This window comes from Nylanderia fulva, unplaced genomic scaffold (genome assembly GCF_048542155.1).
Source record: "Nylanderia fulva isolate GAGA-0341 unplaced genomic scaffold, ASM4854215v1 Scaffold17, whole genome shotgun sequence".
NCBI classification, from domain to species: Eukaryota; Metazoa; Arthropoda; class Insecta; order Hymenoptera; family Formicidae; genus Nylanderia; species Nylanderia fulva.
The window spans coordinates 1-501,688 of record NW_028189945.1 but is presented as its reverse complement, the minus strand read 5'-3'; the positions used below and the strand labels follow the sequence as shown (position 1 = coordinate 501,688).

At 33.9% G+C, this 501,688-nt stretch overlaps 31 protein-coding genes, 1 long non-coding RNA gene, 1 other non-coding gene and 1 pseudogene across 79 annotated transcripts; 12 read left to right on the top strand and 22 right to left on the bottom strand.

The window, feature by feature from the left end:
• Positions 1-13,594: 13,594 nt before the first annotated feature.
• LOC114938276 (uncharacterized) lies at positions 13,595-15,160 on the bottom strand. The gene is made up of 3 exons (XM_029312144.2): positions 15,095-15,160; positions 14,661-14,693; positions 13,595-14,233 (listed from the first exon to the last, which is right to left on the bottom strand). The coding sequence occupies exons 1-3, from the start codon at positions 15,143-15,145 to the stop codon at positions 13,736-13,738; spliced, it is 582 nt and encodes a 193-aa protein (XP_029167977.2). The 5' UTR covers positions 15,146-15,160; the 3' UTR covers positions 13,595-13,735.
• A 5,026-nt stretch (positions 15,161-20,186) lies between these two features.
• On the bottom strand, positions 20,187-22,438 carry LOC114938278 (calaxin). The gene is made up of 4 exons (XM_085481263.1): positions 22,137-22,438; positions 21,497-21,617; positions 21,104-21,357; positions 20,187-20,878 (listed from the first exon to the last, which is right to left on the bottom strand). The coding sequence occupies exons 1-4, from the start codon at positions 22,436-22,438 to the stop codon at positions 20,656-20,658; spliced, it is 900 nt and encodes a 299-aa protein (XP_085337389.1). The 3' UTR covers positions 20,187-20,655.
• A 5,486-nt stretch (positions 22,439-27,924) lies between these two features.
• Positions 27,925-29,888, bottom strand: LOC114938275 (uncharacterized). Of its 2 annotated transcripts, none has more exons than XM_029312142.2 (6): positions 29,778-29,888; positions 29,506-29,557; positions 29,204-29,328; positions 28,730-29,083; positions 28,436-28,568; positions 27,925-28,353 (listed from the first exon to the last, which is right to left on the bottom strand). In XM_029312142.2, the coding sequence occupies exons 1-5, from the start codon at positions 29,823-29,825 to the stop codon at positions 28,494-28,496; spliced, it is 654 nt and encodes a 217-aa protein (XP_029167975.2). In that variant the 5' UTR covers positions 29,826-29,888; the 3' UTR covers positions 27,925-28,353; positions 28,436-28,493. The 2 variants fall into 2 exon arrangements, with proteins under 2 accessions (XP_029167975.2, XP_085337387.1); XM_085481261.1 differs by having other exon boundaries at positions 28,436-28,553; positions 29,778-29,887.
• A 561-nt stretch (positions 29,889-30,449) lies between these two features.
• Positions 30,450-33,313, bottom strand: LOC114938277 (uncharacterized). Its single transcript, XM_029312145.2, has 3 exons — positions 33,162-33,313; positions 31,063-31,327; positions 30,450-30,608 (listed from the first exon to the last, which is right to left on the bottom strand). The coding sequence occupies exons 1-3, from the start codon at positions 33,247-33,249 to the stop codon at positions 30,581-30,583; spliced, it is 381 nt and encodes a 126-aa protein (XP_029167978.1). The 5' UTR covers positions 33,250-33,313; the 3' UTR covers positions 30,450-30,580.
• A 3,483-nt stretch (positions 33,314-36,796) lies between these two features.
• LOC114938274 (uncharacterized) lies at positions 36,797-38,889 on the bottom strand. The gene is made up of 4 exons (XM_029312141.2): positions 38,601-38,889; positions 37,901-38,316; positions 37,230-37,633; positions 36,797-36,967 (listed from the first exon to the last, which is right to left on the bottom strand). The coding sequence occupies exons 1-4, from the start codon at positions 38,689-38,691 to the stop codon at positions 36,934-36,936; spliced, it is 945 nt and encodes a 314-aa protein (XP_029167974.1). The 5' UTR covers positions 38,692-38,889; the 3' UTR covers positions 36,797-36,933.
• An 8,065-nt stretch (positions 38,890-46,954) lies between these two features.
• Positions 46,955-49,536, bottom strand: LOC114938271 (uncharacterized). 2 transcript variants are annotated; one of them, XM_029312138.2, is made up of 4 exons: positions 49,454-49,536; positions 48,207-48,336; positions 47,664-47,892; positions 46,955-47,133 (listed from the first exon to the last, which is right to left on the bottom strand). In XM_029312138.2, the coding sequence occupies exons 2-4, from the start codon at positions 48,286-48,288 to the stop codon at positions 47,082-47,084; spliced, it is 363 nt and encodes a 120-aa protein (XP_029167971.1). In that variant the 5' UTR covers positions 48,289-48,336; positions 49,454-49,536; the 3' UTR covers positions 46,955-47,081. The 2 variants fall into 2 exon arrangements, with proteins under 2 accessions (XP_029167971.1, XP_029167972.1); XM_029312139.2 differs by lacking the exon at positions 49,454-49,536 and adding an exon at positions 48,624-48,700.
• Positions 49,537-51,688: 2,152 nt separating this feature from the next.
• On the bottom strand, positions 51,689-57,881 carry LOC114938348 (uncharacterized). The gene is made up of 4 exons (XM_029312259.2): positions 57,723-57,881; positions 57,280-57,448; positions 56,566-56,773; positions 51,689-52,447 (listed from the first exon to the last, which is right to left on the bottom strand). Exons 1-3 carry the CDS (start codon positions 57,859-57,861, stop codon positions 56,578-56,580), a joined length of 504 nt encoding a protein of 167 aa, XP_029168092.1. The 5' UTR covers positions 57,862-57,881; the 3' UTR covers positions 51,689-52,447; positions 56,566-56,577.
• Positions 57,882-60,658: 2,777 nt separating this feature from the next.
• LOC114938186 (uncharacterized) lies at positions 60,659-67,740 on the bottom strand. 3 transcript variants are annotated; one of them, XM_029311997.2, is made up of 5 exons: positions 67,541-67,740; positions 66,694-66,978; positions 65,923-66,501; positions 63,286-65,082; positions 60,659-62,556 (listed from the first exon to the last, which is right to left on the bottom strand). In XM_029311997.2, exons 1-5 carry the CDS (start codon positions 67,608-67,610, stop codon positions 62,285-62,287), a joined length of 3,003 nt encoding a protein of 1,000 aa, XP_029167830.2. In that variant the 5' UTR covers positions 67,611-67,740; the 3' UTR covers positions 60,659-62,284. The 3 variants fall into 3 exon arrangements, with proteins under 3 accessions (XP_029167830.2, XP_029167838.2, XP_029167836.2); XM_029312003.2 differs by lacking the exon at positions 60,659-62,556 and adding an exon at positions 62,563-62,653; XM_029312005.2 differs by lacking the exon at positions 65,923-66,501 and having other exon boundaries at positions 67,541-67,739.
• Positions 67,741-72,845: 5,105 nt separating this feature from the next.
• Positions 72,846-84,827, bottom strand: GLS (glutaminase). Of its 4 annotated transcripts, XM_029312134.2 has the most exons (12): positions 84,331-84,826; positions 82,856-82,953; positions 80,820-80,855; positions 80,241-80,340; positions 80,002-80,141; positions 79,255-79,628; positions 78,801-79,081; positions 78,224-78,400; positions 77,771-77,931; positions 77,314-77,439; positions 76,773-76,913; positions 72,847-75,563 (listed from the first exon to the last, which is right to left on the bottom strand). In XM_029312134.2, the coding sequence occupies exons 1-12, from the start codon at positions 84,403-84,405 to the stop codon at positions 75,389-75,391; spliced, it is 1,884 nt and encodes a 627-aa protein (XP_029167967.1). In that variant the 5' UTR covers positions 84,406-84,826; the 3' UTR covers positions 72,847-75,388. The 4 variants fall into 4 exon arrangements, with proteins under 4 accessions (XP_029167966.2, XP_029167967.1, XP_029167968.2 ...); XM_029312135.2 differs by lacking the exon at positions 80,820-80,855 and having other exon boundaries at positions 84,331-84,827; XM_029312133.2 differs by lacking the exons at positions 80,820-80,855; positions 82,856-82,953; positions 84,331-84,826 and adding an exon at positions 80,916-81,844 and having other exon boundaries at positions 72,846-75,563.
• On the top strand, positions 75,457-77,631 carry LOC114938268 (uncharacterized). The gene is made up of 3 exons (XR_003821041.1): positions 75,457-75,576; positions 76,705-76,934; positions 77,292-77,631. It is a non-coding gene; the product is annotated as an uncharacterized LOC114938268 (long non-coding RNA).
• Positions 84,828-85,207: 380 nt separating the features above from the next.
• On the bottom strand, positions 85,208-96,591 carry NKAIN (sodium/potassium-transporting ATPase subunit beta-1-interacting protein). 3 transcript variants are annotated; one of them, XM_029312178.2, is made up of 7 exons: positions 96,174-96,591; positions 94,910-95,047; positions 94,635-94,715; positions 94,304-94,495; positions 94,114-94,174; positions 87,676-88,514; positions 85,208-87,207 (listed from the first exon to the last, which is right to left on the bottom strand). In XM_029312178.2, exons 1-7 carry the CDS (start codon positions 96,225-96,227, stop codon positions 87,196-87,198), a joined length of 1,377 nt encoding a protein of 458 aa, XP_029168011.1. In that variant the 5' UTR covers positions 96,228-96,591; the 3' UTR covers positions 85,208-87,195. The 3 variants fall into 3 exon arrangements, with proteins under 3 accessions (XP_029168011.1, XP_029168012.1, XP_085337217.1); XM_029312179.2 differs by having other exon boundaries at positions 85,208-88,514; XM_085481091.1 differs by lacking the exons at positions 85,208-87,207; positions 87,676-88,514 and adding an exon at positions 88,843-92,765 and having other exon boundaries at positions 96,174-96,590.
• Positions 96,344-100,008, top strand: LOC114938307 (uncharacterized; the record flags this gene model as incomplete). The annotated part of the gene is made up of 3 exons (XM_085481092.1): positions 96,344-96,692; positions 98,455-98,588; positions 98,830-100,008. Coding segments are annotated over 3 exons (825 nt in total), but the record flags the coding sequence as incomplete, so codon positions are not given.
• On the bottom strand, positions 99,341-109,457 carry LOC114938304 (short-chain dehydrogenase/reductase family 16C member 6). Of its 4 annotated transcripts, XM_029312186.2 has the most exons (8): positions 109,029-109,457; positions 108,856-108,909; positions 102,451-102,643; positions 101,786-102,145; positions 100,874-100,988; positions 100,671-100,755; positions 100,474-100,584; positions 99,341-99,923 (listed from the first exon to the last, which is right to left on the bottom strand). In XM_029312186.2, exons 3-8 carry the CDS (start codon positions 102,637-102,639, stop codon positions 99,851-99,853), a joined length of 933 nt encoding a protein of 310 aa, XP_029168019.2. In that variant the 5' UTR covers positions 102,640-102,643; positions 108,856-108,909; positions 109,029-109,457; the 3' UTR covers positions 99,341-99,850. The 4 variants fall into 4 exon arrangements, with proteins under 4 accessions (XP_029168019.2, XP_029168020.2, XP_029168018.2 ...); XM_029312187.2 differs by lacking the exon at positions 108,856-108,909 and having other exon boundaries at positions 109,224-109,457; XM_029312185.2 differs by lacking the exon at positions 108,856-108,909 and having other exon boundaries at positions 109,029-109,456.
• A 2,398-nt stretch (positions 109,458-111,855) lies between these two features.
• Positions 111,856-114,492, bottom strand: firl (firelighter). Its single transcript, XM_029312189.2, has 7 exons — positions 114,313-114,492; positions 114,065-114,202; positions 113,718-113,912; positions 113,356-113,485; positions 113,168-113,285; positions 112,220-112,345; positions 111,856-112,040 (listed from the first exon to the last, which is right to left on the bottom strand). Exons 1-7 carry the CDS (start codon positions 114,469-114,471, stop codon positions 111,950-111,952), a joined length of 957 nt encoding a protein of 318 aa, XP_029168022.1. The 5' UTR covers positions 114,472-114,492; the 3' UTR covers positions 111,856-111,949.
• A 9,291-nt stretch (positions 114,493-123,783) lies between these two features.
• On the top strand, positions 123,784-124,870 carry LOC146723748 (uncharacterized; annotated as a pseudogene).
• Positions 124,871-125,295: 425 nt separating this feature from the next.
• On the top strand, positions 125,296-127,404 carry LOC146723747 (phospholipid-transporting ATPase ABCA3-like). Its single transcript, XM_085481256.1, has 7 exons — positions 125,296-125,530; positions 125,647-125,750; positions 125,845-125,988; positions 126,254-126,401; positions 126,485-126,695; positions 126,751-126,967; positions 127,171-127,404. The coding sequence occupies exons 1-7, from the start codon at positions 125,311-125,313 to the stop codon at positions 127,402-127,404; spliced, it is 1,278 nt and encodes a 425-aa protein (XP_085337382.1). The 5' UTR covers positions 125,296-125,310.
• Positions 127,405-129,662: 2,258 nt separating this feature from the next.
• On the bottom strand, positions 129,663-130,525 carry LOC114938306 (uncharacterized). 2 transcript variants are annotated; one of them, XM_029312190.2, is made up of 2 exons: positions 130,419-130,525; positions 129,663-130,097 (listed from the first exon to the last, which is right to left on the bottom strand). In XM_029312190.2, exons 1-2 carry the CDS (start codon positions 130,450-130,452, stop codon positions 129,718-129,720), a joined length of 414 nt encoding a protein of 137 aa, XP_029168023.2. In that variant the 5' UTR covers positions 130,453-130,525; the 3' UTR covers positions 129,663-129,717. The 2 variants fall into 2 exon arrangements, with proteins under 2 accessions (XP_029168023.2, XP_029168024.1); XM_029312191.2 differs by having other exon boundaries at positions 129,663-129,974.
• A 22,556-nt stretch (positions 130,526-153,081) lies between these two features.
• Positions 153,082-177,483, top strand: LOC114938302 (uncharacterized). Of its 2 annotated transcripts, XM_029312177.2 has the most exons (4): positions 153,082-153,577; positions 171,409-171,756; positions 174,999-175,142; positions 175,245-177,483. In XM_029312177.2, the coding sequence occupies exons 2-4, from the start codon at positions 171,410-171,412 to the stop codon at positions 176,494-176,496; spliced, it is 1,743 nt and encodes a 580-aa protein (XP_029168010.2). In that variant the 5' UTR covers positions 153,082-153,577; position 171,409; the 3' UTR covers positions 176,497-177,483. The 2 variants fall into 2 exon arrangements, with proteins under 2 accessions (XP_029168010.2, XP_029168009.2); XM_029312176.2 differs by lacking the exon at positions 153,082-153,577 and having other exon boundaries at positions 169,865-171,756.
• An 11,948-nt stretch (positions 177,484-189,431) lies between these two features.
• On the top strand, positions 189,432-191,043 carry Atg5 (autophagy protein 5). The gene is made up of 4 exons (XM_029312353.2): positions 189,432-189,700; positions 189,809-190,014; positions 190,084-190,406; positions 190,576-191,043. Exons 1-4 carry the CDS (start codon positions 189,545-189,547, stop codon positions 190,686-190,688), a joined length of 798 nt encoding a protein of 265 aa, XP_029168186.1. The 5' UTR covers positions 189,432-189,544; the 3' UTR covers positions 190,689-191,043.
• On the bottom strand, positions 191,030-210,570 carry LOC114938389 (uncharacterized). 6 transcript variants are annotated; one of them, XM_085481086.1, is made up of 4 exons: positions 210,309-210,570; positions 191,836-192,263; positions 191,431-191,606; positions 191,030-191,349 (listed from the first exon to the last, which is right to left on the bottom strand). In XM_085481086.1, exons 3-4 carry the CDS (start codon positions 191,524-191,526, stop codon positions 191,155-191,157), a joined length of 291 nt encoding a protein of 96 aa, XP_085337212.1. In that variant the 5' UTR covers positions 191,527-191,606; positions 191,836-192,263; positions 210,309-210,570; the 3' UTR covers positions 191,030-191,154. The 6 variants fall into 6 exon arrangements, with proteins under 6 accessions (XP_085337212.1, XP_085337215.1, XP_085337211.1 ...); XM_085481089.1 differs by lacking the exon at positions 210,309-210,570 and adding an exon at positions 192,933-193,805; XM_085481085.1 differs by lacking the exon at positions 191,836-192,263.
• On the bottom strand, positions 196,712-210,299 carry LOC114938387 (uncharacterized). The gene has a single exon (XM_029312351.2). It carries the CDS (start codon positions 204,508-204,510, stop codon positions 201,853-201,855), a length of 2,658 nt encoding a protein of 885 aa, XP_029168184.2. The 5' UTR covers positions 204,511-210,299; the 3' UTR covers positions 196,712-201,852.
• Positions 210,571-211,659: 1,089 nt separating the features above from the next.
• Positions 211,660-414,176, bottom strand: tyn (trynity). 4 transcript variants are annotated; one of them, XM_029312334.2, is made up of 16 exons: positions 413,838-414,176; positions 412,926-413,070; positions 385,838-386,135; positions 385,650-385,692; positions 315,286-315,359; positions 221,193-221,280; positions 219,969-220,238; positions 216,098-216,364; positions 215,668-216,006; positions 215,460-215,579; positions 215,196-215,371; positions 214,291-214,579; positions 214,025-214,106; positions 213,795-213,939; positions 213,530-213,719; positions 211,660-213,440 (listed from the first exon to the last, which is right to left on the bottom strand). In XM_029312334.2, exons 6-16 carry the CDS (start codon positions 221,278-221,280, stop codon positions 213,289-213,291), a joined length of 2,118 nt encoding a protein of 705 aa, XP_029168167.2. In that variant the 5' UTR covers positions 315,286-315,359; positions 385,650-385,692; positions 385,838-386,135; positions 412,926-413,070; positions 413,838-414,176; the 3' UTR covers positions 211,660-213,288. The 4 variants fall into 4 exon arrangements, with proteins under 4 accessions (XP_029168167.2, XP_029168166.2, XP_029168170.2 ...); XM_029312333.2 differs by lacking the exon at positions 413,838-414,176 and adding an exon at positions 413,352-413,609; XM_029312337.2 differs by lacking the exon at positions 413,838-414,176 and adding an exon at positions 413,352-413,609 and having other exon boundaries at positions 214,291-214,564.
• LOC146723746 (uncharacterized) lies at positions 242,146-244,663 on the bottom strand. The gene is made up of 2 exons (XM_085481260.1): positions 243,382-244,663; positions 242,146-243,278 (listed from the first exon to the last, which is right to left on the bottom strand). Exons 1-2 carry the CDS (start codon positions 244,451-244,453, stop codon positions 242,785-242,787), a joined length of 1,566 nt encoding a protein of 521 aa, XP_085337386.1. The 5' UTR covers positions 244,454-244,663; the 3' UTR covers positions 242,146-242,784.
• LOC114938375 (glutamate receptor ionotropic, kainate 2) lies at positions 322,518-331,184 on the top strand. 5 transcript variants are annotated; one of them, XM_085481079.1, is made up of 18 exons: positions 322,518-322,693; positions 323,410-323,447; positions 323,547-323,650; positions 324,466-324,615; positions 324,727-324,938; positions 325,201-325,502; positions 325,826-325,922; positions 326,359-326,532; positions 326,966-327,181; positions 327,688-327,900; positions 328,253-328,337; positions 328,498-328,636; positions 328,808-328,945; positions 329,320-329,518; positions 329,669-329,753; positions 329,977-330,123; positions 330,263-330,528; positions 330,816-331,184. In XM_085481079.1, the coding sequence occupies exons 3-18, from the start codon at positions 323,560-323,562 to the stop codon at positions 331,044-331,046; spliced, it is 2,745 nt and encodes a 914-aa protein (XP_085337205.1). In that variant the 5' UTR covers positions 322,518-322,693; positions 323,410-323,447; positions 323,547-323,559; the 3' UTR covers positions 331,047-331,184. The 5 variants fall into 5 exon arrangements, with proteins under 5 accessions (XP_085337205.1, XP_085337203.1, XP_085337204.1 ...); XM_085481077.1 differs by lacking the exon at positions 323,410-323,447; XM_085481078.1 differs by having other exon boundaries at positions 323,410-323,650.
• On the top strand, positions 333,163-340,635 carry LOC114938380 (glutamate receptor ionotropic, kainate 2-like). Its single transcript, XM_029312340.2, is given in 17 exon segments — positions 333,163-333,263; positions 334,077-334,226; positions 334,338-334,549; positions 334,810-335,105; positions 335,432-335,531; positions 335,937-336,110; positions 336,525-336,746; positions 337,248-337,460; positions 337,812-337,896; positions 338,049-338,187; positions 338,361-338,498; positions 338,913-339,111; positions 339,209-339,293; positions 339,517-339,663; positions 339,802-340,067; positions 340,355-340,458; positions 340,460-340,635. Coding segments are annotated over 17 exon segments (2,742 nt in total). The 5' UTR covers positions 333,163-333,172; the 3' UTR covers positions 340,581-340,635.
• Positions 341,312-341,395, bottom strand: TRNAL-CAG (transfer RNA leucine (anticodon CAG)). The gene has a single exon. It is a non-coding gene; the product is annotated as a tRNA-Leu (tRNA).
• On the top strand, positions 346,540-374,633 carry LOC114938381 (nose resistant to fluoxetine protein 6). Of its 2 annotated transcripts, none has more exons than XM_085481076.1 (13): positions 346,540-347,878; positions 352,397-352,596; positions 356,226-356,434; positions 368,131-368,384; positions 368,476-368,646; positions 368,944-369,037; positions 369,110-369,229; positions 369,375-369,540; positions 370,118-370,293; positions 371,644-371,773; positions 372,115-372,432; positions 373,164-373,337; positions 373,574-374,633. In XM_085481076.1, exons 1-12 carry the CDS (start codon positions 347,446-347,448, stop codon positions 373,287-373,289), a joined length of 2,397 nt encoding a protein of 798 aa, XP_085337202.1. In that variant the 5' UTR covers positions 346,540-347,445; the 3' UTR covers positions 373,290-373,337; positions 373,574-374,633. The 2 variants fall into 2 exon arrangements, with proteins under 2 accessions (XP_085337202.1, XP_085337201.1); XM_085481075.1 differs by having other exon boundaries at positions 372,115-372,438.
• LOC114938379 (uncharacterized) lies at positions 379,358-415,494 on the top strand. The gene is made up of 5 exons (XM_029312339.1): positions 379,358-380,470; positions 404,721-404,822; positions 407,206-407,391; positions 412,949-413,117; positions 414,903-415,494. The coding sequence occupies exons 2-4, from the start codon at positions 404,738-404,740 to the stop codon at positions 413,092-413,094; spliced, it is 417 nt and encodes a 138-aa protein (XP_029168172.1). The 5' UTR covers positions 379,358-380,470; positions 404,721-404,737; the 3' UTR covers positions 413,095-413,117; positions 414,903-415,494.
• Surf6 (Surfeit locus protein 6) lies at positions 415,221-417,551 on the bottom strand. Of its 2 annotated transcripts, XM_029312338.2 has the most exons (4): positions 417,354-417,551; positions 417,212-417,259; positions 416,458-416,957; positions 415,221-416,079 (listed from the first exon to the last, which is right to left on the bottom strand). In XM_029312338.2, exons 1-4 carry the CDS (start codon positions 417,469-417,471, stop codon positions 415,864-415,866), a joined length of 882 nt encoding a protein of 293 aa, XP_029168171.2. In that variant the 5' UTR covers positions 417,472-417,551; the 3' UTR covers positions 415,221-415,863. The 2 variants fall into 2 exon arrangements, with proteins under 2 accessions (XP_029168171.2, XP_085337209.1); XM_085481083.1 differs by lacking the exon at positions 417,212-417,259.
• Positions 417,552-417,816: 265 nt separating this feature from the next.
• On the bottom strand, positions 417,817-420,494 carry LOC114938175 (uncharacterized). The gene is made up of 4 exons (XM_029311975.2): positions 420,416-420,494; positions 420,215-420,301; positions 420,025-420,128; positions 417,817-419,937 (listed from the first exon to the last, which is right to left on the bottom strand). The coding sequence occupies exon 4, from the start codon at positions 419,766-419,768 to the stop codon at positions 418,107-418,109; it is 1,662 nt and encodes a 553-aa protein (XP_029167808.2). The 5' UTR covers positions 419,769-419,937; positions 420,025-420,128; positions 420,215-420,301; positions 420,416-420,494; the 3' UTR covers positions 417,817-418,106.
• An 863-nt stretch (positions 420,495-421,357) lies between these two features.
• Positions 421,358-478,359, top strand: exd (PBX homeobox extradenticle). Of its 9 annotated transcripts, XR_014924365.1 has the most exons (10): positions 421,358-423,410; positions 425,396-425,469; positions 456,992-457,245; positions 462,872-463,062; positions 463,223-463,358; positions 463,607-463,703; positions 464,119-464,163; positions 465,368-465,555; positions 465,724-465,880; positions 465,992-466,110. XR_014924365.1 is itself a non-coding variant. In XM_029312223.2 (9 exons), the coding sequence occupies exons 1-9, from the start codon at positions 423,178-423,180 to the stop codon at positions 472,807-472,809; spliced, it is 1,341 nt and encodes a 446-aa protein (XP_029168056.1). In that variant the 5' UTR covers positions 421,358-423,177; the 3' UTR covers positions 472,810-478,359. The 9 variants fall into 9 exon arrangements, 8 of the variants coding, with proteins under 8 accessions (XP_029168056.1, XP_029168055.1, XP_029168057.1 ...); XM_029312223.2 differs by lacking the exons at positions 465,724-465,880; positions 465,992-466,110 and adding an exon at positions 472,675-478,359 and having other exon boundaries at positions 465,380-465,555; XM_029312222.2 differs by lacking the exons at positions 465,724-465,880; positions 465,992-466,110 and adding an exon at positions 472,675-478,359.
• Sec16 (endoplasmic reticulum export factor secretory 16) lies at positions 475,107-496,420 on the bottom strand. Of its 9 annotated transcripts, none has more exons than XM_085481066.1 (19): positions 496,131-496,420; positions 495,575-495,766; positions 495,425-495,479; positions 491,767-495,323; positions 491,485-491,570; positions 491,180-491,408; positions 490,450-490,553; positions 490,220-490,370; positions 490,000-490,138; positions 489,651-489,915; positions 489,388-489,557; positions 488,610-489,194; positions 488,084-488,536; positions 487,740-487,772; positions 485,342-485,584; positions 484,603-484,984; positions 483,662-483,747; positions 482,200-482,286; positions 475,107-481,521 (listed from the first exon to the last, which is right to left on the bottom strand). In XM_085481066.1, the coding sequence occupies exons 3-19, from the start codon at positions 495,431-495,433 to the stop codon at positions 481,441-481,443; spliced, it is 6,660 nt and encodes a 2,219-aa protein (XP_085337192.1). In that variant the 5' UTR covers positions 495,434-495,479; positions 495,575-495,766; positions 496,131-496,420; the 3' UTR covers positions 475,107-481,440. The 9 variants fall into 9 exon arrangements, 8 of the variants coding, with proteins under 8 accessions (XP_085337192.1, XP_085337193.1, XP_029168088.2 ...); XM_085481067.1 differs by having other exon boundaries at positions 495,590-495,766; XM_029312255.2 differs by lacking the exon at positions 495,575-495,766.
• Sec22 (vesicle-trafficking protein SEC22) lies at positions 495,807-499,306 on the top strand. 3 transcript variants are annotated; one of them, XM_029312257.2, is made up of 6 exons: positions 495,807-495,895; positions 497,002-497,301; positions 497,549-497,658; positions 497,737-497,897; positions 497,964-498,110; positions 498,220-499,306. In XM_029312257.2, exons 2-6 carry the CDS (start codon positions 497,227-497,229, stop codon positions 498,366-498,368), a joined length of 642 nt encoding a protein of 213 aa, XP_029168090.1. In that variant the 5' UTR covers positions 495,807-495,895; positions 497,002-497,226; the 3' UTR covers positions 498,369-499,306. The 3 variants fall into 3 exon arrangements, with proteins under 3 accessions (XP_029168090.1, XP_029168089.1, XP_029168091.1); XM_029312256.2 differs by having other exon boundaries at positions 495,807-496,116; XM_029312258.2 differs by lacking the exon at positions 497,002-497,301 and having other exon boundaries at positions 495,808-496,116.
• Positions 499,301-500,980, bottom strand: LOC114929541 (box C/D snoRNA protein 1). Its single transcript, XM_085481073.1, has 7 exons — positions 500,858-500,980; positions 500,602-500,783; positions 500,412-500,503; positions 500,149-500,327; positions 499,868-500,065; positions 499,614-499,738; positions 499,301-499,535 (listed from the first exon to the last, which is right to left on the bottom strand). The coding sequence occupies exons 1-7, from the start codon at positions 500,881-500,883 to the stop codon at positions 499,342-499,344; spliced, it is 996 nt and encodes a 331-aa protein (XP_085337199.1). The 5' UTR covers positions 500,884-500,980; the 3' UTR covers positions 499,301-499,341.
• Between the last annotated feature and the right edge of the window lie 708 nt (positions 500,981-501,688).

Sequence of the window (501,688 nt, the reverse complement as noted above, 5' to 3'; positions counted from 1 at the left end):
GAGAATCTTAGGATTAATTTATTATTTTTAAATAGATAAAAAACTTCCAAATAGATAATTTTTGTTTATTAAGAATGTATTAGATGTAATATGTAAAATATAGCTTTAAAAAATTTTTTCAAAATTATTTTCTAATAAGAACGCAAATATAAATTTTCGAAAAATTTATAACATCTATATAAAATTTAAATAGGTAAAATTTAAATAATAAATAATTAAAAAACTAAAGGACTATATGAGATGTATGGAAACGTGATCAAAATAAACAAAATTGCAAAGATCGGAGATTTGCAAAAATATATATCGACCGTGATGCGGTTATATATGAATAAAATTATAAAATATTTAGAGAGAAAGATAATAAATATCTTAAATATAAGAAAGATAATAAATATCTGAAATAATTTCTTAAATATAATAAATTGGGAGGACTCTCTCTTAAAATCTTTTTATATATAACTAAATGTAAAATATTAGGATTAATAAGAATCTATATGTGTGTGTAAGACGCAAGCTACAGAATGAGTATTAATTATTCATACAAAGCCATAGAAAAAGAAACAGATTGCACGTTTCTGCAATAAACATATTATTTTTTTTTTTTAACAAAGAATTGTTTAATTGTCAGAAAACTTGTCATTTCAAGTGAAACAGATAAGTACGCTGGTCTGTTTCGTGTTTCCTTTTCGGATGTAATATATTGCTCGATAATTTGTATTACATTGGTGCGCATTACATTAGTTGCGATCTCTATAAGAACGTATGAAAAGAAAGAAAAGACGAAGAGAAAATATTGATCATTCTACTTAATCAATCGATAGGGAATATACTTTGTTTCTCGCAACCAATGAAGCAGGCAAAGTATGTAAATTATATATATATATATATATATATATATATATATGTGTGTGTGAAAAAAAGGTGAAATGCACAGGTATAAAAAATCGTCGATTCTGATCAATCGGTCCTCGACCGTTCACGAACGAACATCTGCGCTTCGGCTGCATGCCCGTGTGCATTTCTGCATTTAATCCTTGCGTGTTTTTCCCTGTCGATGTTCGGGAAAGATTGAGAGATGAAAATTATTCGCCGGAAATTATAAGAGCATTACACAAACGAAGCGCCGCGAACGATATAGATCTAAACTGTAATGAGAGAAAATCCTAAAAGCAGAAGGAGAGAGAAAGAGTCTAAAGTATAGAAAATTTGTATAATTGTACATTATAAATTTGTTCTTAATTCGAAAAAACCAGAGCCGAAGAAAATATAGTTTATATCATCACTTTACTCTGCGATACTACAATCGTGATAGTAATTGATAACTATTGGATAAATGTATCGTTGTATTTATAAATTTGCCTCTTTTATGTGAGGGCAAAATATGTCTTACTTAGATCTATATTACTAGCTGCGCTTTGAATACAAACGTTGTGCTTACCTAAGAAATGATGATCAATGGATGAGTAACAGCTAAATAAATGAAAGAGCGTGTTGCATAAGTGTATGCATCATTATTATTGAAAAATCAGAAATGTAAAAATAGTAAAGTAATATGCGTTAATATGTCAAGGATTAATGCAGCAGCGACTACCTCCCGACATACATCTCGTTATTGTTAAAACAAGTTCATTATCGATATATTTTGATTTGACATTTTTGCAAGATAATGAAAGAGTTGATTGTTAAATTGGATGCCGACGATTGTTTTAACAATGATGACGCGACGTACGAACGAGATTATATCCTCTATATGAAAAAATTAGCGATGTATTTTTATGTACGAAACTTACTCGTATACTTAACACGAGATTTACGCGTAGACGTTCGTGTTGAGCGGCTCGAGATATTTTCTTGTATATGGTTGGTTCTCGATTTATATCATAAGCGTGTTTATATCAATGACATTTTATGATTTACATCAATGACAGTTTTATGAATTAAAAACAATTTTATATTTTTCCAAATTTTGTACAGGATTTATACAGGATTAAACTTACTTTATGTTTATCTTTATACATTATTAATTAAGATAGATATAAAAATATATAAAAATTATGATTTAAATCTCAATAAATTCTATTAATTCTCAATTTTTTTATATATTTTATAAATTGTCATATTACGTAAAAATATATAAATTTAATTAGAATATAATCACAAAAATTTTATAGACTTTAATTATATATCTAATGAATTATACTTTTAATTATGCTATTAATTAGGAATTTGAATTATGCGATTTGAAATTCGTCGAATTATTCTTAAAAATGGATTTAATAACGCAAATCGAGATGTATACATATGTATAAAAATAATGTTTATTTCGCTCTGCTTCTAAGTGTCCGATACTCAAATACACACACACACACACACACACATTGTTGTCATTCGGAACTCTTCTCGGATCTCGAGTGACCTCTTACATAGGTCACTACCCCGTCCGTGTGTTTTACTCTTACATAGAGTATACTACAATCGTAAACAATACATAAATATCTATAATAATTATTTGTAATCTGGAAAATGATGACTATGGCGAAAGTGACGTGGAACGAAAGAAAACAAGAAAAAAAGGAGAATAAAAAGAGATTGAGGGAAACGAAAGCGATTATACAATATTTGTTGTATGCATTTATCCGCTTTCGATCTCATCTAAATCATTGAAATCAACTAAATGATTTGAAAAGAGTAAACAGAAAAGAAAGATAAAACAAAAAGTAATACTAATTATTATTACTTTCATTATTGCGCTGATAGTTGAAACAGCTGGAGGATGCGATTACATACATACACATTGCACACATACAAAGAAGCGAATGAAGAGTTATTAAACAAAAAAAAAAACTGTATTTTAATATGATACACTTTACACATCGTTATGGAACACGCTCGTAGATGTCTGATCGTTTGTCCGAGTGTTATTTTAGTGTTTGGCGCGTTTTCTGCAGCAAACGGAAGTGGACGTTTCATATTAATGTAATAAGATATGTACGTCCGTTTTCCGTGTCCATGTAGAGGATTGACTGTAGTCAGCGTATATAAAAAAGAGAGCGACAAAAGAAAACAGATATGAACGCGCATCAAGTGAGAAAAATATTTGTGTGCAATGACTTTTATTTATAATTCAGAAAATATTCTTTGCATGAAAAAGAGAGAACGTATTTGAACATATTGATAATCGAAACTAAATAATCGATAAAAATTGCTTGCACAATATCCAAAAATAAAGAGAATTATTTAAATGTTGGATTTCCTTTAAATTATCGAAAATTAAATAATTTTTTAATATCTGAGAGAAAAAATATATATAATTATAATTTGTTTTAATATAATTATATATATATATATATATATATATATATATACACGCATAATTTAAATTTTGAACGATTATTTATTTGCGCTATACAATTGTTAATTTAAATATATTCTCTCTTTTTTACATACGGTCGACTTTCCGGTTTGATCGATCTTGTCGATGGTTATTAACCCTTAAACACAGACGTGATTAAAAGTTGCACCATTGTTTATTTTACAGATTACTTGACTTTTGAAATTTATTACTCTTCCACATGTGTGTACGTGTATGTAAACTTTATATTAATATTATATACATATTATATATATTAATATTATATTAATATTATATTAATATTAATATTATATACATACATCTTTTATTACAATTTTTACTTTCTTTTTTTTTTTTAATACGACATATACAATATATTTTAATTGCATTTAAAACATTTTTTATTCGTAAGAGTTGTTTGTATCTAAGGGTTAACTCACTTGGACGGTTTAGCGTGATAAACGGGAAATATATTTTTGGAGAGTTTTATGTTTAGGCAGTTATGTGTGCATTTTTCCATTGATCCCGAGAACCGGAATGTCGTCATACGAGGCATGAAAATAGGCCTTGGATACACTATTTGACGTAAAAATAAAGATAGTCGAGAAAGCCAAGAATCAACATACATACATATACATACATATGTGTATATATATATATATATATATACATATATATATATATATATATATATACAATTATTATTATTATTATTATTATATAATATTATTTTACTACTTATATTAATCTCTATTTACTAATAATCTCGATTATAATGAAACGAAATTATAATTCTAATTATATTAGAAATTCGAATTATATAAGGTGAACGAATGTCTCTCTTCGCGCATTTATCGTGCAATCTCTTTTTAAAAGCGCGAAAAGAGACGTAATTTTATTAGCCGGTAAGCGAGCAGTGAGACTGCTTTTTTTATAATTATAGCAATGCATAACGAGCAATGCATGAATTAATTAAAATAATTGACTCGTGGAAATCAGAATAATTAATGTCGTTTTACGATTAAAAGAAACACGTCGCATGTATGTAAAATAATGCAAATTTTATCTTGAAAAGATTCAAAATGCATTCTTATAAACTTAAACGGATTTTGGAGTTTTTCAAATTGGACTTCTTATATAAAAATGATGGGAAACCAATCTTTTTAATTTCGCACCGTCGAATGACATTGATTATTCTCGATTTATATACCACAGATCGATGAAATCGATACTACTGCACTGAATAAATCATTTGTCAAGTGCGTGGTCGTATCTCGTACGACTTTTGTGCAATTGTCTGCTCTGATCGCAACCGAGAATCGTGTATTTTTGTATATCCGCGGAAAAAATCACATAATCTATATATTTTAAACGAAAAAAAAAAAAAACGCAGCACGATGTGTGCAATATAAGGGTTAAGGGAGGGACTATATCTGATTATATAATCAGGGATATATGTGTGCATGTGTAAATTTAAATTACACAAGGAGTGCTTATCAAACTAGTACTTTTGAATCGAGTATCTGTGAATTATAAGCGCTTTTTTAAAATAGCCCGTATTCGAAGCTTCTCGATGATCAAAATCAAGCTCTTGAGAGAGAAACGTCAAGAGATTACGCTAATTAATAACCCATATAGTTGATTATCGTTCTCTATATATACCTATATATATATATATATATATATATATATATATATATATATATATAATATATGTCGTGTAGACTACATATATATTGTAATTCGACGCCGTTCGATCGATCGGAAATATTTTTTAAATCACATCGATTGTAGAAGGTACAATCTTCGCCGCGATAGCGTGTACAAATATAATGTGAATGCAGTTTCCTTCCCTTCTTCTCCCTCTCTTTCCTCCGTCGATCGATTTCTTTCAATTACGATAACGAATTCCGTTTGCCGTTCGTCGATGACGGCCTCTGCTCACCTGTGACGATTTTTCTCGATTTAGTGGAAACGCAGAAAACCGAGATGCAAAGTAGTAAGTAGATATTTCTATCGATTTTATCGAGAATTTTATCTGGAATTTTTTATTTGAAATATTGAGGTGAAAGAAGCTCGATTATAGGGAAGAAATTAATTCATGAGTCTTAACTACAAAATTATTAATTATAAAAAATTGGTTACTTTTTCTTAAATACTCTGTGATCACTTTATTTTCTAGAAAAACAAATTTTTTCAGAAAAATTATGTCCATTTCAATATTTAACACCGTTTTCATCTTCACTTTTAGTTTCTTTTGCATTGCTTTTATATTTCATATTTTTTAATTTATACTATATTAATTTTTTATTTTTATTTTTACTTTTTACTGTTTTAATATTATTGAATAATTTATTAATAATTATTGACTATTAATTTTTAATAACACGCAAAAGACGTACACAATACGCAAGCAAACATATTCATGTGCTTTGCCTCTCGGTGTTTCGCGAGCGTATGTATGATATACTTGTAAATACAGACAAGTACAATAATTGCCAAAATAACTCGAATCTCGAGATCGAGTCTTTTTATCTTCATTTTTCTCGAGCGGCGCCGATGCCGATCCAATCGGCGGCAAATAATTCGCGACGATTTCTCATTCATCTTGATTTTCGTCTGCATACGAAAGCTCCTTTGTTGCAAACGAATTTTCATTATATTTAATTCAATGTGATAAAATTGATAGCTCTTATCGCGACTTATTTGTCGACCGCCAGCCCGTTAATTATGCGACGTAAAACCACGACGATATGCGAAAATCGAAAGACTGTCTCGAAAAACCAGAAATTGCCGACAGATTATCAGATGATAATCATTGTCGTTCTCGAAAATGTACTCTAACCGGAAATGCCTATACTTATACTGACACTGCCCGACGAAACTTGCTGTTCTTCACTGCCACGTGATGATTTTATATTCTTGTATTCTACTCCACATTTATAACCATTTTTTATCCGTCATTGAGGAGAGAGAAAAGTAACGATGATATAATTAGTTTTATTATTATAAAAAAATATATATGATATAATAGAGATTACTATTTTACAATCGATCTCTCAATATAATTATAATTAAGAAATTCTATCTTTATCGTGACATGATGTTCGACTTATTAATTATCATTGAAAAAAGAGATATAATTTTCTATTGTCGTTTCCTCTTTCCACAGATTGCATTTTTGCTGCATTTAAGAAACCTCCATACAAACACTATATATATCCGTACATAATATAATTAATATAAATAATTAATATAATTTCGCATTCGTCGTGGTTCTACGAGCTTACTTCGATAGTGATTTGTTTTTTTTTTTGTGTTGCCAGATGCTCTAATCTAAAAGGAAGAGATCATTGGCGAATATACACACGCGATACCATAATACTATATTTTAGTAAAAGAATTTATCGATATAATGTGTATATCTGTAGAGATGCGTAACCGCCGGCGACTCTATCGCGATTTTACCTAATTAACCGATGTAGAATTCTTTGTGAGAACTATAATTACTAGTCTTTAATTCTATGACGTGCGCGCATATATTATCGTCCTGCCGTCGACGCGAATGTATTCGCGCATATCAGGATAAGTACAGGAAGCGAGTTGACAGAGTTACTCGGAAAACGGAGTATTGTATACAATGAAGTAATGAGATATAAATTGCCATTTTTTATGTATACAAAACATTGTAATTACAATTACACTAATAATAGCTATTATTTTATTATTATTATTATTATTATTATTATTATTATTATTATTATTATGTTGATATCGTTATTGCTATTGTAAACTAATAATTATTAGATATTTTTGAAGTTATTATATATATAATAATAATGATTATTATTAATTTTATATTGCTAACTTTTATTATTATTACAAAATAGCAAATTTTTATTGTAATAATTGCGGCTTTGATTTTTATACATAATATTTTATACATACATGTATATTGTAAGAAAACAAGGAGGAAAAACGATCGACTACTCTTTAGACGTAAGTGTATTTTGATATAGAGCATATATATGATTATATATGCGAAATTATTCTTTATAAATTGGCACGGATAATTCTATTACATCCGGTATGCACGAGAAAACCGGAAAATCGCAAAAAAAAAAAAAAGAAATGAATTTTAATCTTTACGCAAACAGTCTCGTTGAGTCGTTTGTTTCTCCTCTCGCGTTTATTTTTCGGCTAACGAAACATTGTACAGGAACACGACTAGAACGAATTGTGTATTTTTTTATGGGAATTACTTTCGACAGAGCAAAAGTATTAATTGTATACTGAAGGAAATCGAAGAATTTTCGTGAAACCCGATCTGTATGGCTCTGCTCGAAAATAATTTACGAGATAATCTGTCACAAAATCTCAGCGAATTAACAACTTACTGCTCCCTCATAAGCTGATGAATATTTTCAACGGGCCAGTAACGAGAGCTTTCGTGTAATTGTAAATCGTACTCTCGTGGCAATTGTTTTTTTTTCTTTCGACGAAAAATTTTGCAATTAACCTGATGATGCTCGAACTGACATGCGACAATTAATAATTATTCCGAATATTCCATTTATGTATTTTTCGATGCACAACTCGATCCCTTTTTTTCGGGACGTTTCGTGTTACATCCACGATTAAGGCTGTAAATAGGAAGTAAATCGAGCTTTCGATAAGCCACGTTCTTAAGGTTCCCAGTAACTTCCGACATTTAAGTGCCTAAGGACTCAGAGACACATCTATTCTCTTCGTTGTCTAGTTTCTACGGTTGGATAAGGCATTGCTTGTTGAAGTGACAACGACAGAAACTAGCGCTTGTCCGCTGTGTTAAATAAATTTTTTCGTTTACGCGTATGATTTGCCGTTGCGATGCGACAGGACATTTCGCAAAAAGAAATAAAACAGATGAATTGATTGACATCTTTTGATTTTCCTAATAGAGTAGAATATATATGTATATATAAACGAGAATAATTGTCTATATTGCAGCCTCTTGCAATATCTACAACGTACCTGTGTGTATGAAAATATCGCAATAGTGTTAAAAAATTTTAAAAAGAAGACTGCACCACATTTTACCAGCTTTTTAAATATTTTTTTCTTACATTTGTTCTCTTCTTTTAATCGTGTAAATTATAAGTTGCTAAATGGAAATGTATACAGCACGTAGAACAATGTACAAACTATTAAGCCCTCTGATACTTTTTGATAGTCAAAATAATTAAACACGCGATGTAGATTATTCTCTTGTTAGTCTCATTTAAAGATATACATAAATATATAAGAGAAGTCGTTTTCTTCACTCTATATTTACTATATTGTCCGCCACAAATAATCAAAATCCCAATAATGAATTCAATGATTCATCAGAGGGTTGAATAAATAAACAATATGATGCGCCGAACGTTGCAAAAAAGAAAAGAATGCAATAAATAATGACGAGCAGAATAGAAAAGTCTACGCTATGTACGTTCTCTATATAAGTAAGTTTCTCTGTAGAGATGAAGCTTAGAAAAAGAATACACGCTAAGAGAATTATGGCAGCGCATTATTCTACACTTCACTAGTTTTATGTCGCAAAGAACGAAGAGATATTGTACGTGTACAACAACCTCAATAGATCTCAGCACTCCGATGAAACGAACGAAGGAACATTTATTTTTTAATTCAAACTCGCGGAAGGGCCAGCTCGTTTCCGTGGAGTGCGCCTAACACACAAATAAAGAAAGAACAGATAATTATTACATTATAAAATAAATGAATGAATATTAAAACGAAGAAGAATGGATAAATATATATAAAAATATATATATCTATATCTACAGATGCGTGCGTGTACATATACATATATACATATAAAATCTAAGTGTGCGGGAACCTTGAGACGCGCGTGGATCAACGAAAGTGAGAATAAATAATCCTCGAAAGTAGAAACGCTCGAACGTCATCAGTTGCGATACTTTTGTTTCTAAGGGGATGCAAGAGTGTCAATTTTTTCGATTACGCGAACGAAACCCCTGCATCACACTGTAACATACCTCCGTAGCACATCTCATAGTTTAATTAGCCCTCGGGTTATCGGTCGTTAAAATTTTCTCAGATACAAATAAAAGGAAAGAAACAAATCGTACCTTCGAATATATTTATTTTTCTGACTAGAAAATCGAGGGATCGAGAAAGAAATGAGAAAGAGAAGAAAAATGACGATGGAAAGCTGATGTACGAAACTTGGTAATCCGAGGGTTAAGACTGATTCTACAAACGCGTTATAAAAATACTAGACCGACCATATTTTATAATTATACTGTCATTATTATTGTTTGTAATTATACGATTACTATCGAATTTGTTTTTAATAAACGGCAGGTGCCATGATTACATATATTGGCTAAGAAGCACGATTAATATTATATACCACTGATCCCAAGACTCTATCTATCCTTTTCATCAGATTAGTACACCCCACACATCCGACACGGTGCGCGTCTCGCGCGCGACTGATTCTCGTTCGAGGTACTGCGACTGCGAGACTGATGGTTACATGATCAGTCGCGCGCAAATTGTACAGCACGACGGACGTGCGGAGGCACGCGAGTCTAATAAGAGTGTAGGTATTTTGATCAAAAAATTTTTGTAGAAAATTCCAGGGTTGGGAAAGTTATAAAAGTAACTCGTTACCGTTACTCGTTACTGATTTTAAAAAGTAACTCATTACCGTTACCGTTATTTAAAAAGTAACGAGTCGTTACAATTAATCGTTATTTTTTTCCATTATTTTAAACTTCAATATTACCTTACAAAGAAATTGATTTCACTGATCGATGGATCACACACACACACGGAGACGTTACGACAGTCTTAGGCATCCCTACGCTAGAATTCGATCGTGCGCTTTAGTGACAAAAGCTCCATTATTTTGCAAAACTGTCAAAATAATTAAAAAATAAATTATCAAAATTTTGCGCCCTACGCTGGAGCATATATTTCGCACCCTTTTGTAACGCCTCCAATCGCTATGCTTGTAATTTTCGTAACTAGATGTCAAAATGACCACAAAGAGTTTTGTGCGCGTACGTCATTTTGACGTTAGCTTGCTACGCGTAAAAAGTTATATTTTTCTGAATTATAAAATGGAACATAATTGTTGGGAAATAATTACAATTTAAGACCTGTTCATAGTAATTTTTATTAATTAATGCTATTAAATTATGCAATAGAATAAATAATAGTATTAATAACTGAAGTAAAATGGATCCCCAAACATTCGAAGAATTGATTAAGAATTAATTGATTTACAATAATAAACAAATATAACTAAATATGATAAAAATAAATTAACTAGGTTTATTTAATAGAGTATAAAACAAGATTGTGCTAAAAAGAGAAATTAAATAAATCAATTTATTTATTTAAAAATAAAACACAAAATTATATTGATATAAATTATAATTAATGTTATTAATGTATAAGATAACTTTAATTTTTCATTTTAGTTTGTAATACAAAGATTGTTTGAATATTTTCATTATATCATTTTATTATTGTAATTGATAATTTTACAGAAATTACAATCAAATGCAACTCATATTCGAACATATTTATCGTGAATCATCTTGAGTTTCTTCTTTGTATTTAATTTTCATCTTCGCTTAAGTCTAAATCTAAATCACTGTTCTTGTTTAGATTAGTGTTTACATTATAATTTACATTTCGATTGTGATCTTTATTTAATTGATGCGACATGCCAACGTCAAGAGCACGTCTAAACATTTTATTTGTGTTGGTATTTGTGTTTATATTAGTGTTCTCATTACGGTTCTTATTTTTATTTCTTAGTTTGTGGAATCTTGTTGCGATTTCTTCACTATCTTCGTCATCGATGTCCAGTGATCTTCGAAGAATGAGAATATTTTCGGGGCTTAAGGGAGCCCAATGTTTTCGTCCAGGATGTGCCTATAGTGCAAATAATTTTAATTAAGCCCATCTAATTCTTAAATAATTAGATTAACACAAATCTGTATAAACTGTATGAATAAAATTTAAACTTTATATTTTATATAACTTTATGTTCTATCTATTAAAAAATTTGTAGAAAAAAAAGAAAGGGAAGAGAAAAAGTATATTTTTGTTTTACAATAAAAATTATATTTGTAAAATTATATATGTATATAATTATTTATGTGAATAAAAAAACATTTCATTTTTGCCGAAAGTAAGGTTTAATTATTTATATTTGCCTATTATTTTTAGTATTTTTTATGTTACTTTTAATACTTATATATAATATAATATATACATACCTCATTGCTTTCATTATTAGAAGATTTTGAGAGTTCCGAAATAATGCAATTCAATGTGTGTTGTTCGGCTTGTTTTACGAGCAGATTTTCGATGCGTTGTAACGAATTTAGAATAGATTCCACATGATGAGATTTTAGTGCGTCACCATATTGCGACAATACGATCAGGAACTTGTAAAATTAAAAAAGATTAAAACTAAATTAAATTGCATAAGTATGCACACCGTATCTTGTTATAGTAAACACTTCCGGAATAAATTGAATGAAAGAGAAAAAAGAAAATGTACGAAAATTAAATGTAAAAATAAAATTGAGAGTATAATATTTAAATATATAAACAGAATGTAACAATTTTATTTCTTCGGCAAATATTATAAAGAATAATAATTCACTTACTAAGCAGCCGAGTATTCGATGCGAAATCATCGTGAGATATATGATGATCGATCGAGGTTTGTTTCGACTTCTGAGTTGATCATACGGCACATGTTATATAGAGCGATGACTTGTTACGTAGAATATTATCTGACCTTTCACGGTTATTAATTTAAAAGTCATTTATGAATTTGCATTCGATGTACTAGAAAATTGCCGATTTTATCATGTGATTTTATCGAACGAACACTCAGGACATTATCGTGCGCCTGAGTGAACATGAAATTCAATTTATTTTCTGCGATACTATTAATTGGCATGCAAAACAGTACAGTCGTAATGTCTTTCATCTTCCATCAAGTTAGGTACATTGCGTATAGAATGAGATATATGTAGAATAAAATTATTTATATTTTAATTAAAAATCACGCAAAAGTGAAGACTTCATTTTTTAAATGATCATTAAAATTTTCTATTTTAAGCAAAAGTAAATATAAAATTAAATATAAAATTGTGAAAAAGATTAATTAAATGCGATTTAATATCATGTCATGCTGCAATTCTTATAAGTTTGAATATATTATTTAAACACACTTTAAATGAAAAATGTTTTGTAGATTGTATGCTAGTGTGCGTTTAATTATGACTTTGAATTTACATCTTAATTAACAAATATTTTAAAATAGATTCATTGTTAAATGTTTAATATCTTATTAGAATGCGAATAAAGCTATTTAAAAAAAGCTATTTTCTGTGCAAAACTTATTTTTTCAAAATAAAATAAGTAAAAAAGTAAATATACATGTAAGATATATGTTCTATATTAATAAATTTAAATTAACAATAACTTAACTGTGAAAAAATGAAATCATTATATTCTAAATTTTTCCATCAAATTTACTTGGTCTAATTGACAAAACTGAAATGTTATTCAAATAATAATAAGAGTAATTTAATTTAGAAATAAAATATTCTGAATAAGAAATTCTCTTTTTTCAAAAATTATTTACACTTTATTATTTGTATTTGCCTGTATAATACATAAAATGATATGTGATATGATATATATTTAGATAAGCAAGACAAAATATCGCAAGAAATGTCTGTAAAATAAAAAAAATGTTTAAAAAATTTGATTGTTTTTTCTTTTAATTAATCAGTTCTAATTTCTAATGTTTTTCATTTTAACGTATAATACAACTTTATATTTTTATCTCTAGTTATATATAAAATATTATTCTTGAAATTATAAGAAACAATTAAACAGTCTCATAAGATTATAGAAAACAATGCTATGTGATTTTAAAATTATTTCTAAACTTGTCCGACAAAATTTGGCGTTACATCTTATTTGATCAAATAAAAAAGCCTAACAAAGGACCAATGAAATTATTATGCAATTTGATTATAAAGTAATACATGATTTAAACGCTACTGTTAAATACATATTTAAGTAAGAACATTATGGGAAACTCTTGGATTTAAAAACTGAAAATTTTTTTGTTAGACTAATGCTAAGTTTATTTACAAAAAGCAGAAAAATCGAATATATCAGACATATGTATCTTTCTACCAAAATTTGATATTAACAAATTGTATTAATTCGATCTAATCAATTAATGATTAATTATTTCGATATAATTGATTTTTACAAATATTTTTCGGCCAAATAGTTTTTCCTTTTGAAAAGTAAGATGTGACGTTGAAATTAATGAATCGCGTCGACAATATCTTTTCTACGAATCTTAATTCTGACATTCACGTAATTGTCTTCGTCATCTTCGTCGATCTTCGCAGGACTGTGTATTGATCTTCTGTTGGACACACCCGCCTCGTCGAGTTTCAACTGGACTGTTTGCGAGATGATTATCTTCAGGGAAGTCATCATGTCCGCCACGATGTCTCTCGTCATTATTTCCTCGTCCAGCCCATTCATGCTCGGCTTATCTCTGGTGAGCGCTCTTCGTGCGATCTTATCAAATTGGCTTGCCACTTGGAAAGCAGATGGTGTTCCCACCCTCCTGGTGGGTGATATGAGGGGTTGCACAGTTTTTTCAAGCTCTTTGATAGCATTTTTTGAACTGGAGATATTGCTAGTACGATTGGTCAAACGTGTTTCTATCACCTTCCATAATTCCTTAGCAACTTCCTGTGGATCCAGATTCACGATGATGTTCACGTTCTTGTTTTGAATGAACGTACCTACCTAGAAATTAATTCAGTATACGAATATCATTACGAATATCTTATTAGAATTTTAATAATTTTTTTATCTTTAGTAGAAATATTGATTATCAATAATGTTAAATAAAATTATTTTACTTTGAAATAAATCTTTAAATTTTTTGAATGCCTTTATTGCATTGTTATATTTTTATAATTTTTATAAATTTTTGTTTTTTAAATACACGACTAAAAAGATTTTCAGGTATCACACAGAACTTGAGAGGTACGTATAGAACTTGATATTGCTTGAAATGAATCATGCTTGATTAGAATAACAAGAATATTGTACGCAATATGCTTTTTTCAAGATTATTTGTAAATTTATTTGTAAAATTTAATATAATATTCTCCAATAATTCCACGGAGAAAATTAATTCTATTTTTATTTATTACTTTAAATTTCTTACCTCTTCTCGCGAAGTTCTCTCCTGCGAATATACCTAAAAAGATGCATATAAAATACTTTATATAATTTAATTATTAAATAAATTAAATAATTTGCAAACACTTTGCCTCATTCTCGAAACATTCACTGACTCTATCCACACTTCAAAATTTAGGAAAATATATGACAGATCGTTAATTAAGATTCACAATAATTACGAAGAATTGATATAAATGTAACTATTAATTGCAATTTCTAATAACATTTTTACATTTATTTTAAATACACAGTATTTAATTATACTTGTATAAAAGAACATACATACTTTATGGAATTTTTTTTTATGGCACATATAAACGCATATATGTATAATGCAAAAGTATTTAATGTGCTCTAGCAATCTCATTAATCTCATTATCTACCTAGCTGCTTTTTACTCGCTTTTCTTATCCTTACTTGGCCAATGGTCACCGCTAGGGTGGTGCACAATATCAGCAAGTACGTCATAACGTAATCGTTGGCACAGTGCCAGAACGGCGAATGCATTTAACCGAGATACATGCTGCATATGCATTAAACCAACTTTTTTTATATATGCGATAACCCAGCGGAGCTCGCGCGATATCGAGGCATGCGGAAATTAAAAGGCCGCGCTCGCCGTAGCGGCGGCTTAATTCACGATAGTCCGTGACCGTCTCGCGATAAGTCCCGGAGCGCGTTTCGCATATAGGTAATCTCAGTCGGCAGGTGTACGCGTTCCAGATCGACACAGCGCGATGTTCGCGGACCGCGAATCTCACTCGCGAATCGCGCGAGCGCGAATCAAGTATCCCGTATTCGCGCGACTATTATTTTCTCCGTATTTTTATACTGTCACGGTCGCTCATACCGCGACGAAATGTCGAATTGACACCCAGGTTATTTAATTCGCCTCGATTGCGCCTGTTATCTTTATATTCTGGTGTACACCTGCATTGTTCTTTCATTAATTAACGCGTTATGAACGCAAAGCAGCTGTTTTCTCATGATTTTCTCACCATTTTATTCTTGCACATCATTACTTTATAGCTGTCGTTTCAACACGTAACATTTCATAACAGTATTATTGTTATATATTGTAGAAATTTTTCTATTATCTGTAGATATTAATAGTTGTATTTTTTGATCGGTATTTATAATAATGAAGCAAATTTTTAATAATTTATCTTTTCATATTACTATTTTTTTCTCAAATAAAATATGTATAAAATCTTTAATATAATGACTCATCAAAAGTCATCATCAATCGATAAATATATTCTTCGTACATAATATTTTCATTTATTTTTTATTTTAGTTAATTTTATTTTGTACATTCAAAATAACGCAATTTTTACCCCAATTGTTAGTGTTTCATTTTTTCACTATAATCTTATTGATGCGTAAACTTGTGTGTGCTTGTTTGAATTTGTGAAATAAATTTATTTTGCTTAATTTTTCTAAATATATTTTATATACATTTTACACTTATATATTCTTTATTACATACTTTTATTAGGAATTACCAGTATGACGTTATTTCGATTGGTCTTATATTATCAAACATCCTATCGTTAATCTCATGATTATAATTTTGATCCCTTTGAAAGTATGAAATTTAGTTCTCAAACTAAGCGTGATTTTTCTATAAAAAATATTTTTATTACAAATAAATATAATTATTAACATCATAGTAATCAATAAGTATATTAATTTACTAACATATAAAATAAAATTTTAGATTTTTAAGCTGCAATATATAAATGTTTTAATGTCTATTTTATATGTATCTACGTGTCAAAAGAAAAAAAAATTAAAAATTTTAATTAAGAGATGTTAAACATAGCAAAGTTTTTTACTGTTTGCAATTACATATAAAATTCAATCAAGCATTTAAAATTAATCAAAGCATGAAAACCAATATGTTTTCGTTTATAATTCACGGTCAATTGATTATTTTCACGCACAAAAGTTATAAAGTAAAATTTTATAATAAATATGTATTTTCTCGATACATGTATTCATCGAAACTACAAATTTTACATATAGAATATTTATATAATTGCTGTTACATATCACATATAATTATTCTAATTTTCAATACAGTTTATTACATGTATATATTTCTTATATATGTATATTTTAGATACTTACTCTGTAATTTTAATTTAATTTAGAATTAGAAATTGTATTTGATGATGGCAAATTTTTGTTCCGCTGTCTATTAATCATGTTGTAATTATAATGATCAGTCATGTGACTTTCGCTATTGCGTATTTTTTCCTTTTTAGTCAATAGTGAAGCGTCGATTAATCGATCATTGATATCCACTTTCGTTTTAAATAATTGCCTAAGCAAGTTCGGATCTTTTAAATTATCGACAAAACGAGAATAATTATTCAATTTTAATACATCATTGTCAATACGAATATTTCGATTTCCAATCGATCGACTTATTCTGACATTAGTGGATAGATTATCTTGAGGTTTCTTTGGTTTTTCCACATTAAATTTGTTTACTTTTTCAGAATCTTGTGCGCGGTTCGAATTCTTGCCTTGATATTCCGTGATTGATGATTCATTTGTTTCATTTATTTGAAATAAATTCTCCGAAATCGAATTTAATTGTTCATTTGTATGATTCGTTTTCACCTTATCCACCTTCTCAAATACTTCGGGCTTTATTACGTCGTTAATATGATTTATGTCGCGATTATTTTCTACTGAAGGTCTCTCATTGATAAAAGCAGATTGATTATCGCTATTCTCTGCTTTCGAATTATCCGTATTTATTGATAAATTGTTATTTTCGGTATTTTTATTATTTCCTTTGGATGCATCAGTTGGCTCATTAACGTTGTTTCGTGAATTGTTATTAAAATTTTGATGATTACGCATTACATTATCAGAATCATTTCCTACTTGTTCAACATTTCTAATTTGGTGATGTTGAATATAATTAAAATTCGCAGGATCACTTGCGATTATTTTTGCGTTGACATTCTGAGAATGTGAAATGATATGATTCAGAAAGTTATTTCCGCTTTCCGCATTTTTCGCTTCCGGTAGAGCTTTAATTATTGATTCTACAAAATTTTTCGCATTTAACAAAATTTGATTCACTATAGGTAGATTATTCACGATCTGTGGATTTAAAAAATGTTCAAAATTTTGAATCGTAGTTGTTGGATCACGATACTTTAAACTTTTGCTGTCTGCATCATTTCTATTTGACTGCTCTTGTGTATTTTGTGATCGCCGGGTATTAAATCGATTCACATTCTCGTATGAATCGTTCACAATTTTTGTATCTGGGACATTTTTTGCTAGATCGATGTCGATCAATCGTTGACTCACTTCAGGCGTTGATTCCTGCACATTTTGCGATTTTGGAAGAAACTTATGCACAGTTTCAGTTAAATTATTCATAATTGTTGCATTTGAAATGTTTTTCATTAAATCAATTGAATTAAATAATCTTGCACTAATACCGTCTATTGTTGAATTCTGAGAATTTTGTACATCAAAACTAAATTCATTCGCATTTGACACATTATTTGTTGTATTTAAATTTTTTATTTTTTGCAAAGTATCAGGATTACGTCTAAGAACGTCAGATAACGTTTGATTTTGCACAAGTGTCGAAATTAAATTGCTGGTCTTTGAATCGCGTGCAACGTTAATGGCTTCTTGAAAATTGCTTGAATTATCGAACAATTCCTGTGATTGCGTAGAATAGAGAAGAGTCATTTGATCTTGGTTCAAATTTTCCAGTAAGTCTTGGTTATTATTTATTTCGGAATCATTGATGAATAAGCGATTCTGAATTCTGTCTTGACTCTTGTCAGGTCGTTCGAGATTCGTTTTTAATAGCGATTGCGTTATAGGAGTTTCAGTTATCAAATGTACTGGATTATCATTGCGTCCCTTACAATCATAGTCTCTATCAGTTTCGTTTCTTAAATTGATCAAACGATTTGCCGTATGCATCGCCAACTGTAGAAAGATCTTCAGAATATTCTCATTTTGGGCAACCGAATCTGGATCATACTGCAAATTACTCCAATCGATATTTGGCGGCAAAGAGTAAACCTAATTAAAAAAAAAAAAAATTAATTATTGCTAAAAAGTTATATAAAAATATGCATCTAAAAAATTACTACATATTATAAATTGTTGTCGTAATAACATTGCTAAAATAATCTTCTAAAAATATATTTTTTTAACTGAATTGAATAAAGGTTGAGATTAAGCAAATGGAAAGTATGCAATCAAAAATAGCAGAACTAAACGAAGAAGACACATATTATACTTGTTCGCAAAACAGGAAATCTCTGCGTCTTTACCTTTGCCTGGTTTCTATCATAATTATCGCAAAAAATTATTTCACTACTTCTTGTTAATTATTATTTTGAATTAAAATAAAAAGATTCAGAGACTTAACGTAAAGAAATATTATAATTTAATGATACAATTTTTATTTATTAAAATAAGAATACATTTATTTATAGCAAAATATTAACTTTAACAAAGCTATAAAGAACTTTAGAAATTCCTTATATGTATAAGTTTATATTACCAAGGAACCCAACGTATGAATGATCAAAACAGATTTGCCTGGCCACATTTTACCATTTACTCTAACGAAAACTAAACGCAACCGTCTTAAATATGATCGTAAAATTAATATCGAGCATTTCGATCTCATCCGATTTTAATGACTGATGTCACGATTATCATATCGGGTTTTCATGCATATCGGAATTCGTTGTTACCATTTGAACTCTTTACAAACGTCTTTTTTATCTATTCGTGTACAATTTATTAATACAAATTGATAATTAAAATGACATCCATCGACAAGCAATACTTTACTACACAGAAATAATTTCGTGCCATAATTCCTTAGATAACTATTGAGCAAAGTTATAGCAATGCAGAGTAATGTGTCGTTTATAACAAATAATAGTTAAAAATAATCTTACAATAACTGATCAAACTTGTTTTAAGCGTATATTTATTTTGTAATATTTACGTTGCAGATATGCTTTGCATTTACATTTCATAAAGTAAAAATAATAAGAACAATTATATGTATATCTGTGCGATACATTAAACAAAACATTTATTACAAAAATCTAACTTGTATTATTTAACAAGAATGATTTAAATAAAATTGAAACTTTAGCGCATCTTCACCGTTAATTTCAAATGAAAGAAAAAAAGAGAGAAAATAATCATTTATTGTGAAAAAATTATTTAAAAAATTATTAATATTAATTTTAACTGAAAGAGTTAATATATCTTTTAGTACATAGTCATTTGAATTATATGGTTTCACTTTTGATAAGCTATCATAATTGGTAAACGTCTTGCGATCTATACTTCATTCGATCATTAATTACGAAAACAAGTTCCCGAGATATGAACGGCGAGAATAATAAGCATTTCAACATTACGTTATGGCAATTGTATATTATTTACACATTTTCTGCTCAATTACACATACAAGTATTAAATTGGACTGATTTGCTTTTGTGTGTACGGCCACAATATTCTTACATACAAAAGTTTTACTATTCTATGAGTTTAAGTGCCCTTTCTTTTGATTGAATATACAGACTGATAAATCCTTTTGCACAATTAAAGTATTAATATTAACAAACGGGGGGAGGTCATTTTGACGTTTAATGACGTCACGATCATCATATCGGGTCTTCATGCATCGGAATTTATTGTTACCATTTAAATTCTTTACAAGCGTCTTTTTTATCTATCTGTGTACAATTTATTAATACAAATTGATAATTAAAATGACATTCATCGACCAGCAATAAGGCATTCCCAGATAGCAAACGGATGTCAAATTGACGTCATTTTGACGTCGATTGACGTCAGCTTGCTACCTGGAAATTCCTTATTTTTTTATTAAAACGTATATATATATATATATATATATACAATTAGGGTACATTTATTTGAGTGCGCATATCTTGTCTTCAAGATTGGAGCGTCGCTAAAAAGGCTGCACAGCTTTCTTCCGTAGGCAAACATTGTCCGAATGCTTCTAACAATAACGGTTCTTCCTTGATCGCCATTTCATAATCACGAAATGATATTTTGCCATCGTGGTCGACGTCGAGTTTTTTTAAAGCCAGTTCCGTTAAATCTTTCACTCCTTCATCTGGATCCTCTTCACCAGGCTGCTTTATCAGACAGTTTCTATAAATATACGAATAAAACTATAAATATATGAATAAATACAAGAATGCTTATTGCTTATAATTTGTAATAAACGTATTAAATTAATTAAAAAATTATAATATTTAATGTTATGATATTCTCTTTAAAAACAAATCTGCGCGACTACAGTGATATTATAAACGTGTATGCATAATAGACAAAATAAGACTGCAATGTGTGAGATAGGGATTTGAATATTTGTACTTAAGTAATTGAAAGATTTCGTCCTTTGTGATATATCCATCGCTGTTCAGATCGTATACATGGAAACAAAAAGTGATCCTGTCACGCAGACTGCCTCGCAAAAACACGTCGAGTCCCATGATCCATTGCTCCAATCGAATAGCGCCCTCGACCTCTCGATCCCAAGAGCAGAATAGACGCTCGATCAAAGTGTCCTCCGTGATCACGTGAAATGTATTGTGGAGAAGTTCTCGAAAAATACTTCTGTCGATTCCCTGAGATGAAAATGAAAATGAGATATTTTGGTATAATTGCAAATATAATTTGAGTATTTATATATAGTAATAATTTCTTATTTTTAATAAAAAAATATTTATAATGTGATTTACTTTCAATTGTAAATGGCATAATTACCTCGACAACTGGTCTCGATTGTTTTTTACCAATGGATATCGTTTGTTCAACTTGTGGTTGGTTTTGGGAAGAATTACTAGTTAACTTCTTATAAAGCTTGCAGAGATTATCCAACTCTATCCTAACGAATCAAGCATATGTTGAAAGATAAATTAATAGTTATAATAAATATCAATATTATTTAATAATGTTTATATGTATTTTCAATTTTTATATAAATTACTATTAAATATACTATTAAATCGATAATTTACAACAGAATTTAATTCTTAATTTTAGAAACTTATTTGCGTAAATCCGATTTTCCATTCTATTCATTGTTTTATAAATTTCTACATGTATTTTTTCATACATTTTCCAGATTTTATTAATTATCTTTCTAAATTTAATTTTCACTTTTTGTAAATTGTTAAATTTTTCTTTTACTTTAATAAATACACATTTGTGATTACACTTATCATGAGTACAAAAAAGAAATAAGTGCGATTTCAAAATTATTGAAATAAATAAAAATAAAAATAAAAATTACCGATTAAAAAAAATTTTAATTAAAATAAGAATTAATCGCGCGATTTAAATGCGAGAATTATCTTGTTATAATCAAATGACTCATAATCAACGCATTTTTTATTCAACTCGCCTGGAGAATCTCGTCTTTTTTTTAAGGGTCTCGATCACTTTGATGATGTACGCGGAGTTTCTCCCGCCTTCCGGCATCTTTTTGCGACGTCTCCTTCGAGGTGGCTCGCCTTTGCCGGACGCGGAACAACTCTGCCGTTTTGAGTTGACGGATGCCTTGCGACCACTCGTTAGGAATAGGGAGACGCTCTTCATAAGGGTTGCGCCGGCACGAACGCTTATACTGTTGGTTGGACGCTCGGCGCCGACGCCGACACCCGACTGTTCACCCTCTGTCGACGTGGCGCTCCGTCGTTCGGACATGCCGGCTCAATAGCTAAAAGTTTCAAACTAATTGGTACTTTAATTCAGATATTAATATTTTAATTTGTACGCACTATCCGAGATTTATAATAATGGATTTTCGAGATTTTTTTATCTCAAAAAATATTTATGCATGTGATATTTTTTAAATATATACACATATAATGTATAATTATAATACGGAAAAGTAATATGTTACTAATAGTGTTTGGTCAAATGGTCAAAATGATCAAAATATTATAATTAAAATTATTAAGATATAATAAAGCAATCAAAATGAATAAAAAATAATAACACTCAAAATGATCAAAGTGAATAAGACGAAAATAATAAAAATAATAAAAATAGCCAAAACGATCAAAATATATATTATAATAATATAATGTACAAAATTTATTATATTGAATTAAATAATGTTTTGGGCTAAAAATGTAATAATAATCATGTATATGGGACTGATATGATTCTTTTTCTGCTGCTTGAAAGTTGTAATTTAAATTGGGCAATCATCGCGATTGTAATAAAAATGCAAATTTATTTAATAGAATTAAAAAAAAGTATGAAAATAGAAACTATTATCATGAATCGCTGTAGGCATTCCAATCGATTAATCAATAAGCAATAAATTATAAAAATAGCCTTTTTTATTAACGATAATCGAAAATTGCAAATAATCAATCAAAGCTGACTTAACTCATCAAAAGTTTGTCTCTTTTTCTCTTTCTCTTATGTATAATCAATTTATTATTATGCATGACCACATTTGCATAATTCTTTTGTTAGTCGATTTTGTCGGTAAAACTCGTATGCATTTTCGTTAGTACATAATACATTCCAATAAACTTAAATCGTGCATTTAACATATGCATAACTTGAACTGCATGCATAAAGACAAAAAATAAAATTTGCAATGTAATTTACATATTGTATAAGTAAATGTAATTTAAATTATATCAAAAATAAGAGATATTATAAATATTTAAAAAGATATGATACCAAATTTCATGATTGGTGATAATATCGGCTTTATAATATGATTTCTCTACTAAACAGAACCGTGCAATTAGTGTTTATCTAATTTTTTTATCATTATATAAAAATTTGTAATACATATTATGAGAATATAAGTATTTGAACATATATGATACCAAATTTTATGCTTAGTGATAATGTCGGCTTTATAATATGGTTTCTCTACTTAACAGGACTCTGTAATGAGAGTTTATCTATTTTTTTTTATTATTATGTAAAAATTTATAATATATATTATGAGAATATAAATATTTGAACATATATGATACCAAATGCTTGATGATAATGTCGGCTTTATAATATGGTTTCTCTACTTAACAGAACCCTGCAATCAGGATTTATTTAATTTTTTAACATTATATATAAATTTGTAATACATATTATGAGAATATAAATATTTGAACATATATGATACTAAATTTCATGATTGGTGATAATGTCGGCTTTATAATATGGTTTCTCTACTTAACCGGGCTCTGTACTGAGTTTATCTAATTTTTTTTATTATTATGTAAAAATTTATAATACATATTATGATAATATAAATATTTGAACATATATGATAACAGATTTCATGCTTGGTGATAATGTCAACTTTATAATATGGTTTCTCTACTTAACAGAACCCTGTAATCAGGATTTATTTAATTTTTTATCATTATATAAAAATTTATAATACATATTATAAGAATATAAATATTTGAATATATATAATACCAAATTTTATACTTGATGATACTGTTATATATATCTAAAATATTATATTAATCAGAGAGGGAGAGAATATATTTTATATATTAAAAACACTATTGTAAAAAGTTCATGCCTTATAGTCGTTTTGCGAGATAAAACCTTAAAACTTTTCTCATTAGATAATGAATATAACTCACTTTAGGAATTGTATCCGAAACTCGTACATTATTTCGGATTTGTTTCAGTCTAACACGCAGTACCAGGTAGAACTGGGAAAGCCGAAAAACTTTGGAATACCTAAACACACTTTCTTTTTCAATTACCACAATTTATGTATAATTAAAATTATGTATAAAATTATTTTGACAGTTTTACATTGATTTTTAATTTAAATTAATATTTTATTTAAATTTAATTTATACTATTTTTAAATTAAATGTATTTAGTTTGAAAGTGGTGCAACTTTGAAACTTTAATGGCAAGTCTTTATATAGATATTTTTAACATTTAATATATCTTTTATACTAAAAATTATTTACTTTTAAACATAAGACTTACATATTAATGTGAGCAGAGTAATAAAATGCTTGAAACATGAGATGCAATTCCTTAAAAGCGCTTTATTTTGAATAATGCATGTTTCATTTTCGAGCAATCATTTCTAACAATGTGCATGCATCAACAATCACTCCTGCAAACGCAAGAAGACAATTTATAATACATGAAATTGCAATTTTAAAAGCATAAATAATCTTAATCTTGAATAGAATCCCTATATATTCCTCTACGTATTATTTCTATTATGTATTATTCATTTCTACCTATTACATTATTTTTACACAAACATACAGTTATGCGTTTTATTTTTTCAAAATATTTTGCCAAAGACAATTATAATATGAATTTTTTTTAAATTCTTACTTAAAATTTAAAATCTATTTTATTTCTCTCTTATATTAATTATATGTAAATATAACTTTCACAGAAAAGATAATAACTTTACGAATAAATGAAATCTTATTTTAGGATGTGGGCTTACATAGAACGAAACCTATGATAGTACACACGAAATTAGATCGTGCTACGATAATGATCGACACTTCTATTCCTATGGCTATGGATTCTCTCAATTTAACTTCTTCAATTTCTAACAACGAGATTGCATGTAGCATGCATGTGAATTTTGTTTTAATCTATAAATGAATCAAAAATATAACCACCTGGTAATTTCCGATATGACAATCAATTTTTCAGATTTTACAAGATTTCATATTAAACAAATTTTGTTTTATTATTGAAGAAACGTAAAAATTGTCGGAAAATGCAAATCATATAAAATAAAAATTATATAAAATACAAATGATATAAAATTAATTATTATATGTACATATACATATACATATACGTTAATAAAAAAATATACATCTATTCCAGAGGAATATTATATTACCTAATATATATATATATATATTTTATTATTTTTATTTATAGATTTACATTAACTACGAATGCAAAATTATATATAACTTTTATTAATCAAAATATCTAATTCTACGTTAAAAAATGTAATATACAGTAGTATGTATAAATAATCGTTAAGTAATCACACATTTAATTACTCAAAAGTATATCACTAATAATTTATCGTTGAAGCAAAGACACGTACAATACTCTTTCTGTCTTTATTATCTGCCACATCATGCGTAAACAGTTCGAGGTCTTAGACTCTGGCTAAACATTACTAAAACCAATTTACTATCTCTCTTGTTTAGTGTGATCGACACATTCGATTAAAATAGAAAAAACTTACCAATTAGTGACAAAGAACTGTTTCGTCGCGATGAGGACTTCGTCGTTAGAGGCGACTATGTTTTATCGATCAAACGTATCAAATGGCGAGGTTGAAAAACATTTAAATGCGATAGCAAGAGATTGGATGAACAAATACATAAATTTTTATTGTCTAACGTGGCAAGATACAAAAATAGTGTTACAATATAACTAGAAATTAACAAATTTTTGATAACATAAAATTTTTATTCAGGATTTTATTAAAATTATTTATTGAGTTTGCTTACATTAATCGATGGAAATTATATATAATACTCAACTAACGAAAGCGCGCGCAATTGTCTAATTTCATGTAATAATTTTATTTAATTTTATTTTGAATAACTGTCAAACTATTAACTTTCGCGATGACAGTCGCTCAATACTACGAATATAACGCGAATATATCAATAAATCAATTTAATATTCCACGTACATATATTGATGCAGAGTTGGCAAAATATCAATTAAATTTTTTAAAATTGAACAAATAATATGAACAGATTTAATTAAAATATTTTGAATTGACGATTAATTTTAGAAAGATTAATTAGAGATCGTTACAATGACGATTGATATAAGCTAGATTAATCGAAGATCGCTTAATTAACGATTAATATAATCGAAGTCAATTAAAGGTTATTTAATTGAGAATTGATATAAACGAAATTAATCGGAGAGCGATCGATTAAACGATTAATACAAGCTAATTTAATTGAAAGTTTTTCAATTAAACGATTAACATGAATTAATTTTAATTAGAAGTACTTTAATGGACGATTGAAAAAAACAGCTTCAATCGAAGACAATTCAATTGACAATTGATTTGAGCAGAAACAATTAAAAAGTATATAATTGACGATTAAATATAGCAAATTTAATGCGAATCTTTTCCATTAAATATTGACTTAAGAAAATCAATATAATTTCTCTATTTCCATTAATTAACTATGTGTAACAATTAATAAAATTTAAATAAATTTAATCGAAAATGTTTGATTAATGATATTATAACATGACTAAATTTATTTAAATTTTACAAGCATAGCGATATGTCCTGGGACCTCTTATATGATATAAAAAAAGATATAAAAAAAGATATAAAAAAAATTTACAAAATTACAAAAAGTACGAGTAGGGTTACATGCTCTTAGATTATATTTATGACAGAAAAAAATTATTTCGTTACTAAACAAAGCCGGAAAAGTTTCGCTTAAGTAGATATTTACATATACGCGCACATACACGCTTAAATACTCATTTAACAACTTATTACGATCATCCCTGTGCTTGATCCCAAAAAGTACGAGTAAGGTTACATACTCTTACATTATTTCTGACAGAAAAAAATTTATTCGTTAATAAACAAAATCCGGAAAAGTTTCCCTTATGTAGATATGTAAATATACACACACATACACGCTTAAATACTCATTTAACAATTTATTACGGTCGACTCTGTGCTCTGTGATTACATAAATATAATCCATACTTAGAAATTTTAATTTAATTTAACATATATTATATGTATTTATATCTATATGTTTTACATTTAAAATATTTTGGCAACAAATTGTGAATAACATATGGTAATCAAACTTGGTATCGGCAATAAAAGCAGGTTATTGTTAAGTATGTATGTACATTTTACATGCTCAATAAAATAATTGTTTGAAAAATTTTTTAATTATTTCCATTATCACTCTTTGGAAGAGCATTGTACAGGGTATATAAAAATTATTAGTTGGTCTTTGTTAGCTAATTCTCCTGTTCATGTTCGGCAAAGATCATCCCCAACATGGGCCCGCAAAATTTGTCAAAATGTTTTATTGCGCGAAAAAAATCTACTCATTGAGAGGATCAAAAGTCTCAAAGGAATTATAGGTTGCAAATGTGTCCTTATATGTGAAAAAATATCATAAAGTTGAAAATAATTAAGATATGTAATTTTATTACGAATATTTATAAGAGAAGCTCAATGAATTGAACATCACAAAGTAATCCCTAATTTTTCTAACATTTCTTTAACTTGTTAATTTAACGTTCTGGGTTACCTTGTGTAGCATAAGTAATATAACATGTGTGTCGAAATTAATATATTTAAATATATTTAATGGTATACAAATACATTGTAATTAAGATCTTTTGTCATTTTTTATATGAGAAAATGTCTAATAAATTTTAACTACTGTTATTTTAAAATATTTTGTAGTATATTATAGAACTTTAATACAATGATATACGTAGTTTTTTTTCAGTGTATTCATTCTACATAATCGATTCTTTGTTCAGCTGACTAATAGAGAAAGTATCATCAAATATTTTTCTGAGATAATTGTCGACGTCTCAAATGATGTTTCCTGAAATAAATTAAAATTAACTATTAATTATATTAATTAATTATACATTCTTTACAATTATTTCTGTAACAAATAATCTTACTTGCATAGCTTGTCTAAATAATGTTTGATATCGATTAGAATATTAGTAATTCGTTCTTCTATTGTGGCATAGGACGTGGCAAAACACGTGGCAGTTTCTTCGAATTCACATACACGTTCTGTGTTAAAAAGTTCTGTGTTAAAGTTTTATGATACATATTAACTATCTTTTATTATTATACAATATTTACATCTAAATCTATCATCTCTTGCAGTTTTTTATTTAATATAATTAATTAATTAACTAATAAAATTTTTTACATGTGAAAACATAAAGACATTTCCAGATACTTACTGATCCGTGTGAGTTCATCAGTATGACTATTACAGACTCCTGTCTCCCATCCTCCTGATTGAGGATATCTTTTATCTGAGTAAGTAGTTCTTTTAAGTCATTCGCAGCCCTTGTCGATTTATTATTCGGTGTTTGCCAGATGGAATCGTTATCAAAAGTGTACATATTTATCGCTTCTCTTCGATTTGAAATAGTTTCATCTGGGATTGTTTGCTTTGGAATTATTTGGTCTGGGCTTGATTGGTCTGGAATTGTTTGTTCTGAGACAATTTGTTGTGAAATTCTTGATCCTGGGATTGATTGTTCCGAGTCCAATTGTGTCATGAGCGAGCTTAGTTGATTCAAAAATTGTATCTGGAATAAAAAGTGTCGGTTAGTTTAAATAGGATAAATAAATCTACTTATAGCTAATCCATCGATATTCTGCATGTAATTTATTTATTTAAGCATGTTCTATAAAATATGTATACAGACCCCCTGTTCATTATTATCCTTATCTTCGTTTATTTTTACGGAAACGTTGAGGAGCTTTCCAAAGTTTTTCTCATACGATGTCATTAGTTCTTTCAGTTGCTCTGGCATATTTGTAGCAACTTGCCCTATTATTAAATTCAAAAAATTATACGTTTTTGTAAATCGTATGTAAGCGACAGTCTATTTTTCTAATTAAGAAATGGATACGTAGAAATTGCTCGCGTAATCACTCGTATCATTAAGTGCGGTAATACTTAATTTTTAACATAATAAATGTGATAAAATATATGTAATTTTCCTACCTTCGCCTCCTACAAGTCCTATGTCCGAAAGATCGATCGAACGACATTGCGCCTGAAGATTTTTGTTAAGATAAAATTGAAATTCCCAGGTAACAAGCTGACGTCAAAATGATGTCATTTTGACGTTTAATGACGTCAGCTTGCTACCTGGATTGTGATATATACATATTATATTATTTATAATTAATATGAGAAGAGCGAAGGAATTTGAGTAATGAAATAAATAGGTGACGCACATGGTACGGAAAGGGATATTAATTTGTGAAACTTACTCCAATTATGACGGCAGCAAATAGGATCACAAGAAACTTCATTTCCATTTTTCGATCACGCCTCAAAGTCACTTTTGGTATGCAAGTGAAACTCTAACAGGTTGCTCTCGGATAAACGCAGCCGTTTTATAGGCATCGCATGTATGAACAATGATACTTGCATTTACAACGTTTTCCAAAACATTTGACGGAAACATCCGGCTAAGAATAAACAAACATATCGCTATAAATCGAAAGCGAGATTACGCGAGTGCGATTATTCTACACAAATAGACATGTATAACTGCATTTTAAATTATGTCGAGAGTAATATACTTTTATTATTGTTTTAATTATTGATTAGTAATTAATAATAAATATTAATTATTTTTAATTTTTATTTTATTTTAAAATTTGCATGAGATAATAATCTAAAATTGCGATTCGCAATAAAGGATAAATAAAAGATTGAGTAAAGACAATCAATAGTCTGAATATTATTCTCATTAATATATTAAACACTGATCAAATAGATATAGAAGAAAATATTAGCGTTTAATAACGTATCGAATTTAAAACTTCAGAGGCACGATGAGACGTATTAAATTATTAATATTAATTGCAGTTTGTGAAATTAATAAATAACGATAACTGTCTCAATATATTAAACAGGTTGAGGAATAAATCAGGAGCTGAATTTTTTTTCTACAATATATTTATTATAATTACACGAAGAAAACACTTATACACATAAATTGTACAAGTAATTTATTGTCACATAAGTTCACTTTCAATTATGATTAACCATGTCTTTAAATCCAGTTTCATCGTCCATATCCATAACCGCGGGACCTGCAATCGAAACATGATTGTAAAATATATGCTAACACTATTATTACATAACAATATAATTAATAATAATAATAATAATAATAATAATATATATATATATATATATATATATATATATGTTGCTTGATGAACAACATAATCGATAAAATGAGTACAACAGGTAATTTAAATCATATCTAAAATATTTACAGTGAGAGATATTTGATGCTTTTTGTACACTGTAAAAAAATATGTAATATATTACACAAAAATATGTAAAATTACATAAATAATAAGTGTAAAATTACACGATAAATAATAAAAATGATTACCTTTTCATTATTTATCATGTAATTTTACATTTATTATTTATGTAATTTTACATATTTTTAATGTAATTTTACAAAATTTTTTTACAGTGTATCTTCAACGAGTTTAAAAATTCTCGACTTGCATCACTTTGTCCGATATTTACCCAGCATTAGCGAAAGAGGATGAGAAGGAACCACTGCCGAATGGTGTGCTAATTGAACCAGCATTGGCTCCGCTATTGGCGAAGGAACCACCACCGCCGAATCCAGGATATCCTCCTCCGCCGCATCTTCTGCATCCTCCTCCGTATCCTCGACGGCCATATCCACCATAGCCACCGTATCCACCACGGCCATATCCACCATATCCACCGTAACGTTTAAGACGAACGAGCTCAACTGGAGCCGCCCTGACTATTCTTATGAGACCTGAAAGAAGAGACAGACTTTAATCTGAAAATAAAATTATTTTATTTTGTGAAGCAAATTTTAAAATGTCATTAATGATAAACATATGATTAACTGAATCATGATACAATGATTTCTCTCTTATGTTTGACAAAGGTGTTTATAATTCCGGTGGAAATCTAAAAAATGGAGGATTGTTCCGTGTTAATTATATTACATCGTAACCTTTACTTGTAACGGAACCAAATCCTGATGGTCGAAACGTTGTAAGAAATAAACGAATTTGTAGCTAATATTGATCGAATTACACAAAAATACCTTGATTTAATAATTTACTAGCAACAATAAAATTATTAACATTTTTAATTAAAAATTTCAATTTTTAAAATAAATAATCATTAATGACATTGTAAAATTTACTCCTCAAAATAAAATAATTTTATTTTGAGATCAAAATCTCTCTCTTCATTCAGGTCTCTAAGAATAATCAGGGCGGCTTCACTAGAACTTGTTTGTCTTAAACGTGGTTACGGTGGATATGGTGGATATGGCCGTGGTGGATACGGCGACGGTTTTCACAGTGGCTATGACCTTCGAGGGTATGGAGGGCACGAAGAAAGATGCAGAAGATGCGGTGGAAGATAATCCTGGATACGGCGGCTGGTTCCTTCGCCAATAGCGGAGCCAATGCTGGTTCGATAATCACGCCATTCGGCAGTGGTTCCTTTTCATCCGCTTTCGCTAATTCTGGGTAAATATTGGACAAAGGACAAAGTGATGCAAGTCGAGAACTTTCAAACTCGTTGAAAATATATTACAAAAAGCATTAAATATCCCTCAACCTAAGCATTTTAGATAGAATTTAAATTTCCTGTTATACTTATTTTATCGATTATTTTAGCAATATATATATATATATATAGATATATTGTTTGATGAACAACATAATGAATAATCGATAACATTATAGTATAACAAGTAATTTAACCTGTATCCTCCACCGCATCTTCTACATCCTCCCCCATGCCCTAGATGGCCATAGCCACCGTGACCGTAATGACCGCCACGGCCATATCCACCATATCCACCATATCCACCATATCCACCATATCCACCGTAACCACGTTTAAGACGAACGAGCTCTAGCGGAGCCGCTCTGACTACTCTTATGAGACCTGAATGAAGTGAGATACTTTAATCTCCAAATAAAATTATTTCATTTCGAGAAGTAAATTTTAAAATGTCATTAATGATTATTTATTTTAAAAATTGAAATTTTTAATAAAAAATGTTAAATTAATTATATGAACATTGAATTAAATTAATTTAATATATATATATTAAGTGAATTTAATACAATCATTATATTAAAGATTTTGCACTTGATAATACATATATATTTTTTTCAACAAACATATAATGTATTTACAGAATAAATCATAAAATATTTGAAATGTCAACAACGTCATGTAAAGTAGATAGACTGACTTGTGTTTACTGATTACGCAGCATGCATGACGCATATGTTGTTCAACAAAATCGGCATTTCGAATCAAGAACGTAGACAAAATTAATAATGTAATTCCGTCTTTTGGAATTAAATCTGCACATGCGCTTCACACATACACATTCCAATTTTATACGTATGTAAGTATAAAATGAGTCAAACGTGAAATTTAAATTGTTCTGAAAAATATTAATAAAATATTTCTTATTTTTCAATCTCGATAAGAATTCAATTAAATAACAATCATAATCGCATTATACATAATTCGATATTCAACACGTATCACCACTTTCACAAGTAATTCCTCCGTTAAATTCTGTCGTTTTCTTTTCTCTATCGCGTGTTTACCTTGAGATTGCGAAGGCGACGTCGGTAATGCAACTGCAACTGCGACGAGCAGCGCAACGAGAAGCGCAAGGATTGCTATCCTTGACATTCTGGCCGATCGTGATGATGCGAGTATCCAGTGCTAAATGACGATGAGAAAATCGGTCAAGCAGTCTTTATATATGGCAACCCATACGCGCGTTCCGGGATATCCCGGCGTGTTTTTACGCAGGTACGAAACGCAGGCACTTTCGGACCGCATCGAATCAGCCGTATATCATTAACGCGAACAAAACGAGTCTCTTCTTTGCCAGTGTTAAATGTTGATGATGCGCCGTCGTCGGTTTCTCGCTGTCCCTGAGACGATTTCCCACTCGCAAGGTCGAACATTATTTTGTGACAAGCAGTAGGAACAACATGATCGAGCAATCCTCGGTATCTTTTGATAAGTCGTCTTAATTGTAGTAAAAAAATTAAAAAGAAGAAAAAAGTGCGAAAACCACGAAGACCGCAAGGTCGGGTAAATTGCTAACAAGATATTTATAAAAGCCTTTATATTAGGCTTTCTTAGTACTTTAATTAATTTTAAAGTTCAGAATTTCTTTGCGGATAATTGATTATTTATTTATAAAAGAATTACTAATTAATTAAATTTGACTAACACTTTTAAATTAATAATTATTATCATTACAATACTTTGATGTAGTTGTTTTGAACTACTATTAAATTAATTATTAATTAAAATTTAAATTAACATTAATTTAAAACTGCATTATTTTATTAATGTTATGATATATGATATATTGAATTATTATAATAGTTGTGGCAAAAATTATGTATAATAATAAATAATATTTCCCTAAAATAGAAAATCTTAAGCAGAGAAAGAGAAAAATTTAATAATTATTTATTTACAAAAATATATAAGCTTTTTCTTTTTGTGGATATAAAAGTGAAATGGAAAATATATAGTTATAAATATTTTACATATAACATTGAAATAACATATTTCTTTTACAAAAAAAATAAATTTTTGCCATTTTTATTAAGTTATAATGAGAAAAATCTCTAAAGAAAATATTCAATTTTTAACCCTTTTAACCTTTAAAGTTTTTATTCATACAGATTATTGCATAACTTGATATTTAAAATACCATTTGTCAAACTGTCATCATACGTATGTAGTAGCCTTCGAATGATATTTATCATCCAACATTGCCTACTACTTAAATTCCCGGAACAGCCAGCACGCTTTAAAAACCGTATAATTTTACTTGCTAGGGAGATACATTAACGGTCAACAAGTAGCCTTGATTTTTCTCGGGGCTTCACAGTCTTAGGTCGTTGAACGAATACATGGGGATTCCCGGTGTTATTAATCTTATTACTATTAACTTGATTGAAAGCTTGTAAAATGAATTACGTCGATTAATCGAGATTTTTGTAACTTTTAAATGTTTATGTTCTAATTAGATCATTGATTACTTTTAAGTTAAAATTTGATCAATGAAAAAAGATATGTATGTCTTGCATATTAATTAAAGAGAATGTGAATATATACATAATTTATGCAAATTATTATTTTGAATACGAGAAACCTTGGAATGATAATTAAATATTCAATTTACAATTATTAAATATCAAATATTATATACAATGGATTATAGAAAGTTTAGAAGAATTGTAATTAAAATTATTGAGAAAATATGTATTATATAGATCGAGAAACTTACAATAATATTAAAAATAGAATAAAGAAAAAATACAAGAGAATTATATGTATAAATCAAATTAGAAGATGATATATAGATATCGTACATAGTTTTGTTTTGCTTCGAGCAATTAGCAAGTACTTTAATGGAAATCTCCGTTATTAGTCATCAATTAATGTGGAAGGAATTCATTAGCATGGTATTACTCATAATATGAATTTCTCGTTAATGCTTACGCGTATTTATATACGTTACGAAATATATTTACGCATTGCAAAAATATGCTTTAAAGTTTCACTAATTTATTGAAAGATTAGAAAGATAAAATTAAATTCGCACGTATTTTGCATTCAAGATCCAAACAGACAGAATCGTTTTAAAAATTACGTAAGAACGTTTAAATTTGGAACTGCCTAAGGGGAATCGCGTGAATATTATATATACAGTTATATATTATTATTTCTTCCCAAGACGATGATTAAAAACCTTGCAAGACGCGCAAGGTGACTCGACAATTTGATAGAGATTCTTGTCATCTTTCCGAAACTTGCAATATAACTTTTCTGAATATATGAATAGTTTTTTACGCACAATAATTTCCTATTCTCGTAAAAAAACACTTCTTCAATATGCATATATTAAAGATGTATATATTGAATCTCATCTATATCTACTCTTTCTTGTCTATAAAAAAATACGAAATAGTTTCGTCATCTTACTCAAACTGCGTAAACATACTATGTAAAATTGTGTCAATTTGACAAATGATTGTTTGTCTTAATTAATCGGAGCCGGATATATTTTATCGCAAAATATAGCTCCGTATCATATATTGTATTAATTCGATCGACCTTTTAATAAGCCATAAATTTAACTATAAATTTGCGAATTATAGAGTCGAAAATGTCAAAGCGCGTATAGTTTAACCATATTTTTATCTTCGCCATAATTTGTTCGTTATACGTGACACTTAATTGTCAGTTGTTTTCTTAATTTACTACGGACGATTAAAAATACTGTTTTGAATGAAATTTAAGATGCAGCATGGCTAATCATAGACCCGGCTTTTAAATTGTATTTTAATGGTAAAATGTGTCGACTTTGGATTATGTAATATTTGTTGTAACTTTTCTCTATCTGCGTAGTTCGCATTCTTCTTGCTTAGAGCCTCACGTAAACAAAACATACGGACAGACAAAATAAACAAGACTTCAAAAATTACGAAAGAAACTAAAAGATTTTTTATTACAATATTTTTTATTATATAATATTAAAATTATTTCACTATATAAAATATTTGCATAGACTGCTGAATATGTGGAAGAATCAATTTTATTTAAGAAAAATAATCGCAATATTGTATATAAGCTAACAAATTTTACTACCAAATTTTGAATTTTTCTCTTTTGACTTTTTAGATTTTTAAAAAATTTTAATTAAAAAAAAAATACATTAATTGCGCACAGATATTTAATAATAAATAAGCTTGTAGTCTATGTAAAAATATTAACTTTTTTAATAGCAAATTACGCCATTAATTTTTATTAGTATTAATTCATTACATGGTAATTATAAATTACGACAATATTGTGCATCCCACGAAGAGAATACTATATATATATAATTTTTTAAAAAACAAATTTGTATATTTTCTAAATTAGTACATAAACAAATTGAAATAATAATTGCAGAGTTAAACAATAATCTGTTCAAAATTTATTATAAAGCAGTACAATAATAATTTAAAGCTCGGTGTAATTTAAATATGAAGATATACTGCGCAAATTTATGTTATTTAGTCTACTTAATTTAATAATGTATCTTACCTAATAAATTGTACAATCTTCAACAAGTTAAAAATTGTTCTTAAATTTCAGTTTTGTTCTTTCACAAAAAATATATACTTTTATGTATTAATTGAATGGTTATCCTCTCTCTATAAGTTTTACAAAGAAGATAAAAAGAAAGTAACAGCGTAAAAAAAACAAAAAAATCAAGCAGAGATTTTGAAGACCCTAATAATTTTCAGAACGAACTCAGCTTTTTAACTTGCCGATAAGATTGATCAATTTAGGAGTTAATTATTTCTCGTATGGCTGCTGGCGTCGTTTCTTTCTAATAAAAATAAACACACACGAAAAATTGATATTAGTTTTTATATACATATATGTATTTATGTTGTTATCGTATATATACAAAATTAATTATGCAAAATTATATAAATAATTTGAGTAAAAAGATAAAATTGAAATAATTAAGAATTAAAATTATTTGTAACACGATTAAAGTAAAAACACATTTCTTAGTGTGTGAAGAAGAAGATAATACTTTTTTTATAAGAAAAAAAATGACATTAATAAAAAAAAATATAATTTACCCAGCAGAAGATCCGCCGTATGCAGTAGCTACTGAACTGGCGACTCCACCCTTTCCGGTGGAATAACTATTCGCGATGGCTGTGATGGTACCAGGAACGGAACCGGAGGATCCAGCACGAGTGGCCAATCTCGGAAAGCTGAAGATCATGGGAAAGAAGTTATTCAGATGAGGGATTTTTTGGCGACGCCGGTTGCCCTTGAAAGGTACAAACGGTACGGGCGGCTGGTCGTCATCCTCGTCTTCCTCGTCTTCATCTTCATCCTCATCGTCGACAGGCGTCTTGTGCGGCTTCTTTGTATGATGCCATTTTGGTCGAGTAACGGACACTTCCGTGGTGGTGATCGGTTCTTCCGGTGTTTGCGCAATCTCGGTAGTTGGAATCTCTTCCTGCTCGTGATGTTCCTGTATAAATAACACAAGTACACGTAGTATTTTACAATTGTACTGCAAGATGAATGCTTGTGATTATTGTTTAAGTTTCTAAAGAATTTAAAAAGAAATTAGAAATTAATTAAAATATATATTTTTCTATAAATTTAAAATTTTACTTAAACAAATATTATTTTCTTAACATAAATCATACTATACAAATTAGAGTCTCATTATATTTCTGCTTTAGATTTTTTAATAATAATTGTCGCATATTTCCAAATTTCACAAGTATCATACCTGAGAGGTAGAAGAGTCCTGGTGATGATGGTGATGTTTCTCGTCTTCGTGATGGTGGTGTTCGTGATATTGATCCTCCTCGTGACGATGCACTTCGTTCTGATGATGATAATTGTGATGACGCTCCTCGTCGGCTGTCGGCGCCGCGTGCGCGTGAGCGCTGGACACTTCCGGTTCCTCGATCGGTTCCGGACCATCCTTGAGATGCGGTGCGTGCATCCCGCCGAAGAAGGCTTCCCCACTTACGGCATTTCCTTGCGCGAAGAGGCCCGTTGCCTGGCCGCTGTTCCCCGTGCGACGTATCGGCCTGTAATATCCGGTGAACATCATCGCCCTGTGCGGATACGGGCGCGCGACCGTTCTCTTTTCCCTCAGAAATATGATAGGGCTGCCGTTAGGGTCCAGCATGACGGAAGCTGCGAACAACGCAGGTATTTAATTCAAGAATAAAATATACTATTTATTAAATCAGTATTATATTTTATATATTTATTGTTTATTATTTTTTACACATATTGTAAAAGTTGCTAAATATATTACGTTCAAAACAATTTGGAGATTTCATATTCTCTAAATACGCATATAAAATATTGTATATAAAATATTAAACATTAAATATCTAAAATATAAAACAATTCTATAATTTTTAAAATTTTCCAAAAAATAATTTTTAAAATAAAAGTTGATTTTTAACGCTTACTCGGCTTATTGTTAGTTGGAACCACCCTAGATTCTGCTATCGCAATCATCGATGCGATAGCAACTAGAATGAAACTAATCCAGCCAGCCATCCTTATTAGAGTTTTAATCTTTCTTCAAGTTCCACGCAACAATTTCTTTGTCTTCTTCTGTCCAGTCACTCCAGTTTTTCTTCAAAGGTCCTTTGAGAAGTATCTCCACCGTTTTTTTTTGTATCGTCTTTGACAAAAAATCGCGATAACCCAGCGATTCACTTCCACCGATCTTGCCCCGATCTACTTGACGCACCAACTTTTTGCACGATGCTGCTAATCTTGGTTGTCACAATTGCTTTTATACCATGAGATACACGGACATGGGGATACGGGATGAACCCATTGGTGGACACAGGGGATGTGGAAACGAGCGGATTCCCCACTCCAGGTTTCCTCAAATGGTTGCTCGTATACGGCCGGAGAATTTCCGTAAAGCAAATATACACGGCATCGTGATCAACGCTACGTGATCGTCGTCACTGATGGGGCACATGCTTGATCTGATGCATTAATTGTGATCCGCACCGATCGCAATCTGAATTCGCGGGATCGAGTCGATATGGAGATAGACATGCTCGATCGAGCTATACGCAAATAAATAATAATAATGTGGGATTATTGATCAAGATGCGTATTATCATCTCTTTGTCGAAGAAAAAATTATTACAAGATGATAATATATTTTGATGTCCGTCATGAATACACTCACTCCAAAAAAGCGGTATACTTGAAATTTGGAAAAATCATCGAATTTCAAATGACGATAACTTTGTAAAGAATAAAGATAGAAAGGTTTCTAAAAAACAAAAATAAAACTTAGAATCTCTACTTTAAGAATCTATTTATTTCAATGTTGCGAGATAAATTTATTAAAAATGGCGGATGACAAAACGAGAATGTACGGAATTGAAAAATAATGGTAGAGTTTGCCAAGGCACATGGCGTGAGTCAAATGTCGCAACTTAATGGGATAAAAAGCATATAATAGTACAGAGTTTCCTCTTTAAAATGCTTTTTTATTCATCTCGATACGATAATTTTTCGCAGAGTTATTTGCATTTACAGTAAAAAGCTGATTTTTTATTTAAGTACGAATATCTCGGCGAAAAATCATTGTATCGAGATGAATAAAAAAGCATTTTAAAGGGGAGACTCTGTACTATTATATGCTTTTTATCCCATTAAGTTGCGACATTTGACTCACGCCATGTACCTTGGCAAATTGTACCATTATTTTTCAATTCTGCATTTTTTTGTTTTATTATCCGCCATTTTTAATAAATTTATCTCGCAACAATAAAATAAATAGATACTTAAAGTATAGATTCCACGCTTTATTTTCATTTTTTAGAAACTTTTCTATTTTTATTATTTACGAAATTATCGTCATTTGAAATTTTTTCCAAATTTTAAGTGTATCGCTTTTTTTTGAAGTGAGTGTATATATTAAATCGCTCCGCTAAATTAAAAAAAGAGACAATATCAATTTTAAACTGAGCTTTAAAGTATTATGTAATCTGTAAAATACAATAAAATATTTTTAGAAAATATTTTTATAAAAAATTTTTAATTATTTTTCTGATCTATGTGTCGGTTTGATTAATTTAGAAAAACGAGAAAGAGAGAATATCGAGCGCCTAGTGAATTTTAAGATCAGAAAAACTCCAGTTGACTTTTGGCTCTGAAACAAGGTGTTTATAATGAATTCACTTGAGAAACAACGAGAATGTGAATGAACAATGTCGCAGTTGATGAATGTCGCGAAGGGCCGATGACCAGTCGCTTTTCCTCTTTCATGACGCGAATTACTGAGTCATCTCGATCGAGACATGCGATAAAGATATCTAACGTCCCAGACAAGCAGACTCGTGGCAAAGGTTCATACATTTTCAATTGTTCTAAAAATATACGAGACTCGAAGGATTTTCCATTCACTCGCTATTATTTGTTTCAAGTGGTATCTTTTTGGAAAGTTTTTAGAATGTCAATTCTATATCGCTGTTTGATTTCTTTTATGTAATTTTTTTAAATATTAGATAGAGATTATAAAAAGAAATATCTGGAGATCAAATATAATTCAAAATTAATAATAATGTTTTTTGAAGAAATATTCCGGCTTGCGTTTATACGAATATGATTAATATGCTTTTCAAATTATGAAAAAGCGATCAATCTTATCGTAAGTTAAAGAACCGAGTTTGTTCTGAAAACTGTTAGATTTTCAAAATCTCTCTTAATCCTTTTCTTTGACGCTATTATTTCCTTTTTGACTTCTTTGTAGAATTTTAAATATTTAAAGAGAAAAAAATTCAAAGTTTCTAAATTTGATAGTAAAATTTGTTAACTATATACAATGTTGCAATGTATTTTTTTCAAAATAAAATTGATTTCTTTCGCATATTCAACAATCAATGTATTTTATGTAATTAATTTTAATATAATAAAAGAAATTAAAATAGAAGATATTTTAATCTCTTCCATAATTTCTAAAGACTTGCTTATTTCATCTATTCGCGCATGTAAAATAAGAATAAATTAATTAAATTAAAAAAAAAGTTTGTAACATAATCGCAATAAAAAATCTGAAACGTTACATATAACATATCGCAAAAAATGTAAAATTCGGAATATTTAAATTCAAACCGGAATAACGACGACTATGCATGATGAAGCGCAACTGCGAGCAAGTCTCCCTGATGCATCCCTAGAAAGAGTTACGACTGCAAAACGCATTCGTCACAAACATAAAGTATGAATAGAGGCAGAGAGAGATGCACGTCGGTAGTCCGTAGAGATAATTCTGCTCCTCATCGCTACCTTTGAAGATGATGGAACGTGGAAGGTACTCTGACACATCAATCAGAGGATCCGACTAGACACCGGGATTTTACGATTCCGGCCACGACCATCAGACTTTTACGGATTCCTTACCGGTCGTTCCCTAAGAATTATCGTCGCCTGTGACCAGTCACACCCGTGGATGCTCAAACATGTATAACTGACATAATAATAATATTAGAGATCACATTGCGCAGGAAGTTACATCAAACGTGCGTCATTATCTCATATATGATTGAACCATGAATACCAGATCACCCACCAGAAACCACTTGTCCAGTTGCAGCTAAGAATAGTCCATGAGATGAAAGTAAAAGACTTATATCTATACCGCAAACAGAATTCCAATGGAAGGCATATAATATTTAAAAAAAAAATATATATATATCTTTAATTTTACTCTTTTCTTGTAAAAAAATTAATTTTTTTATTTAAGAAATTTTCTATGAGATACATGTATTGTCATTAATGACAATATTCGAAATTTTAATTTTCAAACTGGACCACAAGATTTTTACAATAGAAAATATTTCTAAACATTCATTATATCGATAACAAATCTAAATTAAATTTTCAACAAGCGTTCTGTGTTTTTGTAAAATTAAAATTCACCAAATGACATGTGGTCTAACAAGGGTCAAGGATTAATGACCCTTTTTCTGAATTCGCGAATTAATTCGGCAACTTTGAAGTAGAAAATCGTAGAATCTCGTAATATCTAACTACACGAATTCGAAGATTGATTTCCGAGAAGAGGCGGCGGCGCATAAAAATATTCCGGACAGAGAGGTGATGTACGAATTTTGCGATATCAACCGCGATGCCTATCGTGCCTTCTTCCATCAGACACGATGCTTTTTGATCTATCTGGTCACGCTCAGAAATACAATATGCGTGACTTGGAAAACGGTGCGTTTCGGAGTTGATTCATAAAATAGCGCGGAGTCACGACGTACAAAACGTTCGCAATATAGCGGTATACAACAGGGCGCGATAATCGATAAACTACTTAACTTGACAACAAATAGTATACTTTAACCCCATTAATTTTATTGGAATATTCAATTTTCAACGCGCATATAAATTACATATCTGCTGAATCATTTTAACATGATAGGTATATAAATTGAAAATTTTTTGTCTGACAGCTTTAAAAATTGAATTGATATCTAACGAATCAGCTATATTTGATGCAGAAAATATTTTATGGAAAAACATGTGTCTTTTTTTATATAGATATTTATAAATAATTTAGAGAAAATATAGTTTCTTTCTCACGCTGATAATTCAATCTAATTTGGATTTTTAATTGGAGACTCATTCAGGCATTTAATTTCGATAAATCACACCGACAAGTCAATTTTAATAAATATTTGTATTTCTTATAATATACAATTTTCTTCTTTGCTGTAACACGTGGTTCAGAATCGAGATTGTTTTGAATGTAAGAGTGACTTTTCAAAAATATTTATTTATATTTCCTGTCCGAATAATAAATTCATATCTCGTATACGAAGCCGGCGCGGAGTCCTATTCGTCGCGGAATTAAATGCCGAGAAATTCCAGAGTTCCCAGGATTTCGCGTGTAACGCGACTCCCGCTTTTGTGAATGTCTACGTCAACGGGTTTTGCCGACGGAATCTCATTTGGTGCCATCGCGTAGGCTGAATGAAGATTAGCCGATGTCGAATTACACGTGCTGCGCGCAATCGTCGATCGACTCACGTGCGACAAGCGCGGTCCGGAACGTGTGACAGGCTGAGATCGTACTACGACATACATCCAGTAGGATAGTCTGGCCTACCCTGAGATCTCGTCGTGCGATCGTCTGGCAAATGATGTTGATTAATTCGTGACGCATGTCAAATCGACTGGGCGATACGTGTGAATTTGTCGTGCGTCAATTCCGAGGTAAAAGGATTAAGAATATCTTCACGATCGACACAAGAAGGTCTCTCGGATCCATATCTTCGATTTAATAATAATCTCGGCACTTTCTAAGAATTTTTTTATTCCGTTTTGCATAAAATAGCATTTGAATTCGTATAAAATACAGATATAACTTTATATTAATAAAACATTATATAATTATGATTATACATATTTCTTTTATTTATAAAATGTGTTATTCTCTTTACAATTATACCTATTATTTAACTTATTATTGTAACTGTAACAAGACATTTTTGATAACAATTTTTTATAAAATTTTTAAATGTGTGTAATTCTGTTTGTAATATCGTGTTTTTTTATTGAAAGATTTTTGCAAGCTAAATTGAACATTAATGCTCATAATGAAGATTCCTCATTTTTCACAAAACCTCTCGAGGCACATCCTGTACGTATGTAGGCAACTAGCAAAACCCACGATCTTATTTGGAAGCAAATCACGGAGTGTAATCCGGTAAGTCCAGTAAGCACAACGGGTTGAAAGACCGCGTAACATTTCGCCTGCGGATTGCGTTCATTTTGCAAATTTTCAAAATGAAACAACAAGGAGATTCGCGTGCTTGTATCACAGTAGAGTGCGTATTGCTTTAGACATACATCCTGTTCAGTAGCGTAGACAGAATGAGAGAAACGTATCGTGGGAATTGGAAAATTCGGCAAAAATAACGAATATTTACCGTAATTTTTATTAAATATTTAAAAATTATTTATAATTATTTTACACAAAAAAAAGTTATAATATTCTATATAATATTTCATTACATCTGTGTAAGGTTTCAGAAATCTCGCGCTGCTACAGACTTAAATAGTATTAATTTCTTAAATTAAAATAAAACACAATTATCATTTAATTAGAAAAAAAAAATTATAATGTTTGCTTAATAATGCTATTACATTTTAATACTTAAGATTTTTACAATTACGTAAAATCTGATATAAATGTACGATCAGCCTTCTAGCTGCGCCACTGATATCACTAATCAGCAGTCAACGGATCGACGGCGGATTACCGGCTTTGGATTTAGCATCCAACTTTTCCAGGGAAGACATAAAATAGTCGCAGGTGCACCGGGACATAAATGTGTACATGTACGTGCCAGAGTATATACACTTACACGAGAGACGGGCACTACGAATCCTGCATCACGATAGAGATCCGATGCAAATGCGAGATCAGGCACCGAAGACGAAACACCTGCGCCGGTCCATTCTCTTTTCTGCCTGAGGAAATTGATCGGCTGGATTTGTATTCATCTCGTGTGGATACTACTTCCGACCTGGATCGATGCGTGAGATTGAGATCACTTTAATTTTAATCCAAGAATGTTTAATACAAGAATTAAACATAAGAAATTATTTACACTACGTTGCCTGTAAATATATATATATATATATATATACAACACGTATGTAATTCTGTTAATATTTTGTACGCTTTTTTAATTATTATATAAAATAAATATATGTACGTTAAAACATTTATATCATTAAAATATGATGCATAAGAAATATGACATAATTATGTAAATAAAGATAAATAATAAATTGAAAAACAAAATTAATTACATGCATTTTTATCTAATATTAAAAAAAAAATATTCTATTCAATAGGAATTGAATTTTTTGTCGAATAGCTTTAGTGACATGTTTTTTATCTTCTTAAATAATTCATATTTGTTGTCGATCTAAATATAAAGACATATATATTTAATATTTACTATATAAATTTTTTTAGGAGGAGAAAGAACACGCGTTCTTGATTCTGTAGTTTTAAATCAATATCACATTTCATATTTTTTGCTTGCGTGTCGTAACGTCAAATCAAAAGTGATGAACAAACGCACGAATGCGTCACAGTATCTGACAATCATCATAAGATATATGGTACCGGATTTAATGTTCGAAGATTTCCCAGTTTTTCAGACATAAAAATAAACGATCGATCCTTTACATTTACAACTTAGCCGTAAATCAAAATTAAAGATCCTTTGACACGCAATTGATTCGAAGAAAATCGTGATTTTTTTTTCGCATTATATATGCGGAGGAAATTGTGAGTACAAAATATCACAATTTCATTTATCAAAGATGATAAACGCATACGGTCGCTCATTTTGAATCATTACTGTTCATGCTTATTAAAGGTATAATGTGAAAATTGCGTTCGACTAATGACATGGAATAAAGAATATAAAGTCATTATAATACACGTGTCTGTCAAGGGAAAAATTATAAAGTGTATAAAAAAGCACTTAAATAAGAAAATCAAATATTTGCGAGAAATATTTGAATATAAAATCCATAAAATGAAGAATTTAAGAATCAAGAATCTGTAAAATAATAGCTAATAAGTGTCATTATAATGTCTTCACATTTCTATCTTTAATTCTATCAGCGTTAATATCGAACACAAACAACTTATTATTAATTTTAGTCAATCGAAAAAAAGATTAATGATGAGCTTGAAAATGAGAAGCTAAGCAGGTAAAAGTAACTTTGTTTTGGGTGTGCGTATCACGTGCTGTGGATGCATCGCGTAGTGTAATGCACACAATGTATCGCTGCATAACAATCGTGATGGCGGCTGCCTTTTGAGTTTTCAGGTTGCCATATTTCAGGCAACTAAACTTTTTTTCGACTCACATACGAACGCGGAATGCCTAACAATCGGTCGGCCATTGTGGTGGTCGCGTTATTGTGGGATTGTGATGACGTACCGTCATGTAAAAGCTTTTCACATCGTATTTCGTTTGTATTTCGCATAAATTTATCGTCTTATTGTTTGTACCCCGTCAATAATAATGCCATGTAAAAAGCTGTATCATTTTGACTCTTACAAGAGCAATCAAGTTATTAATCTTTTTTTAGATCTAGTTTTATAATAATAATATAAAAAACGAACTTATTATTATATTAAGATGTGTTATAACTATTTATAGATTTTCTTTAGATTATTAAAATATTGTATATTAAAGACTATTATAATTTTAAAATATTATTTAAATTTATCAAATTGCACCTTGTTTTATATAAAATATAAAAAAGATAATAAATAAAAACAAGATTTTTGGCTAAAAATATAATGTAAATTATATATTTTTTGAGTTGCTGAATATATATAATGATAGCATTTTTATCTTATTAATATCTTTATTAATTTTTATCTGTCATTGATTTTGTCATGTTAGATTTAATAAAATATTTAATTTAAAGTTATTTCCTTAATTTTTCATAAAAAAATTATAAAAATAAATTATAAATAATTAAATAAGTGGAATAAAACACTAATTGTATGTAAAACAAACTTATTTTGATAGCTTTAAAACTTGGTCTGCTTTTTTACCGTTTTAGACAAATGAAAATATCATCAGCAACTCAATAAAAAACATAAAATTATATTTATGATATACACTTTTTAAATAAATATAGATCCTTTTACCTTTCTTTTTATCGAAAAATTTCAAAAAAGGAATTTAGAGTTTTCAGGAAAAATGTGAAATACAATATCAGCTAAAAGAGAGGATGCTGGAAGTGTTATGACACAGAAAAATTTTATTATTCTTTTTGTTACATGAACCGTGGCCTAAAAATTCGTCGAAAGAGGTGTGATCACAGATGAGGGTGTAGAGGGTCGTGCGGTTGTCCTCAGATTAAAATTTTCACCGTTTCCTGGATTTCAGCAAGTATCCCGCGACGCCCAAATCCAAATACCTGAAATATTACACATAAATAAAAAGAGAATTCATTTTTATATAAAAGTAATATTAAAAACGCAATTATAAAAAATTAAAAATATAAACGTATTTAAAAATATAAATTTTAATTAATTATTTATGCACATAATTGTTTTTTAAAATGTTTTTCCCCAATCTTGGTATATGTATGTACATCAAATTTTATTTAAAAAATTTTGCATTAATATATAGTAATATTGTTTTTGTTACGTCATCAGACAAGAATTATACTAATTTTATTTCCACAATAACTATCAGTAATCAGATTTGTGCTGAGCACTTAGCGATATCAAAAATGTTATCAATAGCTGATGTTAAGTTTTTTGAGTTTTACTTTAAAAGTTTTAATTATGTATGTAATATAATTTAAATTATAATTTAGCTACTCTCTTACAAATACTTTAATATTTTGTTACACTAGATATATATACTATTATTATTTAATTAATTCAAATCAAATTCAATAAATTGATTTTTCAAGAAAAATATTTTTTTGTATTAATTTACCTCCTTCGCGCTGTTACAATGCCACGTTTCTCTCTTTTTTCCAGCGTTATACGGCTTCCATCGGTAGAAACGAGTCTGGATGCAATTGCGGTCGGTTTTTCCGGTCGACCAGTGGTTCCTGACGGCACGTTTGACAATAATCTTTTGCCTTGACGATTTTCTTTTGATTTTCTTCTGACGTTTAAGTCGGATGATACGACAATTTCATCAAACGTCTGGCCGAAATGTGCTGCATTATTATGAAGAAAGTTAAAAGAAAAATAAAAACTATATAAAAGAATATAATTTAATATATTTTAGTCAAAAAATTTTCAAATAAATCTTTTCTTTTATAAAAAAAAAGATAAGTTAATAAAATTGAAATAATTATATAAAGTTTTTTTTCAAAGACAAAAGAAATTTTAAGATATTTACATATATTTGACAGATCAATTAATTTTATTTACAGTTTATATAATTTATATATATAACTGTATAAAAATATATTTAACAAAAACTTTTATAAACTTGTAAAGGTAATACATTTTTATTTTATGTACTTACTTTTTTCATTAGGTACCGTTTCCTGAGCATTGATTATGACACAGATTGAACTGAGTATCAAGAGGGCTAAAATTTTTATCATTTTGCAACGGAAATTTTAATGTGTCCAAAGGTCGAAATTTTTGTTATCCTGCAAAGTAAAGAAACAAAAATAATGAGACAAAAAATAAAGATAAAATGTGTGTTTGTTCTAATACAATCTATTCCAGCATTTTTTTTATTATGAATTTCTTCACATAATTAATGATGCATATTAAATTATTATTAATATTTTAATATTTTATTTAATATTTTTATTACTAACACATATTAATAATAATTATTAATATATGTTAATAATAATTAAACAATAATATTAAACCAAAATTATCGTCGATTATTAGTGCAATTCTTCGTGTATGACTACTTTATGCCTACATAATGAGAAATTCTCGGCATCCATGGGCTTTAAACAGAATCATTAAAAGACCTTGGACGGTTCCGTAATCACTGTCCGCAAGAAAACAAGTTCGAAGAATAACTAACTAAATAGCTAATTGAATCACTTTCTAGAGCGGTCAATAGTGTTGGTCAGAATCTTACGTAAAAGCCACAAGACTGCGCAATTCGACGGTATTCTCGCAACCAAACAGTGACGTTCACAAGTTACATAGCAAATAATCTCGTACATGGATGATATTAAAATATCCTAGAAATCAGTATTTCTCGAAAAATATCTGAATTTTTTAGCAAAAAGATTTAAACAATTAAATATAAAATTTAAAAAAGTAATAAAAAGTGTATATCTAAAATAATAAATTAAATAATATGGCATACGCTATATTTATTTTGTACTTGTTTTTTTCTTTTCTTCCTATCAATTGAAATAACGTTATTTTAAGAATTTGATTTATTTTGAAACCTTTGTATATTACTTTGGACCCCTTAAAAACTGCAGAGAGCGAGCTCAATTACAACAATTAACCGCATCAATTTGTTTCTGATTTAATTTTTACACGCGAAGGTATAGATTCAAGAAGAACGAATAAAGAGATATCTACCGAGTCTCATGTCGAACGCGGAGAAAAAAATTCAGCACTACGATTTTTAATTCTTATCACTGTTTGTTTATCGCGCGACGTCCTCGCTTCGTGAAACGACAGAATAAGGGTTCTCTTATAATCGACGGGGTTCACTTATTCGTGTTCGAAGGACTTCGGGGAGACTTAACACTTAGTACTTAGCAATATGTACATATCTCGACTTACCGGCGATAAGTTGAGGAACTTTCCGAGTCGACAACCGCACGAGAAATGCGAGCACAATGACGCGGGAGCCTTCAAGAAAACATCGCGGGTTTGCTATAGTGAGTGGAGAACAGGAACATGGGGTACCACCACCAAAGAGGAGGCGCTTTAAAGGCGTCGTGTACGTCCTGTAGTTTGTTGCACCGGCCGGACCACTTTCTATTTCATTTTTTTCCTCTCCGATCCTCTCAACCTCTCTCTCGCACTTTCTCCCTTTGATTTTCTCTCACTTTACTCGAGCAATTCTTGTACTCTTTCTCTTTTTGCACAGACGGAGGGACTGGTTTACCGGCTGGCAGGGCCGTAGGTGCCCAGGAGCGGCTAAATAATGGTTAACGACAGGACGGACCTTTAACGAGCCTCTTTGACGCATCTCGAGTGTCGTGGATGTTATTTCTTTAGAGGAGACGTGATATGATATGGAATTGTTGAGGATCGTTCGTTGAAAATCATTCTTTTTGCGCGAAGTGATATAAATAATTTATGGGAGTTTGAAATGAGGTGTCTTTTTATATTGTTGGTCTTGTGTCATCTTCAATAACTTTTTCAAAAAAACGTGGTTAAAATTGTCAAGAAGGACGATGTCAACGTATACGGAACGTTTTAATTTCTCGCATATTAACGATGAAACTTTTCGAGATTTGATTAAAATCAAAGATCGTATCGAGGCGAACATTTGTTGGACATGACGGATTGAAACACGCTTTAATTGCTTGTAAATTCTCGATTCTTGAAGAACTAACATTAATTTTCGATATTATGTGAATTTTTGTATGATTTTGTATTTTTTAATAATTATACTGAGGAAGACTGCGTGCGGTTGAAACGTTTATTTTATTATTTTATAATAATTGTAATTTTTGTTTAAGTTTTAGTATTGAATGTTTGTAGCTTTCACATAATGTTTTATGTTTAATAGTTTATACATGGAATAAATTTTATTTGACAGAACAACTCTAATAATTGCTCGATAAGTTGGCCTTTTTATTTATCACTTTTTGTATTTAAATAATTTATATTATATAATGATGATGATGAAATTAAGCTGTAGATATATATTGATTTGGAATTTTGTATGATCCTATCTTTAGACACAATTTAATTCTTTTATCATTTATAAAATAAGTATTTTCAATAAGTATTATTAACTTGAATAATTAACAAACAAATATGATCGTAAAATTAACAGTTATGCAAACTTGCGGCACGTTCAAAACGCAACTGCAATGATGCATTTAGTTTCAGATAAATCAACTTACATACTTAATACGTTCGGTAAAATTATAATTGTTACATTGTATTTTACACAAATAGGTCTAAGAAAAAAATGTAGGAAATTTTAATTAATTACAAAAGGCATAATAATATCAGTCAATCATATTTCATTTTTTTCTTCCTCTTTTTTCTCGAACTACTTGTTTATATTTAAAATAATGATTTTTGACGATTAAGAATGAATAATTTTAATTTCATAATTAATAAAATAAAATAAAAATTAATAATTGAAAATCATCATTTTGAAAAAATTATCATAATAATATCAGTCAATTTCATTTTTTCTCTTTCTTCCTCTTTTTTCTCGAACCACTTGTTTATATTTAAAATAATGATTTTTGACGAATAAGAATGAATAATTTTAATTTTATAATTAATAAAATAAAATAAAAATTGATAATTAAAAATAATCATTTTGAAAAAATTATCATAATAATATCAGTCAGTTTCATTTTTTTCTCTTTCTTCCTCTTTTTTCTCGAACCACTTGTTTACATTTAAAATAATGATTTTTGACAAATAAGAATGAATAATTTTAATTTCATAATTAATAAAATAAAATAAAAATTGATAATTAAAATAATCATTTTGAAAAAATTATCATAATAATATCAGTCAATTTCATTTTTTTCTCTTTCTTCCTCTTTTTCTCGAACCACTTGTTTATATTTAAAATAATGATTTTTGACAAATAAGAATGAATAATTTTAATTTCATAATTAATAAAATAAAATAAAAATTAATAATTGAAAATAATCATTTCGAAAAAATTATCATAATAATATCAGTCAATTTCATTTTTTTCTCTTTCTTCCTCTTTTTTCTCAAACCACTTGTTTACATTTAAAGTAATGAATTTTAACAAATAAGAATGAATAATGATAATTTCATAATTATTAAAGTAAAATAAAAATTAACGATTGAAAAAAATAATCATTTTGAAATTTAAAAACTAACAATCGTCGAAGTCACAAGACTGTTGATTCCTCCTGTCCGCAAATAATAAAATTTTTGCTAAACAACAAACAAATAATCTCAGCGTTTCGCCGAAAAGTTGCGACGCTTCTCGTCGTCCTGCGCAGTCGTTCTCGATAGGGCGTCGCTCCCTCTGGCTGCCCTGAGAAAGAAGAGTGAAGAAAAGAAGAAGATAACGAGAGGGTAGAGAGTATCCTGAAGCGGAGGACGCTGCACCGGCCTGGCGAAGGATCGTCGTGTGTGCAGCTCGCCCGGTCATTGCACGGGACTTTTCGGATCTCGATTTCAGGTCCTCGCTCTTTTAACCGGGCCTCCTTCCTTTGGCTTTCCTATATCCTTTTGTGCCGTTTATCCAGCGACCCTTCGTCTCGCGCGACCCGGCGTCTCCTCCCTTTCGCCTCTCTCGCACAGGGTTTGTCCTGTACGGTCTCGCTTGTTGGTGCGCGAATCGCGGCGCTACGTCGCGCTATTTTTGTCGGTTTTATTTTGGAGAACATCTGGTGGTTGATGGCACGCGGACAAAGGAAACTTGCTCTCTCAGGAAATCTCAGGAGGCAAAAGGGGGTGGCTCGCGCCCGCGGTTAGGCTTATTTACTTGTACCTAGTGACGCAGAATGTTTGTAAACAATGGACCCACAACGATGACGGATAAACGGCGGTGAAATAAATTAGGGGTGATTCGGGATCGACATCAGTTCCTAGTATCTGCAAAAGACAGAAAATGTCGAAAATCAAATACTTGAAATATACGTATCATATCATTTGCTTCAATTCCACTGTAGTATATATGTTTATATCAACTTTTTGGGAGCAAATTTATTGTTTAAAAATGATAAACATAAAAAAAATATAATATATAAAATACATGATATAATGAATAATTTAAAATTATATTATAATGTACATATAATATAATAAATAATTTTGAATAAACAAAATGAAAAATTTGGGGACAAATATATTGTTTAAAAATAATAAACATAAAAAAATATAATATATAAAATACATGATATAATGAATAATTTAAAATTATATTATAATGTACATATAATATAATAAATAATTTTGAATAAACAGAATGAAAAATTTGGGGGCAAATATATTGTTTAAAAATAATAAACATAAAAAAATATAATATATAAAATACATGATATAATGAATAATTTAAAATTATATTATAATGTACATATAATATAATAAATAATTTTGAATAAACAGAATAAAAAATTTGGAGGCAAATATATTGTTTAAAAATAATAAACATAAAAAAAATATAATATATAAAATACATGATATAATGAATAATTTAAAATTATATTATAATGTACATATAATATAATAAATAATTTTGAATAAACAGAATGAAAAATTTGGGGGCAAATATATTGTTTAAAAATAATAAACATAAAAAAAATATAATATATAAAATACATGATATAATGAATAATTTAAAATTATATTATAATGTACATATAATATAATAAATAATTTTGAATAAACAGAATGAAAAATTTGGGGGCAAATATATTGTTTAAAAATAATAAACATAAAAAAAATATAATATATAAAATACATGATATAATGAATAATTTAAAATTATATTATAATGTACATATAATATAATAAATAATTTTGAATAAACAGAATAAAAAATTTGGGGGCAAATATATTGTTTAAAAATAATAAACATAAAAAAATATATATAAAATACATGATATAATGAATAATTTAAAATTATATTATAATGTACATATAATATAATAAATAATTTTGAATAAACAGAATGAAAAATTTGGGGGCAAATATATTGTTTAAAAATAATAAACATAAAAAAAATATAATATATAAAATACATGATATAATGAATAATTTAAAATTATATTATAATGTACATATAATATAATAAATAATTTTGAATAAACAGAATAAAAAATTTGGGGGCAAATATATTGTTTAAAAATAATAAACATAAAAAAATATATATAAAATACATGATATAATGAATAATTTAAAATTATATTATAATGTACATATAATATAATAAATAATTTTGAATAAACAGAATGAAAAATTTGGGGGCAAATATATTGTTTAAAAATAATAAACATAAAAAAATATAATATATAAAATACATAATATAATGAATAATTTAAAATTATATTATAATGGGCATATAATATAATAAATAATTTTGAATAAACAGAATGAAAAATTTCTGCTGGTGAAAAACGATAAAATAAATTTTAAAGCTATAGGGCTAGGCATATTTCTTAAAGATGCATCATGCAGAAGAAGCAGATTTTATTTTTATTCAGCAGATTCGAAGTAGCTGAATCATCTTTAATGAAAAGAAGTGTAAGCCTCTGGCAATCCGTTAACTGCATTTAATGATTGCGTAGAGAAGGTTGCGTCGACACACAACCTGGGATTACATATGTTTAAAATCGAATTACGAAACTGGCGGATGCATCATTGTCTCTCGATTATATGATGCACCGTAATTAAACGTTTACAACGTTATGCGAATAAAATATTAAATATTACACAAATAATATATTACAAACATAAGATTGAATCTAGAATGTATAAAAAACATTTAAATTTAAATAATAAAATTTTTTTTCAAACAAAATAAATTTAATGCTCAAAGTTTCTTCATCGGCCAAAATTTAAAATTCAAAATCGGGATCGCTCTCGCCATGATTATTATTTTCTACGTCGGCAATCCGAGACGACCTGATTTAAACTCGCTCCCGGGGCTATCTGACTCCCCTCGAAGGAACAATGGCCATTTACTGCATGTCCGAGCGTCGCAAGTGTGTGCATAATCGACGCTCCGATTCGCGTGTAGGTGCGCGCATCTCTCTAGAGAAAAAGAGAGAGAGATGAAAACGCGGGACCGGTTCGGCGGCCGAACGCCGGGAGGTGATTCTCCTGAACCTACGGGCCCCAAAACAACAATATGGCGTCTGGCCGTCTCTTTAAAACGAGTTAATCCGTCTGTCTGGCCGTCTGCCGATCGCCTGAGAACCAAGAAGATTCATTTCCCCTTTGTTCATTCTTTTTCACACGTACCCCGAAAGGGCCTTGCTTCAATGGCACAATGCGCAAAACGCGGGGCCTTTCCGGGCAGGTCCCACACACACATACGCGTACACAAGCGCATATACTCGCTCGCGTATATAATCGTCGCTCGTACGACGCACACACTTTCCGAAAGTGAAATACGCCCGACCGGAGAGGATTGTTGCGTTTCTCGGCGGGCCCTCGCCGGACAGATGTTTCATCCGCGATCGGTCAGCGACGCGGGTTGTCAGGGGCGAGATCGCGGGGCAATATAATGCGAATCGCGGATTCCGAACCGCCGCGTCGTGCCCTCGCGAAGGTTCATTGACCTCTCACGCCCGGGACGCGCAATTTCGTAGGCGGCCGCAACCTCGCAACCTTGCAAATATTATATGTACGAGCGGCAGCATCCTTGGACTTTTTTAATCCCGGGAAACGAAGGATGCAATGTTCAAATCATATTTTCGATTTTCTATCTGCAATACAGAATCGTGTAATAGACTGTCATGTTATACAGAACAAAATATTAATATACGGTTCTCGTAATAATAAAGATATTATTTTAAAGGGATGAAGAGATTGTTGTGATATATGATATAAAATTTGATTTTTGCAATTGTAGTAAAAGATTTTTTGTAAGAAAATAATTAGGAATTTTTCACAAAGGCTTTTCTATCTTTTAAAAATATAGAAAATATACAATAATTTAATTCTTCTCTTATGGATTTTCTATCTGCAATACAGAATCGTGTAATAGACTGTCATGTTATACGGAATCACAGAACAAAATATTAATATATCTCGTAATAATAAATATAGCATTTTAAAGGGATGAAAAGATTGTTGTGATATATGATATATAAAATTTGATTTTTGCAATTGTAGTGAAAGATTTTTTGTAAGAAAATAATTGGGAATTTTTCACAAAGGCTTTTCTATCTTTTAAAAATATAGAAAATGTACAATAATTTAATTCTTTTCTTATGGATACATGTGATACATTAATATGCTGGGAAGATGAATTGACTGATCGTGGATGAAGCAAGATTAGGAATTTTTCACAAATATTATATGTACGAGCGGCAGCATCCTTGAACTTTTTTAATCCCGGAAAACGAAGGATGCAATGTTCAAATCATATTTTCGATTTTCTATCTGCAATACAGAATCGTGTAATAGACTGTCATGTTATACGGAATCACAGAACAAAATATTAATATACGGTTCTCGTAATAATAAATATAGCATTTTAAAGGGATGAAAAGATTGTTGTGATATATGATATATAAAATTTGATTTTTTGATTTGAATTGTAGTGAAAGATTTTTTGTAAGAAAATAATTAGGAATTTTTCACAAAAGCTTTTCTATCTTTTAAAAATATAGAAAATGTACAATAATTTAATTCTTCTCTCATGGATACATGTGATACATTAATATGCTGGGAAGATGAATTGACTGATCGTGGATGAAGCAAGATTAGGAATTTTTCACAAAGGCTTTTTTATCGTTTAAAAATATAGAAAATATACAATAATTTAATTCTTCTCTTATGGATACATGTAATACATTAATATGCTGGGAATATTAATCACAAGATGATTAATGTATTTAATTTTCTCGATTTAAAGGTCTGAGTAGACCTTTAATTAATTTCGCTAGATTTATAATATAATGAAATACACATAATGCTGGTTTACAGGGATATTAAGATGAGAATGAAGAGATCTCTCTTTGTGGTCAGAGAGACATACTCACGCTTTCAAAGATTCAAAATCCCGAGGACGAGGACTGAGCTGCGCTGAACGAAGCTGAGAAAGGCCCGATGTTGAAACTCGCACTCTGTGCATTGGCCGCGCTCTGTCCTCCTCCATAAGGACCACCTCCGTTTATAGATCCTGCTGATGCTGAGGCGAAAGATGCTCCCTGTCCTGTATGATGATAGTTCCCGTAGTCCGGTTGCCATCTGCGTGAAACAGAAAGTAGGATGCGAACGATTATATTTTTCTTGCATTCTTCAAGATGTAAACATTCGCGAAGAACCGGAAAGATGTGAATTTTTTTCATATCGTATATTTCACGAATTTATTATTGTTTATTTCGACAACTCGATGTACATATTTTATATTATATAAATCAAATATGTATATTGTTTTCAAAAGTAATATTTATAACAGAGAATTTTATTTTAAAAAATATTGTGTGTGGTATTAGCGAGTCTTAACAGATTATTAAAAATGTTTAAATATTAAATATTTAAATATATATATATATATATATATATATATATATATATAGGGACGTAACTTTCTAAGATACAAAAACAAACAATTTAAAATGGAAATATGTATATGGGAATTATTTTCATTGGTATATTGTAATTATTTTTTGTAAAGATTATTGGCAAAAAACAAAATTATTATAAGTACGATTTATTATATGAGATTTCAATTGTTACAATATTTTACATACCCTCCACCTCCACCGCAGCCATAACGGCGACATCCATATCCTCCAGGCCTATGATACGGTTTATGATGAAACTTTCGTCTGCTTCTGAAGAAATTGTCATCGTAATCAGAATAATCGCCGTAACTGCCTAACAAACCGAATTGCGGCGATCTTTGTTCTCTCGTAGCAACTAGATAACATATAATAATATAATTAGTCCGTTTAATTAATTTTATTATTAATAATATAATTCATTCTTTTATATATTTTTATTATTATAATTTGTGTCATAATAAATTTATAATTACTGTATAAAATCTCTAAATTATATATATTGATAAAGTTATTTAATTTGTAGTACTAATCTATTATATTTTCCGGCAAATTAATTATATTGATACAAGCTGCTTATAGAATTATAGAAAATCTTGAGTAGTGTTGTCAATTTAATTTTAATCACTAACCAATTTCAGATTTATCGTTCACAGTTAATGCAATTGGATCTAACACATCAGAACTCGCCACTATTTTTGTTGGTTTGCTGAGGGATTCTCTTAGAAAAAGCACACCAAGCACCATGATTAAAAGTAAGCTTCTTTTCATCGTGAAACGAAAGTTTTCACTGTTACTTGTTGAATGTCTTAAAAACGATTCAAAGATATTCTTTCCTTCCATGTGCTTTTATATGGGAAACCCCTTCACTGTAGAAATTCAAGGAAGTCACCATAATTTCACAATGCCGCTAACTTCGAGTGTTAAGAGATGGTCATTGGTCTTCGGAAAGTGGACGACCTTCCGTTGCCAGGGACGACCGGAAGTAGACCTGAGACTAACACGCGTATGCAGAGACAGAATTTTTATACCAACGAATGTGAGTTTGACTTTGATAAAACATGAAAGTATTATATTGCAGTTTTATTCTCTTATATGCTTCTCATAATATAGCCAAGCAAAGAAAAATAATCTCTCTTTTTGAATTAATAATTTAAATATTATAAGTTTCTAATAATTTAATAATAATAATATACATATATATTTACTTTTTAACATTTAGTAAGTATGAATTAAATATGCATTAATTTAATAATAATGCATGACTTGACATAAATTTGACATAAAGTATTTATTGAATATTCAAAAAAATATATATGTTATATTTATATTTCTAATTATATAAATTATATTAAACACATAAGAGAAAATATATATATATATATATATATTATATATATTTTATCGAAAGTGAACAACTCCTACTTTCAAGGACGACCGGAACTAAATCGGAAATAATATTATGTATGTATATATGTACACATGAATTTTTCATTAAATAATACATTTCTATAAATAAGTTATATAGATAAGTCCAAAAAATAGTTTGCATACTCATCTAAATTTATGTTGCATCCCAAGTAGCAAACTGACGTCATTAAACGTAAAAATGACGATATTCGGCGTCAAAATGACGTTATTTTGACGTTTAATTACGTCAGTCTGCTATCTGTAATGTGTGATATAAGTTTTTGTTTTGTGAACTTTCACAAAGAAAAATTAAATTAAAATGTCACAAGACTTTTTGTTTGTATGGTAAAATTATAAAATCAAATGTTTTTGTTATTACAATTATAATTAATAATATCCATGAATTAAGAAAGATTCAACAATTCAAAGAGATTCACTTTTGTAAGCAAAGAGCATAATAAAATAGTTATTATCTTTTTCAACGATTCAAGGTGCGCAAGTAATAATACATACATATATGTATATTTTGCTTAAAGATAAACTATTTATAGCTAAGCGCCAATTGTGAACAATTAAGAAAAATAATAAACAGATTGCTTTCGCATTATTTTTCTTATCTCCAATAAGTATAACTTGGAAGAGAATAATTATTTACATAATCTCTTATAAATTATTATTTATATAATAATGTCCATTTATTTTTTCTATTATGGTTAATTAATTAACGTTATTCATGTTAATTCAAATTAGTTATATCTCTTCTGAATCTTCAAATATAATCACACATGTTAATTAATTGATGATCAAAATTGTTATACATTAATAATAATATGTATCGATGAGCTATTTTTTAAATGTTAATATTATAAATTATGAGTTTGTGAAACGGTTGTTTTCTATATTTAATTTAATTTTAAGTATTCTGGATTAAATATATATTTAAAAAAGGTCTTGTGTATATTTCGCGGTTTAAAAATATTACTATATATAATAATAAATAAATTTATTAAATATTAATTTTATATCATCGTTTCTTTATATTAATAAGTCTTATACTAAGGGAGATTGCGCTTGTTTGAGAATAATGCGGATTCAGTTCCCTTGCTAAAAAGGGATCGGCGGACGAACGTCTGAACGAAGGGTGTAAAAATCGACTCTCTGGTCGTTCAGGTCGTTGACCTCTAGCTGTAGACTTCGTTCGATTCACAGGTCACTTTCTTACAATGTCTGTAAGAGATACCTGCAAGTTGTTCATTGTTTCCGCGTCTGGTTGTGGCAGTACAAAGGCATATTCAATTTCCTAAATGAAAGTTAACGAACGATCAAATTCATGTTTCAAAAACCAGTCGTAAATAAGCGTATCGTAATTTTAATAAGGATATTCAGGTATTAATAATGTTGTATTCAATGTAAGAATTCACAATTTTGACGTTATTATTCTTCCTCTGCTCGCATTATGTTCTTTTTAATCCTCTGGTCAATTTCAATGTTTACTTCCGTTACTTTCAACAGCTATAAAAATAAAATATTTATGATAATTTGTCACTTTAACAATTATTCTTATCATCCATATTTTTCATAAAATGTTAATAGATGATACGATTTTCATTATACAAATATAAAAAGTGAGCTTAATTGAGGAAATATTTTATTATTTGCTTCATCATATCGATCTATTGTATGCATTGCATCCGAATCTATTATACGCATTGCATATACACGCGATAACACGTGATAATAAATGATATATAATTGCGAGAAAACATCGAATAAATAACACGCATGCAACGTAAAATCAATTATTGATAATTACGTATTAATTGCTAGAATCTCATAAGAGTTGGCGCGGGATTGGACAAACAGACGTCAGAATCGACTCTCTTTGAATATACATACTACTCTTTTTCTCTCTTTCCTTCCTCAGCATCTTTGCGATTCTCTTTTCCGTTTTCATACTCGCGCGCAAAACAAGTCCGACGAGTTCTTATCCCCGTTGTTTCCGAGAGACGCCTGCCATCGTGAGAATAAAGACAAAGAGAAATGTTGCCGATGGTATTGTTACTTTGATTATATATTTTAATTTACTAAATTAATTTCTGCTTATTTGTTATTTTTTATTAACACATAATATATAATACTTATTGTTTAATAGCAGATATAAATTATCATCTTTTTTTATTTCTTATTTCCTATATATTTACACATTTGTTACATTGTAAAGATTTGTTTTGAGAAAAATTTAAGCAATACGACAAAGGCTAATTTGCACAATAGTTTTTGTGCGCAGAAAAAAAATACTCCAAGTTATACAATTTATTCTGCGTCAAATTGAAAAAATATCGAAGAATCTTTGCTTGCTAAAGACGAGCGAAGAATTGAAATTTAAACATAGAAATGACGTTCTTATAAAGAAACAGTACTATAAATAAATATTAACTAAACATCATGAGACGTTGAGGAAAAGCATAAGAAAATCTAGCTTAACAATTTTTATAATACCAAACTAAAAAATGTTATAAAATCACATCTTTCTCATAAAATAAAATTAAAAAATGAAAAAAATAATGAAGATTATTCAGTAAGTGATGTGTTGGTTCGAATAATTAATGTTTCTGGATAAATTATATACTAATAAAATTGTACGACACAGAACACAAAGTATATTGTTAATCTACCATTTCGAAAAATTGCACGAAAATGCAAATATATTTAACTTAATCGAAGATCTTTTATTAGGAAATTATTTTTTACGAATTATATATAATTGAAGTCGCATTTATTCCTCGGGATCTGAAGCAGTAGTTAACATGAATTTTTTTATATGTAAACGAATTGTACAAAGCAAAGAGCAAAAAATAAAAACTGCAGCAATAAAAGCACAATTACTTAAAAATCGGGATTTAAACTTTACGCAACATTTGAGTACATTATACATTTTTTCTTATATTCTTATTATAATTATAGTAATGTTTCAGTATTTTGGCACGTTCCATATAAATCACAGATCCAGTTAAAAAGAGGATAGCTATATAATTTAAGTAAACTTAAAGTAAAAGAGAGTATTGAATTAAAGTCATTTTAAATGCTTTAAGTATTATCTTATACATTTCTATTATCGCAAGACGGACAAGTATAAAAGTGATTTAGTCTGAGACAGATACGTCATGATTAATCAATTACTTTAAACATCAATTTCGTCTATAGCTCATTTCTTTTGCTTGTAAGGATTGTTAATTCCTTTTATCGTAATTTTAATTTTGTAGTTAAATAATCGTCGTCATATATATTGAGCAAAATAATGTTTGATCTGCCTCTGACGAAATTCACGGACGTATAAATACAAGTATTAAGTTAAGGTCTTTTTAAGTGCTCTAAATATCGTACTAAAAATATTAAAACCATCTCGATCATCTTACTCTTATCGCAATCTCTAATAAATGCTCAAGAAATGTTTACAAATGAAAATGTCTATTCTCAAAATTGCATTAATTCCAATTTCGAGAATAGTTTGAATCTCGACGATCATATGATTCTCAAGCGTACAATGCGTACAAATTTATAACTCATAATTATAAATTTGAACCCATTATTTACATAATGTCATGATATATCTTTCTAACCCTATAACATTTTGTCATAAAAAAAACTAGGCACTATATAACTACGTCATATTCGTATAGGTCACGTTTACTCGTGGAGTAGCAAAACTTGAATAACGAGTATTATGTCGCTCTTGTAGTTGAGGGAGGTTTTCCCGTCTGTACGTTTCGTTGTATCACAATGTTTAATTGAAGATCAGCATGTCCCTGGTGTTGGCCGAGGCTGACGCTTGGCTCGAGGCCGAACTCTTCGGTCCAATATTACCGTAGGTCCCAGAAGATGCGTTGCTGGAAGCGTCGGCATTCGCCGATCCCGATCCGCTTGTAAAGGCTGAGGATTTGCTGGAGCTGTTCGCCGATCCGCCGTTGGAATTTGCTACAGCGTCAGAGGTAGCTTTGGATGAGCCACCACCTGACGCGATCGCGTTAGAAGACGCCTCTGCGTTGGCGTTCGAGCCTGCGGGATGGAATAGCGAATCATTTAATTACGATCAGTCCGGATGCCACAGCCTCCGCCATGGACGACGCTGACGCCTCGGCCTCGGGGCTTAGGCCTGTGGAAAAGCGAACACGAAAAGCTCTATTACGAATGACAATTGATGTGGGAACACAAACACAAATGGTTAAAAAGCTTCCAAACAGGTCCTCCACCTGCAGTGTTGAGTGGTCACAATGTTTAAGATCGTGCGTGATCGACGAAGTTGCTGAAAATTCACGGCGATGACGTGATGATCAGGCAACGTGCAACTTTGAAGGCTGATTTGTGGTGGTGACGTTAGAGGACGGTTCGTTTTCGAGAGCTTGGTCATTAATCGATGATAATAGCTTAAGATAATTTTTTATCTCTTGTATAATTATATGCGGGATAAATTATGCGCTGGAGATTTTAAGAAGAGGCGCACTGTTTGATCGATGGTCATTTGAATGATGGATATTTTACATATAATAAGATGTTATGTGACTGACAATGTCAACAAGGTGTTACATAATATAATAATAATTATTGAGAAATGTCGTGTCTAATAATAATGAAATAATGATCATTTAGCTGTCAATTTTGAAAATTACATACTTATGACTTGAACAATTTGGATTTACTTGCATGCATAAGTTTTGAAAAATGATTATTTCTCGCAGACAATTACACAATACGCAATACAAATTTATATGTAAAATATAAATATACCTCCTCCGCCGTATCCACCTTGACCACCAAATCCTCCATGTCCAGAGCCTAGTCCTTTAACGGCATCTCCGTATCCACCAAGAACATTACTTGAACTTCCAGCATTGGCGTTAGCATTGGCATTAGCATTAGCGCCAGAAGAGCCACCTTGTCCATATCCACCGCTGCCTTGGTTACCGAATCCTTCGTGACCTCCGTGACCTCCGAGGACATTTCCCTGGCCACCAGATCCCCCGAGAACAATTCCGCCATTTCCGCCAGTGGTACCAGCATTAGCATTGGCATTAGCATTAGCACCAGAAGAGCCGTCTTGTCCATATCCACCGCTACCTTGGCTACCTCCGTATCCTCCGTGACCTCCAGATCCTCCGAGAACAGTTCCGTGACTACCAGATCCTCCGAGAACGGTTCCATGACCGCCGGATCCTCCGAGAACAGTTCCAGAAGAGCCGCCTTGTCCATATCCACCGCTGCCTTGGCTACCTCCGTATCCTCCGTGACCTCCAGATCCTCCGAGAACAATTCCGCCATTTCCGCCAGTGGTACCAGCATTAGCATTGGCATTAGCATTAGCATCAGAAGAGCCGCCTTGTCCATATCCACCGCTACCTTGGCTACCTCCGTATCCTCCGTGACCTCCAGATCCTCCGAGAACAGTTCCGTGACTACCAGATCCTCCGAGAACGGTTCCATGACCGCCGGATCCTCCGAGAACGGTTCCAGAAGAGCCGCCTTGTCCATATCCACCGCTGCCTTGGCTACCTCCGTACCCTCCGTGACCTCCAAGGACATTTCCCTGGCCGCCAGATCCTCCGAGAACAATTCCGCCATTTCCGCCAGTGCTTCCAGCATTAGCATTGGCATTAGCATTAGCATCAGAAGAACCACTTCCATATCCACCAGGGTTCAATCCAGGAGAGCCTCCTTGTCCATATCCACCGCTGCCTTGGCTACCTCCGTATCCTCCGTGACCTCCAGATCCTCCGAGAACGGTTCCATGACCATTGGATCCTCCGAGAACGGTTCCATGACCGTTGGATCCTCCGAGAACAATTCCGTTGTTTCCGCCAGTGGCTCCTTGACCTTCGTAACCACCAAGAATGGTTGAACCAGAAGATCCGCCATAACCGCCTGATCCAGATACCTGTCCAGTTTTGATCGGTACACCATGTCCTCCTCCAATATTACCGGCATTGGCGTTAGCGTTAGCGTTAGCTCCTGCTGAACCCGGTTGTCCGGATGGAAATTGACCGGGATATGTTGTGGGAATGCCCTTAGGCTTCTCTCCCAAAACAATTCCACCTGAACCCGGTTGTCCGGATGGAAATTGACCGGGATATGTCGTAGGGATGCCCTTAGGCTTCTCGCCCAAAACAATTCCACCTGAACCACCTGGTTGATAATTTCCTCCTGCTCCTCCCGCGTTACCGTGAGATCCGCCGCCATTAAGGAACGGATTATTTGTACCCACTTCGTGTCCGGTAGCACCAGCATTTGCATTTGCATTGGCATGAGCGTTAGCAGTGGCATCACCACCGGAATGTCCACCATTTAAAAACGGATTGTGCCCGCCAATTGGACCTGACGGAACTGACGGGTAATTGCTACCTTGCTGATATCCTCCGTAATTTCCATGTCCGCCGTTACCGCCTGCACCTGCTTGAGCATTGGCGTTGGCGTTAGCGTTAGCGTTGGCATTCGAGCCGCCTGATAAGAAGGGATTGCCACCATGGCCGCCATAAGAGCCTTGTTGTCCAGGATATGTTCCTTGAACGCCACCATTTCCGTAACCATCAGCTGTAAGAAAAAGAAGTATTTCAATTTTTTCTATTGTTTTACAATTATAATTAGTATTATTATATATATTTATATATAATATTATATCTACAATTTATTAAATGTAATATTATATATAATTCTTATTAAATGTAACATTATATATGTATAAATAAAGATATGCTAACAATAAAACATACATATGTACATATATGAAAATTAATTTAGTATGTAGCACGAAATTCACGAAATTCATGCTCTCAGTCTTGGTCACGTATAACGTCAAATAATATTATACATAAATGAAGATATGCTATATAACACATACACACACAAAAATTAATTTAACATGTTACATGCGAAAGTCACAAAATTCATGCTCTCAGTCTTAGTCGTTAAAAAGTCTCATTTGTAAAATAAAATAAAGTTTCAATCTTCGATTAGATCACAATACAAATGCAAAGGAAATATCTGTTGATTTGCATAATGATTCCTTGATTTCTGTCCGTTGTAAAACTTGTTCGTATTTCGACAAGAAGAAAAATACATAGAACGATTAAACACGTGCATTACACAAAAAATTGCAGAGGAACAGAGCATTCAGAAATCCTGGTGCAGTGTGATCCAAAGTTCTAGTTGTCATCCGGCGTTATTTGTACAGATATCAGCTGACAGATATATATATACATAAAGATCACGACACAACGAGTCAATTAGACATAATTATGAGCCTCTTCGTCATCGGGAAGAATTACATAAAGACAGTGTAGAAAATTTGCAGCGCTGCCACCGATTAATGCATAATCCCAGTCGATGATCACATGACGACTTTCGATCATGTGCTTGAACATGAAGTATCACCTTGGCTAGGCGCTGATTCCTCGACGATGATAATCTCCACGGGTTGCTGCTTTGGTTTACCCCCGTAATGCGGCCGACGATGATGATGATGATGAGGTGGAGGACCCGGACGTTGATACGGCGGGTACTGCACTCCTGGTGATTCCTCGACAACAACGATCGGGATCACGGTGTCTCCTTTGTGAGAAATTGGCCGGAGAGGCTGATGGGGCGTTGGATATACCGGAGAAGTTGATTGAGAGATCGGTAACGTGTTGACCGGAATTACTTCTATCTCGTCTATCCCAGGATAATTTCCCGCGTTTACGCCACCAGCGGCATTCGCGTGTGCATTAGCATTAGCGTTTCCGATGACCTTAGGTCTGGAAGATGTTGGATAGTAAGAGCCACCCGGAAACGCGCCGCCACCATTGGCGACAACGTTGGCATTCGCATTAGCGTTAGCGTTAGCATTAGACTGAGAGCCACCGTAACTTCCGTAATTCGGTCGATTCACTTGAATGGGAACCTGACTGACTCCAGGACGGTAATGACCGTCATTCACGCCATTATAACCCCCCGGAATTCCCGAATAACCACCTAATTAAAAGCGTATCGCTTATTAACATATTGATAATAATAAAACAATAATAAAAGATGAAAATCAAAATATATTTAAATATCTGAAAAAATAATAAGTAATAAAAAAGATTGTCTTAGAGAATAAAATAATACGATAATTATTAATTATTATTTAAAGTAATGAAATAATTATAACGACATATAACTTACCTTGTGCGTTGGCATTAGCGGAAGCTTCTGCATTGGAACTTCCGTATCCTCCGTATCCGTGAGCTTGAGCATCCGCTTTTGCTGAAGCCGAACCACCGCCGCCGTTCGCCGACGCCGATGCGGAAGACGAGGAAAATCCACCTCCGATTCCGATCGGTCCGATATTTAAACCTCCTCCTAACGATTGGGCGTTAGCTGTAGCCTGGCTATTTGCCTTGGGTTTGAAAATTCCCAACGGGTCCAGCAAAGAGCCAACATTACCGCCAACCAAATCTCGTAACACACCTTTACACAAATAAATAAATTATTATATGGTATATATTGAATAACAAAAAATATATGATCTAAATATATATAATATAGATATATTAAATATCTATATTGAATAACAATGTATAATATAAAAAGATACAATATAAATATAATAATAAATATATAATATAAAAATATACAATATAAATATATAAATAAATATATAATATAAAACTATACAATATAAATATATAAATAAATATATAATATAAAAATATAAATATATTAAATATTTTATTGAATAATAATATGTGATATATAAAAATTGTCTCAAGTTGTTCCATAATTTTTTTAATATATAAACTCTTCGATAAATGTGTTGTTTGCTAAACGAATTTAGAAGTATTTACGAAGGAATGGTTGACTTGACCTTTTTGGCGCAAGCAAACATTATTTTGATATGACACGATAATCTCGAATTGTATTAAAGCTAGCATTGTGCAAATATTTGGGCAGAAGCCTGACAATAACATCCATGTTCTTTGCAAAGCTTTAAGAAAAAGGGATTTCTTTTTACAATTAGTGAAAAACTTACCAGGTCTTGCGGAGGAATTCTTTACTAATAGCAGCACCACCACGGGCACTAAACACTGATGAAATCTCATGACGATTCACACTTTCGCAATATTATAAACTGATTATTTGCCTATCACGCACAATATCTCGTCTTGTTTTGCCTGTTTCGCCGATATCTCGATGGTCGAAGAGTCAAGAGCGACTGAAGCTCTCTCACGAAGACAACATCTTATATACGATACACGCGTGGATTTTACGTCGGACAATAATTGTCCCTCTTCCTCTCTCATTGCGTTCGCTGTCTCTATGCGCGTCTGCGTTTAGTATATTTTACAATTATTTTTTTTCCGCAATGTTCCCAAAAGTGCGATCGCCTTGGAAATGTCATATTTCTTGTTTTGCATGAAAAATTTTAATCTATAATTTTCACATTAAATAATTATTTACACCAACGAGCTCGTATGACAAAAGTTTTGCCGTTCAAATAATCGCGCATGGAATCGACTATCAAGGTCCGCTTATATTTCGACGAAGCATTTATACATTTTCGAATGCTAAGATATTCCTTGTCATTCTATTGGAAAATGATTTGTGGTTTAATTAACTATTTTATTATGCGGAATCTTCATTTAATTTTTTATAGAAAACGATCCAGCAAAAACTGATTTTTATCAATTTTTTTATGAATTATCTTATATTAGAAAAAAGCTGTAAATGAGAATTCTTTTAAAAATTTGAAGGAAAAAAAGTCATAGAAATATACAGAATAATTACGAGAGAACATTTTTGTTTTTTCTAGTTAAAACTATCTAAAGGATCTCGATTAATTATGTTTTATCTATTAAAATAATAATTATTATAATATTATTAGCACGTTTGTCATTATAATCATTAACATTTTTATTACAATTGTTGTACGTACAATAATATATGTATATATATTGTACAGCCGTATTATTTAATAAATCATGAAATAAAGATTTTATAGAATTGTCGGGATTCATGTATATTTTATGTAAAAAATAACATTTATCCGGCAGAAATTTACATTAACCGGGAATATTATTTCTGGTATATTATTCTCAATTCTTGCATAAGCACAATAAATTTAATGCAAGAAAAATATTAATTCCCAAATATTCTTCGCAACGTTGTAACATCATTTGCAATTTAAGCAGTCAAGATGACAAATTCTATATGCATACATATGGAATTTCACTGAATTCTGTCTCCTTTTTATATAGTGATAATTAATCGTAGACAGGTAACTAAAGATCTTATTACAAATTTAAGCGATATTTGAAATCACGTGGAAAAAATATTCAAGTTTTTATATATTATTTTATAGAAATGATCATTGTCTCGATTAATTATGCAAAAAATTAATAAAAATTATTCTAGTATAAGTAATTTAGTCAAAAGTTTTGTGTACAATAAATATTTTTAATTTACAAACGTTTTAATTATAATGTACTTTACTTTAAATTATTTTAATTAGATACGCCTCTTGTGCACGAATCGTCACGTTTAATTAATTGTTATACAACGAATATTTCAAAATTGCAATATAAGAGAATTATAGAAAGGTTTTTAAATACAAACATGCAATCACCAAACATTACGAGAAAAAAATAATTCTTTTTCTCTGCCATAAAATTAGCATAAATGACCACAGCCAATTGACGTAGATCCGTATCTATATAAGCGCTATTTTTTACATTTTTTTATACGCGCGTGCATCTTAAAAGAAATTGTAACTAGTATGCAGAAGATGTAGATATATAGGAAGTGCAATCTTGATTTTGGCCATGTTTTATTTTATGTGTCTTTTTTATATTATTGGTTAAATGCGCATGAAAAAGTTTATATAATAAATTTTATTATAAATTTATAGCTTAATAAATTATTCGATTAATTTTACGAGAGACCCAAGCATACAAATCAATCAGCATACCTATATGGGGAAAACCAATGAACACATGAAAGTGGCGAACGAACAAGAGAAATAAAAGTTAAACCAGCATCAGTTTCTCGAAGTACTCTTTCTTTTTTGCTGTGACATGCGAGTCTTGTTTGAGGATCTATATATTAGGGTCATGGTAAGATTCAATGACATAATAAAATATCGTCAAGAGAAGAATAATTTTTGCTCGAGATTTTTCTCGAAGTTATTATCTTAATTTCTATATAATTAAAACACATCTGATTAAAGTTTATCTAAATTCGATTAAAAATAAATATTTTGCCTTAATTAAATATATCTAAATATATCAGAATTTTTATTATTATAATTGCATTTTAATTATTCTTTTCTTCGCTTTTAAATTCGGCTACTATATTTTTCATAACAGCTTATTCCAAGAAATTATAAAAGCACTTTATGAAAGACGTTTGTGGGCATTTTATGGACTATAAAGTTTTATTGTTACTGTATCGTTTACATTCAGCCGATATCAGCCTAGTTGAAGTGAATTAAGTGAGTTAAATGAATAATGTTTAACAGTTGATCAAGCAACACTAACCAATAATCAATTTAACTAAAGACAAGGCTATTTTCTAGATACCATTCTCAATCTTCTTGCGAAACCTGTATCGTTCCGGTTTTTCAAGGTCAGGTTCAATGACTGGTCTCCAGCTCGACTTTAACTATCTATAGAAGTCTGGTAATACACAAAATTCATAAAATTTATAAAAGTTTATGACTTGCACATCATGTAACCATTATATCCGGTTACGATTTTGTGTGTATTAATACTACTCACATATATACATTCTTCATACATATTACATACATATAAGTATATATATACATAACATGTACTTTTATTATATACTATATTACATTTATATTTATTATTATATATTTATATATCAATATTTTAATATATGCAATAAAACATATCTATTATCTATAATAAAAAACTTTGATCAATAAAATTTTAAACGCTGAAATAAACACAGAACGCAATAAGTTATAATGTAGTCTTTTTTTAATGTACTAAATTTATTATTAATCATTTTATTATTAGATAATTTAATTTTGGATTTTCCTCTTAGATATGTGCGGAATCCCCTAATTAAGAAATCAGAGTAATTACTTTGAAGTAATTGAACAATCGAGTCTGATTTCGCGTTCCGAGTACGTAAGTAAATGTTCGGAAAATAAACAATTATCTTCGACGAATAATATAGTCGGCCTTGTTACTAAACATAACGTGCACAGATATTCATATGTACGATGTCAGATTTCTGCTTCGCGATAGTAGTACGTTATTTCCGTTCGTGCGTCATCATAAAAAACGAATGATAAACGCGAACGCGCTACTTATTTAATTTTTCTTGATCGAATTTATCATTAAATAATGATTTTCTAATCATCAATTCGAGTTGTACGATGTTATGTCGACTGGTCCACGAGGGATTCCTCGCGCATTTCAACAATTCGGGAATCCCTCATGACGTGGCCAAAGCAAGCAAATCTTGTAACTTTTAATTTTAACTCCATTTCTTTGACCTATTGGCATTATTATTATTATATAAGAAAATATTTTTAAATCAAACATTGCATATTATAGATTTGCATATTTATAAATAATTATATGTATATTTACAAAAAATGTATCAGAATTATATGCAAATTATTTGACAATATTTGAATTGTTGAAGAATTAATTTTTACAATAATACTTTTTTTTATATATAATTCTAGATTTTGAACTATCAAACACTAATTTTTACAAAGATAAATATCGATTAATTAAATTCTTATTTTATATAATAATTTCTTTTATCTTTTCTCTATCGCAATTTATCTCTCTATAAACATAATTTCATAAAATACTAACTTATTTAATAACAGATCTTTTTATATGAATTACAATTCTGATAAAGAAATCAGAGACAATTTCTAAGAGAGATCAGATAAAATTAAAAATTAAAAAGCTTTTAACTAGTTTGCTTTCAAAATACTTCTTAAATAATACCTTGATCTTAAGAAAGATATGTGTAATACAAAGGAAATAATTTGTTCGCGAATGAATCAGATCGGATCAAGTTTGATCGATCAAGATAAAATATCATTGATGTAATGGAATAGAATTGTATGATGAATGCAAATGCAAAACCCACGGGAAACCTTCCAGCGTTTCTAATGACTCACCTTCCGCGATATAATTCAACGAGGCGACAAAATTTGGCATCGGTCAGGAAAACCCAACTGTTTGACTTGCGTGCTTTAACTGCGATATCACCGATGTGTAGTTTTTACTTACATGTGACGATGACGTAATCCGTGTATGTACATTCCGTGGGCAGTGAAGGCCTATTAATCATTCATTATTTAGAATTGTATTGTTACTAGCGTTGCTTGCATTATATGACCTAAATACTTTTGATTAGAACATATTATAATTAATTTATAAATTTATATATTTACATTAGAACTATAAATTATAATGTATTGCTATGCTACAATTCTTTAATTTATCATTATATTAAATTTAATTATTTATATATAATATTTAACATTATATATTATATATAACTTACCCTTATTAAATAGTCTTATTAAATTTATTATTATAAATGTATATCAATTTTCCACTACAATTAATTTATATTTTTTCTCTCTGATACGTTCAAGAATAATTAAATAAAGTGATAATCACGTGTAAGAAAATTTAATTTAATCTTTGTAATTTGTGTAAATTTTCTTCTTCATTATTACAAACAAACGCATATTGTCGTCGAGGACACAACGTTAACAATGACCATTAGCTAATACCAGTTATGATATAATTTTACTTTTTTAATTAATAATGCTGTCATACAACAACCTCTCGTTTAGCGTGTCTTACTGTGTTCATTTTCAGTGTACTAACATTTTAATGTGACTCGTTTAAATCGTAAGAATTAATTTGCCTTTACTTCGCATCGATTAAAACACATATACAGCATGTTTGACTAATATATGAAATCACTGATGTAGTAAGCAACGTTGAGGTCGAAGGCAATCTTCATTTTTTGATATTATTGTTTATTACTTCCTTCTAGTCTTCTTGTTTTTACGTTCTCCATGATATTACGTCATGAAAGTACGAAGCTCGTTTAATACTTATTTGATGATTTGATCATCCGCTATCTCTACAATATTATCATATACATGCATTATTCCGCATATTTTACAATCATCTGATTGACGTATTCGACATTGATTGATGAAAACGCTGAAATTTAATTTTAACTAGTATACCTTGGTAATAAAAATATTCACGCCAAATAATCAATATATTATACGAATGATTAATAAATCCGGATTATTTTTTTCAAATATTTTATTTTTAGATTGAACAAGTATACACATAGACGTATCATCGAAATTCGGTCTCGATTAAAAAACATTATATCAACTATTTAAACAAGTAAAATATTCTATAGCAAATTCGAGACTATTGACTTTTATATCAACTTTTCATTGCACAATTAAAGATCAACGTAAAATCATATAATATAATCATTAAATCAAAAGTTATACAAAAATATGCAAGAATCTATCATCAATTAAACTTATCGCACATCTATTAATACTAAAACTAATTCTTTTGCGAATAAATTGTGTATAAAAAAACATACATCTCTCAAAAAATTAATAAATGTATAAATCTAATTTATGCATTTATAACATAAATTCATAAATGTTTCTCATTGACGGAAAAATGATGGAATCACATATTCACATCCCACATCAAGCTCTTATATACGATAATAATATTGTTTTATAATATTATTATTGTATTAAGTATAACATTATTATTGTCATTTTTTGTTTATTTGAAAATATAATATCTAGTAGAGTATTCTTCTACGTAAAGCGATTCTATCATTCGAAAATAGTTGCCTAATATACATCGAATATACAGATAATCGCTACGTTAGCGTAATCGCAATCCTTGATTAACACATTGCGAAAAATTGACTCTTGCAGCCTTTGCAGCCTGTCGACACATTTAAACAGCACGATGTCGATAACAGTCGATAAAAAATAATCACTCATGTACTGAGAAGTAATTATACACATTCGAATTGACGTTATATGTCAATTATTTAAACTCTGTGTGTGGTGTATGTGTCTGTGTGTGTGAGAACAACGTATATATATTTCTATATCGTAGCGAACAATATTACAGGAGACATATCCTAAAAGCATTATACATTCTTTTTCACGCCAATGCCCGTTTCTTCATCATCCATCGATGCGCGCGAGATACTTTTAATAAAAAATTTTTTTTTTTAATATAAATGTAAATTTACTAAACTTTTAAAATATAAAATCTTTTTAGAAATTAAAGAACAAGGAAATTTGTTTAGGAGATAATATATATATATATATATATATAATATTTATATACATTGTATGTGACATATGTATTAATACTTTAATTGATTTTTCTCGCATAATGGACGCTTGCGAAATAGAAAATATTTCTAAGACGGATATAGTATTTTATATCTGCGAGGAATCTCTAAAACGCGTCGAGAAACATATTTAGAAAGATATGTTTAACGCACGATTCACGCGCGCGACTTATTACGAAGAATAATCCATGAGATAACATCTGTATTTCCCGATTCAATCGTTATCCGCGTGTATTTTATGCGCCATTGTAAAATTGTTATTAAATTATTATCGTACGATTAAATGGAAGAATAACAAGCGCCGCTATATCGAGATGATATCGATTGTCAACATCTGACGAGAATCATTGATTTTACATTATTTAAAGTAATTATTAACTTTAATGTAAAATTGTTAATCTTCCAGAAAATGGGAAAATATGGAAATATTAAAAAAAGAATTTTCTTCTAATAAAGTCAATTTCATATAACTTGTGTTTTAAAGTACAAGTAGTATCTTTTTTTCGATTTTAAATGTACTTTGTTATCTCGTAGTGTAATATGTATCATTATTGAACAAGTCGATTCGTAAATTTATTCCCAAAATAGTTATACCCTCTTTGTTTTTAAGGCAGACCTTGTATTAAAAGACAAGAGAATTTATTCTCATCTGTGTGTGTATGTGTGTGTTACATGTATTTCCTAATATTGTGAACAACATAATTGGAAAACTTATTTAAAAAATTTATTTGCGATATAAAATTTCCTATTTTGTCTAATTTATTTTAGAAACAATTGTGCAAAGAATATTTTATCAAATTTAAAAACCGGATACTTAATTTTCTTTATAATTTGATATGTTAAATCGGATTTTTTAAATTATATTTACAAACAGAATAATAAAATAAAGACTATTTTTAAAAAATAATAGACTTCTCTAGGCAATAGAATGTAACGAGATAAATAAAAAATATAGAAATTAATAAAACGATGAAGCAAACACTTCATTATTAGGAACTCTTAATGCTAAAATAATTAAATAAAAAAGCACATGCGTAACATAATATCAATCACAGTTTCTACTAATCTGAGTGTGCTATCGAGATTATATCGAATATAATAAGTAAAACAAAGTCATGTTATATGTATTTTCTAATACTCTAACACATCTTGAAAATAATAGATAAAAATTATTGCTCCCTTATTATGATTCCTTTAAAGATAATGTAAATTTTCATATAAAAATTTCCTATTAAACTTTGCACACATTGAATAAGAAAATGCGTGCAATTGGCAAATAATTCTTATACGAATAAATGACATGGCAAATCTATGTTATATGTTGTTTAAATATAACAAAAAAAATTAAAATAAAAATATATTCATACTATTTAAAAATGTATTTTCTCGATAGCTTTTACACAATCCTTTGTTCCATCCTTAAGTTTCGCGTAAATTCGTCGCTCATTATTGTTTACGGTAATGGCGATTGCACCGCTGTGTCTTGCGTTTTAGACTCGTTCTCGTCATCAGTCTCGTTCTGTTTGTTCTCTAGCTCGGTTTTGTGAGCGAGAGCATAGTTATTCAAATATTCTACTACTTGCATATGCCCGAAAGTTTCCGCTTCGTCGACTGGTCGTTTGCCCCATCTAAAAATATGATGTATGTATATTTTTCTAAATTCAGATTTTGGATTTAAGAAATGAAAGCTTTGCCATAGCGAGAGTCGTGCACTTTTATTAGATGCTGCAGTCATTCATTTAAAAATATATACATACGCATACAATTAAAAAGATATTTAAAATTCATATAAGACATGTGTATATATAAAATATATAAATATGTAAATTTACAATATGTAAGAAATATAAAAAATATATAAATATACACTTCTCAAAATAATTAAGAGATAAAAAAGAATTGTCCAAAAAAAATTAGCGAATTTTAAATAGCTGTAACTTTGTTTCGAAAAATGATAATTTAAATTTTAAAAAAGGCTTTTAAAGCTTGAAATCTCTATTTTTAAAAGGTCATAACTTTTTTCATTTTCTTCAATTCTGATATTTTCACATACAGAAAATAACGAACATAACGAAATGGAAAAATTTCTTCTTACTTTGTAGACATGTCGCATCTACAAGATTTGAAAAAATTTTTTGACATTTTCACGTTAAAGCCTGAAGTTTTCCCTGCAAAATTGTTTTTTTTTTTAAATTTAAATTTCGATCTTTCCTTATCAAGTTATCACAAATTAAAGAGAAAATATCATTTTTACTTTAATCGTTCATAACTCCGTTAAAAATCATCGTTTGTAAAAAGTTCACGAGTTAAAAAAAATTCAGTCTCTATATCATACTATAGAGCAAAGATTCAGCTTTAAGAATCCATTCTTAAAGTTGCTGTACGATGATTTTTAACAGAGTTATGAACGATTAAAGTGAAAATGATATTTAAAATTTGCTGATTTTTGACATTTTTTAAATCCCTTAATTATTTTGAAAAAAGTGTATATAAATTAATTTTCTGAGTGAAATAAAAAACAATGTCGTATTTAAAAAATTTTGAGCAGTAAAAAAGAAGCACATATAAGATTAAAATTCTAATTTGGAAAATATTAAGTTGGGATATATTTAATAATTCATAAATGAAAAGGTAGCGATAAATACTCAGATACTGAGAAGCATAATTTTATAATATACGATAGTAAAAATAAAAAGTATTATGTGGTTGAAAATGATCGCGCTAGACCCAATCATCATCGTAATCGTGAAGTTATGTTATCTATATCAGTGCACAAAATTGTGAAAACAACCGTTGTGGCAGACACTTGATCTTGAAGCACGTCGCATGACGCTTACCTGTCCTTGGGATTATGTAGGACTCCGCACTGCTCGATCAGAAACTCGACGCAATCCAGATGACCTTCGCTGGCGGCCAAGTGCAACGCGGTTCTGCCGTCGTAGTCCGACAAAGTCATGTCCATCCCGCTTAGTCGATGTCTGAAATTACGAGGATTCGATGTAATAAATATATTTATAATATATACATATAGTAATTATAATTTTTTTTTCAAAGTAACTCTTTTCAAAGCAAGTCTTTCTCTCGCAAGATGTTTTCGCATGATTTTAGTAGATGTAAATCAAAAGCAAGTATAATAAATTTTTATATTAAATATAAATAAATAAAATAATTTTTTTTTAATTCTGTTATAAGCAATACTGTTAACAAAAGTACGAAGACACATAATATTGTCTCGACATGTTTCTTATTGCAGCTTCTACACACAAATTCTGTCAAATGTAGAAGCATTGTGTGACGGAAAAAAATAAAATAATCACACATTTCCGCGCGCGCGTGCATTTGTCTTTGTTAAACAGGTTCCTTAAAAGAATATGTCACCTTCTCATCGCTGTGACATCACCACTGGCAGCGCTGAACAGAAGATTAACGATCGAAAGGCCTTTCGTCTCATACTTGTGCCGTCTAGGATCCTTTTTGTTCGTCGCATGCTTCAAGTTATCATATCTATGATCACATAATAAACAAATAGATAATAATTGATATGAGAAAGATCGATGACGAAGAATAGCCAGAGTTCAAATTTTGATCATGCATCGTCTACGATTCATGATGCAGACTAAATAAAACTGACAATGAGACAAATATTCAAGGGATATCCCATAATTAATCAAAATATCAAGAACACATTCTTAAAAAATTGTATCAAGTATTTAACAAAACATTAATTATTTTAGTTTTTTAAAGTTTGAAATATTTTTTTTTAATTCCTCTTCATCTTCTTATATTGTTTTTCCGTGTCAGATTTAATTTTTAATTGATTAAATTTTAACGATACCTGTGAAAATTAAATTCGCGCACGAGCTCTTCGCAGAATTGCACACCGCGACAGGAATTGCCAAGCGGATCCAAGGGTGGAGACCACATGCATATTCCCATAACATTTGGAATTACCACCAGAAGGCTTCCTGACACACCAGATTTCGCTGGTATACCAACCTAGAATAAATTATATTCTTTATTAATATAACGTATGTTTTTATTGAATAATTAATACATCTATAAAGCAGATACGCAAAGCAAGTATACATACACTAAACAATAATACATTTTTATATATTAAATAAATAAAATAAAAACCAAATTAAAAATAAATAAAATAAATTAATATATATATGAGGATATAAAATAATCGCTAATAAAACGTTTATACGAATCTTTTAATTTGTAAAAATGCTTTCGATCATTGTGACGTAAGTGGTATACCGGACGTAGTTTTATGTGAACTTACTTTGAATGCGAATTGCCCGCTATAGTCGTACATGCCGCAGCTGTGCATAAGACTTAATACGTCACGAACGCTGTCCGGTTTTAAGACTTTTTCTTCGGTGGTCGGACATATGCCGCCGTTTGCTAGTGTGGCTGCCATCACTGCCATCGTCTCGCAATTTGCTTCCATGGCGCAGCACTTGATAATAAAAATAAATTTGTTATATAAAAAAAATAAAATTTATTAATACATCTATAAAAGATAGACTGATATTATCAACGCCATGTACGTACATTATTCTTATCGAAAAGAAATAAAAGAAGAAATTCACTCCGATTCAATATTGCAGATAAATGAAATTAAAGTAAATATTGTTAAGTGTGTGCATTTTAAATATACACTAAAATATCACTATAAAAATTTAAAGAAAACTTGCATTTATTTTGTAAAAAGAGATTTCGATAATTTCAATGTTTTATTAAATAAATATACAATACAAAAAATTTATAATTTTTTATTTTTAATAATCGAAGAAATATTTAATAGTAATATACTTTACTTGTTTTTGCGATTTTATAAAAAAAAAAGACATATTTACCTGGAAATAGAAGTCCATAATTTCGCGCAAATTTGATTTGTCTGGGTAACAACTGTGTTCCCTCATATAAAATCCTAAAGCATAATTTCTGTCAGCCGCTTCTCGCTCCGATAAGAAAACAGCGTTGTTGAAGCCAAGACTTTCTTCGCCGGCCAATCTTTTGAAGTAGTTCATCGTGAAGTCGAATTTTTCTGCCAGGCCCATTTCCGGCTTGACTAATGTTTTCAAAAGCGAGCAAATCAGTATCGCACCGGCGTTTATCATAGGGTTGTGTGGCTTCTCTGAAAAAGATATTCATTAACAGAAATTAATCATAATTGAAATTCATAAAAATATTAGTATTTAAAGTATTTTTTATATTTTATATTTTTATATTTTCTATATTTTAATTGACCAATCAAACATGTTTGTGTACTAATTAATTAATTTATAGATAGTATCAAGCAATACTCACTGTTATAATCGAGCACAAGCTCGTTAAAATTTCTACCGGACGGTTCTTGGCCAACGTATTGATGTACCACTTCCGGACCCAATCTGTCCAAGGCTATCGCATAGGTCAAAGGTTTGCTGCAACTTTGAAGGGTGAACGGAATTGAGGTGTCGCCGATACTGAACCGCTGGCCATCAATGGTGCACACAGATACGCCCCAATATTCCGGATTCATTCTGGCTAACTGCGGTATATAGGAAGCGACCTTGCCTTCGGTGTTTGTCTTGCACTTCCAATAAAAATCCTCGATGTGCTTCGTGAAACCCAGCCAGTCGGGAATTATGAACTGGTGCCTGAACGCTCGTGAGATCAGAACGATATTGGGATTTATAATTCTGGGAACAGAGAGGAACAACGTATTAAAAATATTTCTCATCATAAATCAGACCTAAAAAAATATTATATTATTTTTTATTAAGAAAAATATGTATAAAAATATTCAACCCTTGTAGAAATTTATCACTAGTAACCGCCAATTAATCACTTACTTCGAGTACTTAAAATACTGATATACAGTAATTTAAGTACTCGAAATAAGTGATTAAGCACTCGAAATAAGAGATAAATTGGTATTACTAGTGATAAATATCTATAAAAGAAGAATAAATTATATATCGAGATTTAAAAAATTATAATTCTCTATAAAGTTTTTGTTATATTTTGCTGACTTAAAATGTATGTCATCTGTTTGAGATTGTGTAAACTCACCTTCTAAATTGTTCTCTATTTAGCTTTTGCGTTTCGTGTGATATACCTTCTTGACCTGTCTTTGCATGTTCCTTTTTCAAATTATCCGTAAGTTCTTGCAGACGAGGATCATTTTTCCGCAAGCCGGTTATCCTTAAAGCCTTGAATGCAACGTAAAAGACGTCAATTTCTCTTCTTTTTAAATTGTTTTGCAAACATATTAGAAAAACATGTATGTATATGAATTTGATTATACATACAGCTAGAAATTTTCCCACCGTTACGAGGCCAGTTTCTTCATTTTTAAACATGTCGAATAAAGCATCTTCAGCGTTCGTTGCTTGATCTTGATCTCGAGTACTATAAAATATTAATATAATTATTAGTCGTTGTTATTACAGAATAACAATATGACTAATATTTTTCACAACTGTGTATTTTTCTATATACTTTGAGCATAAATAATGAGTGCTAAAATACATTATTGTTAAATATTCCAAATAAAAAATAATCGTTAAATATTCCAAATAAAAAATTATTTTACGATTAAACAGTCAATAAAATTAATATTAATATTTCATTTATCATTTACAAGTCATTGTTTGTTAAACGTAAAATTCTCATCATGCATTGTTCGAAGCAAATATATTATAGGCAAAGTGATAAATTAGATTACTTCAAGAAGCAATGAGTAGAGAACAGTTAAATGTGACTTTGATGTAATTATCAATGATGTATTTATGATGTTATCAGTGAAATAGCATTAAGTGCTATGCCGTTAATTATCAATGAGCAATTTAAATCCAACTCCATGCATTAATGTAGCGCATAGTACTCACTACATATAGTGGCTGTCATGAATGAAGCTGTATTCGCTGTAACGAGAAGCAAGACAAACGATTTCGCATTAGTAATAATAATTGTTAATGTTATACCTAAGGAAGCGCGCTAACATCTTCGAAGACGGATCATTTTTCTTCTCTAACCAAATCGAGCACGCAACTTTCGATTTTATCACATAATCATCGGAACAGAATTTAATCAATTGGAGATTAGGTTGTGGTTTGAAATCGCGATTAGGTTTCATTTTGGAATCGCGATTAGGTTTCGTTTCGGAATCGCAATCTTCTATTGCCTCGATGTAAGGCATATTGGTTGTTTTGCTTTGCACTTCGTTAAGAGAGAATCAACACAATAATATTTGTAAGCCTTACAAGTATTAATTGAGGCTATTATATTAATTGTATATATTATGTTAAATAAAGTGTTTGATTTATATTTTAATATACGATATTGCTTTTTTATTTTGTTATAAATTTATTATATTTATAATAAAATATTTTAGAATTATAACACACTTTGATCACAAGATATGATTAGCAATCACTACAAAATCCAGAAAATTCTCAAAATATAATATATAATTAATGTGTAAAAAAAATGTAGAGACCGTCTAACACGTCTTGCAGATTGCTGGCAAAATCGTGATTTATCAGTTGCAGGAATATTCCGGGATTCTTATATCATCCGAAAACTTTTTCTTTTTTGCCCCCCCACGATGATGACAAAATACATATCTTAAAATAGTATTGCCATTTATATTTGATTAGTGCATGTGACATCTTGCGAGCGAAGAGCAACGTGTGATTTGCGTTCGATGACGAATAATCGTAACAAACAGAAACCAGTCACAAATAATTGCTTGATATATTAGAGTCAATTAGAGCTAGAATATAGAAGCTCCATGTGGGGAAAAAAGGAATGGGACAAAGGTCAGCTGATCGATAAGAAAAGTATTCATATACATGTTTGGACTTTATACACGTTTAACTAAAACTGTGCAATAAATAACACACAAATTTATATAATAAAAAATATATAATAAAAGAATAATAATAAAATTGTAATTATAAAAAAATAGATAAATTGAGAAAATGTTGAATATTTATTTCTGTAAAATCAAAAATTTATAACTTGCAGAATTACAAATTATTTAAAAGACATTTCTTGCTTTTTCTATTTTCCTTTTTAGCAGAAATACTTAATATAATTATTTAATAAAAATTAATATTTTATGTCCGTTTAATAAATATTGTCTATCAAACTCTTATATATAATTGAATTGTTCCTAGAGTAAAAATAAAATAACAATATTATAGAAGTTCTTAAAAATAAATTTATCTTACCGAAAACATCTTAGCGGAAGTTCTTTGAAATCACTGATTGTGTTAACGTAGTAATTACTGAATTCGAACTCCATTACTTTGGTTTTACAAATTTCAAATAAAAGGAAATAGACACGGATCACACAATCACTATAAAAAACCTAATATTTTGACGTTCAATCTTATATGTATATATAATATATTTTATGTATAATCTTAAGTAGAACTTGCGAGATCTCTCAACTTCAGTATAATGACAGATAAAGTCGCGATGTAAGAGATCGCGCATTGCTAAATGCACTTAAATAATAGCCAATAATAACGCTTGATCTAACAATTGTCATGGGTCAATAGATTAAAATGATTCTATATTGTATTGATAAATTTATTGCATGATGATCACTATATGCCTCCCTTACATAAAATGAATTCTACGTGTATATTGCTTGTAACTTGTAATACATCAATTACGTTTTTATTCATATTTTAATTACATTCTAGTATTACATTATATTTTTCTTTTTACAGACGATCACAATAAAATGCATATCAAAATGAATACTTGCGCGAATTACGTGTATCAAATATTTGATATATAATTCGTAAAAAGATTCATATTACTTCTTGATAAAATTTTTTAAATATATTTTTGTTTAATTCCTTATGTGAAAATTAAATTAACGATGCGAATAAGAATTATTTCCTCTTACCGTGTCTGAGAATGTTTTTCTTCCACTGCAGTTCCGAGAGCGGCGTCCAAATATTTTACATTTCCAAATCTCGTGGATGCTGGCACAGCATCATGTCTCTGCGAAATCGCGAAAATCGTTTGATGACAATTAAAAAGGGAAACTATAAAAACTGTTTCCAATTGCATAAATTAAAGAGTTATTGATTGAATAAAATTAGCCGCACGATTGACATCGTACTATTCATTTATTTCTTTAAGAAGCGAGATTATAATTATTTGTATGTTAAAATATAAGCGTGATTTTGAGCTAACTTTTCTTTTTTGTTATATAAAAAAAAAATCCGACATGCTACAGCTGAGGAAAGCATTATTTTTTTTATGCTTGTACAGAGAGAGACCGCGCCGGTTGCCAGGCAGCTGTGTATTGATCTTTTGATGAATCAACGTCTAATATTCTAAACGGAAGCCTGCCACGTGCACTTTAATTCAGATCACTGAGATTATGTACGCACACAAGAGCGTAATGAAAATTGAAAGCTCCTGCAATAAGAGGATGAGATTTGTGAAAAATTACTCTCGCTTGTGCCTTGTTATATAACTGTCGTTATTTGAACGACCAGAAATAATACTGTTTTGTAAAAGTAAAAATATTTCATGGCAAAATCCCCACATGAAGTGTTCGAACATTTTTTAAAATAATTTTGATAAATCAATAAAATAAATTGTCGGTTTAAGAGGAGACATAAATAAATAAGAAAAAATCTCTCTTGCTTTGTAACAATATTACAATATTTATAACAAGAATATATATATATATATATATATATATATACATGTGCAGAAAATAGAGAATTATATTTTACATTACATATTCATGAATAATGACGTATATAATAAAAGTCATACAAAAAGTATGATTATACGTCTCTAAAATATGTATATTTTTTAAAAATATATATCAAATATAATAAGTATATTATGTGTATTAATATATATTTTTCTCGAAGTGTGATGGTAAAATAAACATTATTGTAATATATGTACGAATTATGTTACTCCCGATAATTATTGGACTTATACATCGTACACAAACTATTAACTGCAGTAGTCTAATTTAAGCCTCTCGTTGGCACAACACTTGAACAGACGCAATATGAGGTACGACGTATTTCTGTCACCTATATAGGCCATTGTCACCCACGTGGTTTAAATCGACAAGACTAATCTTTTAAATGATTTTCTTTCCAAGATGTACATATACATTAATTTAAATAATAATTTAATAAATCAGTTATATATTGTGAATACATTAATATCGAATTTTGAAAATGAATACATATCCTTAATATTACGCAATAGAATTGGAAACGCCATATTTAACATCTCCTTTGCTAGGCAAATATATTTATGAATGCCATTAATCCTCTTAAATTTTCATTTTATTTAATAATTCACTCTTTAATTTTTTCCCTTTTTTCTACAATATGTTTCTACCTTGCTGGAAGAATGAAATCCTCTGAATCCATTGACCCCGACTCTCATGATCCTCAGCATCCTCGCTCCTTGCATCACTACCCTTTAATAGTAAAGCCTCTTTCTCCCTGATCACTTTGTATAAAATTATGCCACGCAAAAAAATTATCAAAAAAAACGGAGTTCGAATAATTCGTAAAGTCGTAAATAAGTCGTAAAAAAAATCCTTAAACTCTTCTCTCCGTTGACCCAAATTTTCTGATCGATGTAGCACTACATGAACGCGCCATAAATGTCGCTGTGTTTCGCACTTTGAACCGTGAAATATTCACTCGCATTAATTCAACGTTTCGAACATACCAAATTTTCGAATCCGGTTTTTGAAATCTCTTAATGAAATCTTATGTCGAATTTATCGGTCGTGCAATTTTTTAATGTGTCAACGACTATGACGACGCGAAAGACGACCCTTGGCGTCCCGGCGATCAGCGTCTACTGCATCGAGGGTCGTGCGGACGTCTGTGGGGAAGGTAGGTAAAACCGGCCGGTGAGACATGCGCACAGTTTAGGGATGGTACGGAATATTCTCTAGCTGATCTTGAATATGTCACGGGTTCATCGCGAATCGACGTAATCCGCGTGGATTATACCGCGAAACCGCAGTAAATGTGTCGCACGTGTTATTTATTTATATTTATTTACGAGAATATGTTATAAAATAAAAATAAAAAATATGTAAAATATAATATGTGAACATTTAATATAAAATTAAAAAAAAATAAATACACAATGCGTGTTTGTCCGTATGTACGCAGGTGTATATGTTGCGTATAAAAACTAAATATAATATAGAATAAAGGATAAATTATAAGGTTATTAGAGAATCGATAAATAGTAATTAATATTTACCATTTATTGTCTTACAATCGTTATACGATAATACACTGTAGAATAAAGTCTAAACTTCGAATAATGTAATTGTTGAATAATTGTATTCTCTATTTCGCTGTAATTAAACAATTATTATTAACAAATTATCATCATAAATTCTTGTCATTTAAAACTTTAAGATACGTAATGTGTACTGCAAAATGTGAAAAGTCATTTTAATAAAATGACCGAGTGCATCGATATTTATTCGCTCTGCAATTGATGAAATAGCAGCTGTTCTGCGTGTAAAACTATTCTACGACATTCTATAAGTACATAATATTTTATATATATATATGTATGTATGTATATATGTATATATAAAATTCGAGATTAAAAAACATTATATACAACTAGAAAACTATTTGAGATTCTTCTAACATAAGTAATCAGATCGAAGTAATTTATTTCATTACATATTTCATTCGATCTACATCATACAAGTTTTAGAATTAATACTAGCTTGTACAATGATCAAAACAGGTGAGGCAGTTTTAAAGTTAACACGTGTTTCTTATGTGTATGTTGATATTTAATACTTTGGTTTCCATTTTCGCTCTTATTCGAAATTCACGACGCGCTTACAAACACGAATCCTTCTCTTTCATCCTAGCGTAAAATATATAAACAATGAAAAAAATTTTAATTAATATGCCTATGTGTAAGAAAAAAAAAATTTATATATACAATTTATTTTCTCTATTAATTGAATTGTAACTTGCTTAAAAAAAAAATAATTTTTATTTATATTTTTTATAACATATAAAGTTACAAGAATGAGTTAAAAATTTATTAAAAAATGTTATCCCAAAAGAGATTAAAACTTGATAAAAATTCTAAAACTAAATGTATAGATTCAATAAGAAGATTTCAAATATGTCGCAAATTTTTTTATAATTACATAAAATCGTCATTATAATTTCGCAGTTTTAAATTTCTTATTGCAAAATATTATCCAGAACATTATTGCACACGGCATTTTATATATGATTATTATCATTATTCTGTAAATTATTATTTGTCACTAATACGCACAAAAGTGTATTGCATCAATTTTTATCTGCTAATATCCAGATGAGATATGTATGCAAATGGAAGACTGTAGTATTATTATATAAGCTCAATACTATAAATTCTAATATATATTCATAAAAATTGTATATATGTAAATTGTATAGAAATTTTAAAAAATTGCGATTAATAAATATCGTAACTCTAAAAAAAGTAGGCATTGTCTAATATCAAGCCAAAAATAGCATAAACCGCTGATGATACTTACTTAGAAAAAATGATAAATGAAATTGATTGTCTTCTATGTTGTTATGTTGTCGAAAATATGTTTTGATGAATGATTATAAATCTATATGTACAGATGTATGTGCGATGATTTTTTTGATTTTACACGATAAAATAAGAAAATCATTAATTCTATAATATAAATAGGATGAGAATGGAAAGAGTTTTTATGAAAGTTGAACAATGAAAAAAAATATGAAAAAAACGCGTAAAATTTTAAGGCTATTAGAACTCTGTGTGATCTGTGCGTGAGATATTCAGATCTTAATTACATTAATTTCACATATACGTCAGTCAGGTAAATTTATCCTAAAAGTGAAGGGACATCCTTCATGCGAATCATATATTTTATCAAATGGCATAAATATTTAATTTATGTTGCAGAATTTCTGTAAACATCGAATCAACAACTCTTTTTAACAATTACGTCGTTTTGAAAATGGTTTCATCATGTCACATAGAATTTATGGTCGACATAATTAAATATAATATTGCAAAATAATTTAAATGAGAGAGAAAGAAAGAGACAGAAAGAAAGAAAGAAAGAGCGCAAATTGTGGCTCGTCAAGACTTAAATAAAGTTGACGTCTCTTGTAGACGTCATTTTTTGCAGTGTAACGCGATGCAACGTTAGTAGAGATCTGTCGCATCGATCCTGCATCAAGTAAAGCTCTGAAACAGGCAAAATTACAATGTTTGCCCATTTTTATTATAATAATCTTTTATAATAAAGTAAAACCGTCCGCAATTTTTTCACGGATCAACTACGATTATCAAAATAATATATAGTTAATACGAATGAAATTATTACATCCTGAAGACTCCAACAAAAAGATTAAAGTAACGCACATTGTATAAAAATTGCAGCTTCTTTGAATTTTATATTTATAATATTTTTTTGCTGAATCGAACTCGTCGCATGCGCGACTAGCACTATCAAAAATAGTACTTTTTCTCATTAAGATGTCCCTATCTGAGGTGACATTATCACTCATTTTATCTCTAAGATCTACGACATTACTTACCGATTAAATAAAATTGGTTAAATAGCAAATGGTTCTATAAGGCCCAACCTATCATTTGGTCTCCAATAAGACCCATAGATTGCTATGCTATATCATAACTACATCATCAGATTACCGTGTCCTGATAAGCAGGTGGTCCGCTGAGGACGAACTGTCGCTGACTCTGCCTGACAATGTCGGTGCGATTCGGCACTTGCGGCGTCGCCCTGACACCGTGGTAGTTACTGTAGCTGGACCTAGCACTGGCTGGCCGATTGCTGTAGAGGTCCTCCATATCCTCGCCGTTCAGACTCTGCGTGCTGGTCTGCTGGAACGTGGGATTACTCTGTCCTTGCCACTGCATGGCACTGAGTTCACCGGAAGTGGTCTGCCAATTGTCGGTGAGGTTCCGAGTGGAGCTGGTGGTCGCCTGCTGCTGGTCCCAAGCACTGGCTGGTGGACTCTGGCCAGGCGGGAAACCGGACGACGCGTTCGAGAAGTTGATGGAGGAGTCCTGGTTCGACGGTGGCGGCGGCGGTGGCCACAGATTCGGCGACGACACCGCCATGTTGACCGCTTCCGGCTGCCAGTTCCGGTCAACGGGGTTGTTCCGTTCCCGGTCCCAGCCGCCGATGGTGATCCGGTCGTAGTTGAGCGGACGATCACCCTGCGACAGCGTGCTCACGTTCTGATTCGTCAGGGTGCCGATGCCGATGCCGGTATTGGCGTACAGGTTCTCCTGGTGGTCCATGATGCGGTTCACCGGGTTCTTGCGACGTGACTGACGTACCGAGCTGCGTCGCGTGCCGGAACGTCGAGTGCCGTCCCGCGAAATCACGGAACGTCGCTTCACCCGACGAGGTGTCATCGGCTTCGGCGACACGCTGCTGTCGTCCTGGGGCTCCGGCGGCTCCGGCTGCGAGTATTCGATGCTGTACAGCGGCCGCGGTTGCTTCTTCTTCCGCTTAGTTCGTACTGTCGGAGAAACAGAGAGAAAGAGAGAGAGGCGGTCAGAGAGAGAGAGAAAGGTTCTGCAACGCGATTGCCTTTATTATTCCCGTCCATTCACGATTGCTATAATCAAATGATTATGTTAAGAATTATTAAAGCGAACATCAATTATGCGATATAATTTTTGGTAAGTACTGTTAAAACAATGAGAATTGTTATATAAATTAAAAACTTGTCTTTTTAGCGCGTAAAAATATTTATATCGGTATTAAATATGTGAATATCTTGTTTATTTTGTCTTGAAATTTTATTTTTAAAAATGATAACTTTTAGTTATTATTTTCATTAATGTATTTGTATTTTAAAAAATCCTGCACTTTATTATATTAATATTCTTTTAGATTGAAATAAGTTAAATGGGTAGTCTCTGTGTGAGAAAATAATTAATTTTTCTTGCAAGTTATATTTTTATTATATTTATATTGTAAAATATATCATCAGAAATTCCAGAAGACATTAGACGTTCAATTGAAACTACAGATTTAATGATGACTAAGAAATGTAGAGAAAAAGATTCCCCATAAACCGCACAGTAGGAAATTGTTAGAACAGGAAGAGAAAAAAGAGAGTGAAGGGTTAATAAATAAAAAAGCAAGCAAATAGTAGCATTGCATATTTATTGTTCCCAATTAACTGCACCAAAGTAAATAAATGTGATACAGTAGTAAAATACAAAATTAATAATAACGATCTTAAAAAAAAGAAAAAGATAAATATGCATTACAAACTCGAGATGCTCAATAGAGACTTTATTTGATCAAAAATATAAATCTGAAGTGACAAAGAAATCTTGTGTCATTTTTTTACTTTGTTTAAAGAAGAAGTCTTTTATCTAAAGTGTCATCATAGAGAAAAATAAGCATATTTCATATTCAATAAATAAATTTTTCTATCATCTCTAATACATTTTTATATAAGTAACTATGTAAAAACAAATATATACAACGTTTTGCACGTTTAATATAATTTTCATCTCTACTTATGCTCTATAAATAAGATTGTGTATAATATGTAACTATTTCTCTCTTTCTCAAAAATAAGAATCATATTACATATATATTGCGTCAAAATATTTAATTCGTAAAAATATAATTACTATTTCTTTTTTTTAATGTGTAAATATAAAATTTAAGAGAAAGAGAGTTGTAAACTATATCTATATATTTCTCTTATAGAGCAGTCTTCTATGTAAGCGACATAATAACTAATTATTAACATGCTAACTACTTCCTGATTTACGCGAAACACTAATGTATGTAATTATAAACACTAATGTATGTAATTTAATGAATATATATTTTTTCTGCTGTCACTTCAGATTTCGTATCAAATTATTATATAACATAACGCAAAAATCAGTCACTTATATGAGAAACGTCAAAGTGAATAGGAAATTGTTTTAAATTGTTTGCCAAAAGAGATGTCTTGAAATTTGACATTCCTTAGTCTTAGAACGAAAAATTCCGTCTTAAAAATATTCCCATATATAGTGAATAATTTGCCTAATAATTACCGTGACTTAATCTATACATTTAGATACACTGCGTATTCGTTCTACAAAGACGACTACGACGAAAACTTTAAGGGATACGAAAATATATATTTGACACTCTGCTAAATTGAAAAATACAAAAAAAACTACCACAACTACCATGCACTACTAACAAAAGGGAGATCGTTAGAACGATTCATCAATTTTTTTCATCTTTTGCGAGGACGAGATAATTGCAGCGAACTGTGCAGTTAACTGTGTAATCGAAATCAAAACACGACGCGAATGACATATGTATATTTAAATTTTATCGAGCATGATTGTCATCATTAAATATTGTAGCTCAGCATATCAGCTTTCATAATTAAATTAAAAATTAATTATTTGAGACGAACCGTGTTATATATTTCTTTCTGATATTTTCTTTTCAACAATATATTTTTATCAAAAATCATATTTTTGATAAATGATTTCTTGTAAAATATGAATTTATTGTTAATTAGAAGTTAATTGTTATTATAACAAAAAATAACAGATTTATATAAAATTTAAACAAAGAACTTGTTTTTATAATTGTGTACATTCAAAATAAATATATAATAATTATAAGTACGTTGTATAAACTTTTATTTAGACTTGCAAAAAAGAAAAAAATCGACAAGTCGCATATTATGCTCTCATTTAAATCTATTTTACTATTCTACAATAAAAAGTGTTCATAGCACCGGGTCAAACTGAAAACTGAACTCTAAAATAAGCTAATTAAAAAGCAGTCTAATCATTTCATAGAGTATCAGCTTAAAGTCCTTATCCATTTATGTGTATATGTATATCTGGCGTACAACAAAATTCTATAGAAATGAATTATTTTTGACACACATAGAGAAAATTTGGAAAGAATATTAGTGCAAAACAATGTAGTTTTCGTCAATTTCTCGTACAAACTTAAAAACTGGTATTAGATAAAGCTGATGAAACTTCATATTTAAATAAGACGTTCTAGTCATGCTTTTACTATAAATACGTTTTTCTACGTACAGTGAATGATCTTTCTCGATGCATACAAATTCCAATTTCAATTTCTAATCAATTTATTTTTATATATTATTATAGAGAGATAAAATATTCTATATTCTATGTGTGATATTAAACAACTTCTACATATATATATATATATAATATATCACAGTACATACATCAAGGCGTACTCGTTGATCTATGTTAGGAGAGCACAATACGTGTGTAAACCATTTATAAAATAAATAATTCACAATTATCATCTAAGTATATACTCTCTTCTGTAATTTTTCTGTACAAACAAACGTCTTCTAGCCTCTCCCAAACAACTAATCTTATCATTATCATTAAGATGGTGGCCATGATAAAATTAATAAATTTTATCGTATGTGTCATCACAGCATTGATACCTTAATTATTCATTTGTGTACATATATCAAATTTGTGTAAAAGGAGTAAATGTTTTATGTGTACGTGTATGTGTGTGTGTGATGTAAATTACCCTATGTATATAAATAAGCAACATTTACAAATTAGTAGATAAGTCACACTGATTGTATGAATAAATGATCAAAAATGCTACTGAACACACCTAGTTCGACAGTCAGTCGGTTATTTCGATGCAAGATACGATGAAAGAATACCGTTAATGAGTTACACAATAATACGCGGAAAAGTACTCGGGATTTTTTTTTCTAGACCGACAAAGATCAGGGGATACATCTACACTACTACAGGACTAACTAATACAACTAATTGTTCCATCTATTTGGCAAGTATAGGAATTATAATGTTACACGTACCGCACATGGATGTTGTATACACGGCAATATAGAAGTTCGTATAAGCTATACAATTTTCGTAACTCTTCTCGCTATAATAAGAGAGCTGAAGACCGGTAGGGACCTTCAGAGACAATTGTTTTATCTGTCGATTGCGTTCGAAAAAAAGCGTCATCACACAAGTTGTTTCCAGAGAAACGAGTGATCAAGTGCAAAAAAAACACCGCCGAAGAGGTCTCGTTTTTCAGAAGTTACTCGCGTACAGAGACACGGGTCTGCTGTCTCGTTTCGACCGAGACGACGATTTGTCGAGCTCGCTCGACGCTCGATCCTGATCAACGGCCAATCTCGGATCGGAGTAAAAGGATCTCAGAGGTTGATCGCGCACGTGATCGATGAAGACCCGTCGTGATTTGACGACCGGATTTCTGGCTTGCTTCGTCGCGATCGGACGAGACGACCTGATACGCGCGACCGGACTGTACTTGACGGACTGAGGATAGTAGAGCTTATTTTTCTGATATCGCAGCTTAGCGGCGCTGTCCAGGGTCTCGTCGTACTCGTCGTACACGGGGGACACGGGCCGCTGCAGGTGGTCCAACGGATTCGAATAATCTACCGAGAAATCCGGGTTCTGAAAATCGCGACTTGACGAGCGACTGCTGTTGCTGCGAACCGTGTCGTTCCTGACGAAGCTGCTTTTGCCGCGCGCGGAGGAACCCAGCAGCTTCTCGCCGCCGTGTTTCGGGAAGCTCGATTCGCGATAGGCGGAGTGTTGAGAGCTAGTTGTGCCGGTCGAGTAATGATTTTGTGCGGAATTTTTGTGGGAATATGCGGGTGGTGGAAGAGCCGAGTAGCTAACGTACATAGGATGCAACGGCGTGTGGCCTGCCAGCCCAAAGTCATCGCCTCCGACAAAGTCAACTGAAATATCATCCAAGAATCCATCGTATTAGGTCGAGGTCGACTGACGACAGGCGGGGGATATAAGTTAATCATCGGTCGAAGAAATATTTTACGAAGAAGAAATATCGCATCTCTCGCGAAGTTCATAGATGTAACATTCGGTCCTGTTACATGGCACAGTCTGCTTAATATATAATATATATTTTGCCTTCAATTATAAAATTCTTAAATATCTTTTTTTGCTGCATAGAAATACCACATATATAACATTTAAGACATGTCATTTCTAGATATTAAAATATATTATCGTTCATGCTAAGATAAAGAAAATGCTACTTGAACAATATAATATACTAATGATAAAATGCCAATAATATAATAGATATAAATCACAAATCGCAAGATGCAAAAAGTTTTATAACGCTACGTGTTAAAACATAATAGTACACTCTGTAGCGTCATAATCGTACGTATTAAACATTATTTATTCGTGCCATAAGATATAGACAAATATATATGTTGCGTGCAATTAACATGATTAAGCGGACTTACCAAAATGGAGGATCAAATCCACCAATGAAATCAACTGTAACCGATAACCCTCTTTTCAAGCAATAATAAATAATCGCGTGTACTTACACATAATTAGTGATCAAAGATAATTTATCAAGTCATTTTATATTACTAAGTAAATTTAAAAGGATATGCTCTTACTAGAAACAAAATACTAAATTTTTTCATAATTTCAATGCAAAGTATATGTGCTATTATGCAATTAAAAATTTATCCACTCTCTGTATGTTCATATACTCAACAATATTTAATATACACTAACAAAAGTAAATGCATAAATTAATAAAAACCTAACACTTATGAGTAACAACTTAACTTATACACAAAATAATAATGTAGCTTTTTTAAAGTGCAATTATAAAATAAAATTTATAAAAAAATGTAATTAAAAAAATAGAATAATCTTATTCACATCCTTTATAATTTTTCGCCACAATATGGAATATTTCAATTCCCAATATAATCATAAATCATCAAATAAAATAAATATCACGATTAAATATTGCCATTTTTGACTTCTCTAAAGATGGAATTAATGCCTATACTTTTTCTGTTATCAAAAATAATCTGCTCAAATATAATAACCACATCCTTTTCTCAGTTGCTTATCGTAAACCACAAGTAAAGTATGACATAATGTCTAACATAAAAGAAAAAATTCACTTGTCCTCATTGAACTTTTAAATATAAATCTTTCAAATATGCTTGATGGTATTTTGATATAATTAGAAACAGAAACCATAAACTGTCTCTAAACTAACTTAAAATATATCTGTTAAATATATATACTTACAGCTATCATCTTCTTCAAGGAACACTTTACTGAGACAGATTCCACCAACAATCGCCATAAACTAAAACATATAAAACATCTAAAGTTTTGTATTAATGAAAAACAATAAACAATAATAATATACCATAATCTATATAGCTGTTATGACATTATAACAAAACATTGCATTATATGACAATTTTTCACTTACACCTAAAATACATTGTGTTGCAGCATGTAAAATTTCTATCACTTCATAGTCCAGCACGCAATCTGTTACATTAGTGGGACGTGCAGGTCTAAAGAGCTCTGGTTCTGTAACATCGTAAACAGCTTTGCATCCTGGCCCATTTACATGCCACCAAGAGAAACTCCCAGTGCCTAGGTTGAGAATGTCGCTATTCTGAAAGATAATATTGCAATATTATATTCATTATGTTTACATAACAATTTATAGTGCTGTATAAAGATTCATAATATTTGATGCAAACATTCAGATGCAATATATTGAGATGCTATGTGTAATTGCATTTTCTACTTACTTTGTCCAATATCCCTACACTGAGGTAGAAGCATATTATAAATACATTCCATCCTAGCCATAATGCATTCCATATACAATACTGAAACAAAATTAAGATAATTTAAAAATATATATGTGTATAATTAATAATATGAATATAAAAAGTATACAACTCTTTACTTGTTTTTATATACATAAATTTTTATATAAAAAAAACACAATTTATTCAATTCTTTTCTACAATATTTGCTAAAATTATTTATATATATTAAAAATAATTAATGTTATACATACCGATATAATATATTTAGGTCTATATTGAAAGGCCCCAAAAAATCCTAGAATTACAAATATAATGTTGAAGAAGTTGACCAGTATCGGGGCCCACATAAACCCCAGAAAGTCGAAGACTTGACGTTCTATGGTGGTAATCTATAAATAAAAATATAAAATGATAGATTAACTCTCTGCAGAACGTATATTAATAAGCATCCAACATAGAATGTAATATAAATGTAATATAATCAAATGACAGCAAACATCTCAATTTCTGTTGATTCCTGTCTGTGCGTTCTTAATTTACGTCAATTGCCTTATGTTCTAAATACTCAGTTAATTATTCTGAGTCATAGCACTTGTGATAGCAGAACTTAACCATGTACGTACATGTTACATATATGAAAAACTGTCTGAAGCTAATTCATAAATTCTTAATATATATATGTATGAAAAAGTTTATTTAAATTCATTGTAATAAAGAATAAATGTAATGCACTAATTTATATTAAAAAAAAAATAAAATATATATAAAAAATACAGATATATAATACAAATATATATGTCCATATTACTCTTTCTATATATTTTTATTTTATAAAATAAATTAAAACTGAAACCTTTTATTAAAAGTCTTTAATAAATTTATTTCATAGTTATTTTATTTATTTCGTAAATATTGAGATAAATTACATTATGCATTATTGTAATCATTTAATTATTAAAAAAATAAGTGATTATTTTTTTCAATTAAGAAAAACTTAATTATTATTCCTAATATTCCAGCAGTAATTTGAGAAGTTTTGCTATTCTTATCATATATTTATTTTCCTACATTTCTGACATAAAAATCGCGTGTACATTAAAATAAAAAATACAAATTACATACGCTCCGGTTTCACACAGCGGTGTTTATCGAGTAATACAATAAAATCGCGATACAAACACGATACTTTTTTAATACAAAAATACTTCGAGATAAACCGTACGACCCGGGTTGATAAAACCGTACGATAATTCACAAAAAATTCAAATAAGTGCGATAAGAAATAAGGAACGTGGTAACGGCATTCTACGATTTTTTTTTTCAACACGACGCTCGTAGTACATTGTGATGAACGAAGAGTATCATATCGCACTTGCGGAAATCGCGAGAAAAGTTAAAGAAAAATGAGTATGCCACTGCGTCATACTATATTTATATATATACATGTGTAAATTAACCAGGAATATATAGCAACCGAGCTGGCATTTCCGCGTATTATCCGGATTAATCACTCACCAGTTGCAGGCTGCATATCGTCAATAGAAAGTGCCTTCTGCTGCAAATTCCCATATCATTTGGCCGAGCTCCGCTCAACGAGCGAGACGATCGGAGGTAATCGCGATCAGGACGACGACGGTGACGAGGTACGAGGTCAACGACGACGACGACGATGAAGATACTCGCGCATCACCACCTTAGCACTTTCCGATGCGCTGCCGCCATCTTTCGCTTTGCTCCGTGTCGCTCACGCGGACACTTGTTCTCTTATCCCTTACCACGCGGATACCACCGTCCGTCTGCTCTGCAAACTGCAACTGCTGCTCACTAGTCACCTGCATGCACCGTGCATTCACCAGGCATCCGCAACGCGCGCACACACAGACGTTCCACGTCACGGTCGGCGAACGACTGCCACCACCACCGCGCACGTAGCCGCGCATCTCACAGCTGTGAGAAGTCACGTGACGCGGCACCTGACCGCTAGCTGTCAGTTGCTGTCACCTAGGCGTTCGATTCAAAATAATAAATATATATGTACGTGCGTGTGAAACACATTTTTTTTATCGCAGAAATGTAGAATATAATACTCTTGGTATACTGCAATTGTGTTGAATATATATGTATATTAAAAAATGGATTAGAATTATAAATTTGCGTAAGCGTAGAGTACTGAAATATTTTGATACGTTCCTGCGAACGCGTCATCGGCTGCGGTTCGAATTTTCTCGCTCATTCAGAGAGAAATGCGCGTTTTTATATAAAAATTATTTTTCCGTTGAAAGAATTTCATTAGAGTTTTATTAAGAGATAAATACTGCAATGAAAGTCTTGAGCAGTTTCTTGATAGCAAACGTTCTTATGGCAAAATAATTCTATCAATAATTTCAAATGTTGGGATGTTTCCCAGCAAACACAAATGTTACAGTAACATAACATAGATGTAATAGTTATGTTACAATATAACATTTACATTTATGTTATGTTACTGTAACATTTGTGTTTGCTGGGTTCTTAACTAAACTAAATAAAATGTCCTTTATTTAAAAAAGAAATCAAATAAATATCTTTAAGGAAGAACTAAAATTAAAGCTTTCTTATTAAAAAAAAATACATTTACATTAAATTAAGTAAACAGATATTTTTGATATTATATCATATATATATATATCTGATCTGATATAACATTCGATATTATAATCATATCACAAATTGCTACATTCATATATCATAAATTCCCAAATAAAAATATTGTGTATGCATATGGCATTTCATCTCTTTAATTAATTTATTATAAAAGTATTTAAATATTATTTTTACTGTAATGATATAGAAATTGCTGTATGCAATTTACAATGCAAGAATAATAATTAATAATAGTGACATCTTTTAATCTTTGAAGATAAATTAAGCTTCTAGCAGCAAGACTGTCAAAACTGTTGCAAATTCTTTGTCTGCCGTGCTTTTATTTATGCACATGTATCTTCGAAGACGGTAAAAGCTTACTTAAAAAAATATATTATCTGTTTAATATCAAATAATACAAGAATTTCAAAAATTAATAAAATATAGTTTGTTTTATGTTATATTACAAAAATCACTTCTAACAATTTTGATGCATTGATTAAAAAGATGAATCTTGCATTTTGCTTTTGTCAAGTCAGATTATTGGCAATATTTTGACATATTTAATTAGAGGATTACAATAAAAGGTTATATGTGATTTTTAGAAAATTGCGATCATCATCGCACATTACTCGAGAATGAAAAAAAACATAAACTCAAAGAAACAAAACGTTTATTGGATCGAGGAGACTCCAAAATCGTCAACAGCTTTTCGAAAGCTCAGACAAGCAAAAACGATTCTGCATGGCAAACATGCTGGGTTTCTAGCACACAAAGTTTTTCAACAAGAATTAATCAAGCAAGGTGCACTTGCAGAAAGCGTAGAAGCAGACGTTCTCAGATTTCCAGAGAAGGTCAATTATTAGATATCACGAGTGCTTAATTAATTTTAATTCGTCAAATTAAAATTAATTTTAATTACAAAGAATATTGATTTTAATTCATTTTAATTTTGATTTACTAAATTAAAATTAATTTAAATTGATTTATCCAACAAACTATTATTTAATCAATTTCGCACGTTTTTATTTTCATTTAATGTCACAAATATAGCTATTCGTATTCGATTCTGATTTTTATATCATGTATAAAGCATTATAATGAAAAATATCGTCATACATGCATATCTCGCGTTTAATATGCGGTTAACTTGATGCATACACATTTTTTGCAGGTACGGCTCTATTAAGGTGTAACGAGGGCACGTTCCGCGTGCGCAAGATATACGGAGATGGCAATTGCACGTTTAGGGCAATCAGTTACATTTTGTGGAGGAACGAGGAAGAGCACCAATCGCTCCGAGCTATGGTCAGTTTAATGGTTAAATATAAGCGTTATCTAATCCTGTATAATATCATCAGACAAATATTGCGTCACGAAATCAAAAATAGAAGCGACGAGATACGCAGTTTAATCATCGAAGAGATGTCATATGTATCGTTTAAGCGCTCTTTAAATATCATCTGTTACACGAGCGTTGACAGTTCGACTTACGCGGTAATTGATTTACGACGGTGCATGTAAGACATATGTGTGGGTCGTTTGACAGGTTGTGCGACACATTAGGGACAATTGGCGGGACTACGGCCCGTTCGTGATAGCCGAGTGGAACATTTCGGATCGCCAAGAGTATTACGATTACATGAATCCGGTGGGAACGTTCGCCAGCGAGCTGGAATGCACCGTGGCCACAAAGCTCTATCGCATGAATCTCTCGATCTATCGCGAGCTCGCTGGCAGATACGAACTCGAACTGATTTTCCACAACCGTGTCAATATCAACTACGAGACCGCGAGGCTTCTGTTCACTGGATGCTCCGAAAATGGTCATTACGACGTGCTTTTACCCGACTCGATGTCGAGCTTTTATGTTAGTCGATACACCAATTAGCGAAAATAGACAAAAAAAATTGAGATTTTTCATTTTCAATTAAAAAGATCGAATAGACGAAAATTTATATTAAAATTTACTTCACCTTCTTTTTTCGGTAACTTTTGTTATATTGTGCATTTTGGAATATTTTATATAATTTATATGGAAAATATATAAGGAAAGTATATACGATAGTTTGAATTTTTATTGGGATTATTAAAATTTATATTTTTGTGAACATAGAATTCTACAATTTAATTGGTTCAGTTTGCTATCTCTTTATTAAATAATTTAAACAAGTATATAGAGAAATGAGATCCATGCACATAACATTGTACAATAGATAGTAAAAGATGAGTGATTGCTGCGTGTATGTAAAAATATATTAAAAAGTGTGAAAGCAATATCTTCTTATAAACAGAAAATTTTTACATAAAAATTGCACAAGTTTTTAAAATGTAATTCTAATTTTTAATGCTATGATTAGAATTTATATGAATAATTAACTGAGATATCGGAATAAATTTACACAAGTCGTGAGAAAGTATGATATTATTTGCTACTCGTCTTTCGAACGACTATTAAACTTTTTTTGTTATCCATCTCGAGCGAATTCGCTGACAGAAAACACAAATTCCCACACTCATGTCGGTGGTCGGCACTGGAATGCTTCACGCTCCATGAGCAAGAACAGAATTTAAAAGGAATAATCGCATCCCTGCGTGTGAAGCCATTGTGTGACCGTCGTTATTGCACTATGGATCGTGCAGCTGAAATACAGGATCGCACAAAGTCAATTAAAAATTATTTAGAGTATTGAAAATTACATCAACCTAATAATCGTAATAATAGATTACGATTGTCTTCAATTTGTAATTTATAGATTTATTTGACAACTCACAATTATCGGTATATTAGCGAAGCAAAAACATAAAAATACGAATAATATACAATTCTCTATTTTAAATATTGATATTTTAATACTGAAATTAATATTTAATATATCAGATGGCAACAATTGAACTTAAATACACGCTGTTTATTAATTACTAACTTTAATCGCATAATTATTGTAATAAAAATCCATTTTGCCTTTATACATATATATAAAATATTAAATAACATAATTATAAAATATAAATATAATTATATAATATAAATTATATCTATCGATTGTATATTTGTCTGTATTTTTGCCTGCAAAAATATAAATGTTCTTAAAAACTATTATTAATTTTTTGAAATTTATAATTGTGTCAGATACTTAATATAATATTGGTGAATTCAAACTTCAATCTTATTATTTAGATCTTCATTTACCTTATTCTATATAGAATTTTTGAGTACCAACTAATACGAATAATGCATTGATCCCTGCTGATCGCCTGCACAACTTCTTTGGCCACTTGTTGCTCTTTTTCTCTCGTACAACTACAATACAGTAAATTAACATTAATAAGTCATCGAGAAACAGCAGTAAATTCTCTTTTCCAGTTTTTTTTCGCGAGAAAGCTCACCCATGTTCTGCGGCCGGTGAAATTGCTAAGAAGGTGAGGTGACTACTGTGATCGCTCAATTCATGACCCAAGCTTTCCATCAGGCCTACATGAAAATAATAAATATATTATACGTAAATAAATCGCTATTAACTAATACGGCGTTTATTATTTAATGCGCAATTTTAACGAGCTGATGACGGCTCTTATGACAGGCTACCAACCGGCGATCGCTGCTCTCGAGCCCAAGTATGCATCCTGAGTGGATGCAACCGGCGTGACTCCGACAACATACGCTCTATCGCGCCGTAGCATCGAAGGTAAAAATGCTAGCATCATCTGCAATGATTAAAAAAAATAAGAAACTTATATATTGTTAAATAAATTGCTATTTAAAAAAACGAATTTTAAGACAAAAAATATATTTTATATACTTAATTTCCTTATAATTTAGAGTCAAATATATCGTTATGTGTTTTTTAAATATTTTTATTGTCAGAGGACCATTTTATTAATAATTTCCTATATTTTTAAACACACTTTTATTTTTTTAAATAGTTTAAATCAATAACTATGTGAAAATTAATTTCTTCATAATTTCACATCTTTTTGCATATATTTTATTATCGAATGGTGCGTGTTATTAATAATGTATTTCTATATTTTTAAACAAGCTCTTTCATTTTTTAAAGAGTTTTAATCATTAACAATAATTAATTTTTTCATAATTGTATGGTCGCTCTACGTTATAAAATTAATTTATTAATATTACATATATATTACATATATATATATATATATATATATATATATATATGTATGTAATATTAATAAATTAATTTTATAACGTAGAGCGACCATACAATTATGAAAAAATTAATTATATATATATATATATATATATATATATATATATATATACACACACACATATATACATATACATATATGCATAGATAAAAAATTATCTCATTATCTACAATTAATTAAAAATACAATTAAAAAAAAATAAAAAACTGATTTTACTCTCGAATATTAAGTATTGTTTAAAAAAGCGAAAATTAGCTTCAAAATTATCTTAAAAAATAAACACTGCATATATATTTATATATATATACATATATGTCAACATTTACCCAATAGTGGCTCATAAGAGTCGTGCTAGCCATGTCGAAGATATCTTGATTAGGCCGACCAACACATGTGACAAGGACATCGACGCCGCCGACCTCGTCTTCGACCTTCCTGGCGATCTCACGAATGGCATTACGGTCCAGTAGGTCGCACTCGTACGCTATCATTGTAGGCTTCTCGTTTTCCAACTCGTGTTTTCTGTAATTTGGCCCGATTCCCTCCACTCTGCAGCACCGCGACCTCAACCGGGCGATTATCTCTTCAACGTATCTGAGATCCTTATCCACGCAGATCACAGAACATCCGCCCTTCGCGAATTCCTCGGCGAGGGATTCGCCGAGTGTCGACGAGACACCGGCAATCTATTGTGCAGGAAACACTTGTCCATTAAGAAAATACAACACGTATTTTTTGAGGCTATTCAATTTTCAAGTAAATCATATTTTATTGCTATTTAAACCATATTTGATTAAATCATAAAGATATAATTAAAATATGAATCTATTTTTATATGCGTAAAATTAATTCCTTCTGATCTTCTAATTGCTAAATAATTGAACACATATTTATATTTTTTATAGATGTTATATTTTAAATATTAATCGAAAATACATATTTAAAACAAATATTGAGTGCAACTTAAGATATAGATAAGAAGTGTACGTACTAAGACTACATCTCCGGTTAGATCCCTTGGTGGTTTTGGCAGCAGCGATTTTACGGCATTAAGAATGGTTGAAAAACCAGAAATTATAGCGCCAATTAAAAATTCGATGCTAAGATAAAGCCAGATATTGGTCCAAGAGTTTGTTCTCGAATTTGCAATTATTGCTTCGTCCCTAATTGGTAGCATCATCCAACTGCATATAAAATGATATAATTTATTTTATTATAATGTATAATAAAAAAAACCAGTTTGATGAGAGAGAGGGAGAGCCATGCTTGATTTTAAACATAAAATTACTTTGATAATCGCTGAAATGTGTAACGGGATCATTATTATGATCTTGCATTGATAATTGCGGAATTTTAATTCGTTCCATTGCAATGCATATATCGTAAATAATTTCTCTCAATATAATTATTGATCAATACATTTTCTAATTTTTCTTCTTTACTGTACTTACAAAGAAATCGTTTTTGCAAAAGATTTTTATAAAAGAATTATTTTCTTAATTACTAGGAAATATGATAAATTATGTTTGCACTCTATGTTGAAATCGATGCCTTTTCCTGAGAAAGTGTTAACACTATATGAGCAAGTGATTATGCAATATGTAAAGTTCTGTATGTCTATCACACTATAACATAAGATATAGTGCTTTGAGGAACAAGCAAGTACCCGATGAAAAAGATTTATGACTACTTATCGCATCGAGACATGAAAGCAAATTAATCGAATAGAGATTGGTCGTCTTAGAAATCGTTGCAAGTATATTTTTTAATTGCTAGAAAGATGATTTAAATTGATCATATATCTCATCATATTGTCTCTCTAATTTTGATATATTGTGAAAAAGTTGCAACAATTTTATTGCAGTCAATCGTTCAGCATTGCAAAACATACTGAACCGATTAGATTATTAAATATACATTTTACAGCAGCATATATCTTCTATTAATATTTTTGTGACATTTTTACGACAAATATTAATATACTTTTTTTTTTAATGTACTCTGTGAAAGTTTAAAGATATTAACAAGAGTTATGTTTTTTTGAGATGCAAATTGCTAATAATCTAGGTGAAAGAGTTGTTAAAATAGACATAGATTTAAATCATGTCTAATTTATATAAGTTGTATTACACGCATATATGCATAGTTTTATATATGTACCTATGTCCGATTTACCAATTTAATAGGTTTTTTATTTTAAATTTATATAATTATTTTACAGTGTAGTAAAATTATTCTCCTTGAATTTAATTTGCAATCATTGTTAGCATTTCAAGAAAATTATGTAGTCAATCGAGCAAATTAATTAAAGTCATTTTCGACATTTCGAAATTAATTTGTGTTAAAATTCAATATTAATAATTTAAACTTTATTTTCAATTAAAATAAAAACCAATAAAACATTAATTTATTACTTTATTGATATTATCTGTACGAAAAAATAGTATGGTTAACGGTTGTGTTGGAAGATAAAAAAGAAATAAAATTACAAATGCACATACTAAGTAATTAAAATAGAATATAATGTGATATGTATTTAGGACATATTAAATATATTTACAATCAGTCAATATATCAATATATACACACATACTCTATATCTAGATAATTATTAGAGTGCGAATTGCCTATTTTAGCCATTTAATGAATTAACTTCAAATGAGAAAAAATTGCATCTCTTCTTAAACACATCATAATCATAATTATAAATATAATATAAATAAAATTTAATAATATAATAATATAATATAATAATTTAATAATATAATATAATATAAACTAAATTTAATAAATTACAAATTAGTTCATCAATTCTATCTTAAAAATCATTTATAATTAAATTCAAGTTTAATTACCACTAAATAATATACATTATTTTATAAATATTGTAATTGCATTTTTTATACTCAAAGTATTTATAATGTAAATCAATTTTAATCGATGATTAGATTTAATAAGCATTTTTTTATTTGATAAACTGAACAGAATCTATCATGGGATTGCCAGCAATATGCATACATATGAGTAGAAAAGAAAGAAAATTCAAAGTGTTGCAACTCTGCGGTTTAACAAGCCGTAAAGTCTTGCTTTTTTTCTGTTTAAATAATATAAAACGCGATTGGTTGAGTTAAATCTCGACATAATCTTGACATCACTGAGGAGAACAAATAATAACATTGCTTTCGAAATGTCTGAACTAACAGTCACCATAGTTTTGTGATTGATTAACACAAAGTAGATATGACCTAATTAGATTTGTGAATTTTACTGTCTTTTAGTAGCAATTTATGTTAAATTATTTATAGAATGTTATGACCTGTCACTAATGTTAATGAAGTTTACCGAATTTTAGGAGGCTCTTTTAACAATAATTTATGTAAATTTATCTTATGTGCAACTTCGTCGCAAAGAATTTCATAAAAGATCATTTTGTTTATATATTATATATCTCGATTAATTCGATCAATTTGTTTCAATTGTCAACATGAATACGGCCGGAAAACTTGTTTGACAGGATACGGTTCAATGCATTCCAATTCCGACATCAACGTTACATAACAGTGTATAAAATAATCGAGATAAACTTGCTCAGGTGTTAATAGTAAACTCTTAGTCATCATATATTTTTATTTTAAAAAGTGAATTTGTCATTGACACAAATATATATGCAAATTATATAAACATTTATTTCTTACAAGAGAGTCAGATATTATTAATATTAAAATAAAATATAAAAATGCCTGATTGTGCGATCGAAAAGTAAAACTTTAATGATTCAGAATACAGTAAAAATATTAAAAAATATGAAACAAACACAATCAAAAGATTTGAAATATGAGTTTATACAGTTAAAAATGCCAATTTGAGCTATTGTTTTGTACTATACGCACCTGTCTATGTATAGCAAATTTTAAAAAAGATTGAATACATCCAGTGACTGGAATGTTATGCAACATATAAATGCGAAAATGCGAGCTAATGTAACACAATAGTACAATGCACATGTAAATGCAATGTGTTAGATGTAAGTAAAATGAGAAATGGTGTGTTTGTAGATCACATGTTATTTTTCCTATTGCATAACGCGTGCATTCCTTGAACGCATTGCTTTTTCCATTGAAAGAATAAATGTGGCAAAAAGTAGTCGAGTTGTACTCGCATTATCCTTACCGCAATCAGATCCCTATTATAAGATCTAATATGGGCATAAGGGAAATTAGAAACTACTGTTTGAGAAATAAATAAAATTCTCTGAAATTACATACTCTGCGTAAAATGATCGGCGCGAAATTCTACGCAATAAATAAATAAGTTCAATCAAATATCTTGTTCACCTTGCAATTAATAATGATAATAATACGATTAGAGGAAATAAGGAGTTGAATTAAAACCCATGACTTTCGATATTAACGCGAGATGTCGATATAATCCGTATCGCAAAGGACAATACTGATAGAAAAGCGAGATAAAAGTAGAAAGAGCATTTTAATTCTCCTTAGAGAAATTACGATATTCGATTTTATTGATAGAGATTGAAGCAAAGGAAATTTGATTTCTGCACAATGATTGACAGACGATCATATCTTGTGATGCATTAAAGTATAATTGTGCAAGACAGCATTAAGCTGCGATCTCTTACATCAGCTTTAATGTTACATTATATACATACGTACAATCACAATCTATAATCTGATCTATAATCTCAATAGATAATCTAAGACAGAAAATGAAAAAAATAAAAAACTGAGATCTACATCGGATTTTGACCCACGCAATCTCTATAATTTCCGATGAACGTTAATGAACTTGTTTTTAAGGGGCAACTCAAGGTGAACTTCTATATTTTCTGATGAAGTATATTTCTTAGCACCGGGATTTTCTTGTATCCTTGAGACAAGATCATAAAGACCGACTATAAATCATATAAATCTTATAAATTATATAAACAGCATAATACAAATTATATAATACAGTTATATATTATAATTATTGTATAATTGTATTATTGTCAAATTATTAGTGTATATCTGTAAATATATATATATATATATATATATATATATATATATAAAATATATTTATAATATATATATAAAATATATTTATAATATAAATATCAAATTATACTAATTATAATTATAATTATTATAATTATAACTTATAAATTCTTAACAATTATAGTGCTTAAGATAAATCTAAAATGATAAAAAAATGCAAATACGTATGTATTGCGTCAATCGCATATGACGTATTAAGCTCGAGGAGAGCTATTTAAGTTAAAAAAAAAGTTAAAAAAAAAAGTAACATTCTGACAATTAATCTGTTACTACTAGACTTTTTTATAAGGATATGTCAAGGTTATTTATATTTAAATCGCTGTTGACGACAAAAATATGAAGTAAAGAATGCATAACGCTTATGCTTCAGTGAAATACTAATTGTAAGAAATATTAGTATGCTTTCTTAATTCTCGAATATATAAATATTTATAAAGTAGATTTTTTGAACATTTAATAGATTAAATAAGTCAGAGTAGAATGTTATGATTATAATTTTGTATGTTTGAGCGCTTCAAATAGCTACAAGTCGAAACTATAAATCGTCATATTTTTTTCGCATTTAGTAAAAAATGTTTGGGATAAATTGAATAAAACTAAAATCTTTTATAGAATTTCTTTCATAGAATCCAAAAATATATTTTGTATAGGATGTCTCATTACAAATTTTATAGTTAACTGCCTCCTTACCCACGCAACCGAGATTTGAAAATTAATATCCATTCGAAGGTTCTTCAGATCCATAAAATTCAAGACCTAAATTTTTAATATATATATATATATATATATATATATATACATATATAAATATATTGAAAAATTTTGCGACATGTATTTATGGTTTTTCTCAATTTTTTATTATTTTATATTTTTTATTTTTGAAATATGCTAAATTGTTGCTAATTTATAATTCGTAGGTAAAATAAAGAGGTGTACGAATTAAAATAACGAAGTTGTGAATTTATAATTTATTAAAATACCGGTTTTCAATGTCACGTAAGATATAGAAAGTATACATCTTCTATGATAAAAACATCAAGGAGTTACATACATCTAGAAGACCGAAAAATTAACCCAACTTTGACATTTTATTCTAGCTAAATGAATAGTGGGAATCAAATAAGACTTTTTATGATTATAAGTTTATATTTTGACAATATAAAAAAAAAATAAATATAATTAAAAAATTGCAACAGAAACAAAATATGGTTGCTGGCGTTGGAAAAAGCCTTTTTTGCGGTAGGACACTTCCCGCCTAAACAATCCATCTGAAACAAAAAAACCATATGGTGTTTTTAAGTTAACAGTAGTGGTTGGTCGTTGACGTTCGCCGAATTTCTATTTTGTTGTTTGTTATAAAATGACGACGTGTTGAAAGACGAAAATTTTTCAGCAATTTTTGAAATTTTTATTTCAACGACCAACCACTACTGTTAACTTAAAAACACCATATGGTTTTTTTGTTTCAGATGGATCGTTTAGGCGGGAGAGTGTCCACCGCAAAAAAAAGGCTTTTTCCAACGCCAGGAACCATATTTTGTTTCTGTTGCAATTTTTTAATTATATTTATTTTTTTTATATTGTCAAAATATAAACTTATAATCATAAAAAGTCTTATTTGATTCCCCCTATTCATTTAGCCGGAATAAAATGTCAAAGTTGGGTTAATTTTTCGGTCCTCTAGGTGTATGTAACCCCTTAAAGACAGAACAGACTATTTCAAAATAATTTAAATAATAGACATCTTGATTAAAGAAGAATCTGTACTAATTAACCTTAACTTTTTTCTTACAATTAGTAAGACCAATATTTATTTTAATTCACACTTTTTTCAATTTTCTTTGTATTTCAGCAATTAAAGAAGCAGAGAGATCTAGAAAAAATATTTGAAAAAAAATTATAATTGAAAAAACCGTAATTTAATAAGCTCCAATATTTTATTTTAATCCAGTCGAAACTAAAATTACAACAATCATTAAATGTATTTTTCTTCAATAAACTGTAATTTTATTTTGTTGTGTCAGCAGGAATGTAATCGTATCAGCAGTGAACATGAAAAAATCATCAAAAGTATCGAATGTGTTTTTTTCACAAATAACACAAAATTTTTCAATAATCTCCAGATCTTCAAATTACCTATATTGTTTTCGATAAATTTTATATGTAAAAAAAATTTACATTAAAAAATGTTAAGGCTCTCAATATTAATAAAAGGCTCTGTAATATAAGTAAAACAATATTTTACTTTAATGTTATAATATTACACAATAAATGTGATAATGCGTACAATTTAAATACATTGCGATATTGAATTTCCAAGTCTTAAGCTTGTATCTTACCTTCATGAAATTTTAATATTAAAAACACTGGCAAACAAATGTATTTAATGAGTGCTAAAAATTTGAAACAAAAAAATGATACATAAGATCTGAAAATGATTCACAAAAAAATATGTATATACTTCAAAACTTGAGGAAGAAATAAAATAAAATACAAGACATTTCAAACATACTTCCTTTTATAACATAAATCAAATTTTAAATTGCACGGTGAATTTCACTGCAGCTTAATTATCTTGACGCACTTGAAATTTTGAACAAACGTCAAAATTTTCTTCACATTATGCACCAAAAAATACACCTGTATATACAAATATATACAACGCAACGCGTTGATAAGTGGAGTAACTCTTGAAGTGAAACGTTACCCTGCCGAACGCGTAGATCACTGGATCACGTCGGATCTCCAGGTTCCTCGACGGTTTCGCGAAGAAGTAGGGAACGCGTGGGAGCAACGATTCTCCACCTCGTGATCGCGCACGACGATGACGATGATGTTGACGGAGGCAGAAAAAAAACGGTTGGAACTCTCGACTCGCTTGAACTTGACTGAACATCACAACAGAACAACGTTCCGGCATTAGTCGAGGCACGTATAAGCAAGGTTGTTGTCTTCTTCGTCAGCTGCTTCTTCCTTTTTCTTGTTCCTCGTTTGAATGTATACGATTGGGCAAACCTGAACTTGTGGCACCACTCGATGACGCATGCATTAATCATGTGAAGCTACAACATGGTCTCCCACTTTTTTAATTCCGACCGCGATCAGATCACTTTGATTAGGATATTCTTGACTGAATAAAAACTTTATTGTTATATTTTATTATTATATTTAATTTATATAAATTTTATTTTGTTCTTATAAAATTATAGCGGTGTGTATATTATAGCTGTGAATTTTCCACTTCTATCGCCCAGATAATTATTTTTTGTAAATGCATCCATATATATAATCTATCATAGTTGAATTGCTCGCAACAAAAAACATTACGTAAGATTTTCGTAGAAGGTAGTGTTGCTTTAGCAGTTTCTATTTCTTTAATTATATGTCAAAATATCAAGGCAAATAAAAATATAGTTACACAATATTATGGCAATATAAATCACACGTTTTCTCTTATATTAATTGTATTATAATTAACGAATGACTGCATTATGAAATGAGCTCTAATTAAATAACTTCAAGAAAGATTATAAGTTTACTGCTCGGTCTATAGTAGAAAACCAACAAAGGTTTTTTAAAACTCTAACTCTGTAGATTTTTAATCCGGTCTCTTCTACCATGTAAAGTCAAGGTCACTTTCGAGTCGCGCATACAAAACGAATAAAATATAGCTCTCATGCCTTTTGTCTTTTATAAAATCAATTTAATATATTTAACTTTTTCAATAATATGCATTTAATCTTTTTCTTAAAATAACTTAGAGAGTACTTATGTATTTATTTTAAGTTTAAGACAGAATAATACATAAATATATGTATACATTTATATTTATTTTATTTTTAATTTTTAATGCAATAATAAATCCTACCTTTTATCAAAAACTGATCTATACATTTCGCAATATTTTGTTAGAAACGCGGTGAGGTAATAAAATATAAAATTACAATAGAAATATCATTTCAAGGCTGGTCTCTGTATTTCTTAGATATCGCCTTGTATCTGTTATTAATTCGCACATGAAGAACTTTTTATTCGCATTGAAGCGAAAATGTTAGGAAAAGATTGATTTGTTTTTGTTTGAAAGATGTCAAATTCCTAGGATTGTTAGCAAGCTACTCAAATCTCGTCTTTTCCTCGTTAAAGTGAACTCATTTTGCGATAAATTACGATGATTATGGTGAAACTGCGAACTCCACGAAATGTTACATAATGTATAAATTTTATGTATTATGTATTAGTATTAATTTTAGTCTATTTCACTTATATGTTTTTATAAAAGTAATTTTATAGAAAATAAACATATTTTATAGAAAATAAAATTTATTTCATAATATATAACAATAGAATTATAATAATAAAGAAGAGAATTATGCAAATTCAATATTTTACACGTGTGAAAAAATCATATAAAATCTTAAGAAAAGCATAATGTTAGTTCATTATTATTATTCACACATATATGTCTTTGTTATTTCTCACATATATTATTTAATATTAATACCACACTTCTGTATCATCTATTTTAATTGCCAATTAAAAAATGCAACATTAGAACAAAAAAAATCGTGATCATGCTTTATTTATCCAAGTCATATTATCACCTTGAATTATAAGAAATGAATTCGAATTTAAGTATCCGTATAAAAAAAAACGCGTAAACAACACGATTAATATAATTATTTTATCTTATACATTTCAAGAGACGGTAATCGAATAAAAATCTAAAGTTAAAATATGATAATAAGGAAGTAAAACAGAGAATAACTCGGCAATGAACGATTTATCACACGATAAGCGCAATCCTGTTGAAAATCGGTATAAAAGTCTTGGTAAATCGTACATTGGCGAGTACTAGTCGAACTGGTTATTATTAATTATATAATCCAGCTAGAGCCGACGATAATGACGTATCTCTGACCGAGCATTTGATACGTCTAGTTTACTTTCTAGAGACCGCTATTCCTTGTGATATGTTCCAGGTTTTCAGGTCAATCGTTGGTCTTTTTATTTCTGTGTAACACTGCATTTATATTACATAATATGAAAAGGTAAAAAACTGTCCATTATCGAAAATTACTAGCTTTAACCCTATTTTTGATATAAGATATATTAATAGATAATAATCTATGCTACTATTTTTAATCGATTTTATATTATAATAATTATTTATAATTTAGAAGATAATTTATTTAGGATATAAATCACATTAAACGATCTGGAGATTAAAGTCAAGATAAGCTTATATAAATATAACAATAAAAATTGAGAATTAATTTTATTACAAATATTTATTAATTTAAAGGTAAATTATACTCTAAAAAAAATTCATCTCGGTTTAATAATTAAAATGTAAAATTTATATCTAATAAATAAATGTAAGTATCTCTTTACTGTGCGTATGATTCTGTTATGCTAAGCTTATTCTACATCTAATTACAAATTCATTACATCCTTTTCTCTCCGTTTTCGATTGATATCCGCCAAGAAATCTAGTATCAATCGCATTACGTTCTCCGGAACCATTCTGAAGGAGAAACATTATCATAAAAAAATTTCCATCATAAGTAATTATGTATAAATTAATTGCAAGGCTGTACAAAAAATATTATTACTGCGTAATTGCAGGAAAAGTGATGCGTATATCAAGAAGAAGAGTTATTCTTTTAATATTTAAAGTAACTTTTTATATATTTATTAATATACCTGTTGATCGCATTCAAAGAAAGAAGACACCGCGGTATTGAATATTCTGTATAATTTCTTTGAATCGCTTTAATTATCTCTCGGGCAGCGTATTCTGGCGTCACAACACCGAAAATGTAAGGAAATCTGCAATTAATTTTAAGTTAACATTTATTTCTAATTCCTTTATTATCACAAACAAAAGTAAAATTTATTTCTAATTCTGCTATTATCGAAAACAAAAGTAATTCAACAAAGTGGACAAATATATGTTACTATAATAGAAAAAATATATCATATATTGCGCAAATATTTATTAAGAAGATCACTCTCTCTTTGTCTCTCTATATTAATTTTCTTGTGAACTTTACGCTCGAAGTAATCAAGTGACTAGATGTAATCAGTATCACATTACATAACCGCTTGATATGTAATAAAACTTAAATTTATACAAGTATTTTTGTTTTGCGTGAGTTCTTTTTTTTCTGTGAGACTACAAGAAATGTAATAAGTAACATCAAATATTTTTTTAATTTCAATCTCATGATTCAAAATAAAAAATTGAAAGTTAAAAATCATATAGAATTTAGTAAAGTATACAGAAGCAGTGTATAATTCTTTTAATTCTTTGTTTTATTAATTTATTGACGAGTCGGTTTTCTTTAATACTAATTAATTATATCTCGCGTAATCATGCTATTTTAAGACGGAAAGCGATTCGGTTCTAAAATACAAGACGTAAATTATCTTGTGCCGGAAGCATCGACACGAAAACAGATACTGTCTGCGTCCGTTAGAAAGTCTTCCGACCAATTAATAACACGATGAGTGCAACTGTGTGTTGCAATTAATGAAATATCGCAATACGTCATATCGTATCTCTTCTACGCACATCTTCCGCTAAATCATCTTACAAAACGTTAACGATTTATTATTGCTTGTAAGACTCAAAGTATGTATTTTTTTCACCTATATTTGGGATCCTTCGCTAATCCGGTGTCTACGTAAAACGGATATATCGTCGTGAAATGAATGTTGGATTTTCTTTCGTCTAATCGCACTTCCTCGTGCAGGGCCTCCATAAGGCCTGGATAAAATAATAAAATAAAATTCGTGGAAAATATATGTCGCGAATAAATTATTAAATATTGTTATACCTCTCACGGCAAATTTCGAGGAGCAATATGCAACTTTTTGTGACACCCCGTAGATTCCGCACATGCTACTTATTGCTACTATGTGACCGCTACCTTTTTGGAGCATCAGAGGTAAAAATGCCTCTATTGTCTATTTAAAATAAAAATCATTGCAATCTTACGCGTCGTGATAAAAGAGAGGTATTTTATTAATCTTGAAAAAAAAATATGTTCTTCTTTAATAATTAAAAAATACTAACATAAGCTACGAATAATTTACTAATAATTATTAAAAAATACAAAAGAATTGTTTTGATTGATTAAACTTGAAGAAAAAGTGTAAATAAATTCGTTATACAAGTTATTAAAAAATAAATGCATACCCAGAAGTTTGAAAACACATTAACGTTGAACGTTTTCTCCACGTCATCCGGATCAAAACTCAGATATGGCTTATGATATAACACTGCCGCATTATTAATGAGTATTGTCACATCCGGCACACCGATTTTTCTCATCAGTCTTACCGTCTCTCGCACTTCCAATCTCTTTGAGACGTCAACCACGAAACCATAAACCTTTAAGACTCTCGTAGCTTAGCATATCGTTAGAAATACTCATAATACATTGTTTTTTTCATAAAAAAGTGTTACAATATCAAGTTAATTATTTATGCAATATAGTATTTATATATCGGTTGATTAATTAAAATGTAAACTTAAGTATATACTTCTCCGCCATTTTTCGACACTTCTCTCATCGTTAATCGATTATTGTCGACATCATTGTCCCAACAAACAATTATACAACCCATCGAGGATAATTGAACAGCTAATTCGCGACCGATACCGTGACCAGCTCCAGTGATCTAATTTTAGAATGTTAGAAAAATATAATTTCCGGATATATACTATAGTGCATGTTTAAATTTTAAAGCGATTGCAATCTTTTCTGCTCGTTTCGAAAAGCGAAACTTACGAGAACGGTTTCTCCTAGTAAACGTTTCATGGAACGTGGTACAATCATTCTGAAAGTTGCGATTATCATCGCCAGGCTTATCTTCGCTGACAAAAGAGACAGATCCAGAAACAGTCGGTGCAATTTGATGTCTTTAAAGATACGCTGAATGCACTTCATCTTCAAATATATAGTTAGAAATATAACCTGTCGTAAGCGTGATAATAAATAAAAATTAGGTTCTCATTACATTTATATATTATATATATATATATATATATATATATATATATTAAAATATAAAATTATATATTAATATAATATATATAATTTTATATTAATATATAATAATTAATATGTGTGTGTGTGTAAGCAATAATACATAATAAAATTATATATAAAAAGTAATATATTAATATAAAATATATTAATATTTAAAAAATTCTTCAATATTTTATTCTATTATAGAATATCCAAACATGGCACCTTTTCCAACTGTAGCTGTTTAATCACACTATTATAATGATCATCATTATAATTTTATCACATTAATCTAATTTCACATATAATTATCTAGCAGTTGATACAGAGGTAAAAAGAAAATTATCTCGCAAATAATAAAGTTTAGATTGAGATAATTGCGATCTCTTATAGTACACATTAGAAAGTATAAAATATTATAACATCTAAGCGAAATAGAAATGGGAGAAAATGAAAGAAAATAATCCGCACGTAAATATTCCCGTGAACGCTCTGCGATTTCGTGATGTAAGCCTCAGCAGACCGTAATATTCACCGATCACTTTCCTTCCTACTAGCAAAATATTGTCAGTGTAGCAACCAAATTAATTTATGGTTCCGGAAATCTATCAAAAGCAATTTTAAATAATATATCATTCGACGTTTGACAGTTCGTAGCCATGACATTTATAAAATTGATAATACTACTGATCGTAGATATCTGGGAATCTGTCGTTTTTCTTTTTTTTCCCCTAAATAACTTTGAGCAATATTAAATTATAAAAAATAAAATTATTTACATATCGCCACTTTTTTCTTAAAAAAATTATCTGCTTGAATATATTTGATTTAGGTATTTAAAAAATAAAATTAATGTAAAAATAGACGACATTTCTCTCTCGTTAAAAATTTGTCAATGACATAAAACAGTGTCTGCTCTGCTGGCATCCTTTGTTTTATTTTGCAGAAAACCTATCTAATTCTTTCGAAAGAGCAGTTGTCAAGAAACGTTTAATCATACCTATTCATTTTCCAATTATGCGAAAAATGTGTCTGCTTTCTCTATCTCCGTACTAAATAGACCGTGAAATTAAACCTCTCCTCTCGCAAGCATTTATAAGTCGAGTAAACATTTGATCTGCAAAATAGAATCAAGATGCAAAGAGTGAGAAAAATTATCGAGCATCCGAAATTGAAAAGATTCTGGACGAAATGGAAGATTCTTATGTGGAAAGCCGTCCTTATGCGGCTACATAGCCCGATAACTACTGCACTAGAGATTATTATAGCTATTATCTTTTCGCTACAAATACGTCTGATATTTCAACCGCACGCTATTCATTCGCAGGTAGTTCAATTAGCGTTTACAAAATCGTATTATCACAAACTTAATTTATTACACAACTCTATTCTATGACTAACAATTTAATTATTTTCGATAATATTTACATCTAATATTATGCTTTTTCATATTTTATTTCTACTGTTTCAATTAATATAAATATTGTACAAAAGTTTACAAAACATTAATTTTAATTAGATAAAATTGCATAAATAACATAAATAATAATAAAATCTTTAAATTAAAAAAGCCGACTTAATATTCTTATTATTGTTATAAATATCAATATTAGTTATAAATAAAATTTAAAAAAATATATATGAAATTAAAGAGTAATATTTATCATATATATTTATTAACTATGTAAAAATTACAAGCAAAGTTGCTTTTTAATTATATTATATACGTATGTATAATTACCTCATTTATAAATTATCGTAGTTTTTATATACATATAATATTTCCTACATTTATTTATAAAGGACTTAGATCGATACACTCGAAATGATATTTTGGCGAAATTGCCGAATGACGTGAAATGCTGGTATGCACCGAGGAATGCATTTATAGACGAATTGATGTCGAAAACCGCAAACATGCTTCGTACGAATGGTAAAACAATCTCAAAGACGTTTGTAAAACGAAAATAAAAACTACATTTTGCATATCAGTTCAAGCAGCCGATAGTGAAATCGATCTTGTGCAATCGCGTTATACGAAAAATGACACTTCCAAAGTACTATGGGCGATCTTTGACATCGAACAACTTGCAACTGGTAAACCAAAAGTTCTAGAATATAAAATACGCTCGTCGGAAATAGGAGAGAGTCGAATAATCATGATGCACGAGGATGAACTTGCTCATAAAGGTGTGTAACAAATGTGTCTTTAATAAATAGACATTAGACTTTAGCTTAGTATTTAAAATTTCAAAATAATTTCAAGAATTTATTCTTAAAATTAATATTATACCCAAAATATCTCGCGTTTAAAAGACATTTTTTCACAATCGTGTGAATTATATATTTCTTAACTCTTAATTATTACGCAATTAAAGTCGTAGCGTAATAGATTCTTAGATATATAAAGTATTAAGTTCAATTTTAAAAATGTGTCGCAATAAAGTGCGGCAAAATTATATATGTCAATGTTTAACGATCGAAGATCCGTACATGTTAAGTGGTTTTATGGCTCTGCAAATCGCAATTGAGAAATCTTTCGTAGAAATGTGGACGAATCTGACACTACCAAAAATCGCTGACGATGTAAGTTCTTACAGCGATATCATAAACATTATTATGAGCAGTAAAAATATAATAAAATTAAACGATTGACACAAAATAAACATTTTCCATAGCTGACTATCGGCCGATTTCCATTTTATAAAGTGGATTTTTTAATCCTGCCATCTGTTATTCGACCTAACATAAGTATAATCTATTATATGATGATGATCGCCTTCTTGCCGCTATCAACAGCGACATTAAGAAAATCGCTCCATGATAAAGAAACTGGATTCAGAGTAAAGATATTATATTTGTCTCATAATATATATATATATATGTTTTATTATATTATGATATATTATATGTATAATATAAATTATGAGATAATAATTTCTTTATAATGCCGCAATATTTTTTTATGAATAAACATATACATATTTTAGAGTCTAATGAGATTGACAAATATGTCTTTCGCGATGCTGTACGTTGGATGGCTCAATTATCTTATAATCACCGTGTTACCTGCGACAATCGCATGCACGATTCTACTGCATCCCGTGTTTTCGGCTACAAATGCATTGGTCACTATTATCTTTCTCATGATGTACAACATCCTTTCGGCACTATTCATGTTCACAATTGGTACATTTTTTAATCACTGTAAGTTACTCAAATATATATATGTAAAAAATATATATATTATTAACTTTTAACGTAAATGTTTTTATAAGGAAACACAGTTCAACTGCCTATTTGATGTGATGTATTTTGTATGCTTGCAAAATGTTTATTTTTGTTTGTTATATAATTAATATTATATCACAATTATAAATTGCATTACAATTTGTAGATAATAATTATATTTCCTGCGATGTGCATATGTGATATTACAGATGCTTCTCAAGATTTTCTTATATCTGATTGCATATTATTTTATCATAGCTACAAAGGCATTGCTCACGTCAATTGTGTTTTGGATTTTTCTGACACATTTTACCATCGTTCTGGATCAGTACTTGATAAAAGCAACTACTTTATGGAAGATTAGTTCGCTAATATTACCGCATAGTGGTTTGCTATACGGAATTGTAGCCTTCACGACCCGAGCAAAATTTGGTGAGCAAACGTACACACGAGATATAATATTAAATTAGATGAGTTTGTCATAAAATACTCAAATCGGTAGATTATAAGTCAATTATAATATCTTTTCTACAACTATTTCACGTGTTAGATCATTGCTATGCAATCGATACTTCAGAAAGATATATATATATATTTTCTCGTTTCATTTAATTTAATATAATACAATTTAATCTTAATATAATATAATTACGAATATAATTACGCATGTAAAGCAAAGTTATATTATTCTTTGATAATAAAATCTTAAAAATTGCATGCATAAAAATTATTATTATAATCAATGCATAAAAATATATAAATTAATTATAGAATGCATAAAAATTAAATATTTAAATCTTTAACAGAAAATGTAAACAAAAAAATAGAATTTTCTACAAGCATCTTTTGTGCATGATCAAAATACCTTTCATTAGACACGCACATCTCCATACGTTCACCGCGCTGCACGGTTCGCGCGCGACTAATCATGTGACCATAATCTCGCAATCGCAATACCTCGCACGAGAATCAGTCTCGCGCGAGACGCGCTACGTATCGGACGTATGGGATGTACTAATTTGATGAAAAGGATGGCAACACCGTCGCATAATCTTGCGGTCGGTGGTAGGGATCAGTCTTATGCGAGACGTGCAGTATGGTGGACGTATGGGACGCACGTGTCTAACAGCGTCTAATGGAAAGAGAGAGATGTTTTTGCAGGGTTCGAGATGTCCCGTTCATTCTTGACTATGAAGTTAGGTTTCGCCGTTAGATGGCGACACCAGTGCTATTCAGAGACTTAAGTCTTGCGTCTTCCACGACTTACATGTCTTGCAGTTAGTCTCGTGCGACATACACGTGTACAGACGTGAGAATCTAATAGAAATGCAGATATTTTGATCGAAAAATTCTTGTAGAAAATTATATATTTTTGTTTTATATTAAAAATTTAAATATTGAATTTTTATATGCATTACAGTAATAATTTTTATGCATACGTCTTTGTGATTTTATTATCAAAGAATAATATAATTTCGCTTTGCGCGTAATTTTATTCGGTTAAATTAAACGAAATGAGAAAATAAATAAATATATACACATATGCTATTTGTATTTTTTATATATAAATACAATTATAAATTATAATTATTTTAATAAAAAGTTTAATATTTTTTATATTTTATCTAAAAGAAAGCTATGAGATGATCAATAGAATATTATATCCGGTACTAACCAATAAATAATCTCATAAATACACGAATTAATCATATTATAAAATCAGAATTATCAGATTTTAAAGATAAAAGTAGGATTAGATAATTTTGCGAAACATTCTGTATAAGTAATATAAATAATATGTACGTAATTTTATAAAATATATGTATTATAATTTTTTTTCTTAGTAGACAATTATGAAACTGAAGATTTGAAAAATATTTGGCAAAAGGTGAAATCGCATAATTACATTAATCCCACTTCGTATTTATGGCCGCAATGGCTTTCCGAATTAATTGCACTACGAGATATCCACGATATTATTCATGCCAAGGAGACTATCTCTATTGGCATGATCCTTTTCACATGGTGCTTGCATATCATTTTCTGGTACTTATTAGCAGTATACTTGGACAATATTAACCCGGGTAAATTTGGCAGCGCGAAACCTTGGTACTATTTATGTAAGGTAAATAAAAAAATCTATAATTTTTTAATATCTATAATTTTAATATAGTCAAAATTATTATTCGTCTTTAAATTATGTTATATGTCATATTAATATTGTCTAAGATAACATTTATGATAATTTAAGAGATTATATTTCTTTACATTGCCTCCTTCCAAACAATTAAATATTTAAACGTAAAAGATGTAGATTTTTTGAATAACGTTTAAACGATGCTTTAACAGCCGTGTATAAATAATATTTCTTTCGATGTTTAAAAGCATTTCTACGTTTTTAATATATCGTATGAAAACGTGATATAAGAGTTATTTTTATACAAAAATACACTTTATGAATTATCTAGAAGCCTGTTTATGATAATGATGATTTAACGATCCGAGGATCCACTAATTGGTCAGCAGTTGAGCATACACCGTCATATATAAAGGTGTATATATAATTATATAATTAAGTAAAAGAGAGAGGTAGAGAGATTTTATATTTAGATTTATATCCTCATGTATTTATATTCTTTCATTACATAATGTCCATTTAGTGCAGCTTAAATGCATTATAAAATTGATAATCGAATGATATTAACTTTGCATCAATCTATTACTAAAGCATTTTGGTATTTTATTAATTTAATATCAAAATTAAATTTTTTTTAAGAATTAATATACTAAAATAATTTCAATAATGCAGTGTAAAAACAGCTAGTAAATTTGAATTATTTTAAGTAGATAATTAATACAATGTGTTATTTATTACTTGAATTTCCAAGGAAAAAAACTTCTTTTTACGAAACATTAATCAGCTATAAAACTCAACGTAACTAGCTTGTATATAATTGATTTATTGTATATGCATACAAATTATAGCCGACTATTCGAGTAAGATGTGTTCGTAAGGAATTCGGCCGAATTGGCGAACGCTTTATAGTTATGGACGATGTAACGATTGACTTTTATCATCAAGAATTCAGCGTTATTCTTGGGCATAATGGCGCCGGCAAAAGCTGTTTGTTAAAAACAATTATAGGTAAGAAGACTTTTTATATGTAGATATGATGAGCATCCTATAGTTTTATTTTCAAATTTTAACGAAAAATAAATATATGTAACAGGAATGTACAAACCGACTCATGGACACGTTTATATAGAAGGGAGAGAAAACGAAGACGAAAGTACTATGGATCCAATTGGTTATTGTCCGCAGGAAAATATATTGGTGAATTATTTGACAATGATAGAGCACCTCTATATATTTGGCATGGTAAAAAATGATTTAAACAACATAGCAATTTTTCATATAATAATATTTTCAATCTAAAATAAATATTGATTGTAATCAAAACGAATTATCTCATATGTAGATAATAATAATCAATTATAATTATATCTCTATAATAAATTATTTTAGATGAAGGGGATGACTTACGAGAATGCTTATAGGGAATCGCTAAAATTGTTGAAGCAACTCGATTTGGAATTTGTAAAGAATGCGAAAGTGAAAGCTTGTTCTTTCGATATACAGAGAAGGATTTGTCTAGCAATGGCGCTTATCGGCAACAATAAGGTATTATTTTATTTATAATATTATAATTTTAATTAATATTATATAGATTTAAGGATTATAAATGTCTACATTTGTAAAATATTGGTAATAGATATCTAAATTAAATAGATTAGATAATTAAAATATAGATTTTCTCAGATTCTAATTCTCGATGAACCTACATACGGAATCGATCCTTGGCATAGAAGACAAGTGTGGGATTTACTTTTGGTAAATAGTCTTTTTTAAACAGCTAATTTTATATTAAAAGTATCTACAGAAAATTCTAAAAACGGCGCGCATTAACGACTTGCAGGATATAAAAAGGGAGAGGACGATATTAATGGCAACAAATTCTATGGAAGCAGCGGATCTTCTCGCCGATAGAATCGCCATTATCGCGAATGGAAAGATCGAATGTTACGGTTCGAAAATGTATCTAAATCGTCGATATGGTAAAAGTCTGAAGCTCAAGATATAATTAATCTCTTTGTTGACATTAAGAAAAAAATTCAAGACACATAAAATTAATGTGTTATCAATTAATTAATTAAATCTTTCTAAAATTAATTGGGATCAGGAATCGGTTATGTGTTAAGTCTGTTGATTCAAGAGAATTGCGATGTGGAACGAGTTCGCACGGAGGTACAAGAATTCTCGGCAGATCCAATTACTCTGCGAGGCATGATGGGTTTGGTAATAAGATTTGACGTGCCAAGAAACAGTCGATTTACTAAATTGCTCCAACATTTAGAGTCCAATAAAGAAGAGTTGGGAATTGTATCGGTTGCACTGAGCGCTGCAAGTATCGGGGGTCAATTTCTCAGGTATCAAATTTTTACTCGTACGCTGCATTAAGTTTCTCAAAACTTATTAACAAATTTGTATTTTTATTAAAACACCAAACCAATAATAAAAACAGTAAAACAAATTTAACTTATATATAACGTTTATTATTACGAAAACGATAATTTCAATTTTTCACACGTTTTAATATATAAAAATAAATGTCAACAATTAAAAAATTGCTCCCGAAATCAACGCTAATTATATTGTATATACAGAATAGGTTTAGAAAGTCAATTCAAGGAACGATGCGTACAATTACCTAGCGACAAATACGAACTCATCGTGCAACAGAGACGACGTCACTTGTTACAAACAGGTAAAACTTAGACGTTATTTCAAAAGAGTTGTAAAATAATGAATAATAATAAATGTATTGTATCAAAAATTAGAATATTTATTTTTTTTTTAATATTCTTACCATTAATATATCTTATATAAATAAGTGATATATGACACATTGTCACAAGTATTTTCAATCAATCTCTTTCTCTCTCTAATAATTAAATTTATTTATAATTTAATTATCAGCTAAACCATGGACGCGATTAACCGGCAAAGTTTTACGGCGACAACAAATTCTTGCGATGTTCTACAAGAAATTATTGCACATTATTTCCTCCTGGAAAATGTATATGTTTTCGGTAAGATTATCTTTTTGTCAAAAAATATAGTCTATATGGTAAAGTATTTCGATTAATATACTCAGAATTATTTTAGATAACTTTAGCAATTGTTACGATCATTTTGACAACTATGATCAGCGAGTTGAGCGTTTTCACACTTTTTGATACTATGTAAGTAATCTTGCTTGTTATAAATCGGCATAAAAAGAGATAACAATTTCTTTTGCATGTAAAAACTCTTGTAGCTATTATTTACCGCGTGTCCATCACATTATTTTATCTTTATTGAAATTACACCACCAACTTTAATTAATTTAATAATATCAATAATCAACATCATGTAATATGCACATATCATACAAAAAAAAGTTATGCAAACAATCCTGGGATTAAATTGTCATGAATTAAAAAGTTTTTTTAGTTTCTCGTCAAACTAATTTTTCAGTAAAAATTATTTGTAAGGAATACTGTATCGATTCATTTTTTCATAATGCATAAAATATTATATCTATTAAGTACATAATAGAGATGTTTTATAAGAAAAACTTTTTATTTGCGTAAAAATAGTGTTGAAAAAAATTAATAAATGCAATTATTTAATTATTTAACTTCTTTGTAATTATAGAGAAAAGATTATGAATTTGACGAATTATGCGGACAACAATCTTCATGTGTTATATTACGCGGCCAATGACAAAGTTGCAAAGGACTTTCTTGTAACATTGTACAGTACTAACCAAGCATACAGTGAAAGGCATAATTATCATATCTCCAAAAACATTCCAGCTACAGACCTTATGACTCATCCTGATTTACATTCGATAGAGGTAATAAAATTATGAATATGTATCCGCGCAAACTTGACATTCGAATTTCATAATAGTTTAGGGATTGTTATGTGATGTCTATCGACATGTATACAAATGAACGTGTACAACTCATGTACTCATCCTCCGCAATTCATAGCGGACCAATTGCATTAAATTTATTACATAACGCGTTGCTGCGTTATCATTGCGGTTCAGATGATTGTTGGATCAAGTTAACGAGTCGACCACTAGTACACCCGAGCCAGGTAATATCTTTAACACTTCGTTCTTTCATTATATAATAAAATAAAATAAAGTAATTAAATAAAATAAAATTACAATATAATAATAAATTATTAAATAATAAAATTAAAGTAATAAAATAATACAATAAAGTAAAATAAAATTATTAAATAATAAATGTAATATAAAATAATAAAGTTATGACAATAAAATGAAATAAATGACGTTTGCAGTGGCAGCATTTGCTGGTCCATTCACGCAGCATTCGAAATTGGGAAAACTGCCGCTATAATAATGACTTTGTTTCTTCTTTTCCCATCTATCGATATGGGAATACGAGAGCGGAATACACTCTCAAAGATGCTGCAGACCAATGCGGTCGGTGTGTCTACGCGAATCTATTGGATCTCGATGTATATCATCGATTTCTTATTATATACGTTTTCCATAATATTCCTTGGAATTGCAATTTTACTCGCCTATCATCCTACTGTACAATTTTCAAATTTAGAGATTGGTGAGAATCGGAAGAAATATTTTCGCGTGTGCGTTCTATATAATTTTTTCTTTTCTTTTATTTTAATATTAATTGACAGTTAAAATTTTAACTGTTGACTTAACCGATAATTAGAAATGAAATGGAAATTAGAGCAAAAATGCTACTCATTTATGTGTTATACATATAAATATGATACATAAATTAGATGATACATAAATTAGTTTAAATTAAAAAAAAAATATGCATACGATAAATCATTAATATTTTAGTTCAGGTTCTAATAATATTTTTATGTTACGGAGGATGTGCCATTCCATTAAATTATTGCATACAATTATTTACGAGAAAACCGGAAAACGTCTATCTGGCTGTGATACTGATTAATATCATAGTCGGTCAGTAATTTAATAACTTGATTCTTCATTATACATTGTTATTAAACTTTACTATCAAAGCACGATATAATTCAGTTGCATATAACAATATCCTCATTTAAGTAAAGAATGCATTTTACAGTATTATTGGTGAATGGGTCTATCATATTTCCTTTGATATTTCGCGTACTTAGCAACACTGGAAGGTACATGTTCGAGGTTCTTGCACATATATTTCCGCCATTTGTTCTAGCTTGCGCTTTAAGCAATTATATTATGTTAAATTTATATAACAGACAGTGCAGCTATACAAATGTGTGCGATACGGAATTTTACATTGAAGATCCGTGTTGTCGTAAGTTTACCTCTATCAAAATTATATTTTTTGTGATTTATAATTGTTTACTAAATCAAAATTAAAATTTCAGAAAATTGTAATGATAAATTTTGTTACAAGGAGTTGAATGTAATGTTGATCAAACAATCTGGCGCTGAATATTATCACTCGGTCACAAATGATATACTTTTAATGATATCCCAAATGTTTGCCCTTTATATGTTGCTAGAGATTTTTGAAGAAAAAAATCGGAGAAAGTGGTATAGTTATTCTAAGCCTTCAGTAAAAAACGATAATATCGTCGAGTCTGAAGTTATGGAGGAAAAGAAGAGAGTTGATGTATATATAAAATGTAAAAAATAAATAAGAAGAAATAAAAAACTCATCTATATAATATTTATACATACATATATATTTATATATACATATATATATATATATATATATTATTTTCCTCTTTTTAACTAGATTATGAGGAAACAAAATTATTTCCACCACAAGTTGCTCTGGTTGTACAAGATTTAACAAAAAAGTACGATGGAAAAGTGGTAGTTCAAGGAGTGAATTTTAACGTAAATAAATTCTAATTAAAATTTTTTTCATGTATTTTCATGTACCTTTTTTCTATGTATGTTAAGTAGTGTTAAATAAATTTTGCTCGTTTAGATATATAAGCAGGAGTGCTTTGGCTTGTTGGGATTTAACGGAGCAGGAAAATCAACAATATACAAAATGCTAACGGGACAAACCAAAATATCTGCGGGAAAAGCAGTGATATATGGATATAAATTTACAAGAAATCAAGAAATAGTAAATTGTCAAATACATCATGTATCTTTCTCTCGTTATATAATCGAAAATAATAAAATAATTAAGACACAAAATATTCCTAAATATATTAAGTTTTAAGAAGAAATATTCAAATTTTTATATATATTTAATGAGAAACTTTTATTATATGTTTCATTTTTTATTGTAATTTTTTTGTCTTTTTAAAATTTTATATTGTATCTTGCAAATTACTTTATACGATTATTAGTTTCTTATATCTTCTTATATAAAAAATATTTTCAAGTTTATAGGTATGATAGGATACTGTCCGCAATTTAATGGATTAAGCGATTTTATGACGGGAAGGCAATATTTGCAACTGCATGCGGCACTTCGTGGTGTTCCATATGAATGCATCAACGACGAAGTAAACAAGTGGCTAGATATATTAGGTACTAAATAAAAAAAAATAAAACAAAATTCTACGAGATTATGTAGGTACTTTTAATTAAATAACACCATGAAATATCCTTAGATATGTTAGACTTCGAGAATCTAAAGATCGCCCACTGTCCCTGGGGAGTTCAAAGAAAACTTTGCATATTGCAGAGTTTAATTGGCGATCTGCCAATGGTATTTATGGACGAACCCTCTGCTGGAATCGACTTAATGACTAAACACGCTATCTGCGAAATTTTGCGTCAAATACGAGAAATGGGGAGATCTATATTAATTACTACGCACAGGTTAGATCAATGAAAAAAATACACAGGACTAGTATGAATTTTATGGATTTTTTAGTATGTCGGAAGCAGAAGCAATGTGTTTGCGAGTGGGAATCTTGGTTAATGGCCAGTTTACTGCAATTGGGTCTTGTGAGCATCTAAAGGCGAAACATGGCCGCAATTTTATGTTAAATATCAAAATAGTGCCTGGATATCAGCTTGCACACCTCGAGAAGATAAAAAACATTATTGACGAGACTTTTCCAGCAATAAAGTTCAAAGATAGTTATTTAGTGAGTAAAATACAATTTTATTTCTCGATATTTTTCGATATCCTTATTGCAAAGACACGTTGTTACAATATAATATTTTATGCATACACATGTATTAGAAAAATTAAATAATTTAAATAAATTAAATGCGATCAACATTCATTATATTGATAAGATCTAAGCTAAAAAAAGAAATTTATAAAAAGATAAATATTCTTCAACAGGGTATTCTTAAATATGAATTAGAGAGTGGTATTTCGTACAGTTATGTATTTGATAAACTTGAAAAGTTACGACAAAGATATGTGTGGATCACGGACTTTTCTGTTACTCAACCATCCATGGATGAAGTACTTCTAACTTTAGCGAAAGAGCAGAAGAAACCTCGCATAAAATTAACATTTTACGAATGTTTATATTTTTGGATTGCTCGTAATATACGTCGAATATATAAATGAAAATTATCATATGTTAACTTTCCGTAATATGATTTTTATTATCACATGCATATGTGAATATAATATTTTTTCATATACTTGTTATTTCACAAGTATATCTCTTTTTTTTGTATATTACTAGTAGCTAATTATAAAAAAAACATGTCAAGTTAATCTGGCAGGAATTATAACAAACATATGTATTATAAAATTATAAAATTTTGATTTAATAATATTATATTAATATTATTAAATCAAAATTATATAAATCAAAATATATTAATATTAGTTATACATATAATAATATAATAATTGTTTAAGCAAATAAAATATATAATATTATCAAATTTTTTCACATTTTTATATCAATAATACATTTGTGTTACAAAACAACCGTTTGTCCTTAAAATGTCATATTTCTGACTCAATTCTAAGACGATTTTTTCCAAGCCAAAATTTTATTCGAAGTTTAGTTTTCAAGATATTAAAAGAAATAGCGAATTTTTTACGGCACGCGTACGGGCGGTAAACAGGAGCGATGCAACAACCATCCGACACGGGTGATTACGTAAGGCGCCCACTGCAATTATTTGTATGTCGCGATATAATTTTAATTCATCGAATTATTATTATCACGCCACATAATAAAAATTCGATTAATTAAAATTATGTCGAGACATAATAAAAATTGGGAATTATTTTTATACTCAGATATAATTTTAATTTAATTTTAATGAGTTATATATAAATATTTCATATAAATCTACTACAAATAAATATTTTATTAAATATAATATATTTACGAAATATAATATATATTTGTTTGTTTAACTTTTTCTTTAATAACAGAAAGTATAGCAAGATCGTACTTATGTCATCACAACACATATGCTGGACATAAATTACAATATCGAAAATATCATTACAATGTAAATTTTGTTAAATTTATAAGACTAAAATACACAATACATGTCGATGCGTGCAATAATAAATCATATTAAACTTTTATATAATTATCTATGCTTAATAAAAATTAATCTTATTGTATTTATTTTCTGCTCTTTTTCGTAAAAAAACACATACAAAAGAAAGCATTGCATTTTATTTATATTTATATTTTTTTAAATAAGAAAATACTTTATTATAGATATTCCAACGAGAGATTTGACATGGAAGAATTTTTGGTAAAGTTATTATACAATCTAATATTTATAAATGCTTTTTTATTGAATTATTATAACCTCGATGTTATACCAGAGCATTAACCTCAAGTTGGAACCATATTTTGAAAAAGAAGGGGAAAGTTTTAAATTTTTCGGAAGATACGACGTCTACGTCAAGATTACTTATCCAACATGGCGCATAAATTTGCACGCAAAAAAACCGCAGATAGAAATACAAAATACTATACTGTCACCAATACAGAATTTTAAAGTTCATCATTAAAAGTTTATAAGCCGACAAGTATTATGTACAATAATAAAACTCATATTCTTATTTTTTACTTCAATTATATATTATCAAAAGAACATTATTTATTAAACATGAGCTTTATCGGACTCTCAGATAATTATGGAAACGTTTTCTTCAGAACTTACACACATTTTAATAAAGATAAAAGGTGAGTAAATGTTGAAAATATTGTAAAATACCTGTAATGAAATATGAGATATTATTCTTTAAGCACGATTCATCATTATAACTTTTAATGTCACCAACTTTTAATGTTGATTAACCATTTCTTGTTCGATAAAATATTCTATTAAAATATGATAGGTGGTTTGTCGCAACACAACTCGGGACAATTGGGGCGCGACAATTGTTTCCATGCTGGGACGAGCCTGCATTTAAGGCTACGTTTAATATTTGTGTTAAACATCATATGATGTATTCTGTTTGGTCAACTATGCCGATACGAGAAGAAACTGTCGATAAAAATGACATGGTGTGGACTCACTTCAAAATCACTCGTTCAATGCCTACTTATTTCATATTGCTCCTACTATATGATACGCATTAAAGCAAATATTTTAATAAATTACGAGTAAGAGATTTACAAAAGAAATTGACAAAGCAGTTCGTATTTATGTACTTGTCATTCGAGAAAAGTTATATTTAAAAAAATGTAAATCCATGAGAGAATGGTTTTTTAATCAAAATTATTGAGCTTAAGACTTATTTAAAATTGACTAAATATTTATTTTTGTTTATGTAAAAATTAATTTTTAATATCTAAAAATTTTTTACAGTGGAATATTTATATATCTTACTTTTATATAAGAAAAAAGTGTATCTCTTAAAATATCTTTCGAAACAAGTTGATTTAATCGACAATTAAAACGATATAGGTAACACCCACTTTCCTAATTTTCCACAACCATTCTCATTTATGAGTATCTCTACTGCGTACATATCGTTCTCCGTGAGATTCTGCTCGGTGCTACAGATTTCAAAAACGAGTCTCGAATCTTCGTTGAATTCCCGGCATCTTAATCCCACGAATTGATAAAGCTCATAGCATAATTCCGTTTGCACATCCGGTATATAAAATTTTGCGCCTTTATTGTCGTGCATCGATGTCAATAGCTCTTCTGAAAATTTTAATTGGCCGAATTTGAGTGTTTCAATTATGCTTTCTAGTTGAGAGATATTCGCTTGCAACATTGAGATCTCGTTAAGCAACTTCTCTTTTTTCTCATGGTCCTTAGACAATTCTAAATGATGAAAAATATTTTGATGAAATTTCTTATTCGCATATGACGATTAATCCCATATATTGCAATTATTTCATAATATATTTCATGTATTATTTTAATACATGAAAATGTTTATTAAAATTATATAAAATTTTGATAGTATAAAATTCCACGATATCGATATAATAAAAATTTTGCATTTAAAAATCGAATTCAATATTTGATTATATAATTAATAAAGTGTATAAATACGTTATCGTAAATACGTTATTTAATTATTAATTTCAAACAAAATTTATTTTAAAATTACTTTACGTAAGAATAAAAAAGAGCAAATACCTGAATTGATGGAATTATCATTATCCACTTCCATATTCAACAAACATATGATTTCTTTTACTTTTGTCTTTTAATAAAGATATATACAGAAGTAATAATATATGGTATTTAAGTGTCTCTCATATACTTATAAATAACAAATGTTAAAATAAAAATTCGACAATATAACATGTATTTACATAATTGTCATTCGAGAAAGGTGATCTTCCAGTACATGTAAAGTTGAAATACAATGGCAAGGTTTATTAACATATTTATTTTTTTATAAATCTCTCACAGATTATCTATTTACTGTAACATTGTAAACTTAATCATCGACGATCGTTTATGTTGGTATTCTGTAATTATTCTTCAAGAATATCAGATTTATAGACATAAATATTTACTTATAATTATTTAAAAGTATAAATTTAAGCAATATTAAATCTTATTTATAGATAAATTTTTTTCATTTATTATATGAGAATTAAATTATATTAAAAATATTCACTTGTCTGAATAATGTAAAATGTAAGGTAACTTACCAGTTATCGATAAGTTACAATCCATTGTAACTCAAATATATTTCTGTAGAAGCCTTCTTTAGACAATTTAATTCACGATAAAATTCAAGACAGAATTTTTTTTATAATTTTATTTTCACATATTTTAATGTATACTTAATAATTGCGTTGATCTAATCTGTATTTTTGTATAATTAATTTTTTTAATGTTCTTATTAATAATTTTTTTATTTTTTAAACTTATATTTGTAGCATATACAAATTTTTAAATTCTTTTTTATGTACTTGGCGTTCAATTTTATCTTTTTTAAAAAATTTTTTAAATAGAATTTTGCTTTGAACTATACATAGATCATTTAAAAAAGCCTTTAAGCGCAATATATAATATGTATATTTACGCGAATCTCGAATTTAAATCATTATTTTATAATAAAGTTTATAATATGCATTTTTTTAAATATATGAAAAATATAAAAATATTTCTTCACACATTTATAAATTATTTAGTTAAAATTTTCCATATAAATATATATATATATATATATATATATAATTAATGAAGTATGTGTAAAAAATTTAACAAAAAATGAATCATACAAATATACAGAAGATAGTGTAAATTATCTGTAATAATTATTTATCTGTGATAAATTATTTAAAACAGAGAGCTCTATTGTGCGTGATTCGCCTCTTTAAAAATGGATGATAAATTAAAGAGAAAAAAGCGCAGCGTGCACATCTCGTTGAGCTTTCATTCTAAACACCATTAGCACTCGTATTATATAAAACACGACTATAAATATATATATCGATCATGTCTGTATCGAGTGGCGTTGAGTTCTCTTCATTTTCTTCTTTTCTATAAGAAATGAAAGTACGATAGCACGCGAAAGTGCATGTACACGAGCGCCAAGACACGCGCCCGATTTCGAATATAAATAAACGAGACACATTGTTATCTCATTAACTAAAGATGTCAGCTGAGAGTGTTATCGAGCCGAACCTTTGAACCGCGAAGAGAGAAATTCCCGGCGAAAAATCACCCTCGCCTCTTTCCTGCCGCGATAAAACCCACCCCACCGTCGTTCCGACCACTTAGACACCCGTGCCGTGCACCGTGACGTCAATTATACCGATCATTAAATCCCGATACTAGAAACCGCATTGATTGGATCCGGCCGACACACCTGACGTGTCCGCTAATCGAAGGAAGATGATCGCGGAAGGAAGAGCGACCCGATTACGAGCTACAATACAATATACAATGACAATGAGATCTAAATATAGCAGCATCGATAAGATTTGATTTATATCTTTATCAAACGAGGGAGCATTTATAAGTCTTATATTTCTCCCACAAGTGCCGTATATACGCATACAAATAAATCTCTATAATAAAATTGAATTTATTCGTGGCGAGCATCGCACTCCAGGCTATAGCGATCGGTATAATTTTTCACAGCGATATATGGTATATGAAATCGTCTTAATAATATTCTTTGACAAAGAGCTCGTTTGTAAAACTCACTTTCTCGGAAACAATATCAATAATTATTAATAATGTTTAATCATTATTTTATTCGACCAATTCGTCGTTTATGTAAGGAACTCTCTTTTATCGATTTATCACGTTATTTATTAACGCATCGACCTCTTTCTTCTTCGTCGGTACCTATATTGCATTATCCGCTAATTATCGGTGTCGCGCACCATTATTGGATAAATAAGTCGTACGAGCAGATACGCCATTAATTTTCATTCGCACAGCTGCGTGTGTTCGATGTCGCCGACATCGCAATGATACTTCATCGCACTCTCTTCCCTTCGGCCGCGGAAGAGAAGCCGAGAGGAGCTGACCCGACGACTGTCTACGTCCGATATCGACGAGAATGATAAATCCGAATTGTAAACACATGGCATGTGCAACTCCCGCCGAGACGAGGAACAGCGTAAGTCAGAGATGTAACTTTCGACAATCCTGAAGAAACGATCCGCAGATCGTTATATGATATATCGATATGTATATATATATATAGATATTTATTTATTGATGATTCAACAAATTAATCGCAATAAATAAATAATCGATAAGATGCTGATCCCGTTAGATAAGGGAAAAAAGGATACGAGCATTTTATCACGATGAGGAACGCAGTATCTTTCGGGAGCAACGAGCTAATCTTTTCTTGTGCAACAAAAATCGAGCTATGCCTGCGGCGAGGTTAATTAGCAAAAATCATGAGGAGGAAGATAAGATGGTTTCCTTCTCTATCTTTTTCTCATTCTCTCTCATTCTGTCTTTCTTTCGCTGGAACCCCTCGATCTTCTTTCTGTCTTGAGTCGTCTCGTTCTTCTCGCTCTCTCCCTCCCAACGTTTTCGTTAAATCGAAGACAGAAGGGGAACTCCTATCGAATGAATAAAAGACTTTTCGTCTGCGGCGGCGACTGCAAGAAAAGCTTAATTTATAAGGCGATCTTCGACCTCTCGCCTTCGTAAATAGTTCGTTGATATCTTTACGTAAGCGTAGACGAGTACGATGTTGAAAACAGTCGTACGGGGAGAAGAAAGGTAAAACGCGCCGATAAAATAATTACCATTTTAATAAAAAATTATTAATTAACTAATTAGTGCAGTATAAATTTCTAACTTAATTTTCAAGCACGATATTGTATGAAGAAGAAATCTCAAAGCCGAGATAGATCTCTTCTAAATTGATATCTCTATTTTTCAATGATTAAATGTTATATTTAATAAAGGTAATATAAATTTATTTAATTTACTTGTTGGAATAATTTGTAATCGCGTTGTTTATTTACGTGCTAAATCCACTTAAGATTTTTTGAAGTGCGAAAGTATTTTTTATTATAAATTTTATTATGTGTATTTTTGTTTTCAATTCTTTTTCAATTTTCTTGAATGTCAGTTTTAGAAATTCATTTTTCAGGTTTCAATAAAAATTATCTAAATTAAAAAAAAGATCATTAAAAATTTATAAAATATTATTTTAAAAAACTTAATATAATTGTATCTGATAAGAAACAGAGTCTCTAAATATCCTCAAGTGTAAATTTATTTTAAATTTCTCTAGAGTCCGAAAACGAAATGGTAGATTGAATTTACTATTTTCTCTCTATTCAGGAGAAAGAATGCGCTACCTAACCGAAAGTGAAATGGCAGGAAACCATTAGAGGTTTCACCTGTTTTCGGAATAACACGCACGATCGTAATTTCGGATTTTTGTTTCCAAGTGGAAAGTCGGCGTGAACCTTTAATTCCGATGTTTTTGGAGTCATCGGCCGCGCCCAGGGCTCCGAGAGAATGTGAATGTCGTTGATTGAGGGGGGAAGGGGAAGGGAAACGAGCTTCCGGTTCCATCGCCGAGCCAAAATTCGAATATGCAATCCCTTATATTTGTCACAAAAATTATGTTATATAACGCAGGCATAAATATTATATATATTATCAATAAAAATTCAGCGAATTGTATTAATGCAACCATTAAAAGAGAGAGAGATATAATTTTTCACAATAATTATATTACTCTTCCCACAGTAATTCTCACATAACTTTATGGGAAAATTGATATATCAATTGATAGTGCCATTTTTTAATTATTAATAAAATCATGATCCCTTATATTTGTCACAAAAATTATGTTATATAACGCAGGCATAAATATTATATATATTATCAATAAAAATTCAGCGAATTGTATTAATGCGACCATTAAAAGAGAAGGATATAATTTTTCACAATAATTATATTACTCTTCCCACAGTAATTCTCACATAACTTTATGGGAAAATTGATATATCAATTGATAGTGCCATTTTTAATTATTAATAAAATCATGATCCCTTATATTTGTTACAAAAATTATGTTATATAACGCAGGCATAAATATTATATATATTATCAATAAAAATTCAGCGAATTGTATTAATGCAACCATTAAAAGAGAGAGGGATATAATTTTTCACAATAATTATATTACTCTTTCCACAGTAATTCTCACATAACTTTATGGGAAAATTGATATATCAATTGATAGTGCCATTTTTTAATTATTAATAAAATCATGATCCCTTATATTTGTCACAAAAATTATGTTATATAACGCAGGCATAAATATTATATATATTATCAATAAAAATTCAGCGAATTGTATTAATGCAACCATTAAAAGAGAGAGAGATATAATTTTTCACAATAATTATATTACTCTTCCCACAGTAATTCTCACATAACTTTATGGGAAAATTGATATATCAATTGATAGTGCCATTTTTTAATTATTAATAAAATCATGATCCCTTATATTTGTCACAAAAATTATGTTATATAACGCAGGCATAAATATTATATATATTATCAATAAAAATTCAGCAAATTGTATTAATGCGTCCATTAAAAGAGAGAGAGATATAATTTTTCACAATAATTATATTACTCTTCCCACAGTAATTCTCACATAACTTTATGGGAAAATTGATATATCAATTGATAGTGCCATTTTTTAATTATTAATAAAATCATGATCCTTTATATTTGTCACAAAAATTATGTTATATAACACAGGCATAAATATTATATATATTATCAATAAAAATTCAGCGAATTGTATTAATGCGACCATTAAAAGAGAGGGATATAATTTTTCACAATAATTATATTACTCTTCCCACAGTAATTCTCACATAACTTTATGGGAAAATTGATATATCAATTGATAGTGCAATTTTTTAATTATTAATAAAATCATGAATAATTTAAAAGACAGAGAAATTAGGAAGAACATTTCGTGCGTATCTTTTAATTTCTAACCATGTACTTTTAAAATTACTTTTTAAAGTGTTTTCAGTGTAATTAGAGAAATATATAATTTGTGGTGTTAATATTTGAGAAAAAAATGGCAAAATTGCCTGGCAAAATTATGAACGTCATCGAGCGGTATGAGCCGGTACTTCCGGTCCACGGGGACCGGAACTGCTCGCATAGTCGGCTCGCGGATGCCCCTTATATTTAGTTACAGCGAGAACTCGCCCAAAGCCATTTCACGCCCAGCAGAGCGCGGAAACGAGCGTTTACTCGAGATTTCGTTCATAAATCAGGATCTGCCTGAGAGTGTCCTATCGCGCTACTCCTTCCTTCCCCCTTTCCACCCCCTTTGCACCCCCGCGTTGCGGTCCGTCACGCGGGGGTTCCGCTAGTATTTACAATGGAATGCGATTACGCGAGATTGCTGCGGAAATCAGGGCTTTCAACGTTCAGAGAGACGAAATATCACGACTAAAATTATACCATGGGAACAAAAAGGGATAGGCATTAACTCTGAAACATATTTCTTATTTTTAGATCAAGGATGCGAGAATTGAAAAATTAGTATTTCGACAAAAATTCATCACCCGTAATTATCTATATAATTCTCTTTTCGAGAAAATATATTAATTTATAATATATAAATTATTTATAATTTAAAATTATAATATAAATTACTTCATTATAATTCCCTCATAATAATTTCAAAAAAGATTAATATTATCGATAAATATTCTACGTACTAAATAAAAATATATCGCGAGTGAAGCCAAAACGACGTCTACGAGAAGAAAAACAGGAAACAGCTTTCCATCAATATGATAATGACGAAGACATGAGAGACTCTATATCTTGCGATCGCGACTTCCGCTGCCGCGATATTTATATTTCCTCGGAAAAACACAATCGAGAGAGATAGATAGAGAAAGGGGAACGTCGAGGAAATGTGGTGATCGTGATATTATTTTGATTTCGTAGGAAATCAACAGGTGACCGCCGACAGCCGGGTAGCGAGTGCCTGGAGGTTTTAGAGGACCCAGTTTGCTCTCTTTCTCTCTCTCTCTCTCTTCTCTTTCTCCCTTTTCTATCTCTCCCTCTCGTACCTGTGTTTCGGATCATTTTCGATATTATCCTTATAACATATGCCCGATACAGAAGCAGATGGCTGAAAGTGTTAAGTTAGCCTACACCGGACCGTTGTGCGACACCGGACGATTTAAAGGCTCCTCTAAGCGTTCGCCTCTATATAATAATTGTCTAATCATAGCGAACGAATTTGTATAGCTCTGCGACGTCGGGCAAAAAATCGTCTCGTTAGCATCGCCGAATTATCATTTCCGTAGGAAACACGAAGTTCTCTATCGTTGCCACTCCGAATTATCTATGCATGTGTATAGGTAGCAATCGGAATAATTATAGAATCTGCGCTCGTGTCGCTAAGGAGCGGACATAAAAAAAAAAAAAAAGAAAACGCGACAAAGGCAGAAGCTTGCGCAAGAAGAGGAAGAGAAAAAGGTGGAGGAGCGGGTGTCTCGTGTGATCGTGCATTTCGCACCTGTACGTACCAGCACCAGCACGGTAGGAGAGATATACGTCGGTTGGTCCCTTATGTACGCCACAGCTGCCAGAATGTCGACTGTATTCCGGCGGCAAAGAGAGAGAGAAAGGTACCTACAGGTGCGATCATTAACTCAATTGAATTTCGATAAGTAAAAAAATGTGCAAACACAACTCTCCGTTTCGAAATATATATGAAACAGTCTCTATCGTGTTTTTTCTGTCTCTCGACGAGATCTCGATAATCTCTTATCTCGTGACTTTTAGCTATCTATGATTTACAGGTAGCAGAGGCCGATAAAATATGGAGAAACTGATCGAGACATACAACTTTTTCGCGAGGTGGAATTATAAAACTTATTCGTTCGTTTTTTCTTCAAGGGAACTTAGAAGTGCCACGTGTGGCCTGATGGCAACGGAAGGACCTCAAGGAAGATAAAAGGTGTTCGCGTGTATGAGTGTATACGTGCCTGTCCATGCTCGCGTGTAACAACGTGTCATTAAATCGAAAAGGCACTTGTGCCGCCTGCACTTGCCGTCCAGGAAGAAGCACCTGACGGTTCCACCACGACAGGGTGGGTTTTTAACGGTCGAGAATATACCATATACCGCCGAATAGTGATTCCGAAGGGTAGACACAGGAATATAGAGGGAACGGATCGATAGATGATCGATAATAAGACGCAGGTGCTTCCTCTCGTATTGTTCCCGCTCGTTTCCATTCTCTTCTTCTTCCTCTTCTTCTACTTCATTGTCTTCTTCTTCTACTTCATTGTCTTCTTTTTCTTCCTCTTTTTTTTCGCCCTTTACGTTCTTGTTCCGCATCTCTTACTCGCTTCAACTTTTTTTTATTCATTTTTCTTGTTTCCTTGGATCGCCTTCATTGCATTGTAACACTCTTCTACTCGTGATCTCATTCAACTTCTCCTTCTACTTCTTCTTCTTCTTCTTTTTCTTCTTCTTATGTGCATTCTTTTTAATTTTTTTTTCTCTTATTGATTCTCATATATATTTTCATCACTGTCTCCTCGTTTATCACCTCAGGCTTGTTAACTATTTTTCTTTCCCGTGTATTCCTTCTTCGTGAGACAATCGATTTATTTTAATGTAATTTTTCAATTTTATTACAGCTTCTTAATATTCTTTTATATTTCGAGAGAACTTATTAGCTAGCTTTTTAGTTAATTTTAATTTTAATTTAACCGAAGTCGAACTTTATAGTATACAGGGTGTCCGGTAACTAACGGACCAACGATTACAAGTGGATTCTTTGGTTAAGTTGGGAACGATTTTTCCTCAGCAAAAATGTCGAAAAAAGTCATCATTTTTTACAACTTTCCAATATTTGTCATTATGTATCTTTATAACTAAACCTCAAATTAAAATTTTATTATAGTAAACTCTACCTAAAATTAACTGAAGAATGTAATTATGTTGGACTTTTAACTCCAAAACGTTTAGTTTTCAAAAAACTCATTTTTTTCAATCGCTTATAACTCGAAAATTATTGACTTCTCAATATTTTTGCTAAGGAAAAATCGTCTCCAAATTGGCCAGAGAATCCGCTCTTAATCATTGGTCCGTTAGTTGCCGGACACCCTGTATGTGTCACGTTATCCATATATGATTGAAAAAGAAATTTTTCCAATAACGTCTCTTCTGCTGAAGATCGAGAGGTCGAGTCGATTTGCCTGAAGAATCGGTCGTGCATGCGTGCATCGTGCATCGTTGTTTCGTAAGTGCAACACCTTCCAGTGGGGTGGGAACGCCGGAGGGTGGTGGCGCTCCGCCGAAAACGACGGTTGAAAGTCGCGCCGGCTTCTCGCATGGGACCTTCAGGTAGACGTGAAACTTTTTAGCTATCCGCAGCGAGCTCCTCAAGGTGTGCACCTGCTATACACCTGTTGGCCGTTGGTTGCTACTCCTGCTGTCCGTCGCGAACGAGTGCGACTGCGCTGGGAACGTCTTCGAGACCGTTAGAAGGAAAAGCAAATTGATGCGATCTCCTTAGGAGACGAGGAGTAGTAACAGGAAGTAATAAGGGAACAAGAAAGAAGAAATATGCCGGAGCGCTAGAAAATAAAGCTGCGGATGGGAATCGAATCGAGAAGTAATCATCAAACTTCTGACGTATGCACATGTTTAATCTTAAGTCTTTCTAATTTTAAGCATTAGATTAATTAACGTATATTTAGTAACGTCAATTGTCAATTTTCAGTTATCAATTTTTAATTTTAAATTAAATTCATTTGATTTCTTTTATTCAATTTATTCGACTTATTTAATTATTTATTTGAAACTTTATTGCTATTTATAATTCTAACTTTATACAAAGCACAGTATAGAAACCATCCAAAGCCATTAGAAATGGATTAAGAAATAAATAAAAAAGTACTAGTATATATCTAAAAAGGAACACGTTTCAAAAGTTTTATACATTCAAAGTGTTAACTTTTTACAAAAAAAATTTTTTTTTTTCACATTAAGGGAGAGAATCTTTCTTCCTCAGAAACATTCTTTCGTGCGCAAATTTCAATCGGCGTATTCTGCGTAAACTCCATCACGCTTTTGTGAAGGACGTTCTCAAACGAGAATGTTCTGCCGTCAAAGTCATTCAAAAAGACGATGCAGCGAAATTGTTTCTTTCAGCAGGCAAAAGCATGGCAATCATACGCTATTAGCCTCCTCCACAGCCTGATCCAGCACGCGCTCAGGCAATGTCGGTTGCGAAGGCAATTTTCAAACGAGCCAATGGCCATCTCGCAGCGGCAACATATTGAAGTGAACGAAGAAAAGGGTGATCAAAGAAGCACGCGTCACTTAGACCTACACACTTCCACATTATATGCCCATTGAAAGTTCTTAATGCTTCGAGTGATGCTCCGCGTTTTTACAATAATTCCTTGCACTCTGTTTACAGCTGCAGGATTTTTTCTCAGGATTTAATTTGTTTTAGAAAGAAACATTGACATTATATTACACAAGATATGTCATCGATATTTATGTAACAATTACTTCTTCACTTTTTATATGAATTTGCTACTTTATTAATTTTGTATTATACGTGCAGGCAATGTGGCACTTTCGGTGTAGGTTTTCTGTGCCGAAAGCGGCCGATTTCCCCCGCCGCCATCTAGCGGCGACGCGGTGAGTGAATAAGCCGGTTTCAAAGCCATTATTTACGGCTGAGCCGCGTTAAAAGTCATTGTATACGGCTCAAGCCGTAGGAAATGTATTGAAACCGGCTATTCCCCCACCGTGCCGCGGCAAGATGGCGGCGTGCGATCGGCCGCCTCGCGCACAGAAAACGCGCCGAAACAGCCACTTTGCCTGCACTTGCAATACAAAATAGTATGTGTATCAAGTGCGGAAAGTTGACAATTGTTCACTCGTCTCGCCTTCGGCTCGTGCGTCCATCCCCCGCACTAGTGACCAATTGTCAACTTTCCGCACTTGATACACAATATACTATTATATACTTTTATCTGCATATTAAAATTAGAATGCACATAATTATGTATATTTGATGGCTGAAAAATGTCTTCGGGACGGTCGCTAACGGCTGACAATTTGCAACAAGACACAAAAGCGCGCGTTTCGCAGCCGAATCGTTTCCACCAAAGGCGAAAGAGACGAGAGACGACGGTTGAAGGGCAATTATCGTGCAAAGGGCCATCAGGCATTCCGTGTGGCGTGTGGAGGAGTGTATACATTGTATACGTATATATAGAGGCGGAGGAGGACGCGGTGGAGCAACGATGAGAACGCGGGAGAAGGAAAGGGGAAAGAGAGCGCCTGATACACTTTTAATACGGGACCGGAGGAGCCCCCTGCACAGCAGGTGCACCGCAGGTGATTCTCCTCGTCCTTCTCGCTCGCAGGCTTCCTCTCACGACTACTCACGACGGCCGGCTCTCTGCACCCTGCGTACGCGATCTCCCACAGTGGTGGATTACTCTTTTTTTTTTCTCTTCTTCTACCTCTTCTTCTTCTTCTTCTTCTTCTTCTTTTACGCGGACGGAAACAGAAGTGGAGGCTCTTCCTCGACGGCCGGAAAGAAAAGATCGATCGGCAATGGTTGCGCCAAATGCGCCCGCTTGCCTAATGATTCTAATGGTTATCGATATATCTTCAGCTCTCTCTGAATTTTCAATCAAGACCTAGATCTGTCTGTTTTAGTACAAAACTGCAGTTAAGGATAAAAGTGATAATGTAATTAGTTGCAAATGGAATATAAGAAATAAAGTGAGAAAAAAATTCGACAACCTATCTTGTTCAAGAAGACTCGATATACTGATACCAACTGATTTCTGTTCGCGTTACTCGTATTCTGACGAGCTGTTTGGTCTCATAAATTCACGAGGGTCTTCTCGATCCTAAACTAATGCCGCTTGTGGTCCGTGCACGTAATCGAGATTCTCACTGACGCGTGGGAAAGAAATGGGGCGCCAACCCTTTTTCCGAGACACCGAGCAAGACGTTGGGGGTGGAAACGTAACCGATACGCTCCGCAGGACCCTGTTTGAATTTCATTAAGCGACCTGACGCCACGTCGGGATTCGTTCTACTTGACTTGGCGTGTCCATCGAAGCGACCGAGGAATGCCAAACTGGATTTCTTGCGTGCATTCCACGAACGGAGGCTTTAAATATCGAGAATAAGGATAAGCGCATTTTAAAGATGCGTGACACATTAAATATCTCGAATCGATTTTCAAAAATTGTATTTTTATTTTTACTTTGTTTCATTAAAAAATATTGATATTTAATTTTAAAAAATTGATGGGTATAGGGAAAAAGATATTAGCTGCCTCAATTAAATTTTATTATACCTGAAATTTAATTACTACGCCTAAATTTTAGCTATACTTAATAAGGAATTTCTCCGTTAAATTATAGCTAAAAATATGAATTATCATAGAGAGAACTAAAATTTAAATATTTTTCTCCCGTGTAAATGACATTATGCGATACTTATGCTGCTTTAATAAGCGAGAATTTCATCAAGCTCAAATCTGATAAATTCTGATTTAATGAAATTGCTATGGCTAATAAATATTCACGAGCATATGTCAAATGATTTGGGAGAGACTATTTTAAACGGGATTAATGATGGTTATATGAAGCGAGTCGGACGCGAAGTCGCCCTTTATCGGGCGCGTGTGTTACAAAGTAAATTTACGGCCTGAAAGAAAGTAATGTGTATCCCGCGCGTAATATTATCTAAATTACGCGAAACACGCACATTTGCGCGCGCGCATATAAGAGGCGCGCAGATGAATAATAATCCCCTCTGAAACTTGGAGGCCCGAAGATCATCGGTTCTCGCCTCACCTGCTGCATAACGAATATAAATTTTGTCAAAATATTTTCTCGTCCGCCTGACGCGTTGACATTACGTAACGCAATTTGCGCCCGATATCCATTGAGAGAGAAAAAAAAACGAAGCGCTAATATTCGCGAATTGACACTGGTACTTTCTCCCGATAACGCAGTGTCCACTCGCGACGCCAAGGAATTGCAGCACGAGAGGCATAAAACAAACATAAAAAGCGTGAATGAATGGGAAAATTCAGTGGGTATGTACCATAATGTCGGTTGTTCGGAATATATAACCACCTGTTGCGGAGACGGGGTGATAAATTGACGGTAATCGAGCGGCCGATTACGCTACGTAAATACAATATAATAAAACCTCGTTATACACGTATACCTAGGGTAGATGCATACTCTAAAGTGATTAATTACAAGCCAAGGCCAGCCCCACCGAGTACACGCACACTCGTCTCTCGGAAATGGAATATGCGTGTCACAAGTGCGCAAGCTGCGTGTCTCGGCGCTCCGGGAGTAAGCGAGCGAATGGACCCCCATAAAAGATCGGCGCAGCTGGATTTTTTCGAAAAAATCCTGAGCGTGTGTGCGCAAGCATGCGGTTGCCCCGAGGAGACAGCCACGAAGTAGAAGAAGAAGAAGAAGAAGGAGCCCAAGCGCTGGCGAGATAAAGGCCGCGAAGACGAAGAGTAGAAGCAGATGAGAGGGAAGACGGCCTCGCGATAAAGAACGAAGAGAAGGAGAATCGGAGGATATGGCAGAAGAAGGATAAGAAGATTCGAAGGAAGAGAGTCCGTCTGCGGCGGTGGAGTTGAGACAAGGACAGTGAGGTGGGCAAGGTGCTGCCAAGGTGGCGGTTAGGGCAGCTGATCTTCGAATAGCAGCAGGTGAATGTGAAGAAGCTCACGTGGATGGAGCGAGGAGGAAGGTGGCGGTTGTGGTGGCGGGTCGTGGAGGAGGAAAAGGTGGAATCCACGCGTGCATAAAAGGTGTTTCGTTATTGTTACCAGGCGAGCGGCAGCCCTTCGGATTTATTAATCTTGTTCTGCCGGCAACATGGTCTCGCCGCGTCGCTGATAGATCGAAAAAAAAAGAAGAAGAAAAAAGATGATGCCTTTCGTTCACCGCGAGATATGAATTCTTTTGCATGTTTAAATTTTTTTCAGTAGACTTCATCCGCAAATTACTATCAACTATGGCCGAGAATACTTGTATCTTTAATAATAACCCCGAGCAAAACTATAGTGTCAATATCTTATCACCTCGTATTATTTGAGACGATAAGTCGATTTATATAGGTCGACTTTTATTATATAAACATGAGTCTTATAATCACGAGAAATGTAAACTGGACTGGAGAACATCAACTTTCTTGATAGGTTTTAATTTATCGAAAATGCGACGTCTTGGTACAACGATAACAAAAAATGAATATTCATAATGAATATTTTCGCGGTTGTAATATATATTGTAACAGAAGATATGCGGTCAACAAATCAGTTCACACTGGTATATAAAAGTCAATTAACACTGCTTTTATTATACTCGGATTTAAAAATAGATCAGAAGCCACGTTTCGTAAATATTTCGTAAATCTGCAACGTAACACTTGAATAAATTAAAATAGATCGCTTTATTATACAAGAGTTATTATACGCGTTTCATACAAGAGAGACACAACTAATTATCTTAATCTTTTCTCAATGAAACCATTAACTAATCTCTGACTAAAAAAGAGGAAATTCCCTCGATGCGACTATGATGTACGAAAAAATATTAATTATCATAGCTAAATTTTAAACATAATAACTAAACAGGTGTAATGTGAGGATACTTAAAAAAACTATGCGGTACAGCTAATATTTTTTTCCGTATAAATGTCGCAGAAATTTATGATTAATTTCTCGCCCCAACGAAAAATATTCCTGCGTCCATCATCGCTATACATACTCGATCGACGACATTCTTTCCCATATTGAGTGCTGGATGAAAAAACCGTGAGATCAGAAAACACAAACAAGCTCGCCAGTCTGTGTATTCTCTTCGTCACAATTGTGCATACACTTTCGACGTTTTTGCATTTGTTTTGATTATATTAGATCGCTGCCTTTCTTACAAATTAGATCATATTTCATAAAAAGAAAAATTTATTTAAAAAAAAAAACAGGATACACCAAAAGCATTATATCGAATTTAAATTAATAAAGTTCTACATTATAAGTTGAACATTAGTTTGTAAAAATTGTTTTCACAGAAAAAATTCAAAAAAATTTGAATATATTCTCCCAAGATATACGCAGGGCGTTTCTTGTTCGTTTCTATCATTGTTACGCAATTCTTAATCACGCGATCGTTCGAGTACATCGACGATAAGGACTCACGCCTCCGCGTCCACTTTGCGGACAGAAAGTAAAGGGGGACGTGCATCGTAGGACCTATCGACTTCCTTGCGAGGGTCCGTTCCCATGTCCTCTCCTGGTTCTCGCTTTATGGGTCTTTCCGTTGTCGCCGCTTCCCATGGACTTCCTAAACATTGACTTCCTTAAAGAAGGCAGGGAAGAGCAGATGGTCTATTAATTCGATGGCCGCGAAGGAACCGCCGCCACCACCACCACCACTGATGCCAGACAGACACCTTGCGACGTATATATGAACGAAAAGAAACCTCGCGAGACACCCTTCCCATGCAGCAGTGCACGCACTTGTCACGCCCGTTTTCAACCGTTAAATTTGTCGAATTCCCCAGTGACCTTACAACGGTAACGATGTAATGGGAAAGCGAGGGATGCAAGCTTGCGTTCTGCGTTTCGCTTCAAAAATTTTAATCGCCAACTAATTGCCAATATTACGCTCTAAGAATCAAATATTTAATAATAACATTTAAATTTATATTATTTATATTATTTAATAATATATTAATATTAATTATAATATTTAATAATATATTAATATTAATTATAATATTTAATAATATATTAATATTAATTATAATATGTAAATTAATATTTTTTAGTGTTAATATTAATATTTAAAATAATTACGCACAAATTGATGATTATTATTGTAATCACGGTAAATGGTCAACGACGATCACAAGATCCCGACAATTGCAAGTTCAGTGTTGTGCATCATTACAACTGTAAAAGGCTCATAATGAGCGAGCTTATCGGAATAAGCAATTTGCATGCCGTTAATGGAGCGTCTCGCCAAAGGGGGGCAAAAATTTTGAGTGTCCCTTAAGAATCCAATCAGCAACGGATAATCACTGAATCATGCGGTCTTTCTTTCGAAAGACAGAATAAGCGATATGTATCGGCGAATCGAGAGTCCGTTTTATCTCGTATCTCGGCCGATCGATCGACAATAATAAAAGATCTGACGTTGCACTTTGCTCCTTGTAATTTGTCCGTATATGAAAAGTAATATTAATAATAGCGATCAGACAGAGGCGACAATTTCTGACGAATGATAACATAAATATCGCTCATGGGAATCTAAATTAAAAATGATAAAGACAATTTTCTACTTGCGTTGTTTAAAGATAAAATATCACATTGTTGCATCATATAATTGCAATAAATATTCGCGAGATTATATACAATTTATCTGACTATTCCGTGAATATTTGTCACGTTCGCCTTTTATCAATCAAGAGATATAATGCCAGTATTTTGGGCAACTAATTATCTTTTAAATATCTTAAATAAATAAAATTATTATCATACTAATTAAGACTTATATTTCGCATTTAAGAACCGTATTATAATAGTATTCGCGATTCGTTTGTAAACGTGACAAATTTCTGGCATTCTTCCCTCAAATGAATCGACCGGAAAATTAAAACAAAATTGCAGTATAATATTTTTAAAGACTAACAAATTTTCTTCATTAATTCATGCGTGGAATTTGCGTGAAAATTATGCGTGAGGAAAAAAACATCACAACATTTATCTTTGTATCAAACTTTGGTGAAATCGACGGACTTGTCACGCTCACTTATGCAAGGGACTTTCATCCAATTGAATATTATGCAATTAATTTCCACAGAGATCTATATGCAAATAAGTCTACGCACAATAATGATGCAATGATGAACACTGAAGTCCGCAGTTCAACTTCCACTCGAATTGCGCATCCATTTATTCGAGTGCACTTCGAATTGTTGCGCTTTGATCGCGAATATCTCTTCACTCTCTTATATTATTCGCCTCTCTTGTGTGACTATTTATTAACGAATATTATACAATTATACATACACAAAACTGATCACTTATGCCATTTTAAATTGCGTGTACAAAATAATGAGCATATCCGATAATATGTTATTAATTGTGACAGCAAAAAAAAGAATTTTAAGATATTAAATATTTCACGCTCGTAAAGTGTATGTTCTGCAACAATATCGTTCTGCAACAGTATCGAGATAAAATCTGCACGTAACAGGTTATCTTTGTTTGTACACTTTTCAATTGCTAAAAAAGTTTCTACATTTCTTATCTCTGAAACGTCATCGCAAGATAAATTAGATAAGTAAATTAATGCATTAATTTGCATCCACTTGTAAGCGTCGATAAATAAAAATGTTTCTGTTTGTTTAAACTTTCTTGACGTGAATGTGTACGATTTATCGTATCGCAAATGTACGATATTTGCGGGAGGTAAGAGATAGATAATATTTTTTCGACCAATTTATTTCCATTTTAAGACAAAACGATGAGCTGCGTGAACTTTTTGGGCTCGGAGTCTCCGTAATAATGGGTGAAAGGACTCTTTCGAAATCGAAGGGTCCTTGATCTAAGAACGAAACGAATCCGTCCGTGATGTCGAACGAGATAAATGCGGTCAAACGAAATGAAGAGTGTAGAAAGAGAATGACGAATGGACGGGAGAGAAGAGCTACCGAGATAAATAGGAAGGAAAGGGGAAGATAAGGAGAGAAGGACCCGTGCGAGATACGATCTACGATGGCTCCCGTCTTCAGCATGACTCGTAAAGGGCCCGGGATTTTGGGAGAGGACCCTTTGATATTGCCGAACGCGGTTCAAAGTATCCGCAGATATTCTCAAAGGTGTTGTTTTGACGTTCAATTATCCTCCCTCGGATTAAAGTCCAGGCCGTTAACTCTACTTTGAAGTAAAAACGATTTTGCAAGGGGTATCTCTGACGCGCATTAATTATGGAATATAGAAAATGAATAAATAAATAAATATATAAATAAATAAATAAAATAATATTTATTTATTTATATTAATAAATATAATATTATATAAATATAATATATGAATATAATATATTAATAAATAAAATAATATTTATTTATTTATTTATTTTATCTTATTTTATTTATAAATGGGAAAAACAACAGTTTCCTTTTTTAAATATTTTAATATCTTCTCCTTTAGTGCAATCTGTGATCACTTGTGCAATAGAATTTATTGGAAATGTATCTGAGGACAGAATTATTTAACGCTTATTTAACAAGATTAATAGTAATAATAATAATTGCTTAACAGTAATAGTGAATATCGTAAAGACTGCTCGAAAAAAGCAAGATATCGCGGATGAAGTCGATTAAGAAACCGGAGCATAGTCGAATTATCGCGCAACGGTGACTCCGGAATCTCAGGTTATCACCGTTTTTTTTTCTTTTTTGACGATAGCGATATTGGCAAATTAGAGTTAAACGTTCGGTCACAAATAAATTTAGATTCCACGAGGAAACGCTTGAAAGTACAAATATCTTTCCTCGACTCGTTCCATTAAATAAGCGAAGCAATTTCTCTCTCTTAAATTTATTCTTCAAAAACAGCTGTTCTTTATTCCTTTCTCGCGTGTATCCCCTACGAGAGGGAGAGAGAGATAAAAGTACAAATTGAAAATTGGAAAGAAAATCGCGAACAAATAAAGAGAAAAGTCGAAAAGGGAAGCTATAACCATCCGTACAATCCGTACAATAATGGTCGCGTATTTGAGTGCACATGCGCTCGATGTGTTCCACGTGGGCTTGCCTTCTCTTTCTTTCCCCATTCGCAGTTTGTGCCAGCTCGGTGGAAAGAGCGTGAAAAAGAGCCTCGGGAAGAAAACTGGTTGGTCCTCACAATGGCGGGCGGGATTACGTAGGTGCCCTTGGGATCCCCTATTCAGGATCGGTCTCCTTGAATAGAATCTCGGAAAGGATAAGTGCCTATAGGGTCTGTGCGCGAACGCGTATATTCATCATCCCTCACGCATATACGGATCTCGGGAAAAGTGTCCGAGGGAAAAGAAAAGAGGAGAGAAAGACAGAGAGATTCCGTGTAATAACAAACGAGAATATTTTTCCCTTCCCATTTGTGTACATTATTCGCACGATGTGCGAGTATCGATATATCGATACTTGCGGATCCCGACTTACGACGCGGCGAATTAACGACACGCAGATTAGAGGACCCGCGTGAGTAACAATAATTAAGATAAAGTAGCCGGTCTTTATCTTTCGCAGTAAAAAAAAAAGCGGACGGCGCGTTGCACATATACGTACACACACACACACTCATACATTAGGCCTCCGTATTATTCGAGGCGCGTATGCACGCATCCACCTGTTGCCCCTTCTCAGCATCGCACGCATTAAAGCGCACGCACACATGTATTTTAGACGCACACGCCCGCGTGTATGTGGGACAGCCGTTTCCTGGAGGCACGATGAGTCCTAGCCCAAGTGGATGACGAAGGAAGAGTGGAAGGAAGAGAGAAGAGAGGAGAACGCGCAGATGAGGAACCTCATATAAGAAGAAAGAACCACCAAGAAAGGAGGGATGAGACGAACAAAAAAGATTGACGAAGATATAGATGCCGAGAGGAGCAAAGAAAGAGAGAGAGAGAGAGAAGGATAAAAAAAAGGATAGCATCTCTCGAGCCGCCCCCAGCAGAGAACTCTCAGCCTCCGTAGCCTCATCCTGTCCCACGTCAGGACACGGTTTGCTCCGTTAAAGTTCTTAAGACGACTTCTTACAGATAGTTTCTCTCCTTCTGAAGAACTGGTTAGAAATAAAAAAATATATCGTATATATCTGCAAACTATATAATTTCGTGTAATATCGACGAGATTACTTATTGCTGTACATTGAGATTACTTCAGGAAAGACTTTGCGTCGTAACATTAAAAAAGAAGATCGATCTTTGAAGAGTATCTGAAAAAAAAAAAAACAATAAATAGCGATCAAGTTTCTGATCGCTTTTTTTCAATTTTATAATATGGCGTTTGATTATATCCGTACTTAAATAAAAAAATCCAACGGAGAGTTCACAGCCCACGTGTTTCTTTTTCTCCCACGTTAAAATGTATAATCTACTCAATGAAAGTTCCATTAACCGAACTTTTTTGAAATAAAATTGATATAAAATGTATAAATAATTATGAACATTACATTAACGATGAATGGAACATATATGGAAATATATTTTTTTCATGTAACACATTTCTTACGAGAATTTTTTAATGTACGCTTTTTACGTAACATTGAAATTAAAAAAAATTATTAATGATAAATAATAATCGATAAAATTTGCATTAAGATATAAACGTGTAAAGATATATTTGAATGTGCGTATAAATAGCGGGGGTCATGTTTGAGTTCAGTATCAGTACAGTTTTATCGAAATTCGTATCTATTGAAGTGTAGGAAAATTTCAGAGTCTGAAGTATGTGAACAAATGCTTAATCACTGTGTAATTACGAATAAGAGATATTCCTTTCAATTAAATTGTATAAAGGTATTTTATTAATCCTATTGAAATTTCTATTTAAATAGTTAACTATTTAAAGTTTCTATTTACTTAAACTTATAATTGCTCAATATTTAATTAAATTCACTTTAATATATACATCCCAGATAACAAGCTAACGCCAAACTGTCGTCATTTTGACGTCAGCTTGTTATCTGGGATGTTAGATATCATAGAAAATTTAATTAGATATAATGAGCAATCATATATATATATAAATTTAAATAAGCAAAAAATTATATATATATAATAAATATATCATAAATATGTATATTAATAAATAAATAAATCTGTGATTGAAACATTAGGATTTTGTAAAGTCTTAATGAAATATCACAGATTATATATATAGATTTATGATGTATATATCTTTCTTAATGCAAAAAATATCTTTTATAGCTAATAATAAATTGATATCTCTAATAATAAATAAATAACTCACATCCTGTATTTATAAATTTCGATGATTTACGAAGCATCGATGCGAGATTTACAATGATAACTAATCGAATGCATCTTTATGTCGGCGTCAAATTGATACTATATCAAAAGAGTTCGAACATTTCAAAGTTCAAATCTATAAGAGCCGAAACGAATTTTTTATCAGCGGAAAATTCCACAGAAACGATTTAGATGACAATTTCCGATAATATCAGAAAGAAATATTTTTATCGGCTCTCAATATTAAGAATATAAACATAATGTTTTTTTTTAAATCGGCCAACAGAGCCAAAGCACGAAAAATTAATTATTCGGAAAATTATTCAGTCGCTGAGGCGACTTTTCGGACCTATATTTTTCGCGCCTATTTCTCCATATGTAAGTTTCGAGATTAATTCATATATGGAACTTAGCGATCTCAAAGAGAGACAGTTCCGAATAATTAATTTTTCGTGCTTTGGCTCTGTTGGCCGATTTAAAAAAAACATCATATTTATATTCCGATAATATCTTCGCCTCTACGATTCAAATCGTAAAATTAATTACAAACGGCCTATTATCTTTTTTTAATGCGATCTCCGGAAGATCCTTGTAAGAAGCAATCGACCCGTAACTCGTTCACATAACTGACGAGAAATCTAGCTGTCGGACTGAGAGATTGTCACCGATCGTCAGCTGGTTCATCACAAGTCTCAAAGGACAGTAATACGAGCTCTTTTTCGTCATCCCCGAGTGACCTAATTGGGACCACCATGATCGTGGTCGTTCATTGACCAATCGCAGCATGCCACCGCCCGCGTAATCAACCAGATTTACTGCGGTAGGTCCTTTGATATTTTGGCAGCCGTATTATACACTCGAGCTATTGTTTAGCTTTGTCAAAACTGTTTGTCCCCGGAAAAGCTTCAGCTTCGAGTCGTAAATTTTAGATTTCTCAAGAGGTCAAAGAAAACTTGTATAAATTTTGTCACGCTTAGAAAACGTCACGTTTCGAATGTTGAAACAATTCTCAAAGGGGGCAATTTATTAATTTTAACCCGCGCAACAAATCTCTCTTTCGGACTACCTTAAATCTTCGCCTCACGGATCTCACGGCGAATGAATGCATCGTGAATGCACGCGCCCAGCAGCGGGCGCATTACACGCACCGCAAGTGAAACGTATTCGAGGCAGGGGGCAGGTCTGCTTATGTCCTCTCGTGGTATATTAGGATGATTCTTCTTGGTTGCACGATGCGTGCATATGTGTGTTGTATTTTACGTATACGGGAAGCCGGCGTTCTTTCAAGAATATGTGTGTGTATGTACATGTGAATGCGTGAATCTGCGTGTATACGTGTGGGTCGCCCTGTGGGAGTCTGCAGCCTTCTTATTCCTTCCGTGCCCATCATCCGCCGAGAGACCGGTTGCGTATATATGTATAATAATAATACATGCATGCGTGTCGCACAAATGACGTTTTTGATCCAAGAATGAAATAAGTGTGTATATGAGAGTTTAATATATTTTTTTAAAAATATTACCTATTATTTATTTTGATATCCTCATATTCGCTGCTGAGATAAATTTGTAGCAGTCTTGAAATATTTTAACTATCTTGTATAAATAGTGCCATATTCTTAATTTGACCAGAAACGAAATCTATTTATGACCAAACGACTGCTCCAATGCTTTGTACTCGTTCACCTTGTACTCATTTCATATCTTCATCATCGATTTTGATTCAAAGAGTAATTATCGCTAGATGATAAGCATTTAACTGTATCGCGCCAGACATGATATTAATTAAACATTAAGTATCTGGTTTTAGATACTGCAACTTCACACAAAGCACGTGGCCTGTCACGTCTATCTACCACCGGCAAACACCTTCGTTCCTTCGTTGGGATCCGCGGGATAGAGGTAGAGGTTGAGAGCAACACGTGGTGGGAGATGTTTCAGCCAGGTTGAGTTAGGCTAGAGTCCCCTCTCCAAGCGATGGGACGACCGCTTCTCGGGGGCCCGGGGGCCCACAAACATCGGCCCTGACGAAGGAATGAGAGAGACGATTAACTACGAAGGATGAGAGCGAACGAGCGAGAAAGTGAACGGAGACCGACAGGGTGTAGCAAGACAGAGAGAGAGAGAGAGACTAAGGTGCAGGATAGTAGGGAGAGAGAGAACCGATCGTAAGAGAGAAGAAGAGAAAGAAAGAGAGAGAGAGAGAGAGAACGTGGATGGGGAGGAAAAAAAAGAAAAAAACGAACCGAAAACCCACACCCGACCGGGGACTCGCGAGGGACCTCTTCGTGCTCTCAGTTTGAGTCGAGCATCCTTGGAAACCAGCGGTTCGATTCCAAACTTTCGACTTTACCGTCGTGACTTATACTTTACATTCTCTCCTCTTTCCCTTCTTCTTCATCCTCCTCTTCTTCTTTTCCTCTTACGTTTTGTTTCACCTTCACGTCTTTTTCTCCTACCTCTCTCGGTGCTCGCACGTGTCTTCGAGAAAAGCGTAAAAATTGCAACCGCGAAATATCCATCGAGGAAGTTTAATTAATTACCACGTGACATAAATATTTCATTATTAGTTGTGTCGCAAAACTGATCTCTCTGCAATCGGACACTGATACATAGTGATCAAATCATCGATTTTTCTCATCCCTTGTGAGGTGAGGACACTGTGTCCCTGTGAGGGATTTTTGCAGATCTTGGATTTCGATGAGCGAAAAGAGGATCCGAAGAACCGACTAATTCGTTATTGGTGAGTTACAAATTATTTTGCAAATATATTCTCTCTCCGACGAAAATCGATGTGACTTCTTCTAAATTTTATTTGACCACCTTTTTTTGAAACTCACAATTTCTTTCCTCGTGATAATAATTTAATATAAATTTTTGCATTATTAATATGATTGAAAGAAATTTAATATTGTATGTTAAAGCTCGAAATATATATATTACACGTTAATTTAGATGGTTTTACACCGATATGTAAAAACCGCATATTTACCTCGGATTCCTTTCGCGGTTTTGTTTTGCTTTTTTTGTTTTTCTCTAAATCAGATGTTTTCATTGTTTCGATTGCTCATCCAACACAAATATTCTTTCTTATTTTGTTTCAATTCTTTTCAATATTATATTATAACGATAATTTATAATTGTAACATAAATGTTTTTTTAATCTATACATCAAAAGCTAGGATTTAACAATTTGACATTTAATCTGTCAAAATTAAGTAATTTAAATTTAATATTCAAATTAAACTCCAAATTCTTATACATATATAAATACACTAAAAATATTATTTCTCTATAGTTTATAAGTAATATAGCATAAAGTAAACCATAAAGATAAAAATTTGTAATCAGTTATAGAGAATTTTAATGATAAAAATGATTTTATATAAAAAGACTGCAAATGAAAGAAATATAAGATAAAGCTTACAAAAACCTCAATCGAAAAGATTACGGATCAGATCTACAAAATCCTCCAAAATTCATTTCATGTTATGAAGAAGACACATCTCTTTCAAAAGAGGAACTGGTTGAACGAGGTTTTCGAGGCTGTCATCTCGCGCCAACTATAAGAGAGATTGTTTTGCTTTTTTTTTTCATTTTTTTTACTTTTCGTTCGATGTTCCAAAAACGATCTACGATATATCGTGATCAAATTTTCGAGGAGAGCTATCGATCTCTCCAAGATTCTACGAAACGTTTGCACCGGAAGACCTTTCAAACCAGTTTCCTAAACTTGCGGACGTGAGAAAGGTTACGAAAGACAAATCGCCTTTACAATTTTGCGAAAACTAACCAAAGACTTGCAGATTATAATACTCGTTTACCTTCCGATGTTATTCGTATTACCAGTTGTTTTGTAACGTCTCCGTTAAGAGCATAACACGTCATTAAATTCAACAAGCATTGCCGACATGGCAAGTGACAGTGTGCAAAATCCGTGCTCGACATTCGCAATTTTCCTTTAAAATATTACCTTATTTGACACACCAAGCGTATTTTGCTGATATTTTTTATATTTTTAATTTTTAATTTTTTTCAATATTTCTCCGCAACAAAGAATTGATTTTAAATCGCACGATCTTTCGGAACAATTTAAAGAAAAGCGTAGAACTTTCCCCGCTTCGTGTGACAAAAATAGGGGGTGACAAACGTCGTCGCTGTCACGAGATTCGCTATAGCTTGACAGCCCGAGGGGAAAAACGATAGATAAAAGGTAAAAGTAAAGCGAGGATGGGGTACCTTCTCGAACAGGACCCCTGTAGCACCAGGCATTTTCGAATCTGCGGGAGAGAGGCAAAAGGGGGAGGGCACGGTGTGTACCAGATCCCCTGGGATAAAGCGCACATGGTACCAGGATGGGATTATCTCAGGTCAGGTATGAGAAGAGGTTCCGGAATCGAGATCCAGCACATCGTACCTCGGCAACAATGCTCCCGCTGTGGATCACTGTTGATCCACAGCGCGTTCAATGAGATTGCGTAAAAATCTGTGTGCGGTTCATTCAGAGTGTGGGAGTCCGCGCAGAGGAATCCTCTTACTGCTATACGAAAATATCAAAAGGTCTCGATCTGAAAAACCAGGGGTTGCACCAACGTACTTTTTCCTTGTCCCGTAACTCTCGCCGAAAACCTGTTTAACTAATTATCATTTAATTTTCATTTAATACTTCAGAATCTTCTGCAAAAGTTTACTTCGACAAAAACCAGAGTGCTGATATATGTATATTAAATAATTCATATATCCAATATGTCAAAATGAAAAGAGACCGATTCTCAATCGGCATCGTATGTTAACGTTTCTTTACTATTCAGACATAGTCGCATCTCGTTAAAGAGAGCAATACACGGTCGTTGGTCGAGTGAGTCGTTAAAAAAATGCCGAGTCCCGTCGTAACGAATCATCCGACGTGCTCCGTAGAAAGAGAGATCCCCGGGTCCAGTCCCTAGAAATCTCCGCCTCGCGCGGCCGTTGACCGTGGTTCGTTCGAAAAGAATCCAGAAAGACGATCACCTATGAACCCACCGGCGACCGTTACACGGCTTTCCAGCTTCGACCGAGTCATTTTTCGAATTCGCCTAATCTCGGCTAGACAATGGTGCGGCTGATGCGCGCGGCTGGAAGCAGGACGAAACGTCCCGCTTCAGGATGCGCGCGTTGGAACCGGTATCCTGTCGCAGGATACCGTTGGCTCGGGACATCTCGCGGGTCTCCCGGGGAGAAAGAGGGATAACGGGGGCATATATATATATATATAAGGGAGGGAGTCGAAGAAAAGTTGGTAGGATCTATGAGAGAGGGTGCATATGTATGCGCACGTAGGGACACATACGCGACGCCTTTGTGTCTCGCGCGAGGAGATTGTTCTATTGTTACGCGGAGAAGACAGGTTTCATTTATGGTCACGTATGGTAATGACTCCGCGGAGAAGAACGAGAGAGAGAGAAAGAGTGACAGGCTCCCATAGGTCTTCGGGCCCTCGGGCGCAAGTGGGTAAACCGGGCAGTCAAGGCGGCCCGGCAGGATGAGGAATCGCGCGGATACGCATATAAATTTGCATATTTTCGGCCCGCATCCTTCGACGCCCGGCCCACGTGGGAATCTCCACGGGCTTCTGGGCAACCGGTGCGTCGCTAAGTCGTCCCGAGGATGACGGACTCTTTTAACGGTCTCTTTTGTCGTTCTGAAATTGAAGATTCTTCGCTTCCGGCATTCGCTGACAATGAGTCAAAAATTAATTAGAAATTAAGCTAGAATTGTGCACATTGTACGCTAATTTTTAAGCGGATCGTCTATGTCGAGCGCAAAAATAATCTATTTTCGGGAATTAACGTAGTAATCGATGCAGGCTTTTTTACATTTTACTCGTTATATATTTAAGTATATGTATAAAATTATTGTTTTTATGGCTATAATTTTGCACTATAAGTCAATTTAATCTGAAAATAAAAAAATATTTTCTTGTAAAGAAATGATAACATTTCTTTGTAAACTATAAAGTTACAAATTATTGAAAAGAATTTTTCAATTTATAATAATTTGTGAAATAAAGTTATATGTATAATTTTGCCTCAAAATTTGTTTCACTTTTTTGTTAAAAAAAATTAAAAATCGGAGAAAGCTTTCAACAATTCATAACTGTAACATTTCTTTACAAAAAAATACTTTTATTTTTCAAAACGTACTAAACTGCAGTACAAAATGCAGACACCTTAACTGATAAAAAAGTTATGTTTTTTTATAAAATTTATAATAATTTTTTTTATAAATACACTCAAATATATAACAAATAAAGTAAAGAAAAAATGCTGCATTAATTTACTATGATATTTATTGAGAAACAAATTCCTGAAAATAAGCCTTTTTTGTGTGCAATAAAAGTGTATGTGACCCCTTAACGATAGAATTTTAATACGAAATTGTGAATGGAATACGCGGATGAGAAGAACGACGCGCATTGCGGAAAAACAGTATCACTACACTGTATTTAATTCCCTCGATTATATATCCTTAGTGTATCGGAACGAACGCGGGACGCTCGGATAATTTTTTTTCCATTTTTTTTTCGTTCTCTGACGTTCCGAGTCGCGGCGCATTAATGATGCCACAACCGCCGGAATCGCCCTATTTCGACCAAATACATTTGATAGGAAATCCCGATTGCGCCCATTGCATCCGCCAGTTTTTGCAAACTGTCGGCACCTCGTTTCGATACGGCCCTCGCGTGTACACAACGGTAAACAAACTGCTTTTCGTAAACTGACCGAACATAAATCGTGAAGGATGCGGAAAATAATAAATATCATAAATGGAAATATTTGGGTTCGCAGACGTTTCTTATCTTTTCCAAAAACCGAACCCGTAAAAATAGTCTCCGGTGGTCGACGAAAACGAAGAAAATTCTATTGTGAAACATTCTTCGAATCACACCTAACTTTCGCTCTTAAGTAGCTAAAGATTTGGTCTAAAAGACAATGTCTAGTTTTAGAATGTAAAGAGAACAATAGACTAGTCGGGCAGTAACATTTATAAATGCGCAATTAACAACAATGCGGGAAGACCCCCCGTCAGGGGTCTTCGAGTGCTGTCGGACGATTCTTCTCTAGCCCGCATGAATCTTATATAGTAGCTACTCTGTCATGTGTCCTTTGTCATTCTGGGTTGTGCGAACAGCCCGCACAATTTTTCCCTCATCCAACGACTTTGGGCAAATATTCTACACAACACTAAATAATAAAAAAAAAAATAATTAACCCAAAATACTTAATGCCTCCAAGAAGCCATGAAATAATAAGACCTTCAAGTATCCACTCGATTTCTCCGGAACCGTCAATTCGATAATCGAGGCTACTGCCCTTATTAATTTCAAAGCCGTAATTACGACTCCGGTAATACACGATTCCGTGACTTTCCGTGTCGTTCCGTAACAAGGGCGGCATCGCGGGACCAAGTGTTTTTTAAAGGCTCCTCTTTTCGTGCGTGGTTAATGGCATGATGCTTAAGCGAGTCTCGGTTTTCTTTCTCGCGTCCTTCCACCAAGAACGCTGCGCTCTTTTTATTTTTCTGGGGAACAAGGAAGGACTCGCGGAGGCAAGTGGCGAGGAGAAGGAGAAGAAAAAGGACGGGCGAGATCCTTCGTGTGTGGTCCTGCCGGAGTCCTCGGTCAACTCGTATGGCCGAGGTGTCGCGTTGTGTGTGGTATGCCACGGTGTCTTATGTCGCGATGAGACATGCCATGCGAACCGCCATAGTTAAGAAGGAACCCTTGGAGAACTCTGTGTGTACATATGTAGGAAACAATGTGCGAAACGACGATTTTATACGCGCACGTTTTACGCGATTTATTCTCCTAGAGAGATTTTGGAAATTTTGTCTTCCGAACTGTGTTTTTCGTCCCTTCTAACTCATCTTTGGAATAGCTATAGACTTCTGTCACTTCTAACATCTGGAATTTGATATGCTTCGTCAGTTGTAGTCTAAACGAGTGTCGTAAATATAAATATAGACCTGTCTCAAATTTCAATGGATCTCTTTGTAACGTGTTCTCAGTTCTCACATTTATCGAGGCAAGCAACGTCATGCTGATAATCTAAATCTTTCTAGGGATATCAAGAATTTTTCGAATTTTTTAAATTCTCTACGTGTAGTCGATTCCACAAATTCCTCTACCCAGTAAAGTTAAGGATTCAAGTGAAATTTTTGTCTATAATGATTACATAAATATTTTTTTTTTTTATTCTTATTGATAATTAGAAAGCAAATATATTCGTTTTTACGAATCTTTATATCAGACATAAATGATGTAAGAATCTCAATATGCAATGTAAAATTAATTATTCCAGAAATTAATTAATATTTTACATTTTCTTAATGCATTTTTATAATTTATATATATATATATATATAAATGTATTAACGCAATCATTATTAACGTTGCAAACTTCCAGCTTTCACAATATTGCTATAAAAATATCGAGAAATATCGATTTTTTCATGTCAAAATATCTTTATCGTATATACACATAATCTTGCTCAACCTTTCATATTAAACCTTTTAATTCGTCGATTAATCGCTTTTGTGAATCTATTTGCTTTCTAACAGGTGACACTTCTATTACATGTTGCTCAACTATGAGCATAATGCGGGCGCTGTATTTGCGCTATTATTAGAATAGAAGGGCGATAACTCGTTGAAAGATACTAGAGATATTATGCAATAAAAGGTTACATCTGAAATGAATTTTTCCTTTACTCCTGTTATATTTTATCATTTATAAATGTTGAGATTGTTTTTAAATGCAACAAATTTTTATAAATGTATAGTTAAAATGAAAGAACAAGTGCGCACACAATTATATTGTATTTAGCTGAGTAAATGAGTAATTAATTTATTAAAATTTCGTCATAAATACATTCCTACTTCGTATTAAATAAATCAAATAAATTCATTGTTCCCTAATTATTAATTGTAAATCATAAATATAATTCATTTAAATATAAGTGCGTATTCAATTGCAATGCAAGAATAATAATTTAAATCCGATGCTGTAAAAAGTTTGAAAATATTTCTCCGAGACTTTAAGTAATTAATCGAATAGCTTTATTTTTATCGCCATATTAATATTTATATTCAATTAGTATATTAGTATTTATGTATTATATATCCTTGTATATAATTTTTATATATTTTTATTTAATTTTCATATATATTTATAATTTTAATGTATTATATTAATTTTTATTTAAATAAGAAATACTCTTTGCAGTAACCACCAGTATTTGTACAAGTGTGCATTAGCTTGCGTAATACGATACTGTACAGAAGTTATGCGTATTTCTCGCAAAAGAAAAATATCTCATGCCGATTCATTGAAACTTGAAACAGCAGATTCGATGACTTGTTAATAATAGTATAGTTATATAACGACAAAAATAAGTAAATGAAATTACATACATGAATACTGATCGATCAATCGCAAAAGTCAAAGGAAATAATGATGGAAATAAAATTCGCGGGAGAGAGATCCGCGTTTATTTTTAATCTCGCAGATCGTATCCTCCCGGCACAGCCTTAACCTTGGAAACGGTAGAAAATGTAAGAAAAAAAAAACGAAGAAAAAAAAGAGATAGAGATAGGACGGCAGCGTTTATACGATGTGGGAGGTCCTTCCCTCGACGGTTTCCTCGACACGAAATGTTCGAATCATTTGTCAATGCGGTCCAGTTTAGCGATTCGTCTCACCAACAGAAGAAATTCCATAGTGGCGATGCCATAGGGGTGTTGGCATAGTCAATACAGATACTCCCCTCTCTTTTTCCTCTGTTCCTGATTTCTTTTACTCTGCTCTGCAGTCAAAGTAGGGTGAGATTTTTCCGCGTCCCTTCCGGAGCCCGCTTTCTTTCTTGCGGTCTACCGAAGGTGTGAAATTCGTGATTAATTATCGATTTTTCGTAGTCGAGTTGAGAGAACCGTGATTCCGTAAACGCTGATCCTACACTATTATTTACCCATATGTCGCGCGATAAAATAATAAAATTTATACGACAAATAGTTATATTATTTTATCATTATTAATATTAGGAATTTTACCGGAATACTGTATTAAAAATATTAACTAAATATATACCGGTTTTTCTTCGAAGCTAATGCATTCTCCGAAGAAGAATGCGCGACTTTAGACCTGGATGTGCGTTCATGTTTGCGAAAATATTCCTCCAACTTCCCGTAGCCACCGCGTCGAGACATTCCTTGTACGTCGTACAAACAGAGGGAAGTGTGGGGTTGGCAAATATTTTCCTTCCTGTGTTACCGCGCGCTCTTTTCAGAAACTGAGAAACGCGGAAAGGTGAGATTTCCGATCGCATGCTCCGATGGTCGAGCACTTACAACGTATAGGGACGCTTTTGTAAGTATGTATATCCAAGAATCCGTGCGCTATTCTATTTATTTTTGACCTTGTAAACTCTCCATGGGACTTTACCTTAAATTGGAGATCTTTGGTTAAAGTATATAAGGGTGGAAAGATTACAGTGAATTATTGAACGATCTCCTGTAAATCATTCGAACGTATGCTTCGTTTTGCACAAAAGTATCTTCTACGAAAAAAGGGATTCTTAAACATGCTTTCCTAAATTCTTTTCTAAATACATACTATTAAGAATACTAAAAAAATAAAAAAAGGTTTCACTTTGGCGACAAAAATTGCCGATTTAAAAACAAATATCTACATGACTGTCCTTTAGTTGTGACATTTTATTACCGACGTTTCTTTTCTTTTAGCTCTTTCAAGAGAATTATTTTATTATTTTATAACTCACCATATATCCTATCATAATTCTGTTACTAGAAATCGTAAAATTAATCTAATCAAAGTACATACATATATATATATAAGTAGTTGTAATATGTATAATATTCTTGTATAAAATAATATACATATTGCAATAATATTACTGCACAAAAAATAAAGTTATATAAATTTGATATCTCTTTCTTAAAACGGGTTTCGTTGACAGACTGTATAATCAACATATCTTAAGAGACGTATCTCAGGATTATACCACAAGATTATATTCTATTTTCAATTTATAGTTTGTATCGTGGAAATCTTATCGGGACGTTAAAATCTTCGCGGATCCCGATGCCACTGTACTCTGTACACGTTAGCAAGACCGGTATCGCTGCAATAATGACACCGGCGACGTAAGATCGTCGTAAGATAGCGACGTAATGGCAGAATTATTTAATTGGCGTCTCGTTCTCCCGGCGATGCAGAAGAAGCGAGCATTGTATATCGTAAACGTACGCACACGAGATCCTCTTCGCGTAGAGAATACAGGAAGAAACGAGAGACCCCACGGCGGGAGGATTTAATCTTCAATTCCGAAAATCAACGTAATGTATTCCACCCCGAGGGAGAGGGTCCCTCTTACCCGGCTTAGAAGTGGACGAGTAGAGCAAAAGAGGATGGAGGGGTTGGCTGCCTCGCAACCTGTAATTTCAACGCGAACGGACTAAGTCGTCGGTAATATGGGAGCCCGGAGCTGGTATAACGGCTCATTTCCATAATTCGTTCTTTAAGCATCATTTTTAATAGGCTCCTGGCGCCGTGCGGCGCTTCGCCGCCGTCCGTGGAGGCTCTTCGTGGACCCCTTACGGAGGATTTCTCTGTGATGTTTACACGACATCGGTCAGACTTCTCTGTCGTCCTTCGCGTCGCGCTAATGTCTTCATACATTCCCACAATGGAAAAAAAATTTTGTTGGATTAACAAAAATTCTGTTTGAAAATGGACGAAACGGAATTACTGGTTGAATCTACCAGAATTCCTTTTAATGCAACAAGCATCTTGTTTGTACAACAAATCAGTTTATTGATGCAAACAAGATATTTCTTGTATTAAAAGGAATTCTGGTAGATTCAGCCAGAATTCCGTTTCGTCTATTTTTGAACAGAATTTTTGTTAATCCAACAAAATTTTTTTTTCAGTGCACGAGTACGAATTTTCGGAAGAGAAATTCAACAATTTTCCGGAACAGTCTAATCATCCCCCTTAACGCGATTCGTTCAAAAATAACATTTTATTGAGAAATTATTATATAAAAAAAAAAGATGAAAGAAATTTTTTCTAAAAATTCTTTCTAAAAAGAGAGAATCGCATTCTCTTCTTCATCATCTATATTTTATATATCGCATCGACAGATGCACAGATGCTGTCCTATTGTTTCTATTCATACATAGTAGGTATATAACCGCGTTGGGCACAAATTGCTCTGCATCGACGACCGGCATATTGCGCCAGTAGAATTTGGTATTCCTATACAAAAAAAAAAAAAAAAAAAAAAACGGAAGTACGGTACAACTCGAGGCGCGGCGAACAAGTGGTTCACCGTCTGCCGCCGGCCGGCCTTATATAAACCGGTCACGTGACCGTGAGCAGGATCGACGAATCAACGTGTGGTAGCGCCACGAGGGATCGTCGGAAGATTACCAAGGGAAACAGCGGGAGGAAGCGAGGGAGAGACAGGCCGAAGGATAATACACGTGTTACAGGAAAGAGAGAGAGAAGAGAAAGAAATACACAGAGGGGATGTTGAAGACGGAGCGAGATGAAAAGAAAGAGAGAGAGTCCGCTTCTCTTCTTCGGTAGCGAGGTTTCCAGTCGGCGAGGAGGTAGAGGACCCCCGTTGCGCTCTCCCGCTGCGACCGGTAGCCATCCTCCTGTCCCGTACGTAATACGCATTACGTGTGTGCGCGCGTGACACGACTCCTGCGTCCGTGGGGTGTACAGCGGCGCACGCCATTGCGATATTAATATTCCGTCTTTAGGCGCGGTAAATCAACGGAGGAACACGCACGTTCATCCTCGACGTCGATCTTTGGTCCGTAGTCTTTCGATTACTTCGGGAGGGAGAATGGGGATTTTAAAGGTTCTCTCTCGCGAGAGAGGGAATTAATAAATCGAGGGTGATTTTCGCACGATGGATGAAGAGGTATACGTGAAGTACTAAGGGAAAAAAATGAAGGATTAAAAAAATAACTCTCTACAAAGGAGAAGCGGAGTCTAGCTATCGGCTGGTTTCGATGGGATTTCGAAAGAGTGGAATAAAAAGTATGACGGGAAGCATCGGGCACGACGCGACGATGGACCGCGGGAATTTCAACCCCCGCTGCGAGCCACGACGAAGGGGGCTGCTGCCTGAACGCGCAGAGGGAGATCGAGCACCTCTTTCTCCCTCTCTTTCATTCTTCTCTCCCGACGTATTTTTGTGAGACGCGAACCACACGCAAAGCGCCACGCGATCTATATATTCGGTTTCCCACCTCGTCGCGGGCTGAAAGTGGTCTCTCGCTGGGGCGATCCAATTTTCTTCTCAAGGTTTCCCTCGAAACCGGGCTTCCCGCAGGGAAGCTTCCTCTCCCCATCGGGAACGGAAAGCTCCAAGGTTAATGAATGTTTGACAGAGGAATTGTACTCCGGTTCGCCAGCAAATCATTCCGTCCATTCAACGTTCCATTAAACTCGATAGAGTAAGAAAAAGAAGGGGAAGCGCAGAGTAGGGATGGGCGATGTTAATTTTATTCTTTAAAGGAATAGCTATTATTGGCTAATATATTCACGACTTTTGAATGTAAAAAAATTTACACTATTACCGCGAAGAGTGCGTTCCGAGAGACGCTATTAGCCCAAAGGCTATAAGTAAATCGACCAATTACGTGCGTAGTAAGGTGAGTTACGATTGGTCGATTTGCTCATGACCTTACGATTACTATGGGTTTGTTCTTTATTGCTGCACTGATGAACTAGTACACACTAGTGGCAATAAGTTAGAGTGAAACAAAATATACTTATCTCACTTTAACTTATTACACCAGTGTGCATAGTTCATCAGTGCAGCAATAAAGAACAAACCCTATGTCTTCCGAAATGCGCTAAAATGTACTGACAGCACTGAAAATATATAGTTTATGTCACGTACACTATAGATTTTCATTACTGGCAATGAATATCGAAATATGGGGTATAAACTTATTTACATGCAAAACTTTAGTAAAATCTAGTTATACATCTAGAAACATCGAAGGAAAAAACTATCAAGTTAGTAATTAATCGATAATCGAATGATTTTTGCCCATCCCTAGTGCAGAGAGGAAGAGGGAAGTTACATATATTTCTCTTTTTAATTTTTATTAATTAAAGACTCGCTTGAGAAGAGAAGATATCCTCTTAAGAGAGTTCGGTACTAAATAACGTCGCGTTCCCTCGCGACCAAAATTTTACTACCGCGCAGTCCGGCAGAAAACCTCAACGTAACTTTAATTAAGAAGATATTTCGGAATGTCGAAAGCAAATTATTAGTCGCGGCGGCGTTAAGCACAGACGAAACCGCCGTCGAGTAAGTCCCTCGCTCGTGTCCCCCCACAAGAGGCGATTCAATTTTTCACAATCATCGTAAACAGGCCCCAAAGGACGCAACAGCTACCGAAATGGTCGCCCCGATGGTTTTGGGGAGCCCATCGAAAGATTCCCGGGGCCCCGATGGTATCCCCTAAGGGAAAGCACGGGAATCAAATCTAAATGAAAGATCTGCTAAAGGGAGGACGAGAAGAAAAGGGAAAGAACGTGAAAGAGAGAGAAATAAAATCTCTTTCGGCGTTCCACGGACACATCATAAGCAGCAGGTAGTGGGAGGCAGAGGAATGAGAGAAGAAAGAGAGAAGAGGCAGAGTATAGAACTATCTCTCTCCCGGATCTCAATCTAAAGACTCCAAACATATTTTCTCGAGTTTAGCGTCGGGCTCCTTCCATTGGTCGTGGAATCTCTCCGTCTCTGCAGCTTGATCTTCCTTCTTCCATCTCTTTCAGCCTCATGTAGGCACACATACATATATACTGTCTCCTCTTCCTATCTCTCTTGCTCTACCCGTCCTCTTCTCGATTTCTTCTACCTGTTCGCCGCGTTCTCCGAGATCAAAGCACGCCGACGCCAGCAGCCCGGTCCGTGGGGTGTCATCCGAGATGAAGGGTGGGAACCGGCGGTTGCAGGAAAGGTCGGGGGAAGAGGGAGGAAAAAGGCGAGATAGGGCAGGAAAGGTGGCCATACAATATTCATTAATGTAAAGGTATGGTCGCTGGGGGTACTTTTCTCGAAGGATGAATTGAGCATCGGTCTGGCGCGTATCGGTATAAATCATAGAGCGTCTGTGTGAGACCTTCGATCGAGGCCCCGGTTGCCCGACCGTGTATAATGACTTTACATGTTAAAAAAAAAAAGCTAAGTGCTTCTCGGGAAATAAGAGACAGATTTTTGTACGAACAGTTTTATGTACGAAGGTCAAATAATGAATTTTTTTTAATGTTTAAAAAAGTGTATAATATATATTTCTTATATCAGATCTCCTTTTCTTCTTGTTTTAACGACGACTGAGACTGGTGAACGACACACCATAAAATTCGTAAAACGCATACGAGATGAACAGATACGATACGATCGCTTAGGACGACACAAAGACTCTACGGTGAAAATTATTTTCCAAGTTAAGATCGCGCGGGAAAACGAAGAAACGTTCGTGTTTTTTTTTTTTCAGTCGACCCTACATTAAACAAAAAATCCGCTATCAATTTCCCGGCATCTGACTTGCTGTCAGAAAAGATTATACGACTCGATCCTTCATTCTTTATCTTGTCACGCGAATTATCCAATTATTTACAATATACTAATTTAACGACAAGTTCTTTGAAGTTTGTTAAAAATAATCTTTTTATATTCATATCAATTCTCGTAATTTTTCTTACATTATTTCATCGTATCTATCTTTTGCGAAATATCGCGAGGTGTTAAGTGATAAAAGAATATTTCTGCAAGGTATGATGGAGCAGTAATAAAAAAATAACGCGATATTAAGCCTCAATATTAAAGTAATGGGTGGACCTCATTAAATTCGTGTTTATTTGCTTATCAAGCAATTAAATGGAAAAGGACCCCCTCAACTGTGTTATCGAGAAGCCAGTACCGATATAATGATGATAATGCACGTTTTTTCACGTATCTCCTCGCACTTTTAAGAATTCATTATTTCCATTTTCTTTTTTTTTTTTTTTAAAGGAAGACGCTAATCAGTTCGCCTCCATTATGAACCAATGTATCATAACATTCATAACACATATAGTTTAATGGAAAATGCAAGCAATTGTGAAATATATATCTTTCTAATAATCTCCTCTTTAATTGTATTACGGTAAAACGCGATCGTTTTTCCATGAGATTGAGAACCGTTCGTGTGGATAGCAACAGGTGGATCTTGATACTGATAAGTGAATAAGTGTGAACTTGTTTACTTCAAACCAGCCAGACATGCGGATTCCAAGTCGCGACGAGATTAGATTGTCGTTCAATCAACACCCCGAAGATGAAACGTTGTTATTACAGACGATATTTCATTCTCGAGATATTTCTCAGATAACTTACGAAATTACCCTTACTTGAATTTTATATGAAAATTTGATAAAAAAAATTTTAAAAAATGTGTAATTATTGGGACGATTATTATTCCGCCATATTATCATCATATTATTAATCAGAGAACCGATGGTCGAAAAGAGCCGCGGCTTAAGGGAGATCATTCTCATAGATCATTAGATCCATCTTCCCTTTGTGATGTCGAAGGAAGTCGACGGGTTTCCCTGATTTTTGTTCGCGAAGCGTCAGCCGCGATCTTCTATGAAAAAAACGGAACAAAGCTCGCATCTGACTTTTTATCTGTGAAGATGATGAACCATTATCTCTCATGTGGGGCATTCGTTTGTCTGTTGTGTCTACGAGAAATATACTTTCTTCTCGGAACAAAGTGGTCTTTATAAATCGCTTTTGGCATTACGATTTATAACCAGGAATTAAATACCTTAATTAATGACGTCGTTAATAACTGCATACGTATTTATGACCTCGGATGATATAACGCAGTAAATAAGTGAAATGGCAAGAATAATTAGACAATTTTTCTCGTTTTCTAAATATAAATCTCTAGTGTATAAACTAATATATAATATAAAGAGATAAATGAATAAACAAATTTTCAGATTATGTGTATCTATTGCTTTTCTTTAATATTTAATTTCATATTTTTTATTGCTGGAAATATTATTTTTTTCGAAATATCTTTAATGAGTTTTTCTTAATACATTAAATTTTTATATAGTACTTAATATATTTATTTTTTTAATATATTTAATTGTTTAATATATTTTATAAATATAATTAGTGTAGATACATGTAAGAAGAAATAGTCTTCTCGAATTATTCTGCTCGAATAATAGGATATTCAAATAAAGGAACATTCTCTCGAAGATTTGAATAGCATAGTGTACTTTGGATAACAATAATTCCAACATGTCATCAAGAATGAAAATAAAGTCGCCTTGACCGGCTGTTTCAGTGACTGATGACGATGTGTGGCTTCGAAAGATTTAGTGTCGGCCAAAGTCGTTCTCGAGATTAGCGTGTTAACCCCAAGTATTTAGATAAGGTCTGAAAACTTGATTCATGTTTATGAAAGTGTGACCACCTATCGCGTTTGTACGAGATTACTCAAGTGCAAGCGTAGTCGCTGCAAATAAATGATTTACAAATCGAATATTATATAATAATGGAATTTTTCTTTCTCCATCATCGCGAATCGATGATAGAGTATGTTAATCCCTCCATTTTTTTTCTTTCGCGTCTACATTCGTGGACTCCGTTCGATACGTCAAGAAGAACGCAGATAATCGAGAATATCGCTCATGTGGCATATACCATATATCTGTATCGTCAGAAATATCATATATCTCGCGTTGTCTAATAATCCCGCCGATCTCTGTGCGGTCACGTGACCCACTCGAACGAGATCATCATTGTCGACGCGTGCTCGACCAATTTATAAAACTCGCGTCTTCAGGGTCACGCATTTGTTGTTCTTCATCCGTCCAGATATCGCCGATCAGCGATGCTTCTTTTTAATTGTCGTTTCTTTTAAGTGCCAGCGAGCAATCGCGCCTCCTCTCGTCATCTTATTAATTGCGTCATCGCGCCAGGAACGTGCTCGAGACCATGTGACAGTGACCTTCACCGGAGATCGTCGTCGGTCTTTCGAAACGGCGACAAGCCGGTCGCTTCCTGATGACGACGAGGACCCCCACTCACGGACGCCGACGACCGTCGTCCAGGGACGCTGTCGTCATTTTCGCGAGAGAGCGCGTGATCTTGCCGCCGGGAAGAAGAAATTACCAGGCCACCACGTCGGGCCGGTCTTGTTGATTCAGCTTGCAGCCTGCCAATTCGCACCGACGTGCTAATATACGCCAGATAACGCGTCGCCCAGTTGTGAAAGGGAGATATGTGCGTGGACTTTGTTCCCACCCGCGCATCTTTTACTGATCAGCTGCGGGCGAGCTGTGGGACGAAATTAACGAATTTAGGGGGGGTCACGATTCAAAGAAATGGATGGAAGGGGAAGATTATGATTACACTCCGGGAGGTGGCCGATCTCTTTGATATTTTCCTCTTCTGCGGTAGACCTATCCTTCTTTTTCTTGTAGGTCAGCAGAGGTCAATCTTCATCTCGTCAACAGAATTTCTGCAGAATGAATCACGATTTCCCGCTTGGAATAAAATTTCAATTCTTAAATTTTATCCTATTCTGCTGATATAATTTTCCTAACAACTCTCAAATTATTTCTAATAATTATCTAATCCAGAGTCATTGAGCTATTGAAATTGAAAATTACTTCGATAATTTTAAAATAATTTCTAAAGCGCAGGACTGATTTTGAAAAATACGTGCATTCTAGACTATTTCATAACTATATTTGCTGTTCGATTAATTATCAAATCGTCTTGATATTAGCTGTCGTTTGCTAAGACATTTGTGTAACGAAGAGAAGGCCACCGACGAATACCGCGACAAGCTGTTATCACTCTTCTTCTCTGTGTTGGTGAAACTCATGGAGGGGCGCAATAAAGATGATAGCGCGACTATATATAAGCCTGCGCATCCGTCATCGCCATCAGTTCGATATTCCTCATGTTTCGTTTTGTTAGTAGCGTTCTTACAATATTTCAAGCAGACTCCTTATCTTGACTCCGTTCGAGAAGATTATTTTGAAAAAAAGTGCAATAAATAAACAACTGATACGTAGCTTCCAACGTGTTATAAAGAGGGCAATCAAGCCAACTACAACTCAATCGGCAAAAGTTCATCGAGCTCTGACTGCTGTTCTTTTCTTCTTCGTCTTCTTCTTCATCTACGACACGTCATCTTCTAGAGAGAGATCGTTGCTGTTGAGTAAACGGCAAGCGATCAGGAAAAATGGGATTCTCTTAGCATCCATCGAATCGTTTGTGGTCCACTAAATAAAACGAGCTTCTGATCTCCTCTTCAGCTACTGTCGAGCCTTATTAAACGTGTCAAAATAAAACGTGCGGGAACTGTCTACGGAAGCGCGACGGCAGTGTTTTATGATTCATTCGTTACGGTTGTCCAGCCCAGTTATGTTCTCGATCAAGTACAGCAAGCAATTTCTGAGCTATCGTATACTCAAGTCCAACCGGTTCAAGTATATCTGACGATACGGACTCGGACTACGTAGAAAGTGCGTGCAAGGTGGTGTGTGTGTATTATACCGCGGACGGCTTGTCGTACCTACGGTGCTCAGAAAGATAGGGAAAGAAAGGGTCGTGTCCCTCGGCAAGACCTGGAAAGTCTTGTATCCAAGTCCGATGGCCGGATCGCTTTTTGCAGCGACGCGAGCTTGAGGAAGTGTGACGGTGACAACGACGTGGCAGACCCGGTGTCTTCGAAACTCGCTAGTGGAGCGAATCTTTCGAGGGCAAAGGGTGATTTTTTGGAAGAAAAAAAATTGAATTGCTAACGATGTATGTGATTTCATTGCCGAGGAGATTTTGATCGGGAAGTAGAGTATTAAAATTTGGAAAACACAGACGTGTGCGAGAGAAAAAAACACAAGAGCAGAAAAAATCAAAAATTGATAAAAAAATTTTGAAGAAGATAATTAAAATTATAATCGAGATTAAAATTTTGTCAGACCGGCTTATGAGAAAAGGGTGAACGTGGTAGCTAATGATTTTCTTGTTAAGATAATTTTTGAACGGGAAATTAATAAGTCAATAAAGATAACGGAGAGAATAGTCATTAGCGGTGCACATTGTGAGTATATACGAGAAAATTGCGAAGAGGCTCGGACAGCGAATTTATCTAGAGTAACGACATTGCTCGATGCTCTTATACATCAGCTCGTGAAAGATCATTAGAACTGAGGATCGAGCGGCAGGATCAGAGTAAGAGCGGAAAGCACTCGGAAATTCCTTCGAGAGAGCATAGACACTGATTTTTCACGACAGTTACGTTCTTATGTAAAATACGCACGCAGAACATCGGGCCTGCATAAAACGCGAATTAAAGGGAATCGCTAATTAAAAGCGAGCGAAATCTGCAAGTCTTTGGCGAATCGGCGAAAATAAAATCGCGGGGAGTAAAAAAAAAATGATTAAAAAAATGATCGTTTATGTCCCGGGCAGAATGCCAACTCACGTTGGTCCCTACGGCGCCGCTCGTTACCCGGGCACCCTGCTAGGAGCTGCCCCGGGTTTTTACAGCTCGGTTTCCGGCTACACCACCAGCCCGGGCCCGAGCTACTACGGGAGCTTCAGCGTCCAGCATCAACCAGCGTCGCTGGATCTTCCGATTTGGCCGCGAAAAATGCCGGCCGAGGAGGAATTGGGAACCTCACCGGCCGTCGGGGTGTCTCCGGGCACCCTTGGCAACGGTGGTCCTCCGAGTCCCGCGCACAGCGACTCGGACGCGTCCAGCTCGAGCTTGGAACTCGGCACGATCAGGACCGGCGAGAACGCCCAATTAAAGTGCAGGTAAGAAAAAGAATAGAGGAAAGAACATTATACAGGCCGTATCTAAATAAGTGCGACAAATTTTAGGAGATAATTCTTTGTCGACGAGTTAAGAGGAGTTTCTTCTATGTATAAACATATTATATTCTTGTGTATATCCCTCCGTCAGGAGATACACTTTTCCAAAGAGGGAGGTAAAACAATTTTTTTTATGTTTTTTAAATATTAATGAATATCCTTTCTGTCTGAAATTTGAGAGAAAAAAATAAAAACTCAGAAAGGGATATAAAAGTATATGTATATGTTTATATGTTATATAAGGAACTGTCCTTAATTTTCGACAAAGAATCATCTCTTAAAATTTTTCGCACTTATTTATACATTCTGTACATATTAAATTCTTGTCACACTTGTTTCATTAGATTCATTCTAATTATAAATGACGCAGGATCTTGTGCAATAACAAAATAGCATAAAAAATTGAGATGTAGTAATTGAGAATTGGATGAATTATTTAAAATACCTCCAAGACAAAAATCTCACTGGATTAATTCGAGCATAATTTTTCATGAGTATTCTGGATTATATATTATTGCTAAAAGATTGACTAATTAAGATAAGACCCTGAAAGATAAGAAGCGTATGGAGAATCGTGTTATTTTGGAGAAATTCATTATCGTCGTTATATCATCGTAAAAATAGTCGATATACACACACACATTGAATTACTTTAATTGTATTAATCAAGTATTAGTTTAGAATGTGAAGATTAATTCAAAATAGATATTTTCACTTCCGAGATATAACTGACGAAATCGCGTTATCTCAATATAACACAAATTCCTTGTGTCAATATATTTATGTATATTAAGTCTTAATTGACGTCGTCTTTTTTTATCTCGTAATGAGATCAATGTAATTCTGCATCTTTCCCTCTTTGTCCCTTTTATATATATATATATATATATATATTTGTGAAAATTATTTTTCTTGCCTTAAATATCAATTTATATATTTCTCCTTTTTTCTTACTATGTAATTTTAATATCCTTTTATGTCCTTTCTTCTAAAACAATAAGATTATAATTTTTATCTTAAATATAAATTAAAGAATTAAGAGTCATCTTCTTAATTGAATACAATTTATTAATTGTATATTTCGGTCCTGAATTTGAAATATAGATATATTATCTTTAAAAATAATATATCTATGTATTATCTTTAAAGATAATATATCATTTTCTTTATCTTTAAATATATCTATTTTCTTTAAAGATAATATATCTATTTTCTTCATCTTTAAAGATAATATGTTTGTTTTCAATATTTGCCTAAAATATTTCCAATTCCGACCAAAAATAACAATTTTCATATTAATAAATATTCAATGAAAAAGGAAACATTTATATCTTTAAAGATAACATATATCTGTTTTCTTTATTTCAATATTTGTTAGAGTTCAAATTCTTTGAACTAGTTCAAATGCAGGATCGAAGCATACGATTTTCATATTATTAAACTACATTCAATGAAGAAGAAATTGTTTTCGCATCATTTATCGTCAAGCTCTTAATTAGTCTTTTATTTTATATTCGAATGTTTTTTGTATATATATTTTTTCTATATATATGTTAAAAAAATAAATCTATATAAATAATTTTAAATAATATATCTTATATTGCGTTGTAAATTGCAGTAATGTGTTTCGCGCGTCTTATCTCTACACGGAATTATCGCATAAACCTATACTTCAAAGACAATCAAATGCGTCGTTCCGCCTCAGTTTGCAGTTTGCTATGTTGTTGCAGACGTTCGTCGTTCTCTTCTCGTTAAATAAACGCTAATCTATCTCTCGTCAATGTAGATACGCGTATCTCGCGCGCGCATACCGGTTACAACTAGTTTTCTCTATATCTGATGGTCGAAAGACTCTGCTCATTTGTATATAACCGAGAGAACTCTGAAATCCATCTTTCGAGATGTCTATTCTTTTTATTTTAGAATTGTCTTATTGCGAGATTAAGAGCTCGTTTTCTCCCTCACACGTTTTCGCGGAATTCAGATTCCCTCGATGTAATTTACTCTCGCGGGAGGATGCGCTGTATCTCTAATGATAAACAGGTTTACAGCCGGCTTGGTTTATTATATCTAAGGTCTCTATGCATCTTCAAGAAAATTTTGATTCGATATAAAATAAATTGATAGCGATTGCTTTTAAATAATAAACAAAAAAAAATAATAAAATTTTGCTGAAATTCCTGAATAGTATATTTAAATATTTTTAATAAAAAAATTCGACTTTTTATCCATCAAATAATATGTATGAAATATGAAGTTCCAATTCTCATCTATATATGCTTTTATCACAAAAAAGAAACAACTATTATCAGAGTGTCTCGGAGAACTCGATTATCGTAAAGACATTTTTTCACGCGCTAAACGCGTGAATGTCGTAGCTTATCACTGAACACCATATTATAAATTTCATTCTTTAAAGTCATCAATGTTCAATCATTTATGTTAAATTTTATTCGCAGTTGTCCCTCAAAGATTTATTTTTACAAATTTTTTCAGAATATTTTGCATTCTGCCCATTTTTTAAAATTATTTCTATTCTTTTTTTTTATAAATTTGTATTACAAAATTTGTATCTAACATATTTTTTTCCTTATGTAACATTTATTAATAATATATACGAGTGTTAAAGAAAAGCTAGATGTTCTACATATGTATGACATGCATTATTTTAAAATCATATTAGATAAAATACGAGGTTAATTTATAACAATCATTATAATGCATAGATGGTATATTGTAACCGCTCGTATAATTCCGGTTGCTCACGAGTAAAAAAAAAAGAAATAAAAGAGTCGCTCCGGCCAATGAAATCTCTCTCGAAATTGCCTTGATCCACGACCTCCCGTGGACATATCCGTGCCACTTAATTGGCGGAATTCGTTGTCGTTGACTGGAATAGTACCGAACCATCGTGGGTCTCTCTTACGATAAACTGGTGTCAAACGGCGGCAATTGCAAAATGGCCGCAATTGGTATCAATTGGTCGAGTCAGCAAACGCATTCGTGACGCAAATCATATTTCGATATTTCAAGCAGTCAAAAGGCTGAAGTATATTATTCGCCGCATCACTTTCGATTAGTCACGATTCGTAATTTCACGAAGATTAATTCGCGATTAAATATAAAAAAAAATTATATACCTTTCAAAGGACCAAAGCTATAATATTTTTTTCTCATTTTTGCAGATGGCACGATTGTGGCCGATGGTTCACGTCCCTGGAACAACTTGCGGGACACGTTGCAAGGTTGCACGCTGCACCTGGTCCAAGGGGTCTGTTTTACTGCGGATGGGAAGGATGCGCGAGAGGCGAGCGTGAGTTTAACGCGAGGTAAAATTCCTTCAAATATATAATATTAATATTCATATATGAAAAAAGGGATATTTTTACATTTTTTATAGAAACATAAAATTCATATCTACTCTTTTCTAGGTACAAAATGCTGGTCCACGTACGCACACATACAAACGAGAAGCCGCACCACTGTTTCCAGTGTGATAAGAGCTTCAGCAGAGCAGAGAACCTGAAGATTCACGCGCGTTCTCATACCGGCGAGCGTCCCTACGTCTGCCCTGTCGAGGGTTGCAACAAAGCTTATTCGAATTCTTCGGACAGATTTAAGCACACCAGGACTCATGCGGTGGACAAACCATATTGCTGCAAAGTACCCGGTTGTTCGAAAAGGTACACCGATCCGTCGTCTTTAAGAAAACACGTGAAAACTTATCGCCATTACGTGAACAACAACGACAAGGTTCAGGAGAAGAGTTTCGACGACAGTAACGTTCAAGAAAAAACAAGGTTCGACATTAACTCGCCCGATAAACAGAGCAGTAGTACCTATTCCGAGTCAGACAAGAAGAATTCGAGCATTGAGAGCAGCATATCGGGTTCTAGTCCCAAGACCAGTAACAGCTTCGAGGAGCAGAGGAACTTCGTCGAGTGGAATAACATGTACAATCTTCAGGAACAGCGGAAGGAACCGGAACAGGTCACTCCGCCGAAGCCGTACGAGCAGGACGTGAAGATCTATCCAAGGATGTACGATGACAGTTACATTATACCGGATAGGATCCAAGTGAATCCCATGTACGCTTCTGGTAGCACCATCATCAAGGATTGCTCCGCGATGTCGTCGCCTCACACGAGTCCCGGTCGAGTGTCGGATTCCATCCCTCGCATCGGAATGCAATCGACGCCCATCAAGACCGAAGAACCCATGGAGTGCAGCGTCACCAAGACCTCTACGGTCGACTACAGGAACATCGAGTCGATCGTCAACAGTACACCTTGCAAGAAGGAAAATACGATCAACTGCGACCCAGTGAGACACTCGGTGATCAAACGGGCGGAAGATCTGAAGATGGAAATTGAACAGACCCCGAAGGAGAAGCTCAAGGACATGAGTGGCGGTGACTGCGGTTGTTGTCGGCACAAATGTTGCATGCACAGCAATGACAGCATCCTACGAAAGACGAAGATCCTCTCGGATCTTATTCTCAAGTCCCACAGCCCGGTCTTTCGACATCTGTTGGATTCGATGGATTTGCGATACGGATTGGAGAACGTGTGGGGCAACATTGTGGATACCGCCAACACGTGCGGCCAAGATCTCCGAGTGAAGAACGAAAACGTCACCGAGATGGAGCAAGATCTGCCTCTGGACCTGACGATCAACAAATAATAAACGATAGGTTTTGACAACATACCAAAAAGTCTCATAGTCCCTCTCTCTTGTCAGTACGAATTATTTTTATTATGTACGACAAAATACGAATTAATTGAAACGTTGCAAATTTCAGCCGCGCAACGAATCGATATCGTAATACGTAATTCACACACAATCAGTAAAGGAACGAGATTAATCTATATTGAAATTGAATTCGATCAGACTGCGAAACCAAATATGATTTTGTAATACTTCGTGTTTAATACTTGTGTTTAATAATTAATATTTAGTACTCTGTAATGAGAGTTGACAAGATAAAAGCAGTTGAAGATTGAACAAAAATTTGCTCAAGCCGTTTAAGCAGATGTTCATCAACAAAATGTTAATCAGGCATAATCAAATAACTTAACAATTTTTATTACATATTATATATTATATATAATATAATATATAATATATAATAGGATATATAATATTATATAATATATAATATGTATATTAAAATATATAATATTATATAATATATAATATAATATATTACATTATATAATTTTATATTATATAATTGATTAATCAGTTTTTTAATAAATTTAATCAACATTTTAAAGGTGATGTTCCTAGTTTATCGGAATCGGTAGTCTAATAAAATCGCATAATTGATACAATAATAAAGATAAGCTGGGAACTCGTTATATGGCTGTAAATATATTTGAAATAATTTGTTTCCATTCAATCATTCGTTTGTTAAGATTGAAGTCTAAAACTTATATTTTTCTTACCTGATAAAGCGCTTATATAAAACAAATCATATTTCAACACTTTATGTAAACAAAATGTATGTGTATCATATGTATATAGAAATTTATATATATGTGTATGGAGAGTCACACACACACAATTAAAAAGCGAAGTGAATTGAGAGGAAAAAGTGCTTTCCTTCCTCTCCTATAAATAGTACATGTTTTATGATGTGAATTATTTCAATAAAAAAAGTACATTATTTATATGTCTATACATGTGTATCCGCACTGTCTTCCCATGAGGTTAACTATTTACGTAATCAATTATTTTTCTTATTAATGTTATTATAATACATACATACATACATATATATATATATATATATATATTTTGAATTATATTTTATTTTTTATTAAGATTAACAAAATTTTTTTAATTAGTTTACTGAGACTAATAAAATATGTTTGTAAAGAAGAGATTCTATCGATAAAACAATATTATTTTGATTATTTTTATAAAATTGAGATAAAAATTTATAAAATTAAGAAATAGACCTGCTCAACAGATAATAGAGCTTTTCTATATATAGATATAATTTCATTCTGCACAGAAAAAAATTTATAATACTCTTTTAAAACTATAATTTATAATTTCATAATATAATATATCGTGTAATATAAAACACGTTGAATATGTTATTCATATTTTATCAGAGTTATATACCGATAGCTTTGTTCAACAATATATTCATACAATTTCAGAACAAAATATCAATTAATAACTTTAAAATAATGTTTTATATCAAAACATCCAGTTCGACATTCAATGAAAATATCGTGCTAATAAGTATCTATAATCAAAATGATAGAATTAAAAAATTCTATAAGAATTCTATACAACAGCATAGATTCTGACAAAAGTTTCAATTAAAAAAATTCACTACAATACTTAGTGAAATTGTACCAATTTTTATCAGTTCTAATCATTATCACACTCACACAAATCTATATATTAAATTTTTAAAATTATACATTACATTTTTGAGACAGGATTTGCGCGTGTTATTTACATATTTTTTATATTTATGTGCTTTCTGTTCTTCATCAAACACTATAAAATAATCAAATATACTAAATACAATTTTACGAAAAATAAATAAAATATGTTTATTCTAGTAAAAGACTACTTTCATATTTCTATGCGTTTTCAATATGTCTTTTCGTGAAAATTGAAGAATATTATAAGATATATACAGAAGATAACTATATTACTGCTACGAAAAAATTTAAATACAATACATTTTCAGACAGGCTTTATGCACGTGCTCTTTTATATGTTTACGTGCTTCCCGTCCTTAATCAGACACTACAAGAAAAATCAAATAAACTAAATAATATTTTACTAAAATACAATTTTACGAAAAAAAAATAAAATATGTTTATCTTAATAAAAGACTACTTTAATGGTTCTATGCGTCTTCAGTCTGTATTTTCGTGAAACGTCAAGAAAATTATAAGATTTAGAAGATAACTATACTACTGCTACGAAAAAAATTAAATAGAATACATTTCTAGACAGGACTTGCACGTGCTCTTTTATATATTTACGTGCTTCCCGTCTATCATCAAACACTACAGAAAAAAATAAAATATGCTAAATACTATTTTACTAAAATACAATTATACGAAAAATGAATTAAATATGTTTATCTTAATAAAAGACTACTTTAATGGTTCTATGCGTTTTCAGTCTGTCTTTTCGTGAAACGTCAAGAATATTATAAGATACAAAAGATATAACTATACTACTGCTACAAAAAAAATAAAATAGCATACATTTCTAGACAGGACTTGCACGTGCTCTTTTATATATTTACGTGCTTCCCGTCTATCATCAAACACTACAGAAAAAATCAGATATGCTGGATACAATTTTACTAAAATACACTTTTACAAAAATAAATAAAATATGTTTATCTTAATAAAAGACAACTTTAATGGTTTTATGGGTTTTCAGTCTGTCTTTTCGTGAAACGTCAAGAATATTATAAGATACAGAAGATATAACCATACTACTGCTACTAAAAAAATAAAATAGAATACATTTCTAGACAGGACTTGCACGTGCTCTTTTATATATTTACGTGCTTCCCGTCTATCATCAAACACTACAGAAAAAAATAAAATATGCTAAATACTATTTTACTAAAATACAATTATACGAAAAATAAATTAAATATGTTTATCTTAATAAAAGACTACTTTAATGGTTCTATGCGTCTTCAGTCTGTATTTTCGTGAAACGTCAAGAATATTATAAGATACAGAAGATATAACTATACTACTGCTACGAAAAAAATAAATAGAATACATTTCTAGACAGGACTTGCACGTGCTCTTTTATATATTTACGTGCTTCCCGTCTATCATCAAACACTACAGAAAAAAATAAAATATGCTAAATACTATTTTACTAAAATACAATTATACGAAAAATAAATTAAATATGTTTATCTTAATAAAAGACTACTTTAATGGTTCTATGCGTTTTCAGTCTGTCTTTTCGTGAAACGTCAATAATATTATAAGATACAGAAGATATAACTATACTACTGCTACGAAAAAAATAAATAGAATACATTTCTAGACAGGACTTGCACGTGCTCTTTTATATATTTACGTGCTTCCCGTCTATCATCAAACACTACAGAAAAAAATAAAATATACTAAATACTATTTTACTAAAATACAATTATACGAAAAATAAATTAAATATGTTTATCTTAATAACAGACTACTTTAATGGTTCTATGCGTTTTCAGTCTGTCTTTTCGTGAAACGTCAATAATATTATAAGATACAGAAGATATAACTATACTACTGCTACGAAAAAAATAAAATAGAATACATTTCTAGACAGGACTTGCACGTGCTCTTTTATATATTTACGTGCTTCCCGTCTATCATCAAACACTACAGAAAAAAATTAAAATATGCTACATACTATTTTACTAAAATACAATTTTACCAAAAATAAATAAAATATGTTTATCTTAATAAAAGACTACTTTAATGGTTCTATGCGTCTTCAGTCTGTATTTTCGTGAAACGTCAAGAAAATTATAAGATTTAGAAGATAACTATACTACTGCTACGAAAAAAATAAAATAGAATACATTTCTAGACAGGACTTGCACGTGCTCTTTTATATATTTACGTGCTTCCCGTCTATCATCAAACACTACAGAAAACAATAAAATATGCTAAATACTATTTTACTAAAATACAATTATACGAAAAATAAATAAAATATGTTTATCTTAATAAAAGACTACTTTAATGGTTCTATGCGTCTTCAGTCTGTCTTTTCGTGAAACGTCAATAATATTATAAGATACAGAAGATATAACTATACTACTGCTACGAAAAAAATTAAATAGAATACATTTCTAGACAGGACTTGCACGTGCTCTTTTATATATTTACGTGCTTCCCGTCTATCATCAAACACTACAGAAAAAAATAAAATATGCTAAATACTATTTTACTAAAATACAATTTTACGAAAAATAAATAAAATATGTTTATCTTAATGAAAGACTACTTTAATGGTTCTATGCGTTTTCAGTCTGTCTTTTCGTGAAACGTCAAGAATATTATAAGATACAGAAGATATAACTATACTACTGCTACGAAAAAAATAATATAGAATACATTTCTAGACAGGACTTGCACGTGCTCTTTTATATATTTACGTGCTTCCCGTCTATCATCAAACACTACAGAAAAAAATAAAATATGCTAAATACTATTTAACTAAAATACAATTTTACGAAAAATAAATAAAATATGTTTATCTTAATAAAAGACTACTTTAATGGTTCTATGCGTCTTCAGTCTGTATTTTCGTGAAACGTCAAGAATATTATAAGATACATAAGATATAACTATACTACTGCTACGAAAAAAATAAAATAGAATACATTTCTAGACAGGACTTGCACGTGCTCTTTTATATATTTACGTGCTTCCCGTCTATCATCAAACAATACAGAAAAAAATAAAATATACTAAATACTATTTTAGTAAAATACAATTATACGAAAAATAAATTAAATATGTTTATCTTAATAAAAGACTACTTTAATGGTTCTATGCGTCTTCAGTCTGTATTTTCGTGAAACGTCAAGAAAATTATAAGATTTAGAAGATAACTATACTACTGCTACGAAAAAAATAAAATAGAATACATTTCTAGACAGGACTTGCACGTGCTCTTTTATATATTTACGTGCTTCCCGTCTATCATCAAACACTACAGAAAAAAATAAAATATGCTAAATACTATTTTACTAAAATACAATTATACGAAAAATAAATTAAATATGTTTATCTTAATAAAAGACTACTTTAATGGTTCTATGCGTCTTCAGTCTGTCTTTTCGTGAAACGTCAATAATATTATAAGATACAGAAGATATAACTATACTACTGCTACGAAAAAAATAATATAGAATACATTTCTAGACAGGACTTGCACGTGCTCTTTTATATATTTACGTGCTTCCCGTCTATCATCAAACACTACAGAAAAAAATAAAATATGCTAAATACTATTTTATTAAAATACAATTTTACGAAAAATAAATAAAATATGTTTATCTTAATAAAAGACTACTTTAATGGTTCTATGCGTCTTCAGTCTGTCTTTTCGTGAAACGTCAAGAATATTATAAGATACAGAAGATATAACTATACTACTGCTACGAAAAAAATAAAATAGAATACATTTCTAGACAGGACTTGCACGTGCTCTTTTATATATTTACGTGCTTCCCGTCTATCATCAAACACTACAGAAAACAATAAAATATGCTAAATACTATTTTAGTAAAATACAATTATACGAAAAATAAATTAAATATGTTTATCTTAATAAAAGACTACTTTAATGGTTCTATGCGTCTTGAGTCTGTCTTTTCGTGAAATGTCAAGAATATTATAAGATACAGAAGATATAACTATACTACTGCTACGAAAAAAATAATATAGAATACATTTCTAGACAGGACTTGCACGTGCTCTTTTATATATTTACGTGCTTCCCGTCTATCATCAAACACTACAGAAAAAATCAGATATGCTGGATACAATTTTACTAAAATAAAATTTTACGAAAAATAAATAAAATATGTTTATCTTAATGAAAGACTACTTTAATGGTTCTATGCGTTTTCAGTCTGTCTTTTCGTGAAACGTCAAGAATATTATAAGATACAGAAGATATAACTATACTACTGCTACGAAAAAAATAATATAGAATACATTTCTAGACAGGACTTGCACGTGCTCTTTTATATATTTACGTGCTTCCCGTCTATCATCAAACACTACAGAAAAAAATAAAATATGCTAAATACTATTTAACTAAAATACAATTACACGAAAAATAAATTAAATATGTTTATCTTAATGAAAGACTTAATGGTTCTACGCGTCTTCAGTCTGTCTTTTCGTGAAACGTTAAGAATATTATATAAGATACAGAAGATAACTATACTACTGCTATGAAAGAAATAAAATACAATACATTTTCAGACAGGACTTGCACGTGCTCTTTTATATGTTTACGTGCTTCCCGTCCTTCATCAAACACTACAGAAAAAATCAAATATACTAAATACTATTTTACTAAAATACACTTTTACAAAAATAAATAAAATATGTTTATCTTAATAACAGACTACTTTAATGGTTCTATGCGTCTTCAGTCTGTCTTTTCGTGAAACGTCAAGAATATTATAAGATACAGATGATAACTATACTACTGCTATGAAAAAAATAAAATAGAATACATTTCTAAACAGAACTTGCACGTGCTCTTTTTTATATTTACGTACTTCCCGTCTATCATCAAACACTACAGAAAAAATAAAATATGCTAAATACAAGTTTATTAAAATACAATTATACGAAAAATAAATAAAATATGTTTATTCTAATAAAAAGAGACTACTTTTATGTTTTTATGCGTTTTCAGTATATCCTTTCGTGAAACGTGAAGAATATAAGTTACAAAAAATAACTATATTACTACTACTATAGAAAAATAATATATAATACATTTTTATAAGACAGGACTTGTGACATGACTTACAATTAGAGTGAAACACCAGAATATTATAATAGTACAGAATGCAATATTGCTATTAATAAAACAAGTATTAGAAATTAATCAATTTTTTTATTGGACGTAGACGTGTTTTTTTATTTTATTTACGTGTTTTCTGTCTTTTATCAAGCACTATAAAAATAATCAAAATGTGCAGAATAGTTAATTAAGTTAATTAATGATGTACTAACAAGTAAAGGTCAAGCTGGTCGTGGATATTAATTATATCGATTAAAAATTATTAATTGATAAAATATCATTCTGATATAAAATTATATATTGGAAACTTTTGTCAAATATTGTTTTATTATATTAACGCATTTTATTATAAATAAATAAATATATATATATATATATATATATATATATATACATGTATGTGTATTTGTATATGTACATATTTATATATATTCATTCGCATTTTAGCACTTTAGAAGGTGTTTAATTTGCGAAGTGAGCACATCTTTTTATTTTCAATTTTTTAATATTAAAAATGCAGATCTGTTTAAGTTTCTATTAAGATTTGGAGAGATGTGAAAATGCTATTAGAGCTCTTAATATTTCTTTTTTAATTTGAACAATGTCGTGCCAACTTTACAATCACGATCATGGGCACGAAGATGTTCCTTTTATATAAATCTTACATTATGTAATTGAATTTTATGCACATCAATATATAAAAAATATGAGATTCCTTTTTAGAAAGTGCGTAGAAAAACAAGATATTTTAGGAAAAATATTATTTTTTTCAGTATATATTTAATTTACGATATGGTGTAAATTAACATGTCATACAAATAAGTGAACAAATTATTTTTATGTATTGTATAGATTTTATCCCGTCGAATGTTTAATATTTAATGTTTTTATTAAATTTTAAATATTAAATATGAAATAATAATAAAAAATAATATTAAATAATAAATATATGTATATACTATATAAAGTATATATTTAATATTATAAATTCACGTAATAGTACTACATTATATATACACTGAATTAAATAATATCTTACATAAGATATCTTTTTTCTTATGTAATTTCTCAAAAAATAATCTTTGTATTCTTTGTATTGATATGCATAAAATAATATTTAATTATATTATCATTTTATATTAATGCAAGCTTATGTAAATGATATACCTAGATTTATACCAATAATTTTTCCCCACGAGCTAAGCTCAAAAATAATCATGCGTCTAATATTTTTATATAATAGGCACGTTGATTTGCGTCGTGCAACAAAGGATATGCACGCAAATTAATAAAGAGATAAATATATATATGGATAAAAACGCAATTTCTGGTCGAATAGATGAATTGGTAAACTTTACGATGATGTTTCTCATCATCATATATTTCTTATAGTCTTTAATATTTTTTGGCAAAATAATCTAATCTACTTAGATAATTTATTTGAAGTAACGGATCTACAATTTACGATCTACAATCTACAGTCTACAATCTACACTCTACAATCTAAATCTACATATCTATAATCTAATTTCTACAAAATCTAATAATAAAATAATAGTTTATTCACCAATCGATGCGCAACAGCAGAATTAATTTCATCTATACGAAGATATCTGTAACATAAAAATAGAATTCAAATTATAACAAAGGGAGAGAAAGAGAGAGAGAGAGAGAGCTAAAATAATTAATATTTCTAAAAATAATAATTGTATCTATTAAATTTTACATTCAACGTTTACAATAAATAATTAATTAATTTTAAAATTTTTTGAAGACTATTTTTTAGTATAAACTTTTATATAAGACTTTTTATATAAACTTATATATGTAAAAATATTGTTTCTACTTCTTTCTTGTTTAAACCATTCAAATACTTATAGGAATCAAATTAACGTATATGTAATTTATAACAAAACGTATTATATCAATATATAATTAATATTTACCGCAAGGTTGCTTGGCTGGCGCCTGATGCCCCATCCCAGGCCTGTTCCTCCTCTCAGATCAGGATTATTTCTTGTCGAAATCTTCGACTTTCACGCGCGATACTTTAAAACGACACTCCCGCACTAAAACGCCCGATACTTTAGACGACACTCCCGCATCAAAACGCGCGATACTTTTGGACGATACTCCCGCACTTAATTAAGCGCGCGATACTTTTATACGACACTCCCGTACTTAAGCGCGTCACATTTTGCATTTCGAATGTCTTAGGGGTTTACAGGATGCCTATTTAAATTTTGTAAATAAAATTTCCTAAGAATTCCCTAATTTTAAAAATTCCAAGTAAATTAAGAAACTGCAGATATTTAATATAAAAGTTTCTTTATTGTATGCGCTTTCCAATATTTTATATATATATGATTGCAAAAGTTAAGAGTGCAGTTTTCTTAGTATTTAATATCAATTTATTAATATTGATTTATTAACATTGATTTATTAACATTGATTTATTAATTATAAAATTAATTTGGACAAAACTATTATTTGAACAATAATTATAAAATTAACTTGGACAATAATAAAATTTAAAAAAAGAATAAAATACATCTTGATCTTATAAGCTTGTGTCTCAATTTTAATCAATTTGTATAATAAGCAACATTTTGTGTCGATCATTAGACCGTGTCAGATATGTGCTTATAATTATTATCTTCTTGAGATATGTGGATATAATATCTACAATCTAGTCTACAATCTACAGTCTACAATCTACACAAATCTATATCTACATTTTCTACACTCTAATCTCAAAACCGTTACCTCGTAAAAATTAATAGTTTATCGCTCACCAAGCAGTTGACTGGCATGAACTGCAAGCTACTTGTTGACCTGTAACACATAAATAGTATAAAAATTGTAGTAGTTGCTCGATATTTAATTTTTTAAATAATTATTATTTTATTATAGATTTCATTTTCCATGCGTGCAGTAATAAGAAAATAATTAAATAATTTTATAAATTTTAATTTACTACAATTAATAAATTTTGATTTAATACAACTAATACATAAATGATAACTACTCACTTTAAGATTTCTTTGCCGGCACCCGATGCCTTCCTAGGCCTCCTCCTCCTCTCCTCCTCTCTCAATTTTGTTGGTGGTCAATAATTGTTGATTTGATACGTTGATCTGTAACATATAAAATATAAATAAAATAAAAATTGTAGTGCTCAAGATAATTAATTTTTCAAACAATAATTATTTTATTAGATTTCATTTTATTGTTAAATTTTATTTTATTAAATATATAGATTTTATTTAAATTTTAATTTAATATAACCAATAAATAATAAATACTCACTGTAGGATTATTTTATAAATGATGTTTGTCCTAGATCTCCTTCCGTTTCGATTTGTCATATATTATGAGGTGATCTATAATATATAAATAAAATAAAAATTGTAATAGTGCCCAAGATAATTAATATTCTAAACTATTATTATATATTATTATTATTATGTATTATTAAGATTTTATTAGATTTTATTTTATGTGCACAATAATTAAATAATTTAATAACATTTAATTTAATACAACTAACAAATTTTTATTTTATATAAATAATAAATACCTTAAGGTTCTTTTGTCGCCCAATGTCTTTCTTAAACCTTCTTCTCTCTCAATTTTTGGGTATTGTTGATCTGATACCCTAATCTGTAACATATAAATAAAAACTATAATAGAGCCCAAGATAATTAATTTTTCGAACAATTATTATTATATTATTATTACATATATTATTAGATTTTATTAGATTTTATTTTATATGTGTATAATAATTAAATAATTTTATAAAATTTGATTTATTAAAATCAATACATTTTTATTTAATGTAATTGTAATAAATAATAATTAATGTAATTAATAATCATCACTTTAGAGTGTGCATGATACTCGATGCCTTTTCCAGCCCTCCTTTCCCTCTCAATTTGTTGGTGTCGTCAATTACGATCTGTAACATGCAAATTAATAATTAATTTAATATTTCAGAAGAACATAATAATTTAATATTTCAGAAAATTATTATTGTTCACTTTTGAATATAAAATTCAATGCATATATACAATAACTAAATAGATAAATAATTAATTAAGTAATTTTATAAATTTTAGAAAAATTATATTGTTTTTGGTTGAAATCTGTATAAAATTTTTATGTTAAATATATTTTGTCCAATATCACTTGTTTAAATCATTTGAATAAACAAGCAAAATTATTGCGCGTATTAAAATATATTTTTTATTGAATTTGTCACAAATATATAATAATAAATAAAAATAATATAAATTATTAACCTGTTATTTTTTATGCCGCCTCGCTCGCTCGGATGATACCGTCTTCTCCTCTCTTATTTCATTACTGTTGCTGCCTCTTCATGGTTCTCCCTAGCGAAAACAATTCATTTTACTTAAGCGCGCAAAAACAATTGACTACGATTACGCGCGTCCATACTAATTATATATTCAAACACAATTAATAAGTGCACGACACTTTCAGCGCGGCATTCCCGAATTTAATATGGCTGACCGACGCGCGCATCAATAGCGGGAAAACGCGGGAAGGCGCGCGAAACGCGAGAAAGCGCGCGAAGCGATGTCCCTTGGAACTAACTGCGCATGTGCGCCAACTGCAAAGATTAACAGCAAATTATCGATGATCAAGCAACCACTGTATGTGTATATACACATATATGACTTTGATTGAAAATAATTAAAATATGATCTCAATGCATGACAAATCATGATTATCGTAAATATATATCGCTAGAAACGATGATTTATACACAAATTCATCTCGATACTTAATATTACTCATACTCAGATACATAAAATTAGATGCTCAAAATATTTTTTCTTCGACAATAATTGTCGATGTGATACATATATATTTAATTGTTTAATGGATTTAATGAATATTTACGTGGATTGATACTCGCCAATCGACTGTACACTATGTGATTGTGATATTTTTACCGATCGAGTCTCGAAAACTGACGAGACGCCGTATTCTTGTGTTACATGCACATATACATATATATGTACATATACATACTCGATCGCTAGGCGAATGATAATGAACAATTTAATGAGACTGCGTGCAAACAACGATATGCCGTAAGTCGCTCGACGTCGTATTTATGCTAGCAATCGAGAATTATTGAAATGTGACAATAATTATGGCTTACCTCTCACTTTTTTACCCAAATTCATCGCGATTCCACCCGGATCCGTCTCGCCGGCCGCTCGCGATCTTGCGATGTGAAGTAAGCAACGGGTTGCCTTAAGATATATTTTCTTGCTACTTCACGCGCGAAATTTAATTCAAGCGAAAAAATTGTCACCTTGATACACTTATGACTTATGAGTTATTTAATTGTAAAAGTTAAATAATTGTACGAAATGATAGACAAAAGAATAATTCTGTAATGTTTTTAATAATCCTTTAATAACATATATAAATATTATTTAATTATAAAACAATAAATAATAAATTAATAAAAAATAATAATAAAATTATAATAAAATAAAATAAAATAATAAATTTTATTTATTATTCTAAATAATTGTCATCAACTGTTTTTAAAAATTAAGAACTTTTGTAATTAAAATTTTAGGCTAATTGTAAGAATTAACAAAATATTAAATATAAAAAAATTATTTTAATGTAAATTATTATTTAGATTAATATAACAACTTTTTTTACTAGTTTTATAATATTTATCATTCAATATTATTAATTTTTTAAATAAATAGAGTAATTATATGAACTAAATAAAAAATGCCCAACTAAATTGTGTTCGGAAATATATTCACTTCAGGGTGAAGCGGAAAATTGACCAATCAGGACGAAGCAAGTTTGGACAAAATTGTAGAAAACGAAATTCTCATTTAATAATTCTCGTTTATTTTGAAAATTTTAATCTATAATTTTTAAAACAACAAAGGCTTTATAAATATCTTTTTATTCCTTTTTATAATATATGTATATTTAATAATTTTTTATAATATTAAAAAATCAATGAGTTGCCGATCTTTCTCATCCGACAATTTCATGGCAGAAGGCAGAAGTATAATCAACTGCAACATAACCCAACTTCTCGACTGCTATCGAATTGTTTTGAACGTAACTAACGTGTTAGAGTAAATAAATCCATATTAATTCGATGGCAAACGACAGAGAGGTGCTTCGTGAAATTTGGGATGGAAAAATTCCAGTCTGTTTCACTCTCAACTCTGAGGAAATATGCGATTTACAAGGGCCGGATCCGTTTTATCTAATGGTACCTAGGTTAAGTTACTTTCCATTATGTACAGAGAAGGTAAGAAATAAAATATTTGCAATATTTCTTATTCGAACTTGTTATTTTACAACTTTATTATATCCGAACATAGATTCATATATACATATTGTTCTTTTTCTGCCTTAGGTACGAAAACACTTTATACGACATGTACAAAGTGATAGTAAACAAGAGCATGAGATGTGGTTGGAATTCAATGGAATGCCATTAAAGTGGCATTATCCAATTGGAGTTTTACTGGACATTTATTTCAATGACATTCAATTACCTTGGAATATTGTTGTCCACTTTGATAAATTTCCAGAAAATGTTCTAATGCACTGTCAAAACAAGTATGTAATATATTTTACATTCAACGGTATATTTTATCGACAAACAGTATAAATCTTTTGCATTTTTAGGGAAGTTGTAGAAGCCCATTTTCTGTCTTGCATAAAAGAAGCTGATGTTCTAAAGCATAGAGGCCAAATTGTCTCCAGCATGCAAAAAAAGGATCATACACAGTTATGGAATGGTATTATGAACGATAAATTTGATCAATTCTGGTCTGTGAATGGTAGACTTATGGAAACCAATACTGAAGAGGGATTTAAATATATACCATTCCGATGCTATACAAATGAAGATAAATATATACAGAAACTTGTAAAACCAATGAATGAAGAAGGTCAAAGAAAGACTTTGAAGCATTTGTTAAATGAAGTGTTCCCAGATCAAGAAAATGGTTTGTAATGTTATATATTTGTAATATACACATTATTCATAATATGTTTAAAATTAATAATTTTTTTCATATTTCATATAAACTTCATGTAGAAAAGGAACAAATATATACACATTTTTATTTATTTAGAAAAATTAAAATTATTTTTATTAATTATGAATTTGTACAGTTGTAGTGCGCACCCATGGCATTGTACCACCCTCAGAGACGCCGATTCAGTGGATGTCGGAGCACTTAAGTTACCCAGATAATTTTCTGCATTTAATTGTAGTTACATCGTAACGTATATTGAGAAACGATTTCATCATTAATTGTAAGTAAAAGAACTATTTTATAATTTTTGCAGAACATTATGTACTTTGCCTAAGTTGTTTTATATTGTGATGTATTTATTTTATGATAAGTAATAGAAGTTTGCAAGTATCCAAAATTTTTCATCATTTAGTTGAAATTCTCTAAGCCAAGTTTTACGAGCATATTTGGACTCGACTCGACTTGAATTTTAAGAGTACTTGCAATCTTAACTGAGATGTATTATATTATACTTGTTTTTGTTACAAAGTATATTTTATAAATAATTACGAAGAATGGTCTTATGTGATAATGAATGCATTAAAAAAATGTTTAAATCTTATAATGGTATATTATAATTCAGGTACATATAAGGATTTCCTCAAAATTGATACTATAATGTTAATACAAGTGTAGCTAAGTTTATTGTACAAATTATTATAACATTTTCTAATTATTAAGTTATCGCGCATTTTTTGATTGGCTTATGATATTCTCTTGATATCTGCAAGGATAAATAAGTGTTCTCCATAATTGTAGAACTGGTAGGTTTTCGTATAATAACGGGGTGATTTCCATTATTGCTATATTCTATTGTTCTGCGACTGCTTCCAAAACTGAGATAACTGATTTTCTTCTTTCTACTTTGCTCCTGTAATTTAAAAATTTCATGATTAGAAATTTTTTCACAAATTATTTAATTTAATTCGATTTCTCTTTCATATTTTCTTACATTAAATATAACTTTTGCAGTATCCTCGTATCTTTTGTGAATCTCCTCCTTGCTTAAGATAATTTTTACTTCAGGAGATTCATAATGTGTAGACATTTATGTATTTGTATATTTTTGTATATAATTTTATTAAGATTTAGCATATATTTTTTCTACAATTCTCATCTCTTTTAAATCTGTAATTATAATATTAATCTATCAGAACAATTCTATACACGAATCTATGTATTTAGAATGCTTCTAAGTCTAGGTAATTTTAATAGAAAAATGGAAAGAAATCAAGTTAATTAAAAAAAAATAATTCCAGTGTTTAATATCGCAATAATATAAAAGCGATAGTAATGAAAACAAAACAAAATAGAGAAAGAAAATGAGAAGACATTTTGCTGAGATAAAAATATATACATTAAGAAGCCTTTCGTAGACGGTGATTTTCTTGCTATTATTTTTTTTCGCCTGTTTTCTCTCTTTTATTTCTTTTCTTTTTTCTTCTTCCTGTGACATTAAGAACACGTGTACCAAAGAGACAGGCTTTTGGACTGCGAATGTCCGTTTTATAATTAGCAACCATCGCGAAAATGAGCATCTCTCCTGCTCGAATGTTATGCGCCCGAGGGTCTCTCACAGACCGAAATTATCATTTAAATGTAACGTGTTCTCTTAACGTCACGTTATAAATTATATTCCCGTGTCTCCGATACTCCCATCATCGCGTTCTCGATTTATATATCTTCACCCGCAATCAATTTGCAATTACTCGTACTCGATCTCGATCATCATATATAAGTCAGTCATAGTTCAGTTTGATTAACGTAATCACGGTAGCATCAATTCTGACCTCAAAAAAAATGATATTACGTTTATATCGACGAGATGCAATGCAAATTTCTTTGGTACTATATTATTAATTTTTAAGAATTTGTCTTCTGGAAAATATTTCTGCATAACACAGCTTATTAACTAATATAACACATCTTATTTATGTACTTGAAATATGTTGAAACATCAGTTATCTAGACATTTATTTGAAATATATATATAAAAATCTATTTCATATCGGTTGTCAACAAACTACAGAGGAAATATATCTACAATATAATAAAAGTAAAGGAAAGTTCTAATATAATCTCGCTCATCTCACACACACACACACACAAACACAAATTTTATCTTTAATCTATAATATCTTATATCTGAAAGGGAAGGAGAACACACGTTTTATGTGGGACATGGAAACTTCACGGATTATAGGGTATCGCGCGATTGATGAAAATTTATGAGTAATAATAGTATTTGGCAAATAGCGCGTTATTTACCAAGCTCGGGCTGCTCTTCAGCATATGTTATTCCACGGGGATATGGCGATTTCACGTTTCGCGACACACTTCCCTGATGTGTGTTCGCCGATTTCTTACACGCCACGAGAAACGCGACTTTTACGAATATAAAATCAACAAAAAACGAAGAGCCGAGCACTCCGAAAGAATAATCGTCGAAATTACCTTAGACTTTTGTCTGTCCGCTGTTCTGTTTGCACATTCGACAAACAGAATCGGTCGCTCAACAGTTGGAGCAACGCCAGTCTTTCAGTCTTTTCGGTACACTATTGTATTTCCGGTCGGAGAATAGATCAAGAGAGAGGTATTTCGGACGTGACTTTTTTTTTAAGTACTTAGAGGTATCGGTCCAATTCGTATTCCCAACGAAACACACGTGATGCGATCGAATTTAATTAATTTAAATATATTAATCGCTTTAACTCGGTTCGAATGCGACTGTCAACAGGATCAGCTGATCGTCGCGATTAATATTCCTTAAATTGTAATATTATGAGTTGCATTCTGTCAGAGCCACCAAGTTTTTTTTCGATCGTGCCACTGCACCTAATTGCATTGCCGATGACATTTATTGACGTTGATTCAGTTGATTGACGCGTTGCAACAGTTTCATGTTTCAATTCAAGGTCTGCTACGCATACGGTGGCCTTAATAAAAACGGCAGGTTGTTATTATATCACAATTTATCACGGCGAGGTTTCGATATCGCCCAACGATTTACATTCCTTTCTGAGGAATGCACCATCAACCTCTTTCTTTAAACATACTTTTTTTCTTATAAAATCTAATTCGAAGAATTTAGTTTACAGATCCAAAACTGACATTTCTATATGAATTCACAAAAAAATTGTTTATGAAAAATATGATAAATTCTCTATTTTATTGTACGACGAAAAATTCAATAAAATAGCGATTTTTCATACATATTATTTTATTTAAGAATGTTATATTTGAAGCTAAATCTATGTTAATCGGCGAAAAGTTAATTGAATTGTTCTGCTGTTATTAAAATTATAATCTGTAGCTTATATATTGCAAAAAATTGTGTTTAATGCAATATAGCCACATACATACACACAACATACAGAAAAAATCACGTGTATATTTTATTTATTTTAATTTTTTATGTATAACTGAGGAGCGAATGCACAGATGAAAATTGAAACTGAATTTCATCTTTTGTAAGTTTAACTGCCGCATGAGATAACGATTGCTCAATCTGCTCAGGTGCATTGGCAATCATTTCACTTACATTGCAACACGAACACGCAGGCATGTATAAGCTGAATACGTATATAAGACAGGATTTCCAACTGATAAACAAAAAATTTGAAATAAAACAGTTTTATTCTGAAGACTTAGGAGCGAAGTTAATAAAATTCATACACTGAAAAAAATTATTAAATTAATAAATAAATATTTATTGCAATACTGCCTTATAAATATATAAATAATTTATTTGAAAAAATAAATAAATAATAAATATTTGTTTTGAAAAAAATTTTCTTATAACATAAATATGTTTTCATATCAATATTATAGTTTCAAATAAATGATTTAGAAGGCAGTATTGAAATATTCAAATTCATTAATTTTTTTTTAGTATAAATAATTAATTTAATGCGTAACAAGGTATAAAGGAAATTTTATGTTTATTATTATATCCTTCAACCATGATATAAATTCGCTTATTCATTTTGCATACCAATATTTCTCATTAAAATAATTAAATAAATATGCACGAGTGAAAGTATTTTGTCAGTAATTAAAAAAATATAATATCACTAATATTGTATTACTGTATTCTTAAATTTCCGGCTTTTCCCAATGCGCCTCTACAATGACATTTACTAATTAATTTTTATCATCAGCATCAGCGTACAGAACTATAAAAACGCGTGACTCTCATTTTCATAATCTCCTTTCCTTTTAATGGCGAGCATTTTATTCCCTGTTACCGGACTTGTGCAACGATAAACATCGGCAATAAATCATGCATTTGCATAGCAGGAATTTACCCGTGCATTCTACATCGTTGCTCGTGAAAGATTTGAAATTTTATGATAGTGCGCAATGTATGCGAATCATAAACTATATATATACATATAAGTACATACATGCAAAAATGAGAAATCCGTATTTTTTTATATTCCTAGTATTAAAAAAGAAATCTGTCAAGATTGACAGAAGATAGTGCATCTTTTACAAAAAAAAATCAGAATTTAGCACAAACAAGGCAAACATTCGCTGCACAAGCGATCATTTGTGCATTTGTTATCTACATGTATACGTATGTTGCTTCTGCGTTACGCGGACTTTTGAATAGGTATGCGTATGCATGCCTGGAGAACTTTACGCGTGCGGCTGCGGCTGCAGCGAGTTGCCAATCAGGCGCGATAACGGAAACAATGCATCGGTGATATCGCTGCACGAAGAGAAGGGTGAGGAAAAGAGAGAAGGGAAAGGTAGACGACGTGCGTGAATCTCTATGACTTGGTTCGCGCGCTTATCTTCATCGCGCCTCTTGTAATCTCGATGCGGTGGAGGCGAGCGAGATATCGGAAGCCTCTCTTCGAGAGACCGCGGGCCGCAACTCGCGACTACGTTGTTGTTGTATTGTACGTATATATGCGCGAAATATTACGTAAATCGTTAATTGCGAGAGGAGATTACCGTTTCTTAATAGACTCACTTCCTCATTAATTCCAAGAACTGTCGTAGCCTTCGCGAGAAAAAAATAAAATTTATGAAGCTGTAATAAAAATAGAAATTGATTTAAAAAATGAATACACAAAATAGATATCTTCGTAAAATTTATTTTTTCATTGACTCTAAGAGCTGTCACAAGTCTCTGTGAGAAAAAAAGTGAAATTTATGAAGCTATAATAAAAATGCAATAGACATTTCTAAATATAATGTATATATATATATCTTTTAATTTTGAAGTTTAACTACATGAAGACAAAGATCACATGACGTCATTTTACTATAAATAATTATTCCGACAGTTGATGAGGAAAATATTATAAGTAGATTACGAGATATTTAAAATTGTTCTCCACTAGAGAGATCACAAAGACCTTGAGACCGCAAGATAGAAATTGACGTAATGTTTATTGATATTAGATAATAAAAATAATTTCGAGTGCAAAAGGTTGAATAACGCGATAACGGTAAAATTTAATTCGTAATATTACGAAATTTACGACCTCACCACAGCTTGTTGTTCCATAATTCAAGCGGAAATGCTTGAATCGATGTAACCGGAGAATAGAACTTTTTCTCTCCCATACTGTGTCGCGTAACTGCTGAAATACTCAGCAAGAAGATAAGTGCTTGTAGAATCGCGTGAGAGAGACTTTATGAATCATATCGGTAGAAGAAAGACCTCTATTGCGTCAAATGTGTTAATGCAATACACTTTCTTCAAGCCATTCGATGCCTTTTGAGATAATAAATACATATATACATATGTATATATGATTTTCTTAAAGTTTCTTGGAAAATATATTAATGAAATATTCTAGAAATATATGTTCTAGAATAATTTCATACAAGATGTAATAGCTTATGATTATTGCGAAAATGAGGAAAAAAAATGTATAAAAATATATATTTATTTTTCCAGTGTTAATTAATATTATTACTTGCACGTTTATTCAAAAATATTCTTTCGAAAATAAATTTATGATTTATCTTTTCAGGTGAAATTTAGAAACGTATCTTATCTTTCGTAAACATTACTTTTCAACTGCTTTAAATTATAAAAAAATATTCGAATTATCAAAGTAATAATATTATTTCAGTTTATATCTACGACAGACAGCATTTTTGTACAAGTTTCGTAATCGATCACAAGAATAATGAGAGAATGCGTAAGCGATATTAAAAAATAAATAATAAATTCGATAGGCATTAGAAAGAATGACAAAACACAGGATGGATTCTTTTAAAATAATCTCTTATATTTTCTCTCAAATTCGGTTAGGTTCTATGTCATATGAAGCGTGTCATGACATTTGCGAATGCCAAAACGGGCATTATTGTGTTATTTGGCACGCTTCATACATATAATCTATATACGCGCGTGTATATGATACAATATTTAATACAATATAATTTTTGCGTCTCTGCAACGTACAAAAGAAGGATTTATATATATCTCGATGCCTTTCTCTTGCATTCTCCGAACATTAAAATATATTATACATTTTTATTTTCGTTCTTTAACACCTTATGAGCGATACGAAGAATTAATGATATTATCGTTAGGAGTCACAATTGTTTGCAAGATGAAAAAATGTTGACTCGACTATTTTTAATAAGATATTAAGTTCTTGAGCTCTGCTTCGCATTTTTTTTAACAATGTTTTTCAATCACACACATACCAATAACAGCAAGAAAAAAAATTAGTATATATTTGCACACAGCATGATTAACAGAAATTCAATATTTTTACAAAGTATGCAATTGAAGAGGCATAGAGATGACGTCACACACGAGATTAACAAGTTATTTTGCGGGACTTTGGAGGATCTTTATATGCAAAACAATAAATAAAGAATAATTAAAATACTGATATTATATGCGCGTGAGGAGGGCACTGGTATATATATCTCTGTACATACTATTTTACTTTCTATTTTGCATCCGCAATTTCATCGAAGATACGATACGATAAATATTATATCAGTATATTATATCAGATAAGTATTATCAGAACGAAGGACTTGCAAAGTCTCTATGGGGTTCTTGATTCCTCCTCGCGCGAGAAACTGTAAGGCACGAGCAATTTTATTAAAGGCACCGGGCGATTTCAGAGGCGCGTTCGTTCGTGTAAGTGGATCGTATCAAAATATAACTTTCGGTATATGTATACGTATATATATGTATATATAGATAAATTTTTATGTACTTTCTTTGATATTTTCGCGTTCTAGCTCTTTATCGGTTTTTTATATTTATATACATACATGCATACATACATACATACATACTTTTTTTGTACATGTACAATACGAGCATTATGCTTATATATATTTATTTGTGTGTTGTACGGACAATAGAACGGGTTTTTTTTTTATCCAAGGGGAACTCTCCCTTTTTATGTACTTAGAAATATTGCTTATATGTACGCCTTTCGTTAACAGACTCTTGTGGGCTGTGACTACATATACAAATACAGGCGAACGCACGCTTTCATACAGACACATTCAAGGCACTTCGGCGAATTTTTAGCGTGATCGAGAATTTTTTCGTCAGTCATACAGCCTTCCTTTACGTAAAATGTATTATGGCATTATGTAATTTATTATGGCTTATAATTACGCGCGAGCGTTTTTTATTGTACATTATTACGCCTTGACCATTATTAACAATTATGGGCAAAGCGCTAACTTATTTTTCTTGTTCGATCTGTCGATCCTCGGACTTGATTGGCGAATCGTGATTTTGCGATAAAAAGATACGTATTCCTTTGGTATACAAAAATAATTATTTAATAACAATTAAATAATTAATTTAAAATATATTCACATATATATATATTTTTAAAACAGATTGAAATTCTAATAAAAATATTTCATTTTGGGGAAAAAAAAAAAAAAAAAAATTGAATATATATTCTGAGACTCGCCATAAAATAATTATAATGATCATATCTTGAATTTATTATTCGTGAGATGATAAATTAGAGCTCGGTACGAGACGATCGCACAGACAATCATGTTGAATAATGCCGCATCATGAATGAGCTCGATTAAGCGTGAATATTGAAACATTAACGTAACTACCCTGTCTGCAGCAGTGATTTACAGAATTGCCTTTCTTGCTTATCGCTTGGCAACCGCTTGATTGTTTAGAAATCCGCTATGAATATCAATTTTTCGATTCGATAAAAATTAAAATTTTGTATTAAAATATTAATGAGAAATATTCTCTATAAACTACATTATATACTGCTTGATACTTTTGCTTTAATTAAATATGAAATTTAGCTCAGCTACGACGTGATTATATTTCATAGTATTTGTGTTTACTTCAGAGAATTTGAGCAGCTGATAGACTGAGGAAGTTGAAAACAACGCACGTTGATCAGTATCGCGCAATATGTTTTTCCGACCCGAGCAATCTCTCACAATCTAATATGACTTTCCTTAGCATCAAGTAACAATGATTCACAAAAGGTTTTCCCCTGATAATTCGCCAGCAAAGTCAGATGCGAAAGAAATCGCTTATCTCTTCGAGGATCGTAATGCATCTCGACGATCGCGCCTATCTGAGTTGCAGTGAGAACGAGAATACATTCATACTTTGAAAAATATTTATTTATAGAATTGTTATGCCTTCAATCATCCCTGTTCGTTAGAAACAAAGAATGAATTCAGAATTAGAAATTATTTATGCATTTTTGAATTTAACAAGTTCAAAAATGTATTTAAGAAAATTGTGTAAAAAAACGCACACATTCGTATAAATAAATTAATTTATTCATATAAATTAATCATATTAGAAATAAAGATTTCTGCTTTTCTGAATTACTGTTTGATTTCTTTTTTAAACTAAAATGTTTTAGGAACCATTTAAAAATGAATGAAACTCAAGGAAATTATTATAATTATATAAATTTAAAAAGCTCAACATTCATAAATAATTCCTAATTCTTAATTGTTTTTAATTTTTTTGATCCTTCTTTCCTATAAAGATGATTCTAATTAAATAGGAGCATTATTGTTGATTGTCAGAATGTAGATGCTTGAATATTTCAAAAATAAGACATTAACATGCTCATTATTTAAATTTAAATATATTATTTCTTATGTTGTTCACAATAATTAACGACGAAACTTGGTTCAATGTCGATGCGTAAACTTTCTCTAGTTAAAATTATTCACGAATCGATAACGAAGGCAAAAAATAAACTTTTATAATTTAAACGTGGAATCGTATATATATATATATAGAAAATGTAGCGTAATTATATCACTTTTAAGTTGATCTATCTTATATAAATACTAATTAAAATCTAGACATTATTTACTATAATAACTAATATTATACAATTTATATGTCCCTGTGATTTGTTTGGTCTCGCACTAACTAAGCCTCGTGCGAGTGAAATACAACTTTAATATGAATATATTACATAAGGCACATGTGATTTTCTTTCAGAGTTGCTCTTATATGTCTTTTTTAATTCTTTCTGCTTATCTTGTCCAACTTTCGATTTTTCTATCAGTCAGCGAACTAATTACACTTCATATACGCAACAACACTCCGCATAGTTATCTCTATCGCTTTAAATATTTTAACGACAGACTAATTGATCACGGAATATCTCTTTTAGTTATCATTCAGTAAATTAATTCATCAAAAGCGAAGTGCATAACAAACTTATTTACTTTCTATATATATATATCGAGAATCTATTATTTTCTAAAAATATTAATATATATATTTTTTACAAGCGCATCTATGCGTCTTTTATGCATTATAAACATTTTTATATTTTATGTCTTATATAGACAAAAAAGGCACAAGAAGTGGTCTCTGCGGAAGTGGTTTATTTTGTCTCGAATTTCCGTCTCTTCCTTTATGTTTTTTTTATTTTCTTTTTAATTTAATTTTTTTCAGATACGCGGGATCGTATAAAAATATCTTATTTCTCCCGAATGGAGACGTCGATTAATTAAACATTCTTTTTTAAAAACAACACTATGATATATCTGCCAAGTGTACATCCTTGCAGAAATCTGATGCGACGGAAATACGATCATGTGTCACGTTTCTTCCCGGTTTTCTCGATATTTACATATTTACATATTTACATTATCGTTTAACAGAAAACAATAAAACGCGAGAACGAGAAATAGACAACAATTGCCAAACAATGAGAAAAGGGGGATAGAAGAGCAATGACAAAGAGTTTTACTATTGTAATACTAACGTGGTATGCGCATGTATGACGCATATGCGCGCATGGAAGAAATTGTTTGAGCAATTAAATGATTTTCGCAGCTCGACTGTGTGTATTCGCGATCAGTGATGTATGCGATCGCGCGAGCAGTTCGCAGAAAACCATGGATGACATGTCATCTGTTACCGAGAAATCGTGTGATCTACCCGCCAACGCGGGTGGTTTCCTGTGTAATACATAGGGAAAAAATGTAATCTGAAAACCTCGTTTTTTTTTTATCTGATGCAATGCATTCGTCGAGCATAATATGTAATAACATAAATATAAAAAAAGTGAATTTATTTAGCCAAATGTACTGCAAAAAGTTACCAAAATATCTTGCAAGGAGAAACGTAAATAAATGTTTTTAAAACCCGAGATATATATTATAAAAATAATTTTAAAAAAATGTTAATAAATCCGTGTAGAATATATAATGCCAAGTATCCAGTTATTACATAACGTGCTGCAACGAGAGAATGCTTCGGTCGAGGCATTTCTTTCCGCGAATTTTCCTTCGATGCGTTGCAATAATGGCTGCGCTGACATAATTCTATAATTATAGCGAACGAGCGTTCGACCTCTAAACGGCCTAGCCGCGCGATAACCACCAGGTTCTAATCTCGACGATAAAGCGGTGAGAAAAAGATTCGTCAGGATATCTTTACGATTTTTTGTGGAACAGAGGTGGGACGAGAGGTCTGGAGGGGAAGAGGGTCTCGGAGCAAGTCTGATGAAGTTGGAAGAAGACGCCAAGCCGAGGACGCGACCATGTATAATCTCCTTCCACGCCTCAGCTCGTCCAATGGCCGATTAAAACTTTATCGCGATGTATAACGCGGCACCGACGATCCGCGAAAACGATAAATGCTTACGTGGCCTGCTACGTGTACCAGATCACGTACCGATCAATTTTTTTTCATCGACAAATTTTCACCTACGAGGAACCCGTGAATTGGATCTAATTTAACTATATATGTATAATCAAGATATTTTTTTTCAATTTTTAAAACAAGATGGAAGAAAAGAAATGCAGACATGACCATTGATCGTTATACGAGCTTGCTGGTTTCCGTTCTCTGCGTTTGATTAGAATAGAAGGATGGGGGAGTTCGGAAAGAGACAGGAAGTTACATGTAGAGCGGAGAAGATACGCTGACGAACGCACTCCTTTGCGGAAACCCATACAAACCTACGTCAGGTCTCCAGGAAACCGGTACTCGCAGATTAAGCTCGAAATCATAGTTGCGATTTTGACTCTCGTCGAAGTTACAGATTATTTGGCAATTGTTGTAACTATTATTATTATTGTTGTTGATATTGTGGCTGCTGACGGGAGATAGATTCCGCTGGTCCAGACACTTTCTCGCAGGTTTGCTCACGGGGTTGTCCAAGTAAGGCTTGAATGTGATAGCGTCCGGATTATTCGAGGTCGACACGGTACTCGGTTTCAGAATCAGCTCCGTCCGGGAAGGAGATGATTCCCGAGTCGATCTCCGTTTCACCAGACAAAGAGGCGTATCCTGAGGAGGTGCATCGTAACAGTCGTCCGTATCCGAAACAAGCCTTTCGCAGAATCTTTTTGGCGACGGCAATGCATCGACAAGGCAGCAAGGATGCGGGCAATGGTGCCTCTTCAGCGGCAATGCCCGCGGCAAAATTAGTTGCTCGCATCCTTCAGAAAGATTAGATACCATGGAATTTGCGCTGGGTGAATAACAGTGCGCTTTAGCTGAAGATTCCATATAACAGAATTCCTTCCAAGACTCTTGAGAAGAGGATGTCGTCGAAGTCGTAGTACGGCTGTCCACGGAGCAAGAAATATTGCAAGGCCCTACTGGTTCTACTTCAGAGGACGATTCCATTCCGGTAAAGTGGTGATAGTACAAAGGATGTTGAGGAGAACCGATATCGCAGCGATAAACATGCGGTGGCGTTCGTTCGTGTTCCATCTCAAACCGATCACGTAGCAGCGAAACGCAGTTGGAGTAATTTGTCGTCAGATCCAACGGTGAGTCACCGGAAGGGACATCCTGGACAGGACCTAATCGTTGACGTGAATCGCCTCGAAGGGCGATTTCGTCTCTGAGTTCCGCCTCTTGTTCCAGCCACTTCTGTACCTGACGACGATTTATACCAAATTTTCTCGCGGTGGCTCGTTGATTCTCCTTCACTTCCTTATCTCGATGGAAGGCATCGAGAACTTCGAGTTTAAAGCGCAAGGGGAAAGATCGTCTGCGAGTAAAATTGCCGGATGAATTCAAACTGCCGGCCGAAACGAGGGGATCCATCTCGCTATCGGAGCAGCTACTTCTGTACCTTCCGACGCTAACAACAGAATCACGAGGACTCGACGGCAACGAGTAACCGTTGCGATCATACATAGGAGGACTCACCGGTCCTGAACTATCTACTAATAATTCGCCAGTAGATGGTCGTCGATAATCAATGCACGAGGTTGCGGTGACTTCCTCTCCATCGTATACTTCCTCTTCGTCCAAGTGTACCTCTTCTTTGACTATCGTTGTACAGTGATCCGTTTTTTCCAGCACCTCTTCCTCTTTCTTCTCCTCGATATGCGTCGTCTCCTCCGACTCTCTCTCCTGCTGGTGCAGAAGCGACGGGATCGGCTTCTCGGAATTCAGCGGTGAACATGGGTGTGCGTGCTCATGCACGTGCACGTGCAAGTACGGGCTCGCGGGGGCTCGTGAGGAATCAACAAAGTGAACGGACGAGGAGGAACCGCCGCTATCGGCTGCTCGATGGGATACAGGCGAGAGTGGGGCCTGCGGGCCACCAGGGGAGTCCGTCGATTCGTACGGCCCTGACTGTGTCGCCGCTGTGTCTGGGCTCGCTGGCTCCGTCTTTATCATCGACGGCGCTCGTAGCAAGCCGTATGATCTTCCGTCAAATGAATCAACGTTCCCATAACTTTGTTCTCGCTGCTGTGGATGATGATTCGGCGAATGATTATGCACGCTACTATTAATATCATTCACGCCGTATCGATGCTCCTGAGATGGCGAATGGTAACTTGTTAAAGTTTGATATACCTTCACCTCGTTCCTACCGCCGAATATCGAAGCAACCTCCGCATCTCGCTGTCCATCTCCATTTAATACGTAGTAATTACGATCTTGATCCACTTGCGGAGCTGGATATCCGTGAATCTCTGGCATATGCACTCTGTCCTCGAGTTCTAAATGAAGACGTTGTTGTTCCGACGAATATTCTTGATAACCTACGGACGCGACACATAGGGGCAAAGTCGTGCCGATGGTAGTAGTCTGACGGCTATATTGGGGCGAGGAGGGTGCACTGCCATGCGGAGGATGCAGAGGTGGGGGCCCTTGCTGTGCAGTCAGCTCGTCGCCGTGCTGTCTGGCGAGGTTGAGGTTCAAGGCCGGCGTTGCTGGAGTCACGGTATTCCCTGTAGCTTCCGTCACAGTACCGTCAGATTGAGAACCCGTGGAAGAAATGGTCGAGGCGATACCAGTGCTTCCATTTTCAACGCTACTTCTGAGCTGTTCCTCGCATTGTAGCCATTTTTGTATTTGACGACGATGAATACCGTATTTTCTCGCAGTGGCACGTTGATTCTGACGGCAATCCTTGTCGTGTCTGTAGGAATCCAGAACCTTGATTTTAAAAGCTGTCGTGAATATACGTCTGGTGCCCATAACGCCCACAGATTTTCGCATATTCTGGTGTTGGTGCTGCTGATGCGCCGATTGCTGATGCTTCGAATGAATCATTTTCACTGATTGTGAGCTATCCTCACTGAGCATCTCACTCACGTCATATATATAAATAGGTCATGTATCCTTATTTAAAATATTACACATACGTAAAACTTCTTTCGCACCCTGTAAATAGTCGTCACACGTCAACCATGAAACCGAGTCCGATAGTAACGCAGATAACAACTAGCACAAAGTTTCAGACCGGCACTGTCAACGATACACGAGGATACCTTAACGCTTAACATTGCACGATGCGATCTGGCGGCGCCGGAGTTCCTTTTAGGTCTTGGATGCCGTAACTAATTTTCATCCCCACCAAGCGAACTGCCGCTGCTTCCCACTGGTCTTTCCCTTCTCCGCTCTAACGCCGTCTCTCGCTCTCTCGTTCCCTTGAGGCCTCTCTGCTCGCACTGTCGACCACACTCTTCCATATATCTGCCCCACTCGGCGCTCAGTCAGTTCGCTTCTATCCGTGTTCAACTTATCGCCTTTGTGGCCATTCTCTCTCTTTCTACCCAATATCCCCTCGAACTCCCCGTTGCCCCCATTCGTACAGCACGGGGCGCTAGTTTACCGCCGAAGGCGGCTACTAGTCATTCTTCTTTCTCTGTGCCACCGACCCAACCGCCTCTCTTTCTATAGATCTCTTGTCATCCTACCTCTCGCTTGCCTGTAACTGCCCGCAGGCATACATACACCACCCTCCCTGTCTCCTCTCCTTTCTCCTCTTCCCTTTCACACCTCGGCTTGGTAAAACTCCGCCATTTTGTGGCCTCACTTCCGTTAATGACGCGCGCGGGAAACGTCACGCCGGCGTGACGACGACGCTCACGGCGCCATGTTGTCTGCTGTGAATGTCTGACTGCGTGCCTGCCTTCCTTGCCCGCGCCGCTTAACAGCTCGTTGTAGCAGCCAGCTTGGAGCCTCGATTTTTGCTCGCCTTTCTCCTCCACAGCCAATCGCGCCTCCGTTGGACTTCTCCATATACACGAGATCAAGAATACGCATGGAATGCGTAGCATTCTCAACTTTTCTACAATTCCTTATATAGAAGGATATAGCATCTTTGTGAAATATCACAAAGAACTGAAACGGATCGCGATCAATCATGAAAGGCTTATTCTACGAAAGAGTAGGCGCGCACAATTTAGATTAGGTCGTAGACGTATGCCCTACGAGATACAAGCATACTAAATACAATACACGCATAACTAACTCAACTGTAGCATAGGAAATTGTATAATCAAAGGCAAAGAGATGGCTAATGCATGGAGGAAGTTTTATCTTCCAGGAAAAGCGCTTATAACCGCGCTTATAGCTAATGCCGCAAACTTATTGGATTTAAAAATCAGTATTATAATTAAAGCGAACGATATTATTTCGCTGGTTGAAATTAGTAATCCATTAAAAGTTTCCGTTACCACGCGTTTAATATTTATATATTATCGCATCCTCTCATCTTCTTTTGCCTCGTCTCACGCCGTTAAAGTTTTGAATGAGATTTTGAGGTATACGATAACCTCTTGCATATATATGCGCCATGGAATGAGATCATGTTGTTTTTGTGGCGTGAGCCGACAGTTAATATGTTTAGCTTCACGCGCCGTTGCCATGTCTCTTCTTAGCTACACGTAGGCCGCAACGCATACACGAACAGAGAGAGAGACCCGCGAGGCAATGACGCAAGCCGCACAAGCTCGCATATACTTCGATGAACGAACGCGCGAACAAGATAGACCGATAAAAAGAAACGGACGGAGGCCTCGTAAATTTCCACGATTCGCGCCACCGGCAGAAACCAAGGATGCCTTCTCGACGAATCTCCTCTCCTCTCTCGCAAAGTTCTCTGAAGAGGCACCCTATTCTATTTCCAAGAATCACGACTGCTATGCCGCATAAATAAGTTTAGATTATAAGCTGCAGATTGCGATTTCAACGAGTGGCGCTCTTTATTCTTACGATAGAAGATGAGCGTTCGTCGTGTGTATATAGTTATTTTCTTCAAGTATCATGGTCGCTTATCACTTCCTCCAACATGTCATAGTTCATAAAAATTTTTCCGCAATCAATTCGCTATTATCGAGCGATTACGTATGCTTCTACGCCGAATCACGCTGCTTTGATTCGAAACGCAAATATTTATAAAACTATAAATACCATGGAATAATGTGCGGAAAATCATATCTGACGAAAACATGATACCAGGTGCCAAATATCAATTGCTAAATTAGAAACGCAGCTTGTCTAATGTACTATCTATTTATACAGCCTTAACAAATAATACAGACAGTTGAAAAATTAACAAAATAAGAAATTAATAACGCGATTAAAAGTAAAAGTTGATTTCGAGAGTAACAAAACTTAGATATACGAAACACAAGTTTTGGCAAATTGTCGAAATACGAAACATGAAATTGCAAAATAATGTGAATTTTTGAACGACTGCCAATCTTCACCAAAATTTAAGATGATTCTGAGACCAGATTCAATCGTCCTCACCAAGCAAGCGTTTTGTAGGTGACCGCTTGTCTCGTCTTTGCCAAGACATCTGAGCGACTCTTCTATGAGTCGAAGACGAAAAGATTGAACAATTCTCTATAATGTATTTTTCTGCACCGCGTACCAATCCCCCTACATTTCTTCCTCTTTGATGCTCGCAACTACTTTTTAATAGCAGAATTTTCATAGTTCGTATATCATGAATAAGAATAGTTAGGCAAAGGTCACAAGTATCGAGTTGAAAACAAGGTGTCGTAAGTCGAGTCTTCGGTAAATAGACTTGGCGTCTGTCTTTTTTCCTTGTCGCTGCGTTTTATCATTCCTATAGAACCTCTTTTTTCTGCCAGTCATGTCTGTGCATAAGTACGTGGAAGAAAGCGCGGAAAGCGAAGGCTACGAACGGTCGCGAGCGAATGAGCGAAAGAGCAAAGGACGAAGAGAGACAGCGGATGGTCGATGTACATCATTTGGGCGCCGAGAAGTCTGGCGCGACCAAGCCAGGCCAGAGGCGCGTCTCTGGTTACGCGACTATTTGGGGCGCCAAGCTAGTGGCTGCGACGGTGCAGCGGGTGAACGGGGATCATGAAAGGACGGCGGGGTAGGGCAAGGAAAGGAAAGGAAACGAAACGAAAGGAGGAGAGGAAGAGGAGGGTGTAGGTAGGCGTCCGAGCAATGTCCACCGTACGCTCAACAGAGGTTTGCAGAGCCGGAGAACGGAGAGGAAAAGAGGGAGGTTGAACTACCAAAGGGGCCTCCAACAGGCCACATTCCAGAAGAATGCGAGTTTTCAAACATGTGCCTGGTCTGCGTGAATATAGGTCCATGACCGATCCCTGCAATACGCACACTACGATCTCTCTCGACGAGCTGCTAGCTACGAGCTGCATTTTGTCTCCCCCTCGTCTCGTCTCTTCTAACGTCCACCGCTCCAACAATTCCCCCTATGGTGCGTCCCTTCTCCTATTGCTGCTCTAGCTCGCGCACACAGATGCGTATACATATATAAACCTTCTCTCTTCCCTCTTCTCCGTCGCACTCTCCCTTTCCTCGTCCCTCGCGCTAACCCGGACGACCAGGCCGACCGAGCTGGCGACACCCTGTCTGGCAAGACCGGCCGGCGGACAAAAGAGGGGGCGCCGAGCACAACGTTGCCGCTTCGTCTTCGTGTTTGCGCTTACCTTCAGCCCCAAGGACAAATCCGACAAGCCGTGCCAGGCCAGCCGTTGTGCACTAGGCGACTGCCGGTCTGCCTCGATGTTTTCCTTACTCGATGCTCGCTGCCGATATTATTTTCAGCGAATACTATCGTTTACTCACGAGAGAATATGCGATATAGAGATTGAGAATAGATACATGCGAGAAAAGATAGAGAAAAATACCAAAAAAACTAAAGTCGTGTAATTGATACATGACTAAATATACCCTAAACAAATAGTAACTGAACATATTATATGAGCTTAGAAAAACGACTCGTAATTGCTCGATAAAAATGTTAACGTGTTCTATTAACGCGGGAAACTGACAGGAAGACATTCTGTTTCAAGGACACATAGGTGGAATACCTGAACAATGAATCGTGCCTGCCTATGTAACTACGCGAAGGCCGAGCCACGCAGGTGCCTTCTTGCTGCACGATGGACGTGTTTGAAAAAGAGAACCTCATCGTGATCAGTAAACGCGAGAATAGCGATATGTTGCGAATGGAAGAGGCGATAAGCGACCATGATACTCGGAGAATAACTATACATATGTGAACACTCATCTTCTATCCAGAGTAAAGAGCGCCACTCGTTGAAATCGCAATCTACAGCTTATAATCTAAACTTATTTATGCGCATGCTTTTAACTGGAAGAACGCTACACGTGCACCGTACAAATACATTTACGTTCAACACGTATACATACATACAGCGCGTATATTTACGTGCATAGCATCGAATCTAATCATACATACAAACAGGGACGGATCAATCTCATGTGCGCTAAATGTGTGCTTATGTACAAATTTTTAATATTATCCTATTGGATAATTTATATTTCGATTATCTGAATTGAGAAAGTGCAGTTCGTGCAATATTCTTATCTTTATTTAATAATTAACATACTCTGGTTAATCTCTTATTATACACATATTATATTTCTTTAAACATTACCGCAAACTAGTAGTAGTTGACATAATGAACTCTGAATATTTTTATGAAATGTTATTTTAAGATAAAAATATCTCGAGTTAATTATGTCACAACAATTTGCATCAATATTAAATTAAAGAGTAATGTCAAATTAAAATTTCCTGAAATGTCATTTCAGCATAAACATATCTTGAGTTAATTATGCCAACTACAGTTTGCAATAATATTCAGTGTTGTTTCAGAAAAATAAAAATGCCTCGAGTTAATTATGTCAATTAGTTTGCAGTAATATTAAACAGTATCATCAAAGAAAAATATCTTGAAATGTGACTTCCGGATAAAAATATATTCCCAGTTAATTATATCAACTACAGTTTGCAATAACATTTAAAGAAATGGAATGTTAATAAGAAATTAACAAAGAATATTCCAGTTAATTATTCGATAACTCAATCAGCTTTTGTGCGCTATATTTGCAATGAGTCAAAGGATCGACAAACCTCGCAAAGCTTTTTATATTCTGATAACGATAATGCTTACAAAGTAATCTTATTTGTGTTCCAACATATAATTGAAAGTGATTCGCTCATCCCTCGGCTAACAGAAGAGACCGAGAAAGTAAATCTACGATCCTATGATTATAATTTCCTCTTCAAATGATCGAAACATGAATTATCCAACTTACACAGGAATTACGTGTATATTACATTAGACTAAAGGTTCGATCGAGATTTGGTGGTGGTACCAACAAAATTAAAGGTGAAATGTACCTTCTCCGAAGGCGGTCATGCGCGATGGCGCCTACTCGCTCTCACATACCTACCTACCTGCGGTACCCCAAGATAGGTTGAACCTCGCAGGCGTAGCCGTTGCAAAGGCTTCTCGAAACTTTCGTTTCAGCGAGATTCCTCCGACCATGCGTCACGGGAGAAAGAGATATACCGATATCATGCTCGCTCTCTTACTGTTTATCGCTCGCTGTTATCGCGAAGCGAATATTAGAGAAAGGAACGGAACGCACGGACGGTCTGTCAGATGTCAGATGATCGGTGGATGATGCGGCTGTGCGGAAAAAAACTCGCAGGCATAGTGATATATGTGTTGAGTAGGTACGTATGTGAGAGAGAGAGACAGAAGCGTTATCGTGCGAGAGTCGACATCGCCCACAGTTGGTTTCCACGCAAAGTCTCACGCACGCATACATGCGCTAACCTTTATCTTATCATGGGCGAAGACGTATCGAGGTTGGTTGCCGCAGTGTTCGCCTTTGGCACCAGGAGACTCGACGACGACGACGACTCCAATACATATATACGTTATGTATATATTGATCAACTCACGCTCTATACATTTCGTCTCTTGTCATCTTCTCCTTCTTGGAAAGGAGAGGGTTTCTCGAGGACGATGAGGCTCCAGACGTGGTGCACAGCGCGACGTAGATGGTCTCCTCTGGAGTTCGCTTTATCGACGGAGCAATTATGAAAGAACAATAGACGTCATAAAAGACGCTGTTTTATCCGTGGAACTTGGCGTTATCTTGGAAGCGAGGAACTGGTCGATCGATACTTTATATAAAGATGATGTTTCAGGTTGCCCTCGATGATAGGAATAGAGGAAATGCAATGCAAAATTTTGCTTGCACGTTTTCACCTAAATATCTTCTAAAACATATGCTTTTGTTGCCTTAATCAGTAGGATTCTGTTAACATAAATTAATTTTGTATTAATACGAAAAATATTAATATTCATCAATGTATGAAAATAAATATCAAAGATATAATATTAAGATTTTTAATATTATTATTGTTTTTAATATTATTTTTAATAATAATATTAAAAAGTCGAAAGAATTATACATATACAGTTTGAAATTTTATTAAAGATAATTCCATCATATAAATTAAGCATTAATGCTTAAGTTGATTAGAGTTTGATCAAAGTCGTCAAGCGATGTGTGCTTATATGATTATTCAATGTAATAATAAACTTTGACACGTTCAACGTTGACATATGTTTCTACAAATCGATTAGTCACAAGTTTGACGTAATGCTTTGTTAATGTTTGACCAAGTCAATAATTTATTGCACGAGAGAAATTATATAATATACTGCAATTACTCTTGATCGACGATTAGATTCTTTAAAATGCTTCATGAAACAAGCAATGTTTAAATTGATTTTTTTATAGTTTCAAAATTGTTATATAAACAATACTTTGTATCCCAATTCTCTTTTACATAGAGCAATATGTCTTATTTTTTATTCATTATAAAGTATAAATTAACTGTAAAAGTTATAGATTACTTTCGTATGCAATAAATAGTTCTAAAAAAGAAAGATTCTATCAAAGCTGATCTGAGTTTACTGAAATATTCGTATATAAAAATAGAACACAAATATATCTAATTGATGAGTATTAATGCATGTGGTCACATTCCTGAATAAGTTAATTTCAACATTAATTATTCCTTATATATACATAAGATTAATATGATTATTGGAATATGGATAAATGGAATTTGTGTATCATATACTCATGTAAATAAAGAGGCTCCCCCTACTGTTTATTTTTTCCTCTATGAAAAATTTATTCATAATAGGTAACGAACAAAATACGAATCGCTTCGAGAATCCGCTAAATCAGAGAAAATATCTTCTCATCCATTCTCTTTTCCTTCTTTTGTCTATGCTTACATGCTTAATTGCTATCTTAATGCTACTTGTATCATTAAAGACGTTAGTGAAGCGTGAACCTTTAAATACCGCTAGTCTTGATGCGGGTTACAAATCGATCTCCATTGACTGAAAAACAGTCAATTAGAGCCACATCTCTCAACTCTTCAGAAAGTATCAGAGAAATTTTGCGCTTCGAGCAATACGAAAAAAATAAATTCGTCCGCTCGTTTCTGTTCTCTTTGCAACCCGATCAGAAGTAGCTACTAGAGAACAGTTAGCTTGTTTCTAAGAATATTCTTAAATAAGATTTACTTATTGCATTTTCAAGATGATCGTAGTCGCGAGTAAACTTCGCGAAATATGCTCGGTATATGTGTACGTACGTATGCATGTATGTATGTATGTATATGTATCTATGTGTGCAAAAGAGTCGAGTCGGTCGCCAACTTTACACAAACAAATTTCCGACATGCGCAAACCATCGTTCAAATTTCAATCACAGTCGCTCATGTAGCAACGCTCTTTTTCTTATGCTTACGTTAAAGATAAATCGTGTCAGCAAAATTCAATCCCGATTGCTTTGTCAATGATATCCCGGTACAATCTGACGAGTCAGAATATATAAAGTTGTTAAGTACACGCGGCCACAAAGTGGTTGTATATATTAAAGTCTTGCAGACATCTCTAATATGTTTAGCATTCAATGAAAATGTAAATGTTGCTTTGTTATAATTGACGCGTATTAGTTATATAATCTGTGACCATCGTAAAAAAGACGCAAATCTTAATGAAAATTGCGATATTCATGAGCTGTTCGTTGCTAAATATTACTTCGGTCAAGAAATGTCGAGTCATTCTCCTCGTTATAGACCTCAAATATGTGTAGGTGTTTCCTTTCAACATATATATGGTACAAGAGATCCGTGTAATCTTCGTCGCATTCAGTCACAGTAGTTTTAATGTGTATGTAAACTTATTTTCGCACATGAAACACGATTTATGTATAGTATTATTAATGTCTGTCGAATAGCTGTCTCGAAAATATCGATCTATATTAACGAGCATAGAACTATTCTTTTAAATATTATGCATCAGTACAATAATAATCGATGTCGCGTAATTAATTGCATTGCGCAATTAATTCCTGCGATCGTCATTAATGATACATTGCATAAAATGTTAAATGGATCATACGTATAATTCAGATGCGCATGATATACGAGATTGTGCCCCCTTTGAATAATAAAAATAAAAATCTTTTATCTCTTATTATATACGCATGCTCTTTACCCGTTGCGAATATAATGAAAATGAACATATATATATATATAATATAGGAATGAGAGGGCGAATAAATGAGAGTATTGCTAAGTATGAATTGTTTGATAACTTACGATATGAATATGCCTGTGTATACGTGTGAATGTATGTGTGAACTCTCGCACTCTGTTCATTATCGTTCTCTTCGTCTATTTTTGCGAATGCGCTCTGCGGAGATGAACCCTCTTTCAATCCTTTAAGGCATCATTTTACGAGGTGTCAGCCACTTCTTCATGTAGTAACAGAAGATCGTGGAGATATAGATGAGCACCAGAAGAGCACACGTTACCCCGAGTGCCAGCACCGAGGTTTTTGTTGGACATGGCTCCACGATGGTTACCGTTTTGTCTGGAAAGAAATATTCCAGGTACAATTAGCATCGTGAAGGTTTCTATTCTCGCTTATAAATACATCCTTTTCTTCCTTTTCGATCTTACCTGCTCCATTGAAGTCTATGCTGGCATCGCTCTTAAGAAAATCGGATTGCTTTTCATCGCCAAAATCAAGCACTAAGATCTCTTGGGATAGAGTCATATCTTCACCTTTCTCCTCTGTCGAATTCGCAAGACTTCTTCTACGTCTCTTGCCCCACGATTCTACAGATTCGCGTCCCCACTCGCAAACAGCCTAATAAAATATAAAAAATCTTTGATATTATGTGTTTTCTTTTATAATTAATTAATGATAAAATTAATTTATTACCGGTTCGCAGGGTCCCAGACAATATTTTACGTTACATTGGAAAATCACGCCGTACGATTCGGTGAATCTGAAAGCTTCGTATATAGATTGCAAAGCGTTACCGTCGGGAGTGAAACTGGGGAAGATGGAAGGATCGACCGGACACCTAAAAATTTAGACATTCATGCTGTAAGTTTCGTACGCCAAGTTTAACATGTCGCAAATATTTAATTAAAGCAAAATCAACTCACCCTTCATCGTCGATAATTTGGAACGTGCTTTTCGAATCTTTCGCCATAGCTACACAACTTCGAGCGAAAATACCGTATGGTGCTATATGTAAAATATTAATATTAATAGTATTGTCAAAAATGTCAATATTATATCATTATTCAAGTATAATGTATAATATATATAATATCCATAATATAAATAATATGAATATATATTATAAATTATATATATAATTCTCCTCAGCTATAAAGAGAAATAAATGTCCAAGAAAACACAAACTTACTGTCTTCCGGGATTTCGATTCTAAATGTCAATTTGTCGCCAATGCGTACAGTTTCAACTTCCCGCGATCGACTATCAAGAATGCGAATTCTCGGTGGAGGTGCTTCCGGTGCGCTAGTGATACTGATCATTTCCGGATCTCTGATCGGCATCATGCCGAATGTTATATTCTTCGAGGACATGTCGTATGTGCATTTAACTTTGTAGATCTTGTCAGCTTTTGTCATTACCACGGAATGATGTTGCAGTACAACCGTGTTTGAATAAATCCCAGTCTGAAAACCGTCACGCTGCCATGGTGAAAAGAAAGTTCGAACAGAGATTAAGTACTCAGAGAGAGAGGGTTGTGCATTATTTATCATAAACTCTTTATCGACTTTATGAAAAATATAGAGATGTGTAACAAAAATGTACTTTTAAAATTATGCGTTATATATTACAAAAGTGCAGTGTATGTGCTGGTCAATCAAATAAATGTGATACATTAGTATTGAGACGTAATAATGTTAGACACACATACAACATCGATAAAGTGTTTGTGTAACTTAAGTGCTATTTATTTAATCTAACTATTTCTAAGCACATGCGTATTTCAATAAGACAAATACTAATGAAAAACATTGTAAAACTATATTTTTTTTAGAAAAAAGGAAGAAAATATATGTTTGTGATAATTTTTGAGATATTTTATGCAAAATTATAGAATTCGATGAAAACTTTATACATTACAAATTACATGCCGCATGTATCACATAACAAGTATATTGAAAAATACAAATAGTATTAAAAATCTGTAATTGTAATTATAAATTACATAAAGATAATTACAATATTTTTCAAATTTTTAATCATTCCTAAAAATGATTAAATTTAAAGCGTTACCATCACCATCTTATATATACTTACCACGCTCTGAGTATTGCAGTCTTGCCCACTCATTGTGAGATCCAACCTAAAGAGATCGCTATTGATAACATCAATATTGCAAGTTTCGGATCGTCCAAGGGCGTAAATACGTCCGTTGAAGGGTTTATTCGTACGAACTTGGACGGCGATACGAGTGTCTTTACAGTCAACCGATACTGCAACATATATCGATTACATTAAGAGACATATATTTTATATAGAAACTACATATGTATATTATTTAAATATAAAAAAAATCTGTACCATCGTAACAAGTGCCGGTCTTATCACAATTAATATCGTTTCTAGTGAGATTGTTTAGCGTAGGATCTTCTGTGGTCTCGAAAACTACCGGTAGCGGATCTGCTAATGGTCCAGTGCCCTCTGAAATGAGTATAATAATATATATAATTAATGTATCATACATGTACACCTAAATTATTTAATCTTCGACTTTTTTCAATTCGCTTACTTTCGCAGAAATTTTCAAAGTAAGTGCCAACTCGTTCCCCATTATCGATCAAGGGTCTTTCTGCATTAAGATACGTAGAAGGTCCATCCGGAAGAGTCCAATGATCCAGATGAAAGAGTTGACAGTTATAAGCCGACCCTTGAGGAGCGCCACGATAGAGAAAGGATCTACAAAGAAACTCGTTTTCGATTTCGCAGGCTAATCTGCATGCGGATTCGCTCTGAACCTGCAGCTCCTTGTCGGTGTAATAATGTAGACCTGCGTATTGTGCAACTTTGTCATCCGCTACGCCGATTCTTGGCATTTGGAAAATCCTTTGATATTTGCAAGCCTCTTTTCCTGTAAATAACCAAATGTTTTTTTTTTAATACATTTTTTATTCCTCTAAAACTGGTATTTGAACAATATTTTTTTCTTGGAAAAAAATTACCTTTCAGACATAAATTCTCAAAGTAATCTACTCCTTGGGCGTCTACGAATTGAACGTATTGACCTGTCGTTCGACGATCCGAATCGCTCAAATGACACTGAAGCGTCACGTAATTATATTCTACGGAACGACAGGTGAAGCGATGCTCGTTTAAGCAAGCAGCGAGACAAGCCTCCTTCGTGGACGTGTAAATTAATGCGTTGTCCAATCCGCGAATCATTTTATTTGGAATGCGTTCGAAGGCCCATGGTCGCAAACAAACGTTTTCTGAAATTATATAATAAAATAAATAATAAAAGATTATTTAATAAAATTTTAATAAAATTAATGTATTACAAAATTGCATATTTTAATTATCTGTTCTTGAAATATATGCATACATTTTCTTAGTACTTATGATCATATGACAAAGATTGCAGATCTTAATACTGTGATTTTCCGTACATGTTTGTTGAAAACTATTAATTTTGAAATTCTAAACTCTTGACGAAAACCGAAAAAAATGAAAAGAAGAATCACATTTTCGAATCAACTTATGATTTTAGTCTTTTAAACTGAGACATCAGATAAAAAGACTGAAACAGGAAGTAGTTTTTAATAACTCGGTCTTTCTCTCCTCTTTCTGTTTTAAAGTGATGAGAACCTTTAAGAAGCTTGGGTCGAATTATGTCATAATTTTTGCTGTCAAAATTTTTTCGTCGTTTCAAAAGATTTTTCGTGCCGAAACATCACACGTTGTGACTTGGCATGTGACTTGGCATCGTATAGATGTCTAGGATGACGCACTTAGCTGCAGCACCTTTTGGCACATGTGTCCGGAATATATTTCGGACGAGCCCGTTCGGTTCGACGGTCCAATTTTTTTTGTTTCACCCTCGAAACCGGCGCTAAAGTTGTGGCGAACCGACGTCGAAAGTCGATGCCAACGAACCGAATACGAGACTCTTTTACGCGTGAATCATCAACAAACCGTGCGAATTCCCGCAGAGATCGCTCGTCCTGAACGAAGCATTGCTAGGCCAATACTGTGATAATTATTTTCCGATCGACAACGTGAAGTTTAACGGATCCTCTGTAATCGTGTATTGCTGGCACTACAATTAAGTACTTCGATTGCAATTCACAGATGGTGAATAAAGTATCTAATTATAATTTGAAATTTTTTCGTGGTACATATTTTATGATTTCAAGCAAGCGACGATTTGATCCAAAAATTAATTTTTTTAGGCTCACACGATATCAAAATTATATATAATATGTATATATATATATATAAATTATTATAAAAATTATTTTAATCAAATCACTTGCTTCTTGAACTGAAAATACTCTACGAAAAAATATGTATATATTTTATTTTAAATAATGTAAAATATAAATAATATAATATAATATATATAATTTTTTTTAATAGAATCATATAATTTTTTTTCAATAAAAGCTGTAATTATTTATGTTGCATTTAAAATGTCGCTCGTCCTTTGATGTCAAGTTCAAGAATTTCTGAAATGTACTAATATTGTTGATACGGTTGACTTTATAGCCGTTAAAGTAAGATTCTGCGCAGTTCTAACAAGGTGTACCCTAATCTGATAGAATGAATTTATCCTTTTCAAGTTTCTCTTTTCAATTGTTCTCTTCATTCTTAGGTCACACAAACTGTACAGAAAGAAATATTTCTGCGGATAATCTACCTGCGTAAATTTATGACAGGCAACTAAGAGGTGCATCGTGATGCGAAACATCCTGCTCAAAAAATCGGCTTATTTGTTAAATAAATACAACACAATAAAAAATAAACAATGCACGATTTTGTGAAGCGCATGAAACTTGTCGCGAAAATTCTGACTGTATAAAAAATTTATAAAGATGTGCGAAGAGGCTTGAATAAAATTTCGTATTGTCAACTTTTCTATATAGACTATATATGCAAGAAAAAATTGGTAAAAAAATGAAATTATTTCTTTTTAAAAATTGACATTTCTTGATTGCATTTATTCTTGATACAGTTTTTTTTTAATTTTGAATGGAAACGAAAGAAATCTCTTTTGTTTCTTCTTCTTTCTCACGATCGTCAAAATACGAAAAAAATCTCGAAATTGCGACATGCAAACTCAGGTAAAAACTGATCCTTCCGGAAAACCGTTTATTTTCCTCAAGAACCTACTTCCTTTCTTTTATATTTATATTCCTTTCAAGTACCTAGTTCCTTTCATTTGTATTTTGAAACACGACTACGCAATGATTAGCTGAGAAAGATTTTATTGACAGATGTAAAGATCTATCATCTGAGACATTGAGCAGATCGTTAGAACGAATTTTAAATCTTTTTTAGAATACTGAGGCTTTTCAACATAGTTCTTTTCAACTTATTGTTAGTAGAATACTACAGGTAGCTATGTTTAATGACGGTCCTCTTTCAATAACATTCCGCATAATCCCGGAGGTATAGCAATTATTTGTCCAACGGTTATTGAAAAATCAGATTTTCTTTTGGGGAAAAGTAAAAGCAATTTTACTGGATTCCGGTAAAAATGACAAAAGTGACTATAGACCTGACCAAGAAATAAGTACGGAGTGTCCGTTTTATATTTCTTTGGCGAACATAAAATGAAAGAAGAAATCGCCTAAATCAATATATACACCGGATTTTATATAACTTTTACTGTAATGATTATCTTTCAAAATAAAATTAATTTTAAATTGTTATTTTTTTCATATTTTTTAACTTACAATTAATCAATTTTATGAATTATTATTGATGATTGATATATTATTCTCTATCATTATATAATATTAATATTATTTATTAATATTACCCATTTAGTATATTATTTATTAATTAATATATTAAATATTTTGCTTGTAAATTAATATTATAATATTACTATACATATTCTTAATTATTGTAAATAATAAGAAATCCCGCAATTTAATTGACTCACGTCTCGTTTTAAAATATTACGCATTACGTGACTTTCGATTCTCTCTATAATACATGTTAAATATGTTTAACTTCGATCATATACAGGGTGTCCGGTAACTAACGGACCAATGATTAAGGGCGGATTCTCTGGCCAATTTGGAGACGATTTTTCCTTAGCAAAAATGTTGAGAAGTCAATAATTTTCGAGTTATAAGCGATTGAAAAAAATGGGTTTTTTGAAAACTAAACGTTTTGGAGTTAAAAGTCTAACATAATTACATTCTTCAGTTAATTTCAGGTAGAGTTTACTATAATAAAATGTTAATTTGAGGCTTAGTTATAAAGATACATAATGACAAATATTGGAAAGTTGTAAAAAATGATGACCTTTGTCGACATTTTTGCTGAGGAAAAATCGTTCCCAAATTGACCAAAGAATCCACTTGTAATCGTTGGTCCGTTAGTTACCAAACACCCTGTACATGGGAAAGAGCTCTACCGCACTTCCGTGTAAATCGAATCGTACATTATTAAGGTCTCGTATTGTCCGCACAGAAGTTAGTATTGTTTCCTGTGAACCTTTGGAACCCTCCATTCAACAAAATCCGGTCAGTCAACCATTTCTTTTTGAAGTTTTGCCGGTACCACGCACTTTTGCTTCTGGACCTCCAAAGGACGTCCTGATCTTCTGAACAGATAGTTCTGAACAGGTAGTTGTGCTATTACACTTTAAATTTAAAGTTCATTATCATATTTCCCAGGTTCCTTTTTCGTTGCGCACAAAAACCCTGCAATTTTTCTCACGGTAAAACATTTATTTTATATTTTCCCTGTGCCTTTCAGGTATCAGTAAAATTATCTAATATTAGCAAAATCGAGGGTCTTCCTAATTCAGAGAGTGCAGATCGAAACAATGTTTCGCGTAAAGTGTACCGGATAACTTACCGGATCTTATCTGCAGTTTCGTCATGTAATACATGTTGGCGGCTCTTTGGGGCTGCGCGGCCGGATTCGTGGCGGCCGTTTCATTTTGCAGTTGGCAAAGAGTGTCCTGCATCGGCGCCAACGGATTCACGACGAACGAGAACGCGGCTGCTTGACACTCGGCCTCTTCCCTGCACCATCCCTGGCACTCGTACAACGAGAGATTCCTCACGCTGTAATAGGTGGTGCCGCGATAATCGTAATCGGTGAGTTTTTCGAACGCCGTCCTGGCTGAAATGTCAAAGCAAAAGGGTGCATTTAAGGGATATTCCTGTCGGATCTTTTACTTCCAAACTTTTCCAATATCCACGTGTGTCCAGTGTAAAGATATAAAAAAAAACTATTTTTCTAATAAAAAAAATATATAAAAATTGTTTTATCATTAACTTTTGAAATAATATGATTTTTCTTTATTTTTTTCGAAAGTAATTTTCATGAATTAAATAGAACTTGTGTGATAAATACACTCCTCAAAATAATTAAGGGATCAAAATTGTCCAAAAATAGACCAATTTTAAATAGCTATAACTTTGTTCCGAAAAACAGGAATTTAAATTTTAAAAAAGGATTTTAAAGTTTGAAATCTCTACTTTCGAAAGAGAGAGGTCATAGCTTTTTTTATTTTCTTCAATTCTGATATTTTTTTTACATACAAAAAATGACGAACATAAAATGAAAAAATTTTGTGACATTTTCACGTTAAAGCCTGAAGTTTTCCTTGCAAAATAGTTTTTAAAATTTAAATTTCGATGTTCGTCGTTTTTTGTATGTAAAAAATATCAGAACTGACGAAAATGAAAAAAGCTTTCGAAAATAGAGATGTCAAGCTTTAAAACCCTTTTTTAAAATTCATATTCCCATTTTTCGAAACAAGTTACAACTATTTTAAATTTTTCTATTTTATGGACAATTTTTTATCCTATAATTATTTTAAAGAGTGTATTAAACTCGACATGATTTAGGTAATTTTCAATTAGATGCACAACAAAAAATTTTTATTATGCCTCAAATTGAAGATTATTCGCATTAGCATCTAAAAAATTAAAATAATAAAAAATCAACATATAGAGATATTAAATACCTGAAAAAATTGAAAAAAAGACTTGTTTTTTCCATAAAAATTTGTTTCCATTTACATTTCTAGTTTGGTGACACTTTGATCAATCTTATATAGAAAAGACATACCCAACGCAGTATCGCCGCTTGCCAACAGCACCGTGAATATCAGGCTCGCTGTTGTAATCGCTACCGTTCCGATCCCAAACGAGCCCATCTGTAATGAGAATAAGGAATCTCAGTTACAAAACCCGTAATTAGAATCGGTCTGGTATTGTTTCTGGAGCTGACGCGAGGTTGACTCCCACGCACGCGAGATATAATCATTTCCGCGTATATGTGCTAAATAACTTATTTTAAATAATAATTAATGTGAAGGAAATGAAGTTATGCAAGTCAGTATTCGAGTAATGCATATATGACTGCAGGCAGAGATTTTTCTTTTAAGCGATTAGACATGCGTTAACCCACTTGTCAATGTATAATTTTTCATCTTACGGATTCCAATAATGCGTCTTTTCGACACATTTTAAAAGGTTTTTAAATACAAAGATCCTTTGTACCCATTTTATTTCAAGCGGGAAAAATTCCGGCATGTTTTGAATATTTTAAGTTGCTTTCATAAGTACTCGTTCCACTGACACAAGGCTCAAAATTATATATATCTAATTATTAGATAAATCTAATCATTATGTATAACTTTAGATTTCCCATCCAGCATATGAGATTCCCGATAAGATCTGGGTAGAGCTAATTGACTAACAGAAAAGACGTCTAATCAACACGAAGAATTTATTATCGCGCACGATGGGTATCTCTTAAATTGATTTGACATTTATAAAAGATCGAGAAGACGAGATATTCGGGAGCATGCGAGATTTCCCGCGTGTTTCGCGAAACCGTTTCCTAGATGCTTCCTTACGTCGTCATTTTCATCTCATTTTCTCCGCCACAGCTGGCTATCCTGTTTCTCGATGACCCCACCTGTCGGGGATCGAGGGTTTCGCAAGATCATTTCTCGTTCTTCTTCGTGTATTTCTCTCTTAATACGTTTATCTATCATCTCTCGCGGTAATAGCAGTGTGTCGCGTATAAGAGTCGAGATTCAGAACCCCGAGATTGTGAGCGTCGAAAATAGACCGCGTGCATCTTCCCGTTACTTTGCAATTAATCTTCTTCTCGCACGTGTAAATAATAACGTTTGCGCGCTAATATCGATAATTTCTCAAATCGTTGTGATTATCCTTAATTTCTCCGAGCAATAATAATAATTTACGTTCGCTAATTATATTTCTACGTTTCGCGAGGTATCAAGAGACGCGGCTAATAAACAGAGCCTTATATAATTACTATTATAAGCATCTGGCTGTTTAACAATTTTATTTTTTTTTTATATATTTTTTATATATTATTTATATATTTTTATTTTTATATATGACTTCACTTTCTAACATAATTTGAATTTTTATATTTACTGCTCTTAACAGCCTTTTATCAAATTTATTTTTTTTTTTTCATAGTAAAATTTAGATCGCTCTTTTTTTCGACGCGAAATTTATTTCCCCGGCGGACACCAAAAATCCGCGAGCCATCATTACATTCTTATATAAATCCGGCGATTATCCATCGTCGTAACAAATTTATTTTTTTTATATATTTTTTATATATTTATTTTTTATATATTATTTATATATTTTTATTTTTATATATGACTTCACTTTCTAACATAATTTGAATTTTTATATTTACTGCTCTTAACAGCCTTTTATCAAATTTATTTTTATTTTTTTTCATAGTAAAATTTAGATCGCTCTTTTTTTCGACGCGAAATTTATTTCCCCGGCGGACACCAAAAATCCGCGAGCCATCATTATATACATTCTTATATAAATCCGGCGATTATCCATCGTCGGATTTCACAACGGGTTGTTGGCTTTGTTGACCAACTTACTTCCCTCAAGTGCATGCTCGATCGGCCAATCAGCGCATTACGATAACAAGGATACAGATATCATCATACCAGAAGACCGGCCACGTAGAGAGTCTCGCGGAGTTCGAGGTCACCAAGTATAATGGCGCTCTATTGAAGATTGCCGGGGGGAAGGAGAGCCACGTCGTGGCCTGTACCGAGGCCAAAGGTTCATCCTTCCCTCTCTGTCCGTGGCCTCTCCTTCGCGACCCAGCACCCACGAGTTGCACGTCGTGGCAAAGTCGCGCGCTAACAATGAGGAATGCGCTTAGGCGCGCTCGCGGTAGGCAGGTTGATGCACTGTTACGAAGATTAATGCACCTAGTGAGGTGAAAGAAACACGCGCGCGAAGGAAGCGCGGATTTCTTCTTTGAGGTCACGAGTTACCTGAGAAACTCGGATTTCCGGGGTTTAACGGCACCTTTACACACTCTGCGAGTATAAAGGAGAGATTTCGCAGTTCCAGATTCGCAACAAAATAGCAAAATCGCTTTAATGAGATGTCTTGAAATCGCTAATTAAGATACTCGATTTATATACAATTGTTCAAAAGAAAATACAAGATTATTAAGGATATGTCTACTTAAATCTTGTCAAAGTTCCCGAGGAGTTTCTTGATTTTTCAGATATTTTCGTTTCAAATTCCAGGTCCAAAGAAATATAATATTTTAAATGTACTTTTTCTATTCTAAAAAATAAAATAATATATACGATTGCAAACTCGATCAGCGGATTGTCGACCGCTTGCAATATATTAAATTATTAAAGACACAATTTTTAAACAAATTCTGAGCCTTAATAAAATGAGAATTCTCGGATTTTTTAGGCAAAAAGAAATTCTCTGACAATTACTGATTTTTCCAGAGAATATAGACATTCTGTTTCTTTTTATTGTTGTCACAATTCTTTCTCTCTGTCTTATATGGTACTTTGGATATGCTTCAAAATTTATAAAGTAGAAAGTAAATATATTAAAATATATAAAAATTCACAGAATTTCGTATAATGTATATTATACAAATATAACAATATCTATTAAAAGATGAGAAATATTGAAACGAATTAACGCGGCGATAAAATTAGAAACCAAACAAAGATTTGTCAATAATCTACAATAATCCGCGTAATAACATTTGAATAAAATTGTTTAGCGCAAAATAAAATACTAATCCGGATTATGACAGTTGGAGCACAGAGTAGCTTAAAACAGCTGATCAACTACACAACAAGACATTAATAATTAAACAGAAACGAATTAACGCGGCGATAAAATTAGAAACCAAACAAAGATTTGTCAATAATCTACAATAATCCGCGTAATAACATTTGAATAAAATTGTTTAGCGCAAAATAAAATACTAATCCGGATTATGACAGTTGGAGCACAGAGTAGCTTAAAACAGCTGATCAACTACACAACAAGACATTAATAATTAAACAGAAACGAATTGACGCGGCGATAAAATTAGAAATTAAACAAAGATTTGTCAATAATCTACAATAATCCGCGTAATAACATTTGAATAAAATTGTTTAGCGCAAAATAAAATACTAATCGGGATTATGACAGTTGGAGCACAGAGTAGCTTAAAACAGCTGATCAACTACACAACAAGAGATAATTAAACAGAAACGAATTAACGCGACGATAAAATTAGAAATCAAACAAAGATTTGTCAATAATCTACAATAATCCGCGTAATAACATTTGAATAAAATTGTTTAGCGCAAAATAAAATACTAATCCGGATTATGACAGTTGGAGCACAGAGTAGCTTAAAACAGCTGATCAACTACACAACAAGAGATAATTAAACAGAAACGAATTAACGCGGCGATAAAATTAGAAACCAAACAAAGATTTGTCAATAATCTACAATAATCCGCGTAATAACATTTGAATAAAATTGTTTAGCGCAAAATAAAATACTAATCCGGATTATGACAGTTGGAGCACATAGAGCAGCTTAAAACAGCTGATCAACTCGTCGTTACCTCTATCTGCGGAACGTATCTCCATCGTGTCTCGATTCATATATTAATGGCGGCGATCGAGATATGCAACATACGGTAGCCTGGCAGAACGACCTTAACGATCTCGCACACGTGTACGTACAGCAGTTCACGACGTCGGTTCCCCGGCCGATGCACGCGCGGGAAAAGTCATCCCGCGTACGCGCGAGAGAGTCCCTGACCTTTACGTCACAACCGGTCTCGTCTCCACTCGACGATAGATACCGCCGAAGAAGAAAACCTGGCGGACGGGTTCGCAGGCGATGTTTCGCGGGCGCCCCAAGGCGCGTTCGCCACGCGAGAATCGACACTTCCGGTAATCCTCTACGAGCCTGTGCGAACCGCGTCTCTACCGGATTTCAGTCGCCTTTTTGCCAGAAATGTGTTCCTCGCGAGGCGAAGGCCCTGATTACACTTCCCGCCACATCGTCGATGGAAGTCGTTATATATGATACGGGCTGCAATTATGCGAATTACAGAAGATTGTTAAGATAATCTAGCGAAGAAAGGAAATGCTCCTTTTTTTCTTTTATGGGTTGGATCGTGTATCCTATACGGTCGCGTGGCACTTTTCATTTCGCACTCTTCGTGTCGCAGGATGGCGTGTTTTAGACATTTCAATGGAAGAATAAAAAGAGGGAGAAGACGTTGCTGAAAAAATTATCCAGACATTTGTACGTATAATGACAATTGAGTAAATTTATATGCCGATGATTATTACAATTAAACGCACGTTTGCTAAGAATCCGGCAAATTCTCGTGAACGGTTAATTAACCGACTCATGATCGTCATCTTCGGATAATGCAGCGTCATGGAAGTCTCATGACGGCCCACAGCTACGTAATTATGGTAGGCTCTCGAGAGCCCATGAAGATTCAATTACGGCGTCACGAGTTAAGCGATCCTTTCGAGAACGAATCGGGCGTTTATGGGGTCGTTTACGGTTCTCGCAGATCCGTTCCATGTGCATCATCTGTTGCAGAGAAATATATTACCATGACGAACTGCACACGTGGAAATGCACCTATGTTATTTTATTATCCTTCTCGAATAACTCGAGAGTTCCCCCCAACATAGATATTCTCCGTATTCTCACCAACGACTCTACGCCTACAAAACCGTCTAGTAACCGATTGATAACGCGAGATCAACTGCTTGGAAGTACGTTCGCGATCGTAATCGTACAGTATTGTTGCGTATGCATCAAGGGGAAGGTTGTCGAGCTCGGCTAGCGAAGACATGTACATTTATTCTCCTCGCGAGTCGATGCCATTCGAATTAATGGCCTCTGCAGAGAGAATTTAATGCTACAAACTTGTTTCCTATATTTTCGTAAAGGATATACACAGAGAGAGTTTTCTCTTAACATTTACCTTGAAAATCATGTAACCGTAGGACAATATAGTATTTAAAAAAATTTATAAGTTTCTCTACTAATTAATATTTACCAAAATAAAAAATACCTATTAACAACTACCACAATAAGATATAAAATATGTTCGATTAATTCTTCTATGTACATACTAAAATTTTTTATTCTCATGATAAATTTTCAGGGTAAATTCTAAGAGAAAATTCTCTCCGTGTATAGAGATGAGCATTCGCTGGATGGTAAACGTCCAGTTTATATATGCACGTATAATTTCCCAGACTTTGTTCACGAATCAAAGTACGATGATAATTGCTCCGGTAAACATTGCTCGAACCGAGCACAATTATCTCGATGAACATATCAACCCGGGGTTGCATCGATTTTGCAACGTTCGGAGTCCATAGTTACCTAGGTGGAACTGATTAGACGGTGAAGAGAAAATTGTTCCTCGCTGTTGCATCCCCGGCGTCAGCGAAAGGGAAAGGAGAAAAGTTTAAAGGAAAGACGAGGGAGATTGTTATTTCTGCTAAGCGCACGCTATCGCGCGCGATTTCGTTCTCTATTCCTTCCTCCTTCTCTCTCTCTCTTTCGTTCTCTCCGAAAGAATGATGCTGCGATAGGAAGAGCCCGACGTGGCGTTTCGCGAGGAGAGGAATCATCATTCCTTCGTCTAGGGTCGCTTCACACCCTCTCATCGAGGAAGAGAGAAGCGAAGCGCTTCCCGTCACGATACTACATCCGCTTTTCGTGATGAATCCGACTCTGCTCGCGGTTGGAATTTACATGAAAGCGAAAAGCAGACCTTCGTGTGCGTGTCTAATACATGAGAAATGTTGATGCTCATCTCTGGTGAATAGTGATGAAGTAAGAAGGGATTGCGATACACGGCGCCTATAATTAAATAAATAACCCGTCCGCATAAAATATTAACCATTTGACTTCACCGAGATGATAAAAATCGAAGAAAAAACTTCTTGAGGGAATATTAAGTCTCCACGGCATTAATCAAATATCATTTTTATTCGTTTCTTTTTTTACTAATTATTTATTATTATTATATAGCAGAGATGGTTTAAATGTTGATTTAATATTTAAAATTAATATTACATTTTTTCTTTCAAAATAGAAGAGGATTGATGAATCGACGACTCTTGAAAGCTCGTAATTTTCTGGGAATGAATCTTTGGAATTTTCATGTTGAATATTTTTGCGCAATACCGGATTATTACGATGTGAACTCGATAAACTACGATGACTATCCTCACGACCTCAGACCAGTAGCGTCAGCGTTGATTCATAAACAATGAGTTGCAGGAACGCGAGGATAAGGAAAAAGAACGAAGCGAGACGAAAGCGTACAGCAACGAATTTATAAATAATCAAGATACGTAAATCGTATTAAAGCTGCTCACTACAGAAGTCTTGAAGAACATTTTCACGGCCATTGAGGCATTCATTTCTTTCTCGATAGATATTTCATTCGCGTACCAAAGTACGTAAAAAAGTAATTTGTGAAATTGACCGCGGAATTTGCTCGGTTCTTTCATTTAAAAAAAAAAAAAAAAAAAAGATGAAATTCACGTTTCAAACATTATAGCGTTAAAATTTCCTAAAACAAGTATTTTATTATAATATTATTAAAAGATTACGTACACGGAAAAAAAAATTATTACTATTACAGGTAAATTTTAAACGTCTCTATATATTACATCTGAAAAAGCGCTTTGGTAACAAATATTTTTAGCTATAATTTAACGAAAAATTTTCTATTAAACTATAGCCAGTTAAAATTAAACGTAGGATTGGTAAATAAATTTCAGGTGTAATATACGGATACCTAAAAATTTAGCTCTATTGTAATTAAATAATTAATTAATATCTTTCCATGTATTTATTTTAAAATAAAGGAGAAGAGTCTAGCCTCGCTATGATATCCTGTGAGAATCGAGATGAGAAAAATCTTGGGTTCGTTGCCTCTCAGCGATGAAGACGAGTGATAACTACTTAGGATCGATCGAAAGATCTATCGATCGATCGATCGATCGATCTGGCGGAACGTGCATCAGGACGCGCGCATCGGGTGATCTCGATAAATCTCTCGAATAATTAACAGCTAGATCGGTGTATTATACAGAAAACGCGAAGGGGCGGTCAAACAGAGCCGAGAACAGAGAGAACGAGCCAAGTAGAAAAAAAGAAAAAAAAATACAATCGCGCTCGTACGTTCTCCTCTCTGGCGGAAGACTTCGTCCTGGTGCAACGACCTGGCGTAGGAGCCCTTCCCTTCTTCGCGCTATCACAGCGCGGGAATAATAATCAGGCAAGCGAGAGGGAAGGACGACCTTTCGGCTCTCATCTCCATCCATCCAGGATATTATCCAGGTAGATGCCGTAAACGTACTATTCCAGCGACGCGAGAGAGACTTGTCCCACAACGGCGAATATTAAAATGATGTATCGTCGTTGTAACGAGTTCTATAAATCAGTGGCCCGGAATGGCCTCTTGCCGAAGTCGTTTTTCTCGGTTCTCTACACACTTAGCTTAGAAAATACTTTGCAAAAAAAATCGCTTCTTACTTAAACGCGTATTCGCATGATCGTGCCACGAACGGTGAAGTATTACGCCTCTTCGATTCTTGAAATTGTGTGAGAAGAGATCATCCCGGGCTGATACTTCTTGGGAGGGAAAGATAGAGGGACTGTTTTTTTTTTTTTTTACAGCAGGAATATTCCCGTATAGAGAAACGTACAGTTATCGCGTTAGAAAACTTTCGACGCTCGATGATGGGAAGGCTGAAACGTTCGAGCGAAGTTGAAGACCGAAGATAGACGCGTACAGAAATCTACGGGGCTCCCTCGCAACTTTATGGTTTCGTATCAGGCAAGCGGTAATCACACGAGGCTCATATAAACGATCTTTCAACTCGCATCTTCATCTTCGTCTTCTCATTCTTCATCGTGGATTATTTCAGTTTTAAAGCGAGCGATCGGCGAAATTTTATCTCTGAAAGACACTGGTAAATTCTCGCTCCTCTCTCACGTATTCTTGCGCATTAATAAGCGGTCTGTCTTAATAACAGTTTCTCTTCATCTCGGCTAATATCGCGACACGCGTATCATCAAGAAGCAATCCCGCGCGGAGTTTATTAGAATAAAAAAAAAAATAATAAAAATTAAAAATAAAAATAAAACTTCAACATCTTTCAGACTCGAGAGCTCAGAATGCAGTCGTTAACTTTGCTTCAGAGTTCTTTATAGAGCGAATAAGAAATGGAGAAGCGAGATACGATGACCCTGAAGTCATGAGCCACCTGTAGCTCTCCAATTGACGCTTCTTGCTTCTCCACCGACATTTCATGTACATATTACGGAGACCAGATGATTGACGATCTCGCATATTACACGAACGAGGAGGTTGCTGCTCGCTCTCTCCGGCGTTCAAATCGATTAATGCCGCTCGTTACTACGTTTTAAGCTCGGATTAATTACCGAAGAATACACGCGGCAGGAGGAAAGTGTTACGGAAAGGATATCTACGGTTTATCTCCGATCTCGAGGATTTCGCGCGGCTCCGAAGAAGCCGAAGAGAGCGGACGACTTCATCATCTCGTGCCAGGCGCGGCCCCCAGATTTCTTCATCGTCGAACGGAAATTATCCTCGCGATGAATTACAGATGGCTCGGACAAAGAGAGATGAAACACGGAAGTGTATGTATATGCCGCGTTCCGATACGTGGCAGCTCGTAGATAGGTAAAATGGAATAAATAAACGTCGAGATAGCGATACGGGATAACATTCGCGGCGCAATTTAATTGGAGAGACACGAGAGAAATTATCTTTTCCGCACTCACGAATTGGATTACGCGTAAATCCACTTCGAGAGTGAACGACTGTCTGCTGTAAATAATCGAGTAATCAAGGGAATACAAGAAGCTGAGATGAAAAAGGAGATATTTATATGTTAAATAAACCAATGGTAAATAAATGTGGAAATATTGCAAAAATATAAATCGAAATAAAGAATAAGCGGCTTGACGTCAACAAAATTAAAGGATATTAAAATAAGATGTGCAATACAAGATTGTAATACGATAACTGGAAATTCGTAATAAAGTTATCTTTCTTTCATGATCGTATTTATAGTAAGATTGAAAATATCTTGAGCGAAGAATCGATAAGAGCTTATTAAATATCTTGTCGACAAGGCATAGAATATTAAATCTATGACGAGATCTCTGATATAATGGAAATAAAATCAAAGTGAATAATTTAAGAAACATCTATGTATCAATTTCAGTTAATGTCAGCTCGATATCGGATATGTACGAGTTATCATATTGTCGATAACTGTATTTAAGTTTGCGAGAAAAGAAAAATAAAGCAGAAAAGAGAATTATATGAAAAAAAAAACTGACAGGGAAGGATAAAAAAAAACGAGGAATCCATCCGCAGCGAAGCCGCACTTATCTTCTTCGCATAAAACAGTAGTATAAAATGACCCGCGGCTACTCCTCGCTCCATTTGCACGAGATAATCTTAATATCTGCAGAGAAAAGGAAGCAGCTACACCGCGATGATGGAACGATATAACGTAACTCGAAGACATTGAAAACCAGATTTTGTCTGGGAAGAAAAAATGCAAGCTTCCAGGCTCCGGTTGGACTTTCCTCATTTCCTCTCCTTTCGTCGGAAGAAAAGTGAGGAAGAATGATCTCTGGTTAATAGAGAAACTCGCAATCGGCGTCGAGCCGCAAGGATAATTAAGCATTCGGTTAATTAACTATAGTTGCATCTTCCGTTACGTCGTTTTTCATGTTACGAGGGAAGAGAATATGTTCTTCGGGAGAACTTGTCTTGCAAGTTGCGCGGAAGCGACCTTGGATAATATCTAAATGTGTATAGAAAGCAGAAGCCCCCGATGAGGAAATTCTCACATCTGGAGACTGGACTGATGATAATTAGACGCTCATTGGCCGAGCGCCACCGTTATTTCCATCTCGGTTCTAAAGTCGACAAAAAAAAATCGCGTAATAAGCTGCTTTATGACGGTTTCGAGAAAAACGACCTTGAGGCGACTACCGCTTCCGGGTGCAGAAATCGACAATCTTAACGTTGACACCCGAGTTAACGAGCCCGCTAATATTCATGAAGACACGAACCGGTTACATCGATCAGTATTAAATATAAGTTTAGAGATTATAAACTTAACGGCGGATGAGAATAGATCGACATATTATTTAAGCATGTTTTATAGATACATTTTTTTTTCGAGCAACTAATAATACAGGATTTTATATATTTTAAGAGAGAGTAATTTTCTCGATAAAATCCGTCCTAGCGTTTAACTATCTATATCCTCATTTTTATTTTACATTATTTTCATATGAAAGAAACCAATTTAGTCAAATCTGAGAGGTAGCAATAAAAGTTAACAAATTGTGTTTAATGATTAAAAAAATTTTTTTTCAGAAACACACACAAGATGTCTAATTAATTATCTCTCTGTGCCGTTACTCCGTATTATAATAAGACGAGGTGTAAACTTGAGGACAGAACTGAAGAATGCTAGAAACGCTACGTCCCCGTGTTTACAGTTAAGTCGCTACAGATCGTTTATCCTACTGCTTTCGTGTAATGTGTTCATTTCAAGGAATCGCAAGAAATTTATCCCGCGGAGAGAGAAAGGGAAACAATCCAGGATACGAGCAGAAGGCGCCGATCCGTTACATCAACGATGTACGCCAGCGATGTAACGTAACTTGCGAACGTGAGTCGCATCTCGAGACTGTCTTGAGATCATTCGCTGATGAGCGAGAGTGGGTGCAGCATCACGCGCATGAGAGAAAAAAAAAAAGACATTCTCGAGAAAAGCGACTCGAAGAATTTCAATGCATATATCTAGCTCGGGACATGTGTTTAAACAACTTTATTTAAATTATTCAATTTTTTTCCCCTTTCAAAGAATTTATTAATGTCGATGAGATGAGGAAGATCGGCGTTCGCGCAATAAAAAAATTTCAATGAACTTCTAACCCACTTTAGAATTCAAATGCATATATTTAACTCGGGATACGTATTTAAACAACTTAATTTAAATTATTAATTTTTTTCTCTTCTAAAGGATCTCTTGATTAATATCGATGAGATGAGAAAAATTAGCGTTCGCGTAATTGAAAAAATTCAATAAACTTCTAACCCACTTTAGCGCAGGCCTGATACCTCGGGGTATCAATTGAAAATAAATAAACAGAATTTTAATTAAACTGAACACCAACCGGTTTGGAAACACGACGAACGACACGGGCTACCGAGACGTCACGTGACATGGCCGAGGACATCAGCAACGCGGTCGTGATCATGCAGAGTCGTAGCTCTACGAGGACACTTTGTCTCCCGATCGTTCCAGCCGGCGTGTTCCGCGATTTTTCCAACCAAGACTCTAAGCCGGATCCTACCTCGTCCTGTACCTTTCTTCTCTTCTCTCTCGTTCACGCTCATCCGGCTCCTCTGGCCGGCTCCGATGCAAATGGAATAGAAGCTCGGAGCGAGATCAGCGAGGCAGGACGGCGAGACAAAACGATTTCCAGGAGGAACCCGCTGTACCGTTCAAGGACACGATGCAACTCGAAAGCAGGCTCCGTGACATGAGGTGGAGAAGAAGCGAAGGTAGAAAAGAAGGACGAAGAAGAAGAAGAAGAAGAAGTCTGCGACTAGGGGGGCCGAGGAAGGGAATATTCACGGATGTGCGTCCATGGTTACAAGATACTGCCTTGTTGGTAGAATTTTTCTCGATTAGTCGCAGCCACCGGAGAAACTCCGGAGGTCTATCGGATCCTATACCTAAGACAGGACGACACGACCCGACCGACCGAAGCCGCGAACGGCTCCGAGAAGTGAGGAGAAAGGATTCATCTCTTCTCTATCGTCCTCTGGGATCGCGGCTTGGACGTTATAAATTAATGCTCTCTCTCTCTCTCTCTCTATCTCTCTCTCGAGGGCGGCTTCGCCGACGGGAGCACTTAAGATAATTTCCATCCCGTGTCCTTCCAGTCAGCTCGAGTACACTCGCCGTGATATGTTTGCGATTTTGAAACGCTAGCTTACGGAAGCATAATGAATGTCTACGCAATCGTATCCGAGAATCGGCGATTTCGCTTAATTCGCGTTAATCGCCTCGGAAGGAACATCTGCTCCGTAGCATCGCTCAGTTATTAATCCGCGCTTCCATCCGTTCAAGAGACTTTTCCAAGGATTTTCTGTCTCGACATTGTTCAGTGTCTACTCAAATCTTGTAAATAAAGTATTTTTATTTAAAATTCCAGATAAATTTTTAGATGCAACTCTAAAGTAAGTTTATTTATTGTAATGCGCTCTTCCTAATATTTTTTATTCATATGATTATAAAAAAAGTTATCAAGCATACAGAATGTTTTTCTTTTATGCTGATTTATTAATCGGAAAATTAATTTGGACAAACAAAGTGCAATATATCCAAACGCGCTAAAGGATATCGTATATACAAAAATATAAAATAAAAAATAATTAAACGTTTTAAAAAGTGTTAATTTAAGTATTAAAAAATTCAAGAAAATAATAAATAGCATAATATATATGCTTACAATAAAAAAGTAAAATTATTAAAAACAAACACATTAGGTAAAAAAAAAATCTCAGATTTTTCCAGGGAAAGTAGACACCCTGATTATTACTCGCAACCGAATTTTTCTTTCTTACACAACAGTATCCTTCAACAGCTCGTGGTGCGAGGGATGAGCTCTGCTCCTTGTAGATGCACCGCTTTCATTATAACTCGGGGTTCACTGAACCGGTCGATAAATTGCGCGTCTACGATTTCTCCCCGCGAGAGTCTTTCATACCTGGTAATTACGGATTCGCCGGCTAATGGCTATTTAGAACGGACCAGGCGTGATTTAACGTCTTGCCCTACCCGCGGCGCGGCGTATATACATACACACTTTTCGTAGCTAGCGCAGCAGATCGCGCAGATTTGCATCGCGGCAAAAGCTCTATCGCTAACAGGCTCCGCAAAGTTAATAGACTCGTGCCTGGCGAGGGGGCAAAATCACCGGGATCCAACGGTGCACGCACGATCGTCTGGTTAAGGCATTTTTCTATCATGGCCCGCCGGCGGCCCAAGTGCGCTAAGTAATATATTATCCGAGGATTATGCGATGAATCTAATTATGAGAAGTGCAATTGCGACTGCGATTTACGCTGGACGACTGCAGACCACGACTCGACTCGCGTACACGTAATTTGCATGTTAATGGAACGAATAATAATCACGTGTGTGCTCCAAGCGAGTGCACTGATACTAGTGCCTTCCTATTCGAGGCTCTCTCTCTCTCTCTCTTTATATAATATATATGTAGCTCGCAATTAAGATCCGAAGAAGCAACGAGGAAGAAAAAATCATATATCTAATTGCGACAGGTCGCGTGATAAAGCGTCCCACGGTCGTCTGAAATTGGGGTCAGTGTCGCGAGGGATGGAAGGAAACTTTCACTAAGCTCCTCGAGTTCGAGGTAATCTTGATTATCCCGCTTACACAACTCCGCGACAATCACGAGAACAATGACGTTTGTATATATATATATATATATATATATATATATATATATATTCAGTGCGCGAATCTCGTCACGAAATTACACGCATAAGAGTTCAACTGAGACAACACCATGTCTATGTCTTTAAGACGTCTTTTGGATATAATATCATAAGACGTCTTAAAGACTACTTCAAGATGTCTTATGCGCCACTTTTAGACACGGTGTTATCTGGGAAGACGAGTCAAACGAGTTGACGAGGACCACGATCTCACAAAGTGCGGTTACTCTAGGAAAAGAAAATGAAGAAAAGCCGCGGGTGTAATCGGAAAGTCGATTACACGAACTGTTCGCTAACGAGAAACGATCTCGAGTTAATGAGCTCCTCGGTTGACGAGAGGCCCCTGGTTAGGTTAACAAACGCAACACAACAAAAGCACGCACCCGTAATCACTGAGGTGCGAATGCACAGATGCCGACGACTGACTTTGTCATTCCAGGGAGTGGGAGTGAACACCTGCGTGCCAGGTATCATGGGATGAGGGAGAAGAGCACAAACACTAGAGTGAAACGCAGGGACACCCGACCTTGAACTCTCGAGGAGTCGATTGCACACGGGAGTTGCTGAAGAGGTTTCGGCTGATTCGCTATCGCTACCGGCGTGACAGCTGCGTTTTTATTTTGGCGCGACCTTCCGTGAAATCTCCAGGGAGTCCTATCCTGGGATAATTGGATGTGCGATCTTTTCTATACCTTGTCTTATTAATAATTCTTTCTCGCGAGAAGTTGTTGTGTGAATGAAGGCACCGTCGCGGAACGTGTTTATGTTCGTTTCGTTCTCGAGTAGATGCAATAAACCTACGGAATGCCTCTTCCGAGTAATTCACTCTCTCTCTCTCTTCTTTGCTAAATTAAGATATAAGTAAAAGATTAGGATGTAAATTAAAGTACGATACATATATTTACATATTTTTTAAATATATGTATATATGTATATATATATATATGTATATATTGTTTTTCTTCAACTTCCTAGTGATACGTAGCTGTGTTTTCTAATGTTATTAAATTATCGTAATTACGGACAGATGCGTTTTGTTTCGCATCTTCCTCTCAGTATTGATATATCGAAATAATCGTGATATACAATCAAGTGCAATCAATGCAATTCAATTTACGATAAAAAGCATAGAGCGGGCGTCTTTCATGGCTATGTAGCGATAAGATAATGATACAAAATGAATCCGGGGGAGTTAGGGAGATTACACGGTCGATCAACACACATCGAGGAAACCTTTCGTCGGCGAATCAGCTGTAGTATCGCATTCATCAATAATGCAGGAGATACATTGCGTAACTTCGAATCAATCTGACGTGGATAGTGGCGCGTTGATTTTTTTCAGTTATTTTAACCCTTGATTTTTACGGCCGACGCTTTAACACCTCGCCTAAGCATTCGTATTATCTTATCAGCGGTAAAAAAAAAAAAAATTACAGACGATCCACGGAAAGCAGTATTGGAGAAGTTTCCGATTTCAAATAAATAATTCGATTTCCTTCGCACGATTTGCCTTGTAGCAGTTGCAGAGCTGTACGTCGTGTAATCAATCCATAGGCGCTCGCTGGAAGCAATTTTGACGCAACTTGTCAAAACATCGATAAAAATTATAGGAAATAAAATTAAATTAACCATGAACAATTTTAAAATGAAATTCCAAGCTATCTAAGATCCCTTCCTTTTCCTCGCGGGGACATGATTTCCTGGATACGAGCGGTATTTAACGACGGGAAGACGTGATGAGGAAAAGGATGGACTTCTTGTAAGAGCGACCAGCGGCAGGTACAACTGTAATTATTTCATTGTCCGTGTTTCGGGCTAAGAATTTACAAGGTTGTAAAGTAGACAGGAAAAAAAAAGGTAATGCACACATCCGGCATCTGTCACATCCTCGGGCGACAACAAGCTCTCTTTCTCTCTCTCTCTTCCTCGTGTGTAATAATTATTTTAACAAAATTCTTCTCTCGCTCCATCAATTCTCTTACGTGTCGTAGTTTCTCGATTTCAAATTATCATTACTATATCACTTCAATTATGCAATTATGCAATTATATTATGAGGCTATTCTAATTATTTTAATGGGCGACCGCCTTGTCGGAGCTAATAACTACCTACGATGGATTAAAGTAGGCGAGAGAGAGAGAAAGAAGATTCTTGTACACTCGCGTGAGAACGGCGCCTGCTACATACTACCTTCTATCCATGGCAGCTCTATATGAGCCGGATGCTCTTACGGTACGTACATGCATCTCGCACACAGTGTATATAAACATCAACATCACAAGAGGCAGCGCACGTAGACCGAGGAAGAGAGAAAAAATCCGCGGATTATAATAAAAGAAACCCTTTAAGGAAGGAGCTATAAATTTCCCAAGACAGATATACACTCGCAACAGCGTGCAATCAATTTGCGAGATGTCGGCGGGCTTCTGAAGCCTCAAGTACTAGTAATGACACGCCTATAACGCTTTCCTAGTTAGCGGGTTCATCATAATGCATTTCATCGAGAGCGATGCACCTATTTTTCTGCCGCATTATGACGCTCGCTAATTGATTTAACGCCACTTACGTTCCTCGGCAAATAATCACCTACGAATAATGGCCGATTGTGCACGGCCGTTCGTAATACGAATGATTCGTATATATGAACATTATGAACTGCCGCCTCTTTCTCACAGAGGTTGAATGAAGATCATGCGCGAGATATCAACCACGTCTCTTATATTCGTGAGCCTTGAAACAACAAGAAGATCGAGGCGTCCCAGCGCGAGATCATAACGGTGTTCATCGTATATACATACACACGATTCGGCGAGTCTATTAGCTCTCTTGTAAAGCAACGAGGCACGATTGGGTGTTCGAGCAATTAACGAGCAATTAATCACCGATTTCCAAAGTACGGTTCCGCAACCGTGAGTTTTTGAACGTTAGATTTCGAGCTCGCCGCAGCTCTTCGGATCAAGGTACCGTTACACAAAAGAGACGAAAAGGAGAAGGAAAAACGGTAGACCTTCGCGTCTCTATCTCTTCTCTGGTCTCTCGATTTCTTTAATCTCTATTTAGCTCTCTCCTTCTCCTCCTACGCCTTATCTACCCACTTGGCGGTTACGGAAAACGGTTTCATCGCGATGGGACTCCTCGCAATCGCGACATTCTGCGGCTTTTCACGTGGAGAGAAAAAGTCCCGATCCCGCAATCGTCATCCGGATACATCTTTTTTCTACTCGCGGCGCGAATCGTCAGATTTTATAGGTGCCATTGCTATAAATAAATCGCCGCGATGTTTGTTTTCGTATATAAGAATGAGTTAAATAATTATTGAAATTTATTAAAATTAAATATCGCAACAATAATGTGTGATGCTGGAGTGTTTCTATTACATAAAACGTGCAGCTCTTAAGTCAGAAAATAACAGATTGTACATTCTGAATTATTCATATATTTGCGGGAGATTAAAATATCCAAATTGCGCTTGGTTTATTCTTAAGTACATGCATTAATAACTAATATTTTCCTCATTAATGCCGGTAATGTAAATAATTTTCCGAAATAATCGGCCTCTAACCGTAAAATACCTGTTGTGCATAAATAGTCGGTTAACGAGTCGGCATTAAAAATTCTCCGCAGTAAAAGCCCGAATGCCGACCTTATAATCAATATTCTGTGGAATCCGTCAAAGGTGCCGAGAACATCTGCGAGAAACGATCGTCGGCGCTTCTCTCTCTCTCGATTTCGCCTGAATGGGAAATAATCCGCGCAGTTAATGAATCGTTCGGCGACGAGAATTCCGATGTGGCTGACGCGCCGTCACGAGCGAGTATATATCGTGACTCGTGAAGGTAGCTATTACGTCGCTATGCTTATTTAATCGCGGACGTGCTTGGTGGTACGAGAGTAGACGAATAGAATCGGGGTCCGATCTTTCGTGTCCTCAATCAATTCTTTTCAAAGAAACTCGCGTGTTTTGTATGCGCTAAATTTAATTTAACCTCATCTCGAATTTACAAAAAAAATTATTCAAAAATGTCGTATTAAGGGATGACAAGTTAAATATTTTATATTTGTTGCGATATGAGATTTAGAACGTAAAAATAAATTTTAGTTTTCACGTAAAAATTTCTTTTATCCTCTGTAGAATTCTCGAATTAAAAAAAAAAATTATTCAAAAATGTCGTATTAAGGGATGACAAGTTAAATATTTTATATTTGTTGCGATATGAGATTTAGAACGTAAAAATAAATTTTAGTTTTCACGTAAAAATTTTTTTTATCCTCTGTAGAATTCTACGGTTAAATCAATCCTTTTCAAAGAAACTCGCGTGTTTCGTGTACACGAAATTAAATTTTTTACCCCATCTCGAATTTTAAGATACAAAAAAATTATTCAGAAATAAATTAAATATTTTCTATTTGTTGCGATATGAGATTTAGAACGTAAAAATAAATTTTTGTTTTCACGCAAAAATTTCTTTTATCCTCTGTATAATTGAAGGAAAAGAAAGAGAACGCGAGAAACGAGGGCACGTGCTTTCTGTTTAGATTTAACGGGATTATATGATTTTTGTAGGCTACCGCATATACATATACAGTTCACCTTTAGTGTTTACGATCGTTTCGTGCATCGCGCTATCGACGCTTTTATGGTCAACGCTTGTTATGGAATTCATGCGTGAACTCGATAACATGCAATGGTGGAATATAACGAATGAAACCATCGAGGAAGTCTCTGTTGGATTGAAATTATCATTACCTCGGGTGCAATTGAAGAGTTGAATGTAACAGTTGATTGAATCAACTCATTCTTTCCGAGAAACACTTAGAAACTCTATACTAAAGACGAAGTTCACCGGTGATATACATATATTTCATATTTGATTCACAGTTGTAAGAAAAATAATGTATCTTGTTACATATTCGATTTATTTCGAAAACTGTTTATTCGTAGGACACACATTTTCTTATTCCTTAATTAATAGTTACATCTTTAAATATTGAATTGAATTGAATTATTATTAAGTAAAAGAGATTAACTGTAAATAAAGTATTCAAGTAGATGAATATTTAAGCAAAATATGAAAATGCTTGCAGCTTATTTAATACTTAACAATAATAATTATACGTAATTAAGATGTAATTCTCGCGCGTTAATTATACTCCATATTTATTGATATTTCTAAGTAAAATTTAATTTTAAAAAATGATGTTGCTAAAAACACACATCTCTCCCTCTTCTCTCTCTCTCTCTCTCTCTTGTTCTATGAACAACAGTTAAGAATAATTTAACGATGAACGCACGAGAAGCTTTGTAAAACACGCAACGGTCTATGTTCTACAAATTCAATCGTCCTTAAATTATACCCTTCGATGTCGGGGGTCCGTTGTTCTTCGTAGCTTAATGAAAATAAGAATTATAAGTAATGAGGTAGAAAATAAAGCAGAAAACCGGACTGTACAAGCATACAGACGAAAAAAAAAAAAAATCTAAACCTTCGTGAGACGAGCCCTCGGTGAGGCCTCGTAAGGAGGCCTCTCAATATATGTCGGCCAATAATAATAAGATAAATTACAGAGAAGAAACTTGTGCGCGAGGTCTTAAAGATGATGAATTCGCGGTAATATACGTTCGAGTACAGTTATAATTTTTGAGAATTATGAACGAATAATTAGACAATATCCCCCTCTTTTATCACCTCTCTCATTAAATGCGTCATCATCCGATACGGAGAGTTGCCGGAGAACAATGAATCCTCGAGCGCGATTCTCGCCCAGGAAACCTCAACCGCTGTTTATTAACGGGGCGTCGTCGTTAAAGTCGCGTTAAAGTTAGCACCGATTGTTCGCTTTCCACAGTTACGACTTACAGTTACCTACAAATACGTTGCGCGGAATCCAGATCCTTGATTCTCACCTGGCCCGCCTGCTGATCGCCGATCTCGGGTGTAAAACTCATCGCGGAAATGACGATAACGGTCTCGCACAAACGTGAATTACGAAATGCTTCTGGCATTGACCTCAAATTGAGTGATATTGATTCCTGAAACGTTTCTGCATCTCGGCAATGCACTTTGTATTTGCTTCTCACCATTATCTGGCAACTGTGTAGTATAGCGGGAATTTATTGGATACATACAACATACGTACATGATCGAATATCTATTTATGATGACCTAACAACTGTGAATTTACAATAATTCTAGATGAAATGATTACGTAAAAATATTAATTTTATCTTATGTTACATTTAATATTCTGAATAGAATACTAAGAAAAAAATTCAGATCTATTTATTATTCGGTGTTTTAAATATCTCGAAATAAATTAAATACCCATGATTATAATTAAACTTAAAAAAAAACAAACTGAGAATGTACTTGTCAAATTATTATAATAAGTTATTGTAGAAAGCATAGTATGTTAATTTTAACAACAAAATTTTATTTTACTAAAATTTTTTACGATATGAACATGTAACTAGTCGAAGCATTTGTCGAGTTAATTAATTGAATAAAAGCTAGAAACAAGCGTGTTAATTGTAACAAAAGAATTTTCCATATTTTCCTAGATCTTTTCTAGAAATAACATGTAACTAATCGAAGCATTTGTCGAGTAGAACCGAATTATATGCACGTATTCGACCATAAATAAGGGATGTAATGAGAATCGCGCGGAATTAGTGCCGGTTAATTAATTTAATAAGAGCTTGGTCGTCTATGGAAACCAACGTGCTCGCTCACGCGTAACCCAAGAACACGTTTAGCTTCGTGCTAATCTGCCCGCTCGCTGGTAATTTCACGTCGAATTATCACGTATCAAGAGGAAAAGCTTGCGAGATACCGCGCCCATTTTATTTATATTTCCACGTTCCATCGCGCTGGAATCCAGACCAGGAAGTTTTCGCGAAACGTCTAGGAAGCCGGCAGCGCCTCGAGAGAATCGCCGTTAAAAGCAGACATAAACTCTGGGCGGGCAAGTCGATGCTGCAAAATGACAGAATGTTTCCCCGGCGTCATTGGACGTCATCAGAACCGGTCGTATCGATATAATTTCGATCGTCGTTTCGATCGCACAAATATCCTTTAATCTCGCCAATCACTCACAAGGGACATGTCACAACTGTCCGGAACCGATTTGATTCTCCTTGAAATATGTTGTTAAATACACAAATCTAAAAGACACGTATTTTTTTATACGTGCGCAATTTGAGTTTTAAGGGGTGAAACACCCCTTTAAAGAATAACGGTATTTTTCTTTAGGATCAAATATCTGCTAAACTATAAGAGATATAAAGAAAAAACGTACAACAAATTTTAATGGCTTGAAGAGTACTTTAAAGTTATATGAACAAAAATTTTTTTTTTTTTTTTTTTTTTTAAAAAACCCTCACCACCTAATTTTTTTTTTCAAAATTAAAAATTTTGTTTTACCTAATTTAAAGCTTATTTTTTTCCAAATTCAACCATGTGTAATAAAGTTATGTTACGAAATATCATTTTCGAAAATTAATTATAAACGCTCCCGTATATACGCTCATCCGTGCTATGTGCGTAAGTAATTACCGTCGAACAATAAAATATATAAAAAATGTTTTTGTATAATTCTTATTTATGTTTTCTATGTATTTATAACTGTGTATTGTGTATATTTAGATTTTTTTAAAAATGTATTTGCATTTTATATTATTCACTCATTATACACATTACAATAATGATATTCGACAAAAAAATGTTTCAAACATAATTACTTCTTGCACCAAGAACATCTTACTACAGCTATATTATTGCAACCTTCGATATCACATTTTGTTAAAGTTTCGTCTAAACTAAAGTGTACTGGATTTTCGAATTCGTCTGGTCTTTCATTCGTATAACCACTTTTAAACCACGAATATTTAAATAAGTTTTGATATCGTGGGGATGACAATTGATTATGTATCAAAGATTGCAATTTTATTATATTATTTTGTTCATGTAAGTTTATATTACTTTCCAACAGTAAAACCGCATCTGAAAATCTTTTAGCAAAATTTTTCCAAATTCTGAATCCATAAACATCTAATGGTTGTATTTTCCCTGTAGTTCCTTTCGGTATTATCATAGTAGTAATATGTGTTCCAGGAGGTGTTAAATCCGAAATCATATTGGGGCAATGTCCAGTCCATGAATCGATAAGAAGAACGCTATTAGGACCAATGTTTGCGAAATAAGCTTCTTCTAACCACATTTTAAAATGATCTGTACAAAATATAAATGTTAATTTAATAGTTTTTTTATGACTCTTATTAAATTGTTAAATAAAATAAGGTTGTTAAAAAAAGTAATTATAAAAGGAAAATACCTGATGTCATTTTACCAGATTTCGATGCTTTTACAATAACATTTTCTGCTTTAAATAAATTTTCTTGTACTCTTGGTCCAAATTTACCATTAGCTTCTTTTAATACAATAAATAAAGGGGACAACAAATTGCCATTACAGGATATTATTGGTTGTATCGTATATGAATGGGTTGTTGATGATATGGATTGCACGACACGTTCTACTTTCTTTTCTCCCTGGTTAGACAATGATCTTCCAGAGTGAAGTTCCAATTGGAAACCACTTTGATCTGAATTGTAAATATTTTCAGATCCAAACTGTTCAATAAGAGGTTTTACTGTTTCCAGAAAATCATCAGCTGATTTTTGCAAATCAGCAGAATCTTCTAATGTTCTTCTAGTGACAAACTTCGTAACTTTTCTTGAAACAATTCGGTGAGACTTCTTAAATCTTGCTATCCAACTGTGAGATGCTTTAAATATAGGATTTAAATTTCCTATTTCTTCTTGAGCTTGTAAAGCCCATCTTTTTAAATCAATATCATGAACCATGAATCCTGATTCGACAGCTGCAGTAAATTTATCATGTGTAAATTTGGAGATGTAAGATAATTTTTCTGTACGACTTCCACCTGATTGTATTTGTTCTTCCCATCGCCTTAACTGACGTTCAGATGAAACTCTTCTAAATTTATTTTGTACTACTCTTAGAGGACGATTCCTTTTTCTGTCATTACTGTTTTCATCAGTGTCCCGAAATCGCCAATACTCAACAGCTCGTCTTTTATAAGAACTATCAAAATTTGTATCATCATTTGAACAATGAGGATGAGAATTTAAACTATCTTCATGCCATGCTTCTTCGTCATCTTCAATTATTTCAAAACTATGTAATTTATAAGGTTCTTCATAATCGAGATATATTTCTTCCGTTACTTCCACCCCATTATAATGAAAAACGCTATCCAGTAATATTTTTTTAATGTTTTCCTTTAATTCCACTTCTGCTTCAGTTACTGGCGTTTCTGTTAAATATATTGAATTTATTGACACCAATAAAAGTCTAACAACGTTAAGCGGATTGATAATCATATTCAAAGATGTTATATTTTGCTTTCTATTGCAATAAAAGAACAGTTTACACAGATATTATTACAACGAAAAGACTACACCGACTGTGAGAATTATGCTGCTACATGAACAATTTATATTAACTTATCAGAAATACGTCATCACATAATCTTATTTTATTATTTATTTTAACGTATTAAAGATTTTATTGTAAAAATTATAACTTATCTGGAACACGTACACATAATCTTATCTTATGATTCATTTAACGTAAGATATAAAATTTGTTTATGCCAAATATTGCGACATTGGTATTCGCAAGATTCAATTAAAAAATAATTTTATTATAAAATATAATTGTTTTTAATTTTTATAGAAGAAATTAAATATTAAAGAAATAATAAGAAAGCAGGGGGTATATTTAAAAAATTCTTATTAATTATATTTAAAAATTTTTTTTTAAATCTAAATATACACAATACGCAGTTATAAATACATAGAAAACATAAATAAGAATTATACAAAAACATTTTTTATATATTTTATTGTTCGACGGTAATTACTTACGCACATAGCACGGATGAGCGTATATACGGGAGCGTTTATAATTAATTTTCGAAAATGATATTTCGTAACATAACTTTATTACACATGGTTGAATTTGGAAAAAAATAAGCTTTAAATTAGGTAAAACAAAATTTTTAATTTTGAAAAAAAAAATTAGGTGGTGAGGGTTTTTTAAAAAAAAAAAAAAAAAAAAAAATTTTTGTTCATATAACTTTAAAGTACTCTTCAAGCCATTAAAATTTGTTGTACGTTTTTTCTTTATATCTCTTATAGTTTAGCAGATATTTGATCCTAAAGAAAAATACCGTTATTCTTTAAAGGGGTGTTTCACCCCTTAAAACTCAAATTGCGCACGTATAAAAAAATACGTGTCTTTTAGATTTGTGTATTTAACAACATATTTCAAGGAGAATCAAATCGGTTCCGGACAGTTGTGACATGTCCCTTGTCAGTTACCCACGATTTAAATTAATCGCTTAATGATGCCATCCGTGCATTATGTAAATAGCTCTGACCTAGCTATGAACGACGATATAAGCAGAGTCCTATGTCGTTTTTTTTTCTTTGTGATAATAACTAGGCGCATCGATTAAGGATGATTAATCGATCCAAATTTCGCGTTAGAATTATCACAAAGAACGGTTTATTAATATTACGATGACTATATAAAATAATCAACAGGAAGAGATAAACAGCAGACGTATATAATTATGTAAAATTGTAAGACGAAATTGCAATTAAAGTGGTGCTATAATATTTAACAATGATAAAAAATTATGTAAATATAAAATATACATGTCTAAATTTTTTTATTAATTTCAAATCGAACGGTAATTTTTTATTTAATCGACATTTTTTTGTCAAGAGTTCCGTTTCAGCGAGAAGTCTAAAATGCAAGTTGTGAAACGATTTTCCTGAACACGAGAAACAAGGTCGTACCCGAAGGCAACTCGGTGGTGGAATCGCAGCATGCGAGCAGGAAGCCGTGGCTACTAAACGTATCTTTTAAAAGATAATCGCAAACATCACCGCCAAACATGTTCGACGATTCACGGCGGATCCAGGAAGCGGTAAGGATCCAACATCCAACGCCATTCTCACGCTCATTATCGCGCGATGATGCGCGTTGATCGCTATTAACCGTAATCAATATTCGATTTAAAGGCGAATCAAATCCTTGTACCGATATATCGGGATCGTGGAAACCCATTCTCGTCCCGATACGTGAGATAAACGCTTCGGATTGCGAGGGTTCTCATTCGTCGCGGATTTCGACGTCACTCTGCGATCTCGTTAAGTTGACCTCTGACAATAAGTCGATGATATCGAGAGAATGCTCGCGTACGGACTCTCCTAGAAGCCCTCATGCGGTGATTGTACAGGAATAACGAGACTCGCGGACATTACCATTAAAATCGTGACTAGCGATTTCTGCCTCTTTGACGAGGTGGTTCTAAAATGGGCGCCGCAATCGTATCGATGATGCTGCTAATTGGAGTGTATTGAAGCGGACAGCTTTTAAGCCGTGGGGCAAAATCCTGATATTCAGGCAGCAACCTTTCTTCCCGCGACCGTAAAATAACCGGAAAAAAAAAAACGAGCCAATTCGACTGAATTACTTCGCGAAAATGCTTTTTGCGCCCCGATTCTGGGGAATGTGTTTTTTTTTCTTCATCGAGCGATTCGATTGAAAGTACTGCGATCGTTTGGGGAATATTATTCAGCAACCTGGATTGTCTGTCGGTCTCTCTCTCGTCATTCGTCAGCTGTCGGTTTAATAAATAACGAGCACTTGAGCGAATACGGAATTACACTAATTCGCGACGGAGAAAGAGATTGCAAAATAGACTATAACGGTTTTCTTACAATAAGAAAGAGAGAATCCGCGATATTATAACCCGACGATTTTAATTCCCAACCATCATACGCATTAAGAGCAGATAAGGGATTAGGAGCAAACGGTTATCGCGATTGAGACACGTGGGGGTCTCCCTCAATCGGAGGCCGCGAAACCTGTTCGAGACATTAGACGGGCTCGTTAAAGACGCGACATCCCGTTAATCGCGATGTTCGTTACACGAGTACATTCCGTATATTACTCGACGTTCTGTCCTGTTGTTAATCCGACAGCAACATTTCCGACAAAGGGAACTGAGGGAGATCCGAACTCAGGGAGCAACAATGGGACGAGTAGCGCGCTTTTACGATTTGCCGTTCGCTTGGTTAAAGTAAAGCGCGGCATTGGGATCGGGAGATACACGGTGGACCTCCAACGGCGATGACTGACTGGAGAGGAGTGTAACGGTCTCTCTCTCTTCGGAACACGCCGGCCTGGCCAGGAGAATCGAAGAAGAGCGCGGTTACCGTTGTCCGGACCACAAACTCCCGGGGATCTAACAGATATCATCTCCTTATGCACTCGCCAAAGCGAAACGAGGGAGAGAGAGAGCCGCTGTCGTGTGCCGCTGTTTGCTTTCCATCGCTTTCGTCGTTTATTCTCGTTCCTTTGTCTATTTTCTACGCATCGGTTACATGTATTAGTTCAGGGTGCCTGACGATCTGAATATGGCTCGTGCGCCGCGAGATCCTCATCACACACGGGGAAATACAGTATAAAGCATCATTCGTTGGAATAATGGAGGCATGGCAGGGTCACGTAACTGAATTTCCATTATAGGAGACCGTGCATAACTCGAGATGTATGATGTATGCGCTTGTTAATTAGGTTAACGGGTTAACTCGACCATAAAAGCACGAAAAAAAAGAAGAGCCTCTCTTCAATCAAGTTGAAATAAAAATTAAAATGTAAATTCAACGTATGTATGTATGTATGTATGTATGTTTGAGGAAAAATATCAAGATCGACGTATCATTTTTAAACTTCAACTGGAAGTGTGAAAGAAAAATTTATACATATTTACTAGAATTAGCTTTCTCTATCATGATTTTATAATAATCTTTTAAGCTTATTTTAATTACAGAAATTGATATATCCTTAAAATTTATATATCTATACACAAAGAAAATTTTCTCTTAGAATTTATCCTGAAAACATATTAATATGTACATACACAGTAAATTTTACTTTTTATCGAACATATTTTATATCTTATTGTGGTAGATATTAATATTTTTTTAAATCAAAATTTTCCCACGATGATTTTTAAGATAAATTCTAAGAGAAAATCCTCTCTGCGTATATTAAAACCTATACAGAAATATGACAAAAATTATTTAAAAAAAAATGTAGAATAGCCAAATAAGCTTCTATTAAATAAATTGAGATTTGATTTACCGAGATATAAAGGTGATGAGAAAATGCGGTTTCCACGTTCGAGATCTGTGTCAATTTTGGCATTTATCTACCACATGGTAGTTGCATTCGTTAAAATATAGTGACCGTTTCACGAGCAATAAACTCTAAGATATGCACGCACGTGACGCGTTTCGTTCACGCTTACGTTGCCTCGGTATCGCTCTTCCGTGCCGTAGTGTTTCATTATGTATGCCGAATCGCGCGAATTTGTCTGGATTCAACGGCCGATACGCGCGTATATAACTGGTTGCTTGCTCGGTTGCGAGATAGAAGGTGCAAACCGAACCCGCCTTTAACTTCGATTCGAACATTCTCTCTTTCTTTTCTCGTAGAGACGTCGGCGGATACCGTTGGCCGCGCCACAAATACCAGGAAAACGATATTTCTTCGGCCAACCACAGCCGATGCAACGTGTTATCTCGCGCATGACATCGACACTTACAGCTGCCCGATGCCGATTGAGAAGCGAGAGGTAAAGTGAAATATGCAAATTAAAATCCCCAAGTTTGTCTTAAAGTCGAATTTCGAATTCAACAATCTAAGATCTTCCCTCCTATTAGTATCCGATAAAGCTGCCCGATGCCGATCGAAGCGAGAGATAAAATATGAAATATGTAAACTAAAATCCCGAGTTTGTCTTAAATTCGAATTTCGCAATGTAAGATCCTTCCTCCTCTTGTAGTATCTGAAATATCAATCGTACGCGGATATCGATTAAAATCGCGAATCACGTCGCTGTCATCGACGAGGATCGCACAAAGTACTCGTCTCATAGTCGCAGATGCCTGACGCGAATCGATGTTTTAAATTAAGCTGCTCGCCGAGCTCGGAGTTACAAAATGAAACGACGATGAGTCACTATTCCGGTGAAATGATAGACGTACGACGGGAATGTATACATGTTTGACGAGGGATTTATTAAACGTCACCTCTATACGCGCCAACTTCCGCGTGAATTTTTATGTAACGTCAAGTATCCGAAATATTTTATGATTCCCCCAGAATCTCAAACCTAATTATATCACATTTATACGCTATTATACGAAACGTTAGCGAGTTTGCCAACATAAATACACGCGAATATCGCTGGTCTCATCTGCATTTTGCACGATACGTATGCAAAATAAGCGAGCGTCGCTTGCTCCACTTGCGAAACCTCTTTCGGTTGAAGCAAAAACGCTTCCGCAAAGTTGCCCGAATACCGGCGGGATGCCAGGACATACCTGGACCTCGATATTTGTGGTCGATCCGAGATCGTGCAACGTTCGCCGGCGAATGTCCGCGAACTGTCATTGTCACCGACCAACTCGACCATAATTTATTCACAAGCCAGCTGCCCTTTCTCCGTCTCTTCCGCATTCGTCATCCTCGTCCGGGGAGAGAAATGGCGGAGACGCTTGGAGATATCAATAAGACGCGGTGAAATTCCTCCGACAGGACGCGACTAGTTCCGTCGTGCAAACGATTCGAGATGGAAAAAAAAAAAAGAAAAGATTCTGCGGTCGACGAGGACCGCTAAGCACAAGCGGGTGAATGTGTCGGGACGAATACGGTCGTTCGGTCGGAGAAACACGGTACTCTCTTCAAAGAGAGAGATTGTCGTCCATATAACCAGGTCAAAGGCGTGTAATAAATAAATAATGCGCCGATTCCCGCGTGTGTAATATCACCGACCGGCAAGCGGGTCATTCCACTTTTCCAGTTACCCCTATCTCTCATGCGCCGACCTGTAATTTACCTTATGCAACGCGATTCGCAAATGTCCACAGTAGCTGGAATCGATTACGTATCAGATATATGAGAATTCGCGACCGAACACAAGTTTGCGCTTATAATTTATTCCCACAGTTGCGCGGATCGATATTTAACTCTTCTGTTAATACATATTTTTTCTCCTTGGAATATTCATTCCAAATATATTTTAGATGTTTTTTCCTAATACCTTTATTCGCTCCGGTTCACTGACAGAAGGGTTAATAACATTCCCGGACCGCGTCTTATTTCCCCGAACAACGTCGACTAATCGATTTCATTCAAAGCGTGATTCGTGATTCCGATAGCCTCGAAAATCGCTCAACCCGAACGACCTATTTAGGAGGAAAGAAAACATAAAAGCCCTATTCCTGTCGCACGATCTCGCGCGTCGTGTTGCACGTCTCTCTTTCTCTCGATCATATATCTCCAGCGACGTCGATGACCCCCTTTCACGCCGCGTCTCGTTCCTCTCGTACCGTTAATCGATCAATTTGCAAAGCGCACGCTTCGATCGCGCCGTGTAGCCGGGCACGTTGCCGGTTTCCAAGATTGCACGACCCGATCCCGCGTACGGGGCCCAACACACTGATTATTACGTGTCCGCCTAATAGCTCCGAGCGAGCTAGGGCTTCGATATTGATGACCCACTAGCACGGTTTATTATCCGCTACAAAGTGAAGCTGCGATTAGATCCTTCGGCCAAATGACGTTTCCACCGGTTGTATGCGGTACGCCATATGCATCTCTAGTTGTGCATGTGTATCTGTGTGCATATATATTCGTATGTACGAGACGAATGTTTCGCAGACCGACGATGAAGCACCGTAACACACCGGAGATATGGACAATGGACACGAAGGAGTTTAAAGATACTCAAATAATTCATTCGATAATGGAATAGGAAAGACAACAAAGTCGATATACCGTATAGTAATAAAACAAGATTTTTGTTATAAAAAAAAAAAAAATGTTCAAACTCGAGAAACTCTCAATTCGGTATATAAATGAGCAAATAACCGATCGAAAAATATCTAAAACTAAATAGATAAATTAAATAGATAATAATTAGCATCCAATGGTTGGAAAAGTTTTAAAGACGGTGACTCGAAGCAAAAAACCAATATTAGCCGACGCTCTCGTAGAACACACTACTTCCGTTTTCCGACGTTTAAGCACCGACATTAAACGCACGCGGGTACGAACAGCGGAGCAGCGGTGCGTTATTTTTAAACGTACGAAAGCAATTAGCGCTTAAGCGCAAAAGCGCATCAGTGGAGGAATGCCCGCGAGATAAAACGAAATCATTACGTTCCGACTTAATTCAACGAGATACGTAGATGCGTATTCGCGCGCGATGCGATGCGATGCGTTGCGTTACGTTGCGTCGCGATGCATGGAAGTGCGACCGAAGAGAGAAGTCAGGAAGTGACTTTAAAACGTGCTGAGCGTTTAGAGTAATGAACGTCGGTCACTGTCTTCGTGTCGCCGTTCTCCTCGGGAGAACATTCCTTCGCCCTTTACACATATCTTTTACGCACTACTACCTTACGAGAGCCTCGACCAGTCTGTTTTTTGTCTCGAATAAAGCGTTCGCGTGTCAGATCACGAGACCACTATAGCTAGTTAAGCATAGGGATGCATTTACGAATTTATTTACAAGCGCATCGATCGTCCAGATTTCTGAGAAAATTTCGGCTCGTCGCATATATTGTTATTATATATAAATATATAATCATTAATTAAATATTGTATTTATAATTACAATTATATATATATATATATAATTTATGTAATTATATTTATACTTACATAAATATAAAAATATTAACATAAATTGTATATATAAATATATAAATAAAAATGTAACATTTATAATATCGTCGCTTGACTTTTACTTGGATTATATTATATAAAATCGAAACATATTGACATAACGGTTTTATACCGGTTTCCATTCCCGATATAATCCGAGGATAATACACTGTTGATGCTGTCGTTGCGGAAAATCGAGCACTCGCATCGAGATGAAAGTACCCATACAGATTTTATCGCGGATTGAAAATTCAGTCACCAATTTTCGCATACTTGTGCGATATTATACGCGTCCGGAGACACGCGACTAATCTAAATCTCCGATATTTCATTATTCCCGATACGTTTCGCGTGCCACTGCGGAGAGTTAATTTCAAACTACGTTCTGTGATACTTCCTGCGGAGACCAGATGGACGAGCACCTGCATAGAAACGAGTAGTCAACCGAGATACAACCTGTTCGAGCACGCCGTAACTTCTGGACGATTCTTTCCACGGTTATTGGTCCCATTCCTCTACCTGCACTATAAGAACAACTGAAATGACACAGAGGAGAAGGAGGAGGAGTGGCCACATGTGTGTGAGAGCGATCCTCTCTATGCGTTTGAAAAATGCAAATGCATCGTCTTTCGGAATCTCGAAATTTCGCCACGAAAGAATGCAGAGAAACAAGCGAAACCTATAATTTTCTTAATAAGACAGGATATCGTCTTCTCTCGAGACCTAACAAGACGTGTATAAAAGAAGAAGGAAAACAGCGATTTCCTTCCTTGCAGATATCCGGTATATTAGTTCTCATTCTTTTAAAAAAGCGAAATTGATAAATCACCTGGATCACGCTATACCCAATAAGTTGGGGCGCATAATTTGACTTCCACTCTCCCGGGAAGGATTGAAAAAAATTCGAATTCGCATATGGCGATCTCGCATGCGAGTATACGGAGTATATCCAGTCGGTATCTGTCTACACACGATACGAGAGCGGATGGATGGAGATATGTGGAAGGAGCGTGTGCGCGCGAGAGAGTTAAACGGAGTCTTGGTCAGGGCCGTTGGCAGCTCGGGGTCAATGGCCAGGCGGCGCCTCTGCCTGCGAGATTCTCCATCGGTCGAACGCGAGATAGTGGGGCAGGTCGCGAGGCTTGCAACGACATCGAAGAAAAAGGAAAACGAAGGTAAAGAGGAATGAAAAATGCGCGCGCGCGAAAAAGAAGGCTTAACGCTGCTGCTGCTGTCCCTTCACGTGTTAGACCTCTACCTATCGCACAATAAAAGGGTACAGCTAACAGGAACAGGATATAGAAACGTGTATGGCCCAATATATAGGAATAGGAAATAGATTATTATATAATAGATATTGTTGTAAAATTAATTTTATATAATATATTTTATAATAGAGGGAAATATACAAGGTGTATCTAAGTACGAAACATTTTTGGAGACTATTCTTTGGCCAAAATTAAGGGAGATTTTTTATATAAACATTTTTTTTCTCAAACTTCAGACAAATTTAAAAAATGAAACTTGGGTATTTTCCCATAATAAAAAGGATATTTATTAATATTAAAAAAAAATAATAAAAACTGAATTATTACCTCCCTCTTTAGAAAAGTGTAACTCCTTAGAGAGGGAAAAGAGGAAATTATGTTTATATAAGAAATCCCCCCCTTAATTTTGAACAAAGAATCATATCCTAAAATTTTCGCACTTACTTAGATATACTCTGTATATAAAATCTATATGTTATAATCCATATTATACATATAAATTTCTATATTATATGTATAGAAGTTTATAATCACATATAAATATTTATATTTAATATGCAAAAGTTTATCCATATACTATGTATAGAAATTTCAGCAATTCCCCCCTCATGAAAAATACTTCTCGACGCGAGAATAAGCGTACGTGATTTGCGAGCAAAGTTTAATCACACACGACAGCCACGTAAATCCCTTAAATTAATCCCGCATGTGCCTGAAATTAATCGCGCGTAAATGTATTCTCGGACTTGTAGCTGTGCAAATGCATCATTAATGATGCACGTCTCGGAACATCTGCATCCTCTAATGCGAGGAGCTTTCTGAATTATTATTGTCCCATTTGTCCCACATCTTCTCCTAAGATACCTACACCCTACGCATAAAATGCTAAAATGAACAAAGTTTGCGCGAGCAACATTCCGGAGAAGTTCGCTAGATTAATCTCCTCCATTTCTCTTAATAAAATTGCTCTTGGTTTTAAAGGGCAAAATAATATTTCTTCTAACGCGCGCGATATCGATATTATGAAGATGCAGCTTCGTTAAAGGTATAATATATATACATGGCTCACTCATGTTAATGTGCAAAATATATTAGATCGTTATCAAGACGCGAAAAAATAGCCGCGTTTATTAAAGCCATCTCTCTCTTTCTCGAGTTTTTATTACCTTAGCAGAAATATCGGGTACGATCAAGCAAAAACTGATCTCTCGATCGGCAAAGATCGGACTGGCGACGACGACAATCATGATGATGATGAAGAAGAGAAGCGAGCTGGTCACGCCGCAGTGACTTTGCACCTGAGAAATAAAGTACTACGACCTAGGGCCCTCCCTTTCCTCGTTCAAATTGTCTATTGTCGCGATCTCGCGTACGCTAATGGGATTTTGATATCGGGCTCTCTACGCCCGATTCCGAGAAATCAGGATACCTTGTGCCAATAATGAACGCGAGTCGAGGTGCATCGCTTGAGTACAACACGCTATACTCGAGAAGGTCGCTCATGATGATGGAATTGCATGGAATCATTCGGGGCACTCGGCCAATAAAACCGAGCGCCATCCGGCGCGATTCGTGAGCAAATGAAGTTTTCTGCAGACGTTATACGAGACTGTTGTCGGGGCAAATGTAATAACCGGAGTAAATTGAGGTGTACTAATAAGCGTACGCGGTAGTGAGAAGGCACGGTGGCGAGAAAAGTTGCTTTATGATAAAGAACGCGAAAGATGGTCGTGCTATAAATACCACGAGGGAAACTGGCGGATTATATTGCAAAAGGAAGCAGTTATAGTTAGATGAAATATGAAGCGCATGGTAATAAAAAAACACGCAATTCATGTACAATATAATATATATATATGCTATTATAATAAAGACGTTTTTTTTTTTTTCCCAGAAAAGTTTGATGATGAACATTTAGACGGCACATCGATGAACGGAAAGAAAAATCGGATATAATTGGAAATTATTAATTTGAAATTACTCGTGCTTTTATCATTTCGAATGTGTGTGATAATCCTCCTATTCAGTGAGTAGACGAGCATCGCTGAATTTTACGCTCGGAAGAGTCGCTAGAGAGTAAATTATATAAGAAAAGCACGCGTTGCAAGAAGATACTCATTAGAGTAGACCAGTAATTATCAACGTAATAGTAATTTTAAATCAGTAATTTACTCGATATTTGGCGATATGTTAACGCGGCGGTAAAATGTGGGAAGACAATGTAGCACACAATTGAAATTATTATGCATAATGGGAATCGTCGGAAAATCTGTCTACATAGCAGCAATTTTCATCTCCTCATTGAGGATTAATCAAGATCGTGTTATCTGTTACACGTAGATAATTAAAACGCATCTTATAAGTAATTAAAACACATTTCACAAGTAGTTGCGGGATTACTTAAAAAGCCGCCTAATAAGAAATGCAAATTCATAATTATACATCGTTTAAAAGTTCATTTGGTGATAACAATAATTTTAAAATATTTCAATTGAACTTTATTTCTTCTCTCCTTTGCATATCTTACTCATTATACTTCAATTAACTAATGTAATAATGAAATAAAGATGAATGTGTGTGCAAGCCTCGCAAGATCTTATTAACTGCTATTAACTGAAGCTTATTAAACAACAATTTTACGGTTTCTTTCTTTGCACGGAATGTCTATCCAAATGGTGTAAATGTAGCAAAATTTTACCATATTCTCGTCACGTCGCTTGCACACGTGTAACATAAACGTTTGCATAATTCATCGAATTCCCATTCTTTAAATAGACGTACAATATTTTGAATAAACATTTTAATTCTTTTAAAAGTGTTAAGTCACAAACCATTGTGACAAATCTCATCCGTTCGCATTTCTTTTCAAAAGAATATAGAACAATAAAAAAGTAAAACTAAAAAAAAAATATCAATATATTCTCATAATTATGTAGAAAATGGTTTATTAAAAAAATAATTTATAAATATCACAGAAAAGTTTCTTCGCAATGCGAAGGATGTCGGAAGAGACGTTACGCTTCTCTGGCATTGAACTCTCTGAATCAAGTCAACTAACTTCGACATGGAAGTATTGTACAACTGGCAATGAAATTCTTGTGGCACAATTGCTCAGCAAATAGTATAGATAAATAGATTTAATTTATTATAAAATAAATATAATTTAAAAAATATGTTTATATATTTAATATATATATATAAATCTGTATATTTCATTCAAACAATTCATTTATATTTTTATTGATCGTAGTATATAATATAATCGAGCCTTTGAGAATTTATTTTTCTTCCTCTGTGAACTAGATATATTTCCCTTTAGCGTCATTTTCGAATTCTCATGTTCTCTTCTAAAAAAAAATGTAACCATTGCTCATTTCGCAAACGAATCCTAATTACACTGTTTCTTGACTCATAGGCAGAAGGTCGATGGACGAATGAACAGAGGTACCAGCATAATTATTCGGGACACGTAGGTCGAATATACACGAAATTGAAGGCTTATCTCGAACGCGCGCGTTTCTTATTTAAGGAACAACTACATGAATGCTCTTTTCTATAATTTTCTTCCTTAAATGATACATAAAATTTGCACAACTGTCGACAGATCTATTAAATGAAAATTACAGGAAAAGCTCGACATACACAAATCAGTTGTACCGCGACGTTCGAGTCTCCGAGCATTAATTTTCTCGCGTTCAACTAAGAATAATCTCTTCGTCCTTGAAGGGCTGTTTCATTCGTTGCATCGAGGCTCTCTCTTTCTCTCGCTCTTTCATTCGTTACGCGAGCGCAAGGTTAATCCATGAACGCGAAGCGAATCAACGCCGTGAACGAGACCGTGAATCGAGCTGTGCGTATGCGTCACACACCGCTTAAGAGAGATGAGTTTCGTTTTCGCGCCCTCAGCTATACAGCGCACCCGTCTCGCATTTTAAAGAAATCGCAAGGCTCACGATATGCAACAATAATCCTTTAAAGCGCCATGCTTTTACACAACCGCATTTTGTATGTCTATGGGGGATACTAACGAAGGGCTCAACACTCGCACAATGTAAGTTTCTTCCTTTTTTTCTAAATATAAATATATACAATTGAAGAGAAGAGACACGACGCGTCGTTAAACGTTAAGGATTTCAACACTGCGCCAGGTCGCGATGTGTAAGAGTATTAACGGGTACCGGTGCAAGTACAAGAGTATTAATCATCTCATTCTTAAGAGACGCGCGCGCGAGAGATCTTTCTCTCTCTCTTTCGTTCGAGAAAAGAGGGGCGCAGTTCTTGTGCGCTTTTGTAACATCCGCGTGCGATTACCGCGGTTGTTCAACAGCTACGGCCCTGACTTTGAACCGAGCTCTCACCGTGGGAATGGCGGCCGCGAGAAGTGTCGGCGTGAAACTTTATATTTTACACGATCGAACGCGATTCTCCACCGTTATCGTTATTAATTAGATACGCGAATTTATTTGAAAGGATAAAAAAATATAATTCTCTAATTCTCCGCAAATTATATCGGTTTATTCCATCCGTCTTTCGGAGCACTATATGACATAACAGCCTCTCACTGCTACGAAATACATCGCCGTTCAAGCAACGAGGCCGATCGAACCTTTTCCCCACCTAAGGCACCGCCGAGGAGGACCTTCGCCGTGAACTTTCGCACGTTCTCCAAGTGTTATCACTTCTCGACATCTCGCGACCCGATGCGGGAGGGATCGTTGAACGATCCACATCCGCAGGCTTCTCTCACTCAACGAACCATTTGGCCGTTGACACTTTTTTTTTCTTTTTATCACGTCGAGGTACCTCGCCGGCCGTGCCTTCCTTCTCGTAAAACACTTTTCGCACTAGAAAAAGGATTAGCAGCACGAAAATTCCACGTACCTTGGCCGGCTATTCACCACAGATTCACCGCGCGATCCCAAGTTCACCCTTCGTTTCCCTCTAATCACTTGATAGTTCCAATCACTTGGTACCGAAACCTTGTCGAACCCGCAAAGTCTCTCTCTTTCTGTCTCTCGTTGGCAGAGATATCGATAAAGGATCTCTCCACCAAAATTACCGGGCCAAGCTCACACGCGACTTAAAACACTCGACGTCCGATCCGCCTTTGATGTAAGAATGAAAAAAAAAAGGACGCTCCTGTTGACTGGACTGTCGGCACGGCTCTGTCTTCGAAGCAGCGCATCCGCCTGACTTTATAAACCAAGCTGGTTGAGTGGTGGTCGCGGCTGCTTGCCGCTTATAACTGGAGAACGATTGGAGAACGCCGGTTAAAGGCGTCAGCGGATTGGCCCGCGGATCTAGCGGTACCCTGGCTCGATCCTGGGGGATCGGCTGCCTCCGCGGAGCCGCGATGTTTCAATGCGCCTCTCTTCCTACAGCCCGGCTAGTTACTCGCCGTAATTAGGGAACAGTGACATTTTACCGTTTTTCCCTCTCTTTCTGTCGCGCCTCTGTTCTCCTCTTCGATCGCGCCCGACCGACGATATATGTGACCGATGATGACGATGATGATGATGATGATGATGATCGCGGCGAGAGAAAAATCTGACCTTGCTTATATACGCGTCAGGTATACATATTGTATATATACGGATTAAGGTATAATGACGGTAGAAATGTGACGGGTATATGCGAGGAGGAATCAATTCCAAATCATAATATTTCCATAACTGTTCTTTCGACTCAATTCAATATTTCTTCAAGATAGTAGGAAGAAGGTTCGGCGCGCACGACCGAGACATAGGCCTCCTTAAACTAACATTTCCTAACCACTATTTCTCGACGAGTGGCGTTTTATCAAAGTTAAACATGATTTAAATAACAAAAATATATGACAGAATATCTTTATTATATTGACGATAATAGTATGTTATTCTACACAAGTTTATAAATGTACTTACTTTTTGTTTTTTCTCTTCTATATTATAATTTTCATCGTGTTTCTACAGTCATTAAATATATCAATTTGAGAAACAAAATTCTCAATTTAAAAAAAAAACTATAAAAATATTTTCCTAATATAAAAGAAGATCATTAAAAGAATTAAAAATAATGTACTTAATAATGAATTTCGTGCCTTTTATATTAAATTAAAGAGGATAGAGATGGTGATTGAAAAAAAATTTTCACGCTGCAATGATTATATTAGACAAGCGTGAGAGGCAATTTTCGGCAGACTTTGACGGTATCGTGAAAGCCGCGAGCGACATATATATATACGGTATTTAGCGTATATATATATGCATTTACGCTAATAATATTCATCGTTCGTTAACGAGCGACGTTTATAATGCGAGCAATAGCCATTACACCGTGCAATATTATTCCCGATCGCAGCATGCACGAGGAGATCGGTATATAATATATGTACGGAATTCAGATAATTCACATTGAAATATAATAAATCGAACGCCGAAATAAAGGTAATAAACGTCACCTCGACAGGTTGTACTCTGCCGAACGTATAATTTCTAGGCGAGCTATAAAAGCGCGGAGTTCACGGTGGCGATTTTTTTCGAGACGTCGCTCGCGCGCGAGAGGAAGAAACTCGTAACTTCGGCAGCATCTATGCAGCAAACCGTAAACGTAAATGGCAGTCGCGGATCGTCAGTCTGTCGGTCTGCGAGGCTGTTATCCACGAACTTGAGGGAGTCGATGGGATTCGCCGCGGTGGAATGCCAACCGAAATAACTATCCTCTTTATTCCCTTTGCGAGTCTTGGAGTAGAATCGTGATTCTCTAGCTAAATTAAATAATTTTTTTTTTTTCAAATTATGTGACAAATTATGTTCAGATTTATATCAAAAATTATGTTCATAAACTTATATATAATTATATATTATACACTCGTTCCAAAGAAAGCGGTACCTACACTTAAAATTTGGAAAAAAATCACCAATTTTAAATGACGATAACTTTGTAAATAATAAAGATAGAAAGGTTTCTAAAAAATTAAAATAAATCTTAGAACCTCTACTTTAAGAATCTATTTATTACAATGTCGCGAAATAAATTTATTAAAAATGGTGGATGACAAAACGAGAAAATGCAAAATTGAAAAATAATAAATCGAGTTTACTAAAGCACATGACGTGAAACAAATGTCGCAACTCAATGGGATAAAAAGTATATGATAGTACAGAACTTCCCCTTTAAAATGCTATTTTATTCATCTCGATACGATGATTTTTGACCGAGATATTTGCATTTAAATAAAAAGGCAGCTTTTTACTTTAAATGCGAATAACTCTGCGAAAAATTATTGTATCGAGACGAATAAAAAAGCATTTTAAAGGGGAAACTCTGTACTATCATATGCTTTTTATCCCATTGAGTTGCAATATTTGATTCACGCAATGTATCTTGGCAAACTCGGACATTATTTTTTAATTTTGCATTTTCTCGTTTTGTCATCCGCCATTTGTAATAAATTTATCTCGCAACATTAAAATGAATAGATTCTTAAAGTAGAGATTCCAAGTTTTATTTTCATTTTTTAGAAACCTATCTATCTTTATTATTTACGAAATTATCGTCATTTGAAATTGGTGATTTTTCCGAAATTTTAAGTGTACCACTTTTTTTAAGTGAGTGTATTTATAATTTTTGTACATGTTATAATTTTCGTGTTCTTTTTATAGACATAAAACATATTTTATCAATGTCTCAGATGCTTTAGATTACACTTTTTTAATACAAAATGTTATATATATTTTATATTTTTTACAACTAAAATCTTTATCCTCTCTTCGATAAAATACAAAACACAAACTTTATTTATAAGCATATCATGTTCAACTCCTTTAATCATCTTATGTATATTAGAAAAAATTTTTCTCTTTTTGATGAAAATTGAGATCTGAGAATTTTGTTTCTCAAATTGATATATTTATTGACTATAGAAACATGATGAAAATTATAATATAGAAAATAAAAATTAAATAAATTTAAATATATATACATGCAATATTATCGAAAAGATAATATAGATATATTATCATATTTTGTAAGCTACGACATATTTTCTTCAGCAGATTAAATACGCGGTTTTGTGAAAAATAATCTTCAGATGTCTCCCAAAAGTTTTATATATAAAATTAATGTATAATTTTTTTATACATGTATGTGATAATTCTTGTTTTTTAATATAGACCTAAGAAATATTTCATCAATGCTTAAGGTTATAATTTCTAAGACAAGACATTATATATACTCATAGCAGATGCCATAACTTATTTTTTGGAGGGTCGTGTTATGCGTCGAGAAACTCAGACGCATCCTTCGCGTTGCCTCGCTTACGCCAGAGGGTCGATTAATTGCAGGACGATCTGTATTTACGAGCCAACGTTGAACCAGCATATCTGGTCCACCAAAACGCACACGACCTTTTAAGCATACGATCCTTAACCGGACAATATTTATATCATTATGCAATCACGAGGATTGCGAATGAATTATAAGCCATATTAATGACGAGAAATCGGCTTTTACAAATAAAAGGAAACATTTTGTCACGGTTATTCAAACGGATTTCTTAAAAGCGTCAATTTCATGCTCGAAATAACTGTTAAGACTGGTACCAATCGAGGAAGCACTCTCCGTCGATATGGTCATCATAAATTTATGCTATCTGTTATTGCTTAATCTTGCGATTAAGATTAGACCTGGGGAAATTTAATTGAATTAAAAGAAACTCGTCGGTTTTCTTAACGACTGTGCAATCGGCGGACGCGAGAGTGCAGGTTGAAGTAAAGATGCGATGACTTTTTTAAAGCTTCCGCAATGAAATTGCAAAGAGGCGAAAACACACCTTGCGTTTTAACGAAAGTAACGGCACATGCATATATATTAGATATAATTTTTATTTTTCTTCATATTCATGTTTTTATTGGACGTACGATTAAGTCATAACGCGCGAGTTTGGTGAAACTCCGAGTTTACGATTACATTTATTATTATTATACAATATTATATCTCATGCATATAGCTGTATGTTGCGGAAAACGGTGTATTATGAGAAATGTTGTTAAAAGCTGCAGGGAGCAAAGAAACCCTGTGAACAATATTGCCGACTCGTTACCCCGTTGCAAGAGTGTGCTTTTTCCTAAGAAAATCCCGAGGAGCAAATTGAAGATCCTCGGCTTTAATGCCAGTCGTTATACACACGCGAGCATCGTTACCGACTCGCACGGGAATTGTCAAAGGAAAACCGAGGGAAACTAACGCGCGAGTTCATCTACGTTTCCACGGGAGGTCGGCCACGTTCGCTGAAATATCATTCTAATTGTTTAAGTAGAACAGAAGATTGACGAAAGATAGATAGATAGATAGAACGATATATAGATTTAAAATAAGATAGTAATTATACGTAATTGTATAAAAGAGGACAAATAATGACAAGTCACACTTTTATCTCTTGCGAGATATTATATATAATATCGCGGATCCACGGTGTGAAAGCAATGATGAAGCTTCCTCCGTGGATTCATATTAAGTTGGTCATTCAGAGGAAGAGAGATAAACATCCCGGAAAAAAAGCGAATAAGGTTACAACGGAATGGTGAAGAACATTTAACTAAGTTGTAATTTATTGTTAGTAGAACTTACGGTTAAATTTTGGCTGACTACCGTTGATTATTCAACGGATTTTTGTACTTTGCATCGTCATTCAGTTTCTTTCTTTCCAGCTTAAAATTTTTATCTTCTTCTTTTATGCTATATCTTTTCTCTTTTGGCTTATCTATCGATGTATCTTCTATGAAAGCAATCATGTTGTGCTGACTGTGTAATCATTAAAGGCAAGATATAACAGCTGATCTCTTCTTTAACGATGAGTCTTCGCAGCGATTCGACGCAAAGATCATATATATTCGAGACATACTTTGATAAATTTAACAAACATATTTGACGGGTTGACGCGCTTCAACGGAGACTTTAATTAAAAAAAAATTAACTAGGAAGTTTCGAATAACGCACAGGGATAACGGGGCTCGATAAAAATTAGCGATCCTATTTTGGAAATGTATATAAATTGTGGCGGCACAACTAAAGAATCGCGCGATCTACGACGAGTTACACGGTCACCAACGTGGGCATCGACCATGAAGAGAACCGTATAGCACGAGGACAACCGAAATCAGCGACGTTGGTCGGTTTAAGTGCCTAACTGTAGCGTTTTGTGCTCGGAAATCTGATGCGCAATGCCCATATGCTACTTATGTAAATGGACATTCCTAGCAGATCGAGCGAAGTTAGGTGTCTAAATGTAGAGTTTTATAATTTTGCTGGTCCCGCTCTAAGATGCACGTTTTTTGTGTTTCGGCAAGAGCGAGCGAGCGAGAGAAAAGCGTTTTCATTAAAATAACGAGAAAATATTGATGCAATGTCGTGCTACCATTTATTCAAGCCTTTTAATTGTGATAATAAAGGGGATCGTATAACCGACTTAACTATAAATTTTGACGCGCTTTGGTTACGATGCGAGTATTTACGCAAAGACAGATCCCCGTCTTCGGCTATAATTTTCGCGGGGCGCATCATAAAACTTTCATGTGGTTTTAGCACCTCGTACGGTCAAACAATGCTAAAGAAGACCAGTAGAATCGCGACGAAGCTACTGAATGCAATAAACCACGGCTACCATTTTCGCGAGCTTACGCCATAAATATTGCAACGGTGTAAGAAAGATGTATAATTGTTGTTAACGATATAATAAATGCCTAGTTTGAGCGCGCGTTTGACTTGAATGGGCAAAAAAACAAAAATCATTAAAGTAAAGCTCAAATGATATTTTTACAAAATCTAAAAAAATTTGCGACTTCTGAATTTGCAGTTTACTGTAGAAAAAATGAGATACGAAAATTGATATATCATATATATCTAAAAATATTTACTAGGAAACGATACTCTTAATTATAGATTGCATCACAAAATGTTTTAATAATATATTAATATATTATTTTTTAAATAATAATATATTTCAAATTATATTCAGCAAATATTTATCTTCAAATCTAAACAAGACTAAAATCTTAAAAATTGGTGATAAATTGAGACATTCATTATAAACTGCAGAATATATATATATTATAATCAATATTAAAATTAGAGATGGAAGATTATATTGTAAATTATATAATTTATCAAAGTTACAGGAAAAAAGAGAAGTTTTTCCAGCCAATTTAAAACCATAATTGGAGACATTAAAAGACTTTCTATAAAATTAATGAAATCAAGTTTACATCAGTGTATTGCTGAGGAATAAAATATGTGTTAATAACTTTTCTTTCATTTACATATAATCGAGATCCGTAAACAGCATCAAACGTTAATTCTCCAAGAGAAAAATGCAGCGAGTTTTCTTTCATGGTCATGAAAATTACCATGGCAGACTTTTCTCTCTCGTATATAGAAAACTCGAAACAATATCGTTCTCTGACACCTGGGTAAAGCAAAAGCAAAATAAAGGCTTCCTCGTCCGTCCATAATAAATATATATTAATAGCTCATTGTGTAAATGCATCCTTACACAGCGGCCACTGCATCGGGAGATGCAGACGCGTTTATCCGCACGCGATCATTATCCCGTGCGAAAGTGTTACGCGCATTTACTTCGGCGAAAGGGATCAGGCGGCCGTGTTACGTCTTTCTCAGCCCGTCGTATTCCGCCGATGATCGTGCGAAGTTATTCCAACGATGATCGGCAGTCTAACTGTGGCATTTGGTGCTTTACAAGCTTGTTGCGCGCGATTGTGTGTTGCGCTGTGTGTTTGTGTATGTGTGTGTGGGCGTGGAAAACGCGCCTGGCCACAGGTCAGGAAACAGCGGCGTGTGTGGCAACGGGGTCACCACGGGGTTAACTGCCTAACTGTGGTGCCCTTCGGGATTTTACGACCGTCGGCCCTATGGCTGCGTATCGCGTAGCGAATTATGCGATAGTATTTTAAATGAATTGAAAGAGGAAAAGGGAAAACGAGAGGCAATCTCGAAAAATTAGATATTGCTGCAAGAATATAAATTCCGGTTTGTAAAGGGCTAATAAAAGCCAGGTCCAGAGATATTAAGTGCGACAAAATTATTTTTAATTTTCTCTTTATTTATTTTGAATGGTTTCGGTCTTGTCTCTGAATCCTCGGCGTATCAATTGGAAAAAAGTATACAAAATTTTCATGCACAATAATTATATATTTAATATATTATATATAATATATTAAAAAAATATTTTAAGTATATAAACATAAAGTTTATTAAAATAAAATTTTATTTAAAAATTATTAAGATATATTAATATATATCTTAGTAAGCCTTTGCAGAGATGGAGAATAAGAGTATTTACTAATTAAGATTCTTTTTACTAATTGATATACTGAGAAAGGACTGAAACAGTCCTTCAAAGAATAAAAAAAATTTGTCAAATTTTTTTGATGCACCTATCTTACTAACCCTTTTCATGCCTGAATTTGTAGTTATAAGTCAGACCCATTGATTATTTTACTGCAAGAAATAGGTCGTATCTCCTTTACTCGTGCATCCGCCTTGAAACAAAACGCTTGTTTACGCGTTGTTAGCTTCAGATATTATAAGCATACCCTCTCTCTCTCCTCTGCTTACCGCGGCGCGAGTCGTTAGGCGTTACAGGCAAAAACTGTAATACTCGCGAAGCGTCACCTTGAACAGGCGCAGTGAGTGCAACAGCCGATCCCGCCACGCTCGTTAGGATCGGACATTACGCCATTGTTGTTGAACTCCGGGTTCACATTTGATTCGCTCGATCGTTCGCCGCGAGACATGCGCGTTGAGGAAGCGAGTGCCAGAAGAAAAGGCGAGATCCTTCAGTCACGGTTCTATGATCCACGAGACGCGTTAATCCTCGAATACTCACGCGATCAGGAATGTTTCGAGTCGAGGATGAGTATGATGATCCCGAGTTATTATATTCATAATGTCTATTTATCCGCTTTTCATCATCGCCCACTCACATTTACATTGTTACCTCTATGCGCAGTATTTGTGTAACTTAACGATTGTAACTGATGTCAAATTAATGGAGTTCTGAGTTAGAGATCGATAAGAAAGAAAATTACGCTATAAAAATTTGCCAGCTGAATAATAGCAAGATTTAGACGTCCCAAAATAATAATGCTGTAATGGAGTTGTCAGACGTGTAATTAGTAAGATTCGAAACGAGCTTCTTGACGTTCACCTTTTAGCACCCATCAGCGGTAACAAGAGATTAAACTAATTGAATTTATTAAAGTTTGCCGAGAAAAAAAAAAGACAATCCAATCTAACGAGACGTCAGCTTCTACCTTGATAAAGTATCCGTCGAACGCCCTTCCTTAGCATTCCCTCTACGCTTTCCTGGGCGTTTGTAATAGAATAAATGAGCATATGTTCTAATCATTAGGGGAGTTATAGCTGATTAACAGCGGTGCTTCGCGATGCAATAAACTCGCCCTGCCCTGGAATGAGTCTAACTAATACGATTTATCGCGCATCGAATCCGTGTTTGAAATTACCAGGGAACATCCCTAGAACATATATCGTTGTCATCAACAACGCCACGTTGTTGTTGCCGAGAGAGCTCGAGCACGGAAACACGGTGGATAATTGAATTTACAACGTCGCGTTTTTTTTATTTTATCTGCGTAGCATCAGCAGAGGTTGCTTAATTCGTGCAAAAAAAAATCCGAGAATTCTCAGGGAATTTTATTAAAATTCGAAGAATTTTTTTCAAAAATTGTATCTTTCATAATTTTATTCGCATATCGCAAGTGATCGATAATCCGCTGATTGATCAAGTTGTAATCGTATATGTTATTTAGCTATTATTTTCTTCAATTTTTTTAAAAATTAATATCAATAAATTTTTAATGTCTCCTTAAGACATTCATACTAAATTACTTTTCATTTTATATTTTATACCTTTAGTGTTTACATATATATTGTATTTTATATTATCATCCAAATTAATTTCGACTAGGTACTAAATTAATATTAAATAATGTAAAATTGCATTCTTGATCACTCTTTTCTTTAATCGCATAAATATAAAATATTAGAAAGCGCGTGTACAATAAAGAAATTTATTTAAAAAAATTACATCTATAAAATCTAAAATTTTAATGAAAATACCAGGAAGATCAGGAAATTTTTTTAAAAAAGATTTGAGAGTAGACACCTTGAATCGCGTTCGTTGCCTCTATCTCGTGTGCCGCTTTAACTATGATCCAGAACGAGCCAATTATTTCCAGGATTCCGCGAGGATAACGTTGCGATTCTCGTCACGTGTGCGTCTCGTCGAATGTCAAACCAAGGAGCGTGCAGTTTCAATTTAGAGACAGGAAAAGCTGTACGGAAAAGAGAAGATCGAGCCGATCGATTCGCCTTCGTCGGGAGAAGAATAGAAGAGACGCAGCGAGAACGCAAAAATTAGCGATATCGAAAGACGAACGACGGAGAAACGTCGCAAAATTAGATTCGCGAGCGAACCGCGTTTTTTTCTGCCTTTGAATATTTTTTTTCCTCTGTGAGACACTCTCGACGATATTGAACAAAATTTACGAGAGTCTGTCGCGTATTCTTCCCGGGTAAACTTGCGTACGTTTTTGTTACTCGCTCTTTTATTCTCTTTTCACCCTCTCGACGATCCATATACGGATATACCTGACACTTTATCGCGACAACAGGAGTTATTATTTATTTATTCATGACATCACGGAATATAAATTTATCCTGTTTCGTTGTAGCATTCTGCGCAAAATTATTGTGCTCGTTCTACTGGTTTCCAGCTGAGATTGACGGCTGTCAATGGGAAAAGTGAGACGAGAATAGTTAACAATTTAAAATGAACACGAGACAGGATTGATAGGATAGTGATTGTCAGACGAATGTCTTCGTTAGTTCGACATTTTCTTTTTCATTCCCTTCAAGTTGCTTCAGTGTGCTGGAATAAGTATGTACGGAAGAAGCGGAATTAACGATTCTAGGAGAGATGACAATATGATAGTTGCGATAATTGAATAAGACTTTCGCTTAAGATTTCACCGATCGAGACTGATTTATCAAATCAGAAATCAATATATCCAGAAATGAAAGATCCTTAAAATTAATAGTTAAAATTAATAACAAAGAGAAAGTGCAAATCTCAGACAGCAAAATGGAACAAATTAACTTCCGGAGCGAGGAAAATTCTTTTGCTAAATAATTATCGTGCCGTTCTTTAAATCGTAGCTGAATTCTTCAGGTTGTACCGTATGCTTCTTGAAGATACCCGGTGAATTAAGTCTCATCAGTCATCATTAGAAACAGTCATTACAACTTTCTTCGCAAGAAACAATTACACAGCTGATATCGCCGCGTGTCCACGAAGATTTATGAATATCGCCTGTGCTTACGTTCCCCTACTTTTCTCTTCATTACAGGAAGTAATGAAGGGAGAATGTACTTGAAGAACAAATCTTCTAGGAGAATCCCAGGAATGAAGATAAAATGTATCGCTTTCTACGTAAAGAACAATTGTAACATAAGCACTGCGTCGGGATAAATAATTCGATAAACTTAATATTTGCTAATCAATAACCATCAGGTTATTAAAAAGTTATCGTTAAGCAATATGAATGCAAAAAATAAAAAAAAATAAAGATGAACGTGAAGAAGAGAAGAAGCGACTAGCAATTTAGACGAGTTTATGCTACGCTGATCGGTTTCATTATAACTGAAGTAGTAGGTATATGAGCAAGCTCATCTCTAACCCTCGTTAAGAGCACTCGAATGAACTAGAAATTCATTGCGCACTATACCGAGTCCGCTAATTAAATTACAACTTTACCACAGCCATTCTATTACCGACACACGCACAGAAATATAATTTACTTTTTTTTTCTAAGGCGAAAGTTTCTCAACATCGTAATAAATATCGCGCTTGATATTCTTCGCGACGCGATTAAGGATTTACTTCGCACGATATATCACCTTTCCGATTTTCCATAATACTGTTCTCAGCCCCGCGACTTATGAATCATTTTAATCTCACCCTTTTACGATCTCTCGTTTACTCGTTTACAAACGAGCCGTAATTCTTCATCAAGTTTATTTCAATCTTTACGACGTCAATTTTTGCGATCGTAAACGCTAAAAATTTCCGTATATAGCTTATCGAAGTGCTTATAAAAAAAAAAAAAAAGAAATTTAGAGATTCTCCCTCGACGTTTCTTACGCAAATCGGAAGAAAAATGCCAGGGCGAAGTAAAGTAAAGCGCGTCGGTGGCGAACGGAGGAGGAATAAGGAACGTGTATAACATATATACAGCTATCTACTGCCGTTTTCTACAATGTCTTATTATTACAAGAGCAGTCTTTATAAAACCATGCCCATCGTAGACGCGTGTCATCGCCCGGGAATCGATTAGGCGGATTTCGTGCGCAGAGGAGAAACAGTGGTCTGCGGTCTACCATGACAGGAGAGTTGCAACCAGCTGTGTCAGACGTGACTGGAATTCAATGTGACGGCTGCGACTTAATGTTAAAGGCTCGAGAAAATTATCGGATCCCGCTGCTCTCGGTGGGGGAGGAAAGGAAGGATCGTTAAGTCTCGGGGATAGTTAGCGGATGAAATCGACGGAACCGTGAAATTCAAAACGACGGCGAGCGCGAAGCGAAATAATATATCCGAGATATCGCAAATAGCCAATAATCCATATAATCTTCATTTAATACTCTCTCTCTCTCTGTGTGTTATAGTATTATATATAATTTTTTTTTTAATTATTTTAAATATATAATTTAAAAAAAAACACAAATATATAGACCAATCGGAGAATCTCTGTTGAGTTCAATTAAACATCATTATTTTGTCATGAAATTCAAAACGACGGCGAGCGCGAAGCGAAATAATATATCCGAGATATCGCAAATAGCCAATAATCCATATAATCTTCATTTAATACTCTCTCTCTCTCTCTCTGTGTTATAGTATTATATATAATTTTTTTAAAATTGTTTTAAATATATAATTTAAAAAAAAAACACAAATATATAAACCAATCAGAGAATCTCCGTTGAGTTCAATTAAACATCATTATTTTGTCATAAGAACCAAGTCGAAGATATTATTAAACGATTAAGCAACCGATGTGTAAGGTGTAAGTGATTCGTTCAGCAGATGGATATCTCGCGCGCGAAGTTAATCCGCGAACGGAAGGCGCCGTCAGAAATAAAGCAATCACACATATAAGAGATTGCGATTCCACCCGGTTACACTAATAGCGTCTGATCGCGATCGCTGCGCGTAATAATTACGCGCAATCGGCGTAAACATCGCGAGCAAATTACATAACATTAAATTACGTAACATTAGCATGTATATAAATAAAATATGCGCGATGCAAAATACGGAGAAGCGAATTTTTGCGCAAAGTGACGCGCGCGAGAATCGCGCACTTGTCATTAATCAAACCGCGCGTAATTTGCAAGCCCATAATCCGCTATGGGGCGGTCATCGGAAAGAAAGATAGATAGAGAGAAAGAGGAAGGAAGAGCAGAAACAGATAGCTAAACTTTTTTTCGCGTTTGTCAGCCTACGGCAACCAGCCCGACAGGATATCTCGCGCGAGGAATCGGACGTTATACGAACGAGCGTTTCCTTTCGCGGAGATGAGGAGGCGCATAAAGCAGACTTCGATGAGAGGAATAAGCGCGCGCACAGCTTCTCGTCGGGGCCTTTCCCGATAGAGCGTAACGAAGTTGTTGCGCGTATTACTCGGAGGAGCGCTCTTTACATGGTGAACGCGACGTTTTACCGGAGTATTTGCCGCCGCTACTCTTCGTGTGTCAAAGCGCGTTGCAAACCGCGACGGAATCGCTGAATAACAGAGAAGCGCACCCGGGAGAGAGAGAGTTTGCTTTTGCCTCGTCGTAATATTACGTAATGTCAGATGTCGCGAGGATACATCGTCGCACATACACACGTGCAAGGTGGATTATGGGAGAGTGGACAGGTTTGCCTCGAGTCTTATTCTCTTTCTCTCGATGCTACGTAAATATTACGTTTCTCCTCGCGGATGGAGTCTCGAACGAGTCGGAACGACCAGCGATATAAGCCCATAGACATAGCAATAATTTTGAATAATGGCGATGGTGCATTAGAGAAGGCTTTCTATCGTCTCCTCCGAGATCGATCTCGCGAAAATATCCTCGCCAAGCGCGATTCGTCTTACGATAATCCAACGCGCAATTTGCTACCAAGTAGATCACGAAACGTATCAGCGGCGAGTCATAAATTGCCTTACGCAAGCTCGCGCTATCGGTAGCATCTGAAAGTCGGAAGTCCTCGCGGGCCGCTGACAATAACTCTATTGAACGCTCGGGGAGGAAAAAAATGCGAAACCCTCTTCCGAGTCCGGCGTAGTCGAGAATACAATCTAAGGTAGCTCGCTAAAACTCCCGCATTCATCACTCTCGCTGGCAATCTGGTGGTGGATAGATATCTTTTCCTTTGAATCGCGAACACAGCTTCTTTAGCTTCGCGTAAGCGACTTCCGGTACGAACGTCCTTTTGTTCAGCCGCCGCGACGACGAAGACGGGCGATCGCCATTTCGCGCCGGCTGCCTTTTAAGGTAGGAAGCTCGTCCGAGTCATTTTCATGCTCGGTTTATGTTACCTACCTATCTTGCGCATAGCAACGCGATCGTCCGTATCTAAAACGTGGCCGCCGCAACGGACCCTCTTTCTCCGAGCGAGCGATAGAACCTGAAGCGGACCCCGAAGTCGTCGCTACCGCGTGTCTTGGCCGCGGTATCTATAAATAGACCCGTTCCGACGGTAGACTGCGTGACCTTGCTGAGAAATCACTTTTAGACCCAGGATGGAGAAAAGCGAATGTCGGCGAGGAAAGAGGGATAAGAACATCGCGCGTGAAAATGAGGCAAGAAAAGAGGAATATACCAGAAGTGTGTAAGTTCTTATGTATATAATGAGATGCGTGTCACGCGTTAAGTGCACCATAACGAATCGTCAATTATCGTCTAGTTTGAACGCACAGCGAGCTTTTATTCCTAGATGTGGAGTTTATATTTATATATGTGTATATTACGTACGGATAAACGTGACCGGAGTCTAGTACAACGTCGAGGATAATAACGAAGTCTGAAATTGCCACGAAGACGGATTTTATCGGGCTTCGATTGGAATTACGTGGCTCACGGGCGTTTACAGAGGGAACAGTTCTAGCGGAAGGATAATCAATTATTTCCACTCAAGTAGATTCCTTCGAGAGATCGCGAGCATAATTTACATATATATATATATATATATATATATGTGTAATGTATACGTCGATGCGGGCGAACGTACCATAGTGTATACGGAATCAATTATTTTTTTTCAATAATTTCTTTCTTCCAATCATATTATCGCGGACACGTGAAGATGATGGGAAAATTGGTGAATCCAAGCGGGATTGTTTATATATTCTCGTCGCACATATACGGGCGCGGTTATTTTCGTCATCGATGAAGTGAAGAGGACTATAAGTGCATAGGACGTGCAATTTCTCGCGGCGTACAATAATTACGCCGATACACGATACGCGGCTACATTACTCTGACGGAGAAAGAGAGACGCGACGAGATAAGAGCGGATATGCTAAACGCGAGAATGCCGTATAGCGGGAGAGAAGAACTTGTTGAACGGTCGTCGGCCCTCTCGTGTCCGATGGATCGATCTTCGGTGTTTATTGCGCGCAGCGAGGCGCTACGAAAGGACGACGTGTATAACGACAGAATGTGAGAACGAACGACGGGGCGGAAGTTGTTGAGAGAGAAGATTAGCGCGCGAAATAATTGCAATGGGCGTAGATAAGGGCGACGATTTTCGAGTCTTTATCGTGCGGCGGATGAGAAAAATAAAATAGAGAAGAAAGGCTGACTAAAACAAGAGGGAACGTCGTCGACGTCGAAACGAGAAATCATCTCGGATGATCGCAGGGAAAATAATGAGGTATACCCCTGCTGTTCTTCCGCGTCCTTCGCGGTCGCCACCTTCGCCTTCTTCTCGTGACTCCAAGCAAAAACGGGAAGCATCTCCTTTTCCCTTCAACGGAGCGTAATAACTAAGCGCCGACCTCTAAGCGCCCCGAGAGGAACCGGAGTAATCCACCTGGTCGGGGATCCTCTTCTCTTCCGAGGATGCGCTTATCGAGCACGATATTGCCGTGATTTGCGCGGTTGCTGTTTGATAAGTTTAGGCACGGTTGTCGGTAGCTTCCTCGCTCGCTTCGCTAAATTACGGTTTAATGAATAATAACCGTAATTATCGGCGGATCTAATCTTTCGAGAGGGATTAAACATCGGTCGCCCCACTCTATCTCGTCGATTAGGAATCTCGCGGGCGCCTAGAAGAGGTTAGTTGCGAATATTTCTTCTGGATCTCTCTTCGCGCCACGTTGTTGTCGGCCGAGCCGTTGTGCCAACATCATGCGCGCGCGCGCGCGAGCTCGAGAGTCCTTGACCGACCCTGAACCCAGAAGAGTGGAAAGCCGCCTGGTATCCCATTGGCTGCCGCACGCGAGAGAGTCGATGCCTCTCGAACGGATGAACTAAAATATAGTGATTACGTGCGCGGGGGCGGGTGTGGGAGGACGAGGCGGAGGAGGAAACTTATGCGGAGGAAACTAAGAAATCGTGATGAACGGCTAGGAACGCCGCGAGAGAGAGAGAGAGATCGGCGGGAATATCTAAATGGGTTGTGTTCCTTTTGCCGGCGGTCTTCTTCGGCGTTGCGTTTCCGTATGGACGCCCGAAGAGGATTGATGATAAGTCGCGAGGAGTGTACATAGATGCGATAATCTAAGGGAGAAAATATACTCTGCCGATTCCAATTTCAATATATCAATTTTTCTTATATACGAAATATTCAGTTTTAGTAGTAACCTTTAATATAATATTATATATATATATTTTATATGTTGAATTTTTTTATATATTTTGAGATCATAAATTCCCAATTCTATACTTGTCAGATCTCAAAATGACAGAATATATTAACATTATATAAATATGATTTATATTATGAATATTGTATTTCCTTGCGCAATACAAGATGGAAGTTTTGACGCAATCTGAAAATATTATATATTTCTTAATATTATCGAATATTTTTATATTAAAATCCAAAAAATGTCACGTTGTGTAAAGAGAAAGAAAAAATTATAAACGCAGAGATATTAATTCTCTTATTACAATTGGATGACTTCAAAATGTGTCTTTATTCTTCTTTTATTTAGCTCAGTTTTTTTATTGTCGTATAGTTTATATTGTCGAATTAAATTCTAACCCTACGGTTTTATGATTTTACTTTCTCCAGTCTGTCTGCCGATCGTAGAAACTGATTTTCGATAACGTCTGTCCGATTTCAGAACCTGTTTAGTCACTTTCCATCTATCCCTGACACTAGATCATTGACATTCGATCTCTGACATTCGATCATTGGAGCTTCTCATAAGAATTCAACAATTATTTTCATTCGAATCGATAAAATAAAAAATGAGAGTTTCTATTTTTTCGGATGGAAATTTTTTTTAGAGTTTTTTAAATAACACCTCAAAAAATATTGGAATTCTAATTGTCTATAATGAATTGAAATGAACAAAATTATAATGAATTTTTCCAACGTAAACATAAAAAAGAAGATATTCTATATAGCTTTGAATCTCTATTTTCGATACTTATGCAGAATTCTACTCATACTTGAAACTTCATTAGGAACTTAAAAATTTTATTAAGAAGTTTAAAAAAGAGCGCAGACTCGATCATATTTTTAAAGTTGCGATGGAGAGATCTGGCGAATATAAAACACCATAATAAAATATAACACAACCGCGAATTAAATACGAGCGAACCCTCGGGATCATTACTCCCGTTTTACCGGTAACTCACGCACTTCTGTCTCACCGGGAGTTTCCCGTTGCTCTTTCGTGTCTACGATTTCGCTTGGTGTCCCCTGTTCTGTAACGGTATCGGGACACATCGAGCGAATCCAAACTGGCTGAGTGAGGCGTGTTCCGAAAACGCCGCGATAATCGCTCGTCGATAATCTCGTCCCAATTTCATATTCGCCTCGAGTCTCTCTCTCTTTCTCGCTTTGCAAATTCCGACCGCTCGTGCCATTTGTATTTGAGGAGAGAGACAGGTATTCCGTTTCCGGGCACCTGAAATGACAGGCATAGCGCGATTCGCGGCGCGGAACGAATCGTCCTGACCAAACGACAGAAAAAAAAAAAAACGTTCTCGCCACGGTGCGATAGGAAGCGGCGCCGTCGTCGCGCTACTTCCGATTATTCGCGGCCTCCTCGTTCGCGGAAGAAAGCAACCACTTCCAGACCACGTCCTTCTTTATCATGTACTCTGCTGGAGAATGGGAGAGAGAAAGAATTTACGGCAAGTTGATGTGGAACTTAACGGCGATCGATTGCTGTCAAAGTGTCAGAGCTGCAGTCGATTCCTCCTCCATTATTTGCACCCATAGTATTCGCTATTGCAACACACTTCCGGTTTTTTTTTTTTTTTTACATTTTTCTCCAATTCATCCTATTCAATTGCAGCAATAAGGTAGCTTCGTGGTTCGACGAGATTTTGTGAAGAAAATAAAGATCACGTATACATAATGTATCAATCTTGAAATGGTCACGCGACATTGACATTAGTGACATTAGTAGCCCATGTGTACAAATCTGTTTTTAATCTAAATTTAATGATTAATATACGTGTATTTAAATAAATAATATGCATATCTTTTAATTCATAAATTAAAAAAAAATTATTCAAATAAATAATATTTTAATTCGTCTTTCAAAAAAATGTATGCACGATAAGTATTTAATATTCTTCTCAGAATTGCATGGGAAAATCTTTATGATTTATGATACGGAGAGAAATATAAACAACTATCGATCAACACAGATAGGTATTATGATACTTGATAAATACAATTCTATATATCTTAATTTCGATCGCGTAGAAAATCACATGTATTCCGCAAACTATGCAGCTGTCCCGCGTATTATTAATCAGCTCGATTAATGCGTTGCGTTCAATAAGCGGCTAAATGCGACGAACAACATATGATTGAACACGATCGTATGTATTCTTAGCTAATACATAGCATCGCAGCAATTTGCGGCTGTCGAATGATTTTCGCTGACAGCGCAAACTATTAATATCGAAGATAGATAGCTATATACTCATAGGTATATCGAACCGTAATATACATTGAAGGATCTTTCTCCAAAGTTCTCGACCACCACCGATGTAGCAACGACGGATGGGAACTCGCTGGGTGGTCAACGTCCGGGCGCCCACGTCACACTAGTCGAAGCGGAATCGCGGAGATGAAGATGAAGCTGAAGACCGCGGGCCCGCGGAAAAACAGGAGCGACGGAAAGAAAAAAAAAAAAAAAAAACCGCGCGCATTACAGCTGTACGGTATCTCAACGAGAATCAGCGGATATCGGAGGCAAAGAAATACGGTTAATTTTTTTTTACAACATACTTGAGCAAAGCGCGCAAAGCAGCTGACGATGTCGCGGAAGAGTGCGGTTGCGAAAATAAGATCGAAATCGAAAATATAGGTACGATAATTCGGCGATAATGACGCAAGGATGTTAGCTCTTGCATCCCGCGCCTATTATGTAAGAAAACGATAAGTAATAAATTATGTTCCGATCAAGAAGAGTAGCCGACTAACGCGGCGGAAAGGATGGAAGATGCAGAAGAAATGGAAGACAGAGGAGGAGAAGTAGTGACGGGTCGATGGTAGAAAGAGAAGAGGAATTCCTCCTCGCGATGGAATGAGGAAATTACGAGAAGGAGGAAGCGACAGCGAGTCTCGGATGTCACCGGCGCGGCGGCTGGTCCACGTCAGGCGTATCGCGAACGGGACGACACGCTTCGCGGATGTTGCGCGGTTAAATCCGAGAGAGACAGAGAGAGAGAGAGAGAGCCATTCGCTATGCGAAACCAACAGTGCATTCGCACTAGCACGCGTGTATTTAGATTAAGACCTACCGCTCGGGTCTGGGGAGGTCGCCGACCTCCCGTAGCGCATCGGGAAGTGATGCAGAATCCTGTCAGCGAGGAAAAAATAAAATCGCGCGTCGAGGCAATTAAATCATTGACGTTTCGCAATTTTTTTTTTGTCGTCAGTTGAGAGATTCGACGGCGACGCGAACGTGGGAAGAAGCGAAATTGTGATTCAGCTGTATAAAGAGATTGTAGAAGGATAGGCTACACTTGTAATTCAATTGACGATCGTATATAGAAGAAATTTATAATATATATAAAATAATTATCCGCGAAGAACCGTGCGATTTCATTATATATTTTTTTTTTAATGTCAGGTCGCCTACAGGCACGTACAGATGGATTATTATCGGAGGCACGTTATCACGCACAACGTTCCGTTATGCGTTTCTCATCGAAGCTTTGAATTCTAATTCGTGCGAAGTTCACGACGCGCACACTTGAAAGATCATTTCCTATCAATTATGATAGTATTATCATAATCTGGCAATTAGCTTGGATATGCATTAGCAGACCGGAGCTCATTACATTGCTAATGTTATCCGTACGATCTTGCGTTATGCAATCGTTCCTTTAATATTCCGCATCGCTCTTTCCGCGAGACTCATAAACTCTGGACTGTTAGAAGGTTCTACAGACGTAACAAAATTTTTAAATACCAAAGTACAGATATCCTTTAAAGTTGCAGTCTCTGATGAAAGAAGCGTGTCCATAAGATAAAAAGAAATAGTCTGACTAGTTGCAAAAATATTTAAATAATTAATCCATGTGTAATAGAAGAGAAATAGTTTAAAGACATATGGTATGCATGCACAAATATCGTTTTGCGCCGATCTCTGATTAAAGTTAAAAGGTTCTGTGGAATAAAAAAAATTTAAATATCCAAATATGTCATCAGTTTCCTCGTCTTCATTTAAAAAATATAAGAGTAAAAAAGGTGTATAAAATCTTAAAGTCTAATTCATCAAGAGAAAGAAAGCTATCCACGAGATAAAAATCATATATTCCGACTTGCTGCAACAAATATTTAATAAATTAATCAATATACGTATAATAAGAGAAATAATTGAAATAAATATTCTTCGATATTCTAAACACACAAACGTCATTGTCGGCCTATCTTTGATTAAAATACTCGTGAATGCAGCTTGCTTCGTGCGCGCCGCGAAAAGGCACCGACGCTCCAGTGATTATAGCGGAGTCGAGTCAGACTCTTACCCGGGCATATCTCCCGGCGCCGGTCGAGAGGTCGAGGCTCGTTAAGTCGGCAATGTAATCTACGACATTACGACGTCTAATCGTCTCTAATGTGCCGCGTCGTCCTCAAATCCCCGGCTGGCACACGGAAGGCGTAGCACATATGTATATACCCCGAAGGAACATTTCGAGAGAAGGCCTCCGAAGATTGAAAAGCAAGGATAGGTCTAGCGCGACGCGAAGGCGGTTCGCGGAATTCTCTCGGAGCAATGCGACTGTGGGAAACTGGAGATTGTCCGTGGAAAGCAGGGGGACTCTCTCCCGTGAAGGTAGAAATAATATATATGGACAAGTACTGCCATTGCGCACGCGATGACGTTCGGTCCATGACGATGATGACTGCTAATGGGTGAGCTATGTCGATCAACTACACGGAAAATTCGAACGGGATAGGTCGTTCACAGTCATAGCTGATGATTTTGTTTGTTTTTGAGACATCAAGATGATACATAAAATTGTAAATCTAAGATGGAATTTTTTTATTTGATTTTAATATTTTTATTTATCCTCATTTCATATTTATTTCTATTATAATATATAAAATCATAAATATATTTCTATTCCACATTTCTGAATTATCGTTTAAAAATTAAATCAATTAAAGGAAACTTTAGATTGCGTATATCAATTCATTTAATGAGCAACAAAAAAAAGATTATTGCGCATCATTTGCAGTGTAGAGATTGGAAATGAAAATAATATACATTTTCAATTCCAAATAAAGCCCCGGAGTGCCTTATCGAATCATTAGCGGTCAGGTTTAAAGATTTGCTACCTGATGTTTTTAGCGAAACATCGCGATAGCTCGACGATGAAACGGGAAAAGGAATTCCTCGTTAGAGGAAGCACGGTAAACAAGGACAAGTATCCGACTTGCAATTTCTCAACGAACATCGGCTCCGAACGTGTTGACTTATTGCCATATACGACGAGGTCTCGTTGTCGAGACCGTAAGCGCTTTAATGCAGCGCAGTTACGATACACCGGGGCTCACAGTATATCATAACTGTACACTCTAATGGAGATACACGATTGTGGAGATTGGACACGGTTTTGCCAGACCCGGACGAGTTACCGACCTTCGCGCGATCATCTCACACCGCGCAAAGAACAAAGAGCGCTTTCGACGCGGGTCATTTAACAACGAAACAAGAGCTCGTTACAAATATCCGAAAAGTTCCGTTTTCCTATCGAAACAAAAAAAAGTCGTTTTCCGACGCGGTACATAAGGCACATTTTTACTTTCGACGAATAAACCGCGGAATTCAGGATCTCTTGGTTGTGGGTTTCGAAATCCCATCTGTTCTCTCGTCAACGATGAGTTACTTCAAAAATATATATTTTTGATATCAAATATTCTAATATATATATATCTTCAATATTAAATATTCCAATTTTAAAAAGATTATAAAAATATTTTGTAAAGAATATATTTGAATATTGAAAATATATATGACTATATACAATATTTTATAAGGCTTCGAAAAGAATGACATATGCACAATGAATGTTTCAATATTCAAATGTATTCTTAAAAATCACTTTGTTTCTCGTAACTAAATTATTCAACAACAGGAAATCTTCCAACTGTTGATTCAGTTGAAATTATAATGTAATTAACAACTTTTCCGCAATAAAAACCAGAATCTGTGTTGTTTTCCTCGTCTGCTCGCACAAAAAGTTCTATCTCATCTTACAAGTTATTGCGAAAAAAAAAGCGGTCGCGAACAGGATGGCGAACCGGGAATCGTCAAAGCGCGAGAAGTCGCACGATCTTGTCTTGCTACCGACACGCAGAAGCCCACTCCCGGGCCGCTCAAGGTCGCCCAAGGTCGTTCCCGAGAGACGCAAGGTCCTTAGACTCGACTCGTGACGAACTGGTCTTTCCTCGTCGCGATCTTCGAAAAGAAAAGAAGCCGAGCGGATGTGTTGCAGAAAACGCGAAGGCTCTCTATCTACGTTATTACTTTCCTTTATCTTCTCCGGACTGCACAGTTGCATCCCGTGCAATTTCCTTCAGCCATCGGGACGGCCGTTTAGTCGTTTCCTTTTTATCCCCGCCGACAGATGTAAGCGCGCGACGAAGTAAACGACGAGTAAAATCGAGGGATTGGTCTCAATCTGTTTCTTTGTCGTTCCCGCCCTGTCATTTATTTTTCTTCGGTTCCCTTCAAACTCGTTTTTCACGCGATTCCAAGAGAGTCTTGTCTTGTCACTACTATACTTTTGCTCTTTGAAAAATTCGATATTTTATACAGAAGCCTACGCGAATCAGACGGACCTTGATCGTTTTGTCGCAGTTTTTCTTATGTCGCGCAAAACCTTGCGAATTTATAAAGGAGAAAAATAAAATTTTATTTCTATTATTTCATTTCAAAGTTCCAACTGAAATTCTATAGTCGGCTGATGATCGACAGTATTTTATATTCATTAGAGACTTTCTCGTCTAAAAACGAATAATTGAAGTTAACGAAACCTTGGTATATTTATTAAAAGCGTAATAGAAATTATGAATAAAAGCATAAAACGTGAAAAAATTAATAATCATAAAAGATAATCGCTACAGAGATTATATAATGCTCCGAGAAAATTGACGGATAAAAAAAATACTTTAGAACTCGAAGAGCGCGATGATGTAAGCCGATTTAACATACAACATAAACGAGCAAATGAATGTACAAATCACGAGATTTCTGACAAGCAAACCGACCAAGAGAACCAACAATAAGTTAATATCAACTCTGATAAAGTGCAACGCAGCGCTCACCACTTAATTACTGAAAAACGGAATTATTGTATGTCAGTTTAGAAAATCTGAGCCGCGAGGCGGCTTTTCAACGCTTCATCATTCATTTAAAACGAACAGATCCGATTGTCCATAATCTCAACGATAATTTGAACGTATCGCGATCTACGTTATAATTATTCACGTGCAATTTCGCGTGCCAATTATAACCGCACGAGTGTGCACGGCCATATTTTTCTTCCTCCTGTTCTTTTCTTCAATCTCTCCTTCGTCTCCCTTTCTTGTATCTGCTACGTGCTTTTTTCCCTGCGATCTCTCTCTCTCTCTCCCGACGTATTATCCCTGCGGTACGATTCACGCACGAGCGGACACCGTAAGAGAGCACTCGGCAGAGGAGGATCTGGTCGGGATGGAATCTGGTCGAGCGTGTGTCACGGCCGACACGGTGCATCGGTTTGCGAGGAAGGGTTGAAGAGGAGGAGAGAAAGAGAAGAAGGTGGTGTCCGCGCGCGAGAAAATCATTTGGAATTATATAGCGGCGAGGCGATTCCACCTCCGACTGCGCGAAGGATCGTTCTGTTCCATTCGTTCATCGTTCGTTCTTCTTGTTGAGGAGAGTCGTCTTCGTCTTATTTACGAGGACCACGCGTGAAGAGCCTCCCCTGGGCGCAGAACGACCGCGTTCTTAGGGTAATGAAGTCGCGTTTAGTCCTCGGGAATTACCGGAGTGTGTAGATGTAGCGAAGTGTGTAGATTTTTTTTTTTTTTTATTATTCTTCGCACCCTGTTTCCCCTCGGCACGACTGACTTTGCGAGTGGCAAGGTTTTATCACGATGGTTCCATCGTTGTAGGTGTCGTGTGAAATTGTCGCGGAGACCCGCTTCGAAGTTTCGCGCTTCGAGGATTTCTTAGAAAGGGTAATTAGCGCGTCGTAAATTCATGTACGACGCCTTCTATCAAAAATGTAGGAAAAAACTTTTTCAAGAAAACTTCACATGAATATATATATATATATTTTCGTGTATATAAAAATTACATGTATAATTGATAAATAAATAAATGATTTGCATATATAGGTATACGTGTCAGAAATGTACAGAGAATTTTCTCTTGGAATTTTTACCTTGAAAATCATGGTAAGAAAAGAAAGAATATTAATATGTACATAATAAATAAATTTATTGTATGAAATATTAATATTTTTTATTGCGATACATATTAATCAAGTTCTTTCCATATCATGATTACCATTATTGTCAGGGTGAATTCTAAGAAAAAATTCTGTGTGGGAAAAAAGATTTTCCTACAAAATATAAATTAAAAAAAAAAAATATATATATATATATATATTATATACCCTATATATAAGTGTAATAAATAAATTTATTGTATGAAATATTAATATTTTTATTGCGATACATATTAATCAAGTTCTTTCCATATCATACGTCTCATGATTACCATTATTGTCAGAGTGAATTCTAAGAAAAAATTCTGTGTGGGAAAAAAGATTTTCCTATAAAAAAAAATAAAAAATAAAAAAAAAAAAGATATATATATATTATATACCCTACATATAGGGGAGTGCTAAATTTATTATAAAATTATGTATAGCATCTCGCAAAATGTAGCACCCTGTCACGCGAACAGGGTATGTCTCGAGAAGAAGTACTATAAAATATAAATTAAAAAAAAAGATATATATATATATATATTATATACCCTATATATAGGGGAGTGCTAAATTTATTATAAAATTATGTATATAGCATCTCGCAAAATGTAGCACCCTGTCACGCGAACAGGGTATGTCTCGAGAACCGATCGTAGACTTGGTCGGACGTAAGCAGCCGAAACGGATGATCGCGAGATACGGGGATGCGTGTTCGTTCTTGCGGTTCTCGATCGATGAGCCCTGGCTTTTCCTCGCTATGAGGCACCATCTCGAAAACGACATTTCCTCGCGTAATCGTCCGCGACGTGGCTTCCTGCGAGCAACATAGTAAATCTCCTCGCTTCCTCGTATAAATTATGTCGGGAGAAGAAGAGGGAGACGAGAGATCCCACCATGGTGTAATATCATGACACTTTGCAGTAATCTCATATGCTTCGCTAAAGCATAAGAAGTTCCCGTAATATCATCGATTTACATCGACTCCGGAAACGTTACAACGCGCAACAACGTTAATTACGCTACGTCACGAGCATCTCGGTGGGGATTGCGAAACTATATATGATACTTTATTGGCACACACGGGACCCGTATACTGATAAATTAAAGATACACTCGCCTTATTTCTTATGCATTAACCGCTCGCATGGAACGCACTTTGTATATATACTATCCCAAAGAGCGCAAGAATATGTATATAAAATTAATATCTCTCCTTCTCCGACCCATTAAAAGCATTAAGATGCAGATCAAGTTAATCCGATGTAATCGCGGGATGATCTAATTATACGGCGCAATTTAATACACAGTCCATAACTTATCTTCTCTCTCACGTCTCTTTTCACAACCAGGCGTGTCCCGAAACATGCATCAAAAGACTTGCACTGTCGCTCGAATAAATTATGATCGCGTCAATTAACCGGCAGGTCGCGTCGGACGTGCGAGAGGAATAAGTCTTATTTAAATGAGAAGGATTATAATACGAGACGAGAGAACGGTACCGTGCTGTGTCGTGCGAGTGTTTACCCGCTCAAAAAGTCGTTTCGCCATCCGGTTCACTCGCGCACACGCTCGTCGGCTTCCGCTCGTCTTCCTGTTTGTTGTCAACTTTCCGTGCCATTCCTCCATCGCCGATTTGCACTTGTGTCGCTTCCGCGTGCTCGTCCCCCGTTACAACAACGTCAATAATATTCAGGCACGTCCTGCGGTGGTCGTTTTTACCGTTCGCGGAAAAAAATAGCCGCGGACAATATTAAGATATAACTCGAGTCTCTCTTTTTCTCTCTCCCTACATCCAGAGATATCGATATCGATTAAAATTAAACTCTTATGATAAACACATATTTAGATCCGTTGCTCTATAATTTTATACAATCTGCTCGAGAGATGCATGCCCTCAGCTTCGCGTCGATATCGGGGATTAAATTATAATCAAGCGGTAATAAATATATCTCGCCGTGTTGCCCGGATGTTAAACACCATGTGAATCAGAGTTACGTTATTGAGAGTTCATAAATCGTTATTTGCACGACCATTTGTCTTCATTCTCTTACCAGGGTGTCTATACTCTTTGAAAAAAAATTTGAGAAAAGAATTCTCTGACCTTTCAAGTATTCTTCGTTTAAAATTCATGAAAATTTTTCATACCCCCTAGAACGTTTTAAGGATTATTGATTTATTCCAATATTATTTTAAAAATTGAACAATTTTTTATGAAACTTGGGTAAGCCTTTGATATTGAAAAGAGTGATTTTAATGTTTATTGAAAATATTTAATACAAAGTATTAAATGTTTAAAAATTGAACAGTCAGTTTAATAATAAATTAATTTCTAATTTCAAAAATAAAATATCTAAACAACATGTACGATTACATATTAATTAATCGACCGAATTTTTTGAAAAAATTCTCCGACTCTCAATAAAATTGTATGATCTTTCAAAATAAAAAAATTCTTTTCAGGAAGAGATATAATTTCCCATCCCTCCTAGAACGTTTTAAGGAGTATTGATTTATTTCAATATTATTTTAAAAATTGAACAATTTTTTATGAAACTTGCATAAGCCTTTGATACTGAATTTTAATGTTTATTAAAAATATTTAATACAAAGTATTAAATGTTTAAAAATTGAACAGTCAGTTTAATAATAAATTAATTTCTAATTTCAAAGATAAAATATCTAAACAACATGTACGATTACATATTAATTAATCGACCGAATTTTTTGAAAAAATTCTCAATAAAATTGTATGATGTTTGAAAATAAAAAAATTCTTTTCAGGAAGAGATATAATTTCCCATCCCTCCTAGAACGTTTTAAGGAGTATTGATTTATTCCAATATTATTTTAAAAATTGAACAATTTTTTATGAAACTTGCGTAAGCCTTTGATACTGAAAAGAGTGATTTTAATGTTTATTAAAAATATTTAATACAAAGTATTAAATGTTTAAAAATTGAACAGTCAGTTTAATAATAAATTAATTTCTAATTTCAAAGATAAAATATCTAAACAACATGTACGATTACATATTAATTAATCGACCGAATTTTTTGAAAAAATTCTCAATAAAATCGTATGATCTTTCAAAATAAAAAAATTCTTTTCAGGAAGAGAGTAGACACCCCATTTTACGTTATTCCTCTCCATTTTCTCCTGCTCCTCGCCACCTCCCGTTTCGTCGTCATCGTCGTGCATCCAGACCGAGTTAAATTGGCATGAAGCGCGACCGGTGTCCACTCTCGTCTTCCTCATCATCCCTTTCCCTCCTGTTTTTCTCCGCGTGTATACGCGTATTTCTTTCTGTCTCCCTCTCTATCTCTCCCGCACAATTCACCTTTCTCGTCGCTTCTCGCCGCGCTCTGCGCAGCGGCTCGGCGGAGCAGTAGCTTCCGTATCGCGCTTTAATTACAATGACGATCCCGTTTTTTGCAGTACTTTTATTAATTGAGGGAACACGGGCGGTCCCGCGCGTGCGTACCGCTCGATTCGCACACGCGCTCGTGGACAGAGACTCGCATTCATATATATGTATATATATATATATATATATATAAAAAGTGTGTTCATTTATATAATACATCGCAGAGTCACGTGTCCCATCGCGTAACAAAAGTTTATTACGGTACTTGATTCGTTCTGGTCGCACGCGTCGCGGGTCCTCGCGCACCGGCGACAATCAAACTTTCAGTATGGTATATAATGGCGCAATTATTCACCGGCGATGCCGTCCGTCCAAGATGATCAAGATGAACTCGAGATCTTCGCCGGATCTAGTTCTTAATTATCGCTCTGCGAAAACGGTAATGCATTACAAATGGGAACACTGAAGTCTAAGGAGAGAATTCCACTTCTCTATCGAGAAAATTTCGTTTCTATATTATTATTTAAAATTGTACAGTACGTATATATAACAACGAGGGTCGCACACATCGTAATTATGTATAATTAAGAAAAATGTCCGTTATTAATTTTTATCCGTGAAACACAGTTTTTTTATACGCGAAATAATATAGTAAAAAAAAAATTTCGAAGAATATTAACAGAGATATAATATTCCGTTCGATCGAGCTCTGCGGAATTGTTCCTGTTTTTTTTTTCCCTCTATTTTTTTTAATCTTCAATTCACGGATATCCATGTTTGATGAGAGCTGGAATAATACATTTTACCCCTCGCAACACGTCCGACAGCCCGGAACGGATTATTGTCGGAAAGATGAGAAGAAATTTGCAACTTTCGCACGGAAAGCTTCCGCGCATGCTCGCTTTTTACCGGCAAATTATTCAATTGTTTCGCAATTTTAACGACGTAAATAATTGCATTCCCTGGTGCATCTTAGATCACGAGATCATCGTCGGTTAACGAAGTACGATCTCGCAAATAGGGTGCTATGCAAATGATCCTACCGTTCTACGCGGATTATAGCGGATGAATGCAGTCAAAAGCAGCCATTTCCGTTCTCGTTGATGTAACTTCATTAACATAAAAATAATGAAGAAAAATAGGTGTAAATAAAAACGTACAAATAAGACCCTAGCGCGATAAGATATATACGCAGGATATTTTGCTAACGACAGATAACCATATCTGTCTATTGAGACTTAAATATTAGTACTATCATAAAGTTCAGTCTCAATCAATTTAGATATCCTACGTGAATATATATTGCAGCTTAAAATATTATTTCTTAATTGATATTGAATTAAAAACAATATTAATGATATAATTATATAATATTGAAGATAATACTTCTTGAAAATTTGTAAAATTTATAATGTTCCTTATATCGCAAATTTTACCGGAACAAACTTCAAGAAGAGAGGATGTGTGCCTTTTTTTGACTCACGCTAATGAAATAACGGAAAGGTATATGAATGGGAAGAGTCAGCCTAAAAGTATTCCAAGGCATCTGAAAATACCGCTAGAACGCTAAGTCATATAAGATATTTGAGAAGCGTATAAGAACGGAACTCTCAGACTTCGGTGACAGATAACCTTGATTTCACGATGATGTTTTCGATACTCCTCTCGTTCGATTCATCCGAGCTATTCCCTTTGTATGATGTGGCAATTGTTACGTTTAGATATATTATCTTAAAACACATCAGCATTACCGTTATTACAACACTATTCAATTCGGAAAACAAACAAGCTTCGCATCATCGTATAAAAATATACGGCCAATGATTAAGAAATATGCTTTTATCCCGAGTTCTCCCCTCGATTCGAGTGATTAATTACGAAATGATGACGGTATTGAGCAATTTTATAATTAATCATAACCAACTTCGGGCAAGATTACACTTGTTCAATTAAAATTAATCATCCTCCACGGAACGTGACAATTACTGTAATTTCGTTCATCTAATTTACACAGCCCGTCAAAAACTCATCGAAATATCTTCACGCTAGTATCTCAATTAATCGCTGGACCAGTGATTATTCTTACCCTCTCTCTTTCTTCCACGCGTCTGTCCGGTCGATGAAAAATTTCGAGAGGGCAGAAGGTCAATTGTTCCAGAGACGGCTTTCAGAAAGTTTTCTCGCGACTGACGTTTCCGTCGTATTCGATAATCGCTGTCACCTCGCGCCTGCGCGGCTATTTCTGACGTACGCGACAAAGCAGACACGTGACAGGTTCTCGCCAACGGCGGGAAAACGCGAGGACCGAGACTCGCATGAAAAAAAAAAAACCTCGAGAGAATTTTCCTCCTCGAGCGATGACGTGTGCGACTCTCTTACGCGAGTGCGGTTCTTCGATAACGGGAACGGGCTCGCGAAGACAGTTTTTTCTCTTTTTCAATTCAAGTAATTTCCATAACTCGAATTTTATAAATGCATACAATATTAATTTTTAAGAAATACGCACACGCAAGGTGCGTGCACCTACATGTTTTATCCCGGATAATTTCTCTCTCTCGCTCTCTCTTGCGAGAAGAGCTATAATTATTACGTCCGAAGAGTTCTCGACTCTTTTCATTTTGCATTTGACGCAGACTTGGACGTCATTTAGACAGGAATTTCTCTCTACGGACTCTTTGCACAGTTAGAAAGCCTTAACGAATCATTCAAGCATCATCGCACGGGAAAACTGCAGAGTTCTCGTTATAGACTCGAGCGATCCTATGTCGTTATGAAAGAAAAAGGCGTACACAAGTTGCTGCCAATCTACAAAATAATCGTCAGGCGATGTATAATATTACTCTTTCGACAACATTTCATTTTTAACGCTTAAACTCTTATATATGCATATATAAATATGTTGAATAAAGTACAGTTACGCGTAAAGAAAAATAAAGTTGCTGCAGTAAATGGAGTTGTAGACTGCGACTTTATTACAGTTCACCGTGATGAATACAGATAAAATTGCCTCTGCATATATACCGGGTCTCTAATGTCAAATCAAATGGTATTCGCTAGAAACGAGTCGTATACCGTTAGAACCTCTTCAGCCAACATAGCCCTCGGCGTTTCTTATTCATAACGAGGGCGAAAAAAGAAATTTTTCTTTTTAAGAAAAACTCCTCCCGTAATTATTCGCCAAATGCTCCGCGAAAGTGTAAAGAGATTTTCGTCATTTAAGCAAAACACCGACGCACGATCTCCACTAATCTCCAGGTTTGCTCATCGTCTCTCTAATTGCGTTCGCTATTTTCCTCAATTTATTCGCTCCCGGGATAAAATGGAATCCTCGCATTTCCGCGCGAAATGCCTCGGAGCGGTCTCTCTTAAAACGCGATTCGCGATCAAAATATCTCGACACGAGGGGGAAGGGAGAGGAAGGAAAGGGATGTACCCTTATTGCACCTGGCAGACTTGGGGAGTCTAAATCGACGCGGATGCTGGTCGACATGGAGGGCGGCCGTATAAAGTCGGATTAATCTCCGGCAATTTATGGGACATTATCCCACCGACCTTCCGGTACGCGGGACGGCTATTAACTGGTAGATGAATGTACGCCGCCGAGTGGAGAGGGAGAAAAACCGAAGGGAGGGAAAGAGAGGACGAGGAAGAAACAGGACGCGCGTGCATACGCGCTCGCGCGCTCCTGAGACGCGCGTACATATTGCGGTTGCGTGTCGCTCGTACCTCATTCAATCGCGTGGATAATGTTACGACAGGACGCGCGACGCGGATATGCAATCTGAAAGAAATGCGCCCGGCTACGCGTATTAACTCCAGACACGCAGGGTAAGCGCGCGACTGCAAGTGTTTCTCGGTTGACGGAACGAAACATGACGTTTGTAAATAAGGAGGGCTGTCAGAACTCGCAAACAAAGACACTTCTTTCGCCGCGTTTCTCTTTCTCTCCATTTCAAACTTATATAAATTAAATATATTATATTTTACTTAAGTAAAAATTTAGTCCCTTGTGCACAGGTTTTAATCCTAACGAAAAAATTTAGTTTCGTATGGGATAACGCACTGTCATCCTCGATGTGGCTCTTATATTGCCTGTTTAACACTCAATTTATATATATATTTATATTACAGAGCCTTGTTAAAAATTCTTAATATATAAATTAATATCAATCATTATGTCATTTATTATTTATATATATTATTTATATTATTATTTATATATACTATCACGTATATTATTTATAAATTATATTTTACTTAAGTAAAAATTTAGTCCCTTGTGCACAGGTTTTAATCCTAACGAAAAAATTTAGTTTCGTATGGGATAACGCACTGTCATCCGCGATGTGGCTCTTATTGCCTGTTTAACACTCAATTTATATATATATTTATATTACAGAGCCTTGTTAAAAATTCTTAATATATAAATTAATATCAATTATTATATCATTTATTATTTATATATATTATTTATATTATTATTTATATATACTATCACGTATATTATTTATATATACTGTCACGGTGTCCAGCAGACTCGATGAAAAAATTCCCTGACTTTTTCAGATTTTCCAAGACCAGAAATTCATTTTTTCCTGACTTTTTTAGTATTATTTTTTCCAAATATATAAATTGGTATATATCTATATGTTAAATCAATTAAATTATGAAATCCTTGAGATATTTTTGTCAACGATGAAAAGGTTCGGAAGTTAAAAAAACAACAATTTTAATCAATCTGCATTATGTACGATAATCGAAACAAACATGTCACTATAAACTATTTAAATAATCACCTTTTTTATTTATATTAACATTTTTTAGTTTTGTCTCTATCAAACACACGAAATAAAATAACACGACGATGAAAATTAAATTAACGAACACGCTGTAGACGAATCGATTTTTAACAATACAGAAAATTAGCGTGCTGGGAGTCAAGGAAAAGTTTATATTTATGTAATAAAAAATTTCAAATTATTGAGACAAAATCCAGATAAAATTTCCTGACTTTTCTTTAACAATTCCAGATTTATAAAATTCCCGGTTTTCCAGATTTCCCCGATCGCTAGATCCCTGACTATATTATTCATTATTTTATATATATAATATTTATATACCCTACTACATTATTCATTATTATATATATTATATACAAACATAACATATATACATATAAATGTAATTGTAAATAGAGAAAGAGATACATCGAAAGAAAGTCTATGACTTTCGCGAAGTCGCGTTGTACATATTTTTACCATAAAACGCGATGGATTGAATTAGCATCATAGAGCGCATAAGAGAATTGGCTGAATTGTTGAACTCGAAAGACAATGCAATAAAACCATTCTCAGAGGAAATCCCGAAAGAAAGGAGAACATTTGTTCGCGCGAATCTTCCATCGTTGGCGCGATTAAATTTGCACACAAGGACATTATCGCGCCTATTGTCTCGTTGCAGAGTTCGTGTCGTTTTATTGGCCTCCGCGAATTAATTAATTACCGAGGCGTGTAAACCGGCAAATGTAAGTCGCATTTCGTGTCGTTTTATTGTCCTTCGCGTATTGTTTAAAAATCACATGTCACGAAAATCAATCATTCTCATCACCGCGATATCAACATCCTAAACAAGTTTGGCGAATGAGAACAACTGCTCGCTTGCTTTGCATATATCCAACGTCGACGATTAACCAACAGAAATTTATGTAGAATGGTAATAACATCATCTTCCGTGCAATTAGTTGTACACTGTATTTAAATCGTCGAGGAAACCTTATTATGTCGATCGCACAATGAAAGGACCGCGGGATGAGATTCGCCCGATAACCAGAGAGAGAAAGATTGAAGTCGTTATTTAATTATTACAGTTTTTTTTTCGTGTAAGGCCGCGCAAAAAAAAAAAAGAGAAAAATAGTCGGGGCAAATTCTCACGCCGAGAGAAAAAAATGAGCCCGCATGATTTACGCGGATTATAAATATTTTACGTACGTAGCGTACACTCGCCCGTTATACGCTGCCATTGCATTGCATCGCTGTACAGTTACGTATCGTGCAACCGCGTAGCGTTGCGTTTACTGTCAATAGAAGAGAGCCAAGAGATCGTCCTTACGCTTTGCGTATCGCGAAGTATACAGATCTGTAAGATTTACGACGCGGCATCGCGGAAAAAGAAGTGCATCTCTCTCTCTTTATGTATGTATATAACTCTCATAAATTATGCAACCGGTTGATAGAAAAAGAGAGCGTAATCGTTTCTTTAATGAAGCAACAGAGAGCTTCTTCCCCATACCAGGTGTACTCTATGTATAATAGTATATCCACACACGTCCGCGGCCCGTGTACTGTTGCATACTTCTCGATCGGCGTTTTCCGGCGAGCTCCTAGGAAATGCCTGAAGAAAGTGAGAAAGATGAGAGGAAGGCGCGGCTATTAAAATCGCGGCCGCCTCCCGAGGGAGAATTGCGCGCTTAAATCAGAAACGCTTCGACACGGAACGCATCAACACGCCGCGACCTCTGAGCCGCTCGCTAATGCAAACGGATCGCATATTTTCCGGTTGCAAGAGGCTCTACCCACGGGGAATCGGTATCGAAAGAGATCCATTGATGGAGCGATCAAAACACGTGCCCGTCGCGAGTGGCACGCGAGAGAAAGAGAGAGAGAGATATGCATAAGCGCTATTAAATTGCCTACATTATCTTCGCGTGTTATGAAGTCATCTGGTACCTGCTACGAGGATGTAGGTGTAGCGGTTCCTATATCTTGCGTGCGCTCCCGAGCAACATCCGCGAGACTTCGGCAGGTAGGCGTGCGCTTCTTCAGCATCGAGCTTCTTCAGCATTCCGATCTCAAAGGACCTACTTTCACGGTGTCGCAAAAGAGAGAGAGAGATGGAAATGACAATGCACTAGAGACGCACGCTTGTACAATATATGTATACGACGTAATTAGTTTTATGTTGGTCAGAATCCTTGTTATTTATTAGGAAAGTCATCAAAAATTTGACGTATTATTCACGGAAAAAATATTAATCAGCAAAATTTATGTCAAAATTTTAGCTGCAATATTTTTAAGCTTTAATTTAATGGACAATTTTTGTTAGTTATATAGTTAAAAATATTTATTTTAGTTGTGGTAGCTAATATTTTTGTCTGATTCTTTTATAGAAAGAAGTTCCTAACTAAAATATTTAGAGAATAAAATTTATATCCACAGTTATTTACCATAGACTTTTTTTAAATTGCACTACAATTTTGATGCATCTATTGGCCTTCTTTACAAACTAAAAATAAAATTAAAAAATTTTACAAACTTTGAAAAATAATTAAATTATGCTATTATTCAAAGCAAATTACAGAAAAAATTGTCAATTATAATTCAATTTAATATATAAATAATATATGCACAAATTATGAATTTCTGTTGAGAAAATTCTAAACTCAAATTAAATGGATTAACTCTGATAAAGTGCAACATTTGACCGCTTAGATCTATATCGTTTCGATTTGAGAAATGCGATTTTCCGTAAGTTTATTTCAAGATCCATGCACAAGAGCAATGTATTATTGCCCGATGAGTGTTGTAATCTCAAATGCTACAAATCACGACGGTAGTTCATCGAAAGATACACATGCGTGTATTTGCCGACCGGTTAACCAGCTGTGGACGGACGGATAAATTCATATCGTGTGACCTTGTAATGTACCGTTGAGTATGGTCAAGGACCCGAGGAAGTTCAAGCGCGATTAAGCGCAGCCCGATCACGAGAAATTAACGCTAGACTAGTACACCTCGTTACTTTCGGATATAAACGATCGTCACGACAGCAAGTATCTTTTTTTTCCCATCCACCCGTTACCGTTGCAACAATTTGTACGATTTATCGTGCTATTCCGTTGAATTAATCTTCGATAAAACGAACGCAGGCATGATCGACGTTTTGATTTCGAATGATTTTGGCGTTATAATCTTTTCAATTGGAAAATGTAAATGTATGTTATACAAGGGTGTATCAAAAATATAAACCGCTACTTGAAGAGCGAATTCTACTTAACGAAATGAACAAAAAAATTCGTGACATATTTTAAAAAATGCACCATTTTCAACGTTACAGTCATGTTTGAGTAAGAATTAAGAAAACTACAAAGCGTATCATTTTTCCCACAATACAAAACAATAGAAATAATTCTCACATCTCAAAATAATTAACAAAATGAGCAAATTTTTTTCTCCAAAAATTGTCTGTAAACAGCATCTGTGTCCTGACAGGACGAGACCAATTAAAAAATCATTTTTGGACGTGAGTAAAATACGCTCCCCCATTTTTGTTACATCCTGTACACATTCAGGATGAGGGAGACAGATGACGCGGCGTGGAGATAATGATTAACGACCCATTAATTAACTCGTCTAGATTTTTCCATTGTAGGCGTAAAAAGGGGAAAATTACAGCAGCAAGGAACACATACACACGGTTTATCTCACAGATAAATCATCAAAGGCACGCCATAATCGTCGCTCCTTCCTGGGAACTTTGCGATTTTTGCTTAAGCGAGATATCTGTGCAGAGAGACAAACCTATCGGCAAAACGAAACGCGTGGGCTCGCGTTTGAACGGCGTACAAACAAATTTATTGCGAATGACTGACGATATAATATTGGCGCTCGTTCTTATTTCTGCAAATTTATTGGCGTGAAAAATCATATTACTCGCAGGCAACTCCGCGTTAACGCTAACGGACGGGTATATATTATATATATATATATATATATATAAATTTAATTTATATTCATCCCCGTGATATATCATCTGCACATAATATTGCGAACTCGCGCCGCCGCCGCGGATCCTTAAGGCGATTCGCTGAAATAAGGTAATCCCGCTGCTTGTGGAAACGTGCTGGAATCTTGATAAAGCGTATGGCACTCGGTGGAATCTCACCCGTGGCGTGGTCGCTCTCGCGAGTGATTGTTAGCGCTTCTTTTTCGAGATGACGCGCGATAATAGTACAACGGCCGGAGGAAGATGAGATAACTGTAGATCTCTGTCGCTGAGGCTTACGTTGTGTGTTTACGCGAGATATGCCCGATCGAAATTTATTTAACGTCTTGTTCTTTTTTTTTTCACATTTTTTTCTCACACATTTCAGCCTTCCTCGATCCCTGTTGTTACGCGATGAAATTAGACAAAAACCAATCGCAATTAATCTCGTCTCTTTTTTCGTTTCGACCTCGAATTTCGCGACTTGATTTTTAACTCGAATCGGCAAAAAAATTCTCTCGACTGCTTCGCGAGAGATGACTCGAGGATAAAACTCTATATAAACGTGTAGAATCGATTCCGTGACAGAGGGAAGAAATTTAATGCGGAATTGATGCGCAGGTAAGGTCAGATGTGTGCTACCATATCATACTCGAATATCGCTTTTATAATCCTTCCGCTACAAAAGGCGATGATAGTCAACCGTAAAATTACATCCTTAGTGAGCTGTGGAGTCGCTTTACAGGCCACGGTATATTACATACATAATACATTGCAGGTTTGTAAGAAGCGGGATATCGTTTTTAATTCTTCCGCTATTAAAATCAACGATGATAGCCGCAGATATCGCCAATATAATTCCACAGGATTCCTGCGAATCTTTTCGTAGTATTAAAACGATAAATATACGTTGTGCACGAGACGTTTAACATTTATAGATTTTTTGCAGCACGAGAAGATTACAAATCATTCGATCGAATCGACAAGAACGAAATTTCCCTTCATATCTTTGCTTAAAAGACTGCGTCGTTTAAAGATTTTAAAAATGTCTTTTCTTGTGCATGTTTTATTAAAACATAAAAAGCTATATTATATCATCTCTTAATTTATCATAAAATATGCTTCTTAGAATCTGATAAGATTATATAAACTTTGACCCAATAAGAAACCATTTTTCTTTTATTTATGACTAAAAATGAAATTAATTAAAAATGTCTTCCCTCGCATGTTTTAAAACATAAACATAAAAGGCTATATTATATTATCTATTAATTTGTGAAATACTTTTTAGAATCTAATATAAATTCAAAGATTGTGTAAATCTTAGGTTTTAGTCTTCTTGTCGGTAAACTCGCGAAAGAATAATAAAAATCGTTTTTTTTTTCAACACAATGACACACCTCGAAAAGCAATCGCCGAATTTTCCGTATTGTCTCTCTACAAATATCGCGCGTAAACGAAAATCACGAAGTTCCCAGGAAGAAGCGACGACGTTAAAGTGTAGCTTTGGTTCCACGGCTTATATTTACGAGATGCCCATAGTCTATAATTCCTTCCTTCTTCCAGTTATCGTCCGGGTAAGTCCTGTCATTATTCAGCGTGCACTTCAAATACCATGGTTATAAGCTAGGTCGTTGCGCTAGCGCACCCTTCTCTTTCTCTCTCTCTCTCTCTCTCTCTTTCTCTCGATACCTCGAAACCGATAGCGGACGACTTTTTGTTACGCGTTCCTGGCTACCATCGTTTGCGCAAACGAGGAAACGGGACTGTACGGGCCCGCGGGCGTCCGTGATTTAGTTGAATTATCGTGTCGCGGAATAGCCGATAATCGACACATTATGTCAAATACTTTGCGCTGAACGAGATTTCTTGCCGGAAACCTCGCCGCTAGAATTCGCATCTCATTTTACCGCTTTTATACGTTACTAAAAATTTTCTTCTTAATAATTTTTACAATTTCTCAATTTAAACGCGACTGTAAGGTCTCGCTATTCCTATCTTGAAGAAACGAAAAGCAGATACTATTCATGTTTGTTTCACGGTGACAATAAGCGTGTCAAAAATGACATGTGTGTACAGTTAGCGCCTTACTTGAAATGTCGGTGGCCTGAATATTTGAATATATTTTATGGTGACAGAACGTATGGATAAACTTGAACGTATGATTCATACCGTGTAATAGTGTTCAGTGACATCATGGACCTCTGCGCTACTTGACTCGCATGCAAACATACTTATGTCACTATCGCGTGTACACACTCGCAAAATGAAACATTCGTTCCTTGCTTGGTCGTTGATCTTTAGAAAATCACACGCAATCGCTCACTTTATTGAAAAATTACTATCCTCGATGTTAACCTTTGAATTAATAATTTTCAGCGAAGGCTTGCAAAAATTAAAATAGTAGGAAAATAATTTTGATAAAAATAAATATAGAAATTCAAGTATGAAAAGGCTTAATAAGAGCCAGGCACAGATATTAGGTACAACATAATTATTTTTAAATTCCTCTATATTTATTTTAACAAAATAAATATAGATACAGGAATTTAAAAATAATTTAGCATCTCTCTAATATTTGTTCTTTGCTCTCACTAATCTTTTCATATATGAATTTGTATTTATCAAAGTCTTTTCCACTTATTATTTTAAAAATAAATGACATCGAAGAAATACTTATATATATACTTATATCGAGAAAATATGAAAAAGATAAGTGCGAGAAAAAAATTTCAAAGATACCTCTTAGATATCGAAAGGTTAAATAGCATTCAAATCACTCGACCATGTTCGCGATAAACTCTGTTATCATCTCACATGTTTGATAAAATCACACCTCTTCTCGAAATAATACATTCAATAGACTTGATAGGGATCCTCGACATCGATGACCCGCCAATCTATCGTTCGATCTCGAAATAACCGTGCGATTATATAACACGTTTTGGTCTCTCGACCGGTTTATTTCGGTCACTCGGCTGTCATCGTCACTTCCCGTTTCTCCACGCGAAGCCTTGGGATCTTGAACTTGACTCGGAGCCCATGTGGCTGCAGCCTTCCAGATTATTACCGTTAGCCATTGCCGCGTTGACGTAATATATGTAGGCACGTTTCCTCCCTCTATCTAACGCCTGCCTACTTGAAACTAATTATGACATTTAACGTAGCGCTGCGTGAGCGCCGTATAACCATTTCGCTTACACATTTCGCCGTGCTTCATAAGGCGCCACAAACGTATGGAAGAGGACTTGGGTCACGTATGCGCGTACCTTATTAGCACCGACGGCATTTTGCGACGTGACTCTATGCGCGAACCGATCGTAAAGACGATCAAAGCGTACGAAAATAATAGTGGTCTTTTAACCCCTTCGATTTAAATCAAAGCGGGATTCTGTATTTAACGAGAAAAACCTTTGACATTTTTACGTACGTTATTCAATTACATGACTATACTGAATGCCTCGAGGAAAATTTTGCCACTTTCTGTATTATTCTACATTTTTGAGATTCTCACATTTATTTTTGTTTTCGACAGATTATTTAAAAAATCTTCAATATAAAATGTGTAGCTCTTTAAATATGATTTATAATATCTCGAACAAATTTTGCAAATTTTTTGTATTACTCTACAAGATGTATCTCAATATATTTTTCTGTTATAATACAAGATTCTTACATTTACTTTTTATGGTAAATTTTAAAAACCTGAAATATAAAATGTGTAGCTCTCTAAAAATAATGTATATACATATATGTCTCAACCTCTTGTCATAAAATTATACGCGATTTATACACTTACTCCAAAAAACCGGTACACTTCAAATGACGATAACTTTGTAAATAATAAAGATACAAAAGTTTCTAAAAAATGAAAATAAATCTTAGAACCTCTACTTTAAGAATATATTTATTTCAATGTCGCGAGATAAATTTATTAAAAATGGTGGATGACAAAACGAGAAAATGCAAAATTGAAAAATAATAAATTAAGTTTACCAAGGCACATGGTGTGAAGCAAATGTCGCAACTCAATGGGATAAAAAGCATATGATAGTACAGAGCTTCCCCTTTAAAATGCTTTTTTATTTATCTCGATACGATGATTTTTTACCGAGATATTTGCATTTAAATAAAAAGGCAGCTTTTTACTTTAAATGCGAATAACTCTGCGAAAAATTATCGTATCGAGATGAATAAAAAAGCATTTTAAAGGAGAAACTCTGTACTATCATATGCTTTTTATCCCATTGAGTTGCAATATTTGATTCACGCGATGTATTTTGGCAAACTCGGACCATTATTTTTCAATTTTGCATTTTCTCGTTTCGTCATCCGCCATTTGTAATAAATTTATCTCGCAACATTAAAATGAATAGATTCTTAAAGTAGAGATTCCAAACTTTATTTTCATTTTTTAGAAACCTATCTATCTTTATTATTTACGAAATTATCGTCATTTGAAATTGATGATTTTTCCGAAATTTTAAGTTTATCGCTTTTTTTGGAGTGAGTATATATTTGTCAATTTTACTCGCGTAACGTAGAATGTAAACGGTGAAAAAATAAAGTCGATACTCGGAAATAATTGCACGATATATCGACGAATCCCGGCACTTTATCCCGGAGATTACGCCCGACGAGTTTGAAGCGCGACGGATCGTAAACTCACGGCAACGCACAATTTTATTTTACGAGACACTCCGACGCGCGCTTGAAAATGTGCCGTAATGTTTGCGGACCGGCTCGGAATTATTATGGTGATGATTACTCCCCGTTGCACGCGTTAGCGTGGCGACGATCTTCGCGCCCGTCCACCTTGTGCTTCTTCTCCTATAACGTTAATTATGACTCGCTCTCATACAAATGGCGGTTTCGCCGAGACATAACAAGCACCGTAATCGCGATCCTTTTTAGGGAATAAAGCTTCAATAATGCGAGATTTAGCGGATATCTTACGTTTATAATATCGCACTTTAAGAGACGGTTATAAATATAATATACTTAAAACGTCTGTGTGTATATGTATTGATTGATACATGCGTATATCGTGAAGTACTGAAGTAGAGACAATAAAAGACGAAGTAAACTATTAACGCATGATATAATAAAAACTCTTTGCAATTAATATATTAAAATGCATTATATAATAAATTAATTACAATATATTAATATATTTAAATTTATATATTAATTATAATTAAAATTTAATGCACATCAATATATTAAAATATTGCGTATGAAAATATACGCGATTTTGATTTGATAGTAATAACGAATTGGAATTTAATAATTCGAAATTAATCAAAGTATGAGAACACTATATAAGATGCATCGCCAGCGACTTGCAAAAATTTCGTTAATATCACAATTCTAATGCATAGCATTCGCATACATAAATCATGTGCAGTGCTGTGACGTGTAAATTATTTTATAAGTATAGTATATTCGAAAGAAGACCTATAACGAGCACACAAAAAAAAAATATCGATCAATCATCTGCGTGTGTTTTATGATGTATTATTATGGGTGGCACAAAATTGTACAAAGAGTTCAACGATCTGATGATCTCGTTAGCTCGATGACGATGTTCGAGCGGTCAATTTGAGTCAGGGACGCGGAATAAATCGATTAATCATTGATCGATTTAATGAAGTTAGCATTTTGATGGTAAACGCAATTATAACAGTCAATAATGCTGACCCATATCATTTGAGACATCATCTACTTCCGATTATATTCATGATTGAAATCGCACATCTAATAATCAGCTATATCGTCTGCAATGAAGGATAAAATTCGCGGAAAGTGTATGCGCAACACGTTTTTAACCAGTTTATCGGTACATTACATCTGTAATATGCCGATATATTAGAACTGCATGTTTCAGACGCTTATACTACATTTCTCGAATAGTTCGCGATAGCTGAAATGGTTTTACAACGTATAATTGCGCGATCCTAAATTATACGACCCAACATTACGAACGACGAATGAATCTTTTAGTCGGCATTTATGCGCCGCAAGATGTAAATTAGCTGATAAAGATGGCATAATTTGTGGATGTTCGAAGCATCGTGATAACAGCCGCGAACATCGCCAGCGTCCGTTAGCGTTAATCACGGCTAATTAAATGTATTTTTAAGTCGGTAGAAAGAGAGAAAGAGACGCCCAAGGCAACTAAGGTACGGTCCTAAGCGCGAACAAAGACAAATTGCTGAATCCAGCGTGGATCTGTGAAGATCATACCGTAAAAAGCGTTCCAAGGTTCTGCCACAACTGACCCGATTCGTTCACAAGTTTCGAACCCACGTATTACAGTTATTCTATCTTTTCGGACGATCCCGAGATTCCGCAGACCTCGTAAAACGTTCCGAACGATGGTTCCCTCTTATTTTTTTTCCTTCGCTCCTAATTTTTTCCGCACTAGACATATTATTGTATAATAACCGCATAAAATTCTCTTCGATGAGGAGGAATTCTCTCAATAATGCTCCATTTTACGACAAAGTTGAGACTAAATTACGGCGTAATTTATTTTGAGAGAGAAAGAAAATTAAAAAATGCATACTCTTTTGCAAACACGCGTGACGCGAGTGACTCGAAAACGTCAAACATATATTCCGCGGAATCCTGACATCCCGCGGCTACAGATCCATTACGAGGGTCATGTGACTCGAGTTCGGACATATTTCAAGTTTCTAGAGGCACGCCGGCGTTTTGCAATCTCGTCGAGAGCAAAGGTTAAAATTCGCCATCATTATTGTAATGGCGCGAGAAAACGGTAGTTTTTAAGCACAGTAGCTACAGATAATAGGCGTTAAATTACGCGGAGACAAAAAGCGTCTAGTATATAATAACGATTCCCTGTTACAGGTAATAATAAAATTTGTAGAGTCGCTCTCTTTGAATATAACGATGAAGGTAGTAATTTGTATTCAATTTTGTAAAATGTGTGATTGAATCACATTAAAAATCTTGACACAAATAAATGATATTATTAGATGCCATATGTATATATTATTCTCTCGCAATATTACTGGGAATTCTTTTCATTGCATAATTCTAAATTATTTTGATAAATATTCATCAAACAGAAATACAGACATTTTTTATGCACATTAAATATAAATAAAATATATAAATTAAATAAATATAACAAATTGATATAAATGAATGTTATATATAGAATAAATGTCTTTTCTCAATCTGGTTATTATGCAAATCTTAATGCCTATCGAGCTTCGAGCGAAACCTGTTACATGTCGGCTTTGCATCTCACAAATTGTACGGAAAGTCTTGGCAATTTACTTAACTCTTTCTCACGAGCGAGTATTCTAATTTTCGCCCTGTGACACATAACGGATGCCAACATTCCACTTCTTTGTCCCCGCGTTTCAACCTCGCTTTATCTTCCGCGGTGCTATAAGGCGACAGCAGACATACTAATGAGCGTTCATACCTACTTACATAACGTGGTATGTATCGCGCGTGAGTATACAAAGTGTTATACAGGTGTTTGATGCATTCACAAGGAAGGGGAGGAATATAAGAATTAACTGTTAACGGGTTGACATAACGCCGAAAGAATACTAGTCGAATCGGCCTATTAAGTTCCATTCATTATTAATTATTGTACGTCTGACACAAAAAGCTCTCGGAGAATGCGAAATATTTGGACGCTGATCGCAAAAAATCAGCGCTAAAAGAACTTGAACGTATAACCGATAAAATGTGCAAACAAAAATAAAGATTATTATAGTACAAATATGCGAAGAAAATGATGAACAAATTGATATAGTATTTTATTTTTGCGCTCTATCTTCAAAGTTTGATTTTTTTATATTAATTAATTTTGCATAAAAGATGATGCATAAGTTATGGACATCTGAATAATGAAATAAAATTAAATTCATGTCACTTTTGATAAAAAATGAAATGTCTAATATATAATTACCGAAGAATAAATTTATACGTCAATTTAGAAAATTTATTCTTAATTTTGATATTATTTCTTCAATTTATTAAGGTAAAAATCCTTTTCGTTGATCATGTTAAATTCATGAGAAGGTTCATCCGTTATCTAATTATGCAATGCATGGCCAGTGTAGGCTAACATTATCTGCAACTTAAAGTGCAAGAAATTCCGTTCCGCTGACTACTATGAGAACGCGTAATTTCACAGAGTCGTCGCAGACACATCAATTTCTGTCAACATTAACATATTAATGACCTGGTGATTGATAATTTGAATCATAGAAACGTACTATAAGCAGACTCGAATAACAATTACATAGTGCAATGATGCAAAACAATTGGCACGAATGTATCACGATGTGAGAGAAAGCGGAGAGAATGAAACTCATTAATTATGATTCTTCACGTCATTTATTGTTACACATTTATATCGAGCGTATAGCTATTTTACGCCGCGTATATTTCCGAGTATAAAAATTGTGAATCGGTTTTTAAACTTTAATCTCTTTGAAAGTTTACGAAGCGTGATATGAGTTAGTTCGCATCTGATGATTCTTTTAATTTCCACCGTAATGACGGTGTTTCACAATCATTCTTTGTCTAATTTATCGAAGTAATGCGCTAAACGTCAATTCAAAGCTTACATCGCAGTACGTTTAGCATACTAAATTAATGAAAATGATTAGATGTTTTTATTGTCTGATTTTCATACGTGTAAATAACTGAGATTCATTAAATATTTAATTTACGGATCAACATATCAAAGAAGAAATTGCTTTCGAAAGTTATTGCATCGCTACGTAATCGAACGTAATTGACAACTGATCGTAAGCCTTTTAATCGATCGTTTTCTATTGAAAGGACGACGCTGTAAATTGCTATAATTGCTTTCTGCAGGTATTAACTCGTTCATCGCGTACAACAACAATTTCTCACTCGCAAATCTGATAAAGAGAGATTCGATACGTAATGTATCGTTCTAAGGATGGCATTCTCATTTCCGATGTAATAAATGATGGTGCGAGGGAGAAAGAAAGAGAACTGCAAATTGAATTCACGAGCGCCGCGCGCGTTAACCCTTCTCTATTCAGTTAAGAAATAATGATATTTTATATAGTCACCTACACGTAATAATATCGTCAATATTTTTTCCACCTCGCCTGTCTCTCGTCTCCGTCATTCCGCGGTCTAATGACCGTTGCTACTCGTCTTGGCAACTACCGATCTGTCAGAAAACGCACGCGAGACCACGTGCATGCGCTGTGTGCGAAATTTGCAAGATGAGATATCATTTCCACCAGCTACTCCGCAAACACTAGGTACAGTTAGCCAAGAACTGCTTTGAAATATTCTGTAAATTTTTTTTTCGCCACATTTACATGACATTCCTTCCGCAAAATAATGTAGATATAAAAATGCCATTATATTGTATAGTTTTTGAAACTTTAAAAACAAATTCTTATCTAACAAAAAAGTTTTTACTTGTATTGTAATATATTATGTATCTATATTTTTTCTTTCTAAGAAAAAAATATTTTATAATATAGATATATAATACATTATAAATAAAAACTTTTTCTTTAAGATAAAAATATTTTTCTGGTAAAATATATTACATCTGTGTGTTTTACGAAACGATCCTGATATTTGCAATTTCTAAAAAGAGTAATTTTCCAAGATATCGTCGAGCGTAAGTTATGTTCTAACTGCACCGCTGCCGGAAACATCAATACTTTTCAGTAGTCCAAATGGAGCCGGCCATTAGAGTCGGCAAAAAAATTGACGCAGACTGGAATGCACAGCAAATGCCGTACGTATCGGCTGCTTAGTCATTTAGACCGATGCATGCGCATCGCTTAAGTTTCAAGCCATTCACTTCGAAGCCTTTACCGTTCCGCGTTCAACGGCGCGGTATAACGACGCTATATATCGGCCGTTCCTCAGTTATTCATTAGCGGGTCAAAAGTTTGAGCGAGAGTCCGCGCGATCATCTTTCCGACGCGCGTCTCGACGTGCCCGCGAAGAATATCGCGTCTCGACTGACAATGAAGGCGAACGCGCGAGGACAAACGCGCGCGAAGACGTCTGTCGTCGCTGGAGTCTCGACATGGGCGGCATACAAAGCGTGAGAATTTTTCCAAAAGAAAGAAAAAAAGATACGCGCGCAGAGAACGTTCACGTTTCTTGATTTATAACGTTTACGGTTTCGCGAAAACTCGGAATATCTTTACGAGCGTTGCACTCGCGCACGGCGATGCATTTTAGTACGAAATGTTTTATGAAACAGATGGTATTATGTACAGGTGTATCTAAATAAGCGCAAAAAATTTTTAATGATTCTTTGTCGAAAATTAAGGGGTTTCTTATATAAACATATATTCTAAAAATTAAAACATTTTTTAAAATTAAATATAGGGGTTGTTAGGGAAATTTTAGCCCCTCATAAAGAAAGATTAAAAAAATTTTTTAGAAAGGATATTTATTAGTGGTCTTTTTATTGATGGAAAATATCCATCAAATTTCATTTTTTTTTAATTTGAAATCTGATATTTGTGTGTGTGAGAAAAGAATAAGAACTTCAACTCCTCAGGGAGGAATATAAGAGTATGTTTATAAATATAATAAGAAACCCCCTTTTAATTTGCGACAAAGAATCATCTCCTAAAATTTTTCGCACTTATTTAAATACACTCTGTATATGTAGATGTGTAATTATAATTATAAAAGACAGTGCTTCATTACTGACTCACTTGGACAATTTAAATACATGTATGTAAAATCCGCGATAAATGATACGTGGATTAAAGTGGAAGTAGCACATGTGTAAAAAAAATAGAGCTTAAAAAATCACTAATTACTTATTTTTACGTCAATGTCACATATTGACGTTGGGAATATATTGACTTTAGGAGTCACGAGAGAGTATAAATTTGATTTCCGGCGTCAAAAGCGGCGTTAATTACTTGATCTACCGCGAGGAATTTACGGAGCCGACGCTTGTGTAAAAAATATATATATATATATATATTTCTCACGTGAACATATAAACCGGCGCTACCTAAACTTTATGCGAACCGGTGCGAGCGGTGCATATCCGGAAGACGCGTCAGATTTATATACAGGGTTTGTCCGGAAAGTAATGCGTCGCATTTTTTTGTGACGCGACTATACATCGCAGAGCGATGGGACCGGTTGGGGAGGAAGGGGGGTACCCTTAGCTTTCCAACGGTAGGTCGCTCAATTGTTTCCATGCGCTTGGAGGGTTAGGACGGCTTATTCTGTGAACCTCTGCTTAGTGGTCGCGTCGAACTTGTGATGGAGAGAACGATAGAGCAACGCTATGCGATAAAGTTTTGCGTGAAGCTGGACAAGACGCCGCTGGAAACTTTTGAAATGCTCAAGAAAGTTTTCGGGGACGATTGCCTTTCCAAATCGCAGTCAAACAGGTGGCACAAGATGTTTAGAGAAGGTCGGAAGGAGGTCGCCGACGAGGCCCGCGCAGGACGCCCGTCAACATCGCGAACGGACGACAATGTGACTCGTGTGCGCCAATTATTGAATTCAGACCGTCGAATGAATGTTCGCTTAATGTCGGAATTATTGAACTTGCCGAAAACGATTGTTCACGAGATTGTATCGGAAGACTTGGCCATGCGGAAGATTTGCGCAAAACTTGTGCCCAGAGTGTTGACCGATGCGCAAAAGCAACACCGAGTGGAAGTTTGTGAAGAACTCAAGCAACTCTGTGCAGATAATCCCAATTTCCTGAACAACGTTATCACTGGGGATGAGTCATGGGTCTTTCAGTACGATCCGGAGTCAAAGAGGCTCAAAGGACAACAGCTCGAGTCGGTTGACAACGTACAAGCTACTTCGACGGCCTCCCTGAACAGCATCCCAGTCAAGGAGTTCCAGAAATCTTATGACGCATGGAAATCGCGTTGGCAAAAATGTATTGACGCAGAAGGGTCATACTTCGAACAATTTTAAGTTGTTTTCCCTATGCGATCAATAAATTCTTTTTTAAAATATGCGACGCATTACTTTCCGGAAAAACCCTGTATTAATTACTTGTTAAGACCGCAACGCGCTAATGGAACGGAACACTCGACAAGACGATAGCATCTCCATGAGAAACATTCCGCGGATCCAGCCGTCCGCTACGGCAAAAAGATAAGCGACGACGCGTATACGTATTCGGTGCATGCGATGTGAACTTTACGTCTTCAGCGAAACGCCCGTGATCCGAAAACAGATCTACTCGACGTGTCTTTCGGATCGCGATAGAGGATCTACCTGTTCGCGACATCACTGTAGCGTGTTGCAAAATCATGTTTGATTAAATAGCGTGAGGACCAAGTTATCAAGATCAAGGTAACGTTAATTGTGTTCCAAGTACGAATGAAAATACGCGAATGTCATCGAGTTGTTTGAATGACAGGCCTTGTTGGTTTTTACGCATGTTCACTGAATAAAATCAAATTTCTATATTAATTATGCTAGTAAAAGAACAGGTTATTTCTCAATTGATCATTTCAAAGTCTGTAACAAGAAATATGTATTTGAACAAAAATTTAGTTCCAAGTAAAATTAACTAAATATTACAAGAGACTTTAATTAAAACAAATTATATATTACATATTTTCAAATAATATAATTAGGATTGGTAACTATACAATTCAAATTATTGTTAATAATCTGCGTTCTTGAATGTGTCTCTATCATTATTATATACAATAATTAATTTATATTGTATATTATAATCATAATTGCTGATATATATTTCCCATTAATAAAAATAGTTCATATAACTTTTTTGTTCTCTGTTTTTCTTTCAAATACTATTATTTCCTCATTTCTAACTAATCAGAGATAATATTTCATGACTCTTACATAAGATTATATAGGATCTACTCGTTAGAGCAAAATGTTAAAAGCTCCTGTACTAATCTGATCGCAACCGTGTGTATAGACGTGATATTCCTGTTACGTGTATCAACGGTTACGTCGATGAGAAGGGCTCGTTACGAAGACCTTCGTACCTAGTTACGTAGATGAGGGGCCGATCGACTACAGTTGGAGCGGCTCCAGTGGTTACTTTACTCTTATATGCCGCATACATGTTTATCTACGTATGTAAATGCCAGGTAAACGCGGATGCTAGTCTGGATATGTATCGCCTATGGGAATGCACAGTCGTGCCAAGTTCAGGGTCGAGGGAGAGCGAAAAAAATATATTAAACCGTTTATCTTTGCAACACGCCTGTACACGTCCGTACCTCGCGGCGCAAAAAAAAAATATACCTATCGGGTTTATAATATAAAACACACATCGAGTTGCATAACTTTGTTTACGCAAAAACACGTCGTTCTACATTTTCTACATGTATTTAAATATATTTATATTTTTTTTATTATATTTATTTTCTATATTTTTTAAATACTATTTTAATTAATATACGATTTCAATCATTGCATTTAGAAAAAATAAATATCTTCAACAAAGATGTATTTTTCAACAATGTAGAATTAAACAAAATTATATATATAGGTATATTTGAAAATTATTTTAACAATGTGTTTTTGAAATATGTTTATCATTGATATAATATACAAGTTAATTATTATATGTATAATTAATTGCTGACATATGATATTGCATTATATAAAAGACACTTTAATTAAAAAAAAATAGCATCTGCAAGATTACAGATTTCTTAAAGTCTTACCCGGGAACCCTTAATGTCTGACGTTAATTAGCAACCGTCGAGGTTACACGGTAGGTACTATGTAATGGTTGATCCTTCAAGATGCCGCGTTGTTACATGCGTCATTAAAGTAGACGCATACCTACGCACGTCTGCTCTCGTACATACACTTATGCAAATGCGCCTGTAAACTCGTAAGACGTGCCATCAAGTGCAGTTTCAAGCTAATTGCCATGCGCAAAATTCGTAGCTATAGCCTCGAGGCATTCTTCCCAAGGTCGCGAAGGACGGCTGCGTCTTTCTCAAGGTCATGCGTGCGCGAATCGCATACCGGATATACAAAAGCTTCTCGCTATTCTAATCAGATAGTCTCTTAACCAAGGATCTTTTAATGCAAAGCAAAATCCACAGAACGAGATTACGTTAGCTACACAAGAGACGATTCAACGTCGAGAAAGATAAAACCTGAAGACGTGCGATCGCGGTTCTTTTACTGTTTTCAAACAGCGGCAGACGTATCGCGATTAATCGGTATCGGGCAGACCGTATTAAATCGCTAAAGTCGTTAAACCATTCGCGGTCGAAGAAGCATCATCCCCGATTGGCGCATCCCCCGATTCGGTTTTGTTCCTTTTTTCCGCGGTTCGTCTTCTTTCTTGCGCTCGCTACGCTCCGTCAGAGAACCGTGTAAAGATCGGCCACAAAACTCACAGATACATACTCGTCGTGCAAGATTTGCTGAAACTATAACTATGAGCGCCATAAAGTCCCGACGGAAGGCGCTTCTTTACTCCCAACGATCCTGACGCATCGTCTTCGTCATTAGAACTGGCTGTCAAAAGAGAGAAAAAGACGCGCAAATATACGACGATAAATCTAGCTGCCGCGGAAGAGCCTAGAATTTAACGGAAGGCTAAAATCGCGTTTAATTAAAATTAGCGAGACGTTATAAAAAAAAAATATCTTATCAGGTAAGTGGAATCTCGGCTACGAGATTAAAAAAAAAAAATATCCAGCAGGAAGATAGCGGCATTATACTTATTAAATGCAAAGCAAATATTGAGAGAACCGATCGCGTGACAATTAGAAAACGTTCGATGGTGAACCAGCTACGGTGGTTAATTAGAAAAGAGAAGGAAAAAAAACGCGACGTCGTCAACAACCTAACTCCACTCGAAGGAAGATGCACTCCACACTGTCCGAGAATTGCGACACGAAGGTGTCCAACACCTGTTGACGAACGCAGCAGCCTCGCCTTCGGATGCGTTTAAGAATCGTCGGTACTGTTAGACCAATTGAAAGATCGACATCCTTTAAGGTCACCTACTCCCGACTGCGGTTATCGCGATGGACGACTCTTTCGCATACTAGGACGACCGCGGAATCAGCAATGCTGAATGCTCGATCTTTTTCATCGGCACGCGAAGCGGCTTGTGTGTGCATGACTCTTATATGGGAAATTCAGTAAGTAACTTATTGTCGAATAAAATTCAATCGTGAATAAATTTCGCAGCACGCGCGCGCGTAAACGAGTCACTTAACGAGAGACTCCGTGCAATTTGCGCGATAATGTTTGAATAATAATTTGATAAAATCGCCGATCAGCTGACGATTATTATTATACGAATGTTCGTCGAACTCTTCGAAGAACTTTTCCTTTTCTCTCTTTCTCGAGATGGCTGTTGCAATGAAAACTGATAGACGCCTACCCGAGAGCCACCACCGTAGATGAGCGCATCTCTATCTCCTTCTCTCTTTCTCTGCCTCTCTGCGGTTCAACATTTTTCGCAGTCGCGCTCGCATCGGGTCGATCGAGGCACCGGGATTAATTAAAAGCAGGCAGACTAGCGTAGGCAGGGAAAGAAGACTCTCGCAGAACCGGTCTAAATGCAACATGGCGTGAGTACTATCGATTTGTCATCGGTCGATAAAAATCGACAAGACCGGGCTACGCCGTTCCCTTCTTTTGTTTTTAATCGTTTCTTTCCTCTCGAACGCACGTCTTCTCATTACATCGACTTATCATAGCACGTCGAATAAACTGTTATCGTCAAAAAGCGCGTCGTTAATCGCTCGTATACTTAAACAAGACGGAAAATAAATTCACATTCCGCCATAATAAACTTATGCGTGTGACTGTTTATTTTTTTCCTGTTTTCATACTTTTTAAGTTCGCGTGACTAATTAATATAAAACACCCACCCGAAATGACTTGTGTGATTAATTGTAGATGGAAAGCAAAAAAAAATTGTATATAAAATTTAATAAATAATATATTATAAATAATAATTGTATGCAAAATTTTGCGCAACATTCTCAAGACAGTTTACGTTGCAATTTAATAAGAGCAAAATTTGTTTTTTTAATTCTGAAAAAAAATTACATATACACCAATTACAGTCGATCGATCGATCGATCGCTAGGCGGCGTTTCTTAATTTTTCTTATCGAAACGTATATTTTCTTATCGAATGACCATTCGTGGTCCATTAAACACACGTTTAGTCGCCGCTGATTTGCCTCTAACTCCGTTAATTAACGCAATCCCGGCGCGCACTTATCTTACGCGAACGTACTCTTATGCAAATAATACCCGTATCGCTGCCGAGTTGAGTTCAAGTACAGTTACAGAGTACAGACCGTTGTTAAGATACGATCTGTGATAAGTGCAAGGTCCGCGATCGACAACATCCGTGCTCATTCATCTCCGATCGTGCAAGGATACGCGAAGGGATATTGTACTCTTCTATCAATTCCAGAGCCGCACTCAGCTGGATATCGATAAGCACTAATTATCTTATCGCCGACAAATAGTGTTATTTTGTCGGGTATCGAGCGAGTCTCGGCAAGAATGCGCAATAACGTCTTAAAATATTAATTAAATACTCTTCCTCGGAAGAAAGACGCAAGATTAACCCTCCTTCGACCCACTTATCTATAATTATATCCCGGGGTGCACAAAAAATTTGCATCATCACCACTTTAATAAATGAAACCCCGATTGTATCTCGCGAGTGTTGTGAGAAAAAATTGTACTACAAAATCAACGAACGCGAATAAGCGCGAATCAAGAATCTAACAGTATCATTTGTGCGCGGAGAAAAATCAAGCATCTTTTATATAATATATACACGGTCAAAGTTCACGCTGCGAAACAGTGCCACGTGATATCACGTGGGGTCTCCGAGGGGTTAATCGGTATACGGAGATTGATAGGCTCGCGAAACGCAAAGCGCCGGGATAAATCGACGCGGAGGTATTTATCTGTAATTAAGTCGGTCGCAATTAAAAGCGACCATCGATCAAAAATTATTATTTGCTATTTCAGGTACCCACCTTCGCCGGCTCGTATTAATGAGCTGCTACACGCGGGGATGTAGAAGAGCTACGACGAGAAAGAAAGAGAGAGAGAGAACTCGGGAGGAGAAGAAGGAGGTATCATAAATCTGTGTAATTGACAGGTCCCGCTGAAGACGTTCGTGCGGCATAGATGCTCGGGCGGATACAGCCCGACTAATAACGCTCTGCCCGCCCGCTAATAATCTACGAACGCGTATAATGGCTGCTTTGAAGAAAATGCCATCTTCCCATATCCGCGAAACGAGAGGCGGCACGATATAAAAAAAAAATAAATAAATAAAAATAAAAATTAATACCCCGTCTGTACAGCAAAACTTAATCGGGCGTTAATCGGGGATAAGGGCTGGCGCAATTAACACCTTGGGGCAAAAAATCCGAGAGTAAGAAAGGGAGACGGGAAAAAGCACGCGATCTCTCTCGCGTGCGAGATTTTCAGTCTCTAATTCGTCGGCATCTTTTGCAACAAAATTACCACCGTCGTCGCGCACGAGCCCTACGTGCCCTACACGCGGCACGAATAAAATACAGCGCGAGAGAAAAACATTCGTCGACGAATACGTTTACGAATATCGCCGCGGGGCCGGCGGTAATTTAATTTGAGATCGAAGAACGAATTTAATTTGAGATCAAAGAAAGAATTTATTTTCCTATATAGATTGGAGAGAGAGAGAGTGAGAACCGGACGTTTTAACTTACTCTCCGTAGGGTTCTACGACACATATAACTTTCCGCGAAGTCCCTTTCTCGCGATGTAAAACCTTGCTCCTTCATCCCTTTTGTGCCCTTTTGCTCGCGAGAGACTGTAATAATTTAATCCAAGCGTCTCTCGGAGACGTAGACTCAAGTCTACGGTACCACGGAGTACGACCTATGGATCTTTCGTCAACGGCGCTTCATCTTCCTTTGCTTATACGCGGAATGTCGCGAGGGATATTCACGAACACGTGCACATGTGTGTGCGTGTTGGTAAAAGCACGTATATATCTCGTCGCATATAATAGCGAGATCGTCTCTCTCTCTCTCTTTCGCGTAGCCCTTCTTGACTAATAGCCGACGGAGATCGAGCCCCAGGTCTGCGGGAAATCACCGTACATCGCTATGTAATGCTAATGAATGCATATACTTACATCATAAATCCGTTTCCGTCGTGGCTTTTGCGGCCCGACGATTCCTGTCGGCGATTAATCTCGCACGGCGCCAGTTTCGTATTTTATTTTAATTTCAAGTGCTACATACCTGAAAGCAGAAAAGCAATGTTCCATTGTGTATCAGACATCAATCATTTTACATTACGATTATACAGATTTTTTATCATTCTTTCTGTTATTTCGAACATTATTTCATTATATAATGAATCATTTCATTATACATATTTATAATGAATTAATTCATCGAATCATTTGTCACTAATATTTTTGAAATACTTGCAATATCTTCTTTTTTTTTTAAAAAAGCAATTAGTTATTAATGATCAACTCTGTATATTTACAATTGTTTTTGTTGTAAATTTTCGCTTTAAGTGTTTTTCAGAAATATACACAGAGAGAATTTTCTCTTAAAATTTACCATGAAAATCATGGTAATCGTGGAACAATGTGATATTGGAAGAATTTTATGAGTTTCTCTGAGATTTATATTTACTACAATAAAAAATATATTGATATGTACATAGTAAAATTAATCGAACATATTTTATATCTTATTGTGATAGATATTAATATTTTTAAGAATTTAACAAGACTCTGTATTATAAATATAAATATAAATTGAGTGTCAAACAGGCAATAAGAGCCAAATCGCGGATGACAGTGCGTTATCCCAACGAAACTAAATTTTTTCGTTAGGATTAAAAACCTGTGCACAAGGCACTAAAATCTCTACAAGAGATTATTCCAATTTTAAAAATCTTGGCCGTGTCCAAGTAAAATTTAGTGCCTTGTGCACAGGTTTTTAATCCTAACGAAAAAATTTAGTTTCGTTGGGATAACGCACTGTCATCCGCGATTTGGCTTTTATTGCCTGTTTGACACTCAATTTATATTTATATTAATATTTTTATTTTTATATATGCAATATTAATGAGAGAAACTCTTACAAAATTGATCCAACGCCATATTGTCGTCTCTCGATTACCATAATTTTCAGGGTAAATTCTAAGAGAAAATTCTTTTAATATAATAAATCAGACACAATGATAACTTATTAACTATTACGAGGCCATGTGTAACGAGCAAATAAAAAATTATTATAAATCTTGGAAAACTTTAATTTAAAAAAACCAATTACAAACGTTTCGACTGTACTCAGTCTTCTTCAGTGCGCAATAATCATTATAATAAATAAATAAATATAAATAAAAATTCTAATAAAAAGTCGCAATACAATGTCAAAATAAATTAAATAATTATGTCAAAATTAAAAGGCGAAATACGCTAACAATAAATTTAAATTATTAAAAATAGTTCAACCCGAACAGTCCCAATTAGATGCAAAAATCGCATTAAAATAATTTATCCGGCTAATCAATATTATTTTAAAAATTATTATTGAGAACTCGGAGTGGCACTTACGACATTACTCCAAACCAACAATAATAAATCAGTACTCTCATCTTAAACATAAATTTTCTGCTAATTGGTGAGAGCCAAAAATGTGATATAAAGTAGCAATAAATTAATCCTCAATTGCGTATATCAAAATTTGATTTCTCGCGATGGGATAAATATTAGCGGAGACGCTTCGATCGCGTACAAATGACGCTCATTATATTTCAGATTCCTCGCCGAAACTGTATAATCCGACCCTAAAAACGTGCCCAAGGGTTTATTGGCAATCAGGAGCAACGGCAATATGAACCGTCTCGAATCGCTATAGGGACGTGCTACGATTATTAAGGCCGTCCACACGTGCGCCATTAGGGCGCCCCTTGCGCGCAGAATAATTCGCTCATGTAACAAGAGCCGGATAAGAGAGGCGAGTCTCTCTCTCTCTCGCTTTCGCGAGTAACAGCAGCAATGCACCCCTTCGTAATCGCTTTCGATCATCGTATATATAATGCGACATGTATGTATACGCGTTCGCCGCCTCCGGCGCGAAATTAACCAACATCGAACGACTGGAAGCTAACCCGACGAGTGTGCAAAGAATTTATTTCGTCGTCGATTATTATATGTTTGCGTCGCCCTTGTGGAAACACACTACTTAGTGCGTGAAAAAGAGGAATTATCGAGACGCACGATGTCACATAAATATTGACTATATACATATTTACAGTCTACTTAAACTGTTAAAGAAAATATCGTCCTTTGGCTTTAACGGATTAATTGATAAATAGTAAAATAAAAAATTAATTTCCTGCGATAATTGTACAAATAAAACGATATTATCTCTTCAAGATGCTTCATTTTTGAAAAAGGTATAATCTAATGCTGCTATAATGATTATAAGTTTAATAAAATAGATATCTGATTTTAATAACTGAGTAGAGTTTTGTGAAATGTTAAATACTTGACAATAACATTAGACTTTCAACTAGCTATTTGTAAAATTATGTAAAAAATAATTAATGTTGCTAATCATTGAAATTTTTTAGAAGACGAAAGAAAATGGTTAGAAATATAGAAAAATTCTAAAATAATAGATCTGTTTCGAAAATCGAGCGTTTTAAAAAGAGGCGTAAAAACTCTAACGTACAATCCCAAAATAATAAATTACCTTACTGCTCCTCTGTGGTTCGATGTCTCCAGGACTTCCACATCCTCTCAGACTGCAGAACTTGTGTTCCTCATCTGAAATAAAGTCATGAGAAAAATTAATTAGCACTACTAATAATTAAAAATCTTTAGGAAAGACAAGAATATGATTTGACATATAGAAAAAAATAAATTATAAGGTATATTATATGCATTATTATAAATTTTAGAATTAATTAATCGTACAAGCTGAATAATTTTGAATGATATTTGTAAGATATCACCTTTCAAAGAATAAGAACACAGACGACTATTTGCTGGTTTTAATTATTTAAATTATAAAGCATAACATTTGAAAAAATTCTTGAACTTTTAAAAAAAATTCCTAACAATCTCCGATTTTCCCAGGAAATTGACATCCTGCTAGGATGTTTCATCTCGTTTTCAACCTTCAAGGATCCGCGAGCGTGATACTGATTAAATATCGATAGTGTTATCTTTATTTAATGACCTAGTAATTCATCATGCTGCATTCACGGAGCGCAAACGGTAATCGAAAACGCGATCACCCACTCACACCGTTCTAATTAAATGCTCATTAATCATTTCAACGTAGGTGAGTGTACGTGATTAAACACGACCCCCCTGACCATTCATGGATTAGGGGCCAGTCGTGCATACGCACGTTTATGGTGACCGTTATATTATTTTCGCGACCGTAAACGGCTTAACCGGGACAGGTTTTTCTGATATCGTTTTGTTTGCGAAATATGGGTGATGAACCGGTATCTAATTTTCTCGAGCTGTCGCTAAGCAAATAAAAAACACTTCAAGCATGGTAAAAAAAATCTCGAGGAATGTCGATTTGCATGAAAGTCTGTGATATTAAGTCTCGAGCATAATTATCCGAAGGTATGGCTATAAATTCTTAAAAGTGTCACCTAATTACACATGAGATAATTTTTAATGGCTGTATAATATTGTATTCGCGTTTCTATTTTTTATTCCGCAATCGATAAAAATTAAACCCTTCATTAAACAAGAAAATGTTTACCGATAGTCGAAGACAACTTGACATTTATCGCAAAACTTTTGATTACTTTTTTAATTGATTAAATTATTTTTGATTGATATTAAGATAACAAATTTGCATAATGTTCTGGAATTTTCAATCAATTTACATAAAGATGATTAGGGCGCAAATAGCGGCGTGTTAATTTTATCCGCCATAAAGAAATAAATCCAAAAAACATGAAACCACAACTAATTATATAATATTCTTTCTGCCACAAAAAAAATATTTAAAAAAATTATAAAAAAAATATTTTTCAAATAAAAATAAAATCGATTAAGAAGCAACAAGTAGCAGCAAGTAATTTCGCTGTGCGGGAAGTCGTTCAATGATGTTTTATTTCCTATTTATCGCGCGAATCCACTTATATACAACTCAACATTACATCAAATCGATTGAATAATACGAGCCGCGGTTGCATAAATCGCGTACCTCGGTATCTCTTGACGTCCTTCGAGAGATAATTCGCTCTTGCCTCTGGCTACAAAAGATTCTTATATTCGTTAAAGTATTACCTAAGTATCTCGGACACTGCGTGGGGTCCCTAAAAACGAGCTCGTACCGTTTTACACATGGAGTGCTCTTATCTCAAGCGTGTTATCATCGACCAAAAAAATACACGTGAACGCTCATTGCGCGATCCTAATCCTCGTAATCTACAGTCCGCACTGCAGGACAAAACGAGCAGTAAAGCGTCGTATCGAGGTACCTATCGCGGCGTCGTTATGTGGAACGATATTGCGGTACAGTTACCTTGACACGAAGAGAGCATATCCTTGCGGAGCGTGAATCGAGGATGAAAACGGGGCCGATGTGCGCGCGTGAATTTCTAATGTATGTATAAAGTACACCGCGGAAGGTATAAATCGATGCTGCGTAGGATGTATCTGTCAGATTATCGATCTCGAGAGCCGGGGCTAAATAACCGTCCACGATTCATGTTGCATATTCTCTGTACATATCTCACCCTGGATATATATAATATAAATCGGTAGTCAATGATGTGCGCGACGCATAAGAGATGCGTGTTGAGAAAATAAAAATCATTGTATATAGGAAGTGGGAGTTTAGAATATATTGATGGTTATTAAATAAATGGAGCGTGTCACCAGAGAGACGAAAAGCAATTACTGTCGTGTAACTCTTGACTCCAGTGTGCTTAATAATTTGCAAATTCACACTGTGTACGTACACCGAAGGCAAAATAAATAAAATATCCGCCGTTATTATGAATTCACGTTAGCCTGATACTCTCTTTATATGCACCTCTCGGACGGTCGAGCTTATCTGGAACGCAGATGTTGTCACCTATAAAGGAATTTTTTCGAGCAATACACTATATAAATATTCGATTACATGACATTCGAAAAATCATCAATAAATAATGTGACAAAAATGAAGAATGCCATCTGTCAGACATCGGACGGCCTCTTACGCAAGTGTGTCAAACATACAACGTACAATAAAAACAAAATCTATTATATTTCAAATTGCTTATACAGAATTTCAATCGAAGTTTAATTTCCTCGCGCGAAATAATGTTAATTTCAAAATTGTTCCCACAGAAATTTCTTAACACATGAATTTATTGCACGATTAGATTATACATATATATTACGCATTTCTCATACATGCGAAATAAATATATTGCGGCATTTCACCGATTTTACTCTAATTCGATGCAATTCCATCTTGCATCTCGTTTCTAAACTACTCGACGTGTATTTTTTCTGTCAATATCATTAAAATACATCCTCTCGTCGTAGAAAAGATGTCGAGTGCTCTTTTAAGCCGCGAAATACCGAGATATAACGCAAAACAAGTGGAAGTGGAACGACGATGATCGCACATAAGCGAATAAGAAACCAAAACGAAATAAGGCGAATCTGTGGAATCGAGGCAAGATTCAATCTCAACGGATGAATTCACCGTGAAACATCGCGATTCACCACATAAGCGTTTTCGTGCGGCCTTCTTGCTATTTTCTCGCATCTCTTCCTTCCTCTCTCTCTCGCATTTTTCTCTCCTTCGATATATTCATATTTCAGCACGTTCGTTCCTCTTACATGATACTTTACTGCGCGTTCTACTACCTTCTTACTTCCTCTGCGCATTTCCATTTTCATCCATTTACCGCTTTCGGAAGTGAAGTTTTGCCCGTTGATTCGTGATATTGAACTTTTTCCACATCTACGATATTACAATATCGGAATGTAACGCGATTCCGTTACAGGAAAATAATGGTTTTCGGTTCTTGAGATTTAAATATCGCTTATAGATGCGTCCGCGTATACGGACGTGTGTTGGTGCCTCTCTAAGCTCGGTTATTACTGAAACTACTGTAATCAGTGCTAATATGCGGCCGGTCGGTACTAAGAATTAACAATTTCCGCTAACCTGGGGCTCTCCCAGCGCTGACTTTGCGCACGTTGCAACTATGTGGTGAATCAATAAAATTGTAAATACTTGGATTGTGGATTAAGGGAGAAAAAAGCAACTGAAGAAGCTACTTATCGCGATAATTATGCAGACGCCCGCGCGACCTAGGAAGTGCATCATTAAATTCTTGTGTATCGTAATAGATCGCAAAGTGTAATGTACGATAATGATGTTTTCGCATTCTTTTACACGCGATGTGTAAAAAAACACAAAATTACTCTATCAACGTCGGCGTCAACCTTAATTGCAATCCTAAGAGGAATTGTATATTACGAACTAATTATACGAGAAAGGTGTCAAAACACCGATATTTTATTTTCGAATTCGAATTTTTAGCTGTTAAAAAAGTTTGTAAAATGAAAATTTTTATCTATAAATATTTATTAGATTATTCCCTGTTAACTGTATCATCACAATTTTCATAATATTCATTCAACTTTCGAGCAAATAAATGAAAAATGTGATTGCAAAAATTCTCTATCTAAATCTAAAAAAAAAAAAATCCTGATATACTCATTCCAGAATTTATAAAAACCATCCCTGGTAGCAAAAACTGACATCAAAATAACGTCATTTTGACGTTTAATTACGTCAGCTTGCTACCTGGGATAAGCACTATAAAATATTTATAATATTTCTATATTTATATTTTATAATACTTACGTTTTTATTGTTTTTCGAATGAGTACATCGTTTCCTTTTTAAATACATATATTATATATTTTAAATATCTCAATCATCAGCAAGAGAAGAATATCTTAATATGCGTAAAAGAATTTGCCGCGCATTTTTGCGGTGTTTTAATCTCTGTATAAATAACAGATCATCGCGAATAAATATATACATATACCTATAGGAAGGCGAATTTTATAGAGACTTTAGGTTATATCGATCCTCAAATTATTTACCGCTTAATACGCGTTGAATGATATTGCTTGCACTGTCCGATTGCCTATTTGTACGAGACTTCCGTTTAAAGACCTTGTGTAATGTATCTCCTCTCCATCGTCAAGGAGGTGGATGGAAGCCCCGTTCGTGACAAGCGACACCAACGGTATATGCTACCCACAACCACGTACGTACGTCGTTTTGCTCGATGACATCGTCGCGTTTGCCGAGCTGTCGAGACAAATGTTATTCTGCGAACATTTGTGTACGTCGCAATGTTATATGCTTAGTAAACAATTGAAACGTTGACTGAAACAGCGTTTGCTTTGTGAAAGTATGACAAAGATTGTACTGTGTATATTTTACAATGCATAATCTCTACATCCATATATAAAACCATAAATTTAGTGATTGAAGGATTTTATGTGTGTGTGTGCGTTAATATATGTAAATACATATATTGCAAGTTCCATTTGACACAATTTAATTATTTCGAGAATTTTATACATAGAAAAAATTTGTTGCAAATAAAATTTTGTAATTTATGCTCACAAAGAAATATATATATATATATATATATTATATTTCGAACAAAGCACTTTAAACTGTTCGATTATTTTGGATATGAATCATTTCTCATTATAAATATAAAAATTTTTTTCTTATTCTAAATATTTGCAAAATAACATACGCGGTTCCTGTCATTTTAGATATATATGAATAAAGTCTCTTTTTTAAGCTTATTAATCTATTGATATAATGAATATTAATTTTTAATATATAAATCTACGTCCGATATAAACAGACTGATTGTACGAGAAGACTTGATAAAATCAAGTCTCTCAAGATAGAGGAATTTTATTAATGAATGATAGACTTGAGCAATGCGCATCTTAACGTACGAAAGTCAACAGAAGAATGATATGAATCTTTTCATTTCTCCGCGCATCGGTCCTTGTCCCACTTTCACCCTCAACCCTTTACATTGTAGCAAAAAGTATCCCACTAAAAGGATCGTAAACGGGAATGAGACAAGAACTGACACATATAGATCAAAAGATTGTTATCATTTCTCTGTCGACGTTTGTACGTCGTTGACATATCGCTAAGAATGTAAACAAACATATTAAACGCGTCGTTATTTCTCTTACTTCTATGAGATTTGTCAGAAAATCAATAAGATTAAATCTATAGTACAATGTGACAGCATTAAAAAATCGTAAAAAAGAACGCAGAACGTATAATATGGTTCTTCCTGCAAAAGAGTACAAGTTTCGATTTGTTCATTCATGTGTCATTATGTTTTTTTGTGTGTATTAGTACATCTCGTCATAAAAGATGTTATAAAATTTTGTTTTATGTAAATTGCAACACAACTCTACAGATTATAAAGAACAATGTGTATTTATCCGCCAGATATACTAATTTCAAAAATTCATTAAATTGATCAATTGGATTATTCGATTAACACCTAATCATGGTTTAATAAATCCTGATTATATTTAATGATAAAGTGTTAATCGTTTGCTTTGCTTCAATTGATTCTACACTGATTAATGATTAATGTTAATCGATTAAATTAGTCTCGATACATATATAATGATTAATTTTGATTAATGAATTATTTTAATACAATTAAAATTAAAATAAACTAAAATTTCAATTGGTTAATATTATTTTGGACTATATGTTTTGTGTGATTTTTTTTAGTGTTGCCACACGTTGCATACCACAGATTTAATGTAATTACTTTTTTGGCAAATTTCGTACATGTCTCTCTGGTTTAACTTGATCTGTGACTCAATATTACTTTGAAACATTAAACAGCGTCGCATTTATAAAATTCTTCATAATCCTTATACGTATTACCAACAAGCAGAAATGGTGTTCAACATGAAATTTACTTCATCGACTGCAGATATATGGTCTTTAACCGAGAGATGTCGGTTAAAAGAGCGTATCACCAAAGATACGCTTAGAATTAACAAACGGAGCTTTTTCCTTGATACATTAATTTTCACTACATGGTATGTGCTAAGTGTATTTCTCATTATCAGTTCACAGAAAATTTTTGCAAAATGCTATAATTTAATATAATTGTTAAATGCAAAAATTCCTTTTTCAATACTGACGTTTTTGTATTACTATTAAGCCAAAACATTTTTATACCGAGTTTTATATAAAATGTTTTATGTTATATAGCAAAAATATTGTTTTTTTCTATTTATATTAATATCGCCTAATGGTATAAAAAAAAATTTTTTTTCTAAAAATACAATGCAACAGAAAAAATTCACATATTTTTTTGCTTTGTTACTATAAGTCAATAGTTACAATGAGGGAGCAGAAATTTTAAGTTCCAAAAATTATACTTAAATTTTTTTCATGTTATAGTTCAAAAGCTTGGCGTAAAGTATGTTATATATGTCTATATAAAACAAATTTCTTCTTGATTTACTCGTAAAATAAGAAATATTTGAAACACAAATTGTTCACAAACTTTTACAGCAAAATTGTTTTAATAATAAATAAGAAATAAAAAATAAGAAATAATAGAAAATAAATTGTTTGCATTAACTGCAATACAATCTTAGCTTTCTTTCACAATTTTTTAGATTGTAACAAAAAATAGCTTTAATTATTCATTTTAATAAATTTTAAAAAGACGGCGCGCAAGAATATGTACGTGATTTTATTTAATGCGTGAGAATATTGATAATTAAGAAAATTTTAAAAATATACATATATATTTTGTCACTAAAACAGAACGTACGACAATATCGGTACAACATGGTTCTCAAGCCGAAAATATATAAAACGGTCCACTCCAAATTTAGATCAGTACATGGAATCACATCAGATGTGAAACGCTGATTGCGGGATAGTTCCATTGATTTTTGCTCTCAATAGTTCTAGAAATTTCTATCGAACGGAGATTTCAGTTTGTTCATCCAATCGAATTGCAAGTGCATTGCATTGAAACGATGTAAAAATATAGTTGCTGATACACGCTTGTATCACAAGTATTCAGGTAAAATTGATAACATTTTTAAGACACAAAAAATATTTCTATTCTGTTCTCATAATATTTAACCCGTTAAAATTCCTACTTATATTATAAAGTGTTTCAACTAAATTACGCTTGGCTTTATAAGTTTTATTTCTTTTTTGAGACATTATCTATTAGAACTGCGCACATAATTATTTCACAATTTATTATAAATATAAAAAATCTAAATACACGATTACATAACTCAAATTATATACAAGTGTTAAATTTTTATCATTTTATTTAATTTAATATATAACATTTATCTTTTTAATATGCGTCATTGATATATGCAAAACAAATCACACATACATCTACAACTATATATACAAGCTCAATACAGCATATTAACAATTTTTTTCATTAAAGTGAATAATATTCGAAAAATTTCTATAAATATTATGACTATAATCTTTATATTATATTATTTTAATGAATTCCTTAAAATATTTAAAACTTAATTAAAATTCTACGCGATATTACTCATCGATAAAATATGCAGTTGTGTAAATACATATTGAAAAAGAAATAATTAATAGTTACTAAATCTTGGAAAATTTAAAAAAAGAAAAAATTAAAAGAAAAACAAAAATTTATTGATATATGCCATCTGGCGTGAAAAATACAAATTATTCGCATGTAATAAGCGAAATGAATGTCCCATATTTCCACACATCCAGAGTTCATACCTTAATTAGTTTATAGCATTGGAGTAATCAAGTCGTCTAGCGTACAGGTACACAAACATTTGATATTGCGCTATTAATTTTGTAGATCTAATTCAGAGACAATAAATTTTGCACAAGTTACAGCTAAATCTATCTCTATCTTGCAGATTAATTTTTAAAATGGATCCACGACAGTGTCTCTTTTTAATTGCATTAACGTTGTTATTATTAACAACATGCAGTAATGGTGTCACGCGACCTATTAAAATTGGTAAGTAATATGCCCATCCTAGAAAAATAGTTCGAAAAAAATATTTACGAATAATTTATATTGTTTTCTGTGTTAATAATAATATAAAAAATTTAATTTTTATCAAAAAAAAATTTAATAAGAAATTTTACAAGTAAAAACTAAAATTCATCTAATTTACTGACATCTTCTAATTAAAAAATATTCTATAATATATTGCTTCATTTCGTGACTTTAGATATGTTTAAGATTAAAAAGAAAAAATTGTCACTCTGCTTTTCTATTTTAATAACATGTTAAGATAAGTAATACATACATAATATATGTTTAAATAATGAAGTTAAAAAAGTGTGATTAATAAAAAAAATCAGTTTTTGAACAATTAGAAATATATCCTATATATTTTCAGCAGTGACGTTTCAGTTAAAACTGACTTAGCATGTATGTTATTCGTTATTTAATATTGATCCAACACGTATAACGTAAATGCAATTAAATTACTAGATGTATATATAACATCAGAGCTATTAAGTCATATACTATTTGCGAATACAATAATTAATATATATTCCGATATTTTTTAATCATTAATTGCAAAATATAAATATATTCATAAAATTAATCACACTTACTGGATTTCATAATTACACAAACATCAAAATTATGTATGCAGAAATAATTGATAGTACAATTAAAAAGATAATAATTTTACACAAAAAAAATATTAAAAATATACAATACAATTCCTTTTTATTTAATTCAAAACATCCTAATACATAATTATATAATCCTTTCCAAGTTAAATTAACTCATATTGAACTTGTATTATATATCAGGTGCAATCTTTCACAAAGGTGATGAGGATCATATGTCGGCATTTCTAAAAGCAATCTCTGAGACAAAATATGAACACCTTGCACCTGCGTTCGAATTCATCCCTGTTACTAAATACATAGATGCCGATAGTTTTAAAACTGCAGCAGCTAGTGAGTAAACGAATATGAAAAATCAATGATCGCGAACAAAGCTTCAACTATTTTATTTCTGCATTTATGGCAAATTATATCTGCTTATTTGTTGTATTCCCTTCTCTATAGCCTGTGAGCTCCTCGAGGAAGGTGTGGCAGCTATTTTCGGACCATCAAGTCCATATACTCGCGGAATAGTGGCGAGTATTACTTCGCGGTATGACATACCGCATATCGAATACGTTTGGCGCGAAAACAAGGGATCAAGAGCGGAAGCAGAGGAAGATATTAACCCGTCAATGACTATAAATGTTTTCCCGGACAGCGAGATGGTCAGTCAGGTCAGTCGTCATAGAAGAAAAATATTTTACAATCAGAAAGCAATTTTCTAGATACGATTATAAAGCAAGCAACTTATTAGGGTTTTTAGTGTTCGACTATTGCAACATATACCTGTAAGAATTCTAATTTTGCGCGATTCATATCTTCGAAGAATATATAATATGTATATCAACAGAAAAGCATGTAAAGTATAATATATGTTAAATCATAGTAATATTATTTTTGTATCGAAACTTTTACATCTGATTAAAATTGCCTTAGGCTATCGCCGACGTTGTTGACTCGATGAAATGGCAAGGCTTCGTGGCGATTTACGAAAACGATGATGGACTTTCACGCATTCAAAAGGCTTTGACGATAAAACGGAAAAAGGATAATCCCATTACAATTCGGCAACTGGGCAATGAAGAAGATTATCGCCCGATACTTAAAGAGATACGCTCTTTATCTATATGCAATATAATCATCGATGTCGAGCCGAAACATATTGTTCGCGTTCTCAATGATTCCAAAGAAGTCAAACTGCTTGCGGATTACTGCAATTTTGTTATAACATATCTGGAAAGTATCACATAAACATTATTATATGAAAATAAATACAGTAAGATTATAGATGACGAGAAAGAAAATTAGAATTATATTTAATATTGAAAAATTATAAGAGATCGTGAACAAAAAATATTTATATGACAATTCGAACAGTTTTGTTGCATTATTGAGAAAACTATATAACTTATATATATTGAAGAATCTATTGAACAATTTGTGAGAAAAAATTGTGTCAAAAATAGATTTAAAAAATGTTATACGCAATTTTTGATTTTTTTAAATGAACAAAAAATATATGATCTATCGTTTTTAATCTTTCCATTGAAAAATTATAGGATTCATCCAAACTACCTATCTCTGAAATACGAAATGGCACCACTGCTAATATTACTGGATTGAGCTTAAGGCAAAATGATGTAGAAGGAGTTAACTCGGTAAATATAATTTTTAAACAGATAATTTTAAGAGTAATAAACAATATATATCCTTTATAGTATATTTAAAAATTTATATTTTTCACCACATATTGAACTCTCAAATACTGCAAAAATGCACAGAAACAAAAATTTTTCGTCACAAAGCTTTTGGTCACTCATTCATTAAATTTATAACATGTTTACTTTTCGTAAATAAATTATTGAATAATTTATTTGACAAATAACAAATGTATTTTAATTGAAATATGTTAATTATAGGTATAATAATTTCGAGTTTGTGTAACGAGAAACGACTCATCTATCCCAATTAATCGTTAATTTCACGTTTTGATATTTACATTGAATTGAGTAGCTATTTTATATTAGACAAAATTTAAACTAAGGCAGACACTTTAGAAATTTCATTATTTGACTATTTGTAATTTCGATGTAGATAGAGTCGGCAGTTCTCTATGATGCAGTATTTTTGCTAAACAAAGCAATGGAGACCCTAAATACGAGGAACATTGATATCGAGGAATCTATAACGATTGATCCTGTATCACTCTCTTGTGAAGAAACTGTAAAGTATCAAGCGGGACCCAATATTACGAGCGTTATGCGAGAGGTAAGTTCTTTCACGTCTTTCTTTTTCTTATTATAATAAATTAATATAAAGATAAAAAATATACGTTTGGGTCCTTGTTCTTGCTTCTTAAAATATTATCGACTTATCAAAATTTTTAAAACATGAGTGATAGGTTAATATTTCAGAAATGTTTCAAAAAAATTTTTATTTGTTTAATTAAAATCGTTTGTTAAATTAAATCTATTTACTTATTGCGCTGAAGAAAGCTCAAAAATACAACCGGCACGTCTGCTAAATATTCGGCAATGTTTCATATTGCATTCAATCTGTTGGAAATAATTGACACAAATTCCATGAATTTTCATTGCTCTATTGAAACTAAAATAATCATATTTTGTGTTAAATATTTTAAAACTTTTACTATACAATATATGTATGTATAGAACTAAATATAAGTGAATTTTTGTTACAGTTGTCGAAAATGGGGAAGATAACAGGCTCCATGAATATTGATGAATATGGTCATCGACGAGAATTCAATATTCAAATACTGGATTTTCGTCCGAATATAGTTCAAACAGCTTTCTGGGACATTAATGGTCTACATCTTATACGTAATGAAGAAGAACTCGAAAGCTATTTGTATAAATCAATTCAAGAAAAAACATTTGCAATTAGCATCAAAGTAGTTAGTAATGTCATATTATTACGACATACGATAATACTAAAATTGATTTTTACAGTAATAAGTCATATTAGCTGTCAAAATAATATTTCAAATTATTAGATCTCGTTAACTGCAACAAGTGCAAATCTTATATAATTATATCATTCGGTCTAAAAAAAAGATATTCCAAGTAACAAAAAATAAATTGAACAGAAAACATTACATTTAATAAATAATTTTGTTTCAATGCTTTATATTACAAAAATAAATAATACATAATCAGCGTGATACAAAAAAAAAAAAATAAATAAAACCTACCAATGACATGAGAAAGTATTTTTATATTTGAATTTGAAACTATAGGAAAATCAATGAAATCTATAATATAAAAAACTTTACGATAAAGCTTCATAATAAATCTAATTATTCTCTGCTAAATCTATATAAAAATTTAAAGATTGTGCAGTATTAAACTCCGAGGCTTTCGAAAACATATACATATAAATTCTGTTCTCCGTTCGATTCAGGGTGAGCCTTATGTAATGGAAGTTCCCGAGGGCATCACCAGAGGAGTTTTAATCGGGAATAAACGCTACGAAGGTTACTGCATCGATTTGATCGATTACATTGCACAAAGACTACAATTCAAATTCAATTATCAAGTTATAGACGGTCCGCAAGGTAGCTACGACCCAAAGACAAAAAGTTGGAACGGCCTAATCAAGCGCCTTCTAGATCGTGTAAGACATTTTGTATTTACAGAAATTTTGTTTAAAAAGATTTAACCTGATCATATTAAATCTTTCTTTTTATCGATCTGTTTAAGCAGCAAACATTTTTTATTTTAAATAAACGTAGAATAAAAATGTAAAGTAAACGACTATTTTCTTACTAAATATAAAGATATAAAATTAACAATAAAAAAATTATTATGTTTCAAAAATATCTACTTTAAAATTATCTTAAGTATTCATTATTTAGCATTCCCATCCGATGCTAAATAATTTTCTATCTTTCACAAAAATAGACAATACGCCAACTCGATTTTGTTCTTTTTAATAATTTATTATTACAATTATCTTTCTTTTGCAGGAAGCCGATTTAGCGATCTGTGATTTAACGATAACTTATGCTCGGGAATCCGTTGTCGACTTCACGATGCCATTCATGACTCTTGGTAATATTTATATAATAATATTATATTTTATATTGGTAATATTTATAACATTAATATAATATATTAATATATTAACATTAACTAAGTTTAAGTTTACATATTATTTAAATGCAATTGAAAGAATATTATACCTGCTTAATTTATACTATACTATATATAGGTATAAGTATTTTATTTAGTAAGCCAGAAGAGAAGAAACCAGACTTATTTTCGTTTTTGAGTCCATTAAGTACTGACGTTTGGATTTATATGGCGACCGCTTATCTCGCCATATCCATAATGTTATTTCTTCAAGCACGGTAAGATTTATTTATTCATCTATTTTTGAAATATGCACAATTATGATAGAAGAAATTATCCCCCAAATAAATATTTTAAAAAATCAATGATGTACAAAAAAAAAATTTGCTGCAGACAATAATGTTTAATAATTTGATGTAATTATTTTTTAATGTAATTCTTTTTTAAAGAATGTCGCCAGGTGAATGGGATAACCCGCATCCATGCAATTCTGATCCTGAAGAATTAGAGAATAGTTTCGATATGAAGAACTCGTTCTGGCTAACCATTGGTTCACTTATGCAACAAGGCTGCGATATACTTCCAAAGTACTTTCTTATTAATATCAGTAAATACATATATAGATTTAGCTAAGCTTTTTTAAAATAAAACTTTTATATAATTTTTGTATAATTTTATATTATTTTTAAGGGTTCGTTATGTATATATACAATATATTAATTGTAGTATTTTTTTAGTATTGTGTACTTATGAATTTCAATAATTGATTTAAATAGTAGAGATATAAATTTATATGTTTTTATCGGGCATTGTATATCTTTTACTGACAATTTAATCACTTAATTCTATATTTTTTATCTATTCATTATTAAAAACTATTATGTTTCAAATTTTGTACGCTTTTTATGTTTCAAATTCAAATTTATTTGCAATTTGTTTAGAATTTATTAATTATTTTCAGAGCTCCGTCGATTCGCATGCTCGCGAGTATGTGGTGGTTCTTTACCCTAATCATGATCTCATCATATACAGCTAATCTAGCAGCTTTTCTTACGGTTGACAAGATGGATACACCAATTAAAGGAGTCGAAGATTTGGCCAAACAAACAAAAATCAAGTATGGTGCTGTCGCAGGTGGTGCGACAGTAGCATTTTTCAGAGTACGTTAGAAACAATTATCGCTATATTTTAATTGTTCATTGTATTAAATTTATTTATAATTATGACATAATTCAATATAGTGCATTTATTTAATATGTTTATATATTACTAATATTAATCATAAAATGATATTGGATTAAAATTATCAGGACTCAAATTACTCAACATATAAACGCATGTATGTAGCAATGAGCGAAGCGAGACCAAGCGTGTTTGTCAATGGCACCAGGGAAGGTAAGTTATTCTATTTATGCAGACACTACCCAATTTTTTGTTTCTTTCTAAGATATTTTATCTTTACAGAAACAGCAAAATATCTAAATATTTCCAATAATAATTGCTTTTTACTTTAAATAAGTGAACAAAATTCTTAAGAAAGTAATGATTCTAAAAGAAGCAATCTTTTTGGATCTTTTAAGTTTTCTTTCTCAAATGTTTTTTCTATCACGTGTTACAGGTGTGGATCGTGTCTTGAAAGGCAAACGACAGTACGCCTATCTTATAGAGAGCACAACACTTGAATACGAAATGGAACGAAACTGCGAAATCGAGAAGATAGGAGGACTCATAGACAATAAAGGTTACGGAATAGCTTTACCGCGTAGTAAGTGTGAAAGTTAATTTTAAATAAAAAAAGAAAAAAATATTCCATTCGCACAATTATACGGATGATCAATACTGATTATTGTTTTTATTCATTTTTTATTTTTATACAAGCGAGTTATCATTTATTTTTTTCGCAGATTCTCCGTACAGAACGCCGATTAACCGTGCGATCTTATGGCTCGGTGAAAGAGGAATTTTGCAAGACTTAAAAAAGAAATGGTGGGTGGAGAGAGGCGGTGGAAAGTGTAAAAAAGTTGACTCAGAAAGTGTTAATACATCCGAATTAGGATTAGCAAACGTCGGTGGCGTATTTCTCGTTTTGATGATTGGTTGCTGTTGCGCATTGTTAATCGGAATTTTTGAATTTCTTTGGAATATACGAGATGTTGCTGTGAAAGAAAAGGTAAGATTTCCCCATATCGATCTTTTCATTATTCCTATATCTTGTGTTTAAAATTAAAATTCTGCAATATAACTGCTATGAAATAAATAAGTACATCTTATTTTCTTCAATGATATTCAATGTTTTATCGTTTCTATTCATTATATTTTTCTCTACCATAAATTAAATTGTAAATAAATGAAATGCAAAATATATATACGAGAATTACTTATTAATATGACAATTAAGCCACACATCGTTATTGCTGCTGTACGCTAAAGAGTTATTAATTATTCTCTTTTGTGCAGATCACACCGAAAGAAGCATTAATAGCAGAGCTAAAGTTCGCGGTGAATATTTGGGCAGAGACGAAACCTGTTAAAATTGGTAAGAGCAGCAGCGGCGCAAGTTCTACCGAAGGTGGAATCGGTAGAGCTGCATCTACAGCTCGTTCTATCGTTGGTTCCTTTTTACGTCTTGACATGCTCGATAAATTCGATAACACAAATAATCGGAGCAATGATCGTAAGATTAATTAATTGCGCTGTAAGGCTAACTAAAATAAAATTGAAAATTATCGCATTTTCAGAATTCTATACAAGGGAATAATTATAATATAGAATTGTAAAAATAATAAAGATGTGTACACTGAGAAAAATATACTGTTGAATCAACAACATCGATGCAGTTTAATTTTTTGTTCATTCAATGACATTATTAATAAAATTGAAATATTTTTTTCAAGAGGACGATACCTTTGAAAAATTTCAGTAAATTAATTATACATTAACTCGCCTTAAGCAATTAAATATTCACTTTGATTAAATATAAGGTTAATAATATGTTATTACGTAATTGAATATAAATGTAGTATATTAAATTAAATTTTCTGTCAGTAAAATCACATAAAGCAATTAATATAACTCTACAATAAAGTCGATTTGATAATATCAATACAAATCTTGACATGTTAAATAAATTATATAAATCAGCAAGATAGTGCATTTGTATTAATAATATTTAAATAAATTATGTTTATAATTAATGCAAATGCACTATTTTGTTGATTTATATTAAATAAATTATAAAAATTATCAAGATGATGCATTTGTATTGATAATATCAACTGAATATGTTGATAATCAATTTAAATGCACTAAATTGTTCACAAACTTTTACAGCAAAATTGTTTTAATAATAAATACGAAATAAAAAATAAGAAATAATAGAAAACAAATTGTTTGCATTAACTGCAATACAATCTTGGCTTTCTTTTACAATTTTTTTAAATTATAACAATAAAATATTGTTAATTATTTCAATAAATTTTAAAAAGATGCACGCGAGAAAATATTTATGAAATTTTAATTAATCCGTGAGAATATTGATGATTAAGAAAATTTTAAAAAGTACATTTATATTTTGCTACTAGAACAAAATGTACGATAATATCGGTACAACATGATTCTCAAGCCGAAAATATATAGAATGGTTCACTTCAAATTCAGATCAGTAAATGCGAAATCACATCAGATGTGAAACGCTGAATGTGGGATAGTTCCATTGATTTTTGCTCTTAATAGTTCCAGGAATTTCTATCAAACGAAGATTTCAGTTAGCTCGTCCAATCGAATTGCAAGTGCATTGCATCAAAACAATGTAAAAATCTAGTTGCTGATACATGCTTGTATCACAGATATTAAGGTAAAACTGATAAAATTTTTAGGACACAAATATTTCTATTCTGTTCTCATAATGTTTAACTCGTTAAAATTCCTAATTATATTATAAAAATTATTTCAATTAAATCATGCTTGGCTTTATAAGTTTTATATCTTTTTTGAGACATTACCTATTACAACTGCAGACAGAATTATTTATTCTTCAATTTATTATAACTATAAAAAATCTAAATAAACGATTACATAACTCTAATTATATTCTAATTACATACAAAAGAGTGTTAAAATTTTATCATTTTATTTAATTTTATACATAATTTTTTCTTCTTAATATGCATCATTAATATATAAACAAATCACGACTTTAAATAGCTCTGATGTTATACATACAACTTGTAATTTAATTACATTTACGTTATACGTGTTGGATCAATATTAATCAGTATTATCACACATACATCTACAACTAAACATTTAACCGCAATTCACCACATTACCCATTTTTTTCATTAAAGTGAATAATGTTCATAAAAATTTCTATAAATATTATGACTATAATCTTTATATTACTTTAATGAATTCCTTAAAATATTTAAAACTTAATTAAAATTCTACGCAATATTACTCATCGATAAAATATGCAGTTGTGTAAATACATATTGAAAACGAAACAATAATTACTAAAACTTAGAAACAAAAGAAAAAATTAAAAGAAACAAAAATAAAAATTTATTGATATATGCCATCTGGCGTAAAAAACACGAAATATTCGCGTGTAATATAGGAAATGAAAGTTCCATATATCGACACATCTAGACGTCATACTTTAATTAGTTTATAACATTCGAGTAATCAAGTCGTCTAGCGTACAGGTACACAAACATTTGATATTGCGCTATTAATTTTGTTGATCTAAGTCAGAGACAATAAATAGTGCACAAGTTGCAGCTAAAATCTCTCTATTTTGCAGATTACTTATTAAAATGGATCCACGAAAGTGTATCTTTTTAATTGCATTAATGTTGTTAATATTGGCTACATGCAGTCATAATATCACGCGACCTATCAAAATTGGTAAGTAATATATACTCACTCTAGAAAAATAGTTCAGAAAAATATTTACGAATAATTTACAGTATTTACATAATAATATATATAAATAATTTAATTTTATTCAAAAAAGATTTAATAAGAAATTTAACACATAAAAACTAAAATTCATCTAATTTACTGATATCATTTAATAAAAATATATTCTAATATATTGCTTTATTTCGTGACTTCAGATATGTTTAAAATTAAAAAGAAAAAAGTCACAAATAAAATCAAAAAAAATTGTCACTCTGTTTTTCTCTTAATAACAGGTTATAAATAATACATACATAATATATGTTTATAGAATAAAGTAAAAAAAGTGTGATTTATAAAAAAAATAGTTTTTTAACAAAGAAATATATCCTACATATTTTCAGCATTGACACTCCTGTCAAAACTGACTTGTTAATATTGATCCAACACGTATAACGTAAATGTAATTAAATTGCAAGTTGTATGTATCACATCAGAGCTATTAAGTCATACACTATTCGCGGACACAATAATAAATATATATATGCCGATTTTTTAAATCATTAATTGCAAAATATAAATATATTCAAAAAATTAATCACACTTATTGAATTTCATAATTACACAAACATCAAAATTATGTATGCAGAAATCTCATAATTAATAGTACAAATAAAAAGATAATAATTTTTCATGCAAAAAATATATTAAAAATGTACAATAACATTTCTTTTTTTTATAATTTAGAAAAAATTCTAATACTTAATTATTTAACCCTTTCTAAGTACAAATAACATATTGAGCTGTATTATATATCAGGTGCAATCTTTCACAAAGGTGATGAGGATCATATGTCGGCATTTCTAAAAGCAATCTCTGAGACAGAATACGAACACCTTGCACCTGCGTTCGAATTCATCCCTGTCACTAAATACATAGATGCCGATAGTTTTAAAACTGCAGCAGCTAGTGAGTAAACGAATATGAAAAATCAATGATCGCGAACAAAGCTTCAACTATTTAATTTCTGCTTTTATGGCAATTTATATCTGCTTATTTGTTGTATTCCCTTCTCTATAGCCTGTGAGCTCCTCGAGGAAGGTGTGGCAGCTATTTTCGGACCATCAAGTCCGTATACTCGCGGAACAGTCGCGAGTATTACTTCGCGATATAACATACCACACATCGAATACGTTTGGCGCGAAAACAAGAGATCAAAGGCGAAAACAAAGGCAGATAATAATCCGTCAATGACCATAAATGTATTCCCGGACAGCGAGATGGTCAGTCAGGTCAGTCGTCATAGAAGAAAAATATTTTACAGTCAGAAAGCAATTTTCTAGATTCGATTATAAAGCGAGCATTATCAGGGTTTTTAGTGTTCGACTATTGCAACGTATACCTGTAAGAATTCTAATTTTGCGCGATTCATATCTTCGAAGAATATATAATATGTATATCAACAAAAAAGCATGTAAAGTATAATATATGTTAAATCATAGTAATATTATTTTTGTATCAAAACTTTTACACCTGATTAAAATTGCCTTAGGCTATCGCCGACGTTGTTGACTCGTTGAAATGGCGAGGCTTCGTGGCGATTTACGAAAACGATGATGGACTTTCGCGCATTCAAAAGGCTTTGACGATAAGACGAAAAAAAAATTATCTCATTACAATTCGGCAACTGAGCAATGAAGATTATCGCCCGATACTTAAAGAGATACGCTCTTTATCTATTTGCAATGTGATCATCGATGTCGAGCCGAAAAATATTGTTCGCGTTCTCAATGATGCGAAAGAAGTCAAACTGCTTGCGGATTACTGCAATTTTGTCATAACATATCTGGAAAGTATCACATAAACATTATTATATGAAAATAAATACAGTAAGATTATAGATGACGAGAAAGAAAATTAGAATTATATTTAATGTTGAAAAATTATAAGAGATAATAAACAAAAAAATATGTATATAACAATTCAAACAGTTTTGTTGCATTATTGAGAAAACTATATAACTTATATATATTGAAGAATCTATCGAACAATTTGTGAGAAGTTGTGTCAAAGATAGATTTAAAAAATTATGTTATATGCAATTTTTGAATTTTTTAAATGAACAAAAAACATATGATGTAAATCGTTTTTAACCTTTCTATTGAAAAATTATAGGATTCATCCAAACTACCTATCTCCGAAATACGAAATGGCACCAATGCCAATATTATCGGATTGAGCTTAAGGCACAAAGATGTAGAAGGAGTTGATTCGGTAAATATAATTTTTAAACAGATAACTTTTAAAGAGCAAGATATTTTAATAAGCAAGATATATATCCGTTATAATATACTTAAAATTTATATTTTTCACCACATACTGAACTCTTAAATATTGTAAAAATGCACAGAAACAAAGATTATTCGTGACAAAGCTTTTTGACTCATTCATTAAATTTATAACGTCTATTTTTCGTAAATAAATTATCGGATAATTTATTTGACAAATAACAAATGTATTTTAATTGAAAGATGTTAATTATAAGTATAAAAATTTCGAGTTTGTATAACGAAAAACGACTTATCTATCTCAATATGCGCAATTAATTGTTAATTTCACGTTTTGGTATTTACATAAAATTAGTTATTTTACATATGACTATTTGTAATTTCGATGCAGATAGAGTCGGCTGTTCTCTATGATGCAGTATTTTTGCTAAACAAAGCAATGGAGTCCCTAAATTCGAGGAACACTGACGTCAAGGAATCTATAATAATTGATCCTGTATCACTCTCTTGTAAAAAAAATGGAAAGTATCAAGCGGGACCCAATATTACGAGCGTTATGCGACAGGTAAATTCTTCCATGTTTTTCTTTTTCTTATTATAATAAATATAAAGATAAAAAATATAAGCTTGGTCTTTGTTCTTGCTCTTTATAATTTTATAGACTTAACAAAATTTTAAAACATGACTGATAAGTTAATATTTCATGAAAGTGTTTCAAAAAAATTCATTTTTATTCGTTAATTGTTAAATTAAATCTATTTATTTATTGCCCTGAAGGAAGTTCAAAAATACAACCGGCACGTCTGCTAAATATTCCGAAATTGTTTTATATTGCATTAAGTCTGTTGGAAATAATTGGCACAAATTCCACTAATTTTCACTGCTCTATTAAAACTGAAATAATCGTATTTTGTGCTAAATATTTTACAATTTTTATTATGTGTGTATAGAACTAATTGTAAGTGAATTTTCGTTACAGTTGTCGAAAATGGGGAAGATAACAGGCTCCATGAATATTGATAAATATGGTCATCGACGAGAGTTTAACATTCAAATACTGGATTTTCGTCGAAATATAGTTCAAAAAGCTTTCTGGGACATTAATGGTCTACATCCTATTCGAATTGAAGAAAAACTTGACTATATCAGCTATTTGAATATATCAATTCAAGAAAAAACATTTGCAATTAGCATCAAAGTAGTTAGTAATGTCATATTATTACGACACACGATTATACTAAAATTGATTTACATAAATAAATCATATTAGCTGTCAAAATAACAATATTTTAAATTTTAGATCTCGTTAACTGCAACAAGTGCAAATCTTATATAATTATATTCAGTCTAAAAAAAAAAGATATTCCGAATAAACAAAAAGTAAATTGAATAAAAAACATTACATTTAATAAATAATTTTGTTTCGATGCTTTATATTACAAAAATAAATAATACCTTAAAAAAAAAAAAAAAAAAAAAAAAAATCTACTAATGACATAAAGAACGAAAGTATTTTTATATTTGAATTTGAGACTATAGGAAAATCAATGAAATCTATAATAAAAAACTTTATCATAAAACTTCATAACAAATCTAATTATTTTCTGCTAAATCTATGTAAAAATGAAAAAAAATATGCAATATTAAACTCCGAGGTTTTCGAAAACATATACATATAAATTCTGTTTTCCGTTCGATTCAGGGTGAGCCTTATGTAATGGAAGTCCCTGAAGGCATAAACAGAGGAGTTTTAATCGGCAATAAACGCTACGAAGGTTTCTGTATCGATTTGATCGAACATCTCTCACAAAGACTCAAATTTAAATTCTATTATGAAGTTATAAACGGTCCGAACGGGTTCTACAACCGAAAGACGAGAAGCTGGAACGGCCTAATCAAGCGCCTTCTAGATCGTGTAAGACATTTTGTATTTACAAAAATTTTGTTCAAAAAGAATTAAACTGATATATTAAATCTTTCTTTTTATCGATCTGTTTAAGCAGAATAAAATTCTAATTAATTAATAAACGTAGAATAAAAATGTTAAGTGAACGATTGTTTTCTTACTAAATATAAAAATATAAAATTAATAATAAAAAAATTACTAAATTTCAAAAATGTCTTGTTTAAAATCATCTTAATTATCCATTATTTAGCATTCCCATTCGATGCTATTTTCTATCTTTCACAAAAATAGACAATACGCCTACTTGATTTTGTTGTTTTTCTTAATAACTTATTATAATTATTTTTCTTTTTTTTTTAGAAGTCCGATTTAGCGATCAGCGATATAACGATAAATTCTATGCGGGAATCCGCTGTGGATTTCACCATGCCATTCATGACTGTCGGTAATAATATTTTTGGGCGAAATATTTGCCAAAATATATCAACATTAATATATTATATTAATATATTAACATTAATAAAATTTAAGTTTACAACTTATTATCTAAATTTGATTGTAACAATATTATACTTACTTAATTTATACTATATATAGGTATAAGTCTTTTATTTAGTAAGCCAGAAGAGATGGAAATACACTTATTTTGGTTTGTTCGTCCATTAAGTATTGACGTTTGGATTTATATGGCGACAGCTTATCTCGTCATATCCATAATGTTATTTTTTCAAGCACGGTAAGATTTATTTATTCATCTATTTTCGAAATATGCACAATTATGATAGAAGAAATTATCCCCTAAATAAATATTTTAAAAAATCAATGATAAACGCAAAAATAAATTATTGCTGCAGACAATAATGTTTAGTAAGTTAATGTAATTATTTTTTATGTAATGCTCTTTTAAAGAATGTCGCCAGGTGAATGGAATAATCCGCATCCCTGCAATTCTGATCCTGATAATTTGGAGAACAATTTCAACATGAAAAATTCGTTCTATCTAACCATTAGCTCTCTTATGCATCAAGGCGTCGATATACTTCCAAAGTACTTTCTTAATATTATCAGTAAATACATACATGCTAAGAGTATTAAAAATTTTATTTAAAAAAATAAAATTTGATATAATTTTTATATAATTTTGTATTATTTTTAAGTCGTTCATTATGTATATATAATATACATACTTTGTAGTATTTTTTTTAGCATTGTGTACTTATAAATTTCAATAATTTTGATTTAAGTAGTAGAGATGCATTTATATGCTTTTATTGAGCATTGTAATCTTTTACTGACGATTTAATCACTTAATTTTGGTCTGTTTGATATTTTTATCTATTCATTATTCAGTATTTTTTTATCTATTCATTATTAGAAACTATTATATATCAAATTTTGCGCTTTCATGTTTAAAATTCAAATTTATTTGCAATTTGTTTAGCATTTATTAATTATTTTCAGGGCGCCGTCTATTCGAATGCTCACGAGTGTGTGGTGGTTCTTCTCGCTTATCATGATCTCATCATATACAGCTAATCTAGCAGCCTTTCTTACGATGAATAAAATGGATACACCAATTAAAAAAATAGAAGATTTGGCCAAACAAACAAAAATCAAGTATGGTGCTATCGCAGGTGGTGCGACAGCAGCATTTTTCAGAGTACGTAACAATTATCGTTATCAGTAACAATTATCGTTATATTTCAATATTGTGCATTTATTCAATATGTTTACATATTATTAATATTAATTATCAGGACTCAAATTATTTGACATATAACCGCATGTATGCAACAATGATCGAAGCGAGACCAAGCGTGCTTGTCAATAGCGTCAGTGAAGGTAAGTTATTCTATTTATGCAGACACTACCCAATTTTTTGTTTCTTTCCAAGATATTTTATCTTTACAGAAACAGCAAAATATCTAAATATTTCCAGTAATAATTGCTTTTTGCTTTAAATAGGTGAACAAAATTCTTAAGAAAGTAATGATTCTAAAAGAAGCAATCTTTTTGGATCTTTTAAGTTTTCTTTCTCAAATGTTTTTTCTATCACGTGTTACAGGTGTGGATCGCGTCTTGAAAAACAAAGGACAGTACGCTTATCTTATAGAGAGCACAACACTTGAATACATAATGGAACGAAACTGCGGAGTCCAGAAGATAGGAGGGCTCATAAACATTAAAGGCTTCGGAATAGCTTTACCGCGTAGTAAGTGTGAAAGTTAATTTTAAATAAAAAAAGAAAAAACATGACATTCGTACAATTATTCAGATGATCATTACTGATTATTGTTTTTATCCATTTTTCTTTTTTATACAAGCGAGTTATCATTTATTTTTTTCGCAGATTCTCCGTACAGAACGTCGATTAATCATGCGATCTTATGGCTCGATGAAAAAGGTATATTGGAGAAATTAAAAAATAAATGGTGGGTGGAGAGAGGGGGTAAAAAGTGTAAAAAAGTTGACTCAGAAAATGTTATTACATCCCAATTAGGATTAGCAAAAGTCGGTGGCGTATTTTTCGTTTTAATAATCGGTTGTGGGTGCGCATTGTTAATCGGAATTTTTGAATTCCTTTGGAATATACGAAACGTTGCTGTGAAAGAAAAGGTAAAATTTCCCCATATCGATCTTTTCATTATTCCTATATCTTGTGTTTAAAATTAAAATTCTGCAATATAACTGCTATGAAATAAATAAGTACATCTTATTTTCTTCAATGATATTCAATGTTTTATCGTTTCTATTCATTATATTTTTCTCTACCATAAATTAAATTGTAAATAAATGAAATGCAAAATATATATACGAGAATTACTTATTAATATGACAATTAAGCCACACATCGTTATTGCTGCTGTACGCTAAAGAGTTATTAATTATTCTCTTTTGTGCAGATCACACCGAAAGAAGCATTAATAGCAGAGCTAAAGTTCGCGGTAAATATTTGGGCAGAGACGAAACCTGTTAAAATCGCTAAGAGCAGCAACGGCGCAAATTCTAGGTGGACTCGATAGAGACGTATATACAGCTCGTTCTATCGTTGGTTCCTTTTTACATCTTGACATGCTCGATTTATTCGATAACACAAATAATCGGAGCAATGATCGTAAGATTAATTAATTGCACTGTCAGGCTAATTAAAAATTAAAAAGCATCGCATTTTCAGAATTCTATACAGAGATAACTATAAAAAATTATTATAGATCTTAATAATAGAAATAATAAATGTATGTATGTATAAATATATGATTAAATTATATATTTATTTATTAATATAGTGCAATCGGAAAATTATAATAATTTTCCAGTCGCTAAAGAATTTCCCGAAACAAATCGTACGTATTTATACATATATATATATCTATACTTGAAAAAAAATGTGTATTAGATTAAAATAACGTAATATATTGTTGATTCACAGAAATATCAGTAGACAATTATAATCTATAACCTCTATAAACGCGTTTCATTGAAAAGATTTTATTAAGATTATAATCTTTATGTAGGATATATCCCAAATAAATGGACAAAAATTAATATTAGCGTATTTCTTATAAAAAAATAACACTTTATCGTCTGCAAAATTTCCAAAAATGCACTATTCCCCAAATATTGTAATTTTCAGGAAACAAAATTACATGTATTTAAATTTTTAATGAGAAATAGTTTTTGTTCGTTTATTTAAAACACACGAAAAAACAGTCTCAATGTAATTGCTTATAGTCTCTCAACTTGACAACCACCCACTTAATACAAAATACAGATGAATATAAATTTTATAATACAAAGATTAATTGTAATTGAAAAATGTTTCATTCTATGCTTTATAGTGCATACAAAAACAAAAAGTTTGTCAGAAGTGGGATTCGAACCCACGCCCACAGAAGTGGACTGCGACCTGAACGCAGCGCCTTAGACCGCTCGGCCATCCTGACTTTACAAAAGGTTTCGTAAAGAATCCATAAGTAAGTACACGAATCTCGAAACATACATTTTTAAACAATGCAAAAAAATTCACGTTGCTACATCAAAAATAACATTTTAATTCAAATTGTTTTATTATGTTACAATTTAAAAATCAAAATTTCAATATTAGAAAAAAAACATGAAAAATGATTATACTTCAAGTTTTTGTTTTGTTAAATTGTAACTTCAAACAATATTAAAAATAATAAATATTGTTATTTAATGCAAAACATTTTTGAAAAGTACATTAAAGTAAAAATAAATATCACAACTATGAAATAAAAAATAACAAAATAATTCATTTTAATTCTAACTCATAAATATTACTTTAACATATTATCAGCGCTCCGTCTTTTTTCTACAATCTTTTATAGTTTACATATTACCAACGAGAAAATTGTGTTTAAAATGGCATTTGCTTAGCCGACTGCAGATATGCCTCTTTTCAACATCGGTTAGAAGAAAATCTCAATGAAGGCGCGCTTGAGAGTCGACAAAGAAAGCTTTTCCCTCGATATACTAACTTTCACTTCCGTATTTAAAGACTGACATACTCCACGTGCGTTCCGCATCGTTAGCACGTAACAGTTGTACGAATATGTTGTCTGATTTACCTAACATTCTCTTCCATATGTATTAATGTAAAATTCTATATAGGTAATTACAATGACATTTCTAATTTGTCCCTAAAAGATTGCTTATTTTAAATATAAGAGTAAATCTTGAATATATATAAACGCGACAATTTAGAAATAAATTTTTTTTATTTTTTATTATTAAAAATATTTGATTTTCTTATTGAACTTATTTTTTCGATTTGGATTTAAGCTTTCTTAATAACAAACACGACTATTATTTTTGAGAAGTCTTATAATAAATCTAAATATAACATAACACACGTCAATTCCCCTGAGCACTATTTATTTCCGAAATAGCGTCGATTCTTCTCGATACATAGTATATATCTATTGTATTTTTGGAGTATCTATAATTTTATTCAAAATTGTTATCTTAGAAACCTTTAAAAAACAGTACGTAATACTGAATATGTTACTTTCTTTTTTGTTTAATATTAAATGTATATACATTAGGGTGGTCGTTAAATTGAACATCATGTTGAATGGTCATAAATCAGCTTCAAATGTAGAAAAAATAATTCTCTAATTTTTTCAGATTTTTATTTTCAGCCTTGAGTCTCCCTGTTTACACGTGTTATGTTATATTCTCTTATATCAGTTAATTTATTTATTCATTTATATGTTATTTAAATATTATTTATATTGTATTTTTTATAATTTTTGAAAAAATACTTAATTTACTACACTTCTAGATGGAGTCAGCTGCAAAAGTAGTGAACAAAATTATTTAATTTTTCATAAAAGATAGTCATAAATATTATATGGGCTATTCCGCTATTTATATTATTTAACTATTTTATATTATTTTATACTATATTTTCGGTATTTTCAAATAGTTTCAACTTTTTTTCACTAAAATTTCAAACTATTTACAACAAAAATTGATGACAGAAGCAGCTGCAGAACTGTGGTATTAATAAAATTATTAATAAAATTACATGCCAACAGGGAGACTCAGAACTCAAAATAAAAATCTGAAAAAATTAGAGATTTTTTTTTTCTACATTTAGAGCTGATTTACGACCATCCAACATTAAAATTTTGAAAAAACCTATATAACGACCACCCTAATATACATATATAAAAAAATAGAGAGATAGAGAGAGAAGAAAATAAATGTTTGATGTCGACATAATGTAAGAAGACTTTCGCGATGAATCGAAAGCAACGAGAGCAAAAGTTCGAAACCGATCTCCCGCTTCTTGAGCGAGGACCGGTTGAAATCCGCGCGTGTATGCAGTCGATCACGTAGAAAGCTCAGTTGCATAAGCCGCAACCGGATCTTACCAGACGTTATTTCCGAGAAAGAGAAGGAGATGAAAGTATAAAGGTGCACAGATGACGAAGAGTGACGGACTGAGAAATTCGGAGAAACTTTCGGGAAACCGCCGATATAAGAGAATCTGATGGATACCACGATCGGTGAGAGTCGTTGAAAGTTGTTTGTAACGATTTTACTCACACCATTGACCTTGCGTAAATCTTTACAAAAAAATAATAAATATGTACTTATAGTATACATGTAAACCGCGTAAGAACCGCCCGATTACTCAATTTTCGCCGTCGGAGATCCGGGAATCTCGACATACTGATGACTATAATGCTGTTATTATTTCTCTCTTCTCTCAGTTAGTCTCGTAAGAACTTTAAAACAGCGTTCATTACGAGTTTGTAAAATATACGAAAAAAACGTTAATGCGCAGAGAAAATTTTCTCTTAGAATTTATCCTGAAAATCATGATAATCACGAAAATATAGTATTGGAAGAATTTTATCAGAGTTTTTCTGATTAATATTTACCACAATAAAAATATTAATATCTACCACAATAACATATAAAATATACTTGATTAATTTTACTATGTACATATAGTAAAATTTACTATGTACATATTAATATTTTTTATTGTGGTATAAATATTAATCAGAGAAACTCATAAAATTCTTCCAACACCATATTATGCCACGATTACCATGATTTTCAGAGTAAAATCTAAGAGAAAATTCTCTCCGTGTGCAGATACGGCAAAATGAAGAACTCGCAAGTACTTTCGATTGCAAATCGGAGAATAATTTTTTCTGAGAAAAAAAAATTAATTTCCAGCCGCTCCTTTTTGACGCGCATCTTTTATGAAAAGTTGACGGCTCGCTGAACTTTTTAAAAAATCAAGAAGGATGGATTCCTGCTTATATATATATATATATCGGGCGTAAGACAGCTTCACAACGATTTGACGGATTTTACAAACTCGACAAGCGACCGGAAGAATATCCGTTTATGTATGTAGCGAAAATCGATTTGTAAAGCATCGCCACACATTTTACGGCCACTGCATCCAAGACGAGAGTCTCGGTCGTCATCAATTCCCTCACCGCAATACGAAAGAAGAACGATGAAAAATGTATAAAGCGTATAAACTTGGTACAATACTTGGTACGTAGAGAAGGAGCTTATCGCTGGAAACATAATTCTGCGGTTAATATTATCCCTCGCTTATCTCTCCTCTAATGACGCAATAAGGATTTTATGCGCGCAAACGAAAAAAGGTGAAAAAAATAAATATTTATTTAAAGATTTAAACCTATTTTCCCTTCGAGCCGATAAGAAGATTCGAATGCGCCAATTTGGTATAAGATAGAGTCTCAAGCGGAGATAACTTCTCGTGCTCTCGTGGTCGCCGCAAAGTGGAAAAAGCGCTTAACACTTTGCTTTCGGATACCAGACTCATATTTCACCTGTTTACAACCGAGTAAGCCAGATGTCTCTCGAGAAGAAAATTCTCTTCACGCTTCGAGCTTCTATTTTCACTATTTTTCCCGGCCACGCTATCTAAAAGAATGTTCGCCTCGTCGATTCCCGCCTTTTACTCGACACACTCCTGTTCACTGCCAATTTCAATCGAGATCAATCATCCTGCATCCTTCCCTCGTTCCTTATTTACTTTTTATTTTAAATTATATATTTAAATTAATAATTATTTTAAATGATTCTCCCGGGTTGAGGACATTCCCTGAGCCTGTCATTAATAAGAATGTTAAATCATTCCTTCCTTGCAGGATTAAAGATGAACTTGTTCAGTCTCTGGATCTGTTCGCGTATTCAGAACTATACAAGTCGTAATATCGAGCGATTTTTTTCTCGTTAAATATCCTATATCTTGCTAAATGATTTTCCCATTTAGCTCGACACATACGTTTGATAAAACTATATACCATCATGATGACGGAGCTTTCCCAGAAACGGATAAGGGAACCTCAGATAACATGTACAGGTACAACCTGTAGAACATAATAGACAATTAAGACTCCAGTAATAACGATATTATTGGACTGATAATAATTGAACTACTGGAGAACCTTTCCTATATATGCAATACTGTAATAGGCGGTTATGTACATTGTAACGTAAATAGCTTCCAAGCTACTTGTCTCGGGAAGTATAAATTTCACATATCATTCTTTTTACCAATTAACCGTTCCTCTAATTTTACATACTTATGATATATGCGTAACACTTCTTGGAGAATATACGTAAAAATATCTTATCTAATAACAAAACGCTTACTTTTCGCGCAACCTATCATAAAATAATTGTCGTTCCAGTGTAAAGTAAGACATTTTTATTAGAGAAATTTGAGAAATAAATTATCGTTTACGTAAACGAGTCTCTCTCTCCCTTTTCCTCTTTATATATCTATATATCCGCCTGTGTAATCTCTCATTGCATGGTTCACTGTATTATTATTACAATTATGTAAAGCCATGCTTTGTTATTATCATAAATGCCGATTAATAATGGAGCGTATCCGATCGAATAGAAGCGCGTTTTTCTACCGATCACAATGATATTATGCAATGTCAAGTATTTGATCAAACATTTATTTAAGAAATTTAAACGATTCACATTTTAGAACAAGAGATATATCTATAAAGATAAACAGCTGACATAATAATTCTATGTCTATTATTATAAAATTTATTCGATCCAACCAGGAGTTTTGTTAGAAACTTGAAGTACAATTTACATTTATAAAGATAAACAGCTGATGTAATATTTCATTAATATCTATTATTATAAAATGGCTATTCGATCTGACCAGAACCTTTTATTAGAAATTTAAACGATTCACATTTTATAACAAGAGCTATATTTATAAAGATAAACAGCTGACATAATATTTCATCAATGTCTATGATTATAAAATTTATTCGATCCCATCAGAACTTTTGTTAGAAGCTTGAAGTACAATTTACATTTATAAGAATAAACACAGCTGATATAATATTTCATTAATATATCCATTATTATAAAATGGCTATTCGATCTGACCAGACCCTCTATTTGGCACAGTGGAAAAACCGGCCTGAGCCACGACATTTCTTTCGCGACCCGGAGAAGGAAATGCATTTACGGCGGTAAAGTACATCGTCGTAAGAGAAAGGGGAACCCACTATTCGCGAGCGAACGCTGCCGCGGACTTTATTCGCTTCATTCAGTGCGTGATCCTTAGTCTGTCATACGTGCGAGCACCTCCTTAACCAGCTTTGAAGCATCTCTGTGGATTTTTTTTCTCCTCGTCAACGTCAATCAGTGACAAACAAAACGTGTTGTGTGATCGCGAAGTGTCGAGATCTCTTCTCGTACGAGATTAAAAACGAGATTCGCATCATTTCGACATTTTTTTTTTTTTAAATCGGTATATTAGCGGAATTTGAAAACGTTGACATAAATATATACATTTTCTACATAAAAATTTCACGCCGAGAGAGAAAATGAAGAAATCCGAACGTATTTAAAATATTTATAATTTATATGGAAATACTCTACTCAGGCGGGATTTTCAAACGACGCGACATTATCCAACATTTATAGATTTGTCTATTGAGCGTATTTGTCTATTGAATACTTGAAAAGTTACGGGTATCGCAGACTATTATATAAAGAAACGACTTTCTACAATTATTGTCTTTTTTACGGCGCCCGAGGTTGGTTTATTTGCTAAACCATTACAGTCTCGAGAGCGAATTTGCACGTGGTTACTCGTGAAAATCAGCAGCCTCAGTGAAGCGCGCGATTCCCCGAATTTCTGTGCATCGAATCGGCATTTCCCGCATTCGCGTATTTCTCTTCAAGCATGCTCGAGAATTCAATTGAGTAAACACTCATTACAACGATATTACCATATCTCCTCTTCCTCCTGCCTCCCTCGGAGGAATTTCATCGAATGCTAAGATGACGATATCCAAAGAACTTAACGACGGAAATCGATGAGAGTTTGATCTCCCAAGTAAAAAAAATAAAAAATCTAGTCGATCGTTTTCCAAAGCGAAAGTGAAAATTTTGCATAACGGTAACATCTTTAATAATAAACGAGGGCAACATGACGCATCCATTTAGTTATCTTCTCGCGATCCTGCTTGTCACTCGAGCAGTGCTCGCGGAAAAGGAATCGAACATCCTGAAGCTGAGCAAACCGCAGAAGCTTGCCTCGATCGGCAGCAAGTCAAACAATGCAACGGACGAGAAAAATGAATCGAGGAAACCCTTAATTGCCTTCAGCAAGAACAATCCAGAGCTGGATTGGAAGAACTACTTGAAAATGTTCGACGGGAACGATAAGGAGCATCGGGACCTCGATATCGATTTCATGAAAGAGAAACTCGAAAAAACGGCGAACAGCATACAGTGGCTAGCCGATCTTTATGATCCTCTCAGGTGGGCCAGAGTGCCTGGGAAACTTCAGGGCGAATGTCGAAGGGACATGGAAAGGTTCCTGGACGCGCTGAGAGATGGGAAGATCTGGGCCGCGAAGAGTAAGTCATTCTGATCGATCAAAGTATATTAAAAAAAATAAAAAGTCCGAGAGATTCTTCTCCCATCTAGATGGGATCTAGTTCTTATATGATTTGAGTAATTTAAATACATAATGCTACAGTATTGTAATTATCGCAGTTGTCTACGTTAGAGGTAATTTAATTCCTTATTCTGTTTCGTCCTGCACTGTAAAAAAATATGTAATATATTACACAAAAATATGTCAAATTACATCATTAATAAGTGTAAAATTACACGAAAAATAATAGAAATGTTTATCTTTTTATTATTTATCATGTAATTTTACATTTATTATTTATGTAATTTTACATATTTTTAATGTAATTTTACATATTTTTTTTACAGTGTGATGAGAATGATGAATAACGAATTTTTAAGAATAAATTGACAGAATGAGCGAGAGAGTAAAAAATAATTACGAATATAAATTATCTGAATAAAAAAGGATTCTTAGCGGATAACAAATTCGGATTTTTTAAAACGATAGATAAATCATAAATCATAAATTACTTGAAAAAATATATGCATATTTTAGATGAGTAAACATTAATAAATAAGATATCTAGAAACATTTGCATTTGTATATGTTCGATTAAATTTACGAGTGTGATTGTCACTCAAGAGTGACTAAAGATTTCATTATCTTAAGAAACTTTTCTTCGCCTTGTAATAATAGAAATACTCTGACCTAGTTTACGGTTTAAATCAGTAAACTCTTTGACAACTTACAGTCTACTACATCACGAATCTTTACGCGCTTCCTATGAATGTGGCACATTAAGGAAATGAAATTCGGCCGCTACTATCTCGAACATAACATTCAACAGGATTCGGAAGAAAATCAACATTGAAGTCATGCAAATGAATCGCGCTAAAGTATTCACATAAACTCGGAACTCGGGACTTCTTGAATTCGAAATGAAGTGCACAAGTGTTTTCGCGAGTCAAAATCTTAAAGAGAACTTTTTCGTATCAATTGAAAAAAAAAAATATTATTTTGTCTCTCTTATAAACTTTCACACATTCTTTTACACGCATCTAACTTTTACACGCGTCACGTTTTTCACTGAAAAAAATTATTAAATTAATAATAAATATTTATTTCAATATTGCCTTATAAATCATTTATTTGAAACAAATAAATATTTATTTGTTTTCAAAAGAATTTTCTTATGTAAAATAAATATTTTTCACATCAATTCAAATAAATGAATTTATTTATACGGCAGTATTAAAATAAATATCTATTTGAATTCAATAAATTTTTTTCAGTGTTTTAATTAGATTAATTATAAAATTTGACGCTTCCTACAGAATGAATTTGTAAATTATTTTTCTCATGCTCAATGATAAGTGTAGAAATGTTGTATTATTCCTCTGTAGAATTACATTACTTCCTCATCTATATTTAATTTTACAATCACAATTATGTCTAACACTTTACAAAATTCACATCTCGCCTTCCTATCTTTTTCTTTCTCTTTCCTATTTTCCTCAACCTAGTTCAATAAGCGTAATAATATATTATTTATATTTGTAAAAACTAAAGAATAAACCATAAAAATGTACACGCGTGAAGAAATTTATTACGCACTGTGTGCGTGCGTTTGTACTCGGAATGTCCGATATTCCGATAATATTTCCGGTTGAGCAAGATTTCCCTCCCGACATTTGCACACACAAATTCCTCTCTCGCTACTAGAACTCCCCCCTTTCTCTCTCTCTCTCAGAGTGTTCAGTGTGATGCCAGCAATTGTAAAATATTATCTATAATTCACGATTCTATAATAATTCCAGACAAAAAATGGAATGATATAATACGCGGCAGGGCAAATTAAAAGGAGCCTATCTATAAATTATCCCGAGCGAGTAACAGTATCGGTAATTAAGTAATAATAATAACGATCGTGCGCGAAGAGAGTAAGTATATATATCGTTATCGCGCGCGGTGCCGCCCGTGATTTTAGAAAGCTGAGAAAGGCCCCGAAGGCGCAATCGGCGGCAAGCCGATGAAAGCACGCGCACAGCTGTGCGCGCTCCTGACTTGACAGCTCGCGGGGCTGCGAAGTCACCTGCACGGCGGATTCTACGGCGACGACTTCCGGTCTCGCGGCGCGCGTCCGCATTGTCGGATGTACACGCGGTAATAACGTCGACGGATGCGCCTGCGGCGAATCGCGCTACGCGAAAATTGCGAAACTGCACACACGCGACGCCCCGTTGCAGCAGGTGCATCTTCGACGGATTTGGGTGTACGTGACGCGAACGGCGAATTCGAAAACGAGCCGAGTTCGCAATTACGTCTAGAAAGCGACGCTAATTGTCGGAGGATAATTGTTTTATCCCTGACTCTATTAACGAAATCCCACTTTATCCCTTTTGCAGAATATGTCATTATGTGTATATATATATATATATATATATGGAGAAATTTTGAAAAATTGTGGAGAGTTATAATTAATATAATTTAATGTAATGAGAGAGATGAGATAAATGTGTACATGTTGTGTACGAATGCATATATCTGACATCGCGCGGACAGCAGAAATGCATTTAAAATTCATTTATAAACCTTCGCTTCACAATATTATGTAATGTTTTGTACGCGCCATTGAGAATAATTTTGAGAAATTAATTCAATTAATTAATATAATATAAAAGATGATAAATGTGTATATCTGCCACTGCGAGAATATATTTCAAATGCATTTACGAAACTACGGTTCCGCAATATATATAATAATAATCGACGCAAAAAAAAAAAAAAAAAAAAAAATTAATAACGTTAAGCAACGCGATCGAATGAAATAAGCGAAAACAATAAACTTGGACAATTATCAAGTTGCCGTACGGCAATAAAAAGTTGCATCGACAATTTCGCGTCTCTATCGTGGACTCGGGATTGTTTTTAAATGCTTCCCGAGCTTTGCTGCATTGCGCAATTTCTTCCGACGTTCCCCGATCTTATAGCAGCTGTCATAACGAATCATTATTCTTAAAGCCAGGTCGTCATTAATTCGTCCGACGTCGTTACGCCATTGTTGCGAATTCCACCGCCAAAGTGTGCATCGTGGCTTTGCGGCTCAAGACAATTCCCGTAGCGCGACTTTACAGCTCTTTCTAACCACGCAATAAATCATGTATATAGGCGCGGATTATAAAATTATGGGGTCCAACAACTCAACTTTCGCCGAGAAGTCAGACCTAAAGTCAAATTCCATAGTATAAGACAGTGGTTCTTAACCGGTGTTCCGCGGAACATTAGTGTTCCGCGAACGTGTTACAAGTGTTCCGCGAAATTATGAAAGCACGCCGCATATTTATATAAAAAAAAACTACTATTATAGAAAGTACTATAACTTTTTTTTAATTTTATGAATATTAATTTTTCAAATTTAAATTAAAATTTTTTTACTATTACATAATTTGTATTGTATAATTTTTAATAAAAAATATGTTCATGCATATTTTTGTTATAATCTTAATTATTTTAGTGTTCCGCAAATTTCTCTTATAATCAAAAGTATTCCGTAAACTTCAAAAAAATTAAGATCCACTGGTGTAAGATTTTATAACTCTCCCTAACTACGCAATAAATCGCGTATATATATACATATACATATATAGAGACAGAATATAAAATTATAGCATTTAAGAAATTGAACTTTCGCTATGAGAGAGGTCATGCTTTTGATATAATAAGCGCGTGTCTCGCGGAAAATTGTGTCTAACGTATAAAAACTATATCAACACCACATTTGTAATACAGCTTGTTAAAATTTCCCGCGGGTATTTATTTGCGCAATACCAATGTGTCTAGATTATCGCACAAAATTGATTACTTTCGCGATAACGCAGAGAACACGGCGCGTTACGTTTCTTAATAATAATAGTGTGGCCGACCATTACACGAACATATATGCAGTCCGCCCCGAATGCACTTTCTACTCTCGGTGGTCAGTGCGCGAGTATCGCATTTTACGTAACTGACAATGAAAACCTACCGTCGAACAGAGTCTGTAAGGTAATCGGATCCTTCAGGTAATTTGAGAAATTTTTTATTTTACCGATTTTTTATTTCGCCGCTCTCGATTTTATACACGGTGACTCTCTTTCAGCGAGAAAAAAAGAGACGAGTAAAGAAGGGGAAAAAAAGTTGTAGCGAAACAGCATCCGAGATCTGGAGCGGATCTGGAGCGATCTCTCGAGTTTTCTCGAAAGAGAGTGAGAGAGAAAATGTGGCGTGCAGACGTTAACGCGCAAATATTCGTGCGAATTTTTCGCACGTCGCCGCGCACATTTTGTTCCTCCGCGATCCTGGAAAGAAGATCTCCCTTTCTCTTTCTCTCATATATATATATATATATATGTACCCATTTCGAAAGAAAGACGCGATAAGAGTCATAAGAGCGACAGCGCGTTTATCTCGCTTGTTCCGCTCCGATAATCGACAATATTTCTCTCGACGCTTCATCTGAATTTTTTTCTCTTTTCAGTGTCTGACGCGAGCGGACGTTACTCTTCACAATTCCATTTCGGCAATGGGTTCTGGTTGGGCTCGAGCACTCTTTGCAAAGAGCTTGATGTCACCGGCAGGAAAAGCGTAAGGGCGGACGATGACGACGATCCGCCCTTTTCTCTTAAATTTCACGTTGCAAGGTTTTACTTAAATCTCCCGAAAGAAGTCGATTTTTCGGTAAGTACATCAGACCTCATTAAGTTCTTTCGTCGTATTTACGAAAACGAACTGTTTCATTTGTGCCCATCGAGAGAGAAATGATTCCAGAAAAATTCCCGCCTATTGTTATATTTTACTTATTTATTTGTGCATATATATTAATTAATATCCTCGCACAAACATTTTTCTGAATATATTAAATATATAATATATTTATTATATTGATATATATTTTCTAAATATATAAATATAATAAATAAATAATATAGAAAAAAAATATAAATAAATGATATAATAAATATATTTCTTATATACTTGATGCAAATAAAAATGTATATGGTTGAATAAATAAAAGATATTAAACAATTTCGAGGAGAGTAATTGAGCGAGTTCGCTCTGTTATATTTTACTTATTTATTTGTGCATATATATTAATATCCTCGCACAAACATTTTTCTAAATATATTAAATATATAATATATTTATTATATTGATATATATATTTTCTAAATATATAAATATAATAAATAAATATAGAAAAAAAAATATAAATAAATGATATAATAAATATATTTCTTATATACTTGATGCAAATAAAAATGTATATGGTTGAATAAATAAAAGATATGAAACAATTTCGAGGAGAGTAATTGAGCGAGTTTGCTCTATTATATTTTACTTATTTATTTGTGCATATATATTAATATCCTCGCACAAACATTTTTCTAAATATATTAAATATATAATATATTTATTATATTGATATATATTTTCTAAATATATAAATATAATAAATAAATAATATAGAAAAAAAAATATAAATAAATGATATAATAAATAAATTTCTTATATACTTGGTGCAAATAAAAATGTATATGGTTAGATAGTAATAAAAGATATTAAACAATTTCGAGGAGAGTAATTGAGCGAGTTCGCTCTTTATCGGTATTAGTTTACATCCTGCTGCAATTTTATCATCGCCACGGTCGATTAAATCGCACATAGCGGGATGTAACGAAGCAGATATTATGACACGAGGCGCGTTTCGTGGATTACTGTATTTACTACTCGACGACAGTTTCACCATTCCGAGTATCTACACCGCGATTGTGGATAAACTACTGCGGGAATTAATTAAGCGAGCGTACATCGATGCCACGCGCAAACTGACGAAATCGTCACGAGACGTTTATATCAGGATTGTTCATCAGTCATTCGTTTGCATGTAAATCGCGCGTTGCATGACTGTCGCGTACCGTAAATAACTCGCGATGACAGTCGCACGAAGATCGATGAAAACATCATCGTGTCATAATAAACGATTAATTATACATTTAGTCATTTCATTCTAACACGACGGAGATACCTATCATGTGTTTTTAGTTGCGTGTTTACTCGACGGTTAATGATTCAATTGAACTAAATAATATATCAACTTATATACTTGCATTATAAATAATTCACACGAAATAATATCCATTTTGTTTAGTCGCAATATGTGTTTCGATAATACAAACGGGAAATAAATTTTCGAGCGTTTATTATGTAGCTTGTTATTAGTATAAATGTGTCAATTCGTTATTTTCTTCTTATATCTATTATCATTATATTTATATATATATCCGGATTGCAAATTTAATTTATGCATATGTATTTTAAGCATATGTATACTTTGTATTATAAATTATTGTGAATTAATCGGTTTAGATAAACTGACGCAGAGCGTCATAAATTGGAATAATAAATAATTTATATAATAGCACATAATACCTTTAAATTTGTTATATTTACGAGTAGATGTAATACATATAAAAATACATCGCATCTATATATAAGAAGAAAGAAAAGGTCAATGCATGCCGTTAATATAGTGCGTAATTCATGTCAGTGCCACTGAGAAAAAAATGTTGATTTAATTAAACGTCAACGTCACGGACTGCCACAAACATATGCAGTTAATTCGTCAGTATTTTGTTAATTCAATGACATTATTAATCAAATCAAGACGTCATGCTTTTATTTATACTGATATACTGATGAGTCAACTGCATATGTTTGACAGCCCGTGACGTCGACGTTTAATTGAATCAACAGCATTTTGTTCTCAGTGTGTGTAATCTTATGTTATGTAATACATGAAATAATATTTATTTCTATATCAAAAATAATCATAAAAATATCTATCCTTCATTTCTTTGTATTTAAATAATTTGTAAAAGAGGTTTGCTTTTAAAAATGATCTATCTATATAAAAATCCCAATCTTCAAGTCCCTCATTTTAAAGAACAGAACACTTTAAAACTTTTTATTAAATCTGAATTGTTTAATATTGGATGTAGAATGTCCACATAAAAATGTTCTCAATTTTTCTCTTCTTTATTTTACCACAAATTTCAATACTTTTTAAAATTTAAATCGTAATTTTGCACTGTAAATAAGTGTAGCGATCATCAACAAATGTCACATTTATATTTGAATAAAAAAACTTGAGCAATAATTCATCTCGAAAAAATTGTTATCTAGGGAAAACCGAACAAAGTTTAAAGATGATATAACCTTTCCCTAGTTCATCGAAAACAGGAAAAGATATTAGACGCAGATTGAGTATTTCGTGTTAAGTCTAGGATCTAGTAACAGCTAGCGAGCCAATTTAACTTCCGATTAGCAAAATAAAATTTCTATTCGCCCTAATAAGATTGCTCAATGATTTAATGCTCCCAAAGTTCTCTTCTGTATAGTATTGTTCCAAAGCACTGAGAAAGCACCACCGGTGCTTCTCGTTTCTAATCTTATTATTCGCGCAAAGTTGGGCGATATCATTATGTGTTAATTATTGGAGTTGCTCGCCTAAGCTATTTCAAGATTCGCATACTGTGATTTGCGTAATTTCCCGACGCAAGAATATAACTTATCGTTAAATAACAAAAAAGTATCAAGTTGAAAGTTAGGACTTCTAAATTTAATAAAATCGGATTCTTATCGAACTAAAAAAAGCTTTCTTCGCGTTTTATCGACTGTGACGCAAGAGCAAAATAAAAGAGGAAATAAACCACTGGCACATGATGCGCCACGCCAAGGGCTGACGAAAAAAAGTAGTAACTGCGTTTTTTTTCGGAGATTCCCAATTCTATTGCCGCGCGATCGATAGACGAAGATTATAATCTCGAATGTTTGGGGCGGATTCGACTTCGCTGTATTTTTTTATAAAATCCGAAAAAATCGCGCAAAAAAAATCCTTTTAATCGGGGCAAGAGATTTGCCCCGGATTGGATTAGTCGCCGAAAAAAGATTGCAATATTCATCGTTTATCTTTCTTTTTTTCTTTTTTTTAATGTGGAAAACCACGTAAACAATGAAACATATGGTGCAGGGGATGTGAGCCGTTTTTCAAGAAATGTATTTCTGCCAAAATTTTTTGCAATAAATCGATACGCACACATACACATCTTTAGATAAATCATTAATATTTTTTTTGGATAGTAGAAAAACTTCGCAACAAGTAGAGAGGTATAAAAATGTTGAGGGAAAAAATCTTGCTTCTCTCTCTCTCTCTTTCGCAACAAGATTTATTAATGACATAACTTTCGTAGAGGGAAAAAAGAACATAGTCCTCACACTCTAACATCGTTTCATTATTTTCTTTCCAGACACGTCAGGTGTTTTTGGGTCTCTGCCTACCGGGTACGTGTGATCGCGCATCTCTGACCTCGATGCTAAGGGCCAGCGCTGATAGGGTCGAACGCGAGGGCAATTCGACCTATCGATCGAGCGGCCCGAAGATTCACGTTGTTGCGGTAAAGCCCGTGCCATCAAGCAATTACTGTGCCTGGCGGGATCCCAAATTTTACGTGCTCTCGTGAGTAATCTTAAAAATTCTCTTACGGCCTGAACGCGCCACTAATAAATTGTTTATAGCCGGATGGGATTTACTGGTCTGGCGTTTTCGGGCAATAGATTTTACGATGACTTCTCTCACAAGTGCGCAATTCAATATCGCTATAAATGCATCAATTCAGCTGAAAGGGTTTACAACAACACACCACAATGATATTGTTGTTGTTTAACTCGATTTCGTAAATATTGATCTGAGTGCATATAATATCGCTACCTGTTTATGCTGCTTAAAATTGTGTTTAATATACATTTACATATATGCATACGCACACATGCACACGTGTATATAGGATGCCATGCAGTTTCTGATAACATTTTAAATGACCCAGAAAAATTTTGTTCATGCATACATATATAATTTAAAGAGTGAAACACTTGAGCTATCTAATGACACAACTTGGAAAATTTCATTCCGGGACACGATGCTTCGACAGAACTTATGAAACTAGCTTTCCGTACTTTCTGCAGAAACGCGAAGATATCTCTCCTCCTTTTATATACGCGAATACCTGAATACTTAAGTTAAGTCTTTTGCGATATTGAAGAATCGAAATCTCCAGCAACATTTGTTTTCTGTCGATCAAAAATATATTCATTTTCAATTTGGATATAATTTTATCAAATTGCTTTTTTATGTGTATATTCAAATAATAATGACTTAATGAAAGAATTGTTGAACTATATAGTCTAGATGCATGCTTAAAAAAAATATTATAATAAAAATTACATATAATCACGATATTTTTATTCAATAATATTATATATACATGTGATACTTTCAAAAGAGTATTATTCAGATATTTTAAATGCACAAATTCATACTTGTTGACAAACAAGTATAATTTACAATTTTTATGGTAATAAATATTCTAATATCGTTATATTTCCTTTACGAGTGTTGTAAAAAAATAACATTATTTTTTTACGTAATTTCTACTGTAAAATTTCTTTTATGTGCACACAATAGTTTTGAATTAAAATATCAATGATTTTTTTATAGTGAAGAGCAATCAATTTCTTTCCAACGAAAATAAAACAAGCAATATCGCCAAAGTCCGAAACATTTACATCAATATTCAACATCAGAGTGTATTCTAAAAGCTTTATTTACTTCGATGCATGCAATGCACCGTTATGCAGTTTCCGCTTTATTGATTTTTTACAAAGTATGCACCGCGTGACGAAATTGATGAACGATAGAAACATGTGGAAAATTCCGAGTCCATCTATCGATATTACTCGATGTTGATTTACAATATCCGAGCGAAATTGTGTGAGATATATGTATATATATGCTTATACATTCGCTTCCAAACAAACACGGAACGATTCGTATTTGCGAAAGGCATAATTGCACGTTTCCGTAATATAGTTATAGCAATTGATGCAGAAGTTTTGCAATCGCATATTATATCGCGATCCGATTGGATGGAAAATTTTATTTTGTCAAATAATTCTCACTCCGATGTCTATAAAATCAAATCTGTTTAAATTAATATATGACGTGATACGATAAAAAAGATACGTCGTAATTAAACACTCACCAGCATGTGGCAAGTTTTAACACAGTAATTAATTACACAACCTCTTATAGCCTCTTATAGCCTCTCGCGGAAAATAAAATCCGTTCATACAGCGACGATAATCCTTAAAAATGTCCCTAGTAAATCCTAGAACGTTATATAGAATTTTTTGTTCTCAGAAACTTTATTCTTTTGAAGAAATTTACGATTTCTAGTAACATACTACAAATATAAAAGAGCTTTCTCCTGAATTTTTATGTCTGTACACTGAAAAAATTATTAAATTAATAAATATTTCAATAATGCCTAATAAATTATTTATTCGAAACAAAACATTTATCTGTTTTGAAAAGATTTTTTTCATATCAAATAAATATTTTTTACATGAAATCAATATCATTAGTTTCAAATAAATGATTTATTAGCAGTATATTGAAATAAATATTCATTTGAATTCAATAAAATTTTTTTCGGTACAGGAAACTAATATCTTGGTAACAATAATGTATTCTATAGCGATGCAAATGTTAATGGAAATTCTCTCGATTCGAATAGATGTTGCATAAACAGATTAAAAGTGAATTGTAATATATATACAAACAAATTATACCTCTAAATCTCGACGACTGAGAAACCTAGTTTAAGTTCTCGCTGTATAGGTATATAACTGATGCAAACTGTATTGAACTGAAAGAGACTACCGCGAGGAATATATATATATATATATATATATTACTAATCGCGTATATTGCAGTTACGACTTTCGAAAAGTTCGATCAACGACAGAAGTTATATGTCTATTACATGCAAGAGAGAGAGAGAGTAGGAGCTCAGGCTAATTCTAGATTACATGGAGTATAGCCCAAAGTTCGGGTTTCATATTAATGGGGCTTCGCGTATGGAAAGGCACGTATACCCGGCCTTTTGAGAAACTCGCGGACTGTTTTTTTCTCTCGCGCGCACGATCGAAAGTTGCACTTTGGCCGAACGCGACCAGTGTCTCCTTTTTAATCGGTATGAGACAGGTAACGGGGATATCTCGCCGTCGCGCCGACACGCTCGATTATTTATATTACGCGGTCGAGAAACGCGCATCACGTATTACATAAGCGGTGCACCCGCGGAGAGAAAGAAAGTGCCGGAAAGTGTGTTGCACGTGAACGTTGCACCTGACGGTTAGACGTCAGTGAAGTGACATCGCGCGTGTAGCCACAGCATTGGTGCATTAACACCATGGCAATGAATTAATATTGTGAGATTTGTCGCCGTTGCGCAATCGTCAGGCGATATACAGGGTGTCCGGTAACTAACGGACCAATGATTAAAGGCGGATTCTCTGGCCAATTTGGAGACGATTTTTCCTTAGCAAAAATGTTGAGAAGTCAATAATTTTCGAGTTATAAGCGATTGAAAGAAATGGGTTTTTTGAAAACTAAACGTTTTGGAGTTAAAAGTCTAACATAATTACATTCTTCGGTTAATTTCAGGTAGAGTTTACTATAATAAAATTTTAATTTGAGGCTTAGTTATAAAGATACATAATGACAAATATTGGAAAGTTATAAAAAATGATGACCTTTTTCGACATTTTCGCTGAGGAAAAATCGTTCCCAAATTGATCAAAGAATCCATTTGTAATCGTTGGTCCGTTAGTTACCGGACACCTTGTATACGCATATGTAGCAAAGTGTATTTAGTTGTCACTCGCGATCGGATAAATGAAGATGTCATTTCCCGCGAGAAGAGAGAGAGAGAGAGAGAGAGAGTTCAATATGTATAAGTTTACGCACGCGTGTTTCGAAATTGAAAACATAATCGAACAAGACAATCTAGCTCGCAAACTTAATCGAGAAGTCTAGCGAACGCTTATGAACGCTTTCAATTTAACTTTAAGCATATGAAGTTAACAACTTCGACCTTAACTCGCACGGTCTTTAGTGTTCCTCAATTTGAAAGAGGAGCCCCTTCGCGGCGGGAAAGCGAAGTTTACACGTATAAATATAAGTTATGTACCGCACGAAACGCGAACCGAAAGCACGCGGAACAAGTCCGAGGGAAGAGCGGACTACCTTCTTCCTCTTTCACGCCAAGTTTTCTAATTTGCGCCCGCCGGGGAAGAAAAAATTGGCGACCGGCTGTTTGGAGTTAGCGCCAAAGAGCGCCTATACAGACACTTAGCATACTTTCGCGGTTGCGTTTCACTCGTCTATCGAGAGGAAAGAGAGAAAAGAGAATTGCGATACCGCGTCGATCTTGCATTATTGCATAATAACGCTCGCGCGATCTGACGTTTGCAAACAAGGTGAGCACAAATAGCGAACCGGACGCGACGTATCATATAGATGTCAAATTGAGCACGTGTCATTGCGCGACGCCAACTGCCTCTCAATCTTTTTTCTAAGGTGACAAGAGAGTTGCCGCGATATGCGCACCGACCCTATTGTACAAAAATTGCGTAATTCTTCGGTTGAAAATTAACTTTGCGTCTAAATGAGAACAAGATGCTTTGCGGTTATTGCAATCTATATACATATATATATAGATATATATAATATATGTACATATATACAAATTTATTGAATAAAAAATTTTTGAGAATGCGTGCAATTTATTACACACATTATATGTATATGCATTATATAGCACATTTTATATATGTATGTATTTTCAAATTTATTGAATTTTTTATAATATAAAAAATTTTTTATTCGATAAATTTGTATATATGTACATATATTATATATATTATATATATATATATATATATATGTACATATATACAAATTTATTGAATAAAAAATTTTTTATAAATATTATAAAAAATTCAATAAATTTGAAAATACATACATATATAAAATGTACTATATAATGCATATACATATGTGTGTAATAAATTGCACGCATTCTCAGACATATGATCCCACGCTTCGTAATTTCACGTTGAATGCGTCACGAAGAAATGCATATTTTTGCATCAATTATCTCAATCGTTTCCTTTTCATATTACGTATATAAAAAAGATGTTGCCAGTCATAACGATCATGTCATTCATGTATAATATACTCTATTACATGTTCATTCATACGTATCTATTTTTATCCTACCTTTTGGAAAGATACTGTATAATAAGACTCTTGCCTTTAATTAAAAGTTTGTCATATAATTTACGTTACTAACTTTTAATTAGCCGTAAAAAAATAATAACAATCTTAATAGTAATACAATAGAATGATCGAAAATTAGATTAAAAATTAACATTGTGAAAAAAATGTCATCGATACACTGAAAAAAAAATTATTGAATTCTAATAAACATTTATTTCAATACTGACTAATAATATTGATTTGATTATGAAAAATATTTATTTGATATAAGAAAATCCTTTTCAAAACAAACAAATATTTACTTGTTTCAAATAAATGATTTATTAAACAGTATTGAAATAAATATTTAATTTAATAATTTTTTTCAATATATAACGATGAGTTATTTGACAAGCGTCCCATGTGTTACGTCGTTAAAAGACGGATATTTACTGGTGCAATATTACTGCGATATTATTACATAGCATTGGTTGTTGCGTAAAGGCAACGTGACACTATTTATATAGGTTTGGTAATTGCAAGTTTCTTGCATTAAGTATAAAAAACGGAAAAGTAGCTTTCTTTTTCTTCTCGTCGGCCTAGAACGTTAATCATCTCCCTATATGCCGGCAGAGACGTATGTTACGTAATTCGTAAATGCAGTTACAAAGCATCCGTCGAACGGCCGGACACGTTTATATGTCGTCGAGGAAATAAAAAAGATAATAAAAAAATGACCCGCGGACAGACAATTTTCTACATCTATACTTTTGTACTAAATCGATCTATGTGGTAATATACTTTTTACCCAGATACGCATGTAATAATTTCGAGAAAATTGATAAATCATGTAAAACAGAATTCAAATGCAGATCATTTATGAGACTTTTGCAACTCACAATCAGTTGCGCAAAACCCACGTATCTTCGCAAAGCGAATTTTAAATTAAAATTGAACGGCAGAACGGATTACCCAATAGACATGTGTTGCTTAATTTATATGCATGCAATCATACAATTTTTAAAGGATTTTTCATATTTGATTGTTGGTGCATACGCAGTGCCGAGAATAGTCGCTTTCTGGCTAAAAAAGAGTGCACTGATATCGATTACTGCCGCGATTGAAAGCCATGGCATGTATAGTTGGGACAGAGTCCTTTAAATCTAACGGCGCTTCGAAACGTCCCAGTTGCAACTATAATACTGTACATACTATTGCGGATGCTAACGCGATGCGTCCTTGCGGTAATGCATAACAATGATGAAATAACGAGAACGACGCGGGATTGTCCAACGCGTTGTCGGGAAATTGCACAGTTCAACTTCCAAGGAGACTTACAATCTAATGGCCCGATTTCACGGCTCATGCCTGCTTCCAAAAGTCATTTCGTGTCGATATAGAAAAAGAGAGAGAGAGAGAGAGAGACAGAAAAGAGAGAGATCAATTCGTGCAAATTTAATGGCGAAAAATTTCACAGCTTTCAGATACGCGTCGTTTTCCGATTTTCTTTTCCTATATGCCTCGAAATGATTTTCAAATGAATGAAATGAAAAATCGTATTCATATGAGAATAAAAATAAAAATCTCTCTAATCTCTCTTCCAATGCAAATACAATTTGTTCTGCGAATAAATCCAATTACGTTCTTACAAGGATAATAATAGCGTCATCGTTTTAGACAAGAACGATGGCAGTTCGCAATTTATTATTGAGTCGTGAAATATCTCCGAGTCATTTCACTGCAGATAGTAAGGGGAAAAAAAAGAAAAAAATTCTACATCCTCGTATAACTCTCCTAAACGCGGCCTAAGACAACGCGGATAAATCAAATGACATAAATAAGGCTGCCCCAGGCAGTGACGAGCAGGTTAAGTTATTACGGTCTTAAATTACTATGCTGAAATCGATTGCTTTATCTTGACATATGACCTTCTTCTAATCTAATATGTAATGTATGATCAGTAAAATTGCGTTAAATAATGACATCGTTAATGCACACATAACGCAATTTTTTATTAATATCCTATATAAGATATAATAAAATACATTATTTGAGCTGTGAATTATTTATTTATATTACGCGAGTCGTGCTAAATAAATGATGGCAATTTTCCAATCGAGAAATATGATGAGAGTTTAATGTAAAAATTCGAAAAATAAATTAAATATAATATTAAAATATTTAACAAAGCTTTATGGATATTTTGCATTGTCGCGGTATTACTATATTCGAAACGGAATACAAATAATACATTGGATTAAACAGTGAATCAAGTTTCCGATAAATACAACGGCGAAGAATAATCAATTGCGACCTAAATCTCGAGATATACGTGTGTACAACTCAGTTCACCAAGTTACTTGGAATGAGAGCAAAATGGTTTTAGTCGTAAATAATCCTTGCGCGTGCAAAATATGTCACACGACACGTTATCCTTCAAAAATCGTTATGGATAACCATACATCGCGGCTACGTCCACTACGAAATCACGTGACAGATGGTTGCACGTGCTTTAAATTTTGACACAGGCGTTTTTCCGAGTATCTCCCTTAAACGCGGAAAACGATATTCCTCCCGTTGTATACAGATCCAAGATAATATTTGTGCGAGGCAAAGTTCGCGCTTGGCAAACAAGACGTCGCATTAGTTTATTTTTCAACGCTGTCAGAAGTTTTAGCACCGATCAACGGTTTAACAAAAATTTTAAATATTCGCGTAAAATCATGAAGAAAAGAGATTTATTGACTTTCAAATTTATTATTACTCTGCTCCGGTGTGGATTAATATTAAACACATTATACGTTATTACAAACAAAAATAAAATGCGCAAGTTTTCTTACGGAAGGAAGTTGTGCTAATCGTATACTCAGTTAAAAGATTGACCCTCAAGAGAGCAATGCTGAGATGTTCGGAGTGCAATTATGCACCGGCCGACCGTGCATCGCGCGCATGCACTTGCACGCATGTGCATATGTATGTTGCAGGCCTATTACGTAAGATTATAGAAAGCCACCGGTGCAGCGTGAAAGTGTTCGCACTGTCGTCTGCATTCCGAGGGAATGTGGGCCTCGCCACGGATGCAAATCGTGTTTCGAGTACGTTCGGGTCCAATCCATTAAATTGTTTACGGAAATGGAAACCGTCAGATGTGCAGCTATATTACCATACGTGGTGTCTCGCTTATCCCTCGCGTACGATTTCAATAAAGCAATCTCAATTGCATACACAATACACATACACAAATCAACACAAGCATTCACACACACATATTGTATGTGTATTTGGTTTCTGTATAAAAATATTTATATATGCGATATATATATATATATATATATATATTGCATATATAAATATTTTTATACAAAAACCAAAAACACTAACAGACATGCCACTTTATTTTCGCGCTCTAGCATTTAGTTCCGAATAAAAATCAAATTTAAAATAAAAATTTATACCGAAATATAGACCAGAATCGAATTAAGTTCACATAGAGCATATCATATTTTAATAAAATACAGCTCAGAATTAAGACTATATATGAATTTAAGAAACCTATTTAGTTCCAGTATTTTTTCTCTACATAGTACATATTTAATGTGGGAAAAAATTATAAATTATATTTTAATCCTAAAAGTCTTAATATATGTATATGCAAACATTTGGATATATCTAACAATAAGTAGTATAGCTTTGCAATAGATATGTCATAAGATTACAATGTGAAAAACCTTTTAACACGTTGTCAAGATGTTACATTAAGCGCGACGCTGATAAATGTTTTCCCATCGCCAGAGGTGATAAATGAGGATATCAGAAATGTAGAAACGAGATTAAATCGAATAAACATTAAGACTTTAAACGTTAAGACTGCTGAGAAATAGGCACCTTGTAAGAAGTCAAATGCACTGAACTGACTTATCTAATCAATCGACAGCGCTCATTAATCAAGAAAAAAAACCTAAAAAAAAAAGTAATTGCAAACTAATTAAACTTATAAATTAATGTAATTTAAAAAAGAAAGTTGCTCTTATTCAGATTTAGACCAGTTTCCAACGATTTCGTGTTTGCGATTTATTCCTGCAGCAAAGTGAGAAATGAGCTCGAAAAAGTGAGGAAAAAAGCTTTCTTAGCCGATGAAAGTTTGTGTGCTGCAAGGATAGTCAAAGGATTAAATCAGGACAGCGACAATACAGGGTGGTAAGAAAGACGAAGAAAAAAAAGTCGCGACGAAAACTTTCTTTGTGAAACTTTTGTTTCGGACCGCTTCAGATTGCTTTTGCTTTTCTTTCTCCCTCTCTTCATCGAGATTTGCAGGTAGTAGCGCGTTAAAATGGGTCAAATGTGAAGAAAAAGAAAAAAGTTCGTGTTGCCACACTATTTTGCGCAGAGAGAGAGAGAGCGGTGTTTAAGCCACAACAGAATGTGCCGTGGGGAGATAAAGAAATCCACAAAAGTCTTTTCCCCCTGTCTGATTCCAACGAAAATAATAATTTAAAGCTGACAAGGAGATATAAGGCGGAAGTCTGTACGATGAAAATAATGTGCGGCCTGAGAAAATTCACTGTCCGAATTCCCATCATCTATTTTCGTCCGGTTTTTCTGGTAGCCGGTGATGCGGAAATACGCTAATAAGACACGCTCTATAAAGTAACTCTCGATATTTCAATCGAATATAATAAAAAACAGATATAATAGATCGTAGAAATTTAACGTGAAATTTTGAAAGTAATGTATATATAATGGGCATATGAGAATCCCAGTTTTCACATTTCATATTTCAACATTTTCAAAGAACATTCGTAACAGCTGTATTTGCAAATAATATATTGAAACTCTTCAAAAAACAATAGCATTTTCATGATAATGAACGTCGATCAATTCGAGTGAAAATTAATTTATAAATACAAAATACGGAGATGTTATTAAATTCTCGTCAAATTATTTTGCAACACGTCGATTAATTACAAATCCCAATCATGCGTTAATCTTTAATTTTGATATCACGATCGATAGTTTCGTAAATGAAGCACGGAGATGTCAATTTTTCATCGCAAACCTGTCAGTAGATTCCACGTCCATCATGATTAATCGCATCACAATTTGGAATTGAATTGCGAATCACAATTCGCGAGCGGTATTTTAATACCGATAAAATCCTTACACCGATTAAAATCCCCAATTTAAAGCAGATAATTATGCATCCCGTCTAAAATCGTTCGTCTATTAAATTCCACAATACATACGTGCTAACAGAAATGCCTACAGTAAAGTCTCGTGTAACGCGATATTTTATGTAGGAAAAAATTGCAATAGCAGCCTTATATATACTTGCGCCAAATCATATAACATAGTAAATAAATTTCGAATTGTAAAATATTTTATATTCTTTTTATAATGGCAATGTTATTTTCCCTCAAATTTATTATACAACTCATAAATATGATATAACGTGAAATCGTATAATACAAAGTATATCTTCCGCGTTATATAAAATTCGACGATATATGAAATGTGTGTATGCGTATATGTTTAATATTATTACAAAAAAGTTCAAAGAAAAAATCAAGATCAGAGAGATACATTTGCTAAAGAATCTTTTTATAGCATTCGGTATAAAAAAATGGAACACACATTGGACACATTTAATAATGAATGCAGGAAGAACATGTGCGTATTTGTTATCGAAATGAATACATGTAGTTAAAACATTAATTTCTGCGAGAGATTAAATTGGAGAATACGACCCCGGAAAATCGCACAGATAGTTTCCCCGAGTTTTATCTCCCGGAACATAAAGCTCTTTCGCGAATCCGATGACCGTATAGCCGATACATTGTTCAACCGGAAATTGAAAAAGTTAGCACGCTACATTTCGGTAATATTTCGTTATTAAATTGGCGCGGATTCATAATCGATTTTCTTTAAATTCTCCTCTCGATATCATATCGAATGCGTTTATAAAGCGATTGTATTGTATAAACGCGAAATGACTTGCGAAATTTCCGGCTGCGTATGTGTATCATCACAACAATGTATAAACACCATCCATCCCTCTATGATACAATGCATGAACGCTGAATGCAGAAGTTAGTACTTATTGTTCGCGGCGAACAAAAGTGATGCGCGCGTGTGGCTATAGAACTTCCTGCGTTTCCACTTTACGTGGCAAGTGTAAAACCGTGACTAAAAGCGTCCTTAAAGACGGTGCGAGTTCTACCATCGTCATTAGATGATCCGCTTAATCTTTCACTCGCCATGTAGCTCAGCTAAATTAGCGTTAACTTTCCGTGCCCTCGCTTGGTTTTGTGATAACTCTATTACATTACGAGAGTTTCTAAACAATCCTTTATATATTGCAAGGATTTATTTATTCCAATTCACTAAATTCAGTTATATTTATATTTATTTATATATATGTATAAAATATAAATAAACATAAATATAAAAATTGATTATTATTATTTAATTAAACGAGAATTTTATAATTTAACTTGATTCATTATCTAATAATTCTAAAATTTAGAAAAATGCATTAAAATTTAAATATACTAACTCATTCTTATAATTATAACTTCTGATTATGTCCGTATTCTCTCTTGATAAATTATTAAGTTTTTCCATATTTACAGCATTTTAAATAAATCTGTTTTATACTTCAAAAATTCATATATTTAAATATATATATATATGTATTAATATTCAAATATTTATTTGTTAATATATTATATTCACATCATTATACGTTTGTAACATATGTTATAAAATATTCATACATTAATCGTATAAACAATAATTTATCATAAAAAGAGAATAAGAAATTTGATATTTTAAATAAACACCAACATAAGATTGTAAAGAAAAAAACTTTTATACAAATTTGCAATTTTAAATGAATTTCGCAGTATATGAAAATTCCGTGTAAGAAATATATAAAGTCTATATTTTTTATTACATTATTATATGCTCTTAATATATTTTATTTTTTAATTTTAACTTTATTCAATTTCCTTTAGATCTTGTTTCATAATAAATTTATTAAATTATTATTTCAGAGCCATTGGCGGCGCGATATTGATCTTGATGATCTGCGCGACAGTGTATGAATACAGATCGTTTCCCCCAGTCGGGGACATTGAGTCCTCGAGCGTGTCGAATAACAACGACAAGACCAATGATTTTGTGGATAAGAATCTAAATCAAGACCGCAGAATCTCGATGGGACAAGAGAACGGTCAAGAGCTGATCGAAAAGGGGACAAAGAATCCGCAAAAAGAGAACCCTATTCAAGGAAAAAATGACAACGAAGGTCGTTAACATATATATCTCGTCGATACACCTCGAGCCGGATATTTAAAAAATTTTTTTTCTGACGTCACTTTTGTTGTCACCTTTTTCAGGATTCTGGCTCAGGTGCTTGCTCGCGTTTAGCCCCACCGCCAACGGAAGCAAGATTATTAGCACCGAACCTGCGGCCAAGGATAGTCTGACTTGTCTCCACGGTCTTCGGGTATTCTCGTTGGGCTGGGTCGTCATGGTGCATACGTATCTCCAGGTCTTTTCTATCGCGGGTAATTTCACGAAAGAATTTCCGAAAAACGAAATTTTCCGAACTAAACGCAGTCGTAAAGTGGGAGAGTATCGAGAACACGCTGATGTGAATTGTATCGTCATTAACTTGAAACTGATTGGTTCGCTCCACTTTCTATAAATAGCTTTGGATGCAATTGATCGACGATATATGATGTAACGGAATGTATCGGATTTCCTGAGAGGCGCTAATCGAGACTCTTTCTCCGCTTTACAATGTGTATATACTTTCACCGGCTCTATTTCGCGATTAAGCGGTTCCTCATTATGCTTTGCAGAGAACAAGACACTGCGAACAGTCACAGAGAGGAATTTCATGTTCCAGACCATCAGCAACGCGACATTCTCCGTGGACACTTTCTTTTTTATCAGGTAAGACACGACGCGGATAAATTTCCATTACGATTGCAAAGATATTAAATGAACTCTTTGTCTCGCGAGCAGCGGTTTATTAGTGACTATACTGTTCTATCGATCCCTGGGTAATCTGAATACGGAGAAGGGCAACTTCTTCAAGTCAAGTTCCATCAAATTCGTGATCATGATTCTCTATCGATTCGTTAGGTAAATATATCCTTCGCAATAATAATTATTACTATTATGTTATATAATTTACGCGCTAAGAGAGAGAAAGGAGTCTTTCGACACAAAACAATTCAATTCAAATAAATTGTACAATGCTTTTATCTTGATCCTCCTTTCACCGAAGATTGACACCGGCTTATCTCTTTGTGCTGGGAATGAACGAGATCGCCATAAAGCACGCTCAAGCGAAGACAGTCTTTTCACCTGTTATTATCGATCATCTGACCTGTGAGAAATTCTGGTGGCGAAACGCGCTGTATTTGAACTCTCTGTACCCGCGCACGGAAATGGTAAGATGATTTATATTCCGCTTTATCCTAATGCGCTCTTTCGTTTTTCTCGCCGCAATGTATCACTTGCGGGACAAAGCTTTCAGCGTAATATGAAACTTCTTAGGTGCAACAGCACCTGCCGCGCAAATGTAGACGTTCAGAAAAATTTAAGAAAAAACCACAAAAGACTTTATAACTCTTTAAGAAACACGTCGAGTTTGAGAAAATTATTGCTACCGAAAAGTATGATAAATTAAAAAATAAAGTTTTTTTTAAACGAGCTTATTCCCGCATGAAGTAACTAAAGCGGATTTAAATTGATTGATTAGGGATGAATAAACGCAAGTTGAATTGAGGGATCAAACGAGAGGCAATTAGATAAAAAGAAACTTTTATTATTAACGTATCTACTCTCATCGAGTTAATGAGCGGGAAAATTGTTAGAATGTTTCTATGTCAAAGTACTATTTAATGCGTCGCTTTCACGGAATTTTTCTCCAGCCGAGTTTTCTTACGCGGGACTTTCGCAACTTATCGCGATGCGCAATCTTCTTTATAACTGAGATACGCGATTATTGCATTAATAACTTTCTAGTGCATGCTGTGGAGCTGGTATATGGCCAACGACACGCAATTCTACGTCCTTGGGATACTTCTTCTTTTGCTCTCTGTGAAATATTTCAAGACCGCGGTCGCTATCGTTTCCCTTTTGATCGCCTCTTCGTGGTTCACTACATTCTCCGTAGCCTACAGCAACGATTACATAGCCAGGTAATGTACCATGAGAGATTCCGGATCGATACTTGATGTTCATCGCATATGTCGTGCTTTCTCGAAATCAACTTAGTGGTTAATGATGCCTTTAACACGTTGACTTGCCCGTAATATGTTCGACACACGTAACTTGACAAAATTAAATTTCTAGAAAATATCTAGATTAAAGTTAGAAGATTAAAGAATCTATCGCGTGGAGATAATTTTGGAAAATAATAAAAGACAAAAAATATTAATTAAAATTTTAATCTACAAAATAAAAAAGGCAATAAGAGCTACATAAGTTCTATACTAGAAATATATTTGTGAAACGATTTATAACATAAATTATTAAAAATTATACAGAAGTAAGTTCAATTCGTCGTACGTTTCGGTTGTCTTTTTCAACCTTCTTCAGCGCAATTATGAATTAAAATATTAGTATAAATTAACAATAAATTATTTATCGATGTCATTATAATAAAAATAAAAATGTCCGGAGTCAAGTCATATGCTAACGCCCGAGATCAACGCATTTATAAAGCAAGAGCATTTTTTTTAGTATATGTGAGGAATAGAATATATACTAAAAAAAATGCTCTTGCTTTATAAAAAAAAAAAAATGCTCTTGCTTTATAAATGCGTTGATCTCGGGCGTTAGCATATGACTTGACTCCGGACATTTTTATTTTTATTATTAATTGCGCTGAAGAAGGTTGAAAAAGACAACCGAAACGTACGACAAATTGAACTTACTTCTGCATAATTTTTAATAATTTATGTTATAAATCGTTTCACAAATATATTTCTAGTATAGAACTTATGTAGCTCTTATTGCCTTTTTTATTTTGCAGATTAAAATTTTCTAAAGAACTTTTATAAATTATATTAATTAAAATATTTTTCGTTAGCTTGAATTATTTAAGATATTGAGTTGACATGTTAAAATTGTTTAAACAAGAGTTGAATGAAAATGATTACAATATATAGTATATACTCCATTAAAAAAAGGATTGCTAAGTCTTAATTGTGTCAAAAGAAAAGGTCCATTCACGCGCGGTTATTTAATGAAAACATAACAATTGAGATAGAATCTCTTGTAATTTGTAATATCTATATGACGTTACTTCAGTCATGAATAAAATGCTACGATCTTTTTATCGAAATTGAATGAATACCGCGAAGAAATAATGCAATAAGTCAGGTATCTTCATCGTCTGTAATTGAAAGCAGGCTTTCATTTCAACTGGCATCTATTATACATATACCGCGTTTTATCGACATTGTACTTTGCATTATTCATCTGCCGATGCGACAATTTCATCCCACGATATACTGCGTAATTTCGCCATCTAATTCTTTACGTAGGATCCAAGAGCCGTTTGCCCTCTTCGATGAGCTCTACGACAAACCCTGGTTAAGAGCGGGCCCATATTTCGTCGGCACGATCACTGGATATATTCTCTTCAAAACGAAATGTCAATTAAAATTACCCACGGTGAGTGTATCGATACCGTTCACAATGATTTTACATTTTTAAGAGTCGATCAATCAATCTATCAGCGATATATATTTAATCAATTAGCAATGCATATCTTGGATATGCGTTGCGGACGAGATATTTGAAAAATCTATATATCGATCAATTTCATCGACAAGAATGCGAATAATAGAACGACAGAAAAAAAAATGATTATACAAAAAATGACAATACGAATAATTTACATGAATATATTATTAATAAATGCTGTTAATTTAAATACCGTAATGAATTTGTACTTTTTAACGTAAAATTCTTCATTGAAAGAACAGCAAGTAAAATTTACTCAATTTTCTTAGGGAGTGGAGTTAATCGGCTGGGTACTATCAGCAATGATCATGTTTTCGGTCGTGTACGGATTGTATCCCGGAAATTTGACGGTGCTGGTGAGCTCCGTATATGCGGCCTTGGCTCACACGGCGTGGGCGATGGCCGTGGCTTTTATCGTGATCCAATGTTGCACAGGATCAGCACGAATGATCGACAGTTTGCTTTCCCTAAGACTAACGTATCCACTCTCGAGGCTCACATACTGCGCTGATCTGGTGCACCCAGTTATTATGATGATCACGAGTACACAGATGGATGGACCGCTACATCTCCACAATGGGATTGTCGTAAGCGTAAAGAGAATTTTCAGATTATTAAATCATTTTATGGAACTGCGTCATAGAAGATCATTCTTTGTCGGTACAATGCAACAATTACGATTTTATATAGAAAAATATACGTTGAAAATATACATGGAATAAGATTATTTACATCTCATGTTTTCAAACAATCGAAATTTAACAAGTTTATGAACTTATTACTTTTTGTTATTTTCAAGCTTGAATAATTGGTGATTAATTATCTTACGATAAATTATAAATTCGATATATCTCAAAGATTGCCTACTCGAGAATAAATTAAAAAAAAACAACATTCTCTATTTAAAAAAAATTTGCAAAATATAAACGTAAGTTTTAAAATATATTAAGAGTACTTATTTGCAGAATAAAAAATATTTGCTTTTTAAATATTGTTTCCTTTTAATTTAATCATATTTTGATAACCGTTACAATTTTAATGTTTTTTTGTTATAGTTAAATGCATAAATGCTAAGAATGAAGAAAAATTATGATGCTTTATATAAAAAAATCTTACTCTATATATTTTTTCGATTTATATTTATAGTTAGATATAAAATCTTTCTCAATCATATTATTAATAACAAATCATTGCGTACATCTGTAATTATTACATGATCAGATATCATCTTGCATATCTATATAAATTTCTAATAAACTATTTTGTTCCAATTTTCAATACAAATTGTGTTAAAATTATATATATATTTCTTCCGCAGCTCATCGTTTATTTCGGTAACCTGGTAGCCTCATATCTGCTATCATTCTGTATTTCCCTCGCTTTCGAGGCACCAGTGGTAAATTTATTGAAAATAGCATTCAGCTCGAAGAAGAGAGTAAGATAGAATGTGATCGTTCATTCGATAAAAGAACAAATGCGATTATCCAACGTGGTAAGTATATATAGAATTTACGCTTGTGAGTTATCAGATCAATAGACATTGCAATGCTTTGGGTTTTACGATGTCGTAAAATTATGCGGGATGATCATAAAATTCAAACATTTCTAATTTAAGATAGCGCGACAATAATTTTTACAATTACAAAAAATAGTAAAGAAAAAATCGATATCACGAAAATATCTGAAAAATCAAACTTTTTCATTAACGTATCGTTGTTTTTTTTGCAGGTAACGACATTGTTCTGAATTTGAAGCTCAATTAGAAGATGAGAATTATTGAGAATTATTTCTCTAGGATGTATTCATGATGATAAATCGCAAATATTTGATAGTTTTTAATAATAATGTAATGTGAAAAGTCGATAATAATTTATCTAAAGTAAGGCTTAGCTCCCCTTAAAATCTTTCTTTCCCACAGAAATTGCTCATAAATCAATTTATTATTATTAATAAGAGAAGAAGAAACGAGGGCAAAATAATACAAAACAACTTCTCTAAATATGGCAATCAATCATCGCAGAAATAGAACAATGCAGTCAATATAAAAAGATTCATTAGAAATTAAAAATAACCGAGAGATAATAAATCTCTCTCGGTTTTGAAATAAAATTCTCGATTTCGAGGACCATTTTATGATTGTGATTCTTTACAGAAGCAACACAGAGTTGAAATGGCTCAATACGCGAATTTTTTATCCAAATCTTGATATGATTACAACTACGAGTTAAATAGCACAATTCTGCGATTATCATTTATTTACATAATAGATAGGAAGACATTATCCATGCCCAACAAAGCGTATGTCACCGGTTATGGAATATAAAGTCGTAAGAGTGTCAAGAAAATTCCTTTCGCTTGTCTATATGAATTTCTCATATCGCGTGTGAAAAATCTAGGCGTAAATATACATATATGAGATAATGTATAAACAATAATGAAGAACGTTCAAGCGGTGCAAGCACATTGGAGATATATTGTAATACGTATGAAGCTTTTATAATTTCTTGTGTAAATAATAATAAAGAAAGGCTGACTATACGGCAACGTTGAAACTGCGCAATATTTTTATCGCACAATTGTCAACGCATGGTGAAACAATGTATAATATATATAATATCAAATTCAATCGGATGAAAACAACGTAGAAAGAAATATGAGTGACATTCGTTTTAGAATTTATGCGAACCAAACAAGATAACTGACAGTTTAATAATTTAAAAAAAAATGAAAAATATGTTACAAACAATCGAGGAAATACGATGGATAAATAAATGAAATATATTACGTTGCTATCGCGTGTATTAACATGGAAGTTTTACACAAAGAGGAGAGAGAGAAAGAAGCTATTATTATTTACACTGAACAATATATACGGTTATCGGTTTTTTTCACTTTCATGTTTTGCGAATACCATACTGTTAAATAATTGAAATCTATTTTTATTGCACCAGCATTTGAAATAATATTAAATTTATTTAATAATGTGTGTAACGTGATACGGATATGCCTTTTCACAGTCACAGAGCACACACAATTTGCCATTATATTCTGTAATGTCAAACCGAAAGTAAGTCTGCGGGTCTACATATCATTTTAGACTTCTTGGCATATCTAGACGGATACAAGAGCCCGCTTTCCTTTTCTGCCTTCAGCAGTCATAAAACGGTGTGTGACATGAAAAGAGGCGCGTGTCGCAAATTGATTTTCGATTTTTAGCAGACATCAAATATATTGCGTTTAAACGCGTTCAAATCTGCTGCGGACGGGAAAATAATCTTGAATTTCTTCGAGAACGCAATTGTCTGTGTCATCACGATAATCTAATGACAGATGGCTGATAACTGATTTATAAATATGCAAAAAAAACAGAGCTAGAAAACATACTTGATATCTCGCTTGAAAAATGTTAAAATAAATATAATATCTATAATCGGCATCTTAATATTTTTTCAACCGAAAAATGTACATATATAAATTATTAATTTCTATAAAAAATAAACAAGTAAAATCAACACATTATACTTATTAAATTTAACTCGATAATAAAGTCAATTTCCTTATGTGAATAGCATATAGATATCGTCTAAAGAAACTTTGAAAAATTTTTGCAAATTCTGCAAACGATCTTAATATATATAACACGAAATTTGCACGATCGCGAGAAATACTTTTTTTAATTTTTTTTCTTATAAAATACATTTTCCGTTTTATTTCCATCCTTTTTTATATGCCTTATGCTGTACGCATACGCATATTGGTGAACAGGGCGAAGAAAGGAGAAAAAATTAATACAGAACAGTAAACAGAACGTTTTTATATATAGAACGTTTAACGACAGCATATCGTTAAACGTGATGTGTGCCGAGCAAATATATACTGACCGGCGAGAATAATCCACGGTACCACTTTTCGCGCAGAAATAATCGAGCTAACATTTCTGCGAGATATATTTCCACGAAACTTCGTAATAACTGATGTCATCTTTTGATCCCAATTGCATCTTTAACGAGAAGATAATATCATTCGTTAAGCGTCATTTTGAAACTCTTTAAAACATTTTCTCCAAGAAGGCAATGAAAATATCACGAGAGCTGGAAGTTCGAGATACTGAGTAAGCCATTAACCAACGAAGTTCTAATTAATGGATTACGACTACGTGCGTACGCATCTGCACGTGCTACCGTATACGCGAGATAAAGAGCGGTTGTGTATGAGATTTATATCGACATAAAATTAGCGCCCCATTAAGAAATTAATTGATGAGATTCGTAACTATTCTTTGATTAAATTTTACGACAGCGTTTAGAGCTTGTCGAGCGCTTTATATACTTGAGAGATAATCGTAACAGATTACGTATTAATCAAAGCGCCGTCGTTTACATCTATCAGAAAACCCATTTATAGAAGATTTAAACAGCTAGCAAAACGGCGTCTTTTAGCATCTGACGATACAGTTTCGTAGAGTGATAAATCTTAAGCTGACCACCCAACTGGTATTCACCATCTGGCGTCTGACACGAACGTATATGAGAAAATTGCTGAAGGAGTTAAAGTCGCTCACACATCTACACACAAATCGATATCCACACTCTCTATTCCCTCTATTCGTTTTGTAAATGGTCTTTATATTATATTCCATCTATTCATATTCTCTAATATATTCATTTTTTGATATATATATAATGTTGTATTATATATTATCTAGAGTGTATTAAATCAAAATGTACAAACAGAAAAAAATTGTCTTAAAAAAAAAAATAATAAAATAAAACATGTAAAAAAAGATTAGATTGTAAAATATTGTTTTCATACGAGAGCATTTTCTATAATCTATATTTTCCGTTTTATTTTTATACTATTTCATTGCCACTTGTTCTCTGATTTCAGCTACACTCTATAATTCCTTGCGATCGAATGCAAATAAAATATGCATGCACATTCATACATTCTTCACTTAAATTATTCAACACTTAAATTAAATTTTCCTAAATCACGTTTAGCTGCCACTATCGTTCAATTGTTTGCGATGATTTTACGATCGCAAAACGTGGCAGCCTCTACATTATCAATGATAGTGTCCTCTCTCTCTTCCCTATACAACGCACACATACGCGCGCACACATACGAGGAAAACGTCGGATGTGGTTACGGATGTACTCTCGGAGCACACGGATTAAATCCACAACGAAACTGATTGTGAATAAAGACACGTGCTTGACAATACGGCTGCAGACTCAACACAACCCATTTAAAAATTCAATATCACTTTAATTATCATTAAGAAATCTTTCAGTAAAAATAAACGTAAATTGAAAGAACATAAAATACGACGTATCATTGAACGTCCGATTGAAATTAAACCGAAAATTTTATTAAAAGTCATTCAAATATATATATTTCCATTATATTAAATTCGTACGTATTTTAAAAATACATAAAAATTTCTGGAATTGCATTTAAAAATTCCAGAAAATATCCAGATTAAACAAGATGTATTCATTTAATAAAGGTAATGATATTAAGCATGCACGAACGTCGCTAAAAATACGCCATTATATTAGACTGTTCATTTCGAGCAGCGAGATAATTTCTATCCGGAATGTTATTTGTTATTTTGCTTGAAAATAAGAAGAGATCCCGTGCTAATCTATATTTTCAATTATTCTTTTTTTAATTTCGTTCTATATGGTTGTGGTTTAATCGTAATATCTGGGAGAGTTCGGTTTTCTGAATTGAAAAGCGCGAAATGTCGGGAAATCACTTTGAGCGTATCACGAAATGCGTACAGACGTACAAAAGCCACAACGCGGTCAAACAAATTTTGCATATTAAAGCTTTATTCATAAACGAGATGTAATGCGCGTTCGATCGAGCTTATCACTTCAATTAACGCACTGCCATCACCGTTATTGCATATTATCGTCGTTAGCGTAAAAAAAAACCTGTATGAAAAAAAATACTAGACATTCTTATACGTTCCACGTACATGGAATTGAAATAGTGTCGCGCAAAGAGTCTCTATTTCATTAAAAATTTAATGTTGTAGCGTGTGATTAATTAAATTCTTGGCGAAATAATTAAAAAGCACTGCATTCCACGTCCATTTCGTAATGGGAATGCACAGATTTACATTTCTCCTCGCACACACATATATGTACATACATACATATATATGTATATGTACTCATAAGCTCTGCGCATTCACTTTGATGAGTGTGTCCGCCTGCATTCTCAGCCGGGCTTAACGTAACCTACTTCCGGCCTGTGCAGCTTCCTTGCAATTAGCAAACTGAATTGCATTTCGCGTCGTATGTTTCATGATGTGCCTCTTTAAGGAGGAATTTCCGCATTCGCTCTTAGTTGCCAACGGCACATGTAGATTTGCGAGCTGTTTTTCGATCATAAATTGTCGATGCCGGTCATTTGTTACAAGCATGTTGCGTCGAAATTCTCCATCGAAATGTATTTTATGACAAAATTCTGAACTTCGCCTCTTCCTTTGCACATATCGTAAGCAAACCGAGTATTTGCTTATAACATCGCGACCGTATCTATTGTAAATTTACCATAAAATCGATCGGTAGAATATCTCGCGTTCTCTCCGGAGGCTATCGAGAACACGATTGTTCTTCGACTAAAAATAACCGGATATCCGTGGGATTTGTAGAGTCCCGAAACTCGGCTTGATTAATTATCGTCCCGGAGGGTAAATCCATCGAATTTGACAAAATTTGAACGCAATGTCTCTCACGGATTTATTTGTGATTGATGAGATATATTAGATAGGAATTAATGGGATTAATATGTAGAATCATTAATCTCTATATCTTGTAGGTTTTGTGATCACAAGATCAAAATTTTGATAGTCTTATAATATTAATTTACATGATATAACATGACTTTCCGATTATTTTTGTCCCACACAGAGATTACTTTAATATACAACAAATAAATACTGAAAACTAATCATTTTCAATAAAATAAATAAAATATACAAATAATAATTCATATAAAATTAATAAATTCCATCTGAAATAGACGTGGAACGCAGTACTTATCAATTATTATTTGTAATATATTTTTTCATAAATTTACGATGACACTTCTATTCGAAATAAATGATTATTATTTGACATAATTATTACACAATTATTATTAGAAAGCTTTGCTCGATTTATTTAAGTATCGCCAAATACACATACACGTCTCTAATTTATGATATTATTTTAAAGTTAAACTCTTTCTTCTGCAAATATTTGAAGAAATATTGAGACGATTTCAGAAAAGTTTATTCAAGATAAATTAAGTATCAGTCAAAGCTATGATTATTACAATTTATTCGCAAGATTCGAATTTTGACAAGCAGATATCTTTTTTTATAAGAATCGACTGTTACTTATATACACGATTCTCAATTTTTTTAGGCTTTCGATTAAAATCTCGTCTTACATATTGCACATGCGCGGATATCAGAGACGCGTGAGGTAGTCGCATTTTCGGTCAGTCGGCCGAGAGCCGTCGAGGAACTCGAATTGTATGCAAATCTCGTTGCACGCGACATATGCACGAGGTTTTCGAAGATCTTCATTACAGAAATCTGAGAGAAACTACGTACGATCTGCACGGAAAATACCTACTTTCGCGCTGCAAAGTGCGTAAATCGCTGGAAAATCGATAATTAAAAAAAAAGCTCGAAATTGTGTTCTACCAATTGGCCAGAGTGAAAATTCGGTGGAATAAATGTCTCGTGAATTTGATCTCACGCGGAGAATTTGCATGTGAGGACGAGCACGTTGCCGTGATTAATCGCAGTTGAAAACAAGAAAGAGCTCGGCTCTGAAAGTTTAACGAAGAAAATCCAAAAAGAACACGGGGACGTGATTCGACTGATAGAAGATCGAGACTGACGAACTTCGGACCACTAGTGAATTTCCGGGAATACGCTGGCGTGCTGCTGACAGAGAAAAATCGATCTTTAAGTGTCTCTTCAACTCTCGTTGTACGATAAAGAATATATACCACCGAAACAGCTATAAGATATATTTGATTATAATGAAAGTGTAGTTAGGAAAAATATGTATATATTTCAAAAAATTAACGTGTTACTCGGAGTAATCGATGAATCTAGTTTTCATTGACTACATAATTTATTATCAAGTATATTTAATATATAATATAAAAAAGACTATTTCCTTTCCTTTTAATCTTAGTTTTTTTAAACAGAAGATTTCATAGTTTCTCGAATCATTTTACAACGGCAATTAAAATACCTGCTCGTTGATATGCAGACGAAGAGAGTGGATATCAAATTCACCGGAAACTTTATGTAGAACGCTTGGAAATTTTGTACAAAAGTACCGTAACGTCAAACATCCACACAAAGGATATCACGCCGGCAAACTACAAAACGTCAAACTACCGAATGTGTTCGGTGAAGGAGCTAGTCTGGTGGAAGTTAGCGTGCACGAGGGTTAATACTCGTATCCCTCCAACTAGAACAACATCGAGGAGAATACACGAAGTTGGCCAAGCATGAACAAGGGGAGATCCGGTGTGACAACTACCCGGAAAATTTTCATAGAGCCCGCATCACGAAGATATTACGAGCTATAAATTAATTTCCAGGTATGTTGATTTATCTTATCTCGATTTATCCTCGCGTCTATAAAACTGCAACATTCCCAATATCCGCCTCGGATACACGCGCGCGATTTACATGTAGCTTGATATTACATATACACGACGGAATATGAAATAATTGACCGACCGGTAGTTGTGGTAATATCAACGTCAACATTAATTACGGAAAGTTAAATTTACGATTGTAAATTTACAGATTACCGTTAATTATATTATACAACACTGCTTATATATACTATCACTTATACAGAAAAATATTTGTACCATAATTATACGCAATTTTCATTTACGAAGTAGATATTCACGTTCGATATTATTAATTCCTTAAATCAACCGATAAAATTTTCATCGTTACAAAGTAGGAGAAAAAAGCTATACGTTTCTCTAGGTTTAATAGAATGTATCTTCCTCTCCGTATCTCAATAAATTTGTAACATTTTATCTTCCTCCCGATAAGTATACTTAAATCGCTGTTGATATCAGAGGTAAAGGAATCGATGGAGAATATATATTGATTATTCCATTCTCTTTGAGTCCGGTTCTTTGAGAGGCATCAAATTATTCGCGCTCGTGTATGCGTTACGGAATATCGTATTCACGCGACTTTGTGCTCGGTTCGTTATCCAAAAATTCCGCCATTTGTGCGAGTTTCTGTTCGCAGCGTGACGTATCGACTTTCGATACTCGCATCTATTGTTGATTCACGACCGCGAGTGGTTCCGACAAGGCCTCTCCCTTGCATTAAGCCCACCATAGGCACACAAGCCATAATGCTTAATAAGCGGCGAGAAAATGCACGAGGGACGTTGGATCGTTTTCAAGATCGAAAAATTGCTCTTTCATTCTGAAATATTGCTCCTGCTTTGTTAAAGGCCGTAATCTTCTCTCAACAAGACGTGCACGGCATCCGTCAATGTCGTTCTCGATAATATTTCACTATCCCCCAAGAATGTACAATACAATATAGTGACGCATGCATAATGAAACATGTGGCAGATTTTATAGTATAGTTAATTTTTTCTATCCACTATTTCTATAGGATGGTATCGAACCAATCTGTTAGAAGAGCTTCTCTCTCCCTCTCATTATACTGGCATTATAATGATGCCATTACGTTTAATTAATGCAGTTAATTCCAACAAAGCAATGTGCCGAGTACATTATTTCTTACATTTTTTTTTAATGCTCCGTTACCCGATATCGAGATAGTTTAATGGCGAGCGTTTATCAAAGGCTAGAAGCAAAAGAAAGCGAGTTCGTTTAAAAAAAATTGAACCGAATCACAAGGGTCACCCTCGCGACGGGAATTAAGTACTGGTCCGAAACAGGCAAAAAAAAAAAAGTCGATGAATGATATTCAATTTACTTCGCAATGTGTGGTTGATTTGTCGCACGAATGATTCGCATTAGAGATAAAAAAAACCTGGCAAAAAGTCAAGCTGAATAAAAATAAAATAGATTTGAGAAACGCAAACAGAAGGAAATAATAAATGGTTTTTCTCTTCTTTTAATTCTTTCGATAAATGCAGGCTGTTACGATGTGATAAATTTTCGTACATTTCATTCAACCGTTCGTGAGTTAAAATGCTTATTCGCGCTGTATGATATTTATAGAACAAGGAAAATAAATGTTCTCCGCACGCTTATTTTCGATCGACGCAATTTAATGTTGACCTCTATTTCTAACAACGTAATTAAAAATCATATTATGATATTGTGTGATTTATGCAAGTACAGTGCGTAGTTTATGGGCATTCATAATGCACAATATGAATATCCAGACATATGGAAATTAGCTGAGCGGCCTAATTTAGTTATCTATATAGAACATATCTACATATCGCTCCAAATATTGCGTATATATTAACAAGCTATATATAATTTTAGTTAATACGTCTTTTAGTTGTTAAAAGTAATATATAAAAAATCTCCAAGTAAAGTTTTGCACATATAATATGCGTATAAAATATTAAATATTACATATAAAATATCATCACTTTTATTAAGCTAATTGTTTAAGACTTCCGATTAAAAAGAATATATATAGATAAAAAATTGTAAAAAAAGAGAAACAAAACAAATTGAATTCCCCGATTGCAAATACAATTCTCCTTCCTGTAACTCAATACTTAATAGAACGATGGTGGCTTGATTGTAAGACAAGCTTTTGCCTTTAGGCTGTGAAACTTTCCGAAGAGCAAGCGTGTTTCTCAAATTCGTCCGAGAACCAACAAGGGCAGACGATAGAATTGCCTATATTTGTCGGAAGGAAACGATACGATGTCTCACGGGTACGATACTATACCAAATTCAAGACTCAAGTTTCGCGTCTCGTTAACCCTTCGCGATAAATTGCAGATAGAATTTCATCTATACAAAAGTCGAATCGATAGAGCAAATCTGAAAAAACAAATACGAAATATCGTATATCCGACGCAAGTGGCATAAAAAGAACAAGAAAAAAAGGATCTCCAAGTAATCAAAATTCTTACATTAAAAAAAAAACAACATTCGAAGAGATAGATTCACCTACTGATTTCCTGTCAAACTCTCGACAAACTTCTAATGTTAATAAATATATATTTTTTAATATATATGTTTTATTTATTTATTTTAATAAATCAAACTTATATGTACAGTATATATATAAAAAAAATTCTTCGAGTGCTTGGCAAAAAGTCAATGAACGGCACTAGAATTAACAAAGATTCACGACAAAAATTTGTCAAGAAGTATATGTGAAATTTTGTGAGGACACATTATTCACGTGTTTATATAAAGTTATATCCCTCCCGTGATTTATGTAAATGTAAAGATGCAAGGTATGTTCGTATATATGTTTTTTCGTAATAACGGGCTTTTTAGAGTTTTGTTATTTTACTGCACGTTACTCTCTCTCTCTCTCTCTAGTTTGATAGCATTCATAAGATTCCGCAAGATAGTAGTAGAACTTTTATTATGTTCTTGTACTGTAATCCTACGTATTACTCCTCCTTTCTCTCATTTCACGTTTAGCACTACTATTTTACCAAATATACAGTAGACAATCCTCAAACATTCTCTCGAGGAAGATGAATGTTATAATAATTGAAACTACATTTATATACACACGCATGTGCACGTGTATATATGTAAATTAATTTATTCATCTTAGATGTATAATAATTAAATCCTGGAATTATGTGAGTACATCCATAAACTTAATTATGAGTTAATAAATACTTATGAGATCATATTAAAGGTCATCGTTACAATGCTTCCCTAATTTAGATATTCATGAGTAAAGTGCATTAACATATTTTCTAGAATAATTTACACATACAAAACATGTTCCTCATCTTTCTCGCGATTTTTTAGAAAAAGTATTAATTAACATATTCTCATTCAAGGGATAATTTATTATGTTTGTATATAAAAAGATTGCGCACGATTTCAGGCGAAATAACCTGTGAAAATTAATTTGCATGCAAACATTATAATTTTATTGTTCGCGCGTATATATACATGCGCGTTAAATATTCCCGATAATTTGCAAAGAGATATTACTTTAAGAAAATATTACAAAGTAGCAGCTACCTAATTTATCCGAAAACGGATCTCTCCTTTAAACTCTCAACTTTATTGTCACAGCTTGTTTTTGTCAGCGGTTTCCATAAAGTTCTTCGAAAACATATTCGCGGCTGCGAGCATTTGGTCGATGATGAAAACGTGCTGTCACCGAGATTTTTCCTTTATACGACGCATTTTACGGAACAATACCCTTTAGGTAAATTTTTCCCCGACCCGTTTCACGTGTCGCGTCATGGATCAAGTTTGTGTAAATGGAGTTTTCCCAAGTAAAGCGATGGAAGCTGGATCGTTCTGTACAAATTATACGATCGTATGAACCTATCGCGAGAATTGCTCGTAGTTGAATCGCAGGATTATCCCGCACTTTTCGCGATCCGAAGTGCTAAACGCAATCAAACGGAATTATGTAAGAAACCCTTTTAACTCGGAGCCAACCCTTCGCAACATCCCGAAGTACCCGCATACCAGTAAGGGTGTGTAAAAAGTTTAGCTACTTTCGCCATCGTTGAGATACTCGACGTGCCTTCGCAGATAGATTCGCAACCACCAGGAACACGTCTGAACAATCTCTCGCAACTTACCTTTCAGCTTGCAATGAGCTAACCCCGTTATTTTCTTTATACAACTCCAATTATTTCGCTTTATTTCTCTATGAAGCGACGATTTTTCTTCTTTCAATTTGTGTAAGAACTGTATCACGTAATATGTATGGTTCTTTGCGAAATTATTATACATACTTTCTGTCATGGAACATTTAACAAAGGGAAAAAAAAGAAAAAACAACAATAAAACGTAATATCCTCTTACATTATTCTCTATGGAATTGATGTAAGCGTAGCTGGAGGCCACACAAAAGGAATGCAATTCGAAGTTACGCAGTTGTACTACTCCTGCGATATATCCCTGTACTTCGGGAAGGTTTGAACTTATCTTTGACCCAATCTTTAAAATCACGCGATTTGCACGAATGAAAATGTTTTAGTATAGTCTAAAATCTTTCTATGACACGCTACGCTTCTCTAACTTTCGAAATAAATTGATGTTATCATAAACTTCTCTATTTTACTGCATTCAAATAGAGGGAAATATATTCTTCAAATATTGAACCTAATTTAACGTTTTAAGACATTTATGTGCATGTGCTGACGTCTCGTGAAAACTCATAAATAAGAATTTTAGTTTTATTTTCAATTCTTCTGCTTTATATTAATTAAAGCATTATTTTTATTTTAGTGTAATATTTTATTCTTTTTATTATTTTATTATTTATATAAATTTTATTAATATTTTTTGTGCTTTTAGAAGACAGTAGGTACTCTTTTTAAAATTCTTGTAGAATTATAAATTTTTTAAATCTTGATAAATACCATAAAACAAAGCGAGACGCTGCGTGAGATTGGCGTCTCAGTTTATTCCAACACAATTTCGTGTTTTAATGACCAGAACTATTTGTTTAAACTATCTAAAGAAACTTTAGAAGCTATTGAAAATAAAGAACTCTTAATTGATTATAAGTTTCCACAACATGAGATGCCAACTTTATACACCTCATTACCGCTATAGAAATGTTATAAAATAAATATTTCTCACTCACCGATACGATGTAATATCAGAGTTGTAGTATATACAGCACTGATCTGAAAACAAAATATTCAAATTATGTATATACATACATATTCATATTAAAAATTATATACATATATACAAGGTTTTTAAAGTCTGGAAATAATCGAATATCTTATAAACATGCAGTTTAGAAAAACGTGTTTTTATTTTGCATACCTTACAGTTGCCCCGATGTTGCCCGATGCCTCCAGGGATTTTCTCCTCCTCTCGTGGTCTTTCGCAGCACTCACGACACTCGCGAAAACACGAAAAATTACGATCGCCCGACACTTTACACGGCACTCCCGACGCGCGGCACTTAATACGGCACTCCCGACACGCGTGAATCACACGCGTATTTCGCGTATATTGCACAGTGAGAAAAAACGATGCGCAAGCTATAATTGCATAAAGCAACGTTCGTTCGGCACTCGAGAATCTCGCAAACTCGCGCGCAGCTTATCAGCAATGCTACCTGTAACAAATAATATATGAACGTTGAATATTATGATATGCGATCGATAAAAGTTAGAAACAAATATGCTTATTAATAATTAATACAATGGGACGTAGCTCGAGAACTGCGCGATATCCGCTGCGTTTCGGTAATGGCCGACACTATTTCGCTATTCTACAAACATCAGCAACTTCAACTCTAATAGCGCGCGCGATATATGATTTAAAGTTTTAACAAGATTAATAATGAATTAAAATTCGAAGGAGATTCGTTCGAAAAGATACAGAATAGCTTTAGAATAAGTATAATTCTATATAAATTAATACATAATTTGATGTTTCAGTTTGTCACGATGCATTTTCATTGTTTTAACGGTCAGAATTATATTTGTTTAAACTATCAAGAACTCTACAACTACTAAAAATAACATCACAATAATCTTAATTACTTTATGAGTTAATTATAAAAATATATATAACATAAATACACAAATATTTAGTATTATGAAATTATATAAAATATGACATTGTTATACAAGATTATATTTATTTTTATAATTTTTATAATTTTTATATTTTATTTTAATTAACAATTTTTTATAATTGCAGCAAATTATATTACATTAATAAAATTTTATTAATTTTATTTAATATATTTGTAATTGTAAAAAAATAATTATATATTAATAACGTCCTCAGATAGAGATAGGTATTATTAAATTAATATTTTTTTAAATGCTTCGATAAAATTAAATTTTATGTGTTTAATATGTATATTAATATTTTTTATATATGTAAGCTTGAATTCTAGTAGCACAATTTCTCAGGAAAAACTGTCTGTTAACAATGCAGATCAGATTTAGATAAATTGTAGAGCTTTTTGAACTTTAAGTAAAAGCAATGCCAATGTATAAAGGGGGGTTTTTATACGGCACGTGTCGAGAAAACATGAAAATAAGTTGTCACTGTAATACAACGACTACTTTTTCACCATGACGTTCTGAAAAGCAAGCTTTTGCGAGAGCCAATATTCATCTCCTTACTCCCTTTTTGCTCCGAGCCTTTTGCGTCTCTCTCCCTCCTTCTCACCCCCTCTTTCTCGTCGTACCTTTATCCTCTGACACGTCCGAAAAGTAGACCACGAAAGGATTGTTCCGCTTCCGAGTTTCCAGTAACGACACGGAATTCGCCTGGCAGAAAGGAGGATATCCGCTTACAAGGCAATATCGGAGGTATTGCGAAATTTAAAGGGGAAATAGAACCAAGGATCCTCTCCCAAGCACGCATTAATGGAGTACGTCGCACCTGCGACTCTCCCGCAGGAACAAATACTGTACTAATTAATTGTAATTTATACCGTGCCGAAAGCATCATCGTCTTGAAAGCAGCAATCGCGAAAAGAAATACTTGAACATTTAACAATCTCTCAACCAAATAAAAAGAAGAAAATTTTTATAATTTTTATATTTTATTTTAATTAACAATTTTTTATAATTGCAACAAATTATATTACATTAATAAAATTTTATTAATTTTATTTAATATATTTGTAATTGTAAAAAAATAATTATATATTAATAACGTCCTCAGATAGAGATAGGTATTATTAAATTAATATTTTTTTAAATGCTTCGATGAAATTAAATTTTATGTGTTTAATATGTATATTAATATTTTTTTATATATGTAAGCTTGAATTCTAGTAGCACAATTTCTCAGGAAAATGATACTTTTCTTATTTTATGTTTAATATAAGAACCCAGTTCTTTATTAGGAGCTTTATTACGATTTGATGAATCATTTGTAGGTTTTGTGGGTTATTACCAAAAGAAAAGACGCGCGTGCGTCTTATTTCGGGACCCAGAGTTTATTTTAACAAAGGCGTGCATTATTGCGAGAGAAGGTCAACCGAAATCACAGGAAGGTAAGGGAAAAGTCTTTGTTCCCGCAGGTAACGCTTTCTCACAGATATATACATTATTTTCTCTCCTCGATTCATCTCAATTTACATTAAGAGATTCGAACTGTCAAAGTAGTTTGTTCGACAATGAAACTGAAATTGTATACCGCGTGCGCACACTTCCATCAAATTACGCCAGACGTGTATTTAATTAATCATTCTCTCATAACTTTACGCATTATGTGTTTATTTGGTACATTTGCAATCGCATTACTAAATTAAATATCCATTAATGAACTAATTTGAATAAATATTAATAATTGAAATTTTTCAGCGTAATTGAGAGAGAAATTTCCATTATGAATGTAAATTAATATAATACTCAATTTTTTTTTTTTATTTTCAACGAATTTTATATAATCAGGCAAAACATGATTCTGTTTGTATTTCTTTGAATTTGAGAAACGATACGGAGAAAAATTCCGTAAAATTTTATAAAAAATTATCGAGATAAATATCTTAAAGTAACTGTTAACTTAAATAACCGAAAACTATAATAGTGTTTCTGCAACACGATGCATTTATGGTTCAAAGGTTGCGAAAATGTTTGAAAAAACAACGTCACTATTATCGGTTCAATTGGTCAATGCTAACGTTATTGCAGTATAACTGCAATGTCCCTGTTGTACTACAGTCAATGTTGTTTTTCGCAAACTACCTCTCCAACGACTATCCCAACAAATATCAGCAAACAATGGATAAATACGCCAAGTCGGACAGCGATGTCCGATAATGGGCAGAAAGAGAGCGTAAGAGATCGTAAAACGTGGAGTGATGACCAAGTGCGATATAAAAGAACCGGAACCAGCTCTCTCCGATTGTGGAAGAGCTGGAAGTGACAAGGACCGGCGAAGGATCGTCGACAGATGGCAAACAGATAAATGAAACTTGTTCGCCGGCTATTATATGGCGGTTTGTTTTTTTCCTCTAGAGTCCTCCGCTTCGTCTCATTTCCGGTATCGTTTCCTCGTTTTGCACAACGAAAAACCATTCCGCGAAGCAAAATTATTTTATGTTTTGAAGAAATAAAACGAGTAAAATGCAATTTGTTTGAGCGCTCGAGCTGTACGAAGCCAAATAAAATTCTAATTTATTTTTTCCTTCTCAACAACGAGTTTTCTTCGAGTATGGATTTGCGATTAATAAAGACATTAAGGGCCGGTTGTTCCAACTTTTGGTAAGTTTTACCCGTTTGTAAGTTGGACAAATCGACCCTAAGGGAAGGAAGTATTTGAATATGTATATTTTTATATAACATACGCGGATAAAGCGAATTCGTTTTAACAAAGATACAAATTGCTCGTCACGATTAATAAATATGTTGCCTGGATCCACACAAACTATTGCTTTCCAGACCGTTGGGCATCGCGTTGCATCGAAAATTTCATTCCCGGGTGTACGGGTGAAAAAAAAAAACGAGACGCTTTATCTGAACACGCCGATCCGGCAAAAAGCACGATCGCATTGAAACCGAGTGCGATAAAATTTCGAATAAAATTAACAATTTGTTTCGTGCTCGTTTGATATTAATACATCGATCGTGTATATTTTCAATATCACTTTGACTTATTGATTAGGAGGAAAAAAATTTTCATGCATTATTCGACTGCATGTAATATTGAATACATGTATAATATAGCTATCTGCACGCATATTATGATTAATTGATAAGAAATATATATGTGCATGAGTTTTTCAAATTTACACGCTCGAGTTACACACGAATAATTTATATCACGCGGAAAATTAAAGCCAGCGTAAAAGGATAGGCAAAACTTTGGCAAGAAAATTTTGCAATTTAAAAAAGAAATTTTAATTAACGAGCGCATCATACAATTTTCATTTGAATATATTTTTTAAATTAATTTTTAATTTGATGACAGACTAATCCCGCGTAGGCGATTAATAATTGCGGAGAATAGCAAGAGAAAATTCCGTATTTCTCGCAATGCGAAGAGCACAATTATTATTAAATTACTCGTTTCATATTATCTAGTAATCACATTTACACGAAAACTCTAATTTGCGTTTATCAGAATAGTGGAAACACATGCATCTCGAACACTTGTACCCCGAAGCGAAATTTCTCAAACTTTGATAGCCAACAGTTCTGCATTTATTATAACTAATGGAAAGTTGACAAAACTTTTCTCCTAGCTAGCCATTTACACGAGTTTCACTTGATATTGTACTCTTCGCGAACGCGAATTTATTAATATCCGTTCCAAAAATACGGTATAAAATAATATAAAATATGTAAGGAAGGACTGGCGAAAAGTTCTTGTAACAAAGAAGAAGCAGTTGCTTAATTTTATTTCCGTCCAACACATCGGAGGATGAATAATATATATTTAAATAGATTTTAATTAATATTCATAAATATTCCCTAGATTTCTCACAAATGTTAAATTCAATTCGCATCTTCCCGATGCAAATAACTGAAAGAGAAATCCTTCGGAGAGTTCGCCAATTGTTTCCAGCATCTATATTTTAGATCGTGGAATATTCTTTAAGAGGCTAAGCTTCGACATCGTAAGAGAAGGGAAAAAAAACAAGCAAAGGAAAGAACCTGTCTGGAATAAAGGTCAAAGAGCTGAATTTCGAGGATGCTTGGATGGCATTGTAAATCGCTATGAATTGAAATTACTCCGCGACTTTCTATCGCATAATTTACCGGATGCGACTGACTTCGTCGGGACGGAATTATTCGTCGAAATTTTTTTGGAAATATGCGCAAATTTGCGTGACGGGATATATATCGCTCCCCTGCGTGTCAGAGTGAAATTACCCGAACCCACCCTTCATTAAATTCACGGATCGTATACATTCTTCGCGATTTTATAGTCCATAATTTGCGCCTATTGCTACTAGCGTGAGTAATCAGTTTTCCAACAAGCTAGAGAGCTTTACGTAGTATATTAATTTAAATTTGCATCGCATTATTTTTTCTTATGTAATCCAATTACTTGCGATCTCTTATTTTTGAACGTCTTAAATATGCGAAAATAATATTCTACGCCATTACGATGAAATATATTTTAAATTTAAGACTTGTGCAAAAAAAAAATAGAAATTTACATCATATGTATGGAATATTAATTTGCAATCTTCTGGAAAAGCATTAAGCTGTAAGCTTGGATTTACAATCCCGATGACCGCATTAATGCTTTAGTAAACGAGACTGTATATACATATATCCCGGGGAGGATTTCGATAGGAGGAGATAATCACGTAGATTATGTTGTGATCTCGTACGCCTCTTGATATGAGTATACTCATTCATTCTGTGGTGTGAGTACAAACTACACGTTGATATTTCTTCCGAATACGCACGAGCTTATTAATGATCCGTAGTACAACAGGTGGATCACGATAGATCACTCTCGCGACAAGCCTGCGTGCGTAACAATTACTCATCGTGTTTCCGGTGATAAATAACGCGCCATCAAGCAACGTGGCGATTTCACACGTGCGCCATACCGTAATGACGTCTTTCTTCGCGCGTGTATTTTCATTCCGAGGAAAAAAATATTCTCTCTCGAAAAAAAAAGATACAACCCCCGAGAGCATTTTGATGACGGAGCGCTTTTTCGGGATTGAACGAAGAAACTTTTACATATTTTATTTGTATTAATGTGACGGCATACATTCGCTGAACTAGATGAAAATTAAGAATAAAAAATTCTATTTTTTCGTGCGCGAGTTATTGTAAAAATGTGAAGATTTTTATTTGCTCTTGCTTTTTTTATTCTTTCAACCAATAAACAAAATTCACAAGTAGAAAGAGAATGATTGAAATCGCGCACGAAATAAACGAAAGACAAAATATGAACAATTTTTATATACCTATATATTTTTTTCTTTTAAAATAAATTATTTCTAAGAAAAAATACTAACAGAAAATCAATTACTGCGATTGTATAATATATGTATTATCGGCAATTTTAATGCCATTTCATGTCATAAATATCGACACTTTTAAACATGTTGTGCGTAGTGCATTCTTTACATTCGCAGTGCATTTTCGAACTCGCATTGCTGTACTTTAAAAATGCCTTTTGAAAGTTGTCGAAAGTTGCTGTAAATGACAGTCCTCGTATTTAGGAAACTGTAAAATTTTATTTTCTATGACAACTATGCTAAACATTACCTAATATGATAAATGATTATTTCTCTCTTATATCAATGTCAAGAAAATTACAAACAAAAATTTAAAGTACTTCCTTTTTCATAAGATAATATTTTTGTCCGGTCAGGTTAAAAGAGTTAACTAGTTAAAGCAGTCATACATACACATGAAGAAAGCAAAATCAACATAAAACTGCTATATTGTTTTTGTGCATCGCTCGTTTCCGGGAGAGTTTCGTACATATCGTATTACGATAAAAGCATTTTCCTTCACCAGTCACGCAAGTAGAGCATTTCAATATTTTCCTTTGCGACTTTTCTTTTTTACCCTCTTGACCTCCGCGCACTTAAACTTTTGCGTTCGTTTTACTTTCATTAATATTTCCCGCTCTTATTCAACGACACTCATATTTTGCTCCGCCTCTAGCAATCGCAATTAGTGACTGACATAACGCGCAATTTCAACGACAATTATGGCGTCGCAAACGTACCAGAAACCTACCATATTAATTAATATTCTAAAATCACGGAAAATCCAAAATTTATAGGTATTATATTCACCCTACTTCCCAAATAATTTACGATTCTTTAATTATTTCTCCAAAATTAATTATCTCTGACAATCTTATCTCTAAATCGATGGCTATATATAAATCAAGAAATAAAGATAGTCTTTTCATTATTCCTGTCTTTTTATCATTTTCGACAGCATATTAGTTAATCAGCTGTATTTCTTTTCTTATTTATTTAATATATAATTATATATAAACGCAATTAGTATTTGTATGTCATAAAATTTATATTTTATATATACGTAGTTTTACGGTAACATTATAAACATTATTTTTTATTAAGTTAGCATCAACTTTTTTTCTTTGATATAAAAAAGTTGAAATTGGAAAGTTGAATTACAAAATTATTTAACATATAGAATTAAAAGACATTAATAAATTTAAAGTAAAATGAAATTATCTTTCTACACAATGTAAAGAGACTCTATTTTATATGTAACAAATTTGATTTAAATAATCGAAACTTGCAAAGGAAAAGCAACATATGGTATGTAAAAGATTTTCATTAAGAACGCCTTTAAATTTGCCAAAAAGGAAATGTTGAGAATTGCATGAGAATCTTAAAATCGATTAGAAGACGAATACAAGATATAAGTAAATTGGATACGATTAAATTTTCTCGTTAACACGGATCTAACGCGTCATTGGATAAATTAGTAATTACATTAGATAATCTGGGTTAACGAGAAGGTAATGCCAAACTAAAGAAAGGACGGTGTCGTAAAATGTGTCTTTCCCTCTCCACGTGTTAATGGAAAGAGAATTAGGAAAACAAAATTTTCTTACAAGGGGGAGTATTTCTTTTATAGAAGCGGAGAGAAAAAAAGGCACTCATAATAATAAAGTAGGTAGCTAACGATTTTACTCGAATATTTTTGCGATTAATCTGTATAAAAGAAAGCATAGCGTAAGGAAAATGGTATCGAAATTACAGAGAAGAAAAAAACATAGCATCCATGTTTTTACTCGAATCAAGGCGAGGTGCTTTCCCGAGGGAAATTTCTGCGATAAAATCGCGATCGCGAGAAAAGCCGTTTTGTTTTCCGCGTGTATTTGTTTCAATGATTATATAAAAATACTGCGTACGATAAATTATAAAGTTTACTGCTACTTCATCTCTTAAAAAATTGCAGGATAAAATTTGCACCGAGTCTTAAATTGAACTTTCCGAGAAACAAGGGAGAGATTCGTCGGAGATACAATGTCGTTTACGCTGCAAAAACAAGTTTCAGAAAATCTGCGAAGAAAGTCCTGAAATGATAAAGATGAGAGAGAGACAGGAAAAAGGAAACGAGAAGATTTAAAGAGTGAACGTACAGAGTATGAATGAGTAAAAGTTCGATGAATTCGATTGAATCCATTCGCGGCTCTCTCTTACGCATTATCTCTATTATTCTCCAATAATCCGTCTTCTGAAGAAAGAAGATAGAAGAGAGTATAATTTATCTTGTCGAAAAATAATATATTGTCAGCGCGTGTTCGCGTTTGTTCGTACACGTTCGCTCCCTCGCGCAAAGAAATTAAATTTGCGAAAAAATCCTGCTTCCTCTCTTTGATCAACGAGAAACCACGCCCGCTTTAAAGTCCGGGTGCTCCATATATTTTCCGACAAACACAAGCCGTAACAAAATAAAGTCCAAGTATCACAAAACGCGATCGCGTTTATTAAATAGCGGTTTCGCCGTTGCTATAAGAGTAGATCTCGTCCGAGCTGTGCGGAATTTAATATTTCCGGCATGCGCATATCCGGCTGACAATATCCTCCTCGTTAAGTTTTACTCAGAATCCGATGAGAGAATGAGAAAAATGTCACAAGTAACGACAGTAGAAGAGGCAGAGAGAGGACAAAAGAAAAAAACATCTCTCTCTTTCTCTCGCTTTACAAACTTGAGAAAAATTACCGCGGATGTTTGTTTACAGATTTTCTCATGGGAAAATACGGCCTGTATTCCAAGCTACGCGCGCATAAATTTTATAACGCATATTCCTTTCATGCAGATTTGAATAAATGCGAAGTGCACTACTACACTGCAATGCAATCGTTCACTGAAAATTTCACAGCTCATATATCATTATACTGTGAAATAGAATATTTTTATAAAATAACGTGATATATCTATTCACCATTTTTAGACTTACATTCAAATACGCGAAACACGAAGATAACTGATAACACTGTGCGTGGAAACGTTATACTTTTTGTTACAAATTTTATATATCGTGTATCTTTAGAAATTCAGGCTTAGGAACAAGGTACGTTGTTTAAAAATTCAAACGGTGTATAAAGTCTCAAAGTGCAAAGAGCACTGTGCCAGGTAACATTTCGCATACTTTATCGGAAAAAATGTCCTGGTCGCCTGGGTTGAACAACGGCGGCGACCAGGTATACACGTTTTCCCGTGAACAGCTATAAATTTTCGCAACAGTTTACAACTTCGACCGCGCGGAGACGACAACTTCAAATCTACCACGACAAATTTTACGTTTCGCCGCATTAACTTTTCTCGGGTTTGACGATCTCCTACCTCATTTAATATATTTATCGCGAGCGCGAAGAAATATTGTACTTCTTGCGCGCGATAAATATTTTGAATTTCAGCGATATGGGACACACGGCTTCTACAAAGTAACGTTATACGCTGTGACTTAATAATTTGTCAAGGAAGACTCGTTAACATTCCAAACTAGTTGTTTCGCCAAGTTGGACGCGAGTTATTTTCATGGCAAGAAACTTTTCTGCTGTAACTCGCGGAAATATCTGTAGCGAGGAATGCCAGAATCAAAAGAGTTCTGTCGTCCGACTGCAAATATTAACGCAAGAAAACGCTTTTGCGCTTGGAATTGTTTCATTAAAATATTTCTTCGGGAGATCCGTAAAAGTAAATTCGTCCTAATTGTAACATCGGGATTAATTCCTAAGGTAGAGATAAGGTGAGATAAGAGCAGTAAAATACCGGCGCATTTGCAGATAGCAATCAACATGCCAGCTAATCTATAATCCAATAATGCGTATTATCCGCGCAATCGATTAGTCGCAAACTCGATAATCCATCGTGTATTTCAAATATTTACGAGCGCAATTGAAACAAAAATTAGTTCCAAAAATTACGACTGCCGAATTATTTATTATTTTAATCACGCGATATACTTAATTACCACAAAGTTTGTAAGATGCAATTATTCGGTAGAAAAATGTATCTTCTTATTCAACGTAGAATTCGCGCAAAATAGTTAGCTACATAGAATCTTTTATATAAGTCTGATATTAGATTATATAATATATAATAAGTATATAAATAATAAATTTATAAGATTTATATAATATTATGAAATTAAATTTAAAAATACCATCTATTATAAAAATACTATATTTTTGGAAAAGAATATGCGATAGCATATTTATTCATAAATATGACGGGAGAGATGTTACATGACTTCTAATGTTATAATACATACGGGAAAAATAAAAGCTGTTAAAAATTGAGAATAAAAATCTTGTATTGTCCCGGAGATATCGTCGAAAAGGAAGTTTACTTACAACGCCGGATGCGTAATAGTAATTCAGTCTGGAATAAATTCAGTGAAGGTACCCATGCAAACTCGTAAAACAAGAAAAAAGGAAAGAAGTACATATCCAGAATATAAATTCAAGAATGTGCGATATGTGCGGCAAATTTTTCTTCTTTTTCGCACGAATTTTCTCGAACAGATAGCAAGATACAAGAAATCCAGCAAAAAATTAGAATATCGTGCTGTCGGATCGACGAGAAAAGAAGTCATCTCAACTTTTTACAATTCACCGTGTGCATTCCTCCCTCACAATTTGTCTTTATGTCTTCACGGCTATAAATCGTAAATTCTAAATCGTCCAATACGTCGCTTTAATTTTTTATGCTTTTCGCTTTAACTTTTTCATTCTAAATTTTATAACATAAATTTAAATGCGAACATTTATACGATTAATCAATTGCACTTTCCTTCGAAGCAAGATATAACGCGCCAGGAAAACCTTAATGCCTATTAAAGCCATTAAAATGGTTCGGGAAAACGTTTTACGAACCTAATGGATGTAGAATTTACGCTGAACTTACTCTCGTTCGAAGTCTAAATTTGTTGTACACGTATACACGTGGCTAATAATATTATGCGATTATAAAGCTGCTTATACAAGAAATAATACGAATTTAAATCCGACTACCAGCTATCCGACAACTTTCAAATTATAAATTTTTACTTTAATGAAATTTTAATTTAAAATCATATTAAATAATATATATTTTTCGAAATGAGAAAAATATCCAGCTTAATATAAAACCAGAGACCAGAAATCATAAATTATAGGTTTTATTTAGTTTTCGACATATTTGCTTGTATTGATTTAAAATGTAACATTCTATATATAATCATATATGTAAATATATAAATAATAATAAAGAAGCATGACATTTGCTTAGGAAGAGGCTGTCATACGGAAAATGGTGCGTTCAAAGTGTATACACAAACTCAATTTATCCCAAGATGACGTATCGTTTCATATATGCTCTTTCAGAGGATATTCGATTTTCTGATAGACGGTTTAATTATAAACATGGATTAATGTAAGTTTGTGAAAATTAGTGATAAAAATACGATTTTCATATAAAATATACAAAAAAATTATTAAATATAATAAAATTTTGTTCCAACAATTATTCTAATAAATGTAAAAAAGGCAAATTTCGATAAAATTTTACATTTACTTTCGGAGTAGATGAATGTACAACGTAAGATCTAGTGGGACGTAATTCCAATTGCAATAACGGAGTTGCAAAGCATTACGCATCCTACGAAATTGGCAAAGTTATTGTCAAACTTCCCGACAAGGGAAGCAACACACAATGTTAACTGATCACATGAATAAGTATCTCGACCATCATGTCGATCTGAACTCAGAAACTGCAGTTGTTGACATAAGTACAACAATTGACTCGTAAATTTGTAATTGCAAGGTTTTATGGTCTGCGTAAGTTCATTAATTTCTCGCTTGTACTTGAATTAAAAAATTTCTAAGTTGTTTTAATTTTTTTAACAATTATACTTTTATAAATTTATATAAAATTGTAATGCTACAATATTATATAAACTCGTGAAAGCTCTTGAAATAAATTAAATATACTACATATATAAATAAATAAAAAGTTGTCTATAAACATCATTTTGAAATAATAATAAATTATATGATAATCTTGGAATCACTTTTAACATTCGCAACATTGCGTTCAATCCCTTTAATCCATATCACAATATATTTACAAATTTTCTAAAAATCAGTTTTTCCGATATTAGATATACTAAATTGTAAAAATCAAGATCTCTGACAAGTTGAAATATTCTTAAATGATCTCATCCGTTTCGTAGTGTCTGCCTGCCGTTTAAAGGCTTGCGAGTCAACAGCTCTATCTGCATTTCCCACATTTTGGAATGCTGTCGAAATACGAGAGGTATGTATGGCCGCAGGAAGTTGTTCTCCATACTGTCTCAACATCGCGGAATGTCAAGGTATTTACATCGCTTGTGTATACGATCGTATACCGATCTCGAAACAAGAGTGGTGTTTGGTCCGGGTTTATATACCTCGCGACGCAACACTGACAGATCCGTAGTAAGCAACGTAATAGGTAGGTGCTACGTAGATTGTACGTGCTCTCGCATATATTTATGCACGTGCACGTACAGATGGGGATGTAAAGGGTGCGAATCTCAGCATGTCTCTAATTTATGTACACGAAAGACAAAGGCGCCTGTATAGACTAGATTAGAATGGCCATTTATGCCTGCCTCTCTCTGCCCATTCAATCGCGTTCGATACGAATTTAATCTCGAGAACGTCAATCAATCAATATACATAGATTTCGATCTCTATTCGATGGTCTTGAGACTCTAGAGAGCATTGTTGTTTTTCCTTCTTTCCTAACTGTTCAGCTTTTTATTCGCGAATATTAAGTAAATTCGATTTTGTAGCACTGTGGATAAAAGATCGATTTTCGAAGCAAAGAGAAAAACGCGGCCTCTCGTTCTTATATATGTTATATGTTTAAATATATCGATGAATTATAAAAATACACGTCGGTCAGATTTTATTTGATTCTAAAGTAGGTTACTTAATCCGCGTCATCTATCATACGTTCCATTAATTAGGGCAACCTCGATTACATTTGCGGATAAGCTGCGCGATTTATTCAGCCTACTCTCTCACCTTCTGCCACTTCCGCTCCACGCTCGTGATATCTTCCTATTGGATCACGAACACAAAACCTCATCTTTGTGCTCTTTAATTGTACCGCCATTGAAATTAGAATTATTTAGATTTGCTAATTCGCTACTTCTAAATTAGGAATCGTTAGGAAGGCCGTGGTCAAGGTTTAGCTAAATACTTTCTAGGTCGTGCAAGAGATCGATCTATTCTAATTGCAGGTTAGAGATGCAAAATGCTCTTTAATTACTTAGACCGGCAACGGTCTTGTAATTGATTCGCCTCCAACGTCATATATACAACGTCATACGACGAGACGTCACGGCTTCGTTAATATGCCAATGATATCCTTGTCACGCGGTAGCGGTTATCAATCGTAATTGCTTTTCGCGAGATTCTCATTAATATTTCCAGTGATGTCGGTCTATTAATTCTCCGTCTGTCGAAATCATCCGTTGTATCGTGGCCGCATACGCGCGATTCGTGTTATTTGCACATGCATGCCGCGTTCCTTTGAAGCTCGTGCTTCGGGACGTCACGTGAATGTAATTTCGTCCCGAAATCGACGGGATAAAACGACACGGAGAAATGCGATCGTGACGCGAAGTTTGGAATCTAAGATCTAAGCTACATTTTCTCGACTACGCGACGCGTCCTACGCGATACTCGAGAATAAAATTGTTTTTTTTTCTTTCCGTTTTTGTCTATTCAGAAATCAAGCAATGGAATTTTGTTTGTAATATCGCTATTTTTATATATGGAAAAAGAATATCGTAGAAAAATTAGAATCAAGCAATTGGAGATAGAAAATACAGTAAAAAAATATTGTAAAAAAGATATAGAATATCGGTATTAAATATTGTTAAAATATTGATAGAATATGTTTTCCGTAAAAAAAATCTTGTATATATAAAAAGATATCGTACAGTTTTCTCTGAACTCCTGTAAAATTTGTTGATGCAACCTAGCTGATAAAGAGCTAACAAAATTTTATTATGCCTTATTAAAGTCACGTTTTGCATATAACCAATTTGTTGTTTTTTAATCCCCGGAAAGATACGTCGATAAGCAATTTATTTTCAAATTTTCATTGGTTTAGTACAGGAAAACATTTTTCTGCGAAAATTGAACGAGAATTTTATCGATGCAAAAGATACAGCTTATTCCTCGGAAACAAGTAACAAGAACAATCTTCTTTAATGTAAATACCTAAGTGTATTTCCATAAGCCTTTAAAAAGCAAACAACTGCCCTTGAATTTTCAATGCGTTTTTTAAAGTTAGTAATGTTAAAGTTTTTCTTTGTCATAACAAATGGAACGATTTTACTCATGATAGAAATAAAACACTTTATCTGGTGTTGATTTTATTGACAAGATATATCTCAGATAAACCAATTGCCAATAAATATCCTTGCGGAAAAAACGTAAATAAATTTCATACTCTCCGAGAGCGAGATAATTAAATCACCACTTTTATTGGAAAAAGTATATAAAAGCGTGAGCTGCAGGCTATTTTTATCCCGGTACAAAATGTTGCTATAGAGACAATATCTATTCATCTTTGTTTCTGTGATCGACAACTCTTGCTTCCGGTCACGTCAGGGAGAAGCTCGCATATTTTATTACTTTAGCGCAAAAAAATCCAGGAAATGTATCGGAAGAGTTTAAATGCTTCATCTACTTAATAATTAACTAGTCATGATTCTTCATGTAGTACAAGAGAAGGGTGAAACATTCATAGATGACGAAATACTTCAAATAATAAAATATTTTGAAAATTATACATATTGTGTCAAAAAAATCTATACTATAAATATCAAGCAAAATTACTTTTAAATGTTTGTTTCATAATTTATATTTTTTTATATGTATATAAAAGATTAAAATTAAAATATCATCAACAAAATATTTTAAAATGCTAACTACTTTTCTCTTTCTAAAATTACTTTTACATTAATAAAGTTGTATGAATTTACACAAATTACATTATAATTATATGATCGTGAAAAAAGCTGATTTAAAAAACTTGTTAATTTTTTTCATATAACAATACATAAACAAATTATATCTACCAGAGAGATTTCCATTATAAAATAACGAAATTGTTCTTCAAAATTTTCTTCAAAATCTTCAAAAATTACTCCTAAATTTTATAATAATTCTTGAAAAGCCCTTATACAGCGCTTAAATAACTTTATTTCAGCTCGAAACAGTTTCTCGTAAAATTATACTTTTTTCCGATCAATCATGTTGCTCGCTTCGAAGAATCTGAGAATTGACTTTTTCTTTTATTCGTGAATTCCGTGAAATGAGATTTTTTTTATACAGGCGTGATCGACCTGCTTAGATAACAAGCACGTCGAAACTATTATTTTCTGGCAATCGTGAAATCTCGTAGGCTTTCGCCAACATGCTTCGGGAGAAGAGAAGACTACTTCTCTCTGCCAAACAGTTAACAGTGACTAAAACAATTTACTTCAACACGAGAAGATGTTGGACCAACAAAGCTGGATCAACATTTAAGATATCAACATTTCAAAATTCACTGTTTTGATAATTTGAAGAATTTTCGTATATTGTTAGAATATATAGTTTTATATCTCTTCAAAACATCTTGAAATTTTGCATTCTGATATAATTCATCGTTGAAGGTTAAACATACAAGACCCTATATTGCATAAATATTACTTAAATATACATAGAAGCAAGACGTTTATTTATGTGACGCTTTTGTCACATTGCCCTACAGATTCTTTGAATAAATTAGAATATCGTAAAAAGATATTGTTGCTTATTTTTCTCAATAATTTAATATCAATTTTTCGCTAAAAAAACAACATTTATTTTTCCCTCCTTGAATTTAGTCTGTTTCGCAATAGACGTAAGATAAGCAGATTCTCTCCTAAACGCAAAAAAAATTCTTCATGCGTCTTAAAAATCGTTTCTTCGAGATACGATAACGGCACCCTTATATTCCTTCCCCTACGCGATTATCATTCCCGGCTGACGCTCCTCTATACTTGAACGTAAGATCGCGCAGAGAGGATATACCCTCCTGAACGATTTATAGTAGCAATATTTGACAAGCCGCCGCGGCAAAAATAAGAATGACCTGAATCTTAAAAAGCAGACAAAAGTGATTAAAGAGAATCTCGCAGATAGATTAAGAACCTCAACTGGGACAAAAGAAAGTATTAAAGCCAAATCACAAATTGATTGTGTAATCAGACAATTCTTTTACAATTATTTTATAATAAAATATAAATCTTTCTAAGTACTCTGTATATCTTATTTTTGTGTAGTAATTTTTAGCTGATTAATTGATAAAACTTGATTATTGTATAATAATCGTGTTACACTTTAATTTTAACATTAGTTGTCTATCACAGTTAATGTGGTAGTCTCATAAAAAATAAAATTTTTATGTATAATAATTAAATGTTAATGTATTGCTAATTTATTGCCCTAATTTCGAATTTATTGTTCCTACCAATTAACAAGAAATTTGCATTAAAGATGAGAGTACTACTTAACATTATGCTAGCATTGTGCGATTTTCATTTATAGAATTTTCAATAATATTAAAATCGAAGCAAAAAGCAATTAATTGTATTGATATAATTTATTCTCTTAATATATTCGCGTAATTTATTCTCTCGCGATATGACTGCGGTTGGTTATCGATTATATTTTTAATCCTTTTTCACAAGTAATAAATATATGAAATTAAAATATTTCGACAGCAATTAATTCAAAAAATATTTTAAACCAATATTATATTATTAACTTTTTTTATTATTTATTATTATATAATTATAATATCTGTATTATAATAGTAATGCATCTATAAAAATTTAATATATTTTGGAAAATTTCTGATTGTGAGTAATAACAAAATATATCTGCGTATATTTAATTAATTAATACGAATATATTAAATAACCAATTAATTGTAAAACATTTACTTCTTATTTACGATTCGCTATTAATATTTGCTGAAAGTAAAAGTGTAATGTTAAATTAGTAATCCCATATATTTTTAATATGAATTTCCTGCTAATTGAGAATAACAATAAATTCGAGATTAAATCGGCCAATTAGTACAGTAGTTAATTATATCGTCCAAATATGATTTCTTGTTGTTAGAATGGGAATGTCAAGTGAATTGAGATCAGCTGGCCTTTGTGTGCGCGTATTATTCTGCATTATCTGCTTCTGACGTCCGGCAATATCGCAAATTCTCGATCATTTACCGTCCGCTATTATTACACCTGGATTTCGGCCAGTGGCCGCGTAACGTTGAGGTTTTCCCATTAACTTATAATGAGTGTCCACGCGATATATTGCGCGCCAAGCAAAAAGAACAAAAAGTAATGAAACCAAAAAAAATTCGAAGTATGTTTCTACAGTAAGGAATTTCAGAATATTTAAAAATGAATTACATAGATGAAACATTGCAAAAATTATGGTCGAATATTCGGCGATTTTTTTTTATCAAGAGAAAATGTATACTTTTTTATGTGCAGTTTATACGATTTCTTAAAAAATCAATATACGGAAAATAGTAAAATTAAAAACAGATTCTCCCGTATGTATTTTATAATGCTTTTTTACATAATTTTATTATGATATTTTTAGCATTACTGAGAAAAAGATACAGAACTGTAACTCAGACGACATCACATATATTATACATCGCACGTGGGAAAACTCACATTTTCGTCTCCTGGATAAAATACATAAAATAATAAAAGAAGTGATGACGAAGCTAATGCCACTTGAGGTCAAACATATGTGAGACACGTGCTGTACAATTTCCAATTTCCCTTTCTTCGTGATATCTAAGCGCGCGCATTTATATAAAATATTTTAATTTTTTCTAAATTAATAAATTATATTTAGCGGGATATTTTTGCTAAATAATACTATGTCTATATCACTGAATTATATTTTCAAGGACGGACTGTGAGTAAAACGTAGAAAAATATTCGATCTGTCACGACGTTATCTCCGTCTCGTCCGAATAATTTGAATTTCCCGAGGGTAACCGAGTAAATCCAACAATCTCGAACGCGAAGAAATTCGATTCTCGTGGAGATGCTCTCTGTGTGCCGCGGGTAACGGCACCCATTCCACATCTCCGACGAGGTGCGAATATCGCCAACTGATTCCCGCGCGTGCAAATCGCACGTTGAAATCAGAGGCTATATGTAGGGGCTATCGATTCCACTTTTCGCGGCGAGTAAACCGCGTATTCCAACGCGAGTGATGTAAAAATTGTTCGTTATTCGATCTTCCTCTTCCCTCATTTCGCGATATAACGAATCGTGTCAAAGTACTTGTCAGAGATGTAAATAACATATTTCGATTATTTGTCGCGTAACAAGACCTTCCCCCGATTATATTCTGCCGTTAATTTTGTTAATTATTTGCACAGCTGTCAAATGCAAGAACAAAAAAATTACATTCCTTCACTGTATATTAAATCTTCAATAAATTTATATTTTTTTATGTTAATAAATTTATATTTTAATGAAGTGTAGATCGTGTTTTTAAATTTATATTTTATCTTCTATTTTACTATATTTCTATTTATTTTTCTTTCACTTTTGTGCGACTGCAGTACTATATACCGAGACATTACATACCGGATAGAAACGAGAATGTATATTGACATCGGAATAGTCAGCTTAAAGGTACATTTCCATTCAGTTGCAGAACAAAGGAAAATGTCGGGCGGGGTGAGAGCTGGTCGAACCACCATGCCGACGATTCCGCACTCCAAAAGGCCTACTATCTTGGTATATCCAACGGGTAAGAACGTAAACATCGCATTTATAATTCAGTCGCGTTTCTTATTCCGTCGAAACTAAATTTTACTTCTTTGTGTGTACCTATGTATATATATTTATGTGTGTGTACATGTAGCTGCCTGCATTATGTTGACAATATTATTATCATGAATCACGTTTCATTTTAAAGTCGCCGTATATTAACTACGCGAGATATTTAATTAGACGCTTGTGTGAGGTATTAAATTGTGCCTGTGGTAGCGGAGAATTATAAACGAGTAGCTGAAAGAGACAAATTATTTGAAGAAGCGTTTGAAAAAAAGAGGAAAAATACAATATAAAGTTTAAAATAATAATATTTTGAACGTTTTATTTGTGTAAAATTGTTCGTACAAATTCACTAATTCTCATAAGTTTATCATAGCAAACCGTATAGTTTTAAACAATGTAAATCATTTTATTTTTAATTTTTATAATCTAAATTTTAATCATTTTAACAATTGTTAGATTTACTTGTGATTGTGTGAACATTATTTTTTATATATAGATGTTGAAACAGATCAATCTTTTTTATCTCACTTTATAATTTATTTTTATTTTTTATTATCTATGTATATTATCTTTAATAAAATGCATATACTATATTAAACTCATATGTTTGCAGTGATGAAGTAGATTCTGTATCATAAATAAGAGATGCATCTTCTTTCTTGAAAGTTTGTCAGCTTATGAAATTTTCAAGCACATAATAAAAGTTATGAGGAATTAGTTACTTCCCACGAACAAGTATTATAAGCAGAACTTAAGATGATACCATTTCTAAGTTTCTAGTCTTTTGTATTTAAAAGAAAACTTAAATCTTTGTTATTTTCTCGTGACAGAATCGTTTTATGGAATTTTTTGCGCACGATACAAATATGTATAACTCAGTAATGTTATTTTTGCTATATGCTATAAAGGAAAAAACTGACTGTTTGAAAACTTTTAATCAAAATAGCTTACAACCTTTGAAAAGAACTTCTTTTGAATGGAACGCATAACTTTTCTGTTGACTTTTTAAAGTTTTTTTTTTTCTAAAGTCAGAAACTAAATTTTAATTATGTGTGCGCACTTTGAGATTTTGATTAAATTAAAAAAAATATTTCTATTACTATAATATACATCTTTTTACAAAAATTATAATATATTCTATGAAAATTTAAATTTTGCGTACTATGTGTTTTATATTTTCACATATTATGTATTCGTCACGTTTCGTGTTTCTGAAAATTGAGGATTTGTTTTCAACGTGAAATTTTCTGCAGTTGAATTGCCACACAGCTGCAAATTAGAAGTATTGTAGGGATTTGAATGATGCACCGATTGCGCGAAATCTAGAATTTCTAAAGTTTTAACGTCAACTAATTAATCCAGTGAAAAACCATGGACGTCGCTTCGCCGAAATACCTTTTTACTCTTTAAACAAGTGCTTCCTATAGGTCAATTAAGTGTTAATTAAGAATTTCTCTCTTCAATCGCAGTTACGAAAAAAAGTCGATATTCCAGATATTACTTAAAGGGAATAGAATTTCATTATTTCATTGTATTTGTGTGTGTGTGTATATATATGAGTTCACACTCGTCATCATCAATAGCAATCAGGTAAAGCCTTTAATCGGCGAATAAACCGATAATGGTAGGTATTCTGTTATTGTACACACACATTGCTATCTTGTTAGCGTATTCGTATTTCTCGTAATTTACGCTGTATAACAGGCAACTGCCTGACACTAATGATATTATCAACCTGTTGTCTCTCTTTCTCTCTCTCTCGCTCTCTTCAAACTTGACTTTTCCAGCTACTCGTTTATAATTCTCCACTATACCGCGGGCACTATCTAATACTTCATACAAGCGCCTAATTAAACATCATCTCGCGTAGTTAATATACGGCGTCTATAAAATGAAATGCGATTCATGATAATGTCAGCATGATGTAAGTTGTTACACGCACACACATATATATCGTAAAATGTGCCAAATTCACAGACATGTTTATGCAATTATAAGTAAATTTAATTTTTAATTGTAAAATGATTATAATTCAGATTACAAAAATAAAAATAAAATTTATTTATATCTGCTTGAAAATATAGGGTTCGTACATATATATAATAAACTTGTAAGAATTAGTTAATCTTTAAGAATTTTACAAAAATAAAAAGGTTCAATAAAATATCATCGTCATATTAAACTTTAGATTGTACTAAAATGTTTAAAAGTTCAACCATATATTGCTTGAGAAAATAAACACTTTGTCTCTGCAAATTAAGGAATCATGTGCATAATTATAATGTAAAACAGAATTAGTACTCTAGTTCAGGAAATTGTCGCACGTGATTAAATTGCGTTTGTGTCTTACACAGTAACGCCGGAGAGCATAATAATACCCATCGTCTCTTGCATTCTGGGGTTTCCATTGCTGGCATTAATGGTAATTTGCTGCCTACGCAGAAGAGCTAAACTCGCCAGGGAACGAGCCCGGCGTAGAAACTGTGATTTGGATCATGGCGCACTGAGCCTTGTTCGTTTCAGCCCGGTTCATCGTCTAGGTGAGTAAAAAGTACCCAAGTACCGAGTTTTAAAAGTAAAACTAGAACACGCGCTCATGCGGAAGAGATATTCCGCTGTATCAATGAAAAGCAATCGCTCGCGCAAAATTAATTAAGTGCTACTAACCAATCAAATAAAATACGTAAACTAGCTACGAGAAAATCACAAAATATATAACTTTTAATATCCTATCCCAAATTTATTAGTTTTCTTCATAAAATTCACGTATATATAAAATATTTTTTCAATTAAATAAAAGGCTATCTCCCCTTATATATAGTTATATTTTTTTACATCTCACTTAAAAGAGGAATATATTTTTATATGTCATATATATATATCTTATATATATATATATATATATATATATATATATATATAATTATATTATACAGTTTATATTATATTATACTTTTTTATAGACACTAATTAATATCTTATAAAAATATTTTATTATCTATATATATATATATATATATATATATATATATTGTGTGTGATAAATATAAATGTACACGTATAAAAAGATTTGCAATTGCAATATGATATTTGTTATTATTTCACAAAGCGTCAAATTTTTAAATAATATGTGTAAAAAAAATACGAAATGAAATGCAACAGAATTGTTCCATTTTTTTTTCATTTTGATAACAACTAGATTTCCTTTTTTTCTTTCTACATTTTTTTTTGCCTTTTTGATTGACTGAATGTACAAACACATAACTGTTATACAGACAGGTACTCATTCGCATGTAAATGCACTCGAATATCTATAGTGTATATCCAATTGTATATATACAACTATTGGAATAAACATAAAAAGGATTCTAAAAGAAAGGAGAAAGAGGAAAAAAGAGAGAGAAAGAAAGAAATGAGAAATAACAGATTAAATTCTAATCTATGAATTCAATGTTTGGTGAATATTTTAAACTGAAAACTAATAAATGCGCGTTTGAATGACTGATCGTTTTTATTCAAAGCCGTATATTCGAGAATTTTTCCATTAAATTCTATATCCTTTGTTTTCGTCCTTATCAAAGAATAAGTCCGGACATTATAAATTGTATTTTAAAATATATATATGAAAAATATAAAATATAATTTTCCACTTAACTCAAACGTATAAAATTATATTCTAAAAGGATGCTTAAAATCGTGAAGATCATGAAGAAAAAAACATCTGCACATGAAACGCAGAAATAAATCTTTCTTACCGAAAAAAATCGTAGCACATAATATCGTAACGAAATGCGATATCTCTGTCGCAAACACATTATATATAAAAAATTGAATCTTATATCGTTCTTGCGAATCCGCATTTTCGCGGAGTGCAACGTGTAAAGCATGAAATATAACGCTCCGGAGCACTATTTTTCTGATAACGCGACATTCTTATCCGAATGCAATTGTATGTGTGCACGTGCATTTTCGCGTGGTCGGAAGTAAGCATCGGGGGATTACCGCGTTATTTTCCCGCGTTGCCTCAACTAAATTTAAAATTCGCTTTACCTCGAATAGTTTTTGTTATCTGGAATCTCGGAAAACAACGTAGCTGAAATATAGCAATAAATGTCGTTTATAAGCCTTCGTTAATATACCACGTCCTCCATTTATATACATACTATTTGCGAAAACATTGATGAACAATCGCATAACTAATCAACGAGCTAATTTATTTTCGTTATATCATCACTCTAACTTATCCTACAATGCCTAAATATAATAATACGTATATAATAATAAATATTGTATAATAATACGTATATAATTTTGCATAATTCGGAATATAATAAACATATGTTTTTCCAATGCCGAAAAGCCTTGATCGAAATTATTGAATTCTTTTCATTTATATATTTTAATTAATGGAAAATAAAAATTGACATTTATACCGTTCTATATTAAAAAAAAATAATCGATAAAATAATACAATTAATAATTATTTTAGAAACGAGAGAGATATGTAAAAATATATAAATAAAACCAATAGAAACGTATAATATGTAAATCTATCATCTATAATTATAAACTAAATTTATATAGTATGTAATAAAGTTTTAAAATTTTTAAAATATAAATTTCTCTGTTTTTCTCTATTGTAACTTAATATAACTATAACTAGAATTTTACAAATTCAGAAATAATGAAAATAATAATAATAGCATCCTGTTATCAAACTATTAAAAAAATATTTAAAAAATATTTTAATATAAAATCTCTAATAAAAAATAGTATAAAATCAAAAACGTAGAATATGCACAGTTGTTAAGAATAAAATTCTTTAATATACATACAAACAAATCTATAAATTATAGTGTGTTTGTCTACACAACAGAAAAAAAGATGAAAAACCAACGCAACATACTTCAGCGAGAAAGGCAGATTTATTTCTCGTATGCACTACTAGCAATAAGTATAGTCGACGGATAAAAAAATTTTTTTTTATATCTCTACGTGGAAAACGACAAGCAATTCACTGCGACTGCCATAAGTTCTCAATTTACGACAATTCAGTCGACGACTAGTAGACAATCATTTTGAAGCTACTATCTAATATACACAGTAGTCGAAATCTGAAATTTATCGTCCGGAATATCTGTCCCTTAAGATTCGAAAATTGTTCGTAGAAAAGAAAAAGATAGATGCATCATAAACATTATATAAGCTAATTACACATCTTTAATTCCACCAAATTTTTTGCTAGCGTATAATTTTTCAAAAATATTGTCTACAGAGAGAAGTACTTTGCAACGCGCACACATTTTATGTTTAAATTTTTCAAGAAATTTAAAATTGATTTTTTCTTAATAAAACTTGGAGTATTATAGTTCCATTATTTTCATAATTTTTAACACAAGTTATCTTAAATCTTGAATTAATACCAATGCTGTAAATATAATATTTACTGAAAATTTAGTAAAGAATAAAAAATTTTATTATCCATTCGTGTATTTTGAAGTTTAATTAGTAAAACAGTAATTTCTCTTTCAATCGAGTACACAAAAAATTATCTACATTAAAAATAATTTATATTTTATTTTTGTATCTTTGTTTAAAAAAAATAATTTTAAATTGCACACATACACATATAAAAATTCATAAATTGATCAAATATATTAATAAAAAGAATCTTTGCAAATTTTACCCCCTATATACATATATAATGACATACTATTTTTTCTCTCATTTGAAACTTTTTTGCAATTAGATCATTTAGACTGATAATAATTCAATTTTCCATATGCCGAAATTTGCGACAAATATATACATATACAAATAAAATAAATAAAAAATTTAGAATAAACGATTAAATTCAATTTAATAATTCATTATTCAATAAATGCTATAATTATTATTCAAGGGAATTAAATTTCACAATATACGCGAGAATCTACAATCGAAATTTATCCGCTGGAAATAACTTTTATTTCATATAAAAAGAATTCATTAAATTAAACAATACATGTATTTTTAGAATCAAATTAAATCGAATAAATTTAATCCGCACTGAAAGGTTCATTTATTATTGGCAAGCATCAGAAGAGGATTTAGGTAAAATATAATGTAGTTAATAGCACCGTTAGCATCGTTAGATTATTTGCTCATTGTCAAATGTATAATACTTTATGATAATTAGCAATTAATTTTTATCACAAGTTTGATATTTTTTAAATTTAATTTACTTATTGTGCAAAGCTCATGGCTTGTTGCATTATGTAGAGAAGATTTAATCAAAATCAAATTAAAACATAATTATATTGTGCAAAAATTCTGATGAGATGCAAGCTTACGTATATATTTAGAGAGTATGCCTATTTAATTAAAAATATTTAAATACACTGAAAAAAATTGTTAACTTGACTAAATGACGTTCAATTGTAAATTATTATTTTGTTAATTGAACATTATTATTTAAGTCAAATACACGTTTTGTTAGATTTAATATATATTTAATTTAAATATTTTTATATGTTCAATTAATAAAATATTATTTAGTTAAACGATTTAGTCAAATAAACAATTTTTTCTCAGTGTATATTATATATAAACTTCGTTATTTCCGTCTTTATTTTATAGAAAGCTGCTTAATATTTATTTGCAATTTATTCTTAAAAAAAATTAAAAAATAAAAACAGACGAGTGAAGTCAGCTCCGTAATATTAATTAATAAATTCTAATATTGGGAGGGCTATATCAGATTTATATGCATGGTTCATTCGCATAAATTAGCTTATTAGTCAGCGGAATCTTCAATTCATTTAGCTGGCATAAATAGAAAATTCCAACGTCAAAAGTTTGTCAATCGATATATAGTGGCAGATTGAATTTCTGTCGAATAAATTTTCTTGGAATTTTAATAGTCGCGAGCAGAGCAATTGTGCAACGCAAGTAAGAAGAATAAGTATTTTAACTTTTATCGTAATAAACATTGCATTCGGATATTATCAATTATCATTTATCAATTAATTCATAAATAATTGGGAAGTTTTATAATTCATCGATTGATCAAAAAAATTGATTTGACATACGGATTTATGAAGAATTGTGTATGTATAAGTATATAGAATTATTTTAACGAAAAGTACCAATAATAATTAAATTATATAATTAAAACTAACAATAAGTTTCATTATTCTGTCATAAATTAGCGAATTCATATTTATTTTTTTTATATAAATTTTAAATCAACATCTTATTATCCGAAATAATAATAAAATGTTGATTTAAAATATTTATACAAAAAAGTTGAAATTAAATGTGAATTTGCTAATTCATGACAAAATGTGGAAGCTTATATTGTTAGCTTTAATTATACAATTATTATTCATACTTTATGTTAAAATAATTCTACTATATTTACAACATATAATTCTTGATAAATTTATATGTCAAATAAATTTTTCTAAACTGGGACAAATATACAATTATTGATATTGATTTCAATAACACAGTTTCAAAAAAATGTATTAGTTCGGCTTCAAATACTGCGATGAGATAATTTTGCATGAGGGCATTGTGAGAAGTTTTTAAAGTTAATTACAATTTCATTTCGCAAATTGCAATCGTTTTCGCATTGGGAAGCAATATACTGAAAAATAAATTTGTAAATTTGATCAAATCTTTTAATATATTTTATTAATTAAACATATAAAAATATTTAAAAATCAAAATATTATCTAATCTAATAAAACGTGTATTTGACTTAAATATTAATATGTGTTCAATTAACAAAATAGTAAATTCAATTGAAAGGCTTAATCAAGTTAATAAATTTTTGTCAGTATACTGTCTCAATCTTTCAAACTGATTAATATTCATGATAAATAACGTAATAAATCTTTTATATCATATAATAATCGCAAAAACATCGTTTAGAAATTGATTGTAAAACCAAAAAATTGTATATTATTTTAGTAATATTTGTTTAAATGACAGCCTAAATATATTGCATAGCACAGTGAAACTATAAAAACAGCTCGTACGTTGAGAACAAAGTCCATAAAATTGATATTGTGTTTGCAATGTAACTCACGTATCGCTGACGTTGTCCTGCAGCTGGTGTCGACCGTCCGGCACGTACCGTATCTTTGAAAAGCGATCGAGGTTCTCGAAGTTTCCCATCTCTGGAGCTGGACACCGTCGTCGAGGAACGTTCCGATCCCGAGCAGAGCACCGCCCTGGAATTGAGTAGTCCAGATTAGCATCCGGTTTTAGCACCGTCAAGGTAACAACGTAATAAAATATTAATAATAATAAAATATATTAATAATAATTAAATATTAATAATAATAAAATATTCGGTAATAAAATATTCTTCGGAATTATTCGCCCCCATTTTTTCCAGCAAACAGAAATATGCTGAATAATTGTTATGAAAGCTTCTAACACTTCGAGTTGAAATATTTCTCGTATACGATAATAATTAATCATTCTACGTGAAATAAAGCGAATAACTTACGTGGATACGAGATCTCTTTGTCGAGAGAGGAATTTCGATCGAGAAACGAGACTCGTTTAATGGCGGAAACTTCATCGTTAACGATGACTTCCTCAAATTTCACCCGACACTTCGTCAGACCGACGAAAATAATTGGACTCCCCGTTAATTGACGACAACCGCGACGCGATTGAGCTCGATAATTCTCGGAAAAAACGTGCACAATCGAACTAAGAACCGCGAAGCGACACGAGACCGTGAAAATGGACTTCTTCAGTCTTCTTCCTACCTCCTCCGAATGACGTACCGCAGCGCGCGGGAAACGCGCTGATTGGTCGACGAAACTAAAGGCCATATATCGACTATAGGATTCTACATTAGAAGCCATCTTCATTTTATTCGCTTGGTCCCCCTTTCTGTCTCTTATGATTTCTCATTTTCCACCCAAATTTCCGCTTAATTTCGAGTCACAAGAATATAAAAACTAATAAAATAGATGACACTTACCTGCGATATCTCTGTATTGAAGTAATCTCGATCGAAAAAGATGATACGCGACTCCATTTCACGAGATTGACACGGAACTTATGGATTAAATTGGCTTAATGCTTCATTATATCCGACGAAAATCAGATTGCTCGCTGATTAATGATAACTGCGACGCGACCGAATTCGATATTTTCAATCAAAATCGGATAAAATATCGCGAAAAAACGGGAACGCCACGGATCTTCCTTCTTCCTCACGAGATCCGGTCGTTTCAGCTTCAGCCTCTAGCTTCACTCGTAACTTATAAGCTGCTTCTGATTGGTCGACGCCGATTACTAATAATCCTACAATTACGAAATGGCGCGATTTTCAATTTGAATTATTCATTATGTATAACGTGAAAAGTTGAGCTAAGATTTTCTTTGTTCATCAATATGAAGTATTGATGCTTATTTTTTTAATGTTAAATTTTTATTATTATGCTTATCAAATTGTTTATTGATAGATTTCAGATAGATATTGATACTTTTGACATATATATCATTATTTTTATTACTATTATTATTATTATTAAGAAAACATTGTGTTACTATATAAGAAAATAAAAACAAATGAAATATTGCGGGATATAATTTAGAAAAAAATTAATTTTTATATAAAATACTTTGCCAGTGGCATTTTTATATATTGAAATATCAAAACAAAAATTTTCTATTAATGTTAGTATATTCTTATATTGTTAAATAGCTCCATAAAGTTCATATAATTTTATATATAGATTGATACATTAAAATAAAAAAACAATAGAAAAAAATAATATAACACAAAAATATGAAACAGAGTAGATATAATAGAAGAAACAAATTTTTTTTATATTTAAAATGCTTATATAAATATGTTTTTTTTTATGAGAATAAAATAATGTACTAGACTGCAATAGATTCTTATATATTAGAAATGAGAATATAAAAACATGAAGTTTCTAGTCTCCCTAATGTCTTCCTAATGTCAATATAGTTTCATAAAGTTGATATAACTTTACATGTCTATTTTGTATATCATTTTCTTTTCTTATTTCTATAGATCTCCACAGCCATCGAAATCCTTGGCGGTGCCGTTGCCTGTAGATCATAGTCCATTATGGACAGCTTTGACGCACGCTAATGCAGTCTCTGCAGCCTTGGGAGATACCTAGCAGGAGGTGGAAGACGGCGGCTATATTGAAGCTCTCGTCCTAGATCTGCCAATCATTTACTAGCCAGTCTCTCCGAATGAATACCTCATTAAAGAATCCAGGAACGAGGCTGGATAATTTACTCAAAACTATCAAATTGCGGTAACAATTACGCGAAATAGCAGGAAACATACTCTTCTATATCAAGAGAAATAAATAAAATAAACTGTATGAGAAAATATTCTTCAAGAGCATCATATGATCTTTGCGTGTAAGTGCGACAAAGCATAGCGATGTATATGTAAAATTTTATACAACTATTTGCTCGCGACATTTGCGAGTAGAGCTTTTTACACGATAATTATTATCTAGAATGTATGCGATAGTTGTAGAAAGTAGCTGGTCTACGATACAAATGTGTTAATGTAAATACAGATTTGTTAATGTACAAACAAAAACGAAATTATATTAATAAAATATTATTCGTAAATGTATTATATAGATCGATATTGTACACACGTATTATTCAACTTTTTAAAAAACCAGTTTCCTTTTACTAACAAATATCATAACATGTATTATATTATTTGACCTTATCTCTCTTCCTAGATCTGTGAATAAAATGATTTTCGATAGTATATGTACGAACGAACGTATACAATTCGCTTAAATTCCATACTTATGAATTCAAATTAAAAATGAATTTTATACTTTTATAAAAATGTCAATTTTGTATATGTATTCTGATTTACTTTTGCATGTAAATAAAAATCATAATAACAAAGCAAAGCTTACACGCAAACATATTTTATATTTTTTAATGTAAAAAGTCGCGGAATATAAGTCCAACTAACTAATTGATACTTAAAATCAAGCTATTATACGTCCTTTCTTTGCTGCTTTTTTCAATTTATTTGATTTTTTTTCTTTCTTCCTCTTCATAATATTTTGTTGTCGTTTCTCTTGCCTTTCCTGTTTAGATTTTTGTACTTTCTCTATCCTGGAATTCCATTTATTTGCACTGTGTTTCTTCTTCTGTTCTTTTTGCTTTATAGTACGTTTGAGCAATTCTGGATTATCTTTAACCTGTAAAATATAATTGCACTAAGAATATGAAATAGATTTACATGTAAATCATTTTTAGTGTGACAACAAATTAATATGTAATTTATTCAAATAAATCAGCTGATGCAAAATATAAGAATACTATTAATATAAATAAATTCATATATAATAATAAATTAATAAATAAGAATAAATGAATATATAAGGATATAAATTAATGATTAATAATATATAAGGATAAATTTATAATAAATGAAAATATAGAAATATAAAATTAATAATTAATATATAAGAATAAATTTATAATAAAAAAATAAAGATATAGAAATATAATTCTATATTTTCCTGAAATCCTTATTTTTCATGATTAAAATAGTCTTTTATAAATTAAATACATACTTTTTCACCACTCGCTTTTGCCAATGCAGATTTCCATGCATCTTTCTCTTTAATATCCTCAGCTTTTTCTTTATCACCTGAATTTTCTAATTGCTTCAATTTTTCTTTCTTTTGTTGTAATTGTTGTAAAAGTTTTTTAGGATCATTCTGATCTTTAGGTAATTTTTTCTTTATTCCAATCTCAGAAAAATCAAACTTACTAAACACCATTTTACCTTCTGAATTAAACACTGGTTTTGGTTTTGGAACTTTTGGCACCTCTTCATTATCAATCTTTATTTTACTATCACCAGCTGCATTTTGTTCTATCCTAGCAAGTTTTTTCTGTAGTAAACGGTGTTCCTTTTTTGTATTCTTTTTGATTCTGTTCTTCAGAGTTTTTTTAAGAAGTTTCTGTTTGTAGTCCAACTTTTTCACACCTTTTAATTTATCTAATTTTGCATGTAACTCAAAAGTGTGTCCTTTTTCTGTTTTCTTGCCTGATGAAGTAAAAGCCTTGACTGGAACAGGAAATACGATAAATAGTATAGCTTGTAGTGTTAATATTTTCTTTTGATAAATAAATAAACAAAATACAAATTTGTATACTAATCTAGATGAAATTACTAATTATTATATGCTTCGAGAAAAAGATTTTATTTACTATGTATATTATTCATTAAAATTTAGAATAATTTTTATTGCAATTGGTAACGAGTCGTCTAATAGAAATCTATAGAATTCATTTCAAATAAATATAAAAAAATGTAATCACCTTTTTTCATCGATTCTCTCTCTCCTATTAATGGTTGATTCTGCTTTTCTAAATGAAAATATAAAATATAAGATGACTTTATTGTAACATGAAAATGTAACCTCTAAATGTTTTAGATCTTACTTTAAAAACACATTCTTACCCAATTCACACGTTGATAATGGCATTCTAGAAAATATATCCGAAATAAATATATCCTCTGTTAAAAGCATTTGATACACTTCTTTCTTATTGAATTTTTTCGACATTTTTAATTGCATCTTCTTTACAACTCACGTGTATTTGAAGTTTGCAGAGGATAGATAGGTTGAGAGAGGTTATGAACATGATCAATAGTCATATACAATTGAGCATATATATTTCATAAACATGACATACATTTTTTTGCAGTTTCACTTATATTATATATTATTTTAAATAATAGCTTTATATATAATTAAAATAAAAGGAAATAAAATACGTAAAATATTTGTAAAAGAAATATTAAAAAATTATTATTAAAATAATCAATATAAATAAATTAAAATATTTTCTATTATAATTTTAAAATATATTTTTGATGTATAAAAAAATAAATTTTGATTTTTTTGTTTATTACAATCATTTATTTCATAAACAAACTGTCCACTATGTCATACTTGTGTGTACATTAATTTTTTTATAACTACAAAAATTATCATTATAAATTATAAATGAAAATTATTCTAAAAAAATATAAACCAAAAAATTGACAGATATGTGTATATCAAAATATAATTAATGATGTCTCTTCGATATGTATATATGAAAAAAATCTTAATGAAAATGACTAATTTAATAATGTTATTAATTCCATGTGATAACATCAATTTCATGTGATGCGATTAATGTAATAATAATAAGTTTTAAAAGACTGTTATTTACGTACAGCTTCCTCCTTTAATCGCCCAGTTTGAAGAACAATAAGATTTTTTCCAGATAAACAAAAATTATCAAATTCCTCTTCAATAGCTAATGCGTCGTGTTTTGTTTTAAAATAAATATGACAATATCGTATATTAGTTCCCACAATTTTCTCTGCGAGTGTCGCTGAAATTGGATTATATTTCCTAAACAGATGTAAAATATAATGTGCATCATAATTTGAATGAATATTAGCAACAATTATTTCCTCCATTGGTATAATCGTAATTTTAGACGAAGTTTTAGTTCTACTTAGTTCTTGTACAGATCTATCAATATTCTTCTGCTTTTTTTCTAAGATTTTAGTTGACATTTTGTCAAATAGATCCTTATTCTTACAAGTATTGGCATCAGGCTTTGACAAATCGACAGATTTATCATTTTGTTGCTGTTCTTGATTGTGTTTGAATACTTCATAATTGACATTTTGTTTAAGTGAAGCAAGTAAAAGCTGCTTTCTAGATAACAAATTTGACTGTATAATTGCACTCACACCAGAAGTTTCCTCAAAATTGTTAGTATTATCAAATGTGGTCTCATTAGAAATTGTATTAATAATTGATTTTTCTTTTGCTCTTAAAAATTCTTTATCGTAATTGGAATTTGAATGAAGTTGTTCGCCAGTATTGCATATCCCTTGAAATGTATCTTGTATTCCTGCTGATTGATTTGAACTTCTTTGATCTGTTCTTTTATCTGTACCATTGATTTGATTCTTTTGTCGTAATATGGATATCACATCGCTATTTTGTAAACCTATCAAACATGCTTCTATTTCCGCTAATGTTTTATATCTTATAAATACAAGTCCATTAGGTTTATCTTCATTTTTATATAAACTTAGAATAGATCCATAGGGTGAAAATAATTTGCTTATCTCGTCTGAGCTGAGTTCCTTCTTGTTTGCAAAATGAAGAATATAAGTCCCATCCTTGGCCATTTTATAATATTTCTCGCAATCTATTTGATTTGAATTTTGGATGGAATTTTGTTGTCTTGAAGACACCAATGAGTCTGGTTTACTATACTTAATTCCATTTGCATTAGATTTATGGCTGTGTTTTAAACTTTTAAAACTATTAGTATCTGAAAAATAGTCAGTATTGTCAAACTGACTATCCTCAGTCAATTTAGTTTTCACATTATAAGATAAACTTTCATTTTCTGAGAATTTTCCATTATGAACACAGTTCAGATTAAATTGTTTGGCAGTACTAGATGTTCTCTGAAATGAATTTTCCGTTTTTATTGTTTGCAATTGACTTGAATCTTTTTTATCAAATTTATTGCTAAAATCATTCATTTTGCTCTTTTCTAATAATAACTTTATGTTATCGTTGTGTGCTAAACCTTTTATACAGCAATACGTTTCAACCAATGTTTTATACTTAATAAATCTAAGCCCATAATCATTTCCGCTAACATTCACAGCTATCACTTTTCCAAAAGTTGAAAATATTTCTCGTATTTGGTCGATGCTGAGTCCATTCTTGTTTAAAAAATGTAGATTATAATGGCCATTATTATCCAGTTTATAATATTTATCATAATCTGTGTGTGTAGTATTTGAAAGATCATTCTCCTTTATTTTTCCATTATAAATTTTTGATTCCATAGTTATTTTGCTGACGAGAGATTATTATAGTAATCCAAAATTTGAGCATAAAAGTCCTTTGCACAAAAATGTGTATATTGAGTCAATAAAATTAGACTTTAAATTCCAAATCTTTTAGCTAGATCTTTGTCTTAGCTACAGTTACATATATCATATGCAGTATTTTCACCTAAATACATTTTGATAAAATTAATCAAAATATTTTTTTTCTTAAAAAAAGTATGACAATATAACAAAATATAACAAATTTTCTTACCTAATACTTCAAAAAATCAATACAAATTAGGCTTTAGATTCGAAATCTTCTAGGTAAATCTTTGTTTTAGCTGCATTTACATATAACACATACAGTATCTTCACCTAAATACATTTTGATAAAATTAACCACAATATTTTCTTCTTTAAAAAAGTGTAACAATATAATAGAGCATAACCAATTTTCTTACCAAGTATTTTGAAAAAATCAATACAAATTATAAACACTAGTACGTGTTTCAGTCGGTATTAGCTGAATGTTTTTATTCGCGCTGTTCCTTTAACATAAGAACCATATATTGAAATCTCTTCATTTATAAATTGAGTATTAAATATTATTAAACAATTTTATATGTTTAATTAGCTACTACATGATTTTTCGTCAAACATACTTCGTAATAAGCGTTGACAACCACGCGTTTGGTTTGTATGAAAGAATGGAAAGAAATGCTGAATAAAGTTGAAACCTAGAAAGATAACGTCCTCCTATGTATTTAATGCTCTTTATTCTGATTGGTCAATTAAACGATTGAATATTTTCAGTAGTGTCGCATCTAGATATTCACCCATCGTGACTGTTCGTTCTTACATCCTCTGATTGGTCAATTGCGCCTAGTCTAGTAAAAATCCCTAATCATCGATCGATGATTGGATGCATCCTATCGGGATCTTCTTTATTTTTATTCATGCTCCTTAGCTTTGAACAAGCATACGGAACAAACCGTTGTAAGCTACACCTCAAGCAAGAAGATTAATTTGGCTAGAAATATTAACGTCAACATCCTTAGTTTTCTTCTACAGGTATACCTATTATAATTAAATAATAAAAATGTAATCATACAAGACGCGATTATCGGGATCTTCTATATTTTTATTTCTGTTCTATAGCTTTAAACAAATTATGCGGACAAACTGTTGCAAGCTAATACATTTCTCAAGCAAGAGGATAAATTTGGCTGGATTAAATATTAATGTCGATATCTTCAGTTTTCTTCTACAGGTATATTCATATAATTAATTAACCAAAATGTAATGATACAAGAACTCGGATGATTCGGAACGTCAGAGGTTATTAATTAATCTATTTGATATAATAAAAATTAGGCTTTATTTAGCAATAATCGAGTCGACTTGTAAAACAGTATTAACATCTTCATATTCATAATGCAGCTATTTCATATACATATATACATATTACGCGATTTCGTTGTAGACAATTCGCGCGGCTATTTCCACGCGGCAGCATCCACGGCTTCGAAAAATCGAAACCGCAAAAACACGCAGCTGATTTACGTTTCGCGCTTCGCAAGTATGGCCGCTCGGCGGCCATCTTGCGCGCGGACGCGTCAGTGATTTACGGCACGCACACAGATACACGCGCGAGCGGACACCTCTCGTCCGAACGACGCGACGCGTTTCCGAGCGTCATCGCGATCCGCGAGTTCTCCCTTTCCCTCGATTCGGACTTGTCTCAAAAGCTGGTTTCTCGCCGAGAAAAAGGAGCAAGAGGAACAGTCGGCGAAGAGTGGGCGAATTTCGCGCCTGTGTGAGTGCGAGAGAAGATTCGCCACGAAGTTATCCGCGACACCCGGAGGACTCGTCCACGTCGTCTCCGAGAAGCGGCCCGGAAATTATCGTCCTGCGTAAGGCGAGAAAGAGAGAGATAGTTTTTTTTTTTTTTTTTTTTTTCAATTTATATTTAACGTGCCTTCAACCAATTTGAGTCCAGTTCTGATTATTTAGGCACAAGAGAGAGAGATAGAGGATTAGTACAGGTTATGAGATCGCGGTGACGAGAAACGCGCCGAGGTCACGCCGTCGTAAATAAGGAAGAGCCCGCGCGCATGCGCGCGACCGAGAGGGAGAGACGCCGCGGCGGCCCGATGCTCGGGACGCTCTGATTGGCCGCGGCGGCTGCTATGGCCGCCGATTGGCGCAAGCACGCACAGTATCGCCACGGTACACGTACGCGAGCGTATACTCGCGAGGGAGCCGCGTAGCAGTCGCTCCAGCGACCGAGTAACAGTGAGAAGAGCGGCGGAAACGGTCGGTTCGCGCGCGTCGTCGTCGTCGCCGTCGCCGTCGTCGTCGTCGCCGCCGTCGTCGTCGTCGTCGTCGCCGTCGTCGTCGTCGTCGTCGTCGTCGTTGTTGTTGTTGTTTGCCTTGTGAAACGGGGAACTTGACGCGCGACGTCCGGATGACCCGGAGAACGACGCCGATCTTCCTTGGCCGGAACGAGAGACGCATCGAGGAAGAAAGATAAGAAGAGAAAGAGAGACGTGTATATATATTTATATATATATATATATATATATATTATATTATATATATCTATATATATATCGTGGAGGAGAGAAGTGCGGACCGGGCGCGACGCCGACCGTCTCGACACAACCGCGTATACGTAAAACTCGACAATCCGTCAAAGTTTAACCCGCCGCCGAAGGCACCATTTTTCCCTTTGCCCTCTATATTGTGCATACCAGATTTTAGAAACTGAGGTAATTAGTGTGAGTGCGGAACGCGCGGAGCAATATACAAGGAACGGACGATAGAAGATCGGAGGTAAGCGTGTAAGCGGTGCAAGAGCGAGAGGGAAAGAAAGAAAGAGAGAGAGAGAGAAAGAGCGAGAGAAAGGAACAAAACGGAGCGTGTGGAGTTAAAACTGCCGAACGATACGCGCAGAAGGACAAAGACCACAGCGTCGGCATAACCTCAACACGTTCGCGTTTCGGGGATCGCTGCGGGAAGCAGCAGTGCATCGAGTCACGAGGTATTCGGTCACGACCAAGCTAAAGTGAGCGAGAGGAAGATAGTATTTATATTTTTGCAAGCGTGCATCGCGAGGAGAAAGAGAGAAGGAGCACGTGCATCATCACACCCGGCAGATCTCGGCCGATCCCCGGCGAAGACTTTGTCGACGTGTTCGCGACACCTGGTATACGAGTTAATCCCAGTATAGGTGTGCGTGTGTGTGTGCGTGCGTGGTGCAGCTTCGTCGGTCGTTCTCGACGGGGCGGATAGAAGTAAACACACACCGTCGAAGAAGACATATATATATATATATATATATAATATATATATATACACGAAGAGGCGAACATCGGTGGTCGACTGATACACCACCGAGAGTCGAGGCAGCGGAGTCCGGTTGATGGATGAGACTGGCAATATGCTGCAACACGGAGGTTCAGGTGTGGGTCTGATGGGTGGAAACCAGGGCCAGGCGGCCCAGAACACCGCCGGCTACGGCAGCATGGGGCCGGTCGACGGCACCGCGACCCAGGGTCCCGACCAGGCGGTCGAGGCCAGGAAACAGGACATCGGCGAGATCCTGCAACAGATCATGAACATCACGGATCAGAGCTTGGACGAGGCGCAAGCGAGGTACGTGCACTAGCCCTTTTCCGCCATTTTTTGCGACCTGCGGGAGAGCGCGCGAGATGCGCCTTTTAATTTCGCTTCTCTCTTCTATGGTATACCCTCGTCGTTTTTATTTCTATTCGATTCTCGCGCGACAATCGCATTTTTCAGATTTTTTTTTTTTTTTTTTTTTTTTTATTCTCCGGATCGTAAACATTATTTCGTATATATACATATATTTTTAGATTATTTATTATATGTTATAAGACAAACACTTATCAAAGTTTTAGTCCTATTTTAATATTGAATTTATAACAATTTTACTCTTATCAAAGTAAAATTAATCCAACGTATTTTTTACATCTTATTGCGATAGATATATTTTAATCAGAGAAACTCTTATAAAATGCTTCCAATACCATATGGACCCACGATTACCATAATTTTCAAAGTAAATTCTAAGAGAAAATTCTCTCTGTGTAAATTAATGAATGAAGGAACTCGATATTTAATATTGTTTTTTACGTAGACCATGCAAATAATGTTAAATATCGAGCTCCTTCGTTCATTAATATACACAGAGAAAATTTTCTCTTAAAATTCATCCAGAAAATTATGGCAATCGAAGAATTTTATAAGATTTTCTCTGATTAATTTTTACCACAATAAAAAATATTAATAAGATATACACAATATGTTCGATTAATTTTAGTATGTACATAGTAAAAATCACATATTAATATTTTTTATTGTAGTAAATTCTAAGAGAAAATTCTCTCCGTGTATAATAAACAATATAAATAATATTTAAAAATAATAATAAAAATGAGTAGGTAATATATGACGATAAAATGATGTATCCATCTGAATAATATATCGAGAGGGGAGTAGAAATTATGCTCTCGGTTCGTTAATTACGTGCAATTAAAGATTTAATGGTACTTTAGAGATCCGAGATTCGTGTGTAAATTCTCGTAAAATCAAGATGATGATGTTTCGCGCGATATAAAATAGGCGTATTTCGGCGATTACAATTTCATTTGAGGAATGCATAATATCAAACAGATTACAAAGTATCTGCAACCTTCGTCTTTTTGCAACGTCACGCACAAGAGGTGTGCGTCTCCGTATTTATTTTAAGAAACGCGAGGCACACGCAATCTTTGCGGCTTAATCGTATGAAATGAAAGATTATTAATGCCGATGAGCAAAACGCACGCGTTATCTACGTGTAATTACGCTTGGAAAAATTATAGCCGCGTTTATAATCGGTCTAATTAATCTCGCACGGACTTATAAATCTCGGTAAACATTTACTCTATCTATGAACGAGGATATTTCGACGGCTGAATACGCAAACTTGTACATTTTATCTAAATATCTCGATCCGCGAAGAGGCTACGTTTCGCAAATAAACAACTGTCGAGGGCACAAAATGGGACGCGTTGACACGCGGAACCCGAGTTTCTCGTCTATACACACTATAGAATATATAACATATTTGGCTATATCGCGTATGTGGTTACATATACGCATTTAATCGACTGTATACGTGCATACATATTCACCTGGCTGCGCCTTGCGTGTTATATTTAAGTATACGTCCGCGTATGTGCACATGTGTGTGTTTGATGTCGCTACAAAGAGTGTCAGATGTTCCTCCCATGAGAATATATATGCATTCCATGCATGAGAATGGAGGGAGAGCTCTTGTAATTTCACGGCGCGCGTTAAACACGTTAGCCATTTAAATACAGTCCTGAATTAAGTGTACGAGCTTGAATTAAGTTAATGCTTTTATTAATTTTGAGCCGGCTCATTTTGATATAATCGAGCGTCATTAAATACGATATAATTTGATGCAATTTACATACCGAATGGCGCATCTAGATTTATCTCTTATACAACCGCGATCTTTATATTTTGAATATTTTTTCCATTTTTTTTTTTTTTTGCGATTTTCATTATCCATGCTGTATATTAAATTCGTTCGCACGTTTTACTTGTAGGAAACACACTCTCAACTGCCATAGGATGAAGCCCGCCCTGTTTTCCGTCCTCTGCGAGATCAAGGAGAAAACTGGTGAGTGATTTTTTTCTGTTTTGCGTTGTTGTTGATTCTTTTTACCATTCGAATCGTGAAATTTTACGCGCGAATGACTCGCTTATTATATCGCCGCGCTAACGAATGAATGGAATTTTTAAATGAGTCAATTTCGGCGCTACATAAACAGCCGCTCGCGCCTTCCCACAGAGATTTAACCGTAGAGATTCCAACGATTTTTCTCGGCGCATCATGTCGCGGCAAACACACCGAGCATTCGTACATAAACATGTACGTATTTTCCGCGCGACGCGGAAATCGAAACGTTGCGAGGATGTATTATTATTTATGCAACGTCATTGATTATATCTGTTGCCTCGCGAGTGGGAATTTTATCCTCCTCCTCTTCGTTCTTTCCCGCGAACGCGAGTTATTATGTATCATAAATCATCGGTCTTATTTAAAGCGCTGACTTTCGGCGCCCGGTTGCGTTTGGAATTGATTTTTAAATTGCGTTTTTAACTCGGAATCGATTGGAAAGGGAGATGGGAGGAGACTAGGAGAACCGGTATAATCTCGAAAAAATCAGCCTTCGATGCGTTACGTACATACACTGTAAAAAAAAATATGTAAAATTACATAAATAATAAATGTAAAATTACATGATAAATAATGAAAAGGTAAAAATTTCTATTATTTATCGTGTAATTTTACACTTATTATTTATGTAATTTTACATATTTTTGTGTGATATATATACATATTTTTTTACAGTGTATATATATATATATATATATGCGTGCGCGAAAAAAGAATTTCTATATTTAACCCAATCGCGCGTGAAAAAGAGAGAAGATCGAACGAAAATAAATAAACTCCGAGTTGTATACTTGTGGCATCGATCGAGCACGTCGGGAGCCCCGAATTCAATCTTCGAATAGCACATAGCCAAACTTCTCCGAGTAATATCGCCGACATTTCGCCGTCGTTGTCGCGGCTCATAAGCGCGGTAAACCGAAATCGAGAGGAATCGGAAGAGAGATCCCTATCTGCAACCCCCTGCGTTTCACCCTCCCTTTTCGGCCGTCCCTCGCGATCGAACCCCTGCGGCCCCCTATTTCAAACTATCGTAAACATAATTTTTATGCCGTGTTTGGATTACTTTTACGCGCGGATCAAGAGACCGCGAAACGCGCAATTATTTTCGGGGCGATCGAGGAGGAGGAAAAAGATGGAGAAAGAGGGTGAAAGCTCTCTCGTGAAGAAAAAACTACACCACCACGCCCCTCACATGCTAAGCTACCCCCTTTCGCATCAGTTCCTCGACGAGATACGTATATATGTATGTGTATATGTGCGCGCGAGTAGACAAGAGGGTGTCGTTGCCGAAGCAAGAGAGCACAGGCACAGTGATGTCAGCAACGACACATTCCACGTTTGTGTGTGACGTTATGCTATTTCGGTGATATTCCGAAAGAGCATCGGGCGCACTCACGACGACGAGAGGAGGGACGATGCCCTTTTCGTGATCGAGACGGAGTCGCTGCCTTTCGAAGAACAGACCGTATTTTTATTAAAGATATTTTTGGAAACGCTGTGTATCTTTTTATTATTCTCTTATTATCGCTTTTCTCTATACGGTTATTATATCCTCCGTTTCTAGCTCGGCTATATATCGGAATTTTAAATCGAGCCTTGCCTGAAACTTAAGAGGGCCATTGACCTCTATGTACTCGTGTATAGTGCTGACGCAAACAGCACGAGAGAATATCTCGCCGAGATATTTTATTGAGAAATTATAATATTTTTTATATTCTTCGTGAAGGGATCTGTTTAAAACGTAACCACACTATTTTTGTATATTTATCTTTATTTATAATCTGAAATATTCTCACAGATTTCCTTTATTTTTTCTGAACCATGAATATCCTGTACGAAAAAAATTTAATAATCAAACAAATGTTATATATAGTAATATTTTAAAGCAAATTAAATATGTTTGAGCTATTTAAAATACAATTTTAATATATCTTGCAATTTTTTTCATCGTATTGCGGGAATTGTATATTATTGTATTTTATTTAAATATACAATATATTAAATAGAAAATATCTCGCCAACACACACAAGACATCTTATTGAGGAATTCTAATATTTTTTTTTATATTCCACAAAGGTAAAGTACTTTAAAGTATAACCGCATTACTATTTACATGTATTTATTTTTATTTACGACATCTAAAAATATTCTCACACATTTTCTTTATTTTTCCTGAGTATTAGATATTCTACACAGAAAAATTTTAATAATCAAATATAATACAATGCTATATATATGTATACATGGTAATATTTCAAAGCAATTGAAATATATTTGAAACATTTTATATTCTGCATAATTTTCTCGTAGGAAATGTTTATTGCTGTATTTTATACATATATTAACTTCAAACTCGTATTTCCAAAAATACTAAAAAATATGAAAAAATCCAGGCGATATAAGTAATATTAAATATCCAGGCGATATCGCGCTGAATCGAAATTTGAATGTTATTCTCTAAAAAAGGGGAAAGAAGAGAGAACGAGAGAGACACCTAGATTCGGGTTTATCGTAAACAAAAAGGGCGTCAAAGCATGATGAGCACTCGAGACGATGAATCGTTTTAATGGTCCTGTATCTTTTACGAGTTTCAGCAGCCCGGCTGCGTGCAATGCACGCGTGCGCGGAAAAATGTACCGAGAGTGCTCTTTCTCTCTTTTCCTCCCTCTCGAGTCGTGGGTGAAAAAGCGAGACGCGAGATAGTCGTAGTTGAGTTTATGGGCGATGGCTGACGAGGCAGTGAAAAAGTACTAAACCGAGAGAAGCAGATAAACGCTATGTTAAGCAGACCGTTTTACCAGCCATTTAATATAATCGGCTCTCGCGTTCGCTCGCGCCCCTCAGATATAGCTTCAGAATCAGGACCGTACAAAGAAGGGACTTTACCGTTTTGTTCGATGCCGATGACGTTGCGAATCATTTGTCTTTGCTTTTCGAAGGTCTTTCGAAGAAATACAGATTTCTTGCGAAAATTCATTAATTTTTACGATTCGCATTCTCTTCCATTATACACGTAAGAAAATATTAGTCATTGTATATAGCTGAACTTGAGATGTTACACCAGGTGTGATACGCCTGAAAGGACCCCACACTAATTCAATGGAAAATAGTTTTCCGTTGAATTTTAGCTGAATGTTTGTGAATGGTCTGATCTTGGTAGAATCAGCTGGATTTCTCAATTGTTGTAGCTTTACGATCTGCTGAACAAAAAATGTAATAGGCTCGAAGCTAAATAATAGTCAAACACCAGGTGTAATACACCTGAAAGGACCTCACACTAATTCAATGGAAAATAGTTTTCCGTTGAATTAGCTGAATGTTTGTGAATGGTCTGATCTTGGTAGAATCAGCTGGATTTCTCAATTGTTGTAGCTTTACGATCTGCTGAACAAAAAAATGTAATAGGCTCGAAGCTAAATAATAGTCAAACACGAAAAACTCATGCTGTGCGAGATGTTTAACTGCAATGGTTGTTTTGCTTTGAGGCTATTATATCTTTTGAACAGAATCTCTTAAACTACAATATATCCAAAGTTCAGTCAATTCGATGGAAGTATGTCTAAATTTTAGGTACGATATATAGGAATACCTAAAATTAGTCATGATAGCTAATATTTTTTTCGTTTGAAAGTTATAATATCACAATCCTCAATATTTAAGCATCACGAGATCTATGTTTTAATTATTTCGATTTGATGAGAGATTTTAATTTGATGTCTACATGCTGAAAATTTAGCTCGGAGATACATAATTATAAGCCAAAGATTTCATACCATTCATACGGTTTAACGCTAAATGTACGACGCGATTATGAGACGTGCAACTATAGACGTCTCGTTTGATTCGCATTTAATGGACTGTCCTACTTTCTCGGGATATCACGCGTGGTGTGATCGATCGCGCCTCTTTCTCTCTCTAAAAGTCAGCCTCCGAATACGATTTGTCACGGTCAAATTGGTAGAGAGACGTTTTCCTCCCGTAACGCGCTGATCTTTCGAAAAACCTGTTTTCGGGGCGAACACACACCGCTCAGGACGATTTCCCGTGGGACGCGCGTAGATCCTGAATACCGACAAGGACGGAGTAGAAGGCGGGCCGGTCCGAAAATCCGCGGGATTCTCCACTCGCCTTTCAACCGTGGCCCCAATCCTCTTTTTTTTGTCCCCCCATCTATATATATATATATATATATGTACACATATGTGTGTGGACAACACCTCGCCGGAGAAGCAGCTGGCATAATCCTCCGAAGGCGACGCGACGCATCGAAAAAATCATTCTCGAGAGGATACAGCGAAGTCTCGATACGTTGTACTCGGGGCTCAAAATCCCGTTCTGCGCGAATACATAAATGGACGAATTTCGATAATTATCGAGCGCGGAGAATCGTTGGACGATAAACTTTTCGGCGCGCGCGCGCACGTTGTGTAAAACAAACAGAATTAATCCGCGGGCAAACAGATAATTCGGGCGGATAATAATCCGCGTAGCTGCCATTAATCACGGATCGGCCGGTTATTGATTTGGCGCGCGCGACTCTCGTACTCGGATTGGCTGACTTTACTTATACGGTTCGTCATTGTCCGCGTTTATGAGACGCATGTTTTGCGCGATCGGTTATTATTGTACGTGTACGATTTATTTTTTATTTCATCGTAGGAGCAGCATTCTCCGCCTTCGTTTTTCGAGAAACAACGGTAACCCGTTGCTATATAACAATTAAAAATCCATATTCGATTTGGCCGACGGCCAAAGTAATTCTATTTCCCTTCGCGGGAAACATCACCTATAACGCTTGCAACACGATGCTTCTGTCATTGTCGTTGCTCGGCGCCGCTCGATATTTTCGCTTTATTAGGGAAAAATCAATCGTCGACAGGACATGATCGATTCTCAAGGGAACATTTGATTCCCTCGCGAATGTACTTTGCGCAGATTTTATACGATATATATTTTTGCTACGTATTATATGTTAATAGTTAATAATAATTCGAAAGCTATATATAAAACAAACTTGTAAATCCATACGAGTCTCAAGTGCACTGCATTTCGCTGCAACTAGCCGACCTTGATTCGCAGAGTGCGTTTCACGCTGGATTCACCCTCGTCCTTATCTGCCACATAATTAATAGTTCCTCGTGTGTTTTCATTTATTTACACGAATCGGATTTCCTTCAACGCACCGGATAAACACGCTCCTGCATTTCATTTCTCAAAAATGTATTTCTCTTGTTCGATAGAAAGTTCTGAAACAATATTTATAAATATCTGTGGGGAGAATTTTCTCTTAGAATTTATTCTAAAAATCATGATAACCGTGAGGCAATATAGTATTGGAAGAATTTTAGAAAAGTTTCTCCGATTATTATTTATCACAACACAGATATTAATATAATCAAATTAATCGAACATATTTTATATCTTATTATGGTAGACATTAATCAGAGGAACTCTTGTAAAATTCTTCCACTATTGTTTCACCATGATTTTAGGGTAAATTTTAGAAGAGAAAATTCTCTCTCTCTGTGTGTAAAAAGAATATATAAATTTAATATACAAAATATTCTCTATAAATTTCTACGTGTATTATGTTGAAATGTATGTCGAAAACGTGAAAAAATAAATGGAACAGAAATATATTATTTGAAAATTCGTATATATCGACAAAAATTTATATTAATACTAAAAATATAAATTAAATGTATGAAAACGTGAAAAAATAAATGGAACAGAAATATATTATTTGAAAATTCGTATATATCGACAAAAATTTATATTAATACTAAAAATATAAATTAAATGTACGATAAGTTCTCTCTATTTCTTCCATATGCATTAATGCTAAATGAAACATATTATAGGCTGAAATTGTGAAAAAATTCAACATTGTGGAGGAGAGTTAATCGCACGTTCTATCATTGTTATTACAATGTACAAAACGCTTCGATTTTCGAGAGGTTGACGCCGCTCATTCCGGCTCCAGCTGGAATGTCGTTCCCCTAGCTTTGCTTTCCTTTTCTTCTTGTTCCCGCGCCTTGCTTCCCCTTCTTGTCTCCTCTCTCTGCCTCTCTCTCTCTCTCTCTCTTTTTCTCTATCTTCTTCATCTGTGATCCTCGCATGCAGATGGGGTACCAGCATCCCAAGGTGAACCGGCCCGTGACTCTCTCGCTCTCTCCTTTGCCATTCTTCGCTTTCTCTCTCTCTCTCTCTCTCTTTCTTTCGAGCCTCGTCTTCTCGAACTTCATGGAGCCGACTAACGAGATTTGTCCGATTCGAGAAAGTCCGCTGTAACGCGCGCGCGCGCGTACTGATTTATCGCAAAAACTCGCACGCTCGCGGTATATATAGTAAATCGCACAACTTATGTGCGTGCTCCCTTTCGTTAAAGAAACGTTCGAGGAACCCTCGTTTCTGCCTCCTTCTCCCCGTTTTTCTCGTTCCGCGGAAAGCAAGTCCGGTCTCGATTCCCATGATTCCCTTTAATTATACGCGTCGCGCGTATATACATATATATATTCGCTAATTAGCGGCTTACTCCGACGACGAAAAGACGCCGCGATACGCGCGAGTTATTACGCATTGTGTGTCTATATAGATACCGATAAGACAGTCCCCCCTTATATTATCAAGTAGCGGAATTACCGTAATGCTCATTCGCAGATAACGTACGTACATATTGTGTTCACGAGTTTGCTGCTGTATTTCGAATTTTTATCGCCGAACAATATATCGAATACTCCAATGTCATCGTGTCGTGAATCGTTACTTTGGACTACGTTTCTTTTTTTCTTCCGTTTTTCCCTCTTTAAAAGTGACGTGCCGTAATTTATGTCGTCTTTCAATTTAGAAAGTATAAGAGACGCGTCGCGTGAATGTCCAGGTATTTATCTTTAACTGCGGGGGATTTTTTGTTGTTTGCGATACACACGGGAAGAAACAACGAGGAGGAATATGGAGAAAAAGAGAGAAGGAAGACGGAGGAGCTATTGTGCTGTCAAGTCGTACACGACAGTTGCACCGTGGTACCGTTAACGGAATTGCATTTAAGTCGCTTTAATTGCGCGGAGTTGCTGACCGGAAGTCGTCGTTATGGTCATTGCTCTCGCGACGGCTCTCTTGTTATTCGGTGCTTTAATTTGAAGTTGATGGGGCGAGCTTCATTAAAGCGATACTTTTTCGACCGTGAAAAGGTTTTTTTTTTCTCGGATCCGAGGCTATTTTTCCCCGGACAAACAAATCTCGATATATACGCGGCTCGAATATCGTCTAACGTCGGGAAGGAAAGAGGACCACTTTGCGGAATTCGTCCTGCGTGGGACACGCCACGCGCGCAGGAGGTCGATTTAACAAACCATACGTTACGCCGCGATAAAATCGCACAAACCTATAAAGTTGGAGCTCGAGCTAGGTGCGGGTACGTTATATCATAAAAATCCAGTAAAATAAGCTCGTAAACTGAGGAAGAGAAGCGGAGAGAGAGAGAGAAAGCACAACGGGGTTCCCGTTGCACTAGGTATAAACTCTCCTTGCGAATATGTGCATGCGCGATATTTCAAGAGTACACGCATCCCCGAGATGCCGCTCGATACAAAATTCACTCGCGAGTATGTAACTGGAAAGATATTAATATTCGGTAATACAAAATCGGCTTTTCAAATCGATAACATTATCGTATAGATTATTTAAATTATAAATTTGAAGTGTAAGACAGGCAATAAGAGCCAAATCGCGGATGACAGTGCGTTATCCCAATGAAACTAAATTTTTTTGTTAGAATTAAATACCCGTGCACAAGGCATCAAATTTTACACAAGAGATTTAATTCTATACATCCCCTGTTTTCTCCTAAGGAAATAAATGCGAGAGAAAAATATAGATCCGAAAGTCGCTGAATCGGGAACTTGATCGGTCACTGAATCGCGACTTTCGGATCTATATTTTTCTAATTTCAAATCTTGGCCGTGACCAAGTAAAATTTGGTGCCTTGTGCACAGGTATTTAATTCTAACGAAAAAATTTAGTTTCGTTGGGATAACGCACTGTCATCCGCGATTTCGCTCTTATTGCCTGTCTTACACTTTAAAATTTATATTTATATTACAGAGCCTTGTTAAACTCTCAATTTATTTAAATTAATTATAAAAAAATATTGAAAAATTGATTTCATCTCTACACGGAGAGAATTTTCTCTTAAAACTCATAATAATTGTATAAGACAATATGGTATCGGAAGAATTTTATATAAGAGTTACTCCGATTAACATTATCCACAATAAAAAATATTAATGTGCACATATCTCTCTGTAGTTTCTGGCTGAAAATCTTAAATAACTAAATGACTATATATAAGTACATATTTCACGCTAGGAATCATTGCACATAGCGTGTCTATCGCGTGCAATATAGTTAATTCAGATAATCTTTATTCCTTACAAGTCATAATCATAACGAATAGACATGTGCCGCTCCCAATTCAATTTTATCGGACCACCGGACGAATCTTAGATTATCTCGGCTAGCATTCATGTCTTGGTGCGGACGAGAGAGAGCGTGATCTTTCGAGAGGCTAATTGGAAGACTCTCGAGGGCTACTCTCGACGCTCCTATATGGTACACCGTGGGCCGGCGTGCTCTTAATCGTATGGTAATTCTATGGAGATTGCATGGGGCGAAGAGAGAAGCCCAGGATCGTTAGGCCCTTTTCGTCCCCACCGGGACCTAAACTCCCTCGTCTTGTCTTTCCACTATAAGTATAACGGCGTTCCGCTATCCGGCTTCCAATCATTCCTTCCGCGCTTCTCACCCGTCATCTTCGTTGTCCCTCTTCGAAAAAGTTTATCTTTCGTTCCGCTCATCTCGTCAAAAATAATCCGCGCGCAAGGTATACAATTGCTCGCTTTTTTTCTACTTCTTTATCTTGTCACGAAATGGACTCTGCGAGAGATTCCCTGTCATTTAATCTTTTTTCAGACAAAACTTGACTTAATATCGTAATTTATATTTTAATTATAGAGTTGTTTTATATCTTTTACGTTTCGATAGAATTAATTTCTAACTTGATTGGTGAAGGGGTGTTATTTTTTATTTTTTTAATTTGGCTAATATATTTATATTTCAATTCTAGAGTATTGTGTTATATTCTAATTAAATTCATAATTTATATTTAAATTAAGGGTTGTTTTTTTTGTACCGCAAGCAAGATAATCATTTTTTTTTTTACATATTTAACGTAACAACGTCGATAAGTTGATGAGGTGTAACTCGTAGCCTCTATCATCGAAGAGTCCTACCTTCCTCCTTCGGCCTTCTTATATTCTTCCTCGAGTAGAGACCTGAAGTGACAAGTGAATGGCGTGCCACCCTCGAGAGGGGGAGGGACAGGCATAACAATAACCTCGCGCTGTTTCCTCGCCGCGAAATAAGTATCATACTGTCTCGTTTTCATATACACGCGGGCGATTTCAGACACGCGACGACCTGTCGCAATTGCCACTGTCAGTTCGCGTCGGAAAGAAGCCTGCGATTATGCGCTCGCATGTGTACGTATGCATATATATAAATATATATATATATATATGTGTGTGTGTATGCACGTGCAAACGTCACTTACTCTATCGCGCGCGCGCAAATGCGAGCGTTATCGTTGATCTAACTCCATTCCAATTCCGTCTGAGTACCAGATGACAGGAGAGCGACAGCTCATCCTCAACGCTGGCCGTCCCTTCCCTGCCGTCTATCATCGGATAGAAGTCTCTCTCTCTTTCTCTCTCTCTATAGATCAGCATAATTTTATCGCGAATCAAATTAGAGAGACCGGCACATAAGTTCGCATTGTTCAACTCTCCACTGCGCTATACCACTAACGCTGCAATTGTTATTTTACTTTGTGCCGGTTGTCCTCGACGAAATAAAGATGTATATTGAATTTGCGCAAAAATTTAATCATCACATATAAATGTTTTACAACCGAATGAACTTGACTATGTACGGGAAAGGAACTCGAAGAAACGAAAAAAAAAAATAATTTTTTTCGACGAGAGCAATCTTAACTATCCGTTTCGCAGCAGTAACGCGATAACTGTAATCTATTATTATTCCCTTCTGTAATACCAATTTGAATTCAAATAGCACGTAGTCGAAATATATATCTCGATACCAGGGCGCCGTCGGCTGCCCCGGGAGCCCACTTCTTGTTTTCGCGGCGATGCAATGTGCACGCTATTTACGCAAGAGAAGGGCCAGGGAAGGCAATGGTATGGAGCAACAAACGCGTACAGAGAGGTGCCGGCGAGGATAAAAGAGCAAGAGAAGAGGAAGGATACGCGAAGGAACCTCCATCTCGGGGGCTCGAGATTTCATTAAAATTCATGAACCGTACGCGCGCGACTTGCGCCTCTCTCGCGGTGGTCTTTGAGTTTTGCGCGTTACGTAGAGAAGCAGCGCATCCAGGAACGACGACGTGGATGAACGAGAGGGAGAAAAAGGGCGAAGAGAGAGAGAGAGAGAGCGACGTCAGCTATGAATAATACAGGGAACTTCTAATTGCGCGAGACAAAACTCCATGTAGTTGGAAACTTTTGTCTCGGCTATACGAGAAGAGGAGAACTTTCGCAACTCTCGCAGAAACTTACCGCTTGTTTTACCGCCCTATACTCCATCCTCTTCTTTCTTCTTCTTCTTCTTCAGCTTGCGTCTTCTTCTTCTATGTATATACGCGCGCCGCGTCGTCTCGCCGGAAGTCAGCGCGGAATCGCCGCGGTTCTTCTATACAGGGTGTCCGGTAACTAACGGACCAATGATTAAGGGCGGATTCTCTGGCCAATTTGGAGACGATTTTTCCTTAGCAAAAATGTTGAGAAGTCAATAATTTTCGAGTTATAAGCGATTGAAAGAAATGGGTTTTTTGAAAACTAAACGTTTTGGAGTTAAAACTCTAACATAATTACATTCTTCGGTTAATTTCAGGTAGAGTTTACTATAATAAAATTTTAATTTGAGGCTTACAATTAGTTATAAAAAGATACATAATGACAAATATTGGAAAGTTGTGAAAAATGATGACCTTTTTCGACATTTTCGCTGAGGAAAAATCGTTCCCAAATTGACCAAAGAATCCATTTGTAATCGTTGGTCCGTTAGTTACCGGACACCCTGTATATCGTTATTCCTTTCGATTCCTCCTGAAATTCGCTCCGTGAAAAATGCCGAGAAGATGCGCGCGTTCGCTCGGTCATAATCAGTAACTCTGTTCAGTCTCGCTTGTATCTTTTATATCTTCATTCAAGATAAAAAGGGGTGAGATGTTCGAATTTTTTTCTATATGAATATATATAATCCCGAGAATTTCTTCGTTTGTTTAAAAATGTTGGCTTCACTCGGAGAACAAATTCTCGTGCAAATTTCTTCCGGCAAAGATTAAAGTCATTATTCGACACGTCGTTTCTGTATGAGAGAGAAACGGCTGGTAAACTTTGACTACTTCTGTCCTCTCCTTCGGATCTCGCTTCCTCTCGCTCGTTTTCTCTTTCATTATCCAACGACGGTGGCCTCGCATAGGTGTCGGCAATGAAGAGAGGGATATCGTTTCTACGGCTAGGGTATGTTCAACCCCCGTACTCAGGGGTGGCTGTAACGTCGCTCGTAAAAACACCGTAAACTCGACAGCAACAGGTCCCGTGTGTCTGACGCAGAAGAGCGCCGGCCGCTCTCGGAATATGACGTCAGGAGTACACGGGGCGTCGCGACGCCTCGCTGCATCACTGTCGATTTTTTCGACTCCCTTCCCACCACTTTGCTCGATTATTATGATCACGCGATTGGTGTCTGAAATGTATTTTTTTCATTTTTTTTTTTCCCTCGACAATCGAACGCGTCGATATTTCTTTTTAATCTCTCGACGTCGAAGGATTTTTACAAATAAAATGAAAAGACCTTTTTCTCCGAGATATATTCTGTAGGTGCTAAATTATTAGAACGTGCCGGTCGTTTTCCAGACATCACGTTGAAAGCGTCAATTCTCAACGTACCCAATATCGTGTCGAAACATTCATCATTTATATGATTGCTCGTTTCGTACATTTTTTATAAACCTTACCGGACGACGGAGCGAAAGGTACACGGAACCAGCCGGAAAAATCTCGGAAAACTCGTGTACCCCGTGTATACCATATACGCGACATTTTTACACGCGAGAGACGGTTTATGCTGGAACAGTCCGGGCGACCGTCATCTTCGCGGAGATAACAGGATGGGCGGTGAGAAAAATTGTCACGGCGAAGGATTTCGAATTCTCGCCGCGTAAGGAGTCTGCGGCAGAGTCGACCCCCATCCACCCTTTGCATGTGCATGCATTATGCATGCACGGTGGCGCTGCGAGAAAAATGTCTTGGCAGCCGCAAAGCACGGGGTGGAGTTGCCTTGTCTCTCTTTATCTCTATCTCCCTTCCACTTTGCATGCGGTGTTACCAGTTCTGTATAAGGTGTGCAGGTGTGCGTGTGTCGATATCGGGGTTCCAGATGCGCGCAACTTTGCTGGCGCCCTTAATTGTGCTCATAAGATTCTTTAATAATGACATACCGTGTCGTAGAACGCGCCGCCAAGAGGTAGCTCGCAAAATATCGTGAATATCGGATCGCGCGAGATATTGTGCAAAACTTGCCGGATAAATCGGGATAAAGCTTATTACAAACTTGGCAATAATAATAATAATAATTTAGCAGAGTTGCTTAAATTTAATTTCGTATTTTTACATGCCGCGTTAGCGACGAATTTAATTAAACGAGAGAAAATGCCGGTCTCTCGTTGCTTTCTGAAATGTAATCTTTGTAAGAAGGGTATATCGAGTCTGGAGAAAAAGCGAGAAAAAAGAGGGATAAAAATCTATCGAGATTAAGGTAGAAAAAAAAAAAACGAGGTATATAGGCAGTCCGGAGTCACAATAATGCGTCTTCAGCTCCATCCTCGATATTTCGGCGACGGTTTTTCCACGATTTGATATCGAGCGCCTTCCCCTCGACGAAGAGATTCGGTGGGGATGAAGCTGAGCCGACTGTCCACCCTTCCTCAGGGACGGATTGCCCTCTCTGGCCTTTCTATGGGCTCTGCCTGATGTCTATGGCTCCATTAGAGCCTGTATAAGGGAGCGTTTCTTTCAATCTATTGTTCTCGCAGAAATACATCTCGCGTTAATATATAGATATGGGATTAATAAAAGAAATATGTTTGCGTTCGTGTTGTAAAAATTATTAGATGTATTTAGGAAAAATATATTCAAATATAATTTACGCTTCTACGAGGGAAGCACTCGCTACTTTCTAATCGAGAAGGATGAGATTACTAAAGTTGCACAATTTATGGATTAGACGTGGATAACGAAGTTGCAACGTAGTATGAGTGTGTATCGCGGAAAGTTTCGTGCCGAAACTTCAAGTTTAGTTTAGCAGTATTTCGCAGTATAAGAGACAACTCTCTTCGTTAACTGGAAACCGAAGAAATCGCAAAGTTGAAGGGAGGGGCAAAGATAAGGGTGCTTTTCCCAATGATGATGCACCGGCGAAAAGCGTTTACAGCACTCGCGGGAGCTACTAGCGCGAAAACGAAACGGGAAAAAGATCTTGTTCATTCTTAAAATAGGAATTCTTGTGTGAAAAATGTCTCGAGAGTTTTAGAATATTGCAAACTTAAAGACGAACATATTTGGTTATATATTTAAAAGAACTCTAAGTTTAAAATAATTTTTAAACTCGAAAAAATTTTCATATTTAAGAACTTCTTTTTTAAGAATATATATCTTTTAAACTTTTAAATTAAATGTATTTAGGACATCTTAAGAATATATATTTAAAATTATCAATGTGAAACATTTTTTTAAACGATGAAAAAAATATTAGTATTTAAAACTACACAGAGAGAATTTTCTCTTACAATTTACCCTGAAAATCATAGTAATCGTAAGACAATATATGGTATTGGAAGAATTTTATAAGAATTTTTCCGATTACTATTTACCACAATAAAAAATATTAACTATGTACATAGTAAAATTAACCAAACATATTTTATATTTTATTGTGGTACACCGTAAAAAAATATGTAATATATTACACAAAAGTATGTAAAATTACATTTATTATTTATGTAATTTTACATATTTTTAATGTAATTTTACAAAATTTTTTTACAGTGTAAGTATTAATCGGAGAAACTCATAAAATTCTTTCAATATCATATTCTACGATTATCATGATTTTCAGGGTAAATTCTAAGAAGAAATTCTCCGTGTAATTAGAACTTTTATAATTTAAAAAATAGATTTATAATTTTTTTTTTCTGAAATTGAATTGTATATATGTTTGGGATGTCACGTATGGTTAAAATTAAAGTTAACACGGCATCTGCTCTTTCGACCATTTTCTCGTTCCGATTTTATTCGTCGCGAAAGAATTCTGCTGCCACCGTGTGGAAAGAGCCTCTCGCCGAAGGGCCTTCAGGTTCTGATGGAATTCTAAATTTTAAATCGCCCGAAGGATCCAAGTCGGAAATTGAACCTTGACCTTTTCCTTCTCGACGACTTTCGATCTCTCTGATAGGATTGGTCCTACAGTCGTGAGAGCACACTATCGTCGTTAGGTTTTATCGCGGATGTTTTGGCGTCAAATATAAAGTGCGCCTCACAGAATAATTTCACCGACAACGGTCGAAGCACGTAAAGATTCTTTGCATTTTATGCGTTTCTCAGCATTATATAAACGCGTGGCCGATCTTACGTTGTGATCACGATTTTCTGTCATATAAAATACATCAATAATATTATATATTTATCGAATTAGAAGAGCCTAAGGTTAAATATTTAAGAAATAAATATTCAAGCAAGAATATTGACAAATTTGACAATATTGTTTTTCGTCAGCTAATTTATTTATGAAGAGGGAATTTTTCCGTAGGTCTCTCTCTCTCTCTCTCTCTCTCCGGAGAAACGCGAGGGCTTTTTCGAGATTACGTGGCCGATATTCACGTCCGACCGAAGACGTTTCCTAGACACCGCGACGACGCGTGCGTCACGACGAAAGTTACTCGGCGCGATGAAGAAAGAACAATAATTTCCCCTTCCTCGTGTACTTCAACCCCCGTCCATTGACGTTTATGCTCGCGCGCGCGAATATAGTACGCGGCTGCCGCCGGTGCATCCGCGCGAATGCACTCCGGAGATTTTCCAGGCCAAGTGTCCCGGCGTTATTCGCGGGGCTGCACACGCCGTAGATCATGGTGTTTTCAGCATCCACATCAGCATGAGCGCGTGTGCGTGTCTATGAACGTGTACACCTAGGTAATATGCGCGCCGCGACTGAGTTATTTTCTGACCGTTGCCTCTCGTTCTCGGTCGTGCGTAGAGTTTTGGTCCACTATGCGTATAGAGGACACGCATAGAGGACGTTGCACCGTTAACGAATGAGATTATTCCCTGTGTGTCTCTTTTGAATATTTTTAAATTTCGTGGATATATGATTTTCTTCGTTAGCATGGACTTGACAGATAACCCTTTTATGCTGGGATCGAGAAAAACATGATAGAGAAACGAGGATAAATATTTCAACAGATGTTTAATCTCATACATGTTTGAATATTCTGTAATCCAACTGTTAATTGTAAACTTTTTCCGAGTTTTGTACGCTCGCTCTATTTTTTACACTCTACTCTGAATAATCGCGCAATAACAGTAATAATATTTTGTCGCTAACAAAAATTGCACAATTTTTTTCATGTCCAATTCAAGAGAATATTAGGAATGAATATTTTAAAATGTATATAGAGATATACATGTAATATCGTGTAATCTAACTAGATTGTAGATTTTTTCATCAAATTTTTTTCTCAGATTTTTTCCAAGCATTTTTTTCTTGCGTTTTTCCTATCTTTCTTCCGCCTCTAATATCTTTCAAGACACGCGACTGGATCATTTTACGTGAAGCACTCTGTATATACGGCGCACGTCGGTCCGTGGCTACATAGGCATCGCGACTCGTGCATATATGTATATGTATATATACATATATATATATATATATATATACACATACATATATACGCACATACACATACGTACGCTCGCAGATACGTATACGCAGACCCACACGTATACCGGGTGGCTCGAAAGTGGTATTGGTCTCAACGCGAGAGCCACTCGATCAATACACCACGTTGCCTCCTGCGCCCTCACCCCCAGGAACGTCGGTGCACCCCTTCCAGGCCGTCCCTGTCTCTTCTCTCTCTCTCTCTTTCTCTTTCTCTGCCGTTCTCTCTTCTATCTATCGACTACCCCACTACAACGTGGCCGACGTGTTCGCCCACTCCCGAGAAAGGGACGATACGATGGAAACGGGCTTTCGGCCGGCCGAAGAGACTCGGGGAAGGAAATACTCCGCTCAGCAGAAAATTTTTTGACACACACTCCGATGTGAACGATGTAAAAAAAAAAGGGAGGGAGAAAAAATTCTGATCAATTCGCAAGAGCGAATTCTCCGAAAACGAAAAGCGACGATATTTCGCGCGAGCGAAAGTCAACAACTCAATTTTCGAGAAAAAAGAGATCGAATTGAAAAAACATGAATTTGAAGAGCACGAAAAGTTGATATCCTTCGCGATAATGTTTTATCCCCGATTTTATACATCTTCTTTCGACTATGCCGGGTATATAAATACCGTTATTTTGCTATATTCCAATCTCGCATTCTGTTTATCATCAAACGTGGGATGGATAACGGGTTAGCCGCTAAATAGATCGGTGATTGCGGAAATCCTTTCGGAATTTCGCCGGATTCCGATGGTATTTTCGATACCGACTTTATCATAAGCTCGCTCCCGATGGCAGCGGCTTATCGCGCGTGAAATGGAAACAGATTGAGTCCGTTTTCAGTCCGTCGTCGAGGGTAGGCTCCTCTGCTAGGTATAAACAAGGTTATAGAGTCATTAGGCCTTATAGACTTGTTTCGACGATGAGCCTTATAGACTACCAGAAACAGATAGAGAGAAAGACCAGTGCGCGCGTAGGCGTTTTCCCGTCGTGTTTATTTAATCGATTACCGGTGCCGTTGAATTTTACAGAGCCTGCGGACGAAACGTGGCTCTTATATCCTACGCTCGTAAATTCTTATAGCCGCGAAACACTATCATCGGCATTGTGGGTCATCGCGATCTACAATTCGATATAAATAGACATAACAAGTATTGTATCTGTGTTTGCTTTATATAGCGAATATATATCTTTAGCACCTCTGCCTACTACAACATTAAATAAATTGGCACGTCAGAAATTTAGAAAGTATCAATACTTTGATGCGTATAAAAAAATAGCGGTGACATAAATATGTATATATATATTTTTTTTTTACACTGAAAAAAATATTTATGTAAAATTAATATTGATACTTACATGGAAGATTACAGATTGTATGTAATTTTATATGAAATATATTCTGAAATATTTTCAAGATTAAAAATATTTCACTGAACATGTAATTACACATAGGAAATGTTAGGAATGTATAAAATAAAATTTTAATAAAGTAAAAATAGTAAATTTAAAATTACATATGATTTTTGCATAAAAATAATAATTTTACCTATATTTTACATGTATTTTCACTTTAAAACAAATGGAAAAAAAAATGACACTGATAAGCAAGTAACTCTTCCAGTTCTGAACTAGTAATTTCCATGTAAAAGTACATGGATTTTTTTTCAATGTACAACAAGAGAGATGCTGGAAGAATCGTACAAGAAGATGAACTATATGCAAAAGGATATTGCATCGTAATGCGATTTTACGAACTATAACAATCCGACAGAGTATTTTTTTTTTTTTTTTTCTTCAAGCTCTCATAAAGATCGACGCTATATACGGTTTATTTTTCCGAACGAGGTGGACGAGGGTGGGCGGAGATGGGATACGGCACTGACCATGCGTGCGAGGGGTGTTTCCACCCTCCGCGCGACGAAGCCGCGGGAACATGGGGTGGAAGAGGGGGTGAACGAGGGAGGGAGGCACACATTCGGTACACCTGCGCTGTATATTGCGGAAAAGCCGGACTTGCCAGGCAATAAGAATTTCTTTCTTCATCCCTCGTCCCCTTTTCTCCCTCTTTTCGCCGACGCCGTCGACATGCAACCCCTTTATTAAGACCCCCTCGTTCCTCCTACGCTTCGTTCCGTGAAGCACCACCTTCGACCTTTTTATCTACCGGGCGCGACTCGTATTGTCTCGCAACAATGTGGACTCGAGGCTAACTAGTTTCGCTGATACGCGCGCGTTAGGAGAACCTCGGTTGGAGGCAAGGGAGAAAAAAAAAATAGAGGAGGAAAGTATAGGCACGAGCTTCCGAATGCCGGTCTTTCGTCCCGTGTAACTTTGCGCAGCTGTACATAAAGCTGTGCCGGTTTAAGAGAACGGCGTCTCTAAAGTCGCGCGCGGCAAAAACAGTACTTATACTTACAGAGTTTCGTAACTCGCGAACGCATAAGTGAATAATGAGACGTTTCTTCTATAGCCCCCCCACGTCGTATATAGAAGTATAATTGAAAACACAACCAGTGATATAGATAAAAAGGCCGACTTATCGAGCAATTATTGGAGTTGTTCTGTCAAATAAAACCTTATTCCATCACAGAAAAAAAGGAATCCTTGATTCAAGTATATTTTTATTCTCGAACGCTATTTGATTGATTTAAGCATAGAATGATCTTTGTAATCACAAATTTTCATTTGCCTTAATAATAAATAAGTTTGTGTAAAGTATATTTTATTCTTAAGATATATTCTTGTTTTAAAAATCGCATATGTGGTAAAAAACATATTTAGTCACATTTGAACTAAGAATTATTATATATATTTGAAAGTACCGCTTATATCCGATGTACACTTGTCACTTGTCCTTGCAATATTTATAAGTAAATTTCAGCTTCAACCAAGAATATTTTGCACTTTGTTTTAAGGATAAATTATCCAAAATTATTTATATTTGGCGCTATTATAAGAATAAAATATACTTGAATCAAGGCATATTTGCATTCTCTCAAGGATACTGTTTTTTCTGTGATGTATAAACTAAACATAAAACATTATGTAAATGTTAAAAATTATATGCTGTATTAAAATCATACAAAAATTTTACATAATATCGAAAATTAATGTTAGTTCTTCAATAAGAGTCGAGAGTTTATAAGCAATTAAAGCGTGTTTCAATCCGTCATATCCAACAAATGTTTGCCTCGATATGATCTTTGATTTTAATCAAATCTCGAAAAGTTTCATCGTTAATATGCGAGAAATTAATACGTTTTGTAGGCGTTGACATCGACCTTCTTGACAATTTTAACCACGTCTTTTTGAAAAAGTTATCGAAGATGACACAAGACAAGACCAACAATATAAAAAGACACCTCATTTCAAACTCTGCCAGAGTTTGAAATGAGTTGTCTTTTTTATATTGTTGGTCTTGTCTCGTGTCATCTTCAATAACTTTATCAAAAAAAACATTTGACAGAACAACTCTAATATAATTGCTCGATAAGTTGGCCTTTTTATCTATCACCAGTTGTATTTACAATATACGAGCGAAACTTTGTATTAATTGATAATTGAAAACGACTTACACGTAACAACTAGCGAGTTATTCGCTCGGGACGCAGAAGGCTCTTATATATTCACGAAACCGGAGAGGGTTGAAATAATCATCTTCGCCTTCGGACGGATGAGTTGAGTTTCGAGTGATTTAATTCTCTCGTACGCGCAGTTTTTTCTTTCGAATCTCGACGCGCGCGAGCGGGTTATTAAGCTATTAAAAAGTCTGGTTATCGTTGCCGCGAGAGGTGCACGTACGTACGCCGAGGCGAGACAAGTTCTCGAGGGTTCCTGAGCAGGAATGCCACTTCAATAACGAAGCCGAAGCGCAGTCGAGGGGCTTAATTTGCCTCGAGACGCCGCGCTCGCTCTCTCGCGCACTCGTACACACGTACATATATATATATATATATATATATGTATATATACTTTTATATATATATATATATATATGTATATGTATGTATGTATGTATCTGAGCCGGATGCCTTTCATAGTTATACTACCGCGGCTGTCTCCCGTTGCCGAGTCCACGCTCACGTCTTGGTTCGTGTATAAACTATAGCTGGATCTGTGTGTGCGCGTGTGAAATACATAGCACGCCTAGACCATTTTGCAGCGTTCCTGCCATTCTAACATCCGCGTTTCATTAAAAGATCTCCCTGCCCGACCTCGCTCTCGGTTACGCCGTTTCGCATAGCACGGGAGACTGCAACTTCGCCTACTATCCTGCAAGACGGACACCGTATACTCGGTGTCTAACAAGTGCCTCGCACGTTTCTCCGAGACGGATATTGGTCCCGACGGTCTTGTTTAGCACACAAGTGTCTTCTTTTTCAGAGAAGGAAATAAACGAAGAGAGCATAGCTATATCTATAATTTGTAAATGCCACTTTAGATTGGCTCGTTTGACTTACTTACACGCAACTTATAACTTACTCCACTGTATATAGATATATATTAAATCGAATATTGCGTCCAAGTTGGCGAGATATCGTATATATGCATGTGATAAATTAAAAATGAAGTTGCGATCTCATTGGCCTTAAAACGATCGGATATTTTACGATATAGACGTTTCGTTTACATTTTACATGTTATTGTATGCAAAACATACAATCGATGTAGTCTAAGATCGATATAGTCCGTGAACGCGCGGTGTCGCTGTGCAATCACTTAGAAATTCATTGTGCGATAAAACCGCATGCGAGGACTATTAAACTTGTTGCTCTTCGGCACGGCTGTAATGGAAATGAACAATGGCTTGGTAATACTTGAGAACGTAGTAAAATCAAAAGGTTACTATAGGAGCGTTGTTTTCTCACCACTGCCTCCTTGTATTTTAAAATCCCAATTTATTATCATTAATCGCATCTCATCAATTTTTCGAACCAGCAGTTATACATATTGTATATCTACACTAAATATTTTACATAATTATTTATATACATATAATATTTGATATTCTATATAATTATAATATGAGATGACGATGCGATATATATTATTTATAATATTTTTGTACGATTATTAAAATATAAATAATACACATTTTATATTCTATATAAATATTCTCAGCATCTTTCTCCGTTCAACAACTTATTCCGATAAATTTCCAAGTCTAAATCGCGCGTTGTCAAGAAATGGCCGTTTCTTTCGGCGATTTTGTAGAATGCGGATGTCCTTCTCGGACCGAAGAATAAGATAAGAGATTTCGTATACGCATGCAGATTTTACGGAGGGGGCCGGATTTAAACGCAGCATAGTCAGTAATACGGCATAATGCCGTCGTAAGGGGGGTTAAGAGTAATTCCTGTCGACCCGGGGGCTCGTCCCTTATTCGACGTTTACGACGTGTTTTACGCGATCAAAGCGAGCCGTAACAATTATTGGGCGATTTCGCGGCCGTAAAATTTTATTCGATCGCATTCCATCGCGAGCGATGGAGAAGGGGATGCTTCGCGAACTTTGCACCCCGTTGCTACATTATAGTCCTTTGTTCGCTCTACCAGCCGGAAAGATCGAAGAGTAAATATAGAGTTATTCAGAAAATTTGTAGCGACTTTTACAGACTTCTTTTAATATATATTTCTAGACATCTTTATTCGACAAATCAATGCATTTTTTTTATTTTTTAATTTTTAATGGTGCGCAATAATTCTCGTTTAATTTATTAAGTGGAGATCTCGTGAATTCCCCAACTTTTAACTGAATTTTTTAATCAAGTATATATATATATATATGTATATAATAAAATCTAAAGGCAAAGAAATTAATAAACTATGAATATGTTCAATGTATCAGATGTGGTAGATGAGGGTGATGTGATATCAAAAACGCGTTGTTTAAAAAAAAAAATAGGAGCGAGAGTACCTACATATATATATTGCCTTCGAGGCAGGCAACGAACGAGAAACGGCGATATTCTCCATCTTCGCACTTATCCCGTTCCAGGCGGCGGAAATCGATGGCCGGCGGCGATCGTTCCGGACACCCGGTACGTCGGGCACCGCGCGCTGTGTACATTTGGCCGCGTTTTCGCGTCGAGTTTTGATTTACGGGGTCGGAGGAGCACGAGAGAGGCCGCAGCCACTACGAGCGGAAAGGGAACGAGTATTCCGGCGGAAGTGGCTGGAAAAAGGAAGAGAAATAATAGGGAAGGGTGGCGAAGGTTTGGGTGGTGGTCGAAGTTGGACGGGTGGAACATGGCGAAGATACGGTCGAGCGAATTCGAGTCGTAGGAGGAAAAGTGGAAAAATGGAAAGGGGATCGAAGGGGTGGGATAAGGATGGCGACGTCGATGCTGGAAAAACATCTCGCGTATGGCGAGATACCAAACGCGCGCGCGCGCTTCTTTTCGCGCGCGATCCTTTTTTCGCGGAAGCACGAAATTGCCGGAGCGCGAAAGAATTCGAGAAGAAGTTCTTTCTGCTCTCGCTAGCGACATAAAAGCGGGAGATATATACGCTCTCCACCCCTTTTCCCTCTGACCTCCCGAAACTTTTGCAAAACATTGTTTTCCACGGATATGGAAAGAGAGCTTCGAGATTCGACCGACCGGAAATCCCTCCGACTCGTCGCCCGCGAACTTCCGCGTCGATAAATCCGCGATCGATGGGCTGCAACTGCCGGGGGTGATTCGCGCATCGTGTTACGAGAGGTCTTAAGAACGGTCGTGTAAATTTACGTATCCCTCGACTCGACCATTTTTTTTTTTTTTCCCTATTTCTGCTTTCTTATATTGCGAGTACAAATACTTTTCTCGCGTGTGCGAACGCCACGACCTACATTTTCGTGCAATTTTATTTCTGCAGCGCAAGTATTTTTTTTTTTTTTTTTTACCTATACAGGGTGTCGGTAACTAACGGATCAACGATTACAAATGGATTCTTTGGTCAGTTTGGGAACGATTTTTCCTCAGCGAAAATGTCGAAAAAGGTCATCATTTTTTACAACTTTCCAATATTTGTCATTATGTATCTTTTTATAACGAAGCCTCAAATTAAAATTTTTATATCACAAATTTTCATTTGCCTTAATAATAAATAAGTTTGTGTAAAGTATATTTTATCCTTAAGATATATTCTTGTTTTAAAAATCATTATTTAGTAAAAACAAACTTAGTCACATTTGAATTAAGAATTATATTTGCAATACTTAAAAGTAAATTTCAGCTTCAACCAAGAATATTTTGCACTTTGTTTTAAGAATAAATTATCCTTTATCCAAAATTATTTATATTTGGCGCTATTATAAGGATAAAATATACTTGAATCAAGGCATATTTGCATTCTCTCAAGGATACTGTTTTTTCTGTGATAGTAAACTCTACCTGAAATTAACTGAAGAATGTACAATAATTATGTTGGACTTTCAACTCCAAAACGTTTAGTTTTCAAAAAACCCATTTTTTTTTTGACCAAAGAAATCGCCCTTAATCATTGGTCCGTTAGTTACCGGACACCCTGTATATCGAAGGCGCGAATTATTTCTCGCGCAGTTTGTTATACAAAAATCGTGATAAAAAAAATATAACGCGGATCGCGCGCGATTGAATTAAATTCAATCGAGGGAGCGGAAATGTGCGCTCGCGATTTCGATAAAAAGCAGGGTTCAGACGCGTGTTTATATCGCGCTCTCGTTTTTTACAGCGACATTCGAAGCCGGCACGCGAGCTGCCGGCGTCGCGTCACGTCGCGTTCTACGAGAGAAAGAGAGGATGAGGGAGGCTCGAAACACGAACCCGGTCGTCTCGATTTCCTTCGTAAATCAGGAGAGCTCGGTATATTCTTGCGAAGTTAGGAAGGGGCGTCGATATATCGGATCCCAGGAGGGACGCAGACACCCGGCGTCTTTCTTTCATCCTCTCCGATTCCCTCTCAGGAAAGCGAATTCCAACCGTCCGGATTCACCCCTCGAATTAAAAGAGCAGCCATCTCGGCTCTGCCTTCTCTCTTCTCCCTCTCGGGCTTCTCTCTCTTTTTTTTTTTTTTTTTTTTTTTTCGTCGAGCCCCCGTTTTAGGGAATGAAGGCGTGAGAAAGGATCGAGAAGGCGAGGAAAAAAAATGGAATAAATGGGGGATAGATTCAGGGTGCCGATATTGCATGAAAAGTTGATAGAATAATTCAATGAAAAGCTCGATTAAATTATCAATCCGCATCTGTGTGATGAGGCCAACTATAAAAAAAAATTATAATAAATTTATAATTCTATATAAAAAAAGAAGAGCAAATTATCGCAGGGATGATCTCAGGGGATATTAATTTTATGAAAAAAAAAATGATTAGTCCTGACAAGCACACACGCATAGTCACTATTTCTTCATACGCGCGAACGGCCGATGTAAACATTCTCGTTATGTTCCGAACTTTTTCGCACGCCTTATTTTCATATTCGCGTTGAAATGGCGACGACGTCGTAGAGAAAAGCTGTCCTAATCTCGCTAACGACGCCGGGTGCGTGATAATTCAGACCATCCTGCCACGGATCTTACGACAAACTTCCAACCGGCGGCTCTTAAAATATGCAAGAGAAGGAGAAAGAAAGAGAGAGAGAGAAGGGAGAGATCCTCGCGTCGAAACAACCCTCGAGATAATTTAGATTCGTAAAGCGGAGCGTGTAGCAACACAAGAGAGAGAGAGAGAGAGAGAGCAGGACGCCGACGGTGTGTATTGATCTAAACGGGAACCCGTGAAAGCAATTAAGATAAGGCACGGTAACAAAGGGTTGTCGGCTGCTACCCGCTTTTCGCGGTGGAAAACAGCGCGGCTGGCAGGAGGGAGAGGAAATAAATGTATCATACATGGATGAGAGAGGGAAAATGCGGGTCGATTCGACTCGATACTGCATATTAAAAAGCGATCGCGTCGGACAGAGAAAAAGGAGATGCGAGGGGTGCACTTATATATGTGTGTTGTTCATTTATAAAATCACTATATTTTCGCTGCGCGAACTTGCAACTATTGGCGCTCGCGTGCACCGAAAAAAATATTTACATGATTAAGATAGCTTTTTTTCCGACCCAGCATAATCATGCAATATTGATAGATTATATGTAATTTCATACACTGTAAAAAAATATGTAATATATTACACAAAAATATGTAAAATTATCTAAATAATAAGTGTAAAATTACATGATAAATAATAGAAATGTTTACCTTTTCATTATTTATCATGTAATTTTACATTTATTATTTATGTAATTTTACATATTTTTTCCACGGTGTACGAAATATATCCTTAAATATTTTCAAGATTAAAAATATTTCACTGAACATGTAATTACACATAATAGGAAATGTTAGGAATGTATAAATGCTATAAAATAGTGTTATAAATAAAAAAAAATAGATAAATACTTGTAAAATAAAATTCTAATAAAATGAAAATAGTAAATTTAAAATTACATATATGATTTTTGCATAAAAATAATAATTTTACCTATATTTTACGTGTATTTTTACATTAATATGTATTTTCGCTTTAAAACAAATGGAAAAAAAAATTACAGTGATAAGAGCAAGTAACTTTTCCGACCTAGTAATTTCTATGTAAAAGTACATGGATTTTTTTTTTACTGTGGAATTAAGTAGATTTTCTTGATTAATCGAGCGATTAGCTCGCTCTTCAGCGGAACGTCGTATTAATTTAGTTCTCACCTGCGAACGACTGCGGTACGATTTTATATACCGGGTGTTCCGTACAAAGCCTCACATCGCGCGTACGTGTCAATCGAGGGTAGGAGTAGGAGAAAGTAGGAAAGATAGAGACAGACGCGAGAGCGAGAATGGAACAATGGTTCGGGCAGACCGTCTGAGTCGTAAAATGTTAACTGCTAGTAAAACTGAGTTTACGCGCTTGTAAGGACCCCCGTAGGAGGTTGCCGCCGTCCCCGACCCCTCTTCAGCATGGCAACACGCAGAGCCGCCCCTTACACCCCCTAATAGCCCGATTATTGCTCGTAAGCCAGCCACCCCCAACGCGAACCTCCCGTTCGCCTCTCGTCGCAAATACGAAAATAATTTCGAAAGAATTTAACGTTTAATTCGCCCAGCTACCTTATGGGGTAGTTTTCACCCCATGCATGTACGGGGACGTTTCATATATTGCGGCAAAAATTATACACATTTCCGTCATACGAGTTTTCATCATCATACTATTATATGCATACGTTACGTTGCAGCTCTATTAATTTATTGTACATCATTTCTATATAACTGTGCACATTTTATATTACAGCTATTAATATATATGATGATACACATTATTGATAGTTATATTAAAATATATATAAATAAAAATATACATATATATGTAATTTAATGAAAATAAAATTATCTATTATTCATCTTTAGAAATAAATTATAACATATGATTTTTATTTGTGCATATACTATGCTTGTTAAAATTCATTATGAAATGACAACGTTGATCTTATTTTTCTTTTGATATAAAATTGCGGTGTTAAATTATAGGGGATGATAGTTATATTAAAATATATAAATAAAAATATACATATATATGTAATTTAATGAAAATAAAATTATCTATTATTCATCTTTAGAAATAAATTATAACATATGATTTTTATTTGTGCATATACTATGCCTGTTAAAATTCATTATGAAATGACAACGTTGATCTTATTTTTCTTTTGATATAAAATTGCGGTGTTAAATTATAGGGGATGCTCAAGTCCGAGAGAATTAAATATAGAATAATCTTTTCGCAGATAAGGGATACGAGGAGATAAACATTTCTATCCGCTCCGAAACGGGTTGCTCGTATCAGCGGTCGAAATTGCTCGATCTTTTAAGTTTCAATGGCGCAAGTTCTTCCGCATCGTCGTAAACCGACCTTTTATTCCGCCGTCTTCGGCGCGCGACGCCGATCCCGAGGTTTTTTCATTTTTAATTACCCACAGCGCCGTGAAAAGTTCTCTCCCGCCATTGCGCGGAAGTTTTAATGGCCGCGCGTTGACTGTCGTTAATCCCTTCTTAAGTCGACCGTGGAAGTGCCGCGGAACGTGCTACGATTTCGAAACTTATTTGATTTCATTTCCGGGGCACTCTCGTTCAACCTGACCGTACACATTTCTCCGTCGTAACTCAATTTTCAACGTCATCCCCTATCCTCCGATCAGCATTCGCTCGGTCCGAGAAGCGAATTCAATGGAAACTCGATTTTGATTTCCCTGGATAGTGCATTTTTTTTTATCAGGGATATATATTTTTATTCCAAATTCTCTGCCGATAGAGCCTCCTACAAAAAAAAATGCAACAATGACTTATATGAGTCGCGATGATTAATTATATATATAGTTAATGACTGAATTGTTGAGAGAGAAAAGACACCTTGCGTTAGAAGAAACGTTGTTTCCATTGTTCGGAGAATTTTCGAGGAGTGAATTGAATGAAAACTCGATTTCCCTGGATAGTGCATTTTTTATCAGTGAAATATATTTTTATTCCAAATTCTCTGCCGATAGAGCTTTCTACAAAAAAAATGCAACAATGACTCATATGAGTCTTGCGATAATTAATTATATATATAGTTAATGACTGAATTGTTGAGAGAGAAAAGACACTTTGCGTTAGAAGAAACGTTGTTTCCATTGTTCAGAGAATTTTTAGGGAGTGAATTGAATGAAAACTCGATTTCCCTGGATAGTGCATTTTTTTATCAGTGAAATATATTTTTATTCCAAATTCTCTGCCGATAGAGCTTTCTACAAAAAAATGCAACAATGACTTATACGAGTCTCGCGATGATTAATTATATATATAGTTAATGCCTGAATTGTTGAGAGAGAAAAGAACGCTTGCGTTAGAAGAAACATTGTTTCCATTGTTCAGAGAATTTTAGGGAGTGAATTGAATGAAAACTCGATTTTGATTTCCCTGGACAGTGCATTTTTTATATCGGTGAAAAATAAAAAAAAATGCATATGAATCTCGCGATGATTAATTAGTTAACGATTGAATTGTTGAGGGAGAAAAGACGCCTTGCATTCGAAGAAATGTCGTTTCCATTGTTCGGAGAATTTTCGGGGAGTGAATTGAATGAAAACTCGATTTCCCTGGATAGTGCATTTTTTTATCAGTGAAATATATTTTTATTCCAAATTCTCTGCCGATAGAGCCTCCTACAAAAAAAAATGCAACAATGACTTATATGAGTCGCGATGATTAATTATATATATAGTTAATGACTGAATTGTTGATAGAAGAGAAAATATGCCTTGCGTTAGAAGAAACGTTTTCATTGTTCGGAGAATTTTCGGGGAGTGAATTGAATGAAAACTCGATTTTGATTTCCCTGGACAGTGCATTTTTTATATCGGTAAAAAATAAAAAAAAAATGCATATGAATCTCGCGATGATTAATTAGTTAACGATTGATTTGTTGAGGGAGAAAAGACGTCTTGCATTCGAAGAAATGTCGTTTCCATTGTTGGGCGAATTTGCTCCAAAGAATCTCTCCCTAGAGTCCTGCCGGAGAGACGGAACTCTATAGTTCCCGTTTCTACTTGCGTAATTGTTACACTTCGTATAAATGCATTAGTCCCGCGCATTCGTTTCACGCCTCCGCGAATCCACGAGAAGTCTCGTTCGTTTCTTCCTCTCCCTCTTTCCTTTCTTCGGGTCTCCGGGGACTTTTTTCACGAGCCGTGGCGAAAAGTGGCGGAGGCGAAGAAAAGTTTCGAGCGAATTCAAGTAGCGACTCTCGAGCAACTGCGAATATGCGAGTATACATTCGTATAAAACCAGGCCTGAGACACGCGATAACTTGCTAAAGTTATCGTGCGAATTCGCGCGCAAACTCGTAAGAGAAGTTTATAATGATCAAATATTTATAATATACCCGTAAATCGACGATAAAGAAAAAAATTTTGACTAAATTTTTGTTCTTACATATTTCAATTTGTATATTTATTTCTTAATTTATCCCTTAAGTGGCTTCCACTTTCTACAGCCATTTTTTGTGTGGATAAGTGTGTAAAATTAGTTACAAATCACTACAATAAATAATGGATACGTTAACGCAAATAAATCAGATATAAACAAATAAAGCGAGTTATATAAACTATAGCCTCGAAACTTGAAAATTAGCAATTTAGAATTGAATTGAATCGAAAATTTGAATATACGAAGATCGAATGTTGAGATTGAAAATTAAATTCAAATTAAATTTAAATTAAATTCACCCAACTTAAATTAACATAACACTTAATTAGACCAAATTTAAATTAATTTAATATGATTTGAGTTACACTGTCTATATAAAATTTCCATACACATATTTTCTTACGATTATCGCAAATCTTTCAACGCAGATTTTACGATAATTCCACGTAATCTTGCATTTGACTTTGCGTGCAAAATCTAATCTTCCCCGACGAAAAAACTTCTCGCTTGACGCTTCCTCAAAGAAGCTGAGAGCTCTATTTCGCTTCTTTACACAGAAAAAACAGTATCCTTGAAAGAATGCAAATATGCCTTGATTCAAGTATATTTTAGCGCCGAATATAAATAATTTTGGATAAAGAATAATTTATCCTTAAAACAAAGTGCAAAATATTCTTGGTTGAAGCTGAAATTTACTTATAAGTATTGCAAATATAATTTTTAATTCAAATGTGACTAAGTTTGTTTTTACTATATAATGATTTCTAAAAGAAGAATATATTTTAAGGATAAAATATACTTTACACAAACTTATTTATTATTAAGGCAAATGAAAATTTGTGATTACAAAGAGCATTCTATGCTTGAATCAATCAAATAGCGTTCGAGAATAAAAATATACTTGAATCAAGGATTCCTTTTTTTCTGTGTATGTATGCATGTTTGCCAGTGTTTGCGTCGCAAAGAGGGTGTCAACTGTCGAAGACGAGAGGCATCTTCGGGGTGGCAGGGAACCTCGCGCGAGGGTGGTGGAAAAATCGGGGAAGGAGCTCGAAGGGGTAGAAGGTCTCTCTCTCTCTTTGCGGTTTTATGGGTCGTCCAGCTCCATCATGCGCCGTAAAAGTGCAATAAAACCGCTGTTACACCGCAGAAAACTACCCGCTCTAAACCACTGCATACACCCGGGGTCCTTAAGACAAAAAGGAGACGAGGACTCAGCTCGAAGGAAGGACGTTTGGAGAGACGGTCGAAGCAAAATTGATTCTTTTATGATCGACAAACGCGCGATTCTGAAAGTTCGGGTCGCTGCGCGAACAACCCTCTAGATTTTCCACGAGAACATGTTCACGTGTGATAATCCGATGTCTCTTTCTCTGTTTTCCCACGGGTTTCCTTTTCCGAGAACACAGAAAAAACAATATCTTTGAAAGAATGCAAATATGCCTTGATTTAAGTATATTTTATCCTTATAATAGCGCCAATATAAATAATTTTGGAATAAAGGATAATTATCCTTAAAACAAAGTGCAAAATATTCTTGGTTTGAAGCTGAAAAGTGCAAAATATTCTTGGTTGAAGCTGAAATTTACTTATAAGTATTGCAAGTATAATTCTTAATTCAAATGTGACTAAGTTTGTTTTTACTATATAATGATTTTTAAAAGAAGAATATATCTTAAGGATAAAAAAAATATACTTTACACAAACTTATTTATTATTAAGGCAAATGAAAATTTGCGATTACAAAGAGCATTCTATGCTTAAATCAATCAAATAGCGTTCGAGAATAAAAATATACTTGAATCAAGGATTCCTTTTTTTCTGTACTTTGTCAATTTTTCGTTAAACGCGCGCAAATAAATATTCACAGAAAAAACAGTATCCTTGAAAGAATGCAAATATGCCTTGATTCAAGTATATTTTATCCTTATAATAACGCCAAATATAAATAATTTTGGATAAAGGATAATTTATCCTTAAAACAAAGTGCAAAATATTCTTGGTTGAAGCTGAAATTTACTTATAAGTATTGCAAGTATAATTCTTAATTCAAATGTGACTAAGTTTGTTTTTACTATATAATGATTTTTAAAAGAAGAATATATCTTAAGGATAAAAAAAATATACTTTACACAAACTTATTTATTATTAAGGCAAATGAAAATTTGGGATTACAAAGAGCATTCTATGCTTAAATCAATCAAATAGCGTTCGAGAATAAAAATATACTTGAATCAAGGATTCCTTTTTTTCTGTGAATCGAAAATCAATCGTTTCCAAAAACACGGAAAATATATAAAAATTGCGTTAATGTAATTATTTTAACAGAAGAAGTTGGAGAAATACTATTTCTCCAAGGATTAATATTTGCAGCTGCTAATTCTCGTGCAATTTTGATTTGATCTCACATTTGTCTGTTCTTGTCTGTTTTCAGTTCTGTCATTGAGAAATACGCAAGAAGAGGAGCCGCCAGACCCGCAGCTAATGCGGTTGGACAACATGTTGATCGCCGAGGGGGTCGCTGGACCAGAGAAGGGTGGCGGCGCTGGAGCTGCCGCTTCTGCATCCGCAGCAGCCGCTGCTGGTCCACCTGGTCAACCAGACAACGCCATTGAGCATTCGGATTACAGAGCCAAACTCGCCCAGATTAGGCAAATTTATCACCAGGAGTTAGAAAAATACGAACAGGTTTGTGTGCAAAAAAAAATATATATATACATATATATATGTATATATGTATATATGATATATCAAACGCAGAGCGGCTTCATTCACCTTATTCGACGCTGCCCTGTAATCTCTAAAATCGCGTAACGAACGAGCCGTCATTCGCGTCTTCGCGGCTTTAATCTTGTTCGACGTAAATAAATAATCGACGGCAAATACGAACCGGCCAACCGGACTCATTAAGTCAAACGGGTTAAAGTTTAACTCCCGTATTGATTTTCGCAGCGCGCGGCGCCGCAGTCAAACATTTTTCCGTTTGCGCGCGCTAGCTACCCCCTCGCGAAATATCCCCTCTCCCCCACCCACCCCTCCGCGAAAATTATTCATTCCGGGAAAACGCGAGCGCGCGTTCGCTCTTTATGCAAATCCCGCTTATGAATATTATTCGCTGCGAGCGAGCGCGGCCATTATCGGCGCGGTATTATATATCGAGTATTGAATTCGGGTCGCGGGAATTACATTTCGTTTTATCTGTCGTTGCGACTTTATGTACGCGAGAGAGAGATAGAGGAAAGACGAAAAAAAAAAATAAAATAAAATAAACAACCGGAAGAGGCTCAAAATGAACTCGCGGCGCATAAACGAGCGCCGTTACTCACCCTCTCGGCCTCGGAAAACTCCCGGTGAAATGAAAAATTTGAACGCGTAGCCGCGCGGTTATCGTCGAGATCCGGGCGGCTGACAAATTTCGGCCATCCCGGCCCGCTATCAGGCCGGCTCGATTCCCCGCCATCGATAATCTCTCCGCTCGTGAAATTCGACGACGTCGACGCGAATTTATCGTAAGCCGACGATCTCTCGCGGTCTCGTCGTGGTGCGCGATTATATTATGCGAAGTATCGGGAAAGCGGGGATCAATTGATTCTCGCTGTAATATGGATCCATCAAAAGTCTACGCATTATTTGTAGACATGAGATGGTAATTTTAATTTTTTGGATTGTTAGCGATACTTACACGTATATAATTTTACGCGATTTTTTTCGATTCACATTTTTCACAAAAAAATACATTAATAATTTTTCTACAACATCTAGAGATTAGTTAATATAATAGTAATCTTTAATTTATCACTAAGATCAGTAAAATATTTATTCGGTGAAATCTTGTTATTTCTCTAATCAGTGACATTGATAAGAAAATTATTAATAAAAAAATAAATTGTAACAAACTAATGAAAATTAATTGCGAAATAAAAGAACATATTTTACGAAACAATGAGATGAATTTTGCAATCTTTCGGGTTCGGTTTTACGATCGTTTCTAAATAGACTGATAAAAAAATGTTATTCGTGCAACTTCGGACAACCGTCATCAGCGATTCGCGTGGTAATAAACCGGCCCGCTCGCGCTAAGTAAAATCTCGCGTGCCACGAAGAGACCAGCCCCTGTGTGTCGCGTGATACAGGTTCTTTCAAAAGGACGCAAATCACTGCGCTGAACCATTACCGCGTTCTCCGCTGCGGAAATTCGACAATATTATCGCGAGCCGTTTCATTAAGAATTTCTCCTTTCCCGGTCGCTCTTCCCTTTTTAAATTCCTACCCCGACCTCGCGTCGTAAAGCTCGATCCGCTGTAATGGCTCGGTTCTACGAGGGCAATTTTTCGGAGTAAGTATTCCATAAAAGATCGTATTCGAAATGAAAAATTTTTATTTATCTCTTTTAATTAAAGATTTCTATTTTTTAAGTTTCGAAATAATTTTTAATTAATCGCAATTTCCTTGCTAATTATACCGTAGATATTTAGTTCTTCAAGTATTACACATGTATACGATATAATACTTTGACTATAGTTATTTCACGCCATCGATCATATCTCCGCATCCTCTTTGCACCTCGGGACAGATCACCGGTCATTCCGCTTGATGTACGCGCCGCTACCGTAAAAAGCACCCCTTACATTCGCATGACGTCGCGCGTAATCGGCCATTCTTACCGTAAATAGGGCCCCACTCATATCGGCCCGTATAATTCTTTTTACCGGCGTTCGCGTGTTTTCGCCTGCAATTTTTCCCTCTTCCGCATAATACATTTACTGCGTCTCTCTCTCTTTCTCTATAAATATATACATATATATGCGCTCGCATATGTGTGTGGACCGTGTGCTTTAATTGCCACACCCGTTTCGACCCCATATTTCACCGTGTGTGTCAGCAGGCTTGATGTTTCCCCGCGGTAAACACGCACAGAGCCCCACCGGAGGCTCGTCAGGGTCGGATTAAAATCGGGCGGCCTACATCTTTGTATACGAAAATATTGTGTATCAAGTGCGGAAAGTTGACAATTGGTCACGAGTGCGGGAGATGGACGCACGAGCGAGATACACATACTATTTTGTATTGCAAGTGCAGGCAAAGTGGCTGTTTCGGCGCGTTTTCTGTGCGCGAGGCGGCCGATCGCACGCCGCCATCTTGCCGCGGCACAGTGGGGGAATAGCCGTGTTCAATACATTGCCTACGGCTTCAGCCGTATACAATGACTTTTAACGCGGCTCAGCCGTAAATAATGGCTTTGAAACCGGCTTATTCACTCACCGCGTCGCCGCTAGATGGCGGCGTGGGAAATCGACTGCTTTCCGCACAGAAAACCTACACCGAAAGTGCCACATTGCCTGCACGTGTAATACAAAATTATTTTAATGTAACACTTGATGTTATATATCCGCGCTGAAAAAAGAATACGCTCGCGTCTTCATTCCTTCGACCGAGTTGGAAGCGGAGTTAACGCGTAGAGTACTACCTCTTTTTACGAGCTGAAGCTGATAAGAGCCGCTTTTACAACCGTTCGCCCACCCGTTTGCACGGCCGGAATACATGTATATACGTGTGTGTGTGTGTGCGCGCGTGTGTTAATGCGGAAATTAAAGATTATATTCTTGGAAAACGGCAATTTCCAGTTCGCGCCGCCATTAGTGTTAATCGCAAATGATAATTCGCGGCCTTCCCGAGGTAGAAACGCCCTGGTTCCGCCCCTGTAATGCGTGTGCCGTGACTCTTTGTGGCCGCAACAATATGCGCGCTGAAAACATATGCACCTTGCGACGTAAGCTCGTATTGTCGAGGGGTGGTTCGTCGATAAACGCGATCGTTAACGAGTTTTAAATCTCTCGACGCTCCATTCTCCGCCAAGGAATCCTGCTTCTTTGGCTCCATTTTTTCCTCTCTCTCACTCTCTCTCTCTCTGTAATATCCTTCCTCGAGATCTCAAATAGAAAAAATTAAATGTAAAATTCATGCTCGAGAAAAAAGCGACAGTTTTTTTTGTAATTTTGCTCGGAGAAAAAAAATACGACAATGTCCGCGGAAAAAAATATTTCATTATATAATACTCCCTGCAAAAAGTTATTGGTTTAGTTAGCGGCCGACGTTGTCGTGGCGGAAAGTTCGGCCATAAGCGAAATTTACTATTCAAATTCGGTCGACTCGCCGCATTAGGGTGAATGTCTGCCTGACTATGCAACATGGCGTGACAAGCACGAGAATAGAACCGCATTCGGGTTTTACGAGATCGCGTGATCACCGCCAGCAAACATCCCTACCTACCATGAATTTCGTCGGAAACACGCCCGCCTTTATTTTATCCGATTTTCAACTCTGATTCTCCCTCCCTCTTCATCCCTTCTCGTGCTATCTCGTATATACAGAAAATGCATCTTTCGATGTTCGTCCAGAGGGAAAGGGGAGAAAAGATTTTACGCGCGCATAAATATTTTCTTTTACTGCCGCACGTTCGACTGGTATAATCCACCGTAAATCGTATCGAGTATGATGTTAAGCAGAGTATAAACATCTTGGACATTTTCGAAATTATTTGCCATAATTCGGGATGAAATGCTGACCCCCAGATCGCGCCGTAATTTATCGACGATAATGGGAGAGATGAGACAAATATTCGCGCGTTTGGGATATAATAATTTAAGCGTAAAACGCTTATATAATCTCTCGCATTTCCGGCTAATAAATTTTACATCGCGCGTAGTTTTATTTATCGCGTATGCAAGAGGATAAGAGAAAGATATACCAGGCGGAGTATCTTAACGAAGAACTCGTTCTTAGTTCGTTTTCCGGCGATGCGAACTTTCTCACAACGCTCTAATTTTGCGACACGTTCTATTAATATGGTCGCGTATCGCGGGAATATAACGGAGAGGCTGGCATGGCCGATTTCGCCAACGTTATGGAAATTCCAACGTGTGCGTTGCTAAATATATCTGCTCGACACCGACGGTCGTGCGGCTGCGTTTCTGCGGTCGGAGAACAACTCGCGGAGAGTCGTCGACAGTTGCATAATCGAATTTATGCTCGCGGCTGATTCGTATCGGAGAATACAGCATGGATCCTTATTTTATAACTGGATATCCCAATCATGGAAAGGGTCATTATTTGGTTTCTCCTTTTGAAGAAACTCGTCAAGTTTATTTGCATATTTAGTATAAAGAAAATAAAAATAAATTTAAGACAATTAAAAAACAAGAAAAAATTAATTATGCCCGCATTGGAAAAAATCCTGCGGACGCCCTTGATCCCAATTCTCTATAATTATATATATATATATATGTGTATATCGACTGAATGTATGTTTATCTCGCAATTCGAAAGTAGAATTAGGAAAGATATATTATACAGAATATCCAAGAGAGATACGTATGCGGATAAAAGAAGCAGACAATTTACATATATGGATAGATCGTTGGGAATAATACGGCAGTTAATATTGTCAATTGCATTTTCTATATTAAAATGTATCGGACGGTCATCAGCTAATATCATCCACTTTACAACGTAGAGAACGTTTTAGAAATTAAAGGAAATCAGTCTGGGAAAATGCGACTCGCTACGGCTTTTCCATCCAATTCAGCAACGTTCCGTTCGTTCCTCGGATCTTCTTTCTCTCTCTCTTTCACGTGCAACAGTCGAGGGGGTTGATCCACCCCACGAGTCTCTCTCGCGCGAAGAAAGGAACGAAGAGGAAGAGAAGCCATCAGTGGATCGAGAAAGGAGGACGAAGGAAGAGAGAGAGAGAGAGAGAGAGAGAGAGAGGGATGGGATCGTCGACGGAGTGGAATCCATTTCGAAATTGCAAGCTACCCCGTTCGATCCCCTTTCTCCACTGACTCCTCTCGTATCCCAACACCCTTCCACGGCCTTTTCCCGGTTTCTTCCCTCAGGAAAAGCTACTCCCTCTCTGCTTGGCTCACCTTCTCTCTCTCTCTCTCTTTCTCTGGTTCTCTCCCTTTCGCGAAGCAACGTGCTCGCCTCGAATACTGATACCGAGCAAGGTCCTTTTTCCCTTAAACCGAGCAGCCACCAGGAATAATGCATTATACGTACGCGTCTCTCACTTCTTCCCTCGCTCGACCTTTCCTTTCACGCTCTGGTCATAGTGCTTTTTTTTTTTTCTTGCGTTTCTCGCTCATTTTAGTTCTTTGCTGTTCGTCATGCCGGCGAGCTCGCGGTATATTCAATTTATCCTCGAAACGGTTTTATATTTTTAATTAATTACATCTCTCCCGAGGAATTATCTCGCATTCGACGCGATCCAGTGGAAGAAAGCAAAGTCAAATTTATTTGCTTTTGTTTATTTCAGGCTTGTAACGAATTCACCACTCACGTGATGAACCTGTTGAGGGAGCAGAGTCGCACCAGGCCGATCACGCCGAAGGAAATCGAAAGGATGGTTCAAATTATCCACAAGAAGTTCTCCAGCATTCAGATGCAGCTCAAACAGTCCACCTGCGAAGCCGTGATGATTTTGAGGAGTCGATTCTTGGACGCCAGGTTTGTGTCGAAACAATAAGAGATTCGTGAAATTCTTGCGACAGCAATCGCGTATATTAAAAAAAAAAAGAGAGAGATTTATCGACATTCGGAGATTATTCAGACAGCACAATTTAATATACAAGATATAATATATGCGCGTGTGTAATTTGTGTTGCAGACGTAAGAGAAGAAATTTCAGTAAACAGGCATCTGAAATTCTAAACGAATACTTCTACTCCCATCTCAGTAATCCTTATCCAAGCGAAGAGGCGAAGGAGGAGCTGGCACGAAAATGTGGAATTACCGTAAGCCAGGTATCGTCCACTCCCTTTTCTCACACTTAATAGAACTTTTGTAATTTACCATACACCGCGTTGCTATTTTGCGTGTATATTATTTTTTATATTTTCAAGGTAATTTTTAAAAAAGTTTTAAATCTCGTTCTTTAAAAGTATTTATAAACCTTCTCTTTGATGAGAGAGAGAGAATGAAAAAAAAATATCATGAGCGTGAAAATCTTTCGGCAAATTGAAAATGAATGCGTATCCTCGTTTACTCTTAGGTGTCCAATTGGTTCGGAAATAAAAGGATACGCTATAAGAAGAACATCGGTAAAGCGCAGGAAGAGGCGAATCTGTACGCGGCCAAGAAAGCAGCTGGTAAGTCCCGATTTTCGCTAAACGACGGGTGTTCCTTTATGAGTTCGTTTTACTTTAAATTATGAAGAAAATTCTGTAAAATTTTGCAAAACAAAACTGCACAAAATTGTCTCTTCAAATGTTCAGATCCAAATGTCTTTACGATCGTAAAGTAACGTTTTACTTAATATTGACAAAAAAATCGAAAGAGAGACAGAGAAATACGAATTGACAGTTCATAAAATGTTTTACAATGTTTTTTTACGTTGCATCTTTTTTCGACTTCTCAATGCTCTCTCGTGCTTATTGCTCCTTAGATCGGGCTCGTCGAGGAAAAACGCAAGTGAAGTAAAAATCGGGTGATATAAATTGAAATAATTAACATAGACAAAAATTCTCGTACCCACATGCTTCTCTCGTCTTTTTCACGCGTTAGACTTGGAACCAAGATGGAGGAAGTCTCATCACAGTAAATCATTAGGTGAGTTATAGCTTATTGTTCGGTGCGGCACCGACATTATTATTGCGGTCGTTGATGAATCATCGACAGAAAATAAATCTAGCGATATTAATGTGTCCTCTCTTGGCATATTTATGTTTTAAATATCATTGCAACGGATATCTACTTGGGAAATTAATTCAAATTGCAATAATATAGATAAGGTTGACGGAGCCGCACGTTCGCGTTGCGCTCTCCGCTATTTTATCTTTCGAAAAATTTAAGTTTTTCAAAGTAGACAGAAGAAGACAATAGACGAAACGTAGATAAGACTACATGAAATTTTCTCATTACATCCTCCGCAGAGATAGACGCCACCTCGCGTCTCACGTTTTCGCTCGCGATCCTCCTCCCTCGTCATCGTGAAAATTACAAAAAAAAAAGAAAGAAAAAATTCCCCGGGCCCGCTTTGAAATTCCACGGATTCGCGTATCCCACCCTAGGGTCGTTGCAATTACGCACGCTTCGCCAAACTACCGAGGCGTCTCACTTTATTTTGGAGACACGCCGGCGTGAGATATTTTTAACTCACCAATTATACGAGGAAGGGTAGGAAAGGGAAGGGGAGAACACGAGCCGGGGTGGACGAGAGAGGGTAGGTGGGACGAGGACGCGATAGAGGAGATTCCGAGCTTCTCGCATTTCTTTCAGCACTCTCTGCGTTTGTCTTTCCTCGACCACGTTCGCGACGAAACGGCCCGGTCCTCTCGTATAATTAAAGAAACGGAATTCTAACGACCTCCCTCTACCCAAACCTCTGCGAAACAACGCTTGTCTCGAATGGCGCGAAGGTTTTTACAAGCGTCGGATATTCGAAGCCTCAGAAGCCCCGGGCACAAAAATCTCGAGAGTAGAAAAGAGTCAGATTTCCGGCGAGAAAGAAACCTTATCTTTCATTAACGCGTTTATTTATATTCAAGAGTTGCAAATTATTTAAACTCGATTTGTTCAAACCCAGTAGATATAACGTCGTTATTTTAATTATGTATCTTATCGCGCGATATATAATCTGGCGAATAAATTGAGAAAAATAAGAGGAAAAAAAACGGTTAAATGAACGCTGACATATGTTACCTTTGTGAATAAAAGGAGCATAAGCGCGCGAGGCACAGAGAGGCAAATTATCGCTGTGGCGCTTAAAAAGACGCACCCTCAAATTTTGTATGCACCGCGATTGTTTCTACAGCAGCTTTTGCAGGAGCATCGCCGTACAGCATGGGCGGTGCCAGCCAGGGCACCCCGACGCCGATGATGTCGCCGGCGCCGCCAGGAGGACCCCAGGACATGGCCGGATACAGCATGGGAATAAACGGAAGTGAATACGGTTCGCAGCCGTACAACGACGGCTCCATGGGATACGACCCGATGCACCAGGTAAAATTCACGTAGATCCTATATCCTTTAGAACACTTTCTCTAACTTATACGTAGGTATATGTGTATAGCCTCCTCTCGTTATCGCCTCTGGTAGATTGATTTAACTAATTATTGTAACGCTTTCTCTGGAATATTTGCCTTTACTAAGCATGAGCTTATCCTATAGAGTGGCAAACAGACGACAAACGATCAAGCTGTGGCTCGGGATTCGACCCACGATGAGATTTTCGATTTCATTCAGAATAAATTAAGGAAGACGAGCTAAAAACATTTTGACTTGTTGGATATTCCAAATTTGTGTCGTATCGAATATACATATTTAGGTTTGTATTTTTTATTTTTTTTTTTTAATTTTATTATGGAACGAAAAATTGTATTCTATGTCACGCGAAATATTTTGAACTAATTGAATTTTTTTCTACTTTGTTTTTCAGGATATAATATTTTTTTAGCGTATATTTCGAATAATAATTAGTAAATTTTGGACATTACGTTATTATTTTTAAACTAAAAGGAAAACAGGGTTCTTTAATTTTTTGTCGTAATTTTTAATATATATATATATATATATGTTATATATACACACACACATATATATATATATATATATATATATATATACATATATATCATTAATTTTATTTAGAAATAAAATTAAGCAACGATAAAATTTTTAAAAATTCCCTTTCTTACATTTATCCGAATTTTGCTATTTTTGCTTTTATAATGTAAGTCTTCCCAGTAGTGTCAATCATAGACTTTATTTCTTGCATTGTTCGCTTTTCTTTCGTCTCGCGGAAGTTACGTATTAAACGTATGAAGTTATTATTAGAGGCCGCTACTCGCTTTCGCGCAATTCCAAGCCACGGTGTTGCATCCCGATGAATGCATGCGCATTTTACCTTCCGCATACTCACACTCACTACGCGAGAGAGAAGAAGAGAGAAAGAGCGTGAGAACGATATCACGAGAGAAGAGTGAGAGAGGAAGGATATCGGTGAAGGAGTCTGCTTGAGCTTCAGGATGGGTACGATGCCATATACAGGGATTTTCGCTCAAGACAACCCCTAATGCGTGCACAAAATTACAAACAATATATATAGTATTTCGGGTTTCGAAAAAATTCTCTTCCCCGATCATTTTTCGCGTTCTTCGCAATTTTTCAGATTTGCTACAATAATATATATTTTCTGTTATTTTCACGGTTGAAAATACCGATGTTCGAGAAAGCTAATTTGCTTAAAGGATCAAGATGCACAAACTCGGGAATTTATTCCGCGCAACCCCTTTTATTGCCCCTGTATATGCGCACGCGCGATATGTATGTGCGCGTCCGCGCGCGATTAGATATGTGTGCGTGCGTTGCTGGGATAATGTGTATACATATATTAGGCTGGATACGCTGTTGGCCCGTGAAGATGGGCGCCGACAGTCGCGAAGGATGTGTTGGATCGGGAGACCGCCTAGGGACTGCACAGATACAACTACACACACACACACACACACACACACGACACCCACACCAGCAGCCGATATAGCGCCCAGGTTTGCTTAGTATGCATTGGAGTTGCTAAGTCACTTTTTAGGCAGAGCTGGCTCTCTCACATATTAATGGAGCCGGTGGATGCGCGTCGCCGCGCTTCTAACGAGTCGCTAGCATTCCCGCGATGCAACGTAAAAGGGGAAGAGGGAAAATTTTGCGAGACACCCCCGGCGTGTCGTACCACCCCAATAGTATCAATCTTTCATAAGGATTCCAACAATTTATTCCTCGTCGAATATTCCCTTCGCGTAAATCGTTATCTTCTTCCTCATCAGGTTCTTCCGCAATTTCATAAATTCGCTGGAGGCGAATCTCTATGGATTTGATTGCGCAATTTACTGTTCTTTCTCGGGTTGTGTAAATATAGGTGCTTTTATTCGAAAGATTTTTTTAAGCTTTTTTTGTAATTTTTTTTCTAATGCAAAATCTTATCTGTTTTATTATATATAATTAATAGCTCGAGTGGCAAATTAGGATACCCGTGTTAATTTCCGACGTTTAGAGCATCGTCTCGCGTAGCACATGGTTCTTTTCGGACGTAGTCAATTTCGTTGACGTAAAATTTCAACAATGTCACGTGGCACAGAGTGACGTTAAATTAAATTTGCGGGTAAACACAACGAGCCGGAGTATTCGGCAAGCCCGGCAGGGGATTTCTGTGGGAATTTCTAGTCGGCGGATCCAATATCTGACATGTCGATACGTTGATCACTTGTCAATGTTTCGCTTCGGCTACATTTCTATCGTTGAAATAAAAAAGAAAGTATCGCCAACATATTCGTGCGATGAATTATCTGTCGGGAAACTTATTCTACTCGTATTAAACGATTGTTTTAACGAAATAACTATTAATTCAAAAAAAAAAAAAAAATCGTTTCGTTTTGGAAAATATCTATTTCGAATTCCCGTGAAATATCGATACCATTTTAAGGGAGACACTCGAGAAGGAAATTAATTTCGCGGTTCATTCGGTTCATCTCGAGACTTTTGAGATCGTCTAGAACGGAGTGTCGGCTTTCTCTCTGCGAAGGTTGAAATGAAGCGACTAAAATGCATGTTCGTAGCTGCGCTGTTCCGCAGTCACTTCCGGCTTCTGTAGATTCTCCGCTTCTTTATCGATCTGAAACGGAGCGCGTTGCCTTTTCCCGTACTTTTCTCTCGCTAGACGTTAAGTTCCATCAGTTTTATCGTTCGATCAGTGCTTTCTCAAACCGACTCGGAGAGAAACATAACACGTAGCGAATTTACGAATCGCAGGAAATTTTCTTTTTAACTAGTTTCGCAGTAAACTCTCTTCCTCCTTTTTTTTTTTTAATTTAGCCAATTGCGAGATTTTTCACTCGTCTCAGCGAAAACGGCTAATCAATTTATGATTCCTTATTAGTTTATTTCTCGGAGGGGAAATACCTTGAAAAAATATTATTTTTGTTTGCGCCACCTAAATTTCTAGTTTCTATTTCGGAAAAGCAAAACACACATTGCACAACAAATACATATCGACACATTCCATTCTCGATTCAACCCTTGAAAGGCTGGGATAGGCTACATTCTAGCTAATTTATTGCGATACTACAATAGATTCATTGCTGAAGAAAAATCCATTTTTTTAATTAAAATTGAAAGTTTTTTTACATTTAAAAAATTATGTTACAATAATTTTTTTCATTAAAGATTTATGAGAAAAACACTTGACGCGATTCTACATAAGCAATGTCTCTAATTTGAACGGTTACTTTCAGCGAGATCGAATTATTCGCGACTTATTGTTGTATGTCGATTCGATGAATTAATTTCATTGTTGCGTCGTGCATATGCGATCGGCTCTGAAAGTTTGCGACGAATCCTCTTTGATAGCTGCAGCTGGCACTAACGTTTCCCGTAATCGCATACGTAACAAATGAGCAATCGCTTTGTACACTCTCTTACATGAGCACAAAGAACTCTCTTACACGCCGGCCGACTAACTTTTTTAACATAATGCACCGGTCAAAGTAATAATAATTACACTTGTATATTCTCATCATTACTATCTTATCACCGCCTCTTTTGTTTTGCCTCCTCCGTCTTTTTAATCTCTCGTTCTAATCAGCTGTTAGTTGGTATTTTTCGAGTTTCTAACAAATAATAAAAGAAGAAACATGGAACTGTGCTTGTCGCAACGAGGATGTCAGATAGATTCGCGACGAATTATTTGAAAAAAAAGGGAGAGAGAATTATTTTTCTTTCCCTAAAATTATGAGGACAGTTCTTTTCGGACCGTTGTCTGTTTTGTACTATTTTCTCCCGCGTCGTGTACGATATGAAGAGTGACATTTCTCGGGAAGAAAGAACGGCGCATTGTCGCAAGCACAGTTCTCTGGCACTGGGGGTCTATGCTATCTTATCTACGTATTACCGTCACGATCCATCGGTCGTCTGCTGCGCCGTCTCTTCTACTCTCCATCACCTTTTGACAAGTTCCAGTCTCGGAAGCTGCGAAATCGCGAACGCGTTTCTCGCGCCCGAGATGATCCCGGACGACGCACGTGTTTTCCTCTTGTCGATCCTAGAGAGAGAGAGAGAGAGAGAGAAAGAGAGAGAGAGAGAGAGAAAGGGAGATTATCTTACGTAAATTTAAGCCGGGGGAATTTTTTTATCAAATCGGATAATTTCTTATCGGAAAAATAGAAGATTGCAAAATCAGGCAAATGTCTTGTCAGGAGTTAAATTACGATCAGACTCCCTCGCAATTCGACTCGAGATCGCACTCAATGACGTTTTTTCTTGATGCAGATGAAACGAAATTCTTAGAAGGCGACAGAGAGTGAGAGAGAGACACCGGATCAGACAGCCATGCAAAAATCGAAGCTAAGAGAGGGAGAGGGAGAAAAGTGTGAATTTTGCGCGAACGAGAGAGAGAGAGAAAGATAGAGGGATGAACGCGAATGAGGGTGAAAGGGAGAGAGAATGAAATCACACAGCCGGGGAAAATTATGAGACGTGAAATCGAGACCGTCTATCACTGATCTCGGCCTCTCGTGCTTTTTTATTGTGTTTCCAGTGACGTGTCAGGCCGACCTAAAACCTCTCGCAAAACGTATCTAACGAAACTCGCCGTAAACTCGATGCGAGAAAAAGAGAGAGAGAGAGAGACACAGAAAATGAGAGAAAACGCGAGAGAGAAAGAGAGGTAAAAAGATGAGCTGAGATTTTTGCGAAAAGCTAACGAAGGGGCCGATCAAGAGGACATCGTCCTTTGTTGCAACAAGCGTAATTTTCTATCCCCAGAATTCTTCTCGGAGCGAGAAAGGGAGACCAATTCGAAGAATAATCGTGGATTTCGCGTGAGATTCTAAGAACGAGAAGAAGTAGTCGGAGAAACGTTGTTAGAATTCTACGATTCGCGAGATGCCTCGAGCTCGGTTCTCATCTAACTCATCGATGTGCAATACATACATACAGATATATGTGTATATGTATATATATATATGTATTCAGGTAGAATACACACGTGTCCCGGGGACGTGTTTCGAAATTTTTACTTCGAGCCGGGTTTTACGAGATTGTCGCGCGAAGAAGGAAGATCCTCCGCTCGTAGAGACCACGAGGAGTAGAATTTATTTGGGAACTTAACACAATAAGCTACATGTAGGGGAGAAACGCGTTAAAAATATGCGTCGTGTCCCCGAGCAGGAAATGTGGAGACGAGTAATCCGACGTTATTAGAAAATGACGAAATTTGCGAATCTGACGAATAAATATCGAAATTTCGACAAGAGACGAAAAAAATTTTTTTTTCGACAGAAAAATTCGCGAATGATCTCTCTCGTTAACATGGCAACGTTCCGGTCCACATCTTGAAGAATAATGATATCGACATTGGAAGAATTGGGAAAATGCGACGGCAATAGAGGAGAAGAGTCCTGAGTTACATCGATGATACATATATATATATATATATATATCTATATATGTATCTGGCAAAAGCGGAGGACTTTCCACCCGATGGTGCGGTTTATTATTCCCTCCAGAAAGATGTCCCCGAAAGCCTTCGAGCTCTTCCCTTAGGATTAGATCTCGCTAAGTGTGCAATAAGATTTTGATATTGGGAACTTTGTTTTAAGTTTTAGAAATACGAATTAGATAGGCCGTTTTTCTTAGATAGTAAAGATCGGTGGCAGCAAGCGATAAGTTAATTTTCGATTATTAATTGTTCACACACGCATACATACACAGACATAAGAAGCGCGAACCGATAATTTCAACCCCGCGATGATTCTTCCAGTCGCGGAATTTCAAAATTGGGGCTTTGAAAATTACTCGAGAATTACCTCCTGCTATTTTTATTATTAATTTCGACGAGAGGCAACGATGGAAGGTCGAGTTACACGAATCTCCCGTTTGCACATGAATATTTGACAACGTATCCCTGTTGCGAGCGGTTTCGTGTCGCTCCTTATACACGGCTTTCGATACTTAATCCTTAGAGAGATACTTATTTAAAGGCAGCTCTTCCTACACTACATACAATTCGTACATACATACATACATACACACAATTCGTACATACAGTTTACACGTATGATAAGTATATAGGTTGATAGAAGGAAGAGACAAGGCAGCGTTGGAGTATATATCCTGTAGTTGAAGAGAGATACTAGGGCAGATAACATTTCGTGACATGCATGGCTGCATGTAGAATTTCGAGACACGAGAGCCTTCGAAAAAATAATCTCAATCTTTTTCTTTCTTTTTAAATGGTGTAACAACTTTCACAAGTTGCAGATTGTATGATTAGAATTAATCCAGAAATCAAGTTGATTTGAAAGATATCCGAATTACGAGATAATGACACATCTTCGAAGGCCCACGTGTCTTATACTGGTCTTACAAGGTAGTATGTGTGTGCGTCTCTTTATTTGTCTTGATTTGAGAGATTATTTGAATAATTGGAGATGAGTATACGCGAGAGGGTGATAGAGAGGGAGTGAATGGTTTCAAAATTTCATTGTAGCTCGTTTTGCAGAGTTCAGAATTTCGCGTAGACACAGTAGTAGAAAATAATAGACGCCGGTTCGTTGCATTGGCCAAATTCGAAAGGATTTTTCCCGATTATTGATGATGTTCGCTTTTGCGTTCGAAATTAGCGCTCGAATCTTTTTTTGTTTCCCGACACGAGTAACGAGAGATGACGTTCAAATATGTAGTCACATTTTGCTTTCAGTTTGAAAAAAAAAATTGCAGAATCAAAATTCAAGTTAAACGATGATGAGAAAAACGTTTCGAATTTTTATTTGCCCATTTTTTCTGCATCTCTCGTTGCCGCCGTGGCCAATACAACGTGCCGAGCTTCGAGAAAGTTCGGCCGATGCCATCTCCGAAAGGGGTAAAAAAAAAAGGGGGATGAAAGGCCCGACGTTCTCTTTTGCGAAGCGAAGCGTGAACAAACAAAGCAAGAGTTTTTCTTTTATCGGGTCGAGGCTTAGCGACCAATGACACGCTATTTTGTCGCCATCCTGCAGGGGATAATAAAGACAGAGGGCTAAAAATCAATTGCAAAAACAAAAAACAAACAATCGAAAAAACATGACGCAGGGCAAGGCATTGGCTGGGGGGCCAGGCGCGCCGGGATGGATGCAACAACGCGAAGCGGTGCCCGAATTTCCGCCACTCCACGATTCAGCGGACTCTGATTCCGACCGGGAAAACGAAAAGCGACCGCGCGTCTAAGACTTCTGTGTTTTTTTTTTTCTTTTTATTTTCCTTCCATCTTTTCTGCGTCGAGACAAACACGCAATATTATTAGGCGAGAGAGATTGTGCGAACGATGCGTGTAGAGAGGAGCGAGCGAGAAATATACATCTCTCACACAGACACACACATACGCATACATATAGCTCTCCCCCATCGATACGAAAGAGAAAAAAAATACCCGTATACGATTTCAATCGTTCGCTAATGTGTTCCGAATATGAGAAGCGTTCGTTCTCGATTAATTTTCTCGTTTGGCTGTATTATTGGAGGGATACGTGCAGATGGATGTGTGTGTCGCGGAAAACAAATTCTGGTTAATTTAAAATAATCAGCTGTTGACACTGACAGTTGAGAAGGAGTCTCGCGTTTGCATCCCTTTCACGTATCCTCGATATCCGGTCTTACCTTATAGCGAGCAATTTTAACGAGAATCTGCGGATGAGAATAATAGTAGAGACACGCGAGCGACGAAAGCGCAGGTCAGTGTGCTCTCCTTAAGGCGGAAGTTCGTTTCTCGGAAGATAATAGAGGTCGACGTACACACGCATCTAGCTAGGGAAAGAGCGTATACAAATCAGAGGTAATTTCCTTGCTCTACGAGCTGACGGTGTTTCCAGATCCCTTGAATCAAAAGCTGCGCGAAAACGTCATTTCCAAGCTGTTTTTAAGTCATTCGATTTCTCGTTTTGCAAAATTTTATCTAGGAATCATATAATCACGTCTTGACAGTCTAAAAAATTTATTTTTATTAAAATTATTTAAAATTATCTTTTTTTTTTAATTAAAATTATCTTCTGCTTAAAATGAGCTTCCGAAAAAATTAATTTTGGAAACACTCCTCTGCCATCTTTTCGAAATTACACGTATACACACAATCACATATGACTCTTCTCTCCATGCGATTTTACATCTTAATGCCTTGTTACTCGTTTTCTCGACATGTCAACCCTTTTTTATGTAATGCTAGCGAATATCTCTTATGTTTATTTACGATTTAAGTCCCGGGCCTTCTTATTATCTTTTAAGTTCAGCTTCAAGATCCCATGCGCTGATGATCTGTCACATTGCGTTATACCAAGAGGTTCAAACATGCATAGAGAAAAGAAAATGAACGTCTCATTGCTATTGTGAATAGATCAATTGTCAGTGACAATTTGTTAATGAAGATTAAGTTAAGAAATTCATCTTTAATATAGTTAATTAATTTTATTTTTGTATATATAATATAAAAAGATTGTATACAGCTTATATATACTTCAGAATTCGTATATATAAGTATATTATCCTATATGTATATCCAAGAGCTGCTGTTGAAAAATTCGTTCTCGACGTCGCATCCGTAGCTTTGAACCTATTGGAGCAATATTTTTAAATCGCTCGCATTCTCGATTCCAGCAATGCGAAAATCACATTGTCCGAGCGATTGCGTTAGAAAATTGATGTGCATGACCGTATATTTGCGACCGAGCTCGAAAAAAAAAAATTGCGAGCCGTTTTCCATCTCTCCTTCTCGCCCTTCCTCCCATGATTTTTTTCTTTTTTTTTTCTCTCTAATTACGCTACCCCAAGCACGAAATCTCATTAAAATTTGTTTCTTTCAAACTTATTTCTTCGTCTTTGTCAATTCCATTATTCGACATACATCGTACATAATGCACACGTACACATACACACAGCATCGAATCCGAAATCGGGAGCGACTCGAGATGACAACCGATCAGCTGTTTTTGACGTTTCGGTGAATTCTCGAGCGCGGCCATTCGATCGGACTCGATCCACAAAACACATGATTGCGCCTGTCTACCCTTAGTTAGTCGTACGTACGTAGGTACATATGTATTGTGTATACGTATATACATGTGTATAAAATATATATATATATATATATATATATATTCTATATACTTTTTTTGCGCGTATCTGTATAACTCGCACGTCAATCCACGTGGCGGAGAAGAAGAGATCTGTTGTTATTAACTAATCGAGTAGAGGATTGCGTTTTAAGAGACAAAAAATGGAAAAAATTCTTCGATTGGACGTGCACGCGCGAATATGGTTGCTCAGAAATATTTTTCTCTCCATAAGTCATAGAATTTTATCCGGATATAAAAGAAACAATTTATTTATAATTTGTTATATTGTACATATGATATCGAGTTCCGCGAACATTAGATAAAATCAAATCAAAATGTTATATTTCGATTTCTCTTGCAAATCTTTTCGGACGATTTTTTCCGATGCTACACGATGCGAGTGATTTTTGCGCGCGTACACGGCCGGATGCTGTTTGCTTTCAGGAGCTGTCGCCTTGAAATCCTTAGGAGAAACGCAGGAAGAACGCATACTGACAAATTTAAAGAGAGAAAGAGAGAGTGTGTGTGAATGAGTGAGAAAAAAGAAAGTGAGAGAAAGAAAAGAGTATTAAAAAAAAGAATACGATAGAGACCGCATTGTTATCGCGATAACGCTCGCGCAATCCGATCACCTCACTATCTGTGATCCGAGGCCCGTCTTTGAACGGCGGGTAATACGAACTAAAAATCGATATTAAGCTATTAAGATTACATAACGCGCTCGTGTCTGGAGGCACTCGTGTTCTCGCCCCTCAATCCCGGTCAGAATTTATCTGTCTTCACGGAAGCGAGGATCCCTCCTCGAATAAAAATTTGGAAACGATATATCGATATATCGAAAAATTCGAAATTCTCATATTTACACGTATAAATGCATTTTTTTTTAAATTTTTCGTCTTTTATTACATCATTAATTACAAGATTGGAAAATGTAAATTGCGAAGAAGCAAATCTTCCTCTCGTTCCAAATTTTAAGAATATAACCGGTAAATCTTGCCAGTATATAGCATTGAATTTTTCATATTTGTCAGCTTTTTGCGGCATAAAAAGTTGCCTTTTAAAATCGACGCGTGAAACGTCATAAACTTACGAGAGGATCTTCTTCGTTCCACGGTGATGTTTCTTCCGGTACGATTTTCTGCAAACGTGCGATCCGTTTTGGCTTTGAGAAATCTTCATCAACACGAATGCTTCCAGCCATCGACGACAGTGTTTCCCCTTCTCCCCTCTTTGCGATCCATCAAAAGCAAAAAAAAAAATATATAACAGAATGGAATGCTATACATAAGAGACGCGTTGAAAGAAAAACGAGATGTGAGAATGAGCGAGAAAGAAAGAGAGAGAGAGAGAGAGAGAGAGAGAGAGAGAGACAGAAGCAATGGTCCTGCGACACAACACTAATGTATACGATTTTTCAACACGAAAATATTATATATTGTAGCTATATATATTATATATATAGAAGTATATATAAAAGAGGATAGTATATAGGCAACCATAATGGCATAAGTGCATCATTGTAATGACGGTGGTAATTAATATACGACGAAGATTATTATTATTATTAGTTATTTTTAGTTTATTTTTAAGTATTATATATTGCCATTATTATTATTATTATTATTCATTGATATTATCATTATTACTATTATTATTAGCGGTTCTCGCATTGTGATTGTACCATTATGACGATGGCAAGTATCGCTGCTCTATGGGTTTATTAAAGTTTATCATGTCGACTCGAGAAAGAGAAACAAAAAATGTACTTTTCTTTTTTTTCAAACGTTTATACCTGATCAAAGACCACGATGATTCTTTCGCTTATTGTTTATTGATTGTAATAATGAAATGCAAAACGAATCGTTTATTACCTAGTGCGTAGGTAAACGAGAAAAAAAAGGATATCCCATTCGCATTGTATAAACAAAGTCGAAGACGAGAGTTATGAGTATCCTCCGAACAATTAGGTGGTTAAACTCTGTTGTTAAATAATATGTCGCGAGCGAATCGCTCGGCTAAAGATCGACCGCCGAATTTTCTCTCCGCAATTTATCTCAAAATCTCATTCAATTTTTACAAATCGTGCCCGAATATTAAAGAATTTTAATTCAATTTTTTTCCTTTTTTTTTTTTTTTAGAGGGAAAGTTTAATCACTGATGCATTCTGTAATTCGGCAAACAATTTTGAAGAGAAACGTGGTATTTATCCGAGTATCTCTACTTTTCGTTCTCATTTTTTACATTGGTAAAAAAAAAAACAACAAGATAAAAACCGTATTGATCGTAATTGATGTCGGATTAATTCGCGATTGCGGCGATTATCGCTTGATAACCGTGTCTATATAGTCGTAAAAGTAAATGGATTCTCATGATAATGGTTTAAAATTATATACCACGGTCCCTCTCGACTACGGCCAAGCTATCTTTAGCCGAATCCTTCGCCGATCGTGCGACCAGTACAAGTGCGTTCCGGCACAGCTAGTATACGAGAAAAGCGCGCCCGAGGTTCGCTGTGAGTGCGCCTTTGGACGCCCCTTATAGGCTCTACCTAACATTTAATAAATGAAACGAGAACACAAAGGAAAAAAAGGAAAAAAAGAAAAAAAAGAAATACAGATCGATAATACCGATGCGCGATGTGCGAGCAAGCGAGAGAAAGAGAACGAGTGAATGAGAGAGAGAGAGAGAAATGAGAGAGAAATAACGTTCAACGTATTTACGGATATATACACACACGCGGTATAAGATATTATTATATATTTATATCCTTCGCGCGCTCTTCTCCCACGTCTCCCCCGGTCATCCTCATCCCCTGCTCCGGTTTCTTCTTACCCTCTCCGACTTCCGGTACGCGATAAAGGCGTAAGGCTCTAAGCGCAATAGGGAAAAGAAGGAAATAAATATTAATAAAATGTTAGGAATAAGAATTTTTGTTAAATAATAAAATTGAAAAGACTAATATGAAAATACAAATTTAGGTATATAAGAACTTCTTATAATCAATTTGTATGTACATCAGTTTTTTCAATTTTATTTTGAGACAAAATTTCTATTCTCAATATTTAATATTAATTCCTAATATTTTCCTTATTGTGCGTAGAGCGTAAGAATAAAAAGGAATGACAAAATATATAGATAACAAACGGCCGGTGGGGGTCGAGTCGTTCGCTCGACGCTGCACGCTGATAAATACTGATTGTTAAACTGCATTTTGCGTTTTCTTTTTCGCCTCTACGGAGTGTCTCGTCGGTGTCACGGCGTTAACTGTCGTCGCTTTAAATGAAAAAGAGTCCTCCTTCCTCTTTTTCCAGCTCCCCATGATGTCCCTCTCAATGTCCAACTCTCGACCAATTTGTCCCGATGATATTGCGCCGCAGAAACGTTGATATTTTTGGATTGATTTCTTCGTATTGGTCAGGAAAAAACGAGCGCACACGCGCTTCTCTCTCTTTTACGCCGGAGACGCGCGCGCGAGACGTCTCATCGCCGATTTATTCCGTATACACACATGATACACAGACACACACGTATGATGATCTCAGAGTATAACGTCCGTGTGTGCGGGAGACGATCGTCGACGTTGTGGCCCGAAAGACGACAGTTGAGTATACCACAGAAATCATTGTATCGATTCGAAACATTATGATAAACTTAATAAAAGGATCGAAAATAATATAGTTCGATTATTGTGCATATTCTCCTCCCTTCGTATCCCGAGATACATCCTAGTAGTTGTTAAGAAATCGTCGCAACACACACACACACACACACATACGTGATCTCGATTGATATTGCATTTATTATATCAATAATAATGTATATGTTTGTATAAATATATATAATATACACATATTAATATGTATTATATATATATTATATATATTAATATCTATTAATATATATTATATATGTATTAATATATTTTATATATATTAATATGTATTAATATATATCATATACATACATGCACGCACACACACACACACACACATACATACATATATATGTATGTATATGACAGTAAATCGTATTAATATACAGTATACATTGTTATCATTATATTATTTATCATTATTATATATATATAATCCGTATTTCCCATAAACATACATCAACTCTAAATTGGAAAGTGCGTAAACGCGCACGTATATATATATATATATAGCAATATATATTATATATTACATCAAAGACGAATCGTGTCGTTCGTAAACCGGCCTATACATACATTACAGCTCGATTAATACTTCTGTTCAACTTTAACATTAATCTTAAAATCCTCTCTTTTCCTCGCCTTCACGTTATTCCGTCGTAATATATATCACTGTTCGAGCTCTCGGGCGAATTCAATTATACTCATTTTATAATAATATCTCGTCGTAAAAAAGACATCGTGCAACAGAAACTTGTGTTTCAAGGATGACAAATAATAAAAGAAAATAGAAGAGGTGTTACAGTCTTGTATTTATACAATTGCACTACCTATGAGCTTTTTCCGCCCGAATTCTCGATTACATCAAATGTGTGCAAAGATTAAAACGTGTGTGTAACACGTGTTTGCGCGTTTCGCTATAAATTACGCAAACTTTCGACGAAAATTTATTTATTAGTGACAATATTTATCGTAATAAATTGCCATTCATCACAAATAGAGCGGCTCTAATTACTGCCTTTCATCTCGACGAAAGCGTAGCGCGTTTACGTTCAATTTCTGTCTCAATATTAAAAAAAAAAAGCAAGCGAATTTTATATAAACATTTTTCCATATGACACGACAAATATGACAGGACAATTTTATGAAATCTACATTTAGAATATGTACAAATTTTTAACTTTACGTATACAGATATAATTTACGAATAATATTGTTACATTGCCTCGCAACAATATTCATGTTGCAACATATATATATATATATACATATATATATATATGTATATATATATATATATTTATGCATACCTACGATACATTTAATACGTCATATGTCATAAATATAAAATGTTACGAGTGTTATAACTTACAAAAATTTCGGTCCGTTCTAATTGTGATCAATGGCAAAAACAAATCGGACATTTACATGCTAGAAATGTGTTACCATCCGAAGGATTCTGTCGAAAATTTTAATTTTATTTCAAAATTCTAGAAGAAATTTACTAACCAGAAAAATCGCGCCGAAGATGATATTTCCAATGAAACTTTTCTTTTTTTAATTTACATTTGCCGTTAACAGTTGGATGGTATTTAATTAAGACAGGAAAAAGCGTACAGTGATGATAACTCGAACGACGTAAAGTAGAACCTTCACACGAGTGTGAAAGTTCATCCTATTTATTGAAAATTGAGTATTCTAAAATACTTATTTTTCAATAAAAAATATCCCGGCGTAAAAGCACTAAGTTCATCTATATATTCCTTGGCCAGGATGCTTACGCGCGTCTCTCGTCAGTTCTCTCACAACCTTCTAGTATTATCGAATCCCTCGCGGAGATAAACACCAACGGGTATAATAATAATCTTATAAATCTAACGCGATTGAAACGCAGTGGAAACGCGATACAAACGCTCTTCATCATCACTCTTCGCACTATCCACGTTGATGGCAGTTGCGTATTATTGGTGTATCAATATTATATAATATATATAGTCTGACATTTAATAACAGTATTTCTCTATTATACACTTCTTCTCATTAACGCGACTTCTCCCTACCCTTACGATCGATAAAATTTTCATATTCCTAACATGTTTTATTCACCGGCGTTGCGCACATTATTTCCCTTCTTTTCGGCATATAAAATCAGACTTAGAATTACAGCACATGTACCGACGAGGCCGTGTTGTAACAAATTTTGCGACGAAGCTAAGCCTACAATTTATATATGCAATCCTCGCTCTATCTATCATACAACTACAAGACACTCTTCAATGAAAAGGGCTATCGTAACTTAATTAAATTTGTGATTGCAAGTTGCAGGTAAAAACTCCTTTACCTCTCATTTGTATATAATTCAAACAGCACGCACAGAACTTGACATTTTTTTTCGCGCGACATCGAATTCGTTTGTAGGATGACAATACTTACAAGCTAAGCGAATATAATATATATATATATATATATATAATGTAATAATAATATAACGGGAATGCACTCGCGCATTTCTACATAATGATGATTATTCTAATAGAAATGCGCGTTTCTAACATTATGCGGAAACTAAATAACTTTCCAAATAAATTCGTTGCATGAAACATTCCGTAAAAATTTATCAAACAAGAGCACATTCTTTTTTTAATTGGGAAATGAAAAAATTTATTTAATTTACAAATCAGAAAACGCATACTCGAGTTTTTTTATTTATTTCCGCTATTATATTGCACCATTAAAATCGTATATCCTTCTATTGTACGGAAACTGTATTTTTTTTCTAAATAATTTTAATTGCAATTTCTAATTCAACACGATAAATATAACATCAAGATTGGAACAAAATTCAATATAAAAATGTATCTAGACAACGAAATGTACAGGGCATCGTAAGAATGACGTCTTTTGAATTATTAAGTTGTTTAAATATATACATCTACTTTTGCAGAAAAAAAACTGTTGCATCATATAAGCATCACTCTAAAGAATGTACTGTTGTTGTCACGTTTTCTATACAGAAACAAATATTCATAATTAAACATAATTGTGAGACAATAAGAAAAGAATTTCCTAATTTAAATAACAAATTATTTGCATAAGCAAAGATTATCGCGGTGGATATCTGTTAGATGGTATGTTCTTCACCGAACGATCCTTTATGTCACTCGGGTTGAACATCATTGGTCCCTGGAAATTATTATCAGTTTAAAGCATGTAAAATTAATTATACGATGTAAAAAATTAACCACGTACGAGAGAGTTGTATATAATAAATGCATTAGAGATGAAAATAAGTTTTCTCTAATTGCTTTGAATATTTGAAATTCTTATATGTTTTTACATTATTATTATTATTTATATTAGCTATAACGTACATGTAAGTAGTAAAGAAACATAATCTTTTTTTGTTGATTCTGTCATTGAAAATATGTAATTTCACATTTGCAATTTACACAGCGCAAGAAGATACAATATAAATTAAAAGGAACAATTATATATATAATGTCTTACAATTGGATAATAAAATAGAACAGGAAGGTAAAGGGAATTGATTTTGACGAGCAAACTTATTTTAAAACCTAAACTTGAACCCAACATCCTTCACCAAGCTTTCTTCCATTATGATTACGATTAATGATCTCATGAGGATAGTGATTGACAGTGATTGATAAGCCTATAAGCTAATTTTTTAATAGAAGCATCGTTGAGAGAGTTAAAAAGTCTTATATTCGGCGCGCGAGCAAACGTATTAATCCGGAAAAAAATTGTACTAGCGTAGCATTTTGCGGTAATAATTAAAAAAAAAAAAGGAAAAAAAAGATCAAGACTTTGAAAATGCAGAGAAAGTTAATGCCGCTGGATTACCTTGTTCCGTTGAAGAAGCCGCGGATCCCTCATTGTGTAGCTCTGCACCTCTCGCGATAATGAGCTGGTCGAGCTCCAGCGAGAGAGCTATATGCCATATAATAATGTTGTCTCACTAATAAATATTCGCCAGTTCGCTGGGTGATTAACTAAGTCTTATCTTGTGTTATGTATATCTTCGAGCGATAATACCGATTTATGCGCGATTATACGTTATATGTATCTTTCCTCGTTACATTTTAATGAACTCGCTTAATAAAGCATCAAACAAAGCTACCTGTTGCAGCGTAAAAGATAAAAAATCGGTATTACGCGATTTATATTCTCGTGTACTATATTGCGTTTTTTTAAAGCAAATTCAAAAGAATACTTTCTCTCATGCTTCGATTACTGGTATAATATAAATATACACAAATAATCAACGTTGGAATATTTTACAAAAAGTATTTGTGTTATACATAAAATTATTCACAGTCAAATATGTTACTGCTATTTCATTAATTACCTTTCTGTTTGTTACGTAAAATTGTTAACATAAAGCGATAACACATGCATAGTAAATTAAAATCACACACAAAGCGTTAATCTTACAATTAGTTGTATGAAATGCAACATGATTGACGATCTTTTCACGCAAAAAAGCTTTCTTATAATACACGACTGTTATATTCGCGCAAGCGGTGGATAAGAAAGCGCGCGTGCGTGCCCAAAACACCAAATAATGATATGTCAAATTAATAGAATGAATGTCCTTACTATCGGCAATAATTATTATTTGGCTACATCATTTGGCTTCTTCGACTGCTTGCATTAAGGAACATAAAAAGAAGGGTAAGATTAAAATAGATATACACGAAAGAGATAATGTAGCAATTGGAGAGAGTTTAAGTATTACTGTCACTAAAATAGAAAGCGTAGTCACTAAAATAGAGAGACTATCTCGATTAATCGCTATTAATCATTTAGATTATTTATCTATTTAAAGAAGGATTTTTGCATAGTGCTGGAGCAATCTGTATAAAAATAATAGATTTAAATATCTCTCGTGAGAATATCTACATAATTTATCTCCGATAATAGATTGGACATAATAAACTAAGATAAGTATACGATATTAATTCAAAGAGATTATGATGAGACCGTTGAGAAAATAGTATACAATGTATACAAAACGAATCCAAAGTGTATAAATAATTGAATACAATAACTGTAGAGGAATCATATGCAGGAAAATTATGTTAATATTACAAAAAAAAACGCTGAGAAAGCTGCATACCAGCAAACTGCAGCCATAATGTAGGGAGAATCCCTAACAAGAGTAATGTGCGAGTTTAAGGAAGGGACATATACATGTACGTGTGAAATTGTATTAAATGTTTAATTCTGTGTATATTTCAGTAACGGATATGTATGTAGTTTAGTATATTCTTATAATCGAAAGTAGATTTTTGCGACTACTTACTGCTTGCGGCGTATTCTCTGCGATGTTTCCAGACGGCGGTGTCGCTGCCGGGGTCAAGAAATCCACAGGAGCGGTTGAATCGTTAACTGTTACATGATAAAAAAAAAGTGATACTAATACATTTTCCTTCCATTAAATTAATTGATTATTTAATTAATTATTTATTAAATAAATAAGAAATACTAATTTATTTAAATTACCTATTAAAAAATTGAACAATTTTTTATGAAACTTAATAAGATCTTGATGACTGAAATAGATCGTCAATAAAAAAAAATCACATAAAATTTTAATAAAGGATGTTAGACATATATTTCTTAAGTGCTAAAAGGAAAATGATCAAAAGGGCAATTTAAAAAAAAATTTCCCGAATCTCAATCAAATTCCATATTAATTCCCTGATTTTTCAAGGCAAAATAAAATTCCCCGAGAGAACAACAAGTTTTCAAAGGTTTTTCCCAGTAATATACACCCTGTTAAACCGCTGTCGAGCTGGCCCCATCACTTTTCAAAAATAAAAAAAACAAATAGCTCATAATGAGCTATTTATGAGCTTTTAAACGTATATAGTTTTGATCATTGAGATCATCCTCTTAGTCCCCTTCTCTTGAATTTCATAAATTCAAAAAATTAAAGGGTCGTTTGGGGACTAAGGGGATCAGCTCAAAAATCAAAACTACATATATACGTTTAAAAGCTCGTAATTCTGCCAAGATTGATTAAATATTTTTATTTTTTAGCTGTGGGGGGGCTGAGTCGACGTCGACTCCGCCCTCCCTCATAAAATACTTTTAAATTCCTGCTTAATGCGACAAGTTAAAAATTTTTAATTTGCGGATATAAAAGCTCATAAGTAACTCATTATTATAAGCCATTTGTTTTTTTTATTTTTGAAAAGTGGGCCAGCTCGACAAGGGCCTGTTAAAACTCCAGCGACTCACTTGGCGTGGGGATGAACAGCTGCGGGGACGACGTGGCCATAGGTACCAGTGGAGACGTCATGGGGGTGGACGACGCCGTGGCGGTCTTGGGTTTACCCCCGCCGGGATTCATCACGTCCACGTAATTGGCACGCATACTCCTGCCCTTTTGCAGTTTGAACATGTTGCTGTTACCTGTGGGCAATTTCGGAACGGCATCCATCGTCGATGCGTCTTCGCCGCTCGGCGAAAGCGGCTGCGAAGGAGCACCGCGGTTCTCCATCGCCGGTGCTCCCCGGAAACTCATGTCGGACGTCTTCGGTGGCGGCACCAAGGCCGCGACACCACTGTCGCCGTTCTCGTCCTTATCCACCCACTGGTTGACAGCGGAGTCCCATACAATCTGCAATACAAAAGACAACAGGATCGATTACATTGGAACGAAAATGTTAATTCTGACGAATAACGCTTCTTTCTCTCCGTCCATTTGAGCTCTCTCGTGTTAGGGGAAAAATCTAGCTAACGAACTTAGGAAAATGTTAATGGCAATTAAATAGTTAGTCAGTGATACATGGTCAGAAAGAAAAATCCTGCATTATACTGGCCTGTTTATCGTCCGTCTTATAATCATTGTTGTAAGAGTGTAGCGCATTCTATTACCAAAAGTATCCGCGCAAGCCCTTAACGACATAAAACATAAAACCGTCTATCGTAACTTCTACCTAAAAGAGAGAAGATATAATAAGATGTAGATTCTTACCGATTTATTTCTATCGTCCGGCAAGATCATTTGATTCTTCGGCTTCGGCGCGAGTTTACTAAACAAACCACCGAACCAGGAGCCACCGCTGTTGGCGGATTTTTTTTCTGCCTTCTCGCTCGTCTTCTTCGTCTCCGTCGAGGGTTTACTCGAATGTGGTGTGTCGAGTGCATCCAATTCCTCCAACGGATCGTATTGTTTACCCGTCGACGGTGTCATGGAAATTGTCGGTTGCACACTTGACTGAAATAAAATATAGGATTGATCATCGCAAGCTTGTTTCAGCAAAGTTTATCACAATTTACTGTATTACAATGCGAGTTCGCTTGTAACGTGCCTATAACATTATTAAGTTTGAGAAACGCTCCGCACTATAGAGACACTCTGAAATTAAACCGTATGCGACTTACAAGTATTACAGTAAAAAATGAAAAACTTTGCTCACCTAAAATAATTTACTTAAGATATAGTATCTCTATAATAACATTCCAGAAATAGAAAAACAGGACCCGTATTATACAACAGAATGTCGAAAATAGATAAGTAGCATATAGAGTATTTAAAGAAGAGCATGTAATAATTATTGAAAATGAATAAAAACTGCTTAATCATCAAGGATTAAAAGATTTTATTTAAACTGAAAGTGATTTTCGATTTTAGCAACAATTTAAAACCTAATAATATGAGTAACAACATGTTAATTATAGATGATTATAATAAAGTAATTGTTAGACGTAGTGAATCTAGAAGATGGGTAAACAAAATAATTTTGGGGAACGCACAAATGTAAATAAAAATATGAAATATCTGGAAATGGTAGAACGTAGAATAACAAAAATATGATAATTCTCTGTTTATATATATTGCACACGATAAATAGAAGCAAGTAATTCTCTACATCACTCTCTCTCTCTCTCTCTTTAAAATTGAAAATCGCTTTTAAACTTGTTAAATTTTTCATTATTGATGTAGCAATTTTCATTCATTTCCACGATTATATTACATGCCCTTTAAATCTGAAAATTTCTTTTTAACACTCTGTATATATGTGTGCAATTATGTAACGAAGAATTATAATTTCAAGAAGTTCAAAGAAGAGTGCATTATGAGAAAACTTTATTATACATTCGTTGCCAACAGTAACAACAATATATCTATATACATAGCACTTAAAATAATGTTAAAATCCTGTAAAATTACACAATGTCGTAATTAACGCGACGAGAGAGTAATTTACGCTTCTATTTGATCACAGGTATATAGGTTTGCTCATTGTTAGAATATCTTAACATTTTTCACATACTGACTATAAAAAACTGATAATAAAATTTGAAATTTCTTTCAACATATATAAACTGAACAATTATGTATAATAAATCTGTTAATAATTTTCTCGTCTACCTTCCATCTTATTATTTCATTAAACATTTATGCATTATCACATTTAAAAAAAATTAGAAAATACTTAAACAAGGAAATCCAGATATATGTGTACGTGTTTGTATGAGTGTATGTTTCAATATAGAGTTAATTATAGTTGTTACGTTATTCCTATATTTAACTTACAGAAAAAAAACCACGACTATAAGAGCTTACAAGTTATTTCTTAGTCGCATTTCGTAGGAATATCAATGTCGTAAGTCGAAGACGTATCTTTTTTAACGAACGTGTCTTCCGCCGAATGATTATTATTTCTGAATCTAAGCGGCAAATCAATTGGATATGTGCCACCGAAGACCAGTGGTTTATATCTGGACGATTCCGAAATATTCTGCCCGGTGCTATCATAAGACCACGCGTCTACCGTATCGCAGATGACGTCCTTCCTGCGAATATGCGGAGCCACCCTCATGACTTTCTTCTCCTCGAAGTTACAATATTGTTTCAAAGTCTGTACTCCGCATCTGTCGAAAGCGCGATTCTTTTTTGCCTCGGAAGAGCTTGAATCTGACGTTACGAGAGACTCGAGTTGCAATTTGCTAAACTGAATATCTAGATCCGTGGTCTGCAATGATAAGTTCTTTTCGTCCGAAACTGTCTCCTCTCTATCCTCCGACAGACTATTTTTATTAGTCTTACATTTTAAGAACACGGGTGGTTGCGAGCTCGGCGGTTTCGAAAATATCGGATCTATGCGTCTCGGTTTTTTTATATCTTTCAGATGAATTTTGTCGTTTTGCATAATTTTCGGATAGTTCGCGGTCAATTTAGGATATCTCCTATTAATATTTTGAGCTCTAACGTCGAGATTAGCTACTCTTTCGTTAAATACAGAAGGGACATATGAATCTGACTTCACCGATACATTACGGCGACGTCGTAACAAATTAATATCGGCAGCATCTGACGATCCTTCGGGATCGAGAATATTATCCGAGATAAATCCGTAATTACTTACTTCAGGAGTGGGCGTTTTGTCTTCCCTTTCCGTCTGTCGATGTGCAAGCATCAGAAACAGGTGAAAAAATGTTAATCGCAAAGCAGAGATAGGTGAGAGATATAAAAAATTATAAGTTAAATTAAGAATATACTTTTGTCAACTTTCCTAATTATGAACAGATATTATTTATGAAATAATGAAATTAGTACAATACTGAGATGATATAAATGATTTATAAGAGAATATGAGAATGCAAATGTCAGAAAAAAATATATACATGTGAATGAATGAATGAATGCTTTGCTAAATAAAAGAAATATGTACAATAAATTTCTCCCGTTGTAATATATTATTTAATATACCTCATAATTCCACTTATCCAGTTGCTGCGTGTTATTCATTTCAGTTTGATCAGCGATGCCTGGTATGGACTGTTGCTGCCAATTAGACAGCGTAGATTCGTTTCTTCCGTAATTGCCTTGATAATACGACTGTTGATTCCAATAATCCTGTTGTTGCTGCGACTGTTGATGTTGCGCTGATTCATCCACGTTTCTCATGTATTGTGTATTTGGGTCGTACGTATCTTGAATATTCGTAGGCAGAGATAAGGGCTGCCAGTTTGACTGCATTTCGTTGGTATTAACTTCCATCATCGATACAGGTCCATCAGCGTATTCGGGTTTAATATTCCATTGTTGTTGCGCCGTCGATGGTGGTAAGGATTGTTGCTGTTGCATCTCGTGAACTTCTTGATTCTCTGCAACGGCCTGAGAACCGTTTAGGTATGGTTTTTCTTCGGAAATTTCCTCTCCCTATAACAAAATTTTATTTAGTCTCTAAAATTAGTATATTGTTTTTATCGAAGAGAAATGATATTACAATTACCTGGAATTTTCCGACAATTTCCGCCAATTTATTGAGCCATGTTAAATTCGTAACATCTTCAACAGTGTCCTTATAGATCGGATCGTGGTATTTGATTTGGTCACCCAGCACATAAATCGATTTGATAAAAGATTTCTTATATAACGACGGATTGTTCGCAATATTTATTGCAATCTGTTCAATATATAATAAAGCTTTTTCTATTAATCCACAGTCCACCATTTTTACGATCAGATCAAACTTGAATGTTTGAAGATCCACTAATGTGAAGCACGGATCGCTAAGATTTCGAGCGTATTCATAAATTTCCGTCAGCATGACAGCCTCCATTGTAAGAAATTCGGTATACGGCTTGTTCTGATTCGCGCCAATTAACACGAGCTTAACTCCATTAACTCCGTAAGCACCAAAATCGATTTCCGCGAGAATGTAGCAGAAATGTGCAGCGTGGATGTCTCCCTTAGCGAATAACGTATCTCCAAGGGTCGTTATGGATCGGCGATTAATATCTGGACTGGACGAAGTATTGGAGATAATCATAGCCAAGTGAGGCCGCCAATCATCCCAACGTGGATCTGCAGCGCACTGTAGAGAAAAATAACGAATAATTAGTATTATTACGCATATACATATATTAAGTCTATTCCGCTGACTCGACTGTTCTAGTTCAGAGTTCATCTTTTTTTATTCCATATTAGAGAGAAAAAATAAACTCTGAACAAGTACAGCCAGTTCAGCTGAAAAAAACAGACCTATTGTATTGAAATAAGATTCTTACTGTGACTATAGCAGGTACACGGCCAGAGTGCAGCTGATACAAAGTCTGCAGTGGATCATGTGGTGGTAGGCTATTCGCGAAACGAGTCATTACAGAAGCGTAAGTGCGTTTGTCCAGTTTACTAGCCAGGAAGAGAGCGTGGCCCCAAAGTCCTTCGTTCATTGCAAACTCTGGTACAGGAAGAAGACATCAGTTAGCAACGTTCGTAATATTGAACGAAGAAGAGGAATGGAAGAAAATGTACAAAGAGGAAAACTTCTTACCTAATGCTTCTTGAACCCGACCATAAAGTAATGTGTCTCTGAATTCGTCTGTTATTTGCTCCGTCGTTTTTCGCTGTTTAGTTTCAGATTTCTCGGATAGCGCGGAAATATCCTGAGTACTTCCGTCGCTACCCGTTGCCCCGGATCGTTGCGATACTTGCGATTCTCTGCGCTTTACATCTTGAGACCTGAGTTTGCTCGTATCGTGAGGGTAAGCGTCCTTGTTGCGCAGTAAAAGCGCGGCAATGTCGACGCCGACAACGTTCTGAGAACAGTTTAAAACGAAATCAATGTATATTTGAGCTACGACAACTTTTTGTAAACTAAATTTAAAAAAAATAATTCTTACCCCGTTTTGTTGAATCAGCATAATCATCAATTCATATAACAGAATATAAGAAGCGCGATCAACCATTTCTTCATTCACCATTGCTTTCTTAATTTTATTTTCACAGTATTCTATGATGGTTTTCTTGTGCGTTACACCACTGCGATAAAAAATTATCGTGTTACGCACATTATTTTTATAATATATATATATATATATTTTATATACGATATATACTTACTTAACTAGGGGTCCTGGATATAATCGTAAATCGCGTGTGACAGGATCATGTGAAAGCAGGCTGTCTACACGGAAAATGTCCACCTTAGCCCTCTCGCCATCGGCTGGATAACTTGGCTGAACATGCACCAAAGATCCAATTGAGAAGCAACCTGTGGATAAAGTTTCAAATTCTCTTAATAATATCAAACAATAGTTTAAGAAATACAAATTAAATTACAAGTTATATACCATATGCATGAGATGTAGAGTACTTGGTCGGTGTTAATCGAGCAGAAACGATTGTTGAATCCTCCAAAAGCGATGTATCAACCAATGTTCGTTTATCACCAGTCCTGAAATAAATATTATTTCTTTTTGAAACAAAGAATTACGAACATATTTGCAATTGTGTGTATATATATATATATGTGTGTATATATATATACATGAATATCAACGCACATAATTGCATACAAAATAAGCATGTGTCAAATAAAATTGCACACACAAGTCTACATATTTTTGTTATGCTTAGCCAAAATTATTTTCTTTCGTCATAGATTATAATATCTACTCATCAGTAATTAGATATGAATAACTATGTATATATTCTACGTACTCTACAGATATCTAATCAATTATGTATGACAGAAATTTGATGTAAGGATAGAAAAGGAAGGAAAGCCGGATTCTTCAATTTCGTCTAGCATAAGACTTTTGAACCGAGAGGAGACTCTCGGTCTCACCTATTAAAATTGCGACAAGCCGTACTATGCTTCCGCAGACATGCTCCGGTCCATTCGGGATATCCGAAATACGGGACATACAATGCCTTGTGTGACGAGTGGAAATATGCACTTGGGATTGGAAAAAATCTGACATACAACGAATATTATAAGAGCCGTAGATAACTATTCAAAAATGTTAATTCTTTTTAAATCTTTTTTTTTTTAGTCTATAAACGAATTGCAAAATATACCTATCATCGCAGGAACTACGGCCGGAATGAACACTGGCTCTGTCCTCTGGATAATTGCCAACACCTCTGGCGATATGCTGCTGTTGTTGTTGTGCTTGATAGCTGGCGTAATATTTGTGGTACCACTCGGCATAAGCGGCAGGATTCGTTTGACGCAAATTCTCAAGATATGCGTAATAATTGTTTCCATAAAGAGCACCATAATCATATCCACCAAATCTTGCATTCGCTATTAAATATATATTTAATTCTTATTTGCGTATTAAACTCTATTACATATCTTACTTCTTTATCACAATACATACCATTATATGAGTAGTAAGGATCCTTTGTACGTGCAAAATATTCACGATCCTTGTCATTATAGGAAGACCTACTCGAAGGCCTGGAACTAAAAAAAATATAAAAATAAAAAATAGTAAAATATGCCAAATAATTTATTAATTATAATCAAAGCATGTTTTTAAAAAATAAACCAAACTTTAGAAATTCTATTATTATAATAATAAAGAAAATATATAATTATTCTTCTTTCAAAATTACAAATAAATAAACTGTACATTTAATTAAGATTATATATAATTTACCTTCTTCCATACAAATCATCTGTAGAATAATAGTCTCTTCTGTATGAATCATAATCCTCATATCTTCGTGGTCGCCTTCTCTCACGATCCATATAATCCTTATCTCTAGGATCTCTAGGATCCCTAGAATACCGAGGGTCGTAATCTCTCGGATCCCGTCGACGCGGATCTTCTCTCCTGCGATCATCTTGCGGTCTCCTTCTGCCATCTCTCTCATCCAAGTCCTCCTTTCCCCTGGCCCTCCTATCCATATCCTCTCTAGCGTATCGATCTAGGTCATCGCGACTGTGATGTTTCCGATCATCGTCTCGATACGGAACATCCCGTCGTTTAAAATCATCCCGAGGCCCCATGTTATACTGACGATCATTGTCGCCTACCCGCCGACGATCATAATAATAATCGTCCTCGTACTCGCGATCATGATCGTAATACGTATTCTTCCGGTCATACTCGTTCTTCCGGTCATAATCGACGTATCTTCGACGATCGGGACTAGCCTCCCGTCGTCTCTCCCTGCTTTCGTCCCGGCTGTCGCGAGAGTTCTCGTCTTCCTCCACATCCTCGTAGGAATCTCGACGATTCGACGAGCCGGAAACACCCTGGCTAGTCTCGCTCTCCAAAGATGCACCCACGGCCTCTTCGCGTTTGCTTTGGGTATCGCCGCTCGTGGGATCCTGCGGCATCGTCGGAGGAAGGCTCATCTCCGGAAGGGAACCGGTTACCACTCTACCACCGGTCGCCGTGGTCGTCGTCGTCGTTGTCGTCCTATCGTCCGGTATCAATTGCGCAACGTCGTTGGAAGAAGCTCCACCCGGTATCTGTCTGAGTTCCGCCGCGTCCTGAGTCTGCCGTGAAACTTCTTCAGGTTCGTTGCCTCGGCCGAGAACCTCGCGGGTCTCGCTGGGCTCCAGCATCATCTGAGACTGATACCTCTCCTCGCCTGACGGATCGTTTCGCGACTGTTGAAGAGGCGGGAGAGAACGCTCCCTGCCTGAAGGATCGTTCCGTCGTTCTAATGTATCCGAATCTCCTCGTAATAACTGCGGAACGTTTCTCTCCTGACCTGGAAGAACATCGCGACGCTCTACTCTGTCGGATATATTTCTCATTTGTATACTTTGCTCCTGACCGGAAGGATCGTTCCTCCTGGGATCGGAGAGACGTTGTCCAGTCGTCTGCACGTGGTGCTCTTGACCCGTAGGATCGTTTCTACGTGGATCTATGGTGCTCGATTGTCCTGGAACTTCGCGCAAGAAGGGGATGTCGTTAGGCACTTCGTCGTTCTCGTCGTCCTGACTCGGCGGCGTAGGTTCATGTTCCTGATGCGAATCCGTCAACTCGCCAGTCTCCAAGAACGTGTTCCTGTCGTTCGAGGCAAATTCGTAGTTGTCCGGCATCTGTTCCGTTTGTAAAGGCAGATGCGGCCGTATTTGCTGCTGCTGCTGTTGCTGCTGCATCGACAACACTTCGACGTTGTTCATCTCCTCCCGGAAACTCCGCACATTCGTCGCACCTTCCTTCGAACTTGTTCTCGGCCTAGGGTCGTTGTCCAATGTCTCCTTGTTGATGGAATCCCGCGAACCGTAGATCTCGCGTTCCTGCAACGTCGTAGGCGCGACGACTTCCACGTTCACGAAGTCAGACGTTTGCTGGATGTTTTCGTAGTTCTCTACATTTTGCTCGGGAGCATTGCTCCATTGTTTGGCACCCAGACGTGAATGATGATCCTTTGCATACCAATGCGCATTCTCCAGTGTATTCTGATTATACCACTGATCGTATCCACTTTGCGAGATGCTATCCGTCACCTTAGTAGCACTTTGATATGTATTCGGTATTAGGTGATCTTGACTGACAGCTGCTGGCTGATTGTCAACGGGATGAGCATTGTCCATACTGTTTGGCGCAAAATCCGGTGATAATACGGATATATTGTCGGGAATAGGATTACTACGGATACTCGTGACATTAAAATTAGCAGCGGAGTGTTGAGCTTTGCCTTCCACGGAAGTCGGATACACCTCTAACGATTCACCCGAATAATCTGCGTGTCTCCCCGGTTTGTTTCCGAGATTAAGTTGACCAAAGTTGCTGGCTAATTCGTCTGTCGCTGTAGGAACGAAAGTGTGATCATCATTCTCGCCGATAACACTTTTCGAAATGTCACTTTTCGGCGCATCATCGGTCACTACGTTTAGATTGTGATCGTCTACCGATGATTTAATGTCGCTCGGTTTTGCAAGAGGCTCGTGAGATAAAGTTACCGTCGCCTGTTTTTCAATCTCTTGCTGTTCGTTACTGTTAGGCGTATGTACAATTTCTACAGTCGCAGGTATAATCATAGCTGCTGGAGCGTAATTGAACGGCGCCGTCTGCACTTGCTGCCACTCGTTCACGGCGAATCTAGTACCATTATTATCCTGTGATACGTTCTCCTTGAATGAATTGTTATCTACCTGCTGCTGCTGCTGCTGCTGTTGCTGTTGTTGCAACCATTGATTTGGATGCACGGATTTACTTTGAATGTTCGAATATCTCCAATCTTGCGAAGCAGTCGTGACATTCGGCGATTGCATCCAAGAACTAAAGGTATCGTCTACGTTACTCGTTGGTACTAGATGCGCGGACTGATGATGGGACATCGAGGCCTCGCTATTTTGATTGTGCCATTGATTCGACACGGTGTTGGACTTGTTACTCATTTCGTTGATACCCTGCTGCCCATTAGACCAGTTGGTGGAATGTTCCTTGTTGAATCCTTCGACGGGTGGCGCGTTATACATTGGTGGTGGTTTCGTAACTTGATTACCCATATTGTCCACGTGCTGCTGCATTTCCTGCGGCATATTTTGATCCTGCCAGTTGCCCAGCATATCGGTATGGTTCTGCCAATTATGTTGCGCCGGCAAATGCGACGTGTCCTCTTTGCTCCAATTGTAAATATTATGCGAAGCTGGCGGTGGCTGATCCATCTGAGAACTCTGTTGCGATAAGAGTCTCTGCTGCCCTGCGTTCTGCGACTGCTGCTCGCTCGACGATTGAGCATGCTCATAACCAGGATTCGTAATATTCTGCCGTGACGGATACTGTTGATTTTGATTATAGTTGGCATAAGGCGGTAAAGAATCCGTGTAACTTGGACCACTCTGAGCTCGAGTAGATTCCAATCTGGGAGTATTTCTACCCGAGTTCTGATTAAGTACATCCGATGTGTTGCCATTGAGACTCTTGTAATAATGATTTTGTACAGAATTAGATAACAATTGTCCTCCCTGATTCTGATAAGGTGGTACATAGGGTTGTTGCTGCTGCTGCGGTTGTTGTGGCGGCTGCTGTTGGGTATCCGATTGCTGATCCAGATTCCAATCCCAAGGATCTTTCCACATGTTGCTCGCATGTTTTGATTGATTCATGACAGGTTGCTGCTGAGTGGTATCATTCGCTGGAACCTCCGATTGAGGCCTTGACAGGGGCACCCACATATTTTGATTATGCATTCCATATGCAGCCGAATGATCCACTCGAGACCTGGTGGGTCTGGCTCGATAAGGATTCTAAAAATGCATTACACAATTATATGATAAATTATACAAATCCTCTTGTTTGATTATAGAATTTATTTATAAAAAAAACAAGTGTCAAAATGTATACTTACATTATTCATACTGTCTATATGACAGTATGACTTGTTTCACAACAATTTTTAAGATCTGCAAATTAAAAGATATATAAACTCACACACAAGAGTATACATTTTCAAGTGAAAAGAGGTAATAAAGAGAAATATAATAATTATGCAATTTACCAGTGTTACACATACAGTTCAAACAAGTCAGCAATTACAGTGAATGTACATTTTCAATAATTACGAAATTTTTCTAAATTTTCTTGACGAGAGACAAGAATCATCAAAGCGCTTAATCAGCTAAATTCCAGTCGTGCATATCTATAAGCCTCGAGAAATGCTTGTCACCGCGACACTGCTGACAGTAAACGACTGTGAATGATAAATGAGTCATTAGACACGAAAAGGCGTCTTCATACAACGCGAGGGAAAAATCATCGACCACACTCAGTGTCGCAACCTCCAAACACGTAGGACGACTTTTAAGTGGCCACGGACTGTGTGTGTACTATATACGTGTACATATACCTATATATGTGCGATAAGAGTTTCGTAAATTTGGATGAGCGATAAAGACGTATCCCGCGTCCGCGATAACGAGAGAGTTTACAACGCGACCGATTGACCGAGAACCCGGGATTGAAACTCGATCTCTTACGAAATCGACGCGGAAGAAGGCAGCGGCTACCAGCTGTGAGGTTCCGGGAGCGGCGTTTCGACGCGTACGTTCACTCACCTAAGCTAACTATCGTAATCCTCGCGCGCCTGATAAGCGCGTATCATCGTTTCCACCGCCGAGCCGGGCTTCCCTCGATCACGGGACGTCGTCGTTCTCGTCGTCGATGGCCGCGCGCGGACCCGATTCTCACGAGTACGCGGACATTTCGTTATACGTGTGCTACGGGAGTAGGCAAGAAAGCGAGACAGGTGGACGACTTTCGACGAAAGACAGAGAGAGACGTAGGACTATAGGACGTCACGAATCTTCCTTTCCCTCCCCCACCTTAAGGTCCGGGGCTGTCTGTGACTTTCCACGCGAGCGAAACCGTGGACGCGCACGCGCGTTACGTCAAACGTCAAAAATCGGGGTGCGTTCGAAAATTCGATCCTAACTTTATGTAGCTTTCAGTTGACCAATCAGGATGGAAGAAGCGCAGTTTTCTTCGTTCCGATTTGTCCGATCAAACGTTTCGCTTTATTCTATATATCGAATTTTTGAACGCACCCTCGAATCGATCGCGAGATGGCGCGATGACGTTTCGAATCGATTCGAAAATAAATACGAGCATCTCGCGCGGATGATGTCAAAGTATCGCGAATAGCTGGAGATCGCGCGTGACATTCGCGCGTCAATAATCAGCTGACGATCTGTCAAACTCAACGCGCGCTAATAATCTTCCGTCCACGTGATTCCGAACACGCGTCGTTAAGATTCTCGTGATCCGGGACTGGTCGATGAGTTTCCCGCCATAAATGGACATGTATGCATATGCACCTTTCGAAGTGCACTTATTCGATTCAAGGTTTCGGTATAGATAAAAGACGAGCGAGATAATGAGGGTTCGGTAGATAATGAGCAAAGTGTTTTTTTTTCCTTTTTTGCCAAGTCGAGTAGAATGAGATCGTCGCCGAGTGAGTCGCCGATCCGAAGGAAAAAAATTGCACGAGGGCTCGATCGAGCAATCGACTGACGTGGTAGATCGAGAGTGGACGAGATCCGGCCACATCGGCGGATTAGCGATCAGTTCGCGTGAACGGCCTGTGGAGGTCGCGAATTTTTTCCCCCGTGTCGTATTGAAACGATAATAATCGGTGATAGGAATTTTGACAAGATGGTCCTGTTTACGATAATCGCGAGGGTAACGGACGGCCTGCCGTTAGCAGCCACCATGCAGGATAATGAACAGGTTAGAAATATGTTATGATGAAATGTCACAGCTGGATTTTTTGCACTTTGACTGTGTATTATGTGTCTCTTCATTAAAAGGAGAACGCGTAATTGCGCATAAAAATTCATCTTTTATTCACGAAGACGAGGATAAAACGAAGTCTTTAGATTTATTTGGCGCGAACAAACGAAAAGTTGGAGCAAAAATCTGTTTCTCTCAAATAAATTCAATTAATCGTGATTAATTGTTTGTTTTTTTGTTGCAGGATGGTAAAAATATTGTGGAATATCAGAATCAAGCAAAGATGTTGTTTAGAAAATTAGGTCCACAGTCTCCAGCAAGATGTACTCTAGAAACTGGACCATATCTTTTTCAGTGAGCAATGATTGTCGTTAATATATCATTGATCTATTGCTATTTTACATTTTTTATATTTTTCGCATTTGTTTACAGCTATTTAATTGAAAACGAAGTGTGTTATCTGGTATTATGCGAAAGAAATTATAGTACACGTATAGCATACAATTACTTGGAAGATATTGCACAAGAATTTCATGCTCAGTATGGCAAACGTGTAAATACAGTAACCAGACCTTATACTTTCATTGAATTTGGTATGTCACAGTAGACTTAATACATTACTGAATCACAACTATATACTTATTATATTTATTTTTCAGATACATATATCCAGAAAGCTAAAAAGATTTTCTCAGACAGTAGATCACGTAGGAATTTGAACACTCTTAATAGCCAATTGCAAGATGTCCAAAGAATCATGGTACAAAATATTGATGATGTTCTACAAAGAGGTACCGTACTGTCAGGTAATATTCTATATTTATTAAATTTATTCTGTTTTGTGCTTGTGAATATTAAAAATGTGTGTGTGTAAATATATTTACATGTATTTTAATATCATTAATTGTATTGCAGAGTTGGATACAAAGACGCAAAATCTATCCATGCTATCACAAAAGTATAAAAAAGATGCGAGACATTTAAATAGCAAGTCAATGTATGTAAAAGCTGTTGCTGGCCTTATTGCATTTTTGGTCTTCCTGTTGTATTTTTTTATACTTTAGTTAAACAATACAAGCAAAAGGATTTATTTAAGAATATTTATCAAAATATTTATCAAAGATATTTTATTTCCAAGGATATACATATTTTGTTTATATCATCTATAATTATACAGGCTTTAATATCCATTTATACTTATAAAAAAGAAGAGAAAGTTAAAATTTATATTTAAAATAAGTCTCTCGGAAATGTAATTGTACTGATGTACCTAACTAATCTATATCAAAATTATGTTTCTAAAAGTATAGTAGAGTAAATTATATTTAATATATAATGCATATATAATTATAAAATTATTATAGTATATATACATATAATTATAAAATATTCGAAATTTTTTAATACTTCACAATAACATAAAAAAACTAATTTTGTTATATAATGTATAAATAATGAGATATATAGAATTTTTACATCACATTTTTCGTTTGACTCATTTTAATAATTTACAAATAAACAAAGAGATAATATGTGCAATCATTTTTAAAATATGAAATAGCAAATATTTTTATAAAATATTTGTTTCTCTCTTAGCTGCTGCACCTTGCTTAGGGTAATATTATATTAAAAATCTCTAAATTATTGACTTTTTTGATAAAGATAGAATTTTCTAATAATATAAGAGAAATAAGATGTTATGTATTTTATCTCTTCTCACTGATAATGAACCACTCTATTGTCCCATTCCTATACACTTGTTAAGTCTTAATTTAATGTGTGATGCTCATGTGAAATTTTGAAATAGTAAATTTAAAATGATATATTTATTATTAATCACAGTAATATTCTTGGGTGGTGTGGAAATATATATATTATTAGTGGGAAAGGAACCAATTTAACAAATATATTATAGTCCTTTACATCATCACGTTTATGTTTAAATTATATGGAAACTATAATGGTGAGAGATATATTTACAATAAACTTCTATATATAAGTAGATATTTTTTTTATTTTACGGATATGGCTCCACATCTATAATTCTTCATAATAAGGTATATCTAAATCAGGTAAAGCTTCTTTTTGTTTTTTGTTATCTAGCTTTTCATCATCAGATTCCGAAAAATCATTGAAAAAATAATTTACTGGCTCATCTTTTTTGTCAGATCTATTTTTTCTTCGTTTTCTTGCTCCCAGATTGCTACATTCTGTATCACTTGTTTCTTCATCTAAATGATTTTATGTAGTTATAAAGATTGTTGAAGATAAAATAAAATACAATAATCATATATATATATAATACTTACCAGTATCTATAATTTCATATATATCAGAACGATCTTTCATAATGACATACAATGTTGGAAATTCTACTATAGTTTTATTTTCCAAATTTTCTTGCAATGTAAGTGTAAGATCCAAATTATAAAACCTGCAAAAGAACAATTATTAAAATTATTTAACAAATTGAATAAAATAATAAATTAACAAATTGACATTTTTATTAAAAATTTTGTACATTTTAAATTCAACATAAAAATTTTGTAATATGTCTACTTACTTAGAGTTTGCTTTCTTAACTTTTTCAGCTTTTAAGAGAACTTTGATACTGGGTAATCCAGCTGCTCTATAAAATTGTAATTTATCAGCTAAAGCTAGTTTTATATTTAATTTTTCAATATCATCAGTCTCATTTCCTGAAGAGATTGGATCTAAAACCTGTTCGACAAGTGTCGATAATCTTGCAGTGTCTGGAGTTCTGTAATAAGAATATTTATAAATTATTGCTTATAGTTCAAAAGCTATTTATATTTTTCAAAATAACTATATCTTTATCTATACCTTTCTACAACCCATTGTACATTCTGAGCTTGTGGAAAAATCCAATTTATTCGCCAGAATAATTCATTGGTCTTCCAATTAAGAAATGTAGTGTTCTCCTTATGTCGATTAAAAATTTGTGGCATAAATAACAGTGATACTTTTTTGCGAGATGCAGCACATCGCAGCTTATGTAAATGCTGTTAAAGAAATTATATGATAAATTTTACTATAGTGAATCAAAATTGACATATATATGTATACATATATATAAAATTATTTACCACTGGTAAAGTACTATGACGTGTGTATTTCTTTTCTGGATTTCGTTTCTTCGTATCAATTAATCTGCCAACTTGTTCAAGAAAACGATAGTCTGCAAAATATCAAGTAGATATTAAAGCTTCTAGGATTGAAGCATTACAGTCTCTTTAGCAAAAAGAAAAGAAAAACTTGAGTACAAAAAAATCTTACCGCTTAGTAAATCCAAATCTCCAAATGATGATAAAGGGATAAACTTCGTTTTGTCTCGAATCCCATCGCAATCTAATTCCTTCTTATGCAAATTTACACACACGAGAGAGCATGTTCTAACCTCACATTTCGGACACGTGTATTTAGCTTTCGTCGCCCCGCATACTTCGCAATCTTCTAGTCTATAAATAAATCATTTAAATAAAGTCATTTTGTCAGACTCTAATTTATCCATAAATGAATATCATGTACTTACTTATCACTGGTACAAGCGGAAGCCATTCTAATTTTATGTTTATTCGTGCTGCACAGTGAGCATAGTCGTGTATTTGCACGTGTTCAGGTCGTCCTTCCCTTTCCTTTCCTTTTATTACAGTACTATATTTATTCATTGCACTTTTTTTATTTCTGCAGTAAACTTTATATTTCCCATAATAATGTTTTTTCTATATTAAAAAATATAAAATAACTTATATTATATATGTATAATTTATAAATATAGTATTATATATATATAATACCATATATATAACGAAACTCATATATAAAAAAACAAGCATGTATGTACTTATATATATGCGTGTGTGTTTATATCACCATAATGTCACAAAAAATGTCGTTTCTTTTTCATGTTTTTTTATTATTTTTCAGATAACCATTAAATCCGAATACGCAGTATTATTTAATATCGTTTTTAATTGTGGGAACTGATTTTCGTTTCGCTTGTAGTTGTACGCTTTAAAAAATACAGTAGTTTAAAGAAAACTGTCAAAGTTGATTCTATTCAAATTTCAAAATTTTCGAATTCCGCTTTTTCGAAAAATATATTTTTCGATTGAGAATGTTTTAAACAATAACAAATCAATTCTAAATACGACTGAGCATGAGAATTAGAAATTTCTTAAAGTTGGTAACATTTTAAATTTTTCGCTTCGAAATCCACATTGATCTATCTTCGCTTAAAGATTTTTATTCATACTTGAAATTGTCGTGTCTTTAATATATTAATGTTAATGTGGCCCCTAAAATAAAGAAATTAATTTTTTAATACGGAATACGACAGCATTTCAATCGCAAGCCTCGTCAA

Excerpts from the sequence above, each read along its gene's own strand:
- LOC114938276 (XM_029312144.2), bottom strand. The coding sequence starts at position 15,145 with ATGACGTACTTGCTGATATTGTGCACCACCCTAGCGGTGACCATTGGC. Across the intron at positions 14,694-15,094 it reads TAGCGGTGACCATTGGCCAA|GTATATTCGCAGGAGAGAAC; the intron begins GTAAGGATAAGA and ends GCATCTTTTTAG. Across the intron at positions 14,234-14,660 it reads AGAGAACTTCGCGAGAAGAG|GTAGGTACGTTCATTCAAAA; the intron begins GTAAGAAATTTA and ends ATTAATTTCTAG.
- Sec22 (XM_029312257.2), top strand. The coding sequence starts at position 497,227 with ATGGTCCTGTTTACGATAATCGCGAGGGTAACGGACGGCCTGCCGTTA. Across the intron at positions 497,302-497,548 it reads CCATGCAGGATAATGAACAG|GATGGTAAAAATATTGTGGA; the intron begins GTTAGAAATATG and ends TTTTTGTTGCAG. Across the intron at positions 497,898-497,963 it reads TTATACTTTCATTGAATTTG|ATACATATATCCAGAAAGCT; the intron begins GTATGTCACAGT and ends TTTATTTTTCAG.
- firl (XM_029312189.2), bottom strand. The coding sequence starts at position 114,471 with ATGAAGTGCATTCAGCGTATCTTTAAAGACATCAAATTGCACCGACTG. Across the intron at positions 114,203-114,312 it reads TACTAGGAGAAACCGTTCTC|ATCACTGGAGCTGGTCACGG; the intron begins GTAAGTTTCGCT and ends TTCTAAAATTAG. Across the intron at positions 113,286-113,355 it reads CTCGAAATTTGCCGTGAGAG|GCCTTATGGAGGCCCTGCAC; the intron begins GTATAACAATAT and ends TATTTTATCCAG.
- Surf6 (XM_029312338.2), bottom strand. The coding sequence starts at position 417,471 with ATGCAATTAAAAATGTCGAAAAAATTCAATAAGAAAGAAGTGTATCAA. Across the intron at positions 416,958-417,211 it reads GAGAGAATCGATGAAAAAAG|TCAAGGCTTTTACTTCATCA; the intron begins GTGATTACATTT and ends TTCCTGTTCCAG. Across the intron at positions 416,080-416,457 it reads CAAAAGCGAGTGGTGAAAAA|GTTAAAGATAATCCAGAATT; the intron begins GTATGTATTTAA and ends TATATTTTACAG.
- LOC146723746 (XM_085481260.1), bottom strand. The coding sequence starts at position 244,453 with ATGATTATCAATCCGCTTAACGTTGTTAGACTTTTATTGGTGTCAATA. Across the intron at positions 243,279-243,381 it reads ATCTGGTAAAATGACATCAG|ATCATTTTAAAATGTGGTTA; the intron begins GTATTTTCCTTT and ends TATTTTGTACAG.
- LOC114938375 (XM_085481077.1), top strand. The coding sequence starts at position 323,560 with ATGGATCCACGACAGTGTCTCTTTTTAATTGCATTAACGTTGTTATTA. Across the intron at positions 327,182-327,687 it reads TTGCAATTAGCATCAAAGTA|GGTGAGCCTTATGTAATGGA; the intron begins GTTAGTAATGTC and ends CGTTCGATTCAG. Across the intron at positions 328,637-328,807 it reads ATGTTATTTCTTCAAGCACG|AATGTCGCCAGGTGAATGGG; the intron begins GTAAGATTTATT and ends TCTTTTTTAAAG.
- LOC114938274 (XM_029312141.2), bottom strand. The coding sequence starts at position 38,691 with ATGGCTGGCTGGATTAGTTTCATTCTAGTTGCTATCGCATCGATGATT. Across the intron at positions 38,317-38,600 it reads TCCAACTAACAATAAGCCGA|CTTCCGTCATGCTGGACCCT; the intron begins GTAAGCGTTAAA and ends CGTTGTTCGCAG. Across the intron at positions 37,634-37,900 it reads AGGACTCTTCTACCTCTCAG|GAACATCACGAGCAGGAAGA; the intron begins GTATGATACTTG and ends TTATTTATACAG.
- LOC114938387 (XM_029312351.2), bottom strand. The coding sequence starts at position 204,510 with ATGCTCAGTGAGGATAGCTCACAATCAGTGAAAATGATTCATTCGAAG.
- LOC114938302 (XM_029312176.2), top strand. The coding sequence starts at position 171,374 with ATGATTAAAAAAATGATCGTTTATGTCCCGGGCAGAATGCCAACTCAC. Across the intron at positions 171,757-174,998 it reads AACGCCCAATTAAAGTGCAG|ATGGCACGATTGTGGCCGAT; the intron begins GTAAGAAAAAGA and ends TCATTTTTGCAG. Across the intron at positions 175,143-175,244 it reads GAGCGTGAGTTTAACGCGAG|GTACAAAATGCTGGTCCACG; the intron begins GTAAAATTCCTT and ends ACTCTTTTCTAG.
- LOC114938278 (XM_085481263.1), bottom strand. The coding sequence starts at position 22,438 with ATGTCCGAACGACGGAGCGCCACGTCGACAGAGGGTGAACAGTCGGGT. Across the intron at positions 21,618-22,136 it reads AAAAAGACGAGATTCTCCAG|GATAGAGTTGGATAATCTCT; the intron begins GCGAGTTGAATA and ends TTGATTCGTTAG. Across the intron at positions 21,358-21,496 it reads AATCGAGACCAGTTGTCGAG|GGAATCGACAGAAGTATTTT; the intron begins GTAATTATGCCA and ends TTTTCATCTCAG.
- Sec16 (XM_085481066.1), bottom strand. Across the intron at positions 490,371-490,449 it reads CTCTACATCTCATGCATATG|GTTGCTTCTCAATTGGATCT; the intron begins GTATATAACTTG and ends CTTTATCCACAG. Across the intron at positions 489,558-489,650 it reads TCGGGTTCAAGAAGCATTAG|AGTTTGCAATGAACGAAGGA; the intron begins GTAAGAAGTTTT and ends TTCCTGTACCAG.
- LOC114929541 (XM_085481073.1), bottom strand. The coding sequence starts at position 500,883 with ATGGCTTCCGCTTGTACCAGTGATAA. Across the intron at positions 500,066-500,148 it reads GTACAATGGGTTGTAGAAAG|AACTCCAGACACTGCAAGAT; the intron begins GTATAGATAAAG and ends TTCTTATTACAG. Across the intron at positions 499,739-499,867 it reads GTTAAGAAAGCAAACTCTAA|GTTTTATAATTTGGATCTTA; the intron begins GTAAGTAGACAT and ends GTTCTTTTGCAG.
- LOC114938271 (XM_029312138.2), bottom strand. The coding sequence starts at position 48,288 with ATGATAAAAATTTTAGCCCTCTTGATACTCAGTTCAATCTGTGTCATA. Across the intron at positions 47,893-48,206 it reads AACGGTACCTAATGAAAAAA|CACATTTCGGCCAGACGTTT; the intron begins GTAAGTACATAA and ends ATAATAATGCAG. Across the intron at positions 47,134-47,663 it reads ATTGTAACAGCGCGAAGGAG|GTATTTGGATTTGGGCGTCG; the intron begins GTAAATTAATAC and ends GTAATATTTCAG.
- LOC114938275 (XM_029312142.2), bottom strand. The coding sequence starts at position 29,825 with ATGGAAATGAAGTTTCTTGTGATCCTATTTGCTGCCGTCATAATTGGA. Across the intron at positions 29,329-29,505 it reads AGGACTTGTAGGAGGCGAAG|GGCAAGTTGCTACAAATATG; the intron begins GTAGGAAAATTA and ends ATTTAATAATAG. Across the intron at positions 28,569-28,729 it reads TGATGAACTCACACGGATCA|AACTTTTTAACACAGAACGT; the intron begins GTAAGTATCTGG and ends ACTTTAACACAG.
- LOC114938381 (XM_085481075.1), top strand. The coding sequence starts at position 347,446 with ATGACGCATCCATTTAGTTATCTTCTCGCGATCCTGCTTGTCACTCGA. Across the intron at positions 352,597-356,225 it reads CGAAAGAAGTCGATTTTTCG|ACACGTCAGGTGTTTTTGGG; the intron begins GTAAGTACATCA and ends TTTTCTTTCCAG. Across the intron at positions 369,038-369,109 it reads GACACTTTCTTTTTTATCAG|CGGTTTATTAGTGACTATAC; the intron begins GTAAGACACGAC and ends TCTCGCGAGCAG.
- LOC114938304 (XM_029312186.2), bottom strand. The coding sequence starts at position 102,639 with ATGATGCTACCAATTAGGGACGAAGCAATAATTGCAAATTCGAGAACA. Across the intron at positions 100,989-101,785 it reads CTCTTATGAGCCACTATTGG|ATGATGCTAGCATTTTTACC; the intron begins GTAAATGTTGAC and ends TAATCATTGCAG. Across the intron at positions 100,756-100,873 it reads CTCGAGAGCAGCGATCGCCG|GCCTGATGGAAAGCTTGGGT; the intron begins GTTGGTAGCCTG and ends ATTTTCATGTAG.
- tyn (XM_029312334.2), bottom strand. The coding sequence starts at position 221,280 with ATGGGCTCGTTTGGGATCGGAACGGTAGCGATTACAACAGCGAGCCTG. Across the intron at positions 220,239-221,192 it reads AAGCGGCGATACTGCGTTGG|CCAGGACGGCGTTCGAAAAA; the intron begins GTATGTCTTTTC and ends TTGACATTTCAG. Across the intron at positions 214,107-214,290 it reads AATCGAAATCCCGGAAGACA|CACCATACGGTATTTTCGCT; the intron begins GTAAGTTTGTGT and ends TTTTACATATAG.
- LOC114938175 (XM_029311975.2), bottom strand. The coding sequence starts at position 419,768 with ATGGAATCAAAAATTTATAATGGAAAAATAAAGGAGAATGATCTTTCA.
- LOC114938186 (XM_029311997.2), bottom strand. The coding sequence starts at position 67,610 with ATGAGATTTCATCAGTGTTTAGTGCCCGTGGTGGTGCTGCTATTAGTA. Across the intron at positions 65,083-65,922 it reads GGAATCAGCGCCTAGCCAAG|CTGATGGTTACGGAAATGGT; the intron begins GTGATACTTCAT and ends TTTTTCTTACAG. Across the intron at positions 62,557-63,285 it reads AGGTGGATACGGCGGAGGAG|GCTCGAACGCCAACGCAGAG; the intron begins GTATATTTATAT and ends TCCATCCCGCAG.
- exd (XM_029312222.2), top strand. The coding sequence starts at position 423,178 with ATGGATGAGACTGGCAATATGCTGCAACACGGAGGTTCAGGTGTGGGT. Across the intron at positions 457,246-462,871 it reads AGTTAGAAAAATACGAACAG|GCTTGTAACGAATTCACCAC; the intron begins GTTTGTGTGCAA and ends TGTTTATTTCAG. Across the intron at positions 465,556-472,674 it reads GATACGACCCGATGCACCAG|GGCAAGGCATTGGCTGGGGG; the intron begins GTAAAATTCACG and ends AACATGACGCAG.
- LOC114938348 (XM_029312259.2), bottom strand. The coding sequence starts at position 57,861 with ATGAAAAGAAGCTTACTTTTAATCATGGTGCTTGGTGTGCTTTTTCTA. Across the intron at positions 57,449-57,722 it reads GAACGATAAATCTGAAATTG|TTGCTACGAGAGAACAAAGA; the intron begins GTTAGTGATTAA and ends TATGTTATCTAG. Across the intron at positions 56,774-57,279 it reads GGCTGCGGTGGAGGTGGAGG|ATGGCAACCGGACTACGGGA; the intron begins GTATGTAAAATA and ends TGTTTCACGCAG.
- LOC114938389 (XM_085481086.1), bottom strand. The coding sequence starts at position 191,526 with ATGTCTACACATTATGAATCTCCTGAAGTAAAAATTATCTTAAGCAAG. Across the intron at positions 191,350-191,430 it reads CTGCAAAAGTTATATTTAAT|GAGCAAAGTAGAAAGAAGAA; the intron begins GTAAGAAAATAT and ends TTTAAATTACAG.
- Atg5 (XM_029312353.2), top strand. The coding sequence starts at position 189,545 with ATGGCAAACGACAGAGAGGTGCTTCGTGAAATTTGGGATGGAAAAATT. Across the intron at positions 190,015-190,083 it reads CTAATGCACTGTCAAAACAA|GGAAGTTGTAGAAGCCCATT; the intron begins GTATGTAATATA and ends TTGCATTTTTAG. Across the intron at positions 190,407-190,575 it reads GTTCCCAGATCAAGAAAATG|TTGTAGTGCGCACCCATGGC; the intron begins GTTTGTAATGTT and ends GAATTTGTACAG.
- LOC114938306 (XM_029312190.2), bottom strand. The coding sequence starts at position 130,452 with ATGGAAGTGGATAATGATAATTCCATCAATTCAG. Across the intron at positions 130,098-130,418 it reads TGATAATTCCATCAATTCAG|AATTGTCTAAGGACCATGAG; the intron begins GTATTTGCTCTT and ends TTCATCATTTAG.
- LOC114938379 (XM_029312339.1), top strand. The coding sequence starts at position 404,738 with ATGTCGGGCGGGGTGAGAGCTGGTCGAACCACCATGCCGACGATTCCG. Across the intron at positions 404,823-407,205 it reads TATCTTGGTATATCCAACGG|TAACGCCGGAGAGCATAATA; the intron begins GTAAGAACGTAA and ends TGTCTTACACAG. Across the intron at positions 407,392-412,948 it reads CAGCCCGGTTCATCGTCTAG|CTGGTGTCGACCGTCCGGCA; the intron begins GTGAGTAAAAAG and ends GTTGTCCTGCAG.
- GLS (XM_029312133.2), bottom strand. The coding sequence starts at position 81,130 with ATGCCTTACATCGAGGCAATAGAAGATTGCGATTCCGAAACGAAACCT. Across the intron at positions 80,341-80,915 it reads ATGTTAGCGCGCTTCCTTAG|TACTCGAGATCAAGATCAAG; the intron begins GTATAACATTAA and ends AATATTTTATAG. Across the intron at positions 79,629-80,001 it reads AATAGAGAACAATTTAGAAG|AATTATAAATCCCAATATCG; the intron begins GTGAGTTTACAC and ends CTCTGTTCCCAG.
- NKAIN (XM_029312178.2), bottom strand. The coding sequence starts at position 96,227 with ATGGGAATTTGCAGCAGAAGGCACTTTCTATTGACGATATGCAGCCTG. Across the intron at positions 95,048-96,173 it reads CGATATGCAGCCTGCAACTG|ATTACCACCATAGAACGTCA; the intron begins GTGAGTGATTAA and ends TTTTATTTATAG. Across the intron at positions 94,175-94,303 it reads CAACACAATGTATTTTAGGT|TTTATGGCGATTGTTGGTGG; the intron begins GTAAGTGAAAAA and ends TATATGTTTTAG.
- LOC114938277 (XM_029312145.2), bottom strand. The coding sequence starts at position 33,249 with ATGTCAAGGATAGCAATCCTTGCGCTTCTCGTTGCGCTGCTCGTCGCA. Across the intron at positions 31,328-33,161 it reads GTCGCCTTCGCAATCTCAAG|GTCTCATAAGAATAGTCAGG; the intron begins GTAAACACGCGA and ends CTCTTCTTTCAG. Across the intron at positions 30,609-31,062 it reads TCCTCTTTCGCTAATGCTGG|GTCCCGCGGTTATGGATATG; the intron begins GTAAATATCGGA and ends TTTCGATTGCAG.
- LOC146723747 (XM_085481256.1), top strand. The coding sequence starts at position 125,311 with ATGTTGATCAAACAATCTGGCGCTGAATATTATCACTCGGTCACAAAT. Across the intron at positions 126,696-126,750 it reads ATATTAATTACTACGCACAG|TATGTCGGAAGCAGAAGCAA; the intron begins GTTAGATCAATG and ends TGGATTTTTTAG. Across the intron at positions 126,968-127,170 it reads AGTTCAAAGATAGTTATTTA|GGTATTCTTAAATATGAATT; the intron begins GTGAGTAAAATA and ends ATTCTTCAACAG.